The 576,716-nt window shown below is 47.4% G+C and overlaps 3 protein-coding genes, 1 long non-coding RNA gene and 3 pseudogenes across 33 annotated transcripts; 3 read left to right on the forward strand and 4 right to left on the reverse strand.

Annotated features, from left to right (window-relative positions):
- The first annotated feature begins 9,870 nt into the window (after positions 1-9,870).
- On the forward strand, positions 9,871-11,307 carry LOC147822644 (ubiquitin-conjugating enzyme E2 C pseudogene; annotated as a pseudogene).
- Positions 11,308-29,810: 18,503 nt separating this feature from the next.
- On the reverse strand, positions 29,811-52,475 carry Sh2b2 (SH2B adaptor protein 2). Of its 4 annotated transcripts, none has more exons than XM_004840120.3 (9): positions 51,750-52,475; positions 40,518-41,248; positions 36,536-36,637; positions 34,959-35,050; positions 34,242-34,333; positions 33,972-34,118; positions 33,108-33,316; positions 30,817-30,988; positions 29,811-30,315 (listed from the first exon to the last, which is right to left on the reverse strand). In XM_004840120.3, exons 1-9 carry the CDS (start codon positions 51,961-51,963, stop codon positions 29,987-29,989), a joined length of 2,088 nt encoding a protein of 695 aa, XP_004840177.2. In that variant the 5' UTR covers positions 51,964-52,475; the 3' UTR covers positions 29,811-29,986. The 4 variants fall into 4 exon arrangements, with proteins under 4 accessions (XP_004840177.2, XP_004840176.2, XP_004840175.2 ...); XM_004840119.3 differs by having other exon boundaries at positions 33,972-34,136; XM_004840118.3 differs by having other exon boundaries at positions 33,972-34,139.
- On the reverse strand, positions 41,228-50,077 carry LOC147822645 (uncharacterized; annotated as a pseudogene).
- Positions 52,476-52,668: 193 nt separating the features above from the next.
- Positions 52,669-427,638, reverse strand: Cux1 (cut like homeobox 1). 21 transcript variants are annotated; one of them, XM_004840124.4, is made up of 25 exons: positions 427,305-427,502; positions 425,839-426,155; positions 343,949-344,059; positions 248,492-248,539; positions 209,977-210,055; positions 191,979-192,116; positions 187,677-187,800; positions 183,001-183,077; positions 180,308-180,374; positions 149,856-149,904; positions 141,595-141,699; positions 135,629-135,811; positions 128,112-128,170; positions 125,779-125,827; positions 124,537-124,633; positions 122,873-123,544; positions 121,628-121,693; positions 120,241-120,342; positions 117,140-117,969; positions 115,127-115,292; positions 114,518-114,574; positions 93,592-93,894; positions 88,703-88,891; positions 82,304-82,568; positions 68,475-77,784 (listed from the first exon to the last, which is right to left on the reverse strand). In XM_004840124.4, exons 2-25 carry the CDS (start codon positions 426,139-426,141, stop codon positions 77,082-77,084), a joined length of 4,842 nt encoding a protein of 1,613 aa, XP_004840181.1. In that variant the 5' UTR covers positions 426,142-426,155; positions 427,305-427,502; the 3' UTR covers positions 68,475-77,081. The 21 variants fall into 21 exon arrangements, with proteins under 21 accessions (XP_087051911.1, XP_087051910.1, XP_004840187.1 ...); XM_021254457.2 differs by having other exon boundaries at positions 117,140-117,966; positions 135,629-135,817; positions 427,305-427,501; XM_021254462.2 differs by having other exon boundaries at positions 122,873-123,238; positions 427,305-427,500.
- LOC110348226 (uncharacterized) lies at positions 115,387-126,095 on the forward strand. Of its 2 annotated transcripts, none has more exons than XR_002393264.2 (3): positions 115,387-115,807; positions 116,438-116,582; positions 125,624-126,095. It is a non-coding gene; the product is annotated as an uncharacterized LOC110348226 (long non-coding RNA). The 2 variants fall into 2 exon arrangements; XR_002393263.2 differs by having other exon boundaries at positions 115,387-115,698.
- On the reverse strand, positions 218,867-248,485 carry LOC147822646 (coiled-coil domain-containing protein 181 pseudogene; annotated as a pseudogene). The gene has a single exon (XR_015445268.1). The product of XR_015445268.1 is annotated as a coiled-coil domain-containing protein 181 pseudogene (transcript).
- Positions 427,639-469,751: 42,113 nt separating the features above from the next.
- On the forward strand, positions 469,752-548,019 carry Myl10 (myosin light chain 10). Of its 5 annotated transcripts, XM_021254469.2 has the most exons (9): positions 495,041-495,179; positions 508,405-508,589; positions 524,380-524,438; positions 540,726-540,818; positions 541,201-541,276; positions 541,967-542,071; positions 545,603-545,681; positions 547,658-547,706; positions 547,793-548,019. In XM_021254469.2, exons 1-9 carry the CDS (start codon positions 495,166-495,168, stop codon positions 547,889-547,891), a joined length of 759 nt encoding a protein of 252 aa, XP_021110128.1. In that variant the 5' UTR covers positions 495,041-495,165; the 3' UTR covers positions 547,892-548,019. The 5 variants fall into 5 exon arrangements, with proteins under 5 accessions (XP_087052440.1, XP_021110125.1, XP_021110128.1 ...); XM_087196314.1 differs by lacking the exons at positions 495,041-495,179; positions 547,658-547,706 and adding an exon at positions 469,752-470,014; XM_021254466.2 differs by lacking the exon at positions 547,658-547,706 and having other exon boundaries at positions 495,039-495,179.
- The last annotated feature ends 28,697 nt before the right edge of the window (positions 548,020-576,716 follow it).

Below are 576,716 nucleotides of genomic sequence, written 5' to 3' on the forward strand. Positions count from 1 at the left end.
AGTTCATTTCCTGTTTCTTAACTACTCTGTGCAGCCTGACGCTCACTTCCTTGCAGGAGAGGTGGCCCTTCATGCCCGAGTGGCCTGGCCCCAGCTGATCTCTGCAGACCCCCTGGGCGTCGTAGTGGTCAGCACTCAGGCCGGTGCTTGTGTCTGGTCCCTACTTCCACCTATTTGAATGCCACAGCGCAAACGTGTCAACAAGTTCTCTGAAGACTAAGGCTAGATCTTTATCATCTTGAAATTGCCTGGCCCCCTGCAACTATACCTCTGCAGAGTGAATGAGCCTTACTTTTGGGGGAGGGGGGGGACCAGGGTCTTCACACCGAGTTACATCCCCAGCACTTTTCTTTCTTTTTCTTATTTTGAGACAGGGTCACGCTAAATGGCTAAGTTACCCAGGCTGGACTCGAACTTGCTGTCCTCCTGCCTCAACCTTGCGGAGTCCTGGAGTTACAGGAGTGCACTACCATGCCTGGCTAACATCATTTAAATTGGTAGTCTAAGTAGATTTTTTTTTCTGTAAGGTGGTGAACCTCATCTAATTAGTTGAAAACCTAAATAAAACCCAAAACCCAACCTTTCTTCAGATTCTTGGCTTCTGAATCAAGTGATACAGCATTGGCTTTTTGCCTGCCCTTCAGACTGGGGCTGAAACATGGCTGCCCTGGGTCTCAGGCCTTCCAACTCAGTTCTTTCAGACAGGAACCGCACTATTGGCTTTTGTGGCTCTCTAGCTTCCTGTCTCACCTGCAGAGCTTAGGGCTTGTGAATCTCCATAATTCTGCGTAATAAAATTCTTTATAATAAAATACATCCTATTGGTTGTTTCTCTGGAGACTCTAATACAGATATTTATTAAGCTATCTAATCATAGACTTCACTTCCTGCCAGTATCTAATCCACAGCAAAAGGATATTTATTTGAATCCTCCCCAAATCACCTTACACAAAGCCCAAATCCTGTAATACACCTTTCAACACCCTCTCACTGAAATAAGAGTATTCCTTCCTGCAATAAGCCATAAACACAATTTGTTCAATTACAGGTGTGTTCTTGGTGGGCTTCAGCCCCTGGGGATTGAGCCCAGGGCCTTCACACTGAGCAATATCCCCAGCAATTTTTAATTTTTGTTTTGTTTGAGACAGGATCTTGCTAAATTGCTAAGTTGCCTGGGCTGGGCTCAAACTTGTGATCCTCCTTCCTTAGGCTCCCAGAGTGCTGGGATTATAGGCATGCTAGGCTAGCTGTTGGTTTTCTTTTTCTTTTGGGGAGGGAGTGTTGAGGTAGGGTCTCACCATGTAGTCCAGGCTGGCCTTGAACCCACTATATAGCCCAGGCTGTCCTCGAACTTGCAGTGATCCTCCTGCCTCAGCCTCCCAAGTGCTGGGATTACAGGTGTGGGCCACCATGCCTGGCCCTAGCTGTTGGTTTTCTTGTTTTGTCTTTTGTCCCTTCCCCTCCTTAAGAGTAGATGGTTGGTCTTGTTTACTGCTGTATTCCATTGTCGGGGACAAGGCCTGGGCCTTAGCAAGGTACTCAACAAACATTTACTGTATGAACATGGCACCTCGGGCAGGCACCTTAGTGCTGCTGCCTCCTGCCCAGCCCAAGGCAGCTCTCCACTGGGTCCCCAGCATGGACAGGTGAGAGTGCCTGGTAGTGGGTGGCTTTCCAAGGGTGAGGGAAATTTGGGAAAGCCCATGACTGGCCCAAGTCTGTCCCTGGAATGTGGGGAAGGCTTGACCTGGGTGAAATCACACGTACAAACTCACCATCCATTCTACCAACTTGGCACCTCACTTTTCTCCAAACACTTGACAAAACAGACACCACCTTAAGCTCCTTGGAGAATGCCCACACAACCTCTTTTTTTTTTTGGTGGTGGTGGTGGTGGTACTGGGAATCACACCCAGGGCCTCATGCATGCTAGCCAAACACTCTACCTCTGAGCTGCATCCCCAGTCCTTTTCATTTTGTATTTTGAAACAGGTTCTCACTAAATTGCCCAGGCTGGTCTGGAACTTGTGATCCTTCTGCCTCAGTCTCCCAAGCAGCTGGGATTATAAGCATGTGCCACCATGCTTGACCTATACATCCTTCTTAATTGTCTTAAATGTTATCTCCTCACTGGATATTATAGCACATGCCTGACATCCCAGTACTCTGGGAGGCTGAAGCAGAAGGATCATAAGTATGAGCCTAGCCTTTGCAACTTAGCGTTTTAGCGAGACCCTATTTCAAAATTTTAAAAAAAAAAAGAAAAGGGCTGGGAATGTAGCTCAGTAGAAAGACCCTAGGTTCAATCCTCCCTACCAAATGCAAAATGTGAAAAAGTGCTGTCTCCTCTTTGAAGCCTTTTTGGAACGCCCTCCACCCACCTTTAGACAGTAAGTTGCTCTCTCCTCAGTGCTCCCTCCTCCAGGGCCTGATGGCTGGTGTGGTGGTTACCACAGTGTCCTTACCAGGCCTGGGCAGAACGCCAGCATCTAATCCTGGCCTGGTACACAGGGGTTGCTTCTAGAATGCTTGGGAAACAGAGGAATGGAAAAACAAATGAAGAGTGAATAGATGTGTTCCTGAGATGACCAAATGATTGATGAACAAATGAATGAATGAATAAGGAAGTTGAGTGTGAAAAAGGATGAATGCATGTTCATTAAATGAATGAATGCTCATTAAATAAATGATCACTCAATGTGTGAATGAAAACTTGAGATATTGGAGTAGCACAGAGTGACAGAGCCAGGGGGGAAGGGGCAGTGTCTGTTGCTTGGCAGATGTCTCCCAGGCACTACCCCAGCTGGCACATTGTGATAGCTGCTGTGTGGAAATTAAGCGAATGAATGCAGTGGATCAATGCACAGAGGCAGCAGGGAGTTAAAGAGACGATAATAGCAACTTCCATATCTAAGTCTGGTCTATGTGGACATTTTCATCATCCCAATTATACAGAAAAGGAACTGAGGCCCAGGGAGAGGGGAAGGTCACAGAGACCCAAAGCTACGGTCTGGTATTAGGGCCCGAGTAATTATGTGAGTCACAGATGGATGAGACAAGACCCTGGTGGAGCTGTCTACCTAGTGACCCCCTTCGGCTGAGGCCAGATTTGAGGTTCTGCCACTTGGGATAAAGGCATTGGTCCCTCCTGCTGGAGGACCCACAAGACTCAGACTCAGAGTGCTGTCCCACCTGCCACCAGAGGGCAGCAAAGCCCCGGCCCGGCCCACTGGGCCTCAAATGCAGCCACCCGGCCACCTCCTTATCCACCTGCTTGAGGACCCAAAACTGGGCTCCTAAGGTGGGAGCCTGGTTCTAAAGTTTTGCTCCACCTACCTTGGGGCTGGGTAGCAATCTCTAAGGCTATTTCCTAAGGTAGACACAAACAAACTTACCCTCCTTGACATTGGTCCATGCATGAGGGATGTACAGATGGACAGTGCCCAGCACAGCACCTGAAACTTTAGCAGGTGACCACCTGACCCGGCTTGGTCCCAGGGCTGAGGGTTTCCAGGACATGGAACTTTCAGTGCTTAAACCAAGACAGTCTCAGGCATACTGAGACACCTGGTCCCCCTAGAGGGATGGGCACTCCTGCCTCAATCCTTTAAGTGATAGATAATATGAAAAGGGCTAATACAACAAAACTTTTTACAAGTGTTCCATAATTTGAGTTTCGTATTGAATTAGTAAACTAAAGGTCTTTCTCTGTGGTCACTGACAAGAGAACAGATCCACTCACAGAGATAAAAACCAAGATGAGGGCATAGCTCAGTGGTAGAGTTCTTGTCTAGCATGCATGAGGCCCTAGATTTAATCTGCAGCACCCAAAGGAAAAAAAACACAGAAAAGAAAATAATTTTATAGTAAATATAGAACATATTCACTTCAGATAAGTTTATCTTTTTTTTTTACAGTACTGGGGATCCCAGCCCTTTTTATTTATTGATTACTGAATTATTTTTGAGACAAGGTAAATGGGATCTAGGAGACCTGGTGCCCAAGTTTGGCTTCACTTACCCTGGGCCTGGGCAGTGACTTCTCAGGTGGGACTTGAACTTGCAATCCTCTTGCCTCAGCTTCACTCAGTGCTTGGGATTACAGGCATGTGCCACCAAGCCCAGCTAGTGTCTCACTTTCTTTTAAATATACACTTAGCAACCCAGAAATTTCACTCCTAGGTACCTACACTAGAGAAGTGAAAGTGTGTATCCACCAAGTGACCCGTATGTGAATATGGATAGCAGCGTTATTTCTCACACCTCCAACAGGAAAGAACCACATGCCCATCAAACTGTGATTTACCCATGTGGTGAAATACTACTGGGCACTACAGAAACTATTGATAATTGGAACAACATAGATGAATCTCAAAAGCTTTAGGGTTAGTGAGTGAAGCCAGGTCTGAAAGTCTACAGCCTGAATGGTGTCATTGGTCTGATATTCTGGAAGAGACAAATCAGTAGGGACAGAAAACAGATCCGATGTTGCCAGCAGCCAAGTGCAAGAGGAGGGGATCAGTGGTAAAAAGGCCGAGAGATCTTTCTGGGGTGAGGGAAATGTTCTATCTCTGGATTACGGAGGTTGTTACGTGACCATACACATCTGTCAAACTCATCCAACCATATACTTAGAAAAGGTGAATGGAATTGTATGGTTGCCAGGTTGCAGGGAGCCAACCCTTTCTTGTCTTGGTGTTTTGGGGCAGCTGTGGCAAACCTTAGCCAATTGTGCCCACACTAGGCAGCTCAGGCCCTGAAATTCTGCCCTGTCCAGCAAGGGGCCAAGGCTTCGGTGACAAGCTTTCCAAAGCCCACAGACCACTGTGGATGAAGGGCCCAACAGGAGAGGTGCTTATTAATCAGGTTTCTGTTGTTAATAACGAAATGCCACAGACTGGGTACGTTTTAAAGGTAAAAGTGTTTACTTTGGCTCATGGTTCTGGAAGTCCTAGGTCAAGGGGTTGCAGCTGGTGGTAGCCTTCTTGATGGTAGAGTCCCAAGGTGTTGCAGGGAAGGCATCACATGGTGACAGGGATTGCACACGTGTGTGCATGTCCTCTGGTGTCTGTCCCTCTCTTTATAAAGCCACCAGGATTCAATCATGGGGGCTGCTTCCTGGAGTTCCTATTTGGGCCTAATCACCCCCCTTTCAAAGCAGTGTGAACCTTCTGCTCTCTCAATACCTTACCTTCCCCTGGGGACTAAACTCCAGCCTGAGTTCTTTTTTTGGGGGGACAAACCATACTGAACCCACAGCTGGTGCACCACCCTGTCAGGGGTGGCTCACTACTTTCCTGTCCTTGGCCTTGCTCAGCCCAATGCCACTGGCCACACCTGTACCCACACATCCTCTCTGAGTGACCACCCATGAATATGTGGGGCCCCCACAAACATTCTGCTATGCTCCATATGCAGGGGGAGGCTACACTCAAAATGCCCCCAATCTAATGATAATCAGAGTTGCTAACCAGTGGAGTGTTTTTTTGTTTTTGTTTTTTCCAGTACTGGGGATTGGACTCAGGGCCTTTGGATGGAACTACATATCCAGCCCTTTTTATTTTTTATTTTGAAGCAGGGACTTGCTAAGTCACTAAGTTGCCCAGGCTGGACTTGAACTTTCAATTCTCCTACCTCAGCTTCTCAGAGCGCTGGGATTATAGGTGTGCGTCACCCCACTGGCTCCGTGGAGTGCTTTTATGTACCAAGCTCTTTGCAAACCGTGCATTATCTCATTGAATTTTCACAAGACCCTTATGAGATAGATACTAATTTTTAATTTTTCTGTTGTAATATAAAAAATAGAGAAAAAGTACAAAAATGTACAGTTCAATGAATGATCGTAAAGCAAATATCCACATAACACCAAGAAGCAGAATATTTATTACCTAGCACCCAGGGCTCACGCCTGACTTTCCAAATCATGCTCTATGCCTTCTCCCAAAGGAAACCACTCTGCCAATTGTGAGTGCATATGAGTGTGTGCAGGAGCGCACATCCTAAGGACATGTTCTACCTCTAAGCTACACCCCAGAGCCCCTCCTACTCCCTAACTTTAATGGTAATTGCTTTCTTGCTTTTCCTTATATTTTAATATTTTTACCTAAGCGTCATCTCCAGGACTCCAGTTGAGCTTTTCCTGTTTGGGGAACCCTACCTTCATGGAATCAACCAGGATGTATTCTCTGTTCTGTAGCTCCCTGTTTATGCTCTTGCTCATATCCTTTGTCAGAAAGTAGCTCCTTGTTTACGTGTAGTTAAACAGCACTATTTCCTTTGTTGAGGGATTTCTGTGTCTTATTTTTAAAAAATAATTTCTCATCTCAAGGTTGTAAAGAAACCCTTCTATATTATTTTTAGATGCTTTATTGTCTTGCCTTTTACATTTAGATCTGTAATTCAGTGAAAATTGTCTGTTGGGTTTTTTTGTTTTTTTGGTACCGGGGATTGAACTCGGGTCCTTGCGCTTGCGCAGCAGGCAGTGAAACCACTGAGCTAAATCCCCAGCCCTGTCTTTTGGGTTTTGTGTAGAAGCCTAGCTATATTTTTCCCTCATACCAATGACTAATTTTTCCAAAAGCATTTATCGAAGACCCTGCCGTTCTTCATCATGCTAGCACCTGACTTCAAATCTTCTCACCACAATTTTAGTCTGGCTGTTGCTACTGGAAACCAGCTTAGCCCAGGTGTGTGCTAATTCTCAGGTGCACTGCATAATTCTTGCCTGACGCCCTAGGGCTCACTTGGTACTCACACATGGGCAGACCTGGGATTGCAGGGGAGTTGATGTCACCTGTGGCAATGCCTAACCAACTGGGACAGGATTTGGTGGCTAATTGCTTCTCTCTCCTCTCTGTCTTCTTGGCTCTTCCTTTTCATCTCTTTGGGATCACTGCCCAAAATAAATGACTCACCTTTCTGGAGAGAACTCAGGGATGGTACCCTGGTACTGGAAGTGGGTGAAGAAAGCAGCGCCAGCTGGGCATGATGATGCATGCCTTTAATACTAGCAGTCTGGGAGCCTGAGGCAGGAGTATGGCAAGCTCAAACCCAGCCTGGGCAACTTAGTGACTTAGTGAGACCCTGTCTCAAAAAATAAAAAGGACTGGGGATGCAGCTTGGTGTGAAGGCCCTGGGTTCAAGCCTCAATACAGCCAGAGAGAAGCGGAGAGAGAGAGAGAGAGAGAGAGAGAGAGAGAGAGAGAGAGAGAGAGAGAGAGAGAGAGAGAGAGAGAGAGAGGTTCCTGAGGACAGGATTATGGAATTGGACCATGCACTGGTCAGGCCACAACAAGGACCCTCTGCTAGGGGCAAGTGGGATGTGGGCAACCATGGTACAGGGCAGCCACATGATTACTAGTTCTCCTGGGATGGCTTCAGTTGAGATGCAGCAGAAGGTGAAGCATTGGTGTCTGTGCCATCTGGTGGCCCTAGAAAAACCTGGGAGCAATGGAAGGCGTAGGATTGTGCTGTTGGTTGCTTCCTGTTAGCTGCTTAGAAGGCTTGAGAGGAGAAAATGCAAGCTCAGGTGAACCCACAATCAATTCAAGGCAGGCTATGGAAGTGCCACACCAGGAAGACAAGATGGCTGGTCTGTGACCATCTGGCCTCTATCCTAAGCCATCCAGGGATTGTATAGTTGGTCCATGAATAGGCTGCATGGAAGGGCTCCCCCTCAGCAAGGCTGGTCTCTTTACTTCAGCTGCTGAAGGCCCAAACCCACTGACCCTTGACAGAGCCCCACCCTATGCCTGGAGCCCAGGCAGCCTCTCGGAGTCAGGTTGATTGCAGTGGCCACCTCTCCTGGAGCCACATCGATCTCTTACCTGAACTGATACCACACTCGATACAGGCTGCCCTTCTCCCTCACCTCTACTGGCAGCGTCACTCTAGGGCTGGCAGAATGCATCTGGTTTGCTGACTGGGGATCCCACAATCATCTCTTCAGGCCAAGGGATCATTTTATGGCAAAGGAGAAGCAACATAATGAGAGGAATATGCACCATGATTCCCGAACACGGCTGAGAGAGCAAGGAGTGGACCACTAACTTCTTAACTGAGGTGATGGCTGGAGGACAGGTGCCAAGAGGCTGGAAGGACAGACATATTCTGGGTGTGGAGTGCATGGAGTCTACAGCTGCTACATGGCCCTGTACCGTCTTATACTTGGGCACAGCAGGATGAGGAATTCCGATTCCTGGTGTGGGAAAACACTATGGACCAGTGGAAGTTTGGATCACTGCAGGGTGAGGGCAGAGAGAAGAGGCATGTCAGTAATGGCCCCAGGACCAGGTAAAGCAGTTAGGATGCAGGATGGTGTGTGAACCCTCCTTTATGGAGATTTTGGTAGGGACTGTGTCCAGGTTCCATTTGATGGATGCGGATGAACAGAAGACTGGACTTGAGAGCCAGCAGAGCTGGACTGCATAGGAAGCTCTTGTGCCCATGTTACAGCTGTGTCTAGATGTCCCCCCAAAGCCTCATGCGGTCATAGGTGGGGCTTTTTCAGAGGTGACTGGATCGAGAGTGTGTGATGCTGGAACTGATTCATGGTACAATGTTAGGATCAAGGGCACTAGGATTAAAGGTGTGAGTGCTACCTGGCTTAAGTGGCCAGGATAAGATATAAGGGATAGAAAGACCTATAGTCATCTCTCGCTTGCTTTTGCTGTCTTCTGCCCACCATGAACTGTTTCTCCTCTGTGATGCCCCTCTGCCATGCCACCCTGCCTTGCAACCAGGCAATTATGGACTGAAACCTCTACAAACTGTGAGCTAAATAAACCTTTCCCCCTTTAACTCTGGGTACTGGGTATTTTGTCTCAGCAAGAGAGCTCACTTCACCTCTTCTGTCTCTGAACAGCCGCACAGAAGATAACCTGGCACATCTGGCCTGAGCAGTGATTGCATGTCTCCTTTTCTTCCCTGAAGTTTGCTTGGCACTCCAGCACTCACAAACTTGGAAGTGAAAAATCTTAACCAGCACATGGGGAAACCTTTTAAATTAAAACTTTAAAAAATTTTCTACAGCAATGGGAATTGAACTCAGGGTCTTTGGACTATATCTCCAGCCCTTTTTAAATTTTGAGACATAGTCTTGCTAAGTCACTAATTTGCCCAGGCTGGGCTGGAACTTGTGATCCTCCTGATTCAGCCTCCTAGAATGTTGAGATTACATGTGTGCATTAAGTATTTATGTACTGGGCCCTGGTTCCTCCCTGCAGCTGGCCTCACCTGTCCCTTCTCTGTTGCTCAGGGCCCCCCCAGAACCCACCATGCCTCCAGTTCTTCCTTTGGCTTTGTTCAACTTCATGCAGGACTCTTCCCAGTAGCAGGGCAGAACTGTGCAGAAAACAGAAGTCCAGGTGGGCAGGGGCACAGTGAGATGGGGCAGGTAGGACGCGGGCTCCCCTTACCCGGCTCTGGGTACAGGGAGTTTGCGTGCTCTTTATTTGGAAGTCCTGCACACCCTGCTGACTCACATGCAGCTTGAGTCAGTTCACTCTCCAGATCTGCACCATTGTCTCCTGAAGCTGCCAGGGAGTGGAGCTATGAGAGACCTGGCCATCCCCCCTACAGTGGGGCCACCTCCATCTCCCTGGTGGCCCAGAGCATCTTGGATGGGGCATGTGACTGACCACTCCTTGACCCCCAGCAGCCCCCAGTGGGAACAGCAAGACTTGTCCTGGTTGGTCCCATCCAACTACACGGGGCAGAGAGGCCAGCAGTCAGAAAGGCTGCACCTGTTGCTCCCTCTGCCCACCTCCGGAGGTTTTGCATTTCTGCTCTCCTTCCTTCCTGTCTTGAAGTAACAGAAAGCACACCAAGCTTTAGAAACACAGCAACCTGGGTTAAAATCCTGCATCTGCCACTTGCCAGGGTTAACTTGTCCTGGGTGAGTCATCAAGCTTTTGGAGGCCAGATTTCTAATCTCTAAAATGTGGGATCTGGGCTGGGCGTGGTGGCGCATAAGGACAGGCTGGGTTACACAGCAAGACTCTGCCTTAAAAAAATAAACTAAACTGAGTTGCAGTCCTGTTCTCCAAGTTCCTGTCTCTTTGCCAGTGCCCAGGGCCCTGTGGGCAAGAGGCTAGAGGAGGAGCTGATGACGCTCATGATGTCTGGTGACAAAGGAATTTCTCCCTTCCCTGAATCAGACAACCTTGTCAAATGGGTAGGGACCATCCAGGGAGCAGCTGGCACAGGACATGAAGACACCCAGGGTAACATCTGCCTGGACATCCTCAAGGACAAGTGGTCTGCCTTGTAGGACATCAGGACCATCCTGCTATCCATGTGGAACCTGCTAGGAGGACCCAGCATCAATAGTCCTTTGAACACATATGCTTCAGAGCTCTGGAAAAACCCCACAGTTTATAAGAAGTACCTGCAAGAAACCTTCTCAATGCAAGTATCCAGCCAAGAGCCCTGACCCAGTCTGTCCAGCCTCTCCTTGTGCTGTCTTTTTCTTCCTTCTTTAGTCTGTCCTTTTCTTGATTTCTGTGTAAGACACTGTATCTTGAGCTGCGGTGTTTTTGTTTTGTTTTTTAAATTATGTCTCTGGTTGAGCCTTTGCAATGTATATTAAACAAACACATTCTGGTCACTGAAAAAACCTAAAATAAAATGTGGGATCCAACCCAGGGCCTCATGCATGCTAGGTAAGTGCTCTACCACTGAGCTGCACCCCCAGCCCTAAAATGGGAATAATTATGTTCACCTCATGAAACTGCTGGAAGGGTCAATGAAGATCAAAGAGCCAAGCCTACCACCATATTTGGAAATTTTAAAAAGGCTCCTTCAGCAATTATTTAATTAATTATTTATTTTTATTTTATGGTACAGGGCCTTCTCACTAAGGTACATCCTCAAACTTTAGTTTTTGTTTTAAAATGTATTTTTATTTATTTATTTGGTACCAGAGATCAAACTCAGGACCTTGTGCTTGCAAGGCAGGTGAGGCACCACTGAGCTAAATCCACGGCCCTCCCTTTATTTTTTATTTTGAGACAAGGTCTTGCTAAGTTGTCCAGGCTGGGCTTGAATTTCCATCCTCCTGCCTCATCCTCCCAGCATGCTGGGATTACAGGTATGCACCACCATGCCCAGCTAGCAATTAATTTTTAAAGAAGAAAACAAAAGCATGAATAAGAATACAGAAGCAGACAATTTGACCTAATTAATTTTTTTGGTACAGGAATTTGAACTCAGGACCTTGCCAAGCAGATGTGGCACTGCTGAGGTAAATCCCCAGCCCTTAACTGATGTTTATAGAGCATTCCATCCAACAAGAGCAGAATAGGTTGTCTTCAAGTACACATAGATCAGTCACTGAGACACATCATACACTTGGGTCATAAGACAAATCTCTACTTCAAAAGGAGGAAATCAGGCCAGTTGTGGTAGCACACATCTGTAATCCTGACACCCTGGGAGGCTATGGCAGGAGGATGGAAAATTTGAATCTGACCAATATAGCAACAGTGAAAACTTGTTTCAAAATAAAAAAGGGCTGGGGATGTAGCTCAGTGCAAAGGACTTAAGTTCAACCCCCAGTTCTGGGGGAAAAAAAAGGTGGAAATCATACCAAGCATCTTTTCTAACCAGAGTGGACAAGGAACCCTCTCTGTAGCACGTGCATTCTGATGGGAATATTCTGTTCTATCCTGAACATCCGGGACACCACATCACAGCTACTATCCTGTCTTTTTAGCTCCTCTCAGCTGTGATGGTTTCTCAGGCCTTCCTTGTTATCAATGACTTCGACAGCACTGAGGGACTGGTCAGGAGTTTGCAGAATCTTGCTCCAGGGTATCTGTCTGCTACTTTCCTCTTGAATAGACTAATTTTTCAATTTGCTGCTGTCATTACTCCTTTTTGAGGCTCAGATTCTTGCACTTTAGGCCAGCAGGGGCCCTTTCAAATGAATTTTTTTGTCTTTTTTCCTCCTCTTTATAAAGAAAAGATGTTTATTTTGGCTCCTGCTTCTGGAGATCCCAGGTCTAGAGGTCTGATCTGGCAATGGTCTTGCTGACAGAGCTCCAATGTGACACAGAGCACATGGCAGGAGACAGGGAGCTCTTGTCCTGTGTCTTTCAAGAAAGCCCTCCACAGTCCTCAGTTTGGCTGATTTCTGGCATGACTTGACCTTCTAGGTTTATGGGCTACATTTCCTGCCACAAACCCAAGACCGGCCATTTCTCCAGAGCCCTCACCCCTCTGGTGAGATATTTGGAGGCAAGGGAAGCTCTTGCCTCTGAGCTGCTGTTAGAGATGGTAGTTTTTATCCATTTATTTTGTGATACCGGGGATTGAACCCAGGGACTTCACCCAGAGCTACATCTCCAGCCCTTTTTTATTTTTTTGAGACAGGATCTCACTAAGTCACTAAGTTGCCCAGGCAGGTCTTGAACTTGAGATCCTCCCGCCTTAACATCCCACAGTGAAAAATAAGTGGTTTAGAAAATGGAAAACAAATGAAGAGCACATACAAATATTCCCCACTGAAATTTAAAGTTATGGAGCCGAGCATGGTGGTGCGTGCCTGCCATCCCAGCACTCCAGAGGCTCAAGCAAGAAGATCACAGAGTTTGAGGCCAGCCTGGCGTACACAGCGAGACCTTGTCTCAAGAAAACAAAGGAAAAAAAGGTATTGCTCAGACTCCAACTGGGCCTTCAACCAAGTCCCCAGTTTCTACAGACAAGAGTCTCTCTGTGGTGAGAAGTCCGGGCTGCCGAGGAGAATGTGGCCCCTGCCTGAGCTCAGGTTCACAAACTATGATGACAACCTGTAACATCCCAATGCGGACTGTAAGCTCCTGCTCTGCTGCAAAACACAGCTCCTGGGGATCGGAAACCCAGCACCAGTGAAGAATTAAAGAAACTAGGCCTAGGATTTAGCTCAGTGGTGCTGTGCCTGCCTTGCAAGCAAAAGGTCCAGAGTTTGATCCCTGGTACAAGAAAAAAAAAAAAAAGAATTAAAGAAGCTGACTTTAAAGTAAGAGAAGATGATTTATTTGAAGGTGGAGAAAAGGGGGAAGAGAGAGACTATAGATAGCTACTCGAGGAGTAGGGAGCATTCCAAAGCGAAATACGCATGGGCTCTTCTCTGTGGCTCCCTTTATTTGGTCTCTTCTCCCTGTGTAGGCTCCTGGAATCTGATTGGTCCCATGGCTGTCTTTGATCCGCCCCTTGGATTTCTTCTGGGTCAGAAGACCTTTCCTGTTGTTTGGTGGAGGCTAGGATTTTGGGTAAGGGGGCTTAGGGACAAGTAGTTTAAGCTAAATAAAGGGGCTTATGTTGATCATGCTATTTAGGACCTCCCTGAGTTTAGTGTCTTTGTCTTTGTCTTTTTCTTTCTTTCTTTTTTTTTTTTGGTACTGGGGATCAAACTCGGGTCCTTGCGCTTGCCAGGCAGGCGGCAAAACCACTGAGCTAAATCCCCGGGGCCCTGCCTTTGTCTTTCTAACTGCTTGAACCTAATCTACAGAGGCAGAGGCCCCTGCCCTTAGTAAGTTTTTCCATTAACTTCTAACAAAGCCCAAGGAGGCCTTCACCCTATCTTTTTCCCTGCGTATGGGGTCCTGTCCCTACAAACCCAGTAGCAAGAGCATCCCTGGTGCTCAACTGTGATTGCTAAATATTCTGGGCTTGGCTGGGTGGAGTAGTACATGCTTATAGCCTCAGCTTCCTGAGAGTCTGAGGCAGGAGGATTCCAAGTTCAAATGCAGCCTGGGGAACTTAATGAGACCCCATCTCAAAATAAAATTTAAAGAAAAAAAGGCCCAGGGATGTAGTTTAGTGGTTGAGTGCTTGCTAACATGCGAGAGGGCATGGATTTAGTCCCCTGTAACAAAAAAGGAGGAAGAAGGAGAATGGAGACAAGAAGAGGAGGAGGGGGTAGTGGCAGAAGAAGGGGAAGGAAAGGGGAAAAAGAAGAAATCTAGATTTGATAGCAAAGAGTTGGAAGATAAAAACTTATCCAGTGAAGGGTGAGGTGGGGTGTAGCTCAGTGGCAGAGCACTTGTCTGGCACCTGCAAGGCCCTGGGTTCCATACCCAGCACCACAAAAACATAAAACTGAAACATCAACGATGACCTAAGTATCCAGTGGGGCATCGCTCACTGCCACTGGATAAAAGCACAGACAGGGCCATTTTCCTTCAGTTTGTTTCTAAAGGGTCTTACAGTCACTTAAGTCATAAAATGTGGTCCTGATCCAGATCCAGCTCTGCCTCAACCTCAAACTCACTCAAGGGTGTCCAGGAAAGACGACAGAGTGGCCGGTAAGAAAACAACCAGCTCTTTTTAGATTCAGGTGGTTTGCTATTTACATAGACAGCAGAAGCAAGCTCCCCAAAAGTGTCAGCTCCTTTGGCCCCTTGTTCAACTGGGGAACACCGGAACTAAAGGGAACAGATGACAATGCTCATGGGTGAAGGGCCATCCCATTGCTGAGGGTCCGATTCTAAGGCTCAATTGAGTGACCACAGCTGCCCCCTAAGGCAGGCAAGGCAGAGGGGGCTCATTGAAACCATCAGGAAGTGAGGAGACACTACCTCAAGTCAGCCTTCCTGAAAGAGGGGGAGAGCTTCTTGCCATCTTCCTGTGGTCTCCAAAGTCCCTAGGACCCTCTGCCAAGGTTCAGGGCCACTGTGGATAAGCTTTGCACACATGACCCACGTAGAGGCACATGGTCTGCAGGGCATAGTGGGGAGCCATTCCTCTTAAAAGGCTAAGGCCTCTCCTACTTCCCCCTCTGAGGCTGGGAGCAGGAGTCCAGGCAGACATTTGGGTTTGAATTCTGCCCCTTCCCTCAGATTCTATTCTTCCTCACTTAGCTGCTCTTAGGGTCAAAGGGAGAAGTGGATGCTTTGCCTTTCTTTCTTTTTTTTTTTTTTTTTTGAGACAGGGTCTTGCTATAGTAATTCAAGCTGGCCTTGAACTCGCTATGAATCTCAGGCTGGCCTTGAACTAGCAGCTATCCTTCTGTCTCAGGCTCCTGAGTGCTGAGATCAGAGGCGTGCGCCACCAGATCTGGCTGCTTTGCCTTTTTCTGAGCCTGGTCAAAGTCTAGAGCTGAATCCCTTGGGGGCACTTTCTCTGTCCTGCAGGGTTCCCACACTGGGTCTCTTCGAGGCACCTCCGGTCTCTTTGAGGCACTTCTGGTGATGTGACCAGGTGAAATCCTCCTGGGTGCCTCTCCCAGATAAACTACCAGCACGGCTTTGTCTGTCCTGGGGCTGCAGGGTGCACCAACTTGCTCAAACAGGAGATGGGGAGCAGTCCACTCTTTCTCAACTGCAAGAGTGTGTCCACCTTCCTGGAGGGGCTGAGAAGCTTCACCTGCCATATTGGAGGAACTTGGCCACGCCACAGCTCCCAATCTCCTTGCCTTCACTCCTTCATGTAACTGAAACAAATGAGAGAATTCAGGAGCCATCGAGACAGCCATGACCATCTCCTTTGTATGCATTTGATGATTTGGCTATGGAATTTCAAATCTATTGCAATTTCAAGATTTTTTTTTTTGTACTAGGGATTGAACCCAGGGCTCATCCCTTCCCCCAACTTTCCCCCCACCAACGTTTTTCGGGGGGTGGGGACACAAGGTATTGCTGAGTTGACCAGCTGGAGCAACTTGCTGTCTTCCTGTTTCAGCCTCCAGAGTGCAGGCATTACAGGCATGGGCCATCACACCAGGCTGCAATTTTGAGTTTTAGTGGAAAATTTTAACATCATGTTACTCTCATTCTAACATATTTATCTCTTTTGAGTCTGTTTTCCCTTCCCTTGGCAAACCACAGGAAAGAAACACCACAGGGCAATTCCTAAAAATGGACACCAAAATAAAGCAAACACCCATATGTCAATTTGGTGGCACAATTAAGCACAGAAATACAATAGCACCTCTCCAGGGGATACTATCTTAAGGACAAAAGAACTACAAAGAAATCTTAAACAATACTCAAAATCATATTGTACCATGTGTCAGAATTTCATGCCTTTTTAAGAGTGACTAATATCCCATTGTATGGTATTATAAAACACATTTTATTTGTCTAGTCTTCTGTTGATGGAGACACTTGGGTTGCTTCCACATATTGGCTCTTCAGATAACACTGCTGTAAACATGGGTATACAAATGTCTGCTCAAGTTCCTGCTTTCAGTTCTTTTAGCAACATACCTAGAAGTAGCATCATTGGGTCATATGATAGTTCTATAGTTCTGTTTATGGTGTTTTTTTATTTGCTTCGGTTATTATTGTTTTTTCTTTTTTTTTTTGGTACAGGGATCGAACTCAGGACCTTGCACTTTCAAGGCAGGTGGCAGCACCACTGGGCTAAATCCCCGGCCCTGTTTTTGGTTTTTTGAGACAGGTTTTGCTATATAGCTTAGGCTAGCCTTGAACTCACTACATAGCCCAGGCTAGCCTCGAGCTCATGGGGATCTTCCTGCCTCATGCTCCCAAAAGCTGGGATTACATGCATCTACCACCATGCCCAGCAATGTTTATATTTTTGAAGAATTGCCAAATTGGTTTTTTTTTTTTTTTGGTACTGGGGATCAAACTCAAGACCTTGTTCTTACGAGGCAGGCAGTGGAACCACTGAGCTAAATCCCCGGCCTGCCAAATTGTTTTCCATTTATTCCAGCAACATATAAGAGGTCCAATTTCTCTACATCCTCACTAACACTTGTCATTTTTTCCATTTTTAAAACAAAAATTATAGCTATCCTCGTAGGTGTTAAAGTGGTAGCTAATTGTGGTTTTGACTTACATTTCCCTAAGCATTAATAACGTTGAGCATCTTTTCAGGCATTTCTTTGGGGATTTGTATGTCTTTGTTGGGGAAATGATTATCAAGTACTTTGCCCATTTTTAAGTTATGTTGTTTATTGTTGAGTTGTGAGAGTTCTTTATATATTCAGGCTATTAATCCCTTACTGATATATGCTTTACAAATATTTTCTCCTATTCTTTTTTTTTTTTTTTTTTTGGTACCAGGGGTCGAATTTGGGACCTTGAGCTTGAGAGGCAGGTGGTGGAACCACTGAGCTTAATCCTCGCCCCTCTCCTATTTTCTTAAAAAAATTTCTCCTAAAAAAAATTTGTTTTCTCCTATTCTATATCCTGTCTTTTGGTCTTTGATTAACAAAAGTTCTTAATTTTCATGAGATCCAATTTATCTATTTTTTTTCTTTTGTTGACTGTGCTTTGGTGTTATATCTATAAAATCATTGCCAAATTCAACATCATGAAGATTTCCCTCAATGTTTTCCTCAAAAGTTTTATTGTTTTAGTTCTTAAGTTTAGGTCTTTCATCCATTTTGAGCTAATTTTTATATATGGAATAAGCTAAAATTCCAACTTCATTTCTTATGTCTTCTCTTTCTTTACCGGTCTAGCTAAAGTGTTGTTAGTTTTATTAATATTTTCAAAGAGGTTTCTGGATGTGGTGTCACATGCTGTAATCCCAGCATTCGTGAGGCTGAGGCAGGAGGACTCCTGTGAGTTCAAGGCCAGCTTGGGGTACATAGTGAGTTCAAGGCTAGCCTGAACTACACAGCGAGGCCCTGTCTTTTTTTTTTTTTTTTTTTGGTACCGGGGATCGAACTCTCTGGTCCTTGCACTTGTGAGGCAGGCAGTGGAACCGCTGAGCTAAATCCTTGGCCCGAGACCCTGTCTTAAAAACAAAACAAAACAACCCCAAAACAAACAAGCAAAAAACCCAAAGAGGCAATTTTTTGTTTCATTATTTTTCTCTATATTTTACCTCCATTTTTGCAAAATATTTTATTTTTCAGTACTGGAGACTGAACCCAGGGCCTTCACACTAAGCTCCATCCCCAGACCCTTTTCTTATTTTTTATTTTCAGACTAGGCCTCACTAAGTTGCTAAATTGCTCAGGCTGGGCTGAAACTTGAGATTATCCTGCCTCAGCCTCTCAGAGTGCTGGGATTATAGGCATGTGGCACCATACTTTATCATCTTCTTGATTGAATTATTTCCAATGAAAAATCTGTTATCTTTGTTCCTTTATACCTAATGTGTCCTTTTTCTCCAGCTGGTTTAAGAGTTTTGTCTCTCTTTTTTTTTTTTTTTTTTTTTGGTACTGGGGATTGAACTCAGGACCTTGTGCTTGTGAGGCAGGTGGCAGCATCACTGAGCTAAATCCCTGGCCCAAGATTTTCTCTTTATTGCTGATTTTAAGTCATTTGACTGTGATGTGGCTTGATTTCATTTTCTTTTTTTTTCTAGGTTTTCTGTTTTGTTTTGCGGGGTTTTTTTGGGTTTTTTTTTGTACCAGGGATCAAACTCGGGACTTTGCGCTTACAAGACAGGCAGCGGAACCACCAAGCTAAATCCCTGGCCCTTGATTTCATTTTCTTCATGATTTGTTGAGGTTATTGGATTGGCAGGTTTATTATGATTTTCATAAAATTTGGAAAAATTTTAGTCATGACTTCTTCCACGAATCAGCTCCTTCTCCTCCTTCAGGGACTCCAATTGCATGCGTATTTACCTGCTTGATATTGTCCCACTGATGCTCTTTATTTATTTTATTATTTTTTTCTGGTACTGAGGACTGAACTCAGGACCTTGTGCCTACCAGGCAGGTGCAGTGCCACTGAGCTGCATACCCAGCCCACTCTGTTTATTTTTTTAAAGTACCTTATCTTTTATTATTTTTTCTTATTGTAACATAAAATTTGACATTTTTTTTGGTACCAGGGATCGAACTCGGGACCTTGTGCTTGCAGGGCAGGCGGCAGAACCACTGAGCTAAATCCCCAGCCCTAAAATTTGACATTTTAACACATAAAATTATATAGGAAGCTGGGCATGGTGGTGTATACCTATAATCCCAGCACTCTGGGAGGCTAAGTCAGGAGGATTGCAAGTTTTAGCTCAGCCTGGGCAACTTAGTGACCTAGTGAGACCCTGTCTTAAAATAAAGAAATTAAAAAGAGCTGGGGCTGCAGCTCAGTGTGAAAGTCCTGGGTTCAATCTGTAGTAACACACACACACACAAACACACAAACGAAAGTGTTCAGTAGCCCTCCCCCCACCTGCAGTTTCATTTTCTGTGATTTTGATTACCCATAGTCAACTGAAGTCCAAAAATACTAATGGAAAATTCCAGAAATAAAGACTTCATAAGTTCTAAATTGCTCCTCTTAAGTGGCATGATGAAACTCCCTGCTGTCTTTCTGGGTCCCACACAGGACAGGAATCATCCCTTTGTTCATGGTATCCATGCAGTATATGCTACCTTCCCTGTAGCAGTTGAAAGAGACAGAGAGACTCCATTCACATAGTTTTTATTACCCCTTATTGTTATAATTTTCATATTTTATTAGTTATTGTTAAACTCTTCCTGTGCCTAATTTATAAGTTAAGCTCTATCATAGTCTGTAGGCACTGGAATAAATATAGATTAAGTAGGGTCAGTATTAATTAATTGATATCTCAGGCATGTCCTGGGCATCTTGGCACATCTCCTCCACAGATAAAGGGAGAGCTACTGTCCATTCAGAGACATTAGTCACTTTCATGATGTTGCACAACAATTACACTATCCATTTCAAAAACTTTTTCATCACCCCAAACAGAAACTCTGTGACCATTAAGCAATAACTGCTGATTTCCTCCTCCACCCAGTCCTTATGACCTCTAATCTATCTTCTGTCTGTATTGGCCTTCTACAGCTATTTCATATAAGTAGAATCAGAATATTTGTCCTCTCATGTCTGGTCTATTCATTTTTATTGTCTTTTTTGTTTATTTCTTTGTATCTCACTTTGGATGTTCTATTGTTATGCCTCCAAGTTCACCAGTCTTTTTTCCTTCAATGGCTAATCTGCCATAATCCCATACACTGAGTATTTCTCTTCTCAATTATTATTGTTTTTATCTCAAAAAGTTGATTTGTGTGTGTGTGTGTGTGTGTGTGTGTGTGTGTGTGTGTGTGACTGGAGATTGAATACAGGGCCTTCACACTGAGCTACATCCTCAGCCCTTTAAAACATTTTTTTATTTTGAGACAGGGTCTCACTAAGTCCGAGTTGCTGGGGCTGGGGTTAAACTTGCAATCCTCCTGCTTCAGCCTCCCAGGATGCTGGAATTACAGGTGAGTGCCACTGCGTCTGACTAATTTGGGTCTTTTTATGTCTTCCACATTTCTACTTAACAAGTTCAATCCTTCCTCTACCTTCTTAAACACATGGGATATAGTTTACCAACTGAGTTTTGGTTTCTTTTACAGTGCTAGGGGTTGAAGCCAGGGCCTTCTGCATGTGCAGGGTCTGTTCTACCACTGAACTACACCCCTAGCCCTACATCCACTGTTTTAATGTCCTGTCCACAAATCTATCATCTGTGCTATTTCTTGGTCAACATTAGTTGATTGTTTTTTTCCTTATTATTATTGTAGTTTTCTCTTTCTTCATGTGTCTGGTACTCTTTAATGAGGTGCCACACTTTGCGACTTTTACCTTGTGAGATTCTTGATTTTTCTTTTTTTTTCAGTACAGGAGATCAAACCCAGGGTCTCATGCATGCTAGCCAAGCACTTTACTATCAATCTATACCTTCACCCACCGTCTTTTTTTTTTTTTTTTTTTTGAGGCAGGGTCTCACTATGTAGTCCAAGATGACCTTGAATGCACAATCCTCCTGCCTCAGCCTCCTGAGCAGCTAGGATTATAGGCATGCACCACCACTCCTGGTTTCTTCTAAAATTTTTCATTTTGATACCAGGGATCAAACTCGGGTCCTTGCGCTTGCGCAGCAGGCGGTGAAACCACTGAGCTAAATCCCCAGCCTCTTCTAAAATGTTTTTGAGTTCTCTTTTGGTATTCATTTAAGTTCCTGAAAACAGTTTGCTCTTCCAGCCTTGTTTTTGAACTTTGTTAAGTAGAGGAGCTCTATTTTTTCTCTCAATTTCGGGGTTTTCCATTCTGGCTGTTGGAAGTATGCACTCTGGTGAGCTGTGTGGACACAGGGCACAGTTTCCTCAAATCCTCCTGATGGCCCTTCCCCTAGTCTACTTCTTCACATGCCAGTGGTGAGGAACAGTCACCCGGGGTCCCTTCCAAATCTCCAGGACTCCCTGGGGGTGGCGCCTCCTGTCTGTTTCTTGCCCGGAGAAGTCTGGCCGCTTGGCCTTCCTGGATTTTTTGGCTCTGTTAGCTCAACTAGAAGATGCTGCAGGGCTTTTCCTGGTCCCTCAACTCTGTACCACATCCAGGAGCTTTCCAGGCAGTAAACTGGGGCAGCGGGAGTTCTGATCTCAGTTGTTTCTTTTTTCCTTTGTTGCTCTTTTGTGTTTACTTTGTTTATGCAACTGATAATACTACAACACTGCTTTTCTTTTTTCTTTCACTTTTTTTTTGTACGGGGGATTGAACTCGGGTCCTTGCGCTTGTGAGGCAGGTGGCGGAACCACTGAGCTAAATCCCCGGCCCTAACACTGCTTTAATTAATGTTCACATAATTTCAAAGCTTCATAGCATAAAACTTACATGTGAATAATAACAGTTATTTGTTACAGAATTTCTGTTCATTTATTTTAAAAGTGTTACACTAGGGCTGGGGATTTAGCTCTGTGGTTTCACTTCCTGCTGTGCAAGCACAAGGACCCGAGTTTGATCCCTGGTACCAACCCCCCCCCCCAAAAAAAACCAAACAAACAACAAAAAAAATAAAAGTGTTACACCAGATTTGGACCATGACTCAATATATTTTTGTTTATAAAATAATTTTCACTAGTTATAACCCCTACTGGGAATATAATGTTACTAGTTTAAAGTATACATTTGGTTTCTATGCATTAGAAGTTTATTTATAAACTTTCCAAAATGACTAAGTTGATATTGAATAGAAAGATCTGATAAAAATTTTCCACATTTATAAATTCACAGTTTACCCCACCACAACTTATATGCTGCTAAGTGAAGGCCTGTGGCTTAAAGTTTTCTCGCATGTATAGTCACATAATTTCTCATGGCCATGGATTTTCATACGTTGATTAAGGTGTGCACTCTGGCTAAAGGCTTTCCCACATTCATTGCATTTGTAGGGTTTCTCTCCTGTATGTGTTCTTTCATGTTGATTAAGATGCGTCCTCTGGCTGAAGGCTTTCCCACAAAAACTACATTCATAAGGTTTCTCTCCAGTATGAAGTCTATGATGTTCAGTAAGAGATGTGATGCAGCTAAAGGCTTTCCCGCATTGATTACATTTATAAGGCTTCTCTCTAGTACGGATTGTCAGATGCTGAGTGAAGGAAGAATGTTGATGGAAGGCTTTCCCACATTCATTGCATATAAATGGTTTTTCCCCTGTGTGAATTCTCTGATGTTGAATAAGATGTATTCTCTGGCTGAATCTTTTCCCACATTCATTACACTTACAGGGTTTCTCTCCTGCGAGCACTATCTGAGGTTGGGTTTGAGACAAATTGTGGCTGAAGCCCTTTCCACATTCACTGGGATTTTCTCCAGTATGAATATGATGATCTCAGTTGTTTCCTGTCCCCAACTCCCCTCCCCTTGCTGTTAATGGGGATGGAGCCCAGAGCCTTTGCACTGAGCTACATGCCGGCCCTTTTTATTTTTTATTTTGAGACAGGGTCTTGCTAAATCACTAAGTTGCCTAGGCCGGGCACAAACTTGGGATCCTCCTGCCTCAGCCTCCCAGAGTGATGGGATTACAGGTGTGTGCCATCACACCCAGCTGCTTCTTGATTTTGAGCCTGTACTGTTTTCCACTTCCTGATGTCCAATGTCCTGAGCGTCACTATTTCAGGGAAAAATAACACATGGGTTCCTGTCACCACTTTTGCTGGAAGCAGACACCTACAACTTTAACTCAGTCCTTTCATGAATCTGTTTCATTTAAAAATTTTTAAGAATTAGTGTGGAGCATGTGATGGTGTATGCCTGTAATCCTAACACTTAGGAGGCTGAGGCAGGAGGTTCACTGTGAGTTTGAGGTGAGCCTGGGCTGCATAGTGAGTTCCAGTCCAGCCTGAACTATGTGGTCAGACCTTGTCTCAAAAAACCAAAGTGGGGAAAAGAAGTAGTGTGATTTTCCAGTATTCAACTTGAATAGATATCTTGCCTGTGTTGTGCATGTTGACTATGAATTTTATTTTCCACCTAAATACTCTAGAATAAGATTTATAGCACACTGGTCGATAGGCCTGTTGTTTTGTTTTTGGGTTGTTTTTTTTTGGTACTGGGGATCAAACTCAGGACCTTGTGCTTGCGAGGCAGGTGGCGGCACCACTGAGCTTAATCCCCCGTCCTAGCCCTGTTATTTTGAAAGATAAAGAAATTCTAGTCTTCCTCTCAGGGGACAGGAAAATCAGAAGATATCAAATTACAATGAGGTGATATTTCATTCATACCCACTAGCATGGCTAAAGCCAAAAAAAGAAAAAGATATTTGTAAAGATGTAAGAAATTGGAACCCTAATTTCTTTTTGCAGGAATGCAAAATGTTGCAGTCACATTGGCAAACAGTTCCACAAAGTTACACATAAAGCTGGGCAAGGTGGTACGTGCTTGTAATTCCAGTACTGTGGGAGGCTAAGGCAGGAGGATTGCAAGTTGGAGCCCAACCTGGGCAATTTAGCAAGACTCTGTCTCAAAATAAAATAGTACAAAGGGCTGGGCTTGTAGCTCCACATGAAGGCTCTGGGTTCAATCTCCACTACTGTAAATAAATAAACAAACAAATAAATAAAAGTTAAATACAGAGCTGGGTGCTGTGGTGTATGCCTGTAATTCCAGCTACTGAGGAGGCTGAGGCAGGAGGTTGTCAAGTTTGTGGCCACTTGGTGAGACCTTATTTCAAAATAAAATTTAAAAAATGGACTGGGGACATCACTCAGAAATCTCTGGCTTCAATCACTAGTACTAAAATAAACAGTTACATATAGTTATGAGAATTCAAAGCCTATCCACGCACCAAACCTTATACAGGAACTTTAAGCAGCATTACTCATAATAGCCCCAAACTGGAACCAAACTCATTGACTATCAATGGATGAATAAACAAAGTGTGTCATAGCATACAGTGAAATCTTATCAGCCATTAAGAGGAATCCGGTGTTGCTGTCTGCTACATGGGTGAACTTGAAAACATTATGCTTACTGAAAGAGCCAGACACAAAAGGCCAGGCACTGTATATTCCATTTATCTGAAATGCACAGGATAAATGCAGGAGAATCCAGGGGAGTGGGAGAAGAGAGGAATGGGAAGTGATTGCTAATAAGTACAATGAGTACAGGTTTGTTTTTTTGGTGCTGGGGATGGAACCCGGGGCCTTGCACAAACTAGGCGAGTGGTCTGCCACAGAGCTGCACCTTGGTACAGGGGTGTTTCTTGGGATGATGGATGTGTTCTAGCCTTAGGTAATAGTGATGGATGCAGAACTAGGGTGCAGGGAACAACCCCTGAGTTGTATGTCATGAGGGCAATTTTATGTGCGCTGTCTTTTTGCCACAGGCTAGCTAGCTCATGCAGCACAGAAGTGGTATTTTGCTGCGGTTTTGATTTTCATCTCCTTATTGTTTCATGATGTTGAGTTCAAAGATTTCAGGAGCTTATTTGCCATTTGTATATTGTCCTTGGAAACATAGAAGCCTATTCACAGTTGGACTCATTCTAGCCAGGTGTAGGGGTGCATGCCTGTAATCCTAGCACTTGGAGGCTGAGGCAAGGATCACAGTGAGTTCAAGGCCAGCATAGCGACCCTGTCCCCAAAATAAAATAAAATAAAATGAAATTTAAAAATCTCGAAAATTGTATTCATTCTAAAATCTGAGTTACTTGTCTTTTTGTTGAGTTGTGAGAGTTCTTTTTCTATTCTGGATACTGGACTATCATCAGATATATGATTTCTAAATAATTTTCAATTTTTCATTTTGCCTTTTCATTTTTTTCTTCTTTCTTTCTTTCTTTCTTTCTTTTTCTTTCTTTCTCTCTTTCACAAAAATCAGTTTACTAGAGCCAGGGATTTAGCTCAGGGGTTCCACTGCCTGCCTTGCAAGCGCGAGGTCCTGAGTTCGATCCCCAGTACCAAAAAAAAAAAAATCAGTTTACTGGTGAAACGTACTTTTTTTTTTTTGGTACCAGGGATTGAACTTGGGTCCTTGCGCTTGTGAGGCAGGCAGTGGAACCACTGAGCCAAATCCCCGGCCCTGTACTTCATTTTTAAAATTAGGAAATATTGTGCCGGGGATTTAGCTCAGTGGTTCGGCCGCCTGCCTTGCAAGTGCAAGGACCCGAGTTCGATCCCCGGTACCAAAAAAAAAATTAGGAAATATTCCAGGCCTGTAGCAGAATATAGATGTGTAAAACTAAGGTATAAGGAAACAGCCAGATAGGAGTGGTGGTACACACCTACAATTCCCACACTCTGTGGGGCTGAGGTATAAAGATCGCACATTCAAACCCAGCCTGGAGAACTCAATTTAGTGACAACCTGTCTAGACAAATAAATCAATGAATGACCGAACAAATAAATAAATAAATGAATGGGCTGGGGATATAGCTCAGAGTGAAGGCCCTGGGTTCAACCTCTACTACAGGGGTGGGGGACAAGGTGAACAACCATATACTCATCGCTCAGTTTCAAACCAATTCCCATTTTTCCCTCCCACTGCATTTCTACCCATTCCCACTAACTGCACTAAATACTGAGTTATGTTTATCAGCTTCTTTCTTAGTTTTACTGTATAAATATAAATCCTAAATGACCCACTGTTTAGGGCTGGATTTTTTGCTTTCTATAGACAGAATAACACTTTCTGTCCTGCAAGGTTTTTTTGTTTGTTTGTTTGGTTTTTTGCTCAGTGTTTTTTGGGGTTTTTTTTCTCTTGTTTGGGAGATTTGTCCTCAGCCCTGGGTGTTGTTTTCCATTCTGTCATTGCTGCCAAGTTGTCATCTTATGAGCGCACCTGGTGGTCACTCCTTGTCTCCTGGTAGTAGCCATCTGGATTATTTCCCGGGTTTTGCAATGGAAATAGAGCCCTGGCAGCTCTGTGCTCCCCTGGGTAGGTAGCTTTTTGCCGGGCTGGGTGAAACCCCACCTCTGAGCCTCATGACCCCCTTTACTTTCACCTTTAACTAGAAATCACATTTCTTTCATCTGAGTAGAAACTACATCAGCACTAGCTTCATGGATCACTTTGCCACCACTTGAAATTAGGGATGTCGTCACAACACATCTTGATCATTGTAGAAACTCTCAAGTATCATTTATAACCCCAGCATACTTTGAAATTACAGTAATTATGAGAACCACTGCTACAGCTTGCTATTTAAGGTGTTAAAAAAGAACCATGTATATTACCATATCACAAATTTTAAAAATATTTTGATTGTATTTAGCATTTTAAATTAATTGCAGTATAACTGCTTTTCTTTGCAAGGCTATGTATTTTATTTCATACATTTTAAACATTTTTTTTGGCCAGGCATGGTGGTGCATGCCTGTAATCCCAGCACTGAGGAGGCTGAGGCAGGAAGATTGCTGTGAGTTTGAGTCCAGCCTGGGCTGTGCAGTGAGTTCAAGGCCAGCCTGAACTACATATTGAGACCTAGTCTCAAAAACAAACAAAAAAAATAAAAGAAAGAGAGAAAAAGAAAAACATCCCCCCATACTGGGAATCAAACTCAGAACCTTGCACTTGCAATGCAGGCTCAGCTCCACTGAGCTATCCCCAGCCCAAGAAAAGCATTCTTTTGAGAAGGGTGCTATAGGTTTCACCAGACAGCTAAGTTTTCTGAGACACTGAAGAGTTTGGTGCTGGGCCTGCAATCCCATCATTCTGGGAGGCCAAGACAGGAGGATTGCAAGTTCAAACCCATCCTGGATAACTTGGCAAGTTAGTGGAGCTCTGTCTAAAAAATATAAAAATAAAAAAGTAAAAAGAGCTGGGATTGTAGCTCAGCACAAAGGTGCTGGAGTCACTCCCAGTGCTGGGAAAAGAAAGAAAGAAAAAAAAGATTAGGAACCCTTGGTCTAGAGTCTTGAGGGAGAAGAGGGACCTGCAGATGACTTTCCACCCACAGAATGGCAGTTTTAGCATTTTTTAAAATAAAAGGATTTGAGGAGACAGATTGAGATTCATTACTCCAAATTTGCATCAATACTTTGCTTCACTCTTAATGTCAGCCATATCAGAGCCCTCCTGGGTCCCAGGAAGTTTACTTTAAGGGACTCCAACTTGCCTACATTAGAAATAACCCCACAGGAAACTGTTTATTTCAATCATTCCAGGTATGCAATTCCATTTCTGTAGGAACTTTCTGCCTTCTGAGTCATAAGTCAGCTTTCCCTGTTGATGGGCAGGCACAGGTGTGGACCCTACCGACCCCAACACACACACAGACACACACACACACACACACACACAAGCTGACAGGGCATTTTCTCACTTCCGGTCTGGGTGAGAGGTTGCTGAGGAAAGGAAAACCCACTCCATGTGGTCAGGCCTAGGAGTCCTCCGAGGCGGACCTTCCACCCTTGGGTCACCGTGGAGCCCTCTGAGACCAGGTCGCCTTCGGGGAAACTCCATGAACCCAGCACAGCCTTACCTGGACCCAGGGCCCCTCCCAGGGAGCACAACTGCATTGTTGGTCTCGGAGACTTTCCGTAGCCAAAATGACCGTCTGCGGCTCATGTGGGGAGACCCCAACGCCATCTCTTACCTGAGGGGAAGCAGGAGAATAGACAGCCAGTGTTGAGGGTGTGCCCTGGCCTAGAAAGAGGACTCCAGCCTCTGGGAGTCCCCTGCTGGAGCCGGCCAGATGCCTCCTCCTCCTCTCTCCTAGACGCAGGGATCGGCTTCCGGGCTCTCCTTTCAGCAGCTCCTCATGGGTGGAGCTATTTGCCTGGGTCCTGCAGCCCCCACCCCTCCATCCAGCAAAATCTGCCACTGTGTTGCTGACCTTTTTCCTCCATGGCTGCTCTCCTCCTCTCCTGCCCTGGCCCCCAACCCCTCACCCAGACTTAACTACAGCCTCCTGGCCCCCGGGTTCATCCATCCTCCCCATCCCCAGGACCTCAGGGCCATTCTGGCTCCCGGTTCTAAATGACACTGGCTTCCTAAGCAAACTCCCTGCCTGGCTTTCAAGGCTCTCTCCACTTTGCTGCCCCTGGCACCCACAGCCCTCCCCTGCCGTAGTCCACACCCAGGGTCCAGCCCTCTCTTGTGCCCATCACACTGCCATGGGCCTGCCTGGCCGCCTGCCCAGCTACCCCACGGGCCGGTTGTGGCACAGAGCAGCATCTGAAGCACTTTTTGGAGAGCAAAGGAAGCCACATTGGAAATGCTGCTGCCAGGTGTGCAACTGTTGTGATTTCCCCAGAGCCTCTAAATCTGGGCCTTCTGGAAGCAGCACTGTGACAGCCCCAAAGGTCTCGTCCTGGTAGCCACACTGTGGGGGAAAGAGGTTCCTTTCACTTGACCTTTTGCTGTTTGCCCTTACTGCTGTGTCCCTTGAGAGAGCCTGGGACCACCCTATCATTTTCCAGTTGCCCCCTGAATTCACTTTAACATAGGAACACAGCAGGAACACTGCCTGACAGCCATGCTTAGGGTAGGCAAAGACCTTCTCGAATGTTCTCCTACTCTGAGTTCCTAATTTTAAAAGGTGACAGAATCAGTTCCTTTTGCCTGTTTCTGTTCCATTCTGAATGGTAAGCACGTGAGTGGCTGACTCTCTCAAGGGAGAGACAGGAGGGGTGCAGGTTGGCACACCCTGTGTTCAAGTCTTCATGCTACCTTTGAAGCCACCTTGGAACACTCGCAAAGGCCACTTTCTCCTAGGGAGTGGGAGGCTCAGCCTTCCCCCAGCTGGCTGAGAAGCAGAAGGTGGCCGGTGGACACCCTTCACCAGCCCAGGCCTCTGTGCAGCCTAAGCCGCCTCCTGTCCCCTCTGTTTTTTTGTAGGTAGGGTGGGGACTGGTACTTGGCCTAGTATAGACCCCAAACCATTAGGGCTCCAGCCAGAGGGCCCTTACCCCTGGGAGTTACCCAGGGGTGCTTGTGCCCCTCTTGTGGGGGTCTTAGCTATAGTCTTTGAGGTTCAGCTGCCTGGGAGTCTGTGGTATACACCACTGGCCCGGCCCTGTGAGGCCACTCCTGAGCAGGGGTCTGTGGATCTGTGCCCCCAGGCTGGGGGGCAGAGTTTTGAGGAGGGAAGAGGAGGTGGGCTTTGGTCCTACATGAAAAGGCTTCCTGGGAAGGGCATGGCCTGAGACCCAGGTGCTGGCTGCAGGCTGGGGACATGGAGCTCTGCGGCTCAGCTTGTGAGCAGGCACAAGATGCACCCATAGGGGCGGAAGGACCCTTGCCCCCTCTAGGTAGAGTTGGGAAATCCAGCATCTCCCGTTGCCCAATTCCCCAAGGGGCTAATGTGGAGATGCCCTGCCTTGCCATCCTCCCATGTTGCCAGGCCTACACTGAGCTGCATGAGGACACCTTACTTTCCCAGCCAGGGGCAACTCCTCGCCTTAGCATTCAAGGCCTGTGTGACCTGGGCCCTCCCCATCATTCACTGTGTCCTCGGATGTCTCCATGTCTCTCTCACGGTTCCACTAAAGCCCCCTGCCCTGGGCAAACTCCCTGAGCCCAGCTCTCTGTCTCAGCTGCCTCCCTTACAACAGAACTGAGTGAGGCTAGGTTGGGCCCTGTGTGCGGCTCTGCAGATGTCCTTGAACGGAAGGAGCTGCTCTCTCACCATGACGGAGGACAGCGCAGCAGAAAGGACAACAGGAGAGCCGGGTGCAGTCCCTAAAACAGGCTCTTTAATAACATTTATGTCTTCACTGAAGAGCTTCGCTTTTCTCCCAGCTCCGGGCTAGGGCCGGTGGGCGGAGCGTGCCGTCGAGGGGCGGGCCGGTCCGTGGAGGGCGGGGTCTGTGCCGCAGTGGGCGGGGCTTCTGTCAAGCTCAGCCCTCCCTAGTAGAAGGAGTACTGGTTCTCCACGGCGCGGGCGCGTCCCGGCGCTGCCTCGGCGGTCTCTTCCCCGGAGCCGGCGGCTGCCTCCAGCAGGCGCTCGGCGCTATTGCTGCGGCTGCGCACGCTAAGCGGGCCTTCGGGGGCGCGCGGGGGCACGGGCACCGATGCGGCCGAGGACAACGAGGCGGAGGAGGACGAGGCGCCAGCGGCTTCCAAGGGCGAGGCTGGAGGGCAGGAGGCCGCGGCCAGGCTGGTGAAGTAGTGCTGGCCGGCGGGCTCGGCCCAGCAGGCAGGGGGCGCGGGCGCGGCACTGGGCGACGGCCCTGGGTCTGCAACGGGAGGCCGCGCGGCGTCAGCGCCGGGCCGTGGGCCGCCCTGAGCCGGCCACAGCCCAGGCGTATCGGGCCCACGACCAGAGCCCTGGTAGAGACGGCGTGGTCCGGGATCGCGCAGGACTCCAGGCCCGAGTTGGGGTGACTGAGCTCTGGTCAGCCCACCTCCTGGGATCGCACACAGCGCCCCAGCAGCCTATGCACCCCACCAGTACTTCCAGTGCTGAGCCACAGCTCTGCCGGGCTCTGGAGAACCCGCCTGTGCCACTGAGGGCCCCCTCCCCCAGCCAGGGATCACTGGGACCTGGGGGCCGGGCTGCCACCCTGCCTCCATTCCTTTCCCCACCCCCGGCTCACAGTCCCGGCCTCTGGGCTCCGGGAGGGCGCACCTGAGGCTCTGGTCAGGGAACTCTGGCTCAGCACCCCCCGCCCCCCCCCAGCCATGCTGGGCAGCTGCCTATCCAGAGCTATCACAAGGGCCAGGTGGGGACATCTTACCAGGTGGGGGGCCTTGGGCCCGCACATAGCTTCGTAGGGTGATGTCGGCGGAGCCCCCTGACTCCAGGGGGATGGGGTGAGTGTGGAAGTGGCGCAACATGTCCAGCACAGACTGGAACCACAAGTGCTGCACGTGGCACTGGCCGTGGCCGTTCAGGGACAGGCGCAGGTGCTGTGGGCACAGGCAGGCCAGTCAGTGGTGGGGTCCTGGGCTGGCCATCCGGGCAAGTGCCTTTTACTGAGCCCCATCTGGGGGTGGGGTCATGAGCCAGGCTGGGACTGAAGGGCACAGGCATTGTCCCCACCCTGGCAGCACCTGCTCTGTGCCTATGCTCGTGTCCTTCACCCCTCACCCTGGAAGACCCCAGAAGGTAGGGGTTACTGCCCCCCACATTGGAGATGTGGGAGTGTGACTTGCCCCATAGTCTCAGGGCACCGTGCTGGGACGAGAATTCATGTCTGTGTGATCCTGACAGCCCAGGAGGACAGGGTTGGCTGCACAGTCCCTGCAGTGCCAAAGCTGCCTGCCTGTGCTCCTTAGCTGTGCAACAGTGGGAGCAGCTGGACATGGGACAGGGCCAGTTTCTCTGAGTCCCTGGGGCCTACCTGAGGTAGACGATTCAAGGTGAGAAGCCATAGGCCTGTGGTCTCCAGTGGTGGGCCACATGTCTCTTGTTTCCACTGTTTTGTCCAGCATGCATCCCACAGCAGGAAGAGTGGCTGTCTCTGGGGTGTGCATGGCAGGAAGGGAGGTATAGGTGGGGGTCGGAGGGTGTGCATGTGGCCCAAAGCCCAGGAGAGGGAGCTGGCCTAGGAGCCTACAGAGAGGACAGAGACCCCCCCCCCCCCGCCCAGAGGTGGGGAGTAGGAGTGAGTTCTGCCACTTGGGAACAGCACGAGTAAAGCTTGGGAATATTAATGGCAGCCCAGAGCTGGGACCCAGCCTGGAGAAACAGCATAGTGAGGTCCCCCTTCTGGTCTTGGGGGCAGAGGCCCAGGGCAGAGCTGGGCTTCCAGGGCAGGGGGAAGCAAGGCAGATGATCTGGATTAGGAAAACTTTCTGGACTTTTGTTACCTGAAGGTGGAAAGAGCTTCCTCTGGGAGGGAGTGGCAACGGAGGAATGGGGCCCTGCTGTACTGGACCCCTAAGCTATGGGGCATGGAGCTGAAAGCACCAGCTGGGTGAGTGGGGAGGGCCAGGTTCAAGGTTGTCTCTTGCTGGTCCCACTTCCCTCGGCAAGCTGAGCACCATCTGAGGCCCTAGCTTGGGTATTAGTCAGATCCAGGCCCTCCGGGGAGGCAGCACTGGCCAAGAAGTAAACCGCCAGCCGCCAGGGATGTGTTAAGTGCCTGGTAGTTGTAGGAACTGCTAAGGGTGGCTGCCTTCCAAGGAGGTGTCCTCCAGGAGGTGCTACCTCCTCTACTGTGGGGCCGGCACTGCCAAGGAGAGAGGCCACTGCAGGGCCAGCCTGCAGCTTGCAGACAGAAGCTGACCCCTAGCTGCAGGCCTAGAGCAGGAATCCCAGAGTGCCCCCTCCTGCTGTGGGGTGGGAAGGGAAGGGAACGTGCCCTGGAAGGAGCCAAGGCTAGGTCTGCTTCATTATTGGAAACCCAGGGCTTTGGGGTGTGGGTGCAGAGGTTCCTGCCCCCTCCGGCCACATGCTGTCAGACCCCAAAGTCCCTTGACTTTTTTGTGGTGTTTTCCTTTGCCCCATAGGTCATTATGGCCCGTGACTCCCTTTTTGGCAGCTCACCTGTGCTCATGGCCCTGCTTGGGTCACCCTTCCCACCTGTCTCCACCTCAACAGTTCTTCCCCTGCACATCAGAGATCAGGGTCCCTTCTGGCTCTGTCCTCAAGACCCTGTGCAGCCCTCCTGCTGGATTACAGAGCCTGTGTGTGTCCCTGGAGAAAGGTATATTCCTGTCCTTGTCCTTTGTCTGAGCACAAGAGGCTGGAGAGTGACCAGGGCAGGGAAGAAAAGGGGCTATCTTGGGGTGTGGCTCTGAGGGCCTCAGCTGACCCCAGCCCTGTAACCACATGGCTTTAGGTGGGGACCCTCAGAGGCCCCAGTGCCACTGATCCCCAATTCATAGGACCCACAAGGATCTGCCAAGTTGGGTTCTTGGAAGGGCCTAAACTTAGGTGGGCTTGGTCACGAGCAAGTGGCCCCCCATGGCCAGCATGGGCCTGGCTTGTGGGAAGTCCTGCCAAGAGCTGCAGGACCAGGACACTTCAGCCCCTTCCCCAGGCCTGGCTGCTGTACCCCCCTGCCCCCCCACACACACTTGCCTTGGCCTTGCCCTGGAAGTTGAAGGTCAGCACGTACTCCCCGGGCCGGGTCTCACTCTGGCGGATCACGAAGAGTCCATGGCTCCGGGGCCCTCCTGCCAGCACCAGCTGCGCGGCCTTGACCCGTGACAGTGTCCCATGGAACCAGGGGTAGTCAGAGAGTTCCAGCTTGGGCTCCACCTCGGGATCTGGCTCAGCACCCTCTTCCCCTGGGAGGGAGGTGACAGTGTAAGGGAGACATGGGGGCAGCATCTTGTTGGTTATGGGGAATGCTGTTTGACTTTAGAACTAGGCATGAAGCTGATACCCAGTGATTATCCATATGAGGTAAACTGAGGCACGGAAGGGGAAGAATGATCACTGTAAGTCAGCAACAAACGTGGGAACAAATCAAGTCTCCCGTCTTTACCCCAGTGCCAACCCTCTGCACTCCTTTCAGTAAGCATTTTCTATGGAAACCAGGCCCAGTGGGAGGATCAGGATAGACTGGCCAACAGAAGCCTGACTCAGGCTGGGTATGGTGGCACAGGCCTATAATCACAGCACTCTGGGAGGCTGAGGCAGGAGGATGGAAAGCTTCAGCCCAGCCTTAACAACTGAGTGACGTAGCAAGATCCTGCCTCAAAAAAAAAAAAAAAAAAATTAAATGAATAAATGGCTGAGGATGTAGCTCAGTGGGAAGGTCCTGAGTTCAATCCCCAGTACTGCCAAAAAAAAAAAGTGTGGCACACTTTGATGGGGAGTGAGTGAAATGTTACCATGTCTGGGGCCCAGCAAGGGTTCTGGAGGTGCTCAGGAGTCCCTGTGGCTGGGGTGGAGGGACCTGGGAGAGGAAGGCAGGGAAAGCCAGCTGCCCACTGGTACCTGCATTATTGCTGTCACCACTGCTGGTGCCTGGGGACTCCAGGGTCTGAAGGAAGGTCTCTAGTGGGACATGTGGCAGGAACTCTCCGAGGGCATCTCGAGCACGGCTGTGTGGGGCTGTCACCACTGCACCGGGCGCCGTAGTCTCTGGGGGCCGGGGTAGGTCTGCTGTCAGGGACGTGGATGTGAGAAACATGTCCTATCTGTCCACCCGTCTTCACCTCCTCCAACTGGGTCCCCCACCCCCCCGGCGGCTCTGTCCCCACCTACCGTCTGTCAGGAGCTCACAGCTGCAGGAGGCCACGTGGCTGGCCAGACAGCCTCCCCGGGCACAGGACACCTCAGTGTCTTCCTCGCTGTCACTATGTAGTACAGAAAGGACAGCGGTGTCCTGTCATGGGACACACCCGCGCCCTTTGCTGGGCTCTTCTTTTTGTTCTTCTGTACTCCTGCCTTCTGGCCAACTCAGGCTGACTGGGGTTTTTTGTTTGTTTGTTTTTTCCTTTGTTTGCTGGGGATTGAACCCAGGACCTTTGCACTGAACTACATTCCCAGACCTTTTTAAATTTTGAGTCAGGGTCTTGCTAAGTCACTAAGTTGACCAGGCTGGGCTTGAACTTGTGATTCTCCAGCCCCAGCCTCCCAGAGTGCTGGAATACAAGTGTGCACTGTCATGCCTGGGTAAGGCCTACTCTTTCCCTAAGCCTTAATTAGGTAAGCATGTTTACAGCAGGCCTTGCCTGAGCTGGGGGATAAGGTGGGGGGTCTCACCCCATCACAGCCTCCTCCTAGCCATCTGAAGCTCCCTGAAGTGAAGGCAAGAAGGGGGGCCCTGGCCCTGCAGAGCAGGCCTCACAGAACCAGCTGGGGCCTGGAGTGGGGAATGGGCTGGACTGGACCATGAAAAGCCTATGATGAGCTGCTCCCTGAGGGCAGGACCGAGGACATCCCAGCTGCACCTCCACCACAGGCCACGTGGCCACTCACCCAGGGTCCACGCAGCCCTGGATGTCAGCCACCCACGAGTGCTTCTGCAGCGAGTCGATGGTCTCCAGGATGTACTCAGCTCCGTTCTCCACCTGGAGGGGGTGTTTGGGCGTCCAGACTTCAGACATGCTCCAGCCTCCCCTACCCTCAGCAGGGGCTCTAGACCCCAGGATGGGAGTCAGAATGGCTCCTATGGCCCATCCCTCCCTCCCCCAGGCTCAGAGATGGAGACTGGGGTCATCGTCGGGCACTGCCCAGAACCCAGCCAAGGTCCTGGGGGGCAGCCTGTAGCCCATGCTGCAGGCGAGGCCCAGCCCCACAGAGCCCAGGCCCTCATTCCCTGGAACTGAAGCCTCAGGGTAGGCCATGCTGGCTGAGGAAGAGATGAGGACCCAGCATCCCCAGCCAGTACCCTGGCACCTGGAAATGGGGTCCAAGTCAAAAGGGGGAGCCAACTGGCCCAGCACACAGAGTGCCTGAACTCTACCACAACAGCCAAGCCAAGCGCTTTGCACTAGGCTTGGGAGGGGATGATCTATTGATCCTGTTTTGGGATGAGAAGACTGAGGTCCAGAGAAACCAAGTAACTTGCTCAAAGTCACACAGCAGCCAGTGGCAGTTCTGGAACCTGAACCCAAGTCTTCAGGGTTCCCAGGCCTCATGTTGTCAGCTTCCTATCCTGTGCTTCTGTCCAAAAGCAGTGCTGGGCTGGGAGGGTCTTCAGAGAATCCCCTTAACCCTTCTCTGAATGGATGGATAAACAGGCCTGAAGTGGGGCCGGCAAGCTAGTCCCTGTGCCTCAGGGCTCCCAAATATAACCAGCACCATGGGGACCACCCCGTAGATGGGAGAGCCAGGAGGGCAGTGCCAGTGTCCTCAGCCTCCTGCCTGGGGTAACAGGGCATAGGGATGGCAGACGTTTGCTCAGTGAGTCAGTGAGTTTGTGCTTCGATGAATAGAGAGGGATGAGTGAAACCGCAGCCTGGAGAGGAGGGTGGGGGCTTTGCGAGGCTTCGAGGGGGCAGACACCACCTCCCTGGGGACTCTGGCCTCAGACACTGCCTGATCCTTCCAGGAGGCACAGGGACCTTGGCCCTGGCAGCTGGGAGCCCCGTCCTCAGCCACCCCTGCAGGCCACCCAGGCCTCAGGTGCCCCCAGGCCCCAGGTGCTGCCCTCGCCCACCCACAGTGCTCTGTGCCCTCTGTGGGACCAGGCGGTCCCACACCCCAGCGCCCCGATGCAGGGCCATTTGCATAACTGTTCCAAGTTGGCCGCCAGCTCTGGCCCATGGGGTGGGTGTGCACTGGCTCCTGTGGGGAAGGGAGGGGAGGAAGTGAAACTGATGAGCTTCACAGAGCAGGAGGAAAAGGGAACAGGGGCCTAGATGGCCACTGCTGCTTGGGGCACATGGTTCCAGAGCTCAGACCCCGATTCGGGTCCTAGCCATGTGCCAGACATCTGTCGTGGGATAATGGGGCTCCCTCCCCATCTCCCCTGTGATGACCTCCAGCTAGGCTACCTATGAGGGAGGAGGCGGTAGGTGGATGGAGGACCTCAGGGCTAGGGTGATGCTCACCTTGAGCACAAAGGTGTTGTCCTTCTCCGGCATCTCCAGAGGCATGGTGGTGCGGACCTCCATGATGGCTGACAGGGGAATGCTGACCTTGGGCCTGGAGGCCTGGGACCCAGAGTGAGAGAGAGCGAGAGGGTCATCTCGAGGCCTCCCAGAGATCTCAGCAGCCCCCAGCTTAGGCTCTGGGACCTCCCTAGCAGAGTGTTATTCTGACCCCCATTTCACAGATGGGAAGCTGCGGAAGGCCGAACAGGGGGCATCAGGGACCAGCCTGGAGGGCGAGCTCCAGCTTTGAGCCCTCTGCACCAGCAGACCTGTGGGTTTCTTTCTTTTTTTGGTACCGGGGATCGAACTCGGGACCTTGGGCTTATGAGGCAGGTGGCGGAACCACTGAGCCAAATCTCTGGGCCTCTTTTTCTTTTACGTTTCCTTTTTCCGTTTGTAGTACTGTGCCTTTGCACTGAGCTACATCCTCAGCTCTTTTTCATTTTTATTTTTGAGACAGGGCCTTGCTAAGTTGCCCAGGCTGGGCTCAAACTTTCCATCCTCCCGCCTCAGCCTCCCAGAGTGCTGGGATGACACAGTGTACCCACTCTGGTTGGTTTTTCCCATTTTTGACTTAAACCCACAGTAAGAAATATACATAGTTGACACTGCAGCCCAGTGCATACCCACATAGGTAAAAATATCTGAAACAAACATTTCACCAGGCAGTATTTACCCTTACAGTGTGTGATGAAGTGTGATATTTTCTATTCTATTCTAGTTCATTAAAAAAAAGAAACAAAGGCTGGCTTCCTGCTTCAGACTAGACTTTCCGGAGCACGGCTCCTGATTCAGAATGGGACTTAAGCTGAGCAGGGCCTTGGCCCAGGTGTGGGTAAAAGGAACTGGTGTCCCCAGTGACACTGCGAGGTTGAACCAAGGTGAGTCGGCTGGGAGCCACTCTGTGCCCAGTCCTATGTGCTTTGCCCTAAAACTCCTGGCCATGGCCCTGAGATCCCCTGGGGCTGGTCTGGGACCAGGATTCTCGGCAGGGCTTGGGCTCTGGGACAGGGACTTTCTCAGAGGAAAGGGAAGAGCCACAGATTTGGTGGGCAGGCAGATAGGAATTCCTGGCAGCCTTGGCCACTGTCCAGCAGGCACAGGGCTGGGCTTGGGTCAGGGACTGAGGAGCCTGGTGGGCTGTGCTGGTGGGAGGCCACCCCAGCGGGGCCGAGGGCCGCAGGTGTGGGGCAGGTGCAGCACACGGGGGTCCAGGTGAAGGCCTGGCCCGGGCCCTTCGGCTGGGTTCCTGCAGGCCCGAGGTGCTGTGGTCCCTTGGGCTGGCATCTGAGGCTGTATGTCCCAGTCTCATCTGTCCCTGCCACAACTTTGCATCCACTTCCCAACTTCAGTCCTCGGCCTTGTCCTTGCCCCCTGCTAAACACACAGCCCAAGTTCCCCACCTTGAGCTTGCCCTATTCAGGTTTGCAACTCGTCTTGCAAATCTGGGTTTCCTGGCTGCTCCCCAAGGTAGGCCTGGCACAGGGCTAGGAGGGGACCTGGGGATCAGGAGACTGCTCCTGCAGGGAGAAGGGGGCAGGAAGCCAGAGAGCTCACTGGGGCGGGGACACAAAGTGCTGTGGAGAGGAAGCATAAAGACCCCCTGAGTGTGTCCCTAAGCTTCTGACTGCTCCACGGGGCCCAGGGAGATTGGGCCTGTGAATGGGTGGACAGGCAGAGGGAGGTGATTGGCAAGCTGCTCCTGAGGGTCCCTTCCCCCTGGAGGCCAGGCCCCTGGGACATTTGAGAACCTCTCCCCTGAGCCCCTACTATGTGTGATGGTTTGGGACAACCAAGGGTCTGTGTTGGGGAGATCTGGTCCCCAATTTGGCAGTATTCAGAGGTGGCAGAACCCTTAAGAGGTGGGGCTTAGTGGAGAGTAGGTGGTCACGGGGGTGCTGCCCTGGGAAGAGGTGAATGTGGTCCTCAGGGAACTGGGTTAGGTCTTGAGGGTGGGTTTTTATAGTAGGGTCACTCTCCCACACAAATCTGTCCTTCCTCATCCTTTGCTGCCACACTGTGACAAGCCCAGAAGACCCCACCAGACACAGAATACTTGGAGTTTTCTGACCTTGGACTTTCAGCCTCCCAAACTATGAACTAAACAAATCTCATCTTAAAATACAAAACTTGGGGCTGGGGATTTGGCTCAGTGGCACCATGCCTGACTCACAAGGGCAAGGTCCTGAGTTCGATGCCCGGCACCAAGAAAAAAAAAAGAGAGAAAAGAAAACAAAACCCAGCCTCAGATATTCTGTTACAGCAACAGAAAACAGGCTAATACACCAGTAGTGTGACCCTCCCTTCCATGAGGATCACTCTGAATACCAAGATGTGCTCCACTATTTGCATGAAAATAAGGAGGGCCTGAAAGGGGGGTGGGTAGGAACCCACTTGCCTTCCTCAGAGTGGGGGAAGGGCCCAGTCACCCTGGGAACCCTGCCTTCTGCCAGCAGTGAAGTTGGTGGGCTCTGGAGGACCAATGGAGAGGACACCAGCTGCTGTGTCCCCTCTCCCAGGGCAGCAAATGTGGCTATTTACAGACTGGCAGCTGTGACTGCCACTCAGGGCTGGAGGTGGTGAAGCCTTGGACCTCTGCCCCTGCCCTTTGGGTAACCCCTGGTAAGTTCTGCCCCTCCCCAGACCTTGGTCTCTGTCTATCCAGGAGCAGAGTTGGGTTTAGGGGTCTACAGTTTCTCCTAGGGACCTGAATATGGAAGCCAGGCAGGCAAAGAGCCCTTGAGAAATCTGGGGGTGCTAGGACTTGGGGAGAAAGCTCTTCAGAGCACTTCCCCCAGGAAATCACTGGTTTAGGACCCACAGGGAGGGATCAGAGGCACCCAGCTTTGGGAGCCCACACCCCTACACCTCTAGGGCAGGCAGGGAGGGGCGCAATGAACTCCTAAAACAAGAGACTCCTCGTAGGACAGTGCCGCCGCAGGGTGGGGCCTACGGTGGGCGGGGTCGGAGCAACCCCTCTGGGGGCGTGGTCAGCTGCCACACCGCCCAACTTCCCTTCCTTCTCCATACCAGGAGCTGGTGGGTTTGATTAGCCCAGCTGAGGAGCCAGGGCACCCTGGGTACTCTTGTCTGAGTACTCGATGTTCTCCTCAGTGACCTGGCGCTCACGTGCCCACTTTTCTTGGGTACTGGTAGGAGAGCTTGCACCTGCAGGTCACCAGGCTGGACACAGGCCGTGCTCTTGGAAAGTGGCCGCTAGTGGGGCACTTATTCCTACTTTTCAAAGAAGGCAGTTTGCAAAGCTGCCCCAGGGCTCTGATGGCCAGTGCCCAGGAGGGTGAGCAGGAAAAGGGCCACATGGTGCTGCTGGGGATGGGCAGAGTCCCATGGAGTCCGACACAGGCCTCTGAGGGACCCTTCTTTGGGTGGGCTCGGTCACTCCCACCCTCAGTGGCACAGACCTCAGCGCTGGGAGCTGCCTGCCCGACTGCAGATGAGGAGGGGTAAAGGAGGGCTAGCAGTGGGTTTTCATGACCAAGGATAGCACCCAGGTCCCCCCTGTGTAGACTGAAGGCCCCCTCCCACTACTACTACTTTTTTTCTTTTCCAGTATGGGGAAATTTTTCCCATACCCATGGCCTTCACACAGAGCTACAACTCCAACCCTTTTTTGGTTTGAGACAGGGTTTTGATAAGTTGCTAAGTCATCCAGGCTGGGCTGTGGAACTTGTGATCCTGCCTCAGCCTCCCAGAGTTCTGAGACTACAGGCCTGTGACACCATAACAGGATACCCTCTCCCACTTCACAGATGAACCTGGCCTGAGGGATGACTTGTCCAGAAAGCGGCCCCGCCCACATGCTCCTGACACCAAAGACTCCATACCATACCAGATCAGGCAACTTGGTCCCCCGAGCCAGTCCCTGGCTTCCTCAAGCTTCTGCGGCGCGCCCCTCCCCCCAGGTGGGAGACACACTCACCTTGGGTGGCACAAAGAACTCCAGGCGGAATCGCTCTCCAGCGACGGCCCTGCGGAGGAGCAGGCGACACTTCTGCCACTGCGCGGAGCCTCCAGGCCCCGTGGCTGCGTCGTCGGCCACCATGAAGCGCAGCGCACCCTCGCGCTGGATGTCCACCAGCTCCACCTTGGCCGCCAGGGTCCGCGACAGCCGCAGGCGCCGCGTCCACTTGTCGCGCGGCTCAGCGGAGGGCTCCGTGGCCCTGGGGGCCGCGTTCGCGTCCGGCTCTGGGGAGCTGCGGCGGTGCCACATGTCGCGCACGCCGTCCACCACGCACAGGCTCATATTGCGCAGTGAGAAGCCCTTGCGGGCGCGGGCCTTGGCAACCGAGCCGGACACGTCCTCCGAGCTGCGCGAGTGGCCACAGGTGGCCGCCTTGAGGGCCGGGGGCGCCGAGGCCTCCGGCTCCATGGCCTCACGCTCTGCTGTCCCCCGAGGCGCCGGCCCGGCCACCAGCACACGCCGCACCTCCTCTCCGAAGACGTCCAGGAAGTTGGCAGCGAAGTGGCGCGAGAAGGAGGCCCCAGCGTCGGGGGTGTCGTAGGCAGGGTTGTCCCGCAGGAAGCGACAGAACTTGTGTGCGAAGTCCACGGCGGCCACCTGTGCGTGCAGCTCGCAGAACTGCCGCCAGTCTGGGACCGGGCCGGGGGCGGCACCATTCATGGCTCCCGTCCCATCGCAGCCCCCTGGGGCTGTGGGAGAAGAGCAGGTGACTTTGGGACCTCAGCCAGCGCACCCCCTATGCCCGTCCCCGCGCTGCACCCCGTGTGTGAGGGGGGGCTGGAGGCACAGGGCAGCGTGGATGGGTGGACATAGAGAAGCCTGCGTCCACAGGAGGGGAGCCCCAAGCACAGTTCCAGGGACCCCCAGGGCCATTCCTGTAGCTGGCAGAGGTCTTCAAGTGGGGTCCCTATGAGTCTCCAGGGGCCTAATTCCTTCTCTAACCTCTTCTTAGGGCCCTTCAAACCCTGTAGAATCACGGCCCAGGCCTGTAATCTCAGGACCATGGGAGACTGAGGCACAAGGACTGCAAGTTCAAGCTCAGCCCGGGCAATCTAGCAGGACCCTGTCTTAAAAAAACAAAGACCTGAAGATGTAGCTGCTTAGTGCAAAAGCCCTGGGTTCGATTCCCGGTAAGGGGGTGGGAGAGTCCAGTGGGCAGGGAGAAGTCCTGGGCGGTCCTGGGGGCTCTGCCTGGGGAACAGGCAGACAGCCCAGGCCTTTGCCTCTCCTCCCTCCAGTCTCTTGCCTGCCAATTTCACAGCTTCATCACCCATACTACCCATCTTGACCTCGGTCCCCTAAAGTCTGCTTTCCAGGCAGGATCCCAGTTATCACTTCTAAATCACAAGGCAGATCAGCTCTCTTCCCTCAGAATCCCACCATGGCTCCCGTTACTTTCAGCAGAGTCCTGCTGCACAACCCAGTGTCACTGGCACTCGTCTACCTCAAGCTGTCTCCTGCCATCCTCCCTGGCTGCACCTGCCTCCTTACCATTCAAGGGCAGGCCAGCCAGACCCTCACCTCAGGGCCTTTGCACATGCTCGGGATGTCGTTTCCCTTACCTCCTTTGGTGTTTTGCTCAAGTGTCATTTTGTCCCATAGCATTCCCTGACCGATCTGTTTAGGTTAATTCATTCTCCCACTCTGTCCATGGCAGGAGCTCTCTGCTATGCCCATTGCCATCTGACCTACATTGACTGGCTTGGTGTATTCTCCTCCGGCCCTTTGCTGGGAACTCAGAAGGAACTGTGACAGTCCTGTGTTGAGTGTAGCTGTGTCCCCAGTGCAGAGCATATGGCAGGTGCTTGGTAAACACCGACAGAATGAACAAATGAATATGTTCAGCACACCAGGTGCGTCACAGCTGTCACTGCCTCAGCCCTCGCACCAGGATTCAGCAGTGGCTTTTTAATGACGAGACAGGTCTAGGATTCTCACTCAGGTTGCTATAACATGAGGGTCAACTAGGGCCCCTTTCTTTCGGTGTTTTTGGGGACTGAACCTAGGGCATTTGCCCTAAGATATCCATCATCCTCAGGCCTTTTCACTAAGTTGTCACATTGCCTAGCTGGGCTTGAACTTGTGACCCTTCTGTCTTAGCCTCCTAGAGGGCTAGGATCACAGGCGTGCACCACCATGCTCGGCAGTTGCTGGTGCTTTGTGCCAGTGTTGGAGGCCCTGTGTCCTCAGGACTTCCTTCCATCGCAGTGACCACATACTGTTCCCTGCAGAATTCCCAGCCCAGCCCAGGGCCCCGCTGTCTCCTCACCCCAGCTCCCTGCCTGTTGCCAAGCAGCCCCTACCTTCACCCTTGCAGATGACTGAACTACATGGTGTGTGTCCCACCCGTCACTTGGGAACCTTCTCCCCCTTCTCCCAAGGGGCCATCACCCCTGGGGCACAGGCCCGGCCAGTATTCACACGGCTGAGGTGAAACCCACCAGAGGGGATAAGTGGGGAGATGTGCCCCTGTGCTGGGGACCCCATCGGGGGGCCAGCTGTGCTGGGGAGAGGGGATCGACATGGAGGGTCATGCCCTCACCTGCCCTCTGGGATCCCCTGCTCCCCAGTGCCCCTCCCTGTGCGGCTCCCGGGAACACCAGCCGGTGTCTCCTCTGGGATCCCAGCCCCATAATTAAATGCCAGGTAAAAATAGCTGCCCCACTTCCTCAAGATCATCTTTGAGGCCTCAGGCCGTCGGGCACTGTGGAAATCCTCTCTCCTTGGGACAGTCATGACCACAGGACTAACTGGGGAGGACACCAGGCTACCTGAGGAGTGTCCCACAGTTTCCAAACCGAGTCTCTTTGAAGACCCCTGACTGGTATGCGGGCAACTGGGGGAGAGGGTTTCCTCCAGAAGGCAGGGCCTGCAAAGAGGAGAAGCCCCCTACCCTGCAGCCTGAGCAATGGCTGTGGCAGGGCTTACAGGACACTGGGAGTTAGGGGGTGGCATCCGGAGTCTATGAAAACGGGGGAGTTGCGGGGTGAGGCCCTGGTGAGCTCTGCCCTCCTCCTGCCCTGCTCCTTCCATCCTCACCTAACAAACTCCTACCTGCCCTTCCATGATGAATGCCATGGGCCACTTCCTCCAGGAAGCCTTCCCAGACTTCCCTCTGTCCCCTGCCCAGGCGGCACAAGCATCTGCACTAAGCTCGTGCAGTCCCCCATGTATCCTTCCAGCAAGTTGCCAGCTGCAGGGTGTCACAGGTATCGGTTTCCAGGGCTGTGTCCCCAGCTGGCATAGGCATCCCTGGGGGGCAGAGGGAGGCCTGGCTCCTGGCAACTATTCTTTCCCCCAGGGGTGGAGGCAGGAACACACATGCTACACTACGGTGGCCTTCGGAGAAGGTGGAGAGCCCGAGCCCAGGCCTTGCCTGATCCACTCGGTGGCATTTCCTGGGGAGTGCAGGGCCCAGTCACTTACTCAGCAGGGGGCCACTTCTGTCCCATACCACTGGGACCATCAGGGGCTGAGAGTAGCTGGCTGTCCCTGCGTGAAACAATTCTGCCCCACTGGGGGAGGCAGGAAGTGAGCCCCAGTGCCTGTCCCCGGGCATCTGTCCCCGGGCATCTGTCCCCGTCCCTCCTGCTCTTCCTGCTGCTGCTGCTGGGAAAAGCCCTGGCAGAGAGAAGGGCTGGAGTTGGGGACTAGGCCTTGGGGAGGCTCTTGGGAGGGGGGTCCTGGCTGGCCCTAGCTGGGTGTGGGGTGTCCTACCCAGTCAGGGACTGAGCAGGGCGGCACTGTGAGGTGGGGGCTATACCGAACTCCTCTCACCAAGCATGCTGGCTGGCTGGAAGCCTGTGGGCACCACCACCCTCAGTGTCCTCAGGGATTGGCCCCAGCTACTAAGAAGCAGGGGTTGGGTAGCCAGAGGTAAAAGTCACCAAGTGGAGTGGGTCATAGTGGGACACAGCTGTAATCCCAACTCTCTGGGAGGCTGAGGCAGGAGGATGGGAAGTTTGAGCCTAGCCTGGGTGATTTAGTGATTTAGCTAGAGCCCGTCTCAAAATTTAAAAAGAAAAGGAAAGAAGAACCAGTCATGTTCCTTGGATATTGAAGATGGGGACCAGTGGCAGGCCAGGGTGGCACCTCACCTTCACTGCTTCCTTCCCTGAGGACTAGGGCTAGGAACAAAGGGCGCCCGTCCCTAGCTGAGTGCTGGGCCCCTAGGGACCACGGGGTGGGCAGACCTCCCCCATCACCCCAGGCCTTTCCTCAGGCAGGCTGCCAGGCTTCTCCTCCTGGAAATCTGGTTTTTTGTTCCCAGATCGAATGAGATGGGGCTTCAGAGGGGCGGTCAGGGAAGCTTGATCCAGCCCAGCATCTCGACTTCCCCAGCCCTGGCTCAGCCTCTCCCGATCCCAGCGCAGGAACCCAGATGGAGACCCCCGCCTGTCCCAGCCACAAGATGCGCGCACGCCTGACAGGGGAGGGGGCGGCAGCGGCTTTCCAGCGGTAAAAATAGCGCTGACAATTGGAAAAGAAAACAAAGGGGTCGGTCTTCAGCTCCCGCCGCCGGCGCGCAGTTCCGGACCCCAAGGCCCGGTCATCCTTAAAATATTGATGAGGCGGCTTGCAGCCACCCCCGCTAATGGGCAGACACCAATCGATCCAGGGCGCAGGGGGCGGGCGGGGCCTGGGGCGGGAAGAAGGGGCGGCCCCGCCCACTCCCCGTGGAGGCTCAGGTTTGGGGAGGCCCCACCCTCGTCCAGCAGCAGTGGCCTCCCCTCGGTGCTGTCCCCACTGGGAGGCGACAACGAAGCCCCTGGGACAGCAGGGTCAGCCTGCGACCTGCAGCGCAAACTGGGCACCCAGGACCCTGTGCAAGGATGCCAGGGTGCGCGCATCCTCCCCGAGAGACCCCCTTTCTCTAGCTCCCTCCACAGAGAAGCACCCCACAGTGAGCAGTGAGCCTAGCGTGAACCGGAAGCCCAGTCAGAACGAAGGATCCTGGCTCTAGGCTGCAGTGTCCCCTTGGATTCACACGGGGACACCGAGGCCTCCGCTGGGTGTCCCCAACAAGGAGAGGAGGCAAGGGCTCACTCAGCTCTCCTCCACCACCCTTGGGGACGCTGGCCAGCAGGTGACAATGGAGGCTTTTCTCCCTGTTGGTCCACGAGCTGACCCAGGCCTCTAAGCCAGTCCCTTCCACCCCTCCTGGGCAGGACACAGACACCCATCCCTCCAGCCTGGAGTGACTTCCACCAGCTCTGGGGGACAGAGGCATTGGTTTTCCAGGCCGTCATACCCCTAACCTTGCCAGAGCTTGTGTCCCCCAGGCCCCTGCGCTACAGCAAGGATGCAGTGGGAATTTCCCAGCTGTTCCCAGCCCAAGTATCTTGCTCACCCCACCTCCCTGGCAGAGGACAAATGGACATGAGTCTTGAGCCTGCTGGTCCAGTTAGGGGCCACTCTGGTAACCTGCAGGTGTGGGTTGAGTCCAGGGACCCTGCCCTGTGTGGGTGAGTGGCAACCCGTAGATGGCTCTCCAGCACAAGGCCTGCTTGGAGGGGTCACACTCTCCTGCCTCTCTGCCCCATGACAGGAGGGGAGCCCTCTTCTCAAGCCCCTTTTCCTTCACTGACAACCCCAGTCTAGACAAGCCGGGCTGGCTCTGGAGCCTGAAGACCCTGGGTCCCTGGGGGCCCCATAGCCAGACTGGTCCCCATCACAAGGACCCCACTGCCTGGGTGTCCTGCTCTCCCTGCACGGACATCTGGTCATCTGACATGCAGGGACAGAGGAGTGGTTAGAAGCCTGACATCTGGAGCCAGCCTCTGAATCTCAGCTCCCCTCCTACCTAGCGGTGTAATGCCTGGGCCTCTTGGGGCCTCAGTTTCCCCTTCTGTTAATATGGAAGGTCAGAGTAGCACCAACCCCATGGGGCTGTTATGCAGATTAAGTAAATAGTTTGTTTAAAAGCCAAAGCTCAAGCCAGGGCATGATGGTTCATGCCTGTAATCTTAGCACTCTAAGAGTCTGAGCCATGTTTTGCCGCCTGCTTCGCAAGCGCAAGGACCTGAGTTCGATCCCAGGTACCAAAATAAAAAGAGGCTGAGGCGGAGAATTGCAAGTTTGAGCCTAGCCTGGGTAACTTAGTGAGACCCTGTCTCAAAAAAAAAAAAGTCAAAGCTCCCATTTCTGTTCCCTAAATATTTACTTTGCATCCATTCCTCCCACTTTTCCTCCTACAGCTCAGGGCAGACAGCTGCCCCTTGCCCTCCCTGACCACCCTGTTTCCTGCTGTCCCCTGCCCAGAAATCCAGTCCCCCTAGTGTGAAAAGGTCCACTTCCAGGACACCTTCTGCTTGGACCATGCCTCTGTTTAAAACCTTTCTCTCCTCATACCTTCCCTCCAGGAAAGGAGTTCTCCCACTGTATGCACGGAGAAGCAGGGTTCTGGGGAGGGAGGCAATCAGCCCCTCGTGTGCTGGACTCTACAGGCTCCCACTGCACATCAGGAGAGTCCAGGCCCACAGAATGGGCAAGAGTAGAGCAGACCCCACACTACACCCAGCAGGGACCTGTTCCTGGGGAGACCCCTTGGTGCACAGTAGGGGACTTCAGTCTTGCTTTGGAGGAAGAGAGGGGGCACTCTGAGATGCGAAGGGGCAAGGGAACCCACAGCTGGAACCTGCAGGAAGTGGGGGGCCAGAGGAGTAGGAGTGGGAGATCAGGACAAGCTAAGCCAGGGCCTGGGGTCTCAAAAGGTAGGTGGCCCATGTTCCTTCAGGAGCACCCCGTGCTGGACAGTTCCTCAGTGGGCCCTGGTGCTGGACAGCAGGCTCCACTGGCTCCAGCTGCACTTGTCCTGCTCTGTCCTCTCTACCCTGCCCTCCTGGGGTTGCAGAGCAGAGGGGGCCCCTCTCTGGTGCTGGCTTGACCCTTGAAGCCTCTCCCTCTCTCCCAAGTGTCATGGGCCTTCCTTGGGCCCTATCCCAACCCCTAGACCTGCACAATACTCTTCTTAGTCCCCGTCACTCAGCGCGCCAGTCTGGCTTCTGGCTTTTTCATGACACGTACCAGTGATGCCTGAGGCCTCTGTGCTCCCTCACTTCTGGTCACCCCAGAGCTTCACTAGCTGCAGGTGCTAATTAAGGTTCCCTGCACTCTTCAGCAACCCGCCTATGTGCACTCTTCCCCCAGTGGCTGGCACGTACCCAGCTTAGAGGTCCAGTAACACCCTTTGGCCTGTCCTGCCTCCACCCTTTCCCCTCTGCAGTGCCACCTGGCTTGAGGCCCATCTCCTCCACCAGACCGTGGACGCCCAGGTTGGTCCTGTCCTCAGAGGGTCAGAAGTCACTGAGAATGGAACACAAACCCTGTTTCACTCAGAAGAGGCAAATAATGCCACACTCCCACACAGCGTGCCCTGCCTAGCTCTGCCCAAACAGTGTGGGCTGTGACCTTGTATTGAGGTCACACCTGCTGTCCCCTGGGATAGAGCAGCTGTAAAAACAGCCTCAAGCAGGTAAGGGGCAGAGAAACCTCCCTAGGCCCATGAGCTCCGACTGTCCTGTGGCCCCACTTGGAGAGTAGAATCGGGCTGGGAGGGGGCTCCACTGGTTCTGGGGTGACCAGAACCCCATGGGGCCTGCATCCAGGAGGCCCACAGCCCTGAATTCCCCAATCCTTGCACTGTAGGTTGCAGGCCATGCAAGAAGTCAGGAGTGGATCTGGGCTCTTATCAGAAAAGGGGCTTTCTGAAGACCTCGCCTGTGGGCTGACTTTGAGCAGGTCATTTCATCTCCCCTCAATCTGATTCCTGCTCTGTAAGATGAGGATGAAAGCAGGTCCAAACCACAGGGTGACTGCGATGATTATGCGAGAAATGGCACTTGTGCCCTTAGCCTGGCACAAGTCAGCTCGAAACCGAAGCAGAGCCCTGGGTGGCCTGAGCCCCACCTGGGTGGATGCCCCACCTCCAGCACCCCAAGGCAATCTGACCCCTAAGTGTGTGCTCCTGGGTCCTACCTGGGAGACCTGGAGTACAGGTAGGGAAGAGGGACCGGACACTTTAGACAGACTTTTCACAATGAGGTAAGAAAAGCATGTACACACACCCTCCATTACCAAGAACCAATCAGCTGCTCGGCCCCCAGGGGGTGGAGAGTGGGGTTCCTGGTGGTTGGGGAGACACCTCTAAGGAGAAGAAAAGGAAGCAGGTGGTGTCAAACTCTGCCCCAGGACCCTCATCCTAACCCTCATCCTCATTGCTGCAGGACCCTTCCCAAAGTTACTGGAGCTGAAAAGTTCTCAGTCGCATCCCCAACCAGTGGCTTCCTGGATGGGGCAGGGAGGCCAGGACGGAAGAGATTTGTTCAAGAGTAGGGAGGCTTCAGATCGCTTCTAATAGCCTCCTGGGGAAACCTGGCCCCTTGGCCTCCTGCCCTCCTAGATGAGGGGCTCAGCCTGGAGGTCTGCTCGGGAGTTGGAAGGGGACAACTCCCACTGGTCACCCGGCAGGAGGCAGGAAGCACCACCCCCACTTTGCAGGGTGGATAATGCTGGTTGGAGGTAGAGTTCACTCCAGGTCGGCTGGCCCACCCTGCTGCTCTCCCTGGCACCACCTCCGGGCCAACGTAGAATGCGGCTTATTCATCTTCACGGGCACTCCTGAGGCTGCCCAGTCTGCCCTGCGTGGCTGAGGAGAGGCCCCGGTCACTGCTAACTTCTCCTAAGGATCCCACTTTTAGGGCTGCTGGGGGTCCTGATGCGTCCCGCCTCTGCCCAGCCTCTGCCGCTGCGCTGGCGCTGGCGCGGTTCTGGCCCGCGAAGCCCGCAGGTTCCTCAATGGCCGAGGCCGGAGGGCCTGAATGGAGGGCACGAACCCGCCCCTTCTTAAAGGCGCCAGCCTCTCGGACACTCCAGGCGATGCGCCCCACTAACGAGGCCTGCCCTGCCGCTCCAGAGTGGGCAGGTCGGGATGGGGACCGTGGGAAAGGGGTCCTAGGCCCAATGGAGGGCGTGCCGGCCGGGAGACTGGGGCCTGGATGGGGTCCTTCCCGACCGCAGCCGATGACCCCCCCTCACCCCCCCTGCGGCCTGGAGAAGAGACCTGAGCGCCCCCCCCCGCCAGAGGACCCCCCCCCCCCTTCAGGGGGACAGCGGCGCTCGAGCGGGACTCACTGCTCGGCCCGGGTCGTAGCAGGGGGCGGGGACGCAGCTGCTCCGGAGGCGGCTCGGCCCCTCCCGCCACTCACCGCCCGGCCCCGGATGGGGGTCGCCACCCGATCCCAGCGGGGGCGCATCCCTTCCTTCGCGCGTCCTCCTCCTCCTCCCACCCGCGCACACAAAGGCGACACGCTCGGACCGGGGCGCGTGCGGCAGCGCTCCCCGGGGCAGCGGCGCGCACACGGGCACAGCCCCGGGGACGCTGGGGTCCGGGGGTGAGGGCCCGGGGGCCGGGGACCGGGAGTCCTTACCTACAGACGCGCAGCTGCGGCAGCGCGGGCCAGGGCGCCGGCGGAGCGCTGCTCGGACCGCGGCCGGGCTCGCAGGGCCGGGGGACTCATGGTTGGAGCAGGCTGGGCTCCCTCCCGGCGGGCGGCAGCAGGCGGCGGCGGCTCCTCCCTCCCAGGTCCGCAGCCTCCGAGGCTCGTGCGCTCCCCGCCTTCCCGGCGCGGCGCCCGCACGGCTCTCCAGGCTGCCGAGCCCGGCGCGCTCTGAGCCTAGCTCAGCGCCGCGCGCGCCCCCCGCTCCCCTCGCGCCCCCCGCCCGCGCGATGCTCGCCTCCTGGCCCCGCCCTCACCGCGCCCCGCCCCCAGCCAAGGCCCCACCCCCGCCCGCCTCGAGCCGCGCCGGCCCCACCCCCGCCGCACCCCCAGGCTTCCGTGGAGTCGGAGCGGCGCGCGCGAGGCCGGCTGGTCGTGGCAGGGCCAGAGAGCGTCGGGCTCTGGGGCCGCAGGGGTTCTGAACCGGCCCAGAGTCGCTCCGTTAGGAGCCGGGGGCTCCGTGTCGCGAAGCCTGCCCCCTCCAAAGTCAGCCCACAGTCAGCCCGCACGAGTGGAGGAGTCTCCTGGAGGCCGAGCGTGGGGCTGGGTGGGTGTCCCGCGTGGCGGCGCGGATCTGGCCCCGCGGTGACTGAAGCCAGGCTGGGGCGGACGCTGTGGCGGGGCCCTCCGCCGCGAGGACAATTGGAGCTTCAAGGAGGCCCAGATGTCGCAACGGAGGAAGTCTGGGTCTGGTTCTCATAAATCCCGAGGGCGAGCACCACGCCCCCTCCCTCCAGCCCTCCCAGGGCTAGCCCCAGGGTGGGGGCCTCCCGAGCACGATCCCCACACCACAATTTCTGCGTGGCGGGGAGACTGGCGCCTCTTAGGAGAGGTGTTAGAGGTCTTGTGTGCTCACGGGGGACCACACCTCTGATTCCTCACCCTGTCTGGCTTCAGAAATCGCTGTTAAGGCAGAGAGAAGCGGGCTGAGGAATCAGCCCTGCAAGCCTTCGCAGGCGCTCGTGGACTGACCCCGGGTGCGCTGCGCCCTCCAGCAGGCCCTGAACCGGTGCAGGGAAGAAGGGGTGGGAGAGCTGAGAGCATTCTCTGGGTACCTTCTCCCCTCCTGTCCCTTCTTGCCCCCTGCTCCAGGCCCTCAGTCCCCAGGGGCCTCAGGCCAGCTGGCCGTAGCTTTGTGATCTGCTGGTGGCTTCCTCTTGGGGGAGAGTGACTCCATCTGCTGCCCTCCGGACCTGCCTGACCTGCCTTGACCTTTTCCAGAGCCTTTTAGCCTCTCCCGGAGCCATTTCACATCTCTGACTTTCCAGGAAGCGGGGCAGGCAGGGGTTTAGTTCTTTCCTTAGGGATGGAAAGGGCAGCCCCTGGAGGGGAGCTGTGGGCTGGTGACAGTGGACCCCTCACCTGCTGCCCTCCACCACCCTGGCACTGCCCTCCAAGAGGGTACTGAAGCCAGCCAGTCCTTGGCTAAGGCCCTGGTACCAGCTGCCCCCTCACAGGACCTGGCCGGCAAACACTTAATGAAAGCTTAGGCGATGGTCCAGCCATCGATTCCAGCAGCACACAGGCTGGATGCCTGCCTGGGAAGCAGGACACCTATGAATGAGGCTGGGCAGGGAGCGGTGGGGTGGAGGACTGAGTGCCAGCAGAGAGAGAGAGAGAGAGAGAGAGACTCCCTCACCCTGCCTGGCCATTGACCCCACCCTCCTGGGAGAGGGGCAGGCAGTGGACTGACCTTCCAAGATATGCCCCGAGCTTGCTGGTGGGCTGTTTGTGGCTGGAGAGGGTCCTGGGATGGGGAAGCCAGGCAAGACAATAGCTCTGATTCCCCGGGAGGAGGAAGTGAGGAGGGGCTGTCTACCCAGTGACTCGGGCCCACAAGGAGGAACTGATGGGAGATGTGGAAAGGGGGTGGCAAGGGGCTGTGATTGGCCAAGAGCAGCTGTCATCGGGGACAGGAGTTGAGGTTAGGGAGGACAGGTCTATCCTGGGTCCCTAAGGGCAGGAGGAAGTTCTGAGGGGGCAGATGAGGGGTCCTGGTGGTAGGACCCCCCCAAAGAGGGACCTCTGGATGCCCCAGCTCCAGAGTTCAGGATGAAACCCGAGATAGAGATGGTGCAGGGGACTCTGGCCTGGTGGACTACAGGGCCAAGCAGGTTTGCAGCCAGCCTCATGGGCCACCCAGATGGGGGATGCTAGCCACAGCTGAAAAGGATGGACTGGGCTGGGTTGAGGCAGCCCAGAACCAGTGGTCCATGGAGTCCCCATGCAAGGGTACCACTGGGGCCTTGGTGGACATGCGCTTGGGAAAGGGGCAGGATACAGACAGCTCTGCGGGACACAGAAAGGAAGCAGGGATTCCCCAGGAACTGATGTGGACCTGTGAAGACACGTCATGACCCCAGCCACAGGCAGTCAGATGACATTTATGACATTTGAAGAAAGGAACAGGTTTCCCTTTTTGATGGGGCTGCATGTCTGCTTGAGAGCTCAGGCAGCTTGGGCTTGGTTTTTAGATGAGCTCTGGACCCGCTCTTGGATATCTTGGGGACAACAAATGGAGAGATGTCCTGTGTGCCAGGGCCAACCTGGTTCCCAGGCCTCCAGACCCCCAGTGTCCCAGAGCTCAGGGGTCACAGAGCATGGGACGGCCGTGTGGCTGCAACTGTGGTTTCTTTATTCCAAGTGTGCAAAGCTGAATGTGCAAGTGCAAACCTAAGTTAGGGAGACCTGCCTGGCCCCAGAGAGGCACCCATGCCAGGAGAGCCCAAAGCCCGTTCTGCTGAGCCTTTGGGCCTGTCCTTGAGACCAGGGGCCCCGGGATTGAGATGCTTCTTCATCTAGAAACCAGAAGACCTCGCTAAAGAAGAAGGCAGAAATGACGTGACAGGGACAGGAGGGGTTTGAGAAACTGTCCCACGGGCTCCCCCGTGGTGGTGGTGAGCAGACTCGGTCTTGCCTAACGCAAGTTCTCGGGGTGGGACTGGTGACCAAGGAAGGTAGGAGGAGCTGGATGCAAAGTGCACTGGCCTGAAAGGAAGGGTCTCCTACTGCTTTTGGGGTATGGGGGGCACCCAAAGCCACAGTGCTGCCAGGATCAGTGGTGACCGATGGTGTTACAGTCAGGGCTCTCTGCCATCAGGGCTAGAGGTCTGGCTGTGGGTGGAGCCCAGCCAGGTCATCAGGCTGAGATGGGTGATGGCTCAGCCTGGCTGGGCCCTGGCGGCTGTCTGGACCTGGGGAGTGATGTGGTAGTGACACTCTTCCAAGGGACCTAGGACCTCTGGCAGCTGTTGGGCTGAGGACAAGGACAGTTTCCATATGGGGGAGGGGTTCTGGGAAAGCCTAGGTCACTAGAAGCAATTGCTCAAGCAGGGGTGGGGAATGAATGCAGCCATAACTGTCTCGGGGAGGACCTGGGGTCACTGCCACAGGTCACCAGCCGCTGCCCCGTTGTCATTCTCATGGAACTTGTGCAGGTGATCAGCGAACCTGGGGGCACAGAAACTGTTGCTGAGACCAAGTATAAAGAAGGGGGACATTGGCGGGGGCGGGAGAGAGGGTAGGGGGTGTACCCCGCAACAAGTTGGGGCTGAGGTGCACCAGCATGAAAGTGGAGGAGCAGGGATCATATTGGGGGGTTGGCTTGGGGCTGCAGGGCTGGGGGTCCTCACTTCTTGGCGCAGGTGGCAGTGCAGTCCCTCTCCACGCTCTCGCTCCATGCCAGCTTGTAGAGCACCTGGCATGGCAGGGACACTGTGAGCTGCCTGCCCAGGGCCGGAGCCACTGCCCCCAGCATGGCGGACCCAAAGGCATCACCAGGCCTCTGCTTGGCCTCTACCCGTGCACCCGGGGAAAGCAACCTCTTCACCAGAATGGCTGGGCTGTGCCCAGCCAAGGGGAACTTCCTTGTCCCCAGGGCAGGTCAAAGCCCTTGCAAGGGGGAGCTGTGGCCCAGGCTGAGGAAATTGCTGGGTGGGGTGGGGAGCTGGGTGACACCCCTGGGTGTCCACTCACCAGGAACACCAGGCAGTGAAGGAAGAGTGTGTAGAAGAAGCTGATGGTGCGTGCCATCTTGTTGGAGAGAACCAGACGCCCCTGGGAGCAAACAAGGGTGGGTGGACTGGGGCAGGGCCCAAGGTCTAAGGAGGGGTGGTGGGGGCAGCTGACACACCCACACAACCCTGTGCCAGGCGGGGCACTCTGGCTGTAAAATGGCTGGGGAAGGGGGCCCCCTGCAGGCCTATCCCAGAGCCTGCAGCGAAGGACTGGACCAGAGGCTGTTGGGAGGGGAGGGGAGGAGAGGGGAGGGGAGGGACCTTGTTCCAGTCACTCTTGGCAGGGTGTGGGAAGGTGCTGAGTGGTCTCTGGGGCTTCTCCAGAAAGGGCTGGAGGGCAGGTGGCCAGGACAGGTCCTTCCCAGAGAAGGAAGCTCAGGCCTGCCCTGGGTGGGGACAGGGGCAGGGACTCACCATGCTGAGTGTGGCCTTGTCCCATGGGCTCAGGCTCAGGTACTTCCTCTGCCGCTCCTGCAGGGAAGGGGACAATGAAGAAAGGACCCCAAAGGGCCCCGTGCAGAGACTGCAGAGGCCAGGGCCCACCCAGTGTGACACTCAGGGCTCCCCACCCCATCTGTTGGCTGTCTCACCTGTGGGAAAGTTCTTCACTGCTGGTCACCTGACACTCGGCTCGGGGACCCCTGTGCTTGTCTGCTCATCCCCACGGTGCAGCCCGGGGCCACCTGATCCCTGCTGTGCCCTCAGCTCAACACCGACACTGGTGATCCTGGGCAGGCCCAGGGATTCCACGGCACCAGTACATCTTTAGGGCACCATCAGTCTGCCCTGTCCACCTGCCCACCACACGGGTGAATTGGAAGTGGGCAGGTGGGGTGCTAGGGCCGGGGCCTCCCCAGAGTCCAGACAGCTCTGAGCCCAGAGGGCCCTGGGGGTCACAAACCCGCTTGCTGAAGGAGGAGAAGGGGTCCAGGCGCTCCTCATACTGGGACGAGTACCGCTGCTCGGTGTCGTCACTGCTGCTGCCCTGTGCAGGGGGAGGAGGAGGAGAGAGGAGAGACTCAGCTGCCCAAGGAGCAACGGCCACCACTCAAGGGAAGGCAGGTGACAGAATCACAGGGGAGAGTTTCCTCATCTGCAACGCAAAGGCAGTGGAGAGGACGGGAAGTGGGTAGTGGCTGGTGTCACAGGGGAAAGGCCTGGGGCCAGAGTTCTTTCCCCAGGTCACAGTCACCTCACCTCTGGGCACATCTGGGAAACTAAGGCACAGATGGGCTGGAAGGTACAAGACAGCTGAGGTGGGGTCTGTTTTTGTTTTTGTTTTTGAGCTGGGAATCTCACTATGTTGCCCAGGCTGGCCTGGAACTCCTGGACACAAATGATTCTCCTGCCTCAGCCTCCTGTGTAGCCAGAATGGGGCGGGGGGCAGGCACCTGGGAGAGACCTTCACCAAACTAACCAGAGCAGCACTAGTTTGTGGAGACTGGGCGCCCTCTGGTGGCCCACAGCGTTCCGGCTCCAATGGTGGGATGCCCGACTGGTGGCTAAGGGCTGTGTTCCCTGGAGGCTTGGACCTTGAGAGTCTCAGCTCCCTCTTTACCACCCACACAGTCTCCCCTCAGTCACAGAACGGTTTCCATGCACCTGCTGGTCCCGGGGAATGTTTGGGGCTGAGGCCAGGGACAGCATGGGTCAGAGTCCCAAGATCTGGGACCTGCTGCTCCGGCTGGTGGCCTTCGGTGTGGCCCCTGCCTCTTGCGGCACCTTGCCACCTCCTGGAGGACTCTGGTGAACAGATCTCTATGGGGCTCCACTCTGAGAAGCAGAAGCAGGGAAGGGGGACCCCAGACCCAGTGCTGCCCAGCAGACCTGCCTCTGACCCTGCGACCTCTGGGGCACTGCCCGCCCCTCCCACCTGTGCCTGGGGAACCTGGGGTGGTGCTCACCCGGCTAGGGTAGCTCTGCAGGAACTTGATCTTCTCAAAGAGCTTGATGTTGTCTGCTCGCAGGCTGTCCAGCTCGCCCTGCAGGGCCTGGATGGTGTGCTGGGCCAGGCGGCTCTCCTGTGGGCAGCAGGAGGGCACATGGGCAGTGGGTAGGGCCAGGTACTGCCAACCTCTCCCTGGTACCCTCTGCCTGTCCTGTGCAGGGACCTGCTGGGCTCTGGGAAGTCTCTCTTCCCCTCCTGGGGTCCTGCCCCGGGCAGCTCTCTCACAGGCTTTCTTCATTGTTTGGTTTTGGTATTATTAGCCTGCTAACAATTATTATTTTGCAGTCCCTTGCACATGCTAGGCAAATGTTCTACCAGAGTTGCACCTCTAGCTCCCCTAACAAATTATTATTGAGACATAATTCACATAACACAAGCATCACCATCCTTTTTTTTTTTTTTCAGTACTGGGGATCCAACTCATGACCTTGCAGTTGTGAGGCAGGTGCAGCACCACTGAGCTAAATCCCTGGCCCTTTTTCTTATTTTTTTGAGACAGGGTGTTGCTCTATAGTTCAGGCTGGCCTTGAACTCACTATGTAGCCTAGGCTGGCCTCAAACTCATGGCAATCCTCCTGCTTCAACCTCCTTGATGCTGGAATTACAGGTGTGCACCACCATGCCTGGTTTCGCCATCCTTAAGTGTACAATTCAGTCAACTTTAGTATAGTCACAGTGTTTTTTTTTCCCCCAGTACTGAGGATTAAACCTGAAGTCTTGTGGAGGCTACGTAAGTACTCTACTACTTAGCTACATCCCTAGCCCTTTTAAAATCAATCAATTAATTTCTTTTTATGATATTGGGGATGGAACCCAGGGCCTTCACACTGAGCTACAACCTCTCTCTCTCCCTTGCAATTTTGAAACAGGTCTAAGTTGCTAAACTGCCCAGGATAGGCTTGAATTTACCATCCTCTTGCCTCAGCCTCCCATGTAGCTGGGATTACATGGGTGTCCTACCATGCCTGGCTAGTGTATTCAAAATCATGCTCAGTATTTAATTCCAAGACCTCACCCCAATAAGAAGCCCCAAACCTGTCAGCAGTCACTCCCCATTCCCTCCTCCCTCTCCCCAGGGAAACAACTCATCTACTTCCTGTCGCTAGGCTTTGCCTGCTCCAGACATTTTATATGAATGGAATCAGACACTACATGGTTTTAGGGTTTGCCAGTGTGAGGGAAGGGGAAACAGGATTACACTTTCAATTCATTCAGATGTCTGATGGAACGTTCCCTCAACACTATTCAAAATCTGAGCAGTATAAAAAAAGTATGTGGTAGTATCGTGGTTCCCTGAAGAATTAAACATAGAATTACCATATGATCTGGTAATTCCATTTCCGGAAATATATCCAAAAGAACTGAAGGGCGGGGATTTAGCTCAGTGGTTTCACTCCCTGCTTCTAAAGCGCAAGCTACTGAGTTCGATCCCCGGTACCAAAAAAAAAAAAAGAACTGAAAAGCAGGGTCTTGAAGGAATATTTGTGTTCACAGCAGCATTATTCACAATCTCGTAAACCTGGAAGCCACCCCAGGGGCTGACAGGTGGATGGCTAAACAAAATGTGGTGAATAGCTGGGAGTGGTGGTGTGTGGCTGGTACCCCAGCACTCTGGCAGGCCGAGGCACGAAGAGCACACGTTGGAGCCCAGCCTGGGAAACTCAGCAAGTGAGTGAGACTCTGGTTCAAAACAAGGGGCTGGGATGTAGCTCAGTGGGAAGGTCCTGGGTTCAATCCCCAGTACTGAAAAAGAAAGTGATGTTCGCCTACAAAGGACTGTTATTCAGCCTCTAAAAGGAAAAACCTCTGACACTGTTACAACCTGGACGAACCCGGGGGCACAACACTAAGTGAAATGAGCCAGTTACCAAAGGACACATCCTGTATGACTCTAGTATCTGTCGCCCAGCAAGGTGAGTGGACAGAGACAGGAAGTAGAACAGTGGTTCCCATGGGCTAGGGAGAAGGGAAGGGGGTCACCGTTAATGCGCAGAGCTTCAGATGTGCCCTGAGGTGAAGGCTCAGGGGTTCAGTGGCAGTGATGGCTGGACAATGTGGATGGATTACCCCTGTATTGGGATGGCACATTTTGGCTTCTGTTAGCCTATTTTAGCACAATTTTGGGGGGTACCAGGAATCAAACTCAGGACCTTGTGTTTGGCAGGCAGGTGTGGCGCCACTGAGCTATATCCCTGGCCCTTTACCACAATTTTTTACAAAGGACATGGCACGAAGTCTAGATTTTTAAAGCAAAAAGTGGGATACTACAAATATTTTTTTCTCCCCTGGCAGGCCTTCTAGTAAGGGCTGCACAGTATTCCACAGCATGGTGTCCCCAGTCTCCAAAGGCCAGCAGGGGTGTTCCCAGTTCACCGCTTGCACAGGCAGCCCCGATGGGGAGCCTCATGGCCCCCTCACATGGAGCTGCTTCTCCAGAGCTTGGGTTCCACCCACCCTGGTCATGGTGTGGGCCTGGCCTGTGATCTGCCTGGCTCTGCTCCCACTAAGAGCCAGGCAGGGGCAGGTCCCCAGATCATCCCTGTGTGGTGGGCGGAGTCTGCAGAGCCCTCAAGACCAGGACAGTGTGACTCCCAGGTGCTCCTCTGATCTCACTCGGGTGCTCTGCACTCTGCACATGTCCACGCCTCCTCAGGGACAGCCTGACCTTGACCGATGCACCTCGTGTGTCTGCTTCTTTCATGCCTTCTGGGTCCCTCCTTTTTGGGGACCACACCTCTTGCCTGCTGTCTAGGTGTCACCATGCCCTGTCTGGGGATGCATGCCCAGGACCTGCAGCAGCATGCAGCTCTGGGCTGTGGGCTCCCTGGGCATCTGGGAGGGCAGCCCCTTCCTTATGCCCCCTCTGGAAGGCTCTGGCTGGGGACCTGGCAGCAGTGCGCTCTTGGGGCTCCTTGCTCCTGACCTGTGCAGCTCCTGGCTGTCCCTGTGTGTGGTTCATCTACCCCCTGGCTGGCCTTCTGTCCTGCCCTGGTCACCTGAGTGACCTGGCTTACCTTCCACTCTCAAAGTGCCACTCCCCTGCATACAGCCTTCATGAGTGCCCCAGCCTGCAGGAGGGCTCCACCTGCAACTCTATCTTGGGTCCTGTGCCTTCTCCTTGTAACCTGTAACCTGTGACCAGCCCTGTGTCTCTAAGCACTTGCTTCTTTCAAGGCCCAGCATGGCACAGCCTCCTCCAGGAAGCCTTCCCTGACTGCACAGAATAAATCCAATCCCACAGTGGTTTAAATTTAAACCACTTAGATTGTAATAATTTTCTCCCCCAAACCTGTGTCTTCCCCTTCTGTTTCCTCAGGTCTGAGGCACGTAGGGGAAAGAGGGATAGAGGGACATCACTCACGGCCTCTAGCTCCTGGTTCCGGGCACGGAAGCGCTCCCGCTGACTGGAGATGATGGAGAGCAGCGAATCGACCTGGCCCTCAGGGAGGGAGCCACTGGCTGGTGCCACAGGTCCTAGGAGGTATCAAAGGGTGGCTTGGGATGACAGCGGGAGGCAGAGCCCCAAGGGGAGCATTAGGCAACATGGCCCAGCTTTTAGGGATTTCTGGCCCAGGCCGTGGGGCAGAAGCCACAGCCTGCCTGGTGCTGAGCAGGTTGGTGAAGCGGAAGGGGCAGGCGGGGAGGGCTGAGAGCTCAGAACAAGGCCCGGGGTGCCCCAGAGCTCTGTTCCCCATTGCTCTGTGCATGGACGTGAGGACCCTGAACCCATGAGGCTCCAAAGGCTTTGGCCCTTGGTGAAGCAAAAGGACCCTGAGGGAATTGGGGAGGCTACTCTTGAATCCTGGCCCAGCAGCCTTGGGATCCAGGCTCAGGACCCACAGAGACTGCCTCCTCTCCAATGCCATGCAACTCTGGATGAGTTTCAGGGGGTCGTTGGGGTGGCCCGGTGCATTTAAGGTTGCTGCTGTGCTGCTGGGGTAGGGCCCTGCCCTCCTTTGAGGGAGGGGCGTGTTCTTCGGGATCCGGTCCCCGGTCCCCCGCTCCCCAGCTCCCCACTCCCTGGGTGGGGGTGGCTGGCCCTGCTCACCATAGAACAGTGCCGTGGCCTCCTTGATGGGCTCCGGGATCTTCTCAGCAGCACCCTGCAGGTGAGAGGAGGAGGGGCAGTGCCACCACACGGTGGCCACCAAGTCACCTTTCAGGGCGGACAGGGAGCAGGTGGTGAGCCTGGGTGTAGGAGGAGCCCGGGCCAGGGCTGCCAAAGCAGAGAAGTCTGGGCCTGAGTGACGGTGGAGGTGAGGCTGGCAGCACCTCTCACTGGCCTGGGCCTCTCCGGTCTTGGAGCTTCCCCTTGAGATCCAGGGTGTAATCCTGGGTGTGTTCTGCCCAGGGCCCCGGGGCAGGTGACACACTCGAGTATGGGCACAGGGCACATTGTGCCAGCCCGAGGGAGCCTTGGGGTATGGCGTCCCCAGCTGGGAGAGGGCGATTGCATGGGGTGAGCAGGGGAAGCAGAGGATGGGGGGGCAGCCTTGCTGGGCTTGGGGAGGGCCTGGCTGCCCCCCGGTGCCTGGGAAGTGGCAGCTGATCTGGGAGGCTCGAGGATGGGGTGGAGGGGAGGGAGCAGCAGGCCTCACCTCAGCGTCCGGCCGCTGGATGGACTGGATGGTGCTGAGGTCCTGCTCCAGGCGGGCAATCAGCTCCCTCTGCTCAGCAGTAATGGCCATGGCCTCGGTGACATGGACCTGCAGCTCCGCACAGCGCCCTGCGGCCAGAGGGAGAGGCAGCTGTCAGAGGAGCCTGGGGGGGGACCCTTGGCGTGCTCCAGCCCCATCCCGAGCAGGGGTGCTGTTAAAAGGCCTAAAAGGCCACTGAGGTCTGTGCAGTAGGGTCTCTGGGGGCGAGCACCCTCTGCTCCTGAAATCCCCAGGGAGGGGAAGGAGCCCAGGTTAGGGATTTAGGAGAAACAGGAGCTGTTTCCTCTGCCAGGACTGTCTGCGTTACTCTGAGGGCCCCTTCCTCCCTGGGCTTATGCTCTGAGATAAAGATCAGGGGTCTCTGGGGGTGGCAGGGGAGGTGCAGTGCAGGTGTGGAGGGAGGGGATCCCCATCTGGAATAGGCACTAGATGCAGTGGCAGAGATGATGGCCCCCGGGGTCCCCTGACCTACAGCCCTGTCCCTCTCTCCCCTGCCCAGGAGCCAAATCCAGGCTAACTGTCCGGACTTTCTTGTCCTGCAGCAGGGTGGGCTCTTGGGGCTGTCAGTAGCCACAGGCAGGGAGAACTCAGCTGCCTGGTGGCCAGGCAGGGGGTCTGGCTCCACTTCCGCTGACTGCGTAACTCTGGGCTGCTGGGCCAGCCTCTCTGATCCTCCTTTGTAAAACGGTGACAACAGCCCTTAGTGAGGGTGAGCTGTCAGGGTCATTGAGAACGACCGATAGATACCCAGACTCAGGACTTGGTCTTTTGGGGAGGGCTTTATGGCCACTAGGGGGCATTGTGGCCTCAGAAATGGCCAAAGGCTCCAGGCTATGCGCGATGCTGTGAAATGGCCTAGGTGTCACCTCACTGGACACTGTGCAGACCTGCTGTCCTGATGGCACAGTGCATGGCCCAGGGACGACTCAGCCTCACTGCTACATCTCCTGGTGGCCACTGTACGCCATGCACTTCCCTCCCACACCTCCTAACTGGCATCAGTGGTGAGAGATGGTCCCTGTGCTACCGGTGAAGAACTGGGGTGTCCCATGTGGGACTAGACCCAAGGGTATCCCCTGCCCCCAGTCTTTACACACAGACTCTCACTGCTCAGGCCCCACATGGGCTTCTTGTCTTTGTACCAGGCCAGACTGGGTCACCGAGGGAGGCCGTTGGTGGCAGAGGTGGGTCTGGGCCTAGTGACTCACAGGGCTTTAGTAGCCCCTGATGGGGAAAGGTCCAGAGAGAGCACAACAAATGACCCACTGGCCTGGACGCCCTGCTGTCCTGGGCCTGCTCAGGAGGGCAGGTGGACAGGAGTCATGGTGAGCTGTGGGGAGTGGGAATAAGCAGAGAGCTAACGGGACCTTGGGTAGCATTAATGGAGGTGAAGGAAGGGCCTGGGCTGAGGGAGGGGTTAGTCAGTTCCTGGCACCAGGTGTCTGCAGGAGCAGGTACAAGCAGGGATGATCTTGTGAGTGGGGAGACAGCCCTGGATGAGGCTCTGATGAAGAGGATGGAGGGACGGGGCTGGATATGGGGAGCCCACGGGGGATGACTGCCACCCCTGCAGAGGGAAGGCTTGTGTGTGCAGTCAGCCTGCTTCTCACACCTGCCAGCCTGTGGCGGCCCAGCTTGGCCTCCTAGGGAGCATCCAGGCCTGCCATGGACAGAGGCACAGTCCCTACCCATGTACACAGGTGACGCTCTGCACATGTGTAGGGGCTGGAGAGCAGTGCCTCGGTCCTAGGCGGCCCCACCCATCTTGGTGATGGCCTGTAGGGCTTGTGGCAGTCAGTGCTCCCAGACACTGGGGCACAGTGCAGGGCTGTGTTTGGGGAGCCGTCCCTGAAGAGGGGGCTCTATGGAATGCTGAGTGCTGGCTGGTGTGCGGGTGTAGAAGTAGGAGTGACTAGCTGGGTGTTGTGGTGCACACCTGTAATCCCAGCACTCTGGAGGTAGGAGGTAGGAGGATTGCAAGTTGAGCCTGGCCTGGGCAACTTAATGATTTATTTAGACCCTGTCTCAAAATAAAAAGTTGAGAAAGGGCTGGGGATGTAGCTCATGGTGAAGGCCCTGGGTTCAATCCTGCTCACTAGGACCTGCACACTGTCCCAGAGCCCAGTGAGCCAGTCCGTGCCTGGAATCCGTCACCCTGAACTGGGAAAGGCCTCAGATACAGACCCTATTGCAGAAGTTGTGGGCTCTCCCTGCCTTCTCTGCTGCAGGATGGGCTGTGGTCATGCCTCTGGGGGGCTGAGTGCTATCAAAGGAGGGTCCTGAACTTCAGACTTCCAGAACTGGGCTGAATTCCGGGCCTGAGCTCTAAGAAGTTCATGAGCTTGCGGCTAACCCATTGGATCTGGGAAGCGCAGCCCAGGGGAGTGGAGAAAGTCAGAGGGACCCCATTATGGTGCAGAAGACAGGACAGGAGGTACAAAGTGGGCAAGCAGGGGCAGCAGCTGGGTTGGGCTCTGAACAAAGTGTCAGTGAGAGTCTGTGTGGGAAAGGCTGGGGGTGGGGGATACCCTTGGGTCCAGTCCCACATGGGGACACCCCAGTTCTTCACAGCGGGGTGGGGGGCATGTGTGGCGGAGACATGGACTTGGGGCCTGAGGCTGGAGAAGGAGGCTGGAGAGACCCAAGCCCAGGGGTGGCTGCGGTCCCAGCAGCAGACAAGAAGCCCAAAGTGTTACAGTGATGGCAGCTGGAAGCTCATAGAGTGATCCCGGGAAGAGGTGGCCGGGAGAGGGGGAGTCAGGAGTTAGTATAGTCAGACCCTGAGGGCAACAGGGACTGGGGTGAGTGTTGAGGGCTCAGGGGTGTCTGGCTGAAGCAGGCGGCTGCCAGAGTGGCCAGAGGGTGGGGAGAGCGGTGCAGCAGCAGTCTTGGGTGCTGGGTGCCCCTCTGACAGGCAGTGGGTGGAACCTGGTGGTGGTGATGGATCTGTATGAAAACACGGTTTTGTTTTTTTTTTCTTTTGAGGCAGTGGGCAATCAAACCCATGGAGCTCTACCACTGAGCTACATCCCAGCCCCCTTTTTATTTTTTATTTTGAGACAGGGTTTCATTAAGTTGCCCAGGTTGGGGTGGAACTTGCAGTTCTCTCGCCTTAGCCTCTCAGAGTGCTAGGACCACAGGTGGGCACCACCACGCGCAGCCAAGAGGCAGGGTCTTGAGAAGCATGAAGCATGGGGATGGAGTGGGGACAGCCTGCCACTAGGAGAGGAAGACAGGGCTGGCCCCGCCTCTGACAGGTGAGGGAGTCCCTTTCCACTGTGGAGGTTTATGGGACCCCATCCTTCTGGGAGACTCTGGAAAGGCTTCCTAGAGGGCGCACTGCACGGAGAGGAGAAAGAAATCAGAGCAACACCAAGGTCAAGGCCTATGGCAGCTGGACCCCACCACTTCAAGTCAAGGCACAAGGCTGACAGGGGATGAAAGTCAGGTGGCAAGGCCCGGAGGGCTGTGCCCCTGGCTTTCCTGAAGGAGGGGACCCTGTTATATTAAATCAGCCAGCTGCAGGCTGGGCAGGGGTGGTGGACCTGACTGACGCCCACGGTGACTGGAGATGCCTGTCATCTCTCCCCTTGGGGGCCTGCTGCGCCCCTTTGCAAGGTGTCCCCAGCCGATCTCCCCTCTCCTGCGGCAGCAGCTCTGGCTCCTCCTTGGCCCTGGCATACAAGCATGGTGTTCATGCTTGCTGGCCTGGCCACCTGGACGACTTCTACAAGCCAGTGCTGCCCCACTGTGTATCTCCCGCCCACACCTAGCCTTGTCCTCTTCTTCCCCTTCCTGCCTACCTGGCATCTCAACCTTAGTGCATCTGACCTGAAGCCTGAAGCCCTCCTGCCCGAGCCAGTCTCCTTCCGAGAAACCTGCTGTCCTGAGGCCCTGGCCAGGCTATCGCCAGTGGCTTGGACCCAAGCCCGGAGTTATCCGCAGTTCTCTGTCACTTCTTATGTCAAACCTGCCCTAAGTCCTACTTTTGGCTCCACCTTCCAAACAGATCCAAAAATCCAGTCCCTTTTCACCACGGCCACCACCTGGTCCCCATCACAGCCACCTCTCATCTCAGATATGGCAACAGATTCACAGTGGCCTCCCTTCTACCCACAGAGTCTAGTCCCGCAGCAGCAGGCAGAGAGAGGCTTGGACAAAGTGTGGCCGGATGCCCTCAGCTAAGCCCTCCAACAGCTCCATTGCACAGGGAAAAAGCCAAAGCCCTGCAGGGTGACAGGGCCACACATGCTCTGCCTTTCCCTCATCTCTTTGACCTGCTGCCACCCTCTCTTCCCCTTGGTCACTGCTGCAGCCACACTGGCTTCCAGACACGCTCACACGACAGGACCTTTGCATTGCTGGGAAGTGCCTTCCCTTGGCATCTGTGCAGCCCATCCCCTTACCTCTGCTGAGACTGTCCTGATGCTAGGTTCTTAGGGGGCTGACCCTGACTCCGATTTGAAGTTTTACGCTTCACCTGCTCTTCCTGGTCTCCTTGCCTTATTTTTCTCCCATAACATGGATCACCTTCTAAGCTACCTGAGCCTCACTTATTTATTGCATCTTCTGTCTATTCCCTCCCACTGGCAGGTAAGCTCCCGGTTTGTCCCTGCAGCATGGGGGGCAGTGACACAGGGTGGGGTGGATTCTACCCAGCAGGGCACATCTGTTTCCTCCAGCTGGAACACACAGGGATTCCCAGGACTTCAGGGTCCCTGGAGTGGGGGCAGAGCTGGCCGGGCAAAGGCACCCAGAGCCTGGCAGGGCCAGCTGGTCCTCTAGGCACACTACCACCTAGTAAGTACTTAGGCTGCACTTGGTCCTGTACAGATCAGACCTCAGATCTGCCAGAGCCACAGCCCAAGGTGACCCTGTGCCCATGCCAATGAGTGCACACCTCCCCAGCTGGTCCCCTACCCCCAAGGCTGGTTGTGGATGCCACAGGTAGGGAACAACTTCACCCAGCTTGCTGCCCTCCAGATACAACTTTGTTCTTTTCTTTTCTTTTTTTCCCCAGGTACTGGGGATTGAACTGAGGGCCTTCATACTGAGCTACATCCCTAGGTCTTTTTATTTTTTTTAATTTTGAGACAGGATCTCACTAGTTGCTAAGTTGCCCAGGCTCAGTTTAAACTTGATCCTCCTGCCTCAGCCTCCCAGAGTGCTGGAATAATGAGTGTGCACTACCACATCCGGTTCCAGCTGTGTTCTTACCAGCCACACAGTGGAGTCAGTGTGAGGACGTCTCACCCCTCTTCCCCACCACATTGCCTGTTCCCAGCATGCAGTTCTGTGGAGGATCGTGCTACTCAAACTGAGCGCCCACATCAGGCCTGGCGGCACTGGTTCTCTGGGTATCCCGAGGAGTGCCCAGTTTAGAGCAGGATAGATTGGAGAAGGATCCAGGGACTCTTCCTGTACAGGCACAAAGGAGAAAAAACCCTCACCTGAGGGAACTGCTCTTGCAACCAGAAGACAATGAAAGGACATTTGTCAACAACTGACCAACAAGCACTGAGACGCCGCCGAGCAGTTTCTAGGTGTGTCATTCAGTTCCCCTAGCAGCCCGAAGACCTTAGTTTAGTTTTCCTTTACACAATGGTAGGGATTTAAACCTAGGGCCTCGAGCCCTCGCCCACTGAGTCACATCGCAGCGCTGGCTTGGCATTCGTACAGTGCCTGTTACAGAGATGGAGATGGGAACGCCAGGAAGTCAGATCCATCCACTCTTTCGGAAAAGAGTCCTGAGTGTCAACTGAGACTTGCCCAAGGTTGCCAGCTGGTAAGAGACCACTGAGGTTCCACAGTGCACCTTGTGACCACAGGGATGGGGTCTTCAAACCTCATTCTCTGTGGCACCCTCCGCTGCCCCCAAGAGACCAGCTCTGCTATGACCTGTCTGTACAGTTTTTGTTTTTCTAGTACTAGGGACTGAACCCAGGGCTTGCACACTGAGTTACATCCCCAGCCCTTTTAAATTATGAAAAAATTTTTATGACAGGATCTCACTAGGTTGCTAAGTTGCCCAGACTGTGCTTGAACTTGTGATCCTTCTGCCTCAGCCTCCCAGAGTGCTGGGGTTACAGGTGTGAGCCATTGTGCCCAGTGTCCACAATTTTACGGGGGATACAAGGTCCTTCTAGTTGACATTCTGAGAGTTTGAGCTATATGGAAAAGGCAGGAATTCAGCAATGCCTGCCCAAGGCCACCGCAGGCTGTGTCTCCCAGTCTGTTACAGCAAACTACTCCATGCTAGGTAGTCAGACTGGAATGAACAGCTTGCAGGCTGGGTCCCCGCCAATGTCCTAATGGTTTCCAGAACCTTCCAAGCTCCCAGGGTGGCCAGCAAGCCGAGGTCCTGGGCTCTGCCACCTTGGTGGAACCAGTGGCAAATGGAAATGGGGACCAGCAGGCTGCATGTGCTCCAAGCCGAGGTGCTAGGACCGTGGAGAAGGAGCCACAGCCTGAGGCGGCCATTGGAGGTCCTGGTGAGCCCAAGCAGGCAGGATTCTTGCAGACAGCTCCTGGGCTCCAGTGTGCCACACTGTCACACAGCCACCTGCTTATCTGCAATTGTGTCTCCTTGGAGCACCAAAGAAACTTCACAGCTTCCTTCAGGCCCACTTAACTGGGGGAAAGCAGAAAGGCCCAGGCTAAGTCGTTGAGCAATTGGCCTGGAGTAGGGCGCCCTCCAGTGGTAGCCACGGGGTGAACTCTGTTTCTTTTCTCTGCCAGCTGATTTCCAGCTAGTTTCTTCCATGGGAGGGGCTGGCATTGGGAGGCAGCACTAGCAATACCTACATCCCTGAGTGGCTGCCTCCATCTCATCCGGTGACTCTGAATTGGGTTCATTTGGAGAGTGCTCACAATTATGTATCACACAGGAGCTTCATATTCTTTTTTTTGGTACTGGGGATCAAATTCGGGACCTTGCAGGCGTCGGCACCACTGAGCTAAATCCCCAGCCCCCGGGGAGCTTCATATTCTAAAAATCTGCAAGTTAACATGCAACCACGTAACCCACCACATAGCTGCACACCACGTGGATGGCGATTCTTTCCTCACCCAGTAAATCACAACACAAGAACTATCCCGAGTCACACGCGTGTGCCACAGCTTTACTCTGCAGGGCTTTGGCACCTCTCACTCCCAGCACTAGTCAGAAAGAAGGCCTGTCTCAGAAGCCTCATCATTGCAGAAACCCACAGCCACCCTCCCTCCCTCTTCCTGCTCAGTTGTCTATGTCAGTTGGCCCCCCCTGGCTTGACTTTCTTCACATCAGCAAGGGACAAACTGAGACACCCCAATGCAGGTGAGGCTGGGCCACTGACCAGGTAGGTGCAAGAGGTTTTTTACTGGTCCCACAAGCCCCAATTTTTGGGCTGCTACCATCATCCCAGTACTACAGTCAGTAACGTGGGCCACCATTCCTGGTCCTCACAACATGCCAAAGAACAGGTAATAGTGTCTCAAAATTTGACAGACAAGGAAGCAGATGCCAGCAAGGGGCAGTGTACAAGTTCAAGGGCACTCGGCCAGTCAGGGTGGCAACAGCAGGCAGGAAGGCAGGCCCTTAGGGAGTGCTTCCGAGGATAGAGACCCTAGGACAGGCCAGCCAGTGCCCATGCCCCACACCCCATGTTTCTGCCAATGCCTGCCCAGAAGCCACGAGACAGAGGACAAACCGGAAGGTGTGGGAGGACAGACATTCTTGAGGTGCCCTTGGGACCCAAATGAAAGTGTTTGCTGCTTTTCCTCAGGTCAGAGCACTTCAAATAAAAACAACCCACACATTGTTGTGTTTGTATAAAAGATATTTACTTCAATTATCACACCTAGGGTGCTAGTGAATAATAATAATACATGGTGTGAGTTTCAGTGATATTGCTTCTCCATATCATATAGGGACCGTTGTACAGTGCTGAGAACAAACATCGTATGGCTAACCAAAGACAAAAGGGACGACGCTGAGGGGCTGACGGGTGCCTCCCCCACCCCGACGCCAGCCAGATCAACTTTGACTCTGAATGCGGAAAACAAGTAGCAAGAACTAAAATGTTATCAGAGATGAGTCACAGCAACAGAGGCTTCTCAAAGCTATTTGTACAAAAATGACGCCTTTTTTTTCCTCTCTCTTCTTTTTTGGTCAATTGGGTCTTTGTGAGGATTAAGGGAAAAAAAATCTGTGATTGTATTAACAAACGAGCTCTAGAAAACATCTAAGACTTAGTGCGTTACAGAAAATATAAAATACTGCTAAAGTGTAAGACACCACAAAGCACTGGGAACTGAGCTCATGAAGGGCCGTCTGCGGAGGTCACCACTCGTGAAGCAGTCTTGTGCTGTGTTAGTAGTCTGGACAGGAGCATGGCGCTACCCGCTCTCACCGCAAGTAGTTATTGCACAAATGCAAAGAGCTAGGTCTCTTACTCCACGGGAAGGGACGTGGGGGAAACCATCTTGTCTTCTTCCCCGCTTTTACTTTATAACAAGCTATTCTCAAATGCTTTAAGAATTTTGAATGAATTCTCACGTCTCCAAAATGCACAGCATTTTCTGAAGGGTCGTGGAGGGTGGGGACACGAGATGCCCGTTAACAGGCAGGAAACGGGTGGGGAGAGAGGGAGGGAGAGAGAAAGAGAAATGCATAGACTAATTAGAAAAAAATGAAAACCCTTTGGGGAGATGGGGCAATCACTTTGTTGGAGGGCTTTCTCTCCCAGAGACAGGAACAAAACCGGGACCCCAAAGACTTCAGAGGTGACAAGTCACAGCAGGGAGGAAATGCTCTGCCAAGTGGGTCTGGGGTGGGTGGCACTTTGGGGGCAGAGGCAGTCCAGCCTGCCTTGGTGTGGGCAGTGGCCCCCCATGCCTGGGGTGTCTTGATGGCTGTGCTTCTAACCACAAAAAGTTCTTTCTCCACATCCAGGCTTCCTCTGGGCTTCCCCACACTGGAGGGAAAGGGGCTCCTGCCCATGGCTTCCCAGGCTGAGCTCTCCAGCCACTGCCGGTGCTAAGAAACACCTGTTACTTCACAGGATGCTTTTGATCAACTTTGTGTGCCAGGACAAGGACAACAGAAACCAACTAAAATACAGTAACCCGTGTGGGCCTTGCAAGGAACCGCTCTCCTGCTCAGAAGGGATGGTCTCGGCTGGGCCACTGTACTGTCTCTGACCAGGGCTCGCTGAACCTTCATGAACCCAGAAGTCTTAACAGAGGCTCTAGGAGGCTTTGGGGAACTGAACTTGGCTTTCCTAAGTTTCCTCGAGAGCGATCTGCCCCTCGGCACTTCCTGACTGTGGTAGATTTTCATTCACCAACTTTCATTTAAACAGTTAAAACCACCAGTTTTTGAGTGGCTACTTGGGAGACAGGTGTCTGACTGCTGGAGAACCCCTCCCTCAAGCAAAACCCCAGACTCTTAGTTTCTCTGGGGAGGGGGGAGCAGAACACAGTAACCACTGGAGTGACAGCAAAAAGCATTCATGAGAACACGAAACAACACACTCCTGATATGTACTTAAATGATTAACCTAATAATAAATAGAAGAGGATAGACAGATATACATTTTTTTCTTTGTCAAGGAAACATCCTTTTATAACCATCCTCATGCACACTGGCGGGTCAGTAGCAGTCAGTCTGTCTCAACAAGACAAGGTTAAGTGCTGGAAAGGATGGCTGGGGTCTCAGACACTCGGGAAAGCTCTCAGCTGCTGAATTACAGGCACCCCTACCCTACTGCACCCAGGTTGGTAGATCTGGCTGGAGCCCATTGGCCCTGCACGCTCAGCTCAGCAGGGGTAGCTGAGTCACTGCAGGGGCTGGCAGCCTGATTCCCCTTCGGTTCATGAACACACAGAGCTACAGTGAACATAACTCAGCCACAACCTGAATCATTCTGGTCTAAAGCTTACTTTGAGTTCATTTGGTGTGCAATGCGCCATCTTTCAAAAATGAACAAACATTATTTCTATTGCACAAAACTTTTACACGTAGTCATCTATTTAAGTGCTTTCTGTTTAAAGCAAACTACAACAACAAAAAACTCCCACAAAAGACAACAAAAGAAATAAGGGAGGAGGAAAAGGAATTATAAAACAAAAACAGTCCCTTGCCACCTCAATGTGTCTTGCTGTGTGGTGTATTGTTTTGCTAACGGAAGTCCCAATGCTTCCATACACTGTGCTTCTGATTATTTTCCATAGGGATAGAGCCGTGACATTGGGATTTAAGGCACCTTTCCTTTCTGATCACAGAAAGCTTGATACATAGCATATAGCATATTTTGTGGTAGAAATTAAAGCCCAAACACTACAAAAATTACAGTAACATAGACTATATACTCCTTAACATTATGAGGAAATGAAAATGATCCATTAAACTGAAGACAATTAAAAAGTCAAATAACAGGGGAGGGGAAGTGCACATTTATGCATAGCCTAATGTCTTTCTCTTACTAGCTTTTCTTCGAGATTCTTTGCCTACAATGCCGAACTTTTAAAGTTAGCATTTTGGAGGAGACCAGGCGCTTTGGAAATGTCTTGTTAAAGCTAAATGTCACTTCATCCAAAAATGAAAATTCGAGATGCCACTGATGGTGTGGACATGGGATCTTTGGAGGGGAGGTAGCAGAGGAAGGTCAGTGGGTGGAGCGTGGTAAAGGGGGGCAGGTCCTGGGAGTTGGGAGGAAATAGCTTTTCCTTTTATTTCCCTGATTAGGCATGTAGGCCACCAAGGTTTTTGGGCCCATGCCTCATTTTAGGATGGTTTGCTGCTCCCTCTTCTTCTTGCATCATGATTTAGCCCCCAAGTCTTGGCCCTTATCTTTCAGCCCATCTCAAAGAAATTATAGGCTGGATCTTTTTGGAATTTTATTTGGAAACCTGTTTTCCCTTTTTTCCTGGTAGTTTTCATTTATAAAAAAGGCAAAACCGATGGGAATGAAAATGACATTGTCAAACTGGACCATTCTATTAGCATGCAAATGTGCTGGCCCAGACTGTCCCAAGGCCCACTGGGGATGCAGCTAAGCGATGTTAGAATTCTGGGCCCCCATCTAGCCAGCTAGGACAGGAACCTTGTCCTGGTGGTCACTGGACTTCCTTAACGTCAAGGCCCCAGTGAAACCACAGCAGGAGCACCACAGGGATTTCCAAATGTGAGGTTCTTTTGGTAGGTGCCCAGGCACATGAGGACACAAATCCTCAGCATGGTCCTACTTCCCATCACAACAGTCTGGCTACCAGTGGGTGGACCCACCTCCAACCAGCAGCCCTAGGGAGTGGTTGTCTTTGACACTGAACAGAAACTAGAAAGTTCTTTTGGGAAGAAAAGAAGACCTGGCAGGCAGGCTGGAGAAAGTCCTATGTCCTCTCCTGTCCTTAAGATACCTGATGTTTGCAAAAGAGAGCTCACAGGCAAAAGTCATGACCCCAGCGCCAGAAACATGAGATGTGGACAGCTACGGAGTTCCTGGGGAAGCATGATCATGTGGCTGTCTGGGGCAGCCCAGGGCAATGGGGATGGCTGAGATGGATCTCAACAGCCGGACAGGAATGCACAGGACACAAAGGCAGAGCAAAGACAAGGTCTTCTGAGGCCTGAGATCACCCCTGCCTGCAAAGAAAACAGCTGCAGGAACCTCAGAAACAGGTGAATGCCAAGAGGAGAAGCCATATGCCTTGCAGTGCCCAGCCATCCAGCCATGCAGTGCTCACTAAAGAGGCAAAAATCCTGCCCATCAGGCTGAGATGCTCAGGTCTGCCATGCTTCAAGTTCTTTCACTGCCCAGCCCACTTGGTCTTGAGGGGGTGACATCAAGTGGAGACCACAGGTTAGTGAGAGAGAAGGGGACAAATGAGGAGTGTGAAGATGAGGGGGGAAATCCAGGAAGGGACAGGGCCATCCCAGCAGTGAGAGTATTTCCAGCCTAAAGTACTGAGGTTAAGAGCCCACCACGCTCACTATGCACCCCTGGCCTCTGTGTTGATCTTTCTCCTATGCAGCTGGGTTTGGGAAGGCTGGCCTTGGAATGACTATAGGCAAATGCTTGTTTCTGTAGGTGCCTGTCATAATGCATTTAAGGCAAAAGCTCAAGTTGTAGTCAGTGACCAAATCCATTTCACTTTATGCTTATCCCAGAAGGACATGTGTAGATTCCCCTGGCTCCTCTGCTATTTTCCAGGGAGATTTATTTTTCTGGAAGCAGAGGAACAAAAGCCATTGCATAGAATGTCCAGAGCTCATTGATCACGTCAGCATGAAAGGACAGGAGTTCCAGAGGAACATAGGCACCCAGTCCAGCTGTAGCAGGGAAGGCACCTGCCCATGGCTGAGCTTGCTGGTGATTTCAGTTCCCATGTGAGGGCAGGCCCATGACATGGTCCAGAGCTTTTCCTCCAGGTCACGTACAACCTGCCCCTTGCTTGGTTTGTTCATGAGGAACACCACAACCTTGGCCCTGGCCAGGAGGCACATGGGGCATGAGCATGAGCTATGTGGATCTACAGAGTGCTGGGGGTCAGGAAAGGTCTCTTCTGGCCATGGGAAGAACACAGGAAAACACTAATTCCTAAATTAGCAATGTGCCTGGACCACCAACCAGAGCCAATCATCCACATCAAAAAGGTTTTTACACAGGGAGAAAACACAGACACCGACAGGAAGGAAGCCAGGCAGGCAGGCGTTTGTGCTTCAGAGGCACAAGGAGCTGTCCTGGGGAGGTTGAGAGCTGCCATCTTTTGTCTTGATTGCTTTCCCAGAGCAGCATGCTTGGCAGTAGTCCTGTGAGCCATGATCTTGGGATTTCTTGGAGATTTCTTCTAAGCCTGCATCCCAGGGCACCTGCCCCAGGATGGGACCAGACGCCACTTCATGTCACACTGTTCCTTAGGTAGGCTGGTTAGAATAACCGAGTTAAGTGGCTGTACAACCCTTCCTAAAGAAGATAAGTCTGGTAGAACAAAATCAGATATCCTGATTGATCCAAAAGTTTCAGAGAGGAGGTTACCCGGAAGCCAGGCTGGGCTGGAAGTGAGGAGACGGGGTCTAGGACAGAACCCACACATCTCAGATATCACAAGGGGATTTGGGCAGGAAGCAAGGGTCAGGCGGCCAGATGCAAACATTGATTTGATGCTGGGCCCCCACTTAGCTAAGTAATGGCAGAAACCTCCAGTTATGAATGCTGCCTCCAATTAACAAAAAAGAAGCCATTTAAAATGGTATAATGGAGCTTGTAATTAAATGTTAGTGTTTTATATGGAACCATTTCCCCTGGGGAGAGGTACAAATCAGCTTTTTAAGCTGACAGAGATTAAAGAGGAGGAAGGTTGGCTGCCTGTGGAGCTGCTATTTGGATGGCCAGCCAATGGAAGGTCACCACTCAAGAGGGGGCGCTGTTCAAGGCACTTGAATATTGCTTATCAAGATGAAAGACAAACCCTTAGACTTAAATTGAGGGGCCTGATGAGGAAGGGGCTGCTCCCCCTCCACAGATTTGTTATTTAGTGGCAGATCTTAGAAGTACTACAGTGTTAGCTTAACACAAAAGATCATACGGTTGGGATCTCAATACAAACAAATAAATAATAAAGAAAAAAATATAAAACAGATCTGTTCGCAAGCAGAATCTAACCAATTGATTGTATCGAGCACCCAGATGTAAGTCTGGCAGAAAAGACAGAATGAGGATGGAAATCAACAATGACCCAGTTCAAAAGTAAAGAAACACAAAACAAAAAATGACTCAATTGCTGGGAAGAGCCAAAGTGGCTGTGGTAGACTGTTACCATTTGGCCACGAGGACAGACAAATCTAGACTTCCCAATTTCCTCAGATTTAACACCTTGGTAAGTAACAGTCATGCCTTTGAAACAAAAACATTAGCCTAACAGTTAACTCCCTACTTCTCATTCTAATGAAAATTAGGTATTTAGAGGGTCACCACATATGATGACAAAGTTCCCTTGAGGTTTTGTGGAGATGACACCACAGTACTATCAGTGGCTCTGCCCCTCACTGTCCTGGCGTGAACTCGCTCTTCTTAGGGCACCTGCAGCCAGCCGGACATTAATCCGCTTCCCCTTAAGCTTCTCCGTGGTGGATTCTCTTCCTAACGAACCAAGACGTCAAGTTCAGAAATGATGCAACCGTCCAAAGAGGAACAAAGGGCCTGCCTCCCAGCCTCCTAGAGCCTTCTGAGAACTTCTTATTCATGAAAAAGCATTGTCTTTAGTGTAGTGACTCTTAAGTTTGTGAAAACTTGAACTAAGTGCTGCAGTTGCAGGTTAAAAGACTGTAAATGAAATACATAATTTCTAAAACATCATGCAAGAAATGTGGTTTCACATCTTACAGTCAAAGTCCTACAAGTTAAGTAATAACAAGCACACTGAGGTGTAATAGCGGGAGCATACCTTTAAAATTAGAACTCCCTCCCACCCTCCCAAATCAAAAAAGTAATATTAATTAAACTTAAGAAATAATGAATGCACCATTAAAATGTCATCCAAAGATGTTGACCTAAGACAAAGGTTTCAATGATACACAATACGGTCAAAAAGTTTTCAATCAGTAATATACAGTATGACAACTACATCTTGTAAATTATACCCAATACTGCCGGCAGTCTATCCCTCTAAAGAATATTTGCCCCTTTCATCCCTTCCTAACAATCAGATAATAAAATACAGCACCTATAAATAAGCAAAAAAAAATATATATATACCGAAATCATCTATTGTTAGTTTAAAGATATGGCAATAAAGGAGTCTAAATTAGCAAACTTGTAGAAGCCATAACTGATAAAACAGCTTATTGAAAAAGGTGGCAGTAATGCACTCTATGTGTGCACAGGTACTTAAGAAAATACACAGACGTATAAAATTGCACACACACACGCACGCACACTCTCATCCACCTCTATTCTCACGCATATACACATAGACAACAGGAGGAATCAGAGACAAGTTAGACTTCTGATTTGTACTTGGACTGCCCTAAACTGTGCATAAAATAACTTCCCAAGAGGTGAAATGAAGGGCCAATGGTCTGGTCTGGAAGTGAAGAGCGGTCAACGTTTTGGTGAGTTTGGGCCATCTCTACAGGGGTGGGAGAGGGGCCCAGACTGCCATGTCCTCTCTTCTGCAGGGAGGGAAGCTTCCCACGAGTTCAACAGGGTCATCAGTGCTTGTGGTGGGAAGGGGGAAGAGGGAGTGCATGTGCGCACAGCCCTGCCTGCCCAGGCCCAGGGAGCATCTTCCCCCAGGGGGCTCAGTCCATCAGACGCCCAGGAAGAGTGGTGTGAGGTGAGGTGCCTTCTGTGCCAAGGAAAGATGAGACGGGGGCCGCTGTGCCCCAGGACTGCCTGCTGCGACCTTGCCGGCCTACTCTTTCCTGTCTTCCAATGCTCGCACATGTGGGGACGCACGAACACAGACGGAGACACCATAAACTAAACAAAATGAACGGGTACATGCTACAGTTCTAACTTGTCTCCTAAACCTCCGAGATATGAGGTCTGATCAGCGTGCTCTGCGGTTAGAGGTTAAAAAGCAGATTATAAAATACCTAGATTCGGATCTTTTCTTTTTGTCCTGATTTGGCCTAGAATGGAGTGTATTAAACAAACCCTGGGCAGCAAAAGCCCCGGGTCAGTTAAAGCTATGGATCAATGTGCACTACATGTCAGGATTCTATTCACGTACAAGAAAACACTACATCAGCTACCACAAAAATCAGATAAGTTTCCTGATGTGACTTTTTTTTTTTTGTTAAAAAATATGTGGAGTAAATGAGTTTTTACTTTAATTCAAAGTTTCAAACGAGAAGATTCTTTTCTTGAAAATATTTAGGAATCCAAACTAGTGTGTTTAGAGTCGGTTTGACTGTGCAATCTCTTAGTGGCAACTGAACAGCTACAAAAACTTTCTTTTTTAGTTTTTTTCTGAAAAATCCCCCCTCCCCCCTTTTTCCTGGTTTAAGAAGATAATAGTGTATTATCGCTCTGAAGCCATTAGATGGCAGATAAAAAGCCCCCTTTTAATATGTGGGTTTGATTTTTTTTTAAAGCCCACACGAAAGAGGAGGGCACAAGGCAAAAGCTGTAAGAGTTATTCCAGAACCTGTGGAAATCACTTAGGGCAATAAAAAAAAAAACACTTCAGGGTACAAAAAAGCTGGACTACACATTTTCCGTTTTCTTCCTTGAAAACACGACATAGATTGGGCTTAATGCTCCTTTGTTTTCTATATGCACCTTGGCCTATGGCGATTTTGCCCTGTGGCCTGCAGGGCTAAGTGCGCAACGCAGGGGCTCCGGCCTCGGCCCACGGGGCCGACCCAGCCCGACCCGACCACACCCGACCCGGTGCTCGTGCTGGCCCGGCCCGTGCCCTCAGAACTCCCATTCGATGGGCTCCTCGCGGCTGGCGGCCTTCTCCAGGCGGTGGATGATGCTGTTCAAATTGGCCGCCTTCTTCTTGCGCACGGGGTTGTCGTGCGGGTCCCGGGTGCTCGCCGCCTCAGGCAGGCCGAAGAGGCTCTGCAGCGAGCGGGGCCTGCGCGCAGCCGCGGGTGCGGTCCCTCCCGCGCTCGTGCCTGTGCTCGTGCCCGTGCCCGCACTCGTGCCCGGCGAGGCAGGACCCCTGGTGGCGGCAGCTGAGGTAGCGGCGTCCTCCCCGGTGGCGGCGGCGGCAGCAGTGGCGGGGTTTGGCACGGGCGCCGGGAGCTCGGCGGGGCCCTCGAGGGGCGGGGGCGGTGGCGGCCCGGCCCGGCCCGCGTCCTCGGCAGCGGCGGCGTCGTCTGGGACGGGCGTCCCCGGGGTCCCCGATGGCGGTGGTGGCCTTTCTTCGCGCTCCGCTGTGCCTGGCCCTCCCTGAGACTTGGTGGCGGCTGTGGGGCCGCCCGGCTCCTCCGCGTCGGCAGTGGCGGTGACGGTGGCGCCTGGGCCCTCAGCCGCCTCCACTCCGTCGCAGCTGTCGCCCTCCGAGCTGGGTGCAGGGCGGCCGCTCCGGGCTGATGGCGAGTCGCTGGCGCCAGCCTGGCCCTGGCTTCCGGCCTGAATTTCCTCAATGAACAGTTCCCTGCGGATCCGAGACCTGTGGGCGACAGAGGCGGTACAGGCGTTAAGGCTCTCCAGTGTACGGCCAGCCTCTCCTGGTTCCCGGTGCCCATGACCACTGGCCTCGCTGGTTAGTGTTGGGATGTTAGCCACCCCTTCCTCTCCACCAAGTACAAGGTGGTATTGAAAAAATACGGTGAATGTGTAAATTTGAAAAAGAATGATTACAGTAAAAGACACCTGTAAGACCTCCCCCAACGCCCCCCCCCCCATTATCCCATCATCCTTGGCACTTTCTGAAGCAGTTCTGGAAGTTCTCTTTTATGTCTTTAGTTTTGCTGTCAAGGCTGCCTCAACATCCTGAATTGATTCAAAGTAAAAAGTAAATAGATTGTTTCTTTTTTTTGGTACCAGGGATTGAACTTGGGTCTTTGCAAATAGATTGTTTCTTTCATGGTCATTTTGACTTTGGGGAAGAGCCAGAAGTTGTACTGTGCAAGATCTTGTCAATGAAGGTGGATGAAGACATTCCATAATGCTTTTATGAGCCTGCCTTTCTCATGGTGGCCCTGGACAGCAGCATTTAACATATTTTTGATTACACCTTCTAAAGACTCTCATGAAAGAGGACTTCCAGAACTGCTTCAGAGAGTGGCAAGAAGGGCTGGGGATTTAGCTCAGTGCTTCTGGTGCCTGCCTTGCAAGCGCAAGTTCCTGAGTTTGATACCTGGTAAACAAAACAAAACAAAACAAAAAACCCAAAACAACAAGAAAGTGGCAAGAATAATGGGGCAAATGTTTCTGAGGCGAGGGCATTAATGGCTATAAAAAATTCACCACATATTTTGATTATACCACATACTTAATGAATATCACATTTCTCTATCACTGCCCCACTGTACCCCCAGCTGGACTGGGAAGGTAAGCTCACTCTTAATCTGTGTGCTTGGCCTGGTGCTTGGCATACAGTATCATACATGCTGGCTGAATTAATAAAAAGAACTGTGTGCTAATCACTGGGTCCTCACCAGGGGTTCCCCTAAGAGAACCAACTATGGGCCAGTGCCTCAGGTGGACATCTTCCACCTCCAACTCTGAGCCACAGAGGGCTGGGAGGTTTCTAGTAGGATTCCACCAAATTGTGTATTTTTGACTAATCCCTTCCTCTGAATTAAGACCAGGGAAGAAGTGTCATTGGATCAAGCAGGAAGGAGACCAAGTATATGTTTTAATATATCAAGCAGATTTTAATCAAGCTGCATCCAGCCAACAGTGGGAAATGTGCTGTGATACTTTGCAGAGACACTGCTATCTACTGCAAGCTGGGAGCACACTCTCCCTTTTTAGAAAGGAAGCTGCCTCAGAGGGCCCTGGATTTCCAGCTCACAGTACTAAGATCAGCATCTCTCCAGGTATTGCTTTCCAAGGGCTGAGAAAGCCTCTGATAATGTGCACACGTACCCTGGCGGAAGAGCGTCTTTGGGCAAGTTAGCATCACACCTGGCACAAAGCCTTTGGGTTAGGTGTACGTGAGAATGTTGTCTGAGGGGCATGTCATCAATAAACGGAATGCTTCTGTAAGTCAGGTTGTATGCTGGCTGTGGGCAGTGTGGAGCCAGGGAGAAGAGAGCTGTGGTTTGGTCCAGGTCCACAGAACTCTGGTAGTGGCTGTTAATCTATTTCATAAGATACTTGCTTCCTGCACAGAGTGAGCTTAGAATCTTGTACTGAAGATTTTTGAGCTTTGGTTCAGAAAGATGGGGGTCTGAGAATCCTATTCAAAGTTCCCAGGGATAACAAGACTTTCCTCCCTCCTTGGGGAGACCCTGGGAAATAGCAGCTCCTGTGACCACTCCCTGGTGATGTGCTGGGAGGGTGGCCCTGCTCTTGACTGGCTTCCAAACCCCTGGCAATGAGGACACCTGTGGAGGACAGCCCCCAGTCTCACCCTGTTGGGAGGTGGAGGCTCACTTATAGTCCTAGCCAGGCTCAAACAGATGGGCATTTGGGAGCTAGGTGAGTCTGGGCCTGGAGTCTGGCTTTACTATCTACTAGCTGTGCAACTTGGACAAATTAACTTGACCTTTTGAGCTTGAAGTTTCTTATTTGAAAAACATGGAGGACAGTGTCTTCCTTGCAGAAATGTTATAAAGATTAAATAAAATATTAAATGTGTAATATCAGGCACAAAGTAGACAAGAGTAAGTCATTGTCCTTATCCCCAGCTGCTTTCTGAATGAGAGCCGGCTCCAAGCACTTGGTGGGGGTGGAAGAGATACTGTTGGGCCCAGGGCATCAGGCCTAGGCTTCCACCCACCCTTTTCTGTAAAACAGGACCCACACTGCTTGGGTGCTGGCTGGGGGATTAAATGAGCTGCTACAGCTATAAAACTTGTGGCCCAGTGTCTGGCACATAAGATGTGCTCAGCAGATAGAAGACTCATCCTTTTTAGCCCAGACTTGTCTCCATGTTCATGAGGAATACTCTCTATCATCTAGCAGGACGAGGTTCCAGGAGTGGTTCTGGTTAGTTTTTAAATTAACTAGATTATTTATTTGGGTCCTGGGGATCAAACTCAGGGCCCCGAGTATGCTAAGCATACACTCTACCACTGAGCTACACCCAAATGACCCAGTGTATGCTTCTCATTTGCACTGTTTTGTTTCTTGTCAAGTTTGTCTCTAGTTCAATTCTGCTTGTCTCATCCCTTGTCCTTGACCGCTTTCCAATCTCTACAGCAAAGGCTTGTTCTCCCATTTGAATTGGCGCAGCGGCTTTGTTGTGGTTATGATGGAGGGTTCACCCTTGGCTCACCTGCTTTGTGTGGAAGTCCTACTGCTATTTCTCCTCCCTCCCCTTCCCTCAGTGTTTTTGCCAGGGGTGGACAGTTGAATTTGCTTGTGCTAAATGTACAAGAGGCATCTCTATAATGATGGTCTGGCCACCAGGCAGTGGGCATCACTGTGGCTGTCAGGAGGGCAGCAAGACAAGGGACAGCAGCTGGGAAATGCAAGGGAAGGGGCCCTGGCCAGAAGGTAGTGGGGGACCTATGAGAAGGGGTCCTGGTAGGCAGGGGAATGGTCTGGAGATTGTCTGTGGAATTGGCACCGTGTCCAGATCCTCAGAGCTCCACATGCTTCTGTGTGACAGTGAGAGTCACACTACTTGCATGAAGGTGCATAATTTGCAGCACATGTTCTAATGCATCTTTGTCACTAGAGTGATGAAGGGACTGCCTGGTGCCTGGCCAGTAGGCGCTCTGGAGAACCTGGCCCCCATTTCTATTCACTCTCCTTCATTTCACTTTCTACTTTGATGTGTCCTTCCAGGGACAGGGACTCTGACCCTGACTGCTAGCCTACCTCTGCTTGTTGATGTGGGATAAATGAGCTGGTGTGCCCAGCTCCTGTGCTCTTTTTGTCCTGGAAGGAGCCAGCCTCCTGGAAGGAGGGTGTTGGGTGGCCAGTGCTGCCTTGATGGAGCACTTTGCCCGTGCCAAGTCCCCTTAAACCTCACACTAAGCTGCTGTCACTTAGCTCAGCCTTTATGGGTAGTGAGGGTGTGGTCTGGTGCCTATCTAACATTTAAAACTTTCCTCATTTTTTCAGAACTTGGGGAGTTCCCAGCAGAACTTGCAAATGGGAAGAGCCTGGTCAGAGACACAGGATCCTTCCTTGGGCCCTTAACTATCTGTGGTCTTCTGTGACACTTATTATTGGTGAGCAGTTGTGAGGGTCTCTACTTGCAGTGGCCAAAAGTGTGCCACCTGTGGGTTAACCAGGAGCACCTACCCCAGTTTTAATTTGGCACTAATTTGGGAACTGCTACTGGACTACTGGGAGTTGCCAATAGTAGGGAGTTTGGCTACAGCTGAGACTAATGATTCAGCACCCTTCAGTGGATTGCCTTGCTCTCTTCCAAACCTTTCCTCCCAGCCTACTCTGATGCACTGGAAGGGCACTGGGCCCTGCCCTATGTAGGTGAGGCGCTCAAGCTCTCTGTTTTATGTCTTCCCCTACAGGATGAAGATGCCACTTTACCCCTCAAGGAGTGGTGAGGAGTGAGTGATGTGAAGTTGGTTAAAACACTTCTAGTAGATGCTCAATGAATTTTTGTTAACTCGTGAACTTTCCCAAAAGAAAGGCACTTAAATGATTTAATTACAAAGTAATCAAACTACTTTAGAAAAACAATACTATAAAAGATCCTGAGAACGCTTCACAAGATTACTACAGAACAAATGTTGGGCCACAGATGTCTACAAGCTCCCTAATGAAAGTATAGCCAAGAGGTGATTTTTGGACTGGATTGGTGTGGCAAATGTTGACTGTTGCTAACTACCTGATGCTGTGGGAATAGATTCGGCCCTACATCTCTGGAGTTAGAAACTCCAAAGAGGGACCCCAACTAACTGGCCACCCAAGGGCCCTCAGTTGCCCCGAGTGCTGAGGCCAAGTCTACAGCATTGTTTCCAAGCACTGTGCGTGGCCACTGTCCCTGGTGTGGCCCAGCCTGCTCCTAGGGCAGGGAGCTCTAGGTGGTGGCAGGGTCGCACCTGTAGTTATGGAACCAGTTGATGACGGTGCTGGTCTTCAAGTTGAGCTGGGTGGCGAGCTCCTCGATGGTTTTGGGGGATGGGTATGGCTTCTGCTGATAGGCTCGTTTCAGGGCTTCCTTCTCCTCGGGGGCCAGCACCACGCGGGGTTTCTTTAGCTGGTGTTGTGGCTGCGGGCTGGCTCCCTGGCTGTAGTCAATGCCCACAGGTGGGGGCTCGCAGGGCTGGCTATCACTGACTGAGCTGTGTCTCCGCTTCATATAGGCTGTGGAGGGGAGATGGCAGGGTGAGGTCAATGCTAAGTTGGGAAGCAGCACAAAGCCCGGGTCCCCCCAAACACAGTGGTGTGTTGGCAGCCTGCAGTTACATTTGTTCTTCGTTTTGCAGTACTGGGGATTAATGTAGGGCCTTTGCACTGAGCTACATCTCCAGCCCTTTTTCTTTTTTATTTTAAAACAAGGTCTTGCTAAATCACTGAGTTGCACAGGCTGAGCTCAAACTTGTGATCCTCCTGCCTCAGCCTCTCAGAGTTCTGGGATTATAGGTGTGTGCCATCACGTCTGGCTTTAAAGTTACATTTGCAGAGAGTATCTCAAAATACTTGACCTTAGTTGTCATGGTGTGTGCCTTTAATTCCAGCATTTGGGAGGTTGAAGGGGGAGGATCAAGAGTTCAGGGACAGCCTGGGCTATATAGCAAGGCCCTGTCTAAAAAAAAAAAATCCCCTAAAACCAAACCAAACCAAAAAGCACCTGCACTGGAACCCTGCTGTCCCCAGTAGCACACACACTGAGGCTCTGCTTGATGTCACATGTATGTGTTGCCCCTGCAGAGCTTGACATTCAGTGGGGGGTTACAGATGGACAAGCACAGTAGTGTGCCATGGGGAGGCAAATGCAGAGTACTGTGGAGGGACCCTGAGGGAGAGCCCGGACCTGGCATGAGGCAGAGGGCAGGGGCTGCTCACTTGGACTGTGGCATGAGTGTGTAAAAAGACAGATGGGAAAGAGCATGTCTATATTCATGTGTGCAGAGAGGATGGCAGTGGTGGGAGCAGGTGTGGGATGTGGAGCCAGACCTTTACCCTGTGGGACATGGGTAGAACTGAAAAAATCTTGACCTAGGAGCTCAGAAGAATGGTCTATGCCAGAGAGAGGAACTGGGGAGGCAGAAGAACAGAAAGCGCAGCCACAGTCATGACACAGATGAGAAAGAGAAGGGCCAAAATGGAGTGCTAGAGTGCTAGAATTACAGGTGGGTGTCACCACGACTAGCTAAGTGTGGGAAGAGACTGTCCCTAGACTGAGGGGAGAGAGATGGCAGGGGAAGGGCTGGTGATGCTAGTGCACAAGCTGGGTCCTGGGAGGAATATAAGGATGGGTCCTGAGTGGGAGTGGGGCAGGAGGATGGAGGCAGGGGTGCCATCTCCCCTGTCTTTTATGATGTGGGAAGGTGGGAAGAAGGAATCTGAGAAGAGGAGCCCTAGGGTATGATGTGGAGAGGGCTGGCCAGGACTGGGGAGCAGTACCAGGGGCCCCACAGAAGCTGGAGGTACCAAATGGAGGTGGCACACAGCCCAGGAACTGTGGGAAATTGCCTAGCAAGACCCAGGAGTCAAGGAGGATGGGTGAAGAATGGCTGGGGCATAGGTCTGGCTAGAGTGCACAGGGGAGGAGTGTGAAGATGTGGGAGAAAGGAGCACCATGTCCAGAGAGGATGAAAGTGTGGCTATGGAGATGGGGTGCCAGGGAAGGAAATATAGGCAGAGAGGGCAGGTGGGGGATACAGTATGTGAGCCAGGGGCAGCTGAGGTCTGGGTGCCATCAAGGGCCTGGGGCTGTCCTGGATAAGGTGGAATGAAGAGAGATGCCAAGGCAGGATGGTCAGGGAACTGGGTACCTGAGTTTAAGATTTGGGTGGTAGTGGGCCAGGGATTTAGCAGTTTGATCCCTGGTACCAAAAAAAAGAAAAAAGAAAAAAAAAGAAGGCTTTGGGCTGGGGATTTAGCTCAGTGGTTTTGCCGCCTGCTGCGCAAGCTCAACGACCCAAGTTCGATCCCTGGTACCGAAGGAAAAAAAAAAAAAAAAAGAACTCTTCTTAACCACCGGTCCTTCAGACAAAGGTCTACTATCTTGAATCTATAAAGAACTTAAAAAAAATCAGACCTCCCAAATTTAAAGATCCAATCCAAAAATGGGCATCTGAAATGAACAGACATTTCTCAGAGAAGTAGAAATGGCAAATAAACATATGAAAAAATGTTCAACATCACTGGTCATTCGAGAGATGCAAATGAAAACAACACTGAGATTCCACCCCACTCCAGAAGGAATGGCTGTTATCATGAAATCAACCAATAACAAATGCTGGCAGGGCTATGGGGAAAGAGGAACCCTGCTCCACTGCTGGTAGGAGTATAGAGTGGTGCAACCACTGTGGAAATCAGTGTGGAGATACCTCAAAGAACTAGGACTGGAAGTCCCATTGACCCAGCTATTCCCCTGCTGAGTATCTTCCCCAAAGAATTAAAAGAATCATACCACAGTGATATATGTGCACCCATGTTCATAGCAGCACAATTTGTAATAGCCAAAACTTGGAAACAGCCCAAATGCCCATCAACTGGAGACTGGATCAAGAAAATGTGATTAATAAAATGGAGTACTACTCAGCCATCAAAAATGAGAAATTAGAGACATTTATTGCTAAATGGATGCACACTGAGGCAATACTCTTAAGTGAAATAAATAGGACACAGTGAATAGTTTCTCTAGTGTGAGAAACTGAAAGTGTAAACAAGGACTAAAAGGTATAATAGATAATATGAAATAGGAAGAAAAGGGGCAAAGGGGAAGGGGAAGTGGGAGGGGTAGGGGAAAGGAAAGAAGGGAATGGAATTAATATGAGAAAATGAAAAAATGGAAACAAAGTCTTTGTAAATAGGGAGGGATGGAGGGGTTGAAGGGAGGGCAGGGGAAGGGGGAAAAAATAAGTACCAAGAAAGTATGTAAAGGTGCATATCTCCAATGATGAATGTCATTATATTGTATACCTAAAATGTACCAATACAAGGATATACAAAAAAAAAAAAGATTTGGGTGGTAGAGTAGAACTCCTGGAGCAAGGGCTGGATGGTTCTGACAGGTCTTCTGGGTAGGCAGAGGCAGGGGGTGGTGTGGAGGAAGTGATCCCTGGCCACGATCTTGAGAAAAAGCAGAGAGGGGCAGGGGGCTGGCAGATGATGGAGGTGGGAAGGGGACATGATGAAGTTGAGCCTGCTGGGACCACTTCCAGGCGGTGTGGTGCTGCCCAGGGAGAAGAGGCTGGGGCGGGGCCTGGGGTGTGAGAGACATGAGGCCTGCCTGGAGGCAAAGGAGGGACTGCAGGAGAGGAAAGGTCGCTGCAGTCAGAGGTAGGGAGGAGGTGATAGAGATGTAATAAGGGAATGGGGAGGCAGGGGAATGCTGCAGCCTGAGGACACAGGCAGGCACTGGGGGATGGGGACTGCTGGAACTCAGGTTCTAGGGTGCATTGTCGCTGCCTACCAGGCTTCAAGTCCAAAACCACGGGCTGCTTTCACAGAGGAACACTGCTCACCAAAATTCCTGACGGACTGAGTTGGGAATATGGTCTGAAATTCCTTATGGGAGATATGAACAGTGTGCTTAAGTTCAAGGGGCAGGAGGCACAAAGAGCCACTAGTGTCACTGCCAGCAGCTGCACCTGACGCTGATCATCTAGTCCTGAGTCATACTCTGGGAGGCTCTGGGCCACTGTCCCTAGGCTTCATCTGGGGTCATGCAGTGAGTAAATGAGGGGAGTGAGGTCTGATCTAAGGCTGCCGGGGACAGAGCTGCTACCCTGTCTGGCCCCATCCTGGTTTTACTGGGCCTTAGCATGGGAGCAGCCCCAGCCAATGTCCCTGGGAGCCACACTGAGCTGGGGGACATACACTCAGATCCCAAATCAATGTCAGGGAGCAGACTGGATTGTGAGGGCCAACCCTGGGCTGCCAAGACAGCTGAGACACTGTGCGTGTGACTGTGAACAGACATGTGCTGTCGAATACAGACAGGTTGGTTCAAGGGCCCAGTTCCAAGGCCACCTGTGACAGGAACAGAAAGGCAGATGGCCGAGTAGAGTAGAGAGAGAGGTTTATAGGAAAGAAAAAGATAAGGAGAAGAAAATATATTTAGAGTTCATAGGAGAAACCAAAGCTTTATGGAAGAGAAGGAAGCATATAAATCACAGAGCCTTGATTCCCTGGCACAGAATTTTAAATTTGGGTTAGACCGGGGGCAAGATTTATTTTGAAGGAAATCAAATTAATAACTTATTTACTGAGGTCTTATTAGACTGAGTACATTCTTTCTAATCCTTACGACCTGGAGAAGTTAGCATTTTAATTCTCATTTTCAAGGGCAGGAAATTAGGGTACAGAGTTCCTTAACTCACTTGCCATTTAGAGACTAGGAAACAGTCAAGAAGGTGAATCTCCCCCAGAGAAAATGAATATGGTCTACAGTCTGGACTGCCCCTCCTTCCCACGGCGGGTCTGTCCAGGAGCTGAGGGAAGGACTGGGCTCCAGCCCCTGCTGTGTGACTGAAGGGCCTGGCAAAGGCTTCTCTACTGAGCAGAGGACACTGGCTAGAAGGGAGGATGGCAGTGCTCTGGTGATCTGGGATGTTGGGAGGCCTGGCCCTGCAGAGACAGTGACTCCTTTGTGACACAAGATGGCGCCGAGTCCACGTGGAAGGAAGCACAGAGGCCTGGAAAGTCCTTGCAGATCTGTCTGGGGGGACAAGGGTCCTTTTCCAGTGGTGAGAAACACACTGCGGGGGGGGGGGCGGGGGCGAGATCAGGGCTCTCTGAAACCCTGATGTCAGAAGGGATGGGGCTGCTCTGGAGAGGACTGGATACTCCCTGGCACTGAGAGGAGCTACCCTAAATACATTGTGGTAGACACTGCCTCCATGGGGGACTGTGATATTGTTTGAAACTCAGCAATGGCTAGACTGAGTTCTTGGTACCATTCTCCCTACTTCTTGAAACTTCCCACAATAAGTAGAAAAGTTAGGGAGTGACACGGCACAAGGCCTCTGAAGCTTGTGATGCTGCATGGAACTGCCCAAGGGGCTGCAGCCTGTGTCAGGGCCTCAGCGCACCCATCGACAGGCCAGAGCTGGGCAGAGGGCCTTGGATGGGTGGAAGCCACCACTGGGGCCTATCATGAGTGGGCAGCAGTGGTGCCTGGGGTCCGTGTGGCAGGCCCTCAGCATATGTAAGAGCACAGTTTGGTGCCAGCTGGCCCTGCAGGGAATGCCTGCTCTGCTCATGCCAGCTTCAGGTCAGTTTCTAAGGCCTAGGGGAATCTACACTGGCTAAAGCAATGTGGATTAAGTGAGGTATGGGCACAGTGCCTGGTAAGCAGGAAGCTGGGAGAGCCAAGTCTCTTATAAAAGGGCCAGGCTAGGGAGCAGGCATTGGGGGCTCCAGCTGCGGGGCACTGGCCCTTTCCCTGCTTGGGTGAGAACAGTGTGTTCGGCTAGAGACTCTCCTAGTGAATGAGGGGCCATAACCTGGGTTCTGACCCACTAGCTTGGGTACCCTGGAGTGGAGACAGGCAGGGCTACACCTCTGATGGCCGCTCTGCATAGGTGCTTTGCATGAGCTGCTCAGGGAGGGTGGGCATGGCTGGTGGGAGCCTCCATACCTAAGGGATTTGGATTTAGCTGCCCAGTGGGCTCTCAGCACTGTGAGTGATAGTGGGACCGGGGGACCTGGGGGGCAGACCAGTATCAGGAACCACAAACCATGAGACCTAGCAGACACAGCTGTCCTCCTCAGAGCTGCTTCCCCTTTGGACTTTTTACTGTGCTGTGGCTGACAGGGTGCGGGAAGGATGCCAGCTACATTCAAGACCATACTCAGGTGCCTCTGCAGCTTCTCCCCTAGCAAGGCTGGCTTCCCAGAGGCCAGAAACTAATGGAAGGGGGATCTCTTCTGGCAGCAATGTGCTTGCTGCTTTTCAGGCTGGGTGACCTTAGGGGAGGCCCCTAACTTCTCTGAACCTGAATTTCCTCATCTGCTAAATGTATTCCTTAATGAGCTCTCCAGCAATACTTGCATGTGTACCTGTGCCACAGATGCTGTGACGAGCCACCACCCTGCTCTGCCCGCAGTGCTAAGAGATCTTTCTATTCAGGCCGCTGGCCAGAAAATGATGAAATCTTCCCAGGCCTCTCAGGTCTACATTAGCTGATGACTGTCCGAGACCCTTTGCCTCACAGTGGCTTGGTGAGGGATCAGTGTCCTCATTGGCCTTGAGTGGAAGACATAAGGAAATGGCTGGTCTGTGAGCTTGAAGGCCCACTGCTGGGTAGAGGGCAGACACTCACCTTTCTTCTCCATCCGCTTCATGTCCATCAGCTTCTCCACATTGTTGGGGTCATTGAGCCACACTTGCATCCGGACAAAAGGCTCCCGTCCCTTCAGGCTGAGCTTATGCCAGGGCTTTGGGCGGGCAAGGAGGTCGGACACAGAGCCTTGGGTGAGCCCTAGGATGGTCTCCCCAAACAAGCGCTGACCTAGGAGGAGATAGAACCAAGAAATAGTCACTGAGAGGAAGGGATTTGAGAGGATAAATGCATGTCAAGGTTAAAAATCAGACACAGCTCTGTAGTCCCAGTACTCTGGAAGGCTGAGGGAGGAGGATCCCATGTTCGAGCCGAGCCTGGGGAACTTAGGAGCTTAATGAGATCCTGTTTCAAACAACCCTTCCAAAAACAAAATACAAAATACAGTCATACACAGGGCTGGAATAGCCTAGAATCTGCCCAGTGGGGGTCCTGTCTCAGAGCAAGCCTTTTGTAGAAATATTTTTTTTTTGGTACTGGGAACTCAGGACCTTACGTTTGCAAGGCAGGTGGTGGAACCGCTGAGCTAAATCTCGGACCCTGCAGAAATATTTGTTTTTTCTTTTTTTTTCAGTGCTGAGGAATGAACCCAGGATCTCCTGTATGCTAGCCAGGTGCTCTACCACTAAGCCACATCCTAGCCCGGAAATACTTCTTTAGCCAGACTTTGAGCTGCTCTACTGGCAAGGCAGGCATTATATTCATGTCCTGAATATATGAAACAAATTTCACTTTTGTCAGAAAAGCCTCCAGGCGCTGGCAGAACCCAGCCTGGATACCACCTGCAGCTCTTCTCAGAGGCAGTTCCATCCCTAAATACAAGATGGGGGGTGAGTAGCATGCAGAGACTTCTCTGGGGAGCCCCTAACCAGAGGGTAGCTGTGGTCCTTTCATGATGAGCAAAGTTGCAGGTCTTGCTGGGAGAACAGGGCACCTGATCCAGGGTCACAATGGGAAAGAGAAGGCGACCGCTCCCTGCTCTGTTGTTGAAAGGAGGCCATTTCCAATTTGAGCTGTTCCTGTACTCTTCACCGCCTTTGCTGAGTGCAGCTTGGAGTGGATCAAACCCCTTTCCTGAGTACCCTTTCTTCTCCTAGGCAGGGCAAGCAGCCTGCTTCCTGGGCTGATCAGAGGGCACTGGGCTGTGAAGAGCTCGGCAGTGCTATGTCTGTAATGCTCATCAGGGGCTTAAAAGAAAGGCTTGTTTCTCTGACAGCCACTGTGCTGTGGGTGAAGAGGGCCACTGCTTTTAAAGCTACAAGTTAGAATCTGTGATGACCCAAATGAACTGATGGAAGAGGTTGAATGAACAGGATTTATTAAGTGGAAACAGAGACTAGAACCAGAGAGGCCAGTGTTTAGGCCTACGAGGTGTCCAGAACATGGTGTCCTGGGGCACAGAGAGCCAATTTCCTGCAGCAACAGGGGACCCTGTGACCACACCCTGCATGTGTGAAATGAAAACATCCACCTGGGCTCCCAGAGAGAATACAGAAGGAAATATCATAAAATGAGGGCCTCCTAAGTCAAAGTTTTCTTTGTGGGAAGTTTGCTGCTTCCAATTTGAGACACTAGGTTTGTTTTTTTTTTTTAATGAGTTATTTTAACTTAAATTTACTGGAGCTCTGGTTGCAGCTCAGTGGCTGGTGCCTGCCTGGCATGTGTAAGGCTCTGTGTTCCTTTCCCAGCAAGCCCAAAAAACTAAGGAACAAATAAACAAAAAAAGCATTGTGATTTTGTAAACATATGGCTTCTCTGTTTTTTAAACTCTTAGTTTAGCCTATAAATGTCCCAAGTCCTTTTTGTGTTTTGTTGTAGCTGTTTTAAATAAATTTTACCAATTCTAATCAGACGAACTAATCTCTTTTGATCCCAAAGAGCTCACTTTGTCAGGAGAGCCATGTGGATGAACAGCTAGTTACTATTTGCCTGGCCTCCCTGGTTGTGTGAAGGGAATAAAAAAAAATCAAGTGGTTACTCTTAAAAGTATTTGTATCACTGAGAGGTTTCCTACCCATGGCTCTCAATTGTTTTTGGGTCACAGATGTGTTTGAAAAACTGAAGAGACCTACAGACCTTTACCCCGTAAAATGTGCACACATACAGACTCTGCATGTCACTGCAAGGGATGGAGCTGCATATACTCCATGAAGGCGCCAAGACCCCAGGTGGAGTGGGAAGGAAGCCCCTGCTTTGACTTAGGGCCATTCCTGCCAATTTGGCTGTGGGAGTGAGGTAGCCCCTCTGTGCCAATAACTCCACTAATGCCCCTGTGGGAAGGTGGCGACTTTCCCTACCTACATAGCTAAGTCCATTTGGAGCAACCACAGGGGTTACTTCTGACCACTGTGTCTAAGTGATTTGCTGTGGGGCTTTCCCAGAAGTTCCTTCTCCAAGAGGAGGCAACTGTTTGTTGAGAAAAATCTTATGCTTGGACTTTGCAGTGTCTGAAAATTCCACAGGCCAGCGGAGTGTGGCCCTGGCTGCACATAACCAGTGGGGACCTGGATGGCAATGCTGAGGAGGACATTTCAGTATTTATCTACAATATCGTAACTGTGAACTTGCAATGTAGGGGTTTTAAAATGAGAATTCCCTTCAGCTGGTTCTCAGCTGAAGGCTGACATGGAATGATGCTTCTTATCTAGGAGCGGGCAGTGATACTGTCTGTACCAGGCCTACTTCTCTAGACTTGAGACAAGGCTGTAAAGGAGGGGATGACTTGAGTCTAGGAATCCCTGCACATTTCAATGGCATTTGGGGCATGTTCTATAGTAACACCTACATTTTCTTTCTTTGTATGTGTGTGGGGTCCTGGGGACTGAACCCAGGGCCTTTGCACTGACCTATTCCCCAACCCCTTTTTAATTTTGAGACAGGGTCTTACTAAGTTGCTCAGGCTGGGCTCAAACTTGAAATCCTCCTGCCTCAGCCTCCCAGAGTACTGGGATTGCAGGTGTGTGCCACCACACACATTTTCATTTTATGAATTAATTAAAAATGTTCTCAGTTGATGCTTCTTTTTCTGTGCTGTTTTGGACAACGGACTGCACGAAGTGTATAGAGGGCAGGCCTCAACCACATTAAGTGGGCCTGACCCAGGCTGTAGGTCACCAAGCAGACTTTATGGGAAGTCAGCTATTCCCTTCTCTTCTCACTTCCTGGGAAGGACAACAGACACATCAGGTTCCCTGGAAAGGCCTGAGCAATTCTAGCTGCTCTGTAGAGTGTCTTAGCATGGCTTGCATTGGAGAATGGTGCTCCACATGTTGATGCGTCCACCCGGGAAATAAGGACACAAGGACTTGGGGACTGGCTGGTTTCCTTTTCTGTGTCCTGCCCAGGCCAGCCCTGTATTAGCAACAGCACTTCAGGGGCCATGGTGGTGAGAAATGACAAAACACTATAACAGTCTTAGGGCCACAGCTTCTGTCCAGTGATGACACTGGAGTTGGAAGGACTAGGCAAACGGCCTGAGTCTGACACCATGGGACAGTGACATACTCTGCTCTCCAGGGTTGTCCCGTCTTCATGAGGCAGTGGGAACAGTAACAGTAATATTGGATGGTCACCAAGTTACTGCTAGAATTGCTGCTACTCACCACCTCACCACAGGAACCATGACTCCAGCCTCCCAGAGGGGGTCAGGGGTACTAGCAGCAGGCCCCATGCTCAGACACTGTGAGCTGCTTGGACCCCTCTACAAAGCAACCGGATGCTGTGGGGCTGAGCTGTCCTGCCTGGTGTTGGCAGCCACCATAGGTCTAGGGCTCTGCTGGGCAAACCTGATACACACAACCCGAGTGCACCCCCTGGTCTGTTCTGGGCCACAGGCTATCTTCATGGGGGTCCCAAGCAGGGGAGTACATAGGTGTGGAGGGGGCTGGGATGGACCTGTAGGCCTGTGGGTCCTCATGGTCCACTCCTTTCATGTTCACAGCTGTAGGATTTTGCCATCTCCTTTTTTTTTGTGCTAGGGATAGAACCAGGATCTCGTATATGTTCAACAAGTGCTCTGTCATTGGGGTATGGCCCAGGCCCATGTTTGTTTTTTGTAGTACGGGAGATTGAACCCAGGGCCTTTCACTGAGCTACTGTATCCCCAGTCCATCTTTTATATTGAGACAGGTTTTCACTAAGTCACTAAGTTACCTAGGCGGGGCTTGAACTTGTGATCCTCTTGCCTCAGGCTCCCAGCATGCTGGGATCATAGGCATGCACCACCACATCTGGCCCATATTCTTATAAGAAGTCTGTAATGAGCAGGCACCCCCAACCTGTGGCCTGTGGGTTGAATGTACCTGTTTTAATAAAAAATACAGAAACTAAAAGAAGTTTTGTTATTTTACATATTAAATATATTATATATTTTATATGTGGCCTAACACAGCTCCTCTTCACACAATGTGGCCTAGGCAAGCCCGGTGTGTCCAACTTGTGGGTCACAGCCTGGGTATGCTTGGAACTATTTTATTTTAAAAAATTTTTTGGGGATGGCATTTGGCATTGAACTAAGGGTGTTCACACCAAGCTATGGCCCAGCTTTTTAATTTTTGATTTTGAGACAAGGTCTTGCTAAGTTGCCCAGGCTGGTTTAAACTTATGATCCTCTTGCTTTAGCCTCCCAGAGGGATTAGAGGCATGTATCACCATGCCTAGTTTGGCTAGAACTTTATTTTTTTTGGTACTGGGGATCGAACTCTGGTCCTTGTGCTTGCACAGCAGGTGGCGAAACCACTGAGCTAAATCCCCGGCCCCCTGGCTAGAACTTTAAACCTTTGGGCTGGCTCTGCCTGAAGCTCCCTTCACCCCAAGACCTTAAATAAGAAATGACTTGCTGGCCTCTGAGCTGGCGGCTGAGATGGACCTACCAAGGTTGTTGTCTGTCAGCACCTCCTTGACCCTCTTTGTTATGCCATAGGTGTCCAGCTCTGGAGACATGGCTACAAGTTCTTGGATGCTGAGGGCTGAGTGTCCAGAGAGAGGCAGTGGGGTTGTGGGTTGGGAGTCCAAAGTTGGCGGGTCGCTGGGTTCTGGTGGCTTGCCATCCTTACTGGTCTCGATGGGGGGACAGGGCTGCTGGACCAGCTCAGTCAAACTCTTCACAGATTCGCTGGAACTCATTGGGGACTCGGGGGCAGGGCTGCAGCTGGCAGAGGTCTTTGGAGTGCTTTCTGTAGTTAAACACACGAAAACAGTTATCTTTTACCACGTTCATCAACTTTCCTTCTCTAGGAAATACTAATTAAACAGCCTATACCAAACAAGACCATGTGGTCTTCTATGGATCTTCATGCATTATTTTATAGTTTTTTTTGACTGAGAGTAACCTCTAATTTTCTGTGTTAAATGACCAAAAATAACACCAACAGGAAGAAAAAACCAACTAGAGACTTAAATAAAAGATTTTTGAAGGCTTAATATCAGGCATTCTGGTAAAAAATATCTGTCATATTAATCATGTATTATCAATGTCATGATTTCTTCTAAGGAAACCTTGTAATTCTAATAATTCATAGGGACTGTGGCTACATTATAACTTGCATAATTATTTTGTCCATATTTCCCAGAACAAAAAGAAAGCACAGATTATTTTCAGTAAGGGCTGCCTATGAAGTGTGGTCACCACAGTCATGAAGACCCTTGAACCTGAGGCCTTGGCTGCTGCCCTCAGGGTGGCACAGTGAGACTCAGGTCTTAGGACCCAGGATTGGGTTCCACTGTGATTGCCAGAGGGGTCCCCAGGACCCAACCCCAGCTGAGGATGGAAGGAACCAAACAGAAGGGTGTCCTCTCTGCACTAAGCCCCAGGGTTTGCTGGCACTGCCTATTTTGGAAAGTCAAGCTCTTTTTTCATCTATACTATGCTGTGAATGACACTGGAAGAGATGGGACTGGTGTGGGGCCCCAGGTGTCCATGGGCTCCTTGTTTCAGAAGAGCTTTGCTTGCTGGAGTGACTGCAGGTGCACAGTGGGAAATATCACCCTGTGCTCTGTTGGTGAGCATTACCCCTGTCCTATCTTTAGCATCACTATAGAACCATAAGACAGGCTTAAGTCTAGTTTTGAGGTGTTTCCAGACATTTCTTCATTGCCAATGCTGGAGAAAGACTGTCCAGGAGGACAATGTGTAGCGACTAGGTACTGAGTTCTCACCCACGAGGCCAATGTGCCTGTGATTCAGCTCAGTGCTAGGCACAATCTCTTCCTACTCCCACTGAGGCTGCCACGTAGTGAGACCCCGCAGGCCATGCATGAGGGTCAGGTGTGGTCACATGGGCTCTAGAGCGCTAGGTTCTAGCTGCAGAGGGATGACAAGTCACAGAGGGCAGGATCTTTGGGGTTGTCTCTTGCTTGCTGCTCCCTCAGACCGTAGCAGGTTCCTAGGTAACATCAGTCTACTAGCAGGTCCTCCAAAATACTATTACCCAGCCAAAGGGAAAAATGTAACAGTAGAGAAGAATTTAATTTCCATTTAATATGTACCCAAGTGTGCTTTGCTGGGTATTTCAGATTCAGGCTAACAACCCATTCTGAACTGTAAACTCTACGAAATATATTCCAAATACAAGGAATATTTTGTATGAACACTGAGAACGAGGAAAACCCCAAATAAAACAACTGCAATTCAACTCGATAAACCTGTTTATTGCCTTGCACTGGTACAAAGTCCCACCATTGCATAAAGCTGTGTCCTCAGCCTGGAAAATCAGGTTAAAAAAAACGCCAGACTGGTGTGTGAGAAATGTAAAAGAGACAGATGTGAAAGACAGGAATGGTCTGTATCAATCTTTAAGGCAATATGAGTCCTACAAATCGGATTTCTTCTCTCTGCTCACCCCCAGGTCAACAGACAACTGGATATAAAACCTAGCAAATGTTGTTTTTGTATCTGAAGCAGTAAAGGAATTATACTGTAAATTTGCCCTGATTCACCCATGCGAGGGACCAATTTGGCAGATCATCCATCTTGCTCACCATCTACTGTCAAGGATGGCATGAATTCCCCACATGATAAACAGATTTCTTCTCAGGTTTATGTCCTTTAACCCACAGCAAGGTCGAAATCATGTCTGCCTGGCTAATAAACAGCATGGTGCTGGCTGCTTTCTTGCCTCTCTATTTTGTTCTGGGTGTCTGTGTGGGCAGATCTTACCAAAAAGCAGAGTGGTCACAAAGTCCCTTCTCCCAGGCATTACACAGCCACTTCTCACATACATTTTGGCCATGAAAAGCCAGGGAAAGCTCACTGGAGGAGCTCCTGATTGTGACTGCAGACAAAGAAAAAATCTAGATGACCAAAGCCCTGTCTGGGTGCCTCCTGGGAGGCAGTTCATTCATGGACAGATGCAGGCATGCAGAGATACTGTCCTGATCTCAGGTCAGCATGCAGAATCACTTGTGCTTTTGGGCTAGGCTCGGACAGATGAGTCAGCAAATGGACCCAATGAAGGTACATCCACCTGTAATCCCAGCACTCTGGGAGGCTGATGCAGGAAGACTACAAGTTTGAGCCCAGCCTGGGTAAGTTAGTGACTTAGTAAGACCCTATCTCAAAATAAAAAATAAAAAAGGGCTGAGATGATGTTCAGTGTAAAGGCTTAGGGTTTAACCCCAGTAGTGCAAAAGTAAAAAATGCTTTTCAGGAACCACTGCGACCCTGGCAGCAGGATTAGCATGACCAAACCACATTTGTCCATAGGTACACTGGGCATCCTGTCCAGGGCTCAGGGCAGGGAGGCCAGTGGTGGCCTGTATGACTCTTGACAGACAAGAAATGTAATCAGCAGAGCACCCAGAAGGAGGGTCCCCGGGAGCCATTCCACAGTGGAGGTGAGCCAATCCCAGCACCCAGAAGGAGGCTCCCTGGCCGCCATTCCACCGCTCCCAGGGCAGAGGAGGTGAGTCACACAGGTGCCAGCAACACCCCTCCTTCTGCCGCCGTCGAAATGAGAAGACAAGTAAATAAGCCTCAAAAACAGACTTCCAGATCACCTACAGCAACCCCAAAAGGAAACAAGATGGAACAATCTGATACTCAACCACCTGTACTCCCTGAACTGGCAACAAAAGAGGATCTCAAAAAAATGAAATCAGAAAAAATTTCTCAGATAACAGCAGAGATTGTGCCCATAGTGCAAGACATGATTAATAAATCTAGAGAGGACACAGATAAAAAAAATAGAGGAGCTGAGAAACATGATGGAATCCCAACATAGGAAACAAATGGAATCCATAAAACAGATACAAACAGATTTCCAGGCGATTAAAAACTCCATTGAAAGTCTATGCAGCAGAATGAACCAATGTGAGGACAGAAGTTTGGATATAGAAGATAAGATTGCAATTAGTGACCAGGAAAAGAAATGTAATCACCAGAGAGGAAGATTTTCCTTTCCTGTAAAAAGCAAATGGAGCCCTCTGATCAAAGCAATCCATGTAACTGAAAATATTAATTACAAACAAACTAGAGCGGTGTCTGGAGGAGGGGACACTTCCACTGGCCTGCAGTATCGCCTGCAATCAGCAGACTTCCTGACTCACCCGGTCTCAAGTGACAGCTGCAGATAGGTTCATCATGAGGAACCAATCTGCCATGTGGCTGCTGCTAAGTAAACACAGTATGAATTTTATTTTTTTAAAAAATAAAAAGAGCAGTTATTAAATTGTATTGAAATGTATTGTCCAATATGTGACTGAGGCAATGGCCATAGACTCCACAGGCTATAACTTGCAGGTACATTTTATACAACATTCTAGAAAGGCTAAGACTATGGCCAAAGAGGAGCAGCAGGGATTATCTACAATGCAGCATGAGGGAATACTTGGGGGGATGATGGAATTATTCTGTCACGACTATCAAAATTCATATAACACAATACTTTATTGTTGTTGTTTTGAGACTGGGTCTAGCTATGTATGTAGTTCAGGCTGCCTTGAACTCACTATATAGCCCAGGCAGGCCTCCAATTTGTGGCAACCCTCCTGCTTTAGCCTCCTGCATACTGGGATTACAAGTGTGTGCCACTCCACCCAATGTTTAACACAATTTTTGAAAAAAGACAGAAGCTAGGTGTGGTGGTGGACATATTTAATCCCAGCACTCTGGGAAGCGAAGCATGAGGACTGCAAATTTAAGCCCCATCTGGGCAACTTCACTGAGACTTTTTTGTTTTTTGAGACAGGGTCTCACTATGTTGTTTAGGGTGGTCCTGAACTCACTATGTAACCCAGGCAGGCCTTGAACTCTCCTGCCTCAGTCTCCTGAGGGCTGGGATTACAGGCTTATGTCACCATGTCCAGTATGACGCTCTACCAAAATAATTAAAAAAAAAAAAAAAATGGACCAGGGATTTAGCTCAGTGGCATTGCGCCTGCCTCACAAGTGCTAGGTCCTGAGTTCGATTCTTGGTACCGAAAAAATAAACAAACAAACAAAAAACCCCCAAACCAAAACATTACAAAATAATAAAAAAAGGCTGGGTATGGGATGTACGTCAGTGTGAAGGTCCTAGGTTCAATTCCCAGTACTGGGGGGAAAAACAAAGAAAGAAAAGAAAAAAGAAAAGAAAAGAAAGGAAAGGAAAGGAAAAGAAAAAAGAAAAAAAAGAAAAGAAAGCAAGCCAGCCTTGGGGTGGAGGTAACCTGGTAGATGTGTAGTATGAATGAAACATCAGGGGAGAGGCCTAGGGGCCAGTTGTGCAGGGCCTTGGAATCAGCCTCTAGTGATCAGTGTTTGGATCCTGGTGCAGCAGGGAGCTGGGCACAGATCCATCCTAAGAGGGGATGCCTTCACCCCAGCACTGCTTCTCTCTTGGAGACTTACTGGGCATAGAGTGTTTATTGGGGCCATGTCTAAAATAGTAAAAAATGGCAAATAGTGTCTATTCCTAGGAGACGGAGATCCAAACTGGCACATTCATTAAACAGCCACATGCTATCGACAGCAGCAAGAATGTGAGAGCAAGAAGCATTTGTGTCACCATAAAAGGCAGAAAGAGGGGCCCAAAAAGCAAGGTGTGGTTCAGCTACAGAGCCCAGGGGACAGAGAGGGAAGGCCTGCATACACTGGGTGTGTGTGTGGCTGCTTAGGTAAGTGGTGAAAATATCAAGTCAGTACAGGAATAAAAGCAGCCAATTCAAGACAGACAGTAGTTTACTCCTAATAACAGGACTGGAGTTACAGAGGGGTGCACAACTCTACCCCCCTTTTTTGTGGTGCTGGGAATTGAATCCAGGAGTGCTTTACCACTGAGCTACATCCTCAGCCCTTCTTATTTTCCATTTTGAGACAGGGACTCTTTAAGTTGCCCAGGATGCCCTCAAGCCTGTGGCCTCCCAAATAACTGGCATTACAGGTATGGGCCACTGCACCCAGCTCTACTTTCTCTTTAACGACATTTCTTTTAAAAATATAGGGTTATGACTCAAAGTCAAGGTTAAAGCTGGGTGATGGGTGCTTAAGTGCATTATACTACCATTTGCATTATGTTTGAAGTATTACAGACCTCAACTTTCAACAGTTAGAGACTAAGTAGGAGGATCACAAGTTCAAGTCCAGCCTGGGCAACTTAAGGAGACCCTGTCTCAAAATAAAAAATTAAAAAAGGGCTGGGGATATAGCTCAGTGTGAAGGGCCTGGGTTTAATTCCCAGGACTGGAAAAAAAAATCAGCAGTAAGAAAGGAAGTAAAGTCTGCTGTTCCATCAGGACAGAACAGTAACGTGGGCAGCAGGTGCTGAAGGGGCTATTGCAGAGACCAGGTGAGAGGTGGTAAGGACCTGGGAGGGGATGGGGGACCAGGATGATGAGATCCAGGTTTGGGTGCAATTTAGGAGAAGCTGAGGAGCCAAGGGGATAGGGAGAGAAGCCTGGGTGGTGGGTGCATGGTGTGCCATTCATACTGCATGCTGCAGTGGGGTCCTGTGGGGTGAGGAGGGAGATGATGTGAAGAAACCCTACTTTCATCATCATTCCGCCATCAATGCTCATGTCTACTGGGTGTTTGCTGCGTGCAGACATGGTGGTAAGGCTTTCAGGCGGGAATGTGGGCATTCCATCTTCACAACCTCATCAGCACGTGTACCAGGCACAGCCTGACCCTCATCTTACACAGAAGAAACGTAGAGGGACACAGCCAGGAACAATCCAGACATTCCACATCCTAGAGAGCCAACTGCCTGGCTAGGCGGTGCCTGCACTCTACACACAGTGACAGGCCTGCCTTCGGGACAGTTTCTCTGCAATCCACGTGTCAATATGCACAAACCTCAAAAGCAACAATGAGTCATGGAAATCCAGTCCACAGCGGGATCAGGGAGGGAACAACACAGGTTTCCTACCACTCGTGTGGAGGGTGCCGAGCTGAGGACACCACACAGTGGCAGCCAATCTCCCAATAGCCCCGAAGGAAGCTATGCCCCCACACAGTCCAGGAACCAGGCAGCTCGACTGGCTCCATGTTCCTTGGATGGAGCAAGTGGGAACCAGAGCAGGAGCACAAAGTCTCCATGTTTCCACCTGCCCTGCTGCCTGCTCATGAACTCGACAGCCTTCCTTCCTTCTGTCCTTCATTTCTTCACACTATTATTTTCTCTTCTCCACTCCCCTTTCCCCTCCTCTTCACTTCCCTCCCTTCCCTTTCCCTTTCCTTCTCCCTTTCTTTCATGGTACCGGGAATTAAACCCAGGTCCTTCATACTGAGCTACATCCCTAGTTCATTTTTTAACTTTTAATTTTGAGACAGGGTCTTACAAAGTGGCTAACTTGCTCAAACTGAGCTGGAACTTTTGAATTTCTTGCTTCAGCCTCCCAGAGAGGTGGTATTATAGGCATGTGCCACCATGCCTGGTTTCACTTGTACATTTTTTGTTTGTTTTGTTTTTTAGTACCGGAGATTGAACTTGGGACCTTGCACTTTCAAGGCAGGTGGTGGAATCACTGAGCGAAATCCCCGGCCCACTTGTACATTTTTAAAGCACTCTGTGTCTTGCACTCTGCTAGACATTGGGGACAAGATAAATTACACAAAAACCTTGCTTTGAAGAAGTTAGCAGTCTTCAGTCTTGAAGACAATTAAAATAGGGAATGTGCATATTTTAAAAGCCCAACACAGTGGGATCTGTGTGGCTTAATTTCTCGGCATGGCATTGAGTCCTGTATAAGAGCAGTTTAGTTAGTATGTACAGAGAGCAGAGATGGTGACTCAAGGCCCTCAGAGGTACACAAGGCATTCAGGACCCATAAAAGGATTATGAAAAATATTATATTCCCCAAACAGCAGGCAAACAGCTGCCCTAAGTTTTCAATAGAAATCAATTGAAAATGTGCACCTGCCACAATTTTCCAAGACAAATCTCTCTTCGGTCTATCCAATCCTCTGCCGAAATTTCCATACCCAGCCCTCTATAGCAGTAATAATAACCCAAATTCCATTTAGTGTTCATTTGAGCAGTCAGGATAAAGTCGTTTCTTATTATCTCCCCACTGTGTAAGAAACAGCTTGAAGGTAGGAAGTCAGCAAGCATTTCCACCAAAAAGTAATTATTGTAAGTGACATTTTTACTGCTGGCATGCCATAAGGCGAACTGCGCATGCAGAAGGACAAGTTGCTGAAACAAAATGACAGGGTACTCCGTGACATTCTGACAAGAACCCAAACATTATTTAACTGGCGGCTGGTCTGATGTACCACTTTTCATTATGTCCAGAGTTTAGGCTTTGAGCTCAAGCCACGCCAGGAAATTCCAAATAACTATAAAGACAGACAAGGGGGCAAAGGCAAGAGATGGTTAAGGGGAGACGAAGGCAGGGATGGCTGGGAGGAAACTGAGAAAAGGAGAAAGGGGAGCCCAGAGAGGCGACAGAAGCCCTGGCAGTTGTAGGCAGCACCATGGTCCAAAGACATGCAGAGGGTTCTCAGTGCCCAGTATGGGTCTCCTTGATCCAGCAGGAGCACTGGCAGCCCCAAAGGGTCCTGAGAGCCTTTCTAGCCCACAGCACTGACAGCTTCAGAAGCCACAAGAGGGTGACTGCCACCCTGGAGCACTTCTCAGCTGAGTTCAGATGGGCAGATGGTGCTGTAGACACCAAAGCTGTCTGGGTGCTTGCAGCCCTCTGAGGAGCTCCTGCCTGGGGTTATGACTGAACAGTCTCTTCAGATAGATGGAGCCTCTCTGTGCCACCCATGAGCAGCAACGGTCCTGTGATCTCCTGTGGTTTATTCCCACAGGGGCAAGGCCTGTAGCACATGGTAATGTGAGACCCTCTTTCATGAGTAGCTTCAAAATTCTCAGACATCACACCTGTGCTTGGCAGCTGTGGTGCCGAGGGGCTCCAAACCTGAATCCTGCCCTTTTTTTGGTACCAGGGATCGAACTTGGGTCCTTGCGCTTGAGCAGCAGGCAGCAAAACCACTGAGCTAAATCCCCAGCCCTCCTGCCTTTTTTAAAGTGCTGGGAACTGAACTCATTCACACTGAGCTACATCCTTAGTCTTTTTCTTTTCAGGCAGTGTCTTGTTAATGAGTCACTAAGTCGCCCAGGCTGGGATTGAACTTTCAATCCTCCTGCCTCAGCCTCCCAGAGTGCTGGGATCACAGGTGTGTGTCACCATGCCCGGCTCGAACCTTGCCTCTGAATTAGCTGCAGACACAGCCTTTGGCCTCTCCCCTATATTTCCAGGGTCATGTGCCTCTGTTAGACAGAGCCGACAGAAAACACAGGACTTTCTCTTTTTCAGTATGAGTTCTATTTTGACTGATTCCAAGGAGCTTGAGCCAAAACACACAGCTACTTTGACATTCATCAGAGACCCCTGGTGCTCCCTGTAGACCAGAGTGACCACCCATCAGTCCCAGAGCTCCAGCAAACCTACAATCACTTTCTTTGGACCCATGCAAAGGAGTGGGGTGATAAGACTGGGCAGACTAGAGCAGGTGTGGGTGGTGGGAAGGGAGACCTGAGGAGCTCTGTCTGTCCTAGGAATGACTGATGCCACCTGTCGGCATCATTGTTTTCCCCATGCACTGGAAGAGCATATGATTTTTAAACTCTGCCTATAGAAACTCTTATTATACATGAGCCAAAATACTATGAAGAAACGTTGTAAGGCAGGTGTTGTGTTCATGCTTATTATCCCAGTACTGTGGAAGGAGGATCACAAGTTTGGGTCCAGCCTGGCCAACTTAGCTTGGCAGAAAGACCTCATCTCAAAAATAAAAATAAAAAGCACTCAGTGCAAAGTCCCGGAGGCCCCATCCCCAAAAGTTGTTGAATAAGAGCAAGGTTATTTAACTTGTGCTGTTTATATCTAACCTCCTCAAACTTGACTTTGAGTCCCTTATAGAAGGGGCCTATGCTTCTCATTCTGTAATGATGCCCTTGGTGCCTAGGTGATAGGGTATGCATATGAGCAAGGTGGACCTGTGTCACAAGACTTGAAGAAATGGGGAGACAGAGGGAGACAGATGTTAAGCAGGCCATTGTAACAAAAACCTTGGGTTGAGGGCCAGGATGGGGGACATGGGCATCACTACCTTGAAGCTGAGGCTAAGGATGGGAGAAGACAAGAGAACAGGGTACTGAGGGTGGGCAGGAAGCCTGGAGGAGAAGGAGGCTGAGGAGGCTGGGTACACACTGGGCAGGTGGGACTTAAGCCCACAGGGAAACTGTGGGAGCAGTGGCCAGCTGAATGCCCACTCCGAAGATGGGTCTAGTCTCAGTGCAGAGGGCCAAACCAGAAGCTGGGGTAGGTAGCAGGCCAGGAGATACCTTGGGGCTGCAGAGTAGAGAGAAGGCTGGAAACAAACTGGTGTGTGTGTGTGTGTGTGTGTGTGTGTGTGTGTGTGTAAGGAGAGATCACATGAGAAGAGGCAGGAGAGGCAACTCTGGGGAGAAAAAGCCAAGTTCAAACTGAAGGTTGAGGGTCTAGAGGTGGACCACTGCCAGTCACCTGGCTATAGCACAGGCTGCAAGGCATCTGCTGCCCACAGCACAGGCTGCAAGACGTCTGCTGCCCTCATCACTGCTCAGCAGTCAACTCCACAGCTTCTGGCTCCATGTGCAGTCGGCACCTCCCTCCTCCCCTTTCTTTTTGCCTACACTGTGGGAAAAGGCATCTTAGGAATTCTGGGTTACTTTGTGATGCACCAGGGGGAGCTGTAGAGGTGACCCAGTGCAGGGGCTGGCTCTAGTGGTGAGGGATGCTTCGAGGAATTTGGGGTGTCAGCCTGCTCTCCCTTGGGGCTCTTTTTTCTATGTATCCTTTAGAAGTTCTTAAGAAAACATGGACATCAAAAGCAGAGTTCGAGAATGTTAAAGATTAAATATCCTACTGAAATGAGAATTCAAGTTCAGATGGGAAATCACAGTATGGCATGACTGTTGGAGGGAGAGTGAGGGACAACAGGTGGCCTTACTTCAGTTCAGGGGCCCAGGGCCCGCCTTGTTCTGGCTTCTCTACAGATGCAACCTGATTTAGGAATAATGCTTTCAAATTATCTCTAATAACCCGATTACGGAGCCAGCTGTGTGTATGAACACTTATCAGTGCATCCCTGTGCATTAAAAGAAAACGTATGTCACACAAACATTCTAAATATATATTACTGAGATGGGAAAAAACAAACCCTCTAGTTAAATTGCTTTGCTATAATCAAAGATTAATCACTGTGTAGAGTGTGCTCACGTGTGTCTCCACTCTCTCCAGAGCTCATTTCTGGCTTTGGGCAAACCTGCCCAAGTCATTCCCAAGTGGCAGTCACCACTTGGGTGATTGCCTTTCTGACAGTGGGATCAATCCCCCTCCCTTCACTGATTTTTGAGAGTAGAAGGAGCTAAAAGTGGTCTTGAATATCGTTTTCTTCCTGAGGCTTCTAGGCCTGCAGCTCAGAAACTCTCCTTTCCCCCAGGGCACATGTGTCATGGGGGAGAGAGCTGGCTTCGAAGTAACCATCTGTGCAGGGGATAAGCTTGTGCCCCATAGCATACTGTCCCCTCTCATGTGCTGCCCGTCAGCCAGAGTGCGGGTAATGAGGTTTAGGCTGTGATGGAATGTTCCTTAGAGGACCTGGGCCTGGCTGCAGCGGCTGCACACAATGGTGCGGTGGGCAGCTTGTCTTTTGCACAGTACGCAGGTGAGCAGACTACTCTGTTGCTACAAGCCAGGTGACATTTTCGTTGTGTGCCAGTATTAGAGAAGCCATTAAGGTACATTATTTTACACATCCTCCTAATCTTTCCATACTGTTTTACTTAATTTGTGATGAAATTGTTGAGAAAGGTACTTAATGTAGGACAGTCAGTAAAAGTAATTTATCATCTCTCCGCTCCAGTGCTCCTGTTATCAGTGAACTCATTTTCTGCATTCATCATGCAATCAGCCTATTATTTGCATATTAATCAGGCAGTGGACCATGAAAGAACTGCATCCCAGCCAAATGCTGTGCTATCTCAGGAGAAACACTCCGTAATTATCATACATCAGTGTTATGATGTGGTAATTGATTATAACATCTTTCTGCAGTCCCTGGGGAGTCCCTCCACTAAACCAGCTCCAGGCTCTTGGGGTGGATTTTTCTTTTTCTGCAAAAATCCAAGTCACCTTTGCTGTTCTCTCTGAGTGCTATATTTGAGGAGTATCGATTCTCTTTTCCAATTTCATGAGGCGTTCTCACCCACATGAGACATCCCTGACCTTAATTCCGGAAGGAGAAGGTCTAACCAGAAGGAGTGCTCCCTGTAGACCCATGGGGCCTTGCTCTTCAGCCACTTAGCTTCAGAACTGCAGTCCCTGCTTTTGTATGAGTTTCCTTATCAAATGAAATGCTGCAACTCAGCCTCTTCTAATTGCAAAGTTGGTACAAAGGCATTTAGGTTGCTTTATTTAGGTGCCAAATGACAGACTAATTTTGGCCCTTATGTAAAGGACAAATCCAACATCTGCCAATTCAGACTTGAGCTATATTTAGGAACCCAGTTCCAAAGGGAAGAACAAATGCAATATCAAGATGAGGCCAGGGACGGACATTCCTGGTTACCTCTCAACCCACCCAGGAGAGTGCTAGAGGGACCTTCTTACTCCTCAAAGGGGACCTGAGCATGGTCCAAGGGCCATCTGCATGGGGCAGGGATGACATGATAGCTGACAGGTTGGCTTGTCCTTAGCTAAGAAAGAGGAGCTTGGGTTACTGTGTATATTTTCACTGAATTTAGAAAAGGGGTTTCAAAGAGGCATGGCTCTCATCACAGCCCAGATACATTCTAAAACTTCCCACTGCCCAACTTCATGAAGTCAAGTCTGATGTCACAGATGCTGTCCCCCTTCTCTTCATTGTCTAGCTCTCTGGCTACTGTACACAGGGAATCCCATTTCCTTTTTGTGCAGTGCAGAAAATTGAACCCAAGGCCTCATGCATGCTAGGTAAGCCCTCTGCCACTGAGCTATACTCCCCAACTGCCACATGGGATATATCTCTAAACACATTTCTTTATTTTTAATTGCTTCTTTTGTCATGGATATGATTTTTAAATTTTGTCCATTTATGATCTGAATCCAATTTTGTTCTTGTTTTAAAGACTGGCTTTACTTCTCTCTGTGCATAGTTCCAGGGGCAACCCTTCATCCATTCTGCGGGACCCTGGGACTTGCTCCTGCAGATACTTCTGTGGCCACAAAGGCCTGATCTCAGGACCCCTTAACCACACAAGCTTCCTCCACCTGCTTGATGGGAGCAGATCCTCTCCAAGCTGAGCCCTGCTTTTCTCAACCTGCAATTTCTTATCAATTGGGGATTAAGGATATTAGTATTGTGTGTGGCACATAAAAGACGCAAACATGTGCATGTCTCCCTTTTATTCTCACTGCCTTTTCTAAAATTACCTGAAGATTTTTAAGCACTTTAGCTTCTTCATTCTTCCCTACAAAAGAACCACTGAAAGCTGAAATCCTTGGTTGCTCCTATGACCTACTTCTGCCTCTTGCAGTGAATGCCCAGTGCACTGTAAATTAAGCTTTCCAAAACAGGCCTGCAGGGGAGAGAGAGAGTGCCCAGAGGCTAAGCTTAAGGTCCCATGGGCTTTTGCCAAAGTAGAGCTGGGCAGTGGGGTCCTGGCAAGCAACCAAGAACATGGGTGGCTGTCACCTCTTACCCTTGTCAGTAGCCACCAGTTTAAGTCTAGTTTGCCCTTCCTGGCCTGTCTTACTCTCCTTTTCTGTGCATGTGTGGTGGGGTGGGAGGGTGGGGTGCTAGGGGTGGAACCCACGGCTTCTGGTGTGTAGGCAAGGGCTCTACCATGGAGCAATAGTCCTGATCTTAGTCTCACTTTGAAGCTAAAGCTTTTGGGTCAACTTTAAGGAATGACAGATGGACAGGTAACTTCCATAGATGGAATGGCATTTATTTCCTAGAAGCTAAGCCTCTGCAGAGTTGCACTGAGGTCACCCTGCAGCAAACTGCAGTCATTGGCAATGCTTCAACTTGAGGACCTGCACCAGAGGAGCCAGCAGGCCACCAGACGACTGTTTTAAAGCTGGATGTCTAATATTTCATGTGTACACTTATGGTAGTCTAAGCTATCAGCACAAAAATGAGGGATGGCTGTGCTGTTTAGTAGCAGAAAAGTCAACATTTAGGGGGTGCTTATCTGTGCCAGCACACTGTTCTGGAAGCTTCTATTGGTAAACTATTTAAATCCCTCTACAGCCTATTCTTCCCTTTTTATAGAAGAAACTGAGGTACAGAGATGTTGAGTTGCTTGCCTATGGCCAGAGAGGCAGAGGCATTGACTCTCTGGATCATCCTGCTGCTCTCTTATGGCCCCTAACAAGTCACGGCCTAAAAAAGTCAGCCGAGTCTCTCTTAGTGATGATTGTTTAAATAAAGTATGGGATGGAAAGAGAAAGACTCCCTCAAAGCTGCAAAGAGGAGGAGGTTCCTCTATGATCTGTATCACTGTGTAGAGTAAGGACCAGTGTCCTGAGTCCTTTATGCTCAGAGCATGAATGTCCTGCAGGGCACTGAAGAACTGGGGACAGGGCCTCTGGGGAGGGTGACTAGAAGACAAGTGGGGTGGCTGATTGATGTGTGTGTGTGTGTGTGTGTGTGTGTGTGTGTGTGTGTGGTGTTGGGGACTGAACCCAAGGCTTTCAGAATGAGCTACATCCTCAGCCCTTTTTTTTTTCTGAGACAGTCTCGCTGCATTGCTAAGTTGCCCAAGCTGGGCTTGAACACACAATTCTCCTTCATCAGCCTTCCAGACAGCTGGAATTAGAGGTGTGTGCTACCATTCTCAGCTCTGATTTCTTAAAAAGAGTGTATGCCAGGCATGGTGGTACACACCTGTAATCCCAGCACTTGGGAGGCTGAGGCGGGAGGACTGTTCATGAGTTCAAGGCCAGGCTGGGCTACATAGCGGGTTCAAGGTCAGTAAGACCTTCTCCCCTCCTCCCCCGGAAAAAGAGTGTAAACCATAACCATGGTATACTTATTCAGAGTCCTGGAAATGATAATTTAAGACAGAAGCAGTCAAACAAACTCTGACTGTGGGCTACTGCTTCTGTTCTCTCTGGTGAGGTCAATGACAAATCCTTTTCTAGGAGCAGAGGCCTTGGGCTGACCTGTACCAAGGGCAGGGACATGGGGGGACCCAGGACAACCGCATAGCTTTAGGAATGTGCACAATGCCTCTCCTAGCTCCCTGTATGAGGGAACTCCCTGCATCCCTGTACCCACATATATGTCATCAGGTAGGTAGATTGTGCCTGAACCCAAATAACTGTCTTCTCTGGCCTTAGAGTGGAAAATTCCTTTAATATGCCACCCTTGATAAAATGAAAATGTACCCATGAAGTTACCACCAAGAAGGAAAGTAATGCACATGCTGGTATGTTCAAAGTGTCTCTGCAGGCTGACGTCCCAGGTAGAGTGACACAGCCACCACCTGCCTGTCTATATGCAACTTTCCATTTTTCTCTTGTGCGTGTGCGTGTTGACAACACTGGGGATTGAACCCAGGGCTTTGTGCTGAGCTACATGCCCAGTCCTTTTTCTTTTTTAAATTTTGAGACAGGGTCTCACTATGTTACTAACTTGCTCTGGCTGGGCTTGAACTTTCAATCGTCTTGCCTCAGCCCCCCAGAGTGCTGGGATTATAGGTGTTCGTCATCACCTTGCTATCTCTTTTGTATTTGCTCTGTTGTCTCTGGCTATATGTGAGCTAGTGATATATAAATCTTTTCAGCAACTCTAACAGGGGTTAGGACCATTCTGTGGGAGTGAAGCAAGTTCCTTTCACTGATTTAGTTCTATCAAAGAGAAGAGCAGAACAAAAACCCAGGCTAAGCCCCTCAATGAAGAGTTCTGCCAACTCTAACCAGTGCCAGGAGATCTGCATGGGTGGGGTGCACCTCAGACCACCCACAGCAGGGCTGCCTATAACAACTGTCTTCTCCAAGAGGCAGCTGGTCTTCTGCTGATGGACAGTGGCAACATGGAACTGTGGGATTCTCCACGGTGGATGAGACTTGGCAGCCATGGCTCCTGACTAGGGTGCTGGGAAAGAGCTGGATGTCTGTTGCCTCATCCACAAGCCTTTTGAGTGCACAGCTCGAAGGGCTGCCTGGGAAGCTGGTGTGAAAGCTGCAGCCTTAACAGCTTGTTACCCACAGCCACACACTGTTTCCATACTAACAAGAGCCTGAGCAGGGGATGTGGGCAACTCTTCTCTATTAGTTTTCCATAACAGAACAACTAATGTGGCATCCAGGAGGATCTCCCTTTCCTTCCTTTCTCTCCTCCTTTTAGAACTGTCTCTAGTCTTCTTTCCATGAGGCCAAAGTGCCGCAGGCCGAGCCTGAAGATGGTCCTTCGCCCCCTCCCTACTCCCTTTCTCCTCCATAGACTAAGACTGTAGACCCTGGATGGCACAGCCGCAGGAGACAGTTACATTATGTATCCTTCCTTGTTCCCTTTCTGAGCATGCCCCGATCATGAGACAATCATGCTACGTTCAGCGTAGGCCATATAGCACTAGTTACCCTGCCTTTTCTTCCTGTTTGTCTTACACTACCAATAAAGAGCGCACTGCACTCCAGGCGGCCATTAGCTCCTGACAGGCCATGGCTCCACCTGGTCCCAGCTTTCAAGCATAATCTTGGTATGCATCCTTCTTTCTTGGGATTTTTCAGTTTTCTTCATCTTCTACCACTCTCCCCAGCTTTGAACCCTATGCCACGTGGGTCTCGGCACCAAAGGATTAATCACCCCAAGGAACTGTGAATGGAAATGAGTTTTAAGGAATGAAAAGAAAATATGACACAGTTAGTAGATCCTATCTACCAACATGAGTACCTGGTCTCTCCCTCACACACATACATGCACACCTTCATTATAGCTAAGGATTTGCTTTCCTTTTAAAAATTTTTCTTAGCCAGGCATGGTGGCGTCTGAGAGGCTGAGGCACAGGTTCAAGCCTAGCCTGGGTGACTCAGAAAGAACAAGTCTCAAAAATCAAAAACAAAAAAAGGGCTGGGGATGTAGCTCAGCATGAAGGCCTGGATTGAAGTCCTACTACCACAAACAGCAAAACCAAATCAAACCTGAAAATAAAACCTAAGAGCTAAGTAGGCCACACTCTGAGAAAACCAGTCTCTACCAGCACGCTTCTCCTTCTCCTGTGTCACCTTTACTGCCCCTGAGTACATGATGTGCTGATCAGGGGAGACCAGGCATGAGGGAGGCATGGGAATGAGAGACACAGAAGGGGGCCTCAGAGGCTCTGATCCTGAGGGACACCAGGTACCATGTCTCCAAGTGATGTTCTCCCCCTTAGATGAAAGACTACCCTGTTGTACATGCACCCCATCCCTGCAAGTAATGGAAGCTTTCAAAGAAGCCAACATGACAATGTTTGTAGAAAATTGAGATTTCCCAGGAAATATATCATATACACTGATCTGAAGATTTGTCCTTTAAACACCACTCCCCCCCACACTCTCCTGTGAAGTTTCTCATATGATGGGCGTGGAGCCTACTGCTCACCTTCCTCATCAGTGAGGCCTCAACAGCCTCCTACAGGTCCCTAGTGAAGCTGGTGGTTGAAAATGGCATCAGATCTCCTTGATGGTCAAGGCCACTGACCTTGATACTCAGAGGATGCCCCAACTATCAGAGAAAGGTTCCGAAATAGTCACATCCACTGCAAGGAAACACGTGAGGATGCACCATGACTTAGGCTTCTCTCTCCTGATTTTTTTTTTTCTTTGGTACTGGGGATCAAACTCAGGACGTTGTACTTGCGAGGCAGGCACGGTGCTACTGAGCTAAATCCCAGGCCCCTTCTCTCTCCTGATTTGACAAGTGAGGCTGACATAGAAGTCACAAAGGAGCATGAGGACCTGTGGGGCAGCAGAACTGGGCAGAGGAAGGCAGTTCTTTAGTGAGGAACTGGCTCCTGAGCCAGCAGTCTGCCCTTAGGAGGTGAGTGAGGTACCTGGTTACCATGGCAACAAAGCCCTCCCATTATGCCCTGAGATCTCTGCTGTGAAACCAAGGCCCTCTCTGAAGGATTGGCTGGCTGAGGAGACAGAAGTAGGTCTTCTAAAGTCCTTACATGCTCTTTTTTTTTTGGTACCGGGGATTGAACTTGCGACCTTGCGCTTGCGAGGCAGGTGCCAGCACCACTGAGCTAAATCCCAGGCCCAGTCCTTACATACTCGGGAGGGGTCTGGATTCTCAGCCTCTGAGCATGTCCCAACACTGTCCAGGAACTTTGACTGAGGCTGGAATCACTGTCCTGCAGCCATCAAGTCTACCTTGCTGGGAGCTCTGGGAAGCCCTGATGGAGGCACTGACAGGGACAGAGAATCTTCCTGAGCCTGGGAGTCACAGTGAGAAAAGTAGGAAATCGGAATCCCATGGGAATTTTCGAGGGTCCCTCCTTTGTTTTCTGGGGAAGCAATGCTGAAAGCTTCCTTTTCTTTATATTGTCAAGGATGGTTCTAGAATCTCCTACAGTCACTCATCCTAAGGATTTAGTAACACTGCCAAAACAAATAACTACATTTTGGTTTTGCAGTACTGAGGAACTGAACCTAGGCAGGCCTTTGCACTGAGCCAGCTCTTTGAGACAAGGTCTTGCTCATTTGCCCAGGCTGGGCTCAATCTTGTGATCCTCTTGCCTCAGCCTCCCAGAGTACAGGGATTACAGGCATGAGCCAGCATGTCTGACACTAATTCTACTTGTTTGAATCTAAATTTCACAAACTGTAAACATAGTTACTTTAAGAAACTCTCTTAAAAAGATAACTGATAGAGAAATGTTAAAAGAGGAAAAACTACCACTCTTAATCTTGCCACCATAGGGTTCTTTCATTCTTACAAGCACCTTCTAATCTTGGTCCAGAGACACATTTTTTGCTTAGCTACCATAATGATATTAAAAAAAAACCCTTTTTATCTTCCTGCAATGTAAGAAATATTTTCCCAGTTACTGCCATAATTCCTGCTCTCCCAGGGCCTCTGTGTTGCTGGTAGGCAGTGGAGCGTTGGGGCCTCTGGTCGGCCTTCCCTCTTGGGCTTCACCCCCATAGGGTGAGTCCCACATGCTGCCTCTTTGCAGAACCCATGATCTGTTTTCTGCCAAGGCTTCCTGTTTCTCTCCTTTGCCCTCCAATCTGTCCCAGAGTTTGAAATGACTTTTTTCTATAAAGTAATTTGGTATTTTAAAAATATCATTTGTGAAGTATGTGTTCTACCACTGAGTTATATCCCTTGCCATACAAATACCATTTGCATTCCTTTTAGTGTGTTTTTCCCAGGTGGGAAATATGACTATTGTGTGAACATTCTAGCACAGTGGTGGTGATCTGCTTTGATAAAATAAAGCCATTCTTTGAGGTTGTGTCAGATCATGGAGAAGACTTTGGCATGGAGTGCAAGACACCTGGAACTGAAGGAGATTTTGTATTTTACTTGGGAGCAAGAGGTTTTGATCTAGAAAATGTCTAGTCTGTCCTGCCAAACTCAGCTCTACTTCTTTTTTTTTTTTTTGGTACTGGGGATTGAACTTGGGTCCTTGCGCTTGTGCAGCAGGAGGCGAAACCACTGAGCTAAATCCCTGGCCCTTCAGCCCTACTTCTGACGGGACAGTACATGCTCTCCTGAGTGTGAGGGGGGACAACGTCCCATGAGAGCAGGAGGAAAGGGTAGTTTTTCACAAAAATATTCACAAAATGGCACAACCAACCAAGTTGGTTATTTCTCCTCCTAGACTTAGAGGGTGAACTGGTGCTGCAGAAGTCTCTGAACTTGCTGGTTAAATTGCCTGACCCAGATATAAAGTAGGTAGGCATCATACTGACCCCGCAGGTGGCTGGCCGCTGCACTTGACTGTCTAGGTGCAGGTGAATATGGCCTTCTGTCCCCTGTTCTAGACAAAGCCAAATCAGAACATCCAAAACCCACAAAGACCTCAACTGGGTGCTTTAATGCCACCACTGTGATCTGGCTACATCTGGTGTGTGTTTGGGATCTTGGAGCAGCAGCAGCAGCCGTTGCTACTGTCACAGCCGACCAGCTGTTCCCTCACTACACATGTGTCCCCTTGTAAACCTTCTAGCAAGCTGGAGGGCTTCACGCTCCTCACTTAGCTTTGTTTGTTTTCAGTGAATCAATGGGATATGGAGACTAATCAACATGTTTAGAAAAATAAAGAAAGGAAAAAAGAAGGCTCATGATGCTGGCTGTTCCTGAAAGCTGTGACAGAAAAGCTCCAATATGACTGTGGGCTGAGAGCAGAGGGGCATTTGGGTGGGGTGGGGTGGGGGAAGCCTAGGAGCAGTGGCAGTGGCCAGTCATCCTAGGACAGAGATAACAGGCCAGATGGGAGAAATCTGAGGCCCTGGGCTGTCTGGGACTAACAGGCAGTGGCCAACCTTCTCTGCCTCACCACCCGCTGGTCTCTCCCACCTGTGCCCAGGCTCCATCTCAGCCTTGGTCCCTCTCCTCAGCACTATGGGCTCTCCATCAAACCACCTAGGAGTGTTCCCAGGGTTTTTTTCTCCACTCCTCATGCTCCTGTCTCCCACATCCTGTTGCCAAAAGGAGCCCTTCCAGATGGATGAGATGTTCCCTACCACAATCCTACTGGGCCTCATCCCCTCACTTGAAGAACGGAAGCCCCTGAGCATGAAATCTATCCTTAATTTAGTCCCCAGCCCCAAACTCAGGGCTCTGAACCTAGAAGCCAAAAGATCAATGATGGGGTCCAATGATCGCATGAATGCCACAGCAATCTCCCCACTCAGCTGCGGACTCTCTTGCTCACCATTAAAAGGGATGTCCATGAGGGGTCTAGTTTGCCATCAGCTTACCATATTCCTTCCTTCTTTTTACTATTTACAGAAACTATTTGTAATGGGCAAGATCCAGGAATAGCCACAATGTCCATCAATAAGTAAAAAGCAGTACAAACAGCAGTACCTCGCCACCATGTGATGCTACACAGTCATGCAAAGGAACAAACTCACTACTTGAAATGAGTTGAATGGACCTCAAGGACATTATACCTAGGGAAAAAAGCCAATCTCTGAAGGTCATTTCTTGTATGGTTCCATTTATGATACTCAAAATGCAGCACAGTAGGGATGGTAGCCAAGGTTGGAGACAGGTGTGAGCTTACTTCCAGTTCACGAGATCCATATCAAAGGATGCCTCAGTCTCCTGGCCCAGACCCGAGGAAGGGGACCATGAAAAACAGTGAGACAGTTCACACAAACCAGCAGAAGTAGGCTACTTACCTGAGCTCACACAGCCCTGCTGTAAAGGGTCCTGCAGCGACGTCACTGAATGGAGGACTAGAGAAGAAAAAGACACAGTTAAATGAAGAAGCAGCCCAGAGCTCAGGGGTTTCTAACTAAATGAGGTACAAGGATCAGCAGGGAAAGTGGAGAGCCACAAAGGCCGGAGGGAGATGAGGAAGGAGGAGGCTTCCTGGTGCTCACGGGCAGGCCAGGACCAAGATGGGATGGGGCCATTCAGGCCTGGAAGCGGCTGCCATACAGGCCTGTACTGAGGACAGGCAGAAGCCACTGCCTGTGACACTTTCACTTCTGTCTTTGGCTGGGTTTCCTTCCTGATTCCCTGATTTAGCTACTTGACTTTTACCTATATTTATGTATAAACAGAATTTTCTTAATTGGTAACTCATTTTCTACTGCTTATAAAATTAGCCAGGTACAATCTTGCTCCTAAAAACTAAAGTCAGTCCCATGGTGACAGGTTGTGGAAGGAGGGAGGCAGTTCTCAGCTTCCTGGGGCAGCCAGCAGCTGGAGGAGGGTGCCCCTCCCTGACCAGATTCCTTCTCCCTCTCTGTGTGGCTGCTGGAGGAAGGCAGGGGCAGCCTCACCTGGCCCTTGTGGTTGTCCTTGGACAGGCAGCACTCCCTGGCCCAGCTCGCCATTTAGCCAGAGCTGCATCCTGATGAAGGGCTCTCGGCCTTTCTGGGTTAGCTTGCTCCATGGCTTCGGCCGCGACAGCATGTCACTGACGCTACCCTGGGAAAGGCCCAGCACCTGAAGTGGCACCCAGAGAAACATAGTCAGCATCCAGGTATTAGCATGACATCACAATGTGCTTTAGTGATGCACACATGGCTGTGTGGGGGTATGGAAGGGATGAGGGTACACAGGGAGCCCGGGGAACCACAGCTTGGGGGATTGTGACTGCTTGGGCAGGAATAAGCTTTATGAGATCACTGTTGGCCTGATGGCCTGGTACAAGGTGGGGTCCTGGTCAAGCCATCATTATAGTCTCAGCTTTCAGATCCCAGGGAGACGTGGGGCTCCTTCCTGGGGTCTGGATCCTCCCAAGGCTATGGGGTTGTCATCCCAACAGCTGCGGAGGAAGCACTGGGAAGCACTTGCTCACTGCCTAGGGATACCAGGAAATGCTACGGTGCTGGGCCCAGAACTCCTTAAGGTGCAGAGGGGGGATCCCTGAGGGGATGGAGAAGCCACAATCCTTTGCTTATACCGAGCCAGGGAAACTTAACAAAGGTTTGCTCTCTCTGATCACACCCAGCCCAGAGGTGAGCTGTGGGGAACAGGAGCCAGTCTGGGAGTAATATTCAGCTGTAGACGATCGACAAGTTGCATGCACACCCCCAAGGCTTCTGAGGCTTACATATGGCCATACATATGTATAGGCATACACACCCCACCCAGGACACAGATGCAGCCCAGAGATATTTAGGGGCTGCATCCCATCACTCTTTTGAGAAGTTCTCAAGTTCCAGAATAAACTGCACTCATGGGCCAAAGAAGTACAAAGCTATTAAGTCTCTGCTAAATTTAAGGCATGAGCACAAACGTCTATTTAAATGTTCTCAAATGATATTTTTACAACGCTGAACTAGAAATCTCAAGGGACTTTAAATTCCTATTCTCACTTGTATGTACCTCTATCACCTTTTGCAAAATCAAGACAAAGAGTTCACAGCCAGACAGTAAGGTTGATAGCAGGGTGAACGGCAAGCATGGAGCCAAAGGCTAGGCAGGGAAGGTGATTGGAGGGTGCCATAAGGGGCCCTGAGGCCACTAGGAATCCAACCATGTGCCCTCTGGGAAGGCTGCCTCCCAGGCGAGCAGTGCACTTCTCATTATGTTCAGCAATTCATTACTCAATCTAAAATGATACTAGGGTGTTATGTTTATTTTAGATTTTACAGGCATTAGCAAATCCCCATTATCCAGAGTCTGTCATCAAGGAAGTGCCAAGAACAGAAAGGTCTGGAAGCTCATCCAAGAACTATCACACTTTCAAGAGCTGGGGAGGGATGACACGGAGACGGCAGCTCTCACCAGGTGTGTGTGTTGGGCTGTTGCTCTGCCTCCCTGGCTGGAAAATATCCAAGTGCTTTCTGAGTTGTACTGGGAAGGAACAGTTAGGCTTGGGGTAACTTTTCTATCAAATCCATTTTGGTTCTCTGTGGGCGGATTGTCTCTTTATACCATCATATCAGACCTTTTATGGCCAAAAAACAGCCTGCAGGGGGGTGTCTCTCAGTTTCACTTGGCAGCAGAGGCTGGACAGAATCATCTGCCATCCTGAGGCAAGCAGTAAGCTTCCCTGGGCCTTGGTTCCTTATCTGTTGTGTGGCCACTTTTTGAGGCATCCCCTAGTGTGGCTCCAAGGTCCAAAGGAGGGCACAAGGAGAGAAGCTGGGCCCAGAACCTGGCTTGTCATGGGGCTTAGCAAATGGGACCAGGGAGCTGGTGGCCTCTATAGAAACTGGGAGTCAATGACAATATGATGCGACTGGGTCAATTAAAATGGGTGATGGCCAAGTCTCCCAGAACGGATACTCAGTCCTAAGCCATGAGAAGAGATGCCAATGCAAGCCCTGAACGAAAGCCCTTACCTTCTCCCCGAAGATCCTCTGGCAGATACCGTTCTTAGCCAGCTTCTCTTTAACCTGTCGGGTGAGCTCGATGGTGTCCACCTCTTGGTACATGTAGATCTCATACTGTTCGGGGGTCAGTGGAGGGACGGAGGGCTTGGTGGGCTTCGTCATGGACACGATCGGGGAGGAAGGCAGAGGGCTGTTCTGGGGTGTCTCGCTGCGGCTAGCTCCAGTCAGGCTCAGTTCTGAGCTCTGGGAATACGGAGATTCAGCGTTGGGCCACTCTTTCCAGTACTCTGACGAGGGTCCCTGAAGCTGGCTGCGCTCGGCCCGAGGCTGGCTGGCACCACTGCCCTTTTCTTTTCCACCTGTGGCCTCTTCACCCTTTGTCTCTTCAGAGGAGGTGGGGTTTCTCCTTTCGGGCTGCACAGGACTCCACCAGTGGTCCTTCCACCCACCCCCACGGCCCAGCTCACTCTTCACGTGCCTCAAGACCCCTTGTGCAGCATCTGCCATGCCCTGTGGGTCCAGGACAGGCACGTCCTGGGCCTCTTTTTTGAGGGCTGGGGTGTTGGGCAGGGATGAGGCAGTGGCTTCGGGGGCTGACGGTGTTTTCTTCAGGGAGACAGTGAGAGGAGAGTAACTGGACACGGTGGGCATGGGTGAGGCAGACAGGAGCTTGGGGGCCAGGAGGGTGACGTCAGGCTGGGACAGTGGGGCTGGTTTTAAGGCAGGTTCAAGGGCAGCCTGCTGGGCTTCCATTTCCCGACGGGCTTGCTGCAGGATGGAGCGGATGGCATCATCAGAGTTCCCAGGGCTGGATGTGGAAGATGGCTGGGCTGGCTCTGCTGTGCAAAGGAAACACAGGGAAGAGGTTGAGGTGGAACTGTTCCCTGCAGCTGGTACTTCATTCTACCTTGCCCCACCATACAGCATGGGTCATTTAGGAGAACCACATTGTGCTATTATTCCAGTATTTCCCCCATCACTGAAACATTTGTGCATCCCATCTGAACAGCAGGCACACAGGACTGAGGCCACTGCTTTTTGGCTTGCTGGGTCATTCCACACTTGCTGGATTTCTTAGCACAGAATGTGATGAAGGCGGGAGCCACAGAAATGCTCAGGGATACTGCCCCCTGCGCTTCATTTGTGGAGAATGTTAAACTTGATGTTAAATCTCCTGTGCTATCTCCCACAATTCTTATGGTTCTGTCAAATGCAACAAGAGGCCAGAGCCTCCCAAGGGACCAGTGACCATTATTCGGGGCACTCATGCTCTGCTGATGGATGGCTGTGGTGTGGCCAGCAGGACTGGGTCTCACTGGCAGAAAGAAAGAGGAGTGACAGTGGGGTTCAGAGGAAGTCCCTGGCCCAGGAACCTAGGGCTCTGTGGTTTGAAGAAGTCATAGGCACTGCTGGGCTTCAGGTTTTTCACCTATAAATGGGGATGGCTGATGGACCAGATCAATGGTTAACCAGGCCCTACCCTGCATGTCTGCATAAGGAGGAGGTGTGGGGCCGGCCAGCTTCTGCATTTCCTACCAGCTCCTGGTGACCATGGAGTGTGTCTCTGGCTGAGACAGCCACTATGTCGAGTGCTCCTTCAGGGGGCCTGGATCTGACATTTGGGAAGTCTATGGCTTCCCGGGGCTTGTTTCCCCAAATCATATACTTTCATGTCTAGAAAAAGAAGTCCTACAAGTTGGCTCTTTATCTGCTTTAAAGGATGTCTAAAAATACTGGAAACACCTTGACACCACTTAAGTAGATTCCTATGTACCTCAGGGCTCTTCCTATAGCTCAGTAGCCCTCATAGCACATCAGACAAAGGAACCACAGCTCAGCCAGGAAGTGACCCATGGAGGAAAGGCCTCGCAGTGGGCCTTTCCTCTCAGTCCCTGCCAGGGGTGCTTTGCTAAGCATTCTGGCTGTCCTGCCACATGAGGATGAGTGGGCTTCAATTTTTACTCTGGCCAGAGAGAACAAGAACCACATTAGGTTAAGGACCTCAGCCCCATCTAAATGATATCCTACCTCTCTGAAACCTTTAGAAGGAAGCAGATGGCATCAGAGGAGAAAATGCCAGCACTGGAGATAGGAGGCGTTACCATTGTGCCTACCATCTAATGAGTTTGGGCAAATTATTTTAACACCGAGGCTGATAATCAGAAATAATGGGTGACCAAAACTGTCCTCTGTGATATGAGGACTCAGTTTGAGGAGGATGAGGCAGTGGAAATCATCAGCCTATGCCTGGTCTCCAGAAGGGAGCAGGAACTCACCTACTAGACAAGACCTGTGCTAGGAGGAGACTGAGCAACCAGGTGAGTGGCCAGCTGGTGGCCTGTGCGCAGCTGTCATAGCTGCTCCCTGCAGGCCAGGCACGCAACCTGTGACTAGGTCCATGGGGGAGGTGCTCTGCAGAGTAGTGCTTCATGGGCACTGGGCAGGCTGAACACCAAGAGGAGGTATCCCCAGTCTCCTCTCCCAAAGAAGGGTCGCATCTGAGCCTACAGCATGATCCTCTTCCCAATCAAAGTTCAGCCAGAAAAAAAGTGAAACAGAGGCTCTGTCCTCTGAAAGATGTGGTTCCACAAGTAGGGTGCAGAGGTGGACATCTATCCACAGAGGCTGCCTGCTCCCCACTAGCATTATATGTTTCCATCATGCATCTGGTAAGGCTTTAGTTTTTGCACATTCTTTTTTTAGCTACATTTGGTCAAGTACGATAATAACTAAATAACAAAAGCCTGCATTGTATTTTAAAAAGGATATCTGATACAAACCACCTGCCAATTTTTTCTTTTTCGGTACTGGGGATCATACTTAGGACACCTTGCGCTTGCGACACAGGCACAGTGCCACTGAGGTACATCCCCAGCTCAATTACTACCTGCTAATTTAAGGAGATTCTAAGGCCTGGGTAACATTCTTGAGTTGTTGCTGGGGAATGACAGTAACTAATAATACTGAGACAGATCACACAAATCTGCTCTCCTCTTCATGTTCCTAAATGTTCACTACTGTTTAAAATTTAATCACTGCTGACCAGAACACTCAAGACAATTCTTTTAATTAAGCTTGGAAGACAGTGGTTGAAAAAGTAGAAACTGTACCAGTTTTCTGAACTTGGAGCTCCCTCTTGGCTTGTTCCAGGATGGACTTGATTGCTTCATCAGAACCCGTCTCTGAGGCTCGGATCCGTGTGGTGATGTTACCTGTAGGGAAAAGTCAAGCAATGATATCAAACCAAACTTCTGGTAACAAAATCAATGTCACATGAAGACATCATTTTGATAAATGGCCCCAAGCTGAGGCTGGGGATACAAGGAGGTAGGTATGGTCTCCCACAGGCCAGCACTTTCACAGCAGGTACCTAGACACCATGCAGGAGGTTTCCTGCTGAACCTGCCTCAGTCAATGTTACTTGGCCAGCAGGACTGGCTTGCAGATTCACCTGAGCTGGTCACAGTCTGTGGGTTAGTATGGGGGGCTGGGGGTGGGGAGATGGACGGGGACAGGATGGGATGGGACAGATGGACGGACGGACGATGAAATCATTAAATGCAGTACAGAAAAAGGGCAGATTCAAAAGCCATGTTTTTCATGAGTCATTCAGAAATGTCTTCAATAATTGCTTCGGCTCAGAACTATATTCAAGTTTTGTACATTTATTTTCCCCAAACAGGAAAAATGGGAAGCAAGGCAAAAGGCTGAGGTTGATCCTTCATCAATCATGTGGGTACACCAGGTCAAGAGGCACAGGCTGAACTTAATTTTTGGGGGGATCTGTAGTCTCTTTTTGAAATTTATGAACAAGGAGAGAAGCCTGAAGGGATTCCTAAAGAACAAGAATGCATTCTTAGGGTCACACGGTGGTGTTCAGACACCCTGAAGCTACCAAGGCTCAGGGGCTGGCCCCAGTTGTCTGGAAGCTGTCCAGATATTTTAATTTTTCACTACCTTACTCAATAGGAAGCGCCACGTGAAACTGTTTAAAGAAGGAAACTCCTGGGATGAAGCCCCATTAGAGATGAAACTTTAAGGAGTGTGGTGGAGGTTGACCTGCCAAGGGGGAACTGACTGCATTTGTAATCTGTGCACCTATGGGGCCTTTGACATATTTTAGAGGTAAAAGTTTGAGGAAGCAGCACTATTTGGTTTGACTTGGTAACTTGATTTTTCTCAGAGCAATAACTGTTATTCTTTCACCTGCTTCTGAGAAAACAGGCATAGTGTAATTGGAATGGAATCCGTGCTTTGGGACTAATCTCAGGGACACCTTCTTGCACCTGGTCTGCACTCTGTAGAGCATAGGCAGCTCAGGGCGGGAGGGGCTGGGCCTCCTGAACCCGTGTTTTGTTTTATACTTACTAGCTCTGTTTTTCCATCAGGTTCCAGGCCAGAATCACACTGCACAGTTTTAACCCAAAAAAACACAGCTAACGACATGCTGCTTCCTAGGTTACTGACTGCAAAGAAAAACACCTGCCTGCAACATACCTTCAGACCCATTTCTTCGTTTCGGTACTTCCTGAAATAGTCTGTTCAGGCTCTGGCCTGGATTCTCTGTTGAAAAACAAGTGTGGTAAGAACAAAACAATCAGGGGAATGGTGGCGTCAACGATATGGGCTGTGTGACATGAAATCTGAGCCTCCTGGTGCTAAAGAAAGGGCTCAGGGCTTCCTGTGCAACTTGGAGCTCTTAGAAACTTGGGAGAGGCCTTTCTCTAGCTGACTGGCCTGCAGAGGCCATGGCTTTACTACAAGAGGAAATCAGACAAACCTAAGCAGTGGCCTACAGCCACCGCTGCCAAGAGGGTTGCAGGGAGGGAGAGCTGTCTCCAAGCAAATCACACGCCAGCCCCCAGAACGAAGCTCCCATTAATCATCCAAAGACATTCAATTTCAGTTAACATCACCATAAAACGCTCTGCGTTCTTGGTGCAAATTGATACTGTTTGGAACATCAAAAGTCTCCCTTCTCGGTCTAGGTCTAAATTTCAAATGTGCGTTTGAAGTGTGGCTGACAAAATTCCCTCTCTGAATCACTGCTGACTTGGCACACAGGTCCCCTGTTCCTAAAAAGGGCAGGGATTCTTTATATTGTGGATGTGGGTGACTTTTGATCTTTTTATGGAGGGTGGAGTAGGAAAGGTGTTTGAATAGGACTTTCATGTATTTTACTCAAAGCAGGTGTGTTTTGCTCGTAGTGCTAAAAAAAAAAAAAATCACTAATGAGTTTAGGTGACCATAAGACACATCCTCTTTAAGGGGTCAGGGGAGGAGAGGAGGCAGCTTTGAAAGGCTTGCTCTGCAGAGCCAACGCTGCATGAGGATGGAGTCCAGTCAATGCTGCTTACAGGGCTGGATGGTACCTGGGGGCCACTCCCAATGTAAGGTCAGCACCCAGGCCAATTGGCCCCAGGGATGCGAAACATGCCAGAATGCTGTGCATAGTGCAATTCCCACTAATTCAGCATACAGCAGAGATCCTGAATTCCCTAAGTGCAAGGAGCAGAGCAAGTTCCCAAGGCCAGCTCCCCCAAATCTAAAGGCTGTAGCTCATGAGGCTCAACCCTTGAGCTCTAGAAATGGTACCACCGAAGAGAATTTTACCTGATGTGATGTACAAATGTTTTGTCACACATGCAGACATTGCATGCATGCACGCACACACGCACGCACTCACGCACATGGCCTCGTAATGGGCTCACACACTGGCGCCAACCCGAGGGTGTCTCTCACCTCTTTGTCTGCCTTGGATGCTGCGCAGGGCCAAGATGTTCTGCTCGTCGGAGAGGAACTGCTTCATCTTGTGGAATGGCTCTTTACCTCGGACAGTCAGTTTATTCCAGGGCTTTGGCCGGGCCAGGATCTCGCTCACAGACCCTTGTGACAGTCCCAAGACATAATGTCCGAAAATGCGCTGTCCAATATTGTGCTTGATCAGCTGCTCTTTGACCTGCCGGGCGATTTCTGCAGTGTCTATCTCCTCGCCCTCGGAGACGCTCCCAGCACTTTCGGACTGACTGGGAGATGGGGCCATGCCATTTACATCTGGGCTTTGTTGTAATGGAGTTGGGGAAGATATGGAATTTGTGCTGTAGGGACCTGTTGAAAAAATCATGCTTGTGCTTCCTGCTTCCTGCATGGCCTTGGAGTAGAAGGAGTGCATTAGCTGTCGCTGGAGGAGAGAGTTTAGTGCAAATTTTCCTGTAGAAGCCAGGGGTAGGCTGGGGCTTGCCAGGGATGAGCTGAAAAAGTCTTGACTTAACCCCGCTGGTGAGAACTGGTGTGTACCATTAGTATTGGAAGCCTGCTCCCCCGTGTTGCGGGGCAACTGAGGAGGAGGGGAGGCCGGCAAGGGTCCAGGGCGCCGACTCTCAGGCTGGTCTTTCCCTTTTCTCCTGGCTGACCCTACAAGGAAGGGCAAACAGAATGCATTATGGGGGATTCCAAAGGGGAAAAAATACCAAGACCAGAATGCAAAGTAAGTTTGCCCCACAAAAGGGAAAAAAAAAAAAGTGCAGATTTTATAAGGGCCAATGAGGTGAGTTGGTTTGTTTTTTGATTGAATTTGTCAATCAGCCAAACGAGGCCCCCCAAAACAAGCCACATGCATTCGTGTTTGCACCTTTCTTGTATGTTGCAGCCTGGAGAATCCCCTTTGACAAAGGTTCAAAGTGCTAGTGACAAGGATCCGGTAACACACACAGGGAAGAGTCGACAGGTCGTGGACCTCAAGTGGGGCCTCTAGCATTTGAGCTATCACCAGAGGGCCCTGCCTGAGGAGCAGCAAACACTGACATTTGGGGACCAGTGGGGTCGCTCCCCCACATGCCCTGAGGCGAAGGTAATGCACCGAGTCCACGCGATTGAAGGCGCGCACATTTTAGAAATGCAATATCATCGGAGCCCACACACTGTTAACGCGGTTTACCAGCTGCCAAACCAGAAGCAGTCAGTGACGCCACCATTTTGGGATGAGCACAGAAAGGCTAAGGATGGGGACGCATTCCCCAAGGAAAACCTGACAAAGGAAGAAAAGCACCCTGAGCCTGGGAGGGCAGGCGACCCCTGTAAGCAGCCCTGGAGACACTCTCAAGAAAGGCCGTGCTGGCTTCTGCCCCTGGCCTGTTCACAGCACAACTACAAAAGACCGGAAAGCCAACATCCTGAGGTTGTCCTCCTGGAACCTCTGCAGACACGCTGCAGGGTGCGCGCATCTTGTCACAGGGCAGGTGGGGCAGAGTGGTGAGGAGGGGTCACCAAACACTCAAGGTTAGTCACAGTCCTCATCAACCGGCGGTGCTTCCGCCATGCATGAGCCCAGACTCACATGTCACCCTCCTCTTCCTTGAGACCCCTGGAAGCGAACCAAGCACGGCACGCAACACCCGTCCACCTACCGCTCAGGTCGCTGTTGGAGATGCGCAGTGCAGCATTCTCAGACTGCAGTGAGCGGTTCTTCTCCAGTAGTAGTACCTCCAGGGGCTTGGCTGCTTCCTAGATGGGGCAGAGGGGGGCTCACCATAGGCTCATGATGGGGCAGCCATCACCAGGTCCTGGGGCCCCAGACCTACCACCCTTCCCTGTTTGCCTGCCTTCCCACCTCAGCTTTCTGTTGCAGAGAGCTGATTTCCCCCAAGGATGCTTAATGGACTCTCGGAAAGAGTCCTTTGAAAAAGAATTAATTTCTGTTGAGGTATTTTTTTCTCCTTGCCTTAGAACTTGTGTGACTTTTAGACAATTAATTCTTCTCAATTCTGTCCCCAAACTCTGGTAGTTTATCTAAGCCTGGCAATAAGACAAGGTGCCAAGCTACCAACCTGTGTCAGAAAGTAATGTAAACCTTCAATTTTTTCCCCCCCCAGCATGAAGATGTCAGTTTCCTTTTGCAGATTGGAAGCAAGTTTCCACCTGTGATGTAAATACTGTTGATTTAAAAAGCGTTTTTAAAAATGAGAGGCGGGGTCTTGCTATGTTGCCCAGGCTTGCTATATTGTCCTGGGCTCACATGATTCTCCTGCCTCAGCCTCCCAAGTAGCTAGGACTAATGGTGTACATCATCATGTGTGGCTTCAGGATGTAATTAAACTGGCCACCAATGCTTTTCCAGTGAGGAGGTGCACAATTAGTGTTCCTAAGGTGATTTTTTTTTTGCGATCTATTTTTTGATGTCATGTTTTTTTTGGTCCCAGGGATCAAACTCGACCTTGCGCTTGTGAGGCAGGCAGTGGAACCACTGAGCTAAATCCCCAGTCTGCCTTATCTATTTTTTGATCTTGAACACAACCCAAATTTTATTTTGTGTTTTGGTGCTGGGGTTGAACCCTTGCACATGCTAAATCTGTGCTCTTCTGCTGATCTATACCCCTAGTCCCTGAAATTTTTCTTTATCCATGTTCTTAGTGCCTGGCCAAGTGAAACAACAATTTCGCTGGAATTGAGTTAACAGTTTGGAAAACTCTTCCCTTTTTGTCTGTTTAATTACAGATCATTTGCTTCTGCTTGGTTAAAAATTCTTGGAGAAGGACTCAGAAACACAAGTGAGAGGACCCATATAAAGATGGAGATGGCAAAGTAGGCCCTGGGTACCAGCAATGGCCAGTAGTGGTGCTGCCACTGCCCAAAGAACACAGAGAGTGTACCTGTGTCCCAGCTCCTTCGGATGGTGCAAACTCCATGGACTTCAAGATGCTGAAAGAGCAAGACAGAGCAGTGATTTTCTACTTATACCTTTGATAACAGCCACGCTAATAATAAGCATTAATGGTACAATTTCCTGCTCTCCAGGAGCTGAAGAACTGACAACTTTAACAACTTCCCTGGCAGGAGCTTTAATCTGATAATGTCTTTAGAATAACTAGTATTCAACTAGCAGTTGGCTAGCAAAAGATTTTTTTGCCCAGCATGTAAATCATTCCATATGGAATCACACCAGGTCTGTTCAGAGTATAATTTTAAAGTTTAATACAGACATCACATTGTTGTGAGTGGAATGTATTTGTGAAGCTTAAAGGGAATGAAAAAGTTCTTCCAGGGACACCACAGAGAGGGCAACTCTCTACTGTGGACATGAACTTGGTAATCAGGACCCACTCAGGGCCCAGGAAAAACAGACAAACAGCAATATCCCATACAGGGATGGCTCGAAGGCCAGGCAGGCAGACCGTGCAACCCCAGATCTGAGAAGAAGCTCTAAAGACAGAGGCATATCGAACATCATTCCCCATTGTTCCTGTTAGCACGGGCATGGGCTAGGTTCCAGAGCTGCTCCAGGCTCTGGACTGTCTGAACAAGGCAGGAGGTTGTGAGGTCAGGTCCCTGGAACTACTGTTGCTCATGCTCTTTTTGCTGGGGATGATCCTTTCTGCCAGCATCAGAGAGAATAGGGGAAGTGAGTCTGTTGGGCCCTAAGGAGCTGCCCAATAGGGAACAACGGGGCTTGGACAGGCTGGGTCCACAGGGAGGTTTACAATTTGTAGGCAGCAAGTCAAGTGGACCCTTCCAGTGTTTCTGCAGCCGAGATTTTCGTCTCCCATAATTGAGATTTTAAGCTCGCACAATGATGGTAAAGAGGCTATTACAGGTGAAGGGCCCCCAGAGCTGTTGTGCTGGTTTGGTTAAGGAAAAAGACTGGCCTCTCTAGTTGTCTGCATCTTTGCATTGTGTCTACTGTGTCAACTAACAAAAGCAGGGACAAGGTGGAGTAAACCATGTGAGAACTCTGGGTTTTTCATATTACACAGGAGAGGCTATGAGCTCTCTGGACAAACTTGCCTTTTTTTTTTTTTTTTTTAAGAACAATTCATGTTGTTTGCATCTATATTCTTGTTCTTTATTTGGGTCTTCTTTAGGATGATGCAGTGAGAGGCTGAGTTAGTCTGTATAGGTTAAGCATCCCAAATCTGAAAACCAAAACTTTTTGAGGGCTGGTATGACCCTACAGTGGAAAATTCCACACTACGAAACTTTGCTTCATGTACAAAATTATTAAAAATACCGCATAAAATTACCTTTCAGGTTATGTGCAAAAGATGCATATGAAAAATAAATATTGTGTTTAGATTTGGGTCCTATCTCTAAGACACCTCATTACATATATGCAAATATCCCAAAACAAAAACAAACCAAAATCCAAAATCCAAAATATTCTGGTTTGCTGGAGGTGGAGCCCAAGACCAGAAGGAGTGGCTCCAGGCAAAGTGGAAGCTGCAAGAGCCAGTTCCTCTAGGTGCAGGGGGGTGGGGGTGGGGGTGGGGCAGAGGACAGAAGAGGCCAAGGAAGCTCTCTCCCTGGAAGAGCCCAGGGCACAGGCTCTTGCAGGGTCTGGGGAACACACTGTTGGATAACCCGGGAAGGGAAGATGCAGTCAAAGGGAGGCCAGGGATGCTCAGGCAGAAGGTCAAGGGGAGCCTCGTACACTGTGGAAGAGCTGGCATGGGCTGCATGGGGGAGGTGTCAGTGAGCTTGGAGTGTGATGTGCTTGGAGGAGACGACAGGTAGGGGCCAGGCCTGGGAGCTCTGGAGAGCAAGGATGGGCTTGGGGGAAAAGTCAAAGGTAAGGGGCCAGGAGGCAGATAGAGCCTGAGGAGGGAACTTCTGCTCATGAGAAAGTAATACCAGCCCTGGAGGATGAACAGCTTTCAGCTGTGGCCTCATGAAGGTGAATGAGTCTGGGAAAAGAGGGCCTAAGTACAGAAGGCTCTGCTTCTCTTGGAGATTTTACATTTGAAAAACAGGCTCCTGTTTACAATTTCTGTAAAGGCCGTATTTCCCCTGACTCCGTGCATACTGGGATACTTTTAAATGTACAAAGTCTTATAAAAAGATCAAAGAATTCTAGGAGAGGCCCAAGTGCAAACACCCCCAGTGCTGGGCAGCCCAGGGCACCACAGAGGCAAAGCTCCAGGGCCTGCAGCTGCCCTAACACTGCCTGGCATCTGCTGGCAGATGATCTTCCCAGTATCTTCAGACTTACTTCAGCTCTTTCTTCACCTCTTCATAGTCAGCCTGGCCTTTGAGTTTTTCTTCCAGTTGCTAAAAACAGAGGGAATTTGTTAGTGGCCATGTCCAAAAGGTTGATGGACTTTTTTTGACCATGTTCCCTGTATGACACCTGGCCATTATGGAGCGGGGAAACTGGCAACATGGGTGTCGCCTTTTGCCTTCCTCTTTTGGCCCGGCCCATGAGTGTGGTCAGACTCTGAGCAATCAAGGTTTAAGTGTAAAATGCAATATAAGTGAAAGGGAAAAGGTTCACAAAAGTGGCAAACAGAACAAGGGAAATTACACTTTGCACAAAATACCAGGAAACAGCAAATTAAAGTAGAGATGTATACTTGGCATTTAAAAAGCAGTGTGTGGTATTTCATGAAAGGTATCTGGCTCACTGTCTACACCTTTTGAGGGACCCCTGCTAAAGAGAGACACAAGCTCTTTGCTGTAGAGTACTGGCATCAAACAGGCATCAAGAAAAAAAGTATTTGTGCTTCTGGAGCCATGGTTATTGATATGTGGGGTACGCCCAGCCTTACAGGGAGTGACAACACTTTCCCAAAGTTTGATGATTCTCAGGTAGTACAGAATAGTCAGAGCTTGCTGAGCATTTCTGGTTGGCAAGAGCAGCTGGTGTAGGGCATTACTTGAGCTGTGTGCTAAAATGGTGTTTTTGGACTGCTTTGTATCTGGTCTCCCCCAAAGGGAGTTCCTTGAGTTAAAAAAGGCTTTTAGACGTGAACTTTGAGGACAGGGCAGGGTTTCAAAGCTCAAGCTACATAAATTCATGGCTTGAGTTGTCAGCCCCTTCCCATCTACAGGGTTTCCAAGGGTCAATTTATGCTCTGCTTGCCCAGCTATGACTAAAGGCCACAGTTTAAAATGCCTGAGAACATTCTAGTGTGGGTAGGAGATACCTAGCAGCCATCAGTCTTAATGCTCCTGTCTCTGACCCCACCTGCTAGTTTGAGAATGCAAGAGCGCTGTAAATGACACTGGCCCAGCCATTTGCTGCTGCCTCTGCTGGCAATTTTGTGTGTGTGTATTTTCCGTGGTGTAAAATTGCTCTGCCTTATTCCTTTTTCAGATCTCTTGCCAACTTTTTACATTATAATGGTTTTCTCAGTCATAATTAAATGCGAAGTAGTAAGCACTCATTTTCCCACAAAAGATTCTCAGAAGGTGCTTCTAAAGAAGTGATTATTTCATTCTCTTTCCTATACTTGACTAGCGGGAAGCTCTAATGTGCCTACCTCCTTCCTTCACAGAATGTTATCTACAGCATGGCTGGGAGGCTAAATAGCAGCTGGGCACAGTGGTGCATGCCTGTCATCCCAGCACTCTGAGAGGCTGAGGCAGGAGGACCCAGCCTGGGCAACTTAGTAAGACCTTGTCTTAAAGGGCTGAAGATGTAGCTTAGTGAGTGCAAAGTCCCTGGGTTCAATCCTAGTATGGTGGTGGTGGTGGTGGGGATAAACAGTCAAGAAGTGCTCAGCACCTCTTTTGTGATTCACCCACCATGACAGTTCTTGTCTTGGGCAGATAAGCTGGAGGGAAGCCTGGTGGATGATGCCCATGATGCTTGTCCTGACTTGCAGAGCAGTTCAACCTGGTTCCAGGGCAGTGTCCTTAGAAGTGACTCACTGTGCATGTCACATCTCAAAGCTGCACTGGAGGAGGTAGGAGGATCACAGGTATGCCCCATGGATTCCCTGCTCCTGCTGCTAAATGCTGGTGGGCAGGAGAAGCAGCTAGGGCCAGTGCCACAGAAGCAGAATCTGGAGACTGGGTTATCTTCCCCTGAAATGCACAGATGGCCCTGGCTTTCTGTGGTTAGTCAATAATGTTGTGAAAGCAATACTCCGCGAGTAGAAACTGCACTGAATTTTGAATTTGGCCCCTTTCCTGGGCTCGTGATTTACGGATCCTTCCTCTCAATACGGGGCACCAGCAGCGAGTCAAAGCCCTGTCACTGGTGCGATCACTGATATGTACTGTGTGCTGGTTGCTGAGCTGTGATGTCTGAGAGGTTAGGTATCTTAGATGAAGTTTCCAGAGATGGACACATGTGAGCCTCGGTGATGAACTTAGCCTTTGGGTATGAAAAGTCAAGCTTCTCATCTGAAAAGTAGGGGAGGCCAAATTAAGGTGAGTTTTCAAAGGACAGTGGCAAGCACACACAGGGTCACCTGGTGGAGACTGCCAAATGCCACTCACCACAATTGTGTCCATGCTGCAGCCAAGTTTACCTGTGGTTCCAGGAACCTAGAAGGTATTCAGGTACTTCCTTAACTGCTACAGAAACTATCTCTCTGAAATCTTAAAGTCTCAGTTAAAACTTAAATCATAAGGAACTTTAATGTAAAATATCAGGTATTTTGGTACACAACAAGTTAAGATGCTTAATTTATAAAGGACACTGTCTTTCTCAAGTTGGAAAATATGGTCCTTGGAGTTCGAGGGCTACAAGCAAAGGGACCTCTGGTACATTAGACCAATGTGAAGACCTGTGCAGAGGCTGCATCTTTGGGGCCACCGTGGGATGAGGTGGAGTCTGCAATACAGAAGAGTAGGCTTGATTCTTAGCAGTGCCACCAGAGGCTGGCTGGCTCAGGCTGGGGTGTTGGGGTGGACAGCTTGGCCTCCCCGGATCATTGCTCAGCCCCTCATTGATGCTGACTCTGGGGTCCAGGCCCAGGCAGCTTGAACCTCTTTATCTGTGAATGGGGATCCTCCACCAGTAAGTACATCTATCTCATGGTTCCTTGGGAAGAGGCAGCGATCATGTAAAATTGGGGTCTGGTGATGGTGTGGCTGGGGGAACAACCCAAGGATGCCCCCGTGCCTGGATAGGGAGGAAGCCCCAGTCCTGGATCCATTGAAACACTAAGGTGAGTGCTCTACATGTGTTGAAGGGATGCTGAGAACATAAGGTGGAAGGTGAAACCCCCCAAGGCCAGAAGGTGGGGGACTGAGGGTTGCACTGGAGGATCTGCTCTTTCCTATGAAGCAGGGGGCTCCCTCTCTTCCATGAAGTGGGGTCCTGATGCCCAAACATACTGAAGCTATAGCAGATAGAGCAGCAGGGCTATCAAGCATGGCTCTGGAAGAGGAGGGACCCTGCAAGTAAACATGACACAGGTCGCCTCCACCTTCCAGGAGCCGTGCCCTGGTATTGCACTGACAGGAGCTAATTCCTTGCAGAATGGAATGATCACAGACCCCAAGAGGGACCTGGTTTAATATTCAGGTCACCTATATATGGCATATCATATGCACTGCTATGCTGGGGATGGTGTGAATTCTTTGGATTCACTGAATGAGTGGGTCCAGTGTGTCTTTCCAAGAGGATTCACCATGGATGCCCATGAACAATTAGCTCCCTTAAAGCACTGTCAGTGATGCCAAATGATTTACAGGGATTTTACAGGAATCTGCTTATGACCTCCTCCTGCCAACCAAAGGCCACCTCATTTCTCACCCTGCCCTCACTCTGCCAAGCAGACTGCTTCTGCTTCCCACTCAGGGGCCATGCTGGCCTTTCTTCTTGCTTCTTCCTTTCCTGGGCCTACTCACAGTATCTTTAAGGCTCAACCAAGACAATGCTATTATTAGAACTGCGTGCCCTGGGCTCTGTATGACCCTGGATGCCTGACGTCACAACCTGCCTGGGCCATTCTGGAGGTGAGGTCCTCTTTCCATCTGCCTACTGACTTACAGTGACAACAGGGAGAAGGGACATGTAGAGGCCACACTGTCAGACTGGGGCTGTGCCTCCTGCTATAGCTACAGGCTGGATACCTCTAGGCCTGATGTCACCAGAGACCATGATGATCACCATGGGCACTCACAGAGCATCACTGGAGCTTTATAAGCTGAGAGGTCTGTGCCTGCTGGTTAGGACCTCATGGAGGGCAGCCCAAGCACAGAGCAACAGCAGGCTTCAGAGCCACACTGCTGGCAGATGGAAGTTATGGGACCCAGAGGCAGGGTCTAGAGGCACATGGAACCTGTCTGAAATTTAAGGGCCTACAGGAGGCTAAGAAGTGGTTATCAGTCTTTCTTCCTGCCCCTATGCCTGAGGGGCACAGCAAATTCCCACAGTGCTCAACGGGACCCATCAGAGACTCAGGAGGTGGGGGGGGGGGAGAACGGGTAAAATCATATGAGTTTGGAAAAAGACCCCCAGGTGATTCTAACACACTTCCCTACTTGCCCAGTGGGAAGTGCTAATCTTTAAGACATCTTTAGAAAAATGTAATTTCTCTCTATGGGAGACTGGCATTCTTTTAGCTAGCCTTTCTTATAAATACCCACTTTAAATTGAAGCTATTGGTAGCATTATTTTCTATGCCATAGTGAGCATAATGCAGGTGACTGCCTAATTATACTGCCTCTATATTCAAGTGTTGCGACAGAAAACCATGGAATAGAGAGTTATCAAAAATAGCAGCCCTGTCATTGCAGTCGGGTTATTTCATTAATTACGAATATGGAATTATCCTCTGCAAATGGCACCGTGCTTGAGCACTTGTCACATTAGGCAGGAAGAAACATCTCCACTTGGAAGCCTGTCTCCCCATCTATTTAAAGGTTAGAGGATGCTGGATGAGATATGGATAGTGCTGTGCTGACTGTGAACTTTGCTCCAAAGAGTGGAACCCCGGCCAGGAAAGAATGACAGTCATGCAACCATCAGGATGACATCTATTGTCCAGAGGAAAGGAAGAGATCTTGGTGGGAACAAGATGGACAGTTTCAACCAGCTAGGGGCAGCAAACCAATTAATCAGTTGCCCATTACATTCAGTTACAGACAATGCCACCAGAGAGTATTAGTGGAAAAAGCCCAATCATCTCAGAACTCAAGATTTCTACTCATGAAGCTTTTGCCTGTGGAAGGCATGGGCTGCCCAAGTAACTGTCATCAAACACATGGGCATTTGTCTTAAAGATCGAGGACTGTTAGGTATGGTGCCCATGCCTATATTCAAGCTATTTGGCAGGCTGAGGCAGGAGGAGCACAACTTCAAGAATAACCTTGGCAACTTAGTGAGACCCTGTTCCAAAATCAAAACATAAAAAAGGATTGGGTGGGGAATTTAGCTCAGTGGTTCTGCTGCCTGCTTTCCAAGCACAAGGTCCCCCCGGTACCAAAAAAAAAAGATCAATCCCTGGGGGAGGGGGGAACCGCTTTCAAATGCTCATGGAAAAATTGCCCACAATTCCAAAGAGCTGACAGTTGAACAGGAAGGCATGGTATCCTTTACCAAATAGCACCTCAATTTCAGCAGCCATTACATTTCCTGCAGACCTCCAAAGCTGGAAAACATAGTTCAAAAACAAAAAAACAAAAAAACAAAAAAATGGAGGGAAAAGAAGGGAGGAGTGGGGAAAGAAGAGGCAAGCAAAGTTAAGACAAGCCCTAACTTGCTCCCACTGCTGCCTCAGTAGCTCTGACCATGGAGTCAGTCATTCCCAGCAAAAGCATCAGGTTGCTGATGTGACAGATCTCATTCATAAAATAGTTCCCTAAAAACTGTATCCCTGCTTAGTTTAGATTGGAGACTATCAATTATGCACATCAGAAAAAAAACAAAGGGCCTGAGAAGGTATCTCATTCAATTAATCTTATTCCATTTGGATATGGGAGATAGATTTGCTCATTTGGGGGAATCTAGGGCCTTTTGTGAGTGAGTTTGCTATCAGAGAAAGCTTTACTCCTGGTGACAAGGGGTTAAGATAATTAAAATCAGAGAAGTCTTGTTACTAGAGGATATGTTTTGATTATTAGATCAGATGAAGATAAGGGAGCAATGATTTTGGAAGAAGTGTTGCTGAATTGTTTCATTAACTGTGTAGTATTAAAGAATTCCCCCAAGATACGGATAAAGAACATTACTTTGTGACACTGTGTTTCATTTTTTGTGAAGGCAAACATTAAAACCTTAACTAATTTAGAAGAAATTGCTCCATAATGAAAAATAGAAGGTCTATACCCTTGGTTGCATGCAGCCATATGCAGGATGCATTTGAGTCATGCCCTTTAACTGTGACAAAGGGGAGAAAGGCAGGTTATCTAATAATAATGCCATTGCGAGGGTCAGAAATGGCTATAACATGAGAAAATTAGGTTTCATCTAGAGATAAAAAATGAGCCCTGGTACTCACTGGAGAAGCTGATGAGAAGAGAAGAAATGCTGGAGAAACAGGAGAAACAGGAGAAATAGTGGCCATGGTTAATGAGGGACATGACAAGCTTTCTACCGTCTTCCCAAAGCTATAAGACTGCACCCAGCAGTTTTTCAGAAAGTGGATAGGATTCACCCTAAGGAGGCAAAGAAAAAACTAGAAGGGAGGGCCACAGGTGCCACTGGTGTCAGAGACAGGCTTGCGGAAAATTTAATTCTAGATTTAAGTTTGGGTATGTGTTGAGAAGAAAATCTCCATTAAAAAAATAAAAATGGGCTTAGCTACATTTTAAAATGACTTTATACAAGAAGAAAGTTTCTTTTTTCCTTATTTTGAGATGGGATCTTTGCTCTGTTACTCAGGCTGCCCTTAAACTCCCAAGTACAAGCAATCCCCCAGTCTTAGTCTTAGTAGCTGGGACTACCGGTATGTACCACTGCTCCTGGCTGCTTTACATTTTTACAATTAATTCCAATCTACTTCATTTAGTGTACATTGGTTCATTTATGCATGCAACAAGGAGCTATAGGGCAGGAACAGGAATGGTCCTGGTTGATCAGGTAACCCCTAAATCCCTTCCTGGCCCTGCCTCATCTGCCAAAGAAGATACCTCCCAGGAGCCCTCATGGTGCTGACACCCAGCAATCTAGGGTTCCACAACTGTCTTCAAATTACATTTGATTTGAAGGACTGCAAGTACTTCCAAGTATAATTACTATTATTTAGTATTCTGGCTTCTGCTAGGCTGCCTAGCCAGTCTGTCTGGAAGGGGAGGCCTGGGACATAGGACATGGGAACATCCTTCAACTCAGGGGCTCAGACAGGACCTCAGAGGCTGCTGGGTTTTTGTGTGGTTCAGACATGTGGCAAGGCATGGTTCCAGTGCACTGGATCCTCTCATCCACAGACAGCCAGGGAGACCTGAAGAGCTGACTAAAGGCACATCTACACCAATGGCCTGGTTGTGACATACACCAAGCCCCACACAGAAGCACAGGAGCACCAGGCGCTGCCTTCGGAGTTCTCAGGTAGTGAGGCAGGCAGGTATATGCACCAACCACCTGGGGACTCTCGTGCTTCAGACAAGGAGTGGCTGTAGAGAGAGATATGCTGTCCATACCAGAGCCAGCAGTGGGTTCAGCTCGTTTCCCACCCTAGGCTCTGGGTCTCTGCTTCAAACTGCCTGGAAAAGGTTCAAGGCTGCTGAGTTTGCTGCCAGTTCTTAGAAGGCACAGGGTGTGCATGTGGATGTGAGTGTGGATCCAGCCTGCTGGTCCCCTTGCACCCCTCACTCCAGTGGTGTCCTTACTTTGAGTGTGCTGTTCTTGGTGCTCAGCTGCTGTTCGAGCTGGGAGATCTGGCTGGCTGAGTTCTCTCGTAGCTTTGTGAGGCTGGCCTGGAGCCTCTGCACGTCCTCCACCAGCTGGGCAATCTCCCGCTCCTTGGCGGCCAACTCAACTTCCAGGCTGGAGCGGGTCAGCACCTCTATGGCCTGCTCCTGGGGAAGACAAGAGAAATGACAAAACTGCACTGGCTTTGGGGTGGCCTTGGGGTTCTCTGTGAAGGCAACGGAGGCAGAAACCACCCAGATCTCAGGATGTGCGTGGTGAGCTCAGGGTGAGCCAGGACTTCCTGCCTTTGCTTGGACAAAACCTGCTGTGTGCCCTCCCCACACCACCTTCCCATTTACATGGTTAGTTGCTACCTGGACTCATTCTTTCGACAAATACTTTCTGAGTACCCACTGAGTCCCAGGCATATGGCAAAAGCCCCAGGCTTCATGGGCCTCAGTCCAGTGGAGGATGGGGCAGGACAGGTAAATCCCATTAAATAGACTCAATAGTAACAAGAAGTGTGTTAGGTGGTAACAAGTGTTATTAAAAAAAAGCAAAACAAGGAGGGCACAAGAATCAGAGCTGGGAGAGGCCTGAGCCTTTACTGAGGTGGCCAGAAGTCTCATTGAGACAGAGGACATATGAACAGAGTTCTGAAGGAAGTGGTGGTCAGTGGGGAAGAACACTCCAGCAAGGGAATGGCAAGTGAAGTGGCTCAGAGGAAGGCACCTGGAATCAAACACCCAGATTTTCTATCCCAGGGTAGGAGTCAATATCCTTTGGATTCATTACTAAATTACTTAGAAGCTGAGGTCTTGGTTTGACAAAGTGATTCTTAAGAGTTTAGTATTCCAGGGCCTGGGATTTAGCTCAGCGGTTTTGCTGCCTGCTACGCAAGCGCAAGGACCTGAGTTCGATCCCTGGTACCAAAAAAAAGGAAAAAAAGAAAGGAAAAAAAAAAAAAGAAAAAAGAGTTTAGTATTCCACCCAAAGTTAAAAGATATGGAAGATGCATATTTGGATTCCTTTGTGTAGAAATTCTCATGGTAAGTGAGTTTTTAAAATAAAAAAATTATTTTTCTTCCTCCCCAAAATGCTTAGTGCAGAAAATATGCATCACAGAGAAAAGATATTTTTAAAAGGGCAAATCTCTAATTCTGCTTCCAAGACTCAAGCAGTACTTTTGTCAAGCTTTAGAAGTAATCGCAGTTCTGGGATGATTGTGGAAGGTTTTCTGCTGGGCAGATGTGCTTCTGACTGTGACTGACAGGGGCTGGCACTAGGGCTCCATCTAGCCTTGCCTGTGCCCCTCTTTGAAGTGTGCTGCTTCCTACCTCGGTCTTGCCTGTACCTGGGTGGAAACAGGTGGCAGCCACTGCCCTGCTGGCCATACAGCCAGGCACCCAGGAAAATGATCTTTCACATCTCCCTCGTGGGAAATCTACACCTTTAACATTTGAGACAGGAAAGTTCTGTGTGCCAAGGAGTGGCCTCTTTCTGTTTCTTGGATCTGTATGACACTGTAAAATAGGTTGTTCATTTTCCTGGCCTCTGGTGGATGGGTGTGTGGTTCCGGAGCCATATGCATCTCCCGCTGGCTTATTTACAAGGCACAGCCTGTCCAGACCATCCTGTCCGGCATGTGCCCCAGGGCTGCTGCCAAGCCACCAACATACCAGTGCACAGTGAGGCAAGAACAGGACTGGAGAGTTGTTGAGAAATCCCAGAGCCATTCAAAATTTTGGTGACATTTTTACTGCCTTTTATAAAACTATCAGTCTGCAACAGAATGGGTATTTAAAAAACAAAACAAAACAAAATCCTTCAACCTGGAGTTTAGAAAGCACCACTATGGATGACAATGGTCTGCCCAGCCTGAGCCCTAGGAGGCTCTGAAGCAGGAGGGGACATAATGGAATGGCATTGGAAGAGATTAGTCTGATGGTGGATGCAGACTGAATCCAGTCATCTAATAGAACAAATTTCATCAATCTTCCACTCTGAGAATGCCAGCCACTACAGTGCTTCAAGGGCTCTTAAGCAGTTGTAAAGCCATCCCAATGATGGGCCTTGCAATGGTCAAGTTCAAGTTTAGGTATCAGGGACAAGAGGCTCAAATAACAAGGCTAAAAACAGCAGCTCTCAGTGCTGGCCCTGGACTCAGGATGATGACCTGTGAATAGGCCATCCTCAGAGGGCCATTCAGTCCATTCCCAAGGCCCAGCCTGCTTGGCCACAGGACCTTGGGCTCATCACCTCACTCAGGAACTTGAGCCACAAAGTCTTCATTCATAATGTAGCAAAAAGCATTGGTGACACGAGATAATAAACCCCAAATCAACCTAGGAAGCACCAAAATAAAAAATCACCCTACCCCAAGCATGGCTCACTTCCATTTCACATGCTCCTAGTGGTCTTATCATAAGGACACAATGAAAAACTAAAAAAGAAATGGAGAAGAGCCCTGGGAATGGCCAGGGCACTGCGGCAGAGGAAGAAGCTTGAACTAGGGTGAGAAAGCGGAGGCCTCTCAGTGCAGAGTAGGCAGGCTGGGAGAGACACTGCCATCACCTGTGTGGCAGTGTGAACAAGGAGAGGAAGAGGCAGTCTCAAAAACTTTAGTGGGTGGGTGTCAGGCAGTTAAGGTGCCACTGGGCTCATGACCGAGAGGTGCTGCCCCTCATCTGTCCCAGGTTCTACCTGGTGGCATCAGAATCCTGTGGAGCTCTAGAAGAAGGCCAGATTCTGGGCCTTACCTGGAGGCAGGAACTTGGAGTGGGGGACGGGGCTGAGGAAAGGTCCAGCCCCATCATGATTCCAATGAGGCTGAGAGTCAGGATGATGTTCTGGATGTGTGTGTGTGTGACATGACAACATGGCCCTGTGCTACCACCGCTGGGGAAGATGGCCTTCAAGTCTGTCCGGCATGGAAATCCCCAGGCTTCGGCTCATACATGCCCTGTGGGCCCTGGTGGCTCAGGAGTTGGTAGAGGACATGCGAGATGCTTAGCAGAGTTTAAAAATACTGTAAAAATTGTAGGGGTTTCAGGTGGAGGTGGAGTAAGCCCCCAAAGGGAAAGTCCCTGGTGTGGTGTTCTATCACGTTTTGTCCCTTTGAGCTCATCTGCCTTCTTGTCCTGAGACCTACTGGTGGGAACCATTCTGCAATGCTTGCCTGTCTCCTTAGTACCCCTTCAGAGAACAGAACATGGAACCCCCCCATCACATGAGCACATTATCTTGTGTCCTGCAGCCACTTCTAGGTTGAGCATGAATGAGAAGTGGGAGCTGCACTTAGCCCAGGGTATTTCAATCAAAACATGCTGGTGACAGTGAACCAGGACCTAGCTGAGGATGGGACTAGCTGGAGTCTGGTACTCTTCCAGGTTTATTTCTTGTACTGAGGGTGAGATGAGGGAGTGGGAACCTGGCTTTACTTCTCTCCCTTATTATACTTCTGTTCCTGCCCCACCATGGGAAAGATGCATGGTCTGTTTCTTGGTATTATGGTTGCTCTGAGCTCTGAAGGAGGCAGGGCCAGTGGGCCACAGCCCTGAGCTGGTCTGCTCTGCACATACCCACGAGGGCCTTTGCAGATCCTGGCTCACTGGCTGCTACAGAGAAGTAGTGGAGTGCTGAAGGGGAGAGAGGCCTGTAGAGCAGACAAGCTGAGGTTCACAATCTGACTTGATGGGTTTCTAGCTGTGTGACCTGTGGCAAGTTACTCAATTCCTCTGAGCCTTGGTTTTCTTACCTATGAAATCATGGTAATAACAAAACTTCCCTGTAACGACTATGCTGTCAGAGGCAGGAACAAACTCACCATGGAAAGCTCTGCACAGCTGTACCCTGAGCAGGAGCTTGCTGAGTGACCACTTGCCTTCTAGAATTGAGATTCCATTGAGACACCCAATGGATGGACTAGGGCTTTTGCTATATCTATGGACTCTACTGTTTCTCGGCTGAGTTCTGCCAGCCAAGCCCAATAGCCCACTTTTCCACTGGCCTGGTTTCTCTGCTGGTGGGAGCTGGCGCTTGCAGCTATGTGGGGAAGCACTGCCAGTGAGTCCCAGGTGGCTGTGGGAAGACGGCAGCGGTGCCAGGCAAACACAGCACTTAGCCTCTGATGAAGTGTGTAACCCCCCAAGACCCACAACCGACTCTACCTGCAAAAACACTCATTTCCTGCTGAAATGTTTGGGTTGTTGCAGGCCAGGATGGGGCCAGAATTTTTTTCAATCCAAACATTTAGCTCAGGAGCTCTGTTAAAAGCATAAGAATGGACAGCTTCCTCCCCGGGACCTATGGTGCCCAAAGAGGAGGAGACACTGTTGGCCCCAGCCCTGGCCTGTATTCAGGGCACCTAAGCTTAGATGAGGGGATGAGAACAGAGCTGAGGGGTCATTTCAGTTATAAGTACTGAAAGGGCTGAGTATAAAGGGTGCGTTGGCCCCTTAAATGAAAACCTGTTCTCTCTATCCAAAATATTTAAACCCTATACTTAATGGTAAAGAAAGAAAGAAAAAAACCTAAAATCTGTTCTTTTCAGTTTTTGAGATAGGGTCTGGCTATGTAGCCCAGGTTGGGCTACTCTTAATTCTCTTGCCTCAGCCTCCTGCATGCTAAGATTATAGGTATGGACCACGGGTGGTTAAAATCTATTCTTGAAGGAGGTCCTATCACAAGACACTTGGCTCCATGTTCACTCCTGGAAATCACTTAAAAACCCCAGGCTGAGGGATCTGAGGCCCCAGCTTAGTCCTGGCTCTGCCACTGCCTGCCTGTGCTCTGTCTGGGCCAGGTACTCACATTCACGGGGCTCGGTCTACTCATCTACAAAAGAAATATAATACCTGTTTCAGGGACAAGGTGGACTAATGGACGTTAAAGTAACAGATGAAGTTATCACCACAGTAAGTTTTCCTGATGAGATTGTACTCTCCTGCAAAGGGCCTTGTCTTGTTCCTTGTCACTCACACTGTCCCCTATAAGCCAGGCCTGCAGCAGACGGCCTGAGTCTCAAGTTAAAGGACACCTACAACTGTCAGGGACTCATGAGAGCCTGTTAGAGCTAAAGGGACCCTAGTTAGGCTCATTTAACCTTTATTTTACACTGAGGGAAACTGAGGTGGCCAGGGGGATCGTGCCAGCTACAGGAAGGGAAGCTGCTATTCATTATGCACCAGGCCTGTGCTACACAATGTGCTCATAACTTCCTGAAACCCCATGCAATTCCTTTCTACAGATGGAGGAACTGTGACCCAGGAAGATGAGCTACCTGCTTGAGTTGAGACACGTAGAGCTGTGTTTGAACCCCGATTTCTGCCCAGGGCCTTGTATACCACGTTGCTCCATGTCACTGCACAGCATCAAGTGGTCTAGGAACTAGTTGTTTAAAGCTACCTTGATCACACTGGGGAAGGTCTGGCTATAAGCTATTTTTGTTAACTTCAGAAGTCAGGTGGCAAAAGTCCTTGTTCTTCAGGGATGCTCATGTGTAGGGCAGATTGCAGTAGTTTGGCTGTCATGCATGGCATGCCCTCTGTGTTCCCAGCTCACTGCAGACTGTTCCTCTCCTCTGAAGGGACACATCCAGGAGTACAGCAAATGCTCTACTTTCCTGAGGAATTCTGGGGTGGCTCCTGTTTCAGTCCTCCTCCTCCCAACTAGCAGTCATCTTCAGGCCCAGCTGGGAAGGTGTCCTCTGCATGCGAGCATGTTTCCCTGGCCTCCACCTTGGCACAAGGCACTCTCACACCAATCATAGGGCAAAACCCTTCCTTCTGTTTTACCGTGTTGCAGCCCCAAGTTGTTGAATGCTTTCCTCACTAAGCAAGCAGCACTGGTTAAAATGGTATTCCAGAAAGCAGCATTAAAACCTTAAAGCAGAAAATGGCAATAACATGAGGGTACAGATGCCCTGTAGGCCTGAGCTACCCACCACATCCGGCGCCTTCTGGATCTGTGAGGCCAGCTGGAGGGAGTGGTTGGCTGACGAGAGCTGCTCCCTTAAGGTCTCTGCCTCTCTCTGTGCCACCTCTGCCCTCTGAAGGAAATGAAAAGGGGTGAAGAGAGAAAGTACATTTGGTTTAACAACTGACAATTATTACAAGAACATTCATCAATTCATGCCTGACTGACTATAATTGATTTTCCTAAACACTCAACCTAATAAATGCTTGAAAAAAAACATAGAATGTGATGGATTTTTATTTTAAACAGTACAAGGAAGAAATAATTGAGCGATTATGACAGTAATTTAACGCTAGGAGCAAGGAATCCCCTGCTGATACTAATGCTCCGGCCCACTGAATTTCCCAGACTGAATAAATACCAGTGGAAATAGAGTCTTCTGATTCAATTTCTTTCTATTCTCATAGACCGAGAAGATTTTATTGCAGGATTACTCCTGGGAGTAATTCTCACGGGTAAACAGTGAATTAAAGACACTTTGGCTGTTCTCTCCCTAAAAACGGGCACAATGTTGTGGTTGTTTTCCTCCAGCAACATTTCCATAAACGGATGGGGTGTAAATGCCACTTTCTTTTGTAAGGGCCAGGCTTATTTCAGCATGTTTAACCCTTCCCCAGGCAACATTTTTGAATGTTGACACTGTCATATTCAGCCAGCCAGGTCAATTTGTGGCCAAGGTGTGTGGGTGACTCAGGCCAGCTCTAGGGGCTGAGCAGAAATGACTGGAACCTCTCACCATCTGCCTGTAATTCCTGGATGAGGAAGCTATAGCCACTTCAAACCCAGACTTCCCACTGAATGAAGACAGTCACTCCAGTGCTTGCAACGTGAAAGGGCATCTGGGAACAGAGGAACCAGGGCCAGCTATCTAGGCTTTCTGTACCTTCACCTATTCATCTGTAAAATGGGGACCTTGTCCTTCTCAGAGGCCTGGTAAGGATGCATAGCCACAGAGGTTCCCAGTATACATAACTGGTGCCAAAGGATGTTTGTCAATGGGCCTTGTCCTGGTTTTACAATTATTACTGGGACTGAACTCTAAGGCAGGTAGGAAATGGCAGTAAATGACTTTTGACATGGGGATGGATGGTGACATGCTACTTTTTTGTATATTTTAAAAATTATAATCTGCTAACAGAAAAGATTAATGAGATGAGTCTGGGAGGGCAGGGCTGTTTTGTGTGTTTTCTTATTTTGTGGTGCGACAGCTGATGGTGTCTACTAATTGCTAAAAAAGAACTCACAGAAACAAGCAGTTAGTTTGCCCTGGTACTCACCGAGGAAGGGGTTTTGGCAGCTTTAAGTGATTTGGTGGCAGTGACAGCCCCATTAGATCTGTCTGCTCTGCACATACACAAACTAGGATCTCCTCAAGGGCAGGTGGGCCTGCCCAGGAAGAGGCTGGTGCCCACCTGCCCTGCTTCCCAGGAGCTCTGGAATGTCACTAAGCCTAATTCATGAGGTGCCCGGACAGCCCGTGTATTTCCAAGGAGCTTGTCCCAGAGTCTCTGCTCCAAATGGAATCTAGAACCAGCTGTCAGGAAAGCTGGCAATGAGAACAGTGCGGTGAGGATGGCAAGAGTAATTTCTGGTTCATGCTAACTGCTCAACTATTAGGGTTGCAGGAAAATTTTTGACAAAAAAGACCTCCTTTAGTTTATTTCCAAGTTTTTCTGATAGTCATGACAAATGACTGAAAAGTATATTCTTCCCTTGCTAGTCAGCTAAACCCCTGGGTACAACAATCCCCACGACTCTGCCAGGAATGAAGTGTATTGTGACATATTTCCTAGTCTCTCTGACTAGGAAAAATATTTCTGTGTCTGTTGGAGAAGCTGTCACGGTAGCAGCCAACAGGTGGCATCACCACTCTGACATGTCACACTGGCTCTGAAGTACTCCAGAACAACCAGAGCTCAGGTGGCAAGTTCATGAGGTATCCCTAGGAGCCTGTGGGGATCTCCGGAGGGCAGAGTGCCATCTTATCAAAGGCAGAGAACACCCAGAATAGAGATCTACCTCAATGTCCCCAGAGTGTACTTGCATTCAGTCCCCAAGTTCATGTACAGAGTTGTTCTTGTCCTATCTCTTGGTAGTCATTGCATTTTATTACATCTGGCTTGTTTACTTTAGTGCAACTTTTTGATGTTTATTTAGGATTTAGAGCCTGAGTTTATTTATTTAATATTATTATTTTTTGTGGTACCGGGGATAGAACTCAGGACTTTGCTCTTGTGAGGCAGACACGGTGCCACTGAGCTAAATCCCTGACCCTAGCCTGAGTATATTTAAAAACAAAACAAAGCACCAACAACCCATCAACAAAGAATTGAGTCGGTTTGTGCAGTTAAACAGGCATAAACCAGAAAAATTAAAAGTTAGAGAAGTTCAAAAAAAGGGAGCAGGGGACAGGGAAACAGACACTGATGTGCAGCTGGGATAGATGTGTTTCTGCAGCTGATAACTAAATTTAGCTTGTCGTTGGCAGCTGGGGCAGAAAGAGGGCTGCTGAGCCAGGTTGGCCCCACCTGTTTTGAGGTTCTCGCCTCTTTCTGAAGACCACAACTTGACCAGCTGCAGTTGTGATTCTAGATCTGACCCCAGGCAGAGCTGCAGCTGTTGGGAGACACCGGCTCCTTGTGCTTGCAGACAGCCCTCTGCAGAGGCAAAGCCAGGGCGACATGGGCCACACTCCCTGAGTGGTAGGTTGGGGCAGCCCTCATGACAACTTTGTGGCTGCCCCACAGGAGAGCAGCACCTCAGGCTTTCCCGAGACTCCTGCTTTCTGTCTTCTCCTAAGAAATGAGAGCAAATGCTTTACCCAGGGGACAGCATTCTGGTGGCAACTCTGCCATCCTGCAAGATAGCTGAGAGCCAGTGAGGTTGTAGGAGCCGAGCACCAGCTGTACCTGCAGGATGGTGGCAATGTCCTGTAAACTCTCAAGGCACGTGCTGCTTCCAGGGCCCTTAATTTCCTTATCTTGAAAGGAACAACTTTTTAAGGGGAAGTTATTACTAGAGACTGCAAGCTGGTCTGCAGGTTAACCTCCCCTGCCGGCCACTGTTACCTGGAGGGCAGGAAGCAGCTAGTGACACCTTGATTCAAGAATTTTTCTTCTTAGAGTCAGGCCAGCAAATGGCAGTGATGATTCCCACCATGCAATGCTGACCAACCCCAAAGTCACAAGGGAGCTTCTGCTCCTGGTTTATCACAGGTCATGGTGTGATTCAGAGAAGGGCAGCCGGAACTGTGGCCCTATACAGTTACCTCATCCTAGAAGAAGGTCCACAGGGATGCCCTGTCTCTCTGACCCTGAGGGTTTCTGAGGGCCTCAGAAAGGGCAGAGAGGATGCTTCCCCAATCCCATCCTAGGAGCACACGTGAAATTGTGACACAGGATGTCGATAGCCAGGGGTGCTCTACCACTGAGCTTCATCTCCAGCCTTTTTTATTTTTTGAGACAGTACCTTGCTAAGTTGCCCAGATGGGACTCAAACTTGGCAATGCTTCTGCCTCAGCCTCCCTCAGTGCCGGGAGCTTCCTCTTTCAAGAGCCTCAATTCACTGATTTTATATGGTGGTAGTGGTGGTGTTCAGAGCCTTCTTCTACCCTTCTTGGTGCAAGATTTGTCCTCTTGTCCTCTCTCTATGTGTGGCAGTTAAAAATCAGGCTCCGGGAGACAGGTGTTGAGTTACCTCCTCCAGTGACAAGCCAGCCCTATGAGCTGGTGATGAGTTAAGCCCCCCACCCCCACTCCATATAACCAGACTGTACAGACTGTCAGAAGGAACCCTTTTAGTGACTCTGTACGAAGCAGGTTGGCTTCAGGTGCAGGCAGAGTTGAGCTACTGGCAGCCAAGCCCTGCTCAGAGTAGGTACCCCAAAAGACTTGGTGGATGAACAAGGCGTGAAAGCAGCTTTGCCCTTGCACTGCGGATGGGGAAACCCTGGCACTGGGGGATCAGGGATTTGCTGAGTCAATGTAGTTGTAAATGCCTCAACTGGGATTCCAGCTTCATGGTCCCAACTCCCTGTCAAGACACAAAAACCATGGCCAAATAACCACACACAAGTCTAGCAAGTCTTTGTTTTTCTTTCTGTGATTGGTTCCTTCTCCTCTGTGAGGTTAAATTGTGATTTCTAACCCCAACCTCAGCCTAAAGGATCTTCCATTAGGGCAGTCTCATGCCATAAAAATCATGGAGGTTAACAGGATAGCGGGCTGAAATGACTTTCTCCTGGTCTCTGTTATCCTGGCTTTGGGTAACTCAACTCACAACTGGAGGAGGGGCTGCAGGGACAGGGAAGCCCCTGGGTATGGCTTCTTTCTGTCACGAAGTCTCAAAAGTTCTGAGCTTTTATGGTCACCAAGATAGTGAATATTTCATGCAAGTATCTCGAGCCTGAACAAACAGGTCTCAAAGTCACTCCTACTTAACTGACAGCTGCTGCCTGCTCTTCTGCTGCTCCCTATGAAAAACACAAGCACCCAGCAATACAACAGGGCTACCAGACTCAGTAGAACCTGACTTTAAATCTTATGCAAAAATCCTGTGCCATGTCAATGAACTAAGAAACTGCTCCTTCTGGGGGGGGTCTCCCTGATGGGGAGGCAGCTGGTACAGATGGTGTGTGGCTTCACTTGGAGTGGGGCCAGTGGCCTCCAGGCCCTGCTGGCTTTCCCTGTCCTGTCACTCAGGTTTAGCCAGGGTATCCCCCTAGATCAGAAATCTGGAGTCTTCCTCCTGCCCGCAATCCCCACACTGCTCTCAGGCTGTGGTCTCTCTCCCAGCCTGCCAGACCTGCCTGTCAATCCACATGCCAGCTCTTCTGGTGACTTGGGTCCAGGTCCTCCTCTTGCCCACCACCCGGGAGCTTTCCTCCAAATTTAAGGCCTAGGCCAGCATTGCCACCTTTGGCTTTCCTTTAAAAATTTCACTTCCTTTCTACTTGTCTTTCCCCAGGGATAATCCCTTCAACATTGTGGGGCTTGTATCTTTCCTACTTGGATGTTTTCTTGTACAAGTGAGTTCATCTACATTCTCATAAAATCCTAGACATCAGAGTGAGAAGGGACCTGCCATGTTATCTGGTTCAATTCCTCCTGTCCACTCCGTGCCTCAGTCCCCAGTTCATACTCCTGTCGAGGGTTGAACCACATCTGCTAGCATAGCTCTGATGACAGGGAGCTCATCCCTCCAGAGTGGCACTGTCAGAGGGGGCCAGGCCAAGGAGTTTTTCCACACTGGGAGGCTGATTCCTCCTGCCAGCCTCCGTGCCTGGCCATGGTTCTTGTGTGTCTCAGAAAAAGCCTGCCCATCTTCTTGTTGGCCTTGAGAGCTATAAGGACAGAAATCACAAGATCCCCACCCAAAACCATCCCGTTCCCAATCTTTTAGCATCCTAAATTGCTGAAACAACAACAACAACAATAATAATTAAAAAAAAAAAATTGGGGTTTTGGAGACAGACTTGCTATATCCTCCTGTCTCAGCCTCCTAAGTCCTGGGATTACAGGTATGTGCCATCATGCCTAGCTGAAATTATTATTCTTGTGCTGCCTTTTCTCTCTGCTTCCCAAAGATCAGCAACATCCCCAAGCCTAGTTTCTTTTGTGTTGGGTCCTGGCTCTGGCCTTTGAACATACTCCAGGGAACCGTTGTCCTTACAGCATGGCTTCTAGCCTAAAACGGAGCTTCCTGGCATGGACTAACTGCTGCAGGAGAGCAGAATCACTACCTCCTTTATGCATCCCCTGATGCAGTCATATGAGGCAATTAACAGAGGCTCAGTGGTTGGTAAGGACACTACCCACTTCCCCACGGCCAGCGTTTGCTGGCCTCCACGAGCCTCCCCACTACAAGTCTGTGCTTCCTTAGCAGCTGCAGGACTAACATGTATTTATGGAGTTACTGGTTTCCTAGGCAGCTTTACCTCCAGGCCTCAAAGCAATCCTGCAACGGGAGTACTAGTTACCACACCCACCCACTCTTCCTTGCAGAAAATATTTAGTTTTGAACTGTGGTAAGATACAACATAAAACTGAACGTCTTAACAAATGTGTACAATTTAGTAGTGTCGAGTCCAGCCACACTGTCGTGTAATGTTCTAACCCGCAGAACAGAATGCCCGAACCCATTTAACATCTCCTGCTCCTCCTTCCCTGGCCCTGGTAGACTCCACTGGACTCTGTGCTTCCACAAACCTGACTCCTCTGGACACTACATCTAGGGGGAGTCACACAGTGTATGTCTTTGTGGCTGGCTTAGCTCCCTTAGCAAAATGTACTCAAGCTTTTGTTTTTCTTTTATTTATATTTAAGGATTAAGTAATTTAAGAGGTTAAGGGACTGGTCAAGGCCATACAGCCAGGAAATCTGAGTTAGAACCTGAACCAAGTGTCACTCTGGAATTGGCACCTTTCTCTACAGTCCTGCCTGATATCACGTTAATCTACCAGAGTGACTTCAGCACTCTGAGAAAGACATCAATTCTGCCAAACATCTTAGGCACCTAAGGTCTGTCCCTAAAACCTGGGAGTCAGTTCCTGATGGTGCACTTTCACTCATAAGGCCCAGGCTAGCTGCTGAATAGACCCGGGCTTGCCCAGCAGAGGGTGTGCATGCCCAGAACTGGCCTAGGGGATGCAAATACAATCAGGTGACAAAGGTTCAGTCCTTCTAGTGGCCACTTGTGACTCAGGTCTCTATGAGGTAGAACAGAGCAGACTGAGTGAAGGCTAAGTGGCTATTACACGTCAGTTTAGCAAACACAAGGGAACAACCACTCACAAACCTTGGCAGGAGCGGTGCTTCCTGGCAGTGAGGTGTGACTGCTGTACTTGGAAAATAAGGCTGCATGAAAGAGAGGCCACCAGAAAGGTGTTCTGTGTCCTTGCTTTGGGCTGTGATGGCCAAGAACCCAGGCTCCAAAGCCAGACTTGGGCTCTGGCCCTGGCTCTGTACCTGACTAGCCCTGACCTCAGTTTCCCCACCTGTAACATGGGAATCCTAAATACAATGACCTCAGGGTGTCTGCTGTGAGGGCTAACTAGATTTGGAACAGATGAACTACAAGGTCAGCAACCCAGCACCGCCAGCTACTGACTGGCACTCAGGGAACTAATGCTGCAAATGAGACCTCAGGTAGTTCAGGTCACCCGTGTCTACTGAGGACCCCTTGCAGGCCAACCTGGGATCCTGGGGGTGGGTCTAAGATCCAACACTGACCAGAAAGGTCTCCTGAAGGAAAAGACAGCCACTAGCTCGTAGTCATTCCTATGCACAAGCTGACTTTTCTGCTTCTGAGTTTGGGTGGGTGTTATCAGGCAAGTACAGACACAGACCCCCAGGTCTAGGTGAGCAGTGTCCCCAAAGGGCAGTGCCTATGGAACTCTGGCAAGGTGGCAGGCAGAGACTGCAGAGACCAGGAAGGATTTTTCTTCCAGCAGGCCCTATGCTCACTTGTAATTTCCCAGTTCCTATGCCCACCAGCTGTAAAACTGCATGGGCAGACGTCACAGTTTGTGGCCTTCTGGGCTGAGGAACCTATCAACACTGGCTGCTTCTCTTGGTAAATAAAACACACAAGGAGACTGGTTGCTTCCCCAGGCGGCAGTGCCATGTGCTAAAGCAAAATCCTTTCCTGACTGTTTAGCACTACCAATACTGTGCCATGTGCCTGTTCTGTGCCACATACTGGCTATTTCCTGAAAAGTATGTCTTGCCACTGTCATGTGAGAGGGGTCCTCATCCTGGAGCCCCCTAAGAGCCAATGGCCATAACCACTAGGAGGTGGAGATCAAGAACTCTGTTGGGGGCCAGGTATTTAGCTCAGTGGCACCACCCCTGCTTCACAAGCGCAAGGTACTAAGTTCGATCCCTGGTACCAACAAAACAAAACAAAACAACTCTGTCAGGCACCTCCACAGTGTGATGGATGCCACAGGGCGGAGGGTTAGGATGAGAAAAGTAGCCCCTCAGAGTGATGCCCACCACGGGATGTCTACAATGCTGTGGCCACATCGAAGACTTCACCAAGGAAATAATGGCAGTCCTTTTTGTGTTTTCTTCGAACTTCTTAGGATTCCATTAAAAGCACTGATGTTGCTAGCTGTTAAATAAAAACCCCAAGAATAACTGGCCTCCTGCTTTGGAGTGAGCATTTTCTGTGACAGCAAAGTGGGCATGCTGGGGCAGTTTTGTGCTTAAAGGCCTCAGAATATCCTACCTGGTTTGCTCTTTCAAGGTCCGTCATGATCATTTCAATCTCGTCGGCCCTGTGAGGGTGAGAGGGAGAGAGCAGGTTAGTTGGCAAGGCAGAGTTGTGGAGGGTATGGGCAGACAGGCTTTCTGGCACAGAATGAGGCAAAACAACCATATTTACAGGGATTAGGCTGGGTCCCCAAGGTGGGTGAGAAAAGGGCCATGCAGATGCATGGGGGGTCACTATTGCCAGTATGTCTGCTGGTCTCATTTCATTCTGTGTCTGGAGAGCAGGGTGGTCTGTCCTGGAGGGGCTCCTAATCTTATTGGGGAAGCAGAGCCAAAACAAGATAAAATACAGTATCCTGCCAAGGGCTTGAGTAGCACTCAGAGGAGGGGGAGATGATTCCCCTTAGGAGAGGAAGCCAAGGAAGGATTCAGAGGAAGTAAGGGGCAATTTGGGTTTTGAGGGATGAACAGAAGTTTGCCAGGTTCAGGTTAAGAAAAGGAGCCAAGGATAGGCTAAATCTGGAAAAGGGTCTTGGCAGTGAAGACCTTGCCAGGACAGAGGGCAATGAGAGCAGGTGGTCAGCTGGAGGGGAGGAGGGCAGATAGGGATGGACAGATAGGCACAGATGGGGCTGTGCTATTCTGCAGTGTAAATGGCTGAGATCACTGACTACCTGGCTTGCTCATAAAAGCGGAGCCTGTAGGTTCTTATTTACTTGTTACTTTTGAAAGTACTTCCTTGAGGTGTTAAAAGGCAAATACATGGTTCCATCATGAGCACATGCATCATGGGAGGAGAGCAGAGTCCTACTGAGAAGGGCCTGCCAGTCCCAGACTGTGTAGGCCAGAACAAGCTGCTGGGGAGTCCCCACCCCACCTGTTTGACATGGGTCCTGGTGGTTGCCCCTACCAGGCTGCAGGCTGAGATGGTCTGCATCCCCAGAAAGGGTCCAGTGTTCCCACAGGACCTGGCTGGGGCTCAGGGCTGGTCCTTTGTGGCTTTTCTCCATAGGCATCCAGGCTCTGTCCACTGCTTATGCCCATGGCCCTGTGCCCAATGACTCTACCACATGCAGAACCTAAACCACCCAGGCCCCACCCTAAACCAGGCAATTCACTCCTACTCCACCCTCCCTGGCCCTTCCCTCCCGTGGGTGTGTCTGAGGGAGCAGCACAGTGCCCTTGCTCTCCATGGCAGATTTCAGTTTCCACTTGATGCTCCACACACAGTGAGCTCTCTGAGGACCAGCTGTGTCTGCTTGACCCTCTATCTGCTGGATTTTGCATTGGGCTGGAGCCCAGAGTCCCCAGTGTGTCTTGTCCTGCCAGTGATAGCAGATCTGCTCTCTGGGTCAGGCCAGGGCACCTGGACAGCCCTGACTATGAGAGCTCTGTCCCCTGAGACCTACTTCACAGGCCTGCAGTGCAAGGAATGTGGGGTTCACCTACCAACACCAAACACCAAGAGTGGGACTTCATGCCTTCAGGACCCTATGTGGTCAGTTGTGGCCTGGGGTTTTCTAGCCTTAGCTGCCTGCTGAGATTTGTCACTCCCCAGTAGTCTGCCTGGGGTGACAGATGCAGAGGGATCAGGTTAATGCTCACTGTATCTGTGTGAAATAGTAGCTGGCTTCCAGACTGGTCTGAGGAAGGTCTGAACCAGCCCATCCAATGGCCTAGTTAAATGGGGCTATTTTTAGGTGGATTTCATGGGGAAGGCAGTGTCTCTAACATAAAAACCCAGCAGGGCCCTTGCTGTGAAGTGCTGGGTGCAAGGGTGGCTTAAATTACCAACATTCCACGGTATCATCTCAAGCAAACAACATCACATCTTAGAAACTTCGGTGCAAACATAGTCTAATAACTACAAAGTGTTAAAAAACATTAAAAGAGTTGAGGTTCTTTTTTTTTTTCTTCCTTCTGGTACTGCGACTGAACTCAGGGCCTTTGCATTGAGCTACATTCCCAGCCCTTTTTAAAAATTTTGTGACAGGGTCTCACTAAGTGATAAATTGCCCAGGCTGGGCTTGAATTTAGAATCCTCCTGCCTCAGCTTCCCAGGGTTCAGGGATTATAGGAGTACACCACCACACCCAGCTAGAGTTGGGAGTCTTATTAAACACAATGAGAAAGAGAAGCACAGTCCATATAGAAAGCTGCTGGCTTGAAGCTATGGATGAAGGACATGGTATGGATGAAGGACATGGTATGGACTCCATTGGGTATGAAACAAAACACAAAGTTTATAAATTTTTCTTAGGGAGAATCACAAGTTTTAAACACAGTTTTGAATGTTCATCAGACAATTCATCTTGCATTTGACAATGTCCAGATACACATGGTGAATTTCCACCTCTGACATATTCATTCTCTCACTCACTTGATCCTGGACTATGTCTGATACCTTGTAAGTTTTCTGGTGCTGGGTGGCCATGTACAGATGTGGCAGTGCCACAGATTTTAGAGATTTGCAGGGAAAAGGGTGAAAGGGTGTTGATGATGCCTAACTTCTCTCTCAGGTGCACCTGCAGGGCTGGCTGCAGAAGTCAAAAGGTGGGCAAGGTATGGCCCAGCCTAGGTGAGGACACTGGTGGTTAACACGCTCTTGCATCTTGCTTAAATTCTGTCTAATTAACTTCTCTTCATGCAAATATTTCATGTGCTCCATTTGGAGCTCCTGTTACCTGGATATTGTTGCCATACCCACTTCTGTCCTCCACACATCACTGAACCTTTCTTTTATATTCTGTGATTTATCCTGTTCTGCTCTCCTCTGGAAGGTTCTTTTTTTTTGCAGTTCTGGGAATTGAACTCGGGACCTTGTGCTTGCCAGGCAGGTGTGACATCCCTGAGGTACATCCCCCACCCTTTGGGAAGGTTAACTTAATATGACTGGTCGTTAGCTGTACTCACACTCCAAGTCATCTTTTTTTTTTTGGTTTCTTAGTTTACTGACCTATTCACACCTGTTCTTTCCACTTGCTTCATTTTCATATTATTCCTAGTTTTTGTTTTACCTGGCTAATATCTTCCCTTGTTTCTAGGAGTTTGCTTCTCAGGCTTGTTTTCACAGCTCATCTGGCCCTTCAGATCACAGACATTGTTGTATTTGGGGATGTGTCTTTCAGAGGGGCTGTTCTCTGAGGCCAGCTATTTGTCCATGTGTTTAGGTCCCCACATGGGTAAGGGAGACCAGCTATTCCACTTGGCAATTGATATAGGGGAGGTTGGAGAAGCCAGCCCTGGTGTGTGCTTTCAATATGAATGGAAGGAGAAAGGCACACAATTGATATTTGCCAGGTATTGCTGAATGAAAGAGCCCTGGGCCTCTTTATAGGATTTCCTCTGCTGTGCCTCCAACAGGAGAGCCCTGCAGCCTGAGCTCAGCCTTGCATTCCCAGGGAGAAGCAGCATCAGAAGGAAGCGGCTCCCTGGGGTCACCCAACTTTCACTGGGCCCACCCACACCTCACCCCTTGCCTGGCACAGCAAGGGTCAGACAGAACAGCTCTAGGAAGAAAGAGGGCACCTGAGACCCCTAAGACTGGGGGGAGGGCAGGACTGAGATCCTGGGGGTGAGAGGTGGTGCTCAGGGGCCTTGGGAACCTCCCTGCATGGGCAGACTCTCCAACTTTCTTCTCAGAAAAATGAATGGCTTTGGATATCCAGGATACAATGCCTCATCTCCAAAAGATTTCAAGTCACTTATAAAAAAATTTAGTCACATTTAAACAGGAAGGTGCCTTTTGGGCTGTCTGAAGCAACCCCTAAAAATGAACTTCAAGTTTTCCATGTATGGGTCAGTTTAACTTTGGTTCCTAAGCAACCGCTGAACAGACCAAAATATTGAATGTGATAACAAGCACAGAAGCACTTACCTTTCATCATGAGAGAAACTCTTGTCTTTCCTAAGCTTGCAAAGGACAATGACAACACTGAGCTCTGCTGTTGCACAGCAGGGTTATTCAACTCCAGCTATGGTGGTGACAGCTGGGCCTAGAGAGGCTGCAGTTCCCCACCACAGAAAGGGTCTAAAACTACAGGCAGGGACACTGAAAGGAGCCAGTGATGCCACTGGCAAGTTCAGATTATTATTATTATTATTTTTTGTGGTACTGGGGACTGAACCCAGAGCCTCATGCTGAGCTATGTCTCCAGTAGTTTTTCATTTTGAGACAATCTCGCTAAATTCCCCAAGTAGTCCTAGAACTTGCAATTCTTCTGCCTCAGCCTCTCAGAGTGCTAGGATTACAGATGTGCACCACATCTGGCTAGATTATTATTTAAAAATCTGTAGGTTTGCTATTCATTTTCTGGAGGTTTTGTTTTGTTTTTTTTAAAGTCAAAGTGAATAAAACTAATTACAATTAGCTGGGAATCTAAATTGTAGTCATGGGCATCTGCAAGGCTGGACCAAGATGACTCATGCCACCTTGGAACATCTCCTCTGGGTCTTTATGATTCAAACTCTTATCAAACTGCTGTCTGCGCCCCTCTAGCAAAATCAATCCTACCAGACAAACTACCCTCAGGAAGTCCTAGGCAAGTGCCCAGAGGTTAATGTCACAGCCATCCATGTTACTTTACAAAGGTGATGAACTAAACTGCATGTGCTTTTATAGTGTGAGTGTTAACAATTTCCCAAAAGTTTTTCATTCTTTTCATTGTGAAGGTTCATCTACCACCTTGGTATCTGGAGCCTGGCGTTAGTCTGAAATCATTTATTTTCCAAAGTCTGTTATAACCGCACGTATTGTTTGCTCAGCAGAACGATTTATTATAAAAATTTAGTTCCCTCACCTTTTTATGAGCTGACAAAACAGCTTCCACTGATCTATTAACCTGCATTGCATTATGCTCTGCTCTGACTTCGAACAGCGGACAATTTCAGTTTGGCCTAGAATATATAGTTCATTCAATCCATTTCCTACAGATCATTTCAGGGTATTCTCTGGGCTAACACACAATTTTTATGAGGAATTTCAAAGGACATGGCCAAGGTTGATAAAAAGGAAATTATACTCATGCTAGAAATTGTGTATCTACTTTCACACGAGCCTTCTAAGCACTGGCATCCAACACCAGGACAAGGCTGGTGCCTATTTCAATACCTAAACAATCACAATGACACTGAGAGCTGTTAAAAGAGAAGACACTTGGCCCTTTTTATTTGCAGGTTCCACATTTGTGGATTCAACCAACCATGGATCAAAAATATTTGGAAAAAATTTCATCTGCACTGTACACACAGACTTTTTCTTGTCATTATTCTCTAAACAATGCAGTATGACAATTATGTACTCAGCATTTACATTGTATTAGGTATTAAAAGTCAACTAAAGGTGACAGTTTACAGGAGGACATTCTATGTGAAAACCATACCATTTTACATAAAGCAATCCCAGTACCCTGGAGGGTGAGGCAGGAGGATCATGAGTTCAAGCCCTGCCTGCACAACTTAGTGACTTTGTGAAGCTCTATCTCAAAATATAAAGAAAAAAGGGCTGGGGATGTAGCTCAGTGAGAAGGCCCTGGGCTCAATCTACAGGGTGTACTGGGTGGATGGAATGACTGCAAGTGCACAAGGGAGCTGAAAAAGGTATAGGGTGGGCTTCGCAGATTGGGATCTTCTTGGATTTGGACTCAGGTCAAAAGCCAGTAACTCAGTGCCATACTGTGAAGTCCTCTGACACCAGAAAGGGTAATACCTAAAAATGAATCCTTCCCCTAAGGGAAGAAGCTCTGTATATCTCTCCAGTGGACTCCATCCCACCTAGCTGCTCAGCATATGGGTCTGCTGCAAGTGGGTGGCTTGTCTGACAGCCTGTGTGCTGGCCATGCTTGTTGGACTGTTCACAAAGAGCATGGAAGGCAATGGGGCTGGAATGCCCTTTATGGGAAGAAGTCTTTCTCCCACCGGAGCACAGGCTTCTCACATGGGAGGAGCTGGGAAGGGGCAGGGACAAGCCTATAAGAAAAGATGATGGGGAGCCGGGGATTTAGCTCAGTGACACCACACCTGCCTCGCAGGCACAAGGTCCTGAGTTCGAGCCCTGGCACCAAAAAAAAAAAAAAAAAAAAAAAGAAAAAGAAAAAACCTGTAAGATTATACCCAGAGAGGCACCCACCAAGCCCTGTTCCCGTGTGCCACTGTTCCTCCTTTACTCTGTCAGCCAAGGACTGTGGGAGGGCAGATCAGTTATGCCTGCTGAGGGGCAATGTGCACCAGTGCTAAGAGACACAAACACCCCAGGGGCCGAGTTTGTAATGGCCTAGGGGCCTAGGGGCCTTCCAGCTAGCACAAGGGGCGGCAGAGAGCGGGCTCCTACCTGTTCCAGGAGCTCAAAAAGTGTACACTGCATTCATGGGCAGGGACCCTGCTCCTGTTGACTCTCTGGGAGGTACAGAAGACACCCTGACTCAGCATAGTAAGCCCTCACAAAGAAGGAAAAAAGGCTCTGCAGACATAAGCAGGGACAGTCTCCTGGACATCAGAACATGTGCTCTTTGTCCTGGAGGAGTTTGCTGGGCAGAGAACAGTGGGGTAGGGGAAGGTTCAACCTTCTGGAGAGGAAAGCCCACATGTGGTGGGGGCTGTTTGGTCCTGTGACAGCTTCTCAGTTGCCCTGTGGGTTTTTGTGGTACCCTAGATCCCACCTGCATGTAAGGACAACAGAGGAACCCCCCCACCCCCCCACCAAGTGCCTCACATTCCTTTCTCTTGGAAAAGTATACCTACTAGGGCTTCCAAACGACATCAGACACAAAGGCCATAGTAGGGACCGTTGTCTGGTGCCTGACTTTAAGGGTATCACACCCAATACTGTATCTCACTATCCCTCATATTGCTGATTTTTGGCTTTAAATATGTTTTTATTGTGTTAATGAAATATCCAGCTGTTCCTGTTTTATTATGATTTTTGAAATAAAAGATGGACATTGATTTCATGAAGTACCTTTAAAGCATTTATGGAGCTAATGAAATGGACTTTTTTCCTCTGACCTGCTAAAATGGTAAATTATACTGGCAGTCATCTGCTCCCATTTTGTTGTGTTATATACTTAATAAGCCCCTGAATTCTATTTACCAATATTTTATTTAGTATTTTAAAAAAATGAGGCTGGTCTTTAGATCCTTATTATCTTATCTCAGTCAGATAAAGCTATAAAAAATATTTTAAAAGTGTTTCTCTCTGTAGACAAAGGGAGCTGCTGTGTGGGTTGACATTGCCCTAGGGACACTTAATCCCTTACCCACTTATGCATTCTGGACACTCACTTGTAGGATGGGCCCCCTTGAGGCCCTGTTATGGTTTATATCTATATGTCCCCCTAAAGCCTCATGCGATCAATCATAGGTGAGGCATTGGGAGGAGACTGGGTTATAGTCATCAGTGGATTAGTCCACTGAAGAGTTTATATCTAAATGTGATTTGGGAGGTGAAGCCTGTTGGGAGGAGGTGGTTCACTGGGGGTGTGGCCTGAAGGGTCTGTCTCCCACCCTCCTTCCTTGAGCTCTTTCTAGGTCCTGCCATGAGCTGTTTTTCCTTTGCCATGCCACCCTGCCTTGAAGCCAGCTGACTATGGACTAAAACCTCTGCAATCTGCAAGCCAAAATAAACCTCTCTTTAAAAAGTTGTGGGTATTCGGTATTGTCTCAGCAGTAAGAAAGTACCTAAGATAGGGCCCCTGTTCTGCCACTGATAGGGGGGGTCTTCCCTCCACTTTTGCCCTGAAGACCTGCTCATCTTCACCAAGTGCTTGGGGGCCTTTGCCTGCACTGTTTCCTTAGCTGCATGTTATCCCCAGCCCGACAGCCACCTGCCAGCCTAACATGATACAGCAGATTCCATTAGTTTCTCTCTGGCTCCTCCTAGGGAGACCCAGCATGTCTTAGGGGCTGAAAAGACACCTGACTTGGCCCCATGGGCCCAACTCTACAGGGATGGGTACTTGATGGGTACAGGGATGAGTACCCTCTACAAACACCTCACAGCTCCTTTTCTCAGGTTATTTTCCACTTTTCAAACAATATCTTGTCTTCCAAACAAAGGAGCCTAAGTACAGAATGGCTTCCTCATCAGGGCCATCGTACAAGTGGATTGTTTGTTTCTTGCAGGCTGTTTTTGTTGTTCTTTTTGAGATAAGGCCTCACTGTGTAGCACAGGGTGGCCTTGAAATTGAAGCTATGTTCTCCTGCCTTAGCCTCCCAAGTGCTGGGATCATAGGTGTGCACCACCATACCTGGCTGATGTTTTGTTTTGTTACAAAAATCTAGTAACAGCTATGCTATGTAAATTTCTTTTGTAGCTCAATCAACCAACACACCCAGTTTCTTTTTTTTGGTACCGGGGATCGAACTCAGGTCCTTGCGCTTGCGCAGCAGGCTGCAAAACCACTGAGCTAAATCCCCAGCCCCACACCCAGTTTCTTTAGCCCTATTTTGCTCCTTGAAACTCCCATGTTTACCCCCACCTTCAGGCCTTTGCAGCATGGGCTACCGAGATCTCTGTGGGTGGCCTCTGCCATGATTGGCGTTTCAGGCCTAGTGGCTTTCCTCTGAAAGTCTCCCACAGACAGGGTCTCCACTTGTTTGCTTTTACTGCACTTACTCTATCTGAAAGTATCTTTTTCCAGTACTGATGACTTGCTTATTCATGGCCGTAATTCCAGAGACCAGAGCAAGTGCTTAAGCACTGGTTGAGTGAATATGCCAAGTCAACATGCAAATTACTAACTAAATATGCAAAACAATCAGTACTACCTTAAGTCTAATCTTGACAGGCAACAATTCTCTGGCTAGCATTTATAGAGAGCAGAAGTATATGAGTATCTTGCAAAACTGTGAATAAGACTTTTATGGAGTTTTACCACTTTTTCATGGCACTCATGGCCTTGGATCGACAGTGAGGCTTCCTTGTGTTATGACCCTGGGAGCACTCTAGTTACTCTGTGCCCAACAAGGACCGAACACATAGCTGATGGGAGAGGAGAGAGGAAAAGTGTTTGAGGAAAGGTTTCTCGACAACTTTCATTTAAAGGACTAGCTTCATCCTTTGTTTTCTGCCTGAGGTTAAACCATCCCTGCTCTGGCAGCAGTGGAGGGGAAGGTGAAGCCATCTGGTGGCCTCCAAGACCATAGCCACATGTGTTACTTTGGAGTGGGCCCACTGCTCCTCAATCAAGGACCTGGACAGGCAGTTGAGCATAGAGATTGACTACTAAGGGGTGACATTCTTGAGAAAGTGGTTTTAATTTTTGTTGGAAATGAAACCAAGTTCAGGGATGGTTAAGTGGCCAGAATGTCACCCCTGCCTGCTCAGACATTAGCCACAATGTCTTTTTAATGACCATTATATTAAATGATGTAACAGTAATAATTAAAAACAATTTTAGTTAAGCTTCATCTTTCCAATCCCAAACAAGGTGCAAATGTCTCTTCTTGCTCCAATATCTAGTTGACCTGCACACAAGAAACGATTTAAATAAAATGCAATGGTAGTTCTGAGTCTAACTGCTGGTCAAGATGGCCCTCAAAGCCCATACTGCCCACTGGTGCCAAACCAACAGGACAGCTCAGGCCCTCAGTGTGGTCAGAAACAGTCTCTGACTGTCATTCAAACTCCAATCATCTTCAGGCAGGGGACATGGCAGCTATGGGAAGATTAGGCGATGATGCTGCATATTCATTCTGCTTCTGCTCCTGAGAACATTTGGAGGCCCTGGGATAAGCATCAGGATCAATCTTTTTCCGTTTCTCTGGAGTTTTAACAGAAGCAAGGGGCCATCTGACTCTACCAAAGGCAATCGAGAATGGACTGGATAGTAAGATCCTTTTCTTTTCTTAAATTAAGCACTATGGAGTCACAAGTATGATGGAGTTACAGAAGAGACAATTAGGAAAAGTATGGTCTAGAGAGCTGGGAGTGTGGCTGGCAGAACAGACAGGTTTGAATCTCTTTCCTTGCCTTTCAGTCATTTGACCTCAGGGGGCTAAACACTCACGTGCCCAGGAGAAATATGTTGCTTTCTCGAGAATAAAATGAGAATGCTGACAGAGCAGAAAAGGGCTTTGTAAAACACAAACACCTGTGCATATAATTTTGATTGTTGTCATGCATGGAAAGCAGATCTTTCTCTTCTGGGCAGAGTTAATAAAATCTCTGAGACCATTAGAAGATAATCAGAACTATCTGTTAAGTGGATTTTGACCAAAAACTCTAGCCTGAATCTGATCAGGCCTGTATATTCAGCTACAAATTTACAGGGATGAGAAAGGTCAGGAAAATGAGATAAAACTATATATGGGGATGCAATCAGCAAAATCTAGACTGGAGGAAATACTTCTGAATAAATGATCCTGTTTCTTGGACAAATAAACTGCAAGAAAAAGTAGAGATTGGGGCTGGGATTTAGCTCAGTGGTTCCAGCTCCTGTCTCGAAAGTGCAAGGTTGTGAGTTCGATCCCCAGTACCAAAAAGAAAGTTATTTAAAAAAAAAAAAAAAAAGAAAAAGTAGAGATGGTAGGGGATATGTAAAGTATTAAGAAATTACCTTCTGGTCTGATAATGATATTGTGGGTATATTTAAAAAGTATAAGGCCAGGGCTAGGGATTTAGCTCAGTGGCACTGTGCCTGCCTCGCAAGCACAAGGTTGAGTTTGAGCCCTGGTACCAAAAAAAAAAAAGGCCAGAGATGTAGCCCAGTGGTGCCATGCCTGCCTGGCAAGTGCAAGGTCCTGAGTTTGATTCCTGGTACTGGAAAAAAACAAACAAAGTATAGTCCTTATTGTAGGGATATATGTATTAAAATGTATACTGGATTTCAACCTGCCAAAGATTAAAACTAGACCCATACCTATCACCGTGCACTAAACTAAGATCAAAGTGGATTAAAGAGCTAAATATCAAGACAGAAACAGTAAACTTGCTGGAAAATAAGTTAGGTAGAACTCTCAATGACGTTGAGATAGGAAAAGACTTTATGAACAAAACTTCAGTAGCACAAAGAATCAATAACTGGGACTTCATCTTATCAAAAAGCTTCTGCACTGCAAGAGAAACTACCAACAGAGCTAAGAGACAACCTACAATATGGGAAGAAATTTTTAGCAGCTATACCTCAGACAAAGGTCTACTATCTAGAATACATAAAGAACTGAAAAAAATCAGAACCCCCAAATTCAAAGACCCAATTCAAAAATGGGCATCCGAAATGAACAGACATTTCTCAGACAAAGAAGTAAAAACAGCAAATAAATATATGAAAAAATGTTCAATACCACTGGTCATTCGAGAGATGCAGATGAAAACAACCCTGAGATTCCACCTCACCCCACAAAGAATGGCTGCTATCAAGAAATCAACCAATGACAAATGCTGGCGGGGGTGTGGAGAGAAAGGTACCCTTCTCCATTGTTGGTGGGAGTGCAGACTGGTGCAACCACTGTGGAAATCCGTATGGCGATACCTCAAAGAACTAGGACTAGAGGTCCCATTTGACCCAGCTATTCCCCTGCTGGGTATCTTCCCCAAAGAATTAAAAGAATCATCCCACAGGGATATATGTGCACCTATGTTTATAGTGGCACAATTTGTATATGTGCTGTCGAAGAGAGCACAACAGCGGCACAGTTTGTAATAGCTAAGGTTTGGAAACAGCCCAAGTGCCCATCAACTGGAAACCGGATAAAGAAGATGTGGTTTTTTTTTATAAAATGGAGTACTACTCAGCCATAAAGAACGAGAAACTAGAGTCATTTATAGCTAAATGGATGCATATCAAGGCCATACTCTTAAGTGAAATAAATAGGACACACATGTGTAAATACCAATAGTATCTCTAGGGTGAGAAACTGAAAGTGTAAATAAGGATGAAAATGATTAAAATGAATAACTGATAATTTGAAATAGGAAAAGGTCCAAAGGTGGAGGGGTGGCAGGAGGGGAAGGGGAAAGGGAAGAAAGGAAAGGAAAAATTATGAGAAAGAAGAAAAAAAAAAGAAACAAAGTCTATGTAAATAGGGAAAGGTGGTGGGGGTGAAGGGCACATAGGTAATGGGGAAAAAAATAAGAACTAAGATACATTATGTTCAGGTACAAACACCCAATGATAAATGTAAATGTATTGTATACCTAAAATGTACCAATTAATACATAAATAAAAAAAAATGTACAGAAACCAGGGCTGGGGATTTAGCTCAGTGGTGCCATGCCTGCCTCACAAGCACAAGGTCCTGAGTTCAATCCCCGGTAACAAAAAACAAAACAAAACAAAATGTTCAGAAACCAAAGGATTCACAAAGATGCCTCAAGAGAAAACACGAGTGGTGCTGGTATGACAGGCTGGGCCATGACCAGGAGAAGATGGGTGGCCTAATAGGCTCTCAGGGCCCATGGCCTCTTCTGTATGCTGGAAACTTAACATATAAAAAGTAAACCAAAAACTCATGGACAATGAAGAGCAAAGATCATCACAGTAGTTTTGTATTCTTGCCACTTTTAAATATAATGTTTGTTCCAATGTTTACACTAGAAACAAAGTGATAGGTGACACAAGAAAATATTTGGGCACAAGATGGAAGTGTCTACAGGGACACTGTAGCCTGGCCCTGTAAAGAATATGGATTAAGGGCCGGGGATTTAGCTCAGTGGTTTCGCTGCCTGCTGCGCAAGCTCAAGGACCCGAGTTCGATCCCCTGTACCAAAAAAAAAAAAAGAATATGGATTAAGAGATGCTGTTCAGTGGGGGATGCCCAGGTCTGCCTGAGGCTGTGCCTTGCCAACCTTGGCAGGACAGTGACTGGTCCTGGGGAAAATACTGTTAGCTAAGAAGAGAATGGGAAGAAAATGAATTCTGGAAGGGACATCCATGTCTCACGCTTCATCCAACCCAAAAAAGGGGCTGCCACAGTGAACTGACTATTTGGGGAAACTGAGGATACAACTTTTTTTTGGTACTGGGGATTGAACTTAGGACCTTGTGCTTGTGAGGCAGGCGGGAGAACCACTGAGCTAAATCCCGGGCCAAAGATACAACTTTTTCTTCCTGCTCCTTCATGGCCTGTGTATCCCATCCCTTCCTTCCATTGAGACCTGGTATAGGGACAGGTATAAAGACACAGGCTCTTTGGGGGGCTGGATCAGACCATGTCAGGACTCATGGGCAGATAGCACCAGCAAGACAGGAGATCAGGCCGTTGCTGTTTAGTTTCAGATTTTAAAAAGATCCTTTGGAAGGGGTGATCTTCTGTCCTCTGTAATTATCACTGTTAACAGTCTCTTTCCCACACTTGGTGCTGGCTCTCCCGTTTTGGTAAGGCTCCCTGGCAGCTGCAGTGCTGCCTGTTTATGCTGTCCTTCAGGATGGGACTGTTAGGTTCTGTCCTTTCTCCCTGTCTTTAAGCCCTGACACCCTGCTGGTAGCCAATAGGTGCCCGGCAGCTTCTGGCTGAGAACTCACGTGGCTATTGGCATGGCACCTCCTTTCTCACCTGTCTTCTTTGTCACACACAGCAGGTGCCACAGACCCACACAGACAGAGCAGGAAACTGAGGCCAAGGGTGGAGCAGGGAATAACAATTCAAGGCATGGGGAGTGGCTTTTACTTGCAAATGCAAGGCTCTCTAATTATCCCCTTTTTTTCCTAAGTACTACTTGGTAGGAACTGTTAAGAAAAGGTTTAGTGGCACAAGCTAAAACTAAGAATAAAAAAAAGACCTCCAATTGCATACTTGTTACTACCCTTAGCTTCCCCTCCTTCCTTACCCAAAGCCCAAGTCCAAGCTGACTTCCTGGGACTATCTTCCAGGCTTTGACCATCCCTACTGCCTTGGGACATTCTAGCTCCATAGGTCCTTCCAAACCTGCCTTCACCTTCCAAACCTGGTCTTTCCCAATAAATTAAATGCTCAGCTCACCTGTGGCTTCAGAGTCATTCACTGTATCTGCCAGCAGTCCCCTCCCCCACAATTGCCCTACACTTAAGTCAGCCTGTGGCCCAGCAGGGCTGGGAAGTGAAACTGTACAAGCAGGCAGGCCACACCGGCAGCAGAACATCTGTAGGAAAAACAGCATCCTTCCTCTTCCTCTTGCTGGCACCAAAAGTCTGCATTTCGGCAGCGTAAGTGCCTTTTTTAGGGCAACGTGAAAATGAATAATTCAGTGGTTCCTATTCTACTTGTGAAGTGTTAAGACAAACAATTCAGATGGGGCCAGACTTGCTGGCCCCATGCAAACCGTCCCTTCCCTTCATTCTGACCTCATCGGATTTGGCCACACAGCTTTATGAACCCTCTCCATCCTGTCTAATCACTAAAATACCACAAAGGAAGTCCACAATCCTTAGATGTAGGGAAAAAAATAGAAAGGTTAATTGCAACATAAAGTTTTCCCTCGTAGTCAAGCAAACAGTATATCAGAGTATCATAGCAATACTGAGCTCTTAAAAATCGTACAGAGGGAAATGTCTTAGTCACATCAGGTTATTGAATAATTGAGCTTTTTATTCAAATCCAAGCTTTAAAAGTTATCTTCCCCACTGAGTTCTATCCTGTTAACTCCCAGACTCTACTCTAAGAGCCTTATTGATCCCGTGTCTTGTCTTAAAGCCACTTCAAATACTTTATGGAGGAAGGGATGATGGGAATTTTAAATAAAAAAAAAAAAAAAGCAAAACAAAATAACCTTCCTGGCTTTGTTATAGGGTTCTTTTTGGAAGGGATTGTTTATTGGACAAGTCAAATTCTCTTTCCTGTGTTTATGGCTGGATAACTTCAGCTGATATAATCTCTCCATCAGGAAGACACAAATGTCATATAACTGCCCTTATAGCCTATGCTTTTGATCATTGGTGTACAATGTCACTGTGATTCTGGACAGGAAATTGCATTTGGTCATTTTTCAAATTACAGTGCTTCTCAGGGTTAACTTACAGAAAGACCCTGGATACCCAGTTGATAAATGTCTGAGTTTAGTAAAAGTGAAAAAGGCAGCTAGATTGTTTAAAATGTAATGATAATGTTTTTGTCTATGTAGGTCACCTCCCGGGATCTACCTGGCAAACCTCATGTTTGTGAAAACTATGTACCATATGCCAGGGAATAAAGGGCTCTTATCACTAGGCGATAATCCTGCCAAACAGTACATGAGTTTTGAAAGGAGTAGAGAGTTGCTGGAAAATCTTGGTAACTTTAAAGAATTCATTAGCAGGAACCTGTAGGTTCAGAGTGTTCTAGAAGAGATTTGGGTCTTCCCCGAAAAGGAAAGGTTAATATAATGAAGTATAATTTGTTGCTATGCTCAACATGGAATGTAGTAACATAGTACGGAAGAACATTTACTTATGCAGCTTTTAAGAGGTTCCAAAGCAAAGGCTCAAGGGTTCTGCACCTGAACTCAAACTTCAGTAATAAAAGGAGACTCACTGCTGGGCTGCTGAGAAGGCACCATTTACACAGTCAATTAATTCAGTAAATCTTCTTTAAACAGACTATTTTATGACAGAGATAATGGAATTAGAAAACAAACATCAATAATAAAGAAAATGTAAGTTAAGAGGAGGACTCTATCAGTAAATATAACCAGGCCACATTCACCAATAAAAAACCCCAGGTATCTGAAGAAAATACAGGGCTATGTGTAGTAGCATGCAATTGTAATCTTAGCTCTTGGGAGGCTGAGACAGGAAGATCATGAGTTTGAGCCCACCCTGGACTACACAGTGAGTTCAAGGCAAGCCTGGACTACATAGTGAGATTGTTTCAAAAAACAAAAACAAAAACAAAAAAGAAAAATAACAAAAAGAAGGCAGATTGACCTGATTTCTTTAAAAGACGGTCACTTTTGAAGCCACACTAACCAGTATTATGTGCAGCAAAATAAAACATTAAAAAAAATAAGTAACGCTGAAAGATACAGTAAATAAAAACATAGCTTGAACTTCTCTTAAATAATAGGGCAGGAAAAGCTATAAAATAAAAATAGAATGAAATGTAACATACATAAGTATAATCCTGTTAGAAAACTTACTAGCCCAATAGGAGAATGTAATAGTAGAGGGGTTCCAACACATGGAATCTAAAAAACCAGGTCACAGTTGAGTTTATGGGGGCCAGGGTTTATCACTGGAACAATTGGTAAATAGGAAAAAGGGGGCCGGGGATTTAGCTCAGTGGATCCGCCGCCTGCCTTGCAAGTGCAAGGTCCTGAGTTTGATTCCCAGTACAAAAAAAGAAAAAAAAAAGGAAAAAGGACACTTGCTTAAATCTAGTTGCCCCACTGTTTTCCAGAGAGAAATAACAGGAATAAAAACAGGAATAAAAGAAGATCCAATGTTCCAGCTATCACAAATGGGTACAAGTCATTACCTGTAGGTAATATGGTTGCATACTCACAGAACCCAAGGAATTTACTTTAGCAAATGGGAGAGAGAGAGATAGCTGTGAGTACAACAAAGTTCCATGTTTTTTTTTTTTGGTAAAGACAAGAAAACAATAAACTCTCATATACCAGTGACAAATATCTGGAAAATGAAATAAACAATCTATCTCATCTATAATAGGGATATAAATATTAAACATGTGGAAATTAAAATAACACAGTATAAATTCCATCTATAGAAAATCAAGTCACAAAATGCTAGTGGCAAAGAAAGCTAATGATGACATTTCTTATTTGTAGGTGCATTAAATATAAATAAGGTTAAATTTATTTCCCAAGTTAATTTATAAAACTTGGTAAAAATGACGAGAACAGAAAAGACAGAAAAACTAGTTAGGCAAAACTCTAAAAGATTTTTTTTAGCTCAGTGGTTCTGCTGCCTGCCTCGCAAGTGCAAGGTCCTGAGTTTGATCCCAGGTACCAAAAAAATTTTTTTTTAAACCAACAAAATAACAACAGCAAACAAGCTGTGCAAGATATGAAAACAGAAAACAGAGGGATGTTATCAAAATTATAAGGTACTGATTAGAGTGAAAGGTTAAGCTGAGGCAATGAAATTACAGAAATTAGATTTATATATATCTGATTTGTCAGATGTGAAATACTGCAGGAAGGAATCATCAATACTACTGGGAAAAATGGGTGTTAATGTGAAGGATGGTAAATAGACACAAAAATTATCCCATATGCTACAATAAACTCCAGACACAATAAGTCATAAAAAATAGCAGGAAAACAGATTGAGAAGAAAGACCATTTTCTATTATCAGAGCTATATTAGAAATGGCTAATGATAAAACTGATGAGACCACTCTCATTTAGACACAGTGGTCCTCAGTATCTGTGGGGTACTGGGTCTAAGACCTCTGCAGATAGCAAACTCCAGAGGTGCAAGTCTCATGTGTAAAACTGGGCAGTATCTGCACAGAACTCCTCTGCAGGCTTTCACTGATCTCTACTTACAATACCTAATGCAATGTAAGCACTATATAAATAGTTGCTCCACTGTATTGTTTAGAGAATGATGACAAGAAAAAAAGACTACAATTTTTGTACAATTTTTTTCAGGAATCTTTTTGCTCTGTAGTTGATAGAACCCATGGATGGAGAGCCTAAGGATACAAGGGACTAGACTGTCTATGATTCTTCTGGGCAGTAAAAATCACTGGAACTCAAGTAAAAAGAAAAGAACCTAACAGGTGAAAGTAATAAAAATTGTAAGTAGCTAAAATGTAGAATACAGTGGACCCTTGACTTATGAACTCGATTGGTTTCTGAGGGCTGGTTGTAACTCAACAGCTGAGATCTGGATGTTTACCTGAGTACACGCTACAGCTAACAAGAAGCAGATGAATCTTCCATTAACCTAATTAACCCAAGTTGTTCATATATCAGGACAGTTGTAACTTGAGGGTCCACTGTACAAGTAGAATTACTGTGTGGTTCCTACCATACCCATGCATGAGGGGCATAAGGAAACCACAGCAAATAAGCAGGAAGGAAAATGCTGAGCTTTGTGCTAACAGTCCATATGAAGTCAAGCCTCTGTGAAGTTCCACCCAGCACAGAAGAGCAGGGCAGAAGTTGCTCAGGATACCCTTCATCTTTTGGGTCTGGTACTAATGGCCCAAGTCAAGCCATGTTCCTAGACCCTAGTGGGTCTGGGGTGCCACCTTTGCATGCAGGGCAGGGAAAGGACCCCAGCCTCACTGCTGCTGTCGTGAAAGCGTTCATCCCTCTGTGGGGCAATGTGTGAAAAAGCTTGAAACAGCATCTTCTTTGCTCCAGCAATCTCTTTCTGAAAATTATTTTCAGGATTTTTCTAAAATTCATTATGGAAACCCAGAAGTGACTTAAAACACCCACAGGTGAAAAATGGTAACCTAAACTTCAGTTCATCCAGAGAACAAAACAAACTTTTATTATCAAAACAGTAAGCTAGCAGATAAGCAGGTATTGTCCAAATGGAAATAATAGCAGGTGACATCAAAGTACCATGAGGTGCCTCTCCTATACATATTTAGTCATACTAGGGGCACAAGTATGCAGCACTTGTGCGCAGAGCTGTGCGCATCTGGAATATTTATGTGCTCTAGAAGGCAGAGATGTTTACGTAATGACAAAAGTCATAGCCTAGACTTGTCTTCTTATTATAGGGTGGCTAATATGTCAATAGTAAGAACCAGTCCCAATGGAAGTCCATGCAGCCTTCTTGGTAGCTCCTAGTTTCCAAATAGGAGCTAGATTAGAGGGACTCTGAGATACAAATAAGGATGATGGCTGATATTGGATGAGTGAGCCCTGGCTGGTGGCTGTGGTGCACATGACATTTGTTAACTCCTACTCACAGGAAGGTACACACACCTGTGGAGAGAGCATGGGGACAGGGGTGGCAGCTCTCCTGAGTGGCTGCAGTTGGAGGGAAGGTGGAACCAGGAGGTGAGACTCAGCCCCTGCACACTATAGCCTTTCTGTGGGGTTTGTAGGTATATTTAACCAAAAATTCCACACATAAGTACAATTATTTGAAAGACATAAAGAGGCACTTTTTCTTCTGAGTCCATACTCAGGACCCCCGTGAATTCTCTCCCTGGACTGCATGTTGAATTCATGCAGAGAAGAGGCCCCTTCCACATCACAGAGATGTTTGTGCAGGTATGTGAGGTAGGGGAGGCAGTGATATACCTGTGAAGGAAGGGGGCCTGGGCTGCAAGAGCACCCAGGCTTGGGGAAGGCTATGATTTGGCATTTTTCCTTAGAGACCAGAGAGCCAGCCATGGGGGAAATCTTAAGCGGGGGAAATCTTAAGCAGGGCAAATCTGAACAGGGTCAGATTTATACTATTTTAGAAAGATATTTTTAGCATATCCTAGGAGGATGGATGAAGTTGATAAGATACTGAAGTAAGGCTGAGATATGAAAAAGCCAAAATGATGGTGGTGAGGCTGCAGATAAAGATGTGAGGTATGCAGAGTCTTATGAAGGTAAAACTAAAATTGCTTTGACTGGAAGGATAAGAGAAGGACCCCCAGTTTCTGGAATGAAGGAAGATCATGTATGTCTAAGAGAAAGGAAAACAATCCTGATGGGATGTTGTCTGCACAGCTGAGGGAAGTGATGGCAGCCTGTGAGTTAACCTGCTCGGGATGCCTGTGGCAAGAGTAGTTAGAAAGGGACAGAAAACACACAGCTTTCTGTGTAGAGGTATGAAACTTTTTCTTTTGCTTTATAAGGGCTCTTTACATATATAGTAACCCTTCTTCTGTCATATACATTGCAAATATTTTTGTCCATCCTTCCTTCTCTACATCTCCAGAAAGCCTCGTATCTCTCTTTGTGGTTTCTACTTTTGGCACAATGCTTAAAAAGACCTTTCCCACCCCCTCATTATATAAATACCCACCTAAAATTTCTCCTAGTGTATTTATGCGGTTTTACATTTAGGCATTTAAAACATCTAGGCTTTAATTTGCATAGGGCTTAGCTCTGACTATTATTTTCGGCATATTTAGCCATTTATTCTACTGCTTATTGAAGACTCTGTCCTTTTCCAACTTCTTTAAACTCAAGCAATTTTTAAACACAACTTTTCTTCTTAATTTTAAAACCTTCAGAAATACAGAAAGCTACCAGGAGAAAATAACAACCAGCCATATGTCTGCAAACAAAATTAGCTGCTTCACACAACTGGTCCCTCTTCCATTGTCAATGGCAAATTCTGGATTTCTGATTACATTTGGGCTTTCCATGGAAACTGGAGAACATTCAGTCATTTATATGTTCTGTGGATTTTACAAATCATAAACCTTTTTTTAAGGGTGAAAAGACCATAGAAATGCATCCAAGTAAAAAAATAGTCATTCCTTAAAAAAAAAATAAGTGAAAAGGTAAAACTATGTGTTGGCCAAAAAAACTCCAAGAATATGCTCTGCTTTTGTGCTCCAGGCTATTTTAAGAGTATTCCAAACACTACATAATTTTAACTTTTTTCTCCCAAGTCCTGAGTGTTACTTTTCGGGAAATTAGAGGGCACAGGCACGGGTGTTTGGGGGTTAATTCTCACTGATGTTGAAAGCCCCCAGTACTTTCTCTGTTCATCAGAGCATTAAATCTGGAGGCTCAGGAGAGCAATGCAGCCAGGCTGCAAGAGCGATGCCATAAAGTTCTGCATTAAAAATTCATATGGTAGGCAGCTTGGAACTGGGCTCTGGCAGAAAGGAGGGCTGGCAGGGAAATATGAGACACCCTACTGTCTTTCTGGCAATTGGAGGCATTCCTCAGCAAACAGCACCTCAGGAAGAGAATGAAAGGGCAAACAAGCCGTGAAGGAGATCCATGGGTTCAATTATCTGGTTCACTCCTGCTTTCCTATAGGAAACTTCTCATTCTTAAGGCTGGTAGCCTGGTTCCAAGAAGTTTTTGAACCCCTATTCCTGAATTAGGGCCTTAGACAGCATTGCTGATGCCCAGCTATTCCACACTTCTCTTGATTTTGACACACCAGTCCAGAAAGTCCAAAATTCTTCAAGCCTGGTGGAGCCAAAGCTCTCCTGGACCCTACAGTCTTTCCCACATGAGGTTGTCATGGTCAGCTGGGAGGGGACCACACACTGAATGGCATGCTCTCACGTGAAAACATGGATCCTGCAAAAATGTGGTATTTCTATATTAAAAGACTAATATAGAGGGTCAGTCACCTCCAGAGTTGATTTTGAGGGCCATTTTTCAATTCAAGGGCCTTGGTGGTACCAAGGATTGAATGCAAGGCCTTCACACAAGCTAGATCGCTAGTCCTTTTGAATTTTTTTTTGGAGACAAGATTTCACTAAGTTGCTAAATTGCCCAGGCTGGAGTCAAACTTGGGATCCTCCTGCCTTAGCCTCCCAGAATACCAGGATTACAGGCCTGTGCCACCAGGCCCAATATCAATAGCTTTCCAATGGTCTGAACTTAGAACTTTTGACGTCATCTTAGCAGTACCTAAATGACAATTAAAATCTCAAACTTCAGAGTCCCTTAAGAAGATAACAAGAGCCAGAAACAGTGGACCTTATTCCACAGCTGCAGCACGCTAATGTGGATACTAAGGTCTGAAACCTGGACACTGACTTTCCAAGTTCAAGGTGGGAAGCAGTTGGATTCCTCTGAGTAGGAGCAAGGTCTTATGTAGGAAGAAGGCAACCAGGATTTTCTACACATGCCAAGGGAATACCAAGGGCCTTGCAGACCACAGCAGCAATAGCAGCCACCATGTGTTTAGGACATGTGGACCCAGGCCCTTGGGTAGCATAGTTATCCTATAAGGAGGCTAAGGCCCCAGTAAGGAGATTGAATCTCCTGCCCATGGTTATTCAACTCAGGGAGTCAGGAAGCAGAACTCTGCGACCCTGAGACCCAGGCTCTGACTACCATGGTTCACACTGTCCCCTATACCCCAGACAGGGCCTTCCCTGAAGGTCATTCCACAGCAGGCCCTGCCAGGAATTAGTACCTGGGTCTCTGGGAAGCAATAGGGTGATCAACGGAAGAAGCTGGAAAGGGGGTGGCTCTTCCATCCTGCCCCTGAGCCAGCTCAAGGGTCTCAATTCACTAATGAGGATGCTGCTGCTGCTCAGGGAGGGAACTCTGTTACCCTGGCGATAGAGCTGGGACCAGCACCAGGGTCTCCCAATGCCAGGCCATGCACACTTTTTGCTGTCTGTTGACTTTCACCAGAAAAGTCTACAAACATCACACAGGAGCAAGCTGATAATGCTGGCCTCATAGAGGTGCTGCTGTGGGCCTTGGAGAGTCCTGGGCTTCTACACTCCTAATATGATGATGGCATAGAAAAGCCACCTCAAGAGGCCACAGCCACTGGCAGAATGGGAAGGCATAAAAAGAGCAAGCACAAAGCATCTTAATTTAACATCTGTAAGGCAATGCTAGCAGTGTTACCAATCAGGTTCATATGCAATTGGAAATAGAGGGATAACAAACATAGGGCACCCCAGATTGGTGGAGAGCTGTGTAGTCTGCATTGTTTCTGAAAACTATCTAATGACACAGAAGAAATACAACATGTTGAGGGAAAAAAACCAAACAAACCACAAACTACCTATCAGTTTGAAGTCATTAGTCAAAAAAAAGAAACCGAAAAAACCCACCAGGGTGCAGTAACTCACACTTATAATCCTAGTTATCCAGGGGGCTGAGGCAGGAAAATCCCAAGTTTGAGGCTAGCCTGGGCAACTTAGTAAGAACCTGTCTCAAAAGAAAATAAAATAGAGCCAGCTGTGTAGAGTGGTGGAGTACTTGCCTAGCACACATGAGGCCCGAGGTTCAATCCCCAGCACTGCAAACAAAACAAAACAAAAATATACTGAAGATAAAGCAAAGCAGTACAGAGTGAGGATCCAGGAAGGAAATATTCCATGTCTACAACATTCACCTCTACAGTGTGGGATTATAGGTGACAATCTTTTATTTTAAAATCTTTTACAATTTTCTAAATTTCATGTAATAAGCATGTGCAACTTTTGCAATTAAAAATAATCAATGTCACAGGAATCCATCCCACTGGTTTGGGAGCATTTCACAGGGAGGCTGTTTCCTCACTTTCGCCAGCCTCCCCTTGACCCTCTACAAGGGTCTGGGGCAAGGCTGGGGCAGTGTGAGGTGAGTTGTCTGTCATTTCTGGAGCAGAGGTGTACTGTATTACCATTGAGTGGCCAGTGCCTGCTCTGCAACAGCCAGGACTCTCTGTGGTGAAATCAGAACAGCCCAACTTTAATGAATTAGACTGGGGACAGAAGGTGGCAAGAATGGTCCAGGGCTCAACAGGGGTGGTGGTGCATGCCAGTGACCCAGCACTTTGGCAAGAGGATCACAAGTTCAAGGTTAGCCTGGGCAACACAGCAACTTAGTGAGACCCTAGCTTAAAAAAAAAAAAGAAAAGCCAAACCCAGGTGACTCTCAATGAACAATGGTTTTCTTTTATAGAACTCTCTCAAAGCATGCTGGGTATGACAGCTTATGTACATTCATGAATGTTTATATACATATATAGTATATAGATATACACTATATATACATGTACAGTATATACTTGCATACACATTTATCTCTGTGTACATGTTTTTGTGTGCAGTGTATGGGCTTTGTGTGTGTATGCATGTCATATCTGGTATCTGAATCCTGTCCACTTTCACTCTAGTCACAATACCTGTTTGTTTTTTTTCTTTTTCTTTTGCAATACTAGGGATTGAACCCAAGACCTTCGCACTGAGCAAAGAGACAAGATCTCTGAGACAAGATCTCGCTAAGTTGCCCAGGCTTGTGATCCTCCTGCCTCAGCCTCCTAGAGGTGTGAGATTATACGCTTGTGCCTGTTTCAAGCATCTGCTATTTTACTGGAGGTCTGATGCACAGATTAGCTGGAGGGAGAGAAAAAGGTAGCTAATTCTCATGGGTGGTTTGTAATTTTGAGACCCTTGTTAGGTCCAGAGAACAGACAAATGATCCTTGGCACCCAGAGGAATTTCTACCTCAGTTCAGACATACAAAGTCACCTTCTTTCTGCAGATCAGGGTACTCCAGCCCAGAGGACAGAACATTTCTGTAGGTGCAAAAGCCAAGGAAAGCCTTTTAGGGCTTACCCAGGCATTAGATTTTAGGCATGAAGTGAAATACTTGTATAGGGATGGAAAATCCTAAGAATTCTACCAACTGCACAGACTCCTGGAGATAAGACAGTGAAAAAAGCTGTCCGCTGTCCCCTCCAAGTCTGATTTAATGTTCTCTATAGTTTTGGGGACAGCAGGCTCTTTAGATTAGAGTCCACACTCTTGAAATTGTAAAAGTAGCTGCTTCTCTATTTTTAGGGAAATTAATCCAAGCAGGATAATTACAGCAATCCTTACTGGAAACTGATGACTCATCAAAAAGACAGGAAATAGAAAATGTTACATTCTTAAAGATACAGGAGAAAGACTGTGTTTCAGGACACTTAGGTTGCTCTTTTCCAACTACCAGAGGAAGTGATACTTGTCTAATATGATGACAAAAATAGTTGTGCGATTCTCAGGCTCAGTCAACTGGGTTCCCCTGGCCCAGTTTCTGGATTTTTTCCTGTGGAACTATAAAAAAAGTAAAGGAGGAGTCATCTGCGATGGGGCTCTGTGGGTAGGAAAGGGACTGGACCCTCTGGGAAACCTGCTGTCTCCTGGTTACTGTCACAGGTAATACCGCCCCAATACAAAGGCAGGCCCAGAGAAAGACTTTATTATTATTTATTTCTGCAGTGCTGGGGATGCACTCGAGTGTCAGAACCTCAGTTCCAGAAAGGGACTGTACAGATAGATCACCATGGTCGTGTGCAAACAGCCCAAAGAATGAGGCATACCCCAGCTGCCTGTTCTTGGGATGCTCGTCCATGCAAGGAGCACAGGAGGACTTCTTCAGTGGCTACTACAGAGCAGAGCGCTGACATGGGCTGTGAAACTGTTCAGAGCCATCGGGGTACCCACACCAGCTGTGCTCACAAGTGTGCTGGCCACAGTTCCCCTGTGTGTTCTGAGCTAACGGCTTCTTCAACAAGTCCTATCTCCCATCCTCTCCAGGGACGTGGCGGTCCTATCCCTGTGGTGCAGGGTATGGACTCCCTGAAATGTTTCCCATAAAGCCCCCAGCTGAGCTAGCTGAGGGGAAGTCTTCTGCCCAGAGCCCATGGGAGTAGGTGATAAACACTGGTCACACACAGGATACAAAGCTAATACTCTAAAATTGACTGAAGCAAGGTTCCTCATAAGTGTCTCTTTTGTAATGTGCTATGAAAGTACGTGTATATATAGTGTTGTTCTTTGAAAAAAGCAGAGAGGTGAGGAAAACAACACAGAGAACCTTAAAGAAATATGCAATTTACTGGTAGGAAAGGTTTGGGAGATGCAAATTCTCCTAAGACTAACATGAGCTATAAAAAATATAGTATTTCAGTGCAATTCAGTATTTTCTTTCATTGGAGCCCCAGCCCACGTATTTGGAGGAATGTCAGAGGCTGACTGCATGTGTTCATCTGAAGTTCCCTGTCCACCCTAGATCAGGGGACAGAGCAAAGAGGTGGCCATAGACTGTAACAAAAATGGGAATTCTTAGCTGGGGTGATGCCTGTAATCCCAGCACTTTGGGAGGTTGAGGTTGAGGCAGGATAGAAAGTTCCAGCTTAGCCAGGGGAATTTAGTGAGACTGTCTCAAAATATAAAATAAAAAAGGGGCTGAAGACATAGCTCAGTGCAAAGGCTCTGGGTTTAATCCTTAGTACTGAAAAAGAAAAAAAAAGGAATTCCTGCACTTGTGCCTAGAACCCCAATCTCTCAGCTCAGAGGACAACTCTACTGTTGATGTGTGTGGGAGCAATTTAAACTCAAGGGCAAGTGAACAGCTATGTGATACATGCTCAAGGACATGGGCAATGGGAGCTGTCTAGGTCTCTTTGGGATAGCCGTTGCCTGCTGAAGGAAGCCTGTTCCCCTGGCCACCTCCCAGGCCACCCAGGGAACTGTGTCAATTTCAAAATCCACATCTATGGGATCTGTTGGACTGTTCAAGTTCAAGTCCTCTAGAGTGCTACATCTTCATGTGCTAAGAGAGAAGGAGAAGATGGACAGAGGGTGACCATCTAAGGAGGAGGTATATTTTCACTAAAAAAGAAAAAAAATGCAAGCAGAAATAATTCATTTATTTAACCCAGAAAGAGTTCTAATCTGCAACCCTGCAATCTGCTTACACAACAACTGTTTTGGCAAGCCCCCCGATGTTCCAACAAATATGAAACTGTGCTTGCCATTTGTCTAAGGAATCCTGCATTAATAAACATGAAGAGGAACACTTTTACCTCCCACTCTCAATGACAGGACAAAACAAAGACCAGCTGTGTTCATCAATGGGGCCTTGTTCTGCACATAAAGGCTAATTACATTTTGCTTCAAGCCTACACATGAAAAACTTTACTGCCGCCATCCCTATCCCAGCCAGCCCATGCTGTCCCAGCTGATGCATGATGATGACTGTGCACCATCAAGGGGTTGTGGCCATATAGGGCACTGTTGACCTGTAGGCTTCTTTCTCAAATGGGGGACAGGGATAGGCAGGCAGTGTAGGTCCCTCAAGGTCATGAGAAGGAGCATGTGTGGATGCTTCTTCGGCTCTTACCATGATGGGTGCCATTCACAATGTGAGCTTTACAGCTCTTCCTGACCACCCAATGGCTCGGCTGGAATTATGCCCATTGTACAGGCAAGCTGGGGAGGGCATGGCCCAGCCAAGGACACACAGACAGAACCGAGTGATGTACTATCTCCAAAGCCCATCTACATTCTTGGTCACCAAAGGACAGAGAATCCCTTTTATCAGGAAGAAAAACACAATGTCCTGAAATGTTTTAAGACCATTTATGAACAGACATGTCTGGTCTAATCATACATACAAAGGTTGGACCTGAGGTAGATAATTAAGTGACAAACCTTTCTGAGAACATAAGGGGAGAGCCATGTGCAAGGAAGGGTACTTGTATGGGATCACTAATACTGAGACCTCTGTTTCCAAAGATAAGAAAGCAGCCCCAGCCCCACCACCTCAGGGCACTCTTTACACTCTCTATGAATTATTACATAGGCTGAGGAGTAGTCAGTTAGTCTTGTTAGTATCCAGAGCCTTTCTGATCAGGGAGGTGCCAGCTAGGTTCAAGGCAAAGCCCAGTCCTGTCACTCCCACAAACCTGCACGTCCCAGTGCACAAGTCCTTCAGAACCCTGGGTAGGTCCTCCCCAAGAACAGCCTGGCCTGGCAGTTCCATAAGCCTCCTGCTATCTTACCATAACTCATCTTCTAGTTCCAAGTCCCAGCTAGGTGTGGTGGCCTGCACCTGTAGTATGAGCTACTCAGTGGGCTGAGGCAGGGGGATTGGGCTTGAGCTCAGAAGTTCAAGTCTTGCCTGGGCAACACAATGAGACTTTGACTCAAAAAAGAACAACAAAAAGCCTCATTGTCTTTGAGAAAGTATTGCTGGTGATTCTCTTCTTTCTCCTTCTGTAGGGAGTCCAGGTGGGGGGAGGGTAAGGCATGGAGTTACAGCTCCTCCCAAGGGCCCTCAACTTCTGGGTTCTAGCCCGGGCATGGCACAATCCTGCTAGCACTGGCCACGAGGCACTGTGCTGCTCTTCACAGCTTTCCTCCTCCCTCCTGCACCTCAGGACACCTGCCTGCTTCTGTGTGTCCCTGGAGGAATGCTGCCTGCCTCCTGCAGAGACCTTGCCAGGCACCTAGCTAACAGCACCATGCCCTGTCCCCTGGATCCCAGAAGTGGTCACAAAGAGCTGCAATGGCCTTCCGCTTGCTGAGCCATGGAAGGCTCAGGATCCAGTCAGCGGGGGTGGGGGAGGGTGGGGGGGTGGGGGAGGTGTGGTGTAGTGAGGATGGTCTTGGGGCATGCCTGCCATCTCTGCGCCTTGCCTGCCACTTTCCTAAGCCGGTCTCTTGGCCCATGTGATCTGCTCACCACGCCACTGACCACTGGGCAGGACAGGAGAGGTCACAACCCTGTCAGCAGCCAGGGGACAAAAGCTATCGTTCCCACACAAGGCAACGTTATGACAGAATAATTGTTCCTCCCCCCACACTTCTGGATGCTAGTTTCCATTAACTGTAGGTTTATGTAACTAAACATAGTAATGTATTAAATTTCATTGTTTGGGTTTTGGGGAAAAGTCTTTTTGGCCTTAACATATGCCAGTAGGAGGGGAATGGGCCAGAACCTTTTCTCACTGAATCCATGCCAGTGAACATCACTTCCCAGCTGATGCCAGCAGGCCAGAGTTCTCTGAGTGGTCTAGGGGTCAGGAGGACCAGCCTCTGGAGGTCCTGGGGTGACTAAACTCAATCTCGTGACAGCCTCAAGACTGAATGTTCTTACTGTCATTTTGATCATGCAGTATTTGTCTTTCTGTCCCTGGCTTATTCACTCAGCATGCCCTCCAGGTTCATCCACATTGTCACAAAAAATAGAATTGCCTTCTTTTTAAAGGCTATATAGTATTCCACCATGTATACACACCATATTCTCTACATCCATTTGTTCACTGGTGGACACTAGGGGTGTTCCAGATTTTGGTTATTATAAACAATGTTGTACAAACAGAGGACACACTCATCTCACTTCCTTTGGATATATACCCAGAAGCAGAACTACAGGATCATACGGTAGTTCTAGATTTAGTATTATGAAAACTCTCCCTACTGATTTCCATAATAGCTGTACTAATTTACATTCTTATCCACAGGTACAAGAATTCCTTGGTTTTGCATCTTTGCCAATACTTACTGTCATGAGAGTGTTTTTAAAATGCATAATAAAGCAAACTCTGGTCAATTATGGAGACACAAAATTATAAATACTTAAGTTGTACTGATGCCTTTTAGAAAGAGATATGGTTTAATAGAAGTAATGAAAACTAGTGGTATGATCAAATATATTGCCATATAGAAATATATCAGCCAGTAGAATGATGTGGAAGAGAATTGACCAAGACATTAATTAATGAATCATCTACTGATCAAATTATTTAGAAAAGAAATGCTACAGGTACAATAAAGTCCAAACAGAAATAATTGAAAAGAAAAAAAAAGATGAAATGGTAGCAAAACAAAGGGGACAGGAACCCTGAGGCATGGCAAGGTGACCGAGTTTCATTGTGACAGTTGGTGGTTTCTACTGTGGTTATAGCTTGGGGATGAGGGGGCTGTGAGGCATGGGTGCCCTCCCATCAGCCAATGGCAGCTGTGTTCTCAGATAGCACTGCCCCAGGAACACAAGGACTTACTTAATACCAGAGCCACAGAATTTCAAAGCAAAATTTTAACCTCTACCCTACCTTAGACCCAGCTCATTCTGCATCCAGAAAGTCCTATTTCAGCATACACAGAGAGGAGGGTAAATGATTTGGTGGCCCCCAAAGGGTTTATATAGTCCAATAAGTCAGCCAGAGACACAGAGACTGACCAGGATGCTTTGGTCTCTGTGCAGAAGTTTCACGTTTGCAGGCAAAGTGGGTTCTGATCATCAGACTGTTTAGCTGGGCTCTCAAGGCCTTGGACTACTGAATAGCCCAGAGTAAAGAGTTAGGAGCCCAACCACTCAGTGTCTGGAGGGTAGTGGATGGGCACAACCTCAAAGCCCAAGGGCAAGTGTGAATGAGATATGGGAATGCTTTGCACCAGCATCCCTGCCAGTGGAGTAGCACCCCCACCAGTGCCCACTGGGCACCCAGAACACTGCTGTTGACAGGCACACAGATTTCTGTGGGAAAAGAGCCTTCCAGCACAGGAAAAAGTATTTCAAACACTAGTCTAGTACCACTTGCCTGGTTATTAGCAAAGGCGGCATGGCTAGGAGTGGTCTCTGTCACTCCATCATCTTCTAGTGACATATGGCAATATTATGTCCTCTCTCTGTTTGTGGCACTAAGTGTATTCCTAGTGAATCATGCTGACTTCCCCTGACAGGAGTCAGGCAGGAAGCAAGTCCTGGGTAACCACCCACTCAAAAATCTGTCCCTGCACAGGTTCACCTGTTAGGGGTCACAAGAACCAATCCACCGACACAGGAATGTGCTTAACCTTTTTTAGAGGTCTTGAGGGAAGAGAAGAGGCCCAGGTAAAAGGTAAGTAGTTTGCCCACACCAACCTCCACAAAGAAATGGCCCAGGTGTTGTGTCTGTTCTAAGCTCTTTCCCAAACTTTTTACAGAAAAAGAGTGAGGCATTGAGCAGGCTTCATAATAATGAAGGAAAGAAGTTCTACCCGGAAGGACCAGCCAGCACAGACTAGGGTTTGCCTGGTGTCACACCTGTGGGACTAATCTGATGTGACTGATTCCCTGGAATGATACTGTGTTGTCATAGTGGCACACTAGCCAAGAATCTTCTAAACCTGCCAGGCCAATCTCTCATTGATTTGCAGAAGCAGAGGTGACCTGAGTACAACCGAGCAGGGACTTACTTTGCAGTAGTTTCTTCATCATATTTGGTTTTCAGGTCAAATAATTCTGTTCGAGTTTTTTCCAGGGCTAAAAGGCAAGGACAGAAAACTATGATACAAGACACTAATTGTTTCAATTAAATTTAAAAAGTAAAAGTATAAAAGTAGTATGTTCTGATTTCAAAACAGGCAAAGATGCCAGGCATGGTAGCACATGTTTGTAATACCAGAACTCTGGGAGGTTGAGGCAGAAGCGCAGCTCAGGCAATTTAGGGAGACCCTATCCCAGAATAAAAAAAGGGCTGGGATGCAGCTCACCATGAAGGCTCTTTGTTCAATCCCCAGTACTGCAAAAAACTAACAAAAAGATTTAGCCAGGGATTTAGCTCAGTGGTTCCGCCACCTTCCTCACAAGCACAAGGTCCTGAGTTCAATCTCCAGTACCAAAAAACAAAAACAAAAACAAAAAACTAACAACAAAACAAAAACAAAAACCCCACAACAACTACAACCACAAAAAAAAAAAGAAAAAAAGAAAAAAAAAACTCCAAAAGGCAAAGATGACCAAAGTACCATGAGTGGAACAGAAAGTCCCTCTCATCTCTACCTCACTTCAACCCAAGTGCCTCCTAAGAGAACTACTGCTCATAGTTTACTGCACAGATTTCCTGTTTTTCAACATCTTTTATCATTTAAAAATATTCCCATACATAATTGCACATATGGTAATCCCCTGCATAGTGATGCTTCTGTCAATGCAGACTGCATATATGAAGGTGGTCTTGTAAGATGAGAATGGAGGTGGACAATCCCCATTCACCAGGGTTGTCCTAATTGTTTTCACATCAGAGCACCATGTACTACTCTTAAGTTTGTGGGGATGCTGGTGTAACAACCCCTTGCACTGCCAGCTGCACAAACGTACAACAAGTACAATTACAGTGCACGATACTCAAACATGACTATGTTACTGGTTTACATATTTACTATATTGTACTTCTTATCATTATTTTAGAATGTACTAGATTTTTTTTTTTTTAGTGGTGATACTGGGATTGATCCTACAGCCTTTGCACTGAGCCAGACTCCCAGACTCTGTTTTTTTGAGAGAGGGTCTTGCTAAGTTGTTAAGTTTTCTAGGCTGGGCTTGAACTTTCAATCCTCCTGCCTCAGCCTTCCAGAGTACTGGGATTACAGGTGTGTGAACTGATGCCCACCAAATATACTCCTCCTTATGGCAAAAAAAAATTACTGGAAAAGAGTGTGCTGGGTCACATCAGCCACAGGCTTATCCATCTTGTGTGCATGGTGTCTCTTGGTGGTATCAAGTGACTGGCCTGCTCTGTCACTGAGGTATGTGAGAGCATCTGATATCTACACCATTAAAAATCCCTCAGTGACACTGTCTCAGAACACACCTACTCTGCAGAACTGTGCACCCCCTTCCCCCAATAAATGGGATGTTAGGAATATTTCTGGAGATTTGCCCTTCTTCCTTGGTGTAGGGCATGGAAATCTTTCCATGTGAGGACACAGGCAGTATCAGTAAAAATGAGTTCTCCTTTCAGGATAACTAGATGTGTGGCTGCTGGCTAAAATGCTGATAATCAAATTTTCCATGAATACCACCCACTTGGTTTCCCAGGAGGCAATTTGCACTCCCATGTGCACCATGAGTGGGGACCATTTTTCTTTACTTTCACCAACACTGGCTATTATAAGTTAAAAAAAAAATCCAGAGCTTGGTGTGGTGGTGCATACTTGTAATTCTAGCACTCCAGGAGGCTGAGGAGGAGCGGGGCTGGGAATTTTATCAGTGTGAAGGCCCTGGGTTCAATCCTCACATTCATATTTGCATAAAATCTGATTGTCTGGTAGGTAAAACAATCTTTCATTGATTTAATTTGTTAGCATTTTTTCTTATGTGTATTAACCATTCATATTTCTTCTGTGAATTGCTTGTTCCTATCCTTTGCCCATTACTCTACTGGGCTCTTTCTTTGTTTTCAGATTTTTTTTCCTCTCATGCTAGGGATGGAACCCAGGGCTTTGTACATGCTAGGCAAGCACTCTACCAGTTACACCCCTAGTCCGGTCCTTAATTTTTGTATATAATTAATCTGCTAAATTGCTTGTGATTTCTCTCCTCCTCTGTCATTTGTGTTTTAACTTGGATTATGATATTTTCTAATTTTTTTCTCATTTAAATTAAAGATACAGTGCTGCTTCTGGTTCAGGGGGAGAAAATGAAAAAGAAAAGAAAAAATAAGTTTAAAGAAACTTTAGCATAACCTTTTTTGGTTAACTTTTAAATTTTAAAGGTTCTGCTATTATTGTTCTCTTTAACTTCACTCAGGGTAGAAATAAGGGGTTTTTTTCCTTCCATCTCCTATTATTGTTCCAAATGAAATGTCAGTCCTTGACAGTTTGGTGATTTAGAAGTGTTTGTTGGAAAAAAGAGCAGGAAGAGAGGATGGTTGTGGAAGGTATGGAAATGGCATGCAGATCCTCCCACCTCCACATTAACAACTCAAAGCCATGACTAATGGAATCAGGTGCAGCAGCCAGGAGGGCTGGAGAAGGAATTCTGCAGCATGGGCTCCCTTGGCTCTGCAACAGGTAGCAAAGGGTACCTGGCCAGGCCAGGAAACTGACCACGAGCACCCACTTCAGCCTACCCTGCATCAACTTGACTAGGATGAAGAGCATCAAACCTGTTTGCAGAGAATGAAGTTTATGCTCGGCCTCTTCCAGCTTTGAGGTGGTTGACATCTGTGTCTCCTGTAGCTTTCTGAAAAGAAAGAGCAGAAAGCCAGATTGGTTACTATGTTTACCAAAGGAGCTTCACTGGGCACCTCAGAGCTCTGCTCATCCCCTCTCTTCTCTGGGAAGCATGGTTGGCAGCAGGCACACAATTGGCTATGGCTCCCAATGCCCTGTGTGCCCTGGGGCCTGCTCATAATCTCCTGCACCCCAACGCTGTAACCTCATGTTATGTAACCTGAAGTGTGCATCCTGTAGATCTTGACATGCAGTGATTGGTGTGGAAGGTTATCTTAAATGTCACTTGTTCTTGAGATGCCAGATATTAAAAAGAAAAAAATACCATCATCACACACTCATTGTTTTCCGAAGTTAGCCTGAGAAGAATGATACATTTACATTCTGCTGACACAAAGAAGGAATTTGTTGGAATAAAGGATGTACTAAAGAGATGTGACAGCTGTCCCAGCTCTGTTATAATGGAATGCAAATGCAAGTGCAGTACAGAAGGCGGAGATTCGGGGTGTCTCCAACTGCATTCCACATATTTATATTTCCCATGATCTCCAAATGAATTCCTTGGTCAATAAATAGCATAACTTTCTCCTAATCTGCAGAAAATCTCTAAAAATAAGTTTTATTGTTTTTACATCACATGACTATAACATATGCTCTCAACATAATAAACCTGAAATACAGAAAAGGAGAAATGATACAATTAAAAAGTCACCTTAATTTCCATCACCCATAGAAAAATCAATGCTAGTATCTCCATGTATTTCAAATATAAAACTAATAGATGCTCAGAGTTTAAAAAAAAGTCAAAATTTACAAGCATTTGGAAAGTTCCTTGGCTTCATTTCCACTCTCAGTTCTGTAATACAAACATGTAACAAACCAGAGTGAAATGTAAAATAATATGTAACATACTATAGTGTAATGTACACTAATATGTAATACATTACAATGTAATATAAGTTCTGTTATGGTTTGGGTCTAGATGTCCCCCCAAAGCCTCATGTGGTCATAGGCTTGATCTCAAGTGTATGAAGCTGGAATTGATTTATGATGCAATGCTAGGCTCAAGGGCACTAGGATTAAGGGTGTGAGTGCTACACGCCCTAAGTAGCCTGAATAAGATAAAAGGGGCAGGGAGGCGCTGTTAAAGCCCTCTTGTTGGCTTTGTTACCTTGAACACACCATGTTGTTTCTCCTCTATGAGGCCTATTTGTTATCCCCATTTTGGAGCTAGCCAACTATGGACTGAAACCTCTACAAACTGAAAGCCAAATAAATCCCTTCCCTTCCAACTTTGGGTGTCAGATATTTTGTCTCAGGAATGAGAGAAAAGTAATTAACATAAGCTCCTATCCACTTTCTTTTCATACAAAGGGGATCACAACTCACACCATTCTGGAGTTTTTCACTTTTTTCCACATTTTGGAAATGTTCTACTCCAGCATATATAGGTATCCCTTACTCTTACTAAAGAACTAACTTAATGAAACCTCTGTGGACACTTAAAATTGTTTACAGTTTCTTTCTGCTAAACATTTCCTCAGTGATCATTCTGGAGATTGCATAATTTTGAGAGTAAATCTGTTGGATAAAATCCTAAAAGAGAAATTGTAATGGTCAAAGGCTCTGTGCAATTTGTTCTTTAATATGTATTCAGTAACTTCCCAACAAAAAAGTCTCACCAATTTAAACTCCGCCAACAATATGTTAAGAATGTTTTATACACCCTGCCAACACTGACAAAATCAAACTTAATACTTTGCTGCTGAGTAAAGCTGAGCTTTTCTCTGTAGGAAATGCTTGCTTATTGCCTTTGCCTACTTTTGGTAGAGTTGTATTTTTTCTTATCAATTTTTTTTTTGGTACTGGGGATGGAACTCAGGACCTTGTGCTTGCAAGGTAGGCAGTGGAACCACTGAGCTAAATCCCCAGCCCTTACCAATTTTTAAGAGCTCTTTGTATATACAGAAAATTAATCCTTTGTCTTTATGTGGTGCAAATATTCCTTCCCAATTTGTTGATGTTTTAAAACTTTATTTTTGTCTTTTAAAAATCTGTTTTTTAGTCTTACTTTTATCACTTTTCTTGTATGCTTAGATTTCTCTACTCCAAAATTATTAAAAAAATATAAACCCAAGGTTTTTTATGTATGAGATTTAATTATCATTATCATTATTATTATTTTGCATTGATGGAGACTGAACCCCAGGCCTTGCGCATGCTTGGCAAGTGCTACCACTGAGCTATATCCTCACCTAATTATTATTATTTAAATTCTATGTCCAATTCCATTTTTTGTTATCAAGAATGAGATAATAAAGACCTAACTTTATCCTCCCTTCCTAATAGTCATTCTATCTTTTATTTATTTATTTAATGTGGTACCTGGCCTTGCACTGAACTATATCCCCAGGTCTCATTTGAGACAGAGTCTTGCTAAATTGCCCAGGTTGGTCTCAAACTTGAAATCCCTTCACCTCAGTCTTCTCAGTAGCTGAGATTCTAGGCATGTGTCTCTATGCCTAGCTTTCCTATCTTTTCATATAATCACTCCTTTTATCTAATTTGAAAAGTCTACTGAATAATACTGAGTTCCCATGTAAGTTTATTTCCACACTTGTGATGCATGAATTTACTGTGGGCAGATCACTGCATGCAATGTTGCTTCATGCATTTTCCACTTGATATTATGTTGGATACTTTTCTCCAGTTACTGTGAATTCCAGACAACTATGATTTTCATGGTTATGTAACATTCTAGTTAAGGATTGCCTTTTACTTACCCATTTCTTGTTGGCAGGACATTTAGATTGCTCGTATTTTTCCCTAGCTATCAATAACACGGTGAAAAAAATCTCTTTAGAAATAGAGTGCTTTCTTAAGGGGAATTTGTTTAGGACCACTTCCCTGCCACCTTTAGAGCTCCATCTGTGTTGCTCACTGTTTTCCTGGGGGTGTGCCCTGCCACACTCTCCTGGCAGGGTGGGGTGCAGCCTCCACTTGCAGGCTTGGGTAGCCCCCTCCTGCAGTGAGGCCATGATGACTGAGGCAGTGGCTCTAGTGGCTGGGTGGGCCTGGTCTGGAGTCACACAGTCCTGCCCCAGCCCTCATTATTAACTTCAAAAGCTTAGCAGGTATCTAGCCTGTGGCTTATTTTTCTTTCTGTAAAGTGAGACGGTGCAGATCCATCCTGGGTGCTCAGTGAGAGAATGTATTGAGTGGTTGGCAAGGTTCCGATGCCAAGTGGGCTTTGGGTTAGTGGAACTTGGCATTTCCTTTTTTTTTTTTTTTTAAACCACACCAGTACTCCCAAAAGACCTTGTAAAATACCTAAACTGTGTTGTTGTTGTTGTTGGTGGTGCTGCTGGGGATTACCAGGGCACTGAACATGCTATACCCTCAGCCTCAATTCCTGAGATCTCCTTGAAGCTCACGTTACAGAAGCCCAAGCAAGTCACAACAAAACTCCATGTGACTCATGCCCAAACCTGACCTTTACCCCTAACTATAAATTTAATGCCTCTTGTTAATGTTAATATGAATTTCTTCATGCTAGGGCTAAAACCGAATATCTTAAATTAACCAAAGATGGTTAACCAAATTAACCAGTTTTAAAAATCCAAACTGACAGAGTTGGAATTGGCAAGCTCAAGAGTCCTCACAGGTTTTACAAGAAATCTTTCATAAAATCATCACACCAATGAAAAACCAAGTCATTTGTAGGAGAAGTTTTCGGTAAAGTAAGCCATTGGAAATCTAAACATCGTTAGATGGTACGTTCACTTACCCAGGCTGAATACCTCTCATATGAAATTCTGGAGGGATCCCAAGTGTTCCAGACTTTGGAGTTCAATGTATTATGTGATATTTAGATAGTTTACTGGTTGAGCATTCCTAATCCAAAAATCTGCACCCTGAAATATTCCAAATATCCTTAACTTTTATGTATGTGCTGGGGAAAGAACATGCTAAGTTCTTGGCCTTATACATGCTAAGTACATGCAGTACCAGTGAGCTAAACACAAATCTTTTCAGAACATTTTAGATTTTCAGATCAGGGATGCCCCGTTTGTGTGGATTTCTTGATATATGAAGTGCTGTGAAGTAATGAAAAGAGGCAAAACAAAACAGAAAACTAAGATTTGTGTATGTGTGATAGTATCAGAATTCAATGAAGAAGGCAAAGTTCAGTGTAAGCCCAGGGCTTCCCTACAGAGGACATATGTCTGGAGGACCTGTGTGCTCTTGTCTCAGATAAAGCATAGTCACCAGGTACCAACCTGTTAACTCTGCACGGCTGTGCTAACCTCTGGACCTGTGGGGCTTCAACAGACACCCTCTGCTCCCTGACTGCCAGACACTATCAGTCACTAGAGAAAGACCAGTCTACTGCACTCATAGTGGCCTCACTCATGAATTAACGATCAAGGGACACTTTCATATTTCAAGCAAAATTTTGCCTAGAGCCCTGGAGATTTTTGTGTACAATCTGGCTGATTCATAGAATACTTTCAAACTGTCTTGTAACTATCTTGTCAAGTTCAGAGGCAAAATCTCACACCGAGGTAAAATGTCACACTACTCTGGGAGCACCAGGACTCACGCTTACCTCTCTTTCTCTGCAAAATCATTCTGCAACTTTTGTTCTTTTTCGAGAGCAATTGTCTCGGCTTGGCTCTTCAGAGTCTGTTCATATTCTCGGATTTTCTCTTTAAGTGCTTTTATCGTAACCTCTGCATGAAGAAAGAGAGAAAATCCGACAGTAAGAAGCATAGTTTGGTGTGGCTGTCTGCATCAGGCTCTTGGAACCCAGGAGGAACTGCATGGTTTAAACTTGAATTCCTCCATGCCGACACAAAATCAATGATTATATGTCCCTTCAGAGACCTTTTATTCCCTAAATGTTAAATTGAACTTGCAATGTTCAGAATGGGAGGGGGGGTGGGGGGGTGGTCAATGGATTTTGCTGGGAAGGAAGGCTTGGGTTTCTCTAGCACATTTTTTAAAAAGGAGAAAAATCAATGGTAAAACATAATATTGTCTCATTGATGAGTCTTAAATTAGTTACCTATTGAGGGAAGATTAATAAAGTTTTAGTGTGGCTTTAATTACTTCCTCACTAAGACAAAAGTTCACAATCATGTACACTTTATGGAAGTAGAGGCAAGTGAGTCTATAGGTTCCTCTGGCCCAGGCACACCTTTGCAATTTCACAAGGGATAGAGAAGGTGAAGATTAAATGGTTAGAGTGCTATCTTGTCAGCCGGGGGATCCAGCCTTGAATTTGGGTGCTCTCTGCCAGACTCTGACAGAAGTGGGTTGTGTGGATACACTGATGATGAGGGCCTGGACAGAGACATTCAGGTGACTCAGAGGAGGCCAGGAAGTGTCCTGGAGCCAGGTGTGAGAGATGGGAATCAGGCAGCTTCACTGGGGCATCAGTGAGTTCTGTAGCAGTTGGTGCTTGACAGATGAGGTCCCTCAGCAGGCAGTCCAGCCAGGGAAAGTCCACACCCCACATGGCCCCTCGTCTTTCTCCTGCCCCTGCATGGTGATAGCAGGCACTTCAACTGCCCAAACCAGGTGAAGGCAATGCACAGAGCAGGTCCGGTCTCTGATCTGCAGGTGCTCTCAGGCAGGACAGCCCACTGCACATTTTCCCACAGACACTGCTCCTTGCCCTTCGAGCACTGTGGCCCAAACCCCAAGAGAGTGGTGCTCTTGGAGTCTGTTTCCTGTGGCTTATGCACATCCCTAAGGAAGCTGGGCTGTTTTTTTTTTTTTTTTTGCATTCCCAGCACCCAGCAGAGATAGGTCAGGAAGGGCTGCAGCACAAATGAACCAAAGAGGCAGGACTCAGCCAGGGTCACACTTCGAGGCCCCACTGGCATGAGTGCTCTATCAGGGTGCTTGCTGCACAGGCGTTTCCATGCCAGAGCTGTACATACAGTACAAGTGCTGCTTGCCCTCACTATCATGCAGACCCGGACTAGGAAGGAGGATGTGGGTGCTTTTAGGTAGAGCTGGCTGGCATTTTGGAATTGTCCTGTTCTTGCCTGACTCTGACCCTAGAGTACAGCCTGAGAAGGATGCGTCATGAGCCACTGTACTCATGGATCATTTCTTCTAGGCCCCACAGGGCCTGCTCAAAAGGCTGACATGCCCATTTCTTCCTTAAATGCCTGAGGGGGTGGTGGGTTTTAATTCTGTCTTCTCTCTCTAAGGAGGGTGCTCTGGGCTCCATCTAATGAGAAAGGTGAGTCTCTTCTCTTAAAGGAACCCTTACCTTTTACCCACCAGGCTGCATGGTGTTCCCGACCTAGAGGATGGGTTCCCTCTTGGACCCCCAGTGTCTGTGGGAATGCACGTGACATACACACCTGGCACCAGTGTTGTTTTAGGAGCTGAAACCCTGATGCCACAGGGTTTGGCATGGTTCCAGTGAGGTCCCCCAGTGAGACACACCTGGGGATCCTTCCAGGAAGCATGGGGTCTGTGCCTGATGGGGTCTCTTTACTGCTGGGGCCGCTCATTGCCTGGCAGTGCCAAGCTAGGGGCCAGCTTGTCTTGCAGCCTGCAGCCCTCCTCTGTTGCCCAAATCCACATCCAGGACATTCTGTGTCCCTACACAGTCCCTAGTCATTTGCGGGAGGGGGTGGTATGGCAGAAGAGAGTGACATGCTGGCATTCATTCACCACTCTCAGAGCCCCAATTTACTCATCTCTAGTGGGGGTTTGTGCACATAACTCAGAAGCTCCTTTCCCGCTCTGACTCCTGGACCATCTTCACTGCTGCTGTGATGATGGAAACAAAGGATATACAACCCCTGCCTTTCCAAATTGTGACTGTGTTATGCTGGGAAGAAGAGGTGGGAAAACTTGTAATCAATAAATAAAGAAGGGAAAGTTTCTGGCAAAGCAACAATGCTCAAGAAACAGCTAAGCCAGGTATGGTGGTGCATGCCTGTAATCCCAGCTCTTGGGAAGCTGTGGCAGAAGGATTGCTGGGAGTTCAAGGCCATTCTGTGCTACACAATGAGCTCAAGACCAGCCTGAACTGTATAGCAAGACCCTGTCTTTCTCTCTTTCTCATACACACACACACACACACACACACACACACACACTCGAAGTAGCCAAAATTTCTTGAGTGCTGAGTACTATACACACCATTCTCACTTCATCCCACAACAACCCTACTGGAAAGTAGAGAACTGTCCCCAAGACAAAGGGTATCTACTGAGCAAGATGACTCACCCAAGGCCACATGGTGAGGTAGTGGACACCAAGGGACTCAAACCAAATCTGTCTGGCTCCAGGGCCTTGTTTCTGGGTTGTGGACTGTGTTCCTTTATAAAGCACATGCAAGAGGCCTCTGGGGCAGGAACAGTCCCCACTCTGGTGGGTTCCTGGTTAGTGCTGGGGATAGAGGCACTGACCAGGCAGGGTAAGGAGAAGGAAAATCCCATACGGTCCTGTAACCTCCAACACACAACTGCAAGCTCAATAAACATCAAGGGTGGGGCTGTCAAAACTAGATGTCCAAAGGAACAAATATTCCCTTTAGGTAGTGTCTCTGTGCAAATCACATGTGCCCATTTACAGGTTACCTGTCACCTAGGTATTGGGACAAAGGTGACAAGAAAGAATTCCTATTGGGAAAGGCAATGCCTTCTTTCAGAAGGACCACAGCTTAATAAGCCCAATGCTTCACTTTCATGCAGGACAAAGCTGTACCTTCAGGTCCCAAAAGCTCACCATATTCTTTGCAGAGCCAGACAGCGGTAGGGTCTGGGCTGGCTCTGGGGCCCCCTAATCTCCTGTCCCCTATGTTTTCCAGTTTCAGTTACACACCATCAACCCCAGCTGCCTGAGGGTTTCAGCACATCAATGCCTGAGGAGGGGGGACATGCTCAGAGACCCTTGAGAAAAAGGCCCTGGGATCTGCTGCCTTCACAGCCTTATACTTTCTGGCTCTTCCCACATGACCCAGTCTCTCTCTCTCTGGATCTTCCACAGCCATTCCCTCCTCCTGATTCTCTCTGACATTCTCAAAGCCAAAGGACTTTGCCCAATCTACAATCTGCACCTTACAGCTCTTTATCAGCCCTCTAAGCCTATTAAATTGAAGGCCTTACATAGGACCAGCCAAGTGGCTGCCACTCCCTTCTACCCAATTCCTTACCCATGTGCCCACATGAAAACCCACGGGGTGGTCTGTGATGGGGAGTTGGCTGAAGAGCTTGCCAGTGTGGTCAGAGAGGCTGTGATTTTTCTTTGACACAGGAAACCAGGAGGCTCTGGGATTTGGAATGCATCTGGGTTTTAGGTGAAGGAGGGACCTCTTTGTTCCTTCCTGGCAGGAGAAGCTAGGCCACCTTTGCCCTCTCTGCGTTGTTGACGCTGGCAACCACACCAAGAGGCTGTTTTCTTTCATGAGACACGTTAATGAATAGGTAAGGCCGACGAGGAAAGAGCAGTAAGTGTACAACCTGTGAGGATGCGTCTTGTCTGGAGCCTTAATGGATCAGTAGCAATTACTAAATGACTTACTGTGTGTGACCCTTTGATCATGAGCTGCCTTTCTGACAGGTGTCGCCTAGAGGCAACACATCAGTCTTTTAAAAGGCAGATCCTATCACATGATGACACAGGAGGAATTTTCAAAGAATCCTGATCAGCCTCGTCTGAGGGCAATAAAATCATATGTAGTTATTGTGCAGAGGAAAAGTTTGACTTCAAAACAGCTAAGCATTATCATTATCTCTCTTTAAATGATTCTTGTCTTGCTCCACCCTGGCTTCATGACGTGGGTAACAACTAGAGCTAGTCTCAACAGTATGAGGAAGGCAATTAAAGAAAAAAAAAAAAACAGGGAGAAAGGAAAGCAAGGGACATGCTTTCCACCAACCTTGATTTTTCACTTCAGCAAATTCCTTGTTGTATTCTTCAAGAGTTTCCCTAAGTTTCTGGTTTTCTGTCTCGATGTCGTGTAGGCGCTGCACCTTGAGCTGCAGTTGCTGCCCCAGATCCAGGGCTGGCACTGGGTCTGCACAATAGGAGAGCACACATCAACCCACTGTGAAACTGACCCTCAAGGAGGAGAGGCTGGAAGTGGCCTCCTGGGTGCCCAGGAAGCCACCTCCTGCAGACTCCCCTGGGGCATCGCCTCCTCCCACAGAGCCCTGGGACCACTGGCCAGGTGGGGGCTTCTCTGCCATTTGACAAAGGAAAGACCCACCCCAGGATCCTCAATGTGTGAAAATTGGGTGATGGTGGCCTTGGGAGTCACTGGTATCTGCCAACTCTCTGGCATGGTGCAATGCTTTAATGATTTTCATGGGCAGAAAGGGAAGGAGCCCCGGGAAAAAATCCTTGACTGCCTAGACCTGTGCTTAGACAGGTGCCTATAAACTTAAAGTACTCAGTCATTTTATGAAGCTGGAAGTGACACCTGACACTCTGGAAGCATCAATGTTCACAGAACACTTGGGTGGTGGTGAACATTTTCTCATTTGTGTTGCACAGCACTGGGAAAAGGGACATGGGACAGAAAAGAAACCAAAGCTCTGGGAAATGGAGGGATTTGCCCAAGGCGGGGCTGCCTGGCTAGTTTGTGTGCACAGAGAAGGTGGACCCAAGTCAGCTAGCTCCAAGTGACCACTCTTCACAACAAAGAAGGCCAGCTGAGAGAAAGAGACACTCGGGCTTTAGAAGAGGTCACCTATTTCAGCACATGGTCACTTTTCATTGCCACCCTCCTTTATTGACGCTGAGAACAATCGGGGTGAGCAGTTGCCCAGTTTGGCCAGCTGGGTCACCAAGCTCCTGATTATAACACAAAGATCAGGACAGCATCTGGGTCAGCTCTATGAGGTCTTGTGACCAACTGAATGTGATATCTGCCATCAGAGTTCCTTAACAGCAGATTTTAATCTGAAGTTGGAAGCCACAGACATGCAATTTACAGGGCTGACTCTTGGCCTCTGGCTTTACCATTCATTCAGCAGAAGACAGACAGACATTAAATGTTCTTCTGCGTCTGTTCAATCTTCATTTTTTTTTCCTGCTGCCTAGGAAGTAATTAAAATCTACCTGCTGGGCACCAGTGGAGCACTTCCTAGGAATTCTCAGGCTCTGTTAGAGCAGAATACTCAAGTCTGCTGGGCTTGGAAAGATTATTGAATATATTTCTGGCATGGGCGCCAGTCTCACTTATGAGATGGCTGTGGAGATTTAGTCTCCTGTTGTGGAATGCTAAACACCATGCACGGCAGATCAACAAGGGTATATATTCAAGAGCTCACTTAATTTTCCGATGCCAGAGCCATTAATTTTTCAGACCACCCTTGCTTTCTGGAAGTGAGATCTGGGCCCTGGTAGAAGCCAGGAGCTTTCTGTGATGCCAATGTCTCTACAGAGTTTACACAAGGCGGCACTGGGCTATGTCGGCTTGAGTCAGCACAGCTTAGTGCCAGGTTTGATGCCAACGTGGTCCATATGGAAAAGCCCTGCCCACTGGCCATTTCTTCAGTGCCTGTACATAGTCTCTGACTGTATCATCTTCTCCTTTATGGCTTTTCATTATTATTTTAATCAACATTAAAATATTTATGTCAAATTAGATTTCAAAAGCAATTTTGGGAGATGGTTCTAAGGAGCAGTAACAACAGGAAAAATGGAACTGTCAGAACATTTCAGGTGCAGTTATTTTTTTGCTGGTATTGTTTTTAGATCTGAATTTCAGTATCTTCCTAGGAAACCTTCCTGTGCCTCCTCCCCTCCTCCATGGCCTCGTGCTGGGCAAATGGCCTGAAGGAAATGAGCTGTATGCCCACAGCTGCCTCCACAAACAGCTACAATTTGAACTTGATTCAGAGGTCTGGAAAGAAAGGCCAGACGTACCACTGCACTTGTAGAGAATTTTATTCACATCCACTCATGTTGGCTTTCCTGCACAACTGCTAGTACCAAGTATAGCTTTAAAGAACTAAGAGGGTATATTGCACTCCAGCCTTAAAATTCCTGTCAACATGTCCAGCCCATTCCTTTTTAAAGGCCAGGGCCCACTAGGTCTACTTGGACGAGAAAGTAACTTCCTTTATGTGATTCTGTAAGGAATCCAGTGACATAAAAATTACACACACGTTATCAAGTGAATAGTAACTAGTCCTATGGACAAATTTCCAGAGTGTTATACTGTAAATGAAAATCTAGGCAATCTCCTAATTACTCATTACAACTTCTATATTTAATTGAACATGATTAAAGGTTGATGCCAAAGTAGCAAAACTGGTCACAGAACTAGGAAGAGACTGAATACTCAAACATCTATATACATTACGCTTCCACCTTTACCATGTGCAGCTGAATGACTTTAAATGCCTACAGCATTTGAATATTGTTTTGGGATATGTAAAAAGCATTGCTAAAGTACCTCTTAGGCTTAATTTTTATTACTTGTATTAAAGGAACAGCTAATTACCACATGACAATATAATGACTCTAGCATGTTTGGGCTGGAGACCAAAACAATGAATTTCAGCAAGCCAAACCCCGACCTGCATGCTAATCTGGGGAAATCATAGCTTTTTGTCTCGTTAATGATTTCCAATGCCATTTAAACCCCCAACAAGTATTGTTAGGTCTTATGCTGCATGTCAGAAGGCTCTGATCTCAGAGCTCAATTAGGGAGTTGTCTGGGGGAGGCAAGAGAACACACCCATATGTAAAAGAGGAACACACAAAATTCCTGTAACTCCTGTCTTCCCGATCTCCTCTAATTCAGCAGGCTTTGCTACTAGCTCCATGACAAACTTGCAGTGTTTTATAATCATCTAACAGTTAATTCCTAAAACATTCTCTGAGGTATTACTGTAGCTCATTATACACCCAGGACTCAAAGAACATAATTATAACAAACAACAATACTGTCACCTGTATTTATTCAGCACCTTTTGCTAAGTGCGTGTAACATTATCTCATTAATTCCAGCCATCACAGAGAGGCTGGGGGAGGGTGCTGCAATGTGTCAGGCACTGGCATCTTACCCAGGGACAGACAGAGAAAGGACATTGGCCAGGCAAACAGATATGCAAAACTCTAATTAAGAATTCTGCTTCCCAGCAGCCAATTCTGTTTCTTCAAGTACTAATTTAACAAGTATTTCGTAAGTGACTCTGTGCTCTGGGGAAAGTCTGGGTTAGGCTGGGGTAGACACAATACTTGGTGTAGTAGGAACCAGCTTCACATGAGAGGTAAACTAGGTACATAAAATAACAAAGTTAAAGCAAGAGAGGCCATACTGAAGGCCAGAGGGGTGCGAGACAGATAAACCAGGTAAACTAGTGCCCTGTGGTGATACTCAAGTGGTTTTGCTAATGGATAAGTAGAATTTGGATTGATGGATACTGTGGGGAGTCAGTTATGTGGGTGAAATAGCAGGCAGGGGAGCAAGGAGCAGGGAGTGACAGGCATGGGCCAAAGAATAGTTGAAGCTGGAGGCTGATGTGCATGTTCTGACATCAGGGCCATTCCAGGTGCTGAGGGAACATGGGAGTGAACAGGACAAAAATCTACTGGCAAAGGCTTGTCATGGGCTGGCAGCGTAGCTCTATAAAAGCTTTAGTGAAGTGAGAGAGACAGGAAGCAAATACCAACAAGACAATTATCTTCAAGTACTGCTGAGTGGGCAGACAGAAAACAGGGTGCACAGACTCAAGAGTCCAAGGAAGAAGGGGTAGATCCCTGAGACAAGTTAACAGGAAAGGCTCAGGTGACCTGGGACAGGGACCTGGGTGTCGAGCACAGTTATTTGCTCTATGCAGCGGCAGCAGCCAGCGCAAAGGGCCCAAGCTGAGTGTGAATATGGCATGTTCAAGGCACAGAGAAGGTAGGTGGCTGCAGTGGAGAGAGAGGCGAGTGGTAAAGGAAAAGTGGTCACAGAGGAGGCCTGACCTACAGGATTTAAAGAACAATATGCATGGTGGCATACTCCTATAACCCTAGCACTCTGGAAGGCTGAGGCAGGAGGATCTTGAGTTTGAGGCCAGACTGGGTAACTTGGTGAGACTGTGTCAAAATAAAAACGTAAATAAAAAAAGGGCTGGGGATATGACTCAGTGTGAAGGCCCTGGGCTCAATCTGCAGTATGAAAAGAAAAGAAAAAATAAATGAACATAATAAGGAGAGAAGGAGAGAAACAGAAGATGTAAAGGAGAACCAAATTGAATTCTAGAGCTGAAAATATAATGTCTGAAATGGACCAAGCCTTGGGAAACCATCAGAAGCATGGGGCTCTCTTACAAGATGAGTCACTAAGGCATAAGAAGAAATTGCAATACTTCAAACCACAAGGCGGTTTGTTGGTTTTCTATTAGCCAAGGTATTTAAGAGTTTTAAGCTTAAAGATGAGCCTTACAATTTTCTTTAATAAATGACAAGTGTTCCAAATTAGCTACCCTGTTCTTTGATTGCAAATGGTTGTCATATCAGTGATCTGCTGTCTGACAGACATTTTTGAAAAGATAAACACATAATCTATGCCTTTGAAGTAAATGTGATACTTTAACACATAGTGAGGAAAAAACTACTTCTTCAAAAAAACCTCGTTGTATAGTGACAGATTCTAAAAATGAGTATTTGGAAATGTTTCCACCAACATATATACGAAGGGGAAAAGACAAAAACCTCTATTAAATTGTCTCAATACCCCATATCATACAAGAGGGAGCATGGCTTAAAAATTCAGAGTGTGAGCCAGACCGTATGTGTTCAAATCCCAGTGCTGCCACTTACTGGTCGCAGAAAAATCACTTATCTTCTGCATACCTTAGTTTCTTCATCTGTAAATTTGGTGTAATATTTGTGCCTGTATTATGAGGTTGTTATGAAGATTAACTTAGAAAATTGACAGTACTCTCAGTAAATCATGCTTATCATTTAGCAAATCAAGTTTCAAATTATTTGTTAATGCAACAATAGCTTATGACTAGTTAGCAAGAAAAACTAATCAGGGAAAATGAAAATTTACAGTTGAGTTTCAACAAATATCCTCTCCTACCTACAAGTTTCAAAAATATGAATCCAATTTTTGTAAAGAGAGCTATTAATGTACTTCTTTGGTTTGGATCTATTCATCTTTGTGAGTTATCTTTTCCAGCACTTTTTTCCCCTTTTCAAGGTACTGGGGACTCAACTCAAGGCCTTCACATTCAGCTATATCCCCAGCCCTTTTTAAAAAATTTTGAGACAAGGTCTCACTAAGTTGCTAAATTGCCTAAGCTGGGCTCAAACTTGTGATCTCCTACCGCAACTTCCCAGAGTGGTGGCATTACAGGTATGTGCCACTGCACTTGGTTGTCAGCCATTTATAATGACAACAAAAATCAAACATCAAAATTAACAGAAATTGGAGATTTCCGTTTCTGTCCAAGACAGGTGCTCTGGTACAGACTTGCTCTTTGGCCTAAACAATTAGAACACCAGGCAAAACATATGAAATAACAGTTCACAGACATTGAATAACTGGCAGGGCAGGACCTGCTTCCTGAGTGAAGGGAAACACACTCGGGAAGCCCTCAGATCACCTGACTTTGTGCCAGGAAGCACCTTCTGGATAGCTGCATAGGGAAGGGGGAATAATCAGAACATAGGATGACCTTGCTAGATGAGGCAACAGAGATCAGAGGACTGGAAACTACAACATCAGAATTTTCAGAGCAGAATACTGAAAAGGAGGGACACATAGAGCCAAAGAGCTACAGAAATGCATAGAAGAGCAATCTAGAGTTTGCAGCTAAGAGCTACAGTGTACATGCCAAAGGTGAAACTCCACAAGGCTTCGAGAAGAACTACAGTACAGAGAAGGGTGGAGCTGAACAATTCCTAGAATCTGAGGGTTGGAAAACTGTTGAGTTCCAACCAGCCAGGAAGAAGAGACTTGCTGAAGAGCAAGGACACTCAGTAGAGACAGCAGAGAGCCACTCTAGGGTAGAGGGCTAAATTAATCTTAGAGTAAAGGATAGTCCAGAATCATCACAAAAAGCTAAAAACATGCCTCAGAATGATCATGCTGATCTACAATTAATTTAATTGCCTACCCAAATAAACTTCAACATTCTTAAGAAAGACAACAAAATCCAGACAGGTAACATTCACAAAGTCAAACATCCTATCAAAAATTACTAGACTTGCAAAGAAGTAGAATGGTGGTGGTGGTGGGAAATGATCAGTTAATAAAAACAGAACCAGAAAAGACAAGAAAGAATGGAATTAGTTATAAATGTGCTCAAGGACTTAAATAAAAATATGAACACTATAAGGGCAGAAATAGGACAAAGAACAGTGAAATGGAATTCTAAAGCTTAAAATACAAAATCTAAAATGAAAAGAAGTCACTAAATTGGCTTAATAGATTGGGTATTGAAGAAAAAGAAAAAAAACCCCAGTGAATTAAAAGACAGTCATAGAAACTCTAAACAGAAGCGTGCAGATTGAATAAGCATAATCAACTTGCTGAAAACAAGAATAAAAACTTGGAATCTTAAAAGGCAGAGAAAATTAATTGTATTTGGGGGGAAAAAAGACAAGATGATTGGAGATTTGTCAGAAACAGTCCTGAGTCAGAAAAACCAAAAACCATTTGCAATTTTATATCCAATAAAAATATCCTTTCATATCTTTTAAAAATAAGGGCACGATAATGTTTTTCAGATGAATACTGATAGAATTCATTGCTAGTGCATCTGGACAATAAAAACTGTTAAAGAAAATTCTATAGAATGAAAGAAAATGATGCCAGAAACCTGGATCCACATAAAGGCATAAACAATATTGGAAATAGTGAACATACGGGTAAAAAAAAATACTATTTTCTCATTTTTAAATTTCCTTAAAAGATAGTTGACTATTTAGAGTAAAGTAGTAACAATGTATTGGAGGGATTGTTACACATGTGGAAGTAAAATGAATAACTACAGGCAAGGAATAAGATGGAACAGATTAAAGTATATTCTAAAACTCTTATATTATATGTAAAGTGGTAAAATATTATTTGAAGAAATACTGTAGTAAGTTAAAGATGCCTACTTTACACCCCAAAGTAGCCACTAAAATTAGAATTATAACTAATAAGACAATTGAGATAAAATAAAAAGTAATCAAAAGAAAGCAGGAAAACTGTAACAACAAAAATAGGTGATATAAACATAGAAACAGTGAGATGATGCACTTAACAAGTAGTAAGATAGTAGATTTAAAGCCAACCTGATCTATAATAACATTAAATGTAAATGATCTAACATTCTAGTTAAGGGTCAGATTATCAGACTGGAATAAAAAAGCAGGATATAGCTATTTACAAGCAGCAACACAACTTAATGTACGGATACAGCTAGGTTAACAGTAAAAAGATAGAAAAAGATATGACATGAAAATACTAATCAAAAGAAAGGTGGAGAGCTTATAATAAAATCAGACAAAAGAAACTTTAGGACATGCATCAGGAACGAAGACACTATTGTATAAACTTAAAGCCACCAAATCACTGAGATGATGTAACAACTCTAAAGGAATTTACGTCCCCAAACAAGCCTTCAGAATATAAGAATCAAAACCTGACTGAACAAAAATAAAAATCCACAATAATGGGTAAGGATTTCAAAACTCTCTTCTTGTGAATTAACAGCACAATTATGTATAAAATCATATGGACACAAAAGATATGAAGAATATCGCTAACCTAACCTGACTTTTACAGAACACCCCACTCAGCAACCACAGAGGATTATTCTCACCCAGTACACAGGGATTGTTCATCAACAGAGCATACACAGAATTACAAAAAGAAGTTAATAAATTTAATAGAACAAAAGGCAGGGCTGGGGATTTAGCTAAGTGGTTCTGCCGCCTGCCTCACAAGCGCAAGGACCCAAGTTCGATACCCGGTACCAAAAAACCCCCAAACAAACCAAAACCCAAAAACCATACAAAACAAAAAAACAAAAACAAAAAAAACCCAAAAGGTGTACAAGGAAAACTCTGATCATAATGGGATATATACAATGTCCTAACCTCCACTTTTAAGAAAATAAAAAAAGAGGAAATTAAACCCAATGTAAGTAGAAATTAACAAATGGGAACAGAAAGGAATAAAACTGAAAACACAGGAAAAAAGAGAAAAATCAATGTAAAGAAAGGAAGATTCTGCTGGGATTTAGCTCAGTAGTTCCAGCACCTGCCTCACAAGCGCAAAGATCCGAGTTTGATCCCCCATACCAAAAAAAAAAAAGAAAAGAAAGGAAGATTCTAAAAACAAAATGATTGAAACTGATTAGCCTCTAGCCAAATTGGTCAAAGGAAAAAAAAAAAGAGAAAGAAGCAAAAAAGGGAAAAACTGGAAAAAATAAACAAAAAACTTCTCTTCTTCAAATGACAACAAACTGGGAGAATATATACAATGAATATACTTTTTTTTTTTTTTTTTTGAGACAGGGTCTCGTTATGTAGCCCAGGCTGGCCTTGAACTGTGTAGCCTAGGATGGCCTCAAACTTGAAGCAATCCTCCTGCCTCAGCCTCCTGGGTGCTGGGAATACAGGTGTGCACCACCATGCCCAATCATGCAATGAATATATTTAACAACAAATTTGTAGGCAGAATATATTAAAAAAATTTCAACTGGATAATAAGACAAACAACGCATTTAAAAAATGGTCAGAAAAGTGAAGATGTTACAAATGAAGATCTACCAATGGCCAAAAAGCACATGAAAAACATTCAGTTTCACTGGTTATTGGGAAAATGCAAATTAAAATCATAATGAAATAAATGATACACCCAGCAAAATGTCTCATAGAATTTAATACCAAATGATGGAGAAGATGGGGAATAACTAAAACTCTCCTGTTTCTTGTGGAGGGATAAAATGATACAACTACTTTGAAAACAGTGTGGCATTTCTTACCAAGTTAAATGTTCAGCTACCCCCTGACCCAGCAATCCCAGTGTTACATATTTGCCTAAAAGATATAAAAACATACGTTCAGGTAACCACAAATTGGAACCAAGCCAAAAGTCCATCAAGTGGTGAATGGGTAAGAAAATTGTTACAAATCCAGACAGCGGAATACCATTCAGCAACAACCACAGATGGACCATGGACACCCAACAATACAGATGAATACACAAGCACTGAGCAAAGTGAAAGAAAGCCGCATCTGAGAGCAGAGTTCTGACCCACAATGGTACAATTTACTTTTTTACCTTACAATGGTACAAAAGCACTATGCATTTAATAAAAACTGAGCTGCAAATTTTGAATTTTAATCTTTTTCCAGGCTACTGAGGTTCAGTGAAACTCTCTCCTGTGATACAGTGTAGGAGGTACAGGCTGCAGATCCAGTCAGCCAAGTGATGGGGCACAACCAAGACTCCAGCACACCGTGTTACTGTGCTCTGATACTCAGTAGCTTAGGTGTATTCCATCTATTTTCAACTTAACAATATTTCAACTTGTGACAGGTTTACTGGGATGTCACCCTATCCTGGGTTGGGGAGCAGCTGTCTATACTGAGTAATTTCATTTATGTAAAACTGCAGAAATGACAAATCTTACCTATAGTAACAAAAAAATATTGACTGGTTGCTGGGGTTTAGGATTGTAAGGGTGGCCACATTACCAAACTATACATTGAGATGGGTATGTTTTATTGCATATTAATTATATATTAACATAGCTGACTTCAAATATAATTTGGGGGTCTTGGGGAATAGCTCAGTAGCATTATTTCTTGACTAGCCTGCTTGAGGTCCTGTCCTCAGCACTGTTATCCCATGTGTGCATGCATGCCTATTTTTTAGGAAAGCAAAAGATTTTCTTATATGCTAATAAAATAAAATTTATTTTTACTCTTCATCACCACCTTTTATTCTATTTTTAGACTGATGTACAATTACTTAATACACTACTATAATTATACATACATGCCACATAAATAAGAATATACTCCGATTAAAAATTCAAAATTGTTCATGTGAGAGTAGTATGGGGACCAGTGACACAGACAGTCCTGTCTGGCTGCCAGGCTAAGGGTGGGAGTGGAGGAGGCAGTGGCAGGTACAAGCCGAGGCATAACAGTTGCATGCACGAGCGCAGTGGTGGCTGAAGCGATACAGCACACCTTCTGGAGGCTGGGTCACTTGGACTTCCTGACAGGTTGCCTCTCAGGTGTGAGGGAATAAAGGGATCCAGGCTAACACCTATAAATGTGACCAAAGCAGCTGCATGAATGGTGACACCCTGGACGACAGGGCTTGGGGCATGTGTCAGCTGTTCTGCTGTAGACATGAGTTTTAGAAGTCACCTAGGGGAGAATGTAAGTGGAGACAAGGCAAAGGCTGTGTGCTGGCAGGGGAGGAGAAGAGAAGGTCTTTGACAATTAAGTAGAGCGTGGAGCCAGTAGGCAGAGCTACTCCTCCAGGGAGTTCTGCCTGTCCTGGAGCAAAGAGGGGCAGGAACTGGAAGATACCATACTTGTATTTCCTCAGTGACACTGAAGGTTCCTTACAGCTCAGGGCAGGAAGAAGGTATGACATAATACATGTGAGGCACTGTGAAACATAAGTTTGGGGCCAGCCTTGGGTTGTCTCTACGTTGTCCTGGAACTCACTCTGGTCATCTGGCCCATGTTTTCACTTAGAGCTCTGTGGGTGATGGGGCTGTCCCCTGCCACCAGCCCCAGAATGAATGTGCCCCTTGTGAGCATCATCCAGGCAATGACATCACAGCGCGGCAGACGCTACTTTTTGCCAGGGCACTCTAGGCTAATGTAATCATACGATTACATAATTAACCCAGCTGTCTCATTAAGAAAATCAACTGGAATTCAGGGCATAATTAGTCATACAGCAATTAGCATGCTGATGAGCAACTGATGAAAAGCTGTCTAGATACCCAGTGTGCCAGGACCACCCCAGTCATGGCAAAGGGGGAATGAGGCTACGCACCTCCACATGAAAGCAAGTACTTCGGGAAGGAGTCCCAGAGTCACATGTGGGGAGTTCTCACACTCCAGCGCCGTGAGGATATGGGCAGCAGGGATTGAGAGGGAAGGCCCTGACAAGGAGAGCAGCACACAGAAGCTGGTAACAGGGGACGCAATGCCCACCTTTTCATGCTTTCATGTCGTCGGAATATTTGTAGTGGGTTCTTCACCCGTGAACATGGTGTGCACACGATGGAGAAGACAATCAGGCCCCAGATTTGTTTGCTAATTTGGTCAAGGAGGGTGAAGTTGCCTCCTGCCTGGTTTCTAGTTCCCCAAATGTTGGCCCAGAACAAAACTGTCCCAGGGCGCCTGAAGTAGCTTTAGGACTATCACCAGGCCGGAGAACCCCTGAAAGGCAGGAGTTAGCCCAGGATCTATTTGCCACACAGAGGGCTATGCTTCTTGGCTACACCCCTGTGGCCCTTTCTGTTCTGTTTTGGTGCCTGTAGCAGATTCTTAATAATGTGAATGAATGCAAACTGGACATTTGTGGAGGGGCTCAGGCCACTCAAGTTACAGAGGGCCCTCTGGAGGGGCCTGGGCACTGGTCTGATATGTCAAAACCAGGAGACCTGGAGTAGACGAAGTGCAGTAACCTTCCAGGATTAGGCTGGAATGGCCACATTTCTATGCCCTTTGAGAATGTACCAAGTAGCACAATGATTAAAATCTTGTCATGAAAACCAAAGAGTATTTCTAAGCAAATCATAAGATTCATCACCAGGAGTCATACTATGGGATCCTGAGCCTGGGGCAGACAGACAGGGAAGAAGAATGGAAGGAATGGGGTTTTCAAATTTTAACTGTAATGTGTCCTTGCCAGAAATTAATGGATACAAAGGACCATATTGCTGTTTTATTCTTGTGGAAGAGCAGCAAAGAAGAGTTCTGAAAAAGAACGACATTCCACTCTGCTTCCAGATCTTCAAATGCTAGGCTGATGGGGACATTTCCTGGGGAGCAGGTTTTCCTAAATTCAAATGGAAACCTCTGCCTGGGGTATCCGGGAGCAGAGGCATCTTGGGGCAGTTCTAGAAACAGAATAGTGCACAAGTAGACTCTTTTCAGCCAGTTCTCTTTTAGGGCTTCTGATAATCTATGAACATCCACTTTTCACAGTCACAGGCCAATCGCCAGTGGAAATCAAGCAACATAAGTCAGTCATGACACTCTGAGTTTGAGCTGTGTTTCATGAGTCAATGAATATTTTATATCACTGGTAATGTGCTTTCTAAGACTTAAATCTTAAAATAAACCCTTCCAGGCACTGTCTCTGTCTGAAGGGTCTGTGTCTGTAGGAACTAAAGTGCATATGAGCAATTCTTACAAGGGGCCACAGGCAGAGGCAAGAGGTAATAGCAACTTGTGAAGAGATTCTCCCAAGGAATTTTGCAACCCAAGCAGACAAGTTCTGCAGCACCAATGTGCAGGCGGTGGCTTCACAAATTTGATGTCTTTTTCTCCTGTCTAGTGACTCTTTAAAAAATAGTGTTACTGAGATGCTTCTGGGACAAAAATGTCACAATTATGCTTTGTACAAATTTACAAGTACCCTACAAAAAGTCAAATGACTATGCCCTTATCTGTATGTAATATATTAATGAGGGTTATTCAGAAACTTAGATTGCAAGTTGATTATTTTACTGATTTACGCAGCCCCCCTCTCAATTGTAGAAATAAATACATACTCATTGTAAAATATCTGAAAATATCAAGAAGCAAGAACAAGTCACCCACGCAAGGTTAATGACTGGCAGATTATGCATACCATCATAATTTTGCTCAGAACCCAGTAAAATTCCAGCTATACAAGAGCATTTAAAAGGAAGTCATTCCAAAATATTTTTAGCTATCTGTGAGTCACACTTTAAGAGAAGAGACATTAATTTCTTATGTCAGGAAGGATACTGTGGGGTATTTCTTAAAGGTACTGCATACTTTCTCCTGCCACTGAGCAAGAAGAAGGTGTGGGATGGTACATGTGGGGCACTGTGGACATAAGACTGGGTCCACTGGAGGGAGGTCAGGAGACAAGTCTTATTTGCATTGGTATCCTTTGGGGTACATGATCTAGAGCAGTGAATGTGAACCTTTTAGAGACTGAGTGCCCAAACTGCGACCCAAAACCCACTTATTTATCGCAAAGTGTCAACACTGCAATTACACCTGAATGCTGAGATTTTAGTTCAGAAAAAACAACTCATAAATTAACATCTTTTGTCTTAAAAGAAAAACACAATAACAAAACTTTCAATGATACAAACAACCTGCTGTGGCACGTGTGCCATAGGTTCAGCACCACTGGTCTAGGGGCTGGCATACCACACACTGCTACTTATTAGATGGCACAACCCAGACCCTTCTCTGCACATTCAGGATCACTGGCATTGATAGTTACTAAGCTCTGCCCTCACCCACACCCACACAGGGCTGCCTGCCTCGAAAGTGCAAGGTCCCGAGTTTGATCCCAGGTACCAAAAAAAAAAAAAGTGAAAATACTCTCAAAATTGATTAAAAAATGAAGAGTAATCTGGTGGCAAGTGACAAAGATCAGAAATATGAGATCTTAACTATATGTATTCAAATGTGTAGTCAATGTCTTTGATATAAAGAAGATTCTGGAAATTCTGGGATTTGGGATGTGGAGGATAAACAGGGAGGAGTGAGCATGGCTCAGTTTTCTCTCTTGGACCAGCCAAATCAGACCATGGGAGAAATGGTGGGAGGGGGACAGGCCATGGCAGAGAGGGATCCTACATTCATATTAACAACAGCTGTTAAACCAAGTACAGATGCTGGATGGACATGAAGTGCTGTCCCCAAAAGTGGAGGCTGCAGAAGTGCATGTGGTGGTTGGACAGACTCTGCATGCTAAGTGCCACATAAATGCCTATGCAGGCATGTAAATCTTTATGGAGTGACATCAAAGCAAAATGAGAGTTCAGAGAGCTATTAAACTGCTACAACGCAATGAAAGATAATTCTGTTCTCTTCTAACTGACACTGTCTAATGCTCCTAATGCTCTGGGGTGCTCGCCCTCAATGAGATACATCAATCTCAGGAGTGCAGTACCATGTGAACAATTAAAGACCAAACCAAAGAAACTCAGGGCATGTTTGGAAGAAATAATTTGATCTGTTAATTTAGGCATCCATTTGACAAATATTTATGGCCTTTCTGCTACTTGGCAGGTACTGGGACAGACTAGGAACTGATTAAGGACAATTGTGTCTGCCAGAAGAACAGAGTTACCAAGTACAGTTACCCATCTACCCTGATATCCTGAGAAATGTGTCTTCAGGGTTTGTATACATCGTAGAGCATGTATACACAAACTAAGACAGATAAGACATCACCAGGAGACAGAGTAATGCGATGACTGTTATATATGTGGTTTGTCGACCAAATGTGCTGCAGAGCGTGACTGTAGTTATAACAGAGGTGAACACAGGTCCTAGGTTTGGGGTATGTGCCTGTGTGTTGTGTGTGTGTGTGTGTGTGAGAGAGAGCGGGAGAGGGAGGGAGGGAGAGAGAGAGAGAGAGAGAGAGGGAGAGAGAGAGAGAGAAACTGATATCGGAGCCAGATGTAGAAGGGCAGGGTAGGCCTGTGCCAGGAAGCAGTGTCCTCAACAAATTAATCTGGAGGTGTAAGAGGTCAGCTGAATGGCAGTCTGGCCTCCTGCAGCATGGAAGACTTGAGTGTCTTTCTGAGTCGTAGAACGAAGGCCAGGATCTAGGATGGAGAAAAGTAGATAGGGTCAAGGCTCATGCATGAGATGGGATGGTCAGGTCTTGGTGACCATGTACCCTGCTATGAACAGCTGGTGGAGAGGTGGTATCACTTGCCAAAAGCAGGAACACAGGGAGAGAACAGCTTTCATGAGATACACTGGTGGGTGCCCATCAGCAATACAGCAGGAAAGTGTTGGGGTCTGACTCCTGAGAGTGAGAACCAAAGCAGAGATAAAGCTGCCAGTCTCCAGGGTGACCTTTTATGAATGCTGCTTCTGAGGACTTGGGAAGGGGAATCTTTGGGTCAATGACTGCCATGTGCAAGCACACTTGCCACGTGCTGGGCACAGAGTAGTAAGTCAAAGCACCAGCCTTGATGAGTGTGTCCTGCAGCAGGAGCAACAGACAAGAAAGAAGAACATGCATAGATAAATGAAATCTTAGCAAGCCATGGTGGGTGGGGCTGGTTCAGTTAGCTTTCTGCTGGTTTGTCTCGGTGGGACATGTGTCTGCCTCTTCTGGAGGTCACTGCTTGCTCTCCGTGACCTCCTGGAGCTGAGCCATGCGGCACATAGCTGGAATACCTGCTGGCTTCCTCCAGCTTCCAGAGATGCTTCGTGAGCTGCTGTCTCTTACAACGAGGAGCCCTTAACACACCTACGAGTGCTTCTGGATTCCTCAGGATTAAAGCCTGATGCACAGACAGTGTAGGCACCCTAACCTGTGCCCAGATGTGTGGCTGTCAGTAAATGCAACACTATATGGACCAGGCCCTTCCTGTAAGACTCCACCACAGGATTACTTCATCTGGGCAATAATCAGACTTCAAAACACAGGTGGAGTGTTCGGAGCACCCTTCCTACTTTTTAAGTAACTTGTCAGATCTGTCAGACCACAGCATTTGTAAGAAATACCTGGGAGGCCAAGCCTAGATGTGACCTATGTGGAATACAGATGTGTTTTGATTGACTTTATTATTATAGACAACATTAAATCTTATTTATTTGCACCATCTTAAATTTAAATCATGAACTTTTGATTCTCCAGCCTAGAATGATTCATCAAGATAGGATAAATGCTACAGTATAATGTTAAGTGAAAAAAGCAGAATATAAATATATACTCATGTTATGATCAAAATTCTGTAAAAGTTATCCATGTATATGAACAAAGCTTGCTTACACAAACAAGATCGTTGATGAGGAAAACTGTCTTTGCATTCTATAGGAAACTAAGAAAAATAACTGCAGAAAAGGAAACCTAACAACTTACTAAAAGGTTACCTAGTTAGGAAGTTCATGATGGAAAAACCCTGGTACAAACTTGACTTTTTGAAAAGAGAGTGTTGCCTATTTAGAAAACAGCAGCTTAAGGTTCTCTGTGTCTTTAGCAAACAGAAAATAAGTCAGCCTCACTTCAACTAAGTTACCAACATGACAGATACCGATTACTCTGTTGGACCACACTTGTGAGACCCCATGATGTCAGGAGGTGCTGGGAACAAATGAAATGGAACCCTCCCAAAAGGAGGAGCCAACATAAAGAACAGGCTCGCTTGCTTGCTCTTTCTTTCTTTCTTTCTTTCTTTCTTTCATGTTTGGTACTGGGGATTGAACTCACAACCTTGAGCTTTTGAGGCAGGCACAGTGCCACTGAGCTAAATCCCCAGCCCTAAGAATATACTCTTTGAAAATAGAGAGTTGTATTTATCAAAGCCCAGGCTGTACTTTACCTGTAAATTCTTCATCCCTTGTCAGTACAGATACATAGTTCAGAAACAAAATTCTCAGATACTGCCTCACATGTAAGAAAATACAAGTGATGCCCACCAAGCTGCTGACAGCTGAGGAACACTGTATCCTGCACACAAAATGATCCATTTACAGTGAAGGAGTCTCCTTGTGGAGCCTTGGTCAATCTTCAGAAAACCACTAGTCAGATACAAACTCCTGCAAAAAGTCCTAAGGCTAGAATTTAGAACCAAGAGCTGGATATGCTCCTAAGACAACAAAGAAAACCATTCTCCACTACTAGGCCATTTCCCCACCCTACTCCACTTTATAGATAAGGAAACATATCCAAAAGGAAAGGAAGATCATCAGGACCTCATAACAAGCCCATGGTCAGAGACTCTGGATCTCTCCACTGTCTAAAGTATTTTCTCTTGGCCCTGGCTTGATGTAGCGTCTATGAATCCCAGTTCCAAAAAGGCTCAGCAAAGCCCATTGTGGATCTGAATTACAGAACACGTACAGATAGAAAGGAGACCTGTTCCTGCTTTGCTATAGCAGCTCTAATAATATTAATGATGTTCAGAGATTTATTGATACAGGCAAACATACAACTCCAACAGGTGGGGATGGGAGGGTGGTAGTAATTTCATTTTCTTGTCAACAAAGGAAGGTATCTATGTAATTTTTTAAATTTTTGGATCGGTGTCTCTCCAGAACTGAGATGAAGCTCAGGTGATCATGTCTGTCATTCCCTACAGATCCTAAGTCACTTGGGAGCATAAGAATGACAAATAGGACCAGTGGACTCAGGCACTCTGAAATCTGTCCCACTTTTCTAAAATAAGGACTTGGAAGTCACTGTCTCTTACAATGTTTAACAACCATTTCTTAAGTTTTAACTCTTTAGTTTCTTTAAAAGAAAAAACAGCCCTCATGCTTATAGCTAAAAGGACTATCAGTTTTAACCCTTAACTGAAAATCTTGCCCCGAGGTCACTAATCCTGGACGAGGCAGAGGGGAGCGAGGCATTCCAGGTGTCCTATCAGTGACATTCCTGAAGCCCTGCAGGTAGCATCAGTAGCCCAAGAGTGCTTTGCACAGTGGCACTCACACATCTCTGCTATGTGCAGCACTTTGCAATGCAGCTCTAGAGATTTGGGTTTGTGTATTTACAAAGCATCAACTAGAGATCATGTGATTATTCTAATAGATGCATTGAATTTCCATCCCTAAAAGTCTGGGTTTTGGAGTATGTGTTCCCAGGACTTGCTGGATTCCTGGAGGAAGTTGCTCTGAAGGGCCATTTCCCTAAGGAAAGCTGAGAAGAACAAATCCGAGCCCCAGCACCTCAGCAGACAAGGTCCCCCGAAGGTATGCTTACCAGGGTCCCCGCTTACCTGGAACATCAATTAATCTCTTGTAGACATTCAAGAAGGCTGCCTCGGCTTCTTTGCTTCTTTTACTCAATGCATCAATCTGAAAGGGAAAGAAAGAAGAAGAAAAACAGACAGCTCAAAATTTGCTGAGAGGCAATTTAAAAATCTATAAGGTATCTAGTGAGTTCCCACAGCAAATCCAAGTGTGATCTCCCTCACAGATGCATGACAACTGGGCTGTCAACCTCTTAAAAGTGCCTACCAATATAGCAGAATGACAACTGCTGTGGGCCCAGGTCCTAGTAAGGACCTAGTAGTGAGGCAAGTGTAGTGCTCACCAGGCTGAAAAGTGACCACCATGGGGGGTCTTTCACAGTGAACCCTTTCTGATCTCTGTCTTCCTGGACCAAGTGCTGAGTCAGAGCCAACCAGGTGCCAGGCAGAGCTGAGGGCAAGGCAGGGAGACACAGTGCCTACCCAGGAGCTCTGGTCTGGTGGGGGAAACAGGTAAGCCAACAAGCTATTAAGTCTTAGTTGGGAGTGTGCTAGGTAGGGTACCATGGGAACATGGAGGAAGGGAGGCTGGGGACCTTTGAGCAGTTCTCAAGAGCAATTCACTAGGGCGGACAGGTAAGATGCTACATATGTAAGGGGAAGAACATATCTGGAGCAAAGTTCTTAGGTCTGGGAGTTTAGAGATCCTCTTTAAGAATTCTATAAATGCCAAGGACCCTTCTAGAACTCTCTCTCATGTATTCTAAGACCCTCATATATCCACTTATGTTTCACACATGGATTCCAGGTTAAGAACCCACACATGAAGCTGTAATATGCCATGGAATATAGGGGATCAGTAAGAATCTGATGGAAGGAACACAGACATATATGCAGGAGTTAAGGGAGTCAAGACAGGGCAGGTGAGATGGGTCAGATCACAAGAGGCCATCAGCATACATGAATCAGATTAATCATCTGTGAACTGGTCAGTGTGAATGGAGCACAGGAAGGGGCAGAGAGCAGGATATGGCTCAGATGGTGTTGGCCTTGTCCAGGAGGACAACGTGAAGGGTGGGGGCTACTCAGAGAATCTTGGAATGCTCAAGCCAATGTGAGGCACAGATGAGTTAAGGACTTGCCTGAGTTTCCAGACTGGGCAAAGGTGGAATCTGTGATGGTAGCTAGGGCTTGTTTATCCCATGAACTGAGCCAGCTCATTTCCCCCAGTGTAGATGTCTTCTCCTTAAGGTAAGGTGTGAAACCCCAAGCAAACTGGAAACATGTCCAAAGAGTCTCCAATTTCAGATTCTCTCATTCCAGGATTTAGCTCACACCACACAACAGCTAAGGCAATGGCTCACTTTTTCCATCTGCACTGTGCAAGATTTTACATGTACCCCATTCACACTGGCTCAGGAAAAGGACACTAAATTATATATTTCTCTTGTCCCTTTGCTCTCAGTCTCCAATGTTATTAAGGAGGCAAAGGATGTGGCCCAATTACAGGGCCTCTCACCTGAGCCACCCCACAATTTGTTAAGGGCTGAGAGGCCACATGACCAAGCAGAGGAAATGCCTAGGAGGGGGAGCCACCAAGGAGAAGGAGCTGTGGATTGCTGATTCTTAATGAGCTGGGCTCTAAAATCCTCATCTGAAGCCAGCTTTTCAGAACTCAGATCCCCCCCACAATAAAATAAGACTGTCATTTAAGTGTTTAGAATAATCCACAAAGACTATTAACACAAGACGGTTCTTTTAAAAATACCTCCTTCCCACTACCCAATCATTAACAATACATATTCGGAAGTATCAAACATTTAGAAAAGAAAGTTAAATTTGTAATTCTACCATTCACCAGGGGAAGTCATACTGTCTGGTCTGTATTTCTCCTCAAGTTTTTTCTAATTAAAAAAATAGTTGAATGGAATGTAGGCATATAGGAAAACTAGAGATAAAATGTCTAGGGCTAGGTGGGAAATGGGGGGATGGTTGGAGTAGGCTAGCTAAGGGGGCATGTGGGATTCTTTCTGGTGTGATGAATATGTCCTACATTGTTATGGTGAAGGTCACCACACAGTGAATATATGGAAAGTCAACAAACTGCAGACTTTAAATGGGTAATTATATGGTACATGAATTCTATCCCAATAAAGCTATTTAAAACGTGTGTGCATATATTTGAAATCAAATTATACATAAAACTTTACACTGTTTTCTTTCACTAAGATATATATCTTTCTCAATAGCTATTGCAGATTTTGGGAAATGTCTTATCAACACTATTTCAACTGCATTTAACCATCATATACACAGAGGTCTGGGGTAATATGGGACTCGGGGGTTGCCTTCAGATATCTGGAACATTCCAAGTACACTTGCCTACTCTCATGCTGCCTGCCAGGCACCCATCTAAAGGCTTTCTGATTTGCTCAGGATTGGCCTAGGGAGGGTTTTATACTTCCCAGGTGTCCCCCTGAAGGCACAAAGGTGGCCACCTCTCTGGTGGGTAAAGGATAGATCTTGAGGCTTGCAAACACTGTCCTCACTCCTGTGAGCATGGGCACATGGGGGTGGTGGCTGATAATCTGCATATCACACTGGCCTAGGGAATAGTAACACGTTGAATTGTGACTTGCAAAAGATATTGGAGTCCTAACCTCCAACAGCTGTGAATATGACCTTCTTTAAAGATAAGGTCTTTGGAGGTGATCAAATTGGGATGAGGCCATTACTATGGGTCCTAATCCATCATGACTTTATAAAAAGGGGAAATTGGGACAGAGAGAGACATATACACACAGGGAATGTCATGGCAAAAAGAAAGGTGGAGATCAGGATGACCCATCTACATGCCAAGGAGCACTGGAGACTGACAGCAACTACCAGGTGCTAAGAAAGGGGTCTGGGACAGATTCTCCCTCCCAACCATAGTACAGTACCTGGTGCTGGTCACATTCACACCTTAACCTCTGCCTTCCAGCTGCTAGGATTTGAGACAATCATTTCTAGCCTTTAAGCCATTCAGGTTGTGATACTTTGTTATTACAGCCCCAGGGAAACTAATTCAGGGACCATGATTCTCAGCTCTCTTCCATAAATGCAAGGAAGTTCATATCCAGTCCAGAGAGGATGAGAACAAGACACTGAGTTGAATTAATTCTTTATGCAATTGGACTATGAAGTTTCTTAAGAGATGCTGATTATTCATTCTATGTGTGGCTTAGTTTCTACCTTTCTGCCTCCTTATAAGACTTTCAAAAACATCTGGAACAGGGCTGAGGATTTAGCTCAGTGGTGCAGCTGCCTGTCTCACAAGTGCAAGGTCTCGAGTTCGATCCCTGGTAGCAAAAAGGAAAAACAAAACAAATAAACCCCATCTGGAACAATCTGACTTCCGGAAACTTTGACATTTGGCTCCTCTCCACAGCTACAAGATAGTCCTAGATGCCTTCTGGTCCATCTCCCTTTTCCAGCTGATCTTTTCTGTGGTGGCTTTTCTCTCTCTGCTGACACCTGAGAATTCCTTCTCACAGTCTGTGACTTATTTCCTGGCTTCTGGTCACTTGGAATAGCGTTTGAGGACATCTCAGAAGACCTGCCTGTGTTCTGAGACTAAGCGCAAGCTCCATTTTCCAGACCTAGCACTGGGTTCCCTCGGACTGGTAGGGTTGGGGGGTGGGCACCCAGACACTGGAGCCACCTGGGCTGGCTTTGAATGCCAGCTCCATGAGATGACAGCACCCATCTGCCAAGCCTGGGTAAGCAGATGATCTAACACAAGGGACATGCTCAGTGCCCAGCCCAAGGAGGTGCCACCTGACACTGATTTTGTCCTCTCGGAGAGCTTTTCTCCAGGTGGCCATGCAGCTACCTCCCAGGAAGAGGACAGGACTCTCCTGTGTGCCCCTCAGCATTCCCAGAGAGAAGTGGGAGACTTCCCACCTCACTTGCTTCCAGAGTGCTGGGCTCACCTGCTGCGTGCCAGGGGGGTGGCTGGGGTGGAAGCTCCTGATAAACGGAAGGTTTGTGGAGAAGGTTCAGGGCAAGGTCCAAAGGCAGAGTGTGGAGTTAGGATATACACAGTAGCTCCTTCACGTGCATGGGTGAACCTAGGGTAGAGATTCTCCTTACAGTCCCTGAGAGAAGTGCCAAGGACAGAGGTACTGTCATGGTGGCCACTCAGGGTATGCCAAGGGGAAAGAAAACTCATTCTGCTCTAAGAGACCAGGTTCACCTCTGGCTACTCTCCCCACTCAGGCCACACCCAGTCACTCCCTGTTCCCTGAAAGCTGCAGTAATTTCCACTCAGCCTGGAAGGCGCCTACTTGGAATGTTCCCTGATCCTGGGGCTCAGCAAGGATCCACTTCTCAGCTGCAGCCACTCCCACTACCCTGGGGGATTGTCCCAGAGTGCCTGGACCTCAGACAGGGGCCCTCCTCTCAGGAGATTCCAAATTCCTTGAAAGTCCACACCGTGCTGTTGGCTCCACTGTCTTCTCCTTCCCAGGGACTTGTGCACAATAGGCACTAACATACTCTAAATGTGTGAATAAAACCCCACCTCCGATGACCAACTGTTTTATCTGCAAAACTGAGCTGACAGCTAAGGAACCAAATCTTTATGAAAATTCGTAATATGCCAAGTGCTCTCTGTGTCGTAAGCATTTGTTCTGTGTGCAGTTGGCTGGCTGCAGCCATCAAGAGCGTCACCTTTCCCACTGCACACCCCAGGTGCTCCTGAGGTATCTTCCTGCAGTGAGCCTCTTGGTCTCTTGCCACCGAGATGCCCAGCATATTCTACTTCACAGTACTAGAATGTGACTTCACTTTCATAATGCTGAGTTTTACCCAACAGGAATTAAAGACACATGTATTTTACTCAAAATCTCAGTCTTTGCTTATAGAACTAAAAATGCTTCGAGTCCAAGCACTGAGGAGCAAGTTCACAGAATTCTGTGAGAGAACTGAGATTTAGAAGGAGTGAGAAAGTGCTACTGCTCCCAGGCATTGTCCACTTGCCTGTCCATCAAACGTCTGTGTCCATGGCCACAAGGCTGGGTACAGTACCAGTCTTGGTGCTGGAGGTGTATAGCACCTTCCAGGTGGGTGCTTCACCCCACTTATGTCAGGTGTGGCCAGATGAGTTCTGGCCAACAGAATGGAGGTGGCAGTGCTGCCCCCCCATAGGCCATGCCCAAGCCCGGATAAAAGCGCTACAGCAGTTTGGACACTGAGCTGGTCCCTTCTGCCACAAGAACTGCATGGCCTGGTAGAAGTGGATTCAACATGGACCTGGGGATGAGACCGTATGTGGAGATCGGGCAGTCAACCCACAGCCAGCACAGAGGATAAACAAGAGAATCTTTAGTTGCCATGGGCCATGGAGACTTGGGGATGACACTGCAGCATAATACAGTGAGATTTGACTGTCAAGGGTCCCAACTCTATACAGGTGATCTTTCTATGATGATAGTGCAAAATAAAAACAAAGACTAGATAACCAATATATTGAGGGATAAAAGATTTTCATTTGCTTATTTATTTTGAAGCTTTGTTGCTTATTTCTGTCAGGGCAGGGTAAGGAGAAGATGGTGTGATAGAGTGGAAAGGGAACTGGGCTGGAAATCAGAGGACCAGATTTTGCTTCAAGCATGATGGATTTGTGAGTTTGCCGTGGAGCCTCTGCCTGTTGTGATTTTATTGTCCATGTCTAGGGGAAGGGGTGGTAAGGATAGCTGGTGTGGGGGAAACCTGGGGAGATGGAATGGGGCAGATGACGTAGAAACATACAGTGATCAGAGAGCTGGCTTTCTGTGTTGGTGATTATCAGGGACACCGGATGTGTTTAGAAGACCTGTGCTGTATCCATTATCTTATAGTGTCTGTGAGAGGTGAACTCATAGGCTCAGAGCATTAGTTACTGTACAAAAGGAATCACCAAAGACTATCTCTTAAATAGCATTTACAATGGGCTGTTACAACTCCTTAGAGTATGCTTGTGCCTTAAAATGACATCCCTGCAAAAAGTCCCTGAACTATTTGTCATTGAAATTGACTTCAGAAATATCATTTCTTTTCTCCTTTGATGTTTCAGCCTTAGAGGAAACCCTTGTGATTCCCAGCATGGATTCTGCAGACCAGTGTCCAGGGGATCACTTTCATACAAGGTCTCCTTGCCACTGACTGTGACATGTACTCCACAGTGGCCCTGGATCACCATCATAGGACTCAGGAAGAGCTATATGGCCACCTTGCCTTAATGGCTATGCCTACCAAGTCTAAATTCCATAGTTCTTAGGTTTCCAGAACCCTCCAAGCAGAACCCTAGCTTAACCCTGCCACCAAATCCCATACTGGGCACACTTAGCAGGCTAGGCCTTAAGCCTCTCGACACACCATAACCCTCATGCTTCCAGGTCTTCTCAGGCTAGTTCCTCTGCCAGAAATGTCCCTTACTCCAGGTCACAGAGTTCCAGATCTCCCTTCAAAAGCTAGTTAAAGTAGCACCTCCTCTGTGGAGACTTCCTGCCTTCCCTCAGCATCTCTGGTCACTGGGTCCTTGTTCCCCCCTGAGCACTACAGAAATCCTTCTATCCATTTTCCATACCATGCCATGGGACTCCTGAGCTTTCTCCAGCCCCTGTGGACCAGGACAGCGGCACCTTCCCCTCTTTGTCCCCAGCACCTGAGAAGGCCTCACATACACAGGGAAGCTTGTGTGTGTGGGTCTGCTGAGTGCAGAGGTGAAGGACAGGCGTAGAAGCCTGGGCTCCCTCAGACGCACTCCTGAACTCAGACACAGAGGATCAGAGTGGGGAAGGCCATTCTGTAATTAAAGGATTTTTATCACTCACAAGTATAGTCTAAAGAGACCCAACTGTAGTGTCACTCAGGGCAGGAGCTTCTCTGGTCAGAATGAGAAAGCTGTGGTGAGGCAGGCTGGTGGCTAAGCAAAGAGAAGGAGGGCTCTAGCCAAGAGATGTCATATCTGCCATGGAGAAGAGAGGACTTCGGGGCTCTTCATCAGTTCTGCTGTCACAGTGATGACCCCAAAACCTCACCTGGGGCATGGGGTCTGTGTGCCACAACCATCAGCATGAGGTCACACTGAAAAGGTGAATACTGGGTACTGCAGGCTTTAGCAGGCCTCCGGGGGCTCCATGGACCCCACAATAGGCTCTCTTGGCCCACCTCGAGTGAGGCATAGACAGAGGCAATGATGCGGACTTTTACAAGGGTCCCAGGACCCCCCCCAAAAAACCAGAAGGGCTGGCCACCAGACACTTTGAGGAGGTTGAGGCTATGGCTTCAGAGGTAATATGTCCCTTGGGTTGGAAAGGGAGCCTTTTCCTGGGTGTCCTCAGGCCTTGCCAGGCACAGGTGTGGGGCAGGCAGTGCTGGTCCCTCACACAGCTATGCCACTTAAGCCCCTGAACCACCTCCCTGTGTCTAGCTTCTTTATCTGCCAAGTGAGAGGACAGATCTTGGTCATTGTAAAGATCAAAGTCACAGTGGCAACTGGTAAACAGTGGGGAGCTGCCATGTTAGCAACTCTTTTGTAATACAGAAAGGCACCAAGTTATTAAGTTGAAAGAGTGGTTCTTTTTGGAACTTGACATTTCCCCCTTCCTCTTGGTCAGCTTCTGTATTCTGGCAAAAATGTACTTTATATGACTGTTATCTGGCTTAATGGGAAAATTAACCATAAGATTCATAAGAGAAACTTGGTGCTAAGTTGGTTCTTTAGAACTATTTACATACTTTTCACTCATTAAAATATTAAAACAGACTGAAAATATGGCTAACAAGAAACCTGACAGGACAACATTGACTTTGGCAGTATATGTACTATTTAAGTAGCTATAAAAATGACACTTTGCATTTGTTTGTCTCAAGTTGGACGTATTTTCATGTTTTATTGATGTAATTTCCAGTGTTTTATGTGTTCTATATTGTGTTCTTTCTGCATTCATTTCTTTTGGGTTCTTTTTCTTGCCACTCTAAAGAACTTCAAAGTTTGCATTGGTACAGCCCTGACCACCACCCAGCAAATCCCATTTGAGAAAGAAACCCCACAGCAGGTTGAGTGACCTTGTGTACTAGCTCATAAACGCACTTGTGTCCTTCTGTTTGTCTTTCTGATACTGGGCTACAGCTCACAAAAATAGTGTCATCAATGCCTGGTTGGTATAAAAGAAAAAATAAATACATTTATACTTTTCAGAATTAAAAAAGAAAGGCACGAAGTTGATCAGCATCAGCTCCTAAGGGTCCTCTGAGGATATGGTGACACCGTGGCACTGTGTACTGAGTTTGAGGCCTAGGCCATATGATGAGCAGAAAGAGAGTGTGCACTGTAGGAAAGACAGACTTGGTTTTGGCCCTAGCTATGGGACATGCTTGTGGGTGATTTGGGGGCTGGTTACTGAAGCCAGCTAAGCCTGGTCTTGTCATCTGCCAAGTGAGGGCAATGGCTCCCTCCTGGAAACTGTGACAATGAAATGTGAGATCATCCACAACAGGCATCTGGCACAGTCAAACCCAAATTCAGCCCTTGTTTCTCACTATACCCTGGGCTGTTCTCTACTGTAAACCCAAGCAGTGGGCCAAGATGCTTAAAGTCCTGGGGGACCCGGACACTTAACCCTTGAGACACCATGGTGGCAATGACATGCTCAGGAACAATCCTATGCCCCAGAAGTTTACAGGCTAACAATTTAGAAATAAACACAGACCATTATAAGAACTGTCATGTCGCTGTGCTCTGCTGGGTGACAGGCCACAGAGATCAGTGGGCACAGGAGAACAGTTCTTCTCACTCTCCGTCTGGCTGCAGGGCTTTTTCAAGGGCAAAACGCAGTCCACAGAGCCACATGGAATATAGATGTCAGCTGAGATGACCCAGGTCCTGCCCAAAACAGACATGTAAACAGGCCAAAGCAGCAGGGTTCTAATTTTATCTGAACATAGCCAGGTAAAAGGACATATATTTTCTGGAAAAAAAAAAAAAAAAAGATAAAGGTAGCTAAGAGTCTGGTAATTCCTCTCTAAGATGTGTTCATTTTGTGTCTGGCCGAAGCCCAGTCCTGCTACTGGATGATAATTTTGTGGGCAGAGAGGGAGGACCTAGGTATGGGAGGTTGCCCCCTAACCCAGGATACTGGCCACCTCTGTGGTGACATAGGGGAAGGAGAAAAAAATGGAAATGAGTGTGGGTCCAGCTGCCATCACTAGCTTGGTTTGTCAAGGTCATGTTCCTTTCTGGTTTCCAGCATCCAGCACTGTGCTCAGGGAGGCTGAATCCTGTCCACATGATTCTGTTATAGAGTACTTCCCTGATTACCAAAAAGGGGAACAAATTTCTCAGAATCACTTAGGTAGAGGTGTTCCTTAATTGCTCCTTGCACCCCACCAAATTCCTAAGAGACGAAACCTGGGGGAGCCCAGAAATAAGACAGTGCTTGGGGAGGGACCAGGGCATGAGGCCACAGAGAACAGATGTGTGGCAGAGTACAGAAGAACAGTACAGGTAGTAAGTCATAGCCAGCACCTTGTTCCTCCCGTGCGGTTCACAGATCCTTCACTACAGCTGACATGCCACTGTCAAAAGGATCTCAAGGGCTGCTGTGAGGAGGGATTGGCTGTCTCCTTGGAGTGCAGGCAGAACCAGGAGGTGGAAGCTATAATGCAGCAGATCACAGCTCCAACAGCAGGAACTTCTGCGTGCAGCAGGGCTCCACAGAGGCTGAGGGCGGGCTGCCAGCTCACTCACTAGCTCATTGGTGCCTTCACTCCATAATGAAATCATTCAAGGAGTGCCAAAATCATGCAGGTGGTGTCCTGTCCCATCCCAGTGGCCCAGGGCCTCCTACTTCTACTCCCAAAGGGACAGGATGGGGTAGTAGCCACTTCCTCCCTCTCAGTACCTTCCACTTGGAGATAAATCACAGTGGGTGTGTGGGGAAGGCTTCTAAGGAAGAGAAAGACAAGGTGGAGGAAGGCCTGCCTACGATTTTAAAACACTGTGTTGTGACAAATAATGGTTGTAGAGTAAAAAATTTTAAAGTTATTGAAACACAGTATTCATCAAGGTTGCACAATATGAATCAATATGCAAAAATCAATTGTTTTCCTACATACTAGCAATAAAGTGAAATAAAGTGAAATAAAGAAAAGCAGTATCATTTATAATACAAACAAAAAAGAATACAATACTTAGAAATAAATTCAGCAAAAGATATATAAAACTTGTACTCTGAAACCATGAAACACTGTTGAAAGCAATTAAATTAAATAGATTTTTTTCCTGGATTGAAGACGTACTATTGTTATGATAGTAATAGTCATCAAGTTGATTTACAGATTCAATGTTGTGTCTACCAAAATCCCAGCTAGGGCTGAGGCAGAAGGACTTACATTTCCTAGTTTAAAACTTGCTACAAGTTACATTAACCAAGACTATGGTAGTTACATAATTATAAATATACAAATCAATGGAAAAAATGAAAACCCAGAAAGTAAACTTCACATTATGATCAATTTTTTTTTTTTTTTTGGTACCAGGGATCGAACTTGAGACCTTGTGCTTGTGAGGCATGCGGCAGAACCACTGAGCTAGATCCCTGGCCCGATCAATTGATTTTTGACAAGAATGACATGAGAATGAAATTGGAAAAGAATATTCTTTCAACAACTGGATATCCACAAGCAAAAGATCAAAGTTGGATCCCTACCTTACACCATATACAAAAATTAACTTGAATCAAAGGCCCAAATGTAAAAACTAAAATTATAAACCACTTAAAAGAAAACACAGGTATAAATTTTTATGACCTTGGTTTCAGCAATGATTTCTTGGATATAACACCAAAAACACAAACAACAAAAGAAAAAGAGATCAATTAGTTTTTATAAAATTTAAATCTTTTGGTTTTTTTTTTTTTTTTTTTTTTTTTTTTTTGGTACCAGGGATCAAACATGGGACCTTGCGCTCACGAAGCAGGCGGCAGAACCACTGAGCTAAATCCCGGGCCCTAAATCTTTTGTCTTTCAAAGGGCACTATCAAGAAAGAGGAAATCAACCCACAGAATGGGAGAAAAGTTTTGCAAATCATCTATCTGATGAGATTTTTATCCAAATATATAAAGGCCTTTTATAGTTCAATAGTAAAAAGACAATTAGCTGAATTTAAAAATGGGCAAAGGATCTGAATAGACATTTCCCTAAAGAATATATACAAATGGCCAAAAACACTTAAAAAAATGCTCAACATCAGTAGTCAGTAGAGAGAGGCAAATCAAAACTACAGTGAGATACCATTTCACTCCACTGGGATAGCTATAATCAAACAGATAATAAGAACTGCTGCAGATGATTAGAGAACCCTTTCACATTACTGATGGAAATGTAAAATGGTACAGTCAGTTAGAAAATATCTTGGCAGAGATATTAACATTCTTCAAAATTTTAAATATAGAGTTAGCATATACTTAACAATTACACTCCTAGGTACCTACCCAAGAGAAATATAAATAAATATACACATAGCTGGGATTTAGCTCAGTGGTTCCGCCACCTGCCTTGCAAGCGCAAGGTTCCAAGTTCGATCCCTGGTACAAAAAAAAAAGAAAGAAAGAAAGAAAGAAGAAGAAAAATACACACAAAAACTTGTACATGTTCATAACATTATTCAGAATACCCAAAAAGAGGAATAAAATCCAAATGGCCATCAACCAATGAATGGATAAGTAAAGCATAGCACACCTAACACAATGAACTAGTAAACAGCTACAGAAAGGAATAAAGTATTGAGTGATATGTGTTACAACATGGATGGAGCTCAAAACTATGTAAGAAAGAAACCAGTAACAGTTTATTTATGTACGATATGACTTCATTTATAGGAAATGCTGAGAATGGTAAAATATGCATAAATAAAAAAGAGAATGGAGCCAGAAGTGGTGGCACATGCCTGTAATTCCAGCACTCTGGGAGGCTGAGGCAGGAGGATCACAAATTCCAGCCCAACCCAGACAACTTAGTGTTACTCCGTCTCAAAATAAAAAATGGCTGGGGATGTAGATCAGTGTGAAGATGCTGGGTTCAATCCCTAGTACTATACGTAGAGATAGACATAGAGATAGAGATAGAGATAGAGATAGAGACAGAGACAGACACAGAGACAGACACAGACACAGACACAGACACAGACACAGACACAGAGACAGAGACAGATTTGGATATAGAGATCTATAAAGACAAAGTAGACTGGTGGCTGTCTCTGGGTGGAGTATATGGGAAGTAACTGCTGACAGGTATAAGGTTTCTTTTGAGCTGATAAAAATGTTCTGGAATTAGGGTTATTGTACAGCTTTGTGAATATACTATAAAATCATTTATCTATAAAGAGAATAAAAAGTACACTATAAAAAGTCGGTCTCTTTCCCATCCCCGTCCACTTGTCCCCCAGATGCCTGGCCTGGAGTTAGATTCCCTTGTGAATCTTTCCAGAACTATGTGCGCACTGACAAGCATCCACACCCACACTCCTTCGCCTTCCTTTTTCACTCTGCACACAGCAGAAGGAGGTCACAGATACTGCTGTGTGCTGTGCTTGGAAGAGGATGGGACACATCATCTGGGGGTGAGGGAGGACTGTGACAGAGTTGGTGAAATGGAACATCCATTCAGAGAAGGGCAGGGATCTGAAGTACCTGGGAGCAGAGGCCAGATCATGAAGGGAGGGACTGTGGGTGGCAGCTTCATGCTGCAAAGTCCTGGGCATCCGATGTCAATCAGGGAGTGACATGAAGGGATCACTCTGGCCAGGCACAGTGGGGCACACCTATAATTCTAGCACTCTGTGGCAGGAGGATTGCAAGTTCAAACCCAGTCTGGGCAACTTCGCAAGATCCTGTCTCAAAACAGAATTAAAGGGGGGTTAGGACTGGGAGTGTAGCTCATTTATGAAGGCCCTGGGTTCAATCTCCAGTGACATCCCCCCACCAGGATCATTCTAGACAGGAGGGAAACTCCACAGGGGGGAGGGGAGACCAGCCCTGACTCTCCTGAAACAGGAAGCGCAGAAGAGATGGTATTTGGCAATACAGATTGACTATCTCTTATTTGAAATGTGTGGGACCAGAAGTATTTTAGATTTTGAAGTGTTTCAGATTTAGGTCTATCTAAACAAACTTTGATGGTTGAGAATCCTTATTTAAAAACAAATCAAAATCTGAAATCTTCTAAAATATGAAACTTTTAAGAATCAAAAGTTTTGGAGTTTGGAGCATTTGGTACTTGGAATGCTTAACCTGTGGCACTATTGATGAACGGTTCTGAGATCCCCAAAGAGGGAGCTCCAGGGAGGCCTGGAGTTAAGACAGGCTTGGGCCGGGGATTTAGCTCAGTGGTTCCACCGCCTGCCTCACAAGCGGAAGGACCTGAGTTCAATCCCTGGTACCAAAGAAAAAAAAAAAAAAGACAGGCTCTGGTCAGAAACAAGACTAAGACCATCAATCCTGATGGCCTAGATGCAGTCACTTGGAACAGGTGCACAGTTAGAGTCCTGAAGCATGGGTGAAATCCTGGGTTTGCACCAGGATTTGAGAGGTCAAAAGATCTAGAAGATTCTATGAGCAACAGCTTGAGTTATTAACATCCAGCACTACTTTTATGCCATGATCATTAAATATCTCCATATACCTCTGCTCTGTGAGGGAGATTTTTCACTCCATGGATGAGACAGAGAAGTTGAATGGATTCAGTCAAGGTTACCATGCTAAATGATGATGTCAAGTTCAAGTTCAGATCTGTCTGACTCTGATATCAGTAATCTGTCCTTTGGTTTCTCTGTTACTCTCAGCAGAAACTCAGGAGGGTAGCAGGAATGTGAGGAAACAGTGTCCACAGGGCAGAGGGGGCCCAGCCTTTGGTGGTAGTGCGGTGGCAGGGACACTAGGGAAGATCACAGATGGACCCGAGATCAACTACCTGCTGCTCTGTGCCTGTGCTCCTAGGAGAGGGCACCTGCCTGTCAGTTTTCAACAAACACACACTTAGACGCTTGCTCTGGGAGGATGGCAGGCCTCATGTCTCTAGGTTAGATCTGTCTCCTAAGTCCCCAAATACCAGCAGCCCCCGACCTGTGGATAATCAGGAAGGAGTGGGGGAGGGGTGGACATAGCAGTACTGAAAGGAAAGGCTCCTTGCTGAAGATAGCTCTGTCCCAGCCCCCTATAGCCCTTGGATGGGTTCTCTTCCTTTCTACATCCCTGCTGATAAGCTAGTGGGTTTCTCTCTTCTTTGCCCTTTTCTCTTACTTCTGGAGAAGTTTGTAGACACTTTTTTTTTTTTTTGATAATAGCAGCTACCAGATGTTTAATAGATTCCTTCAGTTATAATGATCAGTAAAGCAAAAAGATTTGGCTTCTGACATATTATACAGGTAGTTCTGTAAGTGTTTCGAACGCCTTGCTTCTAGTTGTAGCTGTCTAGCTCTCTCTTCAACAGCCTGTTGCTCTGCTATTTTCTCTATTCATTTCCTTCTTAGCCATTGTTTAAAAGCCTTTTCCCTGCCTTCTGTTCCTTGGAGGAAGAATAAGCATTCCTCTTGCTTTCTAGTATATGTGCTGCCAAAGCGAGCACATTCCTCTTGCTTTCTTAGTTCTTACTTTCTTTCTTTCATCTGCTTCTCATGCTTTTTCTTAAGCCATAATCGGAAAGCTTCTTGTGGATCTCTGTTTTCTTGCCTCCTGTTCATGTCCTCAATTTGCTTAGCTCACTGGATTCTCCGCATTTCTAGAACCTTCTCTTTTTTGCAACCATGTTTTGAAGACCATGTCGTTCTCTTTTTTTCTTTTGTTTCTCTTGTTATATTTTCCATTGTTGTTCTTCTCTCTTAAGCTTTTCTCTCTTCTTTTCTAGCTGTTTCCGGAGTTCCTTCTGTTGAAGGGAAAGATAGTCTGTTGAGGTCATTGGAAATATATTGGCAGACTGTGTCCGATGATAAGATTTCCCATTTCCTTTATTTCGATCTGAGGTGGCAGCAGAGCGTGGATGAGTCTTGGGGTTGGGTGGTGGCTGAGGGACATAAGCCAGTGGCTCTCCTGTTGATGACTGAGTAATCTGAATCTTTGCCGTGGGCTCCTCTTTCTTGACACCATTGATAGGTGAGTTGGGAGATCTGAGTAACAATTGTTGGGGTTCATTTTCAATACTATTAGCATTAATAAGGGGGGGCAAAACCCCTGGCTCTCATTATCTTGTAAATTCAGAAGTTCAAGCTTTTCATCTTTCTCTACCAGTATCTTCATATCCTTGTTTTCTTCAAAGCTTCCTTCAGTAAGTGACAGAAGTACATTTTCTTGCCCTAACTCATTGGAAATACGTAACTGTGATAGTTTTCCAGACACATTATTTTCATTTTCAAAATAAGTTTTGTAAGTATCACTGTCTTCTAGTGGAGGAACTTCCAGATCAACTAATTTGTCCTTGAACTTAAGTTTTCGTTCCCTTTTATCATCCATGGGTTCTTGGGTCTATAGAAGTTTGTTAGCTTGTATAATTTTCTCCTTAATATATCTGCTTACTTCCTCATCCTCTTCCTCCTCCAGGTCTTTCTGACTTTCTAGTTTGGATTCCTGAAAAGAGTTTTCACTATCTGAATCTGATATGCAATCCAAAGACTGAATACTTGGGACAGAAATAAAGTCATTTCTTCTTGGTGAAACCTCATCCTTCAAAGATTTATCAAGCTCAGAAAGCTGTTTCATGTGTTCTCTTTCTGTTTCATTTTCTTTTAATCCCGGATTAATATTCTCTTCTTTCTTGTAACCCATCTCTATTATACTGGGATCAATTTCTTTTTCATTAATTAACCACTTGAGGTCCTTTTCAAAGTCATCTTTGTATTCTCCATTTTCTTTTGAATCAGTATCTTTATTTTCATTAATTTTTAGTTTGTTAAAGAATAATTCCATTGCCTAGCTGCAAGGCAGGCTAAATCACTTTGGCGATATGCCTGCCAACCTCATGGCCTTCTAAACGTATGTTTAAAAACCAAGAACTGTGTGAGATGCGACGGCTGGGGTCACAGAGATGGCTGGAGGAGCTCTTTTCCCCTTGCCTTTCTAAGCTCTGACCCAGAGGCAAAAGAAACCCTGGCGCTTGTAGACACTTCTTAAAAATTTAAATAATAACTGACTTTGGAGTCAGACATTCAAGTCTGGATTTTAGCTCTACAACTAATGAGCTCTGTGGCTTTGAACAGGTTACCTAAGGCTGTTGTACAGATGAAGTGAAGCTTCCAGCACACAGCTGGAGCTAAGAGATATTCTCCTAGCTCCTCATCTGTCCAAAAGCTGTGCCAGTGTCACTGGGATTCAGAGGAGCCTGCTGTCCAGGTTAGTCTCCATCTCCCACTGGACATGGGCCCAGAAGGGCCATGCTAACTCTTGTCCCAGCCCTATCTCTCTGGGCTCAAGGGCAAGGCCAAAGAGTAGCCCCAGGTAGTGGTAGGCCAGGAGGGTAGGGAGGGGCTGCACTGTTCCCCAGCAAAGAGAGCAGCTGAGTGGCTGCTGGCTCTCATGCTGGAACTCAGCAGGCTCAGAAGGTTCACCCTTAGAGGGGACATGCAGGATAGCACAGGACCCAGTGGGTGAAGAATCTTGGTTAAGAGAGATCATGTCCCTTCCCTGGGGTGCAGATGGAATAATGAGTTCAAATATTTGGGTCCAATACTGTCTCCCTTCTACCTGGGTGACCCTACTCAGTCCACTGCCCGGCTAGCAGGCCTGCTGTGAGGCCTATCTATGCAGGTGGCAGGTGAGCCTGTGGCTCTCAGGTCACCATGGGAGGGAGGAACTTCTTTAGTCTGGGAACATTTGTTGGGGTGGTGAGTATGCAAGTGACAGGAGGGTGGCATTTGGGTGAGTATAACAAGGCTTGAGGGACCAGCAGATGCTAGGACTGGAGGAAGAGGAAGAGGAGGAGGAAGAGGAAGAAGAGGAGGAAGAGGAAAGCCCAGAATGGGGGCATTGGTGGCACATGGAGTACCCACTTGTCTCTCTCACTCTCCATTGCCTTGTGCCTGGACACCGGCCACAGATGCATCCCCAGCATAGGGTGGTGGGCAGGCCATGTGATCATGGGAGTGGTGCGCTGTAGAGCATAAGAAGGCACCGACTGGAGTGGGGGTGGAGAGTTGGGAAGGGGAATCCTCCAAATTCAAGTGCAGAATGTATTGGTGCTCAGCCATGTCTACATGCTCCCCTCACAGGTCCACAAGGCCCTCACTTTGGTCATCTAGTCCTTGGTGACAGTTTCATTTAAGGAATTACTGCATTAAATTGATGGAACATCAGTAAAACTTAATTAACTTCCAGACTGAGTTTTTCCAAGGGAAGAGAGATCTGAAGAAAACAAAAAACCTTCAGAATTTAAATTCCATGATTTTCAAGTAAGTACTATACTCCTGGATATTATAAGTTAGAAAATTTTAGCCCATGAAAAAGACAAACTATTAAGAGTCAATTGATTCTTACATATAATACTAATTCTAATCTTCATGAAAATCCATTTCCCCAACCCTTCAAGCTCATCAGATGAAGTAATAGAGACACTGAGAGGTCATCTGACCTGTGAAGGTCAAGGCCAGGGAAAGTCAAGCCTCCAACAATGTAACTGGAGGCAAGTGCTCTTACTTTCAGATCTTTGAACTGGGATAGGGATGGAAGCAGGTGGAACACAAAACCTTTTTTTTTTTTTTTTAAAAAAAAAAGATCAACATGGAATACTTTCGACTCAGACAGTAGGAGTGTTCACTCCATCCATTCACAGCTCTATCCAATCCATCCATTTACTCATCCTTACCCAGACCCAACCATCCATTGCCTCCATCCAACCATCCATTTCCTAATTATCCCTTTTCATAAATTTGTCTATCCAAGTATCTATCCATCCACCTACCCACCCAATCAACCAATCATTCAACCAGCCATCCCTCCATCTTTCTACCCATCATTCCATCCATCCATCATTTACTGAAGGCCACATGGGGATACACACCCTGCCAAATTGTTAGTCTCTGTTAAAGCAGGATCTGCATTCATTCAGCCAGCATCACATACTCGGGCCTAGTTCAGGTCTAGCTGGGCATGCAGATATTTAGTAAAGTGTTACTGATCAAAGAATGAATATGTAGACTCTGTCCTTGAGAACCTCATGGTCCAGAAGTGGAGACTGATAAAAAGTTAAAATTCAGTGTGATGGGGTCACGGCCCCAGTGCAGTATGGCAGCTGAGGTAAGCCCCACTCAGCTGGCAATAAGGTCATTTGGGTTGTGACAAAGACTCAATTTCCCATACTGTCAAGGAACAAAGTTTAACAAGCAAGTCCTAGGGCTTCCTGGGGTGCCAGGTCTGTCCCAGTCCCCCCTTACCTGTGCCCCTCTGATTGCTGCTGCCTAAGATTTCAAGTGAGCTTTGCCAATACATCATTGTCTTTGGCCATTCTAGAGCTTTCTGAACTTCCTTTTGCCCATTTCAACTAGTTCAGGTCAATTCAACAAACATTTCCCAGGCACCTCCTACGTGCTGGGTACCAGGTGACTCCAGAAACCCTACGGGCCTCCCTCAAAAGCAGGCCTGGCCTTCAGCTGCCACTGACCCCATTGCAGGGGGGCCATCCAGGCAATGGGTGCCTGACTGCCAGTTCCCAGGCTGTGAGGCTGAACAACAGCTGGGAAGGCCTACCCCACTTGGTGCACCCTGTAAATATCTAAGAAATCCACTGGTGGTTACCAAGAGGATGTTAAAAATAATTATCCACTGAAAATATTAGATTTGCTCTGGATTGTTCATTACATACAATGGTTTAATAGGACTTTTATTGAATAGCTGCAGAGCTCTGGGCCGAAATCAATTTGCTGTACACATGGAATTTTGATGTCTGCTGTTGACTTCCTCAACACAGAGCAATTTGTAATAGCTTTGGCTCACTGTTGTTTTCAAAGCTCCTGCTACATCACAGGCATTTATTTCTGACCACAAAATTACATTTATTCAACAGAAAGCAGCTCTGGGTCTTTAAGAGGTTAACTTCTGCAGTGCTTGGCTGCTCTCCAGCCTTGCAAGGAGCGCGCGGGCGCAGTGGCCCCCAGTACAGAGGGCAGCAGCGCCGGGCGGGCGGCCGTGATTAATAGACTGCTGAGTGCGCGCCTTTCCACATGCACACCGCTCCTGCCCCGGCTCCCATAGATCATGGGCTCGGCCTCAACATATCTGACTGAAATTGAATTTGGCTTCTCTCTCAACCGTTCATTTCCTATGTTATGCAAGGTTATATCCTTTTCTGCATGAGCAGAACCAAACCAGCTGCAGCTTTGGAGGAGAAAATGTGCTTTCAATTAGGAAGCTGGCCTATGTGCAGCACCGCAGTCCTACTGCTCCCCTAATTGAGCCATCAGTAAGCCAGACTACAGGAAGACACTGTGCTCCCAGGCCTTGGGACCATCCTCCAAGACAATTAAAAATGCATCACCCCATTGCATTGCATATGGTGACCACTGTAGCTGCCACTACTGTCATCTTCACTATTGAAGTAGGCCCCACAGCCTGAGGATGGCCTGCCAGGCAAGATGGCAATTCCCTAGGAAGGGGTCAGGACTGCAGGCTATTTGGGGTTCCAGTGATGCATCCCATGTCCTGCAGCTAGAGCTGATCAGCTTGGCCTCAAGAAGTTTGAGATTCTGGGCCCCAAACTTGCAGATGGCTCCTAACATTCCTGGGCACCAAACTTTTTTTGTGTGTATGTGGATCTCTAAGAACCAGTACTCAGTAAAGTGCTTACTAAGGGTAAGAAGCAATAGCGTGGCTAAGATTCCGAGTAAGACAAGACACAGACCCCTTAAAGCGTGTGAAATCTAGTAGAAGAGTAAGCCATAAAGAGAGGAAAGGTGAAAAACTCAGTAATGAGAAAGGAAACAATCCAATTTAAAAATGGACAAAGGACCCAACTAGACATTTTCTAGAAGAAAGCACACAAATGGCCAACAGGTACATGAAAAAATGCTCAATGTCACTAATTGTCATGGGAAATGCAAATCAAAACCATGATGAGCTATTAGCTCAAACATGGAAGGATGGCTACAATGAAAAAGATAAGTGCTAACAAGGGTGTGTCCACTTGTGGTGGCCTATAATGGTACAGCCATTATGGAAAATAGTACTGAGGCTGGTCAAAAAGTTAAAAAAATAGAACTATACGACCTGGTAATCCTGCTACTGGGTGTATGTCCCTCAGGATCTGAAAGCATCTTGAACTCCCATGTTTGCTGCAGCATTATTCACAACAGCTAAGGTGTAGAAACAATCTAAATGTTCCAGGACAAAGGGACAAACAAAGAACATGTGGCATATATATACAGTTGAATATTTAAAGGAAATCATGCCATTTCTAATAGCATGGATGAGCTTAGAGGATATTCCAAGGAAAATAAGCCAGGTATAGAAAGGCAAATACTGTGTGATTTCATTTATATGTGAAAAAATCAAACACCTAGAGGCAGAGAGCAGAATGGTAGGTGCCAAGGGCTGAGTAGTAGTTGCTCAAAGAGTAAAAAGTTTTAGTTATAAAACATGAATAAGCCAGGGATTTAGCTCAGTGGCGCCGAGCCTGTCTGGCAAGCACAGGGTCCTGAGTTTGATTCCCAGTACCCCCCCACCCCCCACCACCCAAAAGGATTTAAAAGATGAATGAGTGTTGGGGATCTAAGGTACAGTGTGGTGACTATAGTTAATGTATCATGTATAGGACACTTGTTAAGAGGATGGATCCTAAATGTTCTCATTATGCATACACACAAAAAGTCACAATGTGAGGGAATGGGTATGCTAATTAGGCTGGTTACAGGAATCATTATGTTATGCATATCAAAACATCATACTGCATGCAGTAGATCTATACAATTTTTATTTGTCAATAATGCCTCAATAGACTCGAAATCAGCCCGCTGCAGACAGGCAGGTCTGTGCACGCCCTACCGAGGTCCTGAGTCACGTGGAAGACACCGAATCACCCTGCTGCAGACAGGCAACCACCTGATTCCACATTACAAAGGCGCAGAGGACACCAGACCACCAGACCAAGGTACTGAGTCCCACTGTTCCCGGTCCAGAGGTAGGGGCTTCTGAGCCATCGTCCCACTGCTCCTGGTCCAGAGGAAGGGGCTTCCCGGTCACCATCCCTCCCGCTGCTCCCAGCCCAGAGGAAAGGGCTTTTGGGCCACCTTCTGTCCCGCTGCTCCTGGCCCAGAGGAAGGGGCTTCCGGGCCACCATCCCTCCCACCACTCCTGGCGCAGAGGGAGGGGCTTCTGAGCAACCATCCTACTGCTCCTGGTCCAGAGGAAGGGGTTTCCGGGCCACCATCCCTCTGGCTGCTCCCAGCCCACAGGAAAGGGCTTTTGGGTCACCATCCCTACTGCTGCTCCCAGCCCCTGTCCCACCTCACCCATCTCAGAGGAGGTAATCCGTGCAGGTGCTAACAGCCCCCCGCCCCAGTCGAAATGAGAAAACAAATAAATAAGTCTCAAAACCAGACTTCCAGATCACCTACAGCAACCCCAAAGGGAAATGAGATGGAACACTCTGATACTCAACCACCTGGACCCACTGAACTGGCAACAAAAGGGGATCTGGAAAAAATGAAATCAGAAATAATTTCTCAGATAACAGGAGAAACTGTGCCCTTAGTGCAAGACATGATTAATAAATCTAGAGAGGAGCTGAGGAACATGATGGAATCCCAACATAAGAAACAAATGGAATCCATAAAACAGATGCAAATAGATTTCCAGGACATAAAAAACTCCATTGAAAGTCTACATAGCAGAATGAGCCAGTGTGAGGACAGAATTTCAGATATAGAAGATAAGATTGCAATTAGTGACCAGGAAAAGAAAAATTGCTTCAAAATTATAAGGGAACATGAGAAATCAATCCAGCAGCTGCTAGATGATGCAAAAAAGAATAACATAAGACTGATTGGAGTCAATGAAGAAACAGGAGAGAGTGCAGATGACATAAAAAATCTCTTCACAGAAATAATGGCAGAAAACTTCCCAAGCAGGGGAAAAGAGCTTGACATACAGATAAGTGAGGCATATAGGACTCCCAAATAGCCTTGATCAAAAAAAATCTACACATAGGCATATAATTGTTAAGATTCCAGAAACTCAACAGAAGAACAAAGTTCTACAAGCAGTTAAAGAAAAGAAACAAATCACACACAAAGGAAAGCCCATCGGAATCACAGCAGACTTCTCAACAGAAACCATCAAGGCAAGAAGAGCTTGGAATGACATATTCCAAGCCCTAAAAGAAAACAACCTCCAATCCAGATGGATGTACCCTGCAAAACTATCTTTCAAAATGGATGGAGAAATAAGATACTTTCATGACAAACAGCACCTTAGGAACTTCGTGAATACCAAACCAGCACTCCAAAGAATTTTACACAATAGCCTAGGAACAGACATTGAGGATCACAACCCCAGGAAGCAAGGCAGAATGAACCCATCTGGCATGACAAGAAATTAAATGTAAAGGGGGAGAACCCAACAAAAAGACAAAGTCACGGCAATGACAAGTCAACACGTTTCAGTTATAACCATCAACGTTAATGGTCTCAATTCACCAATCAAAAGAAATAGACTGGCAGAATGGGTCAAGAAGCAAAATCCAACAATATGCTGCATACAAGAAACACACTTAATTCAAAAGGAAACTCACAGACTGAAAGTTAAAGGGTGGAAAACAATATTGCATGCGACAGGAACCTGAAAAAAAGCAGGAGTAGCTATCCTTTTGGCAGATCAACTAGATTTCAAACCAACACTGATTAAGAGAGATGAAGAAGGACACTATATCCTTGTAAAGGGAAGAATCCAAGAGGAAGAGATGACAGTCATAAATATCTATGCACCAAACACTAGTGCACCCAACTATATAAAACAAATACTAACGAACATGAAAACTCATATATGCACTAACACAATTGTAGTGGGGGACCTCAACACCCCACTGTCACAAATAGATAGATCAACTGGACTAAACATAAGTAATGAAATACTAGAACTCACTCGAACTCTTGAACAAATGAACTTAAGAGATGTTTACAGAGTGTTCCAACCCACAAAATCAGAATACACATTCTTCTCAGCTGCACATGGGTCATTCTCCAAAATAGACCACATAACTCACACATAGAACATGTTTAAGTAAGTGCAAAGGAACTGAAGTTATCCCCTGTATATTATCAGACCATAGTGCGATGAAACTGGAGATCCATAGCAAAAGAAACTCAAAAAATTTCATAAACACGTGGAAATTGAACAACACACTTCTGAATAACCAATGGGTCACAGAGGAAATTAAAGAAGAAATCAGACAGTTCCTTCCATTAAATGACAATGACAATACAACATATTGGAATCTATGGGACACAATGAAAGCAGTCTTATGAGGGAAATTCATAGCAGTGAATATGCATATTAGGAAAACAGAATGAGCCCAATTAAACAACCTGATGCTGAACCTCAAGCTTCTAGAAAAAGAAGAGCAGGACAACCCCAAAGCTCACACAAGGGAGGAAATTATAAAGATCAGAGGGGAAATCAATGCAATGGAGACTAAGAGAGCGATACAAAAAAATCAATGAAGCCAAGAGTTGGTTCTTTGAAAAAATCAACAAAATTGACAAACCTTTAGTCAACCTTGTCAGAAAAAGGAAAGAAAAGGCCCAAATCCATGCAATTAGGAATGAAAAGGGTGAAATTACAACAGACCCAGCAGAAATCCAGATGATCATCAATACCTACTTCCAGAACCCATACGCCAATAAGATGGACAATACAGAAGAAATGGACAGATTCCTAGATGCATATGAGTTACCAAAGTTGAATGAAGAAGACCTAAAAATTCTGAACAACCCAATATCAACCAATGAAATTGAAAATGTAATTAAAAACTTATCAACTAAGAAAAGCCTGGGCCCTGATGGCTTCACTGCTGAATTCTACAAGACATTTAGAGAGGAACTGCTGCCACTACTGTTTAAACTCTTCAATGAAATTGAAAGGGAAGCAATACTCCCAAATTCATTCCTGGAAGCAAGAATCACCTTGATCCCCAAAGCAGAGAAAGACCCAACTGAAAAAGAGAACTATAGGCCAATCTCACTAATGAACATAGATGCAAAAATCCTTAATAAGATACTGGCAAACAGAATGCAGAAGATCATCAAGAAGATCATACACCCTGATCAAGTGGGATTCATCCCAGGGATACAGCGATGGTTCAACATACGAAAATCAATTAATGTAATACACTATATCAATAGAGCCAAGGACAAAAACCATATAATTATCTCCATAGACGTAGAAAAAGCATTTGACAAAATCCAACATGCATTTATGATAAAAACCCTACAAAAAATTGGAATAGATGGTCTCTACCTCAAACTGATAGAAGCCATCTATGAAAAATCAACACCCAATATCATACTAAACGGTCAAAAACTGAAATCCTTCACACTAAAATCAGGAACAAGACAAGGATGTCCACTATCACCACTCTTGTTCAATAGAGTTCTGGAAACATTAGCCACGGCAATTAGACAAGAGAAAGAAATAAAAGGAATAAAGATAGGTAATGAAGAAGTCAAATTGTCATTATTTGCAGATGACATGATACTCTACATAGAAGACCCCAAGAACTCCACCAAAAGTCTTCTAGACTTAATAACCAAATTCAGTCAAGTAGCTGGTTACAAGGTCAACACACAAAAATCAATAGCTTTCCTCTACACGAATGACAGACTCACTGAGAGAGAAATAGGGCAAATAATTCCTTTCACAATAGCATCCAAAAAACTGAAATACCTAGGAATCAACCTAACGGAAGAAATCAAAGACTTCTTCTCTGAAAACTATGGCACTCTGAAAAGAGAGATTGAAGATGATATCAGAAAATGGACAGACATCCCCTGCTCCTGGGTAGGAAGGATTAATATAGTGAAAATGGCCATACTTCCAAAACTGCTATATAGATTTAATGCAATTCCAATTGAGATCCCACCAGCATACTTCATAGACCTCGAGAAAACAATCCAAAAATTCATTTGGAACAAGAAGAGACCCAGAATAGCAAAAGCAATTCTAGGTAAAAGAGACATGGCAGGGGGTATCACAATCCCCAACCTGCAACTCTACTACAAAGCTACTGTGATAAAAACATCATGGTAGTGGCAAAGAAACAGACCTGAGGACCAGTGGAACAGATTAGAAGATGCAGAAACCACGCCAGACACACTCAGCCATCTCATCTTTGACAAAGGAGCCAAACACCCTCACTGGAGGAAAGATAGCCTCTTTAATAAATGGTGCTGGAAAAATTGGGCTTCAACTTGCCAAAGATTAAAACTAGACCTATATCTCTCACCATGTACTAAACTAAAATCAAAATGGATTAAAGATCTAAATATTAAAATAGAAACTCTGAACCAGTTGGAAGAGAGGTTAGGTAGAACCCTTGAAGACATCGGTATAGGAAAAGATTTTATGAACAAAACTTCAGTTGCCTGTGAACTAGCACAAACAATCAACAAATGGGATCTCTTCTTATTAAAAGGCTTCTGCACAGCAAGAGAAACCACCAGCAGTGTGAAGAGACAACCCACAATGTGGGAAAAAATCTTTACCTGCTCTTCCTCAGACAAAGGTCTACTATCTCGAATCTATAAAGAACCTAAAAAGATCAGACCTCCCAAATTTAAAGACCCAATCCAAAAATGGGCATCTGAAATGAACAGACATTTCTCAGACAAAGAAGTAGAAACAGCAAATAAATACATGAAAAAATGTTCAACATCACTGGTCATTCGAGAGATGCAAATGTAAACAACGCTGAGATTCCACCCTACTCCAGAAAGAATGGCTGCTATCATGAAATCAACCAATAACAAATGCTGGTGGGGCTGTGGAGAAAGAGGAACCCTGCTCCACTGCTGGTGGGAGTGTAGACTGGTGCAACCATTGTGGAAATCAGTATGGAGATACCTCAAAGAACTAGGACTGGAAATCCCATTTGACCCTGCTATTCCACTGCTGGGGATCTTCCCCAAAGAATTAAAAGAATCATACCACAGTGATATATGTGCACCCATGTTCATAGCAGCACAGTTTGTAATAGCTAAAACTTGGAAACAGCCCAAATGCCCATCAACTGGAGACTGGATAAAGAAAATGTGGTATTTTTATAAAATGGAGTACTACTCAGCCATTAAAAATGAGAAATTAGAGACATTTAGAGCTAAGTGGATGCACATTGAAGCAATACTCTTAAGTGAAATAAATAGGACACACATGTGTAAATACCGAATAGTTTCTCTGGTGTGAGAAACTGAAAGTGTAAATAAGGACGAAAATGTATAATAGGTAATGTGAAATAGGAAGAAAAGGGGCAAAGGGGAAGGAAGTGGGAGGGATAGGGGAAAGGATAGAAGGGAATGGGATTAATATGAGAAAATGGAAAAATAGGAACAAAATCTTTGTAAATAGGGAGGAATGGAGGGGTTGAAGGGAGGGCTGGGCAAGGTTGAAAAATAAGAACCAAGAGAGACTATGTAAAGGTGCAAATTTCCAATGATGAATGTCATTATATTGTATACCTAAAATGTACCAATGATTAGAATGAATAATCAATAATGTAAAATAGGAAGAAAAGGTCCAAAGGGGTAGGGGTAGTGGGAGGGGCAGGGGAAAGGAAAGAAGGGAAAGGAAAAAATGATGAGAAATGGAAAAAATGGAAATAAAGTCTTTGTAAATAGGGAAGGGTGGAGGGCATGAAGGGAGGGCTAGGAACGGGGAAAAAATAAGAACCAAGATGCATTATATAAAGGTACAATTCCCAATGAGAAATGTAATTGTGTTGTCTACCTACAATGTACCAATAAAAGAATTTAATACAAAATAATAATAATAATGCCTCAATAAAGTTGAGAAGACAAAAAAGGGGAAAAGTTGGGATGAAATAGGAGAATGAAAGAATGCACTTTCAAGATGGCCTTTAAGGATGGAATAACTTTTACAGATGGAGTAGAGGATAGGGTCAGAGGCCAGAAGGTACATCTGAGTGATGTCAAAAGACCAGTTTGGCCAGAGCAGAATATGAGACTTTGAAGGCTGGAAATGCACGTCAGGTGTTTGTTGTTGTTTTTTGAAACAGTCTCACTGTGTAATTCAGGCTGTCCTTGAACTTACAATGTAGCCCAGGCTGGCCTCAAGCTCACAGCAATCCTCCTGCCTCAGCCTCCCAAATGCTGGGATTACAGGTGTGCACTGCCAATGCACTTTAAAACCAATTTATGGAGCGCCTCAGACTCCAATTTGAGGCACATGAGTAGGTACAACATCACAGACTGCGCTTGGGGAAGAGCCCTTTGAGGGCACCTAGCCCTGGTGATATGTGAGAATCAGAGGTAGAATTCGGATTCTGAAGTCCTCCCGTAGGCCTCCTCCATCAGAATCTTGGGGTGAGGAGAGGCTGGGAACCTTATTTTTGGAAAGAGGCAGGCGAGTCTTATGCAGCCTGTACAACACTGGTCTGAGGCCCAGAGTTATTAACCATGGAATCTAGTCCTTCTCATCTTGCCCAGGAGATTTAACATAGTCCTTGCTATGTCCATGCGGACATGAGTGTACAAACACATGGACACACACAAAGACACACAGACACACACAGACACACACACACACACAGACACACACACACAGAGTTCCTACTCTCCAGATTTCAGAATCATAAGGCTTAGTATAGAGCAAGTTAAGCTTTGCCTCAATAAGTAAAATATAAGGGCAGATATCTCCAGGCTCAAAATCAAGACAGCTACAAACCAGACAAGGAGGAGTTTGTTGCTGGCTGGGTATTTGGGGATGATATGGAAGAGATGGCACTTAGGTGGCCTTTAAGAAGAGCGGGTAAGAACTGACAGCGGTTGCTGGGCCCTTGTTTGAACTCTTACCTACAGGAAGACCACTACCTGTAACAAAGCAGGTCTAAACTGCTGGAAAAACATCCCCTTCTGTTGTGCAGATGACAGTCACTCCAGGAACTTGTCCACTGTGTCATTCTGGATCTCAGAGCTGGGGGTTCCATTCAATATCTCATCTGGCTACTCACTTTACACATGCTGAGAGGCAGGCAGGAGGAGACTGGCTCCTGGGTTGTGGGACTCCCTGTGAAATGCTGTTGGAACACACCATTCAGACGTCCTGGCTTTATTTAGAACTAGCCTTTAGATCTGAACACTTAAATATGATACCTTTTTGTTTGTTTGTTTTTTGAGATGCTACATAGCCCAGGCTGGCCTTGAACTCTTGGCTATCCTCCTGTCTCTTAAATATGGTACAGCTTAACAGATTTGGGCTAAAGTACACAATGGAAACTCATAGTCACTTTGAACTAATTCATAGAATATTTACCCAACTTTCTCCATCGCAACCGTTAATTAAAATCTGCCCAAAGGTCCTGCAAATGTGTAAGGGTCTCTGGTTTCCCTGCACACAGATGTCTCTAAGCCCTTCCAAAGCAGCAACACCATTTCGGCCTGCTTGACCTGCATGCGTGGCCCTGCTGTCTGCTCCAGCTCCCCACAGCTTAGCTCTTGCTGCCCTCCCCAGCTCTGAACCTGGCTGGTCCCCTCATCACTGAAGCTGTGGTGGATTAACTAATGGGCAACTTGCAACACCCAGCTGAACTGAATTAGTGAAGTCTGGGCGTGGAAGATCCACCTGAGGATTGTTGCCAATGGCCATAAAAAGAGAATCGGAGGAGAAGACTGGGGACTATTGATTTCCTAGGAGGAGCTTGCTGTGGATGGTTTTCCTGATGAAAACTTGGCTGTTCTCGTCGGAGGAGGAGCGTGGGGCCTCACTGTCACTGGGAATGGCTGCTATTCTCCTCAGGGGAGCTCTGATCTTCACGGTGAGCATCACTTCCTGGCTCCAATGTAGATCCCTCAGCCTGGGGGCACAAATCCTTCATCCCACTGGCAAAGGTTTTCTGGTTTCAACCACTGGCTTTTGTGTCTTCTGGGTGCAGATCCTCAATACAGACAAGTATGAGACATTGCTGTGGGCTCTAGGCCACTGTCTGGACTCGTGGAGGACAATGCCTTGGACTCTTTAAGCCTTTAGCTGGACTTGTGTGGGACATTGTTGTGGAATCCAGGCCCTTGGGTGGATTCTTTGGGCCTGTAGTGTGCAGCTAATCTCTTGCACACCTCTGTATTTGACTTTTTGGGTAAATATCATAAAATAATCCTATAAATTATGTGTCCTGTATTAAATGTATTCCTTTGCCAAAGCCCTGACTACAACAAGCCTTCCCTCAGCTGTCTCCTCCTCAGCTTTCTATGATGACAGCCAATAAGCCACCCTCTTCTCCTGCTGTACCCCTAAGGTCAGGCAGTCTAACATACACAAACACATGCAGCAAAGTATTTGGAGCCAAAGAACCAGGTGCTACAGGGAACCATAAGAGGCCCTTCACTTAGGTGGGTAGTCGGAGAGCTGTTTGAGAACATGGCATTTGAGTCAAGTCCCAGAGGGTAAAAAAGGGAGGATCAGATAGGGAGCTGGGGGAGGAGGGTCAGCAGCAGGAGTAGATATGGGAGCTGTCAGAGCACCTCAACAGGGCCAGAAGAAGGGAGAAGCTGGGCTATGAGGCAGGTTAGAGGCCTCAGTCAAGGTTCTGTGTTTGTCTTCAGTGCACTGGAGAGCCACTGGAAGGCTGTATGCAAGGACGTGACCAAAGTCTGCCTGCTGTATGAACAAAAGGGTGGGGTGTTTTGGGGAGGAGCCAAAATGGAGAGACCAGTGAGGAACCATTGCAAGGGTTTCAGGGATACATGATGGTGGCTTCAGACCAGGGTGCAGGTGGGAGGATGGAAAGGATTAGATGGATCTAAAATGCACATGGAGGCAGGATGGGGGAAACGGTGTGTAAGGCAGCAGGGAGGTGTTCTGGGTTTCCAGATTAGGAGACTATGTGGACTGGAAGTGTCTTTCCCAGAAGGGGAAAGATAGAGAAGAGGAGGATGTAAGCAAGTGCAGAGGCAGGGGTAAGGGACATGGCGGCAAGTAAAGAGCTCTATTCTGGAATATCCAAGAGGTAATATTAAACAGGCAGCCTCATAATGACCCTGGGACTCAAAAGAGAAAGACAGGTCAGGGACAGGCATCTCTGCATGGTCACCTTGTAGGTCCAGACTGAATGTCACAGAGCAAAGAACACCACTTACTAGGAGATCTGACTGAAGGTAAGGAATTGTCTGAGGAGCCCCATCAACAGCCAGGAAAGTGAAAGGAAGCCCAGGGCAGGGCAACACAGCATGTGCAAGGGGCTGAGGACCAGCAGGGCTATAAGAGGGTGTATGCCAGGCTGGTGCAGAGTGAGGAAGAACAAGTAGGTGATGATGGATATAGCTCTGAAGCCAGAGGCTAGTGGACAGAGGTTTTACTGTCTCTCTTGAGGTGGAACATACTAGAGATTATGGAATGCTGATGAGAACAATCCAGAATGCCAGGAAATGAAGACAGAAAGGGGATAATGGGAGCACAGTGGTTCCTAAGAAAGCAGGAGGAGGCTCCAGAGCACAGGTTGGGGACCAGCGGGCAGGGAAGGGCCACTTTCTCCTCCAGCTTTGGAGATCTGGTGATGGGAAGACAATAAAAGCAGAAATGACTTTTCAAAATTGTGATTATTGGGTGAGTGTGTGTGCTTGAAATGCATCTAGTGTCTGTCAGGGTTCAGGATATGCTACCCCTAAATACAACACCTTGGATTTCAACAAACAGCAGAAGCAGGAAGGGCCCTCTGACCTGCTCCTTCCCCTCTCCCCTACAGACCCTCGTGGCACAGGTGTCAACCCTGTACAGGACGAAAGCAATGTCATCTAGTGATGCAGGGAACCATCTGGACAAACTGGCTTGGCTATATTCTCCACAGTGTACTGCATTAGATCAGGCTGTCTGTGCTCCAATCATAGCTCTGGACAACTGTCCATGAAAACACAGTTTTCCTCATTTCTAAAGGAAAACTTTTATTAAATCTGTACACTTTTCTCTTGCTAATCTATTGCTTAGTGTATGGGCTTCGACCATGAACCTAGCCATAGGACAGGAAAAGATGCTGGATGGCCCACAAATGCTAGCTCAGTGGGTGTCATTTTGAATGCTGCTAGGGATTTGCTTTCCCAGCAGCTGCCCAGGCACAGAGCCTTATCCAAGGCAACCAAGTACCTGGCAATTAAAACTGATCACTGCTGAAATGCAAAGCGAAAGGATAAAAATATTCAGTTTCTGATGTACACAAAAGTATCATGAAGCTATTGCCCTGTAAACATGCTTATTTCTTTTTGAAATAAGTATTTCACATATACAAAGAATGAAGTATAAGTAACAGAATGAACAGGTGTGAAAGAATATCCCCAAGACTCCCTGCCCCACTATGAAAACCCTATTTATCCTTTTCTCACCTCTCTTTAGTATCTGATGACCCTAAAGTCTTGTTACAGGAATTATAAAAATAGTTACAACTTTTTATTTACTGTTGGTAGACACCACTATTTTTAAAAATTATTTTCAAAATTCCTGAGGCAAACAAATTTAAGTTTTTCTTGGATGTATACTTAGGAGTAGAACTGCAGTGTTGAGGCCTATGTGCCTCTTTTGCTTTATTGGTGGAGGCCACATTGGTTTTCCAAAAGTTTAAACTAATTTATGCTGTTTGAACTTCTTAATTTTTGTCAACTTGGCAGGTATGACAAATTGGCATGTGAATTATTTTAATAAGCATTTCTCTAATTATTACCGAGCTTGTGTGTCTTATCTTTTCATATATTTACTATTCTGCTTTTCTTTCTGAGGATCATATTTATGACTGTGGTTCATTTTCTCACTAGGGTCTTTTTTTTGCAGTACTGAGAATTGAACTATGCACTGAGTTACAACCCCAACCCTTATTTTATTTTTTATTTTGAGACAGGGTCTTGCTAAGTTGCTAAGGTGCCCAGGCTAGGCTCAAACCTGCAACCCTTCTGCTTCAGCTTCACAGGGTGCTACGATTACATTTGTAAGCCATCATACCCAACTTGCGGTGTTTGTTTTTTTTCCACTGACATCCAAAAGTTTTTAGTATTTTGTGAACATTAGCCTTTTGTTAATTAGGCATGTGACCACCACCTTCTCCTGGTTTGCATCTTGTGGCCAAGTCTACCACATATTCAACTGTACAACTCAGAAGGCACCACAGGTAACTGGACCTTTACCATGATAAACATCAGATATACCCGAATCTTAATGACGTCAAGTTCTCTCAGATGATGTAAAATGTCCTGAGGAAGGTGGAATCTTTCTGGCTCACAGGAAGTTATAATGGAACCAGTTCATCTTTTCACTTTCCTTAGAGTATCTTTCCATGAAAAAGGCTTTTACTTTAAAAATGTAATGTAACTGATTGCAACAATCTCTTCTTTTATAATTTTCTGGTTCAGAAATCCTATCCAATCTAAAGCCATCATATTCTGTACTATCTTCTACAAGGCTTAATACTCTGCTTTGCCTTAAGTCTTTACCTATAATTTGTGTTTACATATGGCATGAGGTAGAAAATGTAATTAACTCCATATTGATTAACCAACTGTCAAAGGACTGAATACTGGAAAGTTCCCCTTTCCTCACTGATTTATGTCAACTTTGCAAATATTTCCCATATTTATAACTATATATATGCTTTATTGGCCATTTGCTCTTGTATATACATATATAAAAAATCTGGAATCAGCTTTTCAAGTTTCATAAAAATCCTATTGAGATTTTGATTGGAACTACAATGATTACTCTGATCAATTTTGAGAAAACTGACCTCTTTAATAGTAGTGAGAATTTCTATACTTGGATACTCTATTCTTCCCATTTAAATCTTAATATCCTTCAATATAATGTTTTATGTTTCTACAGAAATAGTTCTGATGTACTGTTATATTTATTTCTAGGTATAATTTCTGCCTTTTGTCGCTCTCCAGTGGTATCCTTTTTAAACATTACATTTTTGGTTTGCTGCTGATGTAGAGATATGTAATTATTTTTGTATATTGATTATGTATCTAGCAACCTTGTTAAATAATTGAGGCTCATTTAGAAAATGACAGTTTTATTTCTTGTGTTAAAAATACCTATAGTTTTCTCTCTTGGCTTCAATGGTAAGGCTTCCCAGTTAAATAAAATTAGCAGTAAATAGGCATTTTTTTTTCTTGTCTCTGGTTGTAAAGAAAATATTTTTTAACACTAATGGGTCTGAGGATTGACTTAGATGTTTGATAAATACCTTTTACCAGGCTAACAAAATTTTTCACTATTCCTGGTGGTTTGCTGGTATATTTTTCATGGATGGACTTTATCAAATTCTTTTCCTACAATTATTGAGGTGACATTTTTTCTTCTTTAATCTGCTTAATGATATGAATTAACATTAACAAATTTTCTTAAGGTTAAACCAAACAGCATTCTTGGGATATACTGAGGTTAGTGAATTCAACTTGCCTTTTTTTTTTTTTTTTTGGTACGGGGGATTGAACTCGGGTCCTTGCGCTTGCAGGGCAGGTGGCAGAACCACTGAGCTAAATCCCCAGCCCTTCAACTTGCCTTTTTAAGGTCTCCTGAAGACCTATTCATAAATAAGACTGACTTTTATTTTCCTTTCTTGTTCTTGTCTAGTTTTGGCATTGTGGTTACACAAGCCTCATAAAATGAGTTAGGAAATGTTCTTCTTTCCTATTTTCTAAAGGAGTCTGCAAAAGATTAGAACTATCTGTTCCATGAGTGATTGACAGCACTCTCCCAGAAAACTGTCTGAATCTCCTGGGAATGTTTTTTTTTTTGTACCAGGGACTGAACTCGGGTCCTTGCGCTTGAGCAGCAGAGGGCAAAACCACTGAGCTAAATCCCTGGCCCTATGGGAATGTTTTTATAATAGTTATAAGGCTATTTAATTTTTCTACTTCTTCTTTAGTCAGATTTGGAAATTACAGTATTCTAGGAATTGGACTGTTTTGTCTAAGTTTTAAAATTTGTTGGAATAAAACTGCTTATTAATATTCCCTTATTATCTTTTTAATCTCTGCTGCAGCTATGATGTTATTTTTATTCCTAACATTAGCGCTTTCTCTTTTTTTTGAATAATAAAGTGATTTGTCAATTGTACAAGTCTCCTCAAAGAATGAATTCTTAGTATGTTCCTCTCCTGGACCTTTTTCATTCATTTCTGTTCTGTTCCTACTTTTATTATTACATAATGTAATTATACAGATTCTTTTCTTTTTTTTGGTACCGGGGATTGAACTCAGGACCTTGAGCTTGCAAGGCAGGCGCCAGAACCACTGAGCTAAATCCCTGGCCCCTACAGATTTTCTTATTTCTGTTTGAACTTATTGTGTTGTACTTTTCTGAAGCTGTTGCTTAGCTCAGGATTCTCTATCTTTTGCTTCCCCTCTAACGTAAGCATCTGAATTATTTTCTAAGAGGATTTCCTGTCTTGAGCACACTTGGTTTAAGCACCCAGATCCCTAACGGGAGCCACCTAAATCAGCTCCCCACCCCTCAACCTTCTCGAGCAGGTTGGGAGATAAGGGAAAAAGAGACTCAGCATTTTCCTAGACAGTGTATTACTTCACTCAAGTGATTGTTGACATTATTGTTGAACTAGAATATGCTTAAACTGAAGTGAACATTTGGATCATCCCTCTCCCCATCAGCTGGCTGGGCTTAAGAAACAAAAGATCAAGTAGACCAATCAACCAATCAATCAATCAATCAAGTTTCTGTGTAGTTAAATTCAATGACTTTGCTATAACAATTAAATATAATCATTATGATTGTAACATTTCAAACTATTCAGTCACAGACAATAGTTACTTATTGTCTTCTAAAAGTATTCTTGGGCATAACTTTGAGATTCTCTTTCATCTTATTAACAACACCTCAAACATGGTCAAGGGAACCCTGCCTGACTCAGCCTGTTGTTTGAAGGTGATGAGAGATCTTCCTTGACGAAGCGATGTCCAGGCAGAAGTGGGCTGGGTATTGGGGAAGGGCTGTTCAGGATCAAGTCAGTTTGCACAAAAGTCTGGAGATGGGTGAGGAGGCTGGATGACCTCCGGCTGCCAGGCGTTTGGGGGCCAGAGTGTGAGGAGTGACAGGTGAGCTGCTATCCATCAGGCAGGCAGGGTCTCAAGGCCACAGGGGAAGGTGGTTGGACTTTGTACTTAGAACCACAGGAATACACAGAGGAGCACAAAAGCACAGGTCCATGCTTTCCTTCACATTATTGCATACTCTGCATGTGTGTTATTGCAGGGACCCTAAAGTTTAGGGGAATTTCTTGCTGCCTGAAAACATCTTTTGTTTTTGTTTTGTGCTTTCTTTTGGAGGACTCAAGGGAGGAAGTAATCTATATAAACTCTGGGGAAGGGCTGGTGCTAGGGCTTAGTAGTCAACTGCTGCTGGCTTAGCAATGAAAGGCCCTGGCTTTCACGCTCAGCACAACAAAAGCAAAACAAAACAAAATTCTGGGAAAATGAGATATTTTTCACTAACACAGTATCTTTGCCAGAGGACTTTAAGTACCTTGGGACAAGCTCCAAGAATCTCGCCAAGGAAGAAAACTACATTTAGCACATGATGTGAGAAGGGGAGCCTCTAATCTTAGCAGGTGGCTCTAAAACACCTATGCTCAGTGGGCCCTGCCCCACACAGGCAACAGTCCATGACCTCACCTCACTTGGAGGAAAAGTGGCCTGCACAGGTCTCCCGTCCTTATCTTCTGCCCTGCACATCTAACCTTCCACAAGTGGGATAGCACTTTTTCTACTAAAATATTTAACAAGAACATTATTCATTTAATGTTATTAAAGCAATTCAGGAGGAAAAAGGACATGGGGACATGTAGGTCAGAAGACATAGAAATCAGCAAGTATATAGGATGGGCAGGCCTAGAGAGCTAAGGTGTTATAGGAAGACTATAGTTAATAAAATCTTACTGCACTGTACTAGGGTAACTATTTGTGATGATGGGTATGTTAAGTGGCTTTATTATAATAACCATTTTATAATCTATATGTATCTCATGTTTGATACCTTAAATATACATAATACAATTTATTTTTTAAAATATAGCAATTAGAGTTTTAATAAAATCTAAGGGTGCTAAAATATTTTATCTTTCAAGTAGCTTTTTAAAAACAGGCAAATGGGAAGCCTGGATGTCTCTTAGGCATTTCAAATTTGATGTGTTCAGAAGCAAACCCATTATCTCACCCATAATGTAGAATAATCTATCTATAATATAACTGGCTTAGCCTCCTCCTCAAGTCAATGCATTAAAATACAAAAGCAAAGGTAAGGGGGATAGAGAGGATATTTGACATTAAAATAGATTAAAATATATAGATACACACATACATGATACCCATATATCACCAAATGCAATGTGCAAACCTGAATGGACACCATGTGCTACGGTCGGGGGCAGTTATAAGAGACATCTTGAGATAACTGGGGAAATTTGACTTCAGATGAATTATTAGTCTAGCCTTGAAGTACTGCGTGAGATTTGCTATTAAGTGGTAATGCTGAGAGGTATCTAACTGCAGTCCTAACTTTAGGAGACACATGGATTTAAGGTCACAGACCCAAGCTGTGACCACCCCATTTTTCAATTCTTGGCAAAGGTTGGGGCAGAGGAGAAGATGTGGCTAGCTGCAGGGGAGTGGGCGTGTGTGTAAAGATATACAAGTGTCCACTGTACTAAACTTTCTACTTTCATGTAGCTTTGAAGATTTCTCAAACAAAATAAAAACAAGTGATCACACAAAAAGCCATTGGGGCCTTTCAGGGAGAGAGACCTTAAGCCAGAGAGCCTCTCCAAAGCTGTGGCACAGGTAGGAGGACAGATAAGATCAAGTGCTGTAGGTGTCAGGTGATAGCTTTACTCACTCAGTGAGGGTGGGGAGACAGACCCCGAGGAAAGTGCTATTCCAGTCCCTTAGAGACCAGGTAAGGTTGTGCCTGGGGCCTTACCAACCTGTGGACATTGGGGGCTCCATAAAGCTGGGTACTATCAACTAAAAGAAGCTTACTGGTCTACCCGCTAAGTCCTCAGTATCCGTCCACAGCCACTGCTGCACTCTTTTTTTCTGGCACCCTAGAATAACCTCCCCATCTTGCATTCACTTGTCTACTGAGGGAGAGGGCAACCAGGGCAGCCCAACCACTTATGCTAGGAATCTAGCCTTCCTTAAGACATGGGTCAGCCTGAGGCACCTGTTCTGGTCACTTGCATCCCAAGCCCAGTGTCCTGCCCCTTCTCCACACTCTGTGTCCTCTGTGACCTGGGTTGTTGCAAGAAAATGAAATTCCTAAGACTACACCAATGGAAGTTCTTGCAAGGACTCTGAAAAAATCTTGCTACTTTACCTCATGAGCCTGGTATTCTACCACTTCCATTTCTCTACCATGGAGGAGGTGGGAGTGAGGTCTACAACAAAAACACAATTCTGGCTTTTCTAGAATTCATCGGATCTCTATGCAAGTGCTGGGAAGGAGCCTCTGTTACCCGGTTTGGCCCTCAGTCCTCTGGGTAGGCACTGTTCCCATTCACAGGTGGCCAGGGCTTGCTGTCCATGGCTCATCTGCCAGATACCTCAGTCCTTTTGTGGAAGAATCCATGAGAAAACACTTCCTCATATGGTGTCTCAGCTTATCCTTGTGACTTCTTCCTGGTGCTCTGTTTTGGTCTGTGGATCAAACGAAACTCTATTTCTCCCCACCAGCCTCTCATAAAGCACCAGACTAAGCCAAGCATGGTGGTACATGCCTGTAATCCCAGCCTCAGGAGGCTGAGGCAGGAAAACCACAAGTTTAAGCATACCCTGTTAGCCAACATAGCAAGAACTTATCTCAAAATTTTAAAAAGGGCTGGTGATATGGCTCAATGTGAAGACCCTTGGCTCAATCCCTAGTCAACAAAAAGCACCAGACTGTCACCATCCATCTATTCCTTGCAGGAGTCCACATGGTCATGAGATGACTGACTGGTTGGAGTAGTTTGTGGGTTCCTAAAGACAGGGGCTGAACAACCTTGGTCCACTGTGGGAAGCACAACCATGCAGGGAGGTACTTGTCCCTGGAATGCACCACATCTTTTTGTATCCCAAACATGGTTCTCTTTCCAGAAGGGCTTCCGCTGAGGACTCAGTGGACAAAGTCCCATTGAAAGCACAAAATATCTGGGATGCAGGGTCAGTGTAGCCTGGGAAGTCTTCATTAGGGTAAGTACCTTCTGTCAATGGCATTTATCGAACATGAGTAACAAGAAAGACAGTATGAAGGGAGCTCGGGATACAGAGTGAAGATAAAGGCTTACCTCCCCCTGGAAGCTCTTCAGCAGTGGTGCTACCTGCTTGCGCAAATCCTGGAGCGGGAGAGTGAGTCAGCAAATGGCCCATTGGAGGAATAAAGAGAAGGGAAACATTGGTTAGGATTTCCTAAGAATTGCTTGGGGTTCTGTGCTGATTATCACTGCATAAAACCACCCTGGCTCCTCCTCCTGACCTTCACTCCTAAAATCATCAACAGTGCCCACTCCAGAATTTACACTGGCTTATGTAAGAATACTAGATTTTATTTCTGCTAAGTCCTGGTTGGAATGTGCTAAGGACTAAAGTTTTGCTGTTGGTCTATGTGAGATCACTGACTTAGAATAAAATAATGTAGGTTTGATGCTGTTTCTGAGATGGATTTAGGCCATGGTCCCGAAATTTAGCAGCTATTTTGTGCACTGTTAGTGGGAGATCCAGCTTGTTCTGAATCCATGTCTGATGCAGTTAGTCACTAGGAATTTTATCCCAAGCCACCAGGTAACATGGGGGCATCTTGTAGGTATGTCTTTAACTCTTCCAGAGTATTTTAATTAAAATGAAGTAATTGGGAAAGTACTTGAAGAGGGCAATTTCTTCACTGACAGTTTCAACACAGAAGCCCCATTTCTGAGCATAATCTATGTGTGGGATCAGAGTCAGTAGGTCTGGGACTAGGATCAGGCAATAACAATTATTTAAGCTCCAAAGCTCACTTTATGTACATGCCCAGTTGAAACTGACCAGTACTGATCAAGACAAACACATCAGTCGATCTATGACATGGGGAGAAAATAAAGGTATTATTCCAGAAAAACAAACCCAATGCTACAATTAGACATAAGAGGAAAGATAAATTTGAATCAAGCCATAGTCTCACAAGATAGCCAGGAGGCCACTTAGCTTTTGGGGTCATGAAGCTTTCTCAGAATTCAAGGAAAGCTACTATCTTGCTCTTAGAGAGAACTACAAATTATTCTACTAGGGCCTCCCCAAGAGCCTGGTTAGGGAGCCTTGCCCTAGACTATGTTGTCCCACATGGGACCACCAAGCACATGTGGATATTTGTAGCTGACTGAGACTTAATTAGAAAGGAATAAAGTTAACGAATTCTGTCATACTGGCCACATCTCAAATGCTTAGTGGCCCTGTGAGGCTGGTAGATCTTGAACATCTTTATCGCAGGAACCCACTAGACAAGGTTGTCCAATGAGCTTCTGTCATACATAACACACATTATTTTGTGTCACAACCTGGTGGAAACATTTCATCAAAGAAGTACTATAAGGGCTGGATATAACTAACTTGCCCAGCATATGCAAGACTCTGGGTTCCATCCCCAGCAAAACACACAGACACAAATCTATTATTTTCCTTTTCCTTTTCCATTTTCTAAAGAATACATTATTAAATATGACACCATTATTTCCTTGGAAAAACCCAACAATTTGCTCTTCTACTGGATGGTTTTCTGTCTTTCTACACCAAGTTTAAGGACAAAAAAAAATCGGACTCTTTACCAGTCTCAAATAAATAAAATACTCTAAATATATCCATGTTGTGATGCCTGGAACCTGTGAATAAGTTAGGTAACATGGTGGAAGGAATGGACTTTGTGGGTATGACTAAGCTAGGAGCTATGAGTCTGGGAGATGATCTGGGATCATCCAGTTGGGCACTGTGTTATCACAGTGCCCTCACAAGAAGTGGGGAGGAGGGCCAGAGTCAGGAAGGAGATTTGAGGATGGAAGCTGAGGAGGGGATGATGTTGGGACACTGGCCAGAGAATGTGGGCTGCCAGGAGAAGCTGGAAAAGAGAGACAGATCCTCCCAGAGATTCTGAAACTACAACTCTGCCAGCATCTTTGTGTGAGTCCAGTGGACCCCACTTTGGATCCCTGACCTCCAGCACTGTCCCATGATGGATTTCTGTCATTTGAAGACACTACGTAAATTGCTACAGCTGCAATAAGAAAGTAAAACTTTTGCTCCCTTTGGCAGCACATATACTAAAACAAAGTAAAACTTTCCTTTGGTTACCCCTCTGTACTCTAAGAAAGGCCTAAACCTAACACTGAAAAGGAAATTAAAAGAGGACGTGAAGGGAGAAGAATGATGGGAAGTAAGATTGTCTGATCCTAGTCAGGGTCTATGGCAAAGCCTATGCTTTAATCAGGAGGAATAAGCCACACTTCTTTGCAAGGGACTTGGTGGCTACAGGCAATGATGCAGGAGGCATAAACACAGGTGGGTGTACTATGTGTGCCTTGGGTGCCCTCTGCCCCAGGACCCTGCTTTTCTGAATTGATAGCAGGTGGCCTCTGATGACCCTTCCTTCAGTTACTGAAAGAGGGACCCAGGGCTCCAAGATGCCTAGATCAAGATAGGGCAGAAGTGGAAGCAGCCAGGACTCACTATCTCAGGATATGCTTCTGGGCATTTCACTTTGAACTCTACAGTCGGACTGTGGTGACAGTCAGGAGTGCATCCTCTTCCTGTCCAGTCTGGAGCTGTGGGAGGGCCAGGAATGGGCTTTATCTGTAGCATCCAACATAGGGTTGGGCACTACTTTCCTGAGGGCACTTGGGCTCGGGAGAGTTTACAACTCAAGAACAGAAGCTGATTGTATTCCACCCCAGGCCCCATGTTCCTTTGCCCAGAGGGGCTACCTGGGACCTTTCTGGGTCATCCCATCCCACAGTAGTCGCAGCACCTCACCTTACTATTGAGGAGGCTGCAGGTATGGCCAGGGTTTGAAGCAGGGCACTCTGTGATCTGTGAACTGGCGGGGGGAGGGGGGTGTCCCCCTCAGGCAGCAAAAAGACCAGCCTAAACCTTCAGGCTGGAATCCTTGCCCAGAGCACCAATGAGCCTGGGTTACACCTCACAGAGCATTTTTCTGTCTTCTCTATGCCTACAGTGGGGCCTGGAACATAGAGGGACTCAATGAGCAGGAAATCAATGAATGAACAAGTGGATAAACAAACAAGCTTTCAAAGTGAGTTGAGAACCAGCAGGCAGATCAGCCCACCTGCAGAAGAGCCCTTGGAGCTGGGCTCCTGGTTCCAAGGCAGCTCTATCCAATAAAAACACTGCCAGGCACACACATGATATTTCTAGTAACTATATTAAAGACACAAACAAACATATGCATTAAAGTTTAATTTCATTTCACACCATACATCCCAAACACTATCCTTTCACATGTTGATAAGGTATTTTACATTCTTTTTTCCCGTTAAGTCTTTGCAATCTTCTATGAGTTTTATTTTACACTTAAGTACATCTGTTTTGACTGACCACAGGTTAAGTGTTCTACAGACACACATGGCTGACGGCCACCATCCTGGTAGTTTATGGCTAAGAGATGCATTTGGAAATCAGGGCTCTCCTAGGACAGAGCAGCAGGGGGTGGTGACCCATTGCCCTGCCACAGGTCACAGGAGAGGAAAGAACAGGCATTGAGAGAGGTAGAAGAGAGCAGAAAGAATACAGGGCTAAGCAAAGGGAAGTTTACGGGGCAGGAAGCGCCTGTATCCAATGCTGGTCATGGAAGTGAGGACCAGGTTAAGAACTGGATATAGCCCCTGGGGAGCTCCTGGCAGCTCTAAATAGCTTTAGTAGGGGGCAAAGGGATAGGAACCAGCTATAGCAAGTATGCAGAAGGTTTCCAAAAATCAAAGCTGGGGAAAGGAGAGAGAGAATGTAGACAAGGTCCAGGAGCGCCAAATGAGTGCTGGCAAATGAATGCTGCTACATGCTCAACTCAGACCCATTTTTTCTACAACACTCCTCAATATGAGGGACTGGCCCATTGTACAGATAAGGACAGCTGAGGCTCAGGATGGAAAAAGAACTTGTGTAAGTTGACATAGCTGGTAAGAGTTAGGGTTTGAACCCAGCTCTCTCTCCAAGGCCTGTGCCACAGCCAGATGGTGTAAAGGACTCAATCACTGTGGCCAGGTGAGGGTGTGGGAATGACATACCGAGGCCACCCAGGCAGCAATGTGGTGGCATGGGAACAAACCCATGTATTACTCTAGAGGCCCAAATTCAGAGGGGAAATGGTCAAAGGTGGATGGAGTCTTGGAATGAGAAAGGCAGAGGACAGAGAATTTGGGATCACAAATTTACAAAGGAAGGATAGAGAGCTTGACGGAAATGTCTGTGTCCAAGGCAAGGTAGGCCATCAACAGTGCTTCCTACCAGGCTCCCTCCAACTCTGCCAACCTGACCCAGGGCCAGCATCATGACAGCACCAGCTCTGAGCGGACAAAATTACTTCTATATCCTACGTCAGAATTTCAGGAAGGCTAAAGCGCTATGCTTCTCACGTCCGTAAAGCAAGCAAACTCCTTTTAACCAACTTGCTATAGTTTAAAAGTCATTTATTTGAGCATCTGCACATGTCATAGTGGACCTACTGAAGCAAGCTTTTTGGTTTTAAAGCAGGACGTGTCTGCACACGCACACAAACACACACACACGCACATATTTAAAGATTGATGAGGAGAAAAACCACTATATATTCACACATCATACACAAACTGACACATATGTGCTTTAAGTTGCCAGCTAAAAGTCACTTGTTCTAATTTTACTTTTGGCAGTTTAAGAAATTCCTTATCCAATTCTGCTGTCTGCAAATATTATCTGGGTTTGTGCTAAATGAGAGAGAGAGAGAGAGAGAGAGAGAGAGAGAGAACCACAGATGCTCAATTCTAACTTGTGGGACTCTTTGCTATTGGTTAGCAAGGACATGCCATGATTTATTATCTTTGTATAGCAAATGCCCTTGGCCATCTAGTGGCCCAGGAAGCACAGACTGCTGCTTCTTCTCGTCTTTGTGTCCATTCGCACTCCCCTCACTACCATCACCAGCTGAAGAAAGCAGTGTTCGTCAGGCTGATGAAAACCACACTGGAATGGGTAGTCATTAGATAACTAACACACATTTGAAATTCTAACAATACTTTAAGGTTACACTCAAGCCAGTTACAGTTTTTCACTGATAGCAATTTTCTTCAATTCTGTACCATCCGCTGAGCAGAAAGCAACAAACATCTTAATGTGTAGAAAGTGATGTCCTTGAGATTATTAATATCAGGTGTCTGTTAGCAATAGACAAAATGGCTCATTTCAACCTCTCCCTTGAGTACATAGCAAATAATAAATAATGTTTATACAGAGACGCCTCTATGTGAAAAGGAGTTTCATTATTCTCAAAACCGCTGACTCACAACACACATTTTAGATCAGAAACTCCAACAGCAAAATGCTATTAAGGCATTTCATAGGTAATGAGAATTGGTAGAGAAAAATCACTCTAATTTAAAAGCAAAAGAGAGACAAAAACCACACAGTTGCCGGGTAATGCTCAGCAGCACCTGTGAGGTGCAGGTGGGAGACATGCACACGTACTCCCTGGATGCTCAGGGTGTGGATTTTGGCTTTCTGTCCACTGGGGGTATCTAGGTGATCTCATGAAGGACCTATCTCCTCTCTAGGACCTTGGGCTCGCTGGCAGGCAAGGCCAGGCAGAATGGCGAGATGTGAGTCCCAGAGTCATGTGCCAGATACAGAGCTGGTGACTATCAGAGCTGTAAGCACTGTCTACCAGGGACAGTGATTCTGGGATTGTTTGTATTTGGAATGACAAGGGGATCAAAGGGATCAGCACAACACTGCATGTAAATAAGAGGTGGCCGTGAGGTACAAACACATCTTTAGAGTCACCTACTTTATAGACATTTGATATTCTGGGTTTTTCTGGAGTTTTACTGTGTAGTGACTCAGGTGCACCTCTGTAGGACAGCTCTGCCGAGTTGAAGACCTGTTGTGCTCTTGGTGTGCTTGACCTCTCTGGTGGCAGCCAGTCCAAGATGGCTCTCACCTCTTCTTCTTCCTTGGACTCAGTTCACATTTTCTTTGTGTTTCGGTGGCACAGGGTTGGGTGGGGTTCAACCAGGCGAAAATGTAAGCCTGATTTGCATCCTACCAGGCCCCAAAGCAAGAAGATTCTGACTTGGAAATGTCACTCTGTAGCATATTTCTTTTTTTTTTTTTCTGTAGCATATTTCATTAAATCCACCACTAAATATAAGCTGTACCATTATATTATGCTACACTAAAAAAAAAATTGAAATGTCCCTGATTATGATACTCACCCTGAGTTTGAAGATGGTAAAGCATATAAAAACATTAAGTATAATAGTTAATAAAACATGGTATACCACAAAATGAAATAAAGTTAGAATAAAAGGTTCCAAGTATTTTTAAAAACTACAGTAGTCTATATTTTAGGTATTGTAGTCTTATTTTTTAAAAGGGCCCTTGTCTTTTTGAGATATATACAAAAATATATATGAAATATGATTTTTACATCAAACTGATTTATAGGGAGGAGTAAGAAGTGGGAAGAGGGTGGTGGCAGCTGTTACAGATGGAGGAGGAGACTTTGGGAATTACAATACTATTCATCCTATCTGGTGTGGATTTGAAATAGAAATATTTTTTAAAAGTGGTTTTACTTTGAAATACACTGAGCCTCCAGCTGAGCAATCACATAGGACAGGCAGAGAGAATTAGAGTGTGGGGTCAGAGATGGTCTCTCTGAAATCACAACCTGTGAGCTGCTCAACTGAAACTGGAAACATCAGGGTCATTTGGCCCAATCTCCTGCCCGAATGTCCTGGCCATCAGACTGGGCCTCACTGTGGGATCCGTATTATTCACTGTGCTGGGGAACTCTGATACTCAGTGGAAACGGGTGCCAAGAACGCAGTCACTAGTAACAGTTGGTGAATAATTCAAAAAAGAGTGAGAGAGAGATTCAGGGTGACTCCTGTGGTTATGTCACTCTCATTTGTTTTTATAAGGCACCTCCTTCAATAGGAGACCAAGCAAGCAGCTCCCCATGTCCCCAGCTCTGCCCTAGGGACAAGCTGTCCCTGAGAACAGGGAAGCTTGGAATGGCAGAAGTATCTGCCCCTGGGCCCTGTCCATCCTCCAAAGGTGCTGGGGCTTGGTTCTCCCTACAGCCCTTTGTGTTGCTACTCTGCCCGCTCCCATGGGGCCTTCTCAGCAAGACCCTGGCTCCTGGCCTCCTGGAGGACCCTCTGGACAGCAAACATCTGGCAGTTGTTCTAAGCGTTCATCAACATCTCTAATGCCATCTATTTCATGATTCACATCATGCAAGGGACCTCCTAGGAAACCCTTGCTCCAGAGAAGGAATGAGATTCTCATATTAGCCACTGACAGCATCCCCCAATCTACACAGCCTACCCCCAATTCTAAAGCTCTTCATAAATACAAAATACAAATATTCAGAATTCAGATTATTCCAAATGCTAGGCAGGAGCAATTTAAATGGAATACCGTCCTTTGAAATAAAGACACTCCTGTAAAGATATTTTTAAAGAAAATTGCAAAAAAAGAGGTTAATTTGAGAAACTGACTTCCCCATATATAAATGTAAGAAAAGATAGCAAATACAATACTAAATTAAATATAAGTATAGCAGTTTTACAAAACTACAGCTTCTCTAAAAAGTAATAGCAAGCTGGGCTTGGGGGTACATGATTATAATCCCAGCACTCTGGGAGGCTGATGTAGGAAGATCTCAAGTTCAAGCCCAGCCTGGGCAACTTGGTGAGGTCTTGTCTCAAAAGAAAAAAATAAAAGGGCTGGGGATATATCTCAGTGCAAATGGCCTGGGTTCAATCCCCAGGACTGGGGGGAAAAGGTAACCAAATGTTGATTTCTTTTCAACCAGGATATTTAATCTAACAAATGATGGGAATCCTTTTCCACAACTGAAGGCACACTGTACACAGGTATCTAGCTACTGATTCTTCATTCCATGTCTGTAAGATTCTAGGTATCCTGTCGATGGCTAAATCCTCACTGATAAAGAAAAATACACAGAGCATAGTATCTATGATCTTACTGATTGTAATAAACAATCTGCCTTCTTACTAAGCAATGTCTTCTAATAATTTCTATGAATATATGTCCAATGTATGAAGGTCCTGGTAGGGCCAATGAGAGAAATCACAATTATCTGTGAAGGACAAATTGTTCTTAGTACTTATTCCCTGTATGTCCCTTAAAATAGCTGTGATTCAAAGGTTGGTGTTGTGGTGTACACCTGTAACTTCAGCTACCTGGGGGGCTGAGGCAGGAGGATTAAAAAAGTTTAAGGCCAGTATGGGCAACATACTAAGACTGTCTCAAAAAATAAAATAAAAAGGGTTGGAGGTTGGGAGTGGTAGGGCACCTCTGGGTTCAATCCCCAGCACGGTGCAGGGGGTGGGGTGGGGCTGTAATTCTTCTTTGTTAATGTACACAAGAGCTCAAGTTAGGTGTAAAATTTTCAAAACAGGACAATATGTTGTATGATGCCCAACTGCAGAGCTCAAGCTAAAATACAGTTTGGTGAAAAGTGAAGTTTCTCTTTGTTCCAGGATGCTGGAACCTTCATCTTCCATCACGTCATCCAAAGATGACTCAGGCAGCTATTGATGGGGCTCCGGGCCTTTGGTTGCTTTTATAGATGAACACAGACTCCTTCCAGTCTTCGGGACAGGAAAGGGTAATTGTAAAAGGCATTTAAACTGGAGTGTTAAATAAAAAATATCTTTCTATACCACAGCAGACAGTAGGTCCTGGCAATTTCTCAAAGATTTTAGTTCACAGATTTGAGAAAATTCCATTAGCTTTAATTATTTATCAGCAGTCAATTTAGATTACTGTTCTTGACCTATTTTCACAGTGTATGGGCCACCCAGCAATAGAATAAATGAATAGTCTTTTTCTGCAATGGTTGATTTTTCTGAAATAATAGAAATCTAGTTTAAAGAAGGAATGAAACCCCAAACATGTAATTACCACAGTATAGGCCCTGCCATGCTGCCTTTGTTGCAGGATAAAATGCACATCCTTGTGAGTTTTTTGGTTATTAAATAAGATTATCTTGAAAGAGATAAACTCACTCATGCTATAATTTCTTCCCATTTAAATTTCTTTGCTCCATTTAAAACATGTTCTGTGTCCTGGCAGAAAGTCTCTAATGCTGATGGATATGGTTTTAGCACTGTCTAAGCTGTACTATGGAAGGAGACCTTTGTGGAGCCTGAGGGTGGCGGGAGGAGATCCCAGGTATGTGTGTAGGGTTTAGGTATAGGGAGAGGGTCAGCAAGGGGCACCAAGAACAGAGGCCCCTGGGTTCCCAAGTAAGAGTGAGTCTGGAGGATCCACTGGCCAGTGAATGTTAATATGTGTCTCAGAGTAATGCCAAATTTGGTCAGAAAGTGATGGAGGCTTGTGATGGTGCACAGGACATGAGGAAGGGCAGATGTGAGATGTGCAGTGGCCACAACATGAAGGCAGCCCAAATGCTGGGGCACTACTGTCTTCCAAGTGGGCCCTGGAGACTTCTGGCTCCCTCAGACCCTGTCAATGGTCCAGGGGGCCCAAACTACTTGATACTTGCCTTTCCCATGCATTTTCTAGGAGCTTCATTACCTGTAATGACATCTTCATTATGACACTGTACAAAAACTGTTTACATCTTTTACGTGGTTAATGGTGATAGATACAACATACGCACATGCACACACTGGGGTGAGGGGAGAGGCTCTCCATAGCCCTCAATTTTTTTTTTGCTTAAATTCTTTTATTGGTACATTTTAGGTATACAATACGTTTACATTTATCTATGTGTGCTTGTACCTATACATGCTGTATCTTGGTTCTTATTTTTTCCCCATTCCCTGTGCTCCCTTCACCCCCTCCACCCTTCCCTATTTACAAAGACTTTGTTTCCATTTTTTCCTTTTCTCATAATTTTTCCTTTCCCTTCTTTCCTTTCCCCTTCCCCTCCCACTTCCCCTACTCCTTTGGACCTTTTCTTCCTATTTCAAATTATCAATTATTCGTTTTAATCATTTTAATCTTTATTTACACTTTCAGTTTCTCACACTAGAGAAACTATTCGGTATTTACACATGTGTGTCCTATTTATTTCACTTAAGAGTATGGCCTCAATATGCATCCATTTAGCTAAAAATGTCTAGTTTCTCGTTCTTTATGGCTGAGTAGTATTCCATTTTATAAAAAAACCACATCTTTTTTATCCAGTTTCCAGTTGATGGCCACTTGGGCTGTTTCCAAGCTTTAGCTATTACAAACTGTGCCACTATAAACATGGGTGCACATATACTGCTGTGGTATGATTCTTTAAATTCTTTTGGGAAGATACTCAGCAGGGGAATAGCTGGGTCAGATGGGACCTCCAGTCCTAGTCCTCTGAGGTATCTCCATACTGATTTCCACAGTGGTTGCACCAGTCTGCACTCCCACCAACAATGGAGAAAGGTTCCTTTCTCCCCACATCCCCACCAGCATTTGTTATTGGTTGATTTTTTGATAGCAGCCATTCTTTCTGGGGTGAGGTAAAATCTCAGTGTTGTTTTCATCTGCATCTCTCGGATGACCACAGCGCCCTCAATTTTAAAGAGTTCGAACAGCTTCAGAAATAGCTGCTCTAAGGAGTACAGTCTTGGAGCCAAGAACTGCTGATTGTCACAAGGCCAAGGCTGTGCATCTACTCTAAGGACAGCCCAGACAGGACAACTGGCAACCTCATGGGCACCTAAGAACTTGATGTCCCCTCCTGGGAGGGTATGGAAGCACTGGCCTTTGCAGTATGAGTTGGCATCACTGCTTGTAGCCCCAAAGTCAACTTCCCTGGGGTGGGGACTTCATGCAGGACAGCTGGTGGCCAGAGGGCCAGTGTTGGTAAAAGGGAGGAGGCAATCTCTTGCTATTTTGAACAATTCTCTTAATAGGTCTGATTTGCCTTTAGGCCTAATTTCAAAAATATTCTTCTGGGTTGCTTTATGAATAAATGCTCACGTCTAAACCTCTAGTTTTCTTTCAGAACCCTGAAAATATTGCTACGATTTTGTCAAAAGAGGGGAACCACACATCAATACATGGGATTTAGTTTGTTCAGAAACCATTTCACCATTTACTACATGCTCTGAATAAGAGTCACAGTCCCTGCTCTCATGAAGTTCATGTCTTGGTGACAGTAACCCAGATCTAGGTTCCTAAGAGACAGTGGGTGGCACTGCATCGAGGGTAGCCACTCTGTACTAGTGGAAGGAATAAATAACAGAGTTGCTCTTCCCACACTGAGCACAAGCTAACCCTTCATGGAAAGGGGACCAAACAGAGGATGGGCCTCAAGGGCGCCTTTTCCCCCTGGGATTCTGAAACCAACCAGGAAATGTGGCTCATACTCTCCCAGACAGACCCGCTGCATAATTTATTTGAGACCCTAGGCCCTGCTCACATTCAGACAAATGGTTATATAAAATTAGAATGCAGAGTAATCCTTCTGCTTGGTACTTTTACTTCTAGGAATCTATCCACTGGAATAACCAGAGATGGAAGTAGTGATTTATGTATAAGAATGTGCAGCATGTTTAGGATAGTGAAAAATCAGAATCAATGTGGATTCCAAGAGGGGATTACTTATTGAAGAAATTTTAGCAAAGCAATACAATGGCATATTAGGTAGTTGGTTAAATTATTTTTCACCGCATCACTAATACTGTGGAATAATGCACATGATTTCCATTTATCCACCAGACATTAGCTGGGGAATTTTATGTGCCCTCTATCACTGACATAGGGTTCCTTCCACTGTGAGCAAAGCCAGTGTGTTCCTATACCTCCTGGGCTTCTGGCCAATGTGGCAAGTTGCAGGTCAAATCACTAACCACATGGAAAATGTTAAACTGCACTGGTGCCACCAAGAGGAGGCAGGTCTGCCTCAGCTAGCAGGGATGGGGCACCTGAGCCACATTTGAGGATGAATTAGATGGAGGGGGCACCATAAACTGCAAAGCACAAAACATGTTTGCAATCTAAGCTCAAAGCTATGACTAAACATATACACAGAAGTTGAGCAGCCCTAATCCAAAAATCTGAAATCTAAAACATTCTCAAACCTGCAAATTTTTGAGTACAACACAGTTTGGATTTCAAATCAGGCAGTCACAGGGCCGGGGATTTAGCTCAGTGGTTCCGCCACTTGCCTCACTAGTGCAAGGACCTGGGTTCAATCCCCGGTACCAAAAAAAAAAAAAAAACCAAAACCTAAAACCAGGGAGTCGGATGTGAGGGCAATCTGGCTGTGCCATCTGTCACCCCACTGATCGCCAGGGTTGATCTGGCTGATCTGGCTGGCTACGCAGGTGTCCCCTTCCTCCTTCACTGTTCAATGTGTGTCCCTCTGGAAGCTGTGCGCTCAGTCCAAGAGGTGACCACTCCCAATAGAGGAGGACCGTTTCCTCACTCAGGGCTATATGAGTAGCTGTGCTCCCCTGCTAGAACCTCAAAACAAGCTCTCAAATCAGGGAGTCAACAGTAAACGCTGTGTAAATATCCCCAAATCTGAAAAACTTCGAAATCTGAACTATTTCTGGTCTCAAACATTTTGGATAAGGGATACTCAGCCTAGACATGCTTTTGGCATGAGTGACAAGAACAACATCAGCGTTAAATGACAGAAGTATCTAAGTGAATGGAATTATGGCTTACTTTTCACTTCCTTGTCTTTAAATAAAACGTATCCTTTATTTATTTATTTATTTGTTTGTTTGTTTATTTATTTATTTATTTATTTTTGGTATCAGGGATTGAACTCAGGTCCTTGCACTTGTGAGGCAGGCGGTGGAACCACTGAGCTAAATCCCTGGCCCAAAATATATCCTTTTAATATAAAAACTTTTAAAATTGAGAGTGGGGATCAAATGATATTTCTAAAAAGACTTTAATGTTTAGAGAACAACTGAGTTATCTGCTTGGTAGTTGCTCAATGATGCAATCTCCATGCACTGGCATCCACATGACAGACCATGGCATTACACAGGCTATGCACAACCCACAAAGAAAGTAATGCTGCACCTGCTAACACACAGCTACTCAATACACACTTCTCCAAAAGACAGTTATTTTATAAGTACTATAGGTATCAGCAGGAAACCTGCTAGTCCATTATATGTTCTACATTTTCCTCATTTATATAAAATACTATGGTTGATTAGGGGAAAAAAATTCCCATGCTACAAAACAGTATATAAAGTATAATCCTATTTGTTTTAAAATATGTAATGCTGGGGTTGTGGCTCACTGAGAGAGTGCTTGCATAGCATGCACAAAGCCCTGGATTCAATACCCAGCATGGGGGGAAAAAAGGTAAAATTTATGAGTAAAAGAAATAAGATGAGAAAGATCTAAAGCAACATGCTAGTCTTCATGTCTAGGGCTGCAGGTGATTTATTACTATCTTCTCTATGCTACGTGCTTCATGTGATATGCAAATTTCCAGAATGAACATCTATACTTTTTATCATCAGATAACCAAGTCACAGATCTCAGGGAATACTGAGACTTAAAAACTCATCTCAAACCAACAACTAAGAGGCAGTGATGGTCCCCATACAGGCCCTGTGTGAACACAGGTCTCTTCTGTCCCTAGAGAGGGGATGTTGGTACTTGAACAGGCAAATCACACAATAAGAACAGATCATGCAAGGAGATATGTGACACCTAAAATCAGATTTTAAACACACTTCTTCCCAGTTTAGTCTCAGTTTCCTTTGTTCCCCCTACCGAATGCCTTACTTCAAGTCCATTTGTGTGCAACTAGCTTCCCCAAAACTAAGCAGGCAGAAAAAGAACCCTTTTGTCTTAGCTTCACCATCCGCACATATTGTTTATTAATATTTACTAGCTTCACAGAGCTGCCCACAGGAGTAATTAATAAAAAACGATGGGTAAATCTACTTGCAGACACAAAGCACATTGCAAATGTTCTCTCAAGATGCTTACTCAGACACATGCATGGAATCGAGGCAGGATTCACACAGGGTATCAAGTGGCCCACCTGCAACCAGAAAGTTCATGCTTGTGGGGTCTAACAGGGCCCTGATGATATTTACATGCTTTTCTTTTTTTCTAGAAAATACTACAGAGCCAATGGCATAAGAATAAGTTCTAAATGAAATTATTTACTCCATTCAGATTGTCTAAGAAATATATATGAGGGGCCGGGGATTTAGCTCAGTGGTTCCAGTGCCTGCCTTGCAAGTGCAAGGTCCCAAGTTCGATCCCCGGTACCAAAAAAAAAAAAAAAAAAAAAAAGAAAAAGAAAAGAAATATACATGAGTGAATAGGAAAGCAGGGTATTTAAACCTTTGAAACCAGCTTTTATATTTAATGATACTCAGAAGCCTCTTAATGGGTTATTTCCACCTAGCAAGTGCGAAGAAACAAAGTCTTCCAGAGAAAGACATTCTGACCCTACTCTGTATCAGCTTCCCAAAGGCAGACAGGAAGGGGACTCAGCTTCAATGCCACCCAAGGAGCCCTCTGGCAGTTCCAGACAGTATTTACCAAAAACTTCCAGCTCTCAGAGACCCCCGAATTCAGGAAGCAGAGGTTCAGGCACAGGCACAGGCACAGGCAGGAAGAAAAAGTGCACTCACTCTAGAGTATGTCAATCATGTTCAAGGTCCAAGAAATTTCAGATTCACTGACTTTTCACTCTTGTTGGGCTGTGAAGCTCAAAGAGAATAGTCCATCCCTTGGTATTGGCAGGAGACTGGTTCCAGCCCCACCACTCTCACCATCATGTTGATAACTAAATTCTTGGATGCTCAAGTGCCTCATAAAAAACAGCATAGTATTTATATAGAATCTATGCAAAGCCCCTATATAATATGAATCATCTCTAGATGACTTATAATATTTGATACAATGTAAATGCTATGTAAGTAGTTATAATACTGTATAGTTTAAGAAATAATGACAAGAAAACAGTTTGGACATGTTCATACAGATGGAATTTTCCCCTCTAATATTTTCAACCCATGGTTGGTTGAATTCATGGGTGGAGAACTAGTGGGTATGTGGGCAACTACATAGAGCCCTCACAAAGCAGTAGGACAAGTTTAGTTCTCCAACAGAAGAAAGCTCTGTTTTCAACTCTTTGCAGGAGGATCTTACCAGAGGCATCTTGAGCTCAAGCTCACTCATTATCCTCTGTATCTTCCCTCTTAGTTTCTTACTTCTCCTTGGCATATACATGCCAGGGACCAGAACAGCTGAACCAGCCATAGATCAGAAGTTGCCAGACTTGAAAGAAACATAGGACTAGGTGCTCCTCCATCACTCTGTACCTGGAAATGGAGCCACAAATTATACCTAAGCTTCAACACATGAAAATGAGAAGAGTCTATATAGAAGTCCATCAGTCAGAAAAGCACAGATTGCAATCCTTCTGGCAGGGGAGGAGAGTGATTAGTCACTTGGTATATATGAACCTGGGCCTACAGAAAATTGCTAATGCTGAGAATTATGTACTTTGGTAGAAAAAAATGGCTTGAAAATACTTTTGAAATTCTTCTTGCAATCTTTCTCAGGCCTGTTACCAAGGCATAACTTATCCAGTCCTGGGATTTTCTTTTGAATACACAGAATGGCTTCTCTGCTGTGAAACGATTTAGGAAAGAAATACAGTTGAAGACATTCTATATCTCTTGGCTGGAGCTGCTGGCCCTGCTAGATGAATCATAGAGAAGTCCATAAATGTCAAGAGCATTTGCCCAGACTTCTCTTTTATTACCATATATGGCAAATATAGATCTATTTATCTGTAACCGTTGTGACTTTAGCTTTAGCAATTTTTGTACCTTATTGTCTTTCTTAAAAATTTCTCTTGATCTACAACTCAGACACACAAGCCAGCGCACCCAAGGACAGTCCTGATATTCGCACCCAAGGACAGTCCTGGTATTCCTATGCCTGGACTGGGTGTGGTACAACAGCAGAATGTTTACACTGGTTAAGTATCTGAGGTAGGTCAAAGTCCTGAGCTATTTACTTCCTCACTGCATCTAGCTGAACAACTCAAAGCAATGAGGATTTCCACAGCAATTCACCTGGACAAGTTTCTTCTTCAAAGGACTGTGTTATCACATCCTCAGGATTGGCTGAAAAACTGGTTGGTGCTGATCTTTTTCAATATATTCTTTAAAGAGATAAATACCAAAACATTTTTAGGCTTCTAGAAGCTCACTGCTGGTGAATTCCTCGATGGGGTAAGACACAGTTTAAGAATTCTCTGGGGACTGTTTACTGCATTCTTTCATTCATTAATTCATTCAATAAATTTGTACTGAGGGTCAAACTTACAAAGATAAACAGCCTCAGACTTATCCTGGCTGCCTCTAGGACATGGAACACATAGGGACACGCATGTGCTGGAGGTGGCTAGGAGCTGTCTCTTAACGACCCAAAGCTGTACCGCATGGGACTCCAGCCAGAGGCTGCAATGAAACTGGTTATCAGTCTATCTTCTGCTGTTACTTTCATCTCCTCCCATGTGACAAGTGTAAAATTTTCAGCTACAACCTTTAAAAGATAAATGAAGAAAACTGGCTGTATGGTAAGTATATAGTCCAAACATTCAGCTGTCTGACCTAAGATGTAAACCTAGATGTGTGCACAACCTAAGACACGAAATTCCATCGGGGTATCCCTGAGACTCTGTCTAAAAAGGAACTCTGCTGGCAATGTCCAAACATTTGGTAGACCGCTGAAAGGCCTGTTTATAAAAGCAAATGATGTAAAATCAACAAGCTACATTGACAAACGTAATCTGGTGAAATTATTTTTGAATGCCCCTTACTTAGACAAATTCTTTCTACAGTGCAAAATTATCTGGGCCAGGGCTGGAAGAGGGTACGTATACACATACATACATACATAAACACACATGCATACACATACATATAAATAAAAATTGATGTAGGCAAAATAATGACTCCCCTACCAAATGAGAGGAGTCAATCTGTGTCCTGCCCTCTGAGGTGCCAACTCTACCTGGTAAGTTCTCTTACACAGAGGGTGTTAACAATAATAAAATACAGAAGAAGCCATCTTTGTCTCCAAAATCCTATCACCAGCCTAAGAGAACAGCAAACCTGACCAAGAAGGCATTTCTGGGTGATACTGGAAAAAGGGCTTTGGGGGCAGATAAATGACAAAATCAGAATGCATCCTTTTCCTACTATACCCCGTCCTAAGTGCAGGGCTCATTAGAAGATGATGCACTTCCCTCCTACTTAAAATTTGGCAGGCATAGGGCCAGGGATTTAGCTCAGTGGTTCCACCACCTGCCTTGCAAGCGTAAGGACCCAAGTTCGATCCCTGGTACACCCCGCCCCCAAAATTTGGCAGGCATGCCATCAGAGGAGAGGGGGTAGCTCAGGTGTGCTACAAGATGATATATCCAGAGAAGGGTTCTAAACAAAAAGACTTTCTGAGGGGTCAGAGAAATACAGTTTAGTAAGTGAAAATAAGCTTTGGGCTGAGCTGCATGTGTCAGAATGGTCCTTAGATGAGCTAACTGCTGTGCTCACGTGACCCCTTGGGGCTCCACCAGTAATTCACCTCTTTACTATGCGAATCGGCCTTATGTATAGCTTGCATTTCAACAGGCACACAGAAATGTTTAATACCTGCACATAAATGCACAGATAGCTCCATCTCTACTTGCTCCCCTCTTCTTCCTCCTACATTAGCATATATACATGTAAGGTCACCGGGGATTTAGCTCAGTGGTTTCGCCACCTGCCTTTCAAGCATAAGGTCTCAAGTTCGATCCCCGGTACCAAAAAAACCCCAAAAACAAAAAAATGTAAGGTATAGAACTATGTATGGTCTGATAAGAAACAGATGCACTATATTGTACATGATCTAGATTTGATTTAAAAGATGCTATGCACTGGTCATGGTGGCACATGCCTATAATTCCAGCACCCTGGGAGTCTGAGGCAGGAGAACCAGAAGTTGGACCTCAGCCTCGGTAACTCAGTGACTGAGACCCTGTCTCAAAGAATAAAAAAGAAGTAGGGATGTAGTCAGTGAGAAGGCCCTGGGTTCAATTTTCAGTATTGAGGGAAAAAAGAGATAGTACGCACTGTTCAATCACCCTATAGATCTAACTTCCTCACGTAGGCACACATGCAAGTCTTTCTTACAAGTCCAAAATGACCTGAGTTTGAATCCTAGCTCTGTTTGGCAGCCGTGAGAAGTTAGGTTGCTTAATACATTTTCACCTTTCTGGACCTCAGTTTTCTCTCCTCTTAGGACAAATGTCACTTCCCCTATCAGGCCTTTCTTTGATGTGACTCAATGTATGTGTGTACATTGTAGGCATCATGTAAATACTTTTGAATGAATGCAAAAACACAGCAGGTGCTCGGTGTAGGTGCTTTTGACAGTAATGGTGACAATGACATTATTCTCTTCCTACACATACACTACTCAGAGTCCTCTAACCCTCAAAGTCTTCTACCTGGTCTGCACAGTGTCACAAGAAGCTTTTCAGGTGGTCTGACCCTACCTACCTGCAGATCCTGTCAGCTAAGATGCAGGCCTTCCTTCCCAGGTGCTCTGTCAAGGGCCTGGCACTGCCCTGGTACCCTCTAGATGCTGCTGACTTCTGGGTAGCCAGCAGATCCCAGTAACGCTGCTCCTTCAAGCTATATGTGGGACCCTGCTGATCCCTTTGGCTGCTAATCACGGAGAAGATGGCTTTTCACAGACAGAAATTTTCAGAGGTGATCTCCTATGTTAGCTTGTGACTAGCAAAGGTATATTCTAAAGCTACTGAGGACCCCAATCTTGAAGACCTGTCTGTCCTCCTGTCTGATTCATGTGGACTACAAATGCCTGTCCCACAGCTCCTGACTACCTATCTGGGAATCAGGCACTGGTGGCAAGGAGGCCATTCACCTTGCTTCTGCTCTTTTGAGAAGTCTCCTGCCCTCAGGCTGGAGTAGAGGGACCTTTCGTATTTGAGCTCCCATGTGTGCTGGAGATGCTGTCTATGTGTTTTAACATGTACCACAGGGAGATTAAGCTAAGCAAGGCATACCATCCACCAAGGCTCACTAAAATGATGCCTGCTAATCTTTTAAATGGCAAGAACATTATGCAACACAAAAGGAATCTTAGTAATTCTAAAGCTTTTACTCAACAGAGGAAGTTTAAATTCATAGAAACACATACTAGAGATAAAGAAGTCCAAGGCAGTTGGCCAATCTCTGTGCTACCCTGCTATGGGAAGCAGAGGGCCCTTTGGTAGGGAGAAGGTGTAGAGGATGGAGCCAGGGTTTGAGACCTGGCCTGGTCCTATTGCACCTGGCACTGGCACACAGAAGCTCAGCAGCTCCCTGGCTGTTTAGAGCGACTTTTTCAGACTCCTGAGAACTGATGCCCTATGGAACCTTTCCACAGCATGCACATTAGGGTGCTACCTAGGTCAGTGTGCCCAGTTTGGGTGACAGGCAAGGGCTGGCCATATGTTGCAAGAAGTCTCAATGCTCTATCCATGTGGTTGGCATCACATTCAGGAGTGCAGACTTACCCTGCTGGGTATGAGGGATATTGGAGCTCAGAGAGATCGTGCCTTTTGCCTGAGGCCACTTGGCTATAATGCAAACTGAGGGCCTGCTGGTGCCAATGCTGCTATGCCACACTATCTCTTAAGCTGTATTCCCCTTGGAAGTGCTATAGCTAGCAGGGTATGCCAAGCCTCTGAATGCTCAGATTCAAGCTAATCACTGGGACCTGCTGGAGCATGTGTGTCATAGGTTCCCTGGGCCTCTGTTCTGTCCCCAGATGCCTGAAACTCATTCACAGTGAGCCTGGACTATGTGAGTGATCTGGAAGAGCTCTCTGAGGAGCTATACTCCACTGTGTCCACCAAGAAACACACAAATCCTGACAAAAGATGGCTATGTCATGTCCTGATTCACCAAGCTGCACCTTGGTCTCTCCTGTGGAAGATATTTTGTTCACCTTAAATATACAATTTGATAGTTGGCAAATGTTAAGTCCTTACATGTACGTGTCCTATTCAAGGGAAAGGAAGGAAGGGCCATGACCCCAGCCATGGAAGTCCACAGCACAGCATCACTATCACTCATGGGGGGACTATCATTTAAGGGGGACTGAGCACTGGTCATATTCTGACGGGGGCGGGGGGGGGAAGCACATACAAGGTATAATTACAAAATACAATTTATGTTTAAATGAATGATAGGATAAGTGTGTTTGAAGCAAGGGGGAATATTTTGAGGGGAACTCATAGCAGTATGTCTTTTACTATATTGTATTTTGTGATCAACCCTTAGCTCTTATATGCTGCCCCTTCAAAGTCCACAGAAGGAGAATAAAGATGTACACACAATTAGTGGTACGGGGAAGGATGGGAAATGTGCCAAGAGAAAGCCACCAATCCAATATGACAGGCCAGAAGGACCTGAACAGGGCAAGGTTTGGACACAGAGGGTGAGCAGGGAGGGAGGGCTTTGTAGGAGACAGGGAACAAACAGGGACTCAAGAAGCGAGCTGAGGCACATTCAAAGAAAAGCTGGATACGGAATGGTGGGCATGAGGGCCCAGGGCCATGCATGTGCGTGCATACACGTATGGCAGAGAAGTCATACTTGGTGACACTAGTCAGTCTTTGAAAAGGACCAGTAGAAGATTGAAAATGCATTATCTAGGGGGTTCTGAAATTCCTTTCTGATGCTACTAAGAGTGAAGCTGTCTGTGATACAGTGACATTCCACTGACTAGGTACTTTGGGGCAGAAGCCTCCAGCAGGAGAGCAAATGAGGGAATAAGACCTGCAGGATCCTGCCCATGACAGGCAGCAGATGAACCATCCCAGGAGTCTGTAAGCCCTAGCTAGCCAGCTGGGTGCAGCCAGCTGCTGGTATTTTTATGGCCCATGAGCTAAGAATGGTTTTTGTACTTTTAAATGGTTACATTTAAAATGGTAATGTAAGTGCCTATATAATATTCCTACTTTACCTTTGGCTGGGCCAAGCCTAAAATACTTAGTGTCAGCCCCTTTAAGATCCAGTGTGTGGACCCCTGACCTATTCTCTTTATTTCTTCCTCTCTGTACTTGTCTCATGCTCCTGTGGGAGGCAGAAGGGTAGCTACAAAAGGGATTCACACGAGGAAATCAGGCTTTGTGGAAGGAGCCAGGCTTTGGGGCCAGGAAATCACAGATTGTGTCTGAGGACATCACTCTCTACCTGTGTAACCTGGGCAGGAGTAACCCTTGAGCCTCAGTTTTCTCTCTCCAGGAATGCCTTTTAACTTAGAGGGTACTGTGAACATCAAATGAGGTATGGGGCATGAATATATTTGTGAAAGCTCAGAAACATTTGGAATGCAAATTTACTGTTATCTGAGATCATTTATGAGTTGATTTATCATCACAATCTAAGTTCTCTTCTTATACATGTTGAAACCTGACATCCTTTTGAGTTTACACAGCATAGCCGGTAGGGTGGATGGAGTGGGAATGTGCTCCACTGCCAAAGACATGGCCTGAGCCTCTGTCCACTCCACACTCCTGTGATCCAGTTCATCACCAGGAGGAGGTCATCTTCTCTTCCTGGATAGTCCCCTGCTCTACACATGTGCACAGAAGCAGGAGCAGTCCCAATCTCTTCTGAGAACCAGCTGACTGAAGACAGCTCACTGGTCCACCTCCCGCCATTGGTATCCAGATGTGGGTCAAGGTAGACAAAGGAGTAAGCTGTATATTTTAGAAAGCCCAGAATAACTAAATATCCTGTAACACAAAGGAAGCTGGGAACTTGCAGTAATTCAAGGTGAGGGGTGATACTGATCATCATACAGCATTTTGCATTGGGGCTGCAAATTAAGATTCACTGAAGTGACATGGACACCCCATAAATCCACTTCATTCACCTCAGCCCATGAGGTGAGAAAAGAACTGGAAAGGTCTAGGCTGGCCTGAGAAAGTGGAGGGGTTGAACCAGGCACTAGAAACCAGAGAGGGCCCAGGCTCAGTCCTCTGTGTAAAAGCCCCTCTCTCCTCCAACTCAGACTGTGTCCAGATTCTTTCCCATTCCAAGTAGGTTTCAATAAAGTGAAGCTGTTGCCCACTTCTCGCTTGAACAGCTTATGGGTGGCTGAGAAGTGGCTCCCATTATTGTGATACAGCTTATGCACAAGGAAACAAAACAACCCTTAGATGCTCCCTGTCTCTGAAACCCACAGTGTGCCTGAAGCAGCTGGGGTCACGTGACAGTCCATGGGCTACGGTCTCTGCCTCAACAGTAGGCCATGCGGGGTGGGCTAAACAGGGACAGCGACACCCCCACCTCAGGATCAAAGCCCCTCTGTAGAGGGTCCCTTTGTATGCAGCAGCAGCTAAGGTTCCTCTTCCAAGGAGGGAAACGCTTTTATCTAAGTGGCCAGCAGCAGCTTTCCATGCTGGAAGTAGAAGATGATGGGCAGCCCAGCACTGCCCTTGGACCCACAGAGCACGCCCATTTCCAGGGTAGCCTGGAATGGAAATATACTGAGATGCTGAGGTGGTCTAGAACTTGATCCAAGACATCCAAGCAGACCTTTTAGCCTCACTCAGGATCAAGTGGACAGGGGAACTGAGCTTGTGGGGGACCGTGACCCAGCAGCAAGGGTGATCAGACAATGGTGCTCCTGCTGCTGGGGCAGTGGGCATATATCTCCTGAGATTCTGCTCTGTGCCTGGAAGAGCCACATGAAACCTAGAAACCCCAATCCCTACAGACAGCCCAGGGGGGCAAAACCTGGGAGAAGACATGGGCTGAACGGTACAGTGGAGGAAAAGAACTGACTCAAATCCCATTGACATCTGTGAGAGAAGGAAGGATACCAACCCAATTCCTCTCCCCTTGCCTGTAACTTCAGCAGGAAGCCACCACTGCAACCACTGGTAGAACATGGGCTTGTTTCACAGGTAGCCTATCCACACCTCTTGGTGGAACTGTTGCAAATCAATCATATGTTCCCAATGACACAACTAAAGAATGAGAAGAGAAGGCTCAAACTTTAGCACCCTGGGCCAAAGCAAGTAATTAGCATGTAAGCACTTCAAACCGGGGCCAGTATCTGCTGCTCCAAGTAAACCGCAATCAATCTTTCTGGAAGGGGGGGGGGGGGAGAAGGGAGGGAGGGAGGGATTTTTGTTCAGTATAAATTCTCTCACATGTGCCCTAGACATGCACAACCAGGAAAATGGTCCTGGCCTCTTGAAGCTGAAGTTCTTCAAGGACACATATTCAAATCATGCAGTAACATAGCATGAAAGAGATAGAATGGAAGGAAGCATGTGTGAGACACACAGAGGAGGGTAGGCCTCAGGATACCTGGGGCTGCTCCAGATCTTCCCTGCCATGTCAACCTCTGCATGAAGCCCCCCCCCCCCCCGGCAAGTAGAATCCACTGCTGGGCCTTTGTCCCCTTTGCACATAGCACAAACTTCACCTATCACCCAGACTCCTTATTTACCCGTCTGAGAATCTTGGGGCCAGGGCCAGGCCAGAATGAGGTTTATATTCCTAGCACAGAACAGGACAAATAGGACACATCTGATATAAATGTTTACTGAATGAACTTATACATGGAGAAGTAACATTTCCACTACTCACTCCTATCCCCCATGCAGAGCTAAATAAACAAGAGCTTCTCAGTTAAAAGGCAAGGAACACAAACATGTTAAACATGATTGTGTTCAAGACAGAGGAGCCATCAGTCAGCCTGTGTTAATGGAAGCTACTGAGCAGACCGCCAGATGAATTAATTAATGTCATGGGGGGCTCCTCCACCCCAGATCTGGAGGATGGGTGAACTAGCCATTTTTAGAAGACCTCAAGCTATTTGGTGAATTCCAAGTGAAAGAATAGCGTGTAGGACATTGGGCAACAGCAAATCATGTTTAAAAATACCTTCCCCTAAATGCTAACACTTACCCAGCCCATCGGTATTACAGAGAATGGCACATACCCAACCAAATAAAGAGTTTGCTAAAGCACTAGCAAATGTGTGAAGGAGAAAATCAGGTGCATGTAAAGTGACATTACACAATTTGCTGTGGCCCTTACATGCCCACAGTCTGGTTATTTCTGGAAGAGTCTACTGCAGGTCTTGGGTGCTGATTATACAAGAAGGTTCTCAAGTTTCAGAGGATACAGAAGATGTGTTGCTTTCCAGGTATGAAAGTGTTCAAAAGTTGTTAGAACTAAAAATGCTACCTCCAACCCAAGGCAGATGAGAAAGAGGCTTGGGTCAAAGGCACACACAGGGAAAACATTTGGAAGCACTTTTCTTGACAAGTTGCCTCCAAGAGATGTTGCCGACAGAGTTCAGTTTCTATTTTAGTGCTAACATTGGGAAACAAACTTAAGACACATGTGTCTCGATTCAGGGCAGCTGCTTTCCCAAACAGCTCAAAATAGGGACTCTCTAAAATACACACATGCACACACGTACACGTGTGCACTTGCCACTGACAAAACCAGCAGACCATGGTTTGGGAGAAAGGATTTCATTTTCTTACTGTGCCTAAAAACCTCAAAACCAATGTACTTCTAAACCAGATCCAATTCAACACATTTGTCAGTGATCCTAAACCAAGCAGCCAATGACTCTGCATTGGGCATCTCAGGCCACCTGGGGAAAGTTTAATCTTGGAGGCAATTGGGGCACAAGTGGCCCTGCTGCAGATGAAAACATCATACACTGTCAGGGGGTCTTCCCAGGCAATTTGTCACTGGCCTCAGCACAGCAGAAACCACACTCTAACACCCTCCTTGTGGGGTGCTCTCAAGAAGCAGTGGCAATCCTGCTTCCCAGATGTGGCTGGCATAAATCAAAGAGAGGTTGCTCGGCCGAGTGCATACATTTGTGGGTGCATTTGCCAGAGAATTGAGCTTTCAAAGTAATCTCCTACCACTCCTTGTCAAAAAAGTTCAAAGGGCTGTGCTCTGGGATGGCAGACAGGCTGGTTCGGAAGATGGAGATTCTGCAGAAGGAGGGAGGTGCAGCCAGGCAAGATGGTTACCAGGGGCTGCCCTTCTACACCTCTCTCCAGGACCAGAGTGCCTGGCCTTGTGCAGTCACAGGGCCAGCAGATGCTCTGGGATGCTGGGCGAGGCCGGATCTGGTGGCTGGAGGAGGCCCACAGGTCTTTCCTGGCAGGCAGGAGGCACCCTGTGGTGGTGTGACTGGGGCCCAGAGGAAACACACTTCAAAGCCCAGCCATGAACCTGGGAGGTCAGCAGCCTCTCTCTCATGCCCTTGACATAACAACTCCCTTTAGCTAGAAAAGGGAGGAAGAAAGCTGGGGGGAAGCAGTGTCCTGGGAGTCAGGCCCTCCACCTTGCCAGTGCCTGCTCTCGCCCCAGGGGCTGAGGCTGCTTTCCTGCCCCAAAACCCACCCTTTCCCCAGTAACATGTTCACTTTCAGAAAGCTGAATCCCCCATTTCTTTCCTTGCCCCTTTCACACTGCCACCTTGAGTAGGGGAGGGGAAAACCTCTTCTCCCCAAACAGGCAGCCCTGGCAGTAGATCAAGATGACGATGGCTTTCAGGCAGTGCAGGCCAGGAAACAACAGGGGGTGTATCTTGTGCTGGGAAAGGCATCCTAGGCTTTTGTCAGTCATTACCACCTCCCAGCCCCCACCAGGGCAAAAACTGGCCATCTCATCTCTGTGTGTCAGGTATGTCTGGGTGGTCTTTACTGAGCTTATTAGTACCTGGGTCTGTGCCAGGTGGTGTGTTAGGGGAAGGGTAGGGACAGCCCCAAGCTGGACTCCAGCTAAAGGTACACAGTTTAAGACAGCAACTGAGCTGAGGAAGTGACCACCACTGGGCGGCATGGATTGTTGCCCCCTAAAGCCAGAGGATTCTGAGAGGGTCAGCTGAGCTTAAGTTCATGGGTCCTGATACATAGTTGCCTTTCATCTTTGCCTGATACCCATTTAGAGCAGAAGACAGTGACACAGAAGTGTTCATAGTCACTTTCTAACCTTGTTACACATTCAGCCTCCTGGGGCAACAAGATGAGAGACTCAGTTCTCCCCACACAGGCAGGCAGGTCAGAGATCACCACCATGTGAAACCGGCAGATGGCCCACAACTCTCAGGGAAAGATGAATTTGAGCAGCCAGGCTTCCTGCAAATGGCCACCAATCCGTCAAGTCCTCAAGATCTGTGCTTACCAGGGTGTCATGTTGCCTTGCCTAAGGGATACGACCCAGTCCAGCAAATGCTTCCAAACGTCAGACAGAGTTTTGTACTAGTCTAATCTCTGACAGCTACCGTCTTGAACCATTCTGTTACAGCCTGTGGGGTTATTCTTTGTGCTTGTTTTTTAATTTTATGTTCAAAATTATTTCCAAAGTAAACTGTTAAGTGAAGTTCAGGTGATGTGTATTACAACTGACTCTTAGCTCAAAGATGTTTGGCTCAGGTCATGAAATCCAAAGGTATAAGAGCCGAGCAGGTTGGATAAGAAGGGCATGAGACCCATGGAATTTTTTTTTTTTCTTAAATTATTTTACTGGTACATTTTAGGTATACAACACAATTACATTTCTCATTGGGAATTGTACCTTTACATAATGCATCTTGGTTCTTATTTTTTCCCCATTCCTAGCCCTCCCTTCACGCCCTCCACCGTTCCCTATTTACAAAGACTTTGTTTCCATTTTTTCCATTTCTCAGCATTTTTCCTTTCCCTTCTTTCCTTTCCCCTGCCCCTCCCACTACCCCTACTCCTCTGGACCTTTTCTTCCTATTTTGCATTATCGATTCTTCATTCTAATCATTGGTACATTTTAGGTATACAATATAATGACACTCATCATTGGAAATTTGCACCTTTACATAGTCTCGCTTGGTTCGTATTTTTCACCCTTGCCCAGCCCTCCCATCAACCCCTCCATTCCTATTTACAAATATTTTGTTCCTATTTTTCCATTTTCTCACATTAATTCCATTCCCTGCTTTCCTTTCCCCTATCCCTCCCACTTCTTTCCCCTTTGCCCCTTTTCTTCCTATTTCACATTACCTATTATACATTTTCGTCCTTATTTACACTTTCAGTTTCTCACACCAGAGAAACTATTCGGTATTTACACATGCGTGTCCTATTTATTTCACTTAAGAGTATCACCTCAGTGTGCATCCACTTAGCTATAAATGTCTCTAATTTCTCATTTTTTATGGCTGAGTAGTACTCCATTTTATTAAAAAAACCCACATTTTCTTTATCCAGTCTCCAGCTGATGGGCATTTGGGCTGTTTCCAAGTTTTAGCTATTACAAACTGTGCTGCTATGAACATGGGTGCACATATATCACTGTGGTATGATTCTTTTAATTCTTTGGGGAAGATCCCCAGCAGTGGAATAGCACGGTCAAATGGGACTTCCAGTCCTAGTTCTTTGAGGTATCTCCATACTGATTTCCACAGTGGTTGCACCAGTCTACACTCCCACCAGCAGTGGAGCAGGATTCCTCTTTTCCCACAGCCCCACCAGCATTTGCTATTGGTTGATTTCATGATAGCAGCCATTCTTGCTGGAGTGGGGTGGAATCTCAGCGTTGTTTTCACTTGCATCTCTCCAATAACCAGTGATGTTGAACATTTTTTCATGTATTTATTTGCTATTCCTACTTCTTTGTCTGAGAAATGTCTGTTCATTTCAGATGCCCATTTTCTGACTGGGTCTTTAAATTTGGGAGGTCTGATCTTTTTAAGTTCTTTATAGATTCGAGATAGTAGACTTTTGTCTGAGGAAGAGCAGGTAAAGATTTTTTCCCACATTGTGGGTTGTCTCTTCACACTGCTGGTGGTTTCTCTTGCTGTGCAGAAGCCTTTTAATAAGAAGAGATCCCACTTGTTGCTTGTGCTAGTTCATGGGCAACTGAGGTTTTGTTCATAAAATCTTTTCCTACACTGATGTCGTCTTCAAGAGTTCTACCTAACCTCTGTTCCAATTGGTTCAGCGTTTCTATTTTAATATTTAGATCTTTAAAATCCATTTCGATTTTAGTTTAGTGCATGGTGAGAGACATAGGTCTAGTTTTAATTTTTGGCAAGTTGAAACCCAATTTTTCCAGCACCATTTATTAAAGAGGCTATCTTTCCTCCAGTGAGGGTGTTTGGCTCCTTTATTGTAGATGAGATGGCTGAGTGTGTCTGGCGTTGTTTCTGCATCTTCTAATCTGTTCCACTGGTCCTCAGGTCTGTTTCTTTGCCAGTACCATGCTGTTTTATCACAGTAGCTTTGTAGTATAGTTGCAGGTTGGGGATTGTGATACCCCCTGCCATGTCTCTGTTACCTAGAATTGCTTTCGCTATTCTGGGTCTCTTCTTGCTCCAAATGAATTTTTGGATTTTTTTCTCAAGGTCCATGAGGTATGCTGCTGGGATCTCAATTGGAATTGCATTGAATCTATATAGCAGTTTTAGAAGTATGGCCATTTTCACTATATTAATCCTTCCTACCCAGGAGCAGGGGATGTCTGTCCATTTTCTGATATCATCTTCAATCTCTCTTTTCAGAGTGCTATAGTTTTCAGAGAAGAAGTCTTTGATTTCTTTCGTTAGGTTGATTGATTCCTAGGTATTTCAGTTTTTTGGATGCTATTGTGAAAGGAATTGTTTGCCTTATTTCTGTCTCAGTGAGTCTATTGTTCATGTAGAGGAAAGCTATTGATTTTTGTGTGGTGACCTTGTAACCAGCTACTTGATTGAATTTGGTTATTAAGTCTAGAAGACTTTTGATGAGTTCTTGGGGTCTTCTATATACAGTATCATGTCATCTGCAAATAATGACAATTTGACTTGTCATTTCCTATCTTTATTCCTTTTCTTTCTCTTGTCTAATTGCCATGGCTAATGTTTCCAAAACAATATTGAAAAAGAGTGGTGATAGTGGATATCCTTGTCTTGTTCCTGATTTTAATGTGAAGGAATTCAGCTTTTGACCATTTAGTATGATATTGGGTGTTGGTTTTTCATAGATGGCTTTTATCAGTTTGAGGTAGAGACCATCTATTCCAATTTTGTGTAGGGTTTTTATCATAAATGCATGTTGGATTTTGTCAAATGCTTTTTCTGCATCTATGGAGAGAATCATATGGTTTTTGTCCTTGGCTCTATTGATATAGTGTATTACGTTGATTGATTTGCGTATGTTGAACCATCCCTGTATCCCTGGGATGAATCCCACTTGATCAGGGTGTATGATCTTCTTGATGATCTTCTGCATTCTATTTGCCAGTAACTTATTAAGGATTTTTGCATCTATGTTCATTAGTGAGATTGGCCTACAGTTCTCCTTTTCGGTTGGGTCTTTCTCTGCTTTGGGGATCAAGGTGATACTTACTTCCAGGAATGAATTTGGGAGTATTGCTTCCCTTTCAATTTCATTGAAGAGTTTCAACAGTAGTGGCAGTAGTTCTTCTCTAAATGTCTTGTAGAATTCAGCAGTGAAGCCATCAGGGCCCAGGCTTTTCTTAGTTGATAAGTTTTTAATTATGTTTTCAATTTCATTGGTTGATATTGGGTTGTTCAGAATTTTTAGGTCTTCTTCATTCAACTTTGGTAATTCATATGTATCTAGGAATCTGTCCATTTCTTCTGTATTGTCCATCTTATTGGAGTATAGGTTCTGGAAGTAGGTATTGATGATCCTGTGGATTTCTGCTGGGTCTGTTGTAATTTCACCCTTTTCATTTCTAATTGCATGGATTTGGGCCTGTTCTTTCCTTTTTCTGATAAGGTTGGCTAAGGGTTTGTCAATTTTGTTGACTCTTTCGAAGAACCAACTCTTGGCTTCATTGATTTTTTTGAATCATTCTCTTAGTCTCCACTGCATTGATTTCTCCTCTGATCTTTGTAATTTCCTCCCTTGTATGAGCTTTGGGGTTGTCCTGCTCTTCTTTTTCGAGAAGCCTGAGGTTCAGCATCAGGTTGTTCAATTGGGCTCATTCTGTTTTCCTAATATGTGTATTCACTGCTATGAATTTCCTTCGTAAAACTGCTTTCATTGTGTCCCACAGATTCCAATATGTTGTACTGTCATTGTCATTTAATGGAAGGAACTGTCTGATTTCTTCTTTAATTTCCTCTGTGACCCATTGGTTATTCAGAAGTGTGTTGTTCAATTTCCATGTGTTTATGAAATTTTTCCAGTTTCTTTTGCTATGGATCTCCAATTTCATCGCACTATGGTTTGATAATACACAGGGGATAACTTCAATTCCTTTGCACTTACTTAAACATGTTCTATTTGCGAGTATGTGGTCTATTTTGGAGAATGACCCATGTGCAGCTGAGAAGAATGTGTATTCTGATTTTGTGGGGTGGAACACTCTGTAAACATCTCTTAAGTTCATTTGTTCAAGAGTGTGATTGAGTTTTAGTATTTCATTACTTACTTTTTGTCTAGTTGATCTATCTATTTGTGACAGTGGGGTGTTGAGGTCCCTCATTACAATTGTATTAGTGCATATATGACTTTTCATGTTTGTTAGTATTTGTTTTATATAGTTGGGTGCACTAGTGTTTGGTGCATAGATATTTATGATTGTCATCTCTTCCTCTTGGATTCTTCCCTTTACAAGGATGTAGTGTCCTTCTTCATCTCTCTTAATCAGTGTTGGTTTGAAATCTACTTGATCTGCAAAGTGGATAGCTATTCCTGCTTTTTTTCAGGTTCCCGTCACATGGAGTATTGTTTTCCACCCTTTAACTTTCAGTCTATGAGTTTCATTTTGAATTGTGTTTCTTGTATGCAGCATAGTGTTGGATTTTGCTTCTTGACCCATTCTGCCAGTCTATTTCTTTTGATTGGTGAATTGAGACCATTAACGTTGATGGTTATAACTGAAACGTATTGACATGTCATTGCCGTGACTTTGTCTTTTTGTTGGGTTCTCCCCCTTTACATTTAATTTCTTGTCATGCCAGATGGGTTCATTCTGCTTTGCTTCCTGGGCTTGTGATCCTCAATGTCTGTTCCTGGGATATTGTGTAAAATTCTTTGGAGTGCTGGTTTGGTATTCACGAAGTTCCTAAGGTGCTGTTTGTCATGAAAGTATCTTATTTCTCCATCCATTTTGAAAGATAGTTTTGCAGGGTACATCAATCTGGGTTGGAAGCTGTTTTGTTTTAGGGCTCAGAATATGTCATTCTAAACTCTTCTTGCCTTGATGGTTTCTGTTGAGAAGTCTGCTGTGATTCCGATGGGCTTTCCTTTGTATGTGATTTGTTTCTTTTCTTTAACTGCTTGTAGAACTTTGTTCTTTTGTTGAGTTTCTGGAATCTTAACAATTATATGCCTATGTGTAGATTTTTTTTGATCAAGGCTATTTGGAGTCCTATATGCCTCACTTATCTGTATGTCAAGTTCTTTTCCCCTGCTTGGGGAGTTTTCTGCCATTACTTCTGTGAAAAGTTTTTTCATGTCATCTGTACTCTCTCCTATTTCTTCATTGACTCCAATCAGTCTTATGTTATTCTTCTTTGCATCATCTAGCAGCTGCTGGATTGATTTCTCATGTTCCCTTATAATTTTGAAGCAATTTTTCTTTTCCTGATCACTAATTGCAATCTTATCTTCTATATCTGAAATTCTGTCCTCACATTGTTTCATTCTGCTGTGTAGACTTTCAATGGAGTTTTTCATCTCCTGGAAATCTATTTGCATCTGTTTTATGGATTCCATTTGTTTCCTATGTTGGGATTCCATCACGTTCCTTAGCTCCTCTCTAGATTTATTAATCATGTCTTGCACTAGGAGCACAATTTCTCATGTTATCTGAGAAATTATTTCTGATTTCATTTTTTCCAGATCCCCTTTTGTTGCCAGTTCAGTGGGTCCAGGTGGTTGAGTATCAGAGTGTTCCATCTCATTTCCCTTTGGGGTTGCTGTAGGTGATCTGGAAGTCTGGTTTTGAGACTTATTTATGTGTTTTCTCATTTCGACTGGGGGGGCAGGGTGGGTGCTGTTGGCGCACACAGCTCACCTCCTCTGAGCTGGGAGAGGTGGGACGGGGCTGGGAGCAGCAGTAGGGATGGTGGCCTGGAAGCCCCTTCCTCTGGGCTGGGTGCGGCGGGAGGGATGGTGGCCTAAAAGCCCTTTTCTCTGGGCCGGGAGTGGTGGGACAGATGGCGGCCCAAAAGCCCTTTCCTCTGGGCTGGGAATGGCGGGATGGACAGGCCCAAAAGCCCTCTCCTCTGGGCTGGGAGCGGCGGGAGGGATGGTGGCCGAGAGCCATGGAGTTTTAAAACAACAGGACATGCATTTGATGTTTGCTCTGGGCTGGGCTACAACTTCCATGGGCTTAAGCAGACAATGATTTCTGGAGTGCATGTGGCAGGAATAAGTAAGCCAGAGCACCTGGAGGGACCCTTCTCGGGAGAGGGAAAAGAGGGGCCTCAAGCAATCCAGGCTAAATGGAGTAGCAGAGAGACCTCAATCCCAACAGATCCCAAGAATCACTTGCAATCAGGGTGCTAAGGCACCTATGTCTCCAAGTTCTCAAATGCCTGCTAAGAATGAAGCCAATGGGCGATACTAAGGCTGGTGGAAGGTGCTGGGAAGACAGTAAGCAAGGGAAGAAAGAGCAGGACTGTCCAGATTGCTCAGAGAGGTTAAGAAACCTGTGTGGGTCTCACAGGGGAGGGGAGAAACTGCTCCTAAGCTACCCCAGGCGTGCAGAAGGATGAACGGATTAATTAAAAAACAAATGGTAATTGTGTTGAGCAGCAATTTGCTTCCTTCTCACACCAGTAGTTCTCTGGAGCACTGCAATGGGAACGGAGGGCTCCTCAGTGCCACCCTACAGAATCTGGAACTCTGTCCTTCCAATAAGCCACCTGTATCATCCTATCCTGTCGAAACTGCCCTCTTGAGACCCATCACTGAAGACAAATCAGAGAATGTCAGGCAGGTAACAACTGAGGACCAAGCCTTTCTTTTTATAAACACAAGCTAAAGTCCAGAGAGGTTAAACCCTCTTCCTCAGGCCACTCAGCCATCTACCCCAGAGCTGGCCAGCCTAGCAAAGTGAGTCAGGGCCCTGGGCGCTCAGATCTAAAGACTGCAGGTATTACATATTTGTTATTCTCTATTGAAAACAGAAGTATAGCTGTCCCTCAGTATTGAGGGAGGGGTTGGTTCCAGGACCCCTGAAGATAACAAAATCTGCAGATGCTCAAGACCCATATCCCACATTTAGCCCCTGTTAAGAGTCTGGTGTATTATCTTGCAGAAACAACAATGACGGTCAACTTTGTTCATGCACATCTGAGTTCATCTCCTTAACATAGCTAAAGCGAGATCTACTAAGTCAATGTCACCTCCGGGTCACACATGCACTGAAGCCCCCTTGCACCCAGCCCCCTGGGAACTCAATCACCTTCAAGCAGATATGTGGTAAAGCAATTGTGGACCTCTTTCCTAGATTTTTTTTAAAAACCCAAAAACAAAAACAAAAAAAACCAAAAGAGGTTGGAGTTTAAGGTAGTGACTTTTTTCCTCCTCCTTTTTTTCCCCAGTGCTAGTAATGGAACCCAGGGTTTTCACACTGAGTTACATTTCTGTGCCTTTTTATTTTGAAGCAGGGTTTTGCTAAGTCACTAAGTTGTCCAAGCTGAGCTTTATCTTGTGATCATTCTGCCTCAGCATTTCAGAGTGCTAGGATCATGGACATGTACCACCATACTCGACTTAAGATAGTGACTTTCACACTTTTTTCAGTATTTTTAGTTGTAGAAGACTACTTTCAAATGAAACTTCACATGGATGAGCAATACTACAGAACAGGTAGAAAGCAGGGTGGCCCTGGTTGAAGGCAAGTGGAGTGGGTTTAAGCATGCACCCTCCCCACTTTCTCCAAGCTTCAAGGAACTAGCAGGAAAGCTCTGGCTAGAGGCACTAGCCTCCAGGTCTCTTCTTACCTGGCCTTCTGTGGGGATAGTGCATGAAACTGTATACCACCTGCAGCCGATAGTTCTGCAGTCAGGTGGAGACTAGGGCCCGCACTCCCTGTGGTGAGGCAAGACAGGGTAATATCAGCATGGGGTGGGGTGGGGGGAGAAATGAAAGCCTGAGCTGAGCCTGGCAAGTGAGTGGGATTTGACGGCAGAAAGAGGAGGAGGGTGACCAAGTGCCACAGCCCAGCATGAGGAAGCCTTGCTGCTAGCAGGCACTGTGTGTCCTGACCCCAAGTGCCCACAGCACCTACTTGGTACCAGGGTATGCGGCCCTGTCATAAGGACCCTGGGAGTCCAAGTCCAAGTGTGGGGGCTTCATACCAAATGTCCAGGAAGCCAGGGGATTCTTGAGGATGATGATAACAGAGAGGATGGGCCAGGCCATGTCCAGGTCACTAGGGAGCAATAGGAGAGGTCACACAAAAGATGGGGAGCCAGCTAGGGCTGTAGGACTGGGAACAAGGGGAAAGAACCGCACAGGAACCTGAGGGCTTGTGAGGAGGCTGGAGGTGGACAGGAGAAGCTGATGAGAGGCACGGCTGAAGGGAACTTTTCAGCAAAGTTCATAGCCACCAAGGTATGGATGAGCTTGGAGCTTTCACAAGAGGGTGAGCACTTCGGGTTCAGTCCGGGTTTCTCAACTCCTGCTCCACCCACCAAGTGGGCTAATACAAGCTGTGAATACTCATCTGGGGACATTATCAGGTACCAGGGCTAACATACTGAGGACAGCTTCCTGCACCCACACTGTGACCTTTTCTGACTTTGGCTTTTCTTGACAATAGTTCATTGGGGATTATTCCAAGGGTAAACTATAGCACATACTTATTTTTAATCTGTGTAAGGAGTAATACGGAGCCAGAGAAATTCCAGTAATTTGCTCTTTTCAGTCAGATCAGTGCTCCACCATCTCTGATATAGCCCTCCAACTGCCCAGGGCCCTTAATATGTCCTCAGTGCCAGGGCACCACAGAAGATACTGTTTCTGCCCTTACTTCTATGGAAGACAGATGTGCAATGGGCCACGCTTCAAAACTGGGCTTTTGAAGGTCTCCACTTTCATGTGGGGTAACCAGGATAAAAGCCCTCAATAGTCAATTTAGCAAACAAATTTCTTCTTAATTTAAAAAATTAAACTTTAAAACATGACTCTAATCTGTAATAGATTTCAATACAAGCACTGTTCTTGGGGTTCCCATACCTTCCATGCTCATGAAGTATGTGAGCCCTACTAAGCGGCAATGATGTGCACCTCTCCAGCTACTCTAGAGCTTCAGGAACAGGATGAAGAGGCCCCTCTTGGCCCACTGGCACAGTCCCCACAAGCACTTGTGCACACACCCATTGCACCCTGGATGGGATTTAGCATAGGGCTGGGCACTGAGTTAGGATGAAATGTAGGCTGGGGGTGAGGATCAGTGGCAGCATCTGCCTAGCATGTGTGAGCCCCTAGGTTCTATCCCTAGCACTGCAAAAACAGAGGGTGTGTGTGTGTGTGTGTGTGTGTGTGTGTGTGTGTGTGTGTGTGTGATGGACACCTGGTGTGGACCTCAGCCATGGCTGCAGAATTTTGAGCAGGGGTGTCCCCCTACTGGGAGGAAGCCAGGGCTCTATGATACTTAAGGATGAAGGAAGCACGCTGGAGGGTGGGTGGGCACAGGATGGGTGCAGGGGAAGCCCAGAGACTTTACAGTTTTATGGAGGTCAGGAAGGCAGGACACAGTGTGGGGCCAGGTCACTGTGGCTCTCAGGAAGGAGCAGGCTTGTCCTCAAGGCCACAGGCAGACACTGAAGGCTCAGAAGCTAAGCCCTGACAGGATCTACCAGGGTTGGAGAAGGAATATTCTAGTTCTTCAGCTTCCCTGATGGAAAAGGTTCCAAAGTCAGCTATCGTCTCCCAATGACAGTCTGGTCAGCTTCCTTGGACCTCCAATCAACAACTAGTCAGCCATAGGTTCTATGCTAGTGGTGGAAGCCAGGCTAAAGGTAGGATCCAGAGACAAGGAGCCCATGAAGGCTGGTCTTGGGGCTGATCCAAGGACCCCCTTACTTTCCCCTACTTCTCTTCGGCAGACTAAGGAAAGGACTCAGAACAACAGTATTGGGAAAGGCTGCCAGCTCTCTTCCTGGTGAGTCAGGAGATGAACAGGCTTTTTTTTATTCAACTCATTAAGGGTCATCTCTGTCTCTCTCTCTTTCCTCTCTCCTCTCTCTCTCCCCTCTCTACTCCCTCTCTCTCCATCTCTCTCTCTCTCCTCCTCCCCCGCCCCCCTTGGAACTGAACCCAGAGTCTGCATTGAGCTACATCCTCAGCCCTTTTTCATTTTGAGTCAGGGTCTCATTAAGTCAGTAAATTGCCAAGGCTGAGCTCGAACTTGCGAGCCTTGTGCCTTAGCTTCCCAGAGTGGTGTGATTCCAAACATAAACCACCACATCTGGCTCAGAGGATTCACTTTTTTTTGTACCGGGGATTGAACTTGGGACCTTGGCTTTCAAGGCAGGTGGCACCACCACTGAGCTAAATCCCCGGCCCCTCAGAGGGTTCACTTTTGTAATGCTTTCTTTCCTTATATAAAAGAACCTTATACTCTTAAATAAATGTCTTGAAAACAAACTCTTGGGTTGCAACCAAAAGAATCAGAGAAAGACTAGATTCAACACTCATCTTAGAGAAGAAAGAACTGCCTGTCTCCACTAATGAAATGTCACGAAAATACTAAGACCTAACCCCTGTGCATCATTATCAACTCCGTGCCCATTTGTGAAAAGTGCACCTTCAAACTGGGCCCACCGTGTCCTGCCTGTATGTGTCATCCCTAAGTCATCTGCCAGGGATCCTTCTTGTGGGCGTGCGATATCACCAGTGTATCAACTTCTAGCTTAGCCCACAACCCTACAGGCAGGAGTTGGGGGACAGTCCTTAGGGCCAACACAACAGAGACACCTCAGAGTGGTCCCCATTGAAGGTGCCTTGCTGGTAGATAAGCCCTATTTCTTTAAAAGGTTCTGGAAAGATTTCTGTAACCCCAATGCATTGCTGTTTAAAGAGCCCCCAGAGGAACTCCCTGGGAACAACAAGGAAGTCTTTATAATGTTAGCAATCATCCATCTGCTTTGCACTTTCTGCTGCCCTTTCTGAGCACCCCTACCACAACACATTGGACAGAGCTTGGACCTAGCACCATGCTGTGTGCTGCTTAATGGAAACTATTTACAGATAAGGTAACTGAGATGAGAAAATTCAGGGAGCCCTGCCACATGGCTCCCAAACACAAACTCTTATGCTTTCTGCTTCAGGGCACCTGCAAAACATAGTAACATGTCTTCACTGCATCCCTGACTGCTCTGGGAGGATGTGAGGTGTGCAGAGCGCCATGCTGGCCCCTCAGATGCCACCACGACCTTGAACAGAATACTCCCCTTGGCCCCAGTTTCTGACACTGCAGCTCCACACAGGTACTGGCTGCCTGAGAGGCCCAGCTTGGCCACATGGCCATACCTCCCCACTTTCGACCTCACCACAACTGAGCCCCTGGGAATCTGCCCCCCCCCCTGCCCAGCAGGAAGCCCCTTCCCAGAGAGGCTAAGTCTCCCGCTGGCCTGGCAGCAGCAGGTCAGCTCAGAACTGAAGGTGAATGTATCTGAAAGCCAAGACTATAGACTGTATACACATAGCAATTTGTTACTGTGAAAAACCATCTGTTTCTCGGTATTACAATCCTCAGAGGGCAAATTATAGCTAGCGTTCAACATAAAACATCAATTTAAACCATCAACTATTCATAATTTCAATTCTTTATTGGAAACCAAGGACATAAATGTCAGGGAATAAAGCAATATTTCTTTTATTAACTGTTCCATTCATCTGGCTATTAAATAAAACCAGGGCCCCAATAAATGGCAGGAGTCCTTGCCTGACAGCCACACCAAATAGCTCTATAATTCTCAGATGCTCTAAAACAACGAAAATGGCATTATTTGAAAAGTTAGAAATTTTAATATATAATAAAATTAAGAGTAATGTGATCTTAATACCTTGGGAGACTGTTTGTGGCATCCTCATATTCAAATAGATTTCATCTTGCATTTTTAAAAATTTTTAACAGTAATCATTTTGGACCAAGAACACGCTGGTTTTATGAGCAGGTTCTGCGGATGCCAACCACCTCCAGCATTTTTCACTGACATCTAGCTTTCCCAGGCTGAAGCCATCTCCTCACAGCTTGCTTGGGCCTGTGTCAAAGGGATGCTATTTGGAAAGTATGGGGGGTGGGGGTGGGGTGCTGGCTTCAGAACAGCCTGACAAAGTGTAGGGCAGTTCTTGTTTCCAGCAGTACCTTTTTTTCTTTTTTCTCACAGAACAACCTGAGCATGAGAAAATGAAACCCACAAACTGTGGAAGAGTGTATTTATAATGCCCTTTTTGTACCAAGACCTAGGTGGAGATTTTTTTTTTTTTCCTTTTTCAAAGCTGAGGACTGAACCTAGGGTCTTCACACTGAGTTACACCCCTGGGCCTGTTTTTATTTTTGTTTGAGACAGGGTCTCAACTAAGTTGCCAAGTTGTCCAGACTGGGCTTGAACTTGCGATCCTCTTGCCTTAGCCTCCCAGGGTGCTGGGATTACAGGTTCTAGAAAGGGATTTTTATATGCCTTGTCTCACAACTATCCTGCAGGGTGGGTAGATTTTATAGATTAGGGAGCCAACTGGAAAGGTAAATCCTCTACTTGTCACTTCATATAAGTGACACATGTTAGTCACAGGACTTGAAAAAGAAACAAGATGTAGGGCCCATACTCAACACCTTAAACTCTAATGGCTGTGACTGGTACATAAATAATTGTTCACTGCAATTAGCTGCAGCAGGCCCAGCACTTCGCAGAGTTGAAGGTACAGAGAAGAAGGACACAGCCTCTCACCCCCCACCTTGGCAGGAATGACAGGTGGATAGGAGTGTCAGAAAGGCTCCAAGGGGAGGACACTGCACCTGGGCCATGCAAATACTTGCTGCTATGGCCCATGTGTTAAGGGCTTAGCCTCCAGCTTGGCATTATTGGGAGGTGCTAGAACCTTCAAGAGGCAGGTGCAGTGTGTGTGTGTGTGTGTGGGTGGGTGGGTGGGGTGGCCTTGAAGCACCCAGAGGGACTGAAGTTTCTTCCTCTTTCTCCTTCACTTTCTGGCTATGAGGTGAACAGTATTCTCCACTACATGCTCCTACCATGATGTGCTGCCCTGCCATGTCTAGAGCCACTGATCATGGACTGGAAACTCTGTGACAGTGATCCAAAATAAATCTTTCCTCTCTCTAAGTTGATTATCTCAGATATCTGTTCCAATGCCAGGAAGGTACCTAATACATTTGCTTTTTTTCCCTTTCTTTTTCAAGGTTTAATTTCTAGGACAGAGGTTATCAAAGAATAATGATTTAAAAGAAGACAAATATAACAACATTTAAGGATTAAAACACCTATCCATTATCCCACATCCTTCACAGAGCTGTTTTCTTTTGGCCACACAGCCCTTGACCTTACATCAACAATGAAAACATCTTCAGGCTTCTAAAGAATATTCATGATTTTCCCTGTTAGTAGCCATGTGATGTTCCTCCTCATTAAGGGCGGCTGTCAGGAATTGCTGGTCCAATGAATGAATGCACTGGTGGATGAGTGCTTTACCCGGGTGTAGCACACTGCCTTCCACAAAGCACTTGGGCCCACACCTCTGTGGGTGCCCTGCTACCACCCAGGGAGGGGTCAGGACTACACCTACTGTGCAGGTAAGTATGCTCAAGACACTGTGGGACTTTGTAGGGCTGATCTCTGCTCTTAGTGTTCTCCACTGGGTCATGACACTTAAGAGAGGAAAAGAGGCAGCCAGAGCACACCCAGCCTTCTTGCTCACTGGGAAACCGTCAGCTCTCACAACTATGGGGAGTGAGAGAGCATATGGAGGATTAAAGGCTTTTTATCACTGGTATATTATTGGCCAGCACCAAGCCTTTGCTTTTTAGACAGAAATGCAGGTAGAGAGGAACTGTGGCAATCAACAGGCAACAAAATACCTGCCAAGATATACTTGAACAACCTCATGGGTTTACTTTTCTTTGGCTTCTTTATTTCAGGCCATCTTGGTGAATATAGAAAACAACAGCTAACTTTGCCTCCTGCTTCTGCAACCAAGTGAAACAACCTTCCCTGGTTTTGTCAGAATCAAAACTTGAAACTTCAGACTCTCTGATATTTGTATTCACCATTCAAATCCTTCAACTGTAATTCTAGTACACAGAATTCTCTAAAGCAAAAAAATTCTATAAAGCAGAACTGAGGGTCCTCCTGGAAATGGCTCCCCACCAATGTTTGGCCACTAGTAGACTATTCCACATGGCCCAGGCCACATTTCAGGCTTGCACTCATCTTCATCATTCATTACACAAACATTTCAGTTCCTCCTATGTGCCACCCACTACTTCACTCACACACACACATAAAATGAAACAAATTTTTTTGCATTCAGACTATCTACTTCGCAAAGGGAAAGACAGGTAACTAAGGAATCTACAGATGAGAAGTACTGTCAGGAGATAGGAAGTACTGTCAGGAGATGGGAAATGCAGTGGAGAAAACCCAACAAGGTAAGGAGGATAGGTATGTTCAGGGTAGAGGACAAGGCTGTTGTGTTAGGACAATCCTGTGTTAGGATTCATGAAGAGAAGGGAGACCTACCTACCTCTGCTGAGCCTCCATGCCAAAAAAGGTGGTGTTTGTACGGCTCCCTAGGGTGAACCTGGCTAATTCTGCATTTAATCCTGAAATATCCAAATGATACAGCATGTAACCTGGTTGCTAAAGAAAACCAAATCTCTAGACTTAACCTGGGATGTTGAATGCAAAGCCTGGACTCAAGACAGTGGGGTGAAATGGTGAATGTGCTATCTTTGGAGAAGGTTCCAAGGGCACTGGGGGCTGATTGAGTCCAAGTAGATCTGTGGAGCCAGTGGGTGCTTCCTGCAACCCTGGAGAAGGGACTCCTTCTCCAGGCTAGGATGCAGGGACATGAGGGACTGGCTGGGGTGGAGAGTTATAAGCATCAGGAGCTGACTGAGGCTCTTAGTACTGCACCAACTCTTCATTGGGTCTGAAGCAAGGACAAGTCCATTTCTAGGCACTTTCTGGGAATGAATGTGCCACTTGTTTTCTGCAGCTTTCTCTTGGTTTCAAGACACTTCCACTATGCTGATACCAATCTCTGCAGATGCTCAAGTTCCTTAAATAAAAGACTGTACTTGCATAGAGCCCAAGCATATGCTTCTGTAGACTTCAAATCATCTCTAGATGACTTACAATACTTAATGCAAGCTAAGTGCGATGTAAAGAGTTGTTGGACTGTATTGTGTAGGGAATAATACGGAAAAAACATTTGTACATGTTCAGTACAGATGCAATGTCTTTTAATACTTTTGATCTGGGGGTTGGATGAATCTGTGGATGCAGAATCTGTGGATACGGAAGGCTGACTGTACTGTCATTTTCCACTCAAATGCCAGGTACAGGGCTGGTCTGATTTGTTAATATAAAGGTTCTTCTGTACGATCTTGCTCTAAAAGAGCCAACATCCCTGGCCTGGGGAGCCCTCTGTCAGCCACACTATAGTCACACCCTGCCTCCTTAGCCAAGGGCTGCATGAGAACCCTTCTATCCAACAGCTCCCTGAATCACCCTGGCCTTGCCCAGGGCCTGCATCCAGTCCACACAAAAGACTTCTGAAGAGGGAGATGAAGAAACTAAAACCTGAACACCAGGAAGGGGTCTCTTGTTCTCAAACTCGGACTGATCAAGAGCCACCAGCAGTCAATCCCACCGTTCTTTCCTTTGGGTTGTTTTTTGTGTTACTGTTATACCTATGAGAAAGACCCTAGAAGGGATCCCTTCAACACAGTGTTTAATTTATAGAATTTTGCTGATAATTAATTATATGGTTTATCTAATTGCACCTGCCATTCATCTAATAACATCAATCTTTCATGTTATTTCATTAACTTGGGCTTTTGCGAAAAAGCCAAACTTTTAAGCAGTACTAAATTCAAATGTGGTTCCTCCACATTTGTTTGTGTGTGGTGACTTGTTCCAGGTAAGAGGTTCAGGGGTCTCCTATGGCCCCAAGGAGGCCCCTCTTCTGCCCAGTAGCCTCCTAGATCCTCAGGAGCTTCTCTTCTAGCCCAAATACATTTTCCAGCCCCAGGAACTAACTGAGGCACCTTAGGCTCCTTCTAGTCACTGCCCTGGAACACCCAAAGTAGCAAAAATATTCCCTGCAAGCTTGCATCTGTATGGTTGGTCCAGGAGTCCTGTGCCTCCATAGGCAAGATGGGGAGCAGGTGGCAAAATAAGGCAGCTGCTTGTTAACTGTTGACACTGTTTGGTGTACCGCCCACACAGTGACAAGCCAGTCAGCAGATACCTATTCAGTGCCTATTATACCCCAGGCTCTATGCTGGGGGCTGGAGGGATGCTATGAAATGATCCAAAAGGACCCTTACTCCTGTGGGACTGACATCTCCATAAGATGGACAGACAGACAAAGGGAAGCTATAAACCAGACAATGTGTAATGGAAGCAGACAGGGACACAGACAGAAGGAACCACAGGGAACTGACTTGAGGATAGGTCTGGACAGGTAAATTCAAGGAATGGTGGCGGAGCTAGGGCAGCTGCCATTCAGTGAATGAGGGTGGTATGGGCCCTGGGAAACCATGGAAGGTCAGATGATAAGACATTGGGAGGTCTAAGAAATTGGGAGGCTGCAGAATTGGAATTTCACTAGTTTAAACAAACAAACAAACAAACAAACAAACAAAAACTTAGCACCTGATGAGGTTGAGGCAGGAGGATCACAAGTTTGAGCCCAAACTGGGCAACTTGGTGGCTTAGTAAGAACCTGTCTCAAAATAAAATTAAAGGGGGTTGGGCATTGTGGTGCATGCCTGTAATTCCAGCACTTGGGAGGCTGAAGCAGGAGGATGGATCACTATGAGTTCAAAGCTAGACTTGACTATATAGTGGGTTGAAGGTCAGCCTAAACTACACAATGAGACCCTGTCTCAAAAGGGGAGGGGATGTCAGGCATGTAGCTCAGTGCACAGATCCTAGGTTCAATATCTAGTACCAATAAAAAGAAAAGAAAAAAAAAAAACTGAGGTCACTGGGTGAGGAGAGACACTGAGCATGCAAGCATGGTGGAGTCAATCACCAGGGCTACGCCTGGTGATAACAGGGGAGTGGAGAGGGGGTAGGATTGGGGTGTGTCCAGGAATAGGTCGGTTTGCCAGTGGAACAGGCATATGTGGGGGTGGTGTTTTAGCCTCAGTGGCTTGTGGGTGGTGAGATCATTTCCTGGGGTGATAGAGGCCTAGGCTGGTGGTGGACGTGGTGGGGAAATCACTATTTCTCTTTTTAAGCTGTGTCAAGTCTGAGGTGCCTCTTGAAGTACGGAGGTTGCATACAGCAGGTTAATCTCACTTACAGATGCCATCTTTCTCTGGAAGTTTAGGGACACGGAAGAGCAGGACCTCAGGACTTGTGGACAGCCAGTAGCAGGGGCTGTGCTGGGACAGGCCCAGACTCAGTGGGGTATGCCATGAGAGCCTGGCACTCAGAGAACTGTGCTAAGGAGAGAGTGGCCAGCTGTAGCAGCCAGGTAAGAACTCACTGGTCACTGCCCTGTGCCTTTCACACACCCACCCACCAGTCCCTGCACACAGACATGCTGAGAAGGCAGGATTTAAGCCTGAGATTCTGAGTTCTTAGAAGAGGCATTTCTTGTCCATTTTTAAATAATGGTGTTTCTTCAAGGGATAGTTTCAGCTTGAATCAGCCCATTTTCACAGACTGAGCAGAGCAGAAGAAACAGTGGCAAGCATGGAGACAGGAGGTGGAAAGACAGTGAGGCTTTGGGAAGGGGCGGGAAGGGGCTCCTTGCTTGTGGGCTGGTGTCTCTGGGAGGAGAAAGATGAAAGAAGAAATGAAAAAGCAGGAAAGGAAAAGATATTTAAATTCTGGTTTCATTATCAACTAGATGGAATGAAGACAGATTTAAATAATTCTCTGCTGGTTAGAGTTACTTTTCTTTCCACTGCACTGCGATGGAGCAGGACAATTGTACAGAGAGGCATGTGCAATTTTTAACACCTCTGGTATAATGAGACACAGTAGATCAACGGATGTAAATTTAGAGTTTTTCAATATGTGCAATTATGCCACCATCCTAAATGCCAAATTGCTGCCATGTTCACACTAGTCATCGGAACTTTAATGGCTGCTCAAAAAAGGGAAAGAGGAAGGGCTGATGGTAGAAACATCCAATTAGAGCTCTCTAGGAAGCCCTTGGGCTATCACAGCTTCAAGTTTTGGCTTTTAGGAGAAATTCACTTCAAACTCCTGCTCCCTGTCTAGGTTTTTAAATAAAAGGTTGCTTATGCATATTTTTGGTTCACATTCCTATATCTCTGAGACAGATTTTTAAATTCTCTTTTATTTGAGGAAATTAGGTATCTGTCTGGGAAAGGGGGGTAGAATCCCTATACCTCACACCATACACATACAACTACTGCTGGATTCAGAAACCAAGTGAAAAACTCTACAATTACTATCAGATGGCTTAAAAATATATATTTACAAGACAAATGGTAGATTTGGGGAAAATATCTGCAATATGTAACAAAAAAAGGATAATATACTCTCTAAAAACAAATAAGATCCAGTGAGACAAGGCAAGCAACCCACCAGAAGAACAGGCAAAGGCTATCAAAAGGGATACTACTGGCTAAGAAATATACTGGAAGATGGCCAGCGTCACTGTTGATTGAAGAAATGTGAATTTCAACCAGTATTTGTGTGTGTGTGGTGGGATGTCAGCAGAAGATTTACAGCAATGGACGTTATCCTGTGCAAGTGGGATTGTGTCCATACTCACTGGTTAGGGGTGACAACTGAGACTGGCACTTGTGATGTCACATTGGCAGGACTAGCCAAAGGAGAGCAGGACCTACCCTCAGGGCCAGCAAACACTTCCTTCTGAACATACATCATTACAGCCTTTCCACTAAAACCCTCCTACAAGGTACCTTCCTTCCTAACCTTTTGCCTTATTACACATCGAATACACAAATGCATTCTTATTATAAAACTGAAGGATATAAAGACAATTAAGGAATTGTCCTCCTTCCCCTTGTGCCCCTTCCTTTCTCAACTGTCACCAGGGCAAGTTGCTGTCCTCTCCATCATACAAAAGGCACTTTTTACAGTGATACTCGGCCTGCCAGAAAAGGCCAACCTGTACTATATCTACATCTATATTTAGATTATAGAATTAGATCCCAATTTTGCGGACTTTCATCTCCTTGTGTGTGATGTTTCCCAGGGCTGCCTGAATTAGATTTCCTACTTGTTAGAATTTCCTGTGAGCTAGGATTAAAAGTGCTCACTTCCTAGTTTCTCCTTTCTCTATTCATCATTTCAGTGTTTCAAATTTCTTAGAGCTTTTGAAAATATTAATAAGGTACAGTATTTCATTTTCCAACAAACTATAGAGAGAATGAAACTCAGCAGTATGTTTATATGAAAGTGTGTTGAATGGAGGCTTTAGGATAGAGACCTCCAGGCTTTGCAGCTGTGGCATTGGTCAAGTACTTGTCCTTTTGGGTTCTGGTTACTAATTTTAGAGTGAAGATCTAGTACAAGCTGAACAGTTTGCAAAGCACCACAAGCTCTAAGATTTAAGTGTTGTTTCCCTCCTTTTTCTTTAAGATTCCCTCAAATTCAGGTGACTTGCAGGGCTGCTGAGGGTACTGGTGACATAGGTGCATGAGTCGACACTAAATGAAGGGTACATTCTGTACGTACATCAAACTGCAATTTAAGTGATCAAAACAACACTACAGCTTATTCCCTCCCATCCTCAAGTCTATCAACAGACTGCACCATGGTGCAGCTTTGCCAGGGAGGGCTTGAGATAGAAGCGCCTCCTGGGAACTGTGATGGACGTGAGAGGGAAATGAGTCCTGCTAGGGTCACAGAGCCATGGAATGAGCATCAATGTCACCAAGCAGGCCATGGCATTGAGATGAGCACTGAGAGGCAAGTTTAGGCTACAAGGAAATCTCCAAAGGGGTCTAGCCTTTATGGAGAAAGCAGGCCTGGTTTGCTTGAACCTCAAATGTGCCTAGATGGACTCATGTCCCTGGACAAGGATAAAAAGCAATTACTTGGTTCTTCTCTCTTGAAACATACCAGAAGGTGCAAGCTGCCTGAAAAACAATCTCTAAAACCCAAGTATCACTTTTAGAACAGAACAGAGGAAGGCAGAAGCTAGCTGGACTGGGGAGTAATAAAACCTAAAGCTTTGCACCTTATGGTCACAGTTAAAACCCTGTCTGGGATAGTGGTGATAGAAGGTCATGCCTCCCTGGCAGGCATGGGATACAACCCTGAACGTGGAGAAGGGGCAGTGTATATGGTCATCACACAACAGGCCTGGGGCCCTTCCTCACACTCACTGACACCCCTGTAGTCAGTGCCCAGGTAAGCTGCAGCAGACTGGCACAATGGAGGCCTGAGACCTGTGTTGGGCCACAGTCATCCCTGACACACCAGAACCAGAACTCAGGCTCGAGGAACAAGGCCTTCTCCCTCTTGGTGGCTAACCAAGCATATGAATCTCCAGGAGATCCATGTTCTGCCATGTGATTATAGCAGCAACAGCTAGGCCAACCAAAAGCCAAAAGACAATCAGAGAGTGGATGTGCCTCATGGGACCAGACCCTCTCTTCAAGGCCTTTCTCTAAGGCCTGCGCTCCATGAAACACTATCCTCCCTCCCTCCAGCAGTTCTCCCCTCAACCAAGCTGCCAAGGAAATTCTTAGAGGCCTCCCTGTCCCAAAAAATCATATGCCCAGAAAGAGGGAACCAAGCAGATCTAAAAGACAAGGGACAGAGATTTCTTCTCTGGTTCTAATGATCAGGACTTTACATACTACATTTGCTTTGTACCTGAAATAAAATCATGTCATGCACTCCCCATAAATCCAGACAGATATTCTCCTCTCTGTAGAAACAGAGGCACACTGACTACACTAGGCGTGTAATTCTCTTTTTTCTTGCAGATCAGTGAAATGCTAACTCTATCGACCTACAAGATACACACATGTGGCAGAAACCTGTAACCAGCAATGGGACTGAGTGGTCTTTATGAGAATCTTGGGAAGAAATTTCCACTAACATCAACAGAGCCATGATTCTAAGCGCCTTGTTTATGGCTCACGGATGATGTGGGTCACAGCCCTCTTTCCACTGATTGCTAAAAAAGCTCAGTCAAAAAATAAAAATAAAAATAAAAATAAAAATAAAAAAAGCTCACAGTCAAGTCTGTCTCACCTTTATCAAGTATGCAGGCCCTGGGGAATCCATTTTGGACAGCTGCCCAATTCCGGGTCTACTTGTCCTTCCCTCCAATTCTGGGTCTACATGTCCTTCCCTCCCTTCATTTTCTCTTACTTCTCATCACTGCCAGGCTCGCTGCCTTGCTTATCATCTTAAGCCAACTGTGCCTTGGCAAGCCACTGGAGATCTTTTCTGGAAGTTGGCAGAACACAGAGAATCAAATGGTAGCTATGGCACAGTTGCAAGACATAGTATTGGGGTCAGACAAACCTAGACTCAAAACTAAGTCCATCTTTTGGGGCAGCACAAGTATGGGCAGGCCAGGAACTTCTGCCTCAGTCTCCTCAAATAGAGAATGGGGCAGTATCTTTCCTGGATTGTTTTGAGGACTTAGTTATATAGGATATGACCGGGCTCAGCTCGTTGCCTTGTACAAAGTAGGCGCTTAGGATAAATTACTTTCCTTTCTTTCCACTGTAGGCAATACTAGCAGAAACCCTACCCAGAGTCCCTAGACAGCTCCAGCATCTCTGTACCTCAAGGTGGTTAGCTGACGAAAAAGTGAGGCCCAACCAGGAACACAAAGTTCCGACATATAAGCAGGGGCCTGGGGAGATCACATCCCCTCCTAGAGATTAGGCTCCTCAATCCTAGGAGTGTGGTTTCTGCTGACACTTGGAACCTGACCTGGGTGGGGTCTGAGCATCGTGTCAGGTACCTGGCAAGAAGCTCTGTCTCTCAAATGTCTGGCATGGAAGTACCCAAAGTCACATCTGATGACTTCTCTGTGAATGATCGGTTGCAAGTTTTCTATCCCAGGCTGCCCACACCTTCATCACTCAATGAGATTTTGAGCCACTTTCTGCAACTGTCACTCAAAGATTGCTAGGGAGTGAAAACTCATTTGAATGTTAACAAGCACAGCAATTAGAAAGGCCGATCTGCTGTACACAGCATCCTATAGCAAGCACATTTGAAACCCAAATACAAACACTTCAGATCATGTCCCATGTAGGAATACCCATTTTAAGTTCTGACATGTAAAGTGAAAGCTCTGTCCCATGTCTTTTCAACTTGGATTACAAAGTTGTAGCATCTTTTGTACCATAACTAACTCCAGAGAGAAGACAGGGATGAATTCAGAAGGAAAAGGGAGGAGGCTTTGTCTATACTGTGGAATCCTCACTCTGGCTGGGATAGGGTTAAGGGTGGCAAGTTACTTCGTTATTACTGCAGGCCAAATGTCTCATTTTTCAAGGTAAATGCTAATTTCTATGGGTGCATTTAAGTAGGTTCCAGAAGCATACACTGCACACATTTTCAACTAAAGATAGAAACTGTGCTTAAAAAGCTAATTTGGTATTTTTAGAAGTTTGGGTTTCTTTGATCTGGCCAGAAGAGGCTTAAAATTCAGCTTCAAACTATTTTAGGCTATGCTTCCCAGTGCTGAAATAACTAGTGCATCTTAAGTTCCTTTCAGGCACTGAAAGTGTATGACTCCATAAACCTGCACTCTGGAAAAGCTAAAAACGCAGGGCTAAACTTGACATCAGGGTTCTTTTTTATCAGGGGGACTCCAGTTTTGTAAAAAGGAGGTGAATTTCAAAAAGTACCATCTGGTCATTTTTGTCTGCAACAGGGTTGGACCTGCTAAACTCAGAGCTCCTGTCTTGAAGACCCAGGAAAGTCTGGGTGCCTGTGTGCTCAGCTCAGTCCAGGGGGATCGATGACAGCCGCCAGCTCATGGTGCTCGTGTTGTAACAGACCACTGCTCCCTGTACTAGCAAGGAAGGAAGGGCTCAGGAAGCTCAGTGCCCAGCCCGAGGCCACAATTCTGACAAGTAGAAGAGCTCCTCTAAGCACAAACTCCTCTGCCTGCCATTCAGGCAACAGGACCTCCTGAAAACGCCAAAGAATTCTAGATTCTTCCTGGGCCTCACTACACATACTCAAGATTCCTAACCACTTTAAAAGCAAATGGCAAAGCTAAGAGTAGATGGAGTATGCCTGTGACCCGCAGCACCTAGGATGCTGAGGCAGGAGGATCAGGAGTTCAAGGTCAGCATGGGTTACACAGTGAGTCCAGGTGAGAGTAGACAGATAAGGAGACTCTGACATGCATCGGCTATGGGAATACCTTACCTTCTCATTTTTATGTGAAAACAGAGAAAATGACAGTAGATAAAGCCCCAAGGTGGCATTCTGATTACAAACCACAGACAACCTACAGTGACATCACTCCCAGGACCTGGATGTCCCACAGCCCCACTGCCTCTGTTCCAGATGAGGGAACAGATCTAGAGAAAGGAAATGACTTGCCTAGGATAAACTCTGATTGTTTCTGGGACCCTTTATAGATATTTTCAGAGAGTGTGGTACACGTATGGTCCCTTCATACAATGCAGATCATTTGTTTTAATTAAATGATCCAGTTCATAGAAAGTGTTTGTGGGGTTTTTTTTACCACTGACAGATGCATGTCCAGGCTGAGCAAGTGAGTTTATTTCTTTAAAGCAGTCGCAGACCATTATTTGCAAAAGAACTTGTGTTCAATGAACATTACACAAACAAGTAGCTTTTAAAAGCTTCGAAAACCTGCAGTTTCGAATCTTTCCCAGTGGAGATGGAATCCAAATTGTCAACCACTTGCAGGTCTACTGCGGTGTTGCAAAAGCTGTTAGGACTTTATTAGTCATTGAAAGAGACGATTAGCTAAGACACAAATGTGCTAAATGGAAAAAGATTTCAATAATCCCTTTCCAAAGGCAGCTAGGACCGTGGGCCTGTGTGGCAGTGTTGGATGGAATCATTAAACCTTGTTCTAGTGGGGACATTCTAGAACTAGCCAGGCCATGGTAGAGGGCCCTCTGCTTGGCCCATTGGCCTGTGCTCCTGTATTATCCTGGCAATTCCCCACAGCCCAGAGGGTCACTGCTCCACAGGTCAGACTGCATCACCTGCTCAGAGGTGCTATGGAATAGCACACCAGAGTGCAATGGCCAGCAAGGAAACAGTCCCCAGAGCATGACCTTACCAACTCCCCTTCAGTGACCCCATCTGTCCTGGCACTGTTTCCTGTGCTCCTCCTGTCCTTCCCTACTGGTGGCCATACACACCTCTACCACCTGGGCCAAACAGACCCCTACAGAGCTCCAGCATCCAGCAGGGTCCAGTAGCAACTAGGCCTTCCAAATTTTCCAGAAAATCCAGAAAGCTGAGTTTTTATATGAAATACAAGCATACTGTGAAAACTTCAGAAACAAGCCCAAGTCAACCAAGTGGTAAAACCAGCTCCTGTGCGCCTGCTACATGCTTTCAACGAGGGTCAGTTGTCAGCCAGTCTGGTCTCATTTCTGACCTTCCTGCTCACTCTGCCGCCACTTACAGTGACCTCAGTTATCACATCACTTTACCTAGAAAGATTTCAGTGCGTATCTCTAAAAGACACAAACCATTTAAAAATTAATCCATAGTATTATCCTTTCCAAAAAACAATGACAATAATTCTTTAATATCAACAAAGCTCTAGAACTTCAGAGTTCCAATTTCCCCAGTTGTTTCAGAAACCTGTCTTCTCTTGGCATATTTCAAATCCATGTCCAAGCCCGGCTGTACATTGCCACTGGCTCACCTCTTCAGTCACTCCTTGCTGACAGGTCCTCATTTTTAAGTGTTAGCAACTCATTCCCTTTTTCTGGAAAGATGTAGTAGTCAACAGTCCTGGGGGAGATGGCTGGACCACAACTCATGATGACCCTGGGTTTCCCCTGCCATCACTACCAGCCTAGAAAACTAAGTGGTTGATTTTGGTAGCTTTCTCAGCTAGTCTCCCTTTAGGATCATGGAGGAGCCCTGATTTTGTAACAAGATGCCAGGGTACCACTGCCAGCCCAAGCTGGGCACCTCTGGGTGGCTCACAAGCCTCATCCATGCCTACTCTTAGCACTGGTGAGAAGCTGCAGCTGGACATACCCGCAGAGGTCTTGCACACATCTAGTCCCCAATGAAGGCTTGCTGCAGTCCTAATACTAGTCAGGACCTACAAAAACACTCCTACCCTAGGTGGGCTTCTGAGTGTCCCCAACTCCACTGGCTTTGTCTGGTGTCAGCATCTGACCCCAGAACAGGAGTCTAAGACACAAGAATTAGGACACTATCTTGTCACATGGGGAAAAAGACACCAAAACAAAACCAGCAAGATTTCCAAGACTGCTTTTCAAAAATCAAATGCAGGAGAAATAAATGACTCTTCCTAGCACATGGCTCCTAATGCCAGTGACGCAAAAGGACGGTGTCTTCAGAGGCGAAGAGAGTGGGAAGGCAGAAAGGTGCTGACACCTGGGGAGCAGAAAGGGACCCAAGAGCTTGTCATGTGGGTGTCTGCTCGACCTGGGCAGTCACAGAGCACCACTGAGCCTTTCTTTCTCAACTGTGCCTCAGTGGGGCCTTCGAACACAGGAACTGGGCCTTCAACTGGCACTGAGGGACCTGGAGAGATGACAAGGCGGGATGGGGGACTCAGTCAGCTGCACCCTGTCAGTCACCAGCTATGTGACATCATGAAAGCCACTTGGGTTATCATCTCTGCCTGCCCCCTCTGTACTGAAGTCAGAGGAGCCTTTCTGGAACACCAATGTAACTGTGTCACCACCACACATGACAGAGAGACAAGGCCCTCATTGCCAAACAGAGTGGTCCCAGAAGGAGAAGACATGCTGAAGTAGAGCTCAGACACCTCCCAGGTGCGCAAGGAATAAAGACAATTATGAGGGTGGCTGTCAGGGCAAAGCACCCATAAACTAAGTACAGATGACCCTCCCCTTTCACATCTTCTCTCTCGTTCTCCCATGGACGCAGACATTGTTGGATGACACAAGCCACCTGGGCAAAGGTGCTGGCAAATGGGTCAAGGGTGGGGCCTTTGCTCATCCCCACAATCATCCTATAAAAGCCTTTCCTCCCGCTCACTTACTCTCCACTGTACATCTCCCCCAACTTGTCTCTCTTCCCTCCCTCTGTAATAAAGGGTTTAACATACATTACTTCACAGATTCCCAAAGTCCCAGAAATCCACCAGCACAGATAACAGCTGGCTCACCTCTCCTGAAGACCATTTCCCTTTCAAGGATGTTCCCCACTGTCAACAATATCAGCCAATAATATAAGAGAACAAGGGCAAGTGGGCCCAAAACACGGCAAATTATTGATTAAAAAAAAAAAAAGTAGCTTATCCTTACACTCTAAAAACAAAAACCCCACTATGCTAACAAGAGAAATGAGACTAGCCACCCAGTAAAAGGACCCATCCTAGGACAAAATCTAAAAATGAGTGACCAAGAAATCTCTCAAATCTTGAGGGCCAGGAGGTGACCCTGTCTCAGGTGGTCCTAGCTCCACACCTCCCAGATACTCAGGCCCAGGGAGGGTTCCCTCTGAGCCTGGATGGGCCAGGTCCACTCCTAAGATTTGCAGGCTCCAGAGGGTGGGAGAAAACATTATTTTCTGGTCAGTATCTCTGGATAATCCCCCACCCCACCCCAGCAGAGCACTGCTCCCTGGGGCAGCTCACTCCAAAAGCATTAAGACACAAACACTGCCTTCTTAGATTGCGTGACTGAATTCATCTCTCATTTTGGGGCTTGGATCCCATTCTGCCACTCAATACATTATAATGGCATTTATTGGTACTATGCTATAATTAACATAATAACAAAGTGCTTGCTTTAAAAGCTCGTATCTGTTTTCAGGCCTGCCCCTGCCCAGCATGGGGGCAGCTCAGGAACAGGACAGGACCCGTTTGGACCCAAAGCTCTTAGTGTCTGGTGGAGACTATGATCGTCTGCAAAGCAAGTTCATACCGGCTTCTGAAACACATATCTTCCCAGCTTCTGCCTCATTCTGATCCCCAAATGGCAACTGGGTGTTTCTCATCACATCCCTCTATCTTCCTCTTGGTGATGAAAGAGTGTGGTGGTCAAGCCAGGGTTGGATGAGTCACCAGTGTTGACCTGCTCTGGAATGCTCTCATAAGGTACCAGTTGACCCCAGTTTTCAAATAAAAACACAGAGGCACAATGACTTGCCCAAAATCACAGGGTGAGTCAAAGTGTGAGATCCAGAGTGCACACCCAGGCTGGAGGGGTCCTCATATGGTAATAGGGCAGTCACTGGTGGACAACGAATGTTGAGTCTGTGTTCCTCTTCAGTACCCAGAACATTCCATCAAGGCCAATTGCCCGACACTCTTCCTCCCATATCTCTCACCCCGAAGGTCAGGAATGGGTCCTCATTCAAGGTGTCAGAAAGACCCCAGTTGTGAGCATGCTGAAAACTAAGACTACTGTGGATCTTGACTACTTTGGAATGAGAAGATATCCTCCTTCTTGCGACCCGAGGCTACCCTGGAGAAGCCAGGAGTGTGACCGTCTAATTTTCATTAGGACCAACAGATTCATTTCAGACAGGCCATATTATGATGCAGCAAAGTCGTGTTTATGAGAGGCCCTGTTAATAACTGACAGCTCATCTGGGCCCCTGTTTAATCGGAGTGGAGAGAACATAGATGCCCATGTGGGTTAACCTGAAACAGGACTTGCTCAGGCTCCAGCAGAGGTTTGGTAGAGTCTACATCTCTGCAAGTTGGGATGTTTTGGCAAGACCCATAAAGCTGTGCTGGGAAAGAACCACATCCCACATGCAATTCCTCATGTCTAGATCTGCCATTTCTGAGAATGTGCAGGCCCAAAAACATGTGGGTGACTGGTCCTTCTGGCTAGAAAAAGGTTCAGTATTTTCAGATGCTCTCAAGTCAGGCCTGATACAGAACAAAGGTATGAGAAGGCAGTGAGAGCTCTGCTGAAACCCACCTACCCCAAGACCCCCCATTCATATGTAAATATAGTCTCAATCAAACACTCACACAAGCTGGTGCTGAGAAGGGCCTCTCCCCTGTGAACACAAACTAGGCTCTGGAATTTGGTGGGGCCTGTTGCACAGTCCTTCTATGTCACCGCTAGCCTTGTAAAATGAGACATCACCCTTCTCTGGTCCAACGGAAACTATCCTCCGGGTGAGGCCTGGAATGGGCCGGGTGGGCAGGCTGACAGTGGTGGCCCTTCCAACTGACAGGACAATCTGTCAGCCACTGGGATTGGTCTGCAGGCTCTGAGCTTTGCTTACTTGACTCTGAATTTGTGCAAATCCCCTGCCACCCCCTGCTATTTGAATTCAGATTCCCAAAGGGTGTCTGCAGGAGCTGTGGTTTCTGGGGAGTAGGGAGTGGGTTGTGATCAAATAAGAACAACTGCAAAAGAGAATGCGAGACTGAATGAACAGTTAGCTTGCTTTCTCTTCTCTTCTTCCTTCCTTTCTGATTGCTCAGAACATGGATGTGTTTTACATATCATTATATCCCCTGAGCCAATAAGAGTGATAATAACGATAGCAATAATAATAACCAACAAGGAAAGCACTTAACCATGTTGCTAGGGACTGAGTACTTTATTTGTCCTAAGTCATCTAATTCTCATTTACAATCCAATGAGGCTGTTTTTGTTTTGCTTTTGTATGTATACATGGATACATGTATATACTGAGATAGTCTGAGACACCAAGAAGTGACGTGGCTTGCCTAACATCATAGGGTAAGTGCAGCCACAATCCACGCTGGCTGGCCTGGCTCCCTTACGTGTGCCCTTGAACTGAGTATTGTCTGCTGGTTATTGAGGAAGTTGTGCTGAATGGATGAACAAGTCCTAGAAACAGATCACAGGGTTTCCTAAAGTTAACTGGTAACTAGACCTTTCCCCCCAAGGAATACTTTTTTGCACCTTGCACTCTTTGCAATATGTTTTGTGAAAGGATAACTCAAGCCAATTTGTTGCTCTGTGTGATAAAGAAAAGAAATTTTTTAAAGCATGTATCAAGAAATGTCTTCAAGGTTTGGTTGCTATGTGTGTGATGCAGGGAGAAGAATACCCAACGCACTTCACAGGGGTGCTGAGAAAGTGAGGTTACTCTGTGTAGGGTGAAGGCCTGTTAAGATACTGGATCAAGCTAACAAGTAATGAGTACATCATCCATTTTCACTTGCGGAAGGGGGCCAACTGGTGGTCAAATAAGGACCAGGACTCAGGTCTGTCCCTCTTTCCTCTGAACTCCTGACTTATTTTTAACATCCCCAACCCACATCTGCCACCTCTGCTTCCACACCATTAGACAGAGGGAGTGATCTCTCTTGAGTGGGAGAAGAGGTGAGTCTTCAGATCTAGGGATGAATTGTGGGGTCCAGAACAGGGGCAGGAACTCCAGGCTGGCACCAATCTGATGGTCCTGTTGGGGGTATGTGCTGAATAAATTGAGTACATGAATGAATGGGTGAGGAATTAACCCAGGTGGTTCCTCCTCGACACCATTAGCAGAAAGGAGAGCACATTTTCTGTCCCTAAAACCGGTGGTGGAAGTCACTGCAAAGTGAGAGAAAGAATTTTTTTTTTTTTTTGGCACGGTACTGAGGATTGGATCTAGGGCCTCTGCACCAAGCTATATCCCCAAACCTTTTAGTTTTTATTCGGAGGCAGGGTCTTACTAAGTAGTCCAGGTTGGCCTGGAATTTGTAATCCTCCTGCCTTAGCCTCCCACGGTGCTGGGATTACAGACATGTGCCACCATGCCCAGCTAGAAAAAGGGATGATTTTAGAGGATGGTAGTAGATGGCACCCCAGTCACTGGCAGGGAGAGTCAAAAAATGGTGGCACCAGACAAGGCAGGGACAAGAATCTCAGAAGAGGAAGACAGGGTGATAGCAAAAGCAGAAAAGAAGCACAAATTATTGCTATTATCTTAATAATAAATCTTCAAGGCAGATTAGAAATCTGAGATTGATAAAATGTGGAAGATGGCTGGTTATTCCTTATAATGAAAGGGAGGAGCCAAGAACAACCAAAGCCCAGGATTGGTACGCTCAGGAGTATATCTATTCACCTATGCTATAAACCAGGGTCCATGGTATACATGGGCAGAACTGAAGCAATTTGTTATCTCTGGTCTCTACAGATGCACAAAAAACCCCCACTTCACAGATATGTTAGATTAATAGACAACAGCAATCTTGAAATCAAGATCAAATTTCATGATTAAAAAATTTAAATACGAGATCCCAAAAGGGCAAAACAATTTGAGATTCTGCATAGGAACATTTTGGTTTTGTTCATAAAGTTTCTGCACAGTCAGATTTAAATTTCCACTGCCAGGTGCAAGATGTTTGAGGCAAGATGAATTGCAGGAAAATGTTAAAAAGCTGAAATCAATATATTTGTATTTTCAGTTCTTCAGCCATCTAATTCCACCTGTGCTTGGTATTCGGGGTGGTGGTGGTGTTGTTTTTTTTCCCTGGTGACCAAAGTAATATATGCCATAGTGGAGTGAATTTAAAGCATGGAAGGGCATAAAGAAGAAGAAAAACTACTCCAAGTCCTACTCCCTACGGTACCCACTTAATACTCTGGCATGGTTCCTTCCAGTATTTTTTCTGTGTATTTCTTTTGTAATTGTAATAATGCTCTCATATACTTCCCAAGTTGCTTTTTAAAAAGTCTGCCATATACACTACAAATTCTCTCTATACAAACATAATTTTTAATAGTTGCATATCACTTCAAAGCATGGCTGCTCTTGGCTGCCTTTTAAAATATACTTGTTTGGTTGTTCTAACACCAATTGATATCGTGACTGATGGAACAAACAGTAACAAGCACTGGAAATCTCCACGTGGGGCTGCATTGTGCTGTGCCTCTCAAAAGGTTGTGGCCAAATACATGTTAACATAAGAATGATGACAACAACCATAACTAATATTTATAGTTAGTATGGAGTTTACAAAGCGTTTTCATGTGCATTAAGCTCACTCAATCCCCCAGCAACCTTGTATGGTAGATCTTAATATGTCTACTTTACAGACAGGAAACCAAGGTCTGGAGATTAAACAATTTCCCCATGATCACACTCTGCCAGAGCTGACAAGGGATACATGGATGGCACCTGTGTCCAAGTCAATGAGTCCCTAATCTACACTTGATCAACATCAGTCTATTAGGACCAGCCTGTCTCCTGGGCAGTCCTGCTTGGAGGTTCCACCAGTATCTTAAATTCTCCAGATACCAATCTCATTCTTCACCAGACTCCCCCAGAACCAAATCCCTTATGGTTTCTCACTATGGTACCACCCACAATAGCTCAAGCCAGAGGCTGACTCGTCTTTTTCCTGCCCTGTCATTCCTTGCCCTCTACATCCAGCCATCCCAAGTCTCCATCCTCATTACACCAAGAGGCCCTGGTCAAGCTCACTTTCTAACCTGGACATGGTGCCCAGCACAGAAGGGATCTCTAATAGACATCTGTGGGGAAAGAGTGGTTATCTCTTGGCTCTACACACACACTATTCTGTAGAACACCATACTGTCCTACCACAAAAGGAAAGCTGTGACAGATAGCTGTATGGCTAGAAATCTTCCATTTCACCAAATTCTCTTTACATGACTGGCTCTGTAAGGATCATAACCAAAAATACCTATTAAAGGCTTATTATGAGTTTCAGCTAAATTTACCACTTCCTCAGTGTTTGCTGGTAAGAATAAGAATCTCACAATTAGTCATCCAATTAATTTTCAATTCTTCCTTACATGTGAATCTCACTAGCAAAACTCAGAATGGGGCAAGACAAACATGGTGAATCTCCCTGAAAGCTATATGGAGATTGCAGAGAAATTTCAGAGCAACAAAACTGAAAAGAACATTTAGGCAAACAGTCACTGACTCAAGTCTGGGGTGGAGGAAGTATGCGACAGAGGCAGTCCTGAATAACTGGGAAGCCACAAAATGTTCTCCAAGATACATTTTAAGGGACTAGGCTATTATGAAGTAATTGTGCCAACCTAAGGCGTCCTGATGGCATTAAAGTCTTATTAAAACAGCAAACCTATTCTTTTAAAAAGAACAATGGCATTCTGAAAAGCATTGCAAAATTAATCTAGTTATTGCCCTATAAAGAAGCAAGCATGTAACCACGTTTAAAAGGGTCCACAGGTTGTACCATGTTCAAACACAAAACACGTTCACGACGAAATCCTAGAGAGAGCATGTTCCCATTAATTAGCCAATGGAAACAGCAGCCTCCCAAATCAAGCAGGAACAAACAGGACAGAAAAGAATATACTTTTTGTGAGAGGGGAAAAGAGGCAGGCACACAAGGAAATCAGAGCAGTGCACTCTACCCTTGGTACCACTGGTTTCAACAGAAATAATTATAGATCAGTCTTGGGCTTCCCTGGCTTCTTCAACAGAATGCTTGAGATAGCTTTCAGACAGGGCCTGGGGTCTCCAGGGCCACTGTACCCAAACTCAATGGATGCCCATTTTAGGAGGGGTTCTCCCTGGCCAGCCTTATAATGACCAGGAAAAAAAAATCACTGCACTTGGGAGAATACAATCAAATTCTTCTAGTGTAGGATTGGAAGAACAGGAGCCTCATACCACTTGGAAGGCAGAGGTGTTAAAGGGGGGTGGAGAGCAGGGATAGGCAACTCACAAATGACTATGGTAACTCAGTAAGTTACAGTCTCAGCCAAGTGCTCACCTGTTCCCTACACACACACACACACACACACACACACACACACACACACACACACACACACACACAGAGCAAGAGCACACCAGAGTGCTTAGGGGAGGGAAGCCCCTGGGGGAAAAGTCAAGTTTTTTCTTAAAATGAAGATACGACTTCCTACAAATGTAAACAAGCTTCAGTGCCACCACATAGCCCTTCTTAGTCACCCTGCCCGCCTGCTGAGTCAGCTTCTCCAGATCCTTCTGTCTCCTAGGTATTCTCAAACCTAACAGCTATTATGGTGCCAGACAGGACCCTCACCCTGGCTCGCAGTGAAGACCCAATTCACATGACACTCCCTCTCTCACCCTTCACAAGCCCCCTCAGGCTTTGGCTTACACAACTTCACTTATAACCCAGCACCCATCCAACTTCAATGCTGTCACCTTTGTTATGCTCTGTGCCACTTCCCACTTCCTGGAGGGGGCACTATTTTTAACACATTCCTTGCACCACAGAGTCTGGCACACAGTCGACAGCACACTCCTTAATAAGAGCAAGTATCCCAGAAGTGTGTCTGAGGAAAGGGTTACTCACCACTTTTGACCACTGCCAGACGGGTGTGGAGTGCGCCCATTTCACAGATTAGACACTGGGATTTGGGGGAATTTTAATCTAGATACTGGGAGGAGAGACTATCAGGATCACTGTCTCCCCATGTCTTGTCACAGAGGGCATCTCACTTACATTTAGAGACAAGAATGTGCCCACATTTAAAGGGGTCCACAGGTCCAGCAAGCACAGCTTGTAAACATCACAGTGGGATTTCAATCTGGTCTTCAAAGCTCTTGTACCTAACCAGTAACCCCAGCACTGTGAGAGGCTAAGGCACAAAGACTGCAAGCTCAAGCCCAGCCTGGGCAGTTTAGCCAATTAGGGAGACCCCATCACAAAATAAAAATGGGCTGAGGATGTAGTTCAGGGTGAAGTCTCTGGATTCCACCCCTAGTACTAAAAACAAACAACCCACCCAAACTTTATTTTGCAAAATCAAATATTTCCTTAGTTGTTGTCTAAAGGTTAATGAGTAACACTCTCAGTAGAGAATACTTGGAAAATATTAAAAAGCATAACAAAGAAATTTTTAAAAATCTCAAACCATCCAGAAATAAGTCCTGGTAAGACTGACTGTTTTTCTTCCAGTCTCTTCTGTCTCCTTCTGACCAGCCTCATCTAATGCTGTGCAGGTATCTGTATATGTTCACTGCATGTGCAAAGCCATGCTGTCTTTGTATTTCTTTTATAAAGCTAGGGTGATACAACATCTGACATTCTTATTTTAGAATGGTAAGTCTAAAATACCATGATAATTTTCATATATTATATTAATATATATGAATAGATAATTGTTCATATATATATATATAAATATACATACACACATACAGTCTTACTATGTAGCCCAGGCTGGCCTTGAGCTCACAGTGATCCTCCTATCTCAGCCTTCTAAGTACAGGGATTACAAGTGTACAGCACCATGCCTTGCTAATTTTCCATATTCTTAAAAAATAGTCTCAGAGAACAGCGTCAGTTACATAATTACATCAATGACTAAATTTAATATAATTTAACCATTCCCCTATACTGGACATTAGGTTGTTCTCCCTCCCCTTTTTTTTAGTAGTATAAATAATGCTATGACAGAAATTCTTTTTTTTTTTTTGGTACCAGGGATCGAACTCAGGACCTTGCGCTTGCAAGGCAGGTGGCGGAACCACTGAGCTAAATCCCTGGCCCTGTGATGGAAATTCTTTTCTTTTTTTTTTTTTTAAATTATTTTATTGGTACATTTTAGGTATACAACGCATTTACATTTCTCATTGGGAACTTGTACCTTTACATGATGCATCTCGGTTCTTATTTTTTCCCCATTCCTAGCCCTCCCTTCACCCCCTCCACCGTTCCCTATTTACAAAGACTTTGTTTCCATTTTTTCCATTTCTCATCATTTTTCCTTTCCCTTCTTTCCTTTCCCCTGCCCCTCCCACTACCCCTACCCCTTTGGACCTTTTCTTCCTATTTCACATTATCAATTATTCATTCTATATGATGGAAATTCTTGTTCATAAAGCACCAATCATATTTCTAACTTTTTTCTAAAGAAAAAAAGTGGAATTGCTAGAAGGAAATCTGAAGTCTCTCAAGGGACAGTTTGTCTATGGGTCTGAAGTGACATTCCTATTACATCTGTCCACCCTTGAAAAAGACTCCTGAGGGAAAAATTGATTCTGTGTGCCATATGACTTTTTTAAAAAAACTGATCTATTTTATCAAGTCACAAACTAAACATCCTTTCATGAGTCAGATCACAACCTCAAGCACTTTGTGTCATCAACTAATAAGCTGGCGGGTGGTAAATATAAGCAGTCTATCTCTGCAAAGGCTGAGCTTCATGCACAAATGGAAATGACCTCAACCTGGCATCGGTGGAGGCCACAGTTTCTCTGCAGCCTTAAGAGCCTCAGTTCGTGTGCGTGTGGTGTGAGATGCCCTCTGTGGGATGATGTTGATGGTCTCTCCTCCCAATAGCCTCTTTCCTTTTTGACCTCAGAAACTTAGCTTTAAAAAGTGAGGTTCCTAACTCTGCCCCACATCACCGAGGGAGCCAGCTACAGAAACCTAGGTTCAAGCCTTCTCCTCAGCGGTTAGTATTAAAGACCTCAGCCCCATGGCACTTGGTGATGGAGCTGATGGTTGGGACACAGTCACAGGCCTCCAAACTGGACTCAAACTAAGAAAGTGGTCTTTGGGACAAAGACACTTACGAAGAAGTGGCACTGGGGTTGGGTAGCCTGCTGCCAAGCAGATAGACCTGGTGGAACCCCAGCTCTGTCATTCCTAAAGTCCATGAAACTGGTCTGATTTTATGCCTTCCCCATAGAATTACAAAGACAGATTAAGAGAATAAATGCGAGTGGATCAGCACAGCAAAAGCAAGCATCAGATGGAGAACCAGGAAGCGCCTGGATGCTCACATCAATGGCTTCACAACCACAGCCCAACCGGGAGAAGATGGACTACAGTGCAAGGGCAGAATGCACCACAGATCACACTCTGCTTCCCTTGACCTGCAATCCAGCTGTTTCCAAGTTCAAATATTTCTATGCAATACACTTTTTGCTCAGTGTGACTGCAATCTTCAACACCAAGGGCGTGGAGCTTGACACTGTAGGCAGTCTACACACTGGACAGTCCCAGGTGTGTGTCACCTGTACACAGCAAGTGATTTCAAAGTCTGTGCAAACCACAGCTTCCTGCTCTCTCGGTGGGGACAGAGTTGTGCCTGCACCGTGAAACTGCTTTATACACTGAGAAGTAATCATATATAAAGGTACATAAACATGCTTGACAGTATGCCTGGCAAATAATGGGGAACCCAATAACGTAATAATGACAATGCCCCTTCCTGTGGATTACAGTTTGAAAAGACGCTGGCTTTATTGGTAAATTTTCTATATCCAAGAGCCTAAAACATTTAGGACACACTGAACATACACAGAAATAAAAGGCAAATGTCAGCCTCCAAGCCGAAGTTCCAACAGTACAGTGATATGTAAACCAGGGCCTTTTTTCTAGATTTCCCGGAAGAAGACCCTTAACAGCAAAGGCTGGGCATGCAAGTCAGCCCTCAGTGTCATGAGACAAAACAGGCATCCCACACTTGACTGTGTCCTGGCACCAGTGTGAGCCCCAGGCCTGGAGTCCAGCTGATCCAGCCTTATCTATATTTGGTACATGATGTAAACCTAGAACATCTTATTCTTTCACATTTAATAAACCAGCTTAAGATATCATTACTCACCACCCAGTGAACTCATTTTGAAACTCAGAAGTGGAGAGGCCCCTCCTCACATTTCCTACTAAAAGAGAAGTTGCTGGACTCTCCACTCGGGCAACACAAATTGCCATGGATGTCTTCCAAAAGAGGGAGGGACAAATTCACACACTGACTGGCTTTATCATTTTATAAACTTGAAGGCCAAACACAAATATTCAGGGAAGTTTCCTTTTCCTAATAAAGATCTTTCTGTAAGAAGCCGCCAATTACGAAAACTAGAACTGCAGCTGACGACTCCTTGTGCACCAAGCGGAATGTCAGCTGCCTTTATTTATTACCTATTTGGATGGGAGGGAGAAGGGGGAGAAGAAAATTTCCTGTTCCTTCTCTAACAGATGAGTCACAATTTCCAAACATCAATCAATCAGTGAGTCAGAGTGGGGAGAAGAGGAAACGCCTGGGAGGCCTCCCACCACAGGCACTTCCCAGAACCAGGAAAAGCAGGAACCCCTGAGGCACTGACTCGACCTCCCCAATCCACACTTGTGCAGCCAGAACCAGTCTCGAGGCTCCTGACTGATTACTTTGCATATTCACTGAACTATCCAACATGAAGTTTTGGGGTGCCAAAATACAGAGGCAGGTAAAACGGCCCCACCTGAGGAGCCCAAGTGCTGAGGGGAACACCGACAGTCACAGCAGGACACACTTGCAGGGGCTGTGCCCAGATGAGCACAGGCAGCTATAGAGTGCAGGGTGCAAAGCCCTGAGCAGGAGCTGAGACCAGCACAAGTGAGGAAGGGGAAGGAAACAGCAGAAGGGAGTCAATTTCCACATGGCATTGCATTCCTTCGTTGCACAGGGAGAGAAAGGGACAGCACATTCCAAAACCCCCACAAGTCTGTCCTTAGCATGGTATCTCTCAAGTGCAAGAGGGACGCTGGCCTTCACCCTTGAGGGTGATGTTCAGGAAGGGCACCTGTGTTACAGTGGAGACTCACACCCTGGGCTTAGGGCTGGTGGAGGCACACACTGCTGACCTGGGCCCTGAGGGTGTTTGTTTGTTTGTTTTTAAGATAGGGTTTCAATACTTAGTTCAGGCTGGCCTTAAACATACTACATAGACCAGGCTGACCTCAAACTCATGGCGATCCTCCTGCCCCAGCTTCCTAAGTGTTGGGATTACAAGCACGCACCTGGGCCCTGAGTTTCTAACCCAGTAGGTCTGAATCAGACCTGAGAACTTGCATTTCTAATAAGTTTCCCAGTGATATGATATCTATGGCTAAGAACCACATCTTCAGAACCAATGTATCACAGCTCAGGAGTCAATAAATCAGACCCCACAGGCCAAATATAGCCTGTGGCCTGCTTGTATTTTTTTAAAGTAAAATTTTATTGGAACACAGCCACCCTCAGTATTTATGCTTTGTGTATAGTTACTTTAGAGTAGAGTACAGCAAACGAGACTGTATGTCCTGCAAAGTCTTCAATATTTCACCATCTAGCCCTTAACAATAAAAATTTGCCAAACCCTGCAGTAGGACATGAGTAGGTGATGAGAAAGAAAAAACAAAGAGTTTTGTTGTCAGTTGGGTTTAGAGAGGACCGAATTAATGTTTGGCAGATTTCTTTTCTTCAAGCACAGCCTTTAATAATTAGTGCTATTATTCTGGGACTGGGGTTCCAGGAATGTGTTAGGGAACACTACATTAGTCCATGGGATGCTACCAATGAATTTTGGAGGTAATCAATCAGAACTGCAGCTTAGAAAAACCATTCTGGGGCAGACAGGCTGAAAAGGGCTACAACAGGAGGTTGTCTGTGCAGCCTGCTGGTTGCTATGGTAACCATACAAAGTCCTGAGGCCTGTGCACCAGGACGGGTCGGCACACTTTTCGTGGAAAGGATCAGGGAATAAAAATGTGAGTCTCTGCAGGTCACACAGCATGTGTTGCAACCACTCAGCTCTGCCACTGTGGCACAGAAGTTGCTTCATCCAGCAAAGAAGCAAATAAGCATGACTATGTTCCAATAAAACTTTATTAACTGCATCTCAGCATAGGATAATGAAAACATCCTGGAGATGGATGGTGGTGATGGACAACAGTGTGAACACACCCAATGCCACTGAACCATATACTTAAAAGCAGTTAGAACAGAAAATTTTATGTCAGATGTATTTTATCACCAAAAAACTCATGGGCACTAAAATGTGAATTTCATGTAATTTTCAGGTATCACAAAGTAGTATTACTCTTTTGTTTTCTGTGGTCCAGTTTAAAACACAAAGGTCATTCTTACTGCCCAGCCACAGGATCACAGGCAGTATGTGGATATGTGGCTGTGAGGTTACAGACCCCTGCTGTAGGCAATGGAAACAAAGAAGAGGGAGTGGATGCAAGGGCTGGTTGGAGGGGCTCTGATTTGGGCCTGCTGCTTCCTGTCCAGATCTGGAAATCCTGGAGGGAACAAGTAGGCAGGGTAGGTCCAGAGGACCAGGTAGCACTGGAGAAGAAAGGTGTACGGCTCTAGAGAAGCCTGTAGGGAAACTGTTAGATCCTGCTGGGCTGTGATCAGCCCTACTACAGTATTGCTCAGGAGATATCAGACACCTCCCTCCCCCCAGGAGGCCTGGGCTTTGCAACTGCCAGGCATCAAGAGGCATGGCTTCTCAGAAGGGCTCCTGTCTGCCTTGGGGGACACTGGGAAAGTCCTGCCTTCTTTCAGAAGCCCCTCCCTCAGGAGCTGTGCTGGTAGATCACTGTTTGGCAGAAAATACCTTACCTTGTCCAAAATAAATTAGTACTATGAAACCCAAGCAGAGCAGGAGATTAAATAAAACGTTGTGACCAATGTTCCCTAAACCATCTGTGGAGAAGGACACTCTATGGATTTTTAAACTGCCAATCTGCCATAGATTAAAATTTTTATGAAATATAATAAAAATGCCACTTGGATGTCACTGGAATGTCAGACTGCTATAAAAGTTTCTTGATACCTCCTCCCAGTTTCTGCACTTATCTATCTATACCCAGGCTGCTGGTTTGTGAATGGCACTGTGACACCCTCTGAGGACATGGTGGCCTGAATCAGGCCTCTAAGTTTCTCTGCTGAAAAGGGAACAGAATGTATAACCTGATCAAGCCAGGAAGCCAAATGAGAGGGGCTCAGACAAGTAGCTTCTTTGCACCAGGGAAGGTTAAGAGTTAACAATGGTCAGAGAAAAGACTCTAGAACTCTGGCCACAGATAAGAAGTCCCTGGAGGTTTGGCTGCTGCAGGGCAGTGGAGATGAGAGGCTCAGCCAAGCAAGCAGAGGCTAGGCCCCTGGGAACTGAGGGGCAGAGGAAAGGGGACATATTGTCATTCTTATAAAGAAATCAGACAACTTTAACATTGAAAAACTACAAAACAGGCAGCACTCCAAGACCACCCATTGTTGCAAACACCCACATTTACTGTAAAATCCCAAGGCCCTGAGCTCCCTATGAAAGCTGACTCCTACCATGTCCTTGGGGCACCGAGGGAACGTATGCTCACTCCATCACAGCAGATATGAGCTTTCTGTTCAAGAGATTAATTGCAAATCATTTTAGAAAATGCTCAACAACTAATTGTCCTTATAATACCAAGTTTACATAGCCCCAATAATGGACAAATATCACCATGTAATAGAATCACACAAAAATGGTAATTTTACTATGGAAAGTTGGAACTTGCCATTTCAAATTAGCAGAAGCTGTGAAGTGGGCATTACTGACAATGTGAATATAGTAATTGGAGCTGATTTCTTGGCGCCTGGCCGAATCTGGCTGCCTGGCGTCCTGCAAGTTAATTATAGTTCTGTTAACAGTGCGGGAACAGGGAACACTCCGCAGTGATGTAGAGATAAAACCCAGCTCAGGTCTCTGCAGAGAAGTCCAAGTGTGAGGGTACTGGTTAGAGATCAGGTATAAGAGAAATTATTTCCAATGAATATCTAAAGCAATGACCCTAAGAAAACATGACATGCACTGTTAGGGGTCAACAATCAACTGCAAAAGCCAAACTTTCAGAAGGTGCGCTGCTAACTCACCTTTAACCTCTGTGCTTTGCAGTGGAATGGCTCAGGAAGTTATTTTGGGCTATTTCCAAAGATATTCTGCTTACTGCTTATGAGTTTCCTTTAAAAAAGTCCAGAAATCAAAATATGTGATTCCACTCAAATTAGCTCTCTCTGCGGATTGAGTCAGTTATTTCACTGAGGGTTTTTTAAAAAATAAATCTTTCTTTTCATTAATTTGAGAGGTATGATTGTGCACTTTGAAGATCTGAGACTGTATTTCTTGCATCTTATCTGTGACTATATCATCACCTGGCTGATACTGCCGAATGCTTCTCGCCCCCCAGGTCCTTTTTCCTGAAACTGGTGAGACCTGCCCAATGTCCACCTAGGGCTGGACAGGGGAGATGGTCAAATTGGGGTTATGCCTAGGGCAGTGAGAGTATTTTCGAAAGAAGTTTGTGAAGTTTTAAATCTGGCATCAAAACATTTTAAATGCAGGTCAATCACTGCTTCTTGTTTGTCAAATCCAGCTCTATTCTCCTTCCTGACCAGCATTGTTCCCCAAGCTGAAACCCTCCAGACCAACTCGAGGCATTCTGGGTTCCCTTCACTCTACATCTTCATTACACCACCAAGCTTGTCCCCAGCATGAGCATCATCAAGGGTTCCCATGCTGTCCCTTCCCTTTCCAAATCCATAGCCCTCCTCTGACTTCCCTCCAAGCCTTACCCTCCTGGCCATAGGCCACTGGGAAACATCTATAAGTCTTTCTTTAAATACACCAATGCCTCATCTGGACTCCTAAACCAGGCTGTTGGCCATGGCTGACAAAACCAATACTTTTCTTGTCACCCACACCCAGATGAGGGGGAAGAAAGGGGACACATGCTCCAGTGTAACTTCTCACAGTCAGGACTGTATTTTCCTGCAACCCACTCAACTCCCTGGACTAGCCCAGGCTAGAACCCCAACTCCTCCCTCTTGGCCTGCAGTCCTATGACCAGAATCCCGTGGTTTCTGACCCTACTCCACCCCAAAGGGCTCATGGCCCTGGCCTTGCCCCTGATCAGGCTCTCTGGATGCCCTGCTGGGGACTCACTTCACTCTTATTCAGAACATCAGCTGCATGAGTGCAGGACTGTGACCTGTACCCCTGTGCCTTACACAATGCCTGGCACAGAGGGCACACTCATTTAACACATAGATTCCAGAGGTCCTTGTATAGGTGTAAATAGCCATGAACTAATTCCCAAGTAAAATGTTCAAGATGCAACAAAGAATCTACTCACAATTTATGTAAAAGTATAAGTGACCCTTTTAACTTCCTGGCAATAAACTACATAGAAAGGTTTTGGCAGTATTATGCTTTGTACTGAAATGACAATGGACAAGATGAAAACAAATATACCCTGTGGCTTAATGCACAGAACCCTAGGGGCCAGGGTGAGAGTGGGCTGCAGTCCAAGGCCTTAGGGGAGGACCCTATTGCCAGGTTCCTCACACCTACACATACCTTTCCCCACCCTGCAGGCTTGCTAGCCTCTGGGCAGCTGAGGCTGGGGGAGAAATTCCAAAGTGGGCCTAGGGAGGAGTCAGCAGCCTAGAGTCTAGGTTTGAGGGAAAGGGTGGTGCTGTCTTCTGTTCTCCCTGGGGGCATTGTGTCAGGCAGAGCAGGTGGGGTGTGACTCTTCTCTCTTCTGAGGCTGAAGGAGGGACAGACTATTCAGTGCCTGCTCTAGACCACAGTGGAGCAGGGGCAGCCTGCTAAAGGGTGTGTGTGTGTCAATGGGGTCACTGGCTCTCCCAGAAGCAAACTAGGCACTTCCATACCCTCTTGGGGCCCAATATGTCTGCCATTGGTCAGGGGGGCCCTTGAGGGGTAAGCACACCAACCAAAGGCAGAGGGTTTAGAAAACAAAAGTGGGGTCCCCCAAAGACAGACATGTGTGCCCATGACATTGACAGGCCAGAAAGGATGAACCAGGGCCTCAGGGCTGGAGCTCAGTGGAAAGATCCAGGGCCCCAACACCCGGGCTCCATTTGACACCTTGCTGCAATGTAATTGTGTATAGGTCTGAGGGTCTCTTAGCTGTGAAGGTAAAGGAATGGGGGCCAAAGTTGCTGGTCTCCACTGGAGGCTCATGGAGCCTGTGGTGAGCAGAGGCAGCCTGAGCGCCTCTTGGCCACAGGTAGTCGCAAACCTTCCCCTCTTACAGTCTACCTTTCCAGTTCCCTACCTCCCTAGGGCTGATGGAGAGTGAGTCACCAGACCTTCACACCCTGTGCTGCCCGAAGACCTTGATGGGCTTGTGTAGTCCCACTGAGGCCACTGGAGCATATTGCATCTGCTCAATGCTGTCCTACAACCTCATAGATACCCTCTGGGGTACAGAAGTTCTGCTCCATCATGTGGAAATAAGACCTGGAGCCATGGAGGCATGGTAGAATTCTCCACCCTTCCCACACACCATGAGCTCTCTGCCCCACTGCTACACTTACTTTCTGGGAGGGGCACTGAGACAGTCCTTCAGTGTGGGATTAGAGCTCCTTCCCACACCTCCAGTGGGTCAGTAACCTCCTCTCCAGGCCCGACTAACTTGCAGCTGGGACATGAGAACCCAGATAAATGGGAGGAAAAAAAAACCCTTTCTTTCCTGAGTCAAGGTCCTACCAAGGGTTGACAAGAGCCCAGCTCAAGCTGCCCTGCTGTTTGATTGGAAATGGTTTATTCAAAATCAACAATCAACCCAAACTACCACCAATGCTGACTGGCTAGCCATGGGACTGCCATGCCGCCACTAACAGAACAGGCTGGGCTGACACAGACTTACTGAAAAGATGTCCCCAATCCCCAAGCTTACCAAAGAGTGTGAACTCTGTGTCCTTGACACAGGGTATAGGCGCTTTCCTATTGCAAAATGTCAAGAACAGTATCTTGGCATAGCAAAATTTGGGGTGACCCTTTGTTTCTTTATTAATTGCATTAATCCACATTATCTTAATTATGAGAAAAGTCCTCCCCCAATTCTGAGAAAGTGAAGGGGTGCCTTATACAGACAGATTTCACACATCTTGTGCAGGACAGCACAATATTCTCTAAGTTTAGATATAATCAACAAAAAAGCTGCCATTGTGTCTAAGAATGTAGGAGCATTGACTATATTTTCATACATTATTAATTCATTTGTTTAACAATGATATTTGTTAGGAGCCCATGTGTCAGGTATTGGCAGTGATGAAAATCACATTTTGAACCTCCAAAAGCCAAAAAGTTGGGCTGGGGATTTAGCTCAGTGGTGCTGTGCCTGCCTGGCAAGCGCAAGGTCCTGAGTTCAATCCCTGGTACCAAAAAAAAAAAAAAAAAAAAAAAAGGTCAAAAGATTTTGCTAATACACCCAATCAGTGCCATTTTAAAAATTTTGTACTTTAAAGAAACACTGTGCCCACCCGAGTGCCTCTAAGTCTGGGTCTCCCCACTGCATCCTGCACATGACACACAAAGCTGGCCCAAAAGGATGCCTGAAGAAGCTTGGGGACCAGTGCATTGGCACAGGATGTAGCTACTTGCTGATCAGCTGCAAATGAGTTGCTCATTTTTCTTCCACATAGTGTGCATCTCTACCAGGATGGGGGCAAAGTTAGACTCCACCAGGTTACTGTGTGTAGGGCACAAAGATGTGACCTCGATTATTCATCATTGTCATTACAGGAAAGATAGGTCCCCATTCAAGTTAATGGAGGCACAGAGAAGTTACATGATCTACCAGCAGCCAGTGCAGTAAATCTCTGCACCCAGGTCTATATGGCTCCAAAGCCTGCACTGCTCCCTCCAACTCAGGCACTAAGGGCTGGAGCATGCAATAGGAGCAGTGGATGGTGGGGTGTGAGCTGCCCTTACAACACAAAAAGCCACCCTTGACTTTTGGTGACCATGTGGGAACAGAGACTGGCCTACACTGGCTTTGCTCTCTGAGGGTCGGGGGCATTGTGGGCTGCTGATGGACCAAAGAGAAAGGACATCATGGAGGGAAAATCTGGGCAAGTGGGTCTGGTAGGGAGACATACTGCTCACTTTCTTCCCAAAGACAAGCAGCTGGCATAGGATCCAGTGACAGAACGTCTCCCTTTTGTAGCCAGCTAGTTGGTATGGAGCCAACACTGCCTGAAATGAACATCATTTGAAATAACACTGATACAAGGTGAGATCGAAAGACACACCTGCAGAAACTGGGCCTCCTGGAATGATAATTCAAAAGAAGTTTTGTTCCATTTCACTTATTCTGTGAAAGCAAATCTATGACCCAATGTGTCTGAGTTACAGACAGGCGGACTCCCTGCTGGGAATTTTCCTGTCCTGGCTGTGACACTCCACCCTGTTAGCTTTGGGAGTAGTCTTTTTCTCCCTGAGTCATACTTTTTCTGGAAGCCCTCCAGCCCTTGAGTGGAACCTGCGATATCCTAAAAAGGTAGGTGACTGGTGCTTCTAGGATTTAAGCATCTTTCTCCACCTACTGGAACAGAAGTTGATACAATTCTATACAAACGAATGCAAAAACAGGCCTGGGAGACAATGTGTACTGGCATGTTTGATAATTCTGCAGCTACACACCAGACTTAAAAACAGGGAGAGAGAAGGAAGGAAGGAGAAAGAAAATCCTTTCCCTGGTCTGCAATTTAACGAGTTGTTCTTAGCATTTTCTGCTCTTTTAAGGTTTGTAATCAACTCTGGAACTTATCGATGCAGAATGCCCCTCAGAAGCCATATCCATGTCCAGAGGCTTAAGTGGGATAATTAAAAATGCAGAATTCTTCAAAGAATGAATCTATCAACTAGTTAATATAATAAAGGCTTCATTACTGAGATGTGATCACAGCATAAAACAAAGCAGACCAAATTCAGGAATGCCAAGATACTAAAGCTACTGGATGAGAGAGGAGGCAAATCTACTCGCAAGCTCAGTTACCATGCTGCAACTGCCGAACTGAAGCCTCAATGAGAGTTCAGTAGCTTGATGAAACTGATTTTAAGGAACAGAACCTGTTGACATGTTTATTTTTTTCAAAGAGTTTGCTTCTACTACCAAAAAAAAAAGATGCTAAATCTTCTATTTTCATTTTTCAGATTCTCCAGAAGAGTGAGGAAAGTGAGATACCCTGCCCATCTCTGCGCAGGGACCCAAAGGAGATGTGCCCAGTGCAGGGAGAAAGCCACCCCTGTGCCAGATCTGGGGCAAATGCAGGCTGGGGTCAGCAATTCTCTACTTTCCCTTCATAATAACCTCCTAGAGCAAAGAGTGAAGAGGAAGAAGACTCTGGCAGGGCTCTGGGGGTCCCCCTCCGGAGGGCAAGGGAGTCAGCCAGCTCCTGGAGCCTGTCAGGAGCTGAGGCTCCAACAGAGCTAGGGCGAGAGGAACAAGCTGCCCTCGCTGGCTGCTTCCATGGAAACGAGGTCAGCCCAGCAACAACAAGCCCCAGCTTTAAGGGAGCCACCTGCCTCCAGGAAGCCCAGCCTGCTGCCCTCTCCCTTTGGACTTTTCACATTTACAGTATAAAAACAAAACATGCTGAGCTGCTGACCACAGGGGAAAAGGAGACCCTTCTGATGGATCCTGGCCCCTAATGGACTGGTGTGTGATTCGGGGTAAACCATTGTGCTTCTCTAGGTCTGAGTCTTCTCTGGAATGAGACAGAATTGGTTACCGATTGCTAAGAGACAGCTGTGACAATATCACTACTCTGAGGCATCCTTGGGCCAGGCAGGGGTCTGGATCAATCAGAGAACATCTGCATGCAACAAGTAGTGACTGGAATACAGTGTAATTTGCTCAACCAAAGACTTAGGAAGGTCCCAGAGTTTACAAGTTTGGTGGGAAATACATTCAGATGGAATGTGGGAGGACAGAGGAATCTGCAGCAACAGAAGGAAAAGCAAGAAGAGCATCTTTCGATAATTCTGAGCAGGACTTCTGGTCTCAGTGCAGAGCTGCTCCCCCAGGGACCCATATGCCCACCCACTACCCAGGTCCCCGAAGGAGCTGGGACTTCATGAAACTTGTGACTGGGTATGCTTCTCTCAACAACACTCAAACTTTCCCTCCTCATGTCATAAGACCAGAAACTAGGCCAATCCTAAACTTGCCAATGCTAAACCACCTTCAGGCAGGCCACCCCATTAGGAATGAGGATCAGCAGGCCATGCAAACAGAGGAGTGCTCACAGCAGAGTGACCTATGGTTCTTAGCAAGGACAGAGAGATGACACTCATCGGGGCGTTAGGCAGGGTGGGTCTAGCTGTTAAACAGCCACGTTCAACCATGCAGTTGACTTCCAAATGCACCATGTATATGCAGGAAGCCAGACTCCAGGTGCACATGGCACACCTTCTATAACTGCACTTCACACATTGAGGGTTTGCAGCAGCCCAGCACTGAGCAAGCCTATCGTGGCAGGGCTCTAACAGCTCAAGTCTGTTAGCATTTTTTTAGTAACAGAGTATTTTTAACTCAAGTATGCACATCATCTTTTTAGATGCAATGCCATTACACATTTAATAGACTATGGAGTAGTGTTAATGTAACTTTTTTTTTCCTGGTGCTGGGGACAGAACCCAGGGCCTCATGCGTGCTAAAGAAGCACTCTACCACTGAGCTAACCTTAATCCCTTAAATACAACTTTTTATTATCTTTTTTATTTTGATATTTTATATATTTGTAGGACTAGGGATTGAACGTAACACCTCTGCACTGAGCTATATACTTTTTTAAGTTGCTGGGGCTAAACTGGAACTTGAGATCTTCCTGCCTCAGCCTCCCAGAGTGCTGGGATTACACTCGTGTACCACTATGCCCAGCTAAATATAACTTCTGTATGTACTAGAAAAGCAAAAAATTCATGTGATCTGCTTCATTTTGATATTTGCTTCATTGCAGCAGTCTGGGGCTGAGCCCATAATACTTCCAATGGCTGTACTGTAAGAGCATTTATATGACAACCTGGAAAATGCAGAACTGTGGGTATGAAAAAGAGCTCAGTGATTGCCATGGGCTGGGGTGGGGGCAGGACTGACTACAAAGGAGCAAGAAAGAATTTGAGGGGACAGCTGTGCTATGAATTCTCCTAGGAATTGTGGCAGAGGTGCCTGACTGTATATGGTGGTCAAAATTCAAGAGTAGCAGGCACCTAAAGGGAGTGCAAATCTCACTTTTTAAAAAAGCCTCTCCCCACATGAAAAACCAGTTTTATACCATTATCTCCACACCGGTTCTAAAAAAGGAATCAGAATGCAACCGAAAAAGATCCAAACACGGTTATCAAGCATCCTCACTGACTGACATCATCAGAGGCACTAGATCAGGACATTCACTACAGTTCACTTGACCTTCTCTCAGTTGTTTTTTGTTTTCCCCCGGGGAGGGGAGGTAAATGTGTGGGCAGAGAGGAATGAACAGCATCTTCTCATCTGAAGACTGTCTCCTCTTATTCACACAGACTGCTGGTGCCCTCTGCACTCAAACCTGCTAGGAAGTGCTAGTGTGGAAGAAGTGAGTTAAGCAGAAAGTGACTGATGTCACTAATGGAAAAATCAGGAGCCCGCCTGACTCAGCCCATGGGTCGAACCATAGATGCAGAGTAGGGAAAGGGGAGAGCCCTGGCTCTGTGCTGCCAGCAAAGACCTCAGTCAAGGCACACCTCCCTCTCTTGCTCTTCAAGACTGTTGTAGTGAGGCTGCTGAGAACATGCATACACAGAAGACATGTCCAAAGCACATTCCCATAGTGCCCAGTGAGCAGAAGCTCTGAGTGTGAGCATTTATGACTATTATCATGGCCACACGTTCTGCATTTAAGACTGCTTTAATTCACACAGAGCACACAGAGACACAAAAATCACTACCACTAAATTCTACTGCAGGCAGAGGGCTTTATAGCTTGATCTCTCCTTCCCCATCCTCTCAAGGCAGCTGTGGGGCACCCCTCTCCATAACTTGCCTAGAGGCCTCGGGCATCAGATGCTGATGTAAAAGGGGTACCATGCCACCAGCACCCCCATGACCAGAGCACGGGACATTTGAACAACCTTGGCTTAAGTCAGAGCTTAGACAAGATTTGCCCCAAAATAATCGATAGGTGCTCAGCACCGTTTCTGTCCAGAGCTGTGGCCTCAGGCAACTCACAGACCTCAATTTTCTCATGTATGAAATGCAGCTAACCTGGAGAATGCTTTCAGGTCTACACTGACCACCGTATTCTTTCCACAGGCTTTCCTGAGCCCCGAGGATGGTTCCCAGTGCCTTCCAGGAAGGACAACACCAACATCATTCATGGGGTGTGTGTGTGTGTGTGTGTGTGTGTGTGTGTTTTTCCCTGCTCAATGTCACCTTGTCCCTACCACCATGGCTGGAGGTCGTGCCCACCCAGGTCTCACGTGGCCTCTCCGCACATGCCCAGAGACTGTACTTAGTGGGAGGGACACAGAAATGCAAAAACTCTTAGCGCAAATCTATACCTGGAGGAGAAACCATCCCACCCTGGCCAGTCCAGAGCAGAAGTCTGGCAGAGTGGGTCTGGCCGTGAGGGGGACCACAGGAGGGAGGGCTGCAAACACCACTGACTCTGTGGGAGTCTGGGCACTCCAACGGGTCTCTGAGTAAGAATTCAAGGCACTAGCATCAAATGCAGGCCCCCTGTCCCTTCCTGGGGGATCATGTCTCAACACATCTTAGATGGAGCACAGGGACAGTATTTTTAAAGCACACACCCAGGAGACTGATGATCAGTGAAGTGAGAGGACCCCTTGCAGGCTGGCTCCTACAGGACTAGGAACAACAGTGACTTCACCACCACTGCAATTCTGAGAACTGTGAACCTGGACTTTGCAACTTCTAAGTAGCTGGTCCTATAAGATTCTAGAAGCACCTAGCCAAGGCAAGGAGGTAAAATGACAGGGAGCCCAAGGAGATAAAGTGAACAACATCGTCATGGAAGGAAGCCAGCAGGTTCTGCAGGGTTAGTCCCTGTGCAATCTCTTCAGGGTCCTATCATCTTCAAGAGAACACCGGCTCCCTTCCATTGCCCCCACTAGCAGTGCTCTCTTCTCCTGTCCACTGGCCTCACACTGAGGCCCTGCTCACCGCATAGGATAACCTTTTCTCCTATTTCTCCAGGAAAACTCAGGCCATACTTGGAAGCAACCTGACCTTCTGGCCCTAAAACTAACCTGAGCTCACCCTGCTGGCCAACCTGGAGCCTGATCCTATCTCCTCTCAAACTCTGGGACCTTGGTCTTCTCTCTCTTGGGAATTTCTGCCTTTCTCCTTAGACACAAGTTCTGGGCTCCCTCAACCAGGGCAAGGAAATACATCCTTCTCAAATGGGATCTTTCTCAGGCTGCCACCCTGTCTCTTCCCCATCCTTCTCAGACAAGTGTTCCCAAACTTTCCTGTCTCTATGTCTCCATCTCCACAACCCGAATCCCATACCCACATCACCTGGACCAACTCTTTCTACTTTCCGATTTCTGTCTGCCTCTGCCACCAGAAGGTAAGCACCCTGAAGGCAGAGATCCAGTGTTCTGCTCACTGTGCAGCTAAGGGCTAGGAGCCCAGACATGGAGGCACAACCACCACTTCCTCATTTCCAGAGTGCACCATTTCTCACCCAGTCTCTATAACTGTGTCCCAGCTCTACCTGTTCCCTACAAGTCCATCCTCCACACCACAGCACAAGCAGCAATGATTTAAACCCTAAACTGACTGTGCCACTCCTAAATGTGTAACCTCTGCCACCTGCCAAGGCCTCAGAGTAAAGTCCAATTTCTCTGGTTTCACTCTCCAGCAGGAGCCTGAGCCTCTGGATTGTCCTCTATCCCCTCTAAACTATTCACCAGGCGTAGGGTCCTACATAACTCCCAGAGCCCTTTTTTTTATCAACATCCACTGGGCATTATCCTCTCCATGTTTTTATTTATTCCTTAACATTGAACAGTTGATCACATGCCCATATTGTGGTATTGTCCAGTCCACCCTGGCCCTAAGCCAGTGTCCTGACTGCAGGACGAAAGGCTGCAAAGGGTTCCTGGAGTCTAGGGTTTGTCTGTTCATGCACCACAGCCTCCAGATCCAACCTATCCCTGCAGTTGTCATTCAGGTGTCCTACAGAGTGACCCACTCACTCCCTGCCTCCTTCCTGCTCCCCTTCCCTACTTTACTCTTCTCCCCATCTCCTCTTCTTCCCACTGGGTGAAGCTGTTGGCAGACCCTGCTATACTCTGGCCAGTACTGACTTGAGGCAAACCCATGAGTTTGTTTTGGAAAGGAGTTAATAATGAAAACTGGAAGTCATCTTTGGGACAATAAACGCCTCCCTTTTCCCTTCTCCAGCCTCTGGCCCAGCACCTTCCTCTGGTGGAAGTGCTTTCTGGGACAGAAGTGTGAGGCTCATGACCCCATGCTAGTGGATCGGGAGAGGGAAGGACAAGGAAGCACACGGAGCAGGCAAAAGTGACTTTACAAGGTGCCACAAAATGTATCTTCTATCCACTGAAAGCTGCAACAGAGCTTCTTAAAGTGTTGGGAGCCGAGCTTTGTGAAGTAGGAGAGACTCTTGACACCCATACCTTGCCAGGGAATAAATAATCCTCCTCAAACTTTATAGAAACAAATACAAAAACAAGAGGCACGTTTTCAATCCAAACGAAATGAGTCTGTAATTGTACAGGGTTTCCAGAGCAATGGAGCCAGGATAAACACCTCTGATAACGAAATAATAATGAAAATAAAGACTTTTAAGACTTAAAAAAAAAGTCTTAAAAGGAAATGTCAACAAGGGCAAGGCTCTGGGTTTGATTCCCAGCACCAGAAAACAAAACAGTCAAATAACCCACATTTAAAATTTTAAAACCCCACAAAACTGTCCCCAGCACTCTGGAAAGCTGAGGCACGAGGATCACAAGTTCAAGCTCAGGCTGGGAAACTTTAGCAAGACTGTCTCAAAAGATAAAAAAGGGGCTAGGAATGTAGCTCAGTTCAATCCCAATAGTAATAATAATAATAACAACAGCAACAACAACAACAATAGCAGCAACAACAATAAATCAAAAACCTGTTATTACTTTTATCCCTAACTTGGGTGGGAGGAAGATAGATTTTTAAACTTTTTTTTAAAATTCTTTTATTGGTACATTTTAGGTATACAACACAATTACATTTCTCATTGGGAATTGTACCTTTACATAATGCATCTTGGTTCTTATTTTTTCCTCATTCCTAGCCCTCCCTTCACGCCCTCCACCCTTCCCTATTTACAAAGACTTTATTTCCATTTTTTCCATTTCTCAGCATTTTTCCTTTCCCTTCTTTCCTTTCCCCTGCCCCTCCCACTACCCCTACCCCTTTGGACCTTTTCTTCCTATTTTACATTATCGATTATTCATTCTAATCATTGGTACATTTTAGGTATACAATATAATGACATTCATCATTGGAAATCTGCAACTTTACATAATCTCTCTTGGTTCTTATTTTTCATCCTTGGCCAGCCCTCCCTTCAACCCCTCCATTCCTCCCTATTTACAAAGATTTTGTTCCTATTTTTCCATTTTCTCATATTAATCCCATTCCCTTCTATCCTTTCCCCAGCCCTCCCACTTCCTTCCCCTTTGCCCCTTTTCTTCCTATTTCACATTACCTATTATACATTTTCGTCCTTATTTACACTTTCAGCTTCTCACACCAGAGAAACTATTTGGTATTTATACATGTGTGTCCTATTTATTTTACTTAAGAGTTAGATTTTTAAACTTATACTGCACAGCTTGACTTACAGATCAGAGAGAATGTATTAAATTCTGAAAATGTCTGTGACACCCCATCAACCTTGAAATAGTACTGTGCATCCTATTTCACAGAGACTGAGAGGCTACAGACTTTGACAACTACAGGATGCTCCTGGGGGTGAACGATTCCTCTTCTGATTGGCTGATACAGACTCTATACTGAAATGCTATTACCAGTTGACAGAGTGGGAGAGGAGGAAAGAGGAAGGGCCAAATATACCAAACTTCCTCTGTGAGCTTTCAATGACGTGTTTGGCTTTTTAACGACTCTAGTCATTTTTAAAAAATGTTTACAACAAAAAACAGAAGTGATTTCTTTTAAATCACTTCAAAGTAGTGATGCTCTAAAAGTTTTTCTAACAGGGCTGAAGACATAGTGGTTATTTTCAAATGTCTGGTTATAGGTCTCAAAGGTAAACCACAAGTATGTGAGTGAATCCTGAACATTTCTATTTCTGTTCAAGAACCAGAGCGGAGTAAATGAATGAATATATTCAACTTCGCTTTGTAAGTAAAGCAATCAACTGCAGTTAAAATTTTTTAAAATTACTAAAACAAATTTTTATTGGTCTATGCAATGTGAAACGTACTGAAAATTACATAGAAATTAATATGATCTTAACATCAGAATAATTTGCTTCTTCCAGTTTTAATTTTTTAGAAAAACCATAAAGTCTATTAGGAAATCAATGACAATTGATAATGTGAGAATATGGACTTAATACTGTTTGCCTAAGGAAATTGTAAATAGCCAGCTCCAAATTCCTTTTTAAAAATCCAGTTCATTATTTTAAAAAACTCTAAAATGTCTACTTAAGTATAAATGCTAACAAAGGCTCTGTATTTTTTTAAAGCCCCTCAGAACCCCTGGAATAATGTCTGCCAACTAAAACACCTACTATGAATTTAGTAATGGGTTATGCAAACATAAATTACATGGCCAGACATTTTAAAAGGAAAAAAAAAGGTGATTTATTGACCCAGTGGAGACACAGCAGGATAGAACCACTATTTCAATTTTCCATATATTCCTCAACACTGCAGATGTGTTAATGCAAAAAGAATTTTAGAGTAAAAAGAGTTCTCAGCTCTTCTGGTTCTACCATATCAGCTCCTTTACTTAAAAAGGGTTACCAGTGAGTTCATTTCCCACACTTCAAATCAAGAACATTTAATACACAAATGTTTCATATAGATTCAAGAATGGATTTCAATAAAAGTGTATCTTAAAATCTTACTTCAGAATAAATATGTAAATATCACATTCCTTTATCTTACAGTAGCAAAGTTAAATCACGTTATGTTCTTTACTAGTTCAATGTATCTGATCATATTTTTAATTTCTTCATCTCTTTATGTACATATTCACTCATTACTTTTTGTCTATTTCACTGTTGGAGCTAATATTTTTCCTTTATTGTGGCAAAGCAATCATTTAAATAATATCTGAACTACTTTTCCTGGGTTGTTTCTATACAAATAAAAATATACTTGTCCTGGACTTTTAATTCAAGGAAATAGAAGGCATCACCCTTCTCTGACTAGGTCATGGGAACGGAACAGGGCCGATGGAAATCCCTGACCACACATTCATAGAACAAGAATCTTCATTTTTCTTCACTTTGCTTCACTAACAGTCATTTTCAAAGCACAGGCAACTGGCTGAACAAGCGTATCCCCAGAGTGAGCTTGAAAACACTTTACTAATAAAGAAGACAGGATTTCAAATGGAAAGGTGCAGAAGCAGATCTCTGTGTTCCTGGCACTACAAATTCCTCCCCATTGGAGGCTAATGTGAACACACACACATACACAGACACAGACACACACACAGACACACAGACACACACACACACACACACACACACTGTGAGTGCCTGGCACTTTTGATTATGTGAACACACCTGACCCCAGGGAAACAGGCTGAGACCAGCCCCATATTTCAGACAAACCAAACAGCCAATAGACAGTAATGGCTTTAAGCTACTGATGACCTGGGCCAAGATGAAGCAGCACTTAATCTTCTGAGGGAAACTGTCAATGTTAGGAGGCCCCGAGCTGACCTTTCGCCCGATCTTAATCACAGCCACCTATGATAACAGAGTGGGGTTTATTTTTATGCCTGGCTCCAGACTAAAATGATCAATCCTTCAATTTTGACTGTTTTGTCTCCACACAATGAACCAGAGTAAGTGGATTCTGTGTGGAGTGTTCGCAGAGGGAACAAAATGCACTGGAGAATCATATCTAAAATAATTCCATCAAAACTCAACACTTCATCAAGTCTCTCAAAATCTGCAAATTCAATGAAATTTCAATAAAAATCCATTTTAAAGCGTCATTTAAGAAATAAGAATTTTCAAAGTAGAAGTGAATGAAGGATTCTGAAAGTCACATGAGAGACTAGATGAAGTGCCCAACACAGTCCAGATGATGGTGTAGACCCAGGAGCACAGGGTCTGTTCCTACCAGAGGCTCAGAAGTAGCAGAGGAATCATACTCAGAGCCACGGGGATCAGACCAGAAGCCTAGAAGCAGAGTGTGGTAGCTGATGGTGTACTGAGATGTGCTGAGCATGACACACTGGGGAAAGGTGGACTGGCTCTGGGAGGGATCAGGGGCTCTTAATGGAGGACAAAGTTGGAGCTCCACCCAATACCATCCACATGAATGCATCACAGATTCCATGTGGAAAGCAAAACCCAAACGCTGTGGAAAGGTAGCATGGGAGGTGCCAATAACCTCCACACAGGAAAGACTTCTCAAATAAGACAGGAAAAAGAATAAACCATGAATGGAGAAAACTAGGGGTGGGTTCTACCTGCATGAAAATGAACATGTTTCATATGACCAACTGGCGGCATAAGCATGGGGGCAATACACGTGGTGGCCTGGGAAGAGATGTTCACAAGGCATGCTCTCAAGAGTGTGCAGATTCAGAACGTTAGGAAGGCACAGTGGGGTAGGAAGGAAACAAATGGCCCGAGAGAAAAGGGGGTGAAGGATATAAGCAGGAAATATACAAAAGAGGACACTGTACCCAGGGCCATTTCTGTCCAGAAGATGTCTGCCCACAGAATAAAAAGGGAAACAGGAAGTAAATGAGATTCACTTCACACCGCTTTAAAGAGCAAAGGCTAGCTAACCCAGAGTGCCAGCAAGGACGTGGCCAGATCAAGGGTGGGGGGACTATAGGGGGAGAATGGCATTCAGCTGTGCTGGAGAGAAACAAGCTGAGAACACTGTGCCATGCTGACATCATGACCCTGTGACCAGCAATGGCACTTTTGGTTTTTACTCCAGGAAAAGCCCCAAAGCCCCTTCCTAGGATGCACCCAGCAACAGAGTTACAACCACCAAGTCTCTTGCCATCTTAGTCCAGTGCTGTTTATGCACACAGCAGGATGCCACGTTGCAGTTTAAATGAATCAACTAGACGCACAAGCCCTCCGGGTTCAATCTGTAGGCGGAGATACTGGGTAAAAATAGTCAAAAAATATATTATTATAACAACACATTTTATGACTGCATAAACACTGTTATGAATGCACAAAGCATATAGAAACGAAACATGAATTTTAGGATGGTGTTTACATCTGAGGAGGAAGAGGGCGAGATGGGATGGAAGTGAGCTTTTACTTGGCTATGTAACATTTTATGTTGATTTGAAAAAAAACCAGGCATCAGAAGCAAATAGCCAAAATGTTAAAGTCAACCCAATTTATAAGAAAAGCACGGAAACACTTGTTTTTCTACACGTTTCAGTATGTTAGAAATATTTCATATTAAAAATTAAACCTCAACACATGGTGTTGCATATAAAGTACTCACTATGAGTGTGATCACATCACTACTAGTGTGGCCTCACATGGGCCCATGGCTCAGAAGTGGAGGTGGCTGTGCTCCCTGGGTATCCCTACCTGAATGCAGCTCCCTGAGACAAGTTTTGGGGAGAAACATGTGCAGGTCCTGTTGGATATACACCTTTTTTATAACAGAAATGTACTTTGCAACTTACGAGCACAAATTCTCATGGCACAACACAGAGGCTGATATAAGAAATGTAGGCTCCCTGCAGCCCCTAATCTCGGGCCCTCCAATAAGAGCTGAGCTCTCAAGTTGGGGATACTGGAGCAGACCCTCTTTATAAGATTCCAAGAGCAGTCAGTGAATGAATCAAAGGGTCAAACTGGGGCTCCAATTAGCCTGCTGGCCTACATCGAGGGCCTCCCAGATGTGAGGTGGGGAGCTGCAGCTTGACATTGCCTCCTCCGGATGCAAACTGCCGTCTTGAGAAGCAGTCTGAACTCTTTCTCCTCTAAATGTACTGTCTGCCGGGAAGCTGGGCGGGGAGGGTGGCAGTGGCACGTGGCCACAACCCCTCTGTAGCAACAGGCAGCTCTGGAAATCCATCCTGTACAGCAGCCAGCTCTGCACACCAGAAGGTGGCTGTGGCTACAAGACTCTGTAAGCGCTCCCCAAGGACCTGCTCTGGCACAGACCTGTGGTCAGCGTGTCTGGATCTAAAACCTCCTGCCAAGCTGGGTGTGGTAATACAGGCCTATAATCCCAGCACTCTGGAGGCTGAGGCAGAAAGATCACAAGTTGAAGCCCAGCACAGGCAACTTAGTGACTTAACAAGACCCTGTCTCAAAATATAAAATAAAACAAGGATAAGGACGTAGCTCAATGTGAAGGCCCTCGGTTCAATCCCCAGTTCCGAAAACTAAACAAAACACTCCTACCACCTTTGCCACTTCTGGGCTGTGACACCTGTGAGCAGCTACCTCCTCTCTAGGCCTCAGTTTCCTTCTCTCTGAGACAGAAATAAACAATGTACCTACTGCTGAGAGATGCGGTGGGTTACACTGAATCAGTTAAAGCACTCCAATGTTTGGGATAGCGTAGCCATGTTTACCATGCAGCAAATGCTTCCCAAATGTCAAATGTTGTTATAAATTGCTCCTGCCTCATCCCTGAAGCTGCCAGCCCCTTAGAATAAGGGGCTTTCCTGGACCACTCCTGGATCACAGTGAACATCACCTGCCACATCACCTGCCCCATGAAAGACTCCTGCTAGGAAAACTTCGAGATGTAGGGGAGGCCAGGCCTGTTAGACCAAAGAGCCTGAGTTGTGGGCCCACAGGAGGACCAACAGGGAGGCTCTGGCTCCAGAGGCTGTGGAGTTCCTGGCCACAACTGGCCTGCACCTACACCTCCTCTCAGATCAGATACCAAAGGTGGCTCGGACCACAAACTGAGTTGGCAGGGACAGAGCCACAGTGAGGCATTTAAGTGTTCTGACTCCCAGTTAAATCCTTCTTCAACCAGGTCTTCCTGTTAGAACACTGGGCCACAAACAAAATCATCACATTCTGCCAAGCTGGCCCTAATGCTCCTTGTAAACTTAATTTATTTTTCTTTTTTGGTACCGGGGATTGAACTCAGGTCTTTGCGCTTGTGCAGCAGGCGGCGAAACCACTGAGCTAAATCCCCAGCCCTAAACTTACTTTTTATGCAACTCATGCTTGCAACTAAAGATCAAAAGCCAACACTAGTCAATAATCAATGGTCCATAATGACTCCTCCACCAGCCTAGTCTCCCATGCCTGCCCCCTAGCCACAGAAAGATAAAGACAACAGACCTCCTAGCCAGTAGAATTCATCATCCAATGGTCTCTTTCTTGACTGACACAATCTCAAAACGGATGGGGAGATTTTCCTGGTGTTTGGTTTATAATAAATCCCGCAAGTTAAGAAGTATTCTTGGGCTACTCACAAATTTTCGTTTATACAAAGTGCTCCTCCCTGGGTATACTCACACTCTCCTTTAAATGTGTGCCACTTCAAAGTAATGCTCAAAAGCATTTTGTTTAGTAAACTAATAGAAGAGGAACTGCTTACAATCCAGTGAGCATAACCTGACTTTTGGCACCTGAAACAGTTGGCTTAGTGGTTACAGCTCAGCCTTGGGAGTCTGGCTGCTGGGTAAAATCCTGGGAGGCAGGTGGCTTACGCTCTGTTAAATGGCACTAATGACTCCACCTCCTACAGTGACCTAGAGACTCAAGGTAATAGTTGTAATGCACTTAGCATAATGCCTGGCTCTTAGTTAAATAACAAATACTAATAAGCAGTGTATCACAATTTCAACTGAATCTTATGGCTTTCACATTCAGCCATTATACCCTAAAAACTGTACTCATGAGGAATTTTTTTTTTTTCTTTGTAGAACTAGGGATTGAACTCAGGGCATGTGCACTGAGCTGCATCCCCAGTCCTTTTAATTTTTAATTTTGAAACAGGGTCTCACTAAGTCAGTAAGTTGCTGAGCTCAAACTTGTGATCCTCCTGTCTCAGCTTCCAAGAACGCTGGGATCACAGGCATGTGCCACCACACCCAGCTTCAATGAGGGTATTTATTGAGAAGAGACAGAGAGATTTCTTCTATATTCAAGTTATTATTACATCTTATAGAGAATGTTCTCCATTCAAAATGCAATTTAATTGAGGCTACTGACCAGAAAGACAAGTTATGGCTACTTTCAAACAACAGCTCCAAGGAGAAGGTCCAGCAACAAATATTTCCACTGTATGAACAGTTAAAGTAATAAAAAGGAGAAAAATGGCAATCTGGACATGTATGGAAGGCAAATATTTTTATTTTACTAAATCTATTTAAGTCTTCAGGAGAAACTAGGGTCTACTTGATGCTTGGGCATTTTTTTGTTTTTGTTTTGCTTTTCAGTGCTCATATATAGCTTTAAAGTCTACTCATGGACACAACTTCTCTTTCCAAGAGAGTTGTTTTTTTAAATAACACGCACACAGCACGTCATTCATTTATTGAGTTTCTATGACTTGCCACACCATTTTGGGAATTCTGCAGCAGTACATCTGACTCATGGCTCCAAGGGAACTGTCATCACTCCCATTTTTTGGATGAGAAAACAGAGGCTCAGAGAGGTTACATCGCTCAGCAAGGTCTCCACCGAAACTCCATCTCACATGAGTCTCATTAAAGTCCTTTCCTTTTGACAACTATTGAGCTCTCAGATAATTTGTCTGATGCTTAAAATAGTGCATCAGAAACTGCGAGACACATGGAGGAAGTGACACGCAGCTCAGGAAGGAAAGGGAACGCCAGCCGTTTGGACGGCTATTTGGACGGCTCAACACAAGGCTGCAGGGGCCATCAGTCAGTACTCGAAAAGAGCATAGGTCATAGGGTGGCCCTGTTGTCCCTGATCCAAGACCCACCCACTTGTGGCTCTGACTGCTGCTAGTGACACAGAGCAGAGAGACAGAGAGATTAGCTCTTTGCTGATTACCTATACATTCTCCCTCAAATTCCAACTCAGTCCATGAACTAAGCCTTCCAACATGCAAGTTCAATGGCATTTCTGGTTTTAGAACAGAGAGAGATAGAATCTGATGTCTAAAAGAAACAAGAGCCAACAAAGACTACTGGGCCTTTGGTTGAAGGAAGTCTGGGGACCCTACCGCTAAACACCTCCCCAAATTCATCAGCAATGGTTACAAAAATCTACACAAAAGGCATGTGTGCACACACGTGTGCGTGCGTGTGTAGGAACACTACAAGGGATGTCTTTCACTCTCAGATTCAAATATCTCCCGGGTCCCTGGAGCACTCTCCACCTACCCATTTACTCACTATCACATGACTGCTTCAGTTCTTATTTCTACCTGAAACTAGCCTGTGTATCATCTGTCTGCCTGGTCAATGTCTGCCCACACCTGGTAGAGGGGCAGCTCTAAGCCCTGGAACCTTCTCTTTTGTTCCCATTATAGTGCATTGCTTCAGATTGTCCCTGGCAATGGGCTCAGCACTGCTGGTAGAAGGAAAAAAGTAAGAGAGGTCAGAAGAAAGGAAGAAAAGTAGTTACTGAGCACTGACTATATGCTCCATTTTCTTGAATTCATTTCATCCTCTTAGCAGCTGATATCACACACTGAATTCCCCTAATATGAAAATTTAGGGCCAGGGATTTAGCTCAGTGGTTCCGCTGCCTGCCTCGCAAGCGGAAGGTCCCGAGTTCAATCCCTGGTACCAAAAAAAAAAAAAAGAAAAAAGAAAATTTAAAGTCCCATATCCTCCAAGATGCTCCAGAAGTTTTGGAATTTGGATTAGGGATGCTTAGTTAGTAAAGTCTACACAAATATTCCCAGATTTGAAAAAAACTCCAAAAAATTTTAAACACTTCTAGTCCCAGGCATTTTGAAGGATACTCAATCTTTATCATCCCTTTCTTCTTACAGGAAAGAGATCCAAATCAGACATGGTGGTGCATGCCTGTAATCCTAACTATCTGAGAGGCTAAGGCAAGAGGAATATAAGCCTGAGCCCAACCTAGTCAACTTAGTGAGACCCTGCCTCAAAATCAAAAGGGCTTGGAGCACAGCTGGGTTCAATCCCAGTAATGCAAGAAGTGGGGAGGAGGTCCAAGTCTCAGAATGGTTAGTGACTTTGCCCAGGGTCACTTGGCTTGAACATCCATGCCACCAGCCTGGGACTGGACATTCACCTTGTGGGACCTTTTGAAACCTCTTGCAGAGTGCACTGTTGCAAATGAAGGACCTGAGGCTAAGTTTCTCTTCCAATGCAGCTGAGGTGACAGAGAAGCTAGAATCTGATGAGTGCTTGACGCACAAAAAACAGTGAATTCTTCTGGTCTTCAGGCCTCTGTGGCACCCTCTCAGGCCTGTTGGAGGTCTTTCTAGAATGTGGGGGACAATGTTGCCACCCACCACTCCTGATGTGAGCTGAATTAGATTAGAACTGCATTCATTACTCTGTCACATTCAGGGTAGCTTCTCTCCTAGGGACTTGTAAGAACCGAGAAAATAACTTCTTAGGTTGATAAATTGGCTCACCAAGTTTAATTGGTAACTGTTAAAAGTTCACTTTTAATTTTAAACTTTTTCTAGTTAAAGTCTTATTATAACTTAACAGTGGGTGACTACAGAATGATTAAACAGCCAAGTTTATTATGTGAAGTTTATAATTTTGATACTCAGTGCCTTTTATCAACAAGGCTGCCATTCAGAAGTGAAAATTCATAAGACACTTTCCGATGGGGAGAGTCTTTGGAGCAGACAAGAACACAATAGAATAAAAAAGCTATTCAGGGACTCCCCAGATCCCCACCAAAAGACAGATTTCTAACAGATAATGGCTTTATTGAAAAATGACTTACATATGATTCACCCTTTTAAAGTGCACAATTCAGTGGTATTTGGCAGGTACACACGTGTGCAACTATGATCACTGTCTTACTCCAGAACATTTTTTTATCATCCACATGAGAAACCATACACCCACTATTAGTCACTTTCCCCCTACCTTCCCCTAGCCCCCGGCAACAGTAATCTATTCCCTGTGCGATTTGCCTATCTTAGCCTTAGAAAGTGAATCATGGCATTTTGTGTCATTTCTTTCATTTAGCATAATATTTTCAAGTTTCATCTGTGTTGTAGCACGACTCAAAGTCCTTTTTTGGCTGAATAATATTCTATGGTATGCATTGACCACATTTTGCTTATTGATTCATCTGCTAGTGGGCATCTGGACTGCTTCTACATTTTGGCTATTCTTAATCACACTGCTGTGGATATATTCGTGTTTTGGGGAGTGTTTTTATATACCTAGGAGTAGAACTGCTGAGCTATGGGGTAATTCTATATTTAGCTTTCAAAGGAATTGCCAAAGAAAGACAGTTCTTAAATTCCTTTATTTTTTAAACTTTGAACAAAAAATTATATAAAACTGAAGCATCAAATAAAATTTTATTTATTATATCTGTCTGTTTGGGAAATGAATCTTATAGAATGATGTAATTAACATTTTTAAAATTTCTTCTGCTTTTGAAAAAAGACTCCTGCATGAATGCTATTAACTTGATTGGACATCTTATGCTGCAGTGACTCAGTGTCCATGGGATTGAAGGTACAAGACACAGCTCCTTGAGGCTGAGAAGTGGGAGAAAGTGACTGTGATAGAGCTGATGACTCAGCAGAGGGGCTGCACCAGCTTCTTCATCCGCAGACAGGCAGCCTGCTTATGGCAAAAGGTGTGCGAGTCCATGGCACTGACCACTTGGGCCCCTGTCTTCCAGCTTGGAGACTCCCTGGCCACCCACTTCCCTTGCCAAGGGGTCAAGTTTGTCAGGATGCAACTAGCCAGTCCTCCTCCCTAAAAGCCATGGTTTGTTAAATCAGTGCTGTAGGTCTTCAATGCAGCCAGCTCAATGTGCACAACATGACACAGGAAAGTGATGGGGGTGTATGTACTAGGTTGCACGTGGTGGTCTCGGACTGAAACAAATAAGAAGCCTGAATGTCAAACTCAAGTCATACAGGCCCTTATGGCCTGGCAATTTGTCAAAAACAAGAGAAGTACTGAGAGTTCAGCAGTACATACACACACATGTGCATGTGTATATATATGCTGTTTGGGAGTTTGAAAAGCATCGAGGTGGCATGTGGCCCAGTGTGACTATAACCTTCTCCTGAATACATGCCTTATCCAGGACTCCTGCAGGGCCTGGACACCCTTCAGGCACTACCCAGCCAGCCCTATAGCCTGTGTGTGACATGTCCACTGGAGTGGCCACTTTATTTTAAGTGACTCTCTTTTTCCAGACTGAGTCACTCCTGTAGCATCTATAAAAAGCTGCCGAGGAGTGACTAAATGCACTTGAGTCCTGGCCATGGCTATATATTACTGCTTCCACTGCCTCCCCTTCCTTTGGCTCTCCTTCTTTCAGGGAGCGGGAGACACATCTTAAAGTCCACAGTATCTTCCCATTCTTCGTCTTCCTCGCCTCCACAGAAAGTAGCTGCAAAGGAGATGGCAGTAGGCCCTTTGCTTCGCAACTGACCTGGCAAAAACTTACTTCCTCCTGATCATAAAGAGTAGAGGCCCTTTCCCAATGCCACCTGCCAGAGCCCAGAAGGCACTAGAAGATCTAGTCCTTGTGATGATGGCGCAAGATGTCATTCCAAGTGGTCTCTCAAAACACATCCCAAGCCTGACTTTTTACAACTGTTGCCCAAGCAGTAAAATCAGAAAAACACTCCAAGCTCAAGGTAGAGAGACCAAGGTAAGAGCTGGCACTCAGGAAATAAAGCCAAGGAGTGACTGTTATGGCAGTGCCACAGACAACACTCCCTGTCACAATTTGGGCACTCTGGGGCAGGTGGGGGGGGCCACGGGAGCTGCAACTGGCATTACACTGGGCTCACCTGCCCTGGGAGGGACAGTGAGGAGGAAGAAGGTCTGCCCCTAAGCCTGACCCCCAGGCAGCTGGGCCCCATATAGTCAGGGCTGGAGGTGACCTCTGCTACTGACTTCAGGAGCAAGGGAAGGTGATGTGAAAACAACATCATGTGCTGCTGGTCAGGACAGATGCACGAAGCACAGACACAGAGACTGCGAATTTCATAGACCAGGCGTCAGTAGATTCATGCTCCAGTGAGCAAGAGATGTTTAGGCAAAAATACACCAGGAAAAAATGATCAAGCAGTGTCCAGTAGGGCAGCCTGGCTTTCTGCACAGCAGCAGCATGGCCCACTGCCAGGGAAACAAAAATTACCCAACAAAGCCTTACAAACAAATATCCTAGAAACAATCTGGGGAAGAGCTGAACATGGTGACATGACCAAGATGTACCCCAGGACAGTCTGATGGTGAAATCACTGCCCCTAAGAATGCTACTCTCCCTCCTTTCTTCCAGGGAAAGGAAGGGAATAGCACAGAAGCAAAACAAAATGAAAAGTATGCCCAGGCTCTTTTGCGGGTCAGCCTTGTGCAAAGACCACTCATGTGGTAGTCAACCATCACCCTTCAACAGCACAGTCCTGAGTCAAGACCCACGGCACAGGACTGGTGAGACATACACCTTGGGGCACTCCGTCTTCAACCTCACTAGCCACTCTGCCCACGTAACTAACTACCTGCAGCAGAGCCAGTGAGCTCCACTGTAAGTCAGTGTCTGAGACTCCACTCGAAGGGCCTCTGCTACACAGAGCCATTATGTGGGCTCATCTCATCAAGGAGTCAGTAAGAACACAGCCTCAGCAGCCAGTCTGCCTAGGTTTGAGTCCCAGGTCAGCCAAGATGTAGGAATGGGACCAAACTTTGGTCTGAAAAGCAAATGTCAAGCACAACCAAATGGAAAAGCAAGAAAAAAGCAATTCCTTGGTAGAAGAATGAAACCCTGGAGCCATCCTCTTGTGATACCTGATGAGAAGTGACTCAAGGTTTCAAGTGCTTGTGGTCTTGCCTATCCATACAAACCCAAGACCAGAAACCCAAGAAAAGGCCACTGGAATCATGCTGGCAGGAATGGGAGCTCAGCCGGCACCTTGGTCAAACCAACAAAAAAGCAGCTGTGTGTGGAAGAAATAGTTTTATAGAGTGGAATAGTTTTACAGAAAGGAAGTTTTATAGAGTGGAAGCCAGGCTTTTGGCTTGTACTGGAATACACACTTTCTTCCTCTCTCTTTTCTCTTCCTTTTCCCCCTTGGTGCTAGGGATTGATCCCAAGGCCTTTGCACTGAACTACATTCCCAACCCTTTTTATTATTCTGAGAGAGTATCAACTAAGTCACAAAGTTGCCCAGGCTGGGCTCAAACTTTTGATCCTCTGTCTCCCGGAGTGAGGGATCACACCTAATACTACCAGGCTTCCAGAAAGCTGTTGTTTGCTCTTGTACATTCTATGGCCAGGTTGCAGAGTCCCTGGTCACAGCAGGGGTGACCCCATCCCTCCATCCATCTCCTGCTCCCCAGCACCCAGCTCTAAGGCAAGGGCTCAGCTACTCTGCCCAGCAGTCTGACCCTGGAGTGTCTCTGTCACCCACTCAGAGTTCTGGAGCCCCTGTCTCCTCCCTTGCTTATCTTCTCCCTCCTTGGGCATGAGGAGGCGATGGGTGACAGAGGACACAGGGAGGGTGAAGAGAAGGAAGATGAGGAGGAGGAGGAGGTGTAAAAGAGGAAGAAGAAGGAAGAAGGCTCAAAAAGCAGAACTGACCCTGAGTGCAATGGTGCATGCCTATAATCCCTGCTATTTGGGAGGCTGAGGCAGGAGGACACACAAATTCCAGAAGCCAGCCTGGGCAACTAAGCAACACACTGTCTCAACAATAAAAAATAAAGAGTCAGGGATGTAGCTCAGTGGTAGCTATATTCCCAGGAACAACAACAAAAAGGGAGAACTGTTTATCTATACAGAGGGTAACTGAGCCATCTGTGGTTTCTCCAGAGAAACGTTCTCACCACAGCCATAAGTGTTCTGTGGGGAAAGTGCACAGTCAGAAGATGCCAGCTATGCGATCTCAGCACTCAGCATGCGGCATCGCTCTGTTCTACTGCCTGGTGAGAAAGATAAGAAACTTTTAAGAACAGGGATAGGATTTTCTCCCCAGGGCCAAACCATCTGGCACATGGAAGGTGTTCCATAAATATTTGTAAAATGATTAACTGTTATTATAAACCAACTCTGGGAATACTTTAAGCTGAAACTACCTATATTTGTTCTAGTTTTTTTCAAAGTCCCTGATCTGGCTCTGTAAAAATCAACTGCCTCTAACACATTATGTAGTTGAGTGTTTGAAGTTAATACTAATAATAAATACTCACTGGGCTCTAGGTGCCAGGACTATATGGAACCCCCCCCCATTTATCTATACATGCATTGCACACACACGTGCTTATACACACATGCATGTGGGCACACATACACACATGTATGCACATGCTTGTACATACAGCAACGCTATGAGCTGGGTCTTGGCATTACATTTTTCATAGATGACAAAGCTGAAACTTTGTCCAAAGACACACAGCAAGTAAGTCACTGGCAGTAAAACATGGGAAAAGCAACAGACTCGAGAAATGTTTTGCCATCTATTAGGTTCTACTAGGTGATTATTAATTCAATAAGGAATGAATGTTTAGTCAAAAAACATCTGGGCTGGGAATTTAGCTCAGTGGTTCCGGCACCTGCCTGGCAAGCGCAAGGTCCCGAGTTCAATCCCCGATACCAAAAAAAAAAATATATATATATATATTATATATATATGTAATATATTATATTTAAATATTTAAATGGTTTTTCTTAGAAAGGGACACTTGTTGATGTAAAGAAAACGCATAAAACTTTATTTGTAGAGTAACTAATCTCTTTCAAATTAACCACAATTTTTAGATTAAAAAAAACACAAGATAAAACTGAAACCTAAAACATTCATTCTAAACAAAAAATCAAGGCTCCAGCTACGTCAGGCCCCCTTCTGGATTCCTGGGGCTCCTCATACTTGTTAGAGCCTTGGCTAGCCACATAGCACCCCAGCTACTCAGCCCCTCCCACAGCTTTCAAGGTCCCCTTTCTGACCCTGCCACCTGCCCATCTGGGCGCAGCCTTTCCCTCCTGGACTGGCAGTCTTCCCGGTCACCCGTGAAAAGGGTCAATCTAAGAAAACATAAGCTTTGTTGAGGGACCAAGTCTTACTCCTTTCTGAATTCTCAGGGGGCCTAATCCTCCATATAACAATTCCATAGACACTACACAGAAAATTTCCTCTCTTCCAGATAAAAAATAGACAGGGATATTTTCATCAGGAATTAACATACATGGCATAACACCAGCAAGAAGATGACCAGCCCTGCCTGGCTTGCCCTGCCCTGCCCTGCAGGCTGTCCTGGGGCAAGGGCCTGGTCCTCACTGGGCCAGCAGCAGGAGAGGACCATGCTATGACTACAGTGAAGGGATGCCTTCCCACATGATAAATCAATATTCTTTTACTCCCTGAGCAAAGCTCTAAGCAACCTTCATTTTCACACTCAAAGTCTGGAAGTACTAGCCATGGGACAGGAGCCTGCATGTGGCTACCCCCAGGCTTCCCAGAAACTTCCACCACAGGACTCTCCCCAAGTGGAAGATGCCAAGTGGATACCAGCCTTGACCACTGGCAGAGGCTGGGCCAGCAGCACATAGATGATACTTTCATTCCTTCCAGGTTCAACCTAGGGTCCCCTTCTCCATGGAAGACAAAGTCTAAAGGTGAGATCAGAAAAGAAATGCCCCAATGGCATTTACCAACCAGCTGCTTCCCACTTAAGCCTTTTCTGTTTCTAAGGATTAGGAGAAGATAAAGATCCAAAGTGCAAGGCTGGGTTTCCTTGAGTAAGGAGCATGGCCTTCAGCACAAGCCATGTAAGCTAGTTCCTAGTTTCTGAAGAACAAGCCCTGCTTAGGTGCTTAGATGTAGGGACAAGGCTCAGTTTTGTCAACATCTGTCAACCCAGCATGAGGCAATGGATAGCCAGGCAAGAACACACCTCACTGTTACTAGCCAAGGAGGAGTCTGGACCCTGAGGAAGCACAAGAAGCTAGCTCTCTGCTCCATCATCTTTGCAGTAAATAGGACAGACTATGCTTCTTTACCCTCTGTCTGTGGTCCTTCTTCTGGTCTGCTATGGAAATCCTTGGACATAGGATGACCAAGGGAAGGGTGGTGAGAAAACAGCCAGCAGGTGGTATGGTACTCATGGCTAAGAGCTGTCCACGAGATGGACCTGAAGAGAATTGACTGGAGAAACAGAGTCAAGGCTGAGAGCCAAGGAAACCACCACTCCCTCCAGCGGGCTCACACTGAAGCATCCTGAGGCTTGAGGCAATCAGAAGGGGAAGTTCTATCCTGAGTCCCTAGTTTTCTCCTGTCTTTACTCATGGCAAGGCCATCTCCCAAAAGCCACATAGAGGGTGGCCACCCTAAGAACCAGTAAGTCCTATCTGCATTTTGTGTCTAATAAAACTTTTCAAGAATATTATATCACAAATTAGGGGCATCTGCTCCAGAAAGTGGCTTTTCCTCCAAAGCTGTTCTGTTGTCCTACCTGGAAGAGCCATAGAAAACTTGAGTGGCCTGTGGCAGCTACAACTCACTCACATCCCATTGGGCTGGGTGGGAGCCCCAGGGCACAAGATTCTGGCAGGCTAAATCAGCTGTGCCCCAGAGAGCAATTCCCGCACCTGCATATCCCTCTGGAGCTCTTTGCGTTCTCTACATTTCTTATTAATCTGTGAAAAGCACTGAAGGAAATAAGGGACCCTGAAGACCGACTAGAAGGATGCTGCTCTAGCCACTCTAAGCACTGGCCTCCCCACACATATAAGAAAAACCAAAAGCAGTAAAGAGCACATTCACAGTGCCCTTTACAGTGTACTTCAAGAAACGTTTAAAAGGCGAAGCAGATGAAACGACTGTTTTACAAGAAATACTGGCAAGAAGCCAACCTTGAATGCATGTACCTGAGACACTCTGCTACCCAGCACTGGGGAAGCTGGCCCAGAGGTCTCAGGCCCCACAGTGTCCCTTAAGATCTAAAGGGCCACTGACTGGGATGAGCTTGAGTGTCTAACATGTCTGCACTCCTGGCCACATGCTCTCATATGCCCAGCGTGTTCAATGTTTGCACATGGAATTAGCTGGTGCTTTGAATTTTCTGGACAATCAATCAACCACAATGTCTCCACAGCCTATGTGGGGACATGCAATTTGCTCAGATGGGGCTGGGACAACAGAAGAAAGAAGTGGGCAACTTGCCCTGCCTTCATCTGCTGAAACACAAAATGCTTATATCACGTGTTCTGAATATGTTCCAGAATGCCAAGACCTTTCCAAGAGCTCACTGAGGAGCTCCGCCTCACCTCTGGAGTGTTCTTCTTGAACTCTCGGCTCTGCTCAATGAGCCGTTTTCTGGACTGCTCACTCTCATCTTGCCGGTTTGCCAAAACTGTTGCAGTAGCATCGAGTTCTCTCTGTGAAGAGACACAAAAAGAATAAACAAGATTGTAATTGCACATTCTACTATGGGGATCATGTGTACATTTGAGCAGAATGCTAGGGAAAACCCCAAGACTCCAGAGGTTAACAAGCTTGGGCACAGTAGGGCTGGGGGACAGCAGCAAGGGCAGCGAGCACAGTTCATCCACCCCACATGCATCCCACTGGCACTGGCCAGAAGAAGCCAAACTTGCTTGACACTGGACGTGCTAAATAAATGATCGCCTATGACGCAAACGCAAAAACAGTCCCCAGCTAGAACCAGCCAGTGTCCCCATGGTGTCCTCCCTGGAACTGCTCCTTGTCTGCTCTTGGCAGTATCTTTCCGGTCATTCTCCTAGTTATGGTTTCCTGCACAACATGAGCATTCTGTCTGTTCTAAAAGAACATGGGCCTGGGACCTTAGGCAGTCACAAATATTTACTGCGAGCTCACTTTAGACCAGGCATCATGCTCAGGACCATTAACCTGTTATTATTAGTTTGCAAGAGAGCCTTTTAAAAGACAAATGCCAAGAATAATTATTTACCATATCTTGTAAACTTTTCAGGAGCACAGCACTTGGCAGTGGCAGTAATTCTCAAAAATATCTAAATTTCCTTGGACTCTAAGGATCACCAGGGCTGGGTCCCCAGAAGAGGACTTGCCAGAGTGGTAGGCTCTGGGCTCTGTTGTACATGGTAACTGACACTCTCCGTAGCCTTGGAGATTCCGGGAGGAGCTCCCAGGAGGAGCTGTTCCAAAGTAGCCTGGGGCAGATGGGCCTGGGCTGGTGCTCCAGGCTCATGGCAAGAGCACAGGCCATGTGGCCATCACAACTGACAGCCCTGATGTCTCACTGAGTGGCTTCAGCTACTGAGGATAGCAGCTCACTCTGCTTAGGACTCAGGGTGGCTGCTCCATATTGGTGTCCCCAGAGCAGGGCCCACCACCTTGCAGCTGAGCATAGAAAGGGCCTAATAAATAGAAGCTGAAAGACCAAGGAGGCCATCCACTGATACCCAGGGTGCAAGTTGGAGTCCTTCTCCACCCACTGCCTGAAATGACACTGAAGTGACTCCTTTTTGGTGGAAACAACCCAACAGGCCTGAAAGCCCTCCTGGGAAATGCTGCATTAGTACCACTTTGGGGTGGCCCATGGCCAGACATGATGACAGAGAGCTGGAACAAACATCCAGTGTGCTGTCAACTTAGAAATCACAGACAGTTTAAAAAAGGGGAGGGGGCAAGGGACTGGAGGGGAAGAGATGCCACCACGGCACACTCTTCTTTTAGTATTTCTGGCATAAAAGCAAATCTTGGGCAAACAAGTCCAAAAGAATAATGTGGGCTAGCATTCAAGAACAGATGTCAAAGCTATTGCAGAAAAGAGGGAAACACTGAACATTTTGATAGACCACATTTGAAACACATCCCAGTTAAGAGAAGGCAGGGGAAAAAGAGCAACCATCACCCATGTGGGAAAGTAGGGATAGAGAGAGAGAGGAGGGAGCAGCCACAGATAAGCAGAAGGCTTTCAAAAATATAAACAATCTGGTAAGGAGGAGGACTTAGACATCTATATTTAAGCAGCAGCAGAAGAAGTTATAAAAGGAGGCTTCAAGAAGGAAGGAAAGAAGCCAATATTGAAATATGACAAAAACGAAAAAAAGTTGATGTTTCATTCCAATCACACACAGACACAGAGAACTTGGAGAAAAACAAAATGAATGCTGACTGCTTTCAATGAGGACCCTGCTGCCTCCAGCGCCCACGGAGGCCTAGGACAGGGGCACCAATCAGTGGCATCTGCTGGCTTCAAGCAGGTGAGACACTGGTCCAAGACTTCCTACCTAGCAAGTGGAGCGGGGGAAAGGTTTTCAGGGATGTCACAAGAGCACACGGTCTGCAAGACCCTCTGTTGTCCCTGCCCCCCATCTGGCCCTCTGGCTCTAGGGTCTGTCCCAGGCAGATGGGTCAGGAAACCTGAGCTGAACAGGTGGCCTGGTGGAGGTAACCCACCTTGATCATGGCACCAGAGAGCCGGCACACCTGAGGCCCTTCTGCCGGCAGTCGGGGACTCTGCAGGGGTCCACTGCGCTCCATGCCCCATGCTTGCAGACATATGTGAGCTGACATGAGGAGCCAATGGGGGTCTCCAAATTTAACACCATGCTGCCATCCGCCACCACAGAAACAGATTGGCACAGTGAGGAGGAGGGACTGAGCTTCCACAGATCTGCTATGCTGCCACTACCCCAGATGGGGCTGGTCAAATTTAAGGCTTAGACTCTAACCAAGTCCTTTAAAAGCCAAACTACAGCCCAATCCTTCTGAAGGAAACCAAGGAATTCCTTTCTCAGGCTATGGGGACAATGTAGAGGTAAGAGATGGCTTTTAAGCATAACCCAAATATCATTTTATCATCTACAAAGTCAGAGTGTCAAATATGACAACACATTAACAAAGAAATCTAATGTGTTGAGGGGAAGGGAAGGGGGCCCTGAAATACAGAATCCTCAGCCTATGAGTCATAGGTCACAGTAAACAGGAGCACTAACAGTCCCCACATCTGAAAGGCATTAAGTCAAAATGAGTAAAAAGCTGGAACCAACCTAAAATGTCCAGCAAACAGCATATATGACATGGCTACTCATGGGCCATTCTACAGTGGTTAAAAAAATACATGTACTATATGGGACGGGACAGTCCTCAAGACCTATGTATGCAAAGATCAAGACCACCCAGGGAAACTTAGCAAGATCCTATCAAAATAGCAGAAAGAGCTTGGGCTCTAGCTCAGTGGTAGAACACCCTTGGGTTCAATCCCCCACACTGCAAAAGCAAAACAAAACAAAAAACAAAGCCAAGTATCAGGTAATGTCAGCACTGCTTAAAAGATTATCTATATATATGCCAGTACAGGGCCCAGTGATCTCCAAAGAGATACCCAAGGAAACTGGAACTGTGCTTCCCCCTCAGGAGGAACAGAGAGGAGGCGATTTACTCCGCAGTATTCATCTTTTGACTATTTTTTGCTATGTGCACATTACATCTAGTTGGACAAATGACACTATATATCAACTTAAAAATCCTGCTAGCTTGATGTGGTGGCATATATCTATAGCTTCAGCTAATTGAAAGGCTGAGACAGGAGGATCACTTGAGACCAGTAACTGGAGGCCAGCCTAGGCAACATAAACATAGCAAGATGCTATTTTAAAAACATAACAACAAAACCCCTGCTAATGAGAAAGTGTACATACACATATACCTATAGAAATATACTTTACAAGATGTATAAAAGACACGTGCCTCTTTTAGTCCTGGTCTCAAAGTCTATCTGTGAGGGCAGAGGCCTGGAGTGGACGGTCTGCTTCTGATGATTCAAAAAGTGAGCTGAGTGTACCTCAGTGAGAGTGCTTGCCTAGTGTGTGCAAGGCCTTGGGCTCCATTCCCCACACACAAATAAAGTGAGGTGAGCACATATTGTGTCAAAACAACAGCTGTTTCCTGTCTAATGTCCTGCCCATTGGCCAGTCCTGGGTTCTGGGGTGGCAGCGATGGGGAGGGGAGCAGTAGTCATAGCCAGTCACAGAAACACCACCGGGCCCCAGACAGAATCTTCCAGGGCAGAACAGGCAGGCCCTGGACTCCACAGCCCAGGTCATGGCAAGGTGGCAAGGCTGGTAGCAAACCCACCAACACTGAACCCGGCATTTCTAACAAGATCAAAAGAGCTGGAAAAGTTAGAGAAAATTCTAATTTTGACAGGTGCCTAACGCAGAAAGGGTGGGTTTTAGTTCAATGTGGTCACTGGATGGTTGATATCAGGCAGAAAGCCAAGGTCGAAGGGGGGACCTTGGCTCTGGAACCACATGGCCCCTGGGCAGCCATGCAGCTGGGTCCACCACATACCTCAGCACTTGCTGGCCTTGCTGGCTCAAGTGTGGTCTCCATCAATGTTGTTCTCTTCATCTCTCAAGGCTGCCCCACAAATGGGCTCCAGAAGAGCTTCCGGAACTGAGATAGGCTCAAGACCCACAGGGGGATCTGACCAGCTCTCACTGAGTGGATGGGCTCCTGACATCTCCCTTCCTCTGGGAACCTGGGGGCTGCAGCACCTGGGCCTCACTTATGCTATGGAACTAGGGTATGGTGGATGACAGCCCTGTTTTCCTCAGATTAAAATCTATGCAGTGCCTTTTCTCCATGTCTAGCAGATATCAAAGGGCATAGCTCCTAACAGTCTATGTTTCTCTCTGCTGGGACTCCAGCCTTTCAGCCAAGTATTAAAGATACATTCAAACAAGATGAGATTAAAAAACTACCACATGACAAGCTATTTAAAAGAAATTGCGGAGAATTTTTTAAAAAGTAGTCCCTTAATGTCAACAATCAATCTACAATTGCTCACCTTAAAAGGACATGTGTCAGGTATGTGTTGTAACCAGGGACAAGGTGTATCCTCAAGCCCCCTTTTCCCCAATTCTGCTGAGACTCTCTTCCTCTGAGCCAGGTCAGGCCTTTGAGCACTCTCTGCAAGGTACAGGTCAGGTGCTGATATTGTAAGTCTTCTCTGGCCTACAAAGGAGCCTCTTCACTCTACTATCATCCCTGGGCCATGGCACTGGCAATATAAGCAAGGTACTTTCTCTAAATTCTACTTTTAATCCAAAGAGTTAGTGCATTGACGTTCCTTGGGACTATCAACTCATCAAATAGCATAACCCACAGAGAAATTTCAAATGACTTTATTAGTTAAAACTAAGATGACTTGTGCACAGTGGAAAAGGCCAACAGAGTTTCTGCATGGGCAGTCCATAGGGCATTTTTGTTGTTAACAAAACAGTAACAGAATCATTTGGACAAACAGAAGGTGTTCTGGTTAGAAATGGTGAGGGCCCAGAGCCACCTACTACTAGCCTTCTATCACTTCCTCCAGCCCCCCACTCATAAGGTCTGGAGGTGGGGGTTGGCTTGGTGGTAGAATGCTTGCCTAGCATGTGTGAGGCCCTGAGTTGGATCCCCAACACTGGGGAAAAAAAATTGAAATATGTGTCATCTTTTATAGGGCAACATCAGAAAATCCTGGATATAATCCCTACAACAGCCTGTTGGTTGTGGTCAAAAGACTTCTTCTCTCTGGAGACAATTAAGATAATGCATCTTAATTTGTGGTACCTTAAATGCTATAACAAGGTAATTTTTCTGTACTATATCAGAGCCTCAGCCCCAAATTCATTCTGCTACCAGCATCCTCAACCAAAGTGGGAACTCTGGGAATGCTCAGATGAATTAGAGGCTGACCCTGGCTGGCAGATGGTCGTGGTCCAGCAAAGAAAACCAGGTAAGTATAAGAGATCAGCAACACAGAAGGAACCAAGCTGGTGTAACAAAAACAGGAAAAGATGAGGAGAGAAAGTCAGGAAAAGGTCTGTAAGTTTTTGTGAGGGGCACCCATCTTCACTGGGGTCTGTGGACCAATGGGCTCAGCCCCATCATCACAGGTGAAGATAGGGAGCTTTGTCACAGCTGCGTAGGCAGACAGTGGGGACACAGCAAAGTGCAATGTGGAGCAGAAGCAAGCCTGGCTCTCACATGGTAGACAGGGACTAAAAGAGCTGTGAACAGACAAGCAGGAGGGGGAGCCGTGCTCAATTAGAAATCCAAAGACCACCTCCCAGAAGTTGTTCCACCCAGTGATGAAGCTACCTGTTGCTAATACACAGACACAGACACAGGGGAATTCTCTTGAGAACCTGACTAAAGGTTCTGGCAGGGGAGTGCAGCTACTCATATACCCTTGACCAAGGAAATGGTCCTCCTCTTATCAGGGGTGGTTGTCCTCTTCGACTGAGCACACAGCTTCCAGAGGGACATACATGGAGCAATGAGGGAGGAAGGGGACACTTGCCTAGCCAGCCAGATCAGCAGAATCAACCTTGGTGATCAATGGGGCGATAGCTAGATCGCCCTCACAGCCACAGAGGAGTTCTCTGAAGGCTTCACAAGCATCAAATCCCTTACCATGCAGAGGGAATGAGAGGCACTCTCTTGGAAGTGTGGAGGGCCTTCCATATCTATATGTGAGCACATTTATGTGAGCATGCCTACTAAAAAGTAAACACTTCTCTTTTGAAATCTCCCTTTCCTCATAATAAATCCTAGGCTTTTAAGGACCCACAAGTACCTAGGAAGACCTCACCCCCAGCAAGGTGCCCCCAGCCATCTGGTCTCTTCACAGAAGCCTCCATTTAACAGAGAGTCTCACAGTATCCCCAAAGTCAACATCATCATTTCTAATTACATATCACTACTTTATAAGTGGAGCACCAAGTGCATATATTTTTACAAACCCTGAGGCATATATTTTTACAAACCCTGAGGCTCACCCAGCACCTTCCCCCATACAACCTGTAGCTCATGGCTCAGGCTGTGGCCCCCAGTTCCATGTTGTTACACATGTGGGCAGAGTGGACACCCTGGCTCAGAAACCACAGTCCTGTGGAATCAGGCTGACCACCAATGGAGACCCTCAGGAACAGCAAGCAGCAGCACAGATGGGCCAGTTAGGAGGGGAGACCCATGCCAGAACCACCCAACCACACACCCACCCCCCCAAACTATTGGCTCCAAAAGACCTGGCAGGGAACTGGGGTCAGGGGTTCAACATGAGACCGGAGGGAAAAGGAATGTCTAGAGACGAAAAACTGGACTCAGAGCACACAAGGAGATGTTGTGCGCTGGATGTGCCCAAGGAACTTCATAGGAAGTCTGACCAGGAGGAAGCCCCTTTGCTCCTTCAAGGCCATGTAGTGGGGGCCTGTAAGGTGATCCAGACACAACACCCCTCCAAGAAAGGGGACACACCACACCAAAGCCCCCTAAAACCTTGCCATTATTTGTTCTAGAGCCCTCAATGGTATCCTTGGGGGCCTCTGGTAAGACCACCCAGGGCCTCTAGCCTTGCCCAGGCACGCTGGCCTCCACTGTGTCTCTAGATGGCTGGCTCCCCTGCTTCCCCCAAGCTTCTGCATTTTGCCCACAAAGGGATCCCAGCCCTTTGCAGGGCACTGGGGCATATCACAGGTAGGAGGGGATGTTTGCTAAATAAAAGAATAAGCTAAAAGTGGGGGAAGGTGAAGTAAAATATACTAACTGCTATAACAGAAGTCCAGAAAAAAATACAAAATGGGTTTGGAAGAGAAATGATTATGTTTGCTTGGGAGAAAATAAGAAACAGCTTCATGGGGACAGAAGCATTAGAGCTGGTCACCCGAGGAAGAGGGCTGGGTGGGGAAGCAACCAGGTAGGGAGACCCATGAAAGGGAAATGGGACAAATTCAAGGACTGGTGAGGCTTCCCATGGGGAAGAGAGGCAGCTGCAGGAAAACAGCACCCAAGTCTGAGGCTGCGTGTGGATGCAGAGAAGTCTGAGATGATGCAGGAGGCCATGGGGGCTGAGCAGGAAGGAAATGGGATGATGGAGTCAGCTTCTAAGGTCTCACAGCAGGACAGGAGGAGATGGAGAGCAGGAAGAGGCTGGAGATCAATAGTTTCCTTTAGCTCAATCTCATAAGACATCAGGTGGAACCTCGGAACAGTGCTACTTGTTAAAAATCAGGACAGTAAGGCTACAGAGGGCCCACCTCTGGTGCCAGGAGGGCAAGTTTCATCATGGCTCCACCATATACAAAGGAGCAAGAGAAAACCAGGGGGCTAGGAAAGTGAACTCCAGCAGGACGGACATTCCCTGATAGATGGGATTTTATCTACTCTACCCTGTACCCTAGCAGCCCTGAGAAAACAGACTCTAGAAGTGACTCTGGGAGGGAATGCCAACTGTCCTCCCCAGGGCAGGACAGGGCAAGCCTGGTTGCTGGCCATACCAGGACAGAGCCCCGCATGTAGTACATGATCAGTAAACACTGGCTGGGTTGGTAGGAGGACAGTAAGCTGGCTGGGTTAGTCTCTCCCTAAGGTTTCCAACCCAGGAAACAAAAACACAGGCAAGAGTGGTGTGTGTGAACAAGTCTGCCTAGATATTCATTTTCCAGTGATCTGGGTGGGGGAGGAGGTGTTAAATAAGAAACACCATGTCCTTCAACCTTTGCTGAGAATCTCTGTACAGGGCAGTTAGCTGTCTTCTCCTTTCCTCAGAAATTAGGGCTTGATGAGCAAGTGGACTCCTCCTGGCCTGATCTCACGGCCATAGTGGCTGTTTATAAACGCTGTAGTATGGTATTCCTACTTCAAGGGATTCTGCTCCCCAGCTCTCCAGGGAAGAAGAGATAATGTTCTGGGTCCAGGAGCGGGAGGAGGTGGTAGCAGGGTGGTGGACAGGGAAAGGCAATGAACTCCTGCTCAGAGGGACCAGTATGAATGTGGACACCCAGAGCCTATTAGTGCCTTCAACAAGCCCCTTCATCTGTGGGATGGGTGCAAATGCTATCTGCTCTGGCAAGGATCAGCAAAAAGGTATATAGGAATCCAGTGGGTTTCTGTTACAGCTGTCACTCCTGTTCTCTTGGCCCCACCGAGATCTGCAGGGGAGCAATGACTCCCATAGTGGGCAAAGAGCAGGCACCACTTGGAAGCTGCTTCTAAGGATAAACCCAAACTGCATTGCTTTTTTCCCCTAAATCAGACAGCAAGAAAACACCTAGTTTGTTCAAATTACTTGAGTTTTAAACTATCCCTGGATTTTGCTCTCCAATGGGGAAAAAATGGAAAGGTTCTCAGTTCTTGACCCAGGGACTCAGCCTTGGGTAGGTCTCAGGACCCTCACCACTCAGAGCTCTGTGACCTGGATCAGCTACTTACCTGAAGTGAGGACACACTGATACATACATGGCCAGTCTGGGAGGGACCTTGGCAGTTTCTCTTTTCCTTGTGCTACTCTACTTGAACCCACCAAACATAAAGGTTATTTCCCACACTCTTTTCATTCTTAAAACAGTACTGCATGTCTGCTATGTACTCACTCTTTCTTCATTCTGGGAGGTGACCTGGTAATAACTCCCAATCTCAGAAATTCAAGAGAAACAGTTGAATCCAGTTTACACTTACTGTCTGGGGGCAAAGGCCACATGACTGAAGTCATTGACCACACATCAGGGAAACTGGTGTTAGTGCCTGGAGACAGTGATAGGAGGTGGAACAGAGACAGAAGAATATGGTGTAAAGGAACAGGGACAAAGTAGAAAGAGACAGAGGTGGGAGCAAGATTTCTCAGTGTGTGTGTATACAAGTATAGCTTTATTTTGAACCAAGTGAATATGTTACCTCTTTGGAAAGTTAAGACAAATAAAACTAAATAGACTAGCCTAACAAAAGCTATGAGTAAAAAGTTGCCACACGAACCCTTTTGTGAATTCCTCAGGACTGAGAAATTTGAATAGAGAGCCAATATTTTATTTTTTGTTTTTCACCCCATCAAAAACCCACTATGCAAAGACAAAAATGCCAGATGTATCTACTAAGACTTGCACTACATATAATATTTGCTAGACTCTCATTTAAACAGTGAGACATGAGAGATGGTGTCTTGGGATGCATAATGAAATATACAAGGATCAGACAGCAGAATCGCTGAGAGCAGGCACAGGTGGCCAGAACCAAGGGTGGGAGAGGCATGATGCTTTTCAACTCCAAGAGAGGACTCTGTTTCACCAATTAACTGGACCATATGAAATTTCTGAAAGAGGTCCATTTCTGAGCTACAAAAGTGCCCACTTCATAAGCATGATGCTTCACTGCAGCCTCCTGGCTACATCTCAAAACCACATGAATGCTGCCAGCAGGCTCAGCCTTAAAGACATGAAGGGCTCCAAACAGCAGCAGCTCACCCAGCTCTGATCTTTGGTTTCCCTCAAGGAGCCTGGGGACCCTCCTCTGCTCTTGAGACCTCAGCTGTGCCATCTGGGGGTCTGTTCTTGGTATCTGACATCTCTATTTGCCTGAGTTCTCTATTGCTTTCTCCCTAGGTTTCTCTTGTTCCTGGGTTGAAGCAGAACCCTCTTAGGTGTTTTCTGTGTCCCCAGGCCACACTACCCACCTCCCCCTGAAGAATCCACACTGAAGAATGGAAAGGAGCCCACTATTGACACTGTCTCTCCTATGGGGCTCAGGATGAAACTAGGAGAGAAGTGGCCATAGGAGTTTCACTGCTGTGGTCTCAAAAGAAGGAAACTGAGGACCCACATCCATGTGACCTATCCCTGCTATAAATGCCCTAAGGGATAGCTTCCTTGATATCATGGTTTTTACTATACCTTTTTCACTTTGCAATGGCAAATTTTATACATTATAGATTTTCAGTATATACACTGATGTGATGCACACTTAATACACATTATCTACTGTCATATACATTATAAGAACAACAAAAACTTGTTAAATTAAGAAATGTCCTTGGCTGGGCCTGACGATGCAAGTCTGTAATCCCAGAGCTCAGGAGGCTGAGGCAGGAGGATCACAAGTTCAAGGCCAGCCTAGGTTACATAGTAAGTGCAAGGTCATAGCAAGACTGTCTCAAATCAGGGGCTGGGTGGGGAAGGAAAAGGAAAAGGAAAGGAAAAAGGAAAAGGAAAAGGGAGATAAGAGGAAAGAAAGGAAAGAGAATCAGTCCTTGAAGGTTATTTGGGAGTTCAGGATTAGACATCCATTATCCTTCCTAGCTCATCAAAGGAGGACCTCTCCCCACACCTCTGCTCTGGCTGCAGGACCAAGCTAGATGCCAGAGCAGATACATAAGCCCACACTCCACAGCTACATCAGAATGGAGAAAGCCACAGACCTGAGAGAACTCTAGTGGGCTGACCGGACAACCAATTACTCAAGACTCAAATGAGGAACACATACAGGAACCCTACTACTCAAAATGGGAACCCTGGCTGCAGGGTGCTGTGTGAATGTCAATGAAATTAAAAGTCTGGATTTCTCAGCAGTAGCAGCCAAGCTTAAAGGACCAGTAATCACATGTAGCCAGGGGCAACTGTGTCTGATGATGCATATGGAGATGGCCCCATCAGCACAGGGAGTTCTAGCAGACAGTGCTGGTCTAGTGACCCTGGTCTTGAGGGTAACAGTAGTAGCCAGTGCTAAGCAGACACTGCCACACCATTTCAGGCAGGAAAATGAGGATTAGGTGGGTGTCTGGTTTTGCCCAAATCACCCAGGATGGGGTGGGGCTGAAATCTGAGCCCAGATCTGGGTGACTCCACAGGAAACCACCCACCACCTTCCCCATGCTCCATATGAATACACCTTCTTCAAGAAACAGGGGTGGGGTGGAGTGTAATCAGTTTAAAAAATGAGCCAAGGACAGGGAAGCCATTGTGTTTTAATCTCAAAATAAGTATGCCACTGCCAAAAGGAATAACCCTGATCTCATCTACACTGGTTAAAAATGTTTTCCTCCTAAAGTATTTGTTTCAGAAATAAGCCTTTAATTTGAACACTTTACGAGCCAAAATTTCTGTCTGTTGAAAATATTTATCTCCATTGTTTGGCAAGAATCAATTTGTTAGGGCACCAGCCACTCTGGCAAAGGTTCTCTTCCACTTCTCTGGGAAAATGCTGGCGGCAAAGCTACCCTGCAGCTCACTCACTCACTTTCTCTCTCTTTCTGGGCTACCCCAGCAACAAACATCTGCTAACTCAGACCTGGGCTGTGAATCAAAACAAACCTTCCAGTCAGTGTGTGTGCACTAGGACAGAGATGCTGTGGGAGTCCTTAGGAATATGTAACTCGGCTTGGTAGACTATTGGCTGCTGATGGGTTTTCAAAATCTGAACAGATTGTACTTCATTATTTTGCAAGCGGTAGGAAACTGTAATCCAATATTTTTTCACATGGCCCCATGTCGTAGGGAGCTAGGTCTGCCCTGTCCAGGGCATCAGTAAAGTCTATGAAGCAGCCAGGGCATCTCAGACTCAAGCAGCCCAGGCTCTATTCTGAACTAGGATCCTCCACACTATTTGAATTTGGGCAGGTCACCTGAATCCCTAAGCCTCAGTTTTCTTGTCTATAAAACACACACCTCCTACCTTATCTCCATGGTCACTGGAAAACGACAAAGTAATACTTATCAGTTGGAAAAGCCGCATAGCAGTAGTGCTTATCTTTGTGGATTAAGTACCATCCACCTTACACACTTGGCTCCCTTTTTTCTGGGTACCGCAGGGGTGCGGGGTGCTTAAGAAACAGATCATGAAAGTTAAAAGCAATCACAGTTTGAGGTGAAGTGCTAATAACTTCATTTTGAAACTGTCAGGTTGGGTTTTTTATAAATCACAGCTGTGGCTTGCACCAGAACTCTACCTGTAGCTGTGTTCCCTTCTCACATTTTAATTAGCAAATAAACTCCAAAAAGCTCTCAAAATGATTTTGCCTGGAATTTATAAGTAAAAGTTAAAAGATGCCAAGTAGCTCCCGGGGAAAACCAAACTAGTAACAGACATCTATCAAAGCAGAGCAAGTTGAACAGGAGAGCTTAACCCCAGCCAAGAAATACCACCTCTGAACCAGCTTTGATTTTATTTTTTGCAGTTAGTTTTCGAGATTTTCTGGGCCATGTTCAGTGAGAGGGGTTTACAATATCCTGCCACTGGTTGGGAATTGCTGTCAGCCAGATAGCGCCACAGAATGGCACTTGCAAGACAAGAGGACTGAGTGTCCCCAATGATTCCTGTGCTCTCGCCTACACTACCTCTTCTGGCTGCTAGCAGGAAACCTGGGTGCTGGGCACCAACAGGTCATGCTATATGAGGGGTCCCAGTGGCAGAGACGATGTTTTAAAGGGACCACTTAAATCATCAGTGTCACTGTACCTATTTTAGACTCAAGGGATGCCCAGGGAGGCAAATGCTGATTCAAGAGCTGCCCCAGAGGTGCTGCTGCCACCCATTTGCCCACCTTGGATCCCAGAACTGTAACTCCATCTTCTCCAGAGCTTTCTAAAAGATAGTCGGAGGGGCTCTTCAGTTCAGGCTCTACAGAGCTAGCTAGCAAGCTATTGCTAACTATCTGAACTGTGGTGAAGAATGAAGGCAAACAATTAACAAGCACAACTACAACAAGCCACACTGCCACACAATGGGGCTCTGATATTACTTCAGGCCCGGTACACTAGCCAGTGTAGTGCCCAGGAGAGGGTCCCCCTTCATCTTGGAGGTCTCTTCTGGACTCCCTGGGGGATGGCTCTTTGAGGCAGGAAATCATGCCAATTATAAAGCATTCCCAATCTCTCTATGACTACTCCAAGATCAAGTTCTCATCACCTGCTTTTCTCTAACTCTAGATGTCAGTTCTTAATTACAGACATCAATGAGGTTTTTCTCTATCAGATTCAACAAAGTGACACTGCTTGTTTTAGCCCAGGAATGACACTGCTCTGTGCCCTTCATGTCACTGTGTGTTTCATGACTTCTTGAGGGGTAGACGGAGGAGAGGATCCCCACCTGGCTTGGGGGGCAAAAAGTGGCTCCAGTAGTGTACTCTAGAAAAGGACCCCTGCCATCCTGTCCCATCACCACCTCTGCAGGAATACCCAGAGCTTGGACATGAGGATGGCACTGGGAAGCCACAGGGCCAAGCAGCCTCACCACAGTCTCCAGCTGTGATGTCTGGGCCACAGTCTATGGAGGAACACTGCCTTCCGAGCCAGTGAGCACCGTGTTCTACAGAAAAAAATGTCAACAGAAAAAAATATGCCACAGGTCCAAAATGACGATCAAAGTTAATCTTCAAAAGCAATAGATTATGTTTAGTGTGCTATACTTGCTAATTCTGGAATATACACCAATGTATTTATTGTATTCAGATTTCAGCAAAAGTTGAAACAAACAATGACTTCCCAGTTTCTTTCTAGTATGCCCTGTTCCTAAGTGGTCTGCGTAACTGGTCTCTCTGGTTTCCAGACATCTGCACCAGGATGAAGGAACTGCATGTGACTGGCAAGAGAAAAGGCTCAGTCTGTGCAGGGGAACACTTGACCAGGGAAGGCCTGATCTGTCTGACTGCAAAGACTCACACACAAAAAAAATGTGCCAGGATTCAAAAGGCACTGGATGGAATTTACAAAGGCACACCCATGTGAAAAGAAGTCCATGAAGCCAGAACACCACTCCTGAGGGACAGGTCTCCAGCCCAAATGCTCCATGAAACTGCCATACTTGTACCCACTGACTGTCCACTGACCAACTGCTACTGAGCTTCTAAGCACTACCTGTGGGGGACAGAGGAACAGGGCATAAAAGGGCCTACAAACTGTCCTGGTGCCCACAGAGCTCATGCTTTACACAATGATGGGATAACAGTAAGGGAGAACAGAAAAGGTACCAGGCTGCCTGGGGTGAGACACAGAGAGATGACTTCCTGTTGGGAGGCTCGGGGAAGACCTCACAGGGAAGTAGCTAGCTAGTGGTCATCAAGATTTCATGTGGAGGAAGGAGGGAAAATTCCAGAAGACACAGAATGGGAAAGGGTAATAAAAAATAACTGTAGTGCCAGTCTATAAACTCATTCTTTACATCTCTTGTGGATTTTAACTGCCATGACAATTCCACAAGACACTACTCGGCTCTGAGGTCAAATAGTGAGATCGCAGAGGTGGGATGTCTACATAGGAAACTGCTCCTTCCACTGGACCTCTCTGAAATATAGTGGTAATATGGCTAATGGATGTACCATTGGCAGCAGGAGCAAAAGAAGGCAAACACTGGAGTGTCCTGATTCTGAGGTTTGGGCTGTGTCTTCCCTGTGAAGCAGGTGTAGTCTGTCTTCAGTTCCCCAGGGCTCTCCCGCTGTGCCCTTCTTTCATGCTCACTGATAGGGCAGCTGCCTCGGGTTGCTGGAGACCATCTGTTTTTAACAAGGCAAGCCCCTCACTCATTACCTCAGGCCATAGTTACTAAGCAATGCAGCAGGTGGACCCCAAGAAGACAAGCAGAGGTGCTTCATCAGAGACCTTGAACGTGGGCCTGACCCTGCCAGCAGTTGTGGCATAGGCTTTGATCGTCACTGCCATACTTTGGAAAGACCATGCTGGCAGTGGTAGGAAGAATGGATGAGAGAGAGGAGAAGCAGAAAACAGGCCACTGCAGCTCAGCCAGGACAGGACAGGACAGGACAGGACAGGGGATAGTGTCATGAAGGGTACAGAAATCCAGACCTCCCTCCTGATAAGCAGTCACCAAGTAAAACTTACAATGAACCAGCTTCAGGGAATCGTGTAAATACAGGAAACAGCACCAAGAGGAGAAAACAGGATCTACTAAAATGGAATTGTGAGCCTGGCATCAAGCAGCAGCCGAGATTTCCCCATCTCTGCAACTTTCAGCTTTCACTCTCATCTTCCCCTGCCTCAAATGCTTCAGGGGATCCCAGAGCCAGTTGGCAGCTGACCTGTCAAATCTGACTTCTGGAATAAAAATGGAAAGACTGAGTGGCAGCCGTAACATAGAATTTCCTTGTTTTTATTAGTTTAAGGCTCTTAAACAGTAACTTTTACATTGGGGAAAACTTCTCAAATATGTACTACTTGAAAGAGAGATCCGGTTACCTCTCACATGTTTTCAATCACTCTGCTTGCCAATTTCACTAGTTATCAAAAGGCATTTGTGGTTTAAAGCAGGGGACAGGCTCTCCCTCCAAGGGCATCTACCTTTCCCATGGTGACCTCACCCCTTGGATCCTTGACCTGTTGAGGCTGCTAGGAAGGCCTAATGAACAGGCTAGGGTATGGTACTGGTCCTCACTGGCAAGCTGAATGGGGGTGGGAGAGCAGCGCACTCCACTTCAAACACTGCTGCTATAGCGACACTGGGGTAAGGATTTTGGGGGTTTGTGTTTTATCTTTTAAATAAAACTACTGATAGGGTCAGAGATACAGCTCAGTGGGAGAGTACTTCCCTAGCATGTGTGAGCCCCAGGGTTCCATCTCCAGCACTGCAAACACACACACACACATACACATCTAGCTTCTACTTTACTGTTGTCACTTTCTGAGTATGAGAATGCAGGTTCCTCTTGAAACATACATACAAGATCTCCACACTAGATGTCAATTTGGTTTCTCAATTTTTGACTCCTATATCTAAACTAAAAGACTTGGACTGTCACACTACACTCTGGGCGTTAGTCAACATTGACACTGGGCATGAAAATAGTAAAGCATTTACTAAACCCAAAACAGCAGCAGAGCCTAACTCATTCTTTGCTGTTGGAAATCTCATTAATTTAGCACAGCGCCTCTGAGCTCCAAATCGAGCCCCTTGTTTTTTTCTCACTTTATGAATGTGATGCAGCCAGGGGTGCTGAGCCTTTGAGGGTGTCCAACCACATGATATCTAACAGAGTGATGTGAAACTGTGCCATCATTTGGAGGACAGGGACAGCAGAAGTGGTTTGCAAACTCATTTCAACCAAACGAAACACACTTCTGCCTTCACATACTTATCCTAAGAGGTCTGTCTGACACGAATTCAGAGAAAGGTCTAACAAGAAAGGGCAGGTGGGATGCTGGCTGGAGGGAGGTTGCACTTCAAGACCGTCATCTGAGTGTGGCTCAGCTGCTGTCAAAGTGGCAAAGGGGCCTTTTGGGGATAGGCTTGCCCTTATTCTCTACAGGGACCAACTACTGCCTGAGGCAGAATGGATAATGCTGACTGCTCCTAGGATGGGCGGAAAGTCTATAAATTGCTGATATGAATTTGTTCTTTCCCCACAATCACAAAAAGGCACACAAGTCCTCTGAAACAAAAAACTTCACATTGAGTTTTTTAGGGACACACAGCTCCAAATTTCCCAGCAAAAACATTTTATTTTTAATCAAGCTAATTTTTTCATTTGAAACCTGTTAATTCAATGACTGAGAATTCATCAAGTTTCAGACTGGAATTAATTTTAGCAACTGCTTTATACCAAAAATATTAGTAGATGTGGCTGTGTAACTGGCCTTGCTTCACGCACTGTCACTGTGAAGTCTGAACGCGTGCCTGTCCCTTCATACTGTACAAAGCAAGCTGACAAAGACAGTTTTGGGCGAGCTCACAGGGTCTCCCTGAGGAACACAGCTGTTGGAAGCAATGGCAGCAATTGTTCCTGGGCCTGTCCACACAGAGCTGACTGTGGCTTTCCTGTGTTGCCTCCCAACATGGGGAGAGACTGTCACTTCCCTCTGCCACTTAACCTCCATAAATGCAGGCTGATGACACACCTACTGTGTGCGGCCACTGTGTCTGACATTTCTTTACTCTCATACCTGCATCCTTTTGCCTCAGCCTCCTAGGGTGTTGTGATTACAGGCATGCACCATTTCATTTAGGAAAACCTGCATTCTTAAAGAATTCCAGGGGAAGAAAGACTAAGAGGGCTGCTGACATTCTAAGCTCTCTAGGTAGAATTTCAATAGCTGCCTGCAGCAGCCTGCTAGTCAGGCCTGCACTGCTAGAGATATCACAGACATGGACTTCCCAGCTTGTGTAGGACCATAAGGGGACGAACTGCTGATGGTATGGGTGTCAGTTTCCTTGGGTCACCAGTACAATAAAGCAGGGTCCGGGTCTCAAAGAGCAGAGTGTTGCTAGTGGGTGTCTCTGGCCATCAGCTTGCAGGGAGTGGGTAGAGTTGTCCATGCTGGGTAGGGGGTGAGAAGCAGGTAAGCACAGACAATTTAACAAGACCCTGTCTCAACAAACAAACAAACAAACAAAAAATGGTTGGATATGGCTCAGTGTGAAAGCCCTGGGTTCAATCTCCAGCACTTAAAAAAAAAAGAATGTAGGTTGCTGAGTCTTTCGGCAAGACAGCCACCCAGCAAAGCTCACTGACTTCTAATCCCCAGGAACAAATGTTCTCAACTATCTACGTGAGACACCCCTGTCACATCCACTTCAAAGCCTCAGACTCCTTTATCCCCTATATTATCCAAGCCAGGCAGCAAAACCAATGGTCTTTTTCCCTGTCACTCCAATCCCCAGAGGAAGCACTGAAGGAATCCAATCACCGCCATCCTGAGCAGAGGCCGCTCTAAACTGACCCCTCCTAGCACAGCTGCACTTGGGGACTCCTAACACTATTGGCCCTGCTATTGAGAGCAGCCACTGCTCCCCGCGCTTTTCCAAGCCTTGTCCTTGGGCAACCATTACCGCTTGTGCTCTCTCAAGCCTTGTTCTTGGCAGGGAGCCACAACCTCCTCTCACTGAACTTCCCCCTCCCCATGACCCTACAAAAAACCCCACAGCCTATCCAAGAGCAGCTGGTCTGGTCTCCAGTGCCAGAGTGGTCCCTCTCTGGTTTATTCTGCAATAAACCTGTCCTTTTGAGCTCGTACCTCTATTTCTTCTTTTCCTTTTTCCTAACAGCCACTGGCCTGAGCCAGGCCAGGCTCACCAAATCACCAAAACATTGGCCGTAATGGGGCAGCCTACCTGACCAGTTCCACCTTTCTGGGGATCTACAAACCTCCAGGAAAGGGACTTCTCAGATAATTTCTAATATGTTCAGAATCAGAGATTCTATGAGATTTCTATGAGAAACCATCTAGCACTCAAAGAAGGTGAGTGCTTAGAGGACATGGCTCAGCAAGGCCACCCTCTCAGCATCCAGTGGCCATCCATGCCCCAGGTATGGATTACATCTGACAAGTGGGCCCACTCTAGGGAAGGAGAAACTATGCTTCATTTCAACACTCAAACCAGGTGCACATCTCTAAGGCTGTCAGTTCTGAGACATCTTACAGGAGTCCCCAAGATACTTAATTGGTTCTCTTCCCCAGCAGCACTATACCTACCACAAGATTTCCTCCAGGAGAGTTTAAGACCAGCATTAAAGCATGACGTTATGCATCTGAGAGGCTGCAAAAATCTAAGGACTGCTTTGCATTTGATTTTGCATTGCTAAAGTCCTTCTATTCTTTAAAACTTGGGCTGAAATTCAAGTCTACAGATTTGAAATTCTGGTCACACCTTGCGTAACTTTTGAGGAATTATAACACTGCCATACTTGTAAGATAATGTAATTTTTTTCCTCTAAAAACCAACACAATCCTACATTAGACATTTCTTCCCTAGCAACAGACCATAGTGATGTGAGTCCCTATGCTTCCTTCTGGGTGTCCCAGACAGTAGCACGGGCTTGGAGAAGAGTCTGTCACTTATTTACAATACCTCTGAGGCATTTCCGGTTCTAACTTGAATATGTATTTCACACAGTACCAAAACTTTTAAATATCCACAAGAAGATTTCATTTTTATAGGCAATAAACATTAAATCTAAAGGACTGGAACATAAAAAGTGCTTTCATACTATATAAATTACCTTTCCCGAAACAGACTAAATCTCCAAAGGTTTTAAGGACTGCGATATAAATTTTTATGGCAAATTATCTACATAGAAATTATCTTCATGAGATGCACTTTCACTTCTCCTGCTCATCTACATATTGCTGACAATCTTTCCAATCACAATGGCCAATCTAATTTGGGAACACACATGGAGAGGAGAACACAAGAGCCTTGGTTCTGCAAAGATGGCCTTCTTCCTCTTGCCCATTACTGACATGATTCATTCTGTCCATGGTCTACCTGAGAGTTGGGCAAAGGCTCCTCCCAAAAGAGATGGCTGCTTCAAGGACGCAAACATGGTTCTCACAAGTTTCTCTGGCCTGCCAGCCTCACTCCACAGTCCTGGAACTAGTGTTCCTGGAACTTTCTATACACAAGGCAAATATTTCACACATGCTTTTATTTTCTAGATTAAAATTTACAAAGAAATACCAAAGAAAGTATAAATTTCAATCAATAAATATTAGTGAGTTATAAAATTTACAACCTGTCCACAAATTACAAAGAAACTAAGCGTTTCTGTTCCCTCTCAGAGCTATTTTCTAGTAACAGAACAAGAAAAACTAGCAAACATGCCTGCTTTCAGGTCTGCAGTTAATCTTAGCTAGCTGTATGAAGAAGCAAAAAAAAGAAAAGATTTCTGGAAATGTTCTCCCTACTGGTTTTATTTATATAATAAATATTAAAGTTAATTTTTTGTGTCTTTTATCTAAAATAGTTTTATGTCCTTTAATGATATAAAAATTTAAATACAGCTCTGCTTCATTTTCTTACAGGGCCTAATTAAACAAAAATAGATCTAGCATCACAAAATTCTCCACTGAAATGAAAAGACATACTTTGGCAAAGGGACACCAATTTTAACTGACTCTAGCTTGGATCTATAATCATTAACAGACTGATAAAGGGAAACACATTTTAACAACATTTTTCAATTAAACAGTCACATTCTTCTGAAATAAAAATCCACATAGATTTTTAGGCTGCGGGTAACATAGTAATCATGAACGCATTTCCTCCGGCTCATTGCAAAATTTTCTTGTTGAAGTGGCAATTTCTGTCCTGGACTCTAAATGAGAGTAATTAAAAGCCCACAATAAGTTCTGGAAAATGGAACAACCAGAAGACACTGGATTATGGTGCTAGAAACACTCTGTTTTGCAAATAGGAGGTAACATTTTCTCTCCAGATTAAGAGACACTTGATGCCAACTAACAGCAGCTTGTGTAATCTTATTTAAAATGTGCTAAAGCATTACACTTCACCAAATGGGAGGAAAAGGAGTGAGATCAAGACTAAAATTAAAAGAACTGGACCTGCAGATCACTTCTACGAGTGGTTTTCTTTACAAATCGATCTATCTTTTGGATTCTATCAGTCAGCACAAAAAGCACATGGGCAAACTCTCCATTTAAACTCCAGAAAAACACTCCTGGATCTGGCTCATTCAATAAGCACTTAGAGGCACTCACCTCCCACAAGTCAATGTGTGGACATAAAAGCTATGACAAACACTCTCCTACCCACACAGAGGTTGTAGTCTAGTCCATGTGAAATAAAACCTGGCAACCCAGACGAAGACCATTAACATCAGCAACCACAGAGGCTTGCAAATAATTCAACTTGACATTTATTGACAATATACAATGGATTAAACAATAAAAAAATGAGCAGGCATTTCCATACAGAAAGCCAACACCCACACCAAATGGTTTTTTAAAGTCATCATTTCTTTGAATTCGGTGGGGGGTGGGGGTGGGGTAAAAATAAAGTTCTGCTATTCCCAAATTTATATTTGAGCCCTATACCTTCAAATTTGTAATTCAAATCCCACTGTCTCCATGCAGTCTCTGGGGGATATGTCATAACCTGGGTGGCTTTCAGTCATTAGAGTGTCTTCTTGGCCCAAATGAATCCAGCTCTGAGAAGAAAGAGGTTATCTTAGTTATCTTTTGATTCCCCACCACATCTAGCACAAGTTCAGATACCCCATCTCAGAGTGAGTTCAATGAGGACCCAGGCCCCAAACAGCTGACTTCCCTGGTCTGGAGTCCCAAATATAAATACAACAATTAAAGAAAGTGTTTTTGGTGTCTACATCAAATAACTGTCTTTGAGAAGAGTTACAGGATCCATAAAATTCTCAGATACCACCATAAGAAGTATTCAAAATCCAATATAAAAATCATATTTAAAAAATTCTGCTAAATGGTCTAATACTAAATAAGAATTAAGACATCTTACTTAAGTGACAAAAGAAGAGTTAAAAATAAGAAGCAAGCAACAGCCTAAACAATGTCAAACCACACTTCAGAAATAAAAAAGATCTCATGCTAGTGTGCAGAGTGAGAAACAGGAGACGGTAATAGTCACAGCCACGAAGGGCTCAAGGTTAACCTGTCCAATTTGTTAAGTAAATAATAATCAAATGATAGGATAAATACAATTTAAAAAACAGGAAGGTATATTTATGTCCTAGTTTTGAGTGAAAACCATCCACAAACGAGAAATAAGCTGCTTTTTATCCTCCCTCCAGCACTGGGGACTGAACCCAGGTCCTTTACACTGAGCTACATCCTTAGTCCTTTATTTTATTTAATTTTTTAAAATTTATTTTCTTACTTTGAGATAGAGTCTTGCTAAGTCGCTAAGGTGCCCGGGCTGGGCTTGAACTTGCGATCTTCCTGCCTCAGTCTCCCACAGTGCAGGGATTACAAGTGTGCACCACCACTCCAAGCTGCTATTTTTGAACCAACCTTTTATGCATGTTTTACAAAAGGGTCACTAATTTGCCCCATGACCTGCAAAAGTAGCCACTTAGAACTATAAAGCATGTGTTTCACTCTGATCTCAAGAATAAATCTAAGGCCAGGCTCTACAAGATGCTTGACTCCCAATGGAGGGTGGGGTGGGGGTGGGGTATTCCTGCTGGTGGGCTCTGACCCCCAAGCTCTAATGTTCTCATTTGGATCATCCTCTGCGATTCCTCCTCCTTCTCTGATCTGTCTCTGTTATGGTGCTGGGCTGGGGTTGCTGCTATGAACAGACAGGCTCCCAGTGACCCCAACTCTTGAGATCAATGAACACTTCCAGGCAAGCCACTCCCTGCCCCCCCAGGGGGGCTCTCTGGAACCCTCCTCCAGGTTGTCCTTCCTCTGACCTTCACTCTCTGTGAGTCCCAGGGGAGACACTCAAACATGCACCATCAGCAATGGTTCCACTTTCAGGGCAGCTGTGCCTCTACTATAAAGACCCTGGAAACCTGTCTAGGCTCAGGGAAAGTGGAAACCCTTGGATTTTCAGAAAACAGAGCAAGAGAGAAGAGCTTCAGTACCCTGCAGGCAACTAGCAAGACTACTTGCTATCAGAGTTCCTTCTAGGGCATTATTCCCATAGTAGTCCCCATGTACTGATTCTATGAGAAAAAACTCGTCTACTCTTCCCTACTCTTCCTTAAAGCTTGATATAACTAAAAACCTGATGGAGGGGGAACATCAAAGAACCATGTGAAGACAAAGCTGTAGAACAGGGGAAAAGGCACCAGAATAGGGAAAAAGGTACCTGATTAGGTGGTTCTTCCACAAACCACTGGAGGATCCTTTGAGGAAGCATGTTCTCCTGTGCCCCCCCCCCACATTAATTTTCTAATCTGTGCAACTGGGGTGAAACCAACTTGGTGGGTTGTTTTCTTTTCAAGAACTGACTGATCCATTTCCTATGTGCCAGATCCTGGAGAGGAAGGAAAAAGCATGCTGAATTCATTTACTCATTCACTCCTGCAAATCAGGCACTGAAGTTGCCAGTGAGCAGGGTATCAAGCTGTCAGTACAGATAAGGAACACAATAAAGCAGTATGTATCAATCTAGGAACAAACCTGAACTTGTTTTTCAGTAGAATTAAATGAAATAAATTATGAGGTGTATATCAACCAAAACAGACCCAAAAAGCAGTAAGCTTCTGAGCAAAATGAAGATCACAGGTGTCGCCAGACAGGGTTGTAGAACCTGGTTTTTCATTCGGGTGGGAAGGAATGTCTCCTGAGAACAAATCCCAGAGGATGACACCAGCCTCCTGCCATGTCCTACAATACAGCTATGAGTTTATCCCTGCCTATTGGGTCCCCTGGAGGTTCCCATGGGGAGGGGGGGCATGGCAATAGCCTCAGGGTCATGCAGATGACCCCAAGGCCATGGTAGATGCTCCTGCCATGGGTAGCTAGTACCTTCTGTGAATTCTCAGTTCACAAAGAGCGAGGACAAGGAGTGGTTCAATAGAGAAATGTGGAAGAGGGGAGGAAATGGCACCAGCACCTGGTTGCCCTATTCTGGGGCCACCACCCCAGAAACCTTCTCCACTAGTTAAACTCCTTCCAAAGTTCACTCCAAAATGTCCCACCAGTCCAGAGCTCAGTGACACCCAAAACGGTCCCTCCATAACCTTATTCCCAGAATACATGTTCTTGGGTCTTGCCTCATCTGTCCTTAGGACAACAGTGTGTTTTTCATGCCAAGGGGACAGGATAGGGGGAGGACTGCACAATAGCTGAGACCATGGCTCCTCTGTCCCCAGGAGCACCATTTATCCTTCAGCACCTCAAGTTTAAACAAAGAAAATGGGGCAAGCTCTCAAGTGTTTCCAGTCACAAGCCAACATGCCCTGAGTCAACAGGAGGACAGAGGAGCAGATAGCTGTGCAGGCCTGCTCCAAAGGCCAGGGCCACTGCACAGCCGAGGTGCCCAAGGCCTCCTCTCTGCACTTTTCCATGACAAACTCAGGGACAAAAATCCGACTGTAGCTAGGCTGGTGCTGGGACAGGTTAAAAGAGAAATCTTAGAATGTGTGCTGTGTGCACACAAGGAACTCACATGGGACCTGGGGCTGGAGCAGGTGAGGATGCCTGTCAGGCTTGTTCTCCAGAACTGTTTGCAGTGTCATGTCAGGAAAACATTAAGCAAAGACACTGGGCAGGCCCTGCAGGGTCACCAGAACCTGCAGCACGCCTGGAAGGTAACTACCCACATCTAGGTCTTCCAGGAGATCAAGAGAGGCCTGAGGAACTCCTTGCCCATCATTACCACATGTCCTCCAAAGCAGAATGGGGACCCTGGGCCAGGCCACACTGGGGGGAATTGCAGACCTGCCACCTGCTCATGGGGACCAACCATGAATCCTCCCAACACCTCAGTTTCCTCCCCTATAAAATAGTGGTAGCAATGACATCTGCTCTGTGAGCTTAAGAGGAGCCCCAGGTGGATGTGGATAGCTCAGACAGTCCCTGGCACAAAGGAGATGTTCCTGAAGTATAAGCTGGTGTTGTTATTTCTTTTAGCCAACAGCTTATCAGGAAATGCCAGGCAAAATGTCTTTGGAAAACATTAATATTTACAGACTCATTGTTGGGATACAAAGAGGAAATCCTCCTGTGGCCATAATTGCTCTGAGCTTGGGGAGCTGAGCCGGGGCCCTGGCAGCACTGAACTGGGCTTTCAGGACACAGGCACCCTGCAGACTAGGGTTTCCTGGATTGATTCCTCCCATCTTCGGCTTCTCTCTTCCCTTCCTCCCTCGAGCTCCTATCCCAACAGAGGAATTTGCTGCTCCAACTCCAACAAACTTCCTGTTGAACTGGCATCATGAACAAGTCACATTCGACCCTACCCAAAACACTACAGAGGGGTTGATTGGTCCTCGGGGTTGGAAACCCCCCCAGCCCTGATGGGGACAGCCCTGCCCTGAAGCTACCAAAACTCCCCAGGGAACTGGAAGATGCCCCCAGCTTCCAGCCAAAGCAAACAGACCTCAAGGTGTTGGTGACATCTGTGGCTGGTGTGTAAAAATAATTCAGTGTAACAAGTATTTCTGCCACAGTGCTGCCAAGGACATATGGAGAGTGGAGAGGAGGCACCTGTCACCAGCAAAGAAGAGTGAGGAGTCCGACTGATCAGGAGGAGGCCCTCAAGAGCAGTGTCCAACAAGCCTGATAGTACCTCCAAAACCATGCAGAAGAGGAGCCCAGGATTTCAGAAGGCAGGGGGGAGACAGCTTCCAATCACTGAAGAGCTCATTAAAACAAATCCCCTGTTTATCCAACATTTGTGGTATCACTGTGTAAATATCCATTAAGGTGCCAAGTCAAGTATTAAGCACTTTCTATGCTGAAGTCAAGGCTCTAAAATGCATAGGACTTTGCAAAAAGAAAAAAAATTAAAAGAGACATTAAAAAGAATGATCTGAAATCCATGAAATTGACAATCACATGTATGTTTGCCCCAGAGCAGAGCCAATTAGCTACTATACTCTGGGGAGAAGCCAGCTTTTCCGACACTGGTGGGGTGGGCATTACTGAGGTAGTGAGTTTACCTAACCAAGCAGCACTGAGTCTTTGAGATGAGGACCCTAAAGGGCACAAGGCCTTCCCTAGTCCATGTGAAAGCTAAGGTAGTAGTATCCCCTCATTAGAGGTTTCACTTTCCACAGTTTTAGTTATAACTCCTGGTAGAATGAAGTCTGAAAAGATTCAACAGAGAATTCCAGAAATATACAGTTTTTTGTTTGTTTGCTTGTTAGTACTGGGGATTGAGCCCAGGGCCCTTACACTGAGGTACATCCCTGACCCTTTCTCTTTTTAAAAAAATTTTTAATCACTAATTGTTTATTGGTACAATTTAGATACACACAATGATCACATTCATCATATGGAATTTGTACCTATACATATCTTGATTCCTATTTTTTCCCATTCCCTTCCTCTCCCTTTTACCCTTCCTCCCCTTCTTATTTACAAGAGTTTTGCTTCCATTTTATCTTTCTTTTGTTTTTTTTTCTTTTCCCTCTTCCTCCTCCCTTGCGCCCCTCCCCATTTGAACATTTTCTTCCTATTTCACAATACCTATTACATATTTTGGTCCTTAAACCTTCAGTTTCTTACACCAGAGAAATAATGTGATATTTATACATGTCCAATTTATTTCACATAAGAGTACAGTCTCTACATGCATCCATTTAGCTTTAAATGTCTCAAATTTATCCTTCTTTATGGCTTAGTAGTACTCCATTGTATAAACACATCTTCTTTATCCATTCAGCAGTTGATGGGCATTTGGGTTTTTTCCAAGATTTAGCTATTACACACTGTGCTGCTATAAATATGGTTATGCATATATCACTGTGGGAAGCTTTGCACAGCAAAAGAAATCACCAACAGAGTAAAGAGACAACCAACAGAGTGGGGAAAAATTTTTGCTAGTTATTCCTCAGACAAAAGACTGATATCTAGAATATATAAAGAACTATAAAAAAAAAATCAACCCCCCCAAATTTACAGACTCAATGCAAAAAATGGGCATCTGAGATGAATACACACTTCTCTGATGAAGAAGTATAAATGGCAAATAAATATATGAAAAAATGTTCCACATCACTGGTCACTGGAGAGGTACAAATTAAAATAACGCTGAGATTCCATCTCACTCCAGAAAGAATGACTATTATCAAGAAATCAACCAATAATAAATGCTGGCAGGGCTGTGGGGAAAGAGGAACACTTCTCTGTTGGTGTTCTCTGTAGTGTAGACTGGTGCAACCACTGTGGAAATCAGTGTCGAAATTCCTCATAAAAACTAGGACTAGAGCTTCCATTTGACCCAGATATCCCCCTTTTCGGTACCTTCCTGAAAGAATTTTTTTTTTTTTTTTTTTTTTTTTGAGACAAAGTCTCACTAAGTCACTAAGTTGTCCAGGCTGAGCTCAAAATTGTGACCCTCCTGACTCAGCCTTCCAGAGTGCTGGGATTACAGATATGAGCCATCACACCCAGCAACAAATACATAATGCTAGTAGCCATCTCACTCTGAGACACTGGGGACATGAATCATCTTTTGGTCCAGCATATATGCGCTGTACGTTACCCATCCATTAGTTATTTAATAGCTGTCTCTGCCTCTGATTGACTGGCATGGTATCTCAATGTTTCTATTTTTTATTAGTTATTGTACCTAATTTGTAAATTGAATTTTAGCATAGGTATGTATGTATGCGTTTATAAAGATCAAGACTATGCTTGGTTTCATGCATACCCTGGGGATCTTGGAACAAAAACCCTACATACAAGGAAAAACTGCAATTGCTGAAAAGAAAAGCACAAATCTATTAACAAAAGAGGAGCACAGCACTCTGGAATCAGGTATTCCTGGGACTCCATCAGGAAGACCCTAAACAAACTACAGATAAGAGACTGCAAATCCAAGACAGGGACCCTGCCCCTACATGCCTTAAGAGTCCCTGGCATGCTGCGAGAGCTCCATAACATTGGCTAATAAAAGCACAACAATAAATAAAAATCACTTTATGAACTAGAGCCAATTTTGGTCTATATGTACATATAAAAATCTCAAGCAAGCCGACAATTTTCATCTCATGCTAGTTTCATCCCAGTATCATTGCAATAGTTCTATTGTAAACAGAAATTACTGGCAGCATTCTGATTAAAAGGGTGGCAACATTCCGCATCCAGACTGTGTGACAGACTCGCCCTACAATATAAATAACTTGATTTAAGAAAAAAATTGTCAGGGTAATGAGTACCACTCCTACATACAAAAAAATGGTGAGATATGGAAACTATGGAATGAGCAATCAGCCCCTTCACAGCCTAAAATTTTAAAGCGGAGCCAACAATATTAGAGTTTGAAATTAGTCACTGCTCTGGACTCTAAACCATTTCTAGTGACAGAGGCTTTGCATAAATTAAATAACAAAGGTGCCACCCCACACAGAGGTGCTGTTACTTAGAATATGCATACCCTGTGGGGCTTCAGAAACCTTAAAGAAGGCTTTAATCACTAATTTTTGAGTCCTAGGACACCTAAGGTGACAAGGTCAGTGGGTCAGTGAGTGAGTCTGGGCCCCTGGGGACTCCAGATGTCACCAGTAACTAGGAAGGGAAGATTCCATCCCGTGCCTGCAGAGGGGCCTGGCTCAAAGCTGGGTGCACAAACAGACTTCTGTGCTGCTTACTTCTGGAACATAGGCATTGCTGTGCTGGGCAGAAGATGATAAGAAAAGTCCAAGTATAGTAATCCCTGAATAGGGACCAAAAAGAGCCCCTGGCTTTACTCAGATAGGTGTTTTAATTGACAACTTCCATTGTGTTTTATTTCTACAATTAAAACATTAATAGTATCTGATAATCATCACAGACTTTTGTTTTAATTCCAGTAAAACAGGTCTCTGAAAAAAGACACTTTAGTCAACTAGGCTAAACCAGATGCTCTGTGCATAGCAGCTCAGAAGTGTTCTTGGGAGATGGCTGACCCCAACACAGCAGGAACCACTGATCTCCCCAGCTAACTCACCAAGGAAGTATATTACTTGTACGTTATGCTTCTTTATTCATCATCCTTATTTCTATTAGGACACACCTCCTTACTTTTTTTGATTGAGTAACTGATTGTGATATTAAGAATCAAATTAAGGGCCTTCACATTAAGCTACATCTCCAGCCCTTTAAAAGGTTTTTTTCTTTTATTTTGAGACAGGGTCTCACTAGTCACTACATTGCCCAGGCTGGGCTCAAACTTGTGATCCTCCTGCCTCAGCTTCTCAAGAGTGCTGGGATTATAGGCATAGACTACCATGATAGCTCCCTAAAAACAAAACAAAGCCACAAAAAAACCACCCTTAACATACCCTACATGCTCTAGGCAACCTGGGCCCCAAACATCATTCCAATAAGCCTCTCCTCAGTGGAACCTCACAGTGCTCAGGTGGTCATTGTACTCACTCAGGACAAGGGAGTGGCTTTGCAAGGCTGAGTGCTGAGCCCTGTGCCCCACAGCCAGATCCAGCTTGGTCAGGTTCAGAGCCAACCATCCCATTTCTAATCACCTGCCTCTTCCAAGGGCAGAGAGGGGCAGAGCTACCGTGGGAGATAGCAGTCTGGACTTGGTGACCTCTGCCCCACACCTCCCCACACTCTGCCCAGGCGAAGACACGTACCATGTCCATCTCCCTGCCCCTGGGAGGAAGCCTCATCCCCTAGCACAGGGTCTGGTGCCAAGGGGACCAAAGCACACAGGTACATAGCGGGGGGGGGGGGGGGGGAAACGACGACAAAGATACCATTAAAGCTGTGGCCCTTTCTCTGATAGGTGCATTGTCTGGAGTAGAGATTCTGGGCCCCTTTCCTTGGCACTGAGTTTTGATATCATATTCAGATTATGATTCCATCTTAATATGACAAAATGGCTCAGCTGTTCTGTAAATGTGTAGGAACAAACCAGTATCATCATTCCACCCCCTCTTTCCCCAAAAATCCCCACTGTGTAGGAGGTTTGTGGATGTCCAAGTGACAAAGAGTTGCTGGTTCCCTTCCCTTTGCAGACGAAACACCCAACCATAGGATTCTGTGGCCCAACAGGTTCTGTCAAATCCTTGAAAAGAGAGAAGAAATTCTTGACAAATCTGTGGCATCAGAAAATCAATTCCCAAATGCCACACAATTCACTGACAAGCCCATCGGGGCATTCATATTGAATAAGACTGTATTTCTTTCCTTAAAAAGAACCAAGATAAGGCAAGAAATATATTTACATTTTGTCTGCAGACCTGGGCTCCCAAGCCGCCAGGGAACAGGAGTTCAGAGTCACAAGCAGCCCAGCCCTGGCAGCAAAGAAATTAATGGGAAGGTGAAGTGCTGCGATCCACGCTGGAAGAGCTCCAGCAAAAACTGGTCTGTACATGGGAACACGGTGTCAGACTAAGAAAGAATCAGCTTGTCTGACTTGTGGTTTTCTTGACAACATTCATCTTCTCTTGGCCCGATACAGGGCAATTAGTGCTTGTCAGCTGAATCATGTGTTATTAAGATCATTCAGGCATTTTTTAATTACGGTGAGCGAGACAGACAGTAATGAGATCCCTAGCAACTTTAACTTTCCACTTCCTTTTCAGATAAATCTTAGGCTGCTTCCCCCTGCCCCCACTAATATTTCAAAAGAATTGTTTATTTCTGCAGGTAGGTACTTGCAATTCAGACCACGGGCTCCTTATCTCAACACAAATGCTGGGGGTCTTCCCCAAAATCAGACAAAAGACACCTTTCTGCCACATCAGCTCACCCTAGGCGGATATGGGACTTGCAACTTGAGCTTTAAAAATTGCTCAGAGTACTGGCACATTGGGAGGCTAAGATAGGAGAATCACAAGTTCAAGCCCAGCTTGAGTATTAACGAGTGGGAGAGACCAGTCTCAAAAAAACCCTTTTTTTAAAGAGCTGGGGTTTGTAACTCAGTGTAAAGGCCCTGGGTTCAATCCCCAGTACCATCAATGTTCATTCTATTCTGGAGGTCTTGCTAAGTCCACACAGCAGCCAACACAGGAGGGCCCTGGCTGTGTGTCTCCCCAGTTCCTGAAAGGCTGTGGCCTGTTTCAGCAATCTAAGCCATATTCTCCTCCCCAAATCTGCTCTTCTCTCCATTAACTCTTCCTATCACATGACACAAAAAACCCAAGAAGCATAAAAATGATTTAATCCACTGTCATAGCATATATTTCATTCTATTTGCTTTAAATGAACAATTCTCTAAAAGGTTAAAGTATAGTATCTGGTTCAACCTGAATCTAGTTCACAATTTTTGTCTTTTTTTAATGCTTCCCTTACATCAACTGAGGGAGTAATTTTCCTTTCCTGGGAGACTTTGCATTTTTATGGGTCTAGTCCTTTCTCTTCATACAGTTGGGAGCCCCATGATTTCTGCACTGTCCCTGCTGTGCCATCTGTCTCCTTATGAGGCCAGTGAGAGGGATCTGGGGGATGTGTGATAAGGGGGAAAGCCTCCATGGCCCACTCTTGCCAGGGATGCACCCTCTCCAAACTGCTGTGAGCCCTGGGTCCCAAGGCACCCCTTGCTGCAGAATATGGACTCTGGATGTTTGCAGCAAGCTTCAACCAACAGTGAGCTTGTGGGAATGAAACTTTCTGAAGCCAAGTTCTCCCATGTCTACAACCTTTTCCTACAAGCATTTGTACGAAAGTGATTTCTCAAAATCCTTCTCCTAAGGTTCCTGAAAATGTGTCTTTCAACAAGGCCTGTTATATAGTGCATCCTGGAGATGCTGTGCTCTGAGCTGCACATGCTTTTGGCTGTGTGTTAAAGCCAGCCTTTCCCTGCAGGCTTCACAGCACTCCGGACAACGTGGACACTGTAATCCCAACACACCCTTCACCTGCTCAGAGCAGTCTCCTGAGCTTCCACATCCAGGTGACTCCTGCTTACCGTCACCCACCACCCAGCTGGGAAGTGGGAGAGTGACCAGAGCATAACCCTACCACCCCCAGGGCACCTCAATGCAGAAGGAGGCTATCCTGTGCTTAGTGACACCCAGCTGAACAGCTGCCATGGAGGCCCCTGCAGTTTCTGGGCAGAAGATGAACCTATAGGCTAATCCATGTGCACATGTGGAATATCACCACAGACCCTGCAACAGCCCATAAAGCACCGAGACCACACCAGATCTCAGGACAAAGCAAACAACGCCACTGGCAGCCAGGTGAGCCCACTATGGGAGTCTTGCTGCATGGGAGCTCCCTGCTGGCTGGACTCCAGAAATCAGCCCTCCAAGGTGGGGGCAACACAGCCGAGAACAGTGGAGACCATGGGAGCCAGGGTAAGACCAGCCTCATGTCCCTCAATCCCCTGTGAAGACACTGAAAGACCAACGTTCAGGACACATTTACTTAAAAAAACAAAGCAAAATATTACATTGTCTTAAAGAGTGGAAACCAAAAATAAAATGGAAGGATCTACCCTAATTTCAAAGTGATTTTTAGAGTAGACTGCACTTGCATAAGGGTAGATCTGGCTAATAAAGGCTTTTATGTCAAAGCCAGCTGAAAGGGAGAGGGGAGAAAAGAGGAGAAGGTCAATGTCACCTAAAAGCATCAAGTGGGTGCTCAATACCCACAGCACAGAAGCCCCAAGGGACTCCTGGGCTCAGATCAGTGAATGGGACACAGTCCCCAAGACTAGCTGGAAAAGGCTTTGAAATGCAACAATTTTAGGTCCTTGAGCATGTTAGTCTACATGACTGCAAAAAAATGGAAAGGGCCAGATAGAGCTATCACAGTGCAAACAGGCTTCTCACCCTAACAAAACTCTTAAGAGAAAATAGTTTCTTCTCCTTAAAGAATTTGTAGACGTTGGCAATTTTTTTCTCTTCATTAACAGATTTTTAAAAAATCACCTTGTATTGAATAGAATCCACTGGTTTGGGGGCCTGAAAAATCATACCGTTTGGAAAAAACTACATAGGGGTGGGCTTCACTAGTCCACTCAAGTCCTATCCTAGCTACAGCAATGGTTGCCCAACTCTTCTGGTCACTGCCAGACTTGGCCACTGGTCACCACAGACTTAGTTAAAGCAGCCATGGTGACAGGGACCTCTCTGTGTGGCCCCACCCACCAGCTGCCAAAATTTTTCACTCTCAGAATCATTACTTCAAATGCCATTTAGTCAACCTGTGGCCTGCTGCTTGCTAGTTGTGAAGTCAGTCTATCAAAGGACTCTCCACTTCTCCAGTCACATACACTGGAGTCACTGCCTGTTTCATACATGTAAGTGGCTGGTTAGTAAGAAGGGGCAGAGGGAGGTACCCACAGGCTGGGGGCAGGAATAGCTCTCAGTAACTCATCCCAGTCTCCCTTCTGGGCCCTTGCTGCATTGTGCAGTTCCACACAAGCCTACTAAGACAAGGCATTGATGGGTTTTGTTGCATTCCAAAGTACATATTATTTGCATAATTACAGTGACCCCAAAGAACTGGCATATTAAAGGTGGTTTTGAATGGTTTTAATTTTTTGTGTTTGTTATTTTAAAAATAAAAAAAAAAGGTGGGGAGGCCAAGGTTCTCTCCAATAGTGCTAGGTGTATGAGGGTGGGATGGCAAAATGATCACATTCACAAATGCACACGCCCACGGGCCCCATTGCTCTCCTACTGGACGCATCCTGCAGATTTATGTGCACCTGTGTGTGCTGGTGTCTGTGCAAAGTTCCTCAAGACAGTGCTGGCTGCAAGAGCAAAGACAGGAAGTAAACAAACTAGCAAGCAAGAGATCTATCAATGAGTAACTGCGTGCATTAAATATGATTATCTGTGTCAAGAAACATAAGGCAGCTTTTGGCAGTTGAAGAACTTCAAGCTTTCTAACACTGACTATAAAAGTCAAAGAAACATTGTTAAGTTTTAAAAATAAGGTGCAAAAGAGTATGCACAGCATGTTAGACCATATACAAGGGAGAAATAACATTCATATTTGTTTCTATGTCTATTAAGAAACTCTATGTCTATCAAGAAAGATACACCAAGGGCTGGGGATTTAGCTCAGTAGGTCCTGAGTTTGATCCCCAGTACCAAAACATAAAAAAGAAATTAAGAAAAAAAGAAAGACCAAAAAAGCTCTGCAATAGTGGAAGAGGACACAGGCAGATAGGAGGAGACTTTTCTTTAGATCTTTTTCTGAGCCATGAAATTCTATTACCTACTCAAAAAATAAATATTACAAAGAATTTAGTACAGTTGCTGCTATGAATCAACCCACCTTTTCTGGAAAGTGATGTAATAATATGTATTTAAAATCTTGAAAATGTACACATACTGTTCACTCTTACTTCTACTTTTAGAAATACATATAACCTAAGGAAATAATCAGACATTAAAAAATAATCATGATGCTGGGTGTGATGGTGCATGCCTCTGATCCTAGTTACTCGAAAGGCAGAAGCAGGAGGATCACAAGTTTAAGAACAGCCTGACAACTCAGCAAGACCCTGTCTCAAAAAGGGCTGGGAAAGGGCCGGGAATTTAGCTCAGTGGTTCCGCCACCTGCCTTGCAAGTGCAAGGTCCCAAGTTCAATCCCCGGTACCAAAAAAAGGGGGGGGGGGGGGCTGGGAGTGTAGCTCAGCATTAGAGCCCTTGCCTAGGACGCACAAGGCCCTGGCCTCAATCTCCAGCACCACAAAAATAGTAATCATCATCATGGAAAAATGCATGGATGTACAAGGATGCTTATCTCTGTGTGATGCTGAGTAACTACATATGGTGAGAAGTTGAAAAGTCGATCAATCTAATGGGATACTACAGGAATGCAATGGAATCTCGTGTGGCATATCATTGCAACATACAGTGTAGCAGGTATACATATATACATATATATACACACACATATATATACATATATATGTGTGTGTGTGTGTGTGTGTGTGTGTGTGTGTGTGTGTGTGTATATATATATATACATTTTTTGGTACCGGGGATTGAACTCGGGTCCTTGCACTTGCGCAGCAGGTGGCGAAACCACTGAGCTAAATCCCCAGCCCTGGAAGATATTTTTAATAGTCACAGTGAACTCTTGGCTAGGGGACAAAAGTGCTACAGAATAGTATAAAAGTTATTCTACTCAAGGAGTCTGATGTTTACATAAGCCCCCAGCAGGGGAAAAAATGTCTGTAGGAACCTACACCAAAACATCTCTGCAATAGGATTAGGGGCGAAATTTCCTTCATTGTAATCTCTTAATTTTTACTAGTACTTCTTACTTTTAAAAATCAGAGATAAAGTTATTTCCATGGGGAGGGAATCAGATAAATAGTTGTTTTTCCTTTATTAGGAACATGTAAAACTTAAAGGGAAAAGAACAAAATAAATCTACAGAGCCAGAGAAAGAGGAGCTCTCTAATAAAGCATGAACCTCAGATATGGTAGAGAGTCTCTCTCCCTCTCAGGTCCTGCCCAGCCTTTAGACCAGGTGTACTTTCTGTAATAAATAGGGAGATATGGTAAACAGAACCCAGAACCAAAATAGCAAACAGAACCACTGCTTGAATGAGGAGTTGAAGGAGCAAAATGTTTTTCACCCTTCCCTTCCCTTCCCTTCTCTTCCCTTCTGTGTTTGGCACAAACAGTTCTTTGGCTTATTATAGGGCAGTGTAACAAAAATACATTCTAACAGCAATTAAACACCATGTCTAACAGCCAAGTGTTTTTGGTTAATAAAGAGCTCCACTTATGATAAGTGAAGTCATTGTCTAATTCAAAGCAGCTGCAATCTAAGCCCTCATCCCTACTGTTCATGAGTGATCCGCAGTATTTTTTAAAAACAACAAAAAAATCACCCATACCAAAACTGTGACCTGTGGTTTATGGTTCCCGAAAGACTTTGAACTCTGTGACCAACAAGGTATGGGTTTGGGTCCATCTCCGCCCCTTCCTGGACAAGGTAATCTTCCTAACCCTCACCCAACAACAGGCCCAACGCAAGAGACTGGGCCACAGCAGTAGAGAAGACAGTGGGTCCTCGTCATCTCTTTTGGCTTTTTGACTCTTCCCTGCCACCAATCAGTGTTAGAAATTAACGTGGTCCAGCAGCGGGGGGCACACAGCGGGCCCATCACAGTGACAGAATGAAGTCTATCAACAGATGTTACAAAAGACAATGTTCGTCCTTGAGGCTCTGGGGCCAGCAACCCTGCCAGAAAGTATGAATTCAAGGGTTCTGCAACTGGGCTCAATGCTACCAAACTATATCATTTAGATGAAACTGTCTCCAGTGGTTATCAACCATGGGGTGGCCACCTCAACTGACTTTGAGCTTTTGCTTTAAATCTTCTGACCCTTCATCAACTGCAGCAGACCAGACCTGTCTTTCCCAGTCCCAGGCTGGAGGCACAGCCCAGGAGGAGGAAGACCCTTGGGTCAGTCGGGCCAGGACCAAGACCACTTGTGACTTGATTTGGGCTGTGACTCAATATCTCCATAAAAACCCAGCAAACTATCCCCACCCCAGAACTGTTCCAAGAATTCAGAGATCACAATCCTAAGGGCTCCCTGTCAGTGCCTGGAATGCAGGCGATACACCATAAACATTTCCTTCCTCTTTGCCTGTGTCTTGCCCCACAGCTACAGGTGCAGTTTAGAGAAAAGTCCCAGGGCTCCAGGAGAGCTTGGCATCACCATATTCCAGCTGTTTTTAAGCAAATGCAGCTAAGAGCAATGGCCTTCTTATACTGTAAGGATGTTGTGAGGATTAACTGACTGGAGCATATTAAGCCCTTATTTCCTCGGAGAGACACCCAGTAAAAACATGATATTATTCTATCACCAGCCTGCTTTCAGATCATCCTCCACAACAGGCATGCAAGGAATGTGCTGTTCACCCCCATCTTGCCTGCAATAATCCGAGTTCAATTAAGCCAAAAATTTCACTGGGAGCGCTACCTCTTTCTTCAGGGACAGGAAGAACCTCTTTCAGACTCCTGGCCAGGGTTAATAGGAAACATACCTTTAAAATAGTTTACTTTCTTCAAAGCATCTTGAGAGGTCTACGACTCCAGAGGATGCAGGCTTCCATCCTGTTTTCTGGGGAGAATCTACTACTACTCCCAGCAAGCACCCATGCTCCCATCCAAAGGAACAGCCCAAAGGAGAAAATACACCATAAAGCTGTCTTCTTAAAGTCCAGAGGGACCTAAGGTATTTCACCTGCTTTCCAATATTTAAAATAAGAGAACAAAAATTCTTCAGTAAAACACAAAGCCACCATAACTTCAGTATTTATAAGGGAGCAGGAAAAGAGAGAAGTGTGTCCATAATGAATAACTGAAACTAGAAGTGCAAAACAGCCCTAAGCCCTGTTCACTAATACATATGCATACACATACACATCTAGTATACACCGATACAATGGGATATTTTCCTGACATATTTCAAGCACACAGGAAAGCCTACATTCCTACATACCCATCATCCAACTTGATCAAATTTAACATCTTACCATATTTGCTATTTCTAAAGGGATAAAGCATTATAGTTGAAGCCCCTGTTATACCTCTCCTGCTCCATTTTCTCATCTCCTCCTCCTCCAAAATAATCACTCTCCAAAATCTGGAATTTACCTCCCCCCAAACCACCTTTTTATATTTACTAGATCTTTATGGTTCCATTAGCAACACATGGTTATTGATTTGCATATTTAGCTCCTTGTCCATAGGATCACAGCACACATGAGCTCCAGCTGCCCTCTTCTGCTGAGTTGCCAAGGTCAGCTACATAAGTGGCCTATGCCACCAGTGCGCTAACTTCCACCAAGAACTCCACTCAAGGATGGCCACCGCCCCCTATGGATGTCCCCAGCCCTCTCACTGTGTACTCTATAGTCATTTTTTTAATGAAACGGTCTCAGTAGGCAGTTCAGGCTGCCCTTGAACTCAATATGTAGCCCAGGCTGCTCTTGAATTCCTTTGACCCTCCTGCCTCAGCCTCGCAAGGGTGGCATGCACTACCATGCTCGGCTCCTCATGTACTCTAATACATGGCAATGAATGTTTCTGTACATGTCCTCTGTCCATGTGCCCAAAAAATGCATATTTCATCCAGGAAGGAGACTGACCCATGTACTACGGCAGCTACCTTCAACAAACTGCTCTCAAGTGGCCCTTTTGGCTTGTTCTCCTATAGAAACAAAGCTGGAGTTGCCTGACACCCTGGCGAACCATCCCTACACTACTTAAAACTCTGCTACTATGACAGACCTTTTAAAAGAAAAGGCTTTTATTTGTTAAGAGTACCATGGAACAGATATCATTACCTCAGTCCTTCCTATAAGTCCAAAGTCAACAGAGTGAGGCTTGTATTTTGTTCTGATGGGTTCCCCATATTTCTAAACAGCACAAGCAAATCAGGGAAACACAGGCACTGTAACCACACAATCTCCTGGCCCATGGATATGAGGATCAGTCAGCCCTCAGCATCCACGGGTTCCATATCCACAGTTCCACATCATCTGATTCAACCAACCATGGATTGAAAATATTCAGGGCAAAAAACTGTGTCTGTACTGAACATGTACAGGCTTTTTTTTCTTGTAATTATCTCCCAAACACTTCAGTATAATAACTACTTACACAGCATCTACATTGCATTGGGTATAAGTCATCTAGAGATGATTTAAAGTATACAGGAAGATGTGCGTAGGTTCTATGCAAATACTACACCATCTTATACAACGGATATTTTTTTTTAAAGTGTCTTATATAAAAGTCCTAGAACTAAACCTCCAGATGCCTAGGAACACTAAAATTCATGAAAAGAAGGGCACAGAAAGCAACTGAAACGATGACTTGCTGCAGGTTCTGGAGAAGAAAATGTCAGAGAACAGTGGTGTTGCTCCTGCTCAGAGTGACACCTGCTGCTCCACCCTACCAGCTGCAGCCCCTGTTGCCTAGCCCCACCAAGCACAGACAGGCAAGTGCAGCTTCAGGAAGTATTTGAAACTGACGTGCACGTGGCACTAGGCAGGGCATGTTTTATTATTTATTTAGACTTCATAAACATCTATTCTAAAATTACTTATTACCAATTTAAGAAAACTCATAGGAGGGGGTAGGGAAGGCTGAGGCTATATAGCTCAGTAATAGGCAAGAAGACTTGCCTACCATGCCATGGGGCTCTGGGTTCCATCCCTAGCACTGCAAAAAAACAAAACAAAACAAACAAAAAACCCAAAAACTAATACCCTTCAACTCTATACTTATACTGTCCTCACAACTTTATTGAATAACTTTAACAGGGGAAAAATGAAAACTCTACCGCAAAGAGTAGGAAAAATCTCGTGGAACCAGCTCTGCCACTTCGGATATGTACTTATTTCCCTGTCTACAGTCCACATCAGAGAGCTCTAGTATTTTCCTTTAAAGTCAGGTTACCAGGGTCGTCACTAGCTTTCAGACCAGAGCACTGCGGAAGGTGGGAAAGGACACCACCAAGCCTGGACTCTCACTGATCCCAACAGCAGGATGCCAACCAGCAGAGCCCAGCAGCTGTTCTGAGCAGGGTGACCTAAGGAGATGCCCACGAGAAGCAAAGGGACAAGGATGCAGGAGTGAAATACTTTAAGAAGCTCAAAGGTGGCACACAGGCCAAGAAGGCAGGAGATAAGCCCTAAGCCAGCGACAGTCTCAGGAGAAGTCAGGAGGGGTATCTGGGGAGGGTGGGCTAGAGCAGAGCAGGCCAGAAAGTAAGGAGACTTGCTTTCCAGGCGGTGGTAGACCTGCAAGGGAGAATGCGGGTTTGTGGGTGACATGAGAGAAGGTGGACAGACCAACTGCTGGCCACAAAGCAGTGCCCTAAAGAAAAGTGGGAAATGGGGCCACAAAGGACTGGGGGTCTAATCAAGAGGGCTGAGGGTGACTGAGGAAAGCCAGGGGCTGCAGCAAGGTTCATACCTCGAGGAAGAGTGAAACCCTACAGCTCCCAATACACCTTCCTGGTCTACTCAAGGGTATTACCCCATTAACCTCCTCTAGTCCAGGTGGAAGCCCTCTGTCCCTCACCCTCCAAGGCTGAAGTCCTCACACTGGCCATACCACCTCCCACAGCACCTCCCTATAGTGCACTGCTGTAATCTTTCTGACTCCCATGAAGGTTACAGCTTCCACGGTTACAGCTAGCCATGACACCCTCAAAGGCATTGGGGACATTTGCTGTCCCCTTCCAAGGTAGGGCTCCCATACCCTACAGAAGCGACCTCTGTCTCTTAACCCCCACTTCAGAGGTTCCTCCTTCTCCCTTACTGATCCCTAAAGTACCTGGCTCTCCACTGAGTCTTGTGCTACTCACTTAACTGGGACCCACCCCTACAACAAGAATTTCCCCATAAACCTCCCATTACCACATAAGGGGCTCCCCAAAATGGGGGCAGTTGTGCAGTGGTTGTGGGGCCCAGCACTAGGTATCCAATACATGCTCCAGAGATACCAAGAACTTGTGCATCCACAGTGTACGAAACAGACCCACAGGGGTGTCCAATGCACAGACACTGCCTGGCACCTGGGAGAGACTCAATCTCAGAGAGTAAGACTGGAGAAAAGGCTGAGAATGCAAGACTCTGCCCTCAAATACCAGCAGGACACAGCAGCCAAATGTGTACCACGTGTACCGGGAAGGAGCCCACCCATGACAGGACCAAGGTCCCTCTGGGCAGGGCAAGCAGAGGGCAAAAGCCAGCTTCACCCCAGACTGTGTGGCTCTGCAAAATGACAAGAGGGACAAGATCAGATTTAAAGCCAATGACAAAACTTGAGCCATCATGTGACTATGTCCAGCAGGATTGGCTTTTGGACTCCTCAACCTGGGGGCAATAGCAGAAGTGAGTGATTTGAGAGAGGTTGGCTTAGAAAAAGACGAGCAAGTTATCTCAAGCGTGGGCTCTATGGAAAGGTCCAGAAGAGGAAAAAATGATCACCCCTGCCCTGGGTGCAAGAGAGGCTGCACATGGTGCTGCTCAGCATCCTGCCAGTGTCCTACACATAGCCTGTCATCCCCACACCTCCCCTGTGACAATTCATGGCAGCTGCAAGCTGCACACAAGCACCTGAGCATGCGGTGTGACTTCAGCCAGGTGGCTGCAGCTCCAGCCATAAGACTCACTGCTCTCAGTGGCCACACTTAATAAACAGTCTACCATTAAAATGCATGGGGAGGGGCTGGGGATTTAGCTTAGTGGTTCCGCCACCTGCCTCGTAAGTGCAAGGCCCCGAGTTCGATCCCGGATTATCCCCCCATAAAAAAACTGCATGGGGAGAGAGCCCTCTAAATAACCAGGCCACTGCTGCCCAAGCTGGCTGCACCACACATGTTCTGGAAGGTGCCTTGGGGGAAGAACCACTGACATTTCATCTCTTGCTGCTTCTCCTCTTTGTAAAATTAAGCATACAAAAAAACCCCAAAAGACAAAAAACAGAAGTAAAACACTGTGCTGATAGAATGCATTAATTAAGATCGAGTCACCCTCAAAGTACATACTTGCATGAAACTTTCAGAACCTTCTTATTTGTGCTATATGGCCATTCACCCAAAGGCCCCTCTGGTGCCATCTTTGCTGGCTTTGAAGTCAAACACTCACAGGGAAAAGCATGATCACCTTTAACTCTGCATTTTTATGGCTTATGCTGTTTCGACTGCCTCAGGATTGAAATTCTGATTTTATTTGTTACCAACAATTTAATGAGTTATTCATTCTATCAACCATGAATGATCAGCAAACAAGGATGCCTGCTCATTTATCTATCCTGGTTTAATCTGAATTCTTGAAATAAATGTTCATGTCTACAATAAAGGGTTGCATATGATTCTTCTGCCTGGAGACTGCAAAATAAGCATTCTAAGTATCTCTTCTTTGGTAGATGTCAAGGTCACCTGCCTTGCCAAGGTCTCTCAAAAATAAGTGCTGCCTGTCCCTGAATCAACTTAAAATGCAAGTCTCATGAGGGCAAGTGCCATCATTCTTCAGCACTAATCCCGAGTACTTACCACTGTGCACAGCTCTTAGTAAACAATGAAAAATTAGCTTAATGAATGAGTAAACAAACCTCCATCAGGACTGAGGCAAACAGGATGCAATACATCTATGCACTCGTACGGTACATGCACACACTCTTACATGCACGAACATCCCATGCTTAGAAACTACATACAGATGTATAAATGGATGCAGGTTGTCCCCATCAGCACAGGCTACCTGGCCACTGTCTGCCAAGAGGCTCTCCTGTCATCTAAAAATCATGATACTAAATCAGACCACACTACCAATAAACATTTAACAGCCTGAGCAACACAGTAATTCTACAAAGTGAAATTATTAAAGAAGCAGCCAGGCCATTTGGCCAAAAGGATAAAGAATTAACTTAGCTAATCTGCATGAACATCAATGCCTCCACAGCATCCAGAAATATGTTCTCAAAAGGTCATGTGCATAAACATCCACTGTAAAGAATAAAAACAGTTGTTCTGGGTTTCCTGACAAAAAAGAATAACTACTCTATAACAAGAGCAACTGCCGGTGGGCATCTGCAGCCAGACAAGCAAGGCTTTGTGCACCTGGCCTCCCCCCAGAGGACCACAGGGGCCTAGAGACGGGGTGGGGATGGCTGGGCAGGCAGAAGAACCTGGGGCCAGGCCTCCTCAGACTTCCCAGGTTCCAGGGAAAGCCTCAGTCCTTCTGGGTTTTAGATTCTTCCTGACAAACTAGGAAAATTGGTCTAATTTTCTTAATCCTACAAAAAAATTAAAAAATTTAAATACACTGTAAGTACAATGTGTTTGATAAATATTTCCATTTTAAAAAAAAATAATTAAGGTGGCTCACTAAATATATTCCCCATCTTGAAGCACCTCTAATTAAAATATAAAGTTGAAATAAGTATTAAAAATAATCAATATGTACTACGAAAAGGCAACTCCAAACCTACTAATAATAACAAAAAATGATACAAAAAATAAATAATTAGTGAAGATGTGGAGAAACTGTAATACTTGTGCACTGGTGGTGAGGATCCTAAAAAAATTATAAATAGAGGGCTGGGGATTTAGCTCAGTGGTTCCGCCGCCTGCCTCACAAGCATAAGGAGCCAAGTTTGATCCCCAGTACCCCCCCCAAAAAAGTTACAAATAGAATTACCATATGACCTACCAAATTCCACTTCTGGGTATACAGTATATTCAAATGAACTGAAGAAGGGTCTCAAGATAACTGCATACCTATGTTCATACCTGCATTGTTTATAATAGCTAAAAGCAGAAGAAACTCAAAAGTCCACTAGTAGATGAATGGTAAGGGAAATGTGGCATACATTTACATGGAATATTACTCAGCCTTTAAAAAGAAGAATGTGCTGCTGCCACTACCCTCACTGTAGCTGTACAGTGTGCTTGAGATGGAGTCTGGCTATGTTGCCCAAGCAGGTTTCCTGGACTCAAGCTACTCTCCTGCCTCAGCCTGCCAAGTAGCTGGGACTATAGGAGAATGCCATTGTGCTTGGCTTCAAAGGACATTTCTGACCCATGCTACATGCATGAATCTGTGAGGACGTTATGCTAAATGAAATAACCCAGTGACAAAAAGACAATACCACATGACTTCACTTTCATAAAGTCCCTAGTGAGTCAAATTTACAGAGACAAAAAGGACGATGGCTGCCAGGAACTGGGGAAAGGGAGATGAGAAATTATTGTTTAATGCAGAAAGAGTTTTGGTTTTGCAAGAAAAGGGTTGTGTGGATGGATGGTCCATATCAAAATGAATGTACTTAACACTACTGAACTGTGCACTCAAAAAATGGGTAAGACAGTAAATTTTATATTACTATAAAAAATTAGAGAAAACAAAACAAAATAGCATGACATATATATTATGTGACTCCTGACCCCAACAGAAACACATACCATCATCTAGGAAATGACCCAGGGGAAAAAATTCCGATGGTCTTCAAATTCAGAAATAGATAGAGGGTTCTAAATAAGACTATGAACAGACACAATAGGATCACACCGGGATTCTGAATCAAACAGTTTTTAAAATTATGACATTTACGGGAAAGTGGAGAGTACTGACTGGACGTGTGATATTCATGATATGGGGAAGGAGTGATTAATGGTTTTGTGGTTGTATTTTAAAAAGCTCCTTCTCTTTTGGAGACATACACCAAAATGAACATGGGGGAAATAAGACATCATATCCAGGAACTGGCTCAAAATTAAGCTGGGATGAGGACAAGAAAATACACATAAAACATGGCTGACCATAAGTAAATCAATACTGAAGTTGGCAGTGGGCACAAAAGAATTCATTGTACTCTGCTGGCTGGGCATATATTTGAAATCTTTTATAATAAGAAATTAAAAGTTATTTTAAGAAATTTAAAAAATAAGGTGGGCATGGTGATACACTCTGGGAGGCTGAGACAGGAGGATCACAAGTTCAACCACAACCTGATCAACTATTGACTTAGTCACTCCCATCTCAAAATTTTAAAAAAACTAAAAATGTTCAGAGATGTAGCTCAGTGCAAAGGGCCTGAGTTCAATCCCCAGTACGACAAAAGAAAAAAAAAAGAAAAGAAGAGAAAGGAAGAGTATGGTGAAAAAAATATTATCTGGAGTCAAAATTCCAGATAAGCTTAACAATAAATAAGAGGGTCTTTACTCTCTCTGGGCTCTAAACTTCAGATATGACATTTCAAACACACATGGAAGACTTCTAAACCTAAGGAAACTGACACAGGTGCCCCTTCCACAAGGCTGGTGATGGACAATCTCAGGGTGTGCTTGGGTTACATATCACACCAGGATTAAATCCATCCCTCAATGTAAATCAGGTCACTGTAACCACTCAAGCAGAGGAAACCCACCCTTTCATAAGCCGGGGGGGTGGGGGGTGGGGGGGGGGAGGGGACGTTCTGAGGCGGCCCAGGCTGAAAGGCTTGGATTTCTCTGAGCACCTTCCGGGCCTGCCTTGGGCTTGGGCTTGGGCCTGGGCCTGGGCCTGGGCCTGAGTCTGAGCCTGAGCCCAGACTTGGGCAGATCACATTACACAGACAGCTGCTCTCTGTCAAGATGAAGGGCAACCAATGGCTGGAAGGACAGGAGGATGATTTCTCGGATCCTCTGGTGTCCAGTGCAAAGCAAACAAGTGAATACAAACTTCATCTACTATAGAGCACGACTTGAGGGCAAGAGTTATCTTGACTCCCCTGTCAGGCAGCCCAGAGCCAAGAAGAGCTGGACCAGCTGCTGCTCAATGGATCTCTCATGAGTTTATATGAATAGATATCATAAATCTATAGAGACAGAGGAAAAAATCCAAAGGAAATGAATCACAACATTAACGGTGATTATTACTCTGGTAGTGGGATTACCAGTGATTGACACATGGCTACCAGCCAGCCTGGGCATGTGAAAGATCTCGCACATGCTTCAAGGCACAATGCCTACCAAATCAGGTCTGGACTTGTTCTCTACTCTGCCCCACACTGCCCTTATAGCACTAAGCCCCCAACCTTCCACTTGCCCAGCCATGCCAGATTCAAGGCTATGACACTGCCCTTCACCATCAGACGGGGGCTCCTCGGGGTACAGAAGGCACCAGAACAGCTCTGAGCAAACTGGGCAGTTTATCAAGTCCAAATAAATAACTGCAGAGTTTCAGTTCCAAAAAACTGGGGTGAAACGGGTTGCAAATCTGACACCTGTTACTGACTCTTCACAGACAGCTGCCAAATGTGGACACAGATCTTCCCCTTGGAAGACTCAGCTCTTTAGAGAATCGACTATCACACAGCATTTTAGATGATCGATGTGGAACACAGAGGAGACTTCGGGACACATGACATCATCCATAGGGACCAAAAGTATGACTAGAACACATTTTCAACTATAGAGATGGATGCCGCCAAAGGGAAACATCCCCAGTTCCACAACCAGCAGGGATGGGCGGATCCAGACAGCACTGCCTGCCCAACAAAGCCAGGTGAATACAGCTAGAGCTAATATGGGTCAGGACCTCACTCATTCAGATGCAAGAGGCTGAGGGTCAGAAGAACTGGTATAACTCTCTAGACTTACAAATGGAGAAACTGAGCCTGGGAACAGAGCAGCAGCTACCCCGGCCCCAGGGCAGACGAGGGAGAGACAGTACTGGTCCCGGCTCATCTTCCCTGCAGAAACTCGGTCTTCGTGTGCCTAGTTGTGTCTGCAGAGTGATAATAATGGCACTATGTATTTTTTAATTACCTTTTAGACATACATATTAAAGTATTTATGGATGAAATAGTGATATTCTTTTACAAATCCCAAGAGTGGGTGGGGGAAGAGATGCAACTAGATTGGGTATGAGCTGTTAACTAATGAGGTTGGGGGAAGCATATGGGGGTTCATTACTCTCATCTTATGTATGTTTGAAATTTTCTAAAAGGAAAAATATTCTTAAGTATCTTGCAAAATACTGAACAGTGAAAATGCTCTCCTTTTCAAGGAAGGTCTTCATTACCAATCTAGGCCTTCAAAAAAAAGAAAGAAGAAAGAAAAAGAGAGAGGGAAAAGAAAGAAGGAAGGAGGAAAAAGGCAAGGCAAGGCAAGGCAAGGCAAAGAAAGAGAAGCGGGGGGGAAGAACCTAGTACTCCTGTCCACTGCCCAAAAGGCCTTATGGTTTGGGAGTAGGGGAGATTTGCTGCTCAGTGAGAAGAGGGAGCTTATTCAACAAGTTATCAAGTCAGCTGAGAAACAAGCCATGTCAGTACTAGATCATTAAATCAGCATTCTGGCAAAAAACAATATTTCCAAATGCTCTGATGACAGCTGGATCAAACCCGCCAATACTTGACAGTAATAAATACAGTTATTTGGGAAGAAAAATGGGGAGTGACCTTACAGCTCCACTGAAATATGCCAAATAAGGAGAGCTTGAAGCAGTAGGAAATGGAAAAGAACAGCTAATAGTTGGCAAGCTTCCTTTATGATCAACAAATTAAAATGTTAAGGAAGCAATTTGTTGAGAAAAGATATTTTTAAAAGGAGCTGAATCATTCAGGTTCAGCCCCGGATACGGTCAATTGGTAATTATAAATCATTTTTTAAAAGTTAATGCTTTCAGCCTCCAGAAATGGCATTTAAGACATCAGTGAGTTAATCATGAACCTGCCTCCCTCCTGCTCAGGTGGAGGGAAGGCCCCTTCCTCGGTCTCCCCGCAGCTCTGAGCTTTTGTGGCAGGCACATTACTGACAAGAGTATAAACAAAAAACACAGCCTGAAGTCCAAGTTCAGCTTTCAAAGACCCTCTGGTTGCCAATCCATTTTTGATCATTAGCCATATGACCTTCTTTAAATTTAGAGAGTTGAATGGTACTGGATTTCTTCAACTACAAAAAGACCAACAGTCTTGGTTTTCAGGATGCATAAATGGGAAGCCATTCTCAGGATTAAAAAGCCATTTCAAGGGACAAAGTATACCTTCCTTAAGCTGTGCAGCTTATGATCAGTTATTCAACAAAGTGTGCACCAGGTGCTTACTGTCACGAGTGTTGAGAACAAAGTCCTGATTTCCAGGGTCATGTGTTCGGGGTGGGGAGGGAAGGAGATAGGTTTTATAAATAGTGGGTTAATGTGATGATAAGTCACCAGAGAAGAAAGCAGAGGAAAAGAGGCCAGGAGCAGGTGCCATCTCATATGGGGTGCCCAGGGATGCTCTCTGAGAAGGGAGCATCTAAGTGGAGACTCGAAGGAAGCAACAAACACAAAGTCAGCATCTGATATGGAACCCCTACTGCCCCCAGAAACCAGGAACCAAAATTCCTGTAGCTGGGTATTGGTCCATCTGCTTTGGTTACCTGCTATTTCACCTTTGTTATAACCTTCAGGAATCTAGATGCTGCATTTTTTAAAATCAGGCTTGGAAATGGACTCCTCTGTTACTACAGAAATACAGTGTCCTGTTAAATTTTTTTTTGGCGAGAGGCAGGCTGGGGATTGCACCTAAAGCCTCATGCAAGCTAGGTAAGCTCTCTACCATTGAGTCACCCTCCAAACCTGAAAAAACTATTTTAGCATTAAAACTGCACTAAGTAGAGTGCCTGGGTCTCATGTGTTCTCAGCTTTAAGCTGTATGCCAGACTGGGTCCTGGACATGGCATGTGACTCAGTATTGGACCACACTATGTGATGGCCCCTGGATGGCTGTAATATGACATTCAGCTCCGAAACAGCCAGTGCGAGCTGATCATGGAGGACAAAGATTTCCAAATCTGACCAGAGAAAACATGTAGAGCCAACTAATCTGGCTGTATTGCTGCCCCTTAATTCATTACAATCCAGCCACTGGTCAAAGCCAAGCCCTCTTCTTGTTCCCAGCCAAGGTGTCCTCCATTCGTGACTTATTAAATAGCCCAGGAAAATCATCACTACCATCTCTGGCGTCAGATTCTGGGGCCCCACACCCCCACAGAGACAGATGTCAGCTTAGTGAGTCTTGCAGAAACTAGTGGATTTTTTCCTATTTAGTTGCATTAATTAGTTTTCATCTGGCTAGCTGAGCATACTATCTCTGCAAAAAGTTGGCTGCTGGTAGGCAGCTGGAGGATGCTGGATGCAGAACATGAAAACTTTGTGCAGCACGGAGGGGGCAGGCCAACTGAGAGTTAGGGCTGAGCTCTGCCCATCAAACCACAGATATACAGAGTGGCACAGGCACACCCAACCTTGACAGTCAGACTTCATGTTCCCTGGCCTCAGGGTCCTTATTGTTAAGCAAGCATGATGAAGCTGATCTCCACAAATCACCAGGAAGATCAAAGAAAATTTTTAAATCTTGCAATTATGCAAAGCAATAGGAGGGCTAAGTTAACATAGTGGCGGTGACAACCTCACTTTGGCCAGACAAGCTCTGTTCTTCCCTCCCTCCCTCATTCATTTATGGAAATACAGTCCCTTGGAGTTTAAAAGAGCCCTAGCGAATTAATCTTCAAACTATTAAATCCCATCTACTTGCTCCACCTAAAATCTCACTCTACTTTATTTAATTCAAAACAGCTGATTTCAGAGGTAACCCATCTTCATTTTTCATGATAGTCCCCATCATCCCCAAAGTTATGTAAGAGCACCCAAAGACCGTTCTGTGTTGAAAAGTGGATGAAAGTCATTGCATTTGACTCCTGAAGAAAAAAAAAAGTGATTTCCTTTTATTTCTTCTACAGATATTTTAAAAATATGTCATTTGTTGAATTCTATGCCTATGACATGCAAGGCCCTGTGGAAGGTGCTCCAGAGTCATGTGCCATCCCTACGAGATAAGCCAGCAAGATGACTATGGCAGTAGGTGGCATAAGGGCACAAATACAAGGCAGACCCACCATGACTGGGAGTTTGAAAGAGGCCACAGACCATCTGCTAAAGTGGATCCAAAGGATTTTGTCCAAAAAGAACCAGGAACTTGGGCTGGGCAGGGCTGCAGGGCTGAAGGATGGGGAAGGAGAATGCTCCAGGGACTAGGTCTGAAGGGATGAGTTCGTACCAGGGATGGGGTACCACTCACCCATGGGAGGGCTAGGGGGCCACAGCAAGCCACACAGCAAGGAGATACCATGGTGTGAGGAGGGCAAGGCTGGGAAGGGACCACAGAAGCAATCTGGTTCCCAGAAGGCAGCTTCAGTGTAAAGATGCAAAAGGAACAGAGGAAACCCATAAACCCTAGGAGAGTCAGCAGGCTTCCCCACAGGCAGCCAAGGTAGAACAGCGGCACAAGAAGCTGTTGTGAAGGGAGAGAACTAGAGACACAGGCGAATCTGGCCTAATGGGGCCCTTTGGCAGCCACTAGCCCTGAGGAGGAAGGCCTCCATCTGGGGCTGCAGGAAGCAGATTGGCTGCTGTCTGTCCGGCTAGGAGCACAGCCACTACCGAGAGGGTTTTCCAGCTACCAGTAGAGAAACTCATCCACTACTGTCATGGTCACTTTCCATCCACAGAACTTCTTGATGGGACCGTTTTAGAGCCCTGAATTACAAGTGGTGACACCAACATGGATAAATGATAAAGCTAGAGAGGAAAGGGTGCAAGAACAGACTCTAAGGCACTGAGACAGTGAAGTCCCACTCTAGTCACTCTGTGCCATCTTTAGGACCTGCGCTGGGCCTGCACACTGCCAGCTGACCTGAGCTGCTTTTTCAACATGTGGGGAACAGAGAAAGTACCAGGCTGAATGCTGCAACTTCAATAATAAAATACCTACAAAAACCACTAAGAACTCAGTTGGATGCCATCTGTGAACTTAGGGGGCTGTCCCTGACTCAACCTGCTTGTTATCAACATGGAAAGTGACTGCTAGGTGCCTGCTGAGCCCCCAGCACTATGGAAATAGAGACAGCCCTTTAGGCAGGGCCCCTTGCCTCAAGATTGGCCCCGACAGGCAAGAGCACTAGGCTAAGAGGCAGAACTCAGTAGCCAAATAGGGCAGGGAGAAGGGTTGTGGAGTTTTGGAGAAGTCGGAGCCCCTTAGACTGGGTAGACAGAAAGGGTCTGGCTGAATGGCAGGGCCTGAGCCTAGGGTCCTGAGGCAAAGAGAGACTTCTCCCTAGCACCAGAACTCACTATAGCCGGAAGTGAGATGTCCATGTGCAGGAGAAGATTATAAGCAAAAAGGCAGATGATAAATGAATAGAGAGGGAAACATATAACCACTGTTGTGGGGCATGATGATATAAGCAGAGTCCATTGTAGTCCTTTTGCATGTGAGCATACATGTGAATATAAACAGGTAGGAGCTGCAGATGCAGCTCAGTGGCAGAGTACTTGCCTAGCATGTGTGAGGCCCCAGGTACCATCCCCAGCATTGAGGGGGAGGGGGAAGCAGATGTACTGCTATTGAGATGAGGGTCATGGGAATGTGAGATGGATGTGATTTCGTAGTCCAGAAAGCAAAGGATGCAACATTAAGCTATATTTGCTGAGTTTTACCCATGGGCATCTCATTTTTCAGAGGGTTCCCTTCCAACAAGACACCCTGGTTTAAAAACTCAGTGAGGGGAGGGAGACAGCCAACCACTACACAGCAGAGATGGGATCTGAACCAGGTCTCTAACCCCAAAGGACACTGCTGCACCTTCCCATCACCCCCAAACAGGCTGAGCAAAGTTGTTCTGAAAGCAGCCCACACATGTGAGCACTGTGGGTTACACATAGTGGCCCAGCTTGAGGAACTCCCAAAGGATCACTTCAAAAGACAGAACCAATATTTCCAACAGAACTGCTGCTGGCATCATACACAGCCATGCCCCACACACAAATGAGGGGTGTCATGACTTTCAGTTTAACATGGCAGGTTGACACACGAGTGACCTTTGCTCCTTCCAGAAGAGTAAGGTATAAACTCACAGGACCATTAGAGCAGGCAAGGGGAGAACAAACAGAAAATCCTGAATCTCAAGCAACAGAGCTGCTGAATGAGCTACGTGGCCTATAGAACATCAGGAGCAGATTCCCCCCCAGCTATGTGGAGGACTAGGTTTTCTCATGGCCATGTGCAATAACCTAAAGGGATGCCCTCAGCTGAGTTCCTAGAAGAAGAGGACCATCCCCAGCCCAGCAGGAAGACTGAGGGCTTTGCAGTGCAGAAACAGGTTCACCCAGAGAAAAAACTGTAGGCATTAACACCTGAGTAATGCCTCCACAAAACACGCAGGTGAGTCTGACAGGGAGGGTCCCTATGCCGGCACACAGTGCCATATCCCTACAAATGAACAACGAAATGTCACCGGGCTTGTGAGGAAACCTCTAACTGGGACCAAAACAAAGACAGAAACAAGCAACAGAGAAATCAAAAGTAAAGTAAACAGATCTGGGTCTCGTCACACAATTGGGTTTCAATATGAGAGAAAATAAATAGGCCACAGTCACTGTACACTCACAGATGCATCTCAGAAACCTAACTTGAGCAAGCACATGCTACAGATTCACCTGCAGGATGACAGCATCATTTCATTTCTAAGGAGCTCAAAACCAAGCAAGAAAAAAAAAAAAACCCAAGCAGGAGCTGGGTATAGTGACACCCACCTGCAATCCCAGCACTCTGGGAGGCTGAGGCAAGAGGACTAAAAGTTCTAGGCCACCATGGTCAGCTCAGTGACTTAGCAAGACCCTGTCTCAACATTTTAAAAAGGGCTGGGTATATAGCGCTTAGCCTGAAGGCCCTGGGGTTCAATCCCCAGAATGGGGGGTGGGGGGACAAACAAGAGGAATAAGATGCCATATAGCTATTATAAACTACATTCTGTTAAGACAACACTTAGAACAGTGGTCACCTGTCCTAAGCAAGGAGAAGGGGAGCTGAGACAGGAGGAGCAAACAGAGGATGCAAATGACTAGAAAGTTCTGGTTCTTGGATTGGTGCAGAGTTCATGAGTGTTCATTATCGCATTATACTGTGTAACCAAAATGTGCGGCATACAATTGTTGACATGTATTAAATAATCTGTTTTATAAAACAATGATTTTACAAAGTAAAACCAAGTCAATTCAGGGAACAGAAGAAAACTTTTTTTAGAGTAATGAATGTGGTCAGTGAGGTAAAAGGCCACTTTGCTTTCAAGAAACAAGAACAGAGCATAAGAATGGGACATTCAGAGAATTGGAAAGGAAACAATTTAAAGTCAGGATGAACAAATGTTCAGAAAGACTAGAAGGTTGAAAAATTCTTGCAGAAAACACATTAATTCTGACCCTCTCAAAAAAGAAAGGTAAGAAAAGTTAGTAGATTGGTCCACAGGTGATTACTTGAATAACAAGAATTCCAGGGATAGGGATTTAGCTCAGTGGTTCTGCCGCCTGCCTCGTAAGCGCAAGGACCCAAGTTTCATACCCGGTACCAAAAACAAAAAACAAAACAAAAAAAACAACAAGAATTCCAGATGACAGCTGGGGATTTAGCACAGTGGTCCCAAGTTCCATCCCTGGTACCAAAAAAAAAAGAATTCCAGATGACAGAATACAAGATGACTCTGCACGGTAATCCCCATACTCTGGGAGACTGAGGCAAGAAGATGGTAAATTCAAGCCTAGCCTGGGCAACTTAATGACTTAAGACCCTATCTAATAAAGAGGTTGGGGAGCCAGGGATTTAGCTCAGTGGTGCCGCTGCCTGCCTCACAAGCCCAAGGTCCCGAGTTCGATCCCCAGTACCAAAACAAAACAAAACAAAAGAATGTCTTTGTCTACGGCCATACCACCCTGAACACGCCTGATCTCGTCTAATAAAGAGGTTGGAGAGATGGCAGAGAAAGAAAGTTTAGCAGCCCTGAGTCAAGGTGAACACTCAGAGAAACAGCCCTGTCTTGCCAATTCCAAAGGAAGCATTTTGCAATCCAGAGACAGAATGAGGACCTTGTGGATGGATTCACAGACATGGATGCCTCTATGAGAAAACTACTGGAGAAAGGCCACCCAAATGACATTAGCCAAGAAGCATGAAGCTACAGGGTTCAGGAGACACAGAGAGGGAGCGTGAGAGGGAGCAGGAGGCCCCAAAATGATGGGGAGTGGAGAGCAGAGGGCAGCTGGCCAGCCTCCTTCCCACACTGGAGCCAGAGAGGTGTCACCACGGAAAAAGTTTGCCCCATCAACCTTCAGATGTATTTTCATGTTTTAAGAGCTATGTTGCTGGAGAAGAGTTCAGGCGTATGTTAGGGAATGTATACATAAAACTAATATTTATGTTATTTTGAAATACTGAATATCTGAAAATCAATTAAGCCAACAAAAGAACTATGACTATTCTGGGAAGGAGAAGGAGGAGGGGAGCTTTTTGAAGCCTAAATCCTCACCCATGTCTCACACACCCCTCAGTAAGTATGCACTGGCACTGAACCACCAAGGAAGGATAGAGTGAAACAGACTGCACTGGGGCAGTAAACAAGAGGGGTGAGGGAGGCTGGCTCTTTTTTAATAACTATAATTTTTTTATAAAAAAATGAAAATGTTTTGAAAGAATATAAGCACAATGGCTACTTTTAGATTATTTTATTTTAAATGAAATATATTTAAGAGGTAGTATGCAGAACTTTAAAAAAATTTTTTTTTTGGTACTGGGGATCAAACTCAGGACCTAGTGCTTGTGAGGCAGGCGGCCGCACCATTGAGCTAATACCCCGGCCCCTAAAAAATTTTTTTTCCTTGAACAATCCCAAACTGCAATAACAATATAGACCATGTGAAAAGGCATTGATTCTATCTTGTTTTTACTCTCAGGCCTCTCTCATCCACGACCCACTTTCAACCTGGTATACTTGGATTGCCCTGACCTGGTTCAAAATGCCGGGGGGCGGGACGGGGGCCCTCTGGCCTCATTCCTCCAGAGAGGCTGCATGGGACAGCTAGACTGAAAACCCAGTCAGGAGGCCCAGACACACCTGGGCCAACTGTGCCCTCTGCCTCCTCAGTCTCTGGCTTACCGGGCTCCTGGGTATACCTGTACTGCAGGGAACCACCGAGCCCTTACTGCAACTGAATTATTTTTCATCTTGAAATCAAAGATTTATGAAAAAAACTTCCTCACATTGAGCCAGGCATGGTGGTGCATACCTGTAATCCCAGCACTCAGGGGGCTGAAGCAGGAGGATCCATGAGTTCAAGGCCAGCCTGGGCTACATAGTGAGTTCAAGGCCAGCCTGAACTACATAGTGGACCCTGTCTAAAAAAAAAACAAAAAAAACTTCCTCACATTGTTTCTGAAATCACCTTTGATTCACGTTCTGTACCAATGTTTTATCATTTCCTCCAAATTTCATATTTATCTAAGTCAGCTCAATATGTGTTTTGTATGACTCTATGTCTGCAATTCCAATTCCATTTGAAATTCCATAACACAAGAAGAAAAGTTAATGTTAGCCACTCTGTCCCCTCCCCCAGTCCTCAATTCAGCTCTTGTTCAGGAGGGATGGGTTGAGTATACAACAACCTGAAGGTGCTGTCAAGTAAGAAAAACCTACTCAGAAACCATCTCCAAGAAAACAAAACTCAGAGCCTCACATGTAAGTCACATGTCCCCAAAGCTGTATTCTGCTCACTGCTGTCAGCAACCCCTGAGAGAGCAAACCCCAGTTAAACAGAGAGTTAAGAAGTGTCCTCCAAATGCTCTGGCCAGCTACACTCTCCTTTAACTTCTACTAGCTGTGCTTGTGCAAAGCGACCAGAAATGGTTCTTATCTTTAGTTAAGCACAGTCCATAAACAGAGCCTCACTCTGCACAAAAGTGGTAAACTCTGAGCTAAATTTGCCCCCTGTGGAGGCCTCACGGGAGGAGAAAATACTGACGATTACTAGTCCAAATCAACATGAAGAATCAGGATCCTTCCTCAAAAGAACTTATTCACCACCTGGATCTAAGGACTTCTACTTTGAAAATTCCTCTTCTGTGTAGGAAGTCTGCCTCCAAATATTAAAAGCCACAAGGTGCCAATGTTACATGACTCACATTTTTCATTTACCCACTGAACACTGGAGGTAGAAACTGCTCATACCCAGGAAGCTAGCTTAGACCTTCAAAATCCATTCTACAAACCAAGCTGGTTTGACATGTAGGCAGAGTTGGTTTTTTTGGTACCGGGGATCGAACTCAGGTCCTTGTGCTTTCGAGGCAGGCACTGTACCACTGAGCTAAATCCCCAGCCCAATGTAGGTAGATTTTTAAATCATACAAAAAGAAAACAAAATCTGGGAGCATGAAAGAAATAAAAACATTAAAGCACATCAGGGGTTACCGAGGCCTCAGTACTAGCACTGGGCTGACATTTGGGGCTGGGTCATGACCAGTACTATTCTTTTAATGTAGGGTAGTCTCTGTAGATGCCAATGCCACAATACTTAATGTTTTTCATTTTGAAGCTAAAACACTGAGAGTGGTACATAAGGCCCTGCCCTGAGTGGAGTCTTACTGAAGTGTGTAGTTTTATCACCACTTGTACAGAGGAAACAGGCTAAAGTCACACAGCTAACAAGATGGGGGGGGGGGCACAAATTCCAAACCAGGCCATGAGCCCCAAGCCATTAGCTCCCAGCAACCACCCAGGGCAGCTTATGGCATTTGCGTACATCCAAGGCAGGCCACCTGGAAAACCACATGTTCTCAAGTACCACAATCTGCCGTTTCCTGGTGAGTGCGTACCACAGACCCAGCACAATTACAGGAAGAGAGGTTTCCCAAAGGTAATTTTCCAAGTGTTTGTCTTTGGTCTTGGACTTGCTTGACATGGCTACAGCCCTGGTGAAACCAAACCTTCACCCCCACTGGTGAGCCACGTCTCATTATAATGCTCGTGAGGCTAAACTCTGCAGTTAACCCCTCATTCCTTAACAGCCTGCACTGGAAAATCCACCTCCACACCAGACTGGCCCAGCCTGCAATACTTTGAGTCTTTCTGGTCTCGTACTGCTGCCAAGCTGACAACTGTTCCCAATTCCAGCTGTCCTTGGGCTGCCACTAGCACTTCCCTGGTCCACTTCCAGTTTGCTGTTTTAATATATAATCACCTTGAAAAGCAGATGACTGATACTATCAGAACTGTGTGGTAAAAAGGAGCAGGTTTAAAACAGGCTTGGTAGAGCGCAGGGGAATCTCCCCTGCAAGGCACAGACTGTGTGCTGCACCCCAGCAACCCAGCCTTCTGTGTTCTAGAGAGCTCAATTCAGAAGGGAGTCACTTTATTGAAACATGAGTTGAATAAAGCCAATCATTTCCTTTAAAGGATCTAGAACAGGGCTTATCAAACTTTATTGTGCATATGAATCATCTGGTGGTCCCACAGAAATGCAGATTCTGAATCAGAAGGTCTGGGCAGGGCTCTGAGATGTTGTATTTCTAATAAGAGCTCAGTGATACCCAGGTTGCTGCTTCATGGATCCCTCTAACCAACAGGGGTGGAGAACAGGACAGTTCTGTGAAAGAATACAATCCATGTCCTATAAGTCACCTTCAATGCTCTGGAAGCAGCCAGGGGCCTATCCAGCTAGGCTCCCCCTCCCCCTCCCCCTCCCCCTCCCCCTCCCCCTCCCATCCCTGATCATCACACCACCAGCTAGATAGAGCCAATAGGACTCAGCCAGGAGGTCAATCAGAAGTTGAGCTGTACACAGTACTTCAGATGGATTCAAACAGCATAATGAACCCCCAAACCTCTCTATTCCTAGCAATCTATACTGTAGCCACTCCCATTCTTTTCAAGAATGAGGGTATGATTAACAAATATGAACAACAAAAGCGTAAGGGCCAACATTTGTACAGTAGGAGTCCCACAAATAAGAAAAAGAGACAGAAAATATTTGGAGAGATAAATGTATGAAAATCCCTTAAAACTGAAGAAAAAATAAAACATTAGAGTGAAAGGGTCCATAAAGTACCCCCAAAAACAAGATTAGGGGATCCTTATTTGGATCTATCATGGTGATATTTCAAGACAAGGATAAAGATAAAAAGAAAAGTCAGACAAACTACACAGAAACAAAAATCACAGTCATCATGGTCCTAAACTGCAACTTTTATGCTAAAAAGAATTGAGAATAATCTCAATGTTTCTGACCTAGGATTTTATATCCATCTAAATTATCATTTAAATATGAGGGAAGAATAAATTTATTCTCAGACTTTAAAGTCTCAGCAAATTTATCACAGAAGGAAAAATTTATCACAGTATATTTCTGTAAACATACCAACATTACAAATACTCCAGCAAGGACAGAAATACTATTGAAAGTCCAGAAGGAAATATGTGAAAAGTTAGCTCTGGATACAGTTTACCATTGTTTGGATAAGTCACAAGAAAACCAAATATTGAAAGCAGATAATATAGAGAAACAAAACAAGAGTAAAAATCTCTCTTTTTTCCCCAGTACTGGGGATTGAAACCAGGGCCTTCACACTGAGCTACATCCCCAGCCCTTTCCATTTTGAGACAGGATCTTGCTAAATAAATTGGCCAGGCTAGGTTCAAACTCACGACCCTCCTGCCTCAGCCTTCTACAGTATTAGGATTACAGGAATGTACCAACTATGACTGGCCAAGATATAAAATTCTAAACCAGTGGTTCTCAAGTGTTTATGTGCTTGGTCAGGTCCTGGAGGGTTTGATGAAACATAAATTATTGGCCCCACTCACACTGGGAGTTTCTGACTTGATACCAGGAGATGCTGAGTCTGATTGCCATGAACCACAGTTCATGGTCCATGGACACATAGTTCACAGTCCATGGACACACAGTCCACACCCCATGGATGACAGTCCTTGACAGTACTATTATTCCAGACTGTAGATGATGCCCACAACGCAAGGGAAAGGAAAAATGACTTAACACTTAAAGTGTTTGACAGATACCATAAACCCTAGAAAATGATAGGCATACCTATGCCAGACAATTAAAACAAATAAATGAAGTAAAAATCAATTATATTCTAAAAGGAAAAAGAGAGAGAGTGAGTGACCAAGCAGTATAGCTCAATTGCAGAGCACTTGCCTAGCATCCACAAGGCTCTGGATTCTATCCCCAGCACTTCCAAAACACAAACAAAGAAGAAAGAGGAAGGGTGGGAAGAAAGAAAGGAAAAAATAAACACATAAATGAATCAATATATTATTTCAAGAATAATTCAGATTCTGAACTCCAGAAGAATAAAACACACTGTACAATTTTAAAATCCAGCACAGAAAAATTAAATTCAAAAAAGCATTCCAAAAAAGATTAAAAAGTAACAAAATAAAATGGCAGAAGTCCTAATATAATCGCAATGTATGCCAGTCAAAATTCACTACGTCAAAGACAAATTCTCAACCTGGGCTTGAAAACCAAGATCCTGTATCATATATCTGCAACAGACACATTTAAAGCAAAACAATACGGAAAGTTTGGAAATAATATTAAAGAAAAAGTCATACCAGACAAGCAAAAGGAAAAAACAGGATAATTTCAACAACAAAACAAATAGAATTTAAGGTAAAAGAAAGTATAAGATATCAATAAGGGATATACACACACACACACACACACACACACACACACACACACACAAACACAGTCTGCCAAAAAATGTATACAGATTTCAGGAAAAGAAAAACTTGTATAAATATTTTAATACTAAATTTATTTTTATTTTTTGTTTTGTTTTGGGTTTTTTTGGTACCTGGGATCGAACTTGGGATCTTGCGCTTGCGCGGCAGGCGCTGGAACCACTGAGCTAAATCCCCGGCCCTAATACTAAATTTATTGAGACATCTTAAGATTAATACAAGTTACCTTTGGCCTTTACAATTACAAGAGGTGTTTAAAGTGGTGGGCATTAGCTGCCAGACATTTATTAGTACAGCAAACTGCTGCTTGGGTAACCTTGGTCAAAGGGTCCATTGAGACTGCTGCACAAGCATTTTCAATTACTTCTCTAAGGGTAGTGGGTTTTGTGCGATATATAACATACTGTAGGGGTCCCTCACAGATAAAAGTCTGCAGGTGTTAAATCAAGAGACCATGAGCCTTGCACAAGTTTTTCTTTTTCTAAAGTGTGTATACATTTTTGGTGGAATACACACACACACACACATACACACACACACACACACATATACAGTATATGCCAACAAAAAACCGGGCCAGGGATTTAGCTCAGTGGTTCTGCCGCCTGCCTCGCAAGCTCAAGAACCCAACTTTAATCCCTGGAACAAAATTAATTAATTAATTAATTTTAAAAAGAAAAACAATAAACCAAGAAAATAATAAAGATTATAATCATATACACATCTAACAATACAGCCTTACTATAATGCATCAGCTGTCAAAACTGAAAGAAAAACTTATCAGGCACATAGAAGAACTAAGTAACATGAATATATTGTACATATTGAATGAATTGTATGTGTTGTAAGAACACATTATATGTATATACTGCATATTAAAATGTTTTAAAACCACAAACACATCCCTTTTGAGCACATATGGAACATTCATGAAATCTACCATGTACAATAGCCAAAAGGTCTCAGATGTTCCAAAGTACCAAGGTCATGTGGACTGTTCTCCAGCCATAATAAAATAGACATCAATAACATAAGAGAAGCCATTAAAGAAAAATGTCAAGAATCTAAAAAATACATACTATTAAATAACCCTCACATTAAAGAGAAAATTACAGAGAAATTACAAAATGAATAAAACCGAAAGCACTACATGTCAAAATTTATGGAACACAAAGGGCTGGGGATTTAGCTCAGTGGTTCTGGTGCCTGCCTCGCAAATGCAAGGTCCTGAGTTCGATCCCTGATACCAAAAAAAAAAAAAAAAAAAATTTATGGAACACAGCTAAAGTAATACTTAAAGGAAACTTTATGGCTTTGAAAACATTTTTCAGAAAACAAGAATTCAGACTGAAAAAGCTGAGTATTCAAAAAAAGTTAGGAAATGAAAATGAACTCAAATAGAAAACAATGAAATAACAGTGAAAAATCAGGCATAGTACAAAAACCAAAGACAATGAATGAGAAGATTAACAAGACCAAAGCCTAGTTTTTAAATATTGATAAAACTCAGAGGTACCTTCAAAACAAGAGACCATGGGAAATGGACCCAACAGCTTCCAGGTGACACAAAGAAGACTAACCTATGATTAATCTGAATTAGAGAAAAATTAGATGTCATGAATGACGTAAAAAAAAAAATCTCTTGTTTACAAAAATCATAGCAGAAAACCTTCCTTCCAAGCATGGAGAAAGAATTCAACATACAAGTAAGCAAGGTATATAAATTCCCAAATAGCCATGATCAGAAAAGAACTTCTCCATGTTACATCATAGTCAAAAACTCAGAAGTGTAACAAAAGAATAGAATTTTAAAAACTGTTAGAGAAAAACAACAAATCACCTATAAAAGTAAACCTATTAGAATTAATGCAGGGCTGGGGACTTAGCTCAGTGGTTTCGCCACCTGCTGCACAAGTGCAAGGACCCGAATTCAATCCCCGGTACCAAAAAAAAAAAAAAAGAATTAATGCAAATTTTTCAACACAAACCTTAAAGGCCAGGAGAGCTTGGAAGGACATTCTTAAACCCTAAAACAACTCTCAACCCAAATTAATATATCTTGCAAAATTCTCTTTCAAAATTGATGGAGAAATTAAGACCTTCCATTACAAAGAGCACCTTATATTCATAACTATCAAAATAACACTCAGGCCAGGGATTTAGGTCAGTGGTTTTGCTGCCTGCTGTGCAAGCACAAGGACCTGAGTTCGATCCCCGGTACCAAAAAAAAGCAAAATAACACTGCAGGGCCAGGGATTTAGCTCAGGGGTTCTGGTGCCTGCCTTGCAAGCATAATGTCCTGAGTTCAATCCCTGGTACCAAAAAAAAGACACACTGCAAAAAATACTCAAGAATATCCTAGACAGAGGCAACAAAGAGATCAAAGCCAAAGGGCCTATCAGAATGAATACAGCAAGCAGGGTGAGCAGCTAAGCCAAAGGGAGAAATAAAAGAATCCACAACAGAAAAACAACACATTGACAGGAATCAGTCAATAATAACTCTCAATGTAAGAGGCCTCAACTCCCCAATCAAAAGACACAGACTGGCAGATTCGATGAAAAAACAAAACCTAACAGTATGCTGCATACAAGAGACACATTTAATCCAAAAGGAAATTCACTTCCAGGCATGGTGGCACATGCCTGTAATCTCAGCCCTCAGAAGGCTGAGGCCAAATTGCCAAGAGTTCAAGGCCAGCCTGGGCTACAATAGTGAGTTTGGGCCAGCCTGGGTTACATACCGAGACCCAGTTTTAAAGCACCAAGAAATAAAAAGACAGAAATTAATTCACAGACTAAATATTGAAGGACAGAAAACAGCATTCCATGTAGCAGTGGCCCAAAAGCAAGCAGGAGTAGCTCTCCCATTTTCAGACAAAGTGAACTTCAAACCAAAACTGATCAGAAGAGTCAAAGTTACTATAATTCAACAGGAAGAAATAACAACTGTAAAAATATATGCACCAAACATCAGTACACCCAACTTCATAAAGCAAACACTTCTGGACATAAAAGATCAGATAAAATCAATGCAATCATAGTGGAGACCTCAATACCCCGCATCACAAGTATATCACCTAGACAAAAAATTAACAAAGAAATATTCGAGTTGAACCACACCTCATAACAATGGACTTAAATAGATATTTCTAGTGTTCCACCCAACAACATAATACACATTCTTCTGAGCAGCACACAGAACTTTCTACAAAACAGAATACATACCAGGCCATAAAGCATGCTTAAATACAAAGGATCAAAACTATCCATGTATATTAGCAGATGATAGTGCAATGAAACTAGAAATGGCAATAGAAATCAAAGACAGAAATTATGCAAACACATAGAGATTAAATAATACACGTGTGTGTGTGTGTGTGTGTGTGTGTGTGTGTGATTTGTTTTTTGCTTTTTTTTTTTCCGGTACCAGGGATCAAACTCAGGACCTTGCACTTGCAAGGCAGGCACGGTGCCACTGAGCTAAATTCCCAGCCCTAAATAATACACTCTTAATCAATGGGTCACAGAAGAAATCAAGGAAGAAATTAGACAGTTCCTAAATTCAAACAATAATCCCAATACAACATACGAGAACCTGTAGGACACAATGAAAGCAGTGCTAATAGGGAAGTTTATAATTGTGGATGTCCATATCAGAAAAACGCACGGAGCCCAAATAAAGAACTTAAGGATACACCTCAAGGTCCTGGAAAAACAAGAATAATCCAAATCCAAAATTGTACAAGGAAAGAATTTATAAAGATCAGAGCAGAAATTAATGAAATTGAGACAAAAAATATAATCAATGAATCATAAAGCTGTTCTCCAAAAGAATAAGCAAAAATAGATGAACACTTAGCCAAATTTACCAAAAACAGCAATTAGAAATGAAAAAGGCGAAATTACAATGGACAATTGCCAAAATCCAGGAGATTAGTAACTACTTTAAAAACCTATACCCCTAATAAATGAGAAAATCTAGAAGAAATGGACAGATTCCTAGACACATATGAATTACCAAAACTGAAGCAAGAAGATATAAAAACTGAACAGTCCAACCACAGGCAATAAAATTGAAGAAGTAATTTTTAAAAAACTATCAAGAAAATCCCAGGACCCAATGGATTTGCTGCTGAATTCTACAAGAACTTCAGGGAAGATCTAACATCAATACTTCTTGAACTCTTCAAGGAAACTGAAAGGGAAAGAGTACTGCCAAACTCATTCCTGGAAGCTAGCATTATCTTGATTCCAAAACCAGACAAGAACTCAACAAAAAACAAAAGAAAACAAAACAGGAGGAGGAGAAAGAAAACTACAGGCCAATGAACATAGATAATAGGAAATAGGGAGACAGATCTTTTGCAAAGGGTAAGGAGTGCTAGAAGGAGGGAGGAGGAAGAGGGGAAGAGGAAGTAAAAGAAATTAAGATGTGTATGTACATGTTAACTCTCCACAATGAATGTAATCATTATGTACAGAAAACATGTACTAATAAAAAAAAGAATCAAAAATAAAGACTGATAAGATAAACAAAACACAATCAAACATAAAAAGAGAAAACTTGTAAACAAATTCAGAAATAGTGATGAATACAGAAAGAAAATAGGAAATAGCTAGAACTAAAAACAGATTTATAAAAATGAAAATATTATGAACCACCACATAATAACAAATCTTAAAACCTACATGAAATAAATGAATGTATTTCTAGAAATTATAAAATGCCAAAACTGGAATAATAGAAAACCTGAATGCCGTACGCCAATACTAGAAAAGTCTCAGGCCCCAATGGTTCTACCAGTGAGCCCCATCAAATTTAAGATGCGGCTAGTCCTTATATTACTCCAATCACTCCCAAGCAATTTTAACCCATTTTACAAGACAAGAATCAACTTAATTCCAACTGGATAAGAATAGGAAATACAGGTCAGCTTCATTTAGTAATATATACAAAAATTGTAAATCAAATCTAATAATATTTTTTAAATACAAGAGAAAAGACTTTATCCCAGAAAGCAATAAATGACTCAAATTCAGATCAATGTAATTTACTACATTCATGGGAAAATAAAGATTGCACCAACATGAACAGATTTTTAACAAATAGTATTTGCTACACTTAACACCCAATTATGATTTTTTAAAAATTCTTCAAACCCTAGGAGATAGTGTGTTAAGGTAGCTCCTTCATTAGATTAAAAGCTTTTACCAAAAATGGCATGTTCTTTTTAAGACCAGAAATGAGGAGAGCAATCACCTTTGGTACACCACTAAATCCCTGAGATTGGCCAACAAACCAAGTTACTCCAGTACAATGTCCTGGAAGGAAAGGGAAAAATAAAACTAACATTTTGCATATGATATCTACAGAGAAAATACAACAGCTGCAAGTTAACTAGCAAAAATATTAAAAGCCAATCTGCCAGTTTCAAAAACAATAAACAAAAACCAATTGTTTTTTCCTTTATACCATAAATCAATTAAAATATTTTTAAAAATAAGACCCTGTTCACAATTGCTATAAAAACTGTAAAGAACTAAGAACTAATCTAATAAAAATGTATAAAATCTTTATGGAGAAATAAGACTTAAATGGAAAAATAGCCTTGTTTACAGATGGGACAACTTAATTATTAATTTTCCCCAAATTAACCTGTATATTTAATGCAAACCTAACAGAAATTCCTGAAGAATTTAATTAGGGGAACACAACAAAAATGTTTATGAAAGAACAATGAGCCTTCAATGCTAAGATACTGAAAGAACAGAGGACAAGTTTATCCAATCAGAAATTAGACATGGTCACAGTAATTAAAAGGCTGTTTCAATTCAAGGAGAAACAGGGTAATGAAACAGAAGAATGACCCCAGAAATAGGCTGCTATGGTTGAGAGGGTTCTGTCCCCCAAGAGTTGGTGTTGGAAGCTTGACTCCCGGTATGGCAGTATTGAGAGATGGTGGGACCTTTAAGAGGTGGGGCTTAGCAGGATGTCACTAGGTCCTGCCAGAGTGGGTAGTCCAGGGAAGGGATTAAATTCCCTGGGAAGGGAAGTCGGTTTGGTCCCTCCCAGCTCTCTGGTTTCCTATTTCATCATGTGTTCTCTCCTTCTCACACACAATCCCACTTTGATGTCATCCATTATGAGGTGACACAGCCAGGAAGAGTCCTTGCCAGAGCTGGCACCGTGCTCCTTGGACCTTCGTCTCCAAAACTAGAGTGACATAAATTTTTTTTCTTCGTAAAGTCCCTTGCTTTGATATTTCATTACAGTAACAGAAAATGGACTAATACACACACCCACATATATAAGTTCTTGGAGTACCACTGGGGCTAAATTCCCAAATCAGGAGGCAGAAGAAAGAGAAGAAATCGATGCTGACATAAATTATCGATCTAGGGGCCAGGGATTTAGCTCAGTGGTCCCGGCGCCTGCCTTGCAAGCGCAAGGTCCCAAGTTCAATCCCCGGAACCAAAAAAAAAAGTAATAAATTATCGAACTAAATGTGAAAGACATAGCTATTTTACTATAGAAATATGAATATTTTGTGAACTTGGGTGGGAAAAAGACTTCTCGAAATGTCTGAAATAAACCAACACATGAGAGTAACAAAAGGATAGATGTGACTTCACCAAAACTGTTTTCCTTCTTACTGAAGGACACTACAATCAACAAATGAGAGACTGGGAGAAGACACTTGCAGCAGTTAAAATGGACAAAACACTAACGTATAGAACAGACAAGAGGGCCGAGGATTTAGCTCAGTGGTTCTGCTGCCTGCTTCCCAAGCGCAAGGTCCCAAGTTTGATCCCCGGTACCAAAAAAAAACAAAAACAAAAACCAAACAGACAAGAACTCTTCCAAAGCAGTAGAAGGATATAATTGATTAGGGGTTTAAAACAAAAACAAACAAAAAAAAAACAATATATCTGACCAGGCAATATTCAAAAGGGGAAATCTAAAAAGCTAACAAGTGTAAAATGAAGCTTTTAACAATATAAACCTTATTGGTGGTCAGAAAAAAAATGACAACAGAAATACCACTTTAAAACCATCAGAATGGGGATACTCTCTACAAAGAGCTGCTGAGAATGTAGGGGTAATCCCTCACACACAGCAAGCTGGAGAGCAAAAGGGTATGGCTGCTCTGGGAGCAATCTGGGGGCACTTAGTGAAATTAAGAACACTCTTGTCCCATATACCGACTGGTCAAGGGATGTGCCATGGAATGGTCACAGCAGCTCTATATGGTGTTGGAGTGTCAGAAACTACCAAGGGGCCAACTGCAGGGAAACAGACACATGATCTGGTGCTGTGGTCTGAACTGTGCCCCTCCCAAGACCCACCCCTTGAAGCCCTAGCCTCTGCTTTAATGGTACTTGGAGGTGGGGACTTTGAGATGGGTTAATGTCCTTGTAAGAAAAGATAGCAAAGAATTTATGTTTCTTTCTGTCATGTAAGAATACAGCACAAAGGTGGCCATCTGCAGCCACAAGAAGGACCCTCAGCAGGAACCAAATTAGCCAGCACCTTGATCTTGGACTGCTCAGCCTCCAGAACTGAGAAAAATTTGTTTAAGCCACCCATGGAATTCCATTATGGCAGCCCAAATAGGTGAACACAGATGGGTTCTTAAGCTGACTCCAAAGTAGCAATCTTGAATAATGAGTGAAATTTACAAGGAACAAAAGATAGACCTCAAAAAGTGTGATGAGTGCAAAAGAAGAAAAAGCTTCATAGCATAAAACCACACTTAAGAATTAAAACTACTTGTACACATAAAACAGGCCACATATTTTACAAGGACACAGCCATACAAAGAATATTAACCTCCAGAATGAGGAGGGGAACTAAAAATGGGACTGGAACTCAAAGGAGAAAAATAATAAAATGAATTATTATGTGCAATGAACTATAAAGTATGATTAACCCATGCAGGGTGAGACACCTGTATAAGGGTACAACATGCACACCTGCACATATACACATCCTGAAGGAACAAAAAAGACAACTGGTCCCAGTATAGTGGCACACGCCTGTGATTCCAGCATTTAGGAGGGATTGCCACAAGTTGAAGGCTAGCCTGAGCTACATAGTGGGTTCAAGGCTAGCCTAAACTACATCACCTGTCTCAAAAAAAAAAAAAAAAAGACTTTTTTTTTTTCTTGCCCATGTGTAGAATGAGAATGTTAAAATGGTTACAATTTGTCTTAAAGATCTAGTATCTTTTAACATAGTAAAACAACTAGCGAGATGCTTTTAAAACTTTTTAAATCATAGCAAACTTCCTATCAACAGCCCCTGATTTCTGTCCCACAAAGGAGGTGAGATGATAAACCTATATGAATTGACAGCCACACAGATATACATACACAACTAAAAACAGATTTGGTATTTTGCTGCAACTTATGGAGCCTGCCAATTTCATTCACAGCTTCTAATCATACTTAACTGAATATTAACTGTTCTAATTGCTTAATGTTTTATTGGCTGGAGCTAACGTATTGAGGGACATCTGGCTTGGCAAATGGAATTCTGCTTGCCATTAGAAGAGAGCCAAGGACACATGTGCCCCCCTCACACTCAAATCTATCTCACTCAGGTCCCATACATCTCAAATACAATCCTCTCCGTCCACACTAAGCCATACCCACCAGGAGCAACCCTTCAGGATCTGTGTTTCAATGATTTTTTTGGTTTTTTTTAAGATGACGTCTCACTGTGTCACACAGACTAGACTTAAACTCCTGGCCTTAAGCAATCTTGCTTCAATCTCCAGAGGACCTGGGACTTCAGCATGCAACCACATACATCCAGGATCTGGATTTGAATTGTGACATCTTGTTTCAGAATGCTTTTCCAATAACTAAAGACCCAACTAGGAATGAAGGACTTCTCCTTTCTCCTATCACAGGTGAGGGTAAGACTGACTTATTCAGAATCTAAGAGCCACTAAGGGCCTAGGCACTCTGCACTATCCTGCTCCAAATGCAACTGTCACTTTGGCTTGGGGCCCCCCAACCCCGCCCTATAATGCTAAGACAGTAGTGGCAGGTCTGGGCAGTCCTGTCTCACACAAGCATGTCCACAGGCAGCAAATGTCTTTCCCAGAGCAACTATACTGGACGGTCCCAGGTTCCCCAGCCAAATCAAAATGTAAAACCACCACACCTGAATCAGCGTTGGCAGAGAAGGGGGGTAACATCCAGTATTTGTTTAGGTAATCAAGGCTCAGCCCCATTAGGGAGGAGTCCCTGGTGGTGAGGAAAGAAGGCAGGAGGGGAGCAGAGGGACAAGTCTGCTCCCATCCCAAACTGTTCTTGGGCCATTCCCACAGAATCCAGTTGTAAATAGTGCTGGTTCCAAGGGGAGTAATAGCACATGAGCAATCGGAGGAGGGGTCAGTAGAAAGGCGAGGGCAGAAGGCAGTAGAAGGGAACCAGCCTGGAGGCCTACAGTGAACACTGTGGAATTACATGTAAGAGCCCCCCAACAGAAAAAAAACAGACTCAAAAGTTGTGAGGTGTCAAGGTGCACACCTGTAATTTCAGCATTCTGAGAGGTGTAGACAGGAGGATTACAAGTTCGAACCCAATCTGGGCAACTTGGCAACTTAGCAAGACCCTGTCTCAAAATAAAAAATAAAAAGGGGCTTAAATCACTCTTGAATCACTCATGTACCAGTATGTCATTTCGCTTTCTTGGGGGGCAGGGAAAGACCTTGGGTTCAATCCCCAGTACTGCCAAATTTTTAAAAAGGGGGAAAGGGGATGAAGTATTGTTATGTGAGTGATTCATCTTGGATGAACCCTGAAAACACAATGTCAAGAGAAGAAAGCCACATATTGTGTGATTCCACTTATATGTGAAATACCCAATGCAAGCAAAACCAAAGTCACAACGTAGACATGGTTACATGGAGAAAGGGGCAGGGCAAAGAGTGATCAGGAATAGTATAAGATTCCTGGGGTGCCAGATATGTTCTGAACTAGATAGCAGTGATGGCTACAAAACATGAATAGGGCCGGGGATTTAGCTCAGTGGTTCCACCGTCTGCCTTGCAAGCTCAAGGACCCGAGTTTGATCCCCGGTACCAAAAAACAAAAAAAACACTATGACTATCCTAAAAACCAATGGATTGTAAACTTGGAAAAGGTGAGTTTTATATGATGTGAATTTTACCTAAAAAAAAGGAAACTAATAGATCAGAGGGACTGTGACAGAGGATCCACTCTATGCCCCAGGTCAACAAGCAGCATGCTCAAAATTGGAAAAAAAAAAATTTTTTTTTTCCCCAAGAGCTTTCTGGACCATCTTCCCCAAAAGATAACTTTTTTTTTTTTAATTTTTTGGAGGGGGTACTGGAGATCGAACTCAGGACCTTGCGCTTGCAACACAGGCAAGAGCACCACTGAGCTAAATCCCTGGCCCAAGATAACTTTTTAAAAGTATCTGTGTACCCCAACATTTTCAAGTCCCATTCTCTCTTCAAAAACAAAACCCATCAGCCATCTAGGCATGCTAATGGGCCTCACCCAGACACCAACCTCAGGGAGAACTGGGAAGCAGGATCCCCATATCCATGTCCTCCATATAGATCAAGGTGTTTGCAGGCACTTGGTCACTGGCACCAAGAATACTGTCTAGTGTGACAGATTAAAGAACAGGCTCAAGTACCACTGCTGGATGCTGCTGTGTGGGCTGCCACAAGGTACCTTGGGAGAACCGGAAAGCAGGCAGCTGACCAAAGACAGCTGACGACCACTGTCTCCACAAACACAACATACCCCATTTCAGGACAGCTCTGCACCAATTCCCATCAGAGGAAGAGGAAGACATCTAGAGGGTGGCTTTAGAGGGAACATCAATGCTGGTTAAGGTTTCTTAGCAAGACTTCCTCTTTCTAACACCAAATAAAACCACCACTATCAGAACAAGACGTCTGGGAAGTCTGCAAGCTCAGAGCTCTGGTTTAGGGTCTGATGGTTTCGTTTACAGATCCCAGAGCCCTGTACCTTGACCTCATAAAATACTATCCCAGTGACATTTTTAAACTTGACTTCCATCTTCCCCACACCCCAAGGTGGTTCCTGCACTTTTTCCCTCCCCCATAGCTGTCTCTCCAATGCTTGAACCCTCATGGTCACTTGCCTGTACCTCCCTTGCTTCCCAGGAAAACAGGACCCCTAGCCATCCCAACTTCACACAAAACAGCCCTTTCCTGCCCACCATCACCTCCCCGTTCCCTCCCTGCATGCCTACCTGGGCAGCTGCTCCTGGGAGGCAAGGGACCAGAGGCACCTAAGCAGTCAGAAGGCAGCCACGCTCCCCTGGGTGTGGCCACTGCAAGGTCAGACAGCAAGTGACTGTCCTATTACCTAGCAGGCACAAACCCCCCACCATTACCTACCTGACTTGCCACCAGGTATCACTATAATTAGTCATTATAATTGAAGCCGAACATAATTAATTACATAATTTTGAAGTGTTCAAGTTTAATTCCATTGAATTACATCATGAAACCAGGGAATTACAAAGGATTACCGACCAAAGGCAAATAGAGATGAATAAAGAAACTCCAGGCTGCCTCCTCGCATGGCTGAGTCACATCCAGTGCCGAAGCTCGGGTCCTGTCACCCCAACTGTTTTTAATACACCTGTGCAGTTCAGCCAGGTGGATGTCTGCACTAGCCACCTCTAGAAGTTCCTGCACCTGGGACACAGGCAACACTGACCCACTGGATGCTAAATGTCCAGAAGATACTGAAGACCACTCCCTGCCAGCTTGTTCACTGTCCCTCTCACAGCTGCTATTCCCGGGTCTCAGTTCCTCAGGCCCCTATAGTAGTCAATTAAAATGCCTCTTTCGTGTCCCCATCTCACTCTGCTCCCAAGTGCCAGGGCCAAGCACAAGTCAGTCAGCATGACCACCAACCTGGCATCCTCTCTCCTGGCCCTGTTTAACTCTCATGGGGACTGTGACTGTCACACCCTCCTGGTTCCATTTTTTACCCCTATTTCCTTATTCTGGTCTGTCCTTCCTATGGGGCTTTGGGAAGGATCCCCCTGCATGTATATCTGAGCCCTGCTCTGTCCATCTTCAATTGTAGAAATCAGTTACTTCTCAGGGCCCCAGAAGACAGCCACGAGTCCATGTGGCTCTGTGCACAGGTCTGCTTTGCTTGTTCCCGGGCACTAGGTACTCATGTGGTGTCACTCACCCACTGCTCATCTGCTTTCTGTCTCCTATGCAACGAAGTAAGTTCCTTAAGGTGCAGGGACTCCCTGCTGCTGTGGCACACTGCCCTACCCTGTGCCCAGGAGATGATAAACTGAATAAACAAGAACTTGGAGCAAGAGGCCTTGCCCTTCCCTGCCACACATCGGACATTAGCTGCGCTCACCCTAACCATCCTATAGGCTCTGTGCTGAGCTCTTCAACCAGCAGGCAAGGGCTTATTCCTCTTGGAATAAGGGAGTCAACAGACTCCCACATGAATCAGGCACCATGTGCACATAATCAATAGATGAATGTATGAATGGCCCATCAGTCTACGAAAGAGACCTCCCCACAAAACAAACAAGATAGCAAATAATTTCACTCAAATATGCTACATTATTTCCAGGACCAGGGCATGTTTTTTGCATGTTTTCTCTTTAAATTTATAATTTCGCAATAAGGCAAACCACACTGTCACAAAAACATCTGGCATGAACACACAAAAGAAATCATCTGAATCCAGAGTCACCTGAAAGCTATTTTCCAATGGTAATTCCCTGAGGAAAATAAGCTAAGATCTAAGGAGTGTCACTGTGACCAGGCTGCTTCTCTGAGGACAAATGGCACCCACGCACCTCTCATACAGTCAGTCTCTCACTGAACGTGCACACCCAAAGCAGCTCCCCAGGGGCTTAGCACACAGCCTGTGTAGAGGGTGCTGTCCTGACCATATTAGCTGATCTGCACTGATCTGAGTCCTTATCACCATGAGGACTGAATAAACACTCCCAGGGGCTGGGACAGTGGGGTTCTGGCCTTAGCCATCACAGGGTTAAATGCAAACAGCAGTACCTAGAAGCCACTCATTCCCCAGTACCCAGCCCTGCATCCTACATTCTGCTAAAATCCTGTTAGAAGCTACTACCTCCACTGTTCGGCAAAGGCCTCCCTCTCCTTTAGCCCCTAAGTTCCCAACATTAAGCTTCCCTTCTGCCTCACAGCTCCCCAAAACTCTCCAGCATCTGAGAACATGGACAAGGTGGCAAGGAGGGCTCCTTTAAGCCCACTTCCATCACTGCACTGGATAAATGACATCTGCTGCAGTGCTCACAGACCCTGAGGCTACAACTGTAGTGACTGTCAGAGGATCCTTCTCATCTGGGCTGAGGCTGAAGTCTCAGGTCACAGAGGCAACCAGACTCTACCAAGAGGTCCTCCCCACTGGTCCCCCCACCCAGGCCCAATTCAAGCTCAGAGACCCACCCTAAGATCATCTTGGACAGCCCCTGGATAAGGGAGTTGGGGCCCCACATCTGAATGTCCCTGTGGCCTCCCCACGATGACCCCACTGCCTCACCTGAGAGTCCAGCTCATACACAGAAGGGATCACTGACCCTCTTCTGGACTGTTTCTGGATTCCAGAGAATAAACAGAGCCTAAACCAGTGCCTGTGACCAGTGCTCAGGAAATGACAGCAGGTAGTAGACAAAAACATTAACATTAAAAGCTCCTGTGCTACATAGCAGGTTCAAGGCCAGCCTGAACTACATAGCGAGACCCTGTTTCAAAGACAATCTCCTGTCCTGTCACCAGTGGACATAAACCAGCCACATGTAAATCCAGTCCTGGAAGGAATGAGTTCCTTCCTTCCACCCTCCTTTTACCCAAGTCACAGGGGCCCTAGCTGCAGGCTAGGAAAGTGAAGATGAAAGTAGGGATCCGAATTAAAATTAAATCTTCACCCCGTTCCACCTCCAAAAATGCAGAATTCCAGAGCACCAGCCAAACCTCCAAGAGAATCCTCTGCAGGCTTCAAACTCCAGGTTGCAACTCATCTTCTTGACCTCAGTGCCAACCTCTCTACCAAGTTCAACCTTCCTACTGACCTAGGGTTTAACCCTGGGAATTTTTTCAGTACCCTAAATCCCTCCTATTCCCAAAGGAGTACATTCTCTTCCCTACCTGGGGTGGCTCCTCTACCTCTACCTTTTCCCTGCAGACATAGGCCCCATTCCCCCATGGGGGATTCCTGGGTCTCCTAGTCCCCTCCAAAAGCCCCCACTTCCCTCAATCCATGCAACTGCTTGTGCAGCCAGACAATGACGGCACCACCACCAAAATACTCTATGTACTTTCTAGGGGTAAATGAAGAAGCAGCAGAAGCACGCAGGCTATGAAGGCCACTGCTCTGAAATAGCTGCCGAGTGCCAGGGCCACAAGGAAAGCTTTTGGGGGACAGGCAGATAAGAGACATTCCTCCAGCGCTGACACCCAAACCTGAGCACTTCTTGCTCCGGGCTTTCTCTTATATTGTTAGGTTCTGATAACTACACTAAGTGCTTTCCCGTGGGGGGGGGGGGGGGGGAATCTCATTCAGACTCAAATGAATCTCTGTCAATGATTATTCAGCCCAATTCTATCTTTAAAAATGTAGATTTTTGTTTTATGTGCCACAAATTATGTATATTTTAGCAATGTTATGCAAAGAAAGAATTTAATAAATGGGAATAAAAATGAAACATATTCTATCAGTGGTTTTCCAAACTGTTATTTTAATATAATTGAACTATCTTTCAAAACATTAAAAAGAATCCAGTCTGGGCTCAGTGGTAGTATACTTACCTAGCATGTCCATGGCCCCAAGTTTGATTCCAGCACCACAAAAAAGAAAGAAAATTTTAAAGAGAGGAAAAAAATCAAGTTTCCATTCTTAAGGTAACTATGTGAGAGAGTCCCAAATTAGGACACTGAGGATCCACCCCCTTGAGAGGCCATAGTATTCAGTGCTAAGGTCCAAGCAGCAGTTACCACCTGTGGGGGACCCTGTCCTCAGGACAGAGGACAGCAGGTGCATAACAATAGAGGGTGGACAGCAGGCACGTACCTCTGAGCCAGCGTTTGGAGGGAAGCCTCCAAGGTACCCAGCCACCTACATCAATTCTCTTGGAAAGCCCTCTCCTATACCAGGCCAAGTGCACAGAGATGGGCTCAAGCTTTTTCTCCTCTCCAGGCCTCCATCCCACTCCAAATCCTTCATCTCTCCGAAGGAGCACAGCTTCTTGCCTACCTAGGCAAGTGCTCTACCACTGAGCTACATCCCTGGCCCAAACTTGATTCTTTTTGATATTGTGGAAAGGAGGACAATTGAATTAAAATGGCAGTGTCTGGAAAACCACTCATAGGCTATGTGTTTTATTTTTACTCCCATTTATTAAATTCTTTCTTTACATACATTCGTTAAAATACACATAATTGTATTTACAGCACATTAAATAAAAATCCATGCCTGATTTCCAAACCTTTCCTCCAGCCTCCACAATGCCTTGGGCGCACAAGTCCATTAAAACCATGTCCTGGCCATGCCACCCACTCCTTCAGGCAGTGAGTAAGGGAGCAAAGGAATAATGGTACGCGTGAAAGCAGGCTGGATGCTCAGATATACAGAGGGAGTTTCCCCAAATGAGCAAGACGCTGGGATCATTCTAACTGGGATAAAAGGTTTAGGTAAAGTGGAGACACCTACCAACAACTGTCTGGCAGCCTGAGGAATGTGGTCTCCACCAGGTGCCAAAGCGAGCCATTGTGGGTAATTAAGAAGAGGCATGAATGATGAAATCAATGGTTTGGGAAGATTAATTTGGCAGCAAAATCTATAATGGATTGTGACCTGCTTTGAATGGTCAATTTTCAAACAAATAAAGACTATGCCCTTGGGTTGTGTTATATTAGAAAAGACTTGTGATAAGCCCCAAAACTAACTGCATACACATGAAAAAATATTTCATTAAAGTATCAGCACATTATGACAGCATAATTACATACCAACACACAGCCATTTTAAACAATCACAAACCACTTCTAACTCCCCTCACAATGACCTTCAACCATAACTGGCAATATCCTTTCTTTCCTACTCCCACGTCAATGCTGACAAACTGGTACCAGGGCTGAGGACTGGGTGGAGGTAGAGATGACTGAGCTTGCCTTCTGGGACAGCCAGCTCCAGGTGACAGCTTTATGACTGCACGGTCCAGCTTGCCAAAGTGCCAGGCCACTCACAGGTCCTACGTTCACCCACAACTGTAAGGTCTGTAGCCGACCAAGTCACCTGGAAGGGGTGCCCTGAAGCATCCCGGACTTCCGGTCTGGCTCCGAGATCCCATACATGCCTCTGGAGCAGAAACATGACTCCCAACTTGAACTTGTCTCCTACTTGGCTGAATGATGCGATGGCATGTACTGTTGCAAAAGTGAGGAGCTGAGGTGCAGCTGTAATAAGCAAGTCCAGTAAATTAACATTTCTACACTTGCTTAAATGAATACTCCCAAGCTCACAATTTTCTATTTCAAAGCTGTACAGCTTCTAACCTCTCTGCTGTGTGAACAGGAATGGAATTGGACTTACAGCTCTACTCGTAATTTTAGTTGCATGCCAGGGGCTCAGAGCCTTTCCCTTTGAAATGTCTGTGTTCCACAGACTATTGCTATCCACACTCTTGGCAAGACTAGAGCAGAACAATATAACACGGGACCACATGGGTTCAAGTTCTAGGTCAATTACTATGTAGAAACAAAATACAGAATACGTCTTGCCAGTACCTGCACACCTTTTGAAATGATGCAAAAATGGTGATAGGAGCCATAGAATGTTCCTATTCCTAAGAGGAGCACAAAAGTCTTTTTGAAACCTCATCAAAAATTCAATGTACAATTCCCTCCAGCAAGAATTTTATTTTAAGTTTTCATTTACATTGTAACTTTCTTCCAAGAACCTCAAAATAATGGAGCTCCACAAATACTTATGATAAAAAAGGAAAAGAAAAAATTGTCATAACATAGGCGGACAGGTGTGGCAGGCCAGGAGCAAGGCAAGAAATGACAGGCAGAAGTGACAGCAAGAGCTCCGGGCTGGCAGTTGGCAGCTGAGGGCGGCTCCACAGCAGCCCTGTCTTAACCACCAGCCCCCGGGCCTTGCTGATGTTCACAGCTTCAGGCTCCTCAATAGAGGGGTTTGCTTTTGTTATCATGTACAAACTTTTATCAAATCATTTTTATCTAAATAATAATTTCCTAAGTACAGGAGGGAAAGTGGCAATAAACCGAAGAACCTCACAGGTACAAAAGAACAAGTGAACAAAGGTAGAAACGTGGGAAAAAGCTTTTGAGCTATGATTGGTTTTGTTTTCTTTCTCCTATATGGTGAGTGGACAGGATCTAAACATCTTCCATTTCAGTAAAACGCTGTCAATGCCCAAATAAGTTTTTAATGACAGTAAGAATGACATTCTATTTCTCACAATTTCATAATATTTGCTTAAAAAAGAGCTAATTTGTCTGTTTTTACCTTGACCAAACTCAAAACACCTCACAACCATAGGTAACTTTTAAAATAAATGTTATCTGCACTAACTTAAAAAATAGTAAGTGTTGGAGCTGGGGATTTAGCTCAGTGGTTCCGGCACCTGCCTCATGAGCACAAGGTCCCGAGTTCGATCCCCAGTACCAAAAGCAAAAAACAAAAATAGTAAGTGCAGCCAAAGACAGCTGTCTGGAAGAGAACAGGGCTGGTGTCGGTACATTCAAGGAAACGCTAAGAAAGAGCAAGCTATTTCCCTACCATTTCAGGGTTTAAGCTCTGGTAATTTCCCTCTACATGAATTGCATAAATCACTAACGGTCAAGTGTAGCCAGGATTTCAAGTGTCAGCAGATAGAGGCCACCTTATGGAAGACCTGGTGGACTCCAGAGTCTTACAAAGGTGTGGCCAGCTGCCTTGGCATTCTTTTCTCAGTTTCACAAACACTTTAATGGAAGGAAGCAAGACCTAGTCAGTTTCACTTATTGTGAATCTCCTACCCAGCTACTGCTTGGGCTGCTCTTCAATGTCAGTAAACCCCTGGCAAGAATAGTCTTATTCTCCTTCCTCCTAATCTCCTGCCAAATTGGGCTCCTCTGCATAGGAAGACCCCTGTGGGTACCTACCAGTCCCTCTTGGGGCTCTGGCAACCCTGTGGCCATAGAAATTCCTGGGATTCCTGGGGCCCAGGGCTCTATTAAACACAAAAATTTTGCCAACAGCCCGGGCCCTCCTACAGTAAGGAAAAGACTTCAGACTAATATGAAGAAATTGACAGCCTGTATTTTGTGCATTAACATCATCCTATTGGAATTTAATTACAGCAAGAATGAGAATATAGGGGGCCGGCGATTTAGCTCAGTGGTTCCAGTGCCTGCCTTGCAAGCACGAGGTCCCAAGTTCGATCCCTGGTACCAAAAAAAAAAAAGAATGAGAATTTTTCTTACCAGAGAGCTGTTTGGTTTTTAAAGGAAAAGTTCTTGGTGGGGTTTGCAACAAATCAGATGTCTTTCAAATGGAGTTGTTGCCCTCTCTTTTAACTGTCATATTCTGTGCATAGTATATAGCATAAGCTCTTTTTAAAAATCTGCAAGTCGTAACAAAGGTGCTTCAAAGCTGCTTTAGGCATGGCACAAATGAGGACAATGGCTCATGCTCTCCTTCAATTCCAGTTCACTTCCTGCAGGGACACCTCCTTCCCTGCCAGAGACTGCTCTCTTCCACCACTTTCTCAGCACCTTGCTGGAAACCAGGACCCACTGCAGCTCAGCAAAGTCAAAACTGCAGCAGTACCAGCAGCTCAAACACAAATCTCAGTTGTCCTCCAGAAATACCCACCACCTGCACACAAACCAAAACTTGCTTCTAAATACAGAGCAAAACCAGGACTATGAAGGGGCTTTCAGGAACACATTTTGAAAACTAGAACAGGAAAAAGGACAGACAATTTGGAGGGGCCCATCATTAGTATTTTATTGAAATAATGCCCCAAACCAAGTTAATATTTTTTGGCTGCAATTAAAGCTTATATCTCTAAGACAGGCTTGGTGGCGCATGCCTGTAAACCCAGCAGTCAGGAGGCTGAGGCAGGAGGACTGCCACAAGTTCCAGGCCAGCCTGGGCTACCATAGTGAGACCCTGTCTCAAAAAACTAATAACAACAACAAAAAAGCTTTCTTTGTGTGTTCCGGGGATTGAACTCAGGTCCAAAAAGCTTATATCTTTAAACACAGAACTCTTTCTTTCTTTCTTTTTTGTGGAACCGGGGATTGAACTGAGGACCTTGCACTTGCCAGGCAGGCGCAGCACCACTGAGCTACATCCCTGGCCCGACATAGAACTCATAAGGAAAGTAATTTCTCTCTGAATTTTAAACCACTGTCAGGGTATAATAAAATGCATCTACACACTGGTCAATAAATGTTTACTAAATCAGAATTCACAAAATAAAATCACAATTTCTTTGCTATATAAGTTACACAAGACAGATAATAAACTGTTTGTTTAATAATGCCAGTAGAATTCTTTTTTCACTCTATCTGCAAACACACAATTCGCTCAGTGTTCAGACATCCACAGGCAGCCAGGTCCTGTAACACCCAGGATTATTGGAACATTCTGGTAAATAGTTACAGGGCGCAATGAGAGGCTGGGGAACCCCTCTACAAAGAGTGTCCACAGAATGAATAGCCACAGTAAAAAGTGTCCCTATTCTTGGCTATAGAAGACTCAAATACAAGAGTCCAAGAATTCCACCTGTTTCCAATTAGATACCAGAATTGCTTGAGTGTTTAAACTATGTTCACTTGCTACTTACACAAAACAATTCTTCCGGGTTTTCTGAACACTTTAAATATGTTAAAATAAGATTAAGGGTCTGGTTTAAACAACCAGAGGCAGGGAAATTTCAGTTGAAACTAAAACTATCTCTCTGCAGTGATAACTCAGAGCTTCAGACAAAACAAAAGGACTAGACACACTTCTGTCTTTGACAATTACTAATAAAAATCAGACTTTTCATGAGAGCAATTATTTTAAGTTATGCATTTAACAGCAACATGATCTTGAATATTAGAAAAACTTTTATAGCAACTTTATACAACTCAGAAGATACACCTGCATTTCAAATACTGTATGTGAAATTTACATGATCCAAATGTGTGAACTATATAAAAGGGAAACATAGGTTGGAAATGAGCCTAGCTCTGTAGGGTTTTTCATACAATAATTTCTCCTTTAAAAATTTACCAATTTTCCCCTAATTAATTTGTCCTTCCTTCATTTCACACAGAACTGAAACAAAAATGGATTTTCTACTTCTAGCCTTGTTACTAAGACTGACTGTGGTATCACAGAGCATAAACTACTGTGTCTGCACAGCTCCCACACAAACCCTGAGGGATTTTTTTAATTTATCAGCAACAGAAGTCATTTTAAACAACCATTAAAGGTCGTGGGCTCAATGAGGTCGCTATTCGGCATTTTTAAGGTTAGCTCGGAGGATTAAGGACAGAATAATTCTGGAGAGCAGCAGGCTGTCTCCTTTCCAACTTTCCTGAATTAGTTAACTATGGACACACCTCAAACTGGGGATGCAAGCAAAAGGGCTCTGTGCACCTAGCTGTACCAAGGAGGCGCTGTGGTTAACTTTATCGCTGCAATGACTTACCTTTCACCCAGGCAAAAACTTCAAGCAACAGGTAATGAGCCCTTCACACTCCCAATCTCTAAGACACCAATATTAAAAAAACCAAGAAAACAAAAAGAAGAGCAGTGGCAGCATCGTTCATTTATTCATTACTCTAATGAAGCTACTACACATGATAGCTTAATTAAAATAAAAGATTTGGCAGGGAATTTAGCTCAGTGGTTTCACCGCCTGCTGCGCAAGCACAAGGACCCGAGTTTGATCCCCGGTACCAAAAAATAAATAAATAAAAGAGTTATTACAGGGAACAGTCTAGACAGCTGGTGACATACACACTTCCATGATAGGAGAAAGCAAAAGCAACCAGAAAACAAATTGGGCAAAACTGAAATTGTTTTCTGATATTGAAAAAGAGAGTAACTTTTAAAGCTCACCATGGCAGAGTACCCTTAAAGCGGAAAATAAGTCCCCACACGAGGACAATTCTGCAAAGAGGAGCCAGGGCTGGCAGGTCCCATCCCAAAAAATTCAGAACTCCACAATCACGTAACAAAGTTGCATGAGCTTGTTTTAGAAAGTGTTCTCTTTTCAAACGTGTATTTAAAAGATAAATTTATACAATGGTGGGGTTTTTTGACTTTTTAAAAAAAAGTCTGGATTTTACAAGTCTGGGGTAGGATAAAAACTTGTCCAACTAGTCTTAGCAACGCCAAAGCACCAAAACTTCCATACCGCAAACCTTTGGGACTAAAAAAGGAAACCAAGTAGAGCACGATTTTGTTTCACTCCAAGTCCCCACAGTGACTTCAAGATCCAAGAAGCAAAGGGACAAGAACATGACCATGGCTCACTGGGGTGCTGAGGAGGTACAGAACTGCCCAGAACTGTCTCATCCAGACCCACTGAAGTCTCTAACCTGGTCTATTTACCTGAGCTCAGCCTCTCTGCCTTGGGGTGGCAATGCCACAGCAGACAGTGGGCTTGTAAGCAACCCCATTTCAGTCTAAGAGTCCAGAGAGAGAAGAGTCTGAAACTAATAAACTCTTGCTCAAACTGCAGTCTCAGTGGCTCACTTACTGTCTATGGGAACAAAGTGGACACTCAACCAGACACCAGCTCAAAGGCCTCCCCAAGACTCAGAGAAAGGACCAGTCTGGCCTTATACCCGAACTTTGACATTCCATGTTCAAATAATGTCTTCAAACGTGTAACCGAGCAGCCACAGAAAATCATCTAAGGCCAAGTCATTAACTACCACCAAAGGGCAATGGATATTCATAGAAAGAATGCTGCTCAGAGAAAGGATTTTGTATGATATTGCTGCATTTTCCAGATCAACATAAAATTCATTCAAGTGAACTGCCAGGGAACCTTAATCAAATCCTACAACCATACCATTAAATGTCCCCATGATCCCCTGAAGAAGTAGCTAATCAATGGGTAAGGGGAGGTGTGCTTATATCAAGTTCATAAAATCTAATAACTCTCTAGAAACCAAACCCATCTCCCAGGCAGTTCTGCCAGGATGCTTAAAAAGAGAAACTTCATTGATATTAAACTAGGATGTCACATTTAGTAAGACAAGAGGTGGGGGGAATATTAAGGTTTGTCTCTTAACATTCCAGAACGGGTTTTACAGTAAGCAGAGGAATTAAATTATGGTAAAGGGAGCTATTTTTACTAAAACAGGGTAGACCAATTTATCAAAAATGCCATTCCGCTGTGTTCATTACATTCAGGAATCTAATTTACACAATAGACACTTTGGAGTAATCTATTTTAGTCAATAAATACTCAAACTCCTTTAAGTTCTAATCTTATCAGAAATACATAGTTCACATACTCTTCTTCCTAGTTAAGCGAGAAATCTGAGGAAATTTCATAACGACTATGAGTCTGCTCTATCGTTTTTACGTAGGCAAGGGTGGAAAACAAGGACAGAAAACAAGGGCATACAATTAAAGTTGCCAGGCTCCACTTACATATGTTTTAATCCAATCCACTTCATTTCTTAAAAGCCTGCATGTGTAGTTGTCTGCTTTACTACCACAGGTGCTGTGGTGACTGTCCATCAGTCCCCCGGGTTAGCAAAATTCAGCCAAGTACACCTCGGTGTACACCCTATAGGCTTGAGAAGCAGCGGTACCCCAGGGACGTTGTGGGGACCCCGGGGGCACTAAGCCATCCTGGGTCCTTCTAAGTTACACGACTGTCTCCCTCCCGGGCCCCCAGTGTTCACAGAGCTTCTGGCCCCCCAAGCCGCTCACCTTCAACTTGGCTCCAGCTACACACATCCACCTGGCAAAGTCCCGGGGCTGTCCAGCCGCCGCAAGAGCCGAGCAGGCATGTGCGGGGCGGACCCCGAGGACGCGCCGCTCCTCCGGGTGGGGGCTGCCAGGCAGGAGCGCACTTCTTGAGCGCGGCGACAGCTCAAGCGCCGGATGGGGTTCCTGGGGCTCGGCGCCGGGACCACCTTCCCGCACGCCACAGTCTATCGGGGCCCGCGCGGCTTTGCTTTCGAGAACCCGGCCCGAGGAAGCATCTAGGAGCGGAGCGGCCGCGCGCTCCATAGCCCCCGCGGACCCTGCAGAGAAGACAAGAGCCCTCTTCCCGGGTCACCCAGAGGAAGGGGCCGGAATGTAACAAGCGGCGGCCACCCCGGGGCCACGAGAGTCCCTGCGCGCAGGAGAGGGCCGGCAGCGAGGGGAAGCGCGCCCCCCGCGCGGACAGCCGCTCCAGGAAAGTTGCAGCCTCCTCCCGGTCCCGGACGCGGCGACCCACGGCACTGCGCGCAGGACGCCCCCGCCGCCCCTCGTCAAATTTCCCAGAAGCGCCCCCGCGAGATCCCCGGAACGCGGACGGGCAACTCGCGCCGGCACACAAAAGAGCGAGGCGGCTGCGGGTGGCCCCCGGGGCGCTCCCGGGACGTAAACAAACCGGGGTCCGCGCCGGGTGCCCGAGCGGCGGCGGCGGCGGCGGCGGCGGCGGAGAGGCCCGCTGACAGGGGGCGGAGGAGAGGGCGCTCGGGGCCCGGGCCGGCCCGGGCAGTGAGCGCGGGCGCCCGCCCGGCCACCCGCCCGCCTGGCCGGAGCCGGGCCGCGCCGCCGCCGCCGGTGGCCGCTGTGACCCTCCCCCGAGCCAGCGGCACCACAGCGCCACCAGCCCCAGCTCCGCCGCGCCGGCGGCTCCTCCTGAAGAGGCAGGCGCTTCACCCCCCACAACAACTCCCCACAAACTTTCCCCGGGAATACGGAGGGCCGGGGGCGCGGGCGCGCGGGCGGGAGTCGCCGCCGCCGCCGGGCCGCAGTCTCCTCCCGCCGCCCGCCGCCTGCGCCCCCTCATGCGCGCGCCCCGCGGGGCCACCAGGCCGCCCCCTCTCTGGTCCCGCGGCGACGGCGGAGGCGCAGGCAGCAGCGGCGCCGGGCCGGGGGGGGCGCCCAGGGTGGGGGCAGACACCGGGGGCAGCGGTGGCGGCGGCGACGGCTCCCGGCGCCATCTTGGGCTGATCGATGAATTGAACAAAGAGGATCAATTTCTGATCAAGCGAGTTATCAATGGGGGCCCTGGGAGCGAGAGGGACTTGTGCCCGACTCGGCCCCGCTCTCCCCGGCACCCCCCTCCTCCCCGCCGCCGCGGCCCCCCGGCGTCCGGGCAGCCCGGGGTCCCCGGGGGAGGCCGCGACCGCCCGCAGCCCCCACCCCCGGGCGCGAGGCCGAGCGCGGAGAAGCCTGACCTGCAGCTGTTGTAAATCAAAGCGCTTCCAATATTGAAACATCGATCCCACATTGGCCGCCATCTTGAGACATATTGAGACGGAGTGAGAGGCTGATAGAGAGGGGGCTGGAGTTCAGGAGCCGCCAGGAGGCAGCAAGCGGGCGGCGCCAAAACCCGGCCTGGAGCCGGCCGCCGCCGCCGACACAGCGGACGCGGACTCTTCCTCACGGCGCCGTCGCCTCAGCAGCCATGGCGAGTTCAAGTCGGAGTCCCCGGGAGCGGCGGCCGCTGGCCGGCTTGTCGCGCGACGCTGCGTCCTCCCCGCGCGGCGACCGCTGGGGCCGCGACCCCCGCCCCTGTCCGCACCCCCAGCCCCAATCGCGGCGGCCGCGCGCCCAACCCTGAGGGGGCGCTACGGGTCGCGGCAAGGGCTCCGGCCCCCGCCGAGGCCCCGGGCCCAGCTCACCTGGGGCACGCTTAGGCCCCCCAGGGGTCGCGGGCGGCAGCGGAGCGCAGCCCTTTCAGGGCCCCAGCTTGGGGGCTCTGAGGCGGACGCCGGGACAGCCCCCTTTTCACTCGTTCTGGCCCAGCGTCCAGTTGCCCGAGCCCAGACCCCGCGCGGCCCAGGCCCACGGCAGCAGTGCGTGTGCGAGGCGCGCTGGCCACGGGCCACCACTGTCCGGTCCTGCTGCACTCTGTCGGGAACTCGGAGCGTGCCGCGGCCAGGAACAGCGTTTCATGGTCGGGGAGTCGAGCTGACGGAAGAAGACCTCTGACTTTCAGGTCGCGGCGGACGTTCATGTCCCACACCGCGGCAGCGACAGTCCCGAGTCGCACCAGGGTGAACAGCAACGGCGATAGCACGGGGGTCCCCGCGGCCCCCCTTTGCCCAAACCGCTCCTGCCTAGGCTACGACAGTAAAAGTCTTGGAGCTCAGTTCTGTGTCCCCGCACCGTTTTTGCGGCACAAACCAAGAAACTTCTTTCGGTTTAGACATCTCGGCTTCTACTCCTTTGGGTGCAGAAAGTTGGAAAGCTTGCGTGCACTCGCTTGAAACAGCAAGCGTGTCCCCAAGTTTACAAGAATGCTAAATTGCAAACCGAAAAATGAATTCTGTTTTGATTTCCTTCTTTGCAGAAATCTGACCAAAGCACCCGTTTTGTAATCGTCGTCTTTAATTGATTACACACACGTGCAAATTTGAGTTTTCCAGTAGGAATTCTATACTTTTACCTCTCGCACTTCATTTAACGTGTAATTAGTTAAAACAAATCCCCAAATTCCTTAATCTTGAAAATTATATGTAAATAAAGTCTGTATGCAATACAAAATAAAACACATAAGTGGAAAATAATTGCTTTTCGGCTGAAATCGAGGGTTTAGCGTCGATCACTGTAGTGAATTTCAGCATTCCTAAAGGAAAGGACTGGAAATCAAAGTCCCCTAAGATGTAGAAAACACATAGGTTCTCAAGGTTTGCACTGGGGCCAGGGACCTCCGAGTCATCGAAAACTTAAGGTCTGGAAAGGGATCGCTCTACGTCCCCATCCCAGCCTTTGACTCTCGGAAGCTCAAGAAGCAGGTGGATGGGAGCGCACGGTAGTCTAACTGGAGCGCTTCGCAGGCTTTTGGCCCAGATGCTGTGCCTCGCGACCCAGCAGGGCACTGCAGACCCCGGGTGGACGAAGGCTGCCTTAGTGTGAGGCTCCTGAGCCCGCGCGCGCCGACGATCGGCGGCAGCTCGGACAGCGCCGCCCGGTAGAGGGCAGCGGCGCCCTGACACTCTTCGGGTCTTCGGGTCCCGGTGCACGTGCCCACCCGCGCTCCTGGCCCGGGTACCTGGCCATGCCCGGTCCGGGAGCCAGATTCCTGGCGGGAAGAGGCAATGCCACACTGAGCCATTCCTGTCCCGACAAAACCCCACTTCTAACCATTATTTCCCAGCCTACGCTGGGGGGAAGTCTTCCCTCCCCTATTTGTGCGGTGGCAGGCAGGCAGTCATCTAGGAATTGCCCTAAAGGTGGCTAGACAAATAAAATGTTCAGGAGCTTTTAAAAAGAAAAAAAGAAAAAAAAAATTCTCCCGTGGGGAAGGATAAGGGAAATGGTTTGGATTTGGTACAGATGTTCTCAATCTAATTATCGTGTCGATCCCTTGGGTTTGAACAAAAAAAGTGAAACATATATGACCTGTGTAATACTCCAGAAGTACATCTGGTTGGAATTCAGAGTTCTGAATCCACTGCAATATTTTAGAAATAAAGTTGATGAGTATTAAATATCCTTGTTACGTTTCTGGTTATGTTTAATATTATTTACATGTTAACCTGACTTAGTAAAGAAATAGCACACTAGATGACCCAGAGGTCAAGCTCTCTTTAAATAAAGTTTAGATTTCTTCTACCAGAGTTTTGAGTTATGCAAGCCTTATTGCTCTCTTCATGGGGAAAAAAGTTTAGAATAACTTCCCAGAAACACAAAACGTTACCATTTTAAAAGGAAAATTACTCAAGACAAACCATTAATCAAAAATTATTTTGGCTGAGTGAAATAATCTGCAAATAACTTTTTTAAAAAAACCTTTAAACGTACATTTTTTTCTTGAGCAGGTGTAGACATAGAATAACAGCAAATTACATCTATTTCTAAAGATTGTTTTCTTTCTTTTTTCAGATTGTCCTTCAGCTTCATCATTGTAAAAGTTCAGGAGGAGGACCTTCTGGCATCTGAATATAGTGGATCTACAAAGTTGTGCACTGCATAAAATGCTTAGAAAATGAGAGGGCTTTAGGACCTAGCTCTTCACTGATACCCACAATGATAATGTAATAATGCCTGTGACCTCCTGGAACACAGTGTGAGAAAAGGGTGAATTAGTAAGATAACTGGCCCAGTACCAAAAAGCACCTTGACGTGTAATTGATATTACTTAGAATAAAGCACAAGAAAAACAATCCAGAGGCATTTGGTCACTTTTTAATATTCAGGCTCTCCCTTTAGAGGAAGAAAGCTCACAGTTCCCAGTATCTGAGTAATTCACCGCCCCCAGCTTTCAAAATTAAGCCCCCAGTAATCAGATGGGATGGTTCACCAAAATGGTGTTTGCTTCTGAGACTAAATTAGCACCAAATAAGGCAACAAAATATAGAAGCTATAGAACTAAAATATAGAAGCTCAGAATTCCTAAATTTCATTTGTGACCCATTTTATTTTGCCTTTAAAAAACTTGATTGATCACACTGAGGTTGTGAAAATGCTAAGTAATATAACTTATAGAAAATTGTAAAGCACCTTCCAGAGTTCCCTCTTCCTTACCTTTCTTGCATGGGTGAATTCTCTCCCTGACATCTATATATAGTTTATTAACAACATTAAGGTGAAAATTGGCAAACCCTCCAAAATATTATACGGGTTGATTTTTAGTAAATTGGTCTTCCTTTGATAGCCCCCCCAAAATGAACATTGTATTGTTTCCTAAAGATTCAAATTTAGTCACTGTTCTATACTTAACTAATTCCTTAAGGGAATTAACCATCAAGAAATTCTTCCAGATTAAAAAAATATACTGTAGAACGTTATATTTTTTTAAGTGCCATATTCTTTATCTCATAAAAAAGTGTTTATATTGTCAAGTTTTTAACCAAACTACAAAGAAAGAAAGAAAAGGGAAGAAAGAAGGAAGGAAGGGGGAAAGAAAGAAAGAGATGAAGGAAGGAAGGAGAAAAGGAAAGAAAATAATTCAGGAATTTCTTATTCTATGTGATATGCTTCAAAGGAAAAATTGAGAGATTCATCCTAAAACCTTAATTAATTTTCTAAGTAGTTTTTGCCTCCAAATTAGAACCAGTTTCAAATGGTTTTCAACAAGAAATATTTCAGATAAACAGAAATAATACATAATGCTAAAAGCTTACATCATGATTTATTCACTATTAACCATAAAGACATAGCTATTTATGGTCAATACAAAATCATACTCTTAATAAATCATGTAGTCTCAATATTACAAATATAGAAGTTCAAAATCATATAAAGGTATTCTTTCAAGACGACTGAATTTGTAAGTGTTTTAAATTTAGGAATGTCTAAGTTCAGACAGAAGTTTCAAGATACTTTAAACTTGAAAAGGCCTTTTCCTTAAATCAAAGATTTATGAATAAACAGAGGGAAATTACCCTCCTTTTTGTCTTTGGAGTCTGCCTTCTAGAATGGTTTGACATCAGCTACTGGGATAAATAGAAGGAAGATTTTAGATTCTACTTTTAATTGTTTTGTTTTTTAAATAATACTTTATGTTAATTATTTCTAAGTACACTATTCATTGTACTATGTAAATACCCTCCAAATAAAAGTACACACTTTGCTACATGTAATTACATGCATAGTACATAATTCATCTCTGTATGCCAAATGTATGTGTAGTTATATAATTGTACCAAGAACCTGCCAAACTTGTAAGAACCAACTATAATGATTTCTAAATAGTAGACTCTCTTGTTCATCACCCTCCTGGCCTGTCTCTGGCAAAAGCATTTCTCATCTTCCAAGACCCTCTATGGAATCTTCAAAGACTCCACTTCTGGCGCATTACTTCAAGCTGCCTTCTACTTCTGGACCACATAAGTTGATGACACTCTCTCTAGGTATCTCTCTGCACCTCTAATGATTCCATTCTGTTCTCCCCCGCCAATCTTAAACAAGAAAGCTTGTAGCTTGGTCTTTAGGTTGCAGGCGGCTTATACTTTGAACATGCGTCTGGCTTAATGGACTAAAATTCTCATGGCTTTGAGACTTCCAAGTTCCTTGGAGGGAACCTGGGATTTCTCATAATCATAAAAGCTTCTAAACCCACCTTGCCAGTGACTAATCCAGTCTCTTTTACCCAACTTATATTTCAATATAAATGTTTCAGATATTTAGAGTTTATTAGAAAATCAAATCTTAAATTTTCCCTTTTACTTCCTCTTTATGATGACATGCCCATATTACTTATTTCCTTATGCTATTGAAATAAATACCATCCTATATGACTCCATGATGTCATTACTGAATCACTAGAAATTAATAGTGTACGTAGTACATTGAAAGGGCTTGAAATATATAAAGCATTACATAAATATTATTATCTTGCTTAATGTAAACTCTGAGTTCTGTGGTAAGACCTTATATTAATTCCTTTTCTTTCCTCCCTTTCAATTTATTTTGAGTTTTCATTAATATTATTCTTATGATATCAGTTTGTCATTCAATATTTTTAATGTACAACTATATCCCCTGTGCCACGACATATAGAGGCAGAGTGGAAATATGAGGATTTTTTTTTTCAGCTGTACTCACAACACAAAGCTTTGTTCCCTTTCTCCACAAGCTCCTTTATGACACATCTCTGCAGGTCTACGCCTGGAGTTGAATGAAGATTTGTTTTTATGAAATGTAATTAGATTTTCTTTTGTCATAAGCATGATCAGACTGTATATTTTTTTTTCCTGGGTAAGTGTGGTTTGTAAGATTTTGAAGGCTTGTTCCAATGGAAAATAGGAATGCTGATATTTCTAGCAGTGAATAGAAAACTTTTTCCATTCCCCCAAGCTCCGTTCACATTAAATATTTGATCTAGTGTCAGTTTTTCAGAATCTGTATTATAATATCTTTAGAGGCCCAGGCCAAATCACAGAGGATGTCCATATTTTGTTTTGTGTGTGTGAGAGAGAGGTGGGTGACAGCAGAAGGCTGCAACAGTAGGCCTCTAATTTAGCAACTATTTTTCTTATTAAAATATGCACATACACCCGCATCCTGAATAACCTGAAAAGCATACATGGTAAAAAATGTAAATCTCATCACAGATGTATTTCTGGTAACAAACCAAACATACTAAAACAAAAAAACCCAACAAAATGAAATGACTAAATGGGAAATAATATGAGAATCATTAAATAATGATAAAAGGTTATGTGGACATTAAACATCATGTTCAGTACCATATGTAGTGACATGTGGAAATGTTTACTATATGGTAAAAAGGAATCAGGATATAGCCTGAGTCCCACTACAAAGAGCAGGATGTTCTCCATTCATGTAGAATGCAGAAAGAAAACAGGCTAAATGCTAAAGGTAGGCTGGGAATGGTAGAGCATACTTGTAATCCCAGCACTCTGGGAGGCTGAGGCAGAAGGATCACAAGTTTGGCCCCATCTAGGAAACTTAATGAGACCCTGTCTCAAAATGAAAAATAAAAAAAGGGCTGGGGATGTAGCTCAGGGTGAAGGCCTTGGTACAATCTCCCCAAAAAGCTAATGGAGGATATCTATGAATGATAAATTTAGAGACGACTTTTATCATCTTTTCTATATTTTATATATTTTCCACCTAAGCATGCACTATATTATAGGAAGATAGCAAATATTCTTTAAAATAAGGGTACAAAGGGCTGGGGATTTAGCTCAGTGGTTCTGCTGCCTGCCTCGCAAGCTCAAGGATCTGAGTTTGATCCCCGGTACCAAAAATAAATAAAATAAAATAAAATAAGGGTACACTAAAGCCCAAGATATCATTTCTTTAAACAGTAATTTAACTCGAACCCAGAAGGGATAACATGATCTAGTAGACAATTGAAAACAGAGAGGGAAAATCATGTCCTAATTTTGCCACTAAGTCACTGTTTGACTTTGCCTCAGGTTTCCTGCCTGTAAAATGGGAATAATTAATACTTTCTTGTAAAATGCTTTTGAGGTGTCCAACAAAAGACCCAATAAAGGTACAAAGTGTAGTTCTATTAGTGCTAATTGAAGTGAATGTAAAATACAAAGGTCTGTGAAAGAAATTGAAGTCATTATGGTCAAGGGTAGGAAAGCACAGCAGGTACAAAGCCAAATGCCACACTGTGGCTGTGGGGGATCTTTGTGTTCTTTAACAAGTTTTTTTGAGGTGGGGAGCAGAGAAGAATGACAACAAAAATGCTGGAGAGTGTGGCGTCTAATTGCCCAACACTATGTGTTGAGCAAAACGACATATCAGACACTATATAAAAACACAGAAGCAGCAGACAAGGTCTCCGCCCTTAGAAGCTTGCAATTTAATTGGGAGCGGGAATAGGGCAATAATGTAAAAAAGAATAATTCTACCTTAAGCACAAGACAAACAATATCCAGAAAGGAGTTGATGAAATGTTAACGTTTGCCTGAGCATTAGCATTGATCTGAGCAGTGAGCTGAAATTCATTCTTAATTTGGATGAGCAAAAGATTTCAGAAATGATGGGCTCTTAGACAGGGCTGGGAGAGAAAGATGGAAGATGTTTGGGGTGGGGGAAAGCATGAGCAATGCAGAACAAGGAGGGGACAAAGCAGGCCGCTGAGCTGGGAGGAGCCCAGGCTGGCATCGTAAAGGCCAGGTAGTAGGAAGATCCTGGTGGCATCTCTGAAGGGGTAAGAGGGAGATAATGTGCCCACAGGACTCCCAGCAATGTGTAGCTCCTAGGAATGACCCATTGCCACCCACATTCTCTTTTCCAACTCACTGTGTCATCAAGGACCCTTGCCTTATCCCTCTAGTCAGCATCCAAACAGCAGAGCTAAGGAGAGGTGCTTTGTGCACATCCACTGAGTCAAATTTGGGCGAAGAGAAGAGCTCTTTGGCCTTAATTTAGCACAATCTCAGTTTCCATAACAGGCATGCATACCTCTCCGTGTATAGGGAGGATGCGACAAGAAAATTCCATATAAAATGCTTAGCTCTCTTCCTGCATAGAGTAAGCAGCCAATAAAAGTAAACTTACTATTTCATCTCATATAACTGCATTACACACATAGTTCCGAATTTTGCATCTCTGCACTTGCACTGGTATTTTAGTATCATTTTATAGGCAAGTAAACTGAGGCCCAGAGCACAGAAAAAGCCCAGAGATCAGATTTCTCGCCAGCCTCCCAGGGACCTGCTGAAATTTCTGGCCATCTTACAATGACATGATTTTAGCTGGCCTCTGCCAAGACTTTTCTCAAGCAACTGATGCATTTTTATTTTTATTTTTTAATGTAATTTAATTTTATTTTTTTTGGTACTGGGCATCGAACTCAGGTCCTTGTGCTTGCGCAGCAGGCAGCGAAACCACTGAGCTAAATCCCTGGCCCTGCATTTTAAAATTTATTCCTCCAGCCACTATTTAGTGAGGGCCTGCTGTGTGCCAGGTCTGCAGCCTGAGCTGGGTTCCTGACTCCCAGCTTCCTGTCCCTTCTCCACGGAGGACTAATCACTGTAGGAGAAACTCCAAGGGGAGAGAGGACCCTTCACCATTTCTCACCCTGTGACATATTATTGCTAGCTATGAAATGCCTTTATGTCTTCCACGTGCATCCTTCCTGCCACAGTGCATTATAATCCTTCAGCCTTCTTTGTTCTGGTGGCATAACCACTTATTACCAGGGTGAAACTGTTTTGGGCCCTTTTGACCTTGGCAAGGGCCAGTCTAATATTCAGCATCAAGGCCTGTTTACCAAGGACCTTTTATTTCAGAAAGCAAGGTCAAGGACACAATAACATACAGTTTTCTGTTTTCTCAAATGTGATGTGAAATAAAGTCAACTCAAATCAAAAACTACTCCCGAAACTTCTATCAGACTGGTCAAGATGGGGTGGGAGGGTATATGTGCATGTGTGCACATGCGTGTGTGCGCACATGTGTGTGTGTGTGTGTCTTAGGGCAGGCAGGAAGGCAAGGTGATAGGGATATGCATAGGGCCACAGAAATGCAGTAGTAGTTCCCGTCATGGAGAGAGCTTAAAATCTGGCTGGGGAGACATCAGAAACATCTTTGAGGTTATTTAATTGGCCCAAGAGGCTAATTGATGGAGGCCAAGGTCCCCAAAGCCCAGCCCTACACAGGTGTGCTGCAGGGGCGAGCAGATTCTGCTCTGGAGATTTCAGGGGCTCAGACTCCAGCTCCATGCTAACTTAGCCATGCACCTCTTAGTTTCTTTCTCCTTTGGGGATTCTGAGGTCAGGTTTCCCCCAAATAAAATGTTTATAGGTTCTCTTGGCAGGGTTGGGAATAGAGCCGTGTGGACATTGCTGTTATCTACTGACCTCCTGAGGGTAGAAAGTCCAAATGGGAAGTGACAGGCCTGGAAGAGTCATCTTTGCCTGTAAAACTACCTCACTGCAGCACTTATTACACACAGGGCTTTACACAACAGGTTTCTCAGGCAGGAAACCTTATGTCTCTTTTATGTACGAGAAGATTGAGGCTTGAGGAGACAAAGGCATTTCTCCAGTGGAACTTATTTGTAAACCCAAATCAGGACTTTTTGTACCAACCCAAACCTAATACAGCATCTCTGTCACGCCTGGGTCATGCCTGGGCCTTGATCTGGTCAGAACCTACCACGATCTCTAAAGGGAGTCTCCCTCTTACCCCATCAGTTTGTCCCTGGGTGTTGTCTGCCCAGTAGCCATCTCTCTGTCTTACCTTACACCAACCTGCTTGCCAGCAGTCCTTGGCGGTTGAGGTTTTGTCTCCAGACATCTCTCTGTGGCGGTGGAGGCTCCAGACACCCTGGTCCAGGGCATCTATAATAAAGATCAATAACTTGACCTTGGTCTTGAATGAGACATCGATTGCAAATGGGAGAGTCAAAAGTCCCTCTTAGGTACAGCAAGACAGGCTGTTTGGCAATCTAAGCCGCTGGAAGAAGGTGTGTTTTCCTAGTCATCATTGGGAATCTACTTGCTAATTGCCGAGGGTTCTTACTTCTTCACTTTAGGGGAGTCTGGTTTAATGGACTGTCTGGGGAAGTATCTGATTAACAATCGCACTCTGGCTTCCACTGTGGGAAGGGAGGGGTCCTGAATACCTATTAGAGTCCAAGGCGGGCAGTTTAGTAAAGCAATTGCAACTAATTCCAAGTCTGTATCTTAGCCTTTCTCATTCAATCTAAATTTAATACTGACTTGTGAGTGGGAGGTGGGATTAGTTTACACAAGCTCCATTTATCCGATCGCATTTTACTACCAACCAAGTCAGACCAGGTGGTGGGGGTTAGTTTTGTTTTCTTTTGGAACTGCTCTGCTTCTTAGTGTTAAAACGGTCGCTTCCCACCCCCACCTCTGAGTGCTGTTTTCCCTCAAAAATGAGCTCCCTTAGGATAAAAACGAAGAAATAACCCTCTGCCCCTGCCTGGCCAGCCTCATAGCCTGATCTATTTAAGATCAGGTCTCTTCAAACAAACACTGCCCCACTTTCCCCCAGGTCGCCCCTTCCCCGCTGTCCTCTGCCTTGCGCATTTGACACCAGCTCAAGAATCTTGTAGCTTCTCGCCTTTCCACTCCCAGCGGAATTTGTTATTCAGCACTTCAAAGAGGGACTTGTTTGCACCTCTTGTTTCAAACAATAGACTAAATTTCCTGTCACTGCTTCTCTTAAAACTGCCTCTCTGGTGCTTCTGAAGCAATCTGGGTAGCCGCACGCTACAAATTAAGAATAAAGCTAAATCCTCATCCACCCTGCTTCTCAGAGGAGTCTGCACCACGGGCCAGAGAAGGTCACACACGGACATCAGAGGCACAGACCTGCGTGCACACCTGTAGGCTCTGTACGCAGCTTTTAAGCTGGACAGCTTTGAGAGCGTTACTTAACCTCCCTGAATCACTTTGTGTCTTCTGCTGAAATAACTGAACCATAGCTAAGGCATCCCACAGGGGCTGTAGTGAAAATGAGATTAAATGGTGAGGGTTAAGAGCACAGCTCTGGAGCCAGGCTGCGGGCATTCAAATCCTGGCTCCAACATATTCTCTGTCTGTGTCTTTCAGCTTGCATTCCTCAAACTCTGGGCTTGCTCTTCCTTATCTGTAAATTAGGATAATTATAGAACAGACCTTGCAGGATCTTTGTTAGCATTAAATAAATTAATATACAGAAAGCATTAGGCCTGACATGTTTATCACTCAGCGATGGTTTTATTTTTCTTCCTTCTTATTCCTCACTCCAGAGGGGATCTGTAGCCGCGATTTGGTTCACTAGCCCACCTCCATGTCTACAATGTTCAAAGCTTATTGCTTTTTTTTGAGACATGGTCTCATTATGTAGTCCAGGCTGGCCTGGAACTTGTGATCTTCCTGCCACAGCCTACTGAGTAGCTGGTATTACAGGTGTGCCACCAACTTGAGCTATTTGTAGCCTGTGGGAAGTATATTTGTTTTTACTTTCTTGTTCCCGTGTGTGTGTGTGTGTGTGTGTGTTTGTGTGTGTGTGTGTGTGTGTGTTGTGGTACTGGGGATTGAACCCAGGGACACTCTACCACTGAGCTGCATCCCAGCCCTTTTCATTTTGAATTTTGAGATAGGGTCTCACTAAGTTGCTAAGTTGCCCGGGCTGGGCTTGAACTTTCAATTTTCCTGCTTCAGCTTCTCAAGTGCTAGGTAACAGGTGGGCACCGCTGCACCCAGTTAGAGAAATATTTTTGCTCAACAATGATAGAAATGTCTGAGGGCTGGGTCAATAGAATTGCAGCTTCAGTGCAGGGAAATTTCTGAATGAGACTGTAATGTTAGGTACATGACTTGATGTATTTGTCAAAACTCATAGAACTATGTAACAAAGAGAGAACCCAAATGTGAACTGTGGACATTAAAGAATAACAATGTTGTATCGGTAAGTTTCATTAATTGTAACATACATGCTGTGCTAATGCTAGATGTTAATGATAGGGGAAACTATATGGAGAGAGGGAGGTACTTGGGAATTCTCTGTACATCTCAATTTTTCTGTGAATCTGAAACTATTCTAAAAAATAAAGCTTGGGTTGGGGTTGTAGCTCAGGGACAGAGTGCTTACCTAGTGTGTATGAGACCCTGGGTTCCATCCCCAGCACCGGAAAGAGAGAGAGGGAGAGAGAGAGAGAGAGAGAGAGAGAGAGAGAGAGAGAGAGAGAGAGAGAGAGAGAGAGAGAGAGAGAGAGAGAGAAAGAGAAAGAGAGAAAGAGGGAAAAAAACAAAGCAAGCTACACATGATGACATATGGCTACAGTGCCAGCCCTCTGGGAGTTTGAAGCAGGAGGACCACAAGTTCAAGGCCAGCCTGGGCAATTTAGCAACTTAATGAGACCTTATCTCAAAATAAACATAAAAAATAAGTTGAGCTAGGGAAACAGCTCAGTGCAGAGGCCCTGGATTTATCCCCTGAACTGGAAAATAGAGTAAAGTTTTTTTTAAAAAAAGCTGCCTCCAAAGTAAAGTCGGGCTTTTACATCTCCTTGCTTCCCCCAACCATGCACAAATAATGACCAGCAGCCAGGAAGTAATCAAACACATGTCTTCTTGGATTATGCTGAAATTAACAACTGTCCATCATCCTGTCCTCGGGGGATGTTGGTGACCCACAGTGAGCCAGCTTTTTCCCTGGAGCTAGCAAAACACACAAGGAAGTATTCTCAGCTCATCTGGTCTGGCTAGGGGCCTCTGGTTCAAGGTCCTTTCAATGGCTCCTAATTTCTGAGGAAGTAGTGCTGGGAGCTGGTGGGCCTTCCTGACACCCTCATCTCCTTGTCTGTGATTTTCCATCTGTCATCCCTCATCCCCACCCCAAACATACAAAGTCCTCAAGTCCTGGGCTCTGTGGAACCGTGGCAGTGGATTTGCCTTTCCCAGACTCAGCTTCTACCCCCTAGTTTCTCCCTTTATCCCGACTTGCTAGAAGTGGTGATCCAGTGATTCACCAAAGTTTCTCCTTGAGCCCAAAGGCCCTGAAGCCCGATAAAACAGCCTCCTACCCACTTCCAACCCCACCAAGCTAGGTCTTATGTTTGGTGTCCTGAGGCCAAGATTGCAATAACCAGGGAGTATAAGGCAACCACAACAGGCAACAGAAACTTCAAAAACATACTTTAAATCCCACCGACAGAAACTTCCTGGGCTCATGCTGCCTGGCCAGATAGTCATCGAACTCTTCCCCTGTGAGGTTACATTTCCACGGCATGTCACAGATGAATAAAGCCATCAATTTAGATCCTTTGCCAGAGTGTGTCCCAAGTGAGACTGGCCTCATCGCTGGCATCAGGAATTAAGATTGCTAATGATCCAATGGACACAACAAAATCATAAGGCTGTGGAATTTGATGTGAACAGTGGTATGTGGAATCATAGTAGGTGATTATTACTAGCTGCCTTAGCAGTGAGATTTACTAGAAAAAGCCCAAAATGGTGAAGTAAAACTGTGGTTTCAGATAGGCCTGGCTGGTCACTGACCACATGGCCTTGTGAAGCCTCTTTCCCATGGAGCCAATAATACTTGCCTCATGGATTAGGGAGGAATAATTGCAATAGTGTATGTTCAATGTCAGGGAGATGCCTACCAGAGGTCTAAGCTGGTTTCCTAGCCAGATGTGGCGGCACCAGCACTTTGGGGAGGCCAAGGCAGGAGGATCACAAGTTCGAGCTCAGCTTGAGTAACTTAGTGTGATCTTGTCTCAAAATTTAAAAAGATAAAATAAAAAAAAAAAAGGCTGGGGATGTAGCTCAGTGCAAAGGTCTTGGATTCAATTCCCAGTACAAAAAAAAAGAGCTGGTTTCCTTCCTTCAAACCTGGCTATAAACTTTACAATGTTTCTTTAAAACTTGCCTGAGCCTAAGAAGATGTAGTGCATGAAAAATAAACATAAAATAATGCATCAGTAACTTTGTCTATTTTGCTTTGTGTCCCTAAGCTTCTGATGTAAATAATTTACAGTGTTAAAAATGAGTTAACAGAAGGTCTTGGAGGAACCAGAAGAAAATTCATTGCAGAATGAAGGATTGTCTTCATGAGAGACTGGTAAGTTCAGAGAAATTTAGAATCGAGACAAGCATCTTTTACATAGTTATTAATCCGGTTGGATGGGATTTTTAATAATTAAATAGTATTACTGCAATATAAGTGATATTTTATTAAGCTTAAATGAAATGTACAGTTAGGAACTTAATTTGAAGCATTGCCCACTTGGTTCTTCTATTTTTCATAATTGTATATGTTTGGAAATTCTGTTTTCTTTTCTATATTGCATTATCTGCCACATTCTTAGCCTTTTGCTTTATTTATGGAGATATTATTTCTTATGTTTTAAGGAAATTGATATGAGTGCTCTAAATGACAAATTCCAAAGCTAATGTCAAAAATGTCTGACTAATCGCTAATGAAATAGCCATAATAGATGAGGAAGAACGCATAAATTGCAGGGGGAACATAACTTCATTTCATAAATGTCTTGTGTTTGTTTGACAGCTTCTGCAATTTTCTTTGTCATTTCGAAAATCAATACAAAATACAACTAAACACCAGACATAGCTGCTCAGCCTGAGACAGAATAAAAGATTGAAAGCTCTGGAATCACCAGCTGTCGATTGCTGAAGATTATATTGTTAATGCAATTATTTTTTCCCTCTGTCCAAACATTACTCAGCCTCTGTGATCTCTCGATAAGATCCAGATGTGCATACATTATGTCTGTGAATTCACAGCACAAAGGGATGGGACAGCTGGCAATTATCGGTTTGGTTGATCGATATAGACAAGATGGTAATGAACGCCTACCACCCCCACCCTCCTCCCATCATGAGAGTAAATTGTGTACTCTGGTTACCTAAAAAGCACTAATTAACCTATCCTTCTGTGCCAAGACTTCTTTCTTCTTTCTTCACAGCCTCTACCTTCTCGGTGACATTGAACTTGAAGGGATGGTATTACCCTGCCCCGGGATGGAAAGCTTCCTGAGGGCAGGAACTGATCTTTATTTTTTCTTTCTTTAGTTTTACAGAGCTGCTGGTTACTGTCATTTGTCTGCCCCCCACCCCCATATCCACTCCACCCTGTGCCCAGGGAGGCCACGCTGATCTCAGGGTTCCCTGCCCTCTGACTTCCTGGTGAGTTCTCTTTGGTTTGTAGGTGGCCCTGCTGGAGACTGGAGAGTGGGAGGAAGAGGGGCTGGGGCTCAGTTTCCCCACTCCCTCCCTGCTTTGCCTCTGGAGTGTGAACAGTAGCTGTGTCTTCCAACAACTCTGATTCTGCTATTGATTGGGTCTGGGCTGCCACAGGTGTTAAAGACTTTTATCCCAGAGGGGTGCTTTTGGGAGGTGCTGGACCCTTTCAGAGGCAAGGCCTAATGAGAGGCCTTTAGGTTATTGGAGGTGTGCATGTGAAGGGCACTGTGGAACTCTGGTCCCTTTCTCTTCTCTTGTGACTTGGCCATGGGGGGTAGCATTTTTGCTCTACCATCCCCTTCCACCATGATGTCTTACCTCATGATGGGGCCAGCCAGTCATGCAATGAAACCACAAACTGTGAGCCAAAATAAACCTTTCCTTTTCATCAGTTGCCTTATCTCAGGTATGTGTTCCAGCTGACTAACAGGCTCCCACCAGGCCACCCCTCTCCTGTGGCTCCAGCTGTTACCAGCCCCTGGAGCATCATTCCCTCCCCTATCTCTCCAGCCCTAAGAGGACTTACAACTTCCTGCTGTGGCTAATCTCAGGGCCTGCAATTTGGCTCCCTCAGTTTACCCATGTGTTGTACCTAGCCTCTCCTATTTTTTTTTTTTTTCCAGTACTGGTGGGGATTGAACCCAGGGCCTTGCATTGAGCTACATCCCCAGCACTTTTTTATTTTTGATTTTGAGTCAGGGTCTCAGTAAGTCTCTAAGTTGCCCTGAGTGGACTTAAACTTGCCATCTTCCTGTCTCAGCTTCCCAGAGTGCTGGAATTACAGAAGTGTGACCCCAAAGCCCAGCTTCTAGCCCCTTCCAAACTTTACCTGTATCATCTTTGTTTGATTTTGCTTCCTGCTAGTCCCCTGACTGATACAGCAGGGATTTAAAAATATAACTTTAACTTATACATAAGTGAATGAAACAAATAAAGAAAACATGCATGCAACTCAGCAGAGTGGAATCCAGTGAGGAGCTGGTTACTTTTCCCTGTTGTCAGTGTGCATCATTCCAAGCTTGGAACGCTTCCCGGTTTGCTCCTCTTCCCAGCCAGCCCCTGAGCAAGAGGCAGGGACCAGATCTCTCCTGTTCCTTCTCCCTGTCTTGCCTCCAGGGCCTGGTGCTGTCAATAGCAATGTGTGGAATGAATGAAGACATTCATGGCTGGGCCTATTCAATAGCTGTCCCTCATCCCTTGCAGGGCTCAGCAACCCTCCTTTGCTGTTCTGATCTCGGGGTGTTTAGTGCTGAGGATTAAGGAGAAGCCACTAAAGCAATTTGCCCCAAGGGTGGAACAGTTTGACCCCTGTTTCCTGCTTCACAGAAAGGAGTGAAGGGCACTTGAAGATGACACACTCTTTTGCAAATGGCTCTTGAGGTGCCCTGGGAAAGCTCATCAGGAGATTGTGGTTTGTGGCCTGGGTGATAATTGAGAAATATATTTTTGCAAAACAGGGACTGTAGCTTGGACTAACAAGGGCCCAGGCTGGGAAAGCCTGGCCTTCCCCTGTCACCTGGGGACTGTGACAGGGAGCAGACAGCCTGGAAATCAGCTGATGATCTTGGGCTTCTCCATGACAGTCAGTAATAACATGTAGCTTTGAAACATGGATCTGAGGACAAGGTGTATGAGAGCCCCAGTTCATGGAAGGAACTTGCTCAAAGTGTAATTTGTGGGGGGGGGGGGGTACTGGGAGTGATCCAGGGTGTTTATTCTAAGGTACATCCCAATCCCTAGCTTTTTAAAAAATTTTGAGATAGGGTTTGGCTAAGTCATTAAGTTTTCCAGGCTGAATTTGAACTTGTGATCCTTCTGCCTCAGCCTCCCAGAATGTGGGGATTACAGGTGTCTACCATCATGCCTGGCTTCAAAGTGTAACTTTAACTGTCCCTCTTAGAATAGGGTGGGGGTAGGTAGCAACTCTGAGCTCCAGGGATTCCATGCTCCTTAAATCTTGGACATTGAGATTTCTTAGGTATGGCCATCTCAAAAAAGATAGGGGCAGGAAAGTGAAAGCAGCCCGTGGTTCAGAGCAGAACAGGATGGGGTTTGGGTCCTGGCTCTGCCAGTATCTAATACACTTCCTGGGAGTCAGTTTGCTCATTTGTAAAGTGGCCATATTCTATATTTCCTCAGCACTGATGGGCTTTAACATTTATGAGTTCCAAGATCTGAGATCAACTCTACAGATCTGGGTTAATCTGCAGCTTTACCAGTGCTAGTAGATAAAAGTTGATACTTGATACTTTGGTAATTCTCACTGGGCTCCCTCATTACTGCATGCTCATTGAGAGGAGTGGATCTATGCTAGGTACAGTGTGCTGTGTGACTTTAGGATTTGGAGGAAGGACTAGCTTAAAACCTGACGTGGGAAATGAATTAGGTAATGCACGCAAAGTGTCTGAGTACCAGATGTAGTTACTCGGATGCTCCATTTTTGGAGGCTGGGACTTATCTGGGGTTCACCTGTGGGAAAGGTGGTCCCCACAGGTTAGGGTAGTTATGAGCTCCTAGGCTCAGTACCCCTGGCTTGAGTGCTTTTGGGTGGGGTAGAGAAAGGAAATTAGAAAGTGATACAGAAATCAAGTCTGCATGGCCTCATTCCTGCCTTTGGTGGCTTCTAGGTCTTGGATGGTGGTGACATAATGGAAGTGGATATTGAGGGTCTAGCCTTTGGATGTGCGTCAGAAAAAGAGGAAGATTGGGGACAGTAATCCAGACCATCTGCTTTCCCTTCCCTAGTTCCTGCAATCTGTTGCAAAGATTCCATCCTAGAATCCAACCTCGCCTTCATCTGTAATAGAGGTTAGAGGATCTGGGGCCTTACCGTAGCTCAGTTAGTCTATGTTTCCTTATTCTCTTTGCACTCCCATCACCAGTCCTAGCATATACCAGGTGTCTTAATAAATGTTTAATGAATTGAAGAAGGAAGAAAGGAGCCAGGTTCATTTCTCAGCAGAGTCAAATCTGTAGGGATGTGAGGTCAAAGTTAGTCTTTCTGAGCTGCTTATGTTCAAGGCCTCTCTTTCTTTGTATTTAAGAATGGGTTGCAAGCACAGGGTCCTGAGTTAGATCCCTGGTATTGGAAAAACAAACAAACAAACAAACAAACAAACAAACAAACAGAATGGGTACACACTTGTACTTCCAGTACTCTGTGAGGCTGAGGCAGGAGAATCACAAGTTCAAGCCCTACCTAGGGCAATTTAGCAACTCAGTGAGACCCTGTCTCCAAATAAAAAATAAAAAGGGGCTGAGAATGTACCTCAGTGTGAAGGCCCTGGGTTCAATCCCTAGTACCAGGAAAAATAAAACAGAATGGAAGAGCATGTCAGCCATTGTGGTCATGGGTGATCAGCCTACCTCTGGTTTTCCACAATTTCCTGAATGCTTCCCAAACATCTGGCGCCGGTGTAAAGAGCTGGGTGAGGCCTGGAGCCAGCATTAGGCCATCAACGAGCTGTGAACCTGATAAAATCCTAACAGTCCCAGAAGCCAAGCTGGACCGGGACATGAGATCATCAGATGCCTCAGATACTTGAATCAACTTGTTCGCAGCTTTCCCCATCGTGTTTTTCATAATTCATGATTCACATGAGATTTTTAACAACAAAAACATTCAGATTAAATTTTTATATGAGATGTTTTTCACTTCTTATACAAGCCTTATCAACCATTTTGATCACAAAAAAACTCTGCCCACCTCTGTAATTATTTAAGGAGGTTTTTTTTACTTGTTTTTCTACTTAATTTGATTCAGAGATAGGAACTCTGGGTATTAGAAGGTGGCATTAAACTGTGGCTTATCAGGTGACTCAGCTAACTTGATGATCCAATTTGCTTTCATTGGTAGGACAGAACATCATGTATTATTTTCTTTAAAGTTGCATCAATTCCTAAAGTCAGTTTCCCGTCCTGACTGCTGAAAGAATATTCAAAGGAATAGTCCATCTCTTTTGATTTCACACCCATGTTTTCAGTGGCGTAAGCACATAGCCAATAAGGGATGGATCATAATTTTGGTGAGAATCCCATGTTCTTGAATAGAGTGACTTCGCCAATTCCCCAGTCAGTAGCAAGATGGCTTCTCACTGTAATTATTCTTGTCACTGTAAAACTTGCCATTGATCTTTATGTCTCTATTGTCAGTTACTCCTGGAAAAGGGAGAAAACTCAAAGATTGGCTTCCTTCTTCTTGTGCCACAAATGTCCAATAATGGAGGTATTTCAAAACATAAAGCATATCCCTGAGGCTGAGGATATAGCTCAGTGGCAGAGCGCTTGCTTGCCTAGCACGCGTAAGACCCTAGATTCAATCCCCATTGATGAAGAATGAAAGAAATTAAGACAGAAAAGAAGGAAGAAGGAAGGGGGCTGGGGATTTAACTCAGTGGTTCCAGCACCTGCCTTGAAAGTGCAAGGTCCTGAGTTCAATCCCCAGTACCGAAAAAAAAGAAAGGAAGGAAGGAAGGAGGGAGGGAGGACGCTGGTGGGCAACAGAGTTGAGTTCTTTTCCAAGAATGGCTCTTCCCCAAGTTAGCCACCTCACTCAAAGTCATGCCCTACCCTGAGGACAGTCAGTATCCCAAAGGCTGGTCAATGTAGGGGTCCTAAAGGCCCAACTTCCATGTCCCAAGGCGAGACACCTCTGATTGATGACCCCAGTTCCACGGATGACCCTGAGACTGGGTGTGGCCTTTTTCTGTGTGACTTCATAGAAGTTAATCTTTCCCCTAACTCAAGCTCCTCCCTTTTAAAAGTACTGATCCTGGGCCGGGGATTTAGCTCAGTGGTTTAGCCACCTGCTGCGAAAACACAAAGATCTGAGTTCAATCCCTGGTACCAAAATAAATAAATAAATAAATAAATAAATAAATAAATAAAAGTACTGACCCTGAAGTATTGATCCATCCCCAGTAAGCTTCCTGCATTTGATCCTCTGTCTGATTCTACTTTCTGCAGAACTTGAGCCCAAATCTGTTTCCCAAGGTCCCTAGGTGACTTAGGTGCACAGGGAAGCCTGAAGATTGCTTTCCCACAGCCCCTGATTGATGGCCACCAGGCCTCTGCCCTCCACCCTCCAAGGTGTTCCCAGAAAACTCCTCCTTCAAAGGAGCTGATATTGAATTCATGGCAGCGCCCACTTATGGGTCCTTGCTAGGGACTGAATTCCCTTATGATGCATTCAGTATCTCTCCCCAAGACACCCAGGTACAAAATGGGGTGTTCTGTCATCTCTGAGATTATCTAGAAAGACCACTGCCACAGACTACAGACTCCCTCGAAGCACTATGGTGCTATATGGTGTCAGGAGGCTGCCAGCAGCCCCGAGGAGTAGAGGACATGGGGTGGGAGGAGCTCCAAATGGCAGGTGCCTGTTTAGAGCCAGTCAAGGTGCTGGTGGCTGCACAAACACAGCTGGACTCCTTTGCTAGGGAGTTTAGCCTCACGCAGGGTCTGGTAAGAAAATTGTACACATACTCAGCCTCCCCACCCAAGCAAGGGCTGCTGGAAGTGTGTACACAGGACATAGCTATCACATGATGTTCTGTGAAAGAAGCATCATTATACCCATCTTGCAGACTGGTAAAAGAAACACAGAGAGAAGGGCATCCTACTCGGAGGCGACAGAGCTTGAATTGGAACTTGGGCCTCTATACCTCAGGCTCTGGCCACAGGGAGAGGGAGCAGTCGCTCAGCATCGAGCAGCAGCTCCGGGCTGTGCACAAGATGGAAATAGAGATGGAGCGGGAGCGTATACCACACTTTGCCCACAAGAAATGCAACACATTTTCATAGTTGAAATTTACATAGTTCTTTATTCATGAAATGATGAACAGCTGCTATTTTGCTGCATTCCCAAGAAGAGTTGAAAAGGCAGAAAGGAAGAAAACAGACACGATAGGCAAACTCCATCTGCCCCTCGTGTCTAACACTTTCTTCCCTGCAGATAGCAGACAATGGGGTTACCAGATGTCATTGCCTGCTCAGGAAGGACCCAGAAATGTGTGTGACTGACTGTGAACCAGCCAGCGCCAACAAGCTCTTTTTATTTATGTATTTTCTCTGAATATTATAAATTCGTTCACTCCTGTTCACTTCCTGGCTATCCTGAAACAGAGGCTTGTCCCCGTGGAATGTGGGTACCAGTGGGTTCTCAGATGTCACTGTAGTCCAAAGCAACGAGCACCCTCCCAAGGCTTCCTCTGGACTTGTGAAGGGGACTGATGGGACTTGCAGGATACTGGGAGGACAGTTGTTGGCTCTTATTAAGGAGCAGGAGACTGAGCCAGACACCCACAGTGAAACCAGAGGTCACTCAGCCAGTGGAGTCAGGTGTGGCCTCTTTGCCATCACGATATGACCTTGGAATGGTACCCATGGGCTAAATACTCTGCCAAGTTCCTCCAGCCCTTACTACTTACTCTGAAGCCCCCTTTCCATTCATGGGTACCACACATGGCACCAACCAGGCAAGAAAGAAGGGTGGGACCCACTCTGACTTTTTGTATAAGAATCAAAGATTTCTTGGCAGGGGTATCTGTACTCTGAGCTCCATCTCTGGCCCAAGCTGTCCCTGTGGTAAACATTCAATGCACATCACTGTGCCTGCTTCTCTTGAGGCCACGCAGAGTCACCTTGGGAGTCAGGAGGGGCTCTTTCTCCCATATAGGGGCACTGAATGGCAGAGGCACAACCACCTGTGCCCTGTCCCACCCCACAGTCATCTTTCCCTGTCCATGCACTTGACTCTGAATCTTTTTCTAGGCCACACTATGGCTTCTCAAGGTCACTCCAGACAAAGCATTACAGAAAAACATCCCAACCCACTTTTTCCTACAGGAGGAAGCTGGGAAAGATCCATCTGAAACAACTCCCAGACAGCCTTGTAGGAGCCAGAAAGGCCAGAGCCATTGATTCCCAGGTTAACGGAAGGATGTTTTCTTGTTTTTCACAGAGCAGGCTGTCTCTCCACACCTGAGGCTGAAATTAAAGCAGGGAGGGGCACATTCTGAAGGATGTCGTAAGGCAGATCAATTACCCCACTTTCTTTGCCAATGCAAGCTCTGGGCTGCCATATCTGGAAGTCAAAAGACCAGGATGGTGACAAAGGGGTATCATTGTATCTTCTCATAGCTCGTTTGTGCTCTGCGCCCCTGCTCTGTTTTTTGTTGTTGCTGTTGTTGTTGTTTTTTAAGAGAAACAGGAAAGAAGCCAGGCTTGGTGGGTGGCACAGGCCTGTCATCCCAGCGCTCTGGGAAGCTGAGGCAGGAGGATCACAAGTTTGGCCCAGCCCGGGCAAGCTAGCAATTTAGTGAGACCCTGTCTTTAAATAAAAAACAAAAAGGACTAGGGATATAGTTCTGTGGGAAGGCCCTGGGTTCAGTCCTCACTACTGCAAAAAAGGAAGAGAAGGAAGGGGATGAAAAAGAAGGAGGAGGGAGCTGTGAAATCCTGTTTTCTCTTACTGAGTCAGAGACACCTCCCCCCCAGATCCAGGCAGGGTGGGGGTCATTTATGATCTTTGACCTTTTCTTTGCAGCTTGGATTTTTATCAAAACAAGAAAGGAAAGTTAGACACGCTTTTGTTTCAATGTCAGGTTTTGGGATGCCAGGCAGTTAGGTGGCTGGGAGAGGCTACTTTCTGATGAAGAGGGAGCACTCAGTCAGTACCCACTGGACACGAAGGGGAGGAACCCATTCTCTGGCTTTAGCATGAGCACCAAGACTTCCAAACTTGGGGTCTTCTGGTGAGAGACAGACCATCGCCCAAGGGTCTGGGCACTGTTCAAAGTTCTGAGTCCCACTCCATCAACCCACCAGCCACGTGGCCTTAGGCTCAATTTTCCAGCCCTCAGTTTCCTCGAACACAACAAGGCAATAGTCAGGGCACATCCTCCTGTCATGATTGCTCATCACAACTGAGGCAATGAGTATGAAAGCATTTTGCAAACTGTCTGGGTGTAGCTTGGGGTCTCCTTATGAGTAGGAAGGCAGTGGGTTAATTTCTTTCTTTCCCTATGAGGCTGGGAATCCCTATTGTTCTCCTATAGACACAGTGTGGGTCTGGTCAACAGTTTACAGTCTGTCTCATGCCATCAATTAACAAAGAGGAGCTGAGCACGATGGTGCATCCCTGTAATCCCAGCACTCAGGGAGGCTGAGGCAGGAGGAGTGTAAATCTCATCCCAGCCCGGGCAACTTAGTCGATTTAGCAAGAGGCTGTTTCAAACTAGGAAATAAAAAGGGCAAGGGATGTAGCTTACTGTGAAACCCCTGGGATCTATCACCAGTACTGCAAACAAATAAAAACAAACCGGAAACAAAGGGGACCCCTGCACTGAGCCAGCTGTCTGGGTGGACGGGAGAGCTGCCATCAGGAAGAATAGATAGGGGCTCCTAGTTCCCCACCAGCTTGGTTACCTCTCACTGCTCCAGGCTGGGGATCTTGTCAGATTCAAGAGACAGATTCACTGAGCCCTGGACAAGAGAACCCAAGGGCCCTGAGACACCCTCGGGGAATGGCCCCTCTTGGTGGCCAGCAGGTATGGAATGGGACGGTATTGCAATCGCTACCTGGGTCCTGGCTTTTCACTACCACTGCCAGATTAGGAGGGACCCTAATTGGGGCCTCAGGCTTAAAGATGCAAAGTACTGGGGTTCAGGTCCCCCCATTCTTTTTGTTCATGTGATTAGATGGACAAATCTGCTACAAAGCCCTCATCCCACAAGCCCCACTGCCATGTGACAATATCCTTTGTGTCACCCTTCAGAATGGTCTCTAGAGGGACTGGTTCAAAGCCCACCAGGCCTCTTCTCACAGGGACACAATATCAAAGTCAATCACAGTGCTTTCTTTTTTTCCCAGTACTAGGAATTGAACCCAGGGCTTTCTCACTGATCTACATCCTCAGCCCTTTTCATTTATTTATTTTTTATGTTGAACCAGGGTCTTACTTAAATTGTTCAGGCTAGGCTCACACTTGTTATCCCCCTGCTTCAGCCTCCCAGAGGGGTAGAATTTATAAGTGTGCCACCATGCCCAGCTAAAGCACAGTATGTCTTCTATTATTATTATTATTATTATTATTATTATTATTATTATTATTTTTGTACCAGGGATTGAACTCAGGACTTTGCACTTGCAAGGCAGGTGGCAGAACCACTGAGCTAAATCCTTGGCCCTGTTTTTTATTATTATTTCATCTAAACCACAGCTCAGCCTGGGCCAGTAGCTATTTGTAGGGCTGGCTTATTTCTTCAAAGCCATTCAGAGTGACTAGCACATCACTCCTGCTGCCTTTCATGTGACATGTGACCTGGGGAATCATGTTAGAGACTTTGCAGCTCCCAGTTGCCAAGCTGAGGGATGCTCTGGAAGCTACTGACCAGCAGAAAGCTCCATGCTGTAGGGACATTGGCTATTCCCAGAAACGGGGTCCAGAAGGAGGAGTTGGGCCCAGTGAGCGGGACCCCATGTGCCCCAGAACCATGAGCACTCCCTGAAGGAGGGACGGAAACAGTCTACACTTGCCTTTCAGATGGGGTCACAGGGGAGGCTGCAGCACCTAGACAGTCTCCGGGGCCACTCTGCTGTTGGTTCCCGTGGAACCTGATGAGAATGCTCCATTGTGGGCTGCTGGGCACAGATTAGATGACTTGACTTCCTGCCAGGAGATGGCAGGAAAGAACTGGGGTGGCTTCCTTGTCCTTGTCCTCTTTCTGGCTCTTGAGACCCCATCAGCTACTTTAAGGTAGGAGGAAAGGAAATGAGGGGTGAGAAAGAGAAAGATGGGGTGCTGAGAGGGGCTGCCTTGGGGGACCCAGGGGAGTGGACTGCTCGCATACACACCTCGGTCCTCTCCTTGGTCCCCAAGGCCTGCTTCTCTGCCCAAGCTACCATCCCCTTGCTGGGGACCAATCCTGCAGCCTGGCTAAGCACCCAGCTTTGCGACAGACAGCCTTTCCCTCATTCTGCTCTTTTCCGAAGGTTCCATCGAACGCTTTAGCACAGATGCCTCGTGCATCAGTCCAACGCTAAAAAGACACAGTGAGTGAAATTCCTGCCATATGTTAATACACATGTTTGAGTTTCCATAAATGCTCAATGTGGTTTTTATGATACTTGGAACGGTGGTGTTTATACCGTTTTGAGGGGCTTTGAATTCAAATGCGAAAATGATTTTTTACAAGATGTGATTCAAGGACAAGCCACAGTTAGGGTTGCCTGCCAACCAGATGGAGGAGGCTCTCTGCTGCTTGAAGCGAAGCCCTTCTATCCTCGGCTTCCACTTCCTCTTCCCAGTCCTAGTGCAGTGTGAACAGGATCTGGTGAAGACCAGGCTCTTTGGGGGCCAGGGTGTGTGTGACCCATAGAGAACCATCCAGGGCCTCACAGGCCATTTGTGATCACATGGGCTGGCAGGATGGGAAGTGGGGATGGCGTCCTTGAGGAGGGGTCCGGGCGGGGCTGGGTCAGAAGAAAGAGAAAAGAAGATAGGCAGGGAAGTGTAAGGGGACAAATGGGGATTGCAGGGGTGGGGGTGCGCTGGGGGCAGGTTCAGGGACGAGAGGAGGCGTTTTAACACAGGATGGGGTGAGGCTGGGCACCAGGACCCCTGACTCCCCTGTTGGTAAGTGCTGAGGAAAAACACTGTTCATGCTGCCTCAACTCCCCCTGCATCCATGCCTCCTTGCCTTTACGAGACAAATTCTCACTGCCCACAGTCTCCTTCTATTTGTGCGTCCAGAAAATCCCTGCTGATCTTTCAGACTCCAGCTCCTGCATTCTCTGACTGGTGTTCGCCCTCCCAGTGTCCTACCCTGGGTCACTGACCCCAGGGTCACGCTCCATGGGCCATGACCTCTCTCTCTCTCTCTCTCTCTCTCTGAGATCCCAAGGACCGCTTGTCCTTTGCCTGCTGCCCCTCCCCCCGCCCCCCAGCCTGTCCCAGAGTGGAGGAAGGCAGAGAGGGTGGCGGGTTGTTTTCAGCACCCACAGGGGAACCTGGCTGTGTGCTGGGGGAAACTTCTTGTTCTCCTCCCAAGCCCAGCTTTCTATGCCATCAGCTGAGCTCAGCAGTTGTCTGTTCCCTGTCATCAGCCAAGGGCCCAGGAGGGTCCCCAGCCCATTCTGGTCAGGCCCACTGTGCAGGATGCCAGAGCCTATGCGTGTGGCCAGGTCACTACTACACCCAGGGAATTGGCCCCTGGAAGAAAGGACATCCCTGGGGTGATCACTTGTCCTTCACAGGTGTCCTCTAGGGCCCAGGGCTCTGGGATCCCTGGCTGACTAGCCTGTGGCTGGCAGCCTCCCCTGGAGCCCGGGTGCCAGGCGCCTCTGCTCTTGGTCTCCCCTGAGTTCGCCTTCACTTGTCCAGGTCCGTTCCTGCCAACATCTCTGGCTTTGTGTGCACTGTGGGGGAGCCTGGGGGATGTGCATAGGGTGGGAGGGGGCATCTCTGTTGTTTTAAACCAGAGTCTGTGATATTGGGAAATTGGTCACCTCCTCTCTCACAATGAGCTTTTTCCCGAGGGACTGAGGGGCCAGGGGACGTCATCTTAGATCACCCATCTCCTTCAGGGGGATTCGTGTATCTGTTGCCTGTAATTATGGGTCGATAATGATATAATTTATAGCACATATATCATCATCTGTGAGTGACTGGACTGGCTGGCAGGTGAGAAGGGCGCAGCCATGTCATAAGCTTGTAAAAAGGTAATTATATTTCTTTCTGATGTAGCTTTCACCTACCCGGTCGGATGGGGTGTTGTGAAATGGGTGTGGAGGGAAGAGTGCCAGGATCGTTGGAGTTCCACCAGCCGTCCGAGGCCGAGCCATCTTCTGGGGGCTTCTGGAAGCAGAATCTGAGTTGGGGCTGGGGAAATTGTGGGAAAGGACCCTGCAAGCATCCTGGATTAACATAAATAGGGACCCCCCCCCAAAAAAAAACAGAGCCTGGCCAGACCACCTGGGTGAGACTGGCTTGGGGATGAAGTCAGAGTGGTCCCTGATCCCCAGAGTCCCCCTAACCACTGCTCTCAGGAGGAGACCTGCAGTCAGTGTTTCTCATCACCTCAGTGCCCCTTGGGGGAGTCTGGGGCTGCAGAGGCGCCTGTCACATCCCCCAGCCCGATGGAATCTCCGGGAGCTGGGATCTGGACAGGGTCGGGTGGAGCTTGGAGCGATGGTGGGGGGAGATTGAGTTTATCTGCCTGCCATCACCCATTCTCAGTAATAAGCGAAGCTGCAGAAAACCTTTGGCCTGAGATATAATGGTGTAATGTAATTACAGTAATGATACTTTGTAGTTCTCTACAGCCTTTCATCTGCAAGCCCCAAGTCCTTTATAAACAGTAATTAATTCCCATAACTCAGCGATGAGGTAGGTAAGTATCATCATCCCCATTTTACAGATGAGAAAGCCAAGACGCAAAGTGGTGGGTGATTAGCTCCCAGCCCCCCTGGGAGAGGCACTGTGGCAGCCTCGTCCATAGGGCAAGCATGCCCAGTCCCAGGCAGTCCTGTGCATGCCTGAGTGTCCCTCACAGGCCCTCCAGGGGCCTTCCTCTGCCCCACCATGGCAGCCCTCACCGGAGCCCTGTGTGCCAGGGAGAAGCCCTTCGGATCTTCGGTGGCTCCCAGCAGCTTGGTCCTGGAGGAGACTCTTGGATCAAACATGAGCTCTAAGCTAGTGTGGTGTTGCATGCCTGTAATCCCAGCACTCTGGGAGGCTGAGGCAGCAGGATCATAAGTTTGAGTCCAACCTAGGCACCTAAATGACTTAGTGAGACCTTGGCTCAAAGTTTTCCAAAAAAAGGGGCTGGGGATGCAGCTCAGTTCAAAGGCTCTGGGTTCAAACCTCAATATTGTCCCCAAAATTAATAAATAAAAAAAAGAGGGCTGAGGATTTAGGTCAGTGGTTTTGCCGCCTGCTGTGCAAGCGCAAGGACCCAAATTCGATCCCCGGTACCAAAAAAAAAAAAAAAAAAAGAGGTCACCCTGTAGCAGAGGAGGGAAACCCTTCTTGGACCTCCTCTTGCTGCCATCTGTCCATCACAGTGCCCCAGATTCTCTCAGTCACTTCCTTGCCGCCCCCCGCAAACACAATTACTCCCAAGCCCCATCCCTTATTGCCACCAACCTAAGCCCGATAGCACCTCGAATTAGTGCTGTAACCTGGGCACCTGCCCTGGGAAGGGCTCATGGAACAGAAAGACACTGGGGCAGGCAGTTTAAAGGCATGAGAAGATCCAGCTCCAGTCTAGGGTGATGGCTGTGTGACACTAGGCAAGCCACTCACCCTCTCTGGTGCCCCATCCTCTCGCCTTTGTAATTCGTCTCCTTGCCCGTGTCTGCCTCTTGTCCTTCTCCACCCACCCCTACCATCCGTCCACCAGTTTTCTGAACCGTGGGGCCACCTGTCACTTTATTAACATACCTCATTCACTTCCCCAGGCTGGGACAAGCCCAGTTTCCTGAATTTATCATGTAAGGCTTTGTAGGATCCGTCTCAGCTCCCTTGTTCAATCTAGGACTCTGCTAGGCCACTGTCCTTCCAACTTCCCAACACTGGCCACAACCCCTTCCCTCTTGAACACTCTCCTCTCTGATTATGCTCTGTGTAAGGCCAATGATATGCAGACTAAAATCTGTCATTCTTCAAAGCTCAGCTATTCCTCTCATATGCTAGGAGATGGCTGTGAAGTGAGGCCACATTATGAGAGGTTTAATGTTTATAAAAAGGGAGGTGATAGTTCTATTCTCTAGGATCTTAGAACAGGCTGGTGAGGAAGCTTCCTCATGTGCAGAATGGTAAGGAAACCCAAGATAGTTTCATCGGGAAGAGACTCAGAGGGCAGGAGACCTTCCATTGGGTGAAGAGGGATCGTTCTGTGAGGTTACAAAGGGCTACAAGCATAGGGTCCAAGAAGGAGGCACTATGGAGCATAAAGGATCTTGGGATATTAGCCATGTTCTACCAAAGGAGTACAAAGAACATTCTTTCCCATCAGGGTTGCTGGGAAATGTACTGAGTTGCCTGTAACTGCTGACTGGCTGAGTTCGAGGACAGGGTCGGGGGAGTCTTCTTGCAGCCTCAGGATCTGTGGCTTGGGTGGGTCCTGTTCGGGTGGCTGGGTCAGGTTACCCACCTGGCACCCTCTGCTCTTGACTGTGACAATCATACCGAGCAGCCCAGTGTGTCTTCCCAGCCTTGCTGTGGGTCCCTGAGCTCCAGTGGGTGTTTGGAAGGAAGGGACTGAAGACCAAGGCCTGCCGGACCTGTTGGACAACATTCCTGGAGAACAGACTCCAGACCGGAGCCCTCTGGGATCGCAGCCTCCCTGAGCACTAACGACTGGCTAGGCGCTGCTCGCCTGGGACCTGGATGGTGTCTTGGGCGTGGCCGCTTTTCCTCTGTGGACCCACCGAGGGCTGCAAAGACCAGGGAAGAGGACAGAACTCTGAATCAGGAGGCTGCTGTTTGAGTCTCTACTCTGCTCCTTACTGGCTGTGTGGCCTCAGGGAAGTTACTCAACCTTCCTGAGCCCCAGGTTCAGGGTTCTGAGCATGATGATGTCTGCATCGGTGGCTGGCAGGCTGGGATGCTTAAGTAGGAAGGAGACAGAATTACTAGCCGTCTACCTTACACCTGGGAGAGGGGAGAGACCTAGGGTGAACACTTAGAAGGAGCTGGTGGTCAGGCTGGGGGTGGGGGGAACCTCACTACTCTCAGAAAACATGGGTTCAATTCATTCATTCATTCACTGGACAAATATTTAAGTGAGCACTTTTGTGTTTTATTTGGGGGAGGGATGCTTTTGTTGTTGGTTTTGTTTTTGTTTTTGCAGTGCTGGGGATGGAATCCTGCATGCTAGGCTCAAATTCTACCACTAAGCTACACCCTCAGCTCTATAAGAGCAGATCTCGAATGTCAGGCATTGTTCCAGACACCAAAGACACAACAATGAATGAAACAAAGTTGCTGCCACCCTAGCTTTTCTGTTCAAGCCAGGGAAGACAGAGAGTAAACAAAATACCACAACTGGTACAGAACATGCTCTCAGGGAATGTCCAGAGCTGGGGAGAAGAACAAAGCAGAGCAAGAGGGATGGGGAAAGGGCCCTCAGGGAGCTGATTTGTGAGCAGAGTCCTGTATGTATGAAGAAATAGTAGAGAGGATGAATCCTGCAGGCAAAGGTGGCAGCAGGTGCAAAGGCCCTGTGGTGGGCACTTGGGCAAGTGCCCTGTTGGTGTGCACGGTGGGCATGCAGGGTGAAGCCCAGAGATAAAGCCTCTGCCAGCAGACTACCTTCCTTCCCCTTCCCCCTTCCCTTCCCTTCCCTTCCCTTCCCTTCCCTTCCCTTCTCTCTCTCCCATCAAGAGTTAACCTGAGCTCCAAGTGTGGCCAGTTTGCAACCTGGAGGGAGCCCATGGCCCATGGTGTAGGGCTGGGGACAGGAATCAGGAGTCTGGAAGTGGATTCCTGCCAGTCAGCATTGGAGAGGTGGCTGCAGCCTGTGCAGACTTGGCCTGTTGCTCTCCCTGGTCCCAGCTTCTGCTCAGATGGCCCTCCGAGTGGACACTGTGGCTGGTGCAAAGCCCCCCTCGACTACCTGGTGTGCAAACTCCTCCATCAAGAGGGTGATGCAGGGAGCTGCCCCAGGATTCCTGGAAATCCGGCCAGCCTGAACCAGGCACTCGGGCAAGCCAGGACTTGTCCCAGGGCTGCCTCAAACCAGGGTGGCCCTGCTCCCCCATGCACTTCTGGCATCTAATGAAGACCACCGAGCCTGCCTTCCCAGCCCCCTTAGGGGCTTTTTGGAGTGGAGCAGGAGGCCACCTGGCTGGGCAGTTTGAGGAGGGCCTCACACGCTGAGTGGATGCCTCCCTTGTGATCCTGCAGAACTCTAGCAGGGTTAAAATCAGACTAACACGAGCCTGAAGACACATCAGGGAAAGCCCTGGCAATTGCACAGGGCCGTGACTAGGATTTTTTTTTCCAGTAATAAAGATTGAACCCAGGGCTTTCACACTGAGCTACATCCCCTGCCGTTTTGTATTTTCATTTTGAGACAGGGTCTCACTAAGTCACTAAGTTACCCAGGCCTGGCTGAAACTTGTGATCCTCCTGTCTCAGCCTCCGACAGTGCTAGGATTACAGGTGTGTGCCACTGCACCCAGCTCCCGGGTTGCTGTTCACTGGGAAAATGACCAGGATAAAATCTCGGCCCTGGGTGCCTTTCTTTGCCCTGTCCATGGCTTTCAGTTTCCTGAGCTCTGTACATTTCACTTTTGGGACCATCCTGGGCCCCTTCAGTCAGCGCCTCTCAAACTTGCAGTTTTGGGTAGTCACCTGGGCAAACTTAGAGACATGCTTGGGCGGCTTGAGTAGGTCTGGGATCTAAGAACCTGCGTTTCTAACAAGCTCTGATATTAAAGAAAAAAAACCTGACATCCCAGCCCTTTTTATTTTATTTTGAGACAGGTTCTCACTAAGGTGCTAAGTTGCCCGGGGTGGGCTTGAACTTGGGATCTCCTGCCTCAGCCTCCTGGAGTGCTGGGATTACAGGTGAGCACTGCCATGCCTGGTTGAGTTCTGGAACTTTCTACCGTCCCCTCAGAGTTGTGCCCTTTTGTTCCGATGCCCCCTCCCCAAGCCCACCTTCTCCGGGCCTTCACCCACACTCCTCTCCCACCTTCTCTGCTCAGCCAGCTTCAGAGTCCTCCTGCCCACCTCCGACCCTGCGCTGAACTTGGCTGCTGACCCTCGGGGCCTCAAGGCAGCCAGTGGGTTTTGTTTTCTCCTCAGTGGCACGAGTCACTCACCCACAGTCAAGAAGTGCTTGTCAAGAAGGAGAGGATCCCCGTTCCCGGCAGCTGTGACTTCCCTGTTGATTCCACATTGTTAACCGGAGAGATGATTACCTATTTTGAGCCTGATCACCCAGTTGTTTCCATAGATACCTGATCATAATGACTAATTAAACAAAAAAGGTTTTCTATTTTATTATCTCTTTGATATAGGGGGAAAAAAGTCTAACCTTTTATTCGGTTCAAATGTTCTTCTTTTCTGGTAACGTTAATAGTCTTTTATGGCTTCAAGAAAGGTCACATAAAGAGAAACCGGGTTTCTTCGTTATGATGTGGTTTTGTGTTTATTCCCAAAGATAGAAATAGGTGAAATTCTCTGATTAGCACCATGTCTGAAAGTTTGTTTATTCATTCATCAAACTGGCCTTGTGTGCCCTGGGGAAGAGTAAAGAAGACATAGTTTAGTTGAAGACGCAGAGGAACAAGTGGACTCGGAGCTCAGTGGGATATGCGGCAGGATGGAGGTAGCTCCATAGCTGGACTTGGGTTTTGTTTTGCAGGATGAATAGGAGTTCGAAGGTGACAAGAGGGGACAGCATGGAGACAGAAGAAGCAGTAAGAGCAAATATTTATTAGCTACTTACTGTATACTAGGCTAAGTTCCAGGCTTTTGAGTGTGTTAAATCTCTTAGCCCTCACAACAGCCCACAGCAGATTTTAATTGCTCTCACTCTTTCAGCTGTGGAAATGAAAGCACAGTGAATTTAAACAACTTGGTAAAATTCATGTGACCTAAAACTTGGGACTGGTGTTTCCAGGATCCAGACCCAAGCAGCTGGCTGCAGAGCCAGGGCTCCTAACCACTATGCTACACTGCACACACTGTGGTGATGGGACAGGTACATAGGTGGAACGGACATAAACGGGATTTGGAGAGATGGGGAAAGACTTTTAGAATCCTGAATGGTCTCAGCTGGGGGAGGTGGTGCATGTCTGTAATTCCAGCACTCTGGGAGGCTGAGGCAGGAGGATTGCAAGTTTAAACCTAGCCTGGGCAATTTAAGAAAGACCTTGTCATAGCTGGGCATAGTGTAATCCTAGCACATGGGAGGCTGAAGCAGCAGGAGTGCCTCAAGTTGAAGGCCAGCCCTGGGCTACATTGTGAGTTCAAGGCCAGCCTGAACCATATAGCAAGACCCTGTCTCAACTCTCCCTCCCCAAAAAAGGTTCTCTCTCAAAAAATAAATACGTAAAAAGAGGCTGGAGATGTGGCTTAGTACAAAAGCCCTGTGTTCAATCCCTAGTGCTGAGGGAAAAAAAAATCCACACAATGGTGCCTGTCTGTGTAGCTACCTAGGAAGATGAGATCAGCCTGAACAACTTAGCAAGACCCTGTCTTTAAAAAGGGCTTGGGTGCAGCTCAGTGCAGAGCCCTTACCTACCATGTACAAGGCCCTGGGCTCCATCCTTGGCTCTGCAAAAAAAAAAAAAGGGGGCTGAAGAAGATTCAAAAGGACAAAAGGATGTGAGCTGGACATGGTGGAGCGTGCCAGTCCCAGCCACCTGGGAGGTTGAGGCAGGAAGTTCGCTGGAGCCAGGAGTTCAAGGCCAGCCTGGGCAACATAGACAGACTTCGTCTCAAAAACAGCCACTGCCGCCACCATACCAAGGAGACATTTCCTGCTTCTCTTCGTGCTGCAGTGAGGTAGAAATGAGAGCTGATCCCACATGCATGGCACCCACAGATCCCCAGACCACTCAGCCTGTGAGCCTGCTGCTCCCACTGACGAGGGCCCACCTTGGTGTTGCTGGAAAGACAGATGTCTTCCTCGCCTCCAGTGATTGGATATATTGGTCATGGTCAGTTATGGTTTCTTTCTTGTTAAGCGTGATTATTGGAAAAAGATGTGAAAATCAAAGCCTGTGCTCATATTTCTACAATTTCTGCTCAGCACGTCTAAAATTCTTACCCGCAGTGGCAATGTGGCAGGATTTTGAGTTCAGAGCAGTCTGACCTCAGGGTGTTGGCCCCTTGCTTAGGAGTACCAAAAATGTTTGTTGGATTGATTGACTGATTGATGGAAGTACTGGAAATTGAACCCAGGGCCTTTGCAGAGTGCTACATCCCCAACTCTTTTTTATTTTCCACTTTTGAGACAAAGTCTCACCAAGTTGCCCAAGCTGGGTGTGAACTTTCAATCCTCTTGCCTCAGCCTCCCAGAGGGAGCTATCTGTGTGCTAATACAAATACAGAAAATAATATACTGTATTTTCAAGTCAGGGTATCACACACAGTTTGAAACTTGTAATAAGAAAGCTGAAATTTTATTTACTTATTTACTGGAGATGAAACCCAGGGCCTTGCTCCAGCTAGGCAAGTACTCTACCACTGAGTTATATTCCTAGCTCTTTGTTGTTGTTGTTGTTATTGTTTTATTTTGAAACAGAGTATCACTAAGTTGCCCAGGCAGGTCTCAAACTTGGGATCCTCCTACCTCAGCCTCCTGAATAGCTAGGGTTACAGGTATGCAACACCACACCTGGCTTAAAATTTATTTTTACTCACCCTGCGAAGAGTTTAAAGCCTACCCCAAAATGTTGAGGACTCTTGGTGTTAGATTTGCAAGGGGAGGAAAAGGGGTGAAAAAGCTTGCTCCCCTCATTATTTGAGACAAGGTTTCACAGATGAGAATCATCCACATAGCACAAGAAGTTTCTATTTTGGAGGGAAAAAAATGCCTGTAAAAATTCTGAAAACACAAAAGAGGTAAAACACATCTGAAATCACTGCAATTGGGGGAGAATATTGATTTCCTAGTGAAACTGTCACTTACAACTTATTATCTGCTCACTCATAACAGCTTGAGGAAATGAGAACATACCTGAAATTCAGAGTTAAACATATTTTATTTCTTGGAAAACAGTGTTTATCGTTAAGAAGTCATGACAAGTATATTTCATCTGTGAATAAAGGCAATTGGGAGGGCGTTACTGAGAGTTATGAAGGAGAACTAATTCTAACTTATGAATCTGTTGATGTCTATAGAAGTTAGCAAATTCAAAATGAAATCGCCGGAAATATAAAACCTCAGCCAGTGTAGAGCACGGCAGATGAAATCAATGCTTGCTGATTCAATAACATGGGACAGGGCGAGTCAGGCAGTGAAGGAACCTCTGGTTTGAGCAAGAAAATCTGTCACTACCTTGATTATATACACTCTTGGATTTTACTGGTATTGGAAAAAACTAAGATCAACTTACACATGGTGTAATAACATCACCACACCACATCCAAGTGGAATCCACCCCACAGTAGCCAGATCTGCAAGCAGAGGCTGGACAAAAGGGAGGGAGATTTTGTGGGGACTCAGGGGAGAGAGGCAGAGCAGTCCAGGGGGATCATTTGCACTTTGTGAGGTTGAGTCCATTGTAGAAATATGAAAAATCTGCGATGTGCTTAGCTGCGTTCAAGTCTTTGTTCAGCGCTATCCATTCATCTGTGAAAAGCCTGGCGATGTTCCAAAACATGTGTAACAGGAGTGGCGGAGCAACATGCAGGACGCCGGGGAGACAGACGGCTGGAAACTTGTTGGGCCATACATCACCAGGCCTTTTCTGCCATGTTGAGCGGCTTCCAGCCACTATTGAAACTTTGGAAGGAGAATTAAATGATCGTCGGACACACAGGTGGCTCATGAATGGAGAATTCCTTTACACACGTGAAGTGTTATAGGAAGGGGTTTTTTTTTCTTCCTGATGTGCTTCTAAGTGAAAACGTAGATGTGTCTTCCTGCTTTCAAAAGTATAAGCAATCTTTCACACTGCTCATCATCTCAGAGAAACGATGACTATTTCAAAACCATTTGGCACAAAGCAAAGGAAACATACTAAAAACTAATCCTGGGGGTCCAAAGTAAAAACAAAACACCAACAACGAAAGCCTTCCCTTCAGAGGAGAAAATTTCTGCATGGGCCAGGGTGTGTGTGTGTGTGTGTGTGTGTGTGTGGAGGGGGATCTTGGAAATTTGGATGGTGAATTGTCCCCTACTTGTTAGATCAACACCTGACAATACCCGACCTGTGAAGGTTTAGTGGCTGCATTATTAAATCTAAATGTACACATTTTTGCAAATGATTACAGCAAAAGAAAGTACTGTGATTTCCCCTTATTTATGGGAATATGATTCCAAAGTATTCAATGAGTGCCCATAAGTGCAGAAAGTACTGAACCTTAGATATGTTTTTTCCTGTACATAGATACTGTACTTATGATGTTTAATTTATAAATTAAGTACAATAAGGGATTAACAACAATAATAGAATAACTATAGCAATATACTGCAATAAACCTTTTTTAAAATTTATAAATTAAACTGGGTGTTGTGGTATACACCTGTAATCCCTGGGCTCTAGGAGGCTGAAGCTAGAGGATCTCAAGTTAAACCCAAGCCTGAGAAACTTGAGACTCTATCTCAAAATAAATAGAAAAAAGGCTGGAGATGTAGCTTAGTCCAAAGGCTCTGGGTTCAATCCCTAGTAGCTGGGGGAAAAAAGAGAATTATATCTGGAATTTTCTGTTTAGTACTTTTGAGCCATGGTTGACCACAAATGGCTAAAACCATAGGAACTGAACCCATGGAGAAGGGGGCACTACTACACATTTAGAAATCAATGTTTAGAGCTAGAGATATAGTGGTAGGGCACTTGCCTAGCATGCCCTGAGTTCTTTCCTTAGCACTTTGAAAAAAAGAAAAGTAAAGAGAAAAGGGAAAAAAATTGCTGTTTAACCACAGAGAGCCAGGATTTCAGTGATGGTCATGTGTATGGGGTAAACTTGCTGACTTTATGGCAGAAAGGCCCTAGAACTTGTATCTCATCAGAGCCGCCCCGAGCACACCTCTGGGGTGATCACTGGTCTTGGCTGGTGGTTCAGGGTCAGCACCCTGCAGTGCTACCTCTCGGCTCTGTACTTGGTCCAGACTTGGCCCAGCCTGGTGGCAGGTGAGGAGGCTCCTGTTTGACCTTGTGTCACACCTGGCAGCTGACCGTGAGAACAGCCAGGCCCACGCTGATATCAAAGCCAGGGAAATGGAGCAGCTCAGGGTCCTTGGAGATCTTCTGGGTGCTGTGGGGGAGGTGGGTGAGCTTTGCGACTTCCGTCTCACTCTTGAGCAGTTCTTGGGGGGTTCCATACTTGACCTTCAATCCTGAGCTCCCAGGTCCCCAAAGTGGCTCCCCTGGTTTCAAGGGACTGAGGTGTGATCATGGCGACGACATAGTAGAAAGAACCTGTTATTTTTGGAAAACGTTCATGCATTATTAAAAAGGAAGTGGAGCTTTTGGAAGATTGCTCATTATAAACATTTTGTCACCCTCTCTTAGGCCTCTCCTCAGAGAGGGTAGTCATAAACCTGTGTGGAAATAAATGTTCACCTTCAGCTCCTCAAACATATCTGATTCTGCTGCATGAAAAAATAAATGTGTAATGAGTGAAGGAGTAAACCCTGAGAGGCAAGTTTTCCAGGAGGCTGTGCGCATGCAGGACTGGTCAGCCAGAAACCAAAGGAGACCAAAGTCTGGGTGGGACCTGCCACCTTCTCTTGCAGAAGCTCCTTATTTCCTATAATCCCAGCACTTGGGAGGCTGAGGCAGGAGGATCACTGTGAGTTCAAGGCCAGCCTGGACTACATAGTGAGTTTAAGACTGGCCTGAACTACATAGTGTGATCCTGTCTCAAAAAAAAAAAAAAAAAAAAAAAGTAGCTCCCTATTTTAGATCCTCTTCTTTTAGCTCGATCCTTCCCCCACCCACCTAATTCATCAGGGACCAGGTGGCCAGATTTGAGGACCTGGGAGCGTAAGTATAATAGTAAAATATGGAACCCAGGCCAGCTTCTCAGAGGCTAGAAGGAATTTGTAAAGCCTATTCACCTCTTAGGGATACAGTTGTCAGATTTAGCAAATAAAATACAGATGACCCACGTGGCAGTCCACACCTGTGATCCCAGCACTTCAGCAGGCTGAGGCAGGACAATTGCAAGTTCAAGTCTATTCTGATCAACTTAGCAAGACACTATCTCAAAATTGAAAAAAAAATCTGAAATAGTCTGGGGATGTAGCCCAGTGTGAAGGACCTGGATTCAATCTGTAATACCACAAACAAAACAAAACAAAACAAAAAACAAGGGTACTTAAACTTGAATTTTGGATAAACAACAAATTTTTTAGTATGTGTCCCATGCAATATTTGGGGCATAATTATACTAAAAAGTTATTCTGTGTTTGAACTGGCAACTCTCTACATAAGACTGGGGAAACAGAAGCCCCAGGAAAGGAAGTGTATTGGAAGTTAGGATGCAGGTTGGGACTTCTGATAATAAAGTCCCACATTTGTGCTGTACCTTGAGGCCCACAAGGTGGTTTTCAATCTGTCACCTCATCAAGATGTCCTCTGACCTCCAGGACAATACAGTCACATGACATATCAATATTTTAGTCTTTATGGATCCAATGTATGACAATGCTCGCAGGAGACTGTAATAGAGCTGGAATTTCCTGTCACCTAGTGATGTCATAGCCATGATGACCTAGCAGTGCAGCACATGATGTGCTTGATGACACATGTAATTGCCTAATAATGCATTTCTCAAAATGTGTGCCCATGATTAATTGCTGCATGACTGTATTATTTTATTCTCATTTTAGAGTTGAAGAAACTGAGGCTCAATGAAGTCCATGTGAGAAGAGGTGTGGAGTCCGCTCAGCCCACAGAACTGGTCCCTGGGTCATGCCTCTCTTGGAGACCTCTGTCAACTCCAAGTGGTCACCCTGAAACCCATAGCCCCAAGCTCAGGCTCCCCAATCTCCCTCAGTGGGGTCCCCAGAGGTTTACTTGCCTCCCTGCTTCAGGTAGGGAGAAGCCACAGGGCCCTGAGCACAGGGATGGGTTAGTACCCTGGAGAGTAGAGCCAGAAGGCAGGACACCCCCAGCCCAGGCTCAGCCCTGCAGGACCAGCCTGCTGCCAGGAGGTGGGTGTGGGGCTGCTTTGCTTGGGGCTAAGGGCACCCCCTGTCCTCTACTTAACTATTAAAAACTTTTTTCTGACATGCATATTGAATATTTAGGAGAGGGTATACTATTGTCTGCATCTATCTTTCTTTCTTTCAATATTTATTTATTTATTTTTGAGACAGGCTCACACTGTGTAGTTCAGGCTGACCTTGAACTCGCTATGTAGCCCAGGCTGTTGCCTCTAGTTTGTGGCAATCTTCCTGCCTTAGCCTCCTGAGTGCTGGGATTATAGGCATGTGCCACCACATCCAACCTGCAATTTACTTTAAAATGCACTATACAACATAAGATGGGTTTATGCCTGGATAGATGGATGGATATGTGATAAGGTGTAATAAAATGTTAATGATAAAATCTAGGAAGAGGTATATAGTTATTCATTCCAGCATTATTTCAACTCAGCTGTATGTTTGGAAATTTTCATGATAAGTATTGGGAGCAGGGCATGGTGGTGTATGCCTGTAACCCTAGCACTCTGGGAGGCTGAGGAAGGAGGATCACAAATTCAAGCCCAGCCTGGGCAACTTAGTGACTTAGCAAGACCCTGCTTTAAAATAAAAATATAAAAAAAATGTAAAAAGCTGAGTATGAAGGCCTTAGGTTCAATCCTCAGCACTGAAAAAAGTTTTTTTGCTAATTAAAAACTATATATTCACTCACAGTAACATCAGATGACACACAACAGTGAAACTGCACTTCTCTGATAACCCCGTAATGCAGTGATGTTTCGTTGTATTTCCTTGCTTTTTCATGCATTTGTTGTTATTTACAAATTCAGAATCATTCCATATATAACATATTTTTCTCTCATTTCTGCTTTTGTCACACACCAGCCAGCTTCCAGTTTTTCTGTGTTCATAATGTGCTGTGATAAATCCTTCCTGTAAGTAAGTTACCTCGCCTAATCCCCATGTCAAGTGACAGTATGTTCCCTCTGTCAATGACACAAGTCCATAAGCACTGTGTCACCGCCACATGATATCCCATGGCACTGAGCTACATCCCCAGCCCTTTTTATTTTTTATTTTGGGTCTGGGTCCTGATAAGTCACTGAGTTGCCCAGGCTGGGCTCAAACTCTTGATCTTCCTGCCTCAGCCTCCCAGAGTGCTGGGACTATGGGTGTGCACCAGGATGCCCGGCTCCCGTTTTCACTTTGAGAAACAAAGTCTCAGCAACACCCTCGGGCAGATGTCCTGTCTCTCACCTCTGTCCCCTCCTTGCTTCTTGGCTCCCAAAGTCTTTCCCTGACTCTCCCAACCATTAAAGAACCTCCATGCACCTTGCAGGCATCATCAGGGCCTTCCTGGGCTCTCTTTGGGCCTCACAGAGGCCCCCTCAGCCCACTGGGGACTGGAAGCCTCAGTCACTAAGTCAAGCCTCTGTTTTCCCAGCAGGGAGGGACAGGGACCCCACTCACGTGGCCCCCAATAGGGACTGTGCCTCAGCTGCCCTCTGTCCAATGAGGGAAGGTCTTGTGGGGAGTGTGGGGGTCAAATGGGGGTCAGGGAGAGGACATCATCAGGAGGGAGCTCTGGAAAATATGTGGAAGGGTGTTTTTAAGTGTTTTTTAGTGAGACATGGGTGCCATACGCCTGTAATTCCACCTCTGGGAGGCTGAGGCAGGAGGATCACGGTTGGAGCCACGCCGGGCAACTGAGCAAATTAGGGAGACTCTGTATCTAAATAAATAATTACACAAATATTAAATTTAAAGGGGCCGGGGACGTGAGTCAGTGCAAAAGCCCTGGGTTCAATTCCTAGTACTGAATTTCATTGTTGTTGCAAGGATAGAACCCTGGGCTTCACAAATGCTAAGCAAGCACTTTACCATTGGCTACACCCCAGTTCCCAAATTTGTTTATATTTTTTATTTTATTTGTTTGAGACAGGATCTCACCACGTAGTTCAGGGTGGCCTTGAACTCACTATGTAGCCCAGGCTGTTGCCTCTAATTTGTGGCAATCCTCTTGCCTCAGCTTCCCGAGTACTGGGATTACAGGCATGTGCCACCAACACCAGCCCAAATTTGTTTTTATAGTCGAGGATTCCATTTAAAATCCTTTTCTGCCTGCCAGGATCACCATTTTCCAATATTTAAGAGAAATTTCTGCTTCGTTTCTCAGTCTCTGTTTTGAACCTGGCGTTTCAGAACACACAACCTTCTCTGTGCCAAGGTAGAGGGGTCGTGTAAGGATGCAGAATCTTAGCAGCTCAGCAGCCCCTTGCTCTGCCTTTCCAGAGCCTGGTGAAGCCCCAGAGACCCTGGCAATAGGGCTGGAACCCCAACTTTGCCAGGTGGCCTGGGGGACCTTGGGCATAGCTGTTCTCCTGGCTGAGCCTCATTTTCCCCATCTGCGAAGCCAAGGCAATGCTTTCTTCCCTGGGGTGCTGTGGCTGGTGAGATAGGGCCCAGGAAGGGGTGAAGCAGGGCCAGACTCCCAGCAGCCCCCTGTGCAGAGAGCAGGGTTGGCCACTGCCCCAGCCTCCTTGGGGAGGTCTTGGGCCTCACAGACTTGGCGCCATGCCATCTCCCGTGTGTTCCTCCCCAGAGCCCGAGTGGAATGTTTTCTCTCCCTTCCTCCTCCCGTCTTCCTGTGAGTGTTGGTGGGACTCCTCCAGTGCACCGGCTCACGGGGCAGCCTGAGCCCTCTCCCCACTGGGCTCCTGCTCTGTGGCCCACCAGCCTGTTTCCAATCTGGACGCCATGCACCTTCCCCTCAGATCACAGCCGCCTCTTTGATGGAACTAATGATGATCGAGGGCCCCGGAGCCCTGGATGGCCCCACACAGGGATAAATCCTGCTCTTTGCAGACAGGGGCTCCCAGCCTGCGTCCATCCCTCCTCCAGGAGGTGGGGAGCCCCCACCAGTGGCTGAGTCCAGGGAAGGGAGGGCTTTTCCCGGGCCCCCAAGACGGTCCCACAACCCGGCAGATGGCAGGCTTGTAAAAGGGCCATTTGTAAGGACTCCTTATCCCCTTAAGATCTAGGGCACAAGCTGGCTCTGGAGGTGACACTCTCAGGCAGCCACTGTTACCCAGGCTCAGTTGCATGGATTGTCTCAGGCACCTGCAACTCAGAGGACACAGGGAGGAATGAGACCTAGCTCCTGCCCCCAGGGGCTCATGGTAAGGGAGGGGGACAGGCAAGCTGACCACCCCAAGCTGTGTGTGTAAGGCGTGGGGGAGGGGGGGGCAGGGGCTGTGGGAGCCCAGCAGAGAGGACCTGACCCAGCCTGCCCAGATAGGAAGGCTTTCTGGAGGAGGGAGTCCTGACTTAGGCCTTGTGTAGATCCTACATGGAGCAGGTAATGTGCCCCAAACACAGAGAATCCAAAATGAAAAAGGATAGTAAACCCTAAGCCCTAAAATTATACATATGCTAAAATTAAAACAGCTTTTTAGCTGGGCCCAGTGATACACACTTGTAATCCCAGTTCCTTGGGAGGCTGAGGCAGAAGGATTGAGTTTGAGGCCAGCCTGGGTAACTCAGCCAGACCCCACAAAGGACTTTCCTCCCCCTAGCAAAGGTTGCCTGGCAAACCACTTGTGGCTGAGTATCAGAAACAGATGTGACACGTGGTTGGAAAGCAGGAGTGCACCTGGGCCGAAGGACTCAAAATAGGGTTTAGTGCCTGTGACAGGGGCCGGGACTGGGCCATCTGCTCAGGTGGATTTGGAGACCCCAGCAGTCCAGGCTAGGGCCCTGTCCACTCCCACTTGCCTGGCCCAGGTTCCCAAGCCCTGTGCATCTAGGAGAGGTTCTGCTCTTCCTCAACGCAGGATGGCCATGACTTTGCAGGGCCTGGAAAGGGATGTACTCTGGCTTGGGCCTTGCTGGGGACCAGACCCAGCCTTTGTATATAACCCCACTGGTGGGTCACACCTTCGCCTTTCCAGGTAAGGGGTAGTGGTCCCTATGTCCTCTGGACTCAGAACCCTGAGGGTAGAAATGTTCTCCATCTTGCGGGGGGGCTGGGAATACAGTAAGTGCCTAATAAATGCTTGCAGTGTCAAGTGTTACGCTGGGGATCCCTTCTCAATTTTGATGGTCATGACCCTGAAGTGAACTTTGAGGGCAGTGGGGCAGTGACCTGGCCTGGAGAAGGGAGGGGTGTAGCGTGCTGGTGGGAGTGGGGGGGGGGTCTTCCTGCTCCCCATCCCCCAGGGGCGCTCAACCTGGGCTCAGCAAAAGGCAGCGGCTCCTCACACCAGGGCCCATCAATGCCAGGGGGGGTTGGGGGTGGAGGAGGAAGAAGAGGAGGCGGCGTCTGTCTGCCCTCTTCGGCCATCACCTGAGCTGCACCGGGCGGGGAGCATAACAATTATTGGGAGAGGATTTTTTTTTTTTTTTTTTAAATCATTATCAAATAACTACAGCTTGAAAAAGTTGGCGGGCGGGACGGAAAACGCGGGCTGGATCGCGCCGGGAAGGCGGCGCCGCTGAGGGGCCGAGCCGCCGAGCCGAGCCGCGCCGCAGTAGCTGCGCTGGAAGGCGACGCATCTGCAGCGCATTTGTGCAAGGGTCACCTGGGGACCCGCGGCTGGCTGCGGGAGCGGAAGGAGGGGCGCTTTACAAGCCTTCCCGGGGGACCCCGGCTGGCGCGGGGCGAGGCCCAGGCGGCAGGGAAGGGCGCCCCCTGCCTGGTGCGTGCGGAGTCGAGACGCCAGGAGACCCGGGGGTGGAGTGGGGGCCTCTCCTGGAGCCTCGGTTTCCCCATTTGGACAACGACGTGGCCAGGGTTGAAGGACTGTTGTAGTGGGGGGAGATTCTAAGAGTCTCTTCTGGTCACTTGCGATTCTGTACCTGCCCCTGATTTAGGGTGGGCGGGCACACAGGTGGAGATCTAAGCGCTCCTGGTGTCTCCAGGGTGGCCCGGCCCCTGTCCTTGCATTCTCAGCCTTCTCTACATTCCAGGGCTAGTCTTGGCCTCCAGCTGGGCGTTGGACTCCTGGGAAAGGCCCACTGCACCTCCCTGGAGGTCACTTCTTAGGGCCCTGGAGACAGATGCAAGGGGACCCCCACCCTTCCTCCGCTTTCCCTGGGGGTTTCCTTGGTAGAGTGGTCAGCATGTGGCCCCATCTCTTCAATGGAGGCTAGTCATTGGGGGTCCCTCCCCCACCCCGTGACTTTTTTAAAAAGACAGTACTGGGGATTGATTCTGGTATATTCTCACTGAGCTACATCCCCAGCCCTTTTAAAAAAATTTTTATTTTTAAAATTTTGAGACAGGGTCTTACTAAGTCCCTAAGTTGTCTAGGGTAGGCGCAAACTTTCTATCCTCCTGTCTCAGCCTCCCAGAGTGCTGGGGTCACAGCCACACACCAAGACACCCAGCTCAGTCCCTGAAGCTTTAGCTGTCCCTCCTCTTTCCTCTGGTACTTCCTGCCAGCACTGCCCTGACTGGCTGCACTGGGGCCTCTTGGGTCTTCTCCACACACAGGTGTTGGTTTTCAGACCTGCTGGCCCTCTTCATAACCATGACTGGAAGCAGTGTCTGAGAGGCTCCATGGTCTCTCTTTGGTGCTGACTTCCCTGCAGCTCTCCAAGTCCTGGGTCAGAAGGTTTCAGTGGGGTCATTAGATTCCATCTGGACCACTCCTGAGTGTTTTCGTGGCTCCAAATAAAGCCAGGGAACCACAGGCCAGCTCTCCAAGCCCTCCTCGGCTGTGGGAGTCCTGCTTCTGGGTAACAGAGGGAGGGCTCTTTCCTTCTCTAGTCAGCCCAGCCCTTGGTTCTGTCTCCCTTGAAGTTGCAGTGGGAAGATGTTTCCTGTGGGACCCAAGTCGGCCGGGACCCTCTGTTCATTCCCTGCACCTGTTACTAATATGGCTCAGACATTGCACCCATTGGGGGAATTCGGACAGAATATCAGACTTGGATAAATCTGGGCTGGCCTTGAACCTGGGAGATGAGCAGAGAAGCTGTCTGGCCTACAGGCAACTGTTAATTAGGGACCCCCCTCCCCCAGGCCGGAGACAGGTCTCCTTCCTTCCAGTGGACAAGCATCTGCGGGCAGGAGGGAGTAGCAGCCTGGACCAGGGAGCCAACATTGGTGGGACGGTTGGATGTGGCTCTGGTCACTGACTGCTCATGGCCTGCATGTCCCATCCAGTCTGGACTCTGTTGGCAGAGGGCCCACCTAGTCTTGCTTTTCTCCATTTTTCTAAGAGGCTAGTTCTGGCACCAACCGTCACCAAATGGTAAACAGCCCAGCACAAAAGGCCCCTAAGAACAGTAAGATAAGAGATGCCCCTGGGGGGAAGGAAGAAAACCTGAACAGGAAGCACAGCGGGTAAACGGTTGCTTGCATCGCTGTGAGGGTTACATCTTTCTTTCCCAGGCAAGACAGATTGTGCCTTTAGCTCCCCAAGGTCAGCTGATGTCACAGAGGGGAGCTCTCTGTGTGCTTTGGGGCTTTGGCCAGGGCCGAGGTACCAAGTCCTGGCTCTGCAAGAGATTCCACTGGGAGCTTCTGGTTCCCATCTCTCTAAGTGGCCACTTTGAGGGGGCCTCCAGAGGGGACAAAGAGGCCAGGAACAGAGATGCTGAGGTCAAACAGGGCCATGGCGTAGTGAGTGCCCTTGTGAAGTCTTGACCTTCAGAATCCACCTCCCAAACCATGAACTGGGGAGTCAAGCCCCCGCCACAGGGCTGTTGCAAAGATTCCCAAGATAAGGCAAGTGAGGAGTGGTGTGGCCCTTGCCATGTGTGAGTGCACAGGAGATGGCACTTGCCATCATTCCAAGCAAGGTTTTGGGGCTGGGGCCAGGCTGCTTAGTGTGTTTTATAGATCTGAAACCTGGTGAAGAAAAATACCCGCCACCACCCTGACCTGGGGCGGGTCTCCCTGAGAATGCACCTGCCTCCTGCACCTCAGTATCATTTCACAGGGACCTGGATGAGACCGACAGGCAGACTGTGACAGAGAGGGACAGACAGAAAGAGATATAGAAGGAGGAGGGAGAGGAGAGAGGAAAAAAGAAAGATTCTTCTCCTCCTCCTCCTCTTCCTTTTCCTCCTCCTCCTCCTCCTTCTTCTTCTTCTTTTATTTTTTGAGAGGGTCTCACTTTGTAGCCCATGCTGGCCTCGAACTTACAGTGATCCTCCTGCCTCAGTCTCCCTACTGCTGAGATTACAGGTGTGCACCACCCTACCTGGCAAGATTCTTGTTCTTGCTCATAGTTTGAGAAACATGAATTAAGCACCTTTTAACTCAGTCCACCCGGCACTGAATAAGCACCTAGTGTGTGCAGGATGAGATGGTGGCAGGATGGCAGAGTTGCCTGGGACGCTGGCTCTGTACTCAAGCTGCTCAGTGGTGGGGAGAGGGGTGGAACTGGGTAACTAGTCCAGGCTGTGATGAAGGACGGAGACAGTGAGGTTAAAGGAAGGAGGGGACCCAGATCTAGACTTGGGGAGGTGGGGGGAGGGTGTCTAGACATAAGGGGAGCCTGGGTGTTCACAGAGGACAGTGGAGGAGGAGGAGGAGGAGGAGAGAGGAGGAGGGTTCCCAGGGCTGGGACTCATCACCTGGTTCCATACTTTGAGGCTGGTTGTGCTCCCTTGGAGGTGGAGACAGGGAACCAGAAGCTGGTGACTCACTCTGTCCTCTGCCTGGCCCAGCCTGGACAGCTGTGCAAACAGGCCGAGGAAGGGGCCTCCAGGCCACACTTTGGTGCCCCCTGCCTCCTCCCTGGCGTCTTTCCCAGCTACTTCTGTCCACTTCCTGCCTGTCAGTGCCTCTCCCCTCCCTGAAATTGCAGAATGCACCCCACTGAGCTAGGACCCCCACCCCCCATTTCCTCAGAAGGCTCCAGATCTCTCCTGGTCCTGGGAGGAGTGGGATGGGGTGAGGGATCCTGGTCCATCCTGCCACAGGGCCTCCCCTCCCAGGTCCTGCACAGGCCCATCCTAGGGCTGCAGAGTCGGAGGCCCTCACCTGCTTGTCCTGCCTTCTGTCCCGGTTTGTATGCCCTCCACCGACTGGCACCCTCTCTGAGTGTCAGCCCCAGACACCCTGCTGCTCTGGTTCTTATACTGGTGTAACTCTGGGGCATCCCTGAGTCCCCAAGTACCAAAGTCACGTCGGACTCTTTCTCATCTCAGGAAAACTCCCCACTTCTACCCAGGCCAGAAGCCTGGGGATCATTCTTGACACTTCCTCTCCCTTACCTTCCACACCCAATCTGACATCAAACTGTGTAGATCCAGTCAGGCATGGTGGTGCAGGTCTGTAATTCTGTTACTTGGGGAGGCTGAGGCAGGAGGATTGCAAGTTCTAGTCTTACTTGTGCAATTTAGTGAGACCCTATCTCAAAATAAAAATAAAAAGGGGCTGGGGATACGTCCCAGCTCAGTGTGAAGCACCACGCCCCAAAGCTGTGTAGATCCCAGCTGGAAAATACACTCCTGGCTTCCAACTTCCTAGAACCATCTCTGTGGCTACAACCCCAGTCTTAGTCACTGCTGCCATTGCTCTGATACCTGCAGGGGCTGTTGTACCAGCTCCACCTTCCCTCCCCCTCCACACTGCAGGCAGGGTAACTGAAAACAAAACAAATGTCTATCTGATCATTTCTTCCAGGTTAGAACTTTTATTATGTTGTTGTTGTTGTTGTTTTGGGACAGGGTCTCATTAAGTAGCCCAGGCTGGCCTTGAACTCGAGGCAAGCACTGAGTGCTGGGACTGCAGGTGTGCATTACCATTCCCAGATCTTCCTGCTTTGAAGTTTTTAAAGGCTTCCCATTGGACTTACATTCCAAGCTCCTTGACAGGTCTCTAAGGCTTTGCATGATACACCTGTTCGTATTGCTTACTGTCCCAACCCAGCAGGCTGCAAGGGCTGCCCCAGAGGGCAAGGTCAGTGGCTGCTTCCTGATGCCTGGTGCATCTAGACCCTCAGCATGTACATGTGGATCTAGCTGGTTTACTAACATGCTTCCTTGCACGCTCATCTCACCCCATGGCCATTCATGCAGCTCCTTCTCTTGCCAGGTCATGCACTGATTTGAGAAAACTCAGGTGAACCAGGGCCCCGTCCTTGGCCTGCTAGACTCCCCAGTCTGAGAAGGGGAGTGACCTTGAGCCCATAACCCAGAGTTACAACGCTCTGCCCCACGCCCCCTCTCCTCTTCCACCAGGCTGGGGGTCCTGGCCCCTAAGAGGTAGACCAGCACTGGTTTGGGATCAAGATCCGGGAGCATTCATTAGGGCTCCTGTGGGGTGGAGGGAGGAATCCCAACTCCTCCTCCATGCCTGGAGCTTATTGCAAAGAGCTTGTCCCATATTACTCTCCTACCCCTCACCTCACTGGGTGCTGTCATTTCACCAGTGGTGCAAATGAAGGAGCCAAGGTTCAGAGAGGTCATGTGATTTACCCAAGGCCAATATTGTCTGTGGTGATTTACCACAGACAATAACTGTAGTAGCAGAATGTACTGAGCACTGACTATGTGCCCTGCACGGGCCTAATCATTCCGTATGTATTTTCACATTGAACCTCATACACTAACCTATACAAACCTTGCCAGGTATGTAGTGTTATTTTTCAAGGAGCTCCTCTGACCCCATACTGAGGAGTGAACCCAGGACCTTTGCACTGAGCTACATCTCCAGCCTTTTTTATTTTTTATTTTGAGACAGAGTCTTGATAAATCTCTAAATTTCCCAGGCTGGATGAATTTGTGATTCTCCAGCCTCAGCCTCTCAGAGTGTTGGAATTATAGGTATGTGGCTGTATGCCTGGCTAGGAGTCTGTTTTTGTGCAAGATTGGACACCACATCTCATTCAGTCTTTTCTTTTTGGTACCAGAGGTCAAACTTGGGGCCTTGCGCTTTCAAGGCAGGTGGGGGCGCCACTGAGCTAAATCCCTGGTCCTCATTCAGTCTTTTCTGATGATGAATTCTGCCCCTGTATCTGCTTCCCACTGCAAGCTTCTAGAAGGCAGTGGTGGCTTTTGATAAGCTTTTTTGAGGCTGTCTCAAGAAGGGAGATGATCACCCAGGTACAGTGGTTTGGGAGTCCCAAGCCTGAGTTCTAGAAAGATCTAGGGCTCAGGCTCTGGTTCTGAGTCCTGGTTCAATCCCGGGCCAGCTGAGTGGTCTCAGGTCATGTGACCTCCATGTCCTTGTCTTTAAAGTGAGAACAAGAATGCTCCAATCACAGTATTGTTGGATAAGTCTAATAATCCGTGTTGCTGAGGACTCTGGAAGATCAATAAATAAACCCTCTTCCTCTCCCCCTCCCCTCACCAAGTCCAGAACTCAACTGTCAAAGAGATGTGCAGGTGCTGGGTCTGCCGAGACAGGAAGGCTTCCTTGTTATGGGCAGCTGATGTGAACAGAGCATGCTCAGAAGGGACCAAAAGAGGCTTAATCACTTCCTTATACCAAATCCACCAATCAGATGGGTCTGTCCTCCTCCCTGGGGAGGGGAAGTGGATGGGGAAGCACCTGTGCTCATGGGAATCTTCAGGGGTAGGTATAAATGCTCCCTTAATAGAGAAATTCCTGCAGTCAATACATAGTGGCTGTTATTAACCTATTTCCAGTTTTGCATGAATTCCTGCCTGGGTGGATGACATTATTGTTAAAATCCTTTCCTATTCTATTGTGCAGGGTTTGGAGATTCTCATCTGAGCAGCCTTCCTGCTCCCTCTGCATGAATTTGTGCTAAGATAGGTGCCCAAAAATGCCATTTCTTGTTGAAATCGCTCAAAACATATTTGAAATCCATTTTCCCTTTTTTCTCCCTTTAATCCTAGCAGGAATTAAGTCCCCACTGAGTTTCTTTTTTCTTTTTTTTTTTTTTTTTTGGTACCAGGGATCGAACTTGGGACCTTGTGCTTTTGAGGCAGGCGGCAGAACCACTGAGCTAAATCCCCGGCCCTCCACTGAGTTTCTTTTGGTATGGGGGCAGCGGTGGCCTGGCCACTGGAGGGCTGGGTTGGAGCAGGTGCGAGATCCACTTAACAGCTACAACAATTGGAGAAAACACTTGACGCCTCAGTCTCAGAAAATAGGACCCCAGTACTCACACTCTCTTCTTGCCCTTTTTTCCAGAGATGATTTGAGGAACAAACTAAATAATACCCACGCACAGAGCACATCACTTACTCTGCCCTACACCAATTCCTTGCTGCCTTAATGGAGCCAGTTCTGGCCTTTGTGATTGGTCCAAGGGAGTGTGGCCACATGACACTGCCTGTCCTATCACAATGCTTCCCTGGGACTTTCTAATCTGGAGCAGGCAAAGCTCCTTTTCTGTTCAGGAGGTAAGTTTCAAGCTTCCAGTACCCATATCCTCTGCCTCATGGACAGAGGGGTCTGCTCCAAGATCAAAGGCAGCTGACCCACAGGGAAAAGCAGAGCCCTGAGGCAGGCAGGACCCTGGCTCCTGGAGACTAGAAGGCCAGCAGCTCCCTGCCTGATTAACATTGAGCCCCTTGGGTCAATGTGTTCCCCATTTCTGTTGAAGCTATTCCAGCTGTCATTTCTGTCACTTGCTTCTAAAATCCTAACACTTGCCTCCCCAGGAGGTTGTATAAAAACCCAAAGACCTTGAGAACAGGACTTTGCTTTGTCCCTCCTATCCCTTCTGAGCTGTAACAGTGCTGAGCATATGCTAGATGCTCAATAAATATTTGCTGCATGAATGGTTTCCATAGTTACCAAAGCCCCATTTGAGTAAAATCCCAGCCCCAAACTATGTACTTTCCTTCTTTCTTCTCTTTCTTTCCTCTCTCCCCTGTTTTCCTCTTCTTGTACAGCTTGGGCCTCAGCCAGCCTTTCAGGATCCAAAAGTGAAGCTAGAAGCTGGGTATAGTGGTGCACACCTGTAATTCCAGCACTCTGGAGGCAGAGGGAGGAAGATATCAAGTTCAAGCCCAGCCTAGGCAATCTAGCAATTTACCAAGACTCTGTCTCAAAATAAAAAAAAAGGCTGAGGATGTAGCTCAGTGCAAAGGCCCTGGGTACAATTCCCACTACTAGGGAATAAAAATGAGGCTAACCTAAACCTTGCATTTACACAGCTTGGATTCAAGGTGGGACAGTCCAGAGAGGTCAAATTTATACCCTCATTACCCCTGCCCAAGAAGTCAGGTTGTAAACGTGCTCTCAAGATCTGGGCTTAGGATGCTGCTGTGACTCAGAGAGGTTGTGAGGGCAAAGTCAATTTCTGGACCTGTGTCTTCTGCTCCATGGGCCAAACTCCCTGCATGGTGGACCTAGAGGGTTTCTGGTGACAAGGGTGGGGTGTGCTGGGCCAGGTGGAGCGAGCCTCAGAAAGAGGCTTGGTGCAGAGGGAGGATGAGCATCCTGGGAGGACTCGGGGAGCTCAGAGGGCGGAGCTGCAGGGGAGGGCCAGGCGGCCGGTGCACTTCCTGGCCAGCCCCTTAACATCTTCATACAGAGCTGGCTGCAGCTCTGTTCTGGTCATTCCAAACCCTGGCTGCTTTTGATTTATTAGCTGTGGGATTGTCAGGTGGTGAAACGAAGGTTCCAGCGTACTCGAGAGGTTCAGGAATTCATTTCACACTTGACTATTTTTTCTAACACCTCCTTCATGTTGGGCCTGAAGTTCTGGGCATCTCTTTTCTCACAGATTGTTTCAGGGATGGGGAGTGGTGGTGGGGTAGTTTCCAGCTATAGCCAGGGACAGGGCTGGAACAGTTGGGCAAAGGGAGGACACTCAGGGCTTGGAGGGAAGTCTGGCTGGAGAGATCAGACTTCTTGTTCCTCCTTTTTTTTTGAGGCAGGGTCTCACTACTGTATGTAGTTCAGGCTGGTCTTGAACTCACTATGTAGCCCAGGCTGGCCTGAAACTCACCGCAATCCTCCTGCCTCAGCCTCTCGAGTGCTGGGATTACAGGAGTGCACTGCTGTGGCCAACTTCCTGTTTTCCTGAAAACAGCCCTGGATGGGAAGGCAGAGAGTAGGTTCTCCCCCACCCCCACCTCATTCTTCTTGTTGCAGTACTGGGGTTTGAACCCAGGGTTTTATACTGAACTATATCCCCAACCTTTTTTAGTGAGTCAGGGTCTCACTAAGGTCCCCAGGCTGGGCCCAAACTTGTGATCCTCCTGCCTCGGCCTCCCAGTGTGATAGGATTACAGTCATGCACCACCACACACAGCTGGAATGGGGCTTCTTAAATCATCATGGCCATCCTGAGCCAGCTGCACCTGGGAAATGGGCATGATTAGCCCTCCCCCAAGGCTGTTGTGAGGACAGAGTAAAGCACAGTGTGGGTCCTGATCCCTGGGACAGTGGCGGGGCCCAAACAGGGACTGGATGTGAGTGGCCGAATCTGTCTTTAATCCTCCTGTGGAAACTGGCCCCGAAGGCTGTTTTCTGGGCCAAGGTTTCTTTGCCCAATTGGCCTTCCTTTCCTTTCCCTGTGTTTCTGTTGAAATCTGACAGTTCCTAAGGATTTCCACTGCCTGACCGGTCGTTAGGCAGACCCTGTCTGATGCTTCCTGACACCAGGCCCCGGTCCTGTCTCTTCTATCTGCTGTCACATAGTCCTCTCTCCTCCTGGGGGGGGGGGGCGTAGGGACATGGTGTTCTCAGGAAGGCCAGCCATAGAGACCTCTGGGGGGTCTGACCCCTAGCAACCCTGGCTGGGGCTTCACTCATGTTTACTCATCCAAGAAAATGCAGAGACCATGCCTTCCCTGAGAAGGGGGATAGGTGTGGGCTGGGGACAGTGAGAATGTGCAGAGGTTCCTCCTGTTTTGCCCTTGCCCTCCATAAGCAGTGTCTTCCATGTCTAGCAGCCCAGCCCAGCCTCTCAGAGGCGCCAAGGAAAGTTTCCTGAAGTCTGCTGACTTTGGGAATGTCTGCTGACAGTGGGGATGTGGGTGCCAGAGGCCTTCACAAGCCCCAGGTCAGAGAGCCTGGCATGTGGGGACCGCTTGACTTCTTGTGCTGTGACCAAGCAGGAAATGACTGTCCTCACTAGCCACGAGGGAGGGGGTGGCATGAAAGTCATGCTATGCTGTGCCTGCTTTGTCCTAGATGGATGACCCTACGGGGTGATCATGAGGCCGTGTCCTCCCTTGGCCAGGCCCTGACTGGTAGATGAATGGAGGGTGTCCTGCCCAGGAAGTGACATGGCCAGGGGCTGGTCAGGTATGAGTGGTCCTTTCGGGGTACAGGAAGTTAGTGTGCATTGTCACTGGCCAGTTGAATGAGAATAAAACTACTCAAAATCTGCCTGCTTTTATTCTTACCTTGTCTTATTGCTGTTTTTTCTTTTCTTTTTGTACTAGGGATTGAACCTAGGGCCTTCTTTTTGGGCTGCATCTCCAATTCTTTTTTATTTTTACTTTGAGGCAGAGTTTCAAGAAATCACGAAGTTGCCTAGGCTGGAATTTACAGTCCTCCTTGAATTTACAATCCTCCTGCCTCAGCCTCCCAGAGCACTGGGATTACAGATCTATGGGGCTGGCAGTTCTAAATGATGTCAGGGATGAGACATCCCCCTTGCTGGGGCAGCTGGCACTGCCCTCTGCCTCTTGCTATGTTCTGGAGAGGAGAGGCTTGTGAGCTACTGGAAGTTGATCTTGATCATGTGATCAGTTTCTTTTCTTTTTCTTTTGAATCAGTTTCTGATCCACATGGCCCTGCACTGGGGCAGATGAAAACGAACTTGCAGAGGTTAAGGGGAACCAAGGAGTCAAAGTGTCAGCCCAGCAGGGAACCTGACGTTCTGATTAGAACTCTCCGAGGGCTTCCCATTGTGCTGTCCCGGAGAGAGGCAGGGACCAGCCTGAGGTCCTGTTGACTACAGCAAGGATTTGGGTTTCATTACAATCACAGCATGAAGCTCTAGGCGGGTGATGGGGGGGGGATGGATGTGATCTGAATGATGCTTGGAAAATGGCATTGCTCAAGAAGCTGAAGACAGGAGTGGCTCAAGTGAGGCTCCAGGATGATGCTCTGCCATTCTGTCTGCCACGGGCTCCCTATGTGTCCTGTGCCAGGCTCTGTGCCCGCTGTGTGGGTGTCAGCAGGAGGATAATGGACCCTGCCCCATGGTGCAGCAGGGCTCTGAGAAAGAGGAAGAGGCAGGAAGCAGCCACTGAGGCATCATGGGTGCTCTGACCAGAGCCTGGGAGACACGATAGCCCAGGGGCTTCAGGGGCGACCATTTCTCAAGCAGGGATGAGTGAGCTAATTAAGGAGGTGCCAGGAAAACAGGGTGAGAAGGTCCGGAGGTGAGAGGCAAGGGGTGGGGGTGTGTCCTAAGAGCTGAAATGAGACCAATGGGTCCACAGGAAGGGCACCATCGTGGCCATGAGGTGCTGAGAGTCTCGTTGCAGGCAGGGCTCCCAGGGACCGCATCAAGCCAAGTTCAAGGTCATCTTTATCCTGGAAGGCACTGAAGGACTGTAAGGAGCCCTGACTAGAGGTGTGTGTGTATGTGTCTTTTTGTTTGTTTTATTTTGCTTAGGAATTGGATCAGGGCCTTTGCTGTGAGCTTCATATCTAGCCTTTAAAAAATTTTCTTTTTTAAATTTTGAGTTAGAGTCTTGGTTAAGTGGCCCAGATTGGCCTTGAACTTGCAGTCCTCCTGCCTCAGCCTCCCAGAGTGCTGGGCTTACAGGCATGCACCATCACTCCTGGCTTGGAGTTGTGCTTGACAACATAAACTCAAGCAAACAAGCAGAAGCCAGAGGCCCCAGCATGGGCTGGGCTGGCCTGGGCAGCCCCTGGGGAGGCCCAGACTCCCAGGCTCCAAGCCACAGAGCCTCAAGGGTTGTGGGAAATGCACGGCCCTGGGTGGCGAGTGGTGAGTCCAGCAGGATCTGGGAGCTTGGCCCCAGTGGGCACAGGGTGCGACCCAGCCCTCTGGCATGAAGGCGCCACGAACAGTGAGCTGTTCCTTCCACACACACAGTGACCGCAGCCTTTGGTCTTGATAAGTAGAGTATGTTGACTCATGGCTTTGGACTTCAAGTCTCAAAACCACAGTCTGGCTCTGGGTATTTCACTGGGGAGTAAAGAGATAGCTGATCAAAGGTGGCGATGCATCTTCCTGGCCTAGAGCAGGAGACTGGGAAGTGGGTGCTGTGTTTGCCCATCCTGGAGTATGCTGTTCTGCTTGGTGCCAGCTGAATCCAAAGGGTAGCTGCAGGCAGGAGCCCAGGCAGCTGCTGGGGCTACCACAGAGCTTAGGAAGAGTTGTTGCTGGTTTTGTTTTTGTCCTTTGCAGAGCTGGGGAATCAAACCGATGGCCTCATGCGTGCTAGGGAAGGGCTCTACCACTGAGCGACACACTCAGCCCTGTTTTTCTGGGTTTCAATAACAGCTTTATTGAGATATAATTTGCATATCATGTAAGTCACCTTTTTAAAGTCTCCCTGGATTGTCTCTCACCCCGACCTCTGGCAATCATTACCCTATTTTCCGTCATTTGCCTGTTCTGGACATTTCATATAAGTGGAACCATACAACAAGTCAGGAGTCTCCAGCCTTTATGGAACTAGGGACCAGTTTTGTGGAAGCCAGTTTTTCCGTGGATGGGGGGGGGTGGCAGTTTGGGGATGATTTAAAGTAACACACAACCTAGATCCTGCGCCTGCGTAGTTCACCATATGGTCCACACCCTTATGAGAACTGAAGGCTGCTGCTGATCTGACAGGAGGCGGGGCTCAGCTGGTGATGTGGGCAATGGAGCTGGCTGTAAATATAGGTCAAGCTTCTCCCTCTCACCTGCTGCTTGCCTCCTGCTGTTTGGCCTGGGCTGTGGCCTGCTGGGGGTTGGAGAGCCCTGCAATAACTGATCCTTTGTGTCTGGCTTCCTTCACTGAGCACAAGGTTTTCAAGGTTCATCCACACTGTAGCATGTGACAGTGCTTTATCTCTTTTTATTGCTGAATATTATTCTACTGTATGGATCCACTACATCTTATTAATCCCTTTTTCACCTGGTAGACATTGGGTTGCTTCTGCTGTTTGGCTATTTTTTTTAAAATTTATTTTATTTTACTTTTTAGGTTTTTTGAGATAGGGATTCACTATGTAGTCCAGGCTGGCCTTGAACTCACTATGTAGCCCAAGCTAGTCTTCGATTCTCAGTGATCCTCCTGCTTCAGCCTCCCAAATTCTGGGATTACAGAATGTGCTACCATGCCTGGTTGCTGTTTGGCTATTAATAATGTTGCTTTGAACATCTGTGTACAGTTTTTTTCAGCACTGGAGATTAAGCCAGGAACCTCATGCATACTAGGTAAGTGCTCTACCACAGAGGTACATCCCCAGGTCTTTTAAAAGAACTTTTATTTTGAGACAGAACCTCACTGAATTGCCGAGGCTGATCTCAAACTTGCAATCCTCCTGCCTCAGCCTTCCATGTAGCTGAGATTACAGGAATGCAGCACCACATCCATCTGCATACAAGTCTTTTTGTGGACTTATGTTTTCATACATACCTAGAAGTGAAGTTGCTGGGACATGTGGTATTCTATGACTAACCTTTTAAGAAAAGGCCAAGCTATTTTTCACAAGGGCTGCACCATTTCACATACCTACTAGCAATGTGTGAGGTTCCCTTTTTTTTATATTCTCCCTAGGACTTATTTTCTCTTTTTTATTATTGCCATCCCAGGGGTACAAAGTGACATCACACTGTGGCTTTGGTTTTCATTTCCTCAGTGACTAATAATGCTGAGAATCTTTTCATGTGCTTCATGCTCATTTGTAAAAAAAAAATTGGGGGGCATTGTTAATTATTGAAGCCAAAGCCTTGAACATGCTCAGCATGCTCTCTACCCCTCTACCACCCTGAGCTCTCTTGAGAAATATCTACTCAGCCCCAGTACCAAAAAAAGAAAGAAGGAAAGAAAGATCTCTTCAGATCCTTTGCCCACTTTTTTAGTGGCATGTTTGTCTTATTATTGAGTTGTAAGTGTTCTTTATATATTGTCAATACTAGTCCTTAATGAGGGATGTGATTTAGAATATGTCAAGGGACTGTTTTGGTCCCTGGATATCATCTTCTGATTGGGTGGATTCCCTGTTTTTCCTCTTCTTATAGTGGAGTTCCAACTACTGTATGGAGTATAGAAGGAATGAATTTGAGGATCACTGTTCTGCAAATATCACAATAGTCATTGCTTGAGACAAGAGGCATTAATGAATGTTAAAAGAAGTAGATAAAAATATATAAGAAACAGGTCATTTACATAGTCCGAAAGTATTTCCCTCATAGGATACTTCAGAGGAAAATGGTCGCTTTATGCTGGAGAAAGTTGGTAGACAACATCCTAATCCAATAGCTACAATTAATATCACCAATGTTGAGACAAACTTATATCATATGCCTCTTGATATGATGAACTGAGAAAGATACATTCTTACTTTTGTGGTATTCTTGCCCAAAATGTGCAATCTGAATTGGGAGGACACATTATGCAAGGCCACACGGAGGTGCATTCTAAAAAACAACTGACCAGTCTTGCTCAAAGTGTCAAGATCAACTGGGTGTGGTGGCACACACCTGTAATCCCAGCACTCTGGGAGGCTGAGGCAGGAGGATGGCAAGTTCAAGCCGAGCCTGGGCAACTTAGTGATTAGCAAGACCCTGACTCAAAATAAAAAATAGAAAGGGCTAGAGATGTAGTTCAGTGCAAAGGTCCTGGGTTCAATCTCCAGTATAAAAAATAAATCAATAAAATAAAAAATAAAAAAAGCTGGGGAGGTAGCATGTGTGAGGCCCTGGGTTTAGCCCCCCATATTGTATAAATGCATACATACATACACACCTTTGTATAGTACATACATACATATATACATACATAAAGAGGTGTTAGTAATAAAGACCAAAAGCCAGCTCCAGATTAAAGAGAACTACGGGCTCTTTTTTCCCTTCTTTTTCTTTTCCTTCTTCCTTCATTCTCCCCTCCCCTCCCCCCTCTTCCTCCTCTTTCTCTTTCTTCTTCTTCAGTACTGGGAATTGAACCCAGAGCCTGCACACTGAGCTACATCCCTAATCCTTTATTTTTTATTTTCAGACAGGATTACTAAACTGCTAAGTTGCCCAGGGGAGGCTTGAACTTGTGATCCTTCTGCCTCAGGCTTCCAGAGTGCTGGCTTTACAGTTGTGTGCCACTATACCTGACTGAACTAAAATTTAACAACTAAAAACGAAGTGATTTTATATTGCATCCCAGGTCAGAAAAGGGGCACAGCAGGACAACTGTATAAATTCAAATAAAATTTTTAGATAAAGAAATAATATTTTCTGATTTTGATTAATTGCATTATGTAAGATGCTAACATTTGGCTTTTTTATTTTTTTATTTTGGTACCAGGGATCAAACTCAGGTCCTTGTGCTTGCGAGGCAGGCAGTGGAACCACTGAGCTAAATCCCTGGCCCTTGATGCTAACATTTGGAAGAATCTATTGTCTTTTTTTTTTTGTACCAGGGATCGAACTCTGCACCTTGCGCTTGCGAGGCAGGCGGTGGAACCACTGAGATAAATCCAGGCCTGAAAGAATCTACATAAAAGATCTCCTGTGTCCTATTTGGGACTATTTTTTACTCTTTTTGCAACATTTTGAAAAGTCTGAAATTCAAAATGAAACGTTAACAACAACAAAATCTTGTTTTCAAAGTTCCTTTGGTATCCCATTGCCTAAGAGAAAAGACCTAAATTCCTGAGCCAGCTGGTCACCAACCTCCCTGGTCCTGCTGCCATGCAGCTGCCACAGGTCTACAGCCCCAGAACATGCAGAGCAGGGCCACCTATCATCCTGCAGCGCTGGGGATCTGGAGGGTTCAGTGGGGAAGGGCCAGGGTCAAGTGCACTGGGTCTGTGGAGGTGGATTTGATTACACACAGAGAAGCCAGTTGGGAAATGAGTTTGATTGTGCAAGAGAGAGATGATAAAGGCTCCAAGCAAGGAGAAGTGGAGAAGACAGGAAGAAGCAGACTCCAGAAATGTACAGGAAGGGAAATCAGTAAGACTTGGTGATGGAATGTAGATAAAGAACAAATGGGGCACACAGGATGACTCTAAGGTGGCTGCCCCTGGAATGGTGGAGAGGACATGTTATTTTGGTGGCTGCCCCATGTGCAGGATGTTTCATGGGTGCCACTCTGGTCATCGTCTCTGTGCTTCTCCGCCAGCCTGGAAGGTGGAGCTCTGTGGATTGCATGCCCTCGGTTCTCTCTGGCCTCCAGTTATGTGTAGTCTTGAGTTATGTGCAGCCTGCAGTGAGGGAGGCTGGGGTGTGTCTTAGTCCTGTTCTGTTGCTGTAACAGAATACCTGAGACTGGGTAATTTACAAAGATCTGTTTATTTAGTTCACAGTTCTGGAAGCTGGAGGTCCACACTTAGGTGGCTGTGTGCGGTGAGGACTTGTTCTGGATCCTAACAAGCCGAGAGGTGGAAGGGCAAGTGGGCTGTGAGGAAGAGAGAAAGCATGAAGTCAGACTCAACTCATAATACCCTGCTCTTGTGATAACTGACCCATTCCTGAGAGAACTAACCCAGTTCAGCCAGAAAGGCATCAACCCAACTCATCCATGGACATCCAGCGCTCTCTTGAAGGCCCCATCTCCCAACACCACCACAGTGGTAATTGTATTTCAGCATGAGTTTTGGAAGGGACGAAGCATACTGAGCCCATGGCAGGGTACCAATTCCCCCAACACCTCCTTTTCCAAGTCTGGCAGGGACTGAATCCATCCAACTGAGGCCATTCTTGGCTGGGCAGCCTAGGTGTCTGGGAAGCTGGGGTGTAACAGCTAACATTTGTGTGCATTACCGCCTTTTACTGATCCTCTTAGCCCTCACCTTATAACTTCCCTTTTCTCTCTCTCTCTCTCTCTCTCTCTCTGTGTGTGTGTGTCTTTATTTTCTGACACAAGGTCTTACTAAGTTGCTCAGGCTGGGCCCAAACGCGAGGTCCTTTTGCCTCAGCCTTCTCAGTGGTGGGGTTACAGGCATGTATCACAACATCTAGGCCAGCGTTTCTTTAATCATCCTTTTAAATCCTGTATCTGTTTCTTTCTTACCAGGGCCTCAACAAATATACCAGGTAACAACAGCAACAATGTCCTCTCTCTTTATTGTTATTCTTCCAATACTGCAAATGGCTAGTCTCTGGAGGAAGAGAGATGGTTGAATCTGGCTTTATTCCACCATCTTAACCGGAAGTTGCTGTGTGCTGGGAGTAGAACAGCTGTGCTACACAACCCCACATCTGGTTTCAGTGAATTGGTGTCAGGTTGACACCTGATCAGGCCACTTACAGACCTTCCCTGTGATATTTACCATGAAGAGATGAGGTTCTTGGTGATGTTAGGAGCCTTGGAGCAAATGCCCCTGTACCCATCTGTACCCCAAAGTTATAGAAGACCCCTCCCTCCCTCCCCTTGCTTGGACTGGTTCCAGTTGATTTTCCATCACCGATAGTCTAAAACATGTGACAAAAACAGCTGTTCAGCATGGTGGAGGCTGTTCACTGAGGTCCTACGTACAAGTGAAGATGTCTGCTTGGGGGATGCAGAGCACCATGCCACGTATCTGTCCCTGTGGGCCTGTAGGGGAGCTGCCCCCTTGATTATAATTTGGAGCCTAAAATCTTCCTAGGCTGGACATTGTAGCTTAGGAGTCACCTGATGCAGTGGGGTGTTAAGCCGTGGAAGTGGGCGAGATCTGCAGTAGCGGCAGCTGAGCACTAAGAGCAGCCTTCCGGGTGCACATAGGACATTGTGGGAGACACTACAGCAGCATTCTCACCTCTGTATGTGAGCCATCTGGGAAGTTTGTTAAAATCCTGATGCCAGGACCCTGCTCAACCAATTAAATCAGCATCACTGGAAGTGAGGCCGGACCTGAGTATTATACCAAATCTCTCAAGGATGGTAAGGGATAGTCCATTTGAGCAGGAATCAGTGATTGCTGCTCCGTTTGAAGGTTTGCTGGGCACCTACTAAGGGACCAGGACTGCGGAAGGGGAGGCCCCAGAGAAGGCACAGAGCTTTTGTGACACAGAACCTGGTACAAGTGAGGAGTCTCACAAGCCTGACAGAGTCATTAGATAACAAGGCAAAGCAGCGAGTGATTGATTGTCACATGCATGTTGCCCACTCTCACTGCTCGGCAAGTTCCAGGAACCCAGAGATTGAGGGGACAGAAAATTAACTCACGATAATCCCACACAGCCTACAGTGCCTGGGGACCTGCCTCTGTCCGGGGGCCACTGGGGGAGGGCAGCGTCTCTGCCTTTGACCTGAACTCTGGGGTGAGACTTCTTCCTGAGTGAGGTGAGATCCGGGTCCTTATCAGAGCATAACACTTGCCATGGGAGTTTTGGGGAGTCCCAAATACTCTGTGTATGAAGTGTGATTGAAAAATACAGTAAAATTTTGAATTTAAAAAATGTGTTAGAGTAAAAGACCCATTGGCATTAATTACTCTCAGAACACTTCCTTGCTTCAAACACACTTATCCTATCGTCCTTGTCCCTTTCTGGAAGTCCTCTTTCCAGAGTGTCTTTAGTTGAGCTGTTCTGGCTACCTTGATGTCCTAATTCCATTCAAAACATTTACCTCTCATGGTCACTGTGACTTGAGGAAGAGCCAGAAGTCACACAGTGCCAGATCCAGTGAATAAGGTGGAGGAGGACGCACCGTCATTTTTATGAGCTGCCTTTCTGTTGCATGGCAGTTGGCAGCAGCACTCACCATGATTTTGGTCACACCTTGTAATAATGCTTGAAATCCAGCCTGGGCATCTCTTATGTATGCTACAATGTTAGGGAGCCATGGCTTTCAGGCACCCATGGATGCCTCTATGTTGCTGCAGATTGAACTTGGCCTTTGCCTGCTGGGAGCTCTCTGTCTGCTGTTGGAGGGGACACCAAAGCAGATGATCACGGTGCAGCCTGATCTCACAGAGAGGAACCTCTCTCACAGAGAGGAAGGGGTGGCTGACCATGTCCCAGCTGCCTTGTCCTCTCCTGAATCCCCTTCCCATCTGGCTTTCTCTTCACCTTCTTTCTGGCTCCTCCAGGTGACAGGATCTGCCCTCCTCTCTTTCGCAGGGCCTGGCTATGTCCTCACCTCAGCATCTCCCCTCCTGCTTGGCTCTGGCCTTAGGGCCGCCTCCCCCCTCTCTACGAGGCTTGGATCTGTGCTGCGCTCAGCTCTGGGTCCTTGGAATACTAGGGGCACCTGGAACTGCGCTGGGAAGGTGACCCTGAGCCAGTACAGCAGGATGAGAGTGCATCATTTTCAGAACTGGCATCAAATTCTGCTTAGAGGTGAATCCTCCTTGTTTAGGAGAATTGATCGGAGCCTCCTTGGATGGAGGTGGGCCCATGGAGGCTGGGCTCTTTGCCTGACTGCAGGGGGATTGGCAAGGCAAGAGAAGGATGAACAGGGAGCACCAGGGCCGAGATGACAGAGACATCCTCAGAGAAGGCTTTTAAGAGGTTCCAGTAATTGCAAGGCAGATCCCTTGTGTCTCCAAGCATCAGTAAACCTGCCCACACAAATGCCTGGTGTGAGTGGGTTTGTAGATGAAAAACAAGAAGAGGATTTCCACAGCTGGTGGCTGTCCTGGTGGGCTGAAATGTCTCCAGCAAGAGCTGAGATTCCCCCAAAGCAAAATTCAGTGGAAGCAGCGCTCTGGGTCCTGGCTAACTGTGAGATGTGACCAGTTCTGCCCCCATAACAAGAAGTCATAGGCATCTTGGGAAAGGAGTTCCCAGTCTTCCACCATCCCTTGTATGGGATGGGCTGAGTCTTATTCTGGGGCGGGCTGTGTAAGCCTCTCAGATACAAATCAATAGTGGGATAAGGGGGCATGGAGACAAGCCAGCACTTCCACATTTATTTCTTGGAAATACTGTCCCATTGAATTGGCTAATAAGCAATACCCTAGCAGCTGTAGCAATGGCTAGCCCTACATGTGCCTTTAGCACCAATATAAGCTGATGGCCTGGAGAGGTATCTGGGGAGGAGTGAGTGCTGCTTACCAAGCCACAGGGCCATGTGGTGTCTGTCCGTTCTTTTCTAGTTCTCCTGGAGCCAAGAGACCTCTGGCTTCTTGCACAGGGAGAACACTCCTTCACTCATTCATTTAGTCACATAGCATCTGCTTCCTGAACCACTGCTTCCTATTCTGAGCTTGGCAGCTGCCTTGATTAGTGAAGCCCAGGTCACACGATGGAGTTCTAGCTGTAAGGGAGTCTGGGAAGGTGGATATAATTGGCCAAGAGGGGAATTCCCCAGGAATAGCATACAGCAGCATTTAGGAAACAAAAGAAAGGCATTCCATCCCATCTGCTGGGAAGAGTGAGAGGTAGATCCACAATTTTGATGCCAGGCAGAGAAGGACCTGGGTCAGCAATAATATAGGGATGATTCTGTGTTGGTCTCAAATTCAGATAGAGGAATCCGGACTCATTGTCTGCACAGCAGTAGCCATGGCATACCTGGGAGGGCCAGAAATGGGGTCTGATCTGGGTTTCAGCAGGACCCCCAATGCCTGTGGGGATGGGGATGGATGGTGGGGCAGAGGCCAAGCGCAGGGGCTTGATGGAGGTGTCAGCCAGCAAGGAGTGAGAGGCTGAAGTGCAGAGTTAAGGAAGCCAACAAGATGAGAGGTGCATGGAGGAGGCTATGTGGGAACAGAGGCCACGAAGCCACGAGGCCCCACATCCCCTGTCTGGACTTGGCTCTGCACAAGACCCTCCACCAATGCCTTGGTGCTGACTTGGGATGGGGTAGGGGAGGAGCTGATGTCCATCAGGACAGGGGGCACAGAGGGACGGACTCCCGACCCTGTGCTCTGGGCAGCCCCTTGCTTCTAACTCATGTCTGCACTCACCACAGGCCTCTACCACCTCTGGGCACAGAGTGGGCACTTGGGAAATGCTGTGGGCTGTGGCAGAAAATGAAAGGGGTTGGATCCTGGCATGACACTTACTGTTTTTTTGTTGTTGCTATTGTTTTGTTTTTTTTTCTTTAATGGTACTTGGGATTGAACTCAGGGCCTTCACACTGAGCTATATCTCTAGTACTTTTTTATTTTTAATTTTGAAACAAGGTCTCACTAAGTCACTAAGTTTTCCAGGCTGGACTTGAACTTGCAATCCTCCTGCCTCAGCCTTCCAGAGTGCTGGGGTTAAAGATGTGGGCCAGCATCCCTGGCTTACTGGGTGTTTGACAGCAGGGAAGTCACGTCCCCTCTCCTGTTCCTTGCCCACCTCAAAGTGTGAATCAGGATGAGGCAGTGGAAAGCCCCTCTGTAGATGACCCAGGACTGTGCTTGAGCATGAGGAGTGGTTGGCTTCCAGGCAGAACTCTGGTCCAGTGGGGATGTGACTGGGCTCAGCAAGCCTTGCCACCCCAGCACCCTTGGTCACAGGGTCCCCCCTGCATGGTGACATGGGAGAGAAGCAGAGGCTGGCTGTCAGCTGGTCACTGTGCTGTCCGTTGGAGTCAGGGAAGACCTGCTTTAAGCTGTGTGTCTGAGGAACAGCTACAAAGACACCACGGAGAGAAAAATCAGACAGGAAGCCATGAGCCATGGCCACTTTTTCTTCTGGAGTTGGCTTTGTGGGAGACCCTTGACCTTTGGCCTTGGTGCTGACTTGGTAACAGGATGACAGCAACTGTTGTCTGGGCATCACACTTCTTTCCTGAGATCCAGCTAGGGAGCCCTGCCACACACACACAGTGTGACCATGGACACAGTGCTGCACCTCCTTCCTGTTTAGGTGACCCTGCTCCCAGGGATTAACTGAGGAGTGTGGAGAGAAGGCAGCCACTCTGGCACAAGGAAGCTCCCGGCATCCGTGTGAAGTAGACACCTGTCTGCCCAGGAAGTGAGGCCCCTGAGCACCATATGGCCCCCAACAAGGACTCACAAAGTTCCCTTGTGGTTTCGCACATGTGGGGACAAGGTGGAGAAAGAGGGGCCATGATGGCGATCAGCAGTGTGTCCCAAAGCTCAGCGTGCATGGCTTTACTCTGTAGCAGGTGGCCCAGGTCCACATCACTCTATCCTGGGGAGTCCAAGGACACCAGGGGCTGCAGGCTATGAGTCCCAAAGGGCGTCTAGGAGAAACTGATCCCAGGGCTATGTACCCAGCCAGTCTCCTAGTTGAGAACTTTTCATCTCTAATCTAATGACACCCTCACTGCTGTCCCCAGCACAGAGGCCCCCTGAGTGCCCCGTCCCTAGACCATCAGGGAGCCCTCTTGGAATGAGAGCATTAGTGCCAGGGAGGTGTCCCTTGGCTGCTCTAGCAGGTGTCCACTCCACTAGGTTTTCTTTCTCTTTCTTGTTGTCATGGTGACCGCTGTTGCCCTGCCTTCTTGTCCAGGTACTGCTTGCACCTGGAACTGCAGATTCTGCAGAGAAGGTAAGCAAGATGGAGGAAGGATGGTGGGAAGATGTGGAGGGTGGGCGACAGGAGGGCACCGGTAGGCGTCTCTGCACCCGCCCTGTACGCCTTCTACTGCCCAGGGAGACTGCTCTCCAGCCTCTCGCTTCTTCTCCAAGGGGCGTGTGGCTTGGGTCTTTCTACCCCTCCGAGCTTTGGGGTTCCCAGCTGGAAAATAGCAGCTTCCTTCTGGAGAGGCGCCTATGTTGCTGAAGCCTTGCTTGCCGACTCCTGAGAGTGGACTGAACGTTTGCTGTGGTTTTTCGTGGAAATGGCTCTGGCCAGGGACTCCCACTGACCCCCGCTTAGTGAGATACATCTGCTTCCATCTTGGAGGAGAGGAGGAGAAAAACCTGAGGTTTGGGGCAAAACCTTGGGTCCCTACGATGTGACTCTGACCCTTGGAGACTCTGTGGGTTTTGAGATGCCACCTTGTCTCCAGGAGCCTCAGTTTCCCATCTGTGTGATGGGACCAAGGACATTCCTCACCTGGCAGGGCTGTGGGGTGGAGGCCCTAGGGGAGGAGGCCGGGTGTAGACGGGGTGCACCTTGGTGCTGGCGTCCCCAGGTCATCTGCTCGTGAGGACCTTGTACTTTTGCCCCAGGAGGAACCCCACCTGCCGGTGTTGCCTCCCCACATTGGCTTACATGTAGGCCCTCTCCCTGGAGCCTTCGTCAGAGAGATGGTGCTGTGTCCATGGTCCCCTGGTGGGCACCCTGGGGCACTGTCCCCAGGGCATGGAGATGGGCTCCACAGTTCCTCTCCGCTCCCCAAGAGAGCAGCCGCCATTCCGCCTGCGAGCCGGAGGAGTTGGAGCAGACGTGGAGCGAAAATAGCTCTTTTCCATAAACAAAGCTGCTTCTCGTTGGGGGAATGTAAACAGGCAGATGCATTAGGAGACGGTGCCATCCGGCTGCACGGCGGGGGAGGCGACAATGGGAGGCCCTAGCCCTGCACTGCTGGTGTCTGCGCTGCCCCTGGCCGAGCGGGAGGCCGGGCAGCAGGGCCAGGCTGGATACCTCCGTGGGCTCCCCCAGCCCCCATTCTGGCCCTCGAGTCCTGTTCCAAGGGGCTGTGGGGCCTCTTCTTACGTGATATCCAGCCCCGGGGCTGAGTGTCTCCCGGTGCCCAGTGTGGGCTGGCATCCGAGGGAATGCTGCCCTTCTGCCAGCCTTCTCTCCAGCCCCTAGAGGGGCTGCTTTCTCCATCCCTGCTGCCTGTCTCAGTTCTTTTTTATGTTTATTTTTATTTTTCAGGACTGGGGATTGGACCCAGGGCCTTTGCATTAAGCTACATCTCCAGTAACTTCTTTATTTTTTTAAATTTTAAGACAGGGTCTCAATAAATTATTGTTTCCTAGGCTGGGCTCTAACTTGAAATCCTCCTGCCTTGGCCTCACAGAGTGCTGGGATTATAGATATGCATCACCACGCCTGGTCCATCTGAATTCTGGTGCCTTCTCCTTGTTCTGCCATGGAGTCTTGACTGTGGCTTATGCTGAAGAAGCCAGTCGAGGGCAAAGAAGGATCCTGGGCATGGCATTCCCGGGGCAGGGTTGATCAAGACAGCAAGCAGGCCTGGCTCCATTCTAAGGACAGCATCTTGTGGTGCTGGGCTGTTGAACTTCTACAGCGATGGCTCCTCTTGGCTCCACTGAGTTTATAGCTTGGCTCTGCTGGGACACAGGCCTGTTCTGGCCAGGAGCTGGTGGCCTAGCCTCATGGGCTGAGCTGTGCCCAGGTGGGGTTGGGGGCAGGATGGTCTTTCAAGGAACTCTAGATAGTTCTGGCACAAGGTGGGACTTTGCCTGTCTTGCTGAGAACTTCGCACAGTTCCCACACTGCATCACACCTGCTCAGGGCTGTGTCTGAAAGAGACACTATTTGCCCCATTTAAGGATGAGCGCACGAAGCTGGGTGTAGCGATGCACACTTATAATTGCAGCACTTGGGGAGGCTGAGGAAGGAGGATGGCAAATTTGGGGCCAGTCTGGGCAACTTAACAAGACCCGGTCTCATAATAAAAAAACAAAGGGCAGGGGATGTAGCTCAGTGCAAAGGTCCTGGGTTCAATCCCCAGTACTGAAAAAAAGAAAAGAAAGAAAAAAAAGGAAGAGCGCATAAGGCTGAGGAAGATGAGGGAGGCCACGCAAAGGGACAGTGCTGGACCCTGACCCAGAGCCCACTGCACCACAGCGTCAGCTCCGGACCAGACACAGGGACCCCGCCCGGTGAGGTAAACAGCCTCCTCCAGACACAGAGCTGGTGGGGCCAGGGCTGGGAAGGCCCCTGACTGCCTACCCCAGGCCCGGCCCTGTACCCTCCCAGCTGCTTCCCTGTGGCTCTGGGCGGTGCCAGAGAGGAAGCCACAGGGGAGCCAGGGTGGCTCCTGAAGGCTGCCCGCCCTAGGAGCAGAGAAGATTCTTCCAGACACCCCAGTGGCCCCCTGCAGGAGGGAGGGCCGGGTAGGCCGGCCCAAAAGTCCCTACATGGCTGGCATGTGTCACCTGGTCAGGGGGACCACGGAGGGAGGCCAGGGTGTAGTAAGAGGAACTGGCCCCTGTCCAGCCTTTGTGTCTGAGGACAGCTGGCCGGGCCTTCTCTGTTTGGAGGTGTTGACGACTCCCGTGGAGATGGCACGTGGGAGGTATGTGGCAGAGGGGCTGTGACCCTCCTGGTGCCGTGGGTGGAGTCGAGACCTGGTGGTGGAAGCCAGAACCATGGGAAGTCTTGGGCCTGGTCGGAGGGTGACTGTGTCCCCAAAGGGGCTGATTAAGCAGAGGGTCGCTGTTAGGGCGGTGGAGGGTGTGAAGACCAGCCTCGGTCCCATGGAGACAGTTTCCACAAAGACCTCAAAGTCCCAGGGGAGCACTTCCTTGCCTGCCCTCCTTCACCTCTGCAGGGCCTCCTACTGTGTTCCCCACTTTCCCTTCCTGCCCCTCGAACTCTTCACTTGCTGCTGCCACATTGAGCCTAAGGAGAGGTTCAAAGCACCATTGTGTGCTTATAACTCTGTGGCTCCAGTGCCTCTGTGGCTCCCCAGTGCCTGCCCAAGGGAGCTTTGCTTTGGGGCCTCTGATGCCTCAGGAGCTTCCTTGGCGTGTGTCTGTGTGTGACCACCTGGCCTGTGTCGTGTCCCAGCTTGCTGAGCTGTCCACATCTTTCTCCTCGCCCTTCCCTCTCACAGGGTGTCTTGTCCAGGTGGAGACTCAGGAGGTGGGGGGTTGGTCCTCAGCCTGGGAGTTTCTGATCACTCATCCCTCAGGCCTCCCCCTTGAACCCTCCTGGTGTGTCCCTATCCCAGGAGGCTTTGAGTCTGTGCCACTGCCCCTCTGTCTGGCCAGCAGGGCCATCTGGGGCCGGGAGTCCCTGCTCTGCCCAGCTCAGTCCAATCCTACCCTTGCCAGCCCCAGGGCAAGTGGCAGGGAGCTCAGCTTTGTCCCCAACAGAAGCTGTCCCCTACCTCCCCTGAATGCCACTCCTGGCGGCCGAGGCCTCTGCTCCTCTCCAGTCTCCACTTAGCTTCCTGTAGGTGGCTGGGTTTAGGCCAAATCTTGGGTCAGGGCCGAACTTGGGATCAAGGATTTCAAGTCCAAGTCCGGACTCGGGCTTTCTGTGGGAAGGACGCCGGCTCTAGGACCCCTACCTCCCCCAGTTTCTTCTTGGAGAGGCCACCATTGTGGGAAGGTGACCAGCTGTGGGCGTGGTGGCTGCCCCTCTGGGCCATCCCCGGGGAAGCAGGAACCTGGTCTGGTGTGATTCACATCCACGGCTTCCATGAGGTCACCCACGGGCTGCTTCCCCACAGGGCTGGCATGGCAGGGCTGGCACAGGCTGGCCTCCTCTGCTTCTCTCTGGAGGCAGGAAGGCAGGCTATCTGTGTCATCATCTAATTACCCCCAGAGGTAATTGCTCTGGGTTCTCTCTGCCACTTTGAGATTTCTCTCTGGGCCTTGGGCAGCGGGATCCAAGCTAACCCCAAGGAGGCCAAGCCCCGAGACAGCGCCCGATTGCTAAACCCTAACCTCCTAGCACCCTGCTGCGACGAGACGTGTCCGAGCTTCGAGACTGTGAGTTTATGACAGGCCCCATTATGTCTCTTGCACAAACACTGAGTGTTGAAATACCCAACGGATGATGACAGTGTTGAAATAACCTGTCGTCTCAGCACTTTCTCCGTCATTAGCCAGATGTTCCAGCCCTCAGCGGCATCCACAGCCTTAGAGGGGAGGGCGGGGGCTGCAGTGGCAGGCAGGACGGGCAGGAGGCTGGGCTGGGGCCTGCAGTTCCCAAGACAGCAGGGCAGGGGTGATTCAGGGTGGGAGGAAGGTGATGAGGCAGGAGAAGAGTCCTTGTCCTTCCACCCAAGTCTCGGAGTCCAGAATTGCCCAGGAAGGGAGGGGAGCCTGAAAACCTCCTGGGAGCGCTGGTTGGTGGAATATTTATTTATTTTTCAGTACTGGGGATTGAACGAAGGGCCTTTGCACTGAATGACATTGCCAGCCCCTTTTAAAATGTGTCTCTTTTGAGATAAAGTCTCACTAAATTGGTCAGGCTGGGCTTGAACTTTCGATCATCCCGCCTCAGCCTCCCAGAGTGCTGGGATTATAGGCGTACAGGTGGGACTGTTTCTGAAGGAAATCAAAACCAACAATCTGGGCTCTCCTTGGCTCTGAGAGGTGAAGTGGCTTCCTGGGGTTCCCTAGCCTGAACCTGGCCTCTCCCACCCACGGATTCTCTGGAGGCAAGAAGAAGACATCACCCTCCTCTTCCTCATCTTGCCACCTGAGACTGAGACTCACCCTAGCTGTGAACACCCAAGATGTGGGCGGGGGAGGGGGCCAAGGGGGTTGGAGGACAGGGGAGGTCACTGGAGAACACTGTTGGGGCCCCAGCCGGGCCCCCTCAGCCCTTCCAGTCTCCAGGCCAGTGGAAGTGTGGAGTGGTGTGTGGGGTCGGGAGGACCCCCCTGTCTGGGCCATGTGGCCATGGGCTGGACGTGGCTTTCAGGAGACCACACTGTAACCCAAAGGGAGGTTTCCGGGGGGCCCCAGGGATGGATCCCTCATATCATCTGCCAGAGTTCTCAAGATTCAGGTTCTCAGCTGGGTCTACGCTTACCTCCATTCTCTCCTCCGTTACCTCAGGCTGTGCCTTCTCCTCATACCTGTTTCTCCATCTATGAAAGGGGAACCAGTAGATCCACCTACATTCATTTCCACTGTGTTGCCCCCCTACCAGGGACTTTCTGGTAGTCACTGTCCAACGACAGGAGCCCCTTGGAGAAACACATGCCTTGCCACTGGAGGCGGCTAAGCCAGGAGCTGACAGCCACCAACCACGGAGGCGACTGTGGCCTTAGGTAGGGTTTGGATCAGAGGCTGAATTCCTACATCTGTTGTTGATTTGGGGAATTAAGTGGAGGAGTTTGAAGCTAATAAATGAACCCCGAGGGGCTCCCACTGCCAAGACGGTGCAGCTGGGAGGGGGGTAAAGTGGGATTTTAGTACCTTTCACTTTCTCTCGCTTCTGGAGCCCAGGGTTCTGGTGGTCCCTCTCCCCCTCAGCAAAAGACTGGCTATCAGTCATTCACACCTTAGTGAGAATGGCTTTCTTGGGAACCTGGCCTCTCAGGGCTGGGATATCAAGAAATTTGGTGATCAGACCGGGCAATGAGGCCATATCTCTGGGCTGTCAGGGGGCTGTTTGACCCAGACTGCAGCACAACGCCAAGGCCAGTCACTGGCTCAGCAGGGCGCCTCCTCTGCCACTGCCTCCTTGGCCCAGGCCACATCATCTCCCTCCTGGACGGACCTGGGAGTCTCCTAACCCACCTTCCTGGGTCCATTTCCACCCAGCAGCCAGAATAATCATTTTTGTTCTGACCTGTTATTTCTCACTGTATCCATTTATTTTATGTGTGTGTGTGTGGTACTGGAGTTTGAACCCAGGGCCTTCAGGCTGACCTGCATCCCCAGCCCTTTCTTTATTATTATTATTATTATTATTATTATTATTATTATTATTATTTTGAGACAAAATCCTAGGCTGGGCTTGAGCTTTTGATCCTCCTGGCTTGGCCTCCCAGAATGCTGGGATTACAGGTGGGGGCCACCATTCCTGGTTCTTTATTTCCTTTTAAACTCACAAGCACATGTGTAATAATCTCACTTACTTATTGTTACTCATCTGCCCACTGAAACATCTCTGTTGTCTCACATCACCTGGCACACAGCAGGTGCTCAACCATAATTACTGAATGCATGAAGACTTACTATGGGGCTAGTAATTTACATATTATTTACATATATCCCAGCTACCCTCAGTGTCACCTGGGGGATTTAATGATACCAGGCCTGGGCCCCTCCCCAAGAGATGCTGAGCTGGTCACCCCAGGAGGGGCCAGGGGATGTCCAAACCACCATTAAAAAAACCTTGGTGGGGTGGGGTGTAGCTCAGTGGTAGAGCATTTACCTACCAGGTGCACAGCCCTGGGTTCAAATCCCAGTACCACAAACAACAATAACACCTGGTAATCAAATGGTCCCCAAGTTGAAGAATCACAAATAAGGTGACTTTTCCTTTTTATTTTATCTCAAAATTATTTTATTTTAAAATAATTTTAGACTCACTGAAAAGTCGCAAGAAGACAATTCTCGTATACCCTACACCCTTAAAGTTAACATTTCAGCGTGGTGCAGTCATGGAAAGTAGGAAATTAACATTGGTGCATTGCTGTTAAGCAAACTGCAGGGTCTGCTTGGATCTCGCCAGTTTCGCTGGCACTTTTTTTTTTTTTTTTGATACCAGGGATTGAACTCAGGACCTTGAGCTTGCGCAGCAGGAGACGAAAACACTGAGCTAAATCCCAGCCCTCGCTGTCACTTTTGTGTCCCATGATCCTCTCTAAGGTCCCCACCTGCACTAGCAATAGCAAGGTCCTCCAGCAGCAGCAGCTTCTCTTTCTCCATCCTCACACCCGGATGCAAAGGGAGAGGATCCATCAGCTATGTTGCCAAATATCCCTCCGTTTGGTTTGTCCTGCATTGTCTCATGCTTGGAGGGAGATGGTGCCTTTTGGGTAAGAATACCACAAAAAGGGTCTCAAGTGACCTTCCTGCCTTGGCCTCCCTAGTAGCTGGGACTACAGGCAAATGCCTGGCGCATCAGCTTCCATCACTCAACAATTATCACCAGGCGTTTGTTTGTCTAATAGTACCTTTCTATTTCCTTCTATGAGTGGGTGGCATTTTACCTTATGGAAGAGCTGGCCTTCCCACCTCCCTCCCATTGATTTATTTATCCACTTACTTATTTTTTTCAGTATGGTATGGTCCCTCTTTTAATCCCTAGGCAGTCTTGCAACCTGGGTGCCCACAGGGCACTGTGGTGAGTTAGAAAGGAGGTGGCGTGGCTGGGAGCAGTAGCTCAGGGCTTCAGGCCTTAACTGGTGCACCCTGTGCAAAGGATCCCTAGGACACGGCCCCTGGCCTCATCCTTCTCTCTCCCTTCCCTGCTGTAGGCTCCTCCTCCAGCCTCCCTCTCCCTTCTCCCTCCTTCAACACCTGCAGGTCACCTAAGATGACTTCCTGACTTCCTTCTGGCACCCTCAGGCCATCTGGGCCTGGGGGGGGGGTCATGCCCCTTGGACCTCCCTTACTGGTGTGTGTCAGCCATCTCCGTGCAACCCGTCACCACTCTGGCTCTCCCTGTCCAGGCAGGGCTGTGGGCCTCTCTGGGGCAGCAAGCTGGTCCCTCAGTCCCCGCTCCTGGCCCTCAGTAGGTCAACACTCGTGGAATGGAAAAGTCGACTCCAAAGTCTGTGCTCCTTCTGCTGCCCTGTCCACCTACTCCGTGCATGGCCGTGGGCCAGGGATTGGTGGAAGTGACAGGAAGTTGTAGGCAGGAAGAACAGCACCGCTGTGGGTGGACTTGGCATTGACTAAGGTTAAGAAGTAGCAGATGCTTCCCAGTGTATCTCAGTCCCTGGTCTTCAACGTCATCCTATAGAAAAGACTCAGAGAGGGGATGTGACTTGCCTGGGCCACACAATTGGTTCACACCACAGACAAGATTCCAGTCAGGCTGATGGGACACCAGTGCCCAGGCCCCAGCTACCACCTCACCCTGCCTCCTCACACGCACCCCCGAGGCCAGCACCCATCCAGACACAGGACTTCCTCTGGCCCCCAGATCCGGTGGCTTTGCGTGACTTTCCCTGTGTTATTAATTGCCCTCAGACCCAGCCTCTTTGGGTGTTTCTCTTTCAGCTAAAAGAGCAATAAAAGACAGCATAATTGGAAGACAAAGGCGACGGCCTGGCCAGCTCGCCCCAAGGAGTAGAGTGCCGGTAACTTGGGTGTGATCCGACCTGTGATTCAGGCAGCCAAATTACAGGCTTCCGAGCACAGGTGTGCGCAGGCCTCAGGGGAGGGTGCGTCAGCACGGTGTTCACCCCAGCGGGCGGGAAGAGCAAGGGCTGCCACCCAGGGGGATGGGGATGTGGCCAGTGCAAAGCCCTCAAGAGTTTGCACAGGGCTCCTGCACCTGTGTCCCATGCTGGGAGACAGGGCAGGTGCTGCGGTTCTGGTGGGATCCATGCAGGGCCAGATACAGGTGGGACCTGGGCCAGTGGATGCTGAGAACCAAAGGACCCAGCCCTGGGCCCAGGACCTGGGGAAGGCAACAGAACAGGTCATGGCCTCAAAATCAGCTAAAGCAGGGTCCTGCCATCCTGATGGCCCCCGGAAGGCTTTCTGTAGGAAGTAGGAGGTGGACTGTGGTCCCTATGACCCATCCATTCCTGCTGGTGGTGGGAGGAAGTGTTCATTTTGAAAAGGAGGAGAGGGACGTGCCTTAGGTGCCTGCTGAGCAGCCACCTGCCATGGTACCAGCTGAGGGTCTTTGTTCTGGTCCTGGGCTTGGAAACCAGCTCTCAGGGGCTGAGCTGAGGCCTCAACTGGCCTCTGTCTCCATATCCAAGTCTCTGTCTTAGGCAGAACTGGACCTAGGCACCAAGCTGCCTCCAGGGTGGCTTGGACATTGGACACAGAGTGTGCCCAGGTCTTGGCCCCGAAAGGCTCCCCCATGATTGACAGCTGCCCCAGGGCTGTGGCCCCAGGTCCTCTTGCCCTGCAGGTGTCCATCAGCCCCAAGCTCTGGCCAAGGCTGTGGGCTTTCTTGGGTTTGCCAGAACCCTGTTCAGCTTACAACCCTCCTGTGGCTCCCCTTGTTCCTTTCCCCAAACTGGGGAGCAAATTCCCAAGGATCTAAGACTTGGCACTGAGCCATAAACAAACCACCAGACAAATACCTGATAAGCGTCCCTGTTTATTTCATTTACAGGGCAAGTCATTTGTTTTAATATCATCCTAGAAGTCCGAGTGTGTCTTATGTTGACATGGTTTGAATACAAACTGCTATAAAAGGCAGCTGTCAGAAGTCCCCTTCCCGCCCAGGTCCTAGGCCTTCCATCTCCCTGTTCCCTAAGAAGCACTTAATTAGTTTCTTGTGTGTCCTTCCGGTATTTCATTATGTAAAGGCATCCTGCAAGGTATATTTTTACACAGATATGCTGTCCTGTTCTTTGTGCCTTTACCTAATACTGTATCTGGGAGATCTTTCCACATTAGTGTATAGAGTCCCTCCTGCTATTTCCCGTCCCCTTGTCCCCTTCCTCCAATAGCTGCATAGTATCCCACAGTGTGGGTGTACCACAGTTTATTTCCCTTGCCTTTTTGAATACACTTGTAAAACAACAGGGCTGTCGCCAAAGTGTTTTTTTTTCTGCGATGAATAAACTTGTACATACATCATTTCCCATGAGTTCAAGGTGTATCTGCTGAGGAAGTTCCCAGCAGCAGGATCGCTAGGTTGTGGGGCACACACATCTGTCACTCTGATAAGAATTTCAAGACCATTTTTCATCGGGGTTTGTGGTATCATTTTGCATTCCCACCTGCAGCGCCTTCCTGGCGGGCTGCGTTGGGGCACTTTTGGAGTCTTGCCTATCTGATAGGTAAGAAACCGTCTTCTGGTGTAGTTTGAATTCATATTTTTCTTCATATAAAGGAGGTTGAACATTTTCCTACTTTTAAGGCCAACTAATTTTTCTTTTCCTTGAAACACTGATGTCAAATCTTTTGCCCATTTTTCTACTGGATTATTGGACTTTTTCTCCTTTTCTCTAAAGACTACACAATAGGGAGATCAGCCTTGGCTATGACTTTGTGGTATTGTCATGTAGAAGATTATTATTTACTATCGCTCAGCTTCTCTGGCTTTGCAGTTTTGAGTTGTCATCGGTAGACTTCGCCAACCCCACAGCTATAAAAGGGCCTCATTCACCTTCCCCTCTGGCCTTCTTATGGGTTCTCTCTTTACTCGTGGCTCGTGGGCCCACTGGAATTCGTCTGTGTTCCAGTGAGGAACCAGATCCACCTGTACTGGCATCCAGATGGTTTCTTGGTTGTGGCAACAGCATTTGTTACAAAGCCCACCATTACCAGTGTGAGGCCACCTCTATCATACACTTAATCCCACTGTATTTGGGGGTGCGTCTCCCGGCTTTCTTTTCTGTTCCACTGATCTGTCTACTCAAGTGCATGATAAGGAATTGGAAATCTTCCTTTTATGTGAAAACTAAGGAGGTATGATGGAGCACAAGGCCAAAGTTGCCTGTATTTTCAAGATAAAACTCAGAGCTTCCAAGAGATTCCAGCTGGTTGGTCTCCAACCTTTCCTCCCCTTCCCATCCCAGCCCACCACAGAGCCACCTCAGGAATGAATCACGGCATCAGGGGCGCTGCACCCCTCGAGGCCCTAATGGAAATTGGCTGAGTCTTCCTTTCCTCTGGGAAGCCTTCCGGGACATCTCCTTGCCCCCGGCCGAGCTGGTGACTTGCTCAGCAAGCACCTGGAGTGGCCTACTCTCCCAGCACCCATTAGTTATTGGGCGTCGTCACCTGCTGACTTCTCTCGGGCTTGATTCTTCCTGATCGTGAATCAGTCAACATGCTTCTTACTCATTTATAGGGCAATAATTTGGCTACAGCCAAGGTTGCCACGTGCAAAGTGCTTGATTCCTGTAAAGTGTCAATCACACCATGGACATTTCTGAGTTCCTTCTTGGGGCTTGGCCCTGGATCGACCTCCACTTTTCTATTGCCCACCCTCAGGCTGGCAGCCTCTCCCACAGGCCTCACGCACCCCCCAGCTAGGCCTCCTCCCTGAGGGGAGAGGACTTTGCTGAGCAGCTGAGGTCCCAACTTCCACTCTGGGACCTGAGTCCTGGATTGCTGTCTTCAAGACTTCCTGAACCCTGGCCACGGTTTGCTCAGGATAGCCTGCCAGGCCCAGCCAGGGTCCCAGGGACCCCACCAGTCCATTCTGACAGCTTCACGGGAAGCAAGTCACAAAGTGCTGCTGCATTGGTGGCCACTCACTTGGAGAACATAGGCAAGGGTCTCACCTGGCCAGAGGATGCAGGTAGGAGTCTCACCTGGCTGGAGATGGCCCTTGCTTCATGTTTGAGAAGAGGAGGTTCAGGCCGAGCTGGGGAGGGCAGAGGGAGCAAGCTCGGGTCTCCTGCTATTCAGGGCAGCGGCATGCAGAGGTTTAGGCAGTGCCCCCTCCACCAGCCCCCTTGCATCGCCTCAATTTCCAAGCCTGTGCGCTAGGTCTAGGGTCCTGGGAGAGCATGTCCAGAGGGTCAGTATGGCCAGGGCAGAGTCTGGTCAGAGCTGTTGCTGAGCAGATGGTGTGCAGCTGGAGAGAGAACGGAATGAGACAGGGTCACCTCCATCTCCACCACGTCCATGTGTGGCTCAGGTGTCCTCATCTGAGAAACGGGCACAGCAACCCAGGCCTGCCCTTCCTGCCTGCAAGGACATGTGCTGAGCCCACAGTGGACATGAGGACTCTCTAGGAGCAGTGGAATCGACTCTGGTGTTAGAGTTGAGTTGCTTGATGACCTCAGCTTGCAGAGGCCTGGAGGGACCTCAGAGGCCCAGAGGGAGTGGTAGACGAGGAGGCCAGAGCTACAGGGAGGCTGATTCTAGTTAATCTCTAGCCAGAGCTGCAAGAAGATGGATTGAGTGGCTTTGAAAGTTAATGATCTCCCCACCACTAGCAGGGTGAAAGCAAAGCAGGAAGTCCCCTGAAAGCTGCGAGCCTCAAATGTGGATCCGTCAATTGAAGCACCGAATGACTCTGGTGTTGGGTTGGCTTTTAAGACTTATTTTCTTTTAGCCTGGCAATGGTGACTCACATCTGTAATCCCAGCATTCAGGAGGCTGAGGCAGGAGGATTGTCATGAGTTTGAGACCAGCCTCAGCTACATAGTGAGACCTTGTCCCACCTAAACAAAACAAATCCAAAACAAAAAGACTTATTTCCTTTGCCCAGCCCTCAGTTGCTCCCCACCTGCAAGTACCCCCCCCATTTCTAGTCTTAAAAACAATTTATGGTCCCAGTTATTTTGGTGCTGGAGGTGGTGGCCACATGCTTATAAAGATCCTCCAGGCAGAAGTGTCACCCTCCCTGGGGCTGAAAGCTGCTGGGGGGGGGTGTATTAGTGTATTTTCTGTTACTATAACAATATACCTGTGCTGGGTAACTTTATAAAGAAAAGAAGTTTATTTTGCTCACAGTTCGGAAGGTTCCAGGACTGGTGCTGGTGGCGAGGACCTCATGGTGGCTGGCATCACAATAGCAGGAGGAGCAATCATGAGAAGCTAGGGAGGCTTCGGAAGGTCCAGCCTTGTTCTTTTATGTGTCTTGGAAGAATCAACTCAGGAAAGTGACCTTAATCTCTTCCAAGGACAGGGACCCTAGTGGCCTCCACTAGGCTCCACCGCTTAAAGGCCCCCCCCACCTCTTCATGGCCACTCTGGGGATCAGACTCCAACACGTAAACCTTTGGGGACAAACCACATTCAGACTACAGTGCGAGTCCCACAGGCAGGGATGGCAGTGTTTCTAGTCCCAGTTCTGCCCTTCTCAGCCCCAGCTGTGCATATTTTCCTAACTAGTTACCCAAAACCAGCATCTTGGGTCCTGAGTGTGGCTGTATGGGACGAAAGGTCACTTCTCCCAGGGCAACTTTGACATTGATCCTGGAAAGAGTTAACTCCCTGGTAGGCGAGAATGCAGTGGTAGTGTTGTGTTATCTTACTGTATTTGCTCTTCCAAGACTTGAACCGGACAAGGTGGATGACAAGTTCAAGGTTACCTTGGTCGGTGTCTGACCCAGGCAGGTCAACATCGATTAACAGTGCTGACGCCAGAGCCCTGGGCACCTGGCTTTGCCTCCTGGTTCTGCCAAGGAAGAAGCTTGGTGACCTTGAGCAAGTTACTCGGCCTCTCTGAGCTGAGCCCCAGCCCACCGATGCTCCCTCACCAGCCTGTGCTGAGACTCAGTGAGAAAATGGGTATAAAGCTCTTGGCTCTGTCTGCCGGGCAGTAACTGCTCAATAAACACAGTTGCCACTGTCACCAGGAATTGCCTCCCACCTCGCAGGCCCCTCTGGCTCCCACTGCCCCGGGTGCCTTTTCTAGCTGCCAGACCTGGGATTTTCTTTCTTTCCATGTTCTCCACCCCACGCCATTACAGCCAGATCATAAAATCTCCTGGGGAGGGAATCTAGTGACATCTTTAGTGGTGACATTTGGGTGAAAAATTCATGACCATCAGTTACTCGAGGAAGAGGGTGGAAAAATGGGTCATTTCTGCGGCTCAAGAACGTGGCTCTCCCCAGGCTGCGAGTCCACAAATCTATTTTATGTGACGAGATCTATAGGCTCATAGAAGGAGCTTATCACAGACTTAAGAAAAAGTGCACAATAACACACCTCTCCCTCTCCTCCTCCAGCCCCGAGAGGCTCCATTCTGCAGAATGAGGGCCTGGGCACCTCCAGGAGCCACAGAGGTTTCAGAGGCCACTGCAGCCTGGCAGAGGTGACGGCTGGGGTGGCCTGGGATGAGGGCAGCTCTTTTGTCCTCAGCTTCTGAAGCTGCGGTCCGGTCCCTGTCACCACAGTTGTGAGAATGCTGGGCAACCTGACACCCTGTTCCCTCAAAGCCCCTGAGGGTCCCCAGGAGCTTAATTGTCTGCCTGTCTGTCTGCTGGTGGAGGCAGAGAAATGGGGGTTTTGCTCCTATGACTGGTATCCCACCCGAGCTGGACAGCGGCGACAGATAAGGGTGTCTCCAGCTGTCCCCAGGACCCCAGAGCCCAGGCCAGTCCCCAGAGGCCTGGGAAGCTTGGAAGAGGCAGGGGCCTGGTGCTTGGTGAGGTGGAGCTGGCGCTTGTGAGCCTGCGGGTGAGGTAGATGCTGGTCTGCAGGCAAGACCCCCAGCAGGTGACAGAGATTACAGACCCAGGCCAGCAGGGGGTGACAGATCCAGGGTCTGGAGGCACATGGTGACTGTCCCGGCCCTCAGGGCGAAGTCCTGCTCCAGGGTTGGGGAGAAGCTCGCCTGTCAGTCAGTCCCTGGCAGCCAGAGAGGAGCCCAGCGGGCACCACACAAGAGATGTCGGGCACAAGAAAGCCGCAGGAGCCTGTGGGGTGCTAAACCCGGAAGCCAGAGCCTCCTGGGAGTTAGGCCCTGCCCGGAGGCACAGGCCTTCCGGTGAGGGGTGGCAAAGTCCAGAGCAGTGAGCTGGAGAGGAAGGGTCACTTTACTTTTCATTTTCATTTCTTACTTATCGTTATTATTATTGTAGTGCTGAGGATAGAACCCAGGGTCTTTACACTGAGCACCACCCCCAACTCTTTAATTTTTAATTTTGAGACAGGGTTTCACTAAAGTGCTCATTTGCCCAGGCTGGGCTTGAAATTTTTTTTTTTTTTGGTACCGGGGATCAAACTCAGGTCCCTGCGCTTGCACAGCAGGCAGCGAAACCACTGAGCTAAATCCCCGGCCCCCAGGTCTTGAACTTCTGATCCTCCTGCCTCAGCCTCTCACAGTGCTGGAATCACAGGTGTGTGCCACCATGCCAGGCTAAGGAGGTCATTTTAAACATGTGTGCCTGGCTATGAATCTACCTCATTCAGGGGATTCCGCGGGGTGCACAGAGATGGGCTGTAGATAAGAGAACAGGAGATAATGAAGGCAAGCCTGTGAAGGAGAAAAGGGCTAGAGCGAGAGACTGCGAGTCGGGTTGGAACCCCAGCTCCAGAGTTCTGTGAGTCCAGGTGGTGACTAAATTCTCCGTGCCTCCATTTCCTCATTTCTAAAATGGGGTGAGCTGTGAATTAAATGACATAGAAATCTGGAAAGTGTCACCATGGTGACTGACACCGAGTGCTCCGTAAGTAATAACCGACTGTCAGTTCACCATGCATCCATCCTGCTCTGGCTATTGCCTGCCCCAAGGCCACTTCCTGGGGCCGATGTGGATTCCTAAGGTCCCAGGAGGCAAAGCCAAGGGGAAACTGCCTCCGTCACCACGCCTGGGGCTCCGCATGGCAGCCTTGCTCCTGCTTGGCCCAGGGCCTCTGCACACACAGCCTGCTCGGGTGGAACCCATTTCCCCTGCTACTCTCCGGGTATCCACTCAGAGGCCACTTCCTCCAGGAAGCCTTCCTGACCCTGGGTGAGTCAGGCTCCCCTCACTTGCCCCAAGGCTCTGTGTCCTCACCAGCATCCATCTCACACTTCAGGAGGCCCAGCAGCCTAGTCTGGCCTGGACCTCACTATGTCTCTGCCCTGTGCAGAGCCTGTCACCTGCATGTTGTTGAATGAACACATGAGTGAGTGATTTATTGTCACTTGGGCATCCTCCTGCCTCAGCCTCCCAGAGTGCTGGGATTACAGTTGTGCACCTCTATGCCCTGAAAGGTTTTGTTTCTTGTCTTTTCCCTTCTAGTTCCTGGATGATGAGGGATCTGGCCCTAGTGGAAGCCGAGGAAGCTCCAGCGAAGACATACAGATGGGTCCAGACTGGGACTTCTGCAGGAGCTGCTCTATCCTCACCCTCTTTGTGCTGCAAGGCTCTGCCGATGATTTCACTTGCCAAGAGAGTTCTACTGGAAAAGAATGAAAAGCCACTTGGTGAGGTGGTGCATGCCTGTCATCCCACACACTGGGAGACTGAGGCAGGAGGATCGAAAGTTTGAGCCCAGCCTGGGCAATTTAGTGAGACCCTAACTCAGAAAAAGTAAACAGGGCTAGGGCTGTAGCTCCATGGTAGAGTCCTCGCCTGGCATGGCATGCATGGGGCCCTGGGTTCCATCCCTAGCACCGCAAAAACAAACAGATAAACATTGCTAAATTGAAGAGAAATGCTAGCTGGTTGAGTGGATGGCCGGATATTCTTTTTTTTTTTTTTTGGTACCGGGGATCGAACTCAGGTCCTTGCACTTGCACAGCAGGCGGCAAAACCACTGAACTAAATCCCCAGTCCAGGGCCAGATATTCTTACAGAGGAGCTTTATCAGAGCCTCGCTGTGGGTGCTGTGACTGGTGGCTGTTGCTGAGGGTGTGGGCCTCAAGGGACAAAGGGCAGTGGTGGTCAGGGAATCAGGTTTTGCTGCTTTGAAAGAGTTTGCAAATGATTGCATTCCTTAGGTATGCTAAGTGGCTCCTTTGCAGTCCTGCTTGCCCTTTAGTCCTTTTCTTCTTAGATGTCTGAAGGCCATACTAGCCACGGAGCCCAGGTGCAAATTAGGCCAAGGCCACAGTGGCGCTGTGCGAGTTATAGTGACCAGGGTGCCCTCCCACCCCCTGATGGGTGACCTGCTCTGCTCCCCCGGGGAGGGTGGATGGATCCTTGGGCAGCTCCGGAACCTCAGAAATCGACGTCCCTGTTACTGATAGTCCCCAAGAGGGCCAGGAGCCACAGTGTTGGAACATCCTCTCCAACTGGGTCCAGACATCCCTGGGGCAGATGTAAAAGGGGCAGGGTGGGGAATCAGCAGGGGTCCCCAGCTTCTGCAAGGAAAAGAAGGCAGGTGTCAGCTGCGAGCTGGTGGCCTTTCCCTGGGCAGCCCCGGGGTCACAGGGGCACTGCAGGGGCCAGGCCAGGAGGTGCTGTTTTATTCCTAGTCAGCCTGGCTAGACTGAGGAGGATAGACAGACACACAGCACCCCCAACCCCAGCCCCTGCAGAAGAAAAAGAAAGAGAAAGAAGCCAGGGGTGGGGGTGTACACCAGTACTAACAGCACTCTAGGAGGCTGAGGCAGTAGGGTTGCAAGTGTGAGCCCAGCCTGAGACCCCAGTGGGGTGGAAGTTGGGGGCTTCCAGGGCCCCAGGGCTGCCTGGCTACCCAGCCTGACCCAGCTCTGCTGACCTCAGCATTCAGGGGCATTGGTTACAGGCGATACCGTCCTGGTAACAGAAGGTGGGGCTTCCTTGGGTTCACAAGCCAGGTGGGGACAACTAGTACAGTGGGGTGACAGGTGGGCCCGTCCTCAGGGAAGACCCTGCAGAGGGGTGGCTTCCAGACTTTCTCAGATGAGAGGGCTGGGTGCAGGACGTCTCCAGCTGGAGCCACTGCCTCTCCTGGTGACACCCTACTTCCCTTCCCTGCACTGGGCCTTGCCTCATCCTGTGCAGAGAAGGCCTTGGCTATGTGTCTAGTCTGCTGTGGTTTGCTCTGCACCCATCACTTGGCCTCTCTGGGCCTTACTTTCATCATCTACCCTGAATGTTCTTCTAAAAGCTTCTCTGTAAATTGGGTATTTGGGGTGTGGCCCCCCATATGTCTGAGTTAGGGACCAAGGAGGGACCAAGCCGGGGTCAGTCAAGGCCTCTACTCACAGATCCAGCCTGGAAGGCTTCCTGTAGGAGGTGATGCCCTAGCAGGACCAGGAGGAGACCCGGAGGGACAGGGTGAGGCACAGCTGGGAGGGCTCAGAGTGGCCCAGTCACCTGCCTCAGGGGTGGGTCTCCTTGAAGTGACAGTTGGGGGATGGGGCCCTGCCACTCACCCCGATGTGTCCACTGGCTTTGCCCCCCGAGCTCCATCCTCAGTGCCACTGACAGAGTTGTGAGGAGGAAATGAAAGCAGGCCTTGGGGCAGCTGGGGCCCATCCCATTGCCCCCTTGGTTAGGGGGATGGTACCCTTGGCTTTCTCACCCCTGGGTATCCTTAAGGTCAACAGCCCCAAACTGAGGAGACAAAGGCAGAGGTGAGACATTATCCTGGGCTGGGAGGACAGAGGGGGGAAACTGAGGCATGGCACTGTGCCAAGCCTGGGCCAGACCTCATGCCAGGAGTCTCATTTACTCTGTGGACTGGTATCAGTTCCATTTTAAAGATAAAGACACTGAGGTCCAGAGAGGGTAAAGATCTATTGGAGCTAGGCATGGGAGCATAGGCCTGTAATCCCAGAACTCTGGGAGGCTGAAGCAGGAGGATCTCAAATTCAAGCCCAGCCCAGGCAACTTTTGCAACTTGGTGAAGCTCTGTCTCAAAATAAAAAAGTTTTTAAAGGGCTGGGGGATGTAGTTTAGTGTGAAGCAATGGGGTTTAATCTCCAGTAACACACACACACACACACACACACACACACACACACACACACACACACTTGAGTGAGGGCACCCAAACCCAAACTCACACAGGGGCCACCCCAGAGTAGGGCAGGGACCCCAAGTCGCAGGGCCAGCTCCACGGGGGCCACGTGCTGATAGGGAGACTGGGAGGAGGTGGAAAGGGTCCTAGGATGTGTGTCCTGGACCTTGGGGCGAGCTCGGGACCTTGGGGGAGCTCAGACTGGGTCGGGATCTTGGGAGCAAGAACACCTGCGTGACAGGGGCGCCTCCCTGTCCTGGCTGCGCGTCCGGCCGGACCCTCCGGATCCCCGTTAGTGCGGCGCCACCTAGCGGCGCTCAGCGGAAGCGGCGGCGCGACTTCCGGAGTTCCTCCAGCCTGGACTCCCGAGAGAGAGGGGAGAGCTGGCTGGCAGGGGCCACTCCTGACACCAGAGGGGTGATGATGAGGAGCGGAGGCTGGCGGGAGGCAGGCGGGTTGCCTCAGCCTTGCCCTTGGCCCTGACCTTACCCCTGGCTCCTTAGTGCCTTGTCCTTAGCTCCAGCCTCCCTGAGCAGAAGCGTCCACTAAATCCGACCATGGGGGCTGTGGCGGAAGCCAGGCGGGGGGTGTGTCTGTCCAGACACGTTGGAGAACCTCAATGTCCAGCAGGGGGAATCTGTGGTACCCTGAGGGTCACGGGGCGCTGCGAGCAGGAGGGAGACACAGGCTGCCGAAGGGAGACAGTCCTGGTGGAGGCTGCAAGGCCAGGCTAGAGGCAGAGGGCCCAAGGAGGTGGGAAGTCAAGAACCTGCAAGGCCAGGGATTGGAGGGGCTCCTCCCTCCAGGAAGACCCTGCATACCTTCCAGTATAGTTCCCCCGCCACCAAACTTCCCCACACCCTGACTCCTGTGAACCCACAGCCTCCTTCCCATCCTCTGTTGCTGACAAGAAATACCGTTTAAGTCAAAGAAGAAGATGTCTAAGTGGGGTGGGGCACACCTGCAACCCCAGCACTCTTGGGAGGCTGAAGCAGGAGCATCCCAAGTTCAAGCCCAACCTGAACAACTTAGTACCTTATTGAGACCCTGTTTCAAAATGAAAACTGAAAAAAGAACTGAAGATGTAGCTCAGTGCAGAGGTCCTGGGTTCAACTCCCAGCACGGGGGGGGGGGCGCTGGCTGAAAATGATGTTTTTACTGAGCCCTGGGGGTAAAGGGGGGCAGTCCCGGAGATCCTGTGGATGGGGACAGTGCGCAGGGCTCCTCAGCTGAGAACGAGGTGGCTCTGGCCCTGCTGTAGATTCCACGTTGGCCTGGGGCAGAAGCCTGGAGGCTCTGGGTCGCTCCTATTGGGGGGCTGGAGGTCTGCTGCTGGGACTTGGGGGCGGGGGAACCGACATCCTGGTACCTGGGTGGGAGGCAAGGCAGCCCACGCCCACTTTAGGACCCGGAGGGGCGGAGGTGTGTGCGGGCGGGTGTGTGTCTGAGTGTAGTCGTGTGTCCGGTTCGGCGTGTAAATGTGAGCCTTCCCTGGCACATGGTGCGCAACTGTGGCTCTGCATGCGAGCAGCGTTGGGCAGAGCCGCCTGCTATGCTCTGTGGGAGCCCCGCCCTCCTGCCCCCAGGTGCCCTCCGTCCTGCCCAGGTCTCACCTGGCCGTGCCTGCCGCTTCCGATGCCAGGCGGAGAGGGGAAGAGATGTACGATTTCACAGGCCAGTGCCCGGGATGTGTCCCTCTGCTGTGTGCAGCTGGGGAGGCCCAGGGCCTCCGCTATGGATCCGAAGAGGCCTGGACACCCGTGCCTCGGGGACCCAGGCAGTGACCTCGCCCCTTGAGGCTTTGGCCACGACTGGCGTCTGTTTCCTGGAGAGGAGAAGGTGGTTGGCACGGGTGTGCTATCTCCGCAGGACGATGGCTGGCACATGGAGGATGCTGGCCACTGACCTCGCTGGTCCTCTCTGTCCTCCCCGGGTGCTGTGGTGCCTCAGCTGGCCACGCACAGGGGGACGGGACCCCAGGCAGAGCCCAGCACATGTTCAGTCCCCACAACCCAACCTCTCCTGCCGAGGTAGGAAGGAGCCTCAGAGAGCCGGGTCACCGCATACCCGAGGGGGCTCTCCCTGGAAGAGTCTGAGGTGGGGTTGGAACCCCAGGCTGTGCAGAGTGCCACGCAGGCACACTGCCCAATGCCAAGAGCCTGGTGGGGCCTGGGCCCCAGGCAGGAAGAGCCGAGCCTGCCGGCCAGAACTGGCTGTTTCTCCCCAGCCCGGGTCCGAGTACGCAGGCATCACTGTGGGTGTGGCCCTCGGCCTTCCGCTCGTCAGGTGTCTGGACCATGTCTTGCCCCTCTGAGGACTGTCGCTGCCTGGGGACCATCCCAAGGGGAGAAGGCTTCTTTGTTTTGTTTTGCGTTGTTTTGAGATAGGGTCTTGCTATGTAGGGCAGGCCGGCCGGCCTTGAATTTACAGCAATCCTCTTGCCTCAGCCTCCCAAGTGCTGGGATTAAAGGCCTGTGCTGTTTGCCCCCAAGCCCAGCTTTGGTGTTTCCTTGGTGGTTTTTGTTGTTGTTGTTGTTGTTGTTGTTGTTAGAGAGAGGTTTTCTTGGAGCTTCTCTTGGGGGAGGGAGTTGTAGAGTGCTGGGTATGACCCAGGGCTTTGTGCACAATCGGCAGGCACAGAGCCTCTGAGCCCAGCCTGGACCCGTCCACCCTTGAGAACAGCTCTCCATTGGCAAATGCCCTTCCCCTCCCTCCCGCCAGAACTTCACTATCTCTGGGCGTCCTCCCTCCCTGCACCCCCAGTGCCACACTGGCCACCAGGGTTCCTGTTGGGCTCCTTCCAGGAGAAAGGCTGCCCCTCCCACAGCACTGGAACAGCTCCAGGCCAGCCCTGCTGTAGGAGCCCGGGGTGCTGTGGGCCTCCAGCTTCTTGGCCCGGGGGGAAGGTGGCTCCGGGAAGTTCTGCCCCTGTAGCACCTCGGGGATGCGCTGCAGGTTCTGGCTCCTCTTCTGGGCTTCCTACTGCCCCGTGACTCAGGGGAGCCCCTCTGGCCTCGTTGCTCTTTCTTAGGTTCCTTTCCAAAGAGATGGGTGAGTGGGGAGCCACCCCAGTGCATGCGCTCCCCTACCCTCCAGGCCTGAACTGCCACATGACCCACGCAGATGGGGACTTGGTCCTCAATGCTCTTGGCAAAGTGCCCTCCTGTCAGCTGTCTGCCTGGTCGGCGTTAACCAGCAACCCCCACCTCGCCGCCTTCCTGGGGATTGAACCTGAGGCCCTTGCACTGACCTACATCCCCAGTCCTCTTCTTAACTGTTTTATTTTAAGACAGCTTCTTGATAAGTTACTAAGTTCCCCAGGCTACCCTCAAATTTGCCATCCTTCTGCCTCATCCTCCCAGAATACAGGCATGCTCCACCATGCTTGGCTCCATTAACCAACTTTTGAAAATTAAAGCTGCTATAAGGACTAGAAGCTTTCTGACGCAAATAAAGGATAGATATTCAAGGCAAGAGAAGTGCTAAGTACACCGATCTGCTCACTACCCATGTGAAAGGTGTCCAGTAATGACACTGAGCCTCATAAACATATGCAGTTACTATGGGTTGGTTAGAAAAAATATAATTCATGTGGCCTGTTGCTGAAAGAAAATTTTAAAAAGAAACCAAAGAAAGAGAAGAAAGTTTTTTTGTTTCTTACTTTCTTTTTGGTACCGGGTTGAACTCAGGAGAAGAAAGTTTTAAAAATTGAAGCCAAAAGTATGAGCATCAAAAAATGGATAGGGAGCTGGGCTTGTTCGCACACACCTGTAATCTCAGCACTCTGGGAGGCTGAGGCAGGAGGATTGGAAGTTCAAGCCCGGCCTGGCCAACTTAGTGAGACCCTGTCTCAAAATAAAAAACGAAAAAGGGCTGAGGATGTAATTCAGTGAAGGTCCTGGGTTCAATCCCTAGTACCAAACCCCCCCCCCCCCAAAAAAAGTAAGATGGGCCAGGGATTTAGCTCAGTGGTTCCACTGCCTGCCTCGAAAGTGCAAGGTCCCGAGTTCAATCCCTGGTACCAAAAAAAAAAGAAAAAGGAAAGAAAGAAAGAAAACAGACTTAGGAGAGAAACAGTTTGCCTGAGTTGCCTGGAAGTTGTTGGATGTTGAGCCAGAACTCAGAATCCTGGCTGTATTCTCTTGCTGGGCAGGATGGGGTGAGGAGCCCCAGGAAATAGCTCATCCTTGTCCAGTGAGTCCTTCTCTGGATGTTTTTAGCTTTTACCTTATACATGCATAGAGATGATAATGAAAAAAATATATGTATGTATGCTTATATATATTTTCATAAAACATAGGCATTTATTTTTCTGTATTTACAAGCAGTCCAAGGCTAGTGTGGCAGCTCCATAATGTCAAGGGGCCATTTTCCTTTTATCTCCCTGTTCCAACCTGCTCAATAAGCGACTTCTAAGTCCAGTATTGCTGTCACAGTTCCTGCCATCATTTCAACATCCCAGTCTGTGGCAAAGGAGGAAGGGGAAGAAAGGGAATTGCAAAGGTCGGAGGAGAGGGAAAAGCTTACTTATGTCTTTCCTTATTCTTTTTCTAGTTTTTAAAATGGCGGTAAAATACATGTAACATAAAACTTCCATCTTACAATGGCATCAAATACATTCCTATTCTTGTACAACCACAAGATAAAGAAGAAATGGAGGCTCAGAGAGGTTAAGTGTCCTGCCCAAAGTCATACAGCATGCATCTCATGGGCTCACTTGAGGGCTTCTGCCTGAGCTGAGTGTGTTGTCTTCATGAGAAATTGTGAAGAATATAGGGGAGGGGTTCCCCAGTGTTCCCATCACCCTAAGTAAGTAGAGAAGTCCACCAGGGGCAGGTACCATGGGGACCTGGGCAGCCCTATGAATGGCTCCTTTCTCTTCCCGGGAAATGCAGGAAGGGGCAGGCCGTGGACTAAGTGCATTTGGCAGCAGTACTGGAACGCAGAGTTACGGTGGGACACTTTGCGGCCCCACTCAGTCGTGGTGCGGCCGTGCGCGTGCGTGTGAGTGTTTCCGCGGTGCTTGTCAGTCTCTGCTGTACACGCGCGCTCCTGCACGCACGTATGTGCTCGAGCGCATGCGCCCTGCACTTCTGGAATCCCCGCGCACCGCCGCTGTCTGCTGGGCGGGGAGGGGCAGCTTTTTTCTGGGTGTTGCAATCGAGCCCTGGCACAGAAGTCAGCCGCCAAATTAACCCGCGTTTCCTGTGGGGAGAAATGAAATGTAATCAGTTATTACATTCTGGGCATTACAGCAAAAGAACTCATCCGGGTTTTTATTTTGATATTTTTGGGGGGAGCTACAGATGGGAAACAGGTTAGTGGAGGCCCGAGCTGAACTGCGGTGGCTGCTGGGAGATGCCCCGTGGCTGGGACCTGGGGGTGGAAAGACCAGAAAGCAGGGTTGCTGGTCACCCCAGTCCTCCCGTGAGGAGGAGTGGGTGAAGGGCTTCCTGGGCCTGAGCAGGGCTGGCGAGACACGCCCGTTCTGGTCAGCAGACTCCAGCAGGGAAGAGGCCGCTGGGCGCGTGTGTATGGTCACACTGCAGCCACCCTCCACGGGCACCAGGGCTCGGCCTGCATTCTGCAGCCTTTATGATCACTCAATTATTTTCCCCCTGGGGACTGGACCCTGGCTGTCTCCATTGAACTATATCCCCAGACCTTTTTATTTTTAATTTTGAGACAGAGTCTCACTAAGTTGCCCAGGCTGGGCTCAAACTTGGCGATTCTCCTGCCTCAGCCTCCCAGAGTGCTGGGATGACAGGTATGTACCACTCACTCTTGTATTTCATCTCACGGGTAGCCCTGGGTGCACCCTGCAATCCCCACTTGGCAGGGAGCACCCTGGGATCCAGTCCTGCTGCTTTGGCCTCTCTGGAAGATTGTGTATCTGCGTCAATGGTGGGGGGCTGGAAAGCCAAATCGGAAGTCCCCCTGCAGAATGGGGAGGGGGCCTTGTGTGCAGCCTCTGGGCCTTGGCATGGCCCTCCTCTCCTGGGAGCTCTGCCGCTGGGATCAGGGATGCGATACACACGGGGTGTTAACTGGGGCTGCTCTGGGTCATGGAATCATAAGTGATTTTTTTATTTTGAGGTTCGTGCTTTTTTGCACGTTCTAAATTTTCTACAAGGAGTGCATAATGGAAAAATTAAAATCAAAAGCAGCTCAGCCACCATTTGCGGGTACAGGAAGACTTGAGGATTCTGATGGCTGAGCCCAGTCTGGGCAACTTAGTGACTCAGTGAGACTCCGTCTTGAAAAATAAGCCAGGCTGGAGATGGAGCTAAGTGCAAAGGCCTGGGATCAATCCACAGAACCACACACACATACACACATACACACACACCCACACCCACACACAAAGGGTTATCAATCACTGCTTTGATCAAGCCTTTTTATCACAGGTGAAAGTCACTGAGCTATTGGTTTTTATTTTGTTTTTGAGACAGGGTCTTGCTAATTTGCCCAGGCTGGCTTCCAACTCTGATCCTCCTGCAGAGGAATTGGAACTACAGGTGTTCGCCACCATGCCCAGCTTTGTATTGATTTTAAAATTGGGAATGTGGTCGGTGAAATTACCCACAAGCTTTACCTCTGGAGAAAGGGAGTTGCTACAAAGTCTTTGCTGTAGACTGGTGATGCGGCGTTGCTAGAGTTCGTGGTCCCCAATCTTCTTGGGACCAGGAACTGGTTTCGTGGAAGACAGTTTTTCCACGAATCGGGATGGTTTCAGGATGACCCTAAGGAGCGTGCCTTAGACCCCGCGAGCGCAGTTCACAGCAGGGGGCGCACTCGCAAGAGAAGCTGAGCCCCCGCCCATATCTGACGCCCAGGCGGAGTTCAGGGTGTAAAGCGAGCGATGGTGGCTGCTGGGAACACAGATGTAGCTTTGCTCCTCACCTACTGCTCCCCCCATCTGTGTGGGCGGTCCCAGGGTTTGAGGACCCCTGTGATAGAGTAGGATCATTCATCTGTCCGTTTCCCAGCTGGGAATATCCAGTCCGGAAGTCACCCTGACCTGGGGAGGGGGGTGTCACAGCGCAGGACGTGGGTCTCTTGCTGCCCAGTGGCCTCAGGGTGGCCATCTCAGCCTCCTCTCCAACTACAAACCCCACCCCCTGCTAAGAAGCTAAGAAGCGGGGTAGAAGGGATTTTGTTGGGAATTTACTGGCAATTTCCTGAGAAGCCAGCGGGGCCGTGGGTTGTGTGACCTGACGGTGTGCTGGTGTCCAGAGCCTCTCCTAGCTGTCCTGTCTTGTCCCTGTGGCCAGGCTGGAGCCGGGATGGGGTGGATAACCTCCTGTGACCACCGGTGGCCCAGACACTCTCTGTCCTCTTCTCGGTTGTTTTCCCAATCACCCCCGCCAGTCTGAGTGAGGCTGTCTATTCCTTGGGCGACTACCTTTCAACTGAAGTTATGGTTTTATAAATAATATATACGGCGAGTCGGTGCTGGGAAAGGACGTTCATTCCGCTCTGAAATATTTATAGCTTGGAGTGTCTGCTTACTTTTCTTCAGAGTCATTTTTTAGCGCGTTGTGCTGGAGAGCGAGACAGCCCGAGGCATCTTCAGGAAGCGGGGGACAAGGAGAGCCCTTCCAGCCCCTGAGGCCTGATCCGTTTTTCGTTCTTCGGCAGCCACTGGGGAGGTGGCAGCTTCAGCGGTGGATCACTCCCTGGCCCAGGCCTCCTAAATTATCTCAGAGAAGGCCCTGCAGTGGTGACAAGAACCCGTGCCATCACCCCAGAAAGACACACTGCTCTCTAGCACGGAGTTTGAATAATAACCAACTTGGGCTTTCCCGGCTGCTGTCTGCTGTCCTGGGGCCTTTCCTTGGGGGTGGCTGTTAAAATTCTCCTTTTCCAGATGGGGAATCTGAGCTTCCGAGAGGCTAAGGAATTTCTTGAGGCCACGCTGTCGCCAAATAGGAGAGCCTGGGTTTGCACATGGCCTGACCTATCTCGCCTCTCAATCTTCTTTCCCTCGCCCAGCCTGACCCATTGCTTAGCTTCGCCGGAGGTGGGCGGTGAATTCCCACTCAGCTTCCCGGGCAGTGTCTGTCTGTGTGCCATGGTTTGGATTTCTGGGGTCTTGGAGTTGGGGGCACTGGATGAATGGGATTGAATTCCAGTCCCCCTGCTGGGGTTGGAATATGGTTTGTCCCCTCCAAAACTCACACTGAAATTTGATTGACCTTTGTGACAAAGTCAGGGGTAGATCCCTTAGGAGCTGACTAATCCTTCAGCGGGGTGAACCCCTTTCTCACAGGCTGGGTTGGTTATCTTGGGAATGAATGAATTCTCATGAGAGTGAGTTGTTATAAAGCCAGCCTTCCTCTCCTGTTTTGTCTCTTCTTCCCCTTTTATGCCCCACACTTTATGATGTAGCATGGGGCCCACACCAGAAGCTGAGGAGATGCTGATCCCATGTTCTTGCACTTCCTGGCTGACAGAACCTTTGTTCCTTATAAAATCACACTGCCTCTGGTGCTTCATTAAAAGAAAATGGTCAAAGATTTGGGCAACACATACATACATTCCTGGATACTCTGAGGTGGGCCAGATGGAAACTGAATTGAAGAATGAGGTGCTAGAAACACACTTCCATGCTGCAGGTGTAAGATTGAGGCTGACAAGGGCAGGGACTTGCCCAAAGTCATAGAGATGGTTGGAGTCCAGCCATCTGGTCAACCTCTTCTCCATAACCCTTCCTTCTTCCCTCCCTTTCTCCTCCCATCCCTCTTTTCCTCTCTCTTTTTCTTCTTTTATTTTTTGGTGGTACTAGGAATTGAACTCAGGCCCTTTGCACTGAGCTACATCCCTGGCTTTTTAAATTTTTTATTTTGAGACAGAGTCTCATTAATTTGCTAACTTGCGCAGGCTGGGCTGGAACTTGGGGTCCTCCTGCCTCAGCCTCCCAGAGTGCTGCGATTACAGGTGTATACCACCCCTCTGCCTGGCCAACCCCTCTTTCTTTTTTATTTTTCTGGTATCAGAGATTGAAGTCAGGACCTTTCGCTTTTGAGGCAGGTGTGGTGCCACTGAACTAAGTCCCTGGCCCTCAATCCCTCTTTCTTGTGGGAGGAAACAGGAGTCAGAAGGGGTGCAGCATCAGGGGTGGAGATGGGGTACTGTACCTTCTAGGTCTGGCTGTGAGCCTTCTGGTGAGCTAAATCCCTCAAGGCTGTGCATGTGGACCACTCCTCACTTTTCCTAACTTGCTGGTCGTGGCTGGAGGGGGTGGAGACGAACACAAGGTATTTGCTATTTGTGTCATCAGCAACTTGTCACTGTCTCCTGCTGCTTTTTTTTTTTACCCAGAAGACCATTTCCTCTGGGAACAAGGACTTATGTTCCTGGGAGTTGGTGACTCTGGGTAACCTGAGGGTAGGGAGAGCCTGAGTCATCACTGTGACAGAGGACAGTTGTGAAACAAATGAATGACAGTGTTCCTGAGGGCGCCCAGCTTGGTCTTGAGCCCAAGGGAGCACTCAGACAGCCTGGCCCTGGCTGCCACTGAGAGACACCCAAGGCCAAGCAGAAGCTCACAGCTGGCACCCAGCACACAGGGAACCACTGTTCTAGGAGAAGCCACTTCCATGTAAGGAGTTGGACTCCTCTGATGCCACCATTGTGTTAGTACTGTTGCTGCTATTACAACAAAATACCTAAGGCTGATTAATTTTATAAAGATAAGAGCTTTGTGTAGCTCATAATTCTGGAGGCTGAAAGTTCAAACTGCAGGGTACTGACCACAGTGAGGGCCCTTGGCTGCATCACATCATGGTGGATGATACAACAGCAGGAGTGTGAACGAGATCACATGGTTAGACAGGAAGCCAGAGTAAAGCATGGGCTCTTTTCATAACTATTTGTTCTTACCAGAAGGAGCTCAGAGTCCCACCAGAGCTTCCTTACTCCTTCTGAGGTCACACCCCCAATGAATGAAGGACCTCGCCCTAGGCTGTGCCTCTTCAAGACCCACCACCTATCCATCATCACACTAGGGACCCGGACCCCCCACAAGAACCATAGCAGCCTCATTGTGAGGATGCCCATGCTGGCCACTTGGAGATGCCTAGGGAGGAGGAAGATCCAGCCTGGGCTGGCTATTCTAGCTATCCCAGCTGAGGCATCTGGCACAGTGAAGAAGCTGTGGCCCCACTGAGCCCCCAGTTGATTCTGGCCAGTGCTGTCACCTAATTGCAACAATACAAGTGACCCCAGCCCAGAACCACCTGCCAGGCTGAACCCAGCCAGCCACACAGAACCATGAGAGAGGAAATAAGATAATTTGTAAATCCAGGCTGTTCTGGGGCTGCTTGTTAAGCAGCAATAAACAACTAACTTGTACACCATACATTGCTGATATCAGCTAAGGGAACCAGGACTCTAGGGTGACATGTGGCTTCAATATCAGCCTTCTCACAGACAGGACAGAGACTAGGAATCTCCTCAGGGCCCAGAGAGTCCATGTGTCCTCTGAGATGGCCTCTCCATACTGGCTAAGAAGCTGCTCCTGAGAACAGGTCCCCAAGGGGGGACAGCCCTGCCCACCTCCAGGCACCCTCACCCTGGCCTCGGATTCTGTCTCCCAAAAACAGGTCAGGAGGCCCCAGAGCATTGCCAGGGCCCCAGTATGGTGGGAGGAGGCTACTTTCAAGGTCAGGGCTGTGTAAATGGTGAGTGGCCAGGACCAGATGAGCACAGGAGTTAAGAGGGTCTAGGGACCCGGGGAAAGACTGGATGTGGCTATAGCTATACATTGGTGATGCAGGAACTTGTCTCCTTGAACAGGAGTGAGGCCAGCTTCTGTGGTGTGTCCCATTCAAATTGGTATGTGTGTTGGAAAATACTATAATCCCAGAACTCAGGAGGATGAGGCAGGAGGATTGCAAGTTTGAGCCCAGCCTGGGCAATTTAGCAAGACCACCTCAAAACAAAAACTAAAAAGGGATGGGGATGTAGTTCAGTATGCAGGCCCGGGGTTCAATCCCTAGTACCAGGAGGTGGAAGCAGCCCTGGCATGGCACTTAGACTAACCTGTTTCCCAAGAGTCCTCAGGGGGGAGACCCAGCCAACCTACAGCTGACCAGAGCAGAGCATGGCACAGCAGTGGGGCCTGCCCACAGCTTCCTGAAGGCTTTTGATACCTTTGCTGGCAGAATCACTTTCTAAACCACTTTTGCATAAATAATTTGGTATAAAAACACATACTTGTCAGGTGTGATGATGCACACCTGTAATCTCAGCACTTGGGAGGATGAGGCAGGAGGATTGTGAGTTTGAGGACATTCCAGGCTACATAGGGAGTTCAAGGCCAGCTTGGACTACATAGCATGAACTTGTCTCAGAAAACAGCCATAAAAAAATCCCACATATTGGGCTGAGGATTTAGCTCAGTGCTTCCACCACTTACCTTGCAAGCAAAAGGTCCCAAGTTTGATCCCCGCTACCAAAAAAAGTTCCACATACTTTGAGGGGCCATGTATCATATGTTATTGTGATAGCTACTGTGTTTGCAGTGATGAATATAAGAATGCATTGGAACTTCGTATTTACTTATGAAGGAAAATGAGTGTGATGGGCAGAGTAATGCCCCTCCCACCCTAGCAAAAAGAAACCCATGTCTTAATCCCCAGGACCTAAGGATCTGCTATTCAAGATACTGGGGAGAAGAGGGACTTCAGTGCAGGGTTCAGGGTACAGCTCAGTGAGTGGTAGAACACTGGACCCACGTGGATACCACCCACCTCTGTGGCATGGGCATGGGACCATGTTTCCAGGTCTGGTGTATCCAGGATGGGGATGTCACCATCAACCTGAGGTGCACAGGGTCCCGTGGCCATGGCCTCTTCCTGCTGCAGGGGCTGAGGTTCTCTGGGCCTTGAGATAACATCTGTGTTCTCCAGTGCAGAAGGGCAGGGGCCAGGAGCATGAGCCGGACTTGGGAAACGGCTGGGGTGTGAGGATCTAGGGTCCCTCTGAGGACTGGAAGTCCCATAAGGAAGGTAGGGTCTGGAAGTCAGATCCCCTGGAAAGGGAACTCTGGATAGAGGTAGGTGTGCTAGAAGTTCAATGGTGACGTGCTTGGGGTCAGTACTCGAAGGGCAGGGCAGGATGAGGCCTCAGTCAGCCTTGGGCCCAATGGTAACTGGGAAGGCCTGGCCTTGGGCAAGGGATCTCTTAGCAAGAGTAATGCCAGTCACCTTTCTAGTAGCAGGGATGATCCTGCAGGATGCTACAGGGCTTTAGGCCAAGAGGCAGAGTTCCCTCTAGTGGGTGATCAGGGCAGGGCCAGACTCAGCAGTGCTGGCTCCCATGGCTACTCTTTGACTTCCATGACATCTAGCCTCTTATTTATTTATTTATTTATTTATTTAAACTTTATTTTTTCTTTTGGTACTGGGGTTTGAATCTAGGGCCTCTGTACTGAGCTACATCCTCAGCCCTTTCTTATTTTTTATTTTGAGACAGGGTATCACTAAGTCACTAAGTTGCCCAAGCTGGGCTCCAACTCATGATTTTCCTGCCTCAGGGTGTAGGGATTACAGGCTGGCTCTATTGCTTTTCTGGTGAGGCAGCACATCATGATGGGGAGCATGTAAGGCAAAGCTGCTTGCCTCAGGGTAGCCAGGAAGCAAGGAGAGAAACAAGAAGCACAGGGTGTGTGTATGTGTGTGTATGTGTGTGTGTGGGGTCTCAATATCCTCTTTGAGGCCACACCCCAATGGCCTAACTTACTCCCGCTAGGCTCCACCTCCTAAAGGAGAAAACCTTCAACAAATGGGTCTTGTGGGGGATTTCAGCAGGGTCATGCAGGGGGCATCTAGTACCAGTCTGGTTCTTCAGGAGGGGAGGTGGGCACTGGGGGTCAAGTTAACTATTTCCATGGAAACCATGCCTCTGCTTATAATGCTCTGGGCCTGTCAGACCTATTTCACAAAATCTTGTTTCACCAAAAGCCTGCACTAGGGAACTTGGCTGTTGTTCTGAGTCCTTCCTCATGTGGGAAGGGGGTGGCCTGGCTCCTGGGAATAAAGAGCTTCTTTCTAAACAGATAAACCAGGATGGCCCCAAAATTGACATGGCTCATTAGTGGGAAAGACAAATTGGTCCGGTTGAATTTGGTATTTTTCCCCAGATGGCATTCATTTCAGGAGACAGTCTGCACGTCATTGCTGTCTCTCATTTGCTGAGACAAATTTCCCACAAATAGGAGTGTGTTTCCATCCTGAGCAGCTCTCCATCTTGGCCTTGTTTTGGTTCCTGTTTTGTACCACCCCCCTCCATTGCTTTTTCTCTTCATCCTCTTTTCACAGATTTTCAGGCCCAGAGGAGATCCTTATCCCATGCCTGGATCCTGCCAACTCCACCCCTGGTGAGTGGATTTGCAGCCCCTGCTTACATACCTGCCCTGACGGGGAGCTCACTCCTCTAAGCTGGCTTTGTTATTTGGACATACATCTAACTCCCTTCAACTTATTGGGAGTCCCAGACTGCATTCTGTCTTTCCCTTCTTCCTTATAGACAGTCACTGATCCTCCCCCTACTTCACCTTCAAGTCCTTTCCCTCCAGGAAAACTGTTTTAGCTTCTCTGTTGATTCCTCACCCCACATTGCTGATGATTGCTGGAGCCAGGTCCATTCACTCCTGTGTACATCCCAGTGCATTTGCCACCATTTGAGAGGGGTCACATCAGAGGTGGGTGGGACTCATATGACCTGGAGGCCTCATCAAATTCCTGAAGCCACAGGGTGCAGGCCCAGCTTGGCAGGAGAAACTGCTCTGCAAATCTTACGGATCTATATTCGTCTGTTTTCTGTTGTTGTAACAAAATACCGGAGGCTGGAGAGAGAGAGAGAGAGATTTTCTCCTGGGTACAGTCATGCACACCTGTGATTTCAGCTACTCAGGAGGCTTAGGCAGGAGCATCACAAGTTCAAGCCCAGCCTGAGAGATTTAGTGAAAAATAAAAAGTAAAAAAAGGGAGGGGTGTAGTTCAGTGGCCAAGTACTTGCCTAGCAAGTGTAAACCCCTGGCTTGAAGCCACAATATGAAAGAAAGAAAGAAAGAAAGAAAGAAAGAAAGAAAGAAAGAAAGAAAGAAAGAAAGAAGGAAGGAAGGAAGGAAGGAGAGAGTAGTTTATTGTGCTCACAGTAGTTTTGGAAGCTGAGAGTCCAAGTCAGACTGCCCACTGGTCATAGGGTCAGCCCCTTGTGGCTGCATAACAGTATGGTGGCAGAAGGCATCGTGGTGGACCACACACTGCAGAAAGAGCACACGGTGAGAGTCATATGGTGAGACAGAAGCCAGAGAGACTCGGGCCAGCTCCCCTCTTTACAACAACCTACTCTCGGGGGATCTGACTGAGGTCTTGGACAGCAACATTACTCCCTTCTGAACATTACACCAGCACCTGGTGACCTGACTGTCTTGTGCAAGTTCCCACCTCTCAAAGGTTCCCCCACCCCTCACTGCCACACTGGGACTAAGCTTCTGGGACATGGACTGGAAGTGAGGTAACCCTTAAGCCCTGTTCAAACCATGAAAGGATCCTGGAGGCCCAATTCCCCTCCCTATCTCTCCTCCCTCAGCAAGGACATCAGCCTTCCAGTCACAAGTCTCCTCCACCCTGGGCCTTAGAGGCTGGCGAGTCCCATGTCCCATAGCCCAGCCAGTGACTTCCTCACTGCACGCTCAGCCTCTTCCCCTAGCTGTTACATCACAGCTTTGTCATCAGCCAGAGCTTGACTCCTGATATAGAAAAGCTTTTTAGGAAAAATAATGAAACATTAAATGCACTTGGGTTAAAAAAGAAGATGGCACAGAAAGATGAGGTCAGGCAAATAGGCAGAAGTGGTGGCCTGCCCCTCTCCCTGCCCTGTCCCCTGGGGTTTCCCTCCTCTCTCAGGAGTGAGCACTTGTCCCTTGGACCAGCATTCTGTGCGGCAGGCAATAGAAACCAGCTCTGGATAATTAAGTACAAGCACACTGAGACATTCCCAAGATCAGTGTGAGCCTGGAGGTTCCAGGGTAGGGGTGCATCCAGAAGCAACACCCCAACTCCAGCATCAGATTGACAGGGGCCCCAGCTGTGCAGAGCCCAGATGCTGCAGCTTGTGACACCAGCATCCTCAGTGCTGGGCACCACCCTGTGGTCCCTGCTGTTTCTAGAAGCTGAGGGTGGCCACCCAGCAGCCTCCAGCCCTGCCAGCCTGAATGGATTCTGGCAGCACCTGCTTCTCCATGCTGTGGGCTTTGTTTCACGTTTAACATGAGCCAGCGGATTGGCCGAGCCAGGGCAGGATCCAGGCCCTTTCTGCAGGAAGGCTGGGAAAGTGTATTTGGCATTTCACTTCCTATGGACCCAGGAGGATTCCTAAAGAATAAAGGGGCCCAGAGGCTGACTGACTCCTAAGAATGACAGATATTGACTGTGTTGGCATTTTGTGATTTATCAGTTGGGTTTTGTTGTTGTTATTAGGAATTGAACCCATAAAGGAGTTGGGGAAGTGGGAAGGGTAGGGGAAAGGAAAGAAGGGAAAAGAAAAAATATAAGGAAAGGAAAAAATGGAAACAAAGTCTCTGTAAATAGGGAAAAGTAGAGAGAGTGAAGGGAGGGCAGGGAAATGGGGGAAAACATAAGAACTAAGATACATCATGCAGAGGTACAAGTTCCCAACGATGAATGTAACTGTATTGTATACCTAAAATGCACCAATAAACTTAATGAAAGAAAAAAAAAAGAATTGAATCCAAGAAGTGCTCTACCATGAGCTCCACACTCAACCCTTTTTGTCTTTTAAAATTTTGACACAGGATCTTGCTAAGTTGCACAAATTAGTCTTGAACTTGCAACCCTCCTGCCTCTGTCTCCCCAGTGGCTGGGACTACAGGCACATGCCACTGCACCTGGCTATCACTTTTTGATAATTTCTGAGGACTTTTTGGCTTGAGAACTGAAGATTTTACTTAATTTCTCTCCCCAGCCCTGTCCCTCCTTCCAACATAGTTATTCCACCATTTTAATGAATCTATAGTCATCTTCAGAGTGTTAATAGCTTTGATTATTGAGAACCTGCTGTTGGACAGAAAGACATGGAGGCTTCTTATACTACATGTGCTCTTTTCCTCATCCTTCCCTCCCAGCATCTGCCATTTGTACTTTTCCATTGGTGTGGTTGAAAATATTTGCATTCTTTAACCTTAATTAAGTCTTCTTTCTTTGCTTTGTCTGGGGGCTGATTATGAAAGTTGGAAATACATAAAGTGCTTGCAATGTCATGATTATGTGGACAGCACTCACTGCAAAGCTCGCAGTGGTCTAGGCAAGCTGTTTTTTTAGTGTCCAGACTTTACTTTTCTGGCACTTTCTAAATGCTGTTTTTTTACTTGCATTTATTGCATCCTAAGTTCCTGTGATGTTTCAGGGATGCTACCAAATCTAGGGTACACAGTTCTTCTAGGACTGCTTCTCATGAGTACTAGCTACTCCCCATCCTCCTTGCTTAACTGGACCCTGTCATCTGGGACATCCATGTGCAATTCCCCTGGGGTGGGGCCACAGCTGCCTGGATCTTTTTTCTTCTTATTTAGTTTATTTACTGTTTTTTTCCTCTGGGATGAATGGGCAGGTGATACACCTGTCAAGATTTTATGTGTCTCAAAAACCATTTGGTCCTCAGGTTTTCTTGCTAGTTTGGTTGGGTATGAAACACTATGTTAAGAATTATTGTCCCTCAGAACATGGACAGCATCCAGTTTAAGATTTCCATGGCTTCTCTGCCCCTCTGCAATGATGGCTGTGTTCCTTACCGTGGTCTGACTCCAAGGATCTGTGCCATAAGCCCTGCTAACCACTCAGCCCACCTCTTCATTCTCTGTACATGCTGTTTTCAGGACCACCCAACTGGGTGCCCCCGTAGAACCCATGCAGGTTCGTCCTCCAATCGAGAATTCTCTTTCTTCTCTTTTGTTTATTTAAGTTCTGCTGGTCCTTCAGTCCTCTAGAAGACATTGCTTCCTGCAGGAAGGGTCCCTCAACCCATGCTATGAGGCTACCCCTTCTTTGTGCCCACAGCATGTGGTTCTCAGGCAAATAATGGCCCAGGCTCTATGGATGGGCCTGTTCTGTGCAGTGCCTAGAATGTGTCACATGCTTGTGGGTGAATGCACAGAGTTGCTGAGTTGTGGCTGCAGGGTCTGGGAGTTGGGCAGGGCACTCAGGAGTCACAGCAAGAGATAGAAAGGGTGGCTGGCTGAGGTGCTGGGAATGCTGCGGGTGGGAACAGAAATCCCAAAGTGTCCCCTTGTTCCTGTTTGTCTGAAGATCATCAACTCTTTCATCCCCTTCCTTCTAGAACCTTCTTCCCTCTCTACACACAGCTCTAGGTGAAGGTCTGACCTGCCACTGCACCCACTCAGGTCTGGAGGCAACAGGAGGGGTTCAAGGAAGGGGCAGGCTGGCTTTGATCCTGGTTTACTGTTGGGATTGGGCGTTCTCTGGCTGAGACAGTATTGCACAGGGTGGTTTGGGGAGTTAGCAGCTTCAGGTGGCAACAGCAGCTGGTAGGGGCGACAGGTGCTCAGCCCCTTGGGGCCAGCATGGAGGCTGCAGGGGGCGCCCTCGGAGGATCTTTGAAGTCCCTTCCCTTCCTATGGGGTGCATCCTACCTTGGCAGACACCTTTTACAACCATGATCATTGAGTTAAGGAGTGATTTGTACACAGTAAAATGAGCCCAGTTGAATGCTCAGTGAAATAGTTTGGGCTAACACATACCAGGGTGACCAGTGCTACAGTCAAGACCTAGAGTCTTTACTTCACCCGGAAAATTCCCTCGGACCTCTTTGCAGTCATCCTCCCCAACCTGATGACCAGTGATCTGGTTTTTTTCTGCCAGGACCAACTTTGCTGTTTGAAGGATTTTGTATGTTTGTGGCACTGGGGATTGAACTCCTACCTTTTCATTATTTTTTTTATTTTGAGACAAAGTCTTGTGAAGTTGCTGAGTTGCCCAGGCTAGGCTCAAACTTGCAATCATCCTGCCTCAGCCTCCCAGAAATGGGATTACAGGTGTGCACCACATACCAGGCTCCTTTGTGATCTTATCCATTGTTTGGTTTATCTTTTAAACACAATAGTGTGCTCATGTCCTCTGGTAACCCAGAAAAAATGGGTGAAATTTACGCACAGAAATGTGCACCTGTATGTTCTCAGCAGCACTGTTCATAACAGCGTCAAACTGGAAACAACTCATACATCCACAGTGGAGGAATGGTCTATGATTTGGCCATAAAAAGGAATGAAGTGTGGATGAACCCAAGAACATCATGCAGTCAGGTCTGGCAGCATATGCCTGTAACCCTAGCACTCTGGGAGGCTGAGGCTAGGTTTGAGGGCCCTCCTGGGCAATTTAGTGATTTACCAAGACCCAGTCTCAAAATAAAAAACACAAGAAAGGGCTGGGGATGTAGCTCAGTATAAAGGCCCTGGGTTGAATCCCAGTGCTCCTTTTCCCCAAAATACTCAGAGAAACAAGCCAGGTACCAGAAACCAGGCAGTGTATGGTTCCATTGTATGGGCAGATTTGTAGAGAGAGGAAGTCATTTATTTTCCGGGGTCTGGGGAGGGAGTAGGAAGAGGAGTAATATCTAATGGGGATGGGGTTTCTTTTTGGGCTGGTGAAAATGTTCTAAAGTGGATAGCAGTGATGGCTGCACAGCTCTGAGTATACTAAAGCTGTTGAATTTTACTCCTTAAATGGATGACTTGTATGGTATGTGAATTATATCTCAATAAAGCTACTGCAAAAAACACACACAAAAAAGGTTAGAAGCTCCTGGGTGTCTGGATCCCTGGATGGCACAGGCTGTGCTTCCAGATGCCCTTGCAAAGATGCCAAGGAACCCTAACCCTAAGTGTGAGCGGCTGTGGTAAGAAGCTCTGGCCAGGAGCCTTGACTTACTGTGTGTGCTTGGGGAGCCCACACCCTCTCTGAGCCTCTGGCTCCTGCAGGAGCCCTGAGAAGCAACATGGGAGTGGACAGAGCTGTCAGAGTGGTCCTCATGGCAGGAGTTCTGTCTGAGATCTTCAGCTGGACCTGTTTCAAGGGCCGCTCCACGATATTCAGTCTTGGAGCATTGTCAGGGGCCCAGGGTGCTGGTCCCAGGCCTGCAGAGAATGAGAGGAAATTACCCACTAGGAGCCCCAGGTTGCTGGCAGGCAGATCCCATCCCAAGCGATTTAGCTATCTTTTTTTAGCTGATGTTTTCTTAACAACCTACAGGGAGCTTTAGTCTCCTCCTCCCCTAATCCTCTGCTTTGCACAAACATGAAATTAATCTTCTAAATACCCAAGCTGGTTCCAGGGAGGAGCAAGCAGGGAGCGAGAGTGGGGGGAGGATGGAAGAGAAGCCCATGCCCCTCCTCTGAGATCTGCCTCATCCGCTCAGAGCTTGGGTCAGCCCACCTCCTGACACTGCAGCAGCATCCCCTGCTAATTCTTGCCCTGCAGAACTCGGGAAGGACACTCACCCCGTCACCTTCAGTGGAATCTGTGGGGGTGTCCTGGATGCACTGTCCCTGAGTCCTTATAAACTGTGTCCACCCCCAGTGGCTTCACCCCATCAGGGTCCCACTAATGGACACGTGGCCCCAGGGCTCCATCATCCTGCCTCTGTCACCTGTCCCTGCATGGCTTCCTCAGTCTTGTCTGAGTCCCCAGCTCTGGTCTGGCTCTGAGGTCACAGTGAGTGTTCCTGTCTTTCGCTGCCCCAGCCTGGGAGGTGACAGAATTTAGGAGGTGGGGCTTAGTTGAAGGGAGTGGGTCATGGGTCACGGGTCATGGGGGGTGTGACTCACACCCTTCCTGGCCACCACGAAGTGAGCAGCTTCCCTCCACCCACCGTGCCTTTCTGCCATGATGCTCCTGCATAGCTACACCCCCTAACGCCATGGACCCAGTAGACCATGGACTGAGACCTCTGAAACCAGGAGCCAAAAATCAACCTTCTTCCTTTAAGCTGACCTCCTCAGGCATTTTGTCTCAACCATGGAAAATTAACACAAAACTCCACATTTGCCTCACCCTGTGCTCTGGGTTCCAGTCCTGCTATATGTTCCACCCCTACTCCCCACTGGAGTATCTCCAAAGACCATTCCAGGGAAAAGCTGTGTCTAGGATCGCTCCCTTCACTCCATCCCCATCCTTCCATCTCTATCTGGAAAACTTCTATTCATACCTTAAAACCTCAGCTTCAGTGTCAGCTCTGCTCCTACATCCTTGGCTCCATCCTCTCCACCAGCCCCATCAAGACCAATGATTCCTCCCCAGCTCTGCTAGATCCCTTGGGCTTTGGCATCTCCTAGTCTTGTCACACCAAATGGCAGTGGCCTTTTTACTCTTCATCTCCCTCTGCCCACAAATGACCAGGCACCCGGCACTGGGTCCCATCCTTCCTGTATCCAAGCATGGCCCAGTTCAGGACAGGAGATGAGGCTGAGGACCAGAGAATTCAGCTGGCCACATGGTCAGCTTGTCACTGAAGGGTGATAGGGCTGAGCTCACCTTGGGGACAGGAACCCTGCAGCTGGTTGAAGTGCCCCAGAAGGGTCACCAAGGGCGTGTGCTGTGCCTCCCTTCCTGTGGGCAGGCAGGCCCTGGGCAGCAGTCACACAGGAATGACCAGTGGGTCCCTGGCTCAGCAGGAGGCTCTAGCCTGGAGCTGACCCACTTTTCCCCAATCCTCAACTCCATTGTCAGCATCACCAACAATCACCCTTCTTCTTTTATTTTTCCTTTTCGTTGCACTGGGGATTGAACTAGGCCCTTCACGCAGAGCTACATCCTCAACCTTGTTTTTACTTTTTATTCAGAGACCAGGGTCTCACCAAATCACTAAGTTTCCCAGGATCGATTCAAATTTGTGATCCTCCTGCCTCAGCCTCCCAGAGTGCTGGAGTTACAGGTATGGGCAGTCATGCCTGGTTTAGCCCTACTTTTTGGGATTTGGAGTTTGTAGGATGTCTGCAAATCCACAATTGCTTTGAGGTTCTGGGCCCAGCGTGTGGTTGCAGCCTGTGCGCTCAGCAGGGTGAGCTGAGGGCCAGGCTGGGTGAGGCTACCCTGGGCAGTGTGGAGTGTGCTCTGCCCGACAATGTGATGCCCAAGCTGTGTGAGGGCCTGAGTGGCAACAGGGACCTGGGTGCTGGGAGCGGGAGCTGGGAGAGACTCAGCCTGGCCTGGGTCTGAGCTGAGTTCTGCTAACTCTCTGTGAGCTCTGGACAATTGCCTTCCTTCCTTTCCAAGATCTCCATCTCTTCATGCCCAAAACCAAAGAAGCAAAGTACAGTCAGGGCCTTGCTATTGAACTGTGGTATGGCTGTGCAGTCCCTTCACATGTGCACATCTGGGTTTCCGGGGGCAGGGGCTCAGGTCTCAGGCTTTGGGCACCTCCATTTCTCTGGCTGGAGCACCAGGCCCTCTTTCCCCCAGGCAGCACATGAGAAGGGAAAGGGATTCTCAAGGTGTCCAGCCCTGTTCGAGGAGGCCAGCAGGAATGCTTTGTTGACAGCAGGAGCTGAGGGAGGCAGGTGCAGGCTGGAGGGGTAGGGGGTATGAGTAGAGGTGCATTTGGATCCCAGAGGGCTCTCAGGGTGTGGCTTGGACTGTTGTGGTTGCTTCTTCAGGACTCTGCCTGGGACGAGCGGCCAGGGCTAGAAGAAGATGGGGTGGGGGTGGGGGAGCACGGTGGTGACCTGCAGACCCTGAGGCGGACAGCCCTGCCCCACCTGGGCTCCTGCCTGTCCTGGGCTGTGTGGACTCAGCTGTTACCTGCTGTGCTTCCACTTCCTCCTCCGTCCACTGGAGCAATAACAGCCCCACCTCAGTGTCGCCCAGGGTGACATGATTGCCATTTGCTCTGTGACCAATTCAGTCTTCTGGGGAGGGGCTTGGCACCTGTGCTCCTGGTATCTGTGCCCCATGCTCTCTGGTGACCTGGGCACTGCTGAGCTTTGAGTCACCGAAGTGGGGAGCTGAGATGGCTCCCGGGGACCTCAGATCCCGAGGGGTCAGAGCCCCTCTCTGATACAGCCTCAAGGTAGGAGCAGATGTGGGGCTAAATTGGGGCCAAGTGTGGGTTTCTATCAGAATAAACAGGTTTTGTGTGCATTTTGCAATCTTAGCATCTTTAGTTTGTTGCACAACAAATTGAAGAGGATTTAGCATGTATTTAATTAATTTGACGAAAATAGTTCAACAACTGTAAACAAGGCTGAGGAAACACACCGCTCACTGGGAGGCTGGGGCTCAGCCAGGGTGGTGGTCTGGGCTGTGCTGCCACATTGAGGTGACTTGCGGGACAGGAAGAAGGACTGGAGCACTGGGCAGGAGGCAGGAAGCCTGGGCACGGCTTGCTCACAGCTCAGCAAGTGGCTTGGATTTCTCAGGTGGGAACAGGAGCCCTGCTTTCTACTCAGGCCTTGGCAAGGATTCCCAGAGGCCATGGTGACAAGTGACTCTGACTGCTCCTAGAATCCATGCAACTCCTCTTTGTCCTCCAAGGTGACATTCACACATCCCTTCTTCCAAAAAGTTTCTAGCGATTGTGTTTGGCTGTGAGTAACAGAAGCAGCTCAAATGTTGGCTTAAATAGACAGGGGCTTAGCATGTGTGTTAGTCAATAGGGACTTAAATAAGAAATTTAGCTGGGCACAGTGGTGCAGGCCTGTAATCCCAGCACTCTGGGAAGCTGAGGTAGGAGGATCATAAATTCAAGCCCAGCCTGAGCAACTTAGCAATTTAGCAAGACCTTGTCTCAAACTTTTTCTTCTTTTTCTTTTTTTACACATAGCACAGTGAAAGTACTGGTTTCAATCCTCAGTAATGTAAAAACAAAAATCTCCAAATTCCTTGGCATTCTTCCCATGAGAGGCAGGGCCCATGTCTTCTTTCTCTGTCACCAAGCCTGCTTGGGTAGCTGCTTTGACCAGGGGAAGAAGGCAGAAGTGTCACTATTGAACTTCTGATTCCTGCTCACAAAAAGCAACGGAGCACCAACTTTGCTTTTTGGGACATTTGTGTGGCAGCCCTGAGCTGCCATAAGGCAAGTCTGACTTCCCTGAAGCGGCCATGTTAAGCCATCAGCCTTCAGACGGCCCCAGCACTGGCCATTTTCCCAGTGGGAGTTCCAGACTTCATGACAGCCACCCTCTTGAAGCCATGGGTGGGTCTCTGACCCATGGAACCTTGGAATACACCACCAGGCTTTGGGGTCATTCTTTTTTTGTTGTTTGTCTTGAGACAGGGTCTCATTATGTAGTTTGGGCTGGCCTTGAACCTAGTATGTAGCTCGGGTTGGGCTTATACTCCTGATCCTCCTGCCTCAGCCTCCCAATGCTGGGATTACAGGCATGTGCCACCATTCCTGGCCAGGCTGATTCTTTATAGAACAATAGTTACCAAAGCAGTCACCTGTGAGGGGACCAGCAGTAAAGCCACCATTCTCTCCCCAGGGCCCTGGGGCTGTGGGAAGACAGACCATGAGTTTGGATAGACCCAGTTCCTATTCTGGTGGGCCTGTTTGCTCTGTGACTCAGGTACATCATTTCCTTCCCCCAAGGTCTTGGTTTCTCTATGGGTAACAGGGACTGAGAGGTTTCACCTTGCAAGTTGCTCGGAAGATTCCCAGTGTTGTGCCTGGACCTGGTGCCGCTTATCAATGGTGGCTCTAAATCCTGTCTGGTGATTGGCAGGCATCCTGACTGTCTGTGACAAGATCTCTGAACCAGGCTTCTCAGCCTCCCAGAATGCATTGCTGCCACAGTGTCCCAGCCCTTGGGAACAGCTAGGAAGATACGCAGCTTGCCCTGTTTGGTCTGTCGGGGTAGCTCAGCTCCTTGGCATCCTCGTGTGCCGTCCCCCAAATGTAACCACACTGAATGACAGCTCCCTGTGGTCCAGGACACACAGCTGGCTGGGTCCACGGGAAACACCCAAAGCCACAGATTGCCATTGCCAGCCCCTGGCCACCATCTCTGGTTTCCCTTTGGTCACATTCGAAGAAATAGGTTCCAGGTTGGGAGTGGGGACAGCCCCATGTCCCCACACCCAGGAGAATGTGGCAGGGCTCCCAAGAGGCCAGAGCTGGCCTGGGGGCAGTGGCTGGTTTTGGCCAGATCAGCCTCCACTGGCAGCTGATAATCCAGCCAGAACCCAGACTTGGGGCCACGTGGCTTTCTCCTCCCTCCTGCCCCAAAAGAAGCTGCCTCTTGCATCCTCAATTCACTAATTACCAACGGAATGACTGAGATTTTGAGGACAATTAGGGAGTAGTCTGACTTTTCCCTGCTGTCCCCTCCTTTCCAGTCCCTGCCCCTGTCTGGAGCCTTCCTCTAATTTGGAGCCGCTTAGAAAAGACAAGGAAACCTTTAAAACCAAGAAGAATGTCTCCCAAAATGCCTCTCATCGTTTTTACAGCTGTGGTCCTGAGGGCTGAGAACCCACCACACGGCAGAAACATGTGAGAGGCATCCTATTCAAAGGGCCTGTGGCCACGGTGCCCTGTTGTAAAAATAGCTGTGGGCTCTATGCCTGGGAGGAGACAAAGGGGGTGGGATACAGCTGCCTGGTAGGCCCTGAGTGACCCCAAATCAGAGTACAGACAGGCTGTGCACCTGGCCCCTTGTGCTGTGTGACTTCACACCTGTTGGGCTTTGTGGGCTCTCTGAGACAACCTATACAATTACCTGCTCTTCTCCCCAGAACAAGGACAATGCATTCTTCTAGCCCAGTCTGTTCAATGCCAGCCCACAGTGTCTGTTCTGAAAGGCAGTGGCAGTCTCTCTCCCAGTCCCCTCACAGCTACTTGTGTAATTCACTGCTGTCTCCAGTGCCCTGTACTTAGTAAGAGCTCAATAAACAGTTGAGGAATGAACAAGCCCAGTGTACACTGTTTGCCTAGGTTACCGAAATGTCCCCCAAACCAGGATTCATCAAGTATGAATTTTCAGTCCTCCGGAGCACCCCGTGCAGAACCACAGAAGATAGTAAATGAGCATGTGCCAGTTCCAGTTGACTAGCTCTTTCTCGTAAGGCCTGTTGTGATTCCTCTCTGTCTCACTGTGACTCTCAATGGCGATGGGCCTTGCAGGACTGGCTCAGGCCCTCTGCTTGCTCAGGACTGTCCTGGGCTTTCCAGAGCCACCCTGAGGCCCAGGGTGTGATCCCTGGAGGAAAGACCTTAGGTCTGACATGCAGAGGCCTCAGGCCAGCAGGAAGCCAGAGGCCACCGGGATCAGGAATTAGAGACCCTCTTGGCATCATCTCCCCATCAGTGAGCCAGAGCCAGGAGGCCCCAGGAATAGGCTCAGGGACGAGGCAAGAAAAGACTGCACCCCAAAGCTGGCACAGACAGTGGCCACCTGTCCCCCTGTCATGGTCACCCAGCCCATCTCCTGTAGGAGGCTGAGACTGGCTGGACCTAGAATCTAGGGCTCCTGTCCCCAGAGCCAGATGCACCTTCACCCCCACCTGCTGAATACCTGTAGAGCATGTGGTTGGTCCCCCTGGGGGGGATCCAGGAGAGGAATGGGTCAGGATAAATCCTGGCAGAGCCTGGATGGCTTCATCCCAGGTGCTCAGGGAGGCCAGAGGGGCTGGTCAGAGATGCCTGGGAGAGATGTCAAGCAGAATCTTCTGGAAACTTCTGGAAACTTCCTAAAGGAACCACTAGAGAGAAGGCCTCTCATCCTGGTATCAACTCTTACCAGCCTTGAGGGAACCCCTTTGTGCCTCAGTTTCCTCACCTGGAAAGTGAAGTAAAGGCTGAATGGGAGGAGACATGTTTCAGAACACAGACTGGCCCTTTTTCAACTAGTATCACATGCCCTTTTCCCAAGGGAGGGGATCAGCCGTACCAGGGCCTGGAGGCCTGGAGGCCTGAGGCCACCTCCGGGGACAGTTAAGCTCTCCAGCTCCCGGGGACCTGTGGCTCACAGCCTGAGCCCAGCCCTGCCGGCCCTGGCAGCTGATCAGATGTGCTGTTCCCACGCAGCAACCAATGTGGCCAGATGGACGGAGGCGGCCTTGGAGGCCACACTGGGGCCATTAGGGCTGCCCTGGACCTGGAGGAACTTGTTTGGAGGAGGTAAGGGCTCTGCCTGGCACATGCTGGGGAGACATCTTTACTAGAGCCCCAGTCAGGGTGGGTTTGCAGGAGGCACAGGACAAACTGAGACCAAGTTTTCAATTCTCTCTCATTTATCTGTTTCGTTACTCTCTCAGCACCCTGAGCATTTTTAAGCCCCAGGAGGGATGGACAACAGGGACTCTGCTGACCACAGGGCAATCCTGATGGCTCCCTGCAGTGTCCACTGCCAAGGAGTAAACCAGCAGTGGATGGGAAATGCTGGGAAAAATGATTGCGTCTGTATTGAACAGGTGCAGAGGTTTTTTTTTATTCTTCTTATTCCCTACACAATACAGTCCAGCAACTATTTCCACAGCATTTCCATGGTATCAGGCATTAGAGGTTATCCAGATGATTTAGAATGTTTGAGAGGTGCTTAGGTTCTATGCAAACACTACGTCATTTATATAAGCACCTGAGCAACCTTAAATCTGGGTATCCCAGGGTTTCCTTTGGGAGCCCGTTCCCCCCAGATACTGAGGGACAACTGTAGCCACATTGGTTAAAGCCAGACTGGGCAGAAACTGTCTCCGTGAGTCGACTGGGTAAGTGTCACGCCCCGCCCCCAATCCCATGAAAGGACTCGGACTCCTGGAGGTTGGTGCCCCAGCCAGAGCCCACACAGCTCAAGGGGTCAGGCCAAATTCAGTCCCTGTGTGTGCCCAGCTGATGTGGGTGGCCCTGCCCAGTCTTCCCAGCTGGTTTAGGTCTTGACTTACTGTGGGTCCTTGGCCTCCAGCCCTTCCTGAGCCTTGGTCCCCTGTCTGGAGAGAAAACAGTTGCCCCAGCGCTCACAGAGATCCTCTGGGCTTAGGTAGTCTCTAGATCAATGGCTCTGGCCCAAGGATCCCGAAATCCTACCCATTCCCAATGGCCCTGTGGAGATGCCTGGCAGGGGGGTGCCCATCATAGCTTTGGTTGCCTTCCAAACTTGTCTGGACCTGGAGCAGTGCCGGCAGGCCCTGGAGGAGCACTATTTAAGGAGCCACTCTCTGGTGGCCCCAGCCCTGCTGCAGCTCCAGGGAGCACTCTAGACCATGGTAGGCTGGGGCCACCCTCCCCGCAGCTCTGCTGTCCCTAGGGAGCTTAGCCCCTCAGCTTCGGGGCTGCAGACCCCTCCCTCCGGCCCATAGGGTCTCCTTCCCAGCTCCAGTCTCAATCCAGAGCTGTTTCTTTACCCTGATCTCATCCTGCGACCTTGACTTTCTGTGTGATTCTAACTTTCATCTCATGCCTGCACTCACCTTGACCTTGGCTTCATTCCTTCTGCTGATGTTCTCCTTTGGCCTTGACCTTGACCTGCTGCTCTGCTTTGGTCTGACTTCATCTAATCTTGATAGGTGGCCACTTTATCCATGTAGGTTGTGCTTGGGGTCTCTGTTTTCCTGGACTCAGTGGGGGCTGCCGAGGTCAATGTTGGGGGGAATGAGGATCGGGAGGGTGGAGGGAGATGGGTGAGCCAGGTTTGGGGGGCTTCATGGTGGACATGGTTCCTGTTGGGGTCTGGGGTCAGTATTCCAGACAGCATGCTCACCCAGCCTCTGCCCCTTGTGCCTCGTGGGGCTTGTCTGCCACTCTCCCTGTCCCTGTGTGACAGCCTCCCTCCCCTGCAGGCTCTCAATCTTACTGTTCTTTGACACTTATGTCTTGCTTCCCGCTCCCATGAATCCCTCTTGGCCTGAACTCAGACTTGGCACCTGTACCTCCTCTGTCATTCTCTATTGGTCCCTTGTCCCCAGCTGGACTGTGTCTTTGGGGACAAGGGCAGGTCTTGATTCAGCTCTGGGTCCCAGGAACTGGGTACAGGGCACAGGTATTCAATAAATGTCCTGATGCTTTGAGGCAGGCATTCTCTTGATTTTATCAGTGGGGAAACTGAGGCTCAGAGAAGGAAGTGTATTTCTTAACATCACAGAGGCTGTGAGCTGCAAAGTCAGGATTAGAACTCAGGTCTTTGTGGCCCCTGTCTTGCCTGGGATGCTCTTTCCAGAGGATCTTATTTTTTAGGGGCCCAATATAAAGGGGAATTCTTAAGACAGCCAGGGCCCAGGCCTCACTGGCCCCTTATGCAGCCAGCCAGAGGGTCCCCTCCTTCCTGAAAGAGCTCTGGACCACAGTAGGGTGGCCTGTGCTGAGGGAGACGGATATGAAAGGCTGGGAAGGAGTAGAAGTGGGGGGAGTCGAGGTTCAAGCCAGATCTGAGCAAGAAAAGGCAGAATATCCCCCAGACGGAAGTGATCATTTTTTATTAATCAGTGGGAAATGTATATGTAATTATGTGAGCTGAACTCTGCAGGGAAGTTCTTTTCTTTATGCTGTCTGAAGGGATTTATAAATATTACAGAGGTTTTACAGCACCCTAACGTCTCAGCCGCCCTGCCAGCCCCCTTTCAAAGGATTAGCAGAGACAAAGCACCCAGTAAAAGCTAATTATATGTCGGCCGGGTGCTGCTGCTCCAATGAGGGCCCAGAGCTGGAGGGAAGTTGGGGTTAGGGCAGGGTGGGGGGCAGAGGAGACCACACAGGTGCTGGGGTGAGGGGTGGGAAGCAGGGAGAGCTCAGGCTGGAAGTCCAGACAAGAGCTTGGCAGAGGTGGCTCTGGCTGAGCTGGAGGCGGGAGCTGTACCTTCTCCTCTCTCTTGGGGACACCTAGGTAGCTTTCTTCCCTCATCAAGGCCAATTCAGGGATCCCCCAGGACTAGCCCTGCAATGATGGCTGCTGAGGGAGAGGCCCTTCAGGGAGTGATGGAGACTAAGAGCTTTCAGAGTGTCAAGGGGCAGCCCTCAGGCACGATGCCATCCTGAAAAGGTGGCAGGAGGCCAGCCAGACATGGGGATGGCTCCATGCAAGAGGCAGCTGCTCTATCTGCCCTTTAGGTGGCACCTGGGCTCTGGGCAGCTGTTCTCCAGAATGGCCCAATCCCCACTCTTGGCCAGGTGCAGGATGGGGTGGAGAGGGCAGAGATGGGACAGAATGGGCCTCACCACTGAGGTCTCCACTTAGTCAGGGAGACAGGGAGAGAAATGGCAGAACAGTGTGGCTCATGTTGTGGCAAGTGACAGTCCCAGAACAGAGAATGAATGGCCTGGGGGCCAGGAAAGGCTTCTCAGACCTAGCAGAGGAGTTGATATTTGCAGAATTCTTCCAGATGGAAGGCAGGGAAGGCTTTCTGGGCATGGGGTGCAGGAGCAGATGCTGGGGGGAAGGAAGCTCAAAGTGGGGTTGGGGTGAGAAGGGGACCCAGGCGAGAGGAAAAAGAAGGTCTGGGAATGCAGCGAGGGACAGATTTTGCTGGACAGACATCATGCATGATCCTGAGAACATTCAGGAAGCTTTTGCAGCTGGACAAGGTGAGACCACAGCTGTAGTGGAGGATGACAGGGGAAGGGACAAGGAGCTTCACACAGGAACTGAGGATAGAACAAGTGTCCCCTCCGTTCTACTACACAAGGTCTCCCTGCTCCCTCGTAGGCACCTCGGAGAGCCCGGAAGAGAGTGGAAGGCGGAGCCAGCTCCAATGTCTTCTCCATGTTTGATCAGTCGCAGATCCAGGAGTTTAAGGAGGTCAGTCACTGTCCCCAGGGCTGTGGAAGGATTAAAGGAAGGAAGGGACATCAAGAAGGGAGCCGGGCATGGGGTCGTCCCTGGGGTGCCTCAGAGCCTGAAGATGTGACCTGCAGCCTGCAGCTGTGAGCAGCCTGCTCCTCTCTGTACCTGAGTCTGTGCCTTCTGGGTGACCTCGGCCAATGCCTTTCTCTTTCTGAGCCTCAGTTTCCTGCTCTATAAATGAGGGCTGCTGGCAGCCCACTGTGCCTGCTAAGCTGGGTGGCTGGGTGGCCCACTGATGTCCGCACTGATGTCCCTGGGGCAGCACCTGCAGGGGAACAGTGCCAGGACAGCTGGGGTGGGCAGGCTGATGGCTGCTCAGCGCCAGTTTCTCTGCCAGGCCTTCACCATCATGGACCAGAACCGGGATGGCTTCATCGACAAGGAGGACCTGAGAGACACCTTTGCTGCACTGGGTGAGTGGCCCAGCAGCTGGGGAAGCTTGGGGCTAGGGAGGGGCAGAGCCCAGGCCACCAAGCAAGAGTCGGGGTGCAGGGGGGTATGTATGTGTTGTGAGCTAAGGGATGCAGAGGAGGGGGCTGCCTGGGAGGTGGGGGAGGGTCCCAGGTGTGAGAGTAAGACACAGGAAGTGAGGACACTGCAGGGGCAGCGAGAGCCTGGGTGAATGCCTGGGGGTCAAAGGGGGTCAGGTGCCAGGGAGGGCCCTTGAGGCACCAGTGGGGTTGGGTGGGAGAAGGGTCATAGCCAGGTCATCTCTGGCTGGGCCCACAGCCCTCAGGGATCAGAATGTCCACTGGAGCCCTGAGGAATCCAGAGTTCCCACCTCCAGGGGTGCATGAACCCTGGGCACCTGTGTACCCCCACCTTAGTTTCTTTGGGTCTCAGTTTCCCCATCTGCAAAGGGGAGCTGAAAACACAGTTGGCCTCTTTTCCAGGGTGGCTGAGGTGGAGGTGGTGGCAGGGGTGAGGCTGGGGACAATCCCATGCAGACTTTGGGCTGATGGTCCCCCCCCCCCCGCCCAGGGGACCAGGGCTTCAGGGCTGTGAAGGGCAGGTGGGACAGTAGAGATGGGAGACTTAGCTGCCTCTCATGGGATCCCTGGACCCCCTTCATGTTCCTGGATCCCCCCTTGCTTCCTCCCCAGGCCGCATCAATGTCAAGAACGAGGAGCTGGAAGCCATGGTGAAGGAGGCTCCTGGGCCCATCAACTTCACCGTCTTCCTGACCATGTTTGGGGAGAAGCTCAAGGGTGAGTGAGGCTCCAGGACCCTTGGAGGGGCTGTGCTGGGTGTAGACATGTCCCCTGTGCCCAGCCAGCCCTGACACTTGTACATAGACACAGGCAGGAACAAGATGTGGCCCCAGATGCCAGCTTCCGGGTGCACAAAGCATCCCGGGCCCTGCCTTAGTCTCCATCCTCTGTTGAGTCCTTTGTTCACCCTGAGGACAGTGCTCCTGCCTCCCCTCCTCCTGTCTTCCCTCTGCTGTGCTTTGATGCCCCTGCCAATGGGGGGCAGGCAGAGGGGCATTGTGGGGGAAGGGGCTTCTAAAAGCGAAGGTGACAACTCCATCACTGGACAGGTTACTCATCTCAGAAATAAAGAGCCAGAGGAGGCTCAGAGAAGTTGTGACACCTGCCCTGGGGTCCCAGCAAACAGGTGGGTCTCCTGGAACCCCAGCCTGGACCTGGGCTCTAACTGCTGCTATCTCCCAACACAGCATTAGGGTCTCTTCTTCTCTGTCCCTTCTCTCTGCTGGCCCTTGGAGGTCCCCTCTAATGATACCCTCAGAGCTCGAGAGTTCTGTGGCTGGAAGGAAAAGTGTTCCTGGGCTGTGCTGACCCCCAGAGCTGCACACTCTTGTCACCCACTGTCACCTGCTGCCATCTGATGTCCTCCTTTGGCTTGCCTGTCTAAGCAGACCCTCAGAGTAACCTTGGGTGGGCTTGTCTGCTCTCTACACCTCCATTTTTACTCTGTACAATTGGAATTTTACCCCGAGGCTGCTGTGACAAATGACCACAAACTTGGTGGCGCCAAACATCAGAACTGTATTCTCACAGTTCTGGCGTCTAGAAGTCCGAAATCTGGCCAAGCCAGGCTCTCTGGGGCCCCAGGGGAGAATCTGCTTTTTGTCTTCCAGCCTCAGGAGGCTGCTGGATTCCCATATCCGCCTCAGGGTCACCAGGCCCCCTCATGTGCTGCTTAATCCTGGTCTCTGCCTTCCTCTGATAAGGACACTTGTCCCTGGATTTCAGGGTCTATCTAGAGATTCCAGAATGGTCTTGTCATCTCAAGATCTTTAACTTGCATCTGAAAAGGCCCTTATCCTAAGTAAGGTTCTGGTGGATCAGCCCACTATGGGGGTGAGTCCTATTAATATCAGAGAAAATCAGTTCTCTCCTGGCTCATGACCTGCTGGAGCATACTGGAGCCTCCTCACTCAATGTCCTGGCAGATCCTAGGGCAGGAAGGAGGCCCGAGATCTGCCTGGGGGTCAGAGGCAAGGAAGCTGGGGCTGGGAGGCTGGGCACTCTCTCTGCGGCAGACTTTGAACTTGGGGCTGCACCGCTCTCGCAGGGTCCCGGGGGCCCGTGGCAGCTGCTGGGCATTGTTTCCAGGCTGTGTCCAGCTCCCAGAAGAACTCAGAAGCCCAGGACCCTGGGCCAGGGCAAATACTGCCTGGGAGACGTGGGTGGCTCCAGCCAGCAGCCCTTAATGAAGCAGGAGCCTGCCCTCCACATTTTTTTTTTTTTTTTCAGTACTGGAGATTGAACCCAGGGGCTTTGCACAGATCTACATCCCCAGTCCTTTTTTTTCATTTTAAATTTTGAGACAGGGTCTCACTAACTTGCCCAGGAGGGCTTGAACTTGGGATGGTCCTGCCTATGCCTCTCAAAGTGCTGGAATTACAGGTGTGCCACCATTACAGGTGTGCCACCATGCCCGGCTACTGGTCCCATTTTAGAGGTAGCAACTTGATCCTGGGAGAGCCAAGGCATGAGCTCCTGGTTTCTAAGTGTTCTGGGGAAGGGGAGAGCTCCTCTAGCTCCAGATGGCTGCAGCCTATTGGCAGACTGGGTGAGGCTCGGTTACCTGCCTGTGGCTGGGCTGGAGCCGTGACCCAGGGCCTGGTGGGGGCTGCAGGGCTACAGCTTTTACTCATGTCTGCAGGGGCCCCAGGCCTGTCATGTGAATGTGGCCAAGCCTGCGTGACAGGCCAGCAGCCGGGAGGGCAGGGGCTGGGCCGGGCACTGCCTCATCCCACTAATTGAGACAAGGAGACTTTGTCATGAGATTCTCAGTGACGGGAAGCAGCCACTCTGCAGCCCGTTTTATGAGGTCCGCAGGCCCAGAGTAGAGGCCGTCTCTGGGGACCGAGTGCCTGGTCCTCCCAGCCCCCGCGCAGGGAACAGCCTTCGAGGTGAGGGGCCGCCAGCCGGGCCGGTCCACCCAGGACTGCAGGCGCCCATCACAAACCGGCCCCATCTGTGAGGCCTCTTCAAAGATGTTCGGAGTTTCCAGCTGATTGCCGAAGCCTGGGAGTCTGGAGCCTGGACGCAGAGACACAGTAGCCTTCATCATGGTGCTCTCACCACTCCTCCCTCTCCAGCCTGCAGCCCGACCCCAGGCGGCCCTGGGCTCGGCCTCTGGGCTGGGCACGTGGGCCCCCTGCTGTCCTTGCAGAGGAAACCCCATCTCACCCTCCAGTAGCTCCTGGGCCAGCACGGCCAGCACAGGCCATGCTTTCTCCCATCTGGCCAGTCTCAGAGACTGAGTGACTTGAACACTGCCTGGCCTGTTCTGGATGAGCTTCCAGTTGGGGGCATAGTGTCTACTCTCCAGGGTGCTCCAGGTCTCCCTTGGGTCAGTGCCACAGCTGCAGTCCTGGAGCCTGGCAGAGCCCTGAGGCTGTCTGCAGCCCGATCTACTGACCTTTCTCAAAATCCAGCCACGGTGCCTCACCCAGCTGGCCATATGGGGGGGGGGCAGCAAACACCACCTCTGTCCCTGTGACATCAGGAGTCCCAAAGAGATGAAGGAGGCCTCCTGGGCCCAAGGTGAGCTGTGACCCGGGAAGAGGTCCAGGTGAGGGTCATAAGGCCGCTTGGCATTCACACAGCCTGGGAGGCCTCCATGAGTCTCTTCCTCACTCTGGGCCTCAGTTTCCCCATCAAAACATCGAGGGTGCAAGGTATTCAAGCTCGCGGTGGGATTCAGAATCATTTATTGTGCTGCAGCTTTCCCCAAAGCCATGAAAGTAATAACCAGCCCTGGGCTGGCCGCACTGCCTCCCGGCCTACTACCCCCCACCACTTCTGGGTGGGACAGTCTTGCAGACCTCTCCAGTGCCCTGCGCTAGCTCCAGCCTCAGCTCCCAAGTACAGAGCTCTTTCTCTTTCCCTCCCAGTCTCTGTGCATAGTGTGAGTAATGAGTGAGGCCCAGAGTTGCTGCTCCCAAGAATCAGTTGCTACTGATTCTGTAGCCATATCCGCTTTGAGAACTTGGCAAGGCAAATACTGTAATCTTTCTGAGGCTCAGTTTCTTCATCTATAAAATAGGAACAATTGTCAGGAGCAAATAAGTTGCCCATGTACAGATGTGCAGGTTGTTCATGAGTCCACATGTGCAGTTCCTTGTGTGTTTCTCTGTGGCTTCTCTGCTCTTGTTTCAAGTGGGGTTGGGCTTCACTGTGGAGTGGAGTCAGAGGCCACGGCTCTGACTGTCTCTGAGGGGCCTCTTTACCCGCCGCTCTCCCTGCCCCGTGTGTTGTTTGTAGGCACTGACCCCGAGGAGACCATTCTCCACGCCTTTAAGGTGTTCGACACTGAAGGGAAAGGCTTCGTCAAGGCTGACTTGTAAGTCCCCTGAACCCCAGGGGTTCACCCCCAAGGGCTCGGAGGAGGCATGCGCTGGCATGGGCCAGGTGGGTGGCGGGCCAGTCTCCTCTTCTACTCAGAACTCTGCTGAGCTTGGGCAGCATCCAGCCAAGACTTCTGATGTCCCTTCCTTGCCCTGGGCTTTAGTGTCCCCCTCTGAAATGAACAGAAAGTACGGGTCACTCAAGGAGGGCTTCTCAGTGGTGGGAATGGGGTGTGGACAGAGGTGGCACTTGAAGGAGGACTAAGATTGTATAGGGCAGGAACAGCATTTTAGATGCTGCAAAGGACTGGGCTTGACACCTGCGGACTGGGGGCTGGAGGGTGTGGGCTGAAGTCGGGCGCGAGAGATGGGGCACAGGGACATGGGCAGGGGCTGTGCTGGGAGAATGGAGAGCCTGGAAAGGGCTGCACCCCGCAACCTGGAGGCCAGCCTGGAGGAGGAGCCGAGAGGGTTGTACCACCCAGGAGGCCCAGGGATGTTGGAATGGAGAGGGGGTGAGTGGGTCAGTAAAAGCCAGATGACAGTGCCCAGGGAAACCAGGGTGTGAAGAGGACTGAGCCGGATGTCAGTCACGGCCCGAGTGGATGGGGGGTGGAGGCAAGGTGGGGAGGTGGCCCACTCAGCTTGGGTGGCTGTGTGCAGCCTGTGGGATGGCTTTGTGGAGGTGGGTGCTGCCTTGGGGGTCCTACTGGGCCTGGGAGCCTCTCCCTTGGGAGAAGGGACCCCAGGGAGGCAGTGACCGGCTCACTACCCAGTGCCCCAGGGGTCCCTGCTGAGCAGGGCTGGGTGGTGGGTGGCCCTGGACAGGTGAGCTGTCTGCCAGGCAAAGGCTTGTGGACCTCAGGTTGTGGAGGGGTCCTGCTGACCATCAGCACCCCGTTCTGTGGGCCAGGTGAGTTAGAGTCCTGGGGTGCAAAGGGACTGCCGAGTGCATCTCAGGCTAGACCCTCCTGTTTTCCCCGCCTCGGGATCTGGGGTTCCCACCTCCATCTTGGGGAGTGCGGCCTGGAGCAGCCCCTCTATTGTCTCCTCCCAGCTTGAGAACAGGGCTGGGGACCACTGGGGACCCAATTTGGAAATGGAAAGTGCCACCCTGGTCCATAGGACCCAGATGATGTGGCCACTGGCCAGACAGGCCACAGAGGAGGCTCTGGCTGAAACGGAGTCTGTGAAGAGTCCCCAGCCTGGGGAGTTGGAAACTGTGACTGTCCCACAGTAACATAAATAATGGAAAATGTGTGTCGGTCCTGACCAGGGCCTGTCATTGCCGGCGCCAGAGGACACTGGAGTGCATGGGGCTGTTCAGCCTTCAGATCCCATCCCTGTCTGCTGAGCGCCCCCCTTAAGCCTTGCAAGGCTGCCATTCCCTTGTATGTGGACCCAGTGTGGCTCCTGAGGTCCCAGGAGACTCTGGTGGCCGTGACCAGCTGCTCTCCTAAATACCAAGTGGTACAGTCCCCATTGCCTCACTCTGGGATGTCCGACAAGGCCTAAGACCTCCTGAGCCTCAGTTTTCCCCTAAATAAGAGAGGATCAGAGTACTCATTTCCCAGGTCTGTGAGAACTAAGATCCAAGAGGACCCAGCTGTGGCAGGCCTTCTTGAGCCCTGTAGTCTGTCAAACGCCCTACAGACGTCAGCGAAAGTCACAAGCTGGAAAAGACAGTGTACCAAGAATAAAACAAAGAGCCTCAAAGGGCCTGAGTGTCCTCCTCAGTGACCCTAAGGTCAATCATTAGCACACCATGGGAATCAGAGTGGTCCCAAGGTCAGGATGGGGTCTCAAGGTCATTCCATTTGGTCCCCACCCAAGGTGGGGTGGAGATCTGCCTCATAAAAGAGGCAGCTGGGGCTCAGAGAGCTGCCAAGGGCTGGGGTGTCAGCCCCAGTCATCCCTGTCACCCCTGGGGTCTGCCTTTCCTCTACACATGACTGCTTCTCCCCTTGAGCAGTATCAAGGAGAAGCTCATGACCCAGGCGGACCGGTTCAGTGAGGAGGAGGTAAGTGTGGCTTTCAGAGCCCCAAGGGTCCCCACTCTGGCCCCCAGTCACCCCTGGTCTAGCCTGACTCCTTGCCCTCTGCCCAGGTCAAACAGATGTTTGCAGCTTTCCCACCAGATGTGTGCGGCAACCTCGACTACAGGAATCTGTGCTACGTCATCACGCACGGTGAAGAGAAAGACTAGGAGACTCGAGTCTACCCTGCATTTGGAGTCAGTGGAGACTGGAGGGGGGCTCCTGCAGCCCGAGGGCACAGGGGAGGCTCTCCCGTCCCACAGGTTGGGGTGAAGCAAGAATAAATCATGCGAAGGTCTGAGTTTGCGTGCTGAGTGCTCCGGCTAGGAAGACAGTGAACATTCCTATTGTGTTGGTTTTTCCAAAATGTTTTGGTTCCCTGGCTCTGCTCAAACTGTTCCTGATGAGCTGGTGTTTAGAACTAATTGGCAGTTTTAATGGTCCCCAGCTGGGCCACAGAACATTGCCTCCATTTATGCAGCTTTTATTGAGCACCTAGTGTGAGCCAGGGGCTGCACACGATGAACCAGACCTGTCCGAGGGCAAGAAGGTCAAGTGAGCTGCAATGAGGAAGATGGTTGGAAGGGACAGAAGCTGGGGCAGGACATTGGTGGGGGGAGAGGGGAGCTGAACAGGAGGCATCTGGGAGCCAGGAGCTGGGCAGAAGCTGAGGGACAGATTCAAAAGACATTTAAGGGTAGGCAGAGATTTCTCAATCAGGACATATGGCACCAAACATAAAATATAAAGTGAGTAAATTGGGCTTCATAAAAATTAAAAACTTCTGCTAACCAAAAATGCAATTAAGAATGTGGAAAGACAGGGCAAAGGATGGGAGAAGATATTGGCAACACAGAGATCCTTATAAAGATCTGATATCCAGAATATATGTATATGTGTATATATTTAAACCTGAATATAAATAATAGAAAAATGAAGTGGGGCAGGGTGCTGCACACCTGTGATCCCAGCACTCTGGGAGGCAGAGGCAGAAGGATCAAAAGTTCAAGCCCAGCTTGGGCAACTTAGTGATTTAGCAAGATCCTGTCTCAAAATAAAAAGGAAAGGCTGGGGATGTAGTTCAGTTCAAAGGCTCTGGGTTCAATCCCCAGTACCACAAAAACAACAGCAACAATAATAACATAGAAAGATTTTTTAAAAAATCCAACTAGGTAGATGATAAATAAGACCCCAAGCCTCTTTCCTTATGAGGAAATGGCAAATTAAAAATACAGTATGGTACCCTTTCACCTGAATGGCTAAAATGAAAAGGATGGACAATTCCATGTGTTGGTGAGGAGGCAGAGCCACTAGAACCCTCAGAGCAAGGTGTGAGGCCGGTCCCCACACTGGGATGCTATTCGGCAAGATCTATTCAGGTTAAGTCCACGCATACGCTGAGCTGCAGTTCCACACCGTATACTTAGAAGAACCTTTTTATTGAGGTATAACTCACAAACTATAACACCTTTTTATTATTATTTTATTAGCACGTGTTTGCAGTACATAATGAAAACATTCACTGTGAGCAGTTGGCAAACACTTGCCATTTCATTTGTTACTTTTCGGTACCAGAAATCGAACTCAGGACCTTGCACTTGCCAGGCAGCTGTGGCACCACTGAGCTAAATCCCTGGCCCAACACTCGCCATTTCAGAGTGGCTTTTAGTCCACTCTCGAGGTTGTAGAACCTTCGCCACTATCCAGAACCTTCTGTCACCACTACAAGAAATCCATTAGCAGCTTCTCTCCATCCCTCTTGCATCCAGTGTCTAGAGACTTGGATGTAAACATAGGTGAAAGATTGTCCGGATGTACCTCAAAATCTGTGCACTGTAGCCAGGTGTGCTCTTGCACATGTGTAGTCCCCGCACTCTGGGAGGCTGAGGCGGGAGGACTGCAAGTTCAAGCCCAGCCTGTGCAACTTAGTGGGTCAGTGAGAACCTGTCTCGAAATACAAAATAAAAATGGACTGGGGATATAGCTTAGTGCAAAGGCCCTGGGTTCAATCTCCAAGGCTGAGAAGAGTGAGAGAGGCAGAAGCACATGATCAGGAGGTAGGATAAAGAGCCCTTGGGGTTGGAGGGCATGGGAGGAGTCCTGGGGTCTCACGGGACTCCCTTGGCTGGGCGCTGACAGCAGTGGATGATCCAGCCAAGATGCAGGGTCAGGGAGAGGCGTGAGGACAGGAGAACTCAATTGGTCCAGGCAGAGGCAAGTCAGGCCAACTACATGGGCTCAGAAGTGCCAGCCCTAGGCTACGGTTTGTGTGTGCACTGCAAAGGAAACTGAGGCACAGCACTTGCCCAGGGTCAGCTGGGAGTCTGCACCCGGAACCCCAGGCTCACACTGCCTCCCACACAGCGGACTGGCCCAGAGCTGGGTCTCACCAAGAGCAGTGCTCCTAGGCCCCTGGGCATGCACAGGTCCCTGTTGGTCCCTCAGAAGAGGTGGCTGGGAGGTCACCCTGGAGCTCCTGGCCCAGGACACAAGGAGCGGATTCCGGAAGCTCCCTCCCTCCCTCCACCCCAGGCCTGGCTCCCCCTTGCTCTCTAAGACCTTGGCTTTCCTGGAAATCATGCATGGAGCTGTCTCTGCTGCTGCTGAGCCTGTCAGACCTGTTTGTGTCCCACAGAACCAGGCCAGAGCCAAGGCTCTGGGGAGTGGGCACCTGGGGCCACAGGCACCTGCTCACCTGAAGCCCCACTCTGTGACAGCCAGACCTGCCAGCCAGCAGGGCCCAGGCTCATGGGGGACATGGGGCAGCCCTGGGGAGTCCAGAGGGTGTCCTGAGGCTCAGTGAGGAGGCTGAGATGTGTCTCTCATTCAGCCTTCCATCACCTATCATTTCTACCTCCTCTGCAGGACCCAGAGATGATCACTAACACCAGGGACACCTCATTTGACTCCTAGTGATACAGAAGCCAGGTGTGGTGCCACTGGTGGCTGCCAGGCTCTTGCAACTTCCCCAAGCTGAGGCTCCCTGATGCTCCCAGCTGTCCCTGACCCAGAGCCTTCTGTCTCTGTGGCTCTGCATCCCTATCTCCCGAGATGCCTGCCCCCAGATGGCTTCCCGAACCCCCAAGCCCTGGTCCAGGCTGCTGGGGTGCTCTCACAGCAGGGCTGGGCACTGAAGCTCCTGAGAGCCGGAGACAAAGACAAGAGCAAGGCTCAGACGGATGGCAGGCTAGGGGTGGTGTCCTGCGTGCTGTGTGGGCATGGCAAGAAGTGCCACCTGTCCTAAATCAGGCCTAGGCTTATCTCTCTGAAGGTATAGTTGCCCTTTCTGCCTCCCTGCCCTGCCCTGTAACCACTGTCCCTCAGTTCTTGCCTCAGCTGCATGGCTTCATTCCTTCTCTGAATGTTCTGCTTCCTCCTGCCACGTGACCTTTGCTTACGCTGTTCCCACTCGCTGGAACGCTCTCCCACCCAGCACCTCCCTCCCTTACCCAGTCACATAAATTCTTCTCTGCTTTCTGCTTAACTCAGTAGCACACGTGTAGTCTCAGACATCCAGAACAGGTCAAATGCCTTTCTGAGTACTTTCAGGCCACCAAATACTTCTGTAACTGATGTCTGTCTTCCCACAGTGCTGTACACCCCTCAGGGTGGGCGTCAGGCTAGAGTCTGCCCACTGTGGTACCTCCAGAACCCCACACAGGGCCTGTCACTCTTGGAAGTGCCCAGAGAGTCAGCCACAAACCCCATAATTCTCTGGGGCAGCTGTGTGCTCTGGGCTTCTAAGAGGACACTGTGTCCATATAGAGCCCACCCCAGGCCTCCACGGGACCTGCCCTGTCTATCTGGGCCTCAGTGTCCCCATCAGCAGAACAGAGCACAGTGGCCCTAGGCATTTCAGGGGCCTCCAGCTCCCAAGGCAGCTGCAAACCCAAGGCTGTGGCTGTGCCCAGGCCTGTCTGGTGGTGCCTGTGCTCCTGGCTGTCTCGGACTCCTGGTGACCCCTGACTGGACCTGGGCGGTGAGGACAGCGAGCCCAGGCAGGCCAGGGCAGATAGGGATCCCCGGAGAGCGGGGCGCAGGCAGCTGGCCTGCCCTGGCCTGCTGGCTCCCCCAGCCAGCTATGGCTCATTGAGGGCAATTAGTCCATTGAGACTCTGGGCTCAGCATTTCCTTTTGCACACAGCATCTATCCACGGGGCCCTTCGGACAGTGGCCCCTTATAAATCATGACAGGGTCACTGTTAGGAGGAATGGCAAATTCCTTCCACCCGTGTGGCTGCCTAAATTGCCTGCAAGAGCAGATTCCCTTCTGGCACTTGATCAAGAATGGCTGAGTCCTTTGAAGGTCCTCCCGGGATGGGACGGACCCCAGGGGCTTGGAGCCGGCTGGTCGGGAACCTCCCTGGGAGCTCTGTGACCGCAGCGGGGTGGGGCCGAGGGGCCAGTGTGGCTGGGGGAGAGACCCTGCCCACACAGATACCCAGGCACTCTGTTGCCATGGCAACTCTGGGAGCCTGCACCTTTTAGGCCAAGAAGTGGCTCAGTGGTATCTTTAGCCTGGGACACCAGACCTCAGAGCCACACAATATCCCCTGCTTTGGGAGTTGGAAAAGCAGGTGGTGAGGTCCCCAAAAGATACCTGGTGGGGAACTCTACCGGGTGTCTGCTGCCAATGAGTAGACCCTGGGCTCGGATGGGGGCTGCAGCCTTGTTGGGGGTTGGTCCCAACCTCCAGGGTGGGAGGGTCTGTCGCTGTCACCCAAAGCCCTTGGGTCTCACGTGGCAAAAAGGGAAGAAAAGCCCTCTGTGGGAGACAGTTGGGGGCACAGGTCCTGTGCTGGCTCCTAGCAAGCATCCAGCACCTCTGTCAGAAAGTGGCCCTGGGCAAGTCACAAGCCACCCGGTGCTTGGTTTCCCTGTCCAGAAAATGAAGACCATGCTGAGGCTGGTCCAGGGAGCAGGCAGTGGCCCACAGCTGTGCAGGCTGGGGTGAACATTTATCCCAAGAGGAGGACGCTCCGGCTCCATGGGGACTGGCATGATCGGAAAAGTGATTTATTAACCCAGGGTGACAAGTACAAAGTCAGGAAGTGCTGAGGAACTGAGGAAGCCCAGAAGAGATGCCCAATGCAGCCTGGGAAACTTCCTGGAGGAGGTAACAGGGGAGCTGTGAGGGGAAAACTCAGACAAGGAGGGAAAATGAATGGAAGAGGCAGGAAAGGAGTCTCTTGCTAGACCAGATGCTTTCTGCCAACTACACGAGAGAAAGGGGTTCTGTGTGGGGCTGGCAGGCCTCTGGGGGCCCACTGTCCTTTTGAGGGGGGTACTAGAGATTGTACCCAGGGCTCATGCACTGAGCAATATCCCCAACCCTTTTTTATTTTCAGACAGGGTATTGCCAAATTGCTAGGTTGCCTAGGCTGGGCTGAGTCCTCCTGCCTCAGCCTCCCAGAGTGCCGGGATTACAGGTGTGCACCACCATGCCCTGCTCTTCTGCCTTTCTTAACAATCAGGAAGCCAGCCATCACTAACAGCTTTTCTTAGGCCTCGGCAGCCAGCGAAAATTATGAGTGGTATCATTGCTTTGTTTTCATCGTCTGTATGTTCATGGTCATCTTCTGTTTGTGGCACCTGGAACTAGCTTTTCATTTGTAGTAGTGAGGCTTTGTTTTCGTTATAACCTTCTTTTCGTGAGTGATGGAACCCAGGCATCATGCACACTAGGTAAGTGCTCTACACTGAGCTTCATTCTCAGTCCAAAAACTCTCTTTAAATAAATTTGCAGAAGTTGATTTCAAGAAAAAGATGAACATAATAGTTAGGGTCAGAAATCCCGAAGGGGGAATAGGAATCACTGCTCTGGAAGAACTCAATTCTAGAGATGAGCCTGGAGAGCCTGTTCTGAAGACAAATGTTCTAGAACTCTCTGGAACACTGGTTCAAGAACCCATTGCCTTCCCTAGATTCCAGGTCAGCTCTCAGTTGTGGGTCCAAATGTCCTTGAATAAAGAGCCTCCCTCCAGGACCCCACAGAGGGGAGGTGGGAACAGAAAAGTGTGGCTATTTCAGGACAGATAGGCTCACTGCCATGCAGACTGTGTGGCCCAGCAAAAACATAACTCAGAGCTGATATTCTGGGAGCCAGATTCCCTGGGGGACTCAGGAGCCATCTCCCTGCTACTGCTGTGGCACCCAGGGGCACCTGTGTTCCTGAAGCCCCCCCCCCCCCCGCAGCCTAGGCTCTCTTCTGCTAACACCTGCACCCCACCTGCTGGCCCAGGGGTGCTCTTTGGATGCTGTCTTCTCTTCCCCCCTGGCATGGCTAGGGCCACTCAATTGCACTTGGTGAAAGCTGGAGCCACCAGCACTGACACCAGCATCTCCTGTTGGGGTCAGCGAGCATCATGAACCAGAGGCTTAGGTCGCCCAGCAGAGGGATGCAGTGGCCAGAGGAGCTGCATTTCCAGGGAGAGAATGCTCACCCTAGTAGGGCCAGGCCCCACTCCTTAGGGGACAAAGGAAGACAGAGACAAGCCCAAAGAGGAGAGGCCGGGATGGGGGTGGGGAAGGACAGGGACAGTGTCCTGCGAGCTGAGTGGATGGGTCAGGGATGTCCTGTCTTCAAATCTGTGTCTTGGGCAGAGAGAGTGAGACTTCTCAGGTGCCCCACAGGCACTGGGCAGGTGGCAGGGAGCAGCAGCAGGGACCTCGCCATGTGACTGCTCTGGGGAAGGACTTGCTGCCAGCCTGAATCATCACAGGGTCAAGCGCCTCATTAGGGAGTGAACTCCCCACAACTGGAGGTATGCAAGCCACAGTGGGGACCGCATGGCAGGGATGGGCCAGGCTGGTGGCCTTCAGTCAGCAACTGTAAAGCCCCGAGCCCAGCACTTGGTACACTGTGGTCCAACCAGAGCCACAGAGCCCACGGCAGGTGAGGCCAGAAGGACTGAAGGTCCAGACACTGCAAATAGCCCGGCAAATGAAAGAGGAAGCTAAGATCCAGGAGGGAGCGTGCTCTCCCCACCACAGGCCTCCCGTGTCCTCTTTGTCCCTTTCGTCTTCCCCTGTCACTCTGCCACTTCTGAGCATGCTCAGACATATTTCAGCCCATGGCCTGTTACCAGGGTGCTGAGTGCCAGTACATGTGTCACGGTGGGGGACAACAGTGAACATATGGCCTCTCAAGTGATGACCATGGGCTGGAAGGGGGGACTCAGGCCTGTGCGGGTCATTGAGAGACCTGGGGCTCCCTTTACCAGGCAGAGGGCATCCTGGGTGGGTGGGTGGGGGCAACCTGCCCTCCCAGGGTCCCAGACTGTTGGTGGTTTCTTGAGGACCCTGAATAGAAATGGTGGGGGCCATGGGCCTGGCAATGGGGAGAGGGCAGCCAGGATCCACCCTGATCTGGGGCTTAGCGTCATAGCTGTGCAATGTCCTGGCATGGGGGCAGGGAGGCTCCCGCTGGCCTCCAGAGTAAGTCCCTTGAGGGCTGGTCCTGAGGATCTCAGTAGAGATGCTTGGAGTAAGGGAACTGGGTCCTGCCTCTTAAGCTGTGTGATCTGGAGTCAGTGACTTACCCTTCCTGGGTCCTCATAGCGCTCAGCAAGCCAGGCAAGGTGAGTGGTGTCTCCTACCTGGCGTAATACTTGCTGCTAGGGCTGGGGAAGACTCCTCTGTCTGGGCACGGCCTGGTGCGTCTGGGCGGCTCTTGCAGCCAGGGCCGCCATGTGGCCCCACAGTGCCACCTACTGATGCTTTCTCAGCATTGCCCAACTCTGACTCCTCAGGCCGTTGGGGCCTGGGAATCTTGGTAGTGGAGGACTGGGGGTTAAAAGGATCACTCTGAGTTGGTACATGCCTGTAATCCCAGCACTCTGAGACACTGAGACAGGAGGATCACTAGTTCAAGCCCAACCTTGGGAAATTTAGCGATGTAGCAAGATTCTGTCTCCAAATGAAAAAACAAAGGGCTGAGGATGTAGTTCAGTGAATAGGCCCTGAGTTCAAGGCATTGAGCACTTAAGAGTTCATCCTCATGGGCCTCCAAGGACCTGGTGCAGAGCCTGACCCAACCACCCACTCTGGAACCACGTGGCCCCCATGACAATGATGGGAGTCATTGTCCCCCACCTGTCCCCACCAGATGTGTGGGCCTGAATAGCTCATCCTTGGGTGACCCTGGCCTCTTGACTGCACTGGGGCTGCATCACTCCATCCATCCAAGAATCCCTTCCTTCTGTCCTCCTGACACATGTGGGTGGTGACGGTCCTACGAGGTAGAGGAGGAGGGGCCAAGGGTATGCACTGAGGCACAGGACAGCAGGACAGCCCCGAGGCCAGCCTGGGAACTCTGCCACACCCTGGCTCATCCTGGCCCTGCTCCCCATGGGCCTACTTGCAGAGAGGACCCCCCATGCCCTCAGCAGTGCTGTTCGTTACTGGTTCTTCTTTTGCCCTGAGCTCTGTCAGGTGTTTGTGGGCAGATGTGAGTCTCCCGTAAAGACTGCAGCCTGAGCTTGCCTGGGCCCCTGCAAATACAACAGAAAGGGGAAGTAGGAGCCCCAAGCCCCACTGTTCAGCTTGGGAGACTGGGCTGGAGTCTCAGGTCAGGCTGGGCAGTTCTGGCCCAGGCAGTGCTCCCTGCAAGGGCCTGCCAGGGAAGGGGTGAGCTCCCCATCACTGAGTACAGAGGGGCCCTGGCCACCTGGTGCACAGCCCGACAGCCTAGGGAGCACCTGCCCTCCACTCTGAGGTTGCCAGTGGGCAGTGGGCCGGGCAGGCAGGAGTGCCCATCCTACACACGGGGGAGGTGAGGCTCAGAGAGGAACAGCAGTTTGCTTTGGGACACACAGACAGGAAGTAGCAGGATGGACCCCAAAGCCAGGCCGAGGGCTCCAGGCCCAGGGCTCTCCCACCATCTCCCACGAAGGCTCCAGCCCCTGGCTTGGGTCAGCTTCCCAAGACAGAGCATGGAGATCCAGTGACAGGAGAGGTGGAGCTGGAGAGGAGGTCATCTTTTGGCGCCCCTGGGTGGTGGTCTTTTTGTCAGGGCACAGGGAGCCTCCTTGGAGGGAGGGGACCTTCACAGACACTGTGGCTTTAACTTCCCAGGGGGAATGGTGCAGACAGAAGCCATCCCTGGGCCCAGGGAAAAGTGAGTGTGTGCCCTGCCCCAGGCTCCTGCCTGTGAGTATAGAAAAGCCAGTCTGACATCAGTCTCCTGAGAGTGGAGTCAAGGCGATACGTCCCACAGGCAGACAGACAGCAGCTCTCCCGTCACCTTCCTTTTCTTTCCTCCGATTTGGTCCTAGCTCCCAGGACCTGCCTTGAGAACTCACAGGTCCAGGAGAGCTGGCAGGTTCTGCCCAAGAAAGAACCAACTGTTTCCTCTTTCCACTGGCCCCTTTTCCCCTGGGTGTGAGTGACCATCTGGGGACAGAATCCTAGCCACAGGCTAGGCTGGGAGCAATACCCCTTTAGCTGCAGCCCCCAGCTGGGCCCATTGTGTGGGGCCATGGGGCTGGGTGTGTATCTGATGTCACTGGGAGCCTTGGCAGAGCGGACTGCCCCCACCTGGCTAGGTATCCAAGGTCCCTGCAGGTGGACATGCTGGCCATCTGCCCTCAAATCTCTACCTCAGCATAGGCTCCATCTGGATCCCTTTCTGAGCCCCTTTCCGGGCACAACTGTCCAGAAGTGAAGTGTCAGCCAGACCCAGGAGGCCTGAGGGCCTGTGATTTGTGTACTCAATGCTGGGTCATCAAAGGCTTCTTGGGCCCTCAGGCAGGCCCGCCAGACTTCTGTGAGGTGACGTCATGCACCTGAAAGCGCCCGCCTGCCCTGTGTACTGAATGGGCTCCTTGTTCTCCCAGATCCTGGTTGTCAACATCAGCTGGTTAGCAGGAGGAGACTGTTAGCCCCTCCTGGCTGGCCAGAGGCCCTGCTAGGAGCTGGGCGAGGGTAAGCCCAGCTCAGGATTGGCCCTGGTTCTCTACAGCACTTGTCCTGGCTGGAGGAGATGCCAGGTCAGAGTTCTGTGCTGGGCGCCCCCTGGGGGTTGGGGATGCTGGGCTCTGATGTCTCTCATGGGGGCCCAAAAGCGAATAAGGCAGCGATGGCCCTAGCAGGGCAGATGAGTGGGTCGCACCATCTGGGATGCAGGTGGGATGTGAGAGGGGTACACTCTGGGGGGCTGCAGGGGCTGGGGGGGGGGACATGAACACTGCCGTGGTAAGGAGTGCTGCTTGAGGAGGGGGCACCAAGTCAGACGGGAGCAGGGAGGCAAGGACAGGCAGGGTACAAGGGAGGCACAGCTGGTGTGGTCGCCCAGCAGGAGGCAGGAGGCCTGGAGGTGGGGAGGGTGCCAGGAGGCAGTGACCCTGTGCTGGCTTTGGGGTGCCTCCCTATCTGCCTGGGGCCTCTCTGCACCTTTTCTTCTCTTCCTTCCAAATCTTCTGTCTTGCCTGTCACCAGGGAGTTCCATTTTAATCTCTCCTCCAATGCTGTCTTAGCATTTCTCCTACAATTTGTCCAAATTTTGCATACCTTTATGCTTCTGCAAACTTTCAAATAAATAAATAAACAAAAGAGTCCAGTGTCTTATTTTAGTAAGTGCTCAGGAATTTAAGTCCAAAATCCTGATACGTATAGCTGGGGATTTAGCTCAGTGGTTCTGCCGCCTGCCTCGAAAGCGTAAGGTTCAGAGTTTGATTCCCGGTGCCAAAAAAAAAAAAACTCACATAAAAGGAGCACAAAATTGTCTATATTTTTTCCAATTCCTGTTCTGTGCAATAGAATAAATAGTATTTTTTTAAAAATAGTAAGTAGATACACACAATCCTCATAAGTGGGTATACCATGTTTTTGCTTACTGCATATCCAACTGCCCTAAATTTGTGGCATCTTTGTAATAAGCATTATGTTAAATCTTGTCATCCTATGCACTGGCTGTGCTCTGCTCAGTGCCTCTTCTGTTTCCTGTGATGTTGGCTGTAGCTGTCTTGGTTCCATTGGGCTGGATCACCCAACATAGCTCATTCACATAACTGACATGACCTGTTGGATGTTGGCAGGCTTTTGCTGGGGCCATTGACCACCATGCCTGCAATTGGCTTCGCTACATGTTTTGGGGCGAAACGGCTAGGTCCTAAGATACTGTGTCCCAAAAGTGAGGTTCCAAGAAGGAAGAAGCAGATGCTACTTGTCTTCTTAAAAGTCAGGATTGGAGCAAGCACTGTATTCTTCCATTGTGTCCCATTGGTTAACAGTTCCAGGGACCATGTAGACTCAAGAGGAGGGAAACAGATAGGGAATGACAAATAATTTGTGGCTATTTTTTTTTTTTTGGTACTGGGGATTGAACTCAGGTCCTTGCACTTGCGCAGCAGGTGGCGAAACCACTGAGCTAAATCCCCGGCCTGTTTTTGGCTATTTTTAACCCACTGTGTCACTTACTGGTATCAACATAGATGGGTGAAGGGATGTGATTGCAGGTGATAGCTGATTGCCTGGATGTCCATGGATGGCATCCATGAGTCCCACAGCCAGGCAGTGAGGACTTTTTCCCACATAGTAATACTAACTTCCACCCAGCACTTCAAAGGGCTGTTGAAAGTCTCCTGCCATTGTGTCCTTACAACATCCTGCAATGTTGTTCCAACTTAACGGGTGAGAGGACAGAGGATTAGACAGCTCTGTCCAGGCTGCACTAAGTAGCAGGCTTTGTGGGACACCCCATGATGAGGCCAGGTGCTAATGGATACCAGGGCCTGGGTCTCAGAGAAAGATTAGGCCCAGGAGATGGAATGGGTGAGACAGTGTGAAGTGACTCATCCAAGGTCAACCCTGGCACTGTGAATGGGGCTGAGACAAGGGCTCAGGCTCCTCACTTACAGACCCTACCCAAGAGTGGGCTCACTTTGCACTGTGACCTAGAGTTTTGAGCCTGAACCCTGTACTGTCCTCCAAGCCTGCAAGATGGACCTGTCATCTTCTCTGAATGTCAGGTCTTCCTCACAGAGCAAAGGACAACTTCCTCTCAGAGCTGTGGCAAAGGCAGAACCAGAAAAAAAGAACTGCCCCTATCATTTTGGAGAGTTTGGGTCTTTGGAGCTAGGCAGATGGGAACTACTAATCTGGCATTCTAGGCCCCTCAGTCTTCTCACCTATAAAATGGGCCTGTGTGTCTAAGGATTAAGTGAGATACAGTATGCACTGTACCAGGCACAGACTGGTCTCCTCCATGAGGTCTCCTCCACAGATGAGGTTTGTCCTGTTGCTAGGTCACCAGCCTGCAGCCCAGTGTCTGGCGAGTAGTAATATTCACCATATGTTGAATGAATGAAACCATTCTTGAATTTCCAAAGTCCCTAAAGGAACACAAAGGAAGTTAGCACGAGCACAGAAGAGGGGCTGGGGATCAGAAAGCCTCCTGAGGACTCTTCTCTGTCTCTTGGGAGGAATAGGGTCTCTGGGGACCAGGGACTGTCCTCATCTGACTGCTGGAGTCCATGGGGACAGAAGAGGGAAGGGGCAGATTCAGCTAGGAAATGTGGAGAAAATGTCCCAGTGGTAGCATTTGCCAATTCTCATGGTGTAAACACTGTCACTATGGCTCATTTCGAGATGTCATTGTGACATCATCTGGCCTGTCACTTACTAGAAACAACCGGCTCTTGGAATAGGTCCCAGGATATCAGTCGGTGTTTTTACTCCCATTCTCCCACCCCATGGAACAGAGTCAGTGCCCACAGAGGTCTGGTGGGTGTGCAGGGTGGGAGGGGAAGGTTAAAGACTGTGAGGGACAAAAGACACAGATGTGGCCATTTTTTAATTTTTAATTTTTATTTTTTGGTACCGGGGATCGAACTCAGTGCTTGCACAGCAAGCAGGCAGCAAAACCACTGAGCGAATTCTCAGGCCCTATTTATTTATCTTCATTTTCTCCCCAAATGGAATCAAGGCACGCAGGTGATACAGCAAGATGGGGTGATTAGATCAGAGTTTGGGGGCTGGTGAAAGTTAATGTTTAGAAGCATAGGTCAAGGCCAAGGGTGAGGCTAAGACCCCAAGTTAATGCCACTAGGTTCTTTCCCTCATCTGATCTCTTGGGCTGCTTCCTTTCCCGTCTCATGGCCTCAGTGATGCACATGGTCTTCTGTCCCAGGCTGACCCCTGTGAGTAAGCAGGATGGCCGTGGGAACCAGCAAGGGTACCTCGGCTGCGGCCAAGGAGGAACAGGGATGCCACCTCATCTTCCGGGTTTTGCAGGGACACTCCGGGGCAGCAGGAACACAGGGTCCAGAGGACAGCACCAAGGACAACAGGGACCCTCTGTCCAAGAAAGAGCATTTCACAGTCAGAGCTGCGAGGGCCAGCCTCCTGCTTTGACAGGTAGTGAGAATCACATCAGGTTATGTGTGTACAGCAGATGCTGGACAGCCTCTTCTTGCAGGCTGTCTGGGGACTTGACTCCAGGTTCTACCTGTTCAGGTGGCTAAAAAGTCAAGTGCAGGCAGAGGTCAGGAATGTGGCTGTGGGCCCATGGCTCAATTAAGCAGCTTCCTAGTCATGTAGTTGGAAACAAATACATTAATCTGCTTGTGCCTGCAATATTTGTCCACCTCCTAACTGGACCCATGGCAGAACTGGCTCTGGTCCCCTGGGATTTCATGCTGAGTGAGAGGCACATGTACACCATCGAGGGTGAGAGGCAGCAGCATTGAGGCTGCACTTTGAGGCTGAGTTCAGCCTCCCCATGAGCTCCTGTCTGCACCTTTCACTGGGTCTGGTCACCTCTTCCTGGTGGGCACTCCTGGAAGCAGGGCTTGCCCCTGACTCCTCTCTGTCCCCTGACTCCAATACAGGCCTGGCTGGCAGGGGTCCTCAGTGAGGGATATGAAATAGAGTAAGTGGATGAGAGAGAGGATAGATGGATGGATAACTGGATGGGTGATTGGATGGATAGAAGGAAAGATGGATGGAAAGATGGATGGATGAATAGATGGACATCCAGATGGATGAGTGAATGGGTGAAAGGAAAGATGGATGGATGGATGGATGGATGGATGGACAGATGGATGGTTGGACTGGATGGGTGAGTGGATGGGAGGAAAGAAGGATGTATGGAAGAGTAAATGAGTGGATGGATGGAGAAATGAATGCACGCATGACTAGATAACAAATGGATGGATATAGAGATAATTAGATGGGTGAGCAGATGAGTGAGTAGATGATATGGACGGATAGATGATGGATAGATGGGTGAGTGGATGAATGGATAGATGGGTGGGTGTGAGGATAGATGGATGGATGGTTGCTCCATGTCACATAGGGAGGAAGTGACTGAGGGACGAGTACAGATTAATCTCTTGACTCCTTGCTGCTGTCTAATAAACCTTTTCCTACCCTCCTCATTTATTCAGGCTGTCCTTGTCACCTTGTCCTTGTCACTTAAGGAAGTCACTTCTGAGCCACCTGGTGCTGGGGACCTGGAGATGAAGCAGACTTCTCCCTGGCTCCCAGGAGCTTCTAATGGAGCTGGCCTATGAGTAGCCAGGGAACAGCTCAGGACATGGCCTGGACTAAGTGCTAGAGTCTCTGCTGCTCTGGTGAGAGGAATCTGAACCTGGGCTCGGAACAGGTGAGGTGGTGCTGGACCCTAGAGGAGGCCCAGGAGTCAGCCAAGTAGAGAAAGAGAAGGTGGCTGATGTCAGGCCAGTGCTGTGTAGGACCCTGGGTCACACAGCTCAGCCCCTGTCCAGGACAAGCCAGGCATCTAGGCTGCTAAAATGGGGTATGGATTGGAGAGGAAGAGGAAGAGGAGGCCAGGGAGGCCAGGAGGGTGGGCCTGCCAGGCTTTGGGCACAGACAGTCAAACTGAGACATCATCAAAGTTGTGAGGAGATGCAGGGATCAGGGGATCCCTGCTCAGACAGGAAAGGTGTTGGCTCCCACCCAGGACCCCTCCTCCCAGGACCAATATGAGCCCGCAGCCGCCCATAGCCCTGTGGCCTCACTAGGCACTGTGACCCCAGTGCCGCCTCCCTCAGGCAGTGGAAATGAAAAGCCAGCCAGAGCAGGGCCCACCCACCACTGCCCACCTTGGAGCACTGCCCTGGCCACCCCAGGATACCTCAGGCCTTGAGGTGCAGGCACGGTGGGGCATCACCAGGTGCGCCCAGTGCTCATTAGACCGGGGTACGTGAGGCCCGAGCTCTCTGAGAATCCCCGGAGAAGAAAGAAATCAAAGGCTGGGATTGGAAAACAAGGATGAGGAGATATAAAACAAGATTTCTATCTGAATAATTTCCTCTAATTACTAGTAAGAGACATTAATTTTCCTTTTGAAGCTCCCGCGGCCCCGGGGCCTTGGGATGTGCCAAGATAGCAGCTTGTCTAGCCGGATTAGCTCAGGCCGCCCACGGGGCTGGTGTGGGGCCATGGGTGGCGGGGCGGCTGGGGCTCAGCTCCCCAGGTTGGGGTGCTGGGCAGGGAGGGAGCCCTTGGTCTGGTGCCCTGACGATGACATGCAAGAGGCCTTAACTGTCTTAGGCAGAGCTCCTGGCTTTTCTCTCTTCTGCGGGGTGGATACAGGACCATGTGGACCATCCACGTTCCCTGTTACCCCGTCCTTTCTCCTTGTGGAACTGTGGGGCAGCACTGAGTGGGGACCTGAGGACCCCCCCCCCCGCCCCTTAATCTATGTCTCTGTCTCTGTCTCTCTCCTGGGGACTGAACCCAGGCCCTTCACATTGAGCTACATCTCCAGACCTTTTTTATTTTTTATTTTGAGACAGGATCTCCCTAAGTCACTACATTGCCCAGGCTGAGTTTGAACTTGCAATCCTCTGGGATTTGGGACCCTGCTATGCCCATCATCCTTGCCTCTCTTGCCTGTGACCACAGCCCTCAAGGCAGACAGAGCCAGTGAGGCCCCAGTGGGTGGCTGCCTGTCCCTGGCTGCTCCTCATTATGAGGGCCCTGAGGTTCACTGTATGGACTTGGGCCCACTGTGATAGCGAAGCCGAGCTGAGCTCCTGCCTGCATGCGAGTCCAGGGCAGTTCGTCACAGCCTCAGATAGCTGCCAGAAATGCAGAGGAAAAGTCCTGAAACTTCAGGAGTGGGCTCAAGACAGTCCTTGTGTGTCCACAGCTTGCTCCTCCAGTCTCTTCTCCAGCTGTCTCTTGTCCTGTTTTCCACATGGAGCCAGCTAGGGCCTTCTCCAGGCTCTCACAGCCTTGGGCTCATGGAACTGGGCACATGGCTATCACCTCCCTTGCTGGGAGCACCTTGGGTCTGGGCCACATCTGAGCCCACTCTGTGTCCTGTGCCCAGCTGGGGCCCCCTCCCATGGTCCACAGAGGACGCTGGAGAGAAGGAAGATCACACACGCCAAGACAGTGGTATGGGGTATTTTAGCCAGGGAAGGGACCCCAACTGTCTCCTCTTCCAAGAGGATTTTCATTTCCCTTTGATTCCCCCGCAATTTATTAAAAGTAGGATGCACGTGTTCCTGATTAATTCCTACAAACATCGCAGAAATGTTGACTTTTTAAGGGTCATTTTCTGTCGAAGCTCCTTTCAGATTCTTTCAAGATTGCCTTTGCCCAGGAAGCTGACTTTGGGGAGAAGAGGGCCACCCTGCCACCAACATGACAAGGGCCCGTGCTGTCACAAAGCCTGGCTCTGGTGGGCAGGTGTCCTGGGGTGTCCCTGCCATACTTGGGGTCAGCACAGAGGGCTGCCTGGGAGAGGCAGTGCATGCTGCATAGATGGACCCTCCACCCCTCACTGTCCTCACAATTCAGACTGGGCTCTTTCCCTGACACTCAAGGCTTCCATACCCAGCCCTCCTGGCCTCTCCAGCCATCATCTCCGCCTCTGGACATCCTAGACCAGCCACTTTGAACTTCCAGTTGCTCCCACAATCCATCAGTCTGTTCTTTCCCTGTCTCTTTGTACCTATTGCCCCTCTGCTGGGAATGCTCTCCCCTCACTTTTGACACCTGTTAAACTTCTACTCATTCTTCAAGACGCAGGGTATCCTCTGTTCCATGTGTGTTGCCTCCTCCAGGCAGCCCCTGTTCAGACCCCAGTGTTCAAAGATTCCTTGTCTGGCTCATGAGGCCTGGACACAATGCCTGTGGCCTCCTGCCAGGGTCCCTGACCAGGATGCACAGATGAAAGGCTGGTATGTTGTGGTAAGAAGTGATGAAAGGAGAAAGACCAGCCCTCCCCAAATGAAAGTCATGCATGGTGTTTATTTTTGGTATTTTATGAAGGGAGATGGAAAAGAGAATACCATCAGAGACAAGGCACAGATTTTATGTCTGAGGTGGGAGGAGGGAGAGATGAGGGAGTCCCTTTGATCCAGGTCTGACCTTCAGTGGCAAGAACATCCCTGGCCATGGGCTATGTTCTAGATCCCAGCAGAGGGTCCTGACTCCCACTCCTCCATCCCCACCCCTAACCCCATAAATTCTTTGTGGCTGACCACATAAGGTGGGTTGGATGAATCCCATCCCCAGTGCACCAGTGGGCAAACCGAGGCCTGGACATGACCAGGGCTGGCTTAGGGCTGCACATTAAATTAGCAGTTAGAACCTCCAGGGTCTTTATGTGCAGCTGTCTCCAGCCATAGGAGGGGCTACTCTGGGGCCTCAAACCTCCATCCTAGATGGCAGAAGGGGCTCTATCCATCTCTTCCTTCCAGCCATGCCAGGCCCTGCTCCCCCAACTTTTTGCCTCCCTGCTTTCTCGTGACTCCCTGCCTCACTGGTTCACATTTGAAGCAGACAGAGTGTGTGTGGGGAGCTCACCTGTGAAGACTCATGGCTTCTCCGTGGAGGCTGCTCAGTGGGTGGGCCAAACCCAGCGAAACCCTTGCCTTCTCCCTCCCCACCCCCGGCCCTGTAGCAACCCAGGATGCCAGCAGCCTGTCCACTCCCTGTACCCACAAGACTAAAGGCAATCCTCGATGGCTTCCTGCTGGAAGGACCCAGGTATGGGCAGGAGCCAGGCTCTTGAGTGATGGGAGCCTGAAGCCAGCAGCAAGGCTTGGCGGAGCCAGGGCTTTAGAGAAGCCAGGGTGCAGTTAGGGGCCAGCCCAAGGGAAAGGTGGAGTGTGTGAAGGAAAAAGAGCTTGGCCCCGAGGTAGAGGCCTGAGATGAACCCCTCTTCCTGAGCACCTGCTAGAAGTATACCTCTGGAGCCAGCTGTGGTGGTGCACATCTGTAAATCCCAGTACCCTGAGTCTCTATTTCCCAGCATCCTTTGTAATTAACCTGCAACCATGTGACTAGTTCTGGCCAATAGGATTCAAGCGGAGGTAACCCATGTCACCGTTGGGCTGAAGCAGTTCTGAGCCAACATCATCTCTCCATGTCTTTTCCTCTCCAGTAATCTAGAGAGATGCATATGCCAGATGCTAAAGCTGTAAGGATGAAGGGAGGCTGCCATATTGGACTTGTGGGGGTAAAAACTAAGTCTTTATGTTGGGTAAAGCAGCTGAGGTTTGGGGCTTTCTCTAGTGTTAACTTCCTGAGTATTATCACCTAACTAACACAGCCCCTGGGAAATAGCATTATTTCCATCCTGCAGCTGGGGGCCCCGCGGCTCAGGGACAGGACTTGGCTGAAGTCTCTTACTCACAGAACCACTCAGTTCACTGGGTCTGACTCTGAACCAGGAGAGGATTTCAGGCCTCTGTGCCTTGGTGACTGCTTGCAGATCACCCACAGAAGCAAAGCTGAGGAGCAGGCAAAGCCGGCAGAGCTACAGCCTGCTTTTCAAAGTTTCAGGTGATAGGCCAGGCCTGATGGTGCAGGCCTCTAATCCCAGCACTCTGGGACACTGAGGCAGGAAAAATCACAAGTTTGAGCCCTACCTGGGCAACTTTGAGACTTACTGAGATCCCGTCTCAAAATAAAAATAAAAGGCCTTTGGATATAGCTCATTGTGAAGGTCCTGGGCTCAATTTCCAGGACGGAAAAGAAATGTTCCAAGTTGTTAAAACCCAATCAGGCTCCATGATAAGCCATGTAAACCATGGTATGGAGAACAGCCACAGCTGCTGCTCAGAAAGCCACAAGGGAGACCTAAAATCACACAGACACTGGGCCCCCCAGGATGGCGGCAGGATGTGGGGTCAGCCCATGATGGATGTGCCTGGGACGGAGGGCAGCATGGGGAGCTGGCTGTCGGATGCTCCACCTGCAGGTAATGGATGGCAGGTGGGGGCCATCCCAACAACAAGGAAGAAGGTGGAGATCAGGCCTGATTTACAGGCATCAGGGAAGAAAATGCAATGGAGATTTATGGGGGCTCAAGTGACTTGTTGGAGCCAAGTTTATTACCTGTCACTTGCATGTGAATGTGTATTTATGGCCTTCCACATGATCCTGTCTCACTGAAAATTATGTGCAAGAAACATCAACAGCAATTAATCTGCATCGAGTGGACTGATCTGGAGTGGAGTTCAAGGCCTCTCCTAATCTCCCAGGGAATCCGGGCACTGGTCCCTTTGTATGGCTCAGGTTTGGGAAGCAGACACTGACCAAGCAACACTCTGAGCTTGGCTGCAGCTATGTACACAGATGACCACAACCACTGTGCTGGGTGCTGAGCTAAGTATAGGAGCTCATAGTGCTAGGTGCTAAAAAGGCCACCCAGAGGGAGGATGAGAATCTAGCTCTGTCACTGGGTGATGCTTGGCAAGTTATGGAACCTCTCTGAGCCTTGGATTTCTTATCAAGAAATTGTAAGGAAATAGCTGCCTCAGAGAGTAATTCTGAGGCCTGCAAGATACTACATGTGTAGTGCTTAGCACAATGCCTGGCATTCAGTAAATTCCCATAAAGGTTTTTTTTTTTTTTTCAATAATTATCATCCAAGCATCATATGTAATGTTTGGCACACCCTGACCTCCAAGAAAACCAAACAAGACAAATTTCTGGCTGGAACCCAATTCAGTAAAAGATGCACCCCTCACCTGCTCTGTACAGCCGGGATACCAGTGAAGTAGACTTCAGCCAGTCCACTGCTCACCTAGCCGGAGCTATTATCTTGGAAGTTCATGAATAGGTGGGAGAACTGCTTATGAATGGCTTAATCTGCTCAGGTCTCAGGCCTGTAGGTACCTTAATTACACCTGAACTCAGCATTCTTGGGAACAAGAGCTGACATCCATCATACACCTCAGCATGACTGTCTCTTCTATATGTGTCGGAAATAGCAGTCACCGGAAGCACAGGAAGTTGGATCCATCAAGGCCCCTCTACTGAAGGGACTCCTGATTTTGGTGTCACCCAAAGTAGAACCCAAGACCTGGTTCAAGGTATCTCAGGAAGTTTTGAAATCTTGGGAGAGATCTCAGGAAGCAGGAGGATTATGGAAAAGGACAGGAGAAGCCAAGATCAAGGCCTGGTCACTGCTCAGTAAAGGGGGCTCCACTCTGCAGGGGCCCCTGAGAAGGATACAGAACATTTTCCAGAATTGCCCTTCTGCAGGGAGAAGCCTGGAGCATTGTCCACCAGCTCCTGTGCCCCTGGGTGGTGGGTTTCCCTGGGCGAAGGTGTGGAATCTACTCCCCCGGTGATGGACAGAACTTGCTCAGAGACAGAACAGACTCTGTCCTTGGAAAGGTCTCTGAGCTAGTGAGGGGATGATCCCTGTCACGTTCAATGCGGGACACACAGCAAGCCCGAGCTCACCACAACTGCCCACCATGGCTGGTGCTGAAGTTGGAGGGAAGCTGCAGGGGAGCGGATGCCAGAGATCTGCCATGGGCTTTGCCTGCACCACTCAGTCACCCTGTGCCCAGCTTCAGTTCTGGGCACTGAGCCTTCAAGGCAGTGGACAGGCATAATCTGCAAGAAGACTTGGTAAGAGAAGGACTGGAGCAAGCTCCATTCCTGGCAGCTGCATCTGGTCCCGAGTACATAATCAGCATTCACATCTGCTCCCCCAGAACTCACATCCCAGGCGAGGTGCCCTTCATCCTTGGCCAGCACTTCAGCTGGTCAGAGTCCTTGGCTGCTGGGACCTGAGGTGGCCTTGCCTTGTCAAGCCAAGTGCTATCTGTTCACGGTTATCCCCAGACCTAGGTGCACCGCAAGACACCCCAGTGAAACCCCCATATCAGATAAGCTCCTCCCTGTCCCACCAGGTAGCAGCAATCCAGGCCCCTTGCAATGACCAGTGATTGCTCCTGTTACTATGGAAACTCCTTCCTTTGACTTCTGTTTCACCAGCATAAAAACCCTAAAGTGATGGTAACATTTACAGGACAGGCTCGGTGGAACCTGCCATGCGCTTTCTGGGGCAAGTGTTTCCCTGGTCACTGCGGACAGAGCCCCAGGTCTGGTACAGGATGGACTCCACTGGGGACATTGGGAGTGACTTGAACAGAGGTCAGTACTTAGTTTCCAAACCTTTGAATTCTACCAATGGTTAGTCCCATGCATCTACAGATGTTCTCAACTTACAATGAATGGGGTTATGTCCATTGTAGATGGAGAATAGCATAGGTAAAAACTGCATTTTACCTAACTTTCTAAACATCGTTATTCAGCCTTGTCTGCTACAGTTGGGCAAAACCATCTAACACAAAGCCTATTTGATACTAAAGTGCTGAATTTAATTTATTGAACATTGTGCTGAAAGTGAAAAGTTGAGTCATTGTGTGGGAGGGCACATCATCCTGGAGTTCAATAATTTTGTCAAGCTGGGTGTGGTGGCACATGCCTATAATCCTAGTACTCTGGGAGGCTGAAAGAGGATCTCAAATTCAAGTCTAGCCTGGGCAATTCAGCTGTCTCAAAATAAAAAATTTAGGGCTGGGGATTTAGCTCAGTGGTTCCGCCACCTGCTCTGCAAGCATAAGGCTCCGGGTTCGATCCCCGGTATCAAAAATAAAAAATAAAAAAATTTAAAAATGGCTGGGGATGTAACTCCCTGCAACAGTCCAGGGTTCAATCCCCAGTAAAAACAAACAAAAACCCCCTTAAGTCAAACCATTGTAAACTAGAGACCATCTGTACCAGCCCTGCATTGACCGTGTTTTAAAATGGTTTTCTGTATTTTATGATGATTTTACTTAAGACGTTGCTAATCCTTGAGATACCACTCCCCCCAGGGCCAGGTGATTCCTAACATAGTAATGGACTTGCAGGTGAGCATGCCTTTGCTCTGATGCCCCTTCCATATGGCTCTCACACCCCAGGAAAACCAAATTCAAGAACATAAAAAGGAATTCTGTATCACCACCATGTGGAGTTTGTTAAGAATCAATGTCAGATTGGTTTAACTTTTGAAAATTAATCAAGGCAAAGCACCATGTGAATAGAATAAGAGACAACAAGCCAGGCCTGGTGGCAAGTTCCTGTAATCCAAAAATTGTGGAAGGCTGAGGCAGGCAGATGGGGAGTTCAAGACCAGCCTGGGCAAATTAGTGAGACCTTGTTTCAAAATTTAAAAATGAGCTGGAAGTGTTGCCTAGTGCAAAGTCCTTGGATACTGCAAAATAGATAGATGAGAGAGACGTATACAACACATGAACATGACTATCTCAAAAGATGCAAACAAACAAAAAGCATTTGACAAAATCCAACATCTTATTATTAAAAACACTCAACAAGCTAGGATTATGAGGTAACTTCTTTAACCTGATAAAGAGTATGTTCAAAAAAATATTTAACAGTAAAAGAATGAGTGCTTTCTCCCTAAGATGAGAAGCACAACTAGGATCTCCTCTTTTACGACTTCTGTGTAACATAGCACTGAAAGTTCTAGCCAGAGTTATTAGGCAAGAAAAACAAAGCCATTCTGATTGGACAGAAAGAAGTGAAACTATATTCTCACATGACAAGAATTTATATACACAAAATCCTAAAGAATACATACAATATTAAAACTAATAAATTCATCAAGGTTTCAGAGTATAAAATCAGCATACAAAAAAATCAATTTTACTTCTATGCACTAGCAATGAATGATCTGAAAATGGAATTTTAAAAAACCTGTTTACAATGGCATCAAGAAAAAACTAGGAGTCAATTTAACAAAAGTAGCACAGGACTTTGACAGTAAAAACTATAAAACACTGCTGAAAGTAGTTAAATAAGATATATAAGCAGAGCCAGTGGCTCGGGTCTATAATCCTAGCACCCTGGAAGGCTGAGGCAGGAGGACTGCAAATTCAAGCCCAGCCTGGGCAACATAGCAACTTGGTGAGAATCTATCGCAAAATAAATAAGTAAGTAAAATAAATAAATGAATAAATACATAAGTAAGGGTTAGGGATGTAGGTCAGTGCTAAGATTCTGGGTTCGATCCCCAGTTAGATAATTCCATACTCATGGATCAAAATAATTAACACTGTTAAGATAGCAGTACTTCCCAATCAATCAATTCCTATCAAAGTCCCCATTCATGTTTTCTGGTGGAGACTGAAATGATAATTATAAAATTCTTAGGGAAACTCAAGGAGTCCAGACTAACAACACAATCTTAAAAAAGAAAAACAGAGTTGGAGGACACACATGTCCCAATTTTAAAACCTCCCATTAAGATACCATACTCAAGACAGTGTGATCCTGGCATTAAAACAGACACATAGATCAATAAAATAGAATCAGGAGTCCAGAGAGTCATCAAAGGTGCCAAGACCATTCAATAGAGAATGAATATTTCTTCAACAAAGGAAATGCTGGGACAATTGGATAACCATGCGCCAAAGAACAAAGGTGCGCTCTGTTTTAGTTTCCTAGGGCTGTGACTAATTTATTGGGTGGCTTAAAAGAAATGTATGGTCACATGCTTCAGGAGGCTAGAAGTCCAAAATCAAGGTGTTAGAGCCATGCTCTCTCTGAAGGCTCTTCGGGAGATCTGTCCTTGTCTCTTCCCTAGCTTCTAGTGGTCACTCTCAGGCTTTGGTTCATAGATGTGTCATTCCCTGCCTCTGTGTCCCATGGCATCCTCCTTGTATGTTTCTGTGTTGTGGTGGATTAACTAATGGTCAACTTGGGCCGCCCAGCTGAACTGAGTCAGCATGGTTGACTCATCTGAGGATTGTTGCCAACGGCATAAAAAGAGAACTGGAGGGAAAGACGGCATGCTGTTTCTTGGAGAACCTTGCCATGGCCGGTTTTCCTGATACAAACTTGGCTGTTCTTGTCAGAGGAGCTCAGGTCCCTGCTGTCTCTAAGAATGGTTGCTGTTCTCATCATTGGAGCTCTGATCTTTGCCTTGAGCACCACTTCTGGCTGTAGCGCAGATCTCTCCGCCTGGTGGTACAGTGCAGACTTTCTAACTTCCAGCACCTGCCTTTGGGCCTTCTCCGTGTAGATCCTTGATACGGACTTGCAGGAGACATTGCCACGGGCTCTAGGCCTCTGAATGGACTTATGGAGGATATCGCCTTAGGCTCTAGGCCTTCAACTGGACATGTACGGGACATTGCTGTAGGATTCAGACCCTTGGCTGGATTCTTCAGGTCTCTAGCATGTGGGCAGATCTCTTGCACTCCTGCATTTGACTTTTTAGGTGAATATTTAAAAATAATCCTGTAAATTATGTGTTCTGTGTTAAATCTATTCCCTTGCAAACCCTGATTACAACATGTGTCTGCATGTCTTTACAGTGTTCATACAAGGACACCATCATTGTACATAGGCCCCTCTCTAATCGAGTATGACCTTGTCTAATCTTTTTTTTTTTTTTCGGGACCAGGGATCGAACTCGGGTCCTTGCGCTTGTGAGGCAGGCGATAGAACCACTGAGCTAAATCCCTGGCCCTTGTCTAATCTTGATTACATCCGTAAAGAATTTATTTCTAAATAAAGTAACAATCATAGGTACTGGGGTTTAGGATTTCCACATATATTTGTGGGGGAGGGGCACAATTATACTCAAACAGACCTCTATTTCCCCTCACATAACATTTTTTAAAATCTCAAAATAGATTATGGGCCCAAATGTAAAAGCTAAATCCATAAGACTTTGAGAAGAAAACAGGTGTAAATGTCTGTGAACTTGTATTAGGCAATTGTTTCTTTGGTGTGGCACTTAAAATATAAGCAACAAAATATAAATTAGGTAAGTTCCTCAAACATAAGAACTTTTATACATGGAAGGGTATTATCAGCATGAAAACACTACCCACAGAATGGAAGAAAATATTTGCAAATCATATATACCTGAAAAGAGGCTTTTTAACCTAGGATATTCAAAGGACTCTTACATTCAACAATAAAGTTACCAACACACCACTGGAAGTCCAACCCACTGGTTGCTTGCATATTTGGTGTTACATGAAAGAAACCATTCATTGCTTACTTGAGGATCATGAGGATTTATAGCTATGTGCTCTTGCAAGGATTTTATAGTTTTAACTCTGAAATTTAGGTCTACAATCTATTTTGGAACTTTTTTATGTAAGGAGGTAGGGATCTTTTGTGGGCAGACAGTTCTTTAAAGATATATGATGGCCAATAAACAATGAAACGGTGCTCAGAATTGCTAGATGTTAGGAAAATGCCAATCGAAACAACAGTGAATGACTATTTCACATCCACTAGGCTGTATAATAAACAAGATAGTAACAAAGGTTGTGATGAGGCTGTAGAGACACTGGAGTCCTCGTACACTGGTGGTGGGATTGTCAAATAGTGTGGCTTTGAAGAAAGGGTTAGAAGTTGTTGTGGTTTAGATCTAAAATTCCCCCAAAATCTCATGTGTGGGGAAGGTGATTGGATCACGGGGTTGATAGAGTCAGCAGTAGATTCATCACAGCTGAGTTCACAGCTGGATGTGCCATTAGGAGGTGGGGCCTGGTTGGCTGTGGTCCTTGGAGGTGTTTTTGGCCCTGGCTCCTCCCTTCTCTCTGCTTCCTGATCACCTGTAGTAAGCACTTTTCCTCCACCATGCCATTTCTGCCTTGGAGCCAGCCAACCATGGGCTGAATCTGTGAGCCAAGATAAGCTGTGGGCGTCAGGTATTTTGTCTTGACTATGAGAAAGTGACTAAGACAGGCGTTTTTAAAAAGTCAAACAGAATTACCAGATGATCCTGCCAGTCCCTTCTTAGATATGAGACATGAAAACATATGTTAACACAAAAGCTTACACAAAAATGTACATAGTAGTAGCATTATCCATAATAACTAAGAAGTAGAAAGAACTCAATGCCCTCGACGGGTAGATAGATAAACAAAATCTGGTAGACCCATATAATAGAATACTCAGCCATAAAAATGAATTATTTGACACAGGCTGCAACGTGGTGGAATCTTTAAAATGTGGTAAATGAAGAAACCAGACACCAAAAGCCTGTATCATGTGATAGTATTTATATGAAGAATCTACAATAGGCAAGTCCATGGAAACAGAAAATAACCAGTGGCTGCCAGAGGCTGACGGGGGTTATGTATTAAAATTAGCTAGAGAAACTGAGAGTGTACATAAGATCTAAAAGGATTAATAACTAATAATTGATACTCTGAAATAGGAAAAGGTCCAAAGGGGTAGGGGTGGTGGGAGGAGATGGGGAAAGGAAAGAATGGAAAGGAGAAATTATGAGAAAAGAAAAAAAAATGGAAACGAAGTATGTAAATAGGGAAGGGGGGAGGGGGAAGGGCGCGCAGGTAATGGGGAAAAAATAAGAACCAAGATACATCGTGTACAGGTACAAGCACCCGATGATACATGTAAACGTATTGTACACCTAAAATGTACCAATAGAAGAATTTAAGCAATAAATAAATAAATAAAATTAGCTAGAGAAATGGATGATGCTATGTGAGTTCATATGTTAGAGATTTAAGCTGCTGTGTAACAGTGTTGGGGTGGACTTGAAGCAGGCATCAGGTCACGAGGTACCTGCCCTTATGAGTGGGCTGATGCCATTCCTGTGGGGATGGGTTTCAGCGCCTTTCCTCTCCCTTTAGCCCTCCGCCTTCTGCCATCCATGACACAGCAAGAAAGACCCTCGGCAGATGCTGGCCTCTCAATCTTCTCATCCTCCAGAACTAGAGGCCGAATAAACTTCTGTTCACTATAAATTACCCAGTCCTCAGGTACTCTGGGATAGCAGCATGCAATGAACTTAAACAAATAGTTTAACAAGTCTGTGATTATACTGAAAACCACGGAATTGTACACTTTAATAAGAGTATGAAGCTGCGCATGGTGGTGCATATCTATAATCCCAGCACTCTGGAAGGCCGAGGCAAGAGGAACTGGAGTTTGAGCCCAGCCTGAGCAATTTAGTGACTTAGAGATCCTGTCTCAAAATTTAAAAAGGATTGGCGATATAGCTCAGCGCAAAGGCCGTAAGTTTGATCCCTACTACTACCTCAATAAAAGGGATAGATTTTATAGCATAGGTTTTACCTTTCCATAAAGCTGTCATTTTATAAAGAAGTCAACAGGTGAGGGCCAAATTTCATACACATACAAGGAGTGAAGGAAACTCATGGTAGCCAGGAAACAGAAGTGGGAAGGGGCTGGGGCTCCAATATCCCTTCTAGGCCATGCCCCCAATGACCGAACTTCCTCCCACTAGACCCCACCTACTAAAGGTTCCACCATCTCCCAGTAATGCCTTAGACTGGTGACCAACCTTAACACATGAGACTTTGAGGGATGTTTATCCAAATCGTAACTGCATGTTATATAAATTGTTGAGTCGAATTGGATAATTGTATGCCTCAAAGGTCTATATTATTGTCTTTTTTATTAGTGAAAGAGATGCATTAATCTTAAATTATAATGGCATATGTATCTAATATCTTTTTCTTTATATGATTCAAAGGTGTGGTATTAGTGTACAGAAGTAGATTCCTGTTGAACCAACTTTTACATCATCATGAAATATTTTTCTCGCTCATACTACTTCTTCCTTTACAGTCTATTTTGTCTCAGAATTTTGCTACACTAGCTTTCTTTTGAGCAGTGTTTGCCTGCTATATTTTGTACTTTTCTGTGTCCATTTATTTAAAATGTACTTCTTATTAGCAGCATAGGGAAAGGCTGCCTAGTAAACCTTACTCTATGCAAGAAGTAACACTGAAGATAGGTTATTGCAATTCCAAGTGAACTTGCTCTTTCTGCAGAGTTGATTCTACCTCAACTTAGGATCACATAGTATATCTACTTTGATGCCACAGATATAGTTTATGATGGAGCTTTTAATGGGTGTTTGGCTTTTTTCTCTTTCCCTCTCCCCCTACTTTCTTTCTTCCTTCTCTTCAGCTTTTTCTTCCTCCCTTCCTCCCTTTCTCTTCCTCCCCTCCCCTTTCTTTCCTCTATTTTTCATTTTCTTTTATTTTGTCTTTCCCTATTTTTATTTCCTTCTCATTTTCCTCTTGCTCCTGCTATTTCTGAGTATTCAATTTTCTTTTTAATAGTTTCATGTTGTTTTAAATAGACAGATAATCATACATATTTACAGGGTACAGTGTGATGTTTGATCCATGTATATATTGTGTAATGATAAATTGGCTTCCTTTTCCACTTTGCCCAGAGAGAGTGAGCTTCTATTGCTAGCAGCTGAGAAATGGTATTGGCGTAATGATATCTTTGATATAATATTATATCTACATCATTTTCTATCAATAACATTGGCATACTGTTTTCCATTTAGCATTTTATCACACACATTTTTCTGTGCCACTGAATATTATTTGAAATATTATCTTAGTGGTTGGACAATGTCTCATCATATTTATGGACCGTAATTTATTTAGCCATGCCCTAGTGTTTGAATAAATTATAAATTTCTGTTAAATACTTATCATGGATATTACAGTATTCACATTTTTTAGCGCCAGTCCTAGCCCTCTCCTTAGGTTATCATGAATGAGAGTACCAGGTTAATGGTGTGAATATCTTAAAAGATTTTGGGAAAAAATAAGAACCAAGATACATCATGTAAAGGTATAAGTTCCCAATGAGAAATGTAAATGTATTGTATACCTAAAATGTACCAATAAAAGAATTTAAAGAAAAAAAAAGATTTTGGGACAGAAAGTC

Source organism: Heterocephalus glaber, unplaced genomic scaffold, assembly GCF_053883595.1.
Source record: "Heterocephalus glaber isolate CG9 unplaced genomic scaffold, H.glaber_assembly_v1.0 deba00001610, whole genome shotgun sequence".
Taxonomy (NCBI): Eukaryota; Metazoa; Chordata; class Mammalia; order Rodentia; family Bathyergidae; genus Heterocephalus; species Heterocephalus glaber.

Coding starts and splice junctions, on each gene's coding strand:
- Sh2b2 (XM_004840118.3), bottom strand. CDS start 51,963: ATGACAGCTGCTCTTGGCCAATCACAGCCCCTTGCCACCCCCTTTCCA. Junction 36,638..40,517: donor AGTTCTTTGTGCCACCCAAG/GTGAGTGTGTCT, acceptor TCTGGGTCCCAG/GCCTCCAGGCCCAAGGTCAG. Junction 33,317..33,971: donor TGGTGACAGCAATAATGCAG/GTACCAGTGGGC, acceptor CCTCCCTCCCAG/GGGAAGAGGGTGCTGAGCCA.
- Myl10 (XM_087196314.1), top strand. CDS start 469,899: ATGGCCATGACTTTGCAGGGCCTGGAAAGGGATGTACTCTGGCTTGGG. Junction 470,015..508,404: donor TCACACCTTCGCCTTTCCAG/GTAAGGGGTAGT, acceptor TTTCCCTTCTAG/TTCCTGGATGATGAGGGATC. Junction 540,819..541,200: donor AGATCCAGGAGTTTAAGGAG/GTCAGTCACTGT, acceptor TTTCTCTGCCAG/GCCTTCACCATCATGGACCA.
- Cux1 (XM_021254456.2), bottom strand. CDS start 426,141: ATGGAGCGCGCGGCCGCTCCGCTCCTAGATGCTTCCTCGGGCCGGGTT. Junction 125,828..128,111: donor GAGGTGAAGAAAGAGCTGAA/GTAAGTCTGAAG, acceptor TTGCTCTTTCAG/CATCTTGAAGTCCATGGAGT. Junction 82,569..88,702: donor GAAGCGGATGGAGAAGAAAG/GTGAGTGTCTGC, acceptor TCCCCTCCACAG/CCTATATGAAGCGGAGACAC.